At 41.4% G+C, this 553,611-nt stretch overlaps 24 protein-coding genes and 5 long non-coding RNA genes across 53 annotated transcripts; 10 read left to right on the top strand and 19 right to left on the bottom strand.

Moving 5' to 3' along the window:
- Positions 1-57,605: 57,605 nt before the first annotated feature.
- On the bottom strand, positions 57,606-79,790 carry etv1 (ETS variant transcription factor 1). Of its 9 annotated transcripts, none has more exons than XM_067511337.1 (13): positions 79,310-79,777; positions 78,932-79,047; positions 78,433-78,511; positions 78,057-78,104; positions 73,693-73,746; positions 67,876-68,005; positions 65,769-65,957; positions 64,579-64,826; positions 62,238-62,306; positions 62,072-62,140; positions 61,817-61,986; positions 60,436-60,537; positions 57,606-58,831 (listed from the first exon to the last, which is right to left on the bottom strand). In XM_067511337.1, exons 2-13 carry the CDS (start codon positions 78,974-78,976, stop codon positions 58,610-58,612), a joined length of 1,425 nt encoding a protein of 474 aa, XP_067367438.1. In that variant the 5' UTR covers positions 78,977-79,047; positions 79,310-79,777; the 3' UTR covers positions 57,606-58,609. The 9 variants fall into 9 exon arrangements, with proteins under 9 accessions (XP_067367438.1, XP_067367437.1, XP_067367445.1 ...); XM_067511336.1 differs by having other exon boundaries at positions 62,238-62,309; positions 79,310-79,776; XM_067511343.1 differs by lacking the exon at positions 57,606-58,831 and adding an exon at positions 58,893-60,092 and having other exon boundaries at positions 62,238-62,309; positions 79,310-79,788.
- Positions 79,791-83,281: 3,491 nt separating this feature from the next.
- On the bottom strand, positions 83,282-146,701 carry dgkb (diacylglycerol kinase, beta). 2 transcript variants are annotated; one of them, XM_067511377.1, is made up of 25 exons: positions 146,026-146,701; positions 143,654-143,791; positions 136,903-136,979; positions 136,264-136,281; positions 135,226-135,373; positions 131,852-131,989; positions 128,810-128,859; positions 127,399-127,473; positions 126,936-127,055; positions 125,709-125,826; positions 124,854-124,942; positions 124,383-124,499; positions 124,001-124,099; positions 123,089-123,190; positions 120,983-121,056; positions 120,286-120,360; positions 117,625-117,710; positions 116,855-116,944; positions 115,264-115,424; positions 107,300-107,364; positions 95,032-95,122; positions 93,949-94,144; positions 88,937-89,057; positions 88,699-88,759; positions 83,282-84,934 (listed from the first exon to the last, which is right to left on the bottom strand). In XM_067511377.1, the coding sequence occupies exons 2-25, from the start codon at positions 143,721-143,723 to the stop codon at positions 84,827-84,829; spliced, it is 2,349 nt and encodes a 782-aa protein (XP_067367478.1). In that variant the 5' UTR covers positions 143,724-143,791; positions 146,026-146,701; the 3' UTR covers positions 83,282-84,826. The 2 variants fall into 2 exon arrangements, with proteins under 2 accessions (XP_067367478.1, XP_067367477.1); XM_067511376.1 differs by having other exon boundaries at positions 136,264-136,284; positions 146,026-146,699.
- Positions 146,702-158,257: 11,556 nt separating this feature from the next.
- agmo (alkylglycerol monooxygenase) lies at positions 158,258-202,967 on the bottom strand. Of its 2 annotated transcripts, none has more exons than XM_067511349.1 (13): positions 202,553-202,967; positions 198,051-198,181; positions 197,065-197,216; positions 186,678-186,781; positions 185,123-185,218; positions 181,284-181,350; positions 180,950-181,015; positions 178,463-178,542; positions 177,909-178,043; positions 176,206-176,322; positions 173,344-173,426; positions 172,579-172,684; positions 158,258-158,753 (listed from the first exon to the last, which is right to left on the bottom strand). In XM_067511349.1, exons 1-13 carry the CDS (start codon positions 202,670-202,672, stop codon positions 158,673-158,675), a joined length of 1,338 nt encoding a protein of 445 aa, XP_067367450.1. In that variant the 5' UTR covers positions 202,673-202,967; the 3' UTR covers positions 158,258-158,672. The 2 variants fall into 2 exon arrangements, with proteins under 2 accessions (XP_067367450.1, XP_067367451.1); XM_067511350.1 differs by lacking the exon at positions 202,553-202,967 and adding an exon at positions 198,296-200,074.
- Positions 202,968-205,765: 2,798 nt separating this feature from the next.
- meox2a (mesenchyme homeobox 2a) lies at positions 205,766-214,742 on the bottom strand. Its single transcript, XM_067509816.1, has 3 exons — positions 213,667-214,742; positions 209,419-209,591; positions 205,766-206,661 (listed from the first exon to the last, which is right to left on the bottom strand). The coding sequence occupies exons 1-3, from the start codon at positions 214,217-214,219 to the stop codon at positions 206,443-206,445; spliced, it is 945 nt and encodes a 314-aa protein (XP_067365917.1). The 5' UTR covers positions 214,220-214,742; the 3' UTR covers positions 205,766-206,442.
- Positions 214,743-215,118: 376 nt separating this feature from the next.
- On the top strand, positions 215,119-241,473 carry LOC137130103 (uncharacterized). The gene is made up of 3 exons (XR_010914809.1): positions 215,119-215,961; positions 239,510-239,632; positions 241,355-241,473. It is a non-coding gene; the product is annotated as an uncharacterized lncRNA (long non-coding RNA).
- LOC137130102 (uncharacterized) lies at positions 235,578-239,514 on the bottom strand. Its single transcript, XR_010914808.1, has 2 exons — positions 236,003-239,514; positions 235,578-235,890 (listed from the first exon to the last, which is right to left on the bottom strand). It is a non-coding gene; the product is annotated as an uncharacterized lncRNA (long non-coding RNA).
- Positions 240,142-278,919, bottom strand: crppa (CDP-L-ribitol pyrophosphorylase A). 2 transcript variants are annotated; one of them, XM_067509810.1, is made up of 10 exons: positions 278,461-278,895; positions 276,392-276,680; positions 273,737-273,886; positions 270,200-270,304; positions 269,556-269,601; positions 268,223-268,320; positions 263,116-263,193; positions 262,840-262,932; positions 257,528-257,659; positions 240,142-243,407 (listed from the first exon to the last, which is right to left on the bottom strand). In XM_067509810.1, exons 1-10 carry the CDS (start codon positions 278,742-278,744, stop codon positions 243,303-243,305), a joined length of 1,380 nt encoding a protein of 459 aa, XP_067365911.1. In that variant the 5' UTR covers positions 278,745-278,895; the 3' UTR covers positions 240,142-243,302. The 2 variants fall into 2 exon arrangements, with proteins under 2 accessions (XP_067365911.1, XP_067365912.1); XM_067509811.1 differs by lacking the exon at positions 257,528-257,659 and having other exon boundaries at positions 278,461-278,919.
- Positions 278,920-279,719: 800 nt separating this feature from the next.
- On the bottom strand, positions 279,720-282,803 carry sostdc1a (sclerostin domain containing 1a). The gene is made up of 2 exons (XM_067509817.1): positions 282,363-282,803; positions 279,720-280,747 (listed from the first exon to the last, which is right to left on the bottom strand). The coding sequence occupies exons 1-2, from the start codon at positions 282,565-282,567 to the stop codon at positions 280,293-280,295; spliced, it is 660 nt and encodes a 219-aa protein (XP_067365918.1). The 5' UTR covers positions 282,568-282,803; the 3' UTR covers positions 279,720-280,292.
- Positions 282,804-288,522: 5,719 nt separating this feature from the next.
- ankmy2a (ankyrin repeat and MYND domain containing 2a) lies at positions 288,523-293,132 on the bottom strand. Of its 3 annotated transcripts, none has more exons than XM_067509812.1 (10): positions 292,920-293,132; positions 292,399-292,463; positions 291,768-291,906; positions 291,567-291,665; positions 291,193-291,353; positions 290,828-291,042; positions 290,555-290,690; positions 290,245-290,373; positions 289,875-290,004; positions 288,523-289,395 (listed from the first exon to the last, which is right to left on the bottom strand). In XM_067509812.1, exons 1-10 carry the CDS (start codon positions 292,984-292,986, stop codon positions 289,271-289,273), a joined length of 1,266 nt encoding a protein of 421 aa, XP_067365913.1. In that variant the 5' UTR covers positions 292,987-293,132; the 3' UTR covers positions 288,523-289,270. The 3 variants fall into 3 exon arrangements, with proteins under 3 accessions (XP_067365913.1, XP_067365914.1, XP_067365915.1); XM_067509813.1 differs by having other exon boundaries at positions 292,399-292,528; positions 292,920-293,107; XM_067509814.1 differs by lacking the exon at positions 292,399-292,463 and having other exon boundaries at positions 292,920-293,109.
- Positions 293,133-293,416: 284 nt separating this feature from the next.
- On the bottom strand, positions 293,417-302,374 carry LOC137131088 (macrophage mannose receptor 1-like). 2 transcript variants are annotated; one of them, XM_067511904.1, is made up of 6 exons: positions 302,281-302,374; positions 298,911-298,976; positions 298,317-298,694; positions 296,350-296,697; positions 295,221-295,315; positions 293,417-294,378 (listed from the first exon to the last, which is right to left on the bottom strand). In XM_067511904.1, the coding sequence occupies exons 2-6, from the start codon at positions 298,945-298,947 to the stop codon at positions 294,280-294,282; spliced, it is 957 nt and encodes a 318-aa protein (XP_067368005.1). In that variant the 5' UTR covers positions 298,948-298,976; positions 302,281-302,374; the 3' UTR covers positions 293,417-294,279. The 2 variants fall into 2 exon arrangements, with proteins under 2 accessions (XP_067368005.1, XP_067368004.1); XM_067511903.1 differs by lacking the exon at positions 302,281-302,374 and adding an exon at positions 300,673-301,250.
- A 20,128-nt stretch (positions 302,375-322,502) lies between these two features.
- Positions 322,503-333,057, bottom strand: kcnv1 (potassium voltage-gated channel modifier subfamily V member 1). 2 transcript variants are annotated; one of them, XM_067511901.1, is made up of 4 exons: positions 332,871-333,057; positions 329,367-329,701; positions 328,008-328,675; positions 322,503-325,172 (listed from the first exon to the last, which is right to left on the bottom strand). In XM_067511901.1, exons 2-4 carry the CDS (start codon positions 329,672-329,674, stop codon positions 324,646-324,648), a joined length of 1,503 nt encoding a protein of 500 aa, XP_067368002.1. In that variant the 5' UTR covers positions 329,675-329,701; positions 332,871-333,057; the 3' UTR covers positions 322,503-324,645. The 2 variants fall into 2 exon arrangements, with proteins under 2 accessions (XP_067368002.1, XP_067368003.1); XM_067511902.1 differs by having other exon boundaries at positions 329,367-329,698.
- Positions 333,058-335,344: 2,287 nt separating this feature from the next.
- Positions 335,345-344,795, top strand: dek (DEK proto-oncogene). Of its 2 annotated transcripts, none has more exons than XM_067509582.1 (12): positions 335,345-335,418; positions 336,596-336,777; positions 336,889-336,987; positions 337,111-337,220; positions 339,287-339,381; positions 340,302-340,431; positions 340,629-340,961; positions 341,298-341,462; positions 341,780-341,870; positions 342,036-342,175; positions 342,879-342,947; positions 343,923-344,795. In XM_067509582.1, the coding sequence occupies exons 2-12, from the start codon at positions 336,654-336,656 to the stop codon at positions 343,932-343,934; spliced, it is 1,368 nt and encodes a 455-aa protein (XP_067365683.1). In that variant the 5' UTR covers positions 335,345-335,418; positions 336,596-336,653; the 3' UTR covers positions 343,935-344,795. The 2 variants fall into 2 exon arrangements, with proteins under 2 accessions (XP_067365683.1, XP_067365682.1); XM_067509581.1 differs by having other exon boundaries at positions 335,383-335,541.
- A 465-nt stretch (positions 344,796-345,260) lies between these two features.
- On the top strand, positions 345,261-351,732 carry LOC137130013 (NACHT, LRR and PYD domains-containing protein 3-like). Of its 3 annotated transcripts, none has more exons than XM_067509576.1 (13): positions 345,261-345,330; positions 345,664-345,755; positions 346,479-346,644; positions 346,776-346,834; positions 347,136-347,279; positions 347,851-347,896; positions 347,978-348,203; positions 348,467-350,252; positions 350,349-350,522; positions 350,795-350,968; positions 351,055-351,228; positions 351,311-351,357; positions 351,598-351,732. In XM_067509576.1, the coding sequence occupies exons 5-12, from the start codon at positions 347,155-347,157 to the stop codon at positions 351,354-351,356; spliced, it is 2,751 nt and encodes a 916-aa protein (XP_067365677.1). In that variant the 5' UTR covers positions 345,261-345,330; positions 345,664-345,755; positions 346,479-346,644; positions 346,776-346,834; positions 347,136-347,154; the 3' UTR covers position 351,357; positions 351,598-351,732. The 3 variants fall into 3 exon arrangements, with proteins under 3 accessions (XP_067365677.1, XP_067365678.1, XP_067365679.1); XM_067509577.1 differs by having other exon boundaries at positions 345,329-345,453; XM_067509578.1 differs by lacking the exons at positions 345,261-345,330; positions 345,664-345,755; positions 346,479-346,644; ... (1 more) ...; positions 347,136-347,279; positions 347,851-347,896 and having other exon boundaries at positions 348,090-348,229.
- On the top strand, positions 351,449-352,942 carry LOC137130180 (stonustoxin subunit beta-like). Its single transcript, XM_067509999.1, has 2 exons — positions 351,449-351,455; positions 351,598-352,942. Exons 1-2 carry the CDS (start codon positions 351,449-351,451, stop codon positions 352,137-352,139), a joined length of 549 nt encoding a protein of 182 aa, XP_067366100.1. The 3' UTR covers positions 352,140-352,942.
- A 145-nt stretch (positions 352,943-353,087) lies between these two features.
- npr1b (natriuretic peptide receptor 1b) lies at positions 353,088-419,368 on the bottom strand. The gene is made up of 22 exons (XM_067509574.1): positions 418,793-419,368; positions 416,577-417,384; positions 389,401-389,588; positions 386,672-386,785; positions 381,824-381,959; positions 363,154-363,248; positions 361,954-362,089; positions 361,751-361,835; positions 360,881-360,998; positions 360,630-360,704; positions 359,951-360,028; positions 359,420-359,524; positions 359,261-359,332; positions 359,009-359,171; positions 358,455-358,610; positions 356,473-356,641; positions 355,922-356,068; positions 355,684-355,807; positions 355,506-355,574; positions 355,142-355,316; positions 354,941-355,039; positions 353,088-354,772 (listed from the first exon to the last, which is right to left on the bottom strand). The coding sequence occupies exons 2-22, from the start codon at positions 417,334-417,336 to the stop codon at positions 354,627-354,629; spliced, it is 3,210 nt and encodes a 1,069-aa protein (XP_067365675.1). The 5' UTR covers positions 417,337-417,384; positions 418,793-419,368; the 3' UTR covers positions 353,088-354,626.
- Positions 419,369-429,290: 9,922 nt separating this feature from the next.
- On the bottom strand, positions 429,291-435,723 carry creb3l4 (cAMP responsive element binding protein 3-like 4). The gene is made up of 10 exons (XM_067509583.1): positions 435,550-435,723; positions 433,780-433,932; positions 433,201-433,474; positions 432,990-433,114; positions 432,810-432,899; positions 432,579-432,685; positions 432,242-432,310; positions 431,579-431,663; positions 431,048-431,141; positions 429,291-430,765 (listed from the first exon to the last, which is right to left on the bottom strand). The coding sequence occupies exons 2-10, from the start codon at positions 433,927-433,929 to the stop codon at positions 430,425-430,427; spliced, it is 1,335 nt and encodes a 444-aa protein (XP_067365684.1). The 5' UTR covers positions 433,930-433,932; positions 435,550-435,723; the 3' UTR covers positions 429,291-430,424.
- Positions 435,724-439,690: 3,967 nt separating this feature from the next.
- On the top strand, positions 439,691-446,070 carry sri (sorcin). 2 transcript variants are annotated; one of them, XM_067509591.1, is made up of 8 exons: positions 439,691-440,014; positions 442,591-442,632; positions 442,747-442,816; positions 443,296-443,339; positions 444,162-444,309; positions 444,675-444,788; positions 445,041-445,099; positions 445,725-446,070. In XM_067509591.1, exons 1-8 carry the CDS (start codon positions 439,973-439,975, stop codon positions 445,749-445,751), a joined length of 546 nt encoding a protein of 181 aa, XP_067365692.1. In that variant the 5' UTR covers positions 439,691-439,972; the 3' UTR covers positions 445,752-446,070. The 2 variants fall into 2 exon arrangements, with proteins under 2 accessions (XP_067365692.1, XP_067365691.1); XM_067509590.1 differs by having other exon boundaries at positions 439,692-440,014; positions 442,588-442,632.
- Positions 443,478-449,229, bottom strand: LOC137130024 (uncharacterized). Its single transcript, XR_010914799.1, has 2 exons — positions 448,740-449,229; positions 443,478-444,332 (listed from the first exon to the last, which is right to left on the bottom strand). It is a non-coding gene; the product is annotated as an uncharacterized lncRNA (long non-coding RNA).
- A 2,789-nt stretch (positions 449,230-452,018) lies between these two features.
- LOC137130021 (phospholipase A and acyltransferase 2-like) lies at positions 452,019-454,598 on the top strand. Its single transcript, XM_067509589.1, has 6 exons — positions 452,019-452,104; positions 452,273-452,324; positions 452,517-452,587; positions 453,180-453,318; positions 453,647-453,918; positions 454,380-454,598. Exons 3-6 carry the CDS (start codon positions 452,525-452,527, stop codon positions 454,509-454,511), a joined length of 606 nt encoding a protein of 201 aa, XP_067365690.1. The 5' UTR covers positions 452,019-452,104; positions 452,273-452,324; positions 452,517-452,524; the 3' UTR covers positions 454,512-454,598.
- Positions 454,599-458,109: 3,511 nt separating this feature from the next.
- On the bottom strand, positions 458,110-461,473 carry LOC137130023 (uncharacterized). Its single transcript, XR_010914798.1, has 5 exons — positions 461,431-461,473; positions 460,619-460,685; positions 459,888-460,026; positions 458,529-458,800; positions 458,110-458,320 (listed from the first exon to the last, which is right to left on the bottom strand). It is a non-coding gene; the product is annotated as an uncharacterized lncRNA (long non-coding RNA).
- A 5,199-nt stretch (positions 461,474-466,672) lies between these two features.
- Positions 466,673-474,312, bottom strand: LOC137130019 (cathepsin K-like). 3 transcript variants are annotated; one of them, XM_067509584.1, is made up of 12 exons: positions 474,174-474,303; positions 473,766-473,821; positions 472,738-472,858; positions 472,449-472,508; positions 471,530-471,652; positions 470,986-471,027; positions 470,487-470,579; positions 468,756-468,842; positions 468,411-468,629; positions 467,397-467,562; positions 467,162-467,270; positions 466,673-467,028 (listed from the first exon to the last, which is right to left on the bottom strand). In XM_067509584.1, exons 2-12 carry the CDS (start codon positions 473,819-473,821, stop codon positions 466,929-466,931), a joined length of 1,176 nt encoding a protein of 391 aa, XP_067365685.1. In that variant the 5' UTR covers positions 474,174-474,303; the 3' UTR covers positions 466,673-466,928. The 3 variants fall into 3 exon arrangements, with proteins under 3 accessions (XP_067365685.1, XP_067365687.1, XP_067365686.1); XM_067509586.1 differs by lacking the exon at positions 473,766-473,821 and having other exon boundaries at positions 474,174-474,312; XM_067509585.1 differs by lacking the exons at positions 473,766-473,821; positions 474,174-474,303 and adding an exon at positions 473,388-473,725.
- Positions 474,313-474,740: 428 nt separating this feature from the next.
- On the bottom strand, positions 474,741-487,399 carry LOC137130020 (cathepsin K-like). The gene is made up of 10 exons (XM_067509588.1): positions 485,691-487,399; positions 485,072-485,195; positions 484,541-484,663; positions 483,247-483,288; positions 483,055-483,138; positions 482,364-482,468; positions 478,860-479,075; positions 476,183-476,342; positions 475,798-475,906; positions 474,741-475,689 (listed from the first exon to the last, which is right to left on the bottom strand). The coding sequence occupies exons 2-10, from the start codon at positions 485,192-485,194 to the stop codon at positions 475,590-475,592; spliced, it is 1,062 nt and encodes a 353-aa protein (XP_067365689.1). The 5' UTR covers position 485,195; positions 485,691-487,399; the 3' UTR covers positions 474,741-475,589.
- Positions 487,400-487,535: 136 nt separating this feature from the next.
- LOC137130011 (NLR family CARD domain-containing protein 3-like) lies at positions 487,536-502,581 on the top strand. Of its 3 annotated transcripts, none has more exons than XM_067509571.1 (11): positions 487,536-487,658; positions 488,421-488,523; positions 493,137-493,238; positions 493,573-493,680; positions 494,483-494,537; positions 494,826-495,054; positions 496,148-497,936; positions 498,107-498,280; positions 500,189-500,362; positions 500,802-500,848; positions 501,482-502,581. In XM_067509571.1, exons 2-11 carry the CDS (start codon positions 488,435-488,437, stop codon positions 502,006-502,008), a joined length of 3,294 nt encoding a protein of 1,097 aa, XP_067365672.1. In that variant the 5' UTR covers positions 487,536-487,658; positions 488,421-488,434; the 3' UTR covers positions 502,009-502,581. The 3 variants fall into 3 exon arrangements, with proteins under 3 accessions (XP_067365672.1, XP_067365673.1, XP_067365674.1); XM_067509572.1 differs by lacking the exon at positions 487,536-487,658 and adding an exon at positions 489,320-489,367; XM_067509573.1 differs by lacking the exons at positions 487,536-487,658; positions 488,421-488,523 and adding an exon at positions 489,412-492,312.
- Positions 502,461-508,265, bottom strand: LOC137130014 (uncharacterized). Its single transcript, XM_067509579.1, has 11 exons — positions 507,876-508,265; positions 507,125-507,493; positions 506,434-506,799; positions 505,236-505,589; positions 505,108-505,125; positions 504,630-504,693; positions 504,496-504,539; positions 504,017-504,167; positions 503,735-503,848; positions 503,032-503,099; positions 502,461-502,828 (listed from the first exon to the last, which is right to left on the bottom strand). Exons 1-11 carry the CDS (start codon positions 508,263-508,265, stop codon positions 502,805-502,807), a joined length of 1,962 nt encoding a protein of 653 aa, XP_067365680.1. The 3' UTR covers positions 502,461-502,804.
- A 432-nt stretch (positions 508,266-508,697) lies between these two features.
- On the bottom strand, positions 508,698-515,493 carry mettl25b (methyltransferase like 25B). 2 transcript variants are annotated; one of them, XR_010914797.1, is made up of 9 exons: positions 515,147-515,493; positions 514,358-514,476; positions 513,688-513,904; positions 513,525-513,587; positions 512,973-513,110; positions 511,156-511,937; positions 509,911-510,095; positions 509,671-509,830; positions 508,698-508,823 (listed from the first exon to the last, which is right to left on the bottom strand). XR_010914797.1 is itself a non-coding variant. In XM_067509580.1 (8 exons), exons 1-8 carry the CDS (start codon positions 515,291-515,293, stop codon positions 509,745-509,747), a joined length of 1,737 nt encoding a protein of 578 aa, XP_067365681.1. In that variant the 5' UTR covers positions 515,294-515,493; the 3' UTR covers positions 509,195-509,744. The 2 variants fall into 2 exon arrangements, 1 of the variants encoding a protein (XP_067365681.1); XM_067509580.1 differs by lacking the exon at positions 508,698-508,823 and having other exon boundaries at positions 509,195-509,830.
- Positions 511,909-513,600, top strand: LOC137130025 (uncharacterized). The gene is made up of 2 exons (XR_010914800.1): positions 511,909-512,412; positions 512,998-513,600. It is a non-coding gene; the product is annotated as an uncharacterized lncRNA (long non-coding RNA).
- A 380-nt stretch (positions 515,494-515,873) lies between the features above and the next one.
- isg20l2 (interferon stimulated exonuclease gene 20-like 2) lies at positions 515,874-525,286 on the top strand. Its single transcript, XM_067510248.1, has 4 exons — positions 515,874-515,943; positions 516,363-517,195; positions 518,261-518,461; positions 519,335-525,286. Exons 2-4 carry the CDS (start codon positions 516,431-516,433, stop codon positions 519,446-519,448), a joined length of 1,080 nt encoding a protein of 359 aa, XP_067366349.1. The 5' UTR covers positions 515,874-515,943; positions 516,363-516,430; the 3' UTR covers positions 519,449-525,286.
- A 216-nt stretch (positions 525,287-525,502) lies between these two features.
- Positions 525,503-548,334, top strand: bcan (brevican). The gene is made up of 15 exons (XM_067510247.1): positions 525,503-525,662; positions 534,466-534,548; positions 535,327-535,722; positions 536,705-536,879; positions 537,276-537,403; positions 537,944-538,237; positions 538,636-539,538; positions 540,048-540,842; positions 541,577-541,810; positions 542,561-542,665; positions 542,765-542,923; positions 543,950-544,032; positions 544,245-544,389; positions 544,526-544,708; positions 545,474-548,334. Exons 1-15 carry the CDS (start codon positions 525,652-525,654, stop codon positions 545,593-545,595), a joined length of 3,816 nt encoding a protein of 1,271 aa, XP_067366348.1. The 5' UTR covers positions 525,503-525,651; the 3' UTR covers positions 545,596-548,334.
- Positions 548,335-549,019: 685 nt separating this feature from the next.
- On the bottom strand, positions 549,020-553,240 carry hapln2 (hyaluronan and proteoglycan link protein 2). Its single transcript, XM_067510249.1, has 6 exons — positions 553,084-553,240; positions 552,868-552,971; positions 552,011-552,367; positions 551,619-551,735; positions 551,356-551,538; positions 549,020-550,027 (listed from the first exon to the last, which is right to left on the bottom strand). Exons 2-6 carry the CDS (start codon positions 552,944-552,946, stop codon positions 549,750-549,752), a joined length of 1,014 nt encoding a protein of 337 aa, XP_067366350.1. The 5' UTR covers positions 552,947-552,971; positions 553,084-553,240; the 3' UTR covers positions 549,020-549,749.
- Positions 553,241-553,611: the final 371 nt, after the last annotated feature.

The raw sequence follows: 553,611 nt of genomic DNA, 5'->3' as shown, positions 1-553,611 counted from the left end.
GATATGTAGCCAGTATATTAGCACCACTTGGTCTCCCATTCCTATAAAACAATTAAAGACCCTAAGCCCAACAGGCCCGTGCAGCAGCTGGGTTTCTAAAATAAGTGTGTGATGCAGATTGGTGGCTTGCACACTCTCTCACTGGCTGAATCTCCAAACATCCTGACTTTATAAATATCTGTTCCAGTTAAATGTGATAATTGTGACCTTGATGTGGGGATTTGGTGGCGTATCTCAGGGGAAATGTTGCACATAAAACAAAAAAAAAAATAGAAAAGTTTCCCATTGGCACTGGAATTTCACACATTTGTATGACGGCATTGTTTTACCTGAAGGCACTGATGGATTCAAACGCCGTTCTGTGGCTGTTGCAGCTTTATCAGTTAAGGTTAAAAGCAGAGGGGAGCGCCACGGGTTTTGGCAGGAGAGTAAGGCAAAAGGTCCTGGCAGAGTGTTACAATTACATGGTTGCTAACTTCCCAGAATGCCCTGTTTTGTTACATGTTGATGAATCGTGTTTTTGTGTTAGGAAGTTCCAGGTGCCTGTTCGCAGCTTGTTTGCAAAAGGAAACTTGCCAAAGAAAAAGGAAACTTAAGGGCAAAGGCATTTTCGCACCTTTCCTGATTCCACTTTCTTTTCTCTGCAAACCACCAGCGTTCAGTGTGTGCGTGTAAATCAGCCCGAATGTCCTGTCCTGCTCTCTTTTGTGGGACGTACCTCAGGTCATTTCCTTTGATCTGCAGAGGCCGTCGCTGGGGGAATGCTGCTAGTGGCTCAGTAAATCAAAGAGCGTGTGCTGTGTGCTGACTCAGTTTGATATGTCTAAAAAAAAAATATGGCGAATCTGCGGAGCCACGGTCACTTTTCTTGTTCAAATGGGTCTTCGCTGTATGGAGAAAGAGCTCCCTCCTCATCCTGTATCCCTCCTTGCTCATGTGAAGTCCTCTGTGAAAGGTGGATTAGGTGAATAAATCTCTTGTCCAGGGGCCACACATTAACCCATTAACCTCAGATGGTGTGTTTGGCAGTGGAACTCTGTAGCCAGCATGAAGTAAAAGCAGATTGCAGGGCTTTCACGAGTATGTCTTGTTTGGAATAGCTCATCCATGCAAGAATTCCCAGCCATTATTGCTTTTTACGCCGTGCTGGAGCCATCTCAGCTGCTCGATCACCTCAGGCATGATTGAGTGTGGCAGTTATTTTTCAGGTTGGACAGCATTCAGCTGAGAGTGTGGTACAAAATGTTCTGCTACGTGTGTGTGTCTGCTGACAACCTGCAAAGCAATGGATATTCTCTACAACACATGATAGAAGTTAAAGAAAGTTTGTTTTAATGACAACCTCAGTGTTACTCAGCTTAGACCCACCCGTGGTGAAGGAACTCAAGTTATCAAGAAGCACATGTGGAGTTTAGAGACACTATAATGTACAGTCATGGTTTTCTTATGTGAACTTTGTTGCTGTGTGATATGATAGTTGGCTATAAACGCTCTGACACCGACGAGCTTTAGCGTGAGAGGCTGTAGCCAATTGAACAACTCTTTTCAAATTGTTCTCGTTTGTAATATTAGTGGGCTTCTGTTCTCAAACGTTTATCTGAGAAGGCTTTGGCTGATTAAAAGCCAAGAACATGAGATTTTGTTAAACATGCTTTGCACTGGTGACTCAATCAGTAGAGACTCGTGTTCGTATCCTGCTATCGAATAATGTCTGCGCTGAAATTAAAAAAAGGTTTTAGGTGATAAACCCTGAATGCTGGAAATAACCCCCACCCACCTCACTGCTCTACAGACCATTTTAGGGCTGTGTTGTTTTTCATTATGCCACCCCCAGCAACCTAACACGTGCACGTCTTCACTTAATAGGTTATGAGTAATATGATCTGTAACAAAACTAAAAACATACTTTATATAAGCTGCAGGCATTTGGTAGGTGTGTGAGCAGAGTGCACAGAGACTGGCTCTGACACTGGCAGGCAATTCCTTGAGGTAATCTAAGCCAGGGATGTGAGAGCTGCCCAGATGTGATGTTGGGAGTAGCAACAAATCTACTATGAAGCAGAAAATAAGTGTGGATATTCATAAGAAAACTTGTTTTTTCTCTTCCATTTTAGCCTTTAACAACATACACATTAGAGCTTTCTAATCTACTGTAACAACACTTTTCATTAGTTTTCTTTTGAGAAAATATGAAAGCTAGAAATTGTTTTAAAAGAATGGTGGGACATGTGATGCATTAAAGTGGAATTTAAATGATCCTCGCTGGGTAATAAGGGCTCGAGAGCTAAAAGAGACCCTGAACTTGAGTGCACACACACATGTGGGTGGGTGGGTGAGTGAATGTCTTTTCTTTAACCTTGACCCCTGGGTCACATTGTGCATAACTGCTCAGCCTCCACATGCATGTCCACAATATAGTAATATTTGTGTCAAACTGCATGACTGCTTTTTCCTGGAATCCTACCTCCAGAGGTTCTCTTTTTCTGCTGACTTTTGAGATCTCTCATGTTGTGTGTTTAAAAAGGGGGCATGGCAATATATGCGTACTCCTAGCCTGCTTGTTATGCAAGGTTATCATGACGGGATTCATTTTTCTTCCCCCGGTCTATTGAGAGCGAGTGGCCTATTTACATGTGAATTCCTCCTGCAGCCTCGCTCAAAGTAGAGAACGGGGCCACCTGCACGGGGAGAAGGGGGGGAGGGAAGGAGGAGGAGGTGGGAGACTCTTTTTGAGGAGCTACAGACGTGTACTCCCGTTCTCTTTGGTGCCGAAAAGAGAAGCTGGTTTTACTCATCCTTAAGACCCACAGAAACAGACCTAAAGCTAAAATGGAAAAGCCAAAATAGGCCATGTTTTATTACCAAAAAACCATTGTTAACATATTTATTTAGTTAACATTTAAACATATGAGGCCTGGATTGGATTACAAATGACAGGATGCTACTTTTGAATAGAAACTGGGCTACAGAGAGGGTCAGTGTAGATAGGGATAATATTTCTGATACAACATTCATTCGGAATTAAAGTATGACAGCCTCATTCTCACTCAAGTATGTATAAAAGCAAGATTTTGGTTAAATATTGATGTTCTGCTGTATATTGAAAGTCACTCTTGACTTGTAGCTCAAATGAAAAGCAGAGTATCATCTGCATACAGGTTTATCTATTTTTCATCTCCCCAAATTCAAAGCAGGTAGATGGAAGACAAACTCGTTAAACCTACAGACAGAATATTAAAAAGCCATGACATTAACAGTTAACATCAACATTAAAGTTTTAAAACTTGCTGAGTGGTGCCTAATGTTGAATCGACAATACATAGTTCAATATTGTTGTTCCATGTTCACAATGTTCAAAATCAAGAATGAAAGTCAGCACAGAGACTGATTTTGAAACGCAGGAGTTGCACTGACATCTAGATACACATTTAGTGTAAATGCATAAAACTCCATTAGTGTCTGTCTGATAGGACTTTGCTTTGATGTTTTCTCCTTGACTTAGGTGTTTGCTGCCTTGTACCTCACTTGTAAGTCGCTTTGGACAAAAGCGTCTGCTAAATGACTAAATGTAAATGTAAGTGACATCCTTCTATGACTAAAATGGTGTAATTATTACAAACTGAAGCCTGTACCAAAATCTGAACAACTCTACAGCTTGGGCTTCAGCTTTTAGATCACACTTCAACAACAGTCAAACACTAGTGGACAGTTTTCATGAGCCGACATTCCTTAGTTCAGACTGGGTGAAAGCCTCATTGTTGAGGCTCTGCAGCTCTTTCACATCTCAGTCTCTATATGACAGAGCATGACTGTCGCAGCTGGGATGGGAATGGGGGTGGGGGTGGGGGGGGTGGTAGTTTGGTACATCTATGCGTGGGCACGTACATGATGGGCAAATTACTTTTTCATTTTCACTTCAATTCTTATATTTGAACCCTGGGCTACCTACTCAACATACACACCAAACCCATGTCCAGACACAAATCAGGTCCACAATGAGCCGTGTCCCCTCCAGTCTGGGTATTGTGAGGCACAAGCCTGTGAAATCTGTCTTTGGTCTTGTTTGGGCATGTTGGATTATAGAGGGTTTAGGCTGTCGTCTCCAAAGCTTTATGTTCGCACACTGATGGGGAAATTATTGGTGAGCGGTGGCCTCTGTGTTGTTGGGTAGAGTTTCGACAGATGAAATGCTTCAAAATAGTTTAAAGACTAAGGATTCAAGATTCTATGTTTTGTGAAATGTAGCAATACCATGATGGATAAATATTTTATGCATATTAAAATAGATGACAGATCAGAAGAGGGGAGAAAATATATTTTAAAATACGTGAAATTCTTTAAGAAATGAAAAAGAAAGAAAAGTAGAAAGAAGAAAAGGCTACTTCAAACCTTAATCTGAACATAAATTAGTAGCTGTCTATGCAGGCCATACTCTCTTATAATGAGACATATCTCCATGAGGTCGTGTAGAACTAAAAGGAGGTGACATGTGAATTGCAGCCAAGTTTAGGAGTGGGATTAAAATATTTTAAACACTAATAACAGAGGCAGTGTACCTGCTGTGCCACTTGCAGACTGTACTTGGTTGGTTGCACCACCAGTTTGTAAATCCATTGCAAAGACTGTGTGTAAAGGCCTTTCTAATAATACTGGTTGCACCAGTACAACATGTCAGAACTGGTAAAGACTTCACTCAATACAGTCTGTAGCATTAACTTTTAAAGTTAACCCAACACGGTTTAAGAGTGACTATGTTTCAGTAGGTCACCTGCTTCATGCCAGCACTGTCATCACCACGGAAGCATGCGGTTAATCGGCAGCATAGTAAATGTGACAGGAGCAGTCAATGACGTTATCGAAAAAACTAAGGAAAACAAAAGCAAAACAAAATATTTTTGGTGCCTTGTCTAACTATAAGTGCGTATGTTTCGTGTCCTAATCAAACTCATTACGGTGCAACAACATCATGTTAATGTCACTTAAGCCATATCAGTTAGTAATACTCATGCAGTTTGGAATGAGAATGAAATATCAATTAATGCTAAACCATGTAATTTGAATATTTTATTCTGTCACTTGTATAAAAGTTGTAGAATGATCTATATTGTGTTATTTTATAAAACAACATTTTCTAATATTGTGACTCTTTTGTAAATGCATATATAGATAAAGAGTTTAGACAGAAAAATTAGTTTTAAGAGTTTTATAACTATATATATATATATATATATATATAAAAATAAGTGATATTTTGTAAATGTGACTTATAGTCATGGTCTAGGCTCTATAGTCAGTGTGGTGCTTGTTTCTCTACTCAGAGAATTTTTTGTTCTATTACGTGAAATTTCTACTGCTGTTAAAAAGATCCTGGTCGCCGCCCTATTTGTTTTGGCACAAGAGCACATGATAATTTCTGTTCTCACAATGTGTGTGTGTGTGTGTGTGTGTGTGTGTCTCTATCTCCTGAACTCTGTCATTTCTGACCAGTCTTTCACTTTGTTGCCCTCAGTTTACTCCGCTCCCACACTGTCAAAGACTACGAATCTGCGACAGTTGGTGGAAACAGTTTTTATGTGGGAACTGTCCAGTCTTCACATGTGTCCCCACCTTAAGGCCTCCAGGTCTAAACAGCATTTAATTATTGTGTTGATAACATTTCTTGTCCTCCTGTCCAAATATAGCTCCCAATGTCCCACTTGACATTATCTGAAAATCAAATTGTTCTTATTGGAAGCACATTGGGCCATGATCGAATCTGCAGTGAAATCTAAAAGAGCCCATTTCGTTTCAGCTCTAAATGAGAATTGATGCTGCTGTGTCAACTAGTTTGTTGTTTTTCCTCTCTCCTCATGTAATGAAGCTAGCTGCTGTTGACCTCCTCTTGGTACAAACAGCATGACTCCCCTGATATTGGCAGGAACACTGATGGAGGTTTTTATACACAGACCTTACTAGGAGTTCATTAACTGCAAAGAAAGGCTGAATAATGAACTGGGCCCTTCTTAGCAGGCTTGAGGAAGAGGCGGGTGTTTTTATATTGATGTTCCTTAATGATTAACACCCCTGACTCGCTGGCCAGTGGTTCTAAATCTGTCTCCATTTCCATGGCGATCAGAGCTGAGCCTTTACTGCACGAGTCCGACGCTTTAGAAAGCTGGAGTTTTCTGCCTGGTTACACTCATCACAGATATTTGGAAGGGTGATGCGCTTGTCATCCATCTGCCTCACGGCCGAGCAGAGGTAGCAGATAAGAAAGGATTGATTGGTTTTTGTGGAGTCTAGGTTTCCCAGTCGTCTCTGTGCAGACATTTGCCTTATCTGCATTACAGTCTCTTGGAAGCCTGGGGATATCCGTCTCAGCTCTGAGGGTGGAGAGGCTGCACTTCGTCTTGTCAGCTGCAAGGTGTGACAGCTTGTGGCCTACATTAAGCCATTATCTTCAGACAGAACCAAAAAGTCAACATTTGTGTGCATCAGAAATCTTATCGATCCTCCCCCCTAGTGCTCAGATGCCGGGTGTGGAGTGGAACACTTGGGTTGCAGGTTTTCTATGAGAACCAGACTCCAAACTCTAACATGGTGCAAGAGTTCTAGCGGAGGGGAAAGGGGGGTTCATGCAGGGATGGGCTGGGTTACGTCTCCTCGCCCTCAGAGCCATGAATTAAAATAAATTAAAGTCAGGCCCCCACAGCACATGTGGTGCCTTCAGTAACAGGGCCTTTTAAAACCAGGTTGCAGCAGCTATTTGTAAATCCATCTCTGAGGTTTGTTCTTAGAAACTACTACCCACTCTGCAAGTAATAATTTTATGAGGTTGCATAAATTAAACTCAAAAGAGAAAAGACTTGTGCGTAAATTAGCTGTTGAGGAACAAGTTCTGTTTGCATAATTATAAGCAATCAAGCAGCACCCAGTAATACAAGGGGGCCACTCAAATTAACAGCTCAAGTAGAAATATATTGACCCCAACCTCCAATTCTTTGAAAATGTGCATAAATCAGTAATAAGACTGAGGTCAACAGTTTGACCCAAGTATAACATTTTGTAATCTCAGGTGGGTTGGGTTTGTTTGTGAAATTTCAAATAGTCCCCTTTTACAAAATAGCTGCAGGTTGCACGAGGTCACATCCACCAACGTAATAAAAAGCCATTGTTCCAGTCATGAAATTTCTATTTCTGAAAGTTCGGATCCACAAAAAGCTGATGCACCTGGCTCCACATTATCAGTATCAATATCAGTAGGAAAACTTTCCTCTTAGTAGAGAGTTTTATTTCTATTTTAATTTCTCGTCCTGTGACTATGTGAAGCTCAAATGTCTTTTAGTGCCTTTCAGGCCTTCTGTAGGTTATAAATACTGTGGACTGGAAACACTGAATATTAGTCACTCTCTCCAACCTAGTACTGGATAACATAGATACAGACATTGCTCTAAGGTTTGCTGTAATGATTTTGATGCATTTTCGCGACTTTATATTATTTAGCGACTGAGAGGAATAAAAGCATAGATGCAGAAAAGTGACACCAGTTTATGTGGAATGATTTACTGTATTTTCCACAAGAAATCAAATCACATGTATTAGCACTTTACAGTATTTGTACACGTATTTCCCTGTCGGGGTTAAAGTACAGTAAAAAGGCCCTGCACCCTCGCCTCCATGCTGTGTTTCTACTGTGTCTCATGAGGCATTAAATTCACCGTACAGCTCGCACTGTCACTGAGCCAAAGCTAAGCCTCTTATCACTTCCCTCCCACAGTGCTCTTTTTTTACTCTCAGTTCAACATTGCATGTCTGATTTTTTTTTTTTTTTTTTATGACTTGGGAAAACAGCGTAACATAAAACTGTGTGTGTCTGTATATGCGTCATACATTCAGTGCATTTCCCTCCCTCGTGTTTACACATCTGTTTGAAGACGGTGTTCATGTTTCAGATACCTGATTTGGATTCAGACTCACCCTTATTCCATTAAGCTGGGAAAACTAATTCGGAATGTGGCTTTTAAATGAATGATTGTCTCAGTAAATTCCTCCTCAGCCCAGTTAAATCAGAGTCATCTTCGATCATTCACATGTAATTAGCTCTGGATCTGTCACCACTGCCATTTAGCATTGACTGCCATAAAGAGTTCATTCCCAGCACAGTGACACACCCTCAGTTTATGGCTTTATGGATCTTTCTGATGACACACTTGGTGACAAAAATGCTTGTCTGCTGACAAATAGTTAAAAAGGGGGGGGGGGGTTCTTGCAGATGAATATGTCAACAACACATTCATCATCAACCAATTGTGTTCCATTTTTAGAACTGGTTCCCATTCATGACAAATGAAACTAATGCAGAAATTCAATCAAGAAGACATGTTCCCTCCCTCTCCCTGTCCACCTCCAATGCCACCTCAGTCCGCTGACTGCAGGTCTTTATTAAGCAATCATGGCCTGCTAAAGCCTCAGCAAACCAGTCATCTTAGAGCCGTGCACCTCACTACGATGCAGTGTTCATTAACACATCAGTGTTTGTTGCTGTTCAGCTTTTCGGATTGTTTCATTTGCTCAGTGATCATTCGTTTCAACCGTAGCTCGAATCAGCTGTAACATTTGCTTTCGTCTTGAGCTCCCTTAAGCTGTTGAGGTTGTGCGAGCCATCATGGAAGTGCCAGTCCCAAGCCTGGCACTGCATGTGGAAGGGCATCTGGCTTTAATGACCAAACCACACGGTCCACTGTGTTGACCCAGAGCTTATGGGATAAGCCAAAATCTTTTTAAAATTTTGTTTTCCCATAGAATTCTTATTTTTTCAACATTTTTTTGCATGTTTTTGTGTTGAATGCAGCCTTAAATCCCCAACCCAGACCGTCTCATACCACCCATTGAAGCTTTTGTTTAAAAGTGCGCCCAATCCCTGCAGTAGTCTATTGAACTTGCATCCATTTTGTGCCATGCACTAAAATGGCTGCTGCTGTTTTTTCACAATGGCACCAAAATGGTGGCTAGCATAATACATTTTTGTTCTAAACAATAAAAAACCCTGAATTTGGTTTAGGCACTAAGGAAACATGGTTAGGTTTAGGGAAAAAAACATTGTTTCCCAGTGTCAAGCAAATAAAAAAAAACATCCTTGTGATTTGAAAGTTTCACGCTGCACTTCATCTCTAGTCTCCAGTAGAAAACTCATCTGCTTTGTCGACTTCCTCCTTGGAATACTTTGATAGTCTATGCTATGCACATCATGATGTGTCACACTCGGCGTTGCTGTGAGACGATGCTGGATCAAATGACCTATAGAGCCATATTTTACTGGAGGACAGTGCCCTTTAAATGATTTACTTTCACATATGGATAATTAGTTACTGTTCGAGAACATTACAAGTGGTGCAGCAGGAAATTATGACTATGTTGGAAATTATTTATGGATGATCACAATGTCACCTTTGTTTCTCTTGAAACAGATCTGCAAAAGTCAACTAAGATATGTAGTTGGACTGGCTTCTGCATCAAGCGATGAGTCAGCTCTGCACCTCCATACGGATACACAAAGTCCTTTACGCCGCTTCTCATTCGAACTTACAATCACACACTGGCCTGCGCTCACCAGGAGAATGATGGGAATGTCTCGTTCTGAGCGTTTTGTTCAAGGATACGTTGATTTGTAACAGAACGAGCCGAGAAACAAACCAACAACCCTGAGGTTTGTGGACGACTGCTTTGCTCCATTGTAAATGTTTGTTCCATTTTTTATCCCATCATGAACTGCATGTTGCAGCAGCGCAAGTCATTATTCTGGAATTATTATTTCTTTTTTCATTTTTATTGCCGTTATTTCTGTAAACATGTGGTTCATTCTGTCACACACACACACACACACACGTTGATAACTTCTTATACTGTACATCTGAAACACAGCTGCCTGCAGAAGCACTTCTTCCAAGATGAAAACTACATTTAGATAAATTATGAAAACAAATACATTAATGTATAAATTAAATCAATTATGATAGCTTTGGGTAAAATAATTTAGAATAGCAATGCATGTTTTCTGAATTAACTTGTACAATATGAAAATTAATTATCTATATTGAATGAAACACCAACTACAGTTAATTAAAGCTTGTCCATCAATATTCACGACCCCTCAAAGACATGTGAAGGTAAAAGAAATATTTAAACTTACAAATGGAAATGTAACATTTCCATGAATGCAGAGTACTGTATTCAGAAAGGCAGCCGGATCAGAGAAAGTTGAAATTCAACTTTTGTGCAGTCTGTCTCTTTAAATATGTTCAGTGAAACCATAACCCCCCCCCAAAATAAGGTCCAAAAACCCCTTTGAGCTGTACTAGAGTTGCAGAAATGAGAGCAAACTGATAATGTCCCTTTTTATTTTGTAATGTGAGCAGAAACCTGAGTCCCAAAGCCAGATCTGAGCTTAGAGACTCGAGCCTAATTAGCAATCATACTACACAAAGTGGCTTTGTCTTTGGGCAGCGTTTGATATGCTGTAGCAGGGCCCCTGAGCTCAGAGAGACGGCGAGGACTGAAAGCAAAGACTTCAAAAGTCGCCAGTGTCCACCTTCATCTACCTCCGAAAACACAGACAGGACAGACGAGGCCTTGTTTCCCCGGCACCCCCAAATTACTACGACGCTACAAAGTATTTAATGCTACAAATCAAATATTTATGTGATGATTGGCAGGAATCCAAAGTCTTTTTATTTGCTTATTCCCAGATCTGTTTCTCAGTTTGTCCGGCATGTTGATGGTGGAAATTCTTTATTGAACAGAAAAGTGCATGACGCCAAAACGGAAAGAGGAACTTTGCTCACTGAGTTAAAAAAAAAAAAAGACAGATAGGCCAGTAATGTTAATAAGTTACAGCAGGGTTACGTAGGAATTGGTCGGCTCAGACTATAACCAGAAATACCGTTGATGGTATTGGATAGTGTTTCTAAGAATCTACCAAAACCTGACTGGATTTCCTACTTCAGTCACACACGTTTGGTCAGTTTCCTGATGTTGGAGGACTCCATCCTCCATAGTACACAGTGATTGAGTTTGGAGCCACATGCTTAGATTCAATCACCTTTGCCGCGTATTTGATTGAAAAGAAAAATGCACTTACTACATGGGGAGGAATGGCACAGTGTATTCTTAATAGTTCAGTACTTTTGTCAGTGACCTGCTTCTCATGAACTTCCTCACACATAGACACAAAAATAAATACTGCTTCAACAGCAGGTGACTGTGTTTCTTGACATGTGGGTAGTGTTCTACAAGTTGTGCAGCTTTTAGCACAATAGCACTCACACACACACACACACGCGCGCAGGCAATGGCAATGACGTACATGGTCCGCTAAAGACCTGTCCCCCAAGCGCAGGTGCATCCTGGTTGTGCAGGAAGTCTTTGGTGCACGCTCTCTAATGGAGAAACACGTGGATAGATGCAGCTCTGCGAAGGAAAACACAGTGGCAGCAAATCCCTCATCAGCCATTGTCAACATCTGCACCGATACTGCCCAGAGAATTTCACGCACAGCGGTGTGGCATGACACAGTGTGTGACATCTGCTCCAGTGCTTTAAATCCCAATCTGGGAAAGCTGACAAAACACCTCCTCTGCTTCGGCTCCTCTTGTCTCGTACTGTAACTCGTGCAGTAAGTGCTGGGCCTGATAAGACTGTTTTAAATTCAGAGGGAAGCACTTTATGACATCTCCATTTGAAAGCTGACAACACGCTTTGATAAAACACCCTGAGGACAACTTGTGGACTGAAACGATAACCCGCGAAATGATAAGACGAACTAAAGGGGAACCTCAGGAGGCAATTCAGCCCTTACTACCATCACAGATGAGATGAATGGGTTGTAAAACGGGGTAAAAGGTAATAAAGGCTGCAAATGGCTCGAGGAAGTAAACATATTGCTTCCTGATGGCTACAAAGAAATGAAGATCCTGGGAAGGGAACAATACTGTACTAGCTTCATTGGATGTTTACAGCTTTACACATTTACAGATCCTGTCATTAATGTTTCATCAATGCATTCAGAAAGTATTTAGAAACTTTTCACCTTTTTCAATTGTGTTATGTTGCAGCCTGATCCCACTGTTGCTTAAATTCTTTTTTTTTTTTTCCATTAATCTACACTCAGTCCCCCATAATGAGAAAGTAAAATCAGAATTTAAGAAATGTCTGTAAATGTATTAAAAATGAAAAGAAACTGAAATATCACATGCTCATAAGTATTCACACCTTATTCAACAACACTTAAAATTTAGCCCAGATGCCTCCCACTTGTTTTTACACCTTGACTGGAGTCCACCTGTGGACATTATTTGTAAAGGCACACACCTGTCTATAGAAAGCCTCACAGCTGACAAAGCAAACTGTATCAGAACAAAAGCCATGAGCTCCAGAGTTGGAAAGTACCCTACATTTTTTACATATCTGTACTTTACGTAAGTAAATATATTTATGGCTACTTTGACTTTTATTCCACTACATCTTAGAGAAATTCTATTTACTTTTTACTCCACTACATTTCTGATCAAAGTTGCACTACCATCACTTCCCTTTACACATTTCACAATAAACCACTTTTTCAATTTTTTTTTTTTTTTAATGAAAACAAATAATTAGAGAGACAGGCATAGTGTCAGTGTCTCCTTCCTTGGCCCCATTTAAAAGACTTATCTGACGTATTAGCAGTACTCAAGGTCAGCTGGGATGCAGTAATGTTGCTCTTTGGCTTCCTGAACCTAAACTTGGCGTTGCCTACCTCCTCTACTCACTTGATATGAGTAGTTTATAAATAAAACTGAAAAAGCCATCAGATCTTTAACGCTTCATTTGTGTCTATTTCCATTAATTAGTTAAAGTCCCCCCATAGACGAAGCAGCACTTGTTAACAGCAAAGGACAGAAAAAAATAGTCAAGTACTTTTACTTTTAATGAAAACATTTTAATGAAAAAGCCTTTATATTTTACTTAACGTTTAACGGAAAATATATATGATGCACTGACTTACTTAAAGAGAAATTTCAGTGGGTACTTTTACTATAGAGTACTTTATTGTCACTCTGACTGAGCTCCAGAGATCCTGTGTGGAGATAAAGTTTCTGGACAACCATCTGTGGATAGACAGAAGTGTCCTTCCAGTCCAAACACATGAGAACATCTTAGAGTTTTCAAAAAAAGCACCTCAGGGACTCTCAGTCAATGAAGAGCAAGATGATTGGCCTCAATTCTAAACATCAGGCACCACTCAATCTCCTGCCCAATACCATCCCTACAGTGAAGCATAGTGGTGGCAGCATCATGCTGTGGGGGTGTTTTTCAGCAGCGCAGACTAGTCAGGGTTAAAGAAAAGATGAATAGAGTAAAGTACAGAAATATCCTCAAAGACAACCTGTTCCACAGCACTCATGACCTCAGACTGGGCCGAAGGTTCACCGTCCGGCAGGACAACAATCCTAAACACAAAGACAACACAGGAGCCGCTTAGGGACAATGGTGAATGGCCTACAGTGGCCCAGCTAGAGCCCTGACTTGAACTCTATTGAACCCTATTGAACATCTCTTGACAGACCTGAAAATGTCTGTCCACCAGCAGTCAACATCCAACCTGACTTAGCTTGAGAACATTTGCAAAGAAGAATGGCAGACAATCCCCCAATCCAGGTGTGCAAAGCTTGTCGCATCATACGCCAGAAGACTCTAGGCTGTAACTGCCGTAAAAGGTGCTTTAACAAAGCACTGAGCAAAGGGTCTGAATACTTTTCTACATGTGATATTTCAGCTTTTTTTAAAATTAAATTTAGAGATATTTCTGAAATTCTGTTCTCACTTTGTCAATATGGGGAACTGAGTGTAGGTTAATGAGAACTGTCATATCAGGATGCAACATAACACATTTTTTAAAAAAGTGAATGAAAAAAAAAACTTTCTGAATGCACCGTATTTAATGCCAGCTACACATTTCAACAAAGAGGCATGTGTACATCGGTGCTTCATCGCAAGCTAAAAAAATGTTAGATTTAGAAATGACGATTCCTGCAGTTTAAATGCGTTATGTATGTCAACATGCAAGATGCGGATATGTTTTTTTTTTTTGGACTTTTGAAGTCACTGTTGCCTTTAAAGCGTGTGGAGTTGCAGCAGCATCTTGACAGTCAGTTGTTGCAAATGCCTCGGTGGATGCTGCCGTTCTATTTCTGCAGCGAGAGCAGTGAGAAAATGTGGGTTTGTTTTGCTGCCATACAGTTGCCCTCAGCTGTCCCCATCACTCAACACTGGAGGGGTGGAAAACCCCAGTTCCTCTCAGTTTTTTTCTCCTCCACCCCCACTTTTCTCTTTCATCGTCAAGCCTGGACTAGACAAGGTAACTAGGTCAACCTCCAGCTATAAAACACCCGTGTCCGTGCGGAGACAGCTGGACAAATGGATCCTACTTCATCTCAGACACAAACAAAGGCCTTCACATCCATCGGAGAGCTCAGCCCTACTTGCATCCTAATGAGAGGAGAGTGGAGCGAGATCCACTTTCCCCGTTAGTTAATATGCTCACTGACCAGGAAACACAATGGGTTACACAGTTATATAATGGGATCCTGGTTGTGATAAAGATGGAAAGACATTTTAATCACTCTCATTAAGCCTATTAGCAAACATGCCATACCTGCTCACAACACACACACACACACACACACCAAATGAAGTTCCCAAGAATTTGCATTTCGTAATAGGGATGTCCTTTCCCTCTCGCTGCTGATGGATCGTAAGTGGTCTCCCTGAATGAAAGCCTGAATTATTAAGCACAATTTGGCAGGTCGAACTGTATTCATTTCCTGTTCAGTCTGATGATACGATGGGTATTTAGAGCCACTGAATACATCAGTAAAGAGTAATCGGGAACCATCTCTGAGAAGTATGCCACTAAAAATAGACAACTGTCTTTAAGAGAAGAGCGTCACATTACACCTCTAATATCTTGCTATGTATATATTTTAAGTTCTTGTTCTTGAATTTAAATTTATCACGACTGCAAGATAACAAACATGCTGTTTGCTCTCTGAGCGAACGTCAGCCAGCAGTGCAGGCGGCACGTGTTCATCATGTTCACCATCTTAGTTTATCATGTTAACAAACTTAATGGTGGGAGGCGTCGGGTTAATTTGCTTTACATTTCAGAGGTAAATTTTGCACATTTACTTCATCACATTTGTCGCACATTAGTTACAAGTTACTTTTTAGACAGTTGGCACAAAATATAACATAGTGCACAAAATATTATTATGTGTTAGTTGTGGCAGCGCAGTGGTTAGTTGTTCGGTTCTGTTTTAGTATCACAGACAGTGTCTTGCGTGTGCGTATGTGGATTCATTTCCTCTCCACTTCTGTCTGTCTCTGCTCCCTCCTGGTTTCTGCTCCTCGGCTGGCCACCCGATCATCGTCATCCCAACCCCCTCATGTGTGGTGTATTTAAGGACTTGTGTTAGATTGTTTTGTTGCTAGTGTGTCATGTCCATCCCCATCTTAGTCGTACTTTCCCCGACCACCAGCCTTTCTACCATTCAGGAGTTCATCCGTTTGTAGCCGTTAGCTTTCCTCCTCACTTTTGTTTCTTACAGTTTTCCTCCAAGCTTCTGCAGAGAGGCCTCTTATGTTCGGCACGGGTGATGAGAGTGTTGTTGTTCCAAACTTCTGTTAATGAAACCTTCTTGTCGTGTGCACTCTCGATACGTTTCAGCGTCTGCTTTTGGGTCCGCTCGTCATGGTCTTTAATATTAGCGTGGCCGCCTCATAGCTAGAAGGTCCCCAGTTAGCATCCCCGGGCCAACTGTGGCCTTTCTGTGTAAAGTTTGCAAGTTCTCACCCGTGGTGGTTTCTTCCCACAGTCCAAAGACGTGTATGTTAGGTTCATTGTTGACTCTAAGCTGTTCTTATGTGTGAATGTGAGTGTGAATAGTTGTCCGTCTGTGTTGGCCCTGACATAGACTGGTGACCTGTCTAGGATGTACCCCACCCCGAACAAGATAAGTAGTTAAGACAATAGATTTATTATTATCGTCATCTCCAAAGTAGATGTGTTTAGTCTGGTCACTGATTAGACACAGCTTGTTGCTTCAGTGACTTGTCCAGAAACTTCAGGGGAACATTGGGGGGAGTCGAGCCACAAACTGCTCGATGGCGAACACTAAAGTCAACAGGATTCATTCTGTGAACACCATCAATATCTTTAATAAATATTATCCCATCGGTGAGATGCTGACATTGTCCTTTATGTAAACCTGCAGCATGACGTACAGAGAGAGACCGAAATCTATGATTCACACGAGCCAAACTATTTCTTTCTGCTGACGTTGTGATTCACCCTTTCCACAAACAAAACCTCCATCACTGACTTGATAACCAGCCATGATGTCACTAAACAAACACAGCAACAGAAGCCAGTGTGCTAATAATACAGCATTTCCTGCACTGCAGCACAGTTTGTTGATGCCTTAGCAGGTGCTGTGAGCTCATTTTGCATGGGGACAAAAGTGCAACTCAAAACCCCAAATTATGGTGTGTGAAGTCGAGCTACAATCACAGGCATTAGTGCTCTGTTTGTCAGGCGGTTTGTCAAAAGAAGGAAAGTGCTTTATGTATGTTCATCGTTTATGAGTCGAAGGTCCAGTGAGCTGAGGGGCATCTGAGGACACATGTATGTACAGAGAGAAAGTGGCAGTAAGAACATCAGTGTTCATCATAGAGTAGAGGTTTGAACTTCATTGTCACTTACACATGAAACTACATCAGCTCATTCATAAACAGGAGGAAGCATCACAGTTCACATTATTGTTGTACTTAAGCTTTGAATTCTCTCATTTTCACATCATTGCCACAAACACACATTATACAGTCGTCTGGACCTTTAACATAGTGTTTTCCTTTCCTTAGTGTTTACCTAATCAATGAGCCTTAATATTTATTCCGTTTTCACTTCATTATTCACATGTTCTGTTTGAATCACTCAGAAACAAACTAACAATGACAAACAGCTCAGATATCTGAAACCAGGCTGATGATTTGTGACATAAAAACATGATGGCGTCAGCGTCTCTTAAAGTACAGAATGTAGCGTGTTGCTTTATACCATCAAGTCATTCTGTGTGTTTGTTTTAATACATTTCTTCCAAGTAAATGAAATATTTTGTAGCAGACAACTGCTGTGACACATTTCTCCGTCTTTCTTATCTGTGGAAAATCACTGTTTATCAGTTTCTGTCGAAATAACTAAACAACAAAAAAAACGCTCTAAATTTGTTTAAGAGCCAAAAGTGGTTCTTGGTACAATAACATAAAAAACGTTTCTCGACATGTTTAAAAGAAGACAACATTGATTATTGGTTATTGGTAGCTCAGTTGGTAAGGCAGTTGACTATGGCCCACAGGGTTATGTCCCGGCTACATGTCGAAGTGTCCTTGGACACTGAACCCCAAGTTGCTCCCGGTGGGTCAGGTGAGCACCTTGCATGACAGCCACCGCCACTGGTGTGTGTGTGAATGGGAATCAACATTGTAAAGTGCTATATAAAGCAACTATTTACCAAAAAAAAAAAAAGAGAGATCCAACATCCAGTTTGACCTCCTTGCCTTGAAGGTCACTTCATATTAATATTATATTAATAATCCCCCCAAAATAACTGAAAACTCAAATTAATATACACATTTGTCTGTTTTTACAAACAAATAATTTTATATCTTACGCCACATACACAAGATGAGCAATTTGTTCATATAGAAGATTTTCCTGTGTTGACAGCAACTAAAGTGACAGGAAATGTAGAAAGAGAGAAAGAAGCGACAAGAACACTCACGTCTGGTTTAAAGTAGGAACATTGTAATTACATGATCTACATCTTCGTCCCTGAAGGCTGAGGATCTGTCCCAAATCACTTGTTTATTGTAGGTGATAGCAGTCTTGTCTGGAACACGAAGCCATTTCTACACATTCTATTTCTTTGTAAGATGTAAATGAACAATATGGTCTGTTTTTGTCCTAGACAGTGCACTCATTTGACCCCGGAGGGGGGGATGTGGTGTGTGTCCAGGTGTTGGTAGTTCCTGCGGCTGACAAATAAAAGAAAAGGCTCAGCAAACTTCCCCTGAACAACACGTTTGACCATTTGGCGAATGTGGGGAAATCCCTGAAGCAATTCTGTGATCAGGATTCATTATTAAAAGTCATTTGGTAAAAGATAAACAGTCATTTCAGCTGTAAAAAGGAAACACTACTTCTAAATATACTTTTAAACACAGCTATTATCCTACTCGCCAAAACAGCCATTGTGCATCATTACAAAGGACCATGTAAGACATTAATGACAACTCTTTGCTGATTGAGGTGTTTCCGCTGGGTTAACGTTGAAAAATAGCACATGTATCATTTTCCAGCCGAACACTGAACAAGCTTTTTTTTTAAAAAACAAAACAACCACGATTCCACTAACGTCTAGCTGGACCAGTGGTGCCAGGTTACAACCTGAGACAATTAGGTTTCTCTAATCCACTACCCCCATTATAGAAACCAGGTTTCTCATTTACATAACAGATAAGGAATCAGATTATTCAAGAAAGCCAATTCCAACTGGGTTGTTTAAGTGCATGTAAACACACTGATTGTTACAGGAAGCAAAACCAAAACAATGAGCTGAAAGATGCTAAAACCCATTGTACTGTATGTCCTTAGGGGAACTGCATAGAGTATGTGATCCATTGTTAATGTCAGTAGGTATCAGTGCAGAATGTTTGGAGATGTTTTCAGTGGTGACTGTGGATTTAACATTAATACACCAAAGATACATATAGTCCAAAAGTGAGGTTGTTCATTTAGTGCAAGGCTCATTTTTAAATCAGCAGTCCTTCAACCTGTATGCTCATGAAGGTTGTTTCTCCCTGCGCTGTCCTACTGAAACACTCAGCAACTCACACAGAGACACAGGCGTCTTCACACCTTTTGCACCAGGCACCAAAATGGCACAAAAACAGTGGTTGGTGTCTAAAAATGCTGGATTACACCCGTGCAAACTCAGTGGTTTGGTTTAGGCAATAAATAAACACGGTGAGGTTTAGTTAACAGGTTGTTTTGCTCAAATCTACTGCAGGTCACATGGCCATCATACATCATATGCATGTCATGTGACTTTTTACAAAATCTATGGCACAAAAAACCTCAAGCAACTTCCATAGATACAAAACACCACACACACACACTTCATATGATAACCACGTGTGTAGTATTGGGCAACAATTGACATTAAGGTGGACAACATCTTACAGTCTCCTGTGGGACAGTCCTACGTCTCATTGTACTGTCCACTGTTCCGTTACATTATTCTGAAAGCACCTTCAGTTTCAGCGTGTAACACAAAGTGACTTCACAAAGCAGCACTTTTTCACTCCTTAGGAATGAGAACAGGCTGGAAAGACGTTTGTCGTTTTCCTCCCGCTTGTAAAAACGACCCACAGAGTTATGTTTTACATGACAGTCTCAGCAAATGACCCCAGTGACTTCATTAAAGTCAACATTTTCACCACAGAGAGAGAAAAAATAACAAAATAAAAGCATCCATTGGTTTGTTCCCCTTTGAATTAAAAAAATCCAATTCTGCAACCACGTATTTGCAACTTGCAACTATTTGTACTATAAAAGTCAAAGGACTGTGAAGTCAGATATTGGGTGCATGCACACACGTGGGTCTCACAATCCCCACCCGACCTCTGAATGAGACAACTCCTCAGTGTGCTATGGTGTGTTGTGTTGTGTCATCTTGTCTTGTCAGTCTTTATCTTCATTTCTGAACTTCAGGTTCAGCTTTCAGTAGTTCCCGCGTTACCTTTCGTGCTCATTTTATCATAACTCACCTTGCAAACAATCTAATGTGAGCAGATTGTTTTGTCCTTTATATAAATGAGGCTGCTGCTTTTTTTTTCCTTCTCATTCTCTGTGTGTGAGCCAGAGGCTCTTTAGTGGAGAGCAGCTAAAACACGGTTTATCACTGATCGCTTAAATGCAGCGACTTCCCCGTGACCTCATGAGTGGGTAATTGGTTTAACTGTATATCCTAAACAGTGCAAAGCTCCTCAGGAACAACATTGCTCACAGTCACTGAGAGAAAGAGCGAGGACGGGAGTGTGGATGCTAACACACCACAAAGCAGTGAGACTTAACCAAAACTAGGAGGCAACGACGCTAAAACCTTCTGCAATGCAAAAGGGAAGCTCTCTGTGAATTTTACACTTTAGCAATACTTTGTACTTTGCATTATTGCAAATTAAAACTATGAATTAGATTTGCTTGAAAGCAACTGTGTGTAGAATTTATTTTCTCAATAAATACACACTTTGTGTTACATTTAGTTAAAAAAAAAAAAGTGTGACAGTTAAAATACAGAAACATGGATTATGGAAATATAGTCCCCATCCCCGGAGGAGATAAAGATGACTTTCCAGTGGATTTACAAGTAAGTAGCTAAATGAGGATATGAGGCTTACTTGCTTTCAAGGTATAACAGGGCTGGGCCTGGAAGGTGTGTCTCTCTCTCTCTCTCTCTCAGGTAGGAGGGGAGGACAATGGGGGACTAACAAGGATGATGTCAGAGCTGGATGACCTTCCTCCATGTAGGCGTTCTCCACGTGGCTTGTCAAAAAGCAAGAGTGGCAAGGAGAAAGACGGCAGGACAGCCCATAGTAGTGGGTGGAGAAAAGCTGGGATGAGCCCAGTCTCACAGAATCCCAATTTAATCAGTGTCCAAAATCCCAAACACACAGAATTAGTCCCAAACATCCAAAGTGATTCAGAATACCAATCCAATAATCCAGGACATTAACAGGGTCCAAATCCAAACATCAGAGTTTAACAGAATCCAAATCTCCATTTCCAGAAATCTACTTGAGAAGGTAGATGGAGGCAGAGATTTCCAGTGAGGGCCAGAGGCTGACATCAAGTATTCAGAATCAGTCAGATCAAAACTCAGACGACCAGGAGTTTAGGCAGAATAAAGTCAATATCTACAGGCAACGCGGTTAGAAAAGGCCGGAGAGTCGCTGGTGGAGAGGAGCAGACAACCTGGCAAATTAGTGCACAACACGTGAAGGCTTGTATAGGGAGTGAGGGAGGCACAGGTGAAGGTGATCAGGACTAAATGTGATGAAGTTAAAGAAATGACTAAGGACCCCGAAGTACAAAATAAAGGTCTGGAACAGGAAGTGAAACTGGTGATCATGACACAATAGGTTGATAATGACTGATGAATGAATATTTACAGTTTTTTGAATGCGTTCATGACAGGTTTTGGCTCAGGATGCTCCCGGTGCCTCCCAGGTTTAAAATGCAAGCTCATGCTGCACTGTAAAATCCCTTTGGCCCAGATAATTATTTGGGTCCAGCTGACTAGGACTGGCCTAATCAATGGTGGTGTCCTGTCAGCGTTAAACTGCTCTCAAAGCTGCTGGATGTATAGTACTGTGAGTGTGCATGTGTCTTTAATACGAGCCATGCATTTCCTGAGAAATGTCACTCGGCTTAGGTTTCATCTAATGACCACGAGGAGGATTTTAATGAGTGCATGCACACACCCAATTTACAGTATATAATTGAGTATTTTTTTACCCACAGAGATTTTCAAATCCTTGCAGTTTGCCTATCAGCCAGGGCCACAAACCCCAGCCATTAAGTTCATGCATAATTCACTGCTGTGTAAAAGGGCCCAATTACAATGTGTGTATATTTCACTGCGGGACTCATGCTGAACTGTGGTTTTTCACCAAAAGGCTACAAATAGAGGCTTTTGAAATGAATGCACTGGGGGATCAAAGATGGCAAAGTCAACAGTGCCACAGTGTGTAGGAATTTATAATCTGCCAATTACCACCCGTGCATACATTCAACTCCCTGGTTGTTTAAAACATGAGTGTCTGGGGGGAATTCTTATAACGCAAGAAATAAGAGGACGAGAAACAGAGCGGCGTGTGGGCTGTGTTTACACGCATGCATGTGTGTGTGTGTGTGTGTGTGTAGTTAAACAGAGAGTGGTTAATCTGATCCACAGGGGGTTAACTGCACTGAGCACTGCAGGGAGGTTGATAGTCCAGACCTTTGTTTGGGTGAGTAGCAGAACGAAAACACATCCCTCTTTCGTGCTTTGCAGCATCTCACTGCTCTTGTCTTGTGAGAACAGAGTTCACAGATCAGCTGACTGGAAAATTTATGTGTAAACTGGAACACCTGGGAATTTTTGTATATTTGTCTTCAGAAACTGTTCCGTCACTTCTTTTGTTATTTCAAAGTTGTAATTTTGTCACAGAAACGTATCAGAAAGGGATTATTTGGAATAGAGGGGGACTGAGCTCATCAGTGTCTTTTTTTTGTTGTTGCAGATTTCCCAGTAAAAAAGGGCTCTGACAAACAGACTACACCTCACAGCCCAGCACGGAACAGCGGGCACATGCACTGTTACTCAGAGAAATCAAGTACGTGGGTAATCACACACTTAAGTGACCTGGTGTCAGTAAAGGAAAGACAGGCAGACAGACGCAATGTCGCTCCTTCTCTTTAAATATGTTATGTTCATATGTTTTATAGTATGTATGGAATGATGTCATCCAGCCTGTCCACTCAGCTCCGTGTCTGCAGCCTTTTGTCCTGTACATTTGCATATATATGGCAGAGAATCTGCATTCTCTTAAAGACATCTATACCCCCCCCCCCCCCCCCCGAGTTACCAGCTTTCTCATTTACATGACAGTTAAGACATCTTGAAAGAAATCTTGTACTTGAGAAAGTACTGTACTCACAGAAACTGGAGCAAAATGTGCTGAGATCTGCAAATGGATTTTAACGTGGTTGTCGTTATTATAAACCATGTGCACATCAACTTTCTATTACAGTTCACAGCTTGTCTCATTGTCCCCAGTAGGTTAAAAAAAAGTATACATGCTGCTTTAATATAGAAATGATTTGAACACTATGTCCCAAATCTATACTACATACTGATTCTAAGATTAGAATTTAGTGTGTGTACTGAAAGCAGTGAGTATTAAACGTTGTTAGGCTTAACCTGAAGTAGGTTTTCAAAGTGATGTCACACGTGCCATTAAAACAACCAGTTTGAAGACACCGTGTTCGTTTTCCTGTGGTGTCACATTTAAGGCAGAATGAGTATCTGTAGCTGGACAGACGGGTTTGTTTACAGTCTGTCCTCCTGAAGTATCCTCGAGCCAAACAATGACTTCTGCTATTTCAGCGTGTGCTCCTGACCTTTCAGTGAAAGGAGATAATCAAGTTTCCCTGATGCTGAACAGTGTGTACGTCTTTGTTTTACGCTCTGTTTCCTCACATTCTGTGTGATCTGTGTTTGCAACTTTACAGGTGCTCAGGTACAGGTGGTCAATGTAACAACGCATGTAAAAGTACCCACATGCCTCTGGATTGAAATTAATTTTACAAGCAGTCATCTGAAAGCAGGAATTTTGTTAATGACAGTTCTGCTGACATCTTGTTGTTTGCTGCCCTCTGGTGGACAGATGTCACCACTGTCTCGCTTAAAGAGTTCAAATAACTTTGCTGCACGTCTGAAACAGAAGTTTCCCATTTAAACAGAATTTTATTACTGTATCAACCAAGTAATACCAGATTAATCGCACACACCCCTCCCCCTCCACATCCATCCACCGTATTGTCATGTGATCGACAAACAGCTGCCTGGTTCAAGATACTGGGGTGTGAATGAGGGCAACAGGGACGGCGCCTGCACACACATTGTTTTATTTGCACAGAAACTTCCAGGTGTTTGTGCAGCTGTTCACACTCAACTGCAGGGTATAAATCAAGTCTTTAGACAGAACACCCTCATTAACCTTAATAGACTTTCTTTTTTTCACTTAGTCATAATACTTCCTAACACTTAAATCACTGACCTTGTCATAACACTGACCAACAAACAAAAAGATGCAGATTCGGCCCATCGTGAAACATGCACATCCACAAACGCAAAGCACAGCGAAACATTATTTTATGCACAAAGCAGAAGCACGACACAGGATAAAAACACTAATTCATAAACTGTAAACTATTGAACATGCGTTGAGGCTCAGGCTGCAGAAATCCTAAAGTCACACTGCTCTCCAAAGCAGAAATGGGAGCATGATAAACAGTTAAAGTCCGATTTTGTTCACAAATGTTAAATGTTTCTGTTATTTGGTCACTTTTGTTCGACGTGTTTAGCTCCTAGCTCCTCCACTCTCCTGTTTCTTCACACCAAACCCTCAAGAGGGAGCCATCGTAGCTCTGATGAACTACTTCTTCTCCTACCAGACTTTATTGGACTGAGTTTCTCTGAGCACGATGGGCCACTGTGGCATTGTTTTTGTCTGATGGAAATACACATCTTTATGTTTACTTTACCTAAAGTCTGCTGCAAAAACTTCTTGATAACACAGCTTCCCTTCAACATTTTAAATTTACTGGATGTTCTTAACATTAAAGCATCAACAGATTATGAGACAAAAGGTGTAGACTGCTCCACTACAAGACCCAGGACTGAAAGATAAAGCTGTTTTTATTCTCTTTGTGTCTTCCTGTGTCTTTTTGCTCATTCTTTGTCTCTCTTTGTGGCAAATCTTAGTTTTGTTAGGTATATATTTTTTAGTTAGTGGCCATTTGTTGGGTTTGAACCTGGTCTTGAAACAGAATCTCGGGCCCCTGACCTCTGGGCCTGTGCCCAGTTGGCCCAGTCACTAATCTATGCCGGCATTGAGGAAGACTTTACTAAAACAAGTAGCCCAGCGTGAGATTTAAGGAAAGCTTAAAGCTGCACCAAACAAAGTGTTTGTAACAATGTGTTAAATATGATAAATATCATCCTAGTTTCAGTTTTACTGTGTGTTAATTGATTTGGTTTTCATCTTTTCCTTTCACCCTGTTCACAGCATGAACAAGTTTCAGGAAAAACAAAACAAAACAAATAACTAAATTCAGCAGAACCAAACAAAGCAGGAAAAAAAAACAGAAAAATCTGGTTACATCACCCCATTTTGTAGTAATATAACTGTTTCACTTTGTGCTTGGAGTTTTTTGAAAAGCGCACAAACACCCTGTTTTAGTATCACGTAAAATATTACACTATATTACTGTGATATTACATTGAATAAATAAGTACCATAATGTGCTTGATGTACTGTGTACTTGATACTCCAGCTGCTGTGTATAAGTACATACTGTACTTTTTAATATATAGTTTTGTGATGATCATAAAAATAGCTCAGTATTCTCCTGAAAATGTGACTTTGTCTCTATTGCATCCAGAGTGTGATTGAATCCTAATTAAAAGTCTTCAATCACACTCTATCTAACTAGCTTGTCTATAATGTCCCTGTGATCACACAGTCATCTCACTGCCTTCGTTGTTTACTTTGCATCGCGGTTTCCTCAGCGTGGCAGCAAACACTGTAACCCTTTTTCTCCCGAGTTCACCCACAAACAAGACTCCAGTGTAATAGTGCAGCAGCAGACCTGCTTTGTCTGCTGCAACATGCCAACATGTCGTCTCTGTCAGTGATTAATTAGCATCCAGTTCAAACTCACCCCCCACCCAAACCCCTCGTATTAGCAGCAGAGCATTCAGGCTAATGACTGTAAACCTGGAGGTTACAGTAACCAGCACAACTCATCTGTCAAGACCTGAAGACTGGTGGACTCACGCAGGCCTCAGATGAGCTGGACGGTGCAGTGTGTTCATCACCTGTCGATGTTTGTTCTTTTTGATTTTGCAGACGAGATGAACCCACAGAACAACTAATTACCTCCTCTGGACACTGGCTTATGGCTCCAATATAACAACACGTGATGTCAAATTCAAATCCAAGCCTCTACACTATAAATAATAAAGACGATATGTTGAGCTTTGTGAATCTAGGGGGTAAATTAACATACTCTTCATCAACAGATGGAGGTCGGAGGTAGAATTTAAGAACCTTTTCCCTGACCTAAAAAAAAATGAAGTACATGTCGCCACAAGCTGCAGAAGAGCTCAAAGCCTCCATTTTTCACTAAACAAGAAAGAAACTTCAAAAAGTGAAACATGGGGAAAATATCGAAGTGGTAATAGTAGTAAAAACTTTGGTAGCTATTTACTTTGCAGTAATAGTAATCTATTACATACATTGTTACTTTGCTGTTTTTACCTCAGAATGATCATAAGAATGTTTTGATCCCCAGTGTGAAATTTAAAAACCAGCCAGCAGCACATCAAATAATTCAAATGATCATTCAAAGCATACAGTCATAAGGTTGGTAAAATCAGCTGATGAACACATTAATGCCTCAGTGATTATAATCCAATAATATCAAATTCAATAATGTCAAATCAATCATTCTGTATAAATATTTCATTTATTTTTGGTACTTCGAGTATTTTCTGAGCTAGTGTTTTTGTACTTTTACTTTTTTTACGTTTTTAATTTACTTCTAACTTTTATTTGGTTAAATGATATGAGTACGTCTTCCACTACTGCCTGTTCCAAACCAGTAATTACTGAATTTTAAGGCCTTCAATATGTTTCCTATATAAAACATTGATTAGGCCTAAACACCACTGGTCCAATAACAAACACCTCACAGAAACAAATCTTTTTTTTTTTTTACAAGAATACGACACAAAATACACCACACTCCACTACGACAACACGCTCGGCTGCCTCTACACCCTCAGTGAGGTCTGACCCACTTGGCCCGCGTTGGCCACATGGTTCGGTTCAGAGCCGCCAGCTGCTGTTGCTGCGGGTGATGATGAAGATGTTGGCACGGGAGTCGACTCAGGTGCCGTCTCCAAGGGAACCAGCGGGACTGTGACAATCTGATCATCTCCACGGTGACTGACACCTGACTGCACCCCCAACCTGGAGCAGCTACCACCGTCAGCTGTCCTCAACAGGCCGGAATGACAGGGACAGGACATGTTAGGAGAGTGGAGAGTGGGACGTAGACGGCTTAAAACCCAGCTAGAATTTAGATGATAAATAATCGAAAAAAAACAAAAAGTCTATTGTGTGTGTTTTTTTTTATAGTGGAGTGAAGTTTTTTCAGGTCAGAACAGAAACATTTAAGCTGTTTAGCTCCATCAAGTTAATTAGACTCCAATCACGGCTTTATCATTATTTAACATTTTGCCTCTTTGATGTTGATGTTTTGGGTTCATTGCTCTGAGCACAGCGCGCACACACACACACACACACACACACACACACACACACACACACACACACACACACACAGTGTTTAGGTGACAAACAGAACTCAATAAACTTTACATTTGTTAATGCAGTTATTTCAGTTTCTGTTACAGGTTATTGATTTGTGTTTTGTGAAAACCTAAAGTATTAAATGCAAAGTTAATTGACACCACATTTCCAAATGTCAAAAGTTCAAATGCGTGGTCACCTCACCTCCGGCAGTCCGTTGTAAACGTGCCCCCTTGGATTTGTCATTGGCTGGTGTGATGACTGGGCTCATTGTAATTGGATGAGGCATTTATCAGGGGCACTCTCATTGGTTGGCCGGCAACTCAGCGCTCCCCTCCCTTTGACCACCTTACTTCCTGTCCCCCTGGACGCCATTAGGCGCTGCCAGGTCCGAGCCTGTTCGTTAAAGCTTGTCACGCTGCGCCATCATCACACAGCAGAGCAGAGTGAGGGAGAGCATGATTCAAAGCTCCCTCCTTAAAAACTGTAATGCTATATTTATAAGCCAGTATTTATAAACACATTTGCATATATCAAGATGAAAAAGTTGTTTGAATTGGGGGCAATTTGCATTTGGTGAAACATATGGCAGAGCCACGGAAGCCAAGGGCCATGCCTTCATTACCCGATCTTCGTTTCATCAGCTCCTTGCTCTCCTGCTGAGCCTCCCCACGGCGGTGCCTTCTGTCCCTGAGGTTTCAGTGACAGGGGACAATATGTCCCCAAGGTGAGGAGCAGGGGGAAAGCCGCACGCACACCGCTCCTCCAATGATTATTTAATCAGACTCTTCACTCTGGATCTGAAAGAGGAGAGAGGTACAAAGTGGCGCTTATTACCCATTTGTTCAACGCAAGGGAAAGAGGAGAGAGAGGAGTGAGTGCTTGAAATGGCAGCTCAGTTAGTACAGCTGATGAGGGGGGAGAGAAAGGTCCAGAGGAAAGGAGGAATCAAAGGGATAAGGGAGGTGGAGAAAGGATGCATGGACGGGAGAATGAACACAAAAGGGCCAGAAAGAAAAGAAAGGAGGAGGAGAGATCTGAGGACACACAAAGAAAAGGACCAGTGACTGAACAAATGAATGAAAATGGAAAAAAGATTGAAGTAGGACACTATGTTATCTGTACTTTTGCAGTTATGAGGACTATGCACTTTAACACCAGGTTTCACAGAAAATCATTTATGTGGGTGCTTAGAATACTTCAGATAAAATTTACTCACAGAAAGTGGTCATCTCAAAAACAGACACACAACCAACAACGGCAACAAAATGACCATAAACAGCAACAAAATGAATAAAACAGATAGAAAATGATTAAAAACAGATACAAAATGAACATAAACAGACAAAATGATTAAAAACGGCAACAAAATGACCATAAACAGCAACAAAATGAATAAAACAGATACAAAATGACTAAAAACTGCAACAAAATGATTAAAAACAGCAACAAAATTACTAAAAACGGCAACAAAATGAATAAAACGGATACAAAATGATTAAAAACAGCAACAAAATGACTAAAAACGGCAACAACTAAAAACAGCAACAAAATGATTAAAAACAGCAACAAAATGACTAAAAACGGCAACAAAATGATTAAAAACAGCAACAAAATGACTAAAAACGGCAACAAAATGATTAAAAACAGCAACAAAATGACTAAAAACGGCAACAAAATAACTAAAAACAGATACAAAATCCCTATTAATAGACACAAAGTCACCAAATAAAGACAACAAATCTCTATAGAAGACACCACATCAGCAAAAATTAAAAGGGGGGTGGGTGGATGGGGGGCTGTCGATGCCACCACAACATTAAAAGCACCAGGTGGTACTAATGTTGTGGCTCGTTGCGTTGCATTATTATTATTATATCTGCGTTCAGTAGCATAATGGGTGTGAATGCTTTGTCTGCCTTTGATAATATTTCTTTAACGCAGCTAAAGAAACAGGAAGAGAGAAAAGCAGGGTGAAAGAAGAGTGGAGGTCCTGCAGGTGAGCGCATGGCTTCTCTGTCTCTTCCTGGCTGCAGGTTGGCGTGCTGCTCACACCAGCGCCACATTTGCATGTGCAAAAAAGCCCTGTGTTGAAGTGCTGTGGTGTCCCCCCCAACCTCCCCCAACCCCTCCTCCAGTGCTTCAGTATGTGGTCGACCTGTTTGCAATTTGTTTAAGTGCTCATGAAAGCTCCTCCTCACCCGCGGCCACAGTCGGCCTCTCAGACCTGATGTGTTGTTTTCACTCGTGAGACCTGCTTTTTCCAGGCTCCTGGGTTATTTCCAGGAGATGTCTCTGTGCAGGGAGGGGTTCAAAACTGGCACTCGGGTCACAGTTGTCCATCATGGTTTGTGGCCTCAGTGTTTGTCTTTCTATTTCCATACTCTGATTCCATTTGGATGGTACTGAATTTAGCCTCAGGGGGTTGTTTTCGGTGGTCATACGGGGAGTTACAGGAGGAACCAGCCACAAACTCCCACCTGAGGGTCTAAAGTTAGGAAAACATTTTAAGACCTGTTTTCTGGCTGCACGGGTTTCTTCATTTCACACGCTGTAAATTAGACGTGAATCACTCAATTAATTTTTTTCTTACTCTGCTGTTTTTAGGAGTTTTTAAGCCTGTGATGTGACACGTGGAGTAAATAAAGAACAAAAAGGGAAAGTTTGCGGTAGTTTTTGTGCTGCACAATTTTTAGTGGGGTTTCGGGGTAAGAATGTTTCTGTCCATTTTATCCCCATCGTGCTTCTTCATTTTTCTCCTGCTTTGTTGTTTGGCACTAATCTCATTCTGCTGCATTAACAAAAACCCTAAACTTGTAAAGTTATTGTACTGTTTAGCACTGATGACGGTTTTTATCTTTAGTCAACGTTTAATGTCACATTATTATAGTACAGCCATGGTGGTGTGTGTCATTGTTCTTCCACAAAACTAATGATTCTCTGAGGACATCTGTCCCTTAAATAAGTCAACCTCCACACAAGTACAACTACACAAAGGCAGGATTGGGACGTCTCTAATTTGAACGAATCATAATTGACTGTAGAAGTACTGTGTGAAGTACTGTGTACTCAACCCTGTGGGTTGAAAGCGCTGGTGGTTGCGGGAGTCACTGATTTATACGACAACCAAACGAAAATAACCATACGAACACTTACCATCACTATACTGTCAGATTTCCTAACATGGAGGCACTGACCACCTGGAATCAACCTGAATGGAGCATCTCTAAAGGACCGACGCCGTTTAATCTCAGTCGGGCTTGGAAACACTTCGACAATGTAAACAGTCGATTCAAAATACTGGTTTAATTAATTTCCCTTTATGATAATGTTTTTATCTGGGCCAATAAATAGTCACTTTTGCTTTGCTTTTTTCCCCCCTCAGTGTAACCCCAATATTATTTCTGCAGTTTAGCTTCAGCTCAAACGGGGGCAAACAGGAAGAGCGCGTCATTAACGCCGCGCGTCAACATGCGGCAACTGGGGGAAAAGCATCCAGGGTGTTAATAAGTAATGACTGCCCGAGATCACAGGAACCTTACGCTACAACAAAACAAGTTAAGCACAAGCTTTGATAATGACTGTTAATAATTCAATATATGTAATTATTGCTTTATAGGAAAGCACAATGGCGGCAGCAAGCTGGAGGCTTGTTGGCAGCAATTAAAGATGAGAGATCGGGGTCAGCGGATCAAGGGGAGACGTGCAGCGTGAGGGATCTTGTTGAGTAGACGAACGCAGACTTTACAGGTGCTGTTGGACGAGACACGTGACGGGAAAAAGGTGAAAATAAAAGGACAGAAAGCGTTTATGTTTGTTCTGTCCTTTTGGAACATCCTCACATCTTGATTCTCCAAAAACACCAAAAACCAAAAAAAAACCATCTGTTGATTAAAGGGAAATTATTAGTTTCCGTTTTGGCAGCACGTCTCTCTAGTGTGTGTGTGTGTGTGTGTGTGTGTGTGTGTGTGTGTGTGTGTGTGTGTGGTATCTGCGACCTACCACTTCCTCAAATTTGCTTCTCCATTGTCCCTGAGACCTTGGTTCGCACTAGCCAAATGTTGAGGTTGCACATTTGCAACTCAAAACTAGCCAGATCAATGGTGAACGTAATCACTCTATTTGTTATCCTCAGATTTGAATTTCACAATGAGCGCGCGGAGAAGAAGAGGAGGGAGAGGGGGGAGGTGGGGGTGAGGAGAAAAAACTGGAAAGATGTCTGACTTCTCTCAAAATCAATGTCTTTCAACAGCCCTCCGTTCCTCTTTGACGCGAAAGGGCATTCACAGGCATTTGGCGGCCATTGTCAGCAGCAAAATGACTAATCATAACATCATTGATGTGTTAAAAAAAAAAGACTACTACTGACGACAGAACCATTGACAACCTTTGCTCCCATCCAGAGAGAAAGAGTTAATTTGATCATGATGACACCAGCCTCTTTCAAGCCCCTTTTCAGGCCAGCAGCAGCTGGGGCTGGAAGAGCAAGAGATGGGATGAATCCTCTGCCGAGTGAGGTAGGGGGGTTAGTGAGGGAGAAAAATAACAAGAAGAGTCGTTATTACGTCTCCATTTTGGGACTGAGAGGGGTTTCTGAATTGCCCTGGATTGCGAGCCTGCGTTCGTTCATTCCTATATAGGCCTTCAGAGCGGCAAATGGGCCTTGGGCCAGTGTGAGGCGCTGGAGCTGGAACAAGCATATGATCACAATTGCATTTAAAGCCCAGAGAGGGAGAAAAGAGGAGGGGGCACAGAAAGAGGGAGCCTATGAGCCCTAATTGCCAGATGGTGAATATTTTCACTCCCTTTCAACGGCGCATTAATTGCAGGGCTGCCCGGGGGTTGAGACGTACTGATCAGTGTGGCAGAGGATCCTGACCCTGATTATCCGCCCCCCCCCCCCCCCCCCCCCCCTCCCCTCAGACTCCCTCCCCCCCCCCCCCCCCCCCCCCCCCCCCTGCTGGAGAGACAGTGAGCAGTAACGGGAGGTGAAGGGGTCTGAGATGGGAGAGGAAGGGAGGTGAGGGGTTTTTGCAACAGTTACTCACCCAATCATTTGCCCATCGAGCCACCTGGGCCTCCACACTTCGGGGGTTCAAGCTGGAAAGGGAGGCGATGCTGATCAGGCAGGGTGGAGGCTATTTTAGGGATAAGAGAAGGGAAAGCTACCGAAGGGTGGCGAGGACAGAACAGACCACCCCCTCTGTCCTCCTTTCTACTCCCCATCGCCCACCTTTCCCTCCTCCCCTTCCTCCCAGCCCCTCAGCTCCTCGTTTACATATCTCCAAAAGATGTAATTGAATTAAATAAAGCTTTCCTTTGGGGCAGCTGCCACAGCTGCTGTTTGTGGCATGTCAAAAGGCCCGCCACTTCAAGAGCACTTACATATGCTCCAAATTAGCAGGTCAGATAGGCGGACGCACGATGACAGGGCCGAGGCTGCCAGCGCGACAAGGGGCCCACAGCTGTGAGCAATTCACTGGCAGAGTGGGGGCTCTTTTCAGACCCCTGATTATGAGGGGCAGCGGTGCACGTGCTCATGCACACACACACATAGACGTTAACAGGCACGCAAGTTTACACATGTAGACACACACATGTAGACTCGGGGGTCACTGTCCTATTTAGGAAGCGTCAGTGGATGATTAGGAGGATGACATGCGGTGACCTTGACGTGTCCTTAGGGAAAAAAAAAAACAGTAATTACTCAAATTTAGTCAACAAAGGAAGTGAAAAGAATGATAGACATTTGGTGTCAGTCAACGCAGACCTCTGCTTTTTACAGGATCAGGACCGAAAACACGAACTTCTACACAATTAAAATATTAAACCCATCTAATGAATTGCAGTTGCGGTGTTTGTTGTTGACATGATCCATGTTCAGGTCAAACTTCTCTGACAAACTGTGACGTATCAATCAGACAGTGTGCGAATCCTTGTGTGTGTGTGTGTGTGTATAAACTATAAACACACATGAATGTAAATGTTATGAGTATTATAGTATTCGTGTGTTTGTGAAGGAGTGTGAGTGCAGCACATGCATGTGTCACTGACGGCTGTGAGGCTGATTGTTCTTTCTGTGTCCTACACTCATTGTATAAAGCGCAGTCCAGCCTTTTTAAAGCAAACGGAACAATGAGGTGAGGTTTATTCTGACGTGTCGCTGCAGAAAAAGCACAGGAGTAAACTGGTTAATAAAAATAATGAGTTGGTCTCAGGGTGCTGGTTTTGTACACGCTGTCACTCGTGTCGCGGCTTAGTGGGACACTTGAATGGAACAGAGCCATTGTTAATGTTATTAGTCACACCTGTGCCTTTCTTACGAAGACAAGTCGAATTGCGGCGAAAAACACCGACTGTCAGCTCTAATTTGAGGCTGTTTAAATTCAGGATTTTATTAGATGATTTGTTGCAGAACCTGTAAATGTTTTTTTTAAACACAATTCACAAATGTTGGGGCATAGAAACATTAAATCAATTGAAAATGTTTAGTATTGTGATGGTAAATTCTTTAAATTCAATTGGGGCTTTTTTGTAAAATATGACTATGCAGGTCATTTGTACCAGCAGCTGTAAACTATCAACAGACACTCAACGGGTAGGGAATCAAGTTCAAATCCTACTCCATCCACCATGTGTCCTTGGGCAAGACTCTCAGTGCTACCTTCATGGAGACCCCTGCCCGCCGCCCCCCGTGACTTGTAAGACAAACTGTGACTTTATTAAGTGGCTAACCATAACCTAACCTACCCCTGACGTTTTTCTGCCTAACTTTAACTAAACCGCTGTGTTTGCAAAGGTTTATTCTAGTGTTTGTTGGGGTTTAGAGCAAAAGCGTGTGAGAAACTGTGGAACTGGTCCCATCTCAGGGCCATTGTAAGCAACAATCTCCACCATTTTGTTGCCTGGACCCAAACGAGGTGCAGTTTTACCAGACGCCGGCCTCCCTGCTTGGTGGCACTCTTTCAGTAAACGGATCAGTGGGTTGTACGAGAGCGTAGGTACAGGCGATATATGTTTGGGTTAGTGACATCTCGGCCTGCCACTGCCCCATTCGACCAGGTTGAGCGAGTGGGGCTTGAGGCACTGCAGCCGGACAGCAGCGTGATCCTCGTCCTTGGAAACGCATCATGGTTAAAGTGCACTGTCTACATCTCAACAACATGCACCTCAAGTGTGACACGTTGCAGTAAGATTAATGAGCTAGTATTTAAAGTGTAGCATTGTTTCTGTTTATTGAAGGTTTGCGTGTGATGAGCAGAGGCCTCTTAAAACGATGTCAACACTTTACTTCAGTTATGCATCTAGTGAGACACGCCTGTCATATCGTAATCAACCGTTGAGAACAATCATCTAATGACTTGTCACTCAAGGTCTGCTGGGCAATTATGATGCATTTGCATGGCAGTGAATGGTGTTTATGACAAATAATCCATGTCCTAATTGCTTGCCTGTTTTCCTTAAGACGTGAACTGCTGATAGGATGTGATTAACTGGAGGCTGAAGAGTAAAAGCAAAGTTGACACCGATCACACAGGTTATGTTTAGCAGCAGAGGGCAGCTTTTTATGATTGGCTAACATAACGGGAACGGTGTTCGGTTGCTACACATCTGTCCCGGGAAGACTTTTACAGTCACTCTTATGCATAAAGTCAATGAATTAGTTACCCGACTTCAAATAACTGCAGCAAGCGATCCAAACTTAAAAATACATCAGCAATAGGACAAAACCCCAACAATTGAGATGAGCTTTGGGTGATTCTTAAACTATGATTGCAAGCCACTGTTCTGACATTTATATGCCAAAAATAATGATTTAATATTGACAGATTAGCTTGTAACAGTTTGCCATTTAAAACTGACGACAAAAAACAGGGCATCTGATTGGGAAGGTATTACAGCGTAAAGTGGTCCATTATCGGTTCTTATCAGCCCATAATTAGGTTTCAGTAGGTGACCTTTTACCTCCCAGTAGATTTAAGACGTTTTTCTGACGCGCTATGGTTCACCTGAGCCTTGTTTTCCCGGTTCCAATAATAAACATGGTGCCAAAAATCTTAGATTTAGAAACCCTATGGGGTTAATTTGGGGCCTCAAGCACTTGGATGCGTTTAGACACAAAATCATTTCAAGATTGTAATTTGGCTTAAAACACTGAAGTACAGATTTGTACTTTCAAATTGTGAATCAAAACATAAAACAGGTAGGATGTGAGTTAGAAGAGAAGGAGGAATTCTGGAGTGAGTTAGATGAAGTGATGCAGAGCAGGACAGGAACGCAGAAGGACAGATGGTGGTAGACTTTGCAAAGAGGATGGAAATGGCTGCAGTGAACACGGAGGTAGAAGCACTCAGGTGGACGACATCTTGTGTAGACGTTGTAATCTGAAAGAGACCAGTGACTGTAAAGTATTGGTAGAGGAGAGTGTAGCCAGACAACACAGGATGGTGGTGTGTAAAATGATCCTGGTGGTGAGGAAGATTAAGAGGACGAAGACAGAGCAGAGGACGAAGTGGTGGAAGTTCAAAAAGGAAGAATGTTGTGTAGTTTTCAGGGAGGAGCTGAGACAGACTCTGGGACTGAGACTACTCGGTGTGTCATCTGGAAAGAGGAAAATGGACAAGGAGACTTGGTGGTGGAACGAGGAAGTTCAGGAGTGTACACAGAGAAAGAGGTTAGCTAAGAAGAAGTGGGACACTGAGAGGACTAAAGAGAGTAGACAGGAGAAAAGGGAGATACAGCGTAAGGTGAAGATAGAGGTGGCAAAGGCCAAACAAGAGCATATGTGGACTTGTATGTTAGGTTGGACACTAAAGAGGAAGAGGTGGATTTGTACAGGTTGGTGAGACAAAGAGACAGACATGGGGAGCATGTGCAGCAGGTTAGTGTGATTAAAGATAAGGATGGAAATGTATTGACAGGTGCCAGGAGTGTGATGGGAAGATGGAAGGAGAACTTTGAAGAGTTGACGAATGAGGAAAATGAAAGTGAACGAAAAGTAGAAGAGGTGACTGGTGTGGAGCAGGAAGTAGCAAAGATTAGTAAGAGTGAAGTGAGGAGGACGTTGAAGAGGATGAAGAGCGGAAAGGCAGTTGGTCCTGATGACAAACCTGTGGAGGTATGGAAGTGTCTAGGAGAGGTGGCAGTAGAGTTTCTGACTAGTTTGTTTAACAAGATCTTGGAGAGTGAGAGGATGCTGAGGACTGGAGGAGAAGTGTACTGGTGCCCATTTTTAAGAACAAGGGAGATGTGCAGGGCTGTGGCAACTACAGAGGAATAAAGCTGATGAGTCACACAATGAAGTTGTGGGAAAGAGTAGTGGAAGCTCGGCTAAGGACAGAGGTGAACATTTGTGAGCAGCAATGTGGTTTCATGCCTAGAAAGAGTCCAACAGATGCAGTATTTGCTTTGAAGATGCTGATGGAGAAGTACAGAGAAGGTCAGAGGGAGTTGCATTGTGTCTTCGTAGATTTAGAGAAAGCGTATGACAGGGTGCAGAGAGAGGAGCTGTGGTTTTGTATGAGGACGTCTAGAGTGGCAGAGAAGTATGTTAGAGTGGTGCAGGACATGTATGAGAGCTGTAAGACCGTGGTGAGGTGCTGTAGGTGTGACAGAGGAGTTCAAGGTGGAGGTGGGTCTGCATCAAGGATCAGCTCTGAGCCCCTTCTTGTTTGCTCTGGTGATGGACAGATGAGGTTAGACAGGAATCTCCGTGAACTATGATGGAGGTGGAGGTCTGCTCGTAGCAAGACAGAATACATGTGTGTGAATGAGAGGGACCCAGATGGAACGGTGAGGTTACAGGGAGCAGAGGTGAAGAAGGTGCAGGACTTTAAGTACTTATGGTCAACGATTCAGAGCAACGGAGAGTGTGGAAAAGAGGTGAAGAGTAACATCTAGTGTTTATAGAGAATGTGAGTTTGACGTCACCCAGGTTGAATTCTAGTTTTTGAAAGCCATGTTGTGATCGTTAGTCAGTCGCCTTTCTGTTAGTGCTTTCACTTTTTGTTTCTGTTGTTACCTTTGTGAGTACAGCTGTACTCTCACAGTGTGCTGGGCTGTAAACCAGCAGATCTTACACTCAGCGGAGCTCAGGAAAACCCAAAATCAAAGTATAGTGACCCAAATCAAAATCATTTCACATACCTGTGCAGGTGGTGCTGAAAACCTGTTGCTAATTCATGTTTTTTTTTCCCTCCTTCATTTATGCACACGGATAAAATTAGTCCACTGAATTTATTTTTGTCTCGAGCTTTTCCAAGTCTGAGAAACTGCTGCCAATCGTAGAACGATTACATTCTACCAGGGTGTTGTTATTACTCAAAGAGAGCGAGGTTCAGTGTTCTCGATGATGCAAACTTCTATTATTTTAGAAATGTGTCTGTTACACACAAGCACAAGCTCATCCGGGGTCCTTTCCTATCCTGTTGAATCGTGACATCGGCTACATCTGCAGACAGCTGCAAAAACCAAAGTTGTCCGACACATTTAAGATGAAATAAATCCCTTTTCACTGGAAGCGTGTTGACACCTTTATGATTGGTCTCTCTGATTTTGTATTTCGGTGCATTATTGTGGTCCTGTGGCGGACAGAAAGGCTGTGACTCAGCTGTTTGCATGCAACATCGGAGAATAATGGATGTGAAGGCGCACCAAACACGGCCGCTAAAAAATGCATGAGTGCCCCCCAAAAACCTCCCTCTCCCTCTGCAGAATAGAGCTATCACTGATGCCTGTTATCTCCCCGAACCCCCAGGTAGAAAATGGTAATGATACCACTTAACATCGCTGCACATATGGAGGGAAAATGGAAATGCCAACAGCACCTCAACTATAAAGCAAATCAAATTGAAATATTAATCCGCTGATTAATATAACATTATGAGAGCCCATTCTCTTTGTTGTTAAACAACAAAGGGTTGCAAAATAAGCAACTGCCTAAGAGGTAAGGGGTTTAAAAGAGTCCCACAGAGGTGCTAAAGCCCCTTTCAAACATCATTACTCTGCATAATGTATTCCCTTCCACAGTGCTGAGATTTGATATTGATGTTTACTCATTTATTTTTTAATTAACGTTCGTTGTTAATGAATTCTTTGATGAGAGGCATTTTGTAAATCATTACCCTTGGAAGAGGAAAAAAAGGGGGATGCGTCGCACTTGCCCCTTATACTCGTGACAGACGAAAAGAAAATGCTAGGTGTAAGGGGAAAAAGTTGCCGATGAGAAGCGGGGTCATTGTTTAAAGTTTGCTTTCTGACGCCTTCATTTTTTTCCGCTCACCTCGGCTCCCGTGTTGCTGTTTTGTGTTTTTCTGACGGCATCTTCCCTCTACAGGGATGACCTCGTGGAGCCCACGGGGACTCGCGGTCGCTGTGGATACTTAACTAATTACAGGAATATAACTCGAGGCTTTCAGAGTGGCTCCAGGAGAGGAGGGGGGGGGGGGGGGAGCCCTCGGTGGATCTCTGTCCTTCCCCTCTTTTAATATTGATCACTGGGGAACTCTTGGAGTACACAAAGTGAGGCTCGGAGGCTCGGAAAGTTTGTTGGACCAACAGTTTATTCGGTCTTACACAAAGTGCCACCAATACTTTTTCAACATCAGAGGACATTTTGGAGGGATTTGCTCCCCTGTATGTGTCTTACAGTGTGTGACAACCGGTTGAACTTGTCCAAAAAAATAACACTTATCGTACTGGGTAACGTGTTACTTCACTACTGTGAACACACTTTGAATTAATCCCACATCACTGCGGGAAGTACTCACGACGGCTCTGGTGGAAACAGTCCCGTTCAAATTCTGCATTCGTCATAAATGAGCGACACTGAATGTCACAGGAAACTAGTCAGGCTTTACAAAATAAAGTATTCCGTCGATATGGACAGTACTGAATATTTTCCTGCAGGCATTGCTTGACTACTGGGCAACAAGACAGTGGAAACCATGTATGCTAACATGCCATTTCCAGTAAAAGCAACCCGTGGAGCCTGTGACCACTCATGCTGCCCTGGGGAAATATCTGACGACCAGACCCAGCTTTCTTTGTATTTTGTGGACGCAGGGGACGTGTACTCTAAGTCCTGTACTGTTTACAACCATATCATTGGATCATTGTCACGGTCAAGTCAGCACTGGAGAGACACTCAATTGCCCCTCTTCCCAATCGGGGAATTGCAAAGGTTCCTGTTTGATAAGTGCCTTTTGCAGCATTCTCATTTTTTTTTTTTTTGATAATACCTGAAGTACTGGGCAAAGCGTAGAGGAACAGGGAGAGGAAGAGTCTCATGGTCGTGCTCGCCCATTTTGCATATTGCCTCTTTAGGTTAGAGGACTTTGTTTGTCTTATTACACTTTTAGTATTATTGAATCTATTTGTCAGGGACCATGCAGAAAAACATTAGTCTCTTCCACTTGCAGTCTCCAAATATATATTATTCTATAAATTACCTCAAACATATGAATTTACTTGAATTCTCATGAAACTTCACACACAGTATGTGAGACTCTTAGCTGTTTCTGGCCCCTAATGTCTCTTTAGCTGCTGCATGCAGTATATACTATGGTCAGCAGCAGTGGTGGATGATGTACTCAAAAACTGTACTCAAGTAAAAGTACGACTAAACATAAAACAATGTACTCTAGTAAAAGTACCCACTAAAATTTCTACTTAAGTAAAAGTAAGTAAGTACATGAATGATATTTTACTTAAAGTATTAAAAGTACTTCTTTCTCTGTCCTTTTCTGTGGACCAATGCGGCTTTATGTTTGGCGTTAAAAGACAAATGATGGGTTAAAGGTCTGATGCTTTTTTTCAGTTTTACTTCTAAACTACTCATGTCTAGTGAGAAGAAGAGGTAGGCAACGCCGAGTTTAAGTTCAGGAAGCCAAAGAGTAAAATTACTGCATAACAGCTCACTTTGAGTACTGCTAGTATGTCAAATCAGTCTTTGAAATAACACTTTGGAAGGACAAAATGGAAAAAGAGGTTTGTTATGAAATGTGTATAGTGACATGAATGTAACATGTAACGCAACTTCGATTAGACCTGTAGTGAAGTAAAAAGTAGAGATATTTGCTCTTTGATGCAGTGGAGTAATGCTGAAAGTACCCATAGTTAAATCTACTTAAGTAAAGTGCAGATACATGAAAAATGCAGGTAAGTACTTGTACTCGTGTTACTTTTCACCACTGGTCAGCAGATACATGTGCAGATAGAGCTTGGTGCAGAGCAGGTAGTGCACAGTGAGTTTTCAGAGCTTTTCCAACTGAAATGGTCTCTCGCCGCAGCCAAACCGCCGAATGAAAGTGGAGAAGTGCAGTAAACTTGAACAAAAAGCCAAAAACTTACAACGGTGACGGAGGTGTTAATTCTCTGTTGGCTCTTCCCTTTCCACACTGTCACCCAATAGATTTTCTTGGAAATATTAATGAGATAATATAGATTATAACCTTTCTAACAGCGGATGAAAACTCTTCCGCCTGTTAAGCATGCAGCGACGCGTTGCAGAGCATTGTTCGGGGACGCCGGCTCTGTGATACTGTAGGCAAATCTCAGCGTGCATTGTGGACCAGTTGGCCGCAGATGAGTCTCAAGCCCCCAGCCCATCTGGAGCCTTCTTGGAGACGGAGCAAAAACATGGAGCTTGTCCATCTCTTGGCAAGGCCGGGCTCGTCTTTACACAAACAAGGCTGATCGTCTCTAATCCTACCAAAGAATTAATTGCTTAATTAGGTCAATTAGATGTCCCAATAGCTCTCGAAGACGTGCGGTAGGTGCATCAAATAATTATGAATGAAATGTGAATCAATATTTGAAGGCACTGTGTGGTTGTTGTATCCAGGTTGTCGAGAGCTGAGAGTGTTATCTGCATCTTTATCACATAATATTGAGACAATTCTAGACAAGTTTCAAATCTTACTTAATATCCATTTGCTCATGTCACAATCTCGTTTCAATCATGCAAGCACTTTTTCAAGTTTGCGTCACTTGACGACATCATGCGGCGCTTGTTTTTGAGACAGAAGAACTACTTTCATGACTTATGGCATTTGCAGTATCTCAAAGATCGCACTGCTGTTTTTCTTCCTTCAAGCCAGTTTTAAATGGAGCCAAACTGCACAGCTTTAAAGGCACATTCATCAAAAAGCGAGTGTGAGTGCACTGCAGATGCTGCCACTTTTTCTTAAAAAAAAAAAAAAAAAAAAAAAAAAAAAAAAAAAGATTGCAAGTAGAATTATGGCTTTTCATCAGCCGATAAATTTCACTTGTGATTAATTGCAACACTCACTTTTGGGATCACTTCTACACAAAAGAGCATTTCTGCTTTGTAAAATTCATATAAAAGAAATGCAAATCAATGGTGTTCTTGGCACCAAACATATGCTGCCACAATGCCAACAAGCCTGCCCCTGACAACCCCAGCTGGGGGCTTGTAAGACTTGCTCTTGGCAAAAGACGTTTTTTTCCACCCGCTTTGCAAATGATCACCAATTAATACGAACAGCATCCAATTCTAATTTTGCACCTGGAAAGATTGTGAGTATCTTGTAAAGCTCTTCTAAGCTATGGATCCAAATGACTGGATGCCCCCCCCTCTTTTTGGGATCACAGCAGAAAAAAAAAAAAAAAGATGGCAAAGGTCCATAACCCATCAAGACCGACATCGGTGGAAACTAAAAACGATTGTTTAGCTAAGAGTGTTGGGGTTCAAACGATGACGAGAATTTAGTGGAGAGGACCTTTATTCTCAGGCAACAACGAAAATGTAGCACAAAAAAAACAAAAAAACAAGACCTTCCCCCACTTCTTATAAAACACCCAATTTATTTTGTTGTCTCAGAGCCACAACTGCATAAACGAGCCATTTTTCCTCGTCTCTTCGCTCTCAAACTTTCAGAGGTGTGGGAGATGTGTTTATCATTTGGTAACACAGCAGCATCCATCCATGTGATGAATTCCACATATTTCCCAAAGACATGAAACTATAACAATTCAAAGGCGTTTCACGTCACTAATTGCTCATCAGAGTTCTTAGCATCTCTCTTTCTCTCTCCATCTCTCACTCTGAAATTGATACTCGCCATACGACTTATGATGGATAGGAAGCTTTAATGAGCTCTTACAAGCAATTAAGTAATCAGGGAACCCTGCTGCTCGGCACTGGAGCTAGCAAGAGCAGTGACAAACGGAGGCCCATCAGTACTGTAATCAGCACAGGACACAGTCACCGCTGCTCACCACTCCCTAACCAAGGGCAGCAATGGGCCAAGCAGCAGGCTCCCATCTCATGTTATTGTCACTGTTTTGTCTGCAAAGAGTCTCCGAACTTTGAGAGACTCCGAGACGTGATGTCGTCTGGCGTCTCCGCATCCACATACAGTGCCGCTTACTTCTTTGAAAGTTAGTCGCCCGGTTGGAAAAGGAGTTTAAACTATACACATCACACCCACGAGACAAGAAAACAAACAAGCGCAAATAAAAGCTCCAGTCATAAATACTGAAACGGTACATGTGAATAATGTACATCTCCCAAGTCTTACTGCCAAGCAGAACCTGTGAACGATGCACAGTTTTATAGTGGAGAAGCAGTAATGGGCAACAAGTAACAGGTGTGGAGGCAGGTCCCAGATAATCCTCATTAAGAAACACAACACCTTTTTCTGTGGCAATAAAAAGAGAAGAAGAAGGAAAAAAAACAGAAGAAAGCTAAGGGAAAATGAAGCACTTCAAATAGAGTCACACATAATTATCAATTAAACAGTTCATATGCCTGTAAGCCTGCAAAACAGGAAAAGCACACAAAGATGAATTCTTCAGCTGTTTTGTCACAAGCCAAATATTATTTTAAGTGAATTTTAATCTGGTGTAAAACCTCCAATTTTGCATTTCAGAGTGAATGTCAGCTGCAGGAAATTGTGCATTAAGCAACTCCAACTTGTTCAGAATGCTGCTGACCACATCACACCAATGCTTCGACTTTAGTGAGTTTTCAAATTATTTTTACGATTCTTTTACTTGTTTTTAAATCAGTTAATGGCATTGGCCCTAAATGCATCTCTTGGCAACTGTCATTTATAGTTTCTCCTGCGTTTTTATTTTTATTTTCTGTGTATTTTATCATTGCTTAGTTTTTTTTTGTGAAGCTCCTTTCCTCCAATTGTCCTCTAGTTCGTCTCATTTTCATCCCTTTATTAGCTGACTTTCAGGACTGATGGGCGCAGTTGCGCCGAACTGAGCTAAAATCCTCCAATCATTTGTTACACGACAGTTTAAGCTTCTTCGGGTCATATGTGGTAAACAATTCATGTGGTGAGAGGAAAGATGAAATTCAATTGCAGGGTTTGGCGCTCTCAGCTCCCCGCTCACCTGGGGCGTCAAAGCTGGTAAGCTCCACGTTCTCAGCTCCATGTTCTCACCCACCCGAAGCATGTTGGGCGCCCCAGGGCGGCGTGACACCTCTCCCACACTCTCCGACTCCTCTGAATAATTCTGCCCCGTACCATACGCCTCACATCTCCCGAGACAACGCATTTCACATCGAAAATCAAATATGTTGCTTATTAATAGGACAACTTTGGCGAACGTTACTGGGAGAAATGCTGGAGGGGGGGGAGCTAGTAGGAGAGAGGGACGCCTACAGTGTGCTGCTCTTTCCTTCTCTTCTATGCAAACAGGGGAAAACAGCTGAGGGTGCAGATTTTTCATTGCTAAACTGGCACAGTGGATGTAGGTGCACACACACACACACACACACAAACACACACTGAATGGAAATGGGGAGCCAGGGTGTGTTAGTCAGCCATGCTTGAAAAGCACAGAGCTTCGTGTGTTTTCTGTGTGTTTGGGGAGCTAGAGAAAGGGAGGAAACGGGAATGAGGGCACAAACATGATCCAGCACATAGACCCCGACCTGATCGTCCCTTGGTTATTTTCATTAGCATCTGGTTAATCAAACGTGGACTCTTGTGTTGATCACTTTGACGATACTGCCTGAATACGGCTGCTTTAAAGCACGTCTCTGTCGGGCCAAACGGACGGCAAGCTTCACCGCGCCGTGCCGCTAACTTGGCGTCATTTCCTCCGATTCCGTACAGATTGCACCAGCTAATTATGATCTAATAACTGGCAGACTGTCTGTTTCAATATTATTACAGGAAGAGTAGGTTAAATGAATAGCTCATCTGCCCCCTGTATCAGTCATGTTGTTTTAATGATCATAATTCCACCATTAAATCTTAATAATATGTCAAGATCATAAGGGAGACATGTCAATTTGGGACTTGGATGAGAATTAAGCCAAGGATTGCTGAAGTTGAGCCTGTTTTTTTTTTTTTCCTTTTCTTTTCTTTTCTTTCCTGCTAAGTCCTGATTTCGTTAGCTGTGTCCACACACACACACACACACACACACACACACACACACACGGAGAAGCAGCAGCAGAACAGACACTGTTTCTGAGTCAATCTGATATTCAAGAAATTAATTTCTAATCCCTGATGGATGTGTTGATGTTGAACAGGAAGGAAGCTGAGGTAAATGTTTTCTAGCTTCGGTATTCTCGAGAAGCAAACATGCTCAATTAGTCGAATGGGTCATATTTCTTTTCATTAAGAAACCTGAAATAAAATAATTCACCAAAGCATCTCACTGGAGGCTTCAGTTAGCAGCTTTTGGTCATATTACTTGATCCTCATGAACCGTTTTCTTAACTGACATTAAAATGGATATAATTATATACTATATAATATAATATAATTTAATTACTTCTTCGGCAGTTGGAGTTAATTTAGACTTTTAAAACTACAGTTGAAAGTTTAATTTCTCCTGTTAATTCTATTAATCTCTGAATCTGAACACAACTGCAACAGTGCCGGGAGTTTAGTTTTTAAAGGGTTTCGATTGAGGCAAAGCTGGACACGATGTTGCTAACTTAGCAACTTTGTCGCTAGATTTGGCAACTTTCAGACACTTTAGTATCAACGTTTTTATACTAAATACTTTCCTTGAGAAAAATTTGTTCAATGGGAAGAGCATCAGGTTGTGATGCAGAAGGCAGCGGGATTATATCCCACTCCACCAGGTGGGACCCTGCCCAACCACTCAAAGGGGGATTGTGTGGAACATGTTCTGCTGTGGAGACCCCTGAAAAGGGACGACCCGAAAGCCATTGATTAATGAATATTGTGTCCTGCAGTTCACTCCTTGACTTTGTGTTGTGTGAGCGCGCGCGTGTGTGTGTGTGAGAGAGAGAGAGACAGAGGGCTGCAACCAATAAGTTGACCAATCACAAGCCATAAAGATACGTGAATGAGCCAATCATCAGCTGTGTCTCATTACCGGGGCTCCATCCTTTGAAGGCTGTATTCGAAGACCAACTCTGTCCCGTTTCAGATGTGGTCAACTTTCCCCTGGCTACCACCTGGCAATGTAGACACCCACAGGTAGATCCTTCACGGCCCAAAGTATCCCACAGTCCTTTGCGTGTGTGCACTGACGCAACATTGGTGGCTAGCTAGCTAACGGTAAGCTAACTAGCTGCTACCCCAAAAAAATGAAGAGGTAAGCTTTCATAAATGTGTTAACTTACATGACGGCTAGAAATAATCCGTAGACCACACTGCCTGGTTTTGGTTCGGCTGACTTGGTCTACTCGGTCTATGGAGTCCACCTGTCTTCGAAGTCCACATCCTCTGAAGGATGCAGCACCTGAATTTAGACAGACCTACTCACCCCCGTCATTTCCTCCAGTAACTCTCTTCTTTTCTGATAAAGTTAAATTTAACTTGACGACTCAAATTTAGTTTTATTTCTCAAAACACACAAGAGTTTAGCAGCATGAGTTCAAGCGTGTGGATTCGCCGCATTAATGATTTTTCAGTCTGCATGGACAGCATTTAATATTTTAATATAAAGGACATTTAGATGCATGATGATGTGATAATATCAGTTTAAAACGAACAATGCTTCATGATACACTGTAGATATGTAGATTTGTAAATTGATTTAAGCGTAATTTCTTTCTTTTTCGTGAATACAGTAGTCGCATATTGACATAATTTACATACGAACGAATGTATGATGTCATCCGTCGACGGATCTTAGCTACTTACCACTGAAAGGGGGGGCAACACTGGTTGGAGAAGTTCACTTATTTCTGCTCGATTAGCAGCTCAGTAGCTGATTGTTGATCTTGGAGGCCAAATCTCACAATTTCCTCCCTTTTCTAATTCATTTGTGATCGTTTCACATAAATTTTACCACAAACAAGAAAAAGTTCTGTAGTAAGAACCTTCAAACGGGGTACCTTTAAAAGTTTGACCCAAAAAGCCAACATGCTAAGAAAATATCCTTTTAAGTCAAGACAAAAATGGCACTGTGTTTGATGCTAGAGGATCAGTTCTTGGAAGACTCCTTGGATCCTCTGTCAGAGTCTCAATTACAGCACATTAAACTTTGAAATGCCTCCAAGGACCCGAGGTACAGGCACTTTTTGGATGGACTTCCAGAGTCGCTGAAAAAAGGAAAATTCACCGCTTTGAGGCATAAACCTGCATCCTAATCACTCTTCCCTCAAGGTTTTTTTGTTTGTGAGGTGGAGACAGTCACTGCATACAGCTCCCAGCTAAGAATAGCTGCAGGAGTAGCAGCAAAGTGAGGAAAGTGAAGCAACACGAAAGGCACAGAGAGAGAAAAGAGAGGTGAGGGGTGAGAAAAAAAAACAAAAAACAAGAGGAAGTGGGCGAGCGAGAGAAGAAAATAACTCGGGAGGCAGTGTGAATGAGACAATGGTTCTGTCAAGGAGTCAAACGAAGTAAACATCATCAGATCGTGAGATTCGCCAGAGACTCGGGCTGGCTCAGGACTAAGCATGACACCGGGATGATCAGTCTAAATCAATCAAGCGTCTAAAGGGAAGGTTTGTGCTGTCGACGGGGGGGCGGGTGGTGTCGGTGCAGTGACGGGGTGTACCCTGCCCCGAGGTCACTGCTCTGGTCAGAGGGACTGGAAGTAAAAGTGTATATAGGCGTGTGTGTAAATGAGTCTATTGAGGGACAGCATGGTTCACAGTTAATGAGAGAGCATTGTGTGTGTGTGTGTGTGTGTGTGTGTGTGTGTGTGTGTGTGTGTGTGTGTGTGTGTGTGTGTGGGTGTGGAGGAGGGGGGCAGACACAGTCAATGAATCTATTGAGGGACAGCAGCCTGCATACAATTATTACGAGTGCACAGGGTTGGATTCTGTGAAAGGAAGCTCACACAGGAAGTTCACTGCCACATTGTTTACGATGCTATTTAGTGTCTGCATCCAGCTCCACATCCCTGTAGCTAACGATTTACATCCAACGCTTACATTCAGGGCCATTGTGTTCCATTCCATGCAGAACACCAGTGTTTTGTTGTACGCTTTGCCATTCGTAAGAAAATAAAAAAACCACAGGGTCACGACGCTCCTCCGCCAGCTAAACTGCAAATGCTATTACATTTTTGCATGTTCTATGCAGGGTCTCGAATATTGAATGGTTGAACCACAATACATTTATAGACAGAGGAGGTTGCAGCCACGCAAAGTCCTGCGTGTCGTGTTTGTTAAGTTAATTAACCAGTTGTGTGCACATTAAAGTAATTTTCTTTTGTTAATTAAGCCCGACCACAACCTTCCTCTAACCTAGACCAAGTGCATTAGCTCGTAAACATTACCAAGTTTAAAAAGACTCTAGTCAGACCGAGTGGAGGCTGCGTTAAATGTGGGGTCTGATATTTGATGTCCAAATGCGTTTGGCTATGCACATTCTGTTCAGCACGTTCAACCTCTGCGTTCATTTTTTCACAAGTGACAGACTTGTTTGTCATTATCGTGATCTTTTCCAGACCTTAACAACACTGTATTTGCAGTGTGCACAGCCTGCACAAAGCCAGAAACTGAAGACAATCTGGGCTTTGGCAGAATAATCTGATAGTGACGCTCTTGTCTGGCAAAGAGGTTTGCCAGCTCTGCATCTTGAGTGTTTAACAGGAAGCGTCTCATCAAGAGAAGAGCTGCCGTGTTGTGACTTTGCTGGTAACTGATGGAAACTTTGAATAGTCTAAAAATTGCAGCGAGGTTTGGCTCAAATGGCATTAGATGCCGTATGCGTGCATAGACACGGGGAGACAGGTTCGTAAGTAGTGGAGCATCAGCCGGAGGAGTTTTTTTCATTAGGAGTTCAGACGATGTCATCCGGGGGAGTTTTTGAGCCAGAAGCAGATAAATATTTTAATACAGGGAAGTCAGAGGGAAGTTTAAAACCATTAATGCACATTCAACGTCATCTGGAAAACAAACTCCATAACAACAAGATAACATGACCTGAACTAAAGGTTCCCTCCAAGTGATGTCATCTGGAGGCATTTTCCAGCCAGAAGTAATAGGGAAGTCAAGGGGAAATTTAATGGCATTTATGTACACGTAGGACTCAAACTAGGTCCTGCTTCAGAAACTGAGCACTAGCTGTTTGGTGCCGCATGCAAGACATTTCCACTAAATCATTATGCTACAGGTTCTTAATCAACCCAAGCCACAATCAAAACCCATTAGTTGTGAAGGTAAATACGAGGTTTAAACAGGAAACCTATGAGCTGCAAACAACCCACTGTTGTTGAACTGAACACCTAAAATAGAGCTCTGCCAAAAATAACAATGTCGTCTCACATGCTCTAATGCCAGTTGATCAATAGTAATTACCTACCTGTAGACCTGGCTAGCGGAGCTCCTTAGGCCCCTGGGGTCTCCACTATAGACAGCGCACAATCCAGTCCCAGGTAACTCCATAGGACAGACCTTTTAATTGCTTTGTTCACTGTGAGTAATTGAGGGTTGGAGCGCGTTTGCCACGAGGAGTGTGACTTCACTTGGCCTCCGTCTAATTAATCCCGTCACACAAGCCTTCTGCCTTTAATTTTCACTTTGCGCGCGGCATCGCGAGGTGCGAATACAACTGGAAATATAGGTTGGTAACTGTATACGGCATGCTGAGCCAGATGCACTACAAATGCAGCCATATGGATCGACAGAGAAGTGTTTCTGTGTGTGTGTGTGTGTGTGTGTTTTTTTTTTTTTTTCCCACTCAGTGTGGAGGAACATACTGCCAGACATTTGATGCATCTTCTTAGCACAGCAACTGTCCCACTGCTCTGATTTGATCTCATCCTTGCTAGTCCCCAAACCAGATACGTGGAACTGTATCAATATGGTTTCATTAGCATACTGATTAATCAGCTGGTTAATTAGACAAATTTCCTATAGGCTGATTACACCTCCCGGACCTCTTGGTGTGAGACGTATAGAGTGTACGAGTAATTTAATTATTCTGACTGCTAGACGAGGTGAGGTACAAACACAAAGGCGGATAAGGAACAAAAATGCTCTGCACACAACATGTAGAGGGGAAGAAAAGGGGATTCTAGCTGTGCAAAGGGCCAAACAGAATTTCCCCTGGTTAAGTATGTGCACAAAAACCCATTTACGCACTCTGTTCTTGCATATACTTGAACTGAAGGTGGCTGAAGGACATTTTCCTCGGCAGAAATGGGACAAATGGCCCCCAGCAGCCAGTCCTATTGGCACAGTTTGCAACGACAATTGTAAACCCCTTAAACCTCCCTTTAAGGCACTACACAGTACATCAATGCTGCCCCCAACGACCCCTTAAGTGGGGCCTCGTGCTACTGTGGGACAGATGGACACTGTTAGGTAGAAGAGTCGTACTTAAAATGTTATGTGTTAATGAGAGGAGGAGGGGAGAGGGTGCGGGACCTCTTCTGGTTTATTTGCTTAGGCTCCTCCCCCCTAAGACTCTAGGATGACCACTCGCAAGTTGCCTATTGTAGCTTTACGTTGCCCCATCCAATTCCAGCTGTGAGTAGGGGGACTAGCCTGCTGTTGGGTCAATTATCCTGCTACGATGGGATAGATTTGACGTGTTTGTCACGGTGCATAAAGTTGTGGACACGTGAGCATGTTGATGGTGGTGGTGACAGGTTCCTCCGGAGAAGAAAACCTCTGCAGCTGTTGTTGCAACATAAACCATTCATTTGGGAAATTGTTACATGCTCGCGATAACGCGTGATCATACATTGTGCCACTTGGACCAACAGAAGCCATTTGAGAAGCCAGAAATGGGAATGAAGTGCAAAATGAATAGAATTTTCAACACGCAAACATACAAAGCAGCTTCAATCCAGATATTATCCTGATCCGCACTGTAGCTGATGAAATATCCTGTATGTTCAGCATTACAACTTAAACTTCTCCCCGTGCACTTGGCCCCTGTTTGTCCCGTAACCCACGCTTGCGGCGACGAGGCGGAGCGGGTGCTGCCATTAGGTGCGATGGGTGCCGGCGCCGGCGCCGCCAGGCTTGGGTGGCTGTGCAACAGTATCTGCAGGCTGCCATCCTTCTGTTCACAGAGCATCTGAAGAAAGCAAACTGCACTGTTGCTCACACTCCCCGAACCCGTTGTTGTCATTGGCCGGCAGCCACCAATAGTGAGCCAACTGAGTTAACAGACACTTCCGCTCGGCACATAAGGAACCATCTGTTTTAAAAGCCAGCAAGAAAGAAAGAAATCGAGAGGCCTCTCCTCTCTCCCCCACTCGCTACACAAACTCTACACAATTCTTCAGTTTGCAGAGCTCTGCTATTATCCTACACCTCACTCTTCATTATTTGCCATCTACAGCTACCTTCTAAAATTACTACTTTGACTACACCGAGGCTCCGCTGCCCTGTGTTGGCCTTTTAAATTGGCCCAGAATGAGAAATGAACCAATTTCTTATTTGAGAAAACTGCTTTATTCCATCTGTTTTTCCTGGTAAATAACTAAATTGTCTCTTTGTATTGTTTCGCCTTGACTGCCAGCTCCGAATGCGTCATCAAACGTGGCATTGCAGCACTTTTCACACACAAAGCTCATTTGTAATTTATTGGACATTAGCGAGGCCCAAATCATATTGGAACCTGATGTTTGCACCGTCTTGCAAATCACGGTTGCGTGCCTGTCTTGGCTTCGCCGAGCTCCTCAGATGTGCCAGCTTGTAGCTAAATAAATATTGGCTGAGGGGCATTTGAAAAAACATATTGTCCTGGCTCAGCACTCAGTTCCCCTGCCCTCTGTTGCCAAAACAAGACGATGGGGGTCCAGAGCAGAATCTCTTCTCACATGAGCAGTTTTCGTGAGGGTCAGCACAGATCGCTGACCCTGCCGCCTTTGTGCCTCGCCTCTCGTGGGCGCGGTGTATTTGCTTGCCTTTTCGCCACGTGGCTTGCGTGCCATTTAGCGCTTATCACACTGCGCCTTTGTTTCTCGTGCGGGCTTACGAGAAGAAGGCTGTGCTTGTCTTGCGTGTTTGGCAGGTTTTGTGATAGCCAGAGATGTATCTTTGTCACTCCTATTTGTGACGTGTTTTGATACGGAGCCTTAAAATACAACTGTTTACCGCAGCAGGGTTTATTTTTCTGGCATTTTTGGTATCTGTGAACTCCTTCTGTTTGCTGTCAATAATTTGTTTAGTGTGTACGTGTGGTGTATAATTTAAGGTATTTTATGGTTTCAGGATTAGCTCCTGTGAAATCATACAGGAAAACTGTATTTTTATTGTGTGTGTTTATATATATATATATATAAAACCCCAGTCACTGCTTGATGACCCTAAACACCCACTGTAATCTCTCCTGCCCCCCTCCCTTTACCCTCACTTATTTGATTGTCACATAAAATGGTTTTTCTTTCCTCACATTAGTCCTCGGGGTTGAATTTGTGCAGCAAAACAAAAAAACAAACGAACGTTAAAGCAAATTTGAACTAAAACTGCATCCAATTTCAACTGGTGACCGGCCCGCGAATTCCTCTTCTTCTCTCGAAGAAATTAAGGTGTATGATAACAAGTGCATTATTTAGTAGATTTGACATGTACTTGCAGAGAATGAATTAAGGCACCCGTGGTAACGAAAGCAAGAAGAAGAAATGTAGGCAAAATAATTCATTATCAGAGCCTATTTCTAGTCCTCTTCTTAAGCCTATTTAAAGGGCATTAGGTATTATGAATGTGAGGTGGGCTAAATTTACCCCTGCAATATCTGTCTTCATCTGACTACATTAGTATACTTTTCCAGGCTTTGCAGGATCCTCGCTTGCTATTTAAATCACATTGCATGACTCTGAAATTCAGACTCATCTTTTTTCTCTTTTGCATCTGTATTTCACAGACAGATTTTTTTTTTTTCTTCCCACTAATCTCTCTCCACAAGGTTTACAGCAGCTGCGATCAGATTTACACACCTGGAACTGTTGAAAAGATAAACTTGATGTGAGTATTTGCTAAATGGGTGAACGGCGCCCGTTAAGCGACTTCAAGAAATGAATTATGTATAACGCTAAAGAGAACTCACTTGGGAATTCGGGAGGGTTAGCAGTGGTCCATTTTGTGCCTGTTAGGGGCCCTCTCAGACCTACTGTGGTTTAGGGAGAGCTAATGGGCCCCGGGAGGGGGTGGAGAGGTGTAGGCGCGGAGGAGGGGGTTGGGCCATTTGCCGCCCAAGGTTTCCGGGTCCCGGTGACAGATGGTTGGCCACTTCGCCGGGTGGCTGTGGCTACAAGGTCTGTTGTGAGGCTGATCCGCGGCGGTTGACAGCGGCGTGGAGATCAAACGACATTGTGGAAGGTGAAGAGACGGGTGGAGTGCCAGGGCCAGAGCTGGAGCAAAGGGGTTAGGGCTCCACCAGTTTGGGAGTCGAATGTCAGTTGCCAGTGTTGATATATTTAGACCAAACTCACTCATACAGTAGCTGTGATTTAGGGCCACTGGCACATTAAACACACAGTAGAAATCGGAAGTACTGCAATTTTTGTTTTTACCGGAATCGTTTTGGAAAAACCTCTGAAGCAGAACAGGACAAGCAGATAAAGTAGACGGAGTGTTGAATTCTGTACGTCACTGTAATCCAGCGTAAATCTAAGGCAGCTCACCAAAGTTCGTAAAATCCCCCTTAGACCCTTATTTCATTCGTTGAATTTGATTTATTCACCGACAACGATTCTTGTGGATTCGTTCGTGTGGAAACCAGTGTAGAGCTAATGTCCCATGATGAACTGAAAACCTTGACTCACCTTCTGGAGAGAAATGACTTGAAAGAAATGTTTTAAATTCAAAAACAGATGTTTACTTATTTTTAAGGTGGAAGTGATTTAATTTAATTTCTAGCTGCAAGAAGATTATTTCCTAACAAATCCCGAAAGATTTGGACAGTTATACCTAAGTATCTAAAATCTATAATTGTAAAGTGCTTGATTCACGTTCAAATCTCTGCCTGTGGACGTAATTAAAATGAGAACTGACTAAAAATTGAAAAGAAAAGTGAACACGAGGTGAACCCACGTCTGTTTGTCGGCGAAATCTACACGACAACAAAAGAGGTCAATATCCCGTTTTTCACTAAAGCTAAACTTCTCATTGTGGGGACTGTTTGCTGACTGTTTGTTGGGCAATAGCACACACAGCTTTCATCTGATTTCATCACACTGTGGTGAAAAGTGTTTGCATAAACCCTCAGTCCCAGAAACGAGAACACACAGTAACATGTGGCCGCTTTTCCTTCAAACGAATTGTTGCCTCAGCTGAGTTTGTGCGGACGTGGTGCAGAGATGTGTGTTTACAGGCCCTTTGCACCATGTGTCGGTGAAGAAAGTTGTGTTAAAGCATATTTTACTAACAAGATTCCTTTGTACGAGTGCAGTTTTAGGTTTTTGTGTTTACTCTATTACTGTCTCTACCGTCTCACAAGGAAGAAAACGTGTATAAAGACTAAAACCTGCCTATGAAAACTCAAACTCTGGACTTGCTGCCGTACAGAGTAACATTTCATCTCCAGTCTAACGTACCTACATTTTGACAAGCCAAAGACATAAAGGCGTTTTTACGACTGTCTGTGAAACTAAAGACTTGATCAATTCCCCACCGCCGCTGCCCCGTGGGCACGAGACGCCGGGCTCGCTCAGCGATTAGCCCGTCTGACGTTCTCAGTGATCGGATTAGACAGTGCCCACAGTCTAGTCTGAAACTACTCCCGACCTGCAGCTCCGGAGAGCATCTCAATATCCAATTTCACAGCTTTCTAAACCTGGATCGTGGAGGCTATTTATTACTGTCACAAGCTTTTGAGGAGGGGAGGCCTTTTGTGTTTCATCTGCTCTGGAGCAGGAAGATGATCAACACGAGAGCGAAAAGTTTAATGAGTGAGGAACCAGTGGCATTGCCCGAAAGTACCCACACACACACATACACACAAAGCAGCTAAATTACACCACAACGATGCTTGTTTCAGCGGCTTCTCGCAGACCTTTGATCCGCACTCCGGAGTGACTGCTGTTGAAAACAATTGTGACCCCTGTGTGTGTCTCACTGGTGTGTTCTGTAACTGACAAAAAAAAAAAAAAAAAAAAAAAAGAGAGTGGAAAACAAAAAAAGCAAAACGTAGGCTCGAGTCTGGATTTCAGAATAGCGGGGAAAATTGAATGTTTTGGGAAGCTTTTGATTACGAGTCCGAATTGTGTTCAGGAGCACAGTAAAATAGCATTCACTAAGTGATTTTGGACAGATGCAGGCTTGGTGCTGGTTGGCCGGCCGAAATAGAGCCTCGCAGATAAGAAAACCATTTACAAGGCTGTCTTAAACTGGACCAGCAGCTGTAATAGGGGCCTCCATTATAGAGGCTTTATAATTTCCCTGCTTTTTCCTCTTAGAGCCTCTGTTGTTCCTCAGAATTACCCCTGAATGATTTATGCTCACTGGTCTGGCCACTGATAGACCCTGGCAACACAGATAGAAACACACTTAGGGCTTTTTGGTGTGCAAACACACTGTATTAAAAGCCAACTTGTTTCAAACAGCCAAACACATCTGCTGCAGCGGGGGGCCACTCGGTGTCATTTTGCTCGTCAAACAGCGCAGTGTCACAGCCAATCAGTGGACTCCACGGGCAACGCGAGCCATTTAACCTGAGCAAACACGGTGTGTCGTGAAGCCCGAGGACGACTTAAGAGCCTGAGCAAACACCAGCGAGAGCCATTGGGCACGAATCAAGGCCGCCCGGCTGAGGACAAGTCACTCTAGTAATGGGTTTGTGATGACTCAAGATTGAGCGGCCATCTGTTTGTTACAGTGGAAAGGGGGGGGGGGGGGGGGGGGGGGGGGAGACCACAATTCATAGTTCAGATACACACAATATTAGCCGGTAGTGCAGCAGCAGAGGAGGGGAGGATTTGGCCAGTGGCACAGGATGTAAAGCATATGTCCATAAATGGTAAATATGTTGAGAGCTGAGGCCCCGATTCCCTGAAGTGGGGCCAGATAACAGGATTTGCATGGTGATTTTCAGCCTCAGTGACAGAACGCCTCAAAAAAAAAAAAAAAAAAAAGGTGTAAGACGAGCCATCCAGCTACAGTGACCTTAAGACTCATGCAGGTGTCAAATGCTGCAGCAAGCTCACCGCTGACACGAGAAGTTCACCACATATTTAAAGCGCCGAGGCGTTTGCATGGGATTTCAATGATGTGACTTTGAATAAGCCACGGCCATTTGTGTCCAGTCTGTAACCGTGAAGTTCATTTGAACAACAAAACGCCAGACCACAGGCAGCTCAGGGCGTCAACAACAGCCTCAGAAACGGCGATTTAAAGATCACGAACGTTGATAAGGTGGCGTCAAATGGCAAATCTGCTGGAATATTAATGAATAAAAAAAAAAAAAACTGAAATATTTATCAATAGAAAGTAATCCTCTGTTCAAATCCCTAAAACGACCCTCATCTTCAAAAAAAAAAAAAGAAAAAAAGCAGCTGTGCCCTCACATGAAATCTGAGCATAAGAGAGGTTTTAAAATTAGCATTGTAAAAATGGGTGTAAAATTTGTAAAGAATAAACTATGCTGAGAAAATGACACCTTAATTATGTTGTTTGTTACAATCTTCCTCGCACAAGGCAGCTTTTCATAATGCACTTCAGAGTGTGTGTGTGTGTGTGTGTGTGTACAGTACTTTCTCCTTTAAAATGGCAATAAAAAGTGGAAAACACAAATTAGAAGTGTCATTCATCATATTAAATGCTGTGCTGCGGTTTTTGGTTCTGTATATGTCAGAGTAGATGTTGTTAAATATCCTCAGGGAAGCAATCAGGTGTTTAAAGTTAAGGCCAATTCCCTGCACGGAGGACAATCAATAAAAAAAATCTAAGAGTGGGGACTGTAATGGGGTTGGCTTGTAACCTGCTCTGACAAATTAAGGCAAGTAGTGTTTTTTCATTACTTACACATCCGTTTTCATTTCTCCCATCAGTGGAACCAATTAAACAATGCCTCCTTAAATTAGTCATTGATTTTTAGCAATAGTGACACTTTACAGAGGGAAATAATAACTTTAAGGGAGTGTTACCGTGTTTTGTTTTTCATTACTGCCAGTCTTGTAACAGCGCAAACGGGACAGAAACAAGTCACCTACATGAAAAAGTGGCGTCTTAAATTAGCAATTGATTTTTCCTCAGGTGTCACTTTGGTTAAATGCTTTGTGGTTGGGAGCTTTCACTGCTACCTGGAAATTGACAAGAGTCCATAATCTATTAGACTTAAGATGAACATTTGGTTGTTGTTTTTGTTTTTTTTCCTTCTACGTCCTGTATGTAAATTTATGACCTAAAACTCTTTAAGTTTTTGTCAAGTTATAAAAGGTTTGTTCTCTAACACATTTTTTATAAGACATTTTATTACTGAACTCCTGACTTTGCCAATCTCATCCCAGACAGGTAGTCGTCCATATCCAAGCATTTCTCTGTTGATTTTTAAGCATTAAAAAACAAACAAACAAAAAAAACCCTAAAGCAGAATAGCAGGCGTTAGGTGCTGCCCTTCTTTTGAAAGTAGAAAATACACATACAATCTGAAGCAGCAACAAAAGGCGCATTGACCTGATTATACAATCAAACACTAATTTATCACATTATCAGACTCTAAATACCTGTTTTTAACCAAAAACAAACTCTTAATAATGCACATTTTTAAAGCAAAAATATACACCTGAAACAAAACAAAAGGAATTTTTTTTTTCTTGTTTTAAGTTTAATTTTTTTTTTTAAGCTTTTTATTGTTGTAGCCAATGAAATAACTTATCTTTTTATTTGGGGATGCAAACATTATCCTCAGTGTGCTGATTGCTCTATCCACTTTAACTATACATACACTTGCACCTGTTACTCCTGGCAAAAAGTCAACACCTGAATGACAAATGAGTGACTTTACAGTGAATGAGTTACTTCACAACAGCCTGTAGCTTTATTGATTATCCTAAACACAGGCCGTTCACACATGATGCAGAAATCTTCCATCGGTACATTTCTTCAGTACAGTTTGAGTGCGTCCGTGTGTGTGTGTGTGTGTGTGTGTGTGTGTGTGTGTGTGTGTGTGTGTGCCAACGTCTGGAGGTGTTGTGCCGTTGAGAGAGAGCAATCCATTGGAGTCGTTGATGTTACAGTAGAAACACCCACACGATGAGATCTACAGATCATTGACAAACAGGTGCTGTGTTCAAACCGGTTGCGAGGCAGATGTCACTGATGGCAGCTAAATGTCTCTTTTATTATCACGTTACTTTTCCAAGTCTAGAACCACTTCACCATTAAGGTTTCGGTACAATACGTCGCCAGTATTCACTCAAATGAATATAAAATGATGGCTGTCGAGGAGCAAAGGACGGTCTCACAGAAGTCATCCTCCTTTTATTTGCTGAGTGTGTGTGTGTGTGTGTGTGTGTGGACGAGGCTTATTGTCCTTGGGTGACCCTGAATTAGCCGTTGAGTCCTGTCTCACCAGTCAACCACATGGTCAAAAATCATGACCACCCCCCCCGCGCCAAAAAAACAAAACAAACGATTCCCACATTAATGTACGAACATTAACAACTGTAAAAAGCCAACCACATACAGTAGCTAACGCCCTGGCAGGTCGACACCGCGCCGTTACTGTCCATAAAGTGCACTCTCCTTCCTGCTGTGCGGCTTGGACGTCAGAAAGACAAGAGCAGAAACATGAGGATGTTTATGTGAGACACAGAGAGAAGAGCTCTGCTGCAAGTGTGTGTGTGTGTGTGTGTGTGTGTGTGTGTGTGTGTGTGTGTGTGTGTGTGTGTGTGTGTGTGTGTACAGTCTCTTTCTCGGAGCGACTGAATGAGAGGACGTGACGGTCTCAGGTGAGCGAACAGAGGAGGAGGTGGGGAAAGAGGGTGGAGGTGTGTGTTTGAGAGTGTGTGGATGTTAATAAACGTAGCCCTCGCTGTAGGGGTGCGGCTGGCAGTAGGGCCCCTCCTGCACGTAGGCCATGTTTTCGTCGAAGTGCGACAGCGGCACCGTGTCCTCCTCGTTTATTTGCCGCTCCATGTCAGTCTTCAGCACCGGCCGCTGATTGTCGGGAAACGCCATCGAGAACAAGGCCTCAGGGTCGCACACGAACTTGTAGACGTATCTCTCACCGGCCACCTGCAGGCGAACGGACACAATGTGAGCTGCAGAACAGCGTAAACTTAAAACACGGCAAAGCAAGAATACACAACATCGTCATCCGTTCTTTATCCTCTTAGATCAGATTTCTCCAATAAAACGACACTATAAAAAATTCAAAACTTCATGTGTATTTTGTCCCAACAATGTGTGTTGAGGATAAAAGAAACTGCTCATTTTCCCTTTGGTTAATCACAATTTATTCAGGCGCAATAACAGTCTCATACATTTTCTCTGATTTCCATAGAGACTAAAACAATGTATGTCAACCTTATAGTTGTGGAGCAATTGTTGATTTTTTTGGTATATCTGCCTCCTCCCAGCATCCCAGGGCTTAAGAGGTTAACTTGGTAGAGATTGAAACCCTGTTGATGTGCAGATTGTAGTTTTGAAAGAAGTTGGACGTTTTTTTTGGGGTTTTTTTTTGGGTTTTTTTTTTGGGATCTTAGTTGCAGTTAATGTACAAGAAATATACAATTTGTGAAGCGTTTTGTACAGACAGGAAATACCACTGTCAGTACTGTCACTGCGTGACAGAATGAATGAAACAGTTGTTTCTGAGGATGCTTCACCCCCATCTACAATTAGTTTTGTTTTCCCAGCTGTGAACAGTTCTTTTGTGCATTCAATCAATCAAACTTTATTTGTATGACGCTTTCATGCACGGCAGTGCCACTGCAAGTGCTCTGCAGATGACTGACAGCTTATAATACAGCAGAAATGTAAACAGTACAACAGTTTAAGACGAATGCACATGATAAACAACAATTATTATGAAGAAAATTGAACCAATAAAATAGATTGAATCACTGTGTTTTTTTTTTATTTAAGCTCCTGCCAGCATTTGGGCACAGCTCTTCTCTCGGAGTGGGTGGAGCTTCAGAGCTAAAGCTATTTAGACGGGCAAAACGTGATAACACGAAATGAGAAATGTTTGAGGGAGCAGAGGTTGTGCACTGTGTCTTCTGCACCGCATTTCATTCAACATAACATTAGGATGCTTTTACTTTAATGATCTATTATGTGAAGGTTATTTCGAGTCTTTGTCAGTCGTCATTGAGCTCACATATACGTATACATGTTTCACATATACGTGTTACAAAGAAATTCATTCTCTGCATTTCAACCGTCCCCTGGACCGGTGGACAGCCGCAGACGCCCAGGGACTCGCTCAGCGACACACCTGGTGCAATGGGATTGGGATTTGATTCTGCTGACTTTTGCATCCCAGCTTGATGCTCTACATAATAATCACAATTGCAAAAGATTATTAAAGAAACTATCGTTGTAATATTATGTTTGTTGTATTTTACATAAAAAAAATTACACTATCCAGTAAGTGTAGAAGTGTGTAGTTTTTTTAAACATCATTGAGATGCTTCTCCTTATGGGAGGAGCTTTAACACATGCTCCTCATTTAACACGTGGTCTCAATCAGGATATGTAAGCGAGTATCTAATATTTTCAATTTAAAATGGCAGGATTCTGTCATAATATGTACTCTGTATACCAGCAAACCTTCGTCTGAGCAAAGATAAAGTAGTTTTTGTGTTTTGTTGGCATGTATTTGGTTTTTCTTTTACCTTTTGCATGATCCCTTTCTCGTAGTAGTATCGCAGCGATCGGCTGAGCTTGTCGTAATTCATCGCTGGTCGATTCTTCTGTATCCCCCACCGGCGCGCCACCTTCATCACACACACACACACACACACACACACACAGGAAAACAACACAGAGTCAGTAAACATAAACATGGAGCAGAATGCCAAGATGCAGGAGTATCAAACACACACACACACACACACACACACGGTCGACCTGATTTCCTGACAAGAACGTCGCGGCAGCTGAAATGTTAAGCAAACTTATTAATCCATATTTCCCTAATAACAGTAATTAGAGTGCGTCCAGTCTGAGCAGACGTGACCAGGGATGTGTTCATTAGGAGCTTGTCACACACCCAGCGGAGGAGGCAGCAGATGTTACAGCACCTGTCTACCAGACCACCCACCACCCGGCCTCACAGTCCAAACCCACAGCCCCACGGCGCTCGCTCCAGCTTCTCTTTTGCCGTTTTTAACTCTAGCTCTCTCTTTTAAAATCGTTGCCTCGACGATGCTTTTTCGTCAACATCGCTGAAGAAACAAAAACCTAGTGATATCACTTTTGTTCTCCAAGGCGTTGTCGTGCTACACCTGCCTGCTGAAAAGCCAGAAGCTGCTAGCTCACGTTTATCTGAGGCGTTTCCAAAGCGAGTGTGTTTGGTCACCTGATGGCATGAATGGGCCCCCCTGTTAGCTGCAGCTGGCTCGTGCCTTCAGACACCGTGGAGCTGCGTGGACCACTGCCAGGTACCCTTCTATCTCCTCCTTTCTGCAGTCCCACCCCCCGCCTGCACCCTGCATCCTCCAGCAGTGAGCTGAGCCCCACTGTGTGTGCGCTTACACAGACCCAGCCTCTGTTCCCATTTCAAAAGGCCCAACACAGCTTATATTTTTAGGAATTCGTCCTGTGAAATATTCAGCAGGAGCTGGCCATGAGCTGAATGTGCTGGTTGGATGTGGCTGAGTGCAACATAAATAACAAGAAACTGTTCTGGCAAAACTTCGAGTGCAGAGAACGTTGTAGATTTCTCCCCACATGCTGACCTCTGACATTCATCAAGCAACCGGTCTATATGCTGTTAAAATAGTCAAATCCTTTCACAATTACTCACAGTTCAAGTTGTTCAAATATCTTGTTCAGCCTGAGAAACAGTCCACAATCCAAGTATAAGAGAGCAGTTTGAACCAGCCAGAACCAGTGACTGTCCGGTGTTATTCTTTAATAAATTTAGCGGATTTCTCTAACGTCACACTTTTTGATTAAAATGGACTTTAGGACTTAAAGATTTGTTTGCAAAATGGTTCCCAGTGTGCAAATCGGTGAGCTGAAAATTAAGAGAGAAAATAAAACCGCTGTCACCTCTTCTGGCTCGATGAGTTTGAACTCCATCCCGCGGCCGGTCCAGGCGATAAAGTGGGAGTTGGACGGATCATCCAACAGAGCCACAAGGAACTGCCAGAGCTGCAGCGAGCCCCTGCGCTGGTACGATGGGCCCTCGCGGTACAGGCCGGACTCCTGCTTGATGTCACCTACAAGACATGACGGGCCGTTATTGTACAGCCTTTCAACTGAACGTTCAGTCTTAAGTATTCAGTGCATTTAGGGAGGACCCACCTTCGACCTTTTCGGGCACCACGCAGGTATCGTCATAGAAATGCCTCGCCACTTTGTCAAACATACAACCTGGAAAACAAGATCAAAAAAAAAGGAACATTTCATGCAACAGTCGGCAAAACGCCAAAGCGCATCATCACAACATAACTCGCGTCATCGTTTGTACCTTCAGTCCTGTTAGCGTGAGCCAGATAGCCGTCTTGCCGTAAGTAGACCGAATGGCAGCTAGGCACTTCTGCTGAAAGCCAGGCGAGAATGGGAGAGTGGGTGTCAAAAGGGCCCGAGGGCAGCATTAAGAACAAGATCTCAGTTATCTGAGAGCAGTCAAAGCCTGTTCACTCAATGCACCACTGGCTCTGATTAAAGAACAGGCCCCCGAGCACTGGCATCGCAACGGCTTCCAGCCCCGGGCGAGTTCACTGTATCATACCGCTAACACACGCTCCGAGAAGAATTACTACTAGCAAAACACGAGTGTGTGTGTGTGTGTGTGTGAGAAAACACAAGCTGACATAACGTAATGTTTTTCTCACCATAACGTGAGGCTCTCAATCGGCCTCAGATCAAAACTAAATGAACCTGAAGGTGTTGGTTTCTTTGATTATTAAGTGCACTATGTTAGTGAAACACAACCTACTTCGTCTGAAAGACAACAATTGGATTCTACATGAACACGGCATCTCCATCATAGTTTCCCTCTGTGCTTTTCTCTTTGATTTAAAGCTAATAACGGTGTGTTTGGTGTTAAAGTTGCTGGGCCGCTGAGTATTTAATGTTTTAAAGGAATATTTTTTTAGTGATTTCACATGCTTTACAATAAAATTATTGAAGGTGCCATCACTGTGTTTTCCGTTAAATTCTTTATGTTGAAACTTCTTCTTATTTTATTGTGCTAATCTAAATCATAGTCAAACTTGGATTAATGTCATTCTGCATAAATGTTAAACACATCATAAACAGTTACTGAAAGACTCCGAACCCACCGACAGACTATGATCTACACATCTAATCACATAATTCACTAAAAATGACTTTCCTGCAGAAGCCTGTATGCACCAGTTCAATGTCCAGATAATTTGTCCATTTACTGTACACGTCTCAGCCCCCCCCTCCAACACACACATCACGCTGGTGGCTCGTGATCAAAAATGGCCAAACGGGTTACAAAGTGAATGTTCAATAAACAGACTGAGGCCCTTCATTTAGGCCCATAAACATTTCTCTGAACTTCATCAAAGTAATGGGCTTGTAGAGGAAATTGCTGCTAATGAAATTACCAGCTCCCCTCCCATCCTTTCCAACAGGCCTGCTCCAGTCAACATGCTCCACTGTGATTGCTAATAAATTCACTCTGATGCTCCATCTTGGACACAGTACAGTAATGGATGCAACACTGGCAAGACCTCATGCTACTTTTACAATAAGGAAAAACATTTGTACTTTTCCTCGTCTTTCCTGACTTTAGTATTTTTATTTATTTATTTTTTTTACATTTTACAAGACAAAAGTCATATTTGAACAATATCTACAGCTTGATGTCAGATAATAAATCAATTACAAGATGGTTGATGGTTCATTGATTGCTCCGCTTCCTGTTTCTTATACATGTGAATTTGCCGGATTTGTTTTCGATGATTATGAATCAAAAATTTTAAATGAAACATGCAACTTCTACAAAATTACTCCAACAGGCTCATCAGAAATAAAAAGAATTGTTAGTTGCAGTTCTTGACACGTATTGCTGCTAATGGGCTACAACCTGGTAGCTACAGGGTTTGTTGAGAAATGGGATGTTTTTGCACCGAAGCCGTTATTTTCCGAAATTATCCAGTGGTGTTAATTAGTATTTAGAAGCCACTAGGCTTTGTGAAACTTAGTGAACACATCAATGGCGGAGTAAACTTGTCACTGGAAAGTGAGAACAACACCAAAAATGACAGTTTCCTGGCTTTTCCATGACAAAAACTGCCAAGCTGCTGTTAGGAAAAACAAGACAATCTAATGTAACAAAGAGAGGGAAGACTCAGAGGAGACACAGGGTTTTTCTGGGAACAGTTACTTTTCTCCCTGAGTGGTCACACAGACCCCTCCATTAGCTCTGCCTCTCCTGGGTCCTCTCTCTGTCCGACTTGTGAATGAACCCAGCAGACCAGCGAAGGTTCATTCATGTTCTGATGTAGCCTCGGTCTCTGCTCTGCTCCCTTTACTCTCTAAAACTAAAGGGAGCGGACAAGCGTGGGAGGGCGGATTTTGGATTGTGACCAGGCAGAGCCACCCCCTCCTTTCTATTAGCGCTCCACAGGAAATGGCGACCGGTGCAGACACCCGGTCCAACCAGATCCCCTGCCCTAATAATGGGCAAACTCAATAAACACCACCCCCTCCTCCTGTGTCTTCTCCTATTCCTGAAATGATAACGCTCTGGCAGCCCCCCCCTCCCCCCCAAAAAATAAAAAAATTAGATTTTTGGCTCAACACACAAAGCAGCATTTTTTCAAACCTCTCACCTGAGTCGTAGGTGAAGTCCCTCGGCTCCTGCTTGATCATCATGGTGGCGGGGTACGTGTGGGGCAGCGGCGCCCCCATCATGGCCGGGTGTTCGAACAGGGGGTCGGGGAACTCCTGCTTGAAGCCTTGAGGAGGGAAGGGGATGCTCGGCTCTGACATCTGCCTGTGGTAGATGGGCCGGCCGTCGCGAGCCATCGTCGGTGGGGAGGGGAACGAGTGACACGGCTCCGAGAGCTGACGTCTAAATCTGACGAGGAAGAGAAATTCAGTGCGTTCAGCATCATCACATGGGAATATCTACATGAAATAGGACAGTTCAGTGATTTTACAGCTCACAATGTAAGTTATCTGCAACAACAACAACAAACACAGGTGTCTACAACGCAAGGCTGACGCTCATCTGTTCATCTATAACATACAAGTCTTAATGATGAAAAACTGAAACAGAAAAAAAAAAGTTTGGAGAAATATTTTAATATAGGGAAGTCAGAGGGGAAGTTTAAAAGCATTAATGATATGGTTATGGATAAACTGTGCATTTCATCTTAATATGCTTACAGCATGATTTCCTGTGCAAAGCTGTTCTGCAGGCATGAACAGGCTCATGGGCCGAGTCACGTTTCAGGTGAGCTCCATCATATTGCATACAGAAAGAAAAATCACTGTCCACTCAACTGCAGGGTCAACCTGGGAATCAAGACCATCTAACGGGTCACAAGATGAATCTGAAAGGTCTCCAGATGATTAACAGAACGGGGAAAAAGGAAAAAACGACTTTCAGCTTTCATACTACATAATAGGCCTTTTTATGCTGTTTTCTTCCCATTAATTACAGGACTATTTTACCTCTTCGGGGTTCTGAAAGGATTCAGGAAGACCTGGTTTTGATCTGATGATAATATATATTAATAGACGGAGAATTAAAGTAATTTCATGGGGTCGAAAACACAAAAGGTCGGGAACCTATCAGTTCTGTGTGTGTTGTTACGATGTAGTTTGAAGTTAGTTTCAGTAAGATAATGTGCTACCTACGGCTGTAGTATGTTTGGCACTGACCACCGAGGATTCGCTCAACCAGTGACACTAGCTCAGCTCTAACTAAATGTCTGAGGATCTGCTGCTGTGATCTTGTAATAATCTGCCCTCATGCAAATGTGATGTAAATAGAATAGGCTGCAGGCCGCAGTACCTGTGGTCCATAGAGTAGGCGTTATCAGGGAGGGGCTGCGAGGGAGGTATGTGGATGTAGGTCCTGTCAGGTTTAGGCGTTGGGGCCGCCGTGGGTGAGGCATGATGGAGTGGGGACACGGGGGTGCTAGAGGGGGGCGTCACTGGGCTGGAGGGCTTCATTCCTGCAAGCTGCTTCTGCTCATAGGCACTAAGGCAAAGAAAATGCACAAAGACGGGTTTAGTGCTGCCAGGGTTTAACATTTGTTTCCAGCTGGAGATGTTTTGTAGGTTACTCGTTCAGGCATATATCCAATTGTATCAGATACGGTATGTTGTTGAAATGCTTCAGGTGTGTTTATCAAAAGGACACAGCAGTAGATCCAGATCATATTTGTACAAATTTACTAAAGAGGAAGAAAATAATAATAGACAGAGATTTTCCCCCCAAAAAATTATCTTGCATTTTATTTTGTAATTTTAATTAGTTACTTAAGAGCGACATGTCTATAATAAATTTGTCATTTTGCACAACACAATACTGACTTTTATAAAGTCACCGTTAATTTCTTTTATTTGGTTAAGTTTCTGCTTTTAAAGGTAGTTGGTTGGTTAGAAAAACATCTTCATAAATTGGTCATTAAATGTGATCTGAAGTCAAAGTCTTCACCAAAGTCACAAATATCACAATATTTAAAAAAAAAAAAACCTTCATGAACTCGTTTTTATAGAACACACTTAATAACTAAACGATTTCAATAATAACAGTTCCAATAATAAGAACATTGGAAACATTATGCTTGGTTATGTCACTCAGTATTAAGTGCAGTCAGGTGTCAATGAAATGACAATATAGTTGTAGTTTAGAACTATTGTGTCTTATAAAACCGCTGGAGCTAAAAAATAATCTCCAAGAGTTTAGATATTCATCAGTATATAAATGGAGATGATTTGTGTCTGTGGCTCCTATCAATGGAAGTGAGTGACCAGCCAAGATCAAAAGAACAATCCAGAATGATCAATGAGGTATAAAAGAACCCTAGAGTAAAGGCTAAAGATTCGAAGGATCACTTGGAGTTCGTTAACATCTCAGTTCATGAGTCAATCAGATGCAAAACACTAAACAGGCATGATGTCCGTGACAGGAAACCACGGAAGAAGCCATTGCTTTCCAAAAACGACACTGCAGCCTAATGCCTGCCAAAGACCAAGACAACACTCCACAACGCTACTGGGAAAATCTCTTGTGGACAGATGAAATGGCGAAACAGAAATATGGTTTCGGCTTCATAATTCGGGGCTGCGTTGCAGCGTCTGGACAGGATGATGTGAGGGTGACTGTCTGCAATCTGAAGCTCAGAAGAAGTTGGGTGATGCAGCAGGATAATGACCATGAACATCGAAGTGATCTACTACAGAATGACGAAACTGAAGTGGCGCCGTCAGAGCCCAGACCTCAACCTAACAGGGATGTTACAGGAAATGCTTATTTAAGGTTATTGCTGCTAAAGTGTTTGAACCAGCTGCCATGACTTTTTCCACATTGTATGGTTAATGGGTGGGTTCAGTAAATACGTGAAAGATCATGACTGTGTGTTATCACCTATAGTAAATTAATCACACGTTTCACAACAGTTATAAGACAACTCTCTTCATACAAGGCCATTATGTACATAAGCCTGCAAGTAAAATGAATGTGACACATTCAAAAAAAAAAATATTACAAAAATCATTGTAGCTAAGCAACACTCGTGTAGTAAAGGTTTGGAGTTAATTATACGATGCCTTCACTTTTTTTTCACCTTATTAAAAATGTTCAGCAGATACATGAACATATGTATTAAATTTGTTTATCTAAAATTTGATCGGAAACGATTTACGGATATTGAAAAGAAATAGAGCTTTCACGATTTATTATTCAGTATAATAAATTCATGCTTTGTCAAAGCATAAACTAAAAATGCTGTTATGTGTTTCGATCAAAAAAAACTGTACTTGCTGCTGCGGGTTATCAGATATATGTGGAGCTGAAAACCTTTTTTTTGGCGGGGGCAGTTTTAGTTAGTAAAGAGGTTGTTGTTCAGAAAAATATGATGGAGAGTGTTCGGCAGGTGTGGCGTGGTGCCCACCTGATGTTGTAGGGGCACTTCTCTCCATACTGGAGCTTGAAGGGCCGTTCCTGACTACAGTTGGAGCTCAGCTCTGAGCACGGGCTGTGCAGCTCCCTCTTGATCTTCAGCTGCAGTCCGTGGAAAGCCACTGCCAAGACATGAAGAAAGATTGGGAAAAAGCAAAATAAAACACAGATTAAATAATTTTTATTTTTTGTAATGTAGGTGCTGATGACTAGCTTTGCTCAGTGCTTCCCCCCCCCCCACATTTACATGTTCTAGCAGGGTGACAAAGCCTAACAAAATAAATAAAATTTATACCATCACCGGGTAGAAATCTGCACTTACAACTAGTTAGTCACAGTTAGTTTTGTCAGTGCAGGTCTGATTTGCAAAAAGATTACTAAGCAACAAAATGACTTCACTCTGTATGAAAATGCTGCAGGTGACTGGCTTATGCATCCTCACGTTTCTTTGGTGTACGAGCCAAATATAGCAGGTTTCCCCAGATTGTAAAATATCAATCCTGCATCTGACATCTCAGGCCATCATTTGAACAAGTCTTTTTCCTGATGGGGACTATGTTAGTGAAATATGACAATCATAAAACTGGGTGTGCGGTGAGCTCCTATAAATGCTTTATCTGCTTTCAGCTGGCTGTCAATATGTTCCAGACGACGACAACAGTGCTCATTGATCTAAAGGGGGGCCTGCGCTCCCTACCTATGGCCCCACAGCGAGCCCAGCACATCTGAGAGGCTGTTAAGTGCCTGATCAGTCCTGATTAACATCCCATCATCGTGAGTCATGATCAACGCTAATCCAATTGGCTGCGCTTCTGACGAAAACAAAGTCAGTCAGTCAGTCAGTCAGTCAGAAAGAAGTAAGGCTTGGGTTGCTTCGACAATCGCGTCTCACCGCAACTGCACACAAAACGGTGGTGATTCTATCCCACAGCACTCTACAAAACAACATAAGACCTGGTGTTTCAGGCTGAGAAATAACCTTTTGCAGAGTTAAAAACAAAGTAATTATGAATAGGAAAAGAAAATCTATCAACTACTGGTCAAGTTAAAAGTACACACATTTGGACATTAATGACCCAAAAATTCAAATCTGTGCTTTGGGAGTCTCTGTGGTTACAAGATGCTGAGAAAGCACGATGTTCTAGGGAGTTTTCCCACTGACAGCTGCTGTACGAGCAGGGGTCGATCTGCTAACACCCCCATCTGAAGCTCAGCCGAGCCCCTGGGGGCCGAGCCACACGGGTCTGCACGAGAAAGCTCAGGGGTTGTTCACAGCCCTCGGTGGGGGCTTGACCTTTCCAGGTCATCGATCGGAGGTCAAACAGACACTTCCTAAGGGGAGACCTTTGACGATGCTGGCATGGAGGAGCCTCGTTAAGGGCTTACAGAGTCAAAACAATACCTCAGTTTTACCTGTTGAGCGTCGATAATTACCAGCTACAATAAACACACATTATTTTGTTTGACTTGACTTCTGGTTTGCACCTCATCCTAATTCTAGACTACATTTAATTTCCATATTAAGTCAACTCAAATGCATGTAGAGAGCACATTTAAAAACAACCACAGTGATTTACAGAAAATGCAGGACATTAGTAAAAATAAGTGTGATGAACAAATAAAAACAATTATTGCAATAAATCCAATGTTAGCGTTACTCAAAAACAACCTTCCTAAAAGTGAGTCTTTAGCTAAGATCAAAAGAGGCAAGAAGCCCTGAATTCGAGGGGCAAACTATTCTACAGTGTGAACAAAGATGCCTTAAATTTTAGCAAAGAGGCAAAGACAATTAAGGACAATGTCTTTAACATCTTCAACACAATTGAAAAGCGACTGTAGATTATGTGTTTTCTTTGGTTTAAGAGGGAAATATAAGTGCATCGTCAGCGTAGAAACACACACACACACACACACACACACACACACACACACACACACACACAGTATAAGAATAATACAGGGCCCAAGGTGAAGCCTTGTGGTACTCCACAGGGGACAACACCTATTTTATAACTCCCTGCTTTTAACTGCAACAGATTTACGTTTCAAACATGACTCAAACTCAACACGTAATCAGTGTTTACCAATGAAAAGTAGGAGCAGCGTCTAAACAATCCTGCGCGCAACTGCATGCGTCACATCAGCAATTAACGACAGCTTCCCATGTGCTGCAGCACAGGGCCTTAAATTAGAAATGGAAATGTCACAATAGATTTTTGTCAGTGGGGTTCCAAGGTACACAAATCAATAGCGAGGGCATTGTCTCTGACTAAAACAGAGACTTCCTTTTTAGTCCAGAAAGTCATGCCCATCACTGCATGATTGCTCTCATTATCTACATATTGATTAACCAAGATGGTAGGGTGTTTAAAAGAAGAAGCACTTAGAATTACTGGGTTACAATTACTGGGTCTATTTTGAATGCAAATGTTTTCTCTCTTTTTTTTTTTCTTCCTGTGCCATTAATTCAAATATTCTGTAATTCTCTTTTATCTGATTGAATAGCAACCTTAGCCTTAAGTGGAGTAAACAATGGCACACAAGCAGGAAAAGATAAGGCGCTCAAGAGGTTTTTAATTTTCCTCGAAACCTGGGTTGTAACCGTTTCCTTTCAGCAGCCATTTCCCTGCCTATCTGTTCACTACATTACCAAAGAAGTCTTGGCCCCAGGCAATGTGTTCTCTCAGGTACAAATAGTGTGTTTTGGCAGAACCACAGCCTACGTTTGGCAGATATTTCTCCAGTCCATTCATAAAAAAAATACAGGTCTTTTGGCAACGGTGAAAAACCTCCTCTTCCATTTTCACCTACTGTAGGTGCTCATCTTTGCTGTTAAATGATGGAGGCTCAGATCTGCTGGTAACGTGTGGCCTCATTTTACACCTCCTCTACTCCTTCGTTCCCTGCTAAGTTATGCTAATGGTAAGCATCTGTGTTGGAGTTTGAAACAAAGAAAATTCTCTTTTCTCCTCCTTCAGCCCGAGGACACTTTTTGCTCCGAGGCCGCTCACATGCTGCTTCTGTGCTGCATGGATGGAGAGTGCGAAATCAACATTGAGGGAAGCTGCCATCGCTTCTCCGGAGGTGACAAATCTAAGGTCATGAAAATATAAAATAACACTTATGGGGAAACACTTTCAAACCTGCATCACGGATACTGTACAACATATCTGTCCTTCTCTACTTCCACTTTTTTTTGGGGGGGGGGGTTTCACCTTTTATTTTCAATTTGGCTGTTAAATACCAAAACATATAAAAATAACTGTTGCTGGTTATTTTAGTAAAGAAGATGTAAAATTGTGTGTAAAACCAACGTATGCGATCATAAAAAGTAGTTGCAAGTACATTTTAGGGTTGTTCAGCTCGTTTAATACGCTTCAGTTTTTATACATTAAAAAGAGATTATGCATGTCATCCGCCTACTTTTCCAATATTTTACTACATTTAATCCTAACAGACAAGTTGTTTTCTCTGCTAATGACAGCAGCTGGCAAACAACCGAAATAAAAAATGGGTTTTTGGCTAATGCCACTTACACTACGTTGACAGACATTTTCATCATTTACAGTTTACGTGCGTTAACAATAACATTTAATTTGTGGCAGACAATTTAGAAAAAGTTTAGCGCTTAAGTCACGCTGTTCTTCCATAAAATGACTTTCTTTGCTGTTGACCAATGCAACAATACTTTAGAGCATCTCTCAGTACTCTTCCTAAACGCAGAGTTGATCTGAAAACTGGTCACAGATGTGGATGCTGTTGCCAAAAACAGCTACACACTGTAGCAAACCTTCCTCAAACAGGAGTAAGAGTCACATCTTAGGTGCTATTTTCACCAGTCTCAAAATAAATTACAGCTGGATTTACTGGGTAGCTTTGGCTGCTGGTAACAACGGCAGCTTAATCACCAGATACAAGTGCACCACTGCCATGCAGATACAACTGTAGGTCCCTGTCTACATCCCTCTCCGTCCTCATCTGCGTCTAGCCCACAGCCCGACCCTCCATCTCTCGGCTCGGTGAAACCCATATGGGAGAGCTGCCGGCTGGGATGCCTGCTCGAGCGCCCAACCATGGTGCCCTCACCCTCCTGCCATCTGTTAGTGCCTCTCCGGTCTGCTGCAGGTTTGCCAACAGGACAATTCAGATGGTCAGCAGTCTCTTGCCACCGTGGCCACCCACCCTGGCTAGCTCTGAAGGACAACAGGACAGTCTGTGTGACCTCTGGTTCTCTACTGTTCACCACAATGCCGCTCCATCCTTGATTGTAAACCAGGCTTTTCAAACCCAGTGGTTGGGTTTACAGAGGCTGGTTGCCGTACAGGTTTAGTGGGGTCTCAACATACAAGTCAGACGTATGGAAAGAACTGGATGGGGCATAAAATTTAAAAAGGTTCAAGTTCATGTATGGAAAAAAAAAAAAAAAAAAAAAAAAAAATATATATATATATATATATATATATATATATATATATATATATATATATATATATATATATATATATATATATATATATATATATATATATATATAAAAAAATGCATTTTGAAATAAAAACTAGCAAAATCAGACCTTTAAGTTTATAAAGAATATGATCTGTTTGAACAGCAGGTTCATTGTCTCAGGGTGCACGGAATATAGCAGCCCCCCCAAACTGGTCTTTAATCTACACAACCAACAGGAACCTACTTGAAAATGTTCAGCTGTGATCTGGCTCACATGGGGTTAAAAGGTCTGTGATCTAACTTGGTGCCAGGTCCATGCCTGCTCCATCTTACCCAAACATTTTCTGCGGCCACGACGAGCTTAACGATCGACTCTGACCACAGTGTGACCTTGTCTCCATGTCCCAAAGAATCCTCCCTTCTGTGTTTTGCTCGACTTTGTTTCCAGGTTAAAGGGCGTTGAGGACAGAGGGAAGACACAGGGTGTGGTCAAGCAGGTTCGTGTCTTTTCTCACAGTTCCATGGGTGTTTTGGCTCATCTGAAAGACATGTGCTCGCTCTGGGTACCACTGAGCTCCACTCACTCCATTTCTGTCCCCGCCTTGGCACTTCTTCCTCCAGAAGTGGACGGTGCCAAGTCACCAGTCACCGTGCAGCAACCATGGTGCACAAACAGGTAGAGTCCCACTAACTAATGCATCCACACTGTTGCTATTATGAAATCAGCTCGTATCAAACTATTCGAATGACAAGCAAAAGAACATCGTGTTTGCTTTCGTGCTGTAAAAACCCACACGAGGGTTGGACATTGTTCAAGAAGGCTAAATCGCTCAACTGAAAAGGACAGATATAGTACTAACTAATATTACGCTGCCTGATTTAGACAATCTAGCCACACTGGCTTGCACAAGAAGCACTTTGAGGAAAGGCCACACAGGAGCATTTTTCCATTACAAAAATTCAAAACATCCATCAGTTGACAGCAGTTTAGCCTGCCTGGAGTTAAAAATATCACTTAAACTCAGCAGCCACAATATTTTGATGTCTTCTCATCCAAATAATCCCAGAGTAGCTCAGTAGTTGTGAGAGATACATGAGCGACAGTGAGAAAGAGGAAGAGCGCTAAACCCCCACCCAGCCGTGCACCTGTCTGCGGACCCGCAAAATTGCTGCAGCTCTCCAGACGGCACTTGTGCGAGCAAAGGTGAGAGTACTGAGAGAGAAAAAAAAACACACACACACACACACACACACTGGCTCATGCACTCTCCTCAAGTACAAACACGGCAGAACAGATAAGTAAAACACACACACACACACACACACACACACACACAGAAAAACAACGTGGTCTCTTACTCACAGTTTTCAGTCTGGAAGTCTGGAACAAACTGCTCATCGTTGTCGGGAACTTGAGCTGAAGACACAAGCAGAGAAGAAGAAGAAAGGGAATGATTGTTGGTGATTTTGATGGACAACGCAGCATTGATCACAGCTCTCTGCAGCCCAGCACCCTCCTCTCCTGGGATACTGGGTCGGCTGCTGCTGTTGGTTAAAGAACACAGCTGTGAAAAATGTGTTTTAGAGCAAATCAGGGAAAGACTGGTGACTTTCTTTTGGGAGAACAATATATATTTTATGATTTTGTTTATTGTGTCCCTGGATTTTGTACATTTCTAAAACACGTGGAGAAATTGAAAAAATATTTTTTTCAACTGTTTTCAAAATAAACTATTTAGCAGCCACGTATTAAAGATACATTTTAAACAATACTGATTTGTGAAAAATGAAAGACACTCCATCAGAGCCATATTTGATCACATCTGCTGTAATAAAAATGACACTTTTATGATCCATTAGTAGAAACGAAATCTGATGAGAGCAGCTAGGAATTTTATGATTACATTTTATGACATATCTGACAACAGCAACACATAAAATAACACTGAGTGTTTTCTTTTAGTTATATACTTTTCATGATTGAGTAAAGCAGCTGTCAGCAAAGTTGATCATATTTGGTGTTAGGTGACCGTCTACCTCACAATTTCACTTCCTGAGGTCGCCTGTCCATTGACTGCTCCGCAGCCTCGGCTCTCAGTTCTTGCCAGCAGCCAAACACCCATTGTTAACAGTATCTAATTGGCTTCTTCCCTACTGGTGAATCCACCTGTACCTGCCGAGTTAGGTCTGTTCCAAACCTTCCAAAGCCTCACCTGCGCTTCAAACGCCCCTGCACTCAGACTAATGCTAAAATAATGAAGCCTGCTCCGCTCCGGCTCAGATTAGCCGTGTTTATATTTATATCACACATATATGCACTCGGAGACCATTGTTCACATCCCTCAAGTTCCAGTGGCTCTGGCAAAAGGAAAAATTAGATTTAAATGTGTCATTATCACGTCTATTTATATACACAATGAGGTGGATCCTCATTATCACAGTATCAGTCACATGTCTCCACATGTCGAGAGATCTTCAAAAAAATAAAAAATAAATAAAAATTACTGATTTTCCATTTCTGTCACTCTTGATATGATCAGGGAGGTTGTTTTTTTTCCCCTTTTTTTTCCTTGAGGTGTGAATTGAGGAGAGTAAACAATCAACAGATCAAGACAAGAAATTGCTCCATATTTTCCAACAATGTGAAGTGGAAAAAGAGAGCAGCAAACAAAGACGTAGAAATTATCAAAAAATAAATAAATGTCCTCTAGTGTTCTACCGTATTCTACACAGAAATGATTTCCCTCTAGATAATGCAGTTTTAATGCAATTTATATTTTTGACATTTTTTAAATTATGAGATAAGGAACAACTAGGGCTACTTCACTTAAAAAAAAAAAATAAAAAAATAAAACCCTCAACACCAATTTCTCAATAATATATTAAACCAAAAAAAGATATGCACAAAAGTGACATAATAAATCATATTCAGACTTTGCAGAAGACTCAACACTTTGACACTAATCTTATTTTTCCATTAACAGCCAAATGTGCCCAACCAGCACAAGGAGAAACTCAATATCAGCCCCCATCTCATGATTACAACGCAAACAAAGTCAGCGAAACTTCAGGGAACTTAAATTGGAAAGCGAAAAGGACAGAAGGGATGAAAAACAACAACAACAAAAAGGAAGAAGGCGGCAGTGTCTCTGTGTCCCAAAAGGAAGCACAGGATGGATGAGTCAACGGCCTCAGTCTGTGAATGAGCCAGGTGATCCCTGCAACCAACTCCTGGGGAGAAAGGAGCTGGAAATCTGCCGCCTTTCACAAAACAACCAACAAAAAAAAAAAAAAAAAAAAGGGACAGAGGAGGGAAAAAAAGAAGCGCGAGGGTGAAAAGACAGAAGTTGTAAAGGCTGTAAACACGAGGCCTGACGGCGTCGGACCTGCTGGAGCAGCTCTGTGTGCGGGGCTGAGCTTCTAACAAATGTAGCCTGCGCTGATTTCAAAGACAGAGTGTGTTACCAGCAGCAGAATTTCACTGAGAAATCACCACATCAACGAAAAGACGGAAACATTTAATAGGTGAGAACTCTGCGAAGAGGAAGACTTAAATGAGCCCGAGTGGAGGAGGAAGCGAGAGGTGGTATTTTAGGGGGGGAGGTCAAACATATGTCTGTCAGCTGACAAACTCCTTCAACCTCTCGGTCCTGGGAGTCGGAAATTCAGTCCGCCTCTCATAATTCCTCCTCTTGTTCCAATTACCTCAACTAATAAATCTTAGAAATGGGAAGGTATTCCTTTTCATCTTAATGGACAGGAAGTCATTCATTAAACCTACAATCCTGAAGTGCACATCATCACATTGATCCATGACAGGCAGAACTGTAATCTTTAACAGTAATACCTCTCATCAGCCAACGCCGTCTCTCTCCTCACTTTGGATCCTGAAATATTAAAATCGTGTCTTATTCTTTTACACGCCCTGCGGTGTGTGTGCGCCGCGCCGCCTCATAATCTAACCGCTGCTCAGGAGTCGACTCAACTACTTCAATATCTGTTTCAAAGCATACTTTTCATTTTTTAAAAGCTTCGGATTGCACTGGGAGCATTTTCAAATGTGTTCAAGAATAGATGGAGCCTATAAATGATTGAGCCTTTTCAACCTGTGTGAACGGTGCGTGCTGAAATTTCTTTAAACACTTTTCCGGGGGATGTATTACGACTCAATTCCTTAAAATAAATAAGAATAAAGTCAATTATATTGTCGCTGCAGAGTTCTACTTTACAACTAAAATTATGGCTTTATACCATTAGAGAAAAAAAAATGCAGGTACAAATTATAATTCAATTGTTTTATAGAAATTTAAAATAAAAAAAATCTGATTTTTAATCACCTAAATTTCATTAAATAGCGTAATTAACGGACCTGTTAAATTAAGGAACTAAATTATAACCTCAAGATTCATTTTACATTTTAAGCCTGATTTTGACACATTTTTACATCAACTTACAACAAATTTATTTGATTCATTATTACAGACTTTCAAATTAATGTAACATAGTTTTGCCTTTTCTTATTGCATTTTAGTTGGACACAATCTTTACAATTTAAAAAAATAATAATAATAAACTGTGTAAAAATTTTATTTTTACACCAGTGCTGGAACCAAATTGCAAAGACAATCCTTTGTTTTTATTCTAATTTTCAGATTTATAGAATTGTTGAAATCACACGTTCCTAGCGACTGTGTGCTTTCATGCTGCACAACTTTCTGGATTTTTGCTTTTTCAGCAGCAGAGCACATCAAAAAACGACTTAGTGACCCTGCAAATGTTCTATGTTTCACTTCAAAACCCAACTTTCTCTCTCCTGAGACATAAACTCTCAGATTGCATGCAGAGTTAGTTGCATCTTAGTGAGATGCAAATACTAGCCAAGCCACACATGCACACATGCACGTACAGTGAAACACGGCAAAGTCAGAAAACACATGAACAATATTCACCACTAACCAAAACTTTGGTGCTGCAGACACGGTGGAAAGAGGACACTGGCGCTTAAATCCTGAAGCATCACGTCTCAGTTAGACCACAATGAGCAAGTCTTGCCATTAGAGGAAAAAAAAAAAAAAAGATTAAAAAGCAAAAAAAAAAATGTTCTAACTACAGGAAGGGAAAAAAAAAAATCAGCTGTCGCTTTGAGACGCCAAGTCTTTCAAAAGTTTGTTGTTTAAAAAAAAAAAATCATAGATCCATTCTTTTTTTTTTTTTTTTTGGTGCTGCCAAGAAATGAAATTGAAGACGACAAGGTGATGGTACAGCTGGAGAAGATAGAGAGGTGTGCTGAGAGAAAGCACAGAGAGAGAGGGAGAGAGAGAGCAGATGATAGAGGGGAAGGGGGGGGAGAGAGAGAGAGAGAGAGAGAGCTGGTAGGCTACAGCAGAGCTCTGGTGGAGGTGGAGGTGGCGGCTGGCGTGCAGCACGTTAGCTCCTGCCAAAAGCAGAAGAGACAGTGAGCGTCGGAGAGCCTTCTCTTGGTAATTTGTGATGACACTCTCTGGGTAGAGCCTCCTCGGTCTCCCTCAAGACCCCTCGCTCACAGTCTCTAATGTATGCATGACACACAAGGTGCCTCTTCCACACAGGCTTTTAATTGGACTGCAACGCTAGGCATGTAACTCCAGGCAGCCCCCCCCCCAATCACCACCACCACCTCACAACCTATCAATTTTTACCCATCTCTCCTCCTTTTTTTTTTTTTGCTTTGAGATTTAAAACACTCACCTTCTGCCAGCCAAGTCTCCTGCAGCTGACTGAGGTCCTGGAAGAGCTCTGGAGGGGGGAAAACCAAAGCAGAGAACAAGGCTTGAAGGCGGTTTAACAACAGAGTCAAAGCCCAGGAGGAGCATCAGAGACGACCGACTTCATTGTGGCGGGCTGATGCGCCGCCAGAGCCGTTGGAGCTCAGTGGGCACGTGTGCAGCTAATAACAAGTCAATTTGTGTCTCTGACCACTGACGGAGGCTTGTGAGCAGCATCGCAGGCCGCTGTGTTGTAATTGAGATTGTGTAGTTAGCAGCGCAGGTGGCCACAAACCAATTGAATTTTGCTAAATGTTTAGGAGCCGTGAAATTAACTTCTCCCTCTGCCCTCTGCCTACCTTCAGTGTCCAGAGCCAGGTCGGAATTAATGAATTTTCTCTTTCGCTTATTTGCTGGCCTCTCGCTTTCTTGGAGCTTCTGCAAGAAAACAAAAAAAAGGCACAAATCAATTGTTGGGTTTCTTGCTGGAGCAGTGATTCTGTTGTGGGCTGCAGAGCAGGAGCAAGTGAGAGCGGGGATGAAGTGAGCCTCCGGGAGCCTGAGCCATGCAAAGAGACCTGATCACACATGAGGAGCAGGTTCTAACAAAGTGCACCACCTTTCATACACAGAGGAGCAGGCAACTTGAGAAGCAGTTTAGCTTTGATGATCAGATGAAACTTAAATGAGTGGTGGCAGCAGCAGGGATCAGGACAGTGAGACAGCACCAGACAAAAGACATAAAAGATGCAAAGATTTGCAACTTAAATAAAGATAAAGCTTCTGAAATCCGTTTAGAGTTGGAGGAGGATACAATCGAGTTTGGTTGCAACTTTTTTCAGCCAGTGAATCACTTACTCGGGAGTTACAGTAAGGCACCTGCTGGTCGTGAAATCCGTCCATTGTGCGCCGCCGTGGCGTTAGATTTCGACAAAGCTGCAAGTCTCCGGTCTCTGGTCCCCGGTCCGGGCGCCCTTCAAAGAGCACAGACAGAGTAGGAATGAACGACAGTTACTCGGAAAAGACAGCGCGGGGTTATGTTACCAATGTTGTGAGAGCGAAACTACCGACAGCACGTCCGGGGACGCTGTAAAGTTGACAATCTGCGCGTTGTTTTGTGCCTTAAAAGCACGAAGGCGCTGAGGTGCAGGGCGCACGGACACGCTTCCGCACAACACAATACACTTGTATAGTATGTAACATTAGTTCATTGTAAGTATGAAACGCGACTCTTACCTAGGGACGTGGCGCCGCTTTCGTCCGCGTGCAGAGCGCAGCAGAGCGGCGGCAGGTTCGCACTTTCTCCACAGTCCCCGGGCTGCTGCCTGCGCTTCTCCCCCGCTCTCGGTGTTGCTTACTAGCGGCTTGGCATCGCCTCCCGGGGCCTCCCATGGAAACAAGCCGCGCTCCGCTTCCTATTGGTTGTCAATGTCTTTCACTGCGTGCGATTTCTGGCAGTCAATCACGCTCGGCTGCAGGCGGAAAGCACCGGATCGAGTCAGCGGCGGTGCTAAAAGTCGGACTTTGGAACGAGTTTAGCGGCACAAACGGGCACCAATAAACTCTGGAACCATTTAGCGCGCCGTTAAGGTGGCACACGCAAACTGCACCTGCACACTCTCAAACGCGGTCCTGTCTTCCCCGCCTGTCCCCGTCCAGTTTGTGTCCATGGTAACGGCGTTGTGGACTTCCCTCACACTGTTGTGAGTGGCCCAGAACTGCAGAGGTCACTGACCTGGAAGTAAAACACAGGTCACGGCTTCCACAAAAGCAGATGCTGCTCACATGAAGAGAAGAGTTCAAACCGGAAGCTGTCGTAGTCGGAGAAGTTTATGAAAGTGCAGTACAAAATTTCACACTTTGACTTCATTACACTTCAGTGAAAATACTGCTTTTTTACTTCCATATTCATGGACAAGACAAACTGGGCTGTGGGCACAAGCCGTGATCTGCCCCCCGAAAGTCTATGTTTCTCTCTTATTGGTAATTTTTCATCTTTTTGTAGTATCATCATCATCATCTCTTTCTTGGGGACACTTCATGTTTCTCCTTTTGGTCATTTTTGTTTATTATGGTGAAATTTATGTGTTTGGGACCACAAATCTTCACACTTTACACAGTGTGTGGGGCCCTAGAGGCCCCCTGACAGATTTCAGTCCCCTTTAATAATCTATTCATGACTACATTTATTTAAAAACCAGCTATTTGTTTTTTGATTTTGATAGCCAACTGATATAAAGCTATAATATATACAACTACTATACTTTTAAAAAATAAGTATATTGTTACCAGCTTCAGCATTAAAGTGATGACCACAATAATGCATAAATAATTGTAATCTTATTTATTCATTTATGTAAAATGTGTTACGGGGCGGGTGGGTCAGGGCGGCTGTAGCTCAAATTTCTCTGGGCAAGAAACTGAACCCCTAAAAGCCCCTTCCCCTCCCCAGCTGTGCAGGGCCAGTCCAAGCCCGGTAGAAATAAGGGAGGGTTGCGTCAGGAAGGGCATCCGGCAAAAAAAAAAAAAAAACGGTGCCAAATCAACATGCGGACAATGATCTGCTGTGGCGACCCTGAACTCACGGGATACGCCGAAAGGACAAACAGACAAAAAAGTAAAGTAAAATGTGTCCTTTAATCATAACGGGCAGTTTTACTTTGAAATGGTAAATGGTCACTAATATAGTGGCACTTTTATCCAAAGTCGGGGTTCACTGTCTTGGCCAAGGACCTGGGATCGAACCACTAACCCTGTAATACATGGCCTTACCAACTGAGCTACTGCCGCTCTTAGCATTTCAGGTATTTCATGAGTCAGACTCATTAAAAGAATTCAGTGGGTGCCACTCAATGACCAGAGAATTATAAACTGTAATAATCTTAATTTAACCTTAGTTTTCAGACCCCAGCTCAACACAAACGAGCGAATAGAGAAAGCCGACAGAGAACCGCTGGATATGGGAAGCTTACAGCCTCATTTTACAAGCTTGTTAACGTGCAAGGACATAAACTAAACGCCGAACTGGATTTAATTTGTGCAACTGTTCCCTAAATGGTTCTTGCATTGAGGCTCATCCCACTATTTGATAAGAACTTTACTTACCGTACTTCATTTTGTCACCACGCAGGCACATCTCTCATAGTGATCGGCTAGATTCTGGGGGTCACCCATCAGAGTGGAAGAAGTCCATCATGTCTTTCAGGATAAGGCAGAAATATCAGTTTTTAAGTATTTTACAACCAAGCACCATATCTCCTCAATTGATTAATATTAAGAATACAAGTGTTAAAATATCGACCTGTTCACCAGGTTTATGATAAGACAGAATACAATAGATATACAAATACAGCAGATATCGACATGCTTTAGTATATAAGGACTATGTTTTTTTACACATTTTTCAACAAATAAATTTAAAGTTCAATTTCGAATCTTGATCCTGATCATCACAGTATCCTGCATTCAGCACGAAACATAACTAGCTGTAATTTCTAATTGGATTTTCCCAAAATATTCCAAGATCTGTTTGGTGAATTTAAAGCGGCTTGTCACATACACATTTCTGAAAAGCAACTTGAAACTGTTGACTGAAAGATGGACATATGAGAAGTCAGTAGTGGTCACGCTGATGCCATCTTGGATCGAGGCAGGGGTCTATTGCCAGGCAGGTGAAGTTGATGTGAAGTGAAGTAGTGTGTCGCTCCTGCTGAACCCCCCAGAGGACGGAGAAACGCAGGTCAAGTGCAGGCATCCACCCATCTGACACTGAGACACGCAGCAAACAAAGTGCCACTCCAGACAAAAAGGTTTTATTATTGCTTTTCAGGTACAAATTCTGAAAAGTTGACTTTTTAAAGACACTGCAGTGTCTTTCTGTAGGTGCACATAAAATTTATAAAATAGATATAATCTGAATTAAAAACTCCTCCAGATGACCTCATTTGGAGGATATTTTAGATCAGACATTGGTCACAGCTAGGAGCAGATACATTTTTCTAACGTTTGTCCTTCAGGGTTCTACCCAAACTGCAAATGAAATGTCTGATCTTTTTTAGTATTATTTTTTTTTTGAGTTCCTGAGAACATGTTCTCAATAAGCCCCCACTGATGTGCGGTGTGGTGTGTGTGGCTGGCAGCTCGTGCCCCCCGTGATCGTCTCTGCACCATTAGCGGCTGCAGCATACAGTAGGTGCTGTTCCATCCGGTAGGAACAGCTGTGCTCGGATGTTGTGAAGTTGCGAACATGCGAGCGATGAGTGTTTAAAGAAGCCCGACCGTCTTCCATCCATGGCTTTGGTCATGTTTCTAGTGCTGTTGTCTCGCAGTGACAACTAATTGTATCTATGGAGGCGGCTTGTGGCAGGCTACATGTGTTGTGACATGACATAAAACAATTCTGGTAGCTCAAAGTCCGCAAGATATCGCCTACTTGGTAGTGTGTTTTTGGGCTCAGTTGATGTGTCAAATTTCTGAAACCACAATAAAGGAGAATATCCAGTCATCCAACGCCATGATTTTCTTTGCAATTGCTTTGGTCTTTTTAGAGCTGAGAAAAGTTAGCTTTGCTAGCTTCTTGAAATTAGTCATGATTGGCTCGTTTAAAGCGTCAGATTAATGTTGGTTGTTCCGAACGTTTTTGCTGTTCCTCCACAGGTTATTTTGGCCTCGCAGGTACTACAAATTGCGAGCTTTGTGTCTTCTTCACTCACGTTGAAGACGTTCTACGCCAGTGACACGTTGTATGTGTTTGTGTGCGGCTATGACATCGATGGCCGTCACTGTGTGCGGGACATAAATCATTTTGCGTGTAAATTTTACTGGCACAGAATCAGACATCTCAGACCGGTGACCAGTCTTGACGGATCAATTGAAAAACTGGCCCATTACAATCTCTGACCCATCGATCGCTGCATCTTTAGTTCAAACAGTACTTCTTGTTTGAAAGAGCTCTGCCAAAAAAAAAAGGAACAAAAACAAACAAGTTTTCCAAAAAGTGTAAATAAAATGACCACAAACACATTCAAAATGGCCTTTGTTGTGCCCAGGCAGCCATTTTTGTCCATGCTAGTACTACGCTAACGGCTAGTGTTGATAAGTGGTTTAGAATTTGTTATAACAGCGAAAGAGTTTCATCACTCAACCCGCTGAAATACGGTGTGACTAGACCAGTACAAGTCCAAATAAAAAGAACACCAGGACACTCGGTGTCAAACAATAGAAGCTTTTTTTTTACTACTTCCATTATCAATTTTCCAGTAAACATCAGGCAGTTGGTTTTAGGCAGAACAACATGGTTTGAGTTCTACAATGAAGCAATAAGCAGAAAAATAATACTGTGTACAAAAATACAACCTCACTGTACAAACGCTACACGGTACAAAGCGAAGAGATGGGCTCAGCAGACCTCAGCCTCCTCTGGCATATGGCACTTTGAAAGACTGAAATAGTGGAGCCTAAAAGTCTCCTTAGAAAACATGCAATTCCTTTAAAAACAAGACATTTATCAGGCATGTGTCTCACAATGTACAAAATTTCAAGTGGCGTGCGTTTGTTTGTGTTTGCAACTCAGTGCAATAAAGAACTTAAAAGCTGAAATGCAGTGAACCACTTCCAGTACCATTCAGAACGTTGTTATAAAGTTGTATACTTACACTATTACTATCAAATAAATGATTTTCCTCTGTGCACAGTGAGTTCAGAACTTCTGCGCGCGCTGAAAACTGATCATCTACAGTTGTGACTACAGTCACAGTAATAATATACAGTTTGTTTTCCGTTTTTCCTTTCAAAAGTACCTGAGTACCTGTTCACAAAAAAACAAACAAACAAACAAAAAAACACAAGATGCCATAAAAATGTGTCAGATAAGGGATGATATGGTTAAGCCCAGTAGCACTATAGACGTAGATTCAAAAACAATTTCCACAAGTGTCAAACTAGATCTTGGTCACTCATGCAACAGTGTGCACACAATTGGTAAAACTGCCTGGAAACCTCTCGTGCAACGTACGAACAAAGTGTGTCATGCATTTTTTATGAACGATCAATAATCATTCCTGATCTTTCTACCGACGGAGCAGCAGCCCGGCAGATCAAAACGTGACAAGGATGACTTGCGGGAACCATTGAACGAAAGCAAAAGCGATTCTGTGTCTTTTCACTGCTTAAAGCCATTCATGAGTGAAGCGCAGGAGAAATGCTGAGCAAAGTCTTCAGTTCTCGCTAAACACATTTTGGAACAAAAAAAAAAAACCAAAACGGCAGATATGTCAGATCCAACAGCATCAGCCTCTTTCTCTGTCCATCATGCGTCTGGGGTATGCAAATGCAGAAAACCCTTAGAAAACATTAATAGCAGCAAAATATGAATAAATAAATAAATACATCTTATCACAAAACACATTCATCAGTGGACTTGTTCCACATGGCACAGATCACAAGAGCAAAAGTAAAAACTTTTAGAAAATTTTTTTCGAAGTGGACTTCCTGAAATAGCTTCAGTATTTTTGGAGCTAAACTACATAACACACTGCGGATCAAAGCGTCAGTCGTAAACGCACCACATTCTGGATTTAAGGAGGACTTCTCTCTGTGGTGCGGGTGACGAATACTGAACCTACAGTTTGCTACTGTAAGCTGGGCTATCAAACAGGCCTCAGAAACCCCCTTCGCTAACGGGCCGAGTGAGCAGCTTGTGACCGCGGCTCTGCAGGTGCTTGTGAAGACTTGAAGCTCTTGGACCAAGGTGGCTCAGTCTTTGCTCTCGGCGCGTGTTCTCCTGACGAGGGAGGAGAAGCAGCTGCGGCACTGTGGAGGTCCCATCAACATGGGGGCCTGGTTCTTGTGGACGATCTCAATCTGGTGTTTGAAGGGAAAGAAAGGCTTAGATTTAGTCTAGTGTTGCCTCAAGTTGGCTTCAGGCTGCATCATAAAGTAGCGGCACATTGAGCTTCTCTTTTCTCTGCCCCCTCTTCCTCCTCCTCGTTGCAGGAGAATAAAGAATAACTTTGGTCATTTGATCCGTGCAGGTACTGGACAGACTGGACAAACTAATAAGGAGGGGCTGGTTCTGTTCTGGGGGGGGAAAGATGGACCCTCTGCATGTTGAGGCTGAGAGGAGAAGGTTGTCCAAGCTCTCAATCCTGGACAATCCCTCCCACCCACTCCACCGTGTGCTGGCTGCACCTTGGAGCACTTTCAGGCAGAGACTGATCACAGTCCAGTCTCCGCCTTTAAACAGTCAGTTTATCCCCCCTTCTGTAAAAACGAGCGGGACTAAATGGTCAAAATGGAAAAAATAGCATTGTTTTTATTTCATTTATAATTAACTCCTCTAACTCGGCTTTTTCTTACTTATTGATCAGTAGTTTTTCCTTGTTTTTTTCCTTTCTTTTCGACTTTTCCCGTAGAGACCAGCTGTAACAAGGCAACACAATTTCCCTATGGGACCAATAAAGTTGATTGAGTCTTGAATGTTGTATCTACAGATGCCATTTCTGCACAGAAAGCCTAGCTAGTGCCGCACAATGTCTCGCGTAAATCTCACGCACCGCAAGCGTTTTGGGAGCAGAGTAAGGAGCCTTCAGGACCAAACTGGATAAAAGAAAACTATGATTCAAAAACGCTGAAAGTAATAGGTGACACTTTGTTTACATCAGTTTAAAGCAATTTTTTTTTTAAATTCACGTGTTTAATTGATGTATTTCTCAGTTTTCTCTAGAATTGGCTTCCTGTGAAGCGCTTTGACGCACGTCATCCTGAGAAAAGGAACATATTTATGTGCATGTAGCGAGAGAGCCAACATGCGAACATCCACATTGATTAAAATAGGACTCGCATAAAGCTAACAATTTATCCCCACGGGTAACGTCTGTCGGTCTACAGCGTGGACTAGCTCATTTGTACCTCCATATTAGTGGTCGATATTTTAAAAATATTCCCCGACATTGTTGAAACTGACATAACTCCACTGGTCATCCTACAAATTTATATTAAATAGCGCACTGACCAGGTGGCACTTTAATTTAGTTTCACGTGTACAATGTACAATGACGATAAAGATATTGTTTTATGTGCAGCTTTTTTTTTAAAAAAAACTTAGTGTATCTAACAAGCATAGTATAATGAAAGTTTAGCTGATCTTTTTGGAAAACAAGGGAGGTCCACAGCACAGATTAAACATAATTAATTTAGAAAATGAGTTCTTTAATCCAATAAACCTTATAAATTGCATTCGAGTAGAACTTTCAAAGGCTCCTCTTGGGAAGCAGATTCCCCCTTTTTGAAATGTTCTTTGATATTTAAAGTTTACTAATATTATAGTCAGCCCACACACGTTTTCGTACGTCAGTCAGTGGCAACTCTTGCACATTTTGTAGTAGTTGATATAAAAATGATGTCAATGGACAGACAACTTTTCAATCAAAGCCTCGTACAGACATTCACTGGAATCCAGACATTTTCCAGACTTTCTCTGGGGTGGGTGTATGTGTGAAGGCAAACTGACTTCCGTCGGTAAGGGAAGACCTGGAAATCGTCAAACAAATACAAGGAGCAGCACGAGATTCTGTGGTACATGACCAGATTACAAAGCAAAACACTGTCACTTCTGCAGCTTTGTGTATTTCTTTCCAAGTGAGGCTGCATCTCACACGGACCATCTCCAGAGGGAAACTGCAGACAATGTCGGGACCTGATCCTCCTGACATTCTCTAGAGTTCATGTCTGAAACAGGTTTTACTGTATCATCATGGGAGAGAGCAATACAATAGATTTCTGCTTTATGCTAAACTGGTTCCCCAGGGAGCCACAGAGGTGGTTGAAGGCGTTTCAGCAACAATATGAACATATTATTTCAATTTGGAATTCAAAATGGGATTTATTTTTAAAAAAGACAATGGTTCTTATTATACTATTATGCAATCTCAATTCACTATTGCATTAACGGCATCAAATGTTCCGTATGCGTCATATTGTACGTCCATTTGGGTTCTATCAAATGGGGTCTGTTGGAATATGAATGTGTACTTCGTCAGAGTTCATGGCTCTGACAATAAATTATAACATACGTTGTAGTAGATTATGGTAAAGTGCAAACTTTATGGCTACAATATCCTGTTTCCCTCAACGATGCAATTTCTGTTGAAGGCTGAAATTGTAGCTCCATGGAGCAACAAAGATGAAACCATCAAGCGTTGTCATATTAAGCACATGGTTAATTATATAAGAGGAAATGCTACCATCTGCATTAAAGGGACCACAGCTGCCATTTGTTGCACTTGGACACTGACTCTGTAGCAGCTAGCAGGTTTTGTGGGCTTCCTACCATTATTAAACTTGACTTAACTCACCGATTTTGAACTTGATTCTTTTGGTTCATGCACATAAATGCCGTTAAATTTCCCATTGACTTCCCTATATTAAAATATCTCTCTACTTCTAGCTGAAAGACACCTCCAGATGAAATCACTTGGAGGAACCTTCAGCTCAGAGCTGATGACATCTTGTTGCTCACACTATGGAGTTTGTAATCATGGTCAATCTGCTCTTCCAGAGCTCCTCCAGATGACATCATCTAATTTAAGAAAACTACAAGAGCCTTTCATTTAAGACTTAAAGTATCATTTTCTAGTAAACTCTCAGTCAGCAGCAGTTATTCCAGACCTAGTTAGGCAGAGGCAGAGACACGTGTCACATGTCACTTAAAAATGCAAATAGATTGATGGTGTTAAATGTTATTCATGCAGAGGAACTGAGATGCATTTGCATAGTTGTTGTTGTTAATAATTAGTAGGGTAACATCCCATTTGAACTGTCATGTTTTTATAAGCATTTAGCAGGTCGACTGATTCCAATTCTGCACCAACATACCGTTCGAACAACATTCATACAATGCAGAGCAATTATGTGTTGTCAGATGCGAAATTTGCTCTTTAGAGATGTGCCAGCACATAGAAGAGCACTTGCAGGCTACTCGTTTCGTCATGCACTGTTTTTTTTTTTTAAGCTTTGCCTGAGTGATCCATATGTAAATCTCAGCAGCACTTCATCTGCTGTGGCGATGTAATTAAAGTTTAACACAACCGTAATCAGCGCAAACTAAGAAGTTTCATTTTAAGGAACAACTTTGCACAAAGAGCAAACACTCGTCGAGGTACATGTTCGAGACAAAGTTTGGGCAAAGTAGAATAAGAAGTCAGACTTGCATCATTGAGCATTTTTCATCACAAATTGAGGTAAAAGCAAGGAGGAGATGCTACAGTAGATGTCAATCTGACTTTAATTTTGAAACAGGTCCTGATTTTTTAATATTGATCGTGCTCCTAACATGAACCCATCATCTGTGTGGCATTGTACTGATTATTTGTCCATGCCATTTTTCTAAATGAGACGAAGTTAAAGAGCAGGAATCCTGAAATGATCATGCACTTGAATCACCACAGTACACCGTTATCAAAGCAGCACTGCTGGTTTGAGTTTAAATGAAGTCATTTGGCATCGTATTGTAACTTTAACGTTGTAGATTGTGTTCTGGAGACGCAATGTGTGTTTCTTTTTTGTGATAAGAAGCTGAGGTTGATTGTGCAACACAATGAGGAAACTGAATGCATGTATTGACTTACAGTGCAGGGAGTCTGCATCCAGGGTTCACCATCAATCTGCATGGGAAGGGATTTACTGGTTCTGCAAGTAACAAGACATCATGTTACAATGACACCTTCAATACCTACCTATATATATTTTTTATGGCATAAAGGCCACAGGGTCTGTTGACTTGGTAACCAAATGTTGACCAAAACTATACAATCTACATTCCTAATGAAAGTAAATATTTTTTATGTGAAGCAGTTTAATGTGGACCTGATTATCACATAGGAACACTGAGCCAGACGTCTCCCAGCGCTCTTCAGGCCTGTGTAGATCTGACCCATCTCCATGGCTCCTTCTAGCCCCACCACCTCCAGCAGCTGGTCAGATAGGTCTAAAGACAAAATAACATTCTCACTTACAGGCTTAAAGTCCAGTAAATTAAGAACAAGCACTGGTGATCATTTCAAGTGTGCACACATCATAGGCGTAAATAAAACACGAATACACTATGTTCACTGCTCCCCGTAAATGCCGCTGATGTTATTTTAGAACCGGTAAGTTTTGAAATAACATCCACAGGGAGTCAGAAGAATGAGGAGTGAAGGAATTAGTAAGAACGTGAGAAAGGAAAGAAGAAAGCGAGAAGCAATGTGAGGACGAATAAAAGAACATGACACGTGATGTTCCCCACTTCAGACTTCTGAAATATTTAACATTCACAGTTAAAAAAAAAAGAAAAAGGCAACGAGAACAACAAGCAACAAACAAAACAGCTATTAATTAGATTGCACCGGCAATGCAATGCAATCTTGTGATAATATAATTATTAATTTCTCTTCTGTTTTGCAGTTATGAGCATTGATTTTGCCCCTGCTGGAAGCCCAGTGTCACGCAGGGCCCATCTGTTTCAGCGACCCGTTCTGCCTCCGACTCTCCATCGACTCGTCCCTCCACAAATTAAGAAGCTGCTGCCTCGCTGTTGGGAGCATACAGACACTAATTGAAACTAAGACCCATTTTTAGGCTCTTGATGCATGCGAGCGAGTTAGCTCGCTGTCACAGACTCCACTCCGTCGCTGTCATGTTTTGCCGTTCGAGCGGTGTTGGCTTCCTGTAGGAGCGTCGTACGTAATGCTGGTGTTGTCACGAGGTGTTGTTGTCGCGCCCGAGCCGTGGTGTGCAGCTGTCGCCACGGTGATAGACACGTGTCTGTCCCTATCTTTGCGCTGACCCGTGAGTGCAGTGTTTTGGAGGGTCGAGGTGGAAGAGCCTGTGTGTATACACAGCAGACCTCTTGACACTGGGCTTTAAAGCTGCTTCTCTTCCCTTTAGAGCTTCTCACTTTAACGCAAATGGCTCACACAAGCCTCTGCTGACACGTAAGATGGACAGAGCTACTGCACTGAGAGCCATTACTTGGTGTCCACAGCAACAAAGATCTAGTATCCATAAAGCATCTATGCTAAAATTAAAAAGGTCAGGCGGACTCCGTGCACAACCAGTGGATATTCATTTAAAACACAACAAAATATATTTCATGTCCATATTTTAACTTTTACTTTCAATTTCTATAACAAGCTTGAGAACAATGATAATGATATTAAAAAAAAACACACACACACACACACACACACCTTGAACACACAATTTTGAGCGCAAAGAATATGTAAGGCTAGTTTGATACATGGTCTATACAGCCCACTCTTTTATGAAAATTTGGAGGATTTTGAAACTGATAATCAGTAGAGAAATGCAGTAACATCACTGGTGGCAAATTCTTAATAGTCATCGGAGACGTTTAGCCTGGAGCTTTGGCTTCGATGACAACTAAATATTGACTGTGATGGATCTATCGCCACGATCACAAAATTCTAACTAAATGAACAGAATATGATAAAAAAAATAAGGTAGAAGTGCTGCATTTTTAAAGCACCATCTTTGCGTATATGTAAAATAAAAATAAAAAAAAGACACACTGCTTGAACTTTTCACACTACTCTCGTATTTATATTGTGAGCTGACGACAAGCAACTGATCAGTCACTTTGGACCTTTTAGTGTGGAGCTAGAGAAGCAGGATTGGAGCTTAACTTAAGCATACAGACTGGAAACAGTAGGAAACAACTAGCCTGGAAGTACGCAAAGGTGAAGAATTCTACTACCAGCACCTCTGAAGCTCAAGAATTAACACAGATTATAAATGTGACTAAAAACACATATCGTCCATAAGTAAACAGGAAGAACAATGAAGCAACTGAACGGAAAATTAGCAACTGGTGGATAAATCTAAACTAAAACCCGCCTTTCCTACCGTACAACCAACGCTCTGCACCTCACTTGAGGGATGAAAGTCACATTTGAGTGTTGACAAACGGAACAGCCACACACACAGACGGCAGACAATGCAGAGTGACTGAGAGTCATTTGAATGAATGTTCACGTGGGAGATTCACAGAAGAGCGCGGCTGCCGCTCTAATCTCAGCTGTGTGCTTCCGTCAGACTGTGGGATTGGAAACGGTGTTCTTGTCACTGTCAAACAACTACCTGCCAAGGCCAGTGGCCACACTGACATATGCAGAGCGACAGGGTGAGAGTGCAGGAATAAAAGGGAGACAGTGAGTGAGCAGAGCGGCGCTGGAAGGCGATCAGCTGAAGGAAAAACTAAAGAGGAATGGCGGGAGGAGCAGGGAGGCCGATCCTCCAATGAAAGCTTCATGGGGCTTGTCACGGGGCATCAGTCGCAAGCATCAACCCCTCCACCCACACATGGACCCCCCCCCCCCCCCCCCCCCCCCCTCCTAACCCACCCACGCCTGCAAAACCTCAGTCCCATTCTAAATAATTCACTCCACAGCCATTCCCTTCCACCTGAGGGGCTTGTCTCCTGGCGTCACCAGCGGGACGATTTAACAGCTCCCGAAAGGTCAGGGTTTTTTTTCCCCTTCTTCTTTTTATCACTCAGCAACCTCCAACTATTCATTCATGCACGCACGTGCACACACACACACGTGCATGGTCATCAAAGTGAGGACATTTATTAACATAATGTATTCCATTGCCCGTCACCCTAACTGAATGCCTAACCCTAACTCTTACACTAACCCTAAACCAATCCCCACCCCCAACACACACACACACACAGAAACCCCTGCCACTGGTTTAATCTATGAGTCCTGCTCCCTCTGGGCTGATGCACTCCTGTGTTTACCTTTAAATATGCCTTTGTCTTGATCTGACAAGTTAGGCCGCTCCCCTCAAGGGCACTTTCAGCAAGGGCACACACACACACACAAGCATGAACACACACAGTTGTACCCTCTCACACTAAGTGCCTTCCCGGGTTTTGACTGTGGCCTTTTTTCAAACAACAAACTAATTGATTTTCATTCAGGGATTAATGGAGTGTTCATCGTGGAAAATTTGGGCTTTAAATTCATCTGCTGTCTCGCCCTCACAAGTCCACCTTCTTCTGTTACTCGCTGAACCTTTGCTCGACAGCTACACCCTCACATTAGCGAGGATCCAGTGCAAATATCGCAACACGCAACACTGTTTGTTAGGACAATCTCTGCGTTTTGTTTGAATGGATTATTTCAGCACGGAGCTGGTCGTCCTCTCCCTCACCGTCCCTCCTGTGATTTTACCATACAGTGTCTCACAGCCTTTCCAACATCGCAAAATTAAATGATGCTATGCTACTGTGAATTAATGACTAATCAGCTGTAGCATGTCTAATGATGATGAACAGATACTGAAATGTGAAAGAAATAAAAAGAAATAGAAATGCTACCACTTTAGGGGGATATAATGTTAAAAGCCTCGCAGGCAGCCTCAGTGTTTTTTTCCAGCAGTCATGTCCTGACCAGTGAAGTCTCATAAGGGATCCTCACTGAGTCAACATGATTCAAGTCTGACAATGATTGTAACATCCACTTCATCCCGAAGTACAGAAAACTACCACACCACCGCACCAGGACACCTAAAATCATACTGTGCACCACCAGTGCAAGCAACAAGTAGACGTGATAGAAAATAACACATTGGCAACAGAAGTCATTTCAATTGTTACAACACAGCTTAAACGCCGAACGGTTTCCTTATCTGAAAGCGAATAACAGCAGCAAAGCTAAAGTCTACTCCTTTAACTATGACTACTTTGATTACATGCGTCCTGCGTTTTTGTCTTAAAGTTAAAAAAGCAGCACGTAACATTTTTGCATAGTATTTCCTCTTTCTAATAAGTCCTTCAAGTGGCTCCCACCATTTCGCCAGTTAGCAAAGAGCAGCTGACTCGATCTGCTTTGTTCATTCATATATTACCATTGACGGGCTTCCTTTTGACGTAAATGGATTCAGGGGTATGCCCAACACCCCCCCCCCCCGCCCCCTTTAGTCTGCTCCTATTAACTGAGCCTGTCCACTACACAGACCATTATTACACAGGTGACAGTTCCAAACAGTGACATGATTGCACCTCTTCTTCGCAAACAAAACCTGCTGGCTGTGATTCGCCTTGTCGTCGGTGAAATATTTATGCACTCTGGAAAAGTTTGGCCAGAAGTTTAGTCTATGATCTATCGGATAGGAGCAAGGACACAGTGTGTCTGACGTGGGCTTAGTGAATAGAGCCTCTCACGGTGTAAAATCTATTTTAGCACAAGAGAGCAATAACTGACAGTATATTAAAAATTTCCTCACCATTTGTCTGATTTTTCAAAGACACTTCGAAGGGTTTGTCTAGAGCCTTACTAACCTTCTGACACTTCCTTTGGCTATCATTTATATATAACCAACATTAGCTATAGCTAGGCTATTAGCTAGGCTATAGACCTACACTCTGTACTGTCCTTGAATGCCTCACATACACACGGCACACAAGAAAGACAGACAGACACAAACTGTGTCTATGGACACTTGGTATATCAGAGTTTAGCATGTCAGCATGCTAATTAGCGGAAATCACAAAAGTCAACAGGACTCTGTGTGTACAAAACCTCGAGTCAATCCATTTGAGAAATGCTGAGATATTTCACAGGATTAGTGAGAACTTTGATGAACAAGTGTTGCTAGGTCAGGACAAGTTCAAATTCATTTGTCCAACTCATCCAGTAGTACGACGTTTGAGTCTGCAACAGTGTCAAACTGAGCAACATTGCCACCCCACAGACCCATTTTGCTGAACTTATCGTATACATATGTCTTATTGGGTTTTAACTTTGATGTGCACTCTTATTGGCAACGTTATCAGTGGGTTTTTTCTCCAAAAAACAATAAAAGTCTACCTTGCACTGCAAACATCAGTTCTTTCGGGTCGAGCACAGGTATCCTCTTGTCTTGACCCTTTTTTCCACCCTTGCGGTTACCCCTCCTCTTCTTGCTCTTGCCCCAAAGGTTGGAGCCGCCATGCATGCTGGGGATGTTGAGAACGGCAATGCCTTCCAGGGAGATGCTGCTGAGGTCCAGAGTAACACCATCACACTTTTTAGAACGAGGAAAGAAAGAAAAAAAAAAAACAGAAGGAAAAGCTGTAAGCTCTGTCTGTCTCAGCGTAAAGATTTTTCTTTGCCTGACAGAGTTTGAACTTACTCTCTAAAGGTAAAGCTTAAATCACCCCATTTGCCCACCCTTCTTTTAGACACTGAGCGTTTACCTGTTTGCGCCTAAATCTGTATTTGTATCTAAACATAGACAAGTCCCCCCCCCCGTTAGTCTGACACTGAACCTGACACTCTCTGAAGAAGTGTCTCGACATGTCACGCTGTAAAGCCTGAGCCTAAGGTCTTATTTAATAAGCCTGAGCTTATTTTTAGCACTACATTCCTTGTCAATTTCATCTTGTTTACCTGAAAAGCTTTAACCCAATCATCTTCTGTCAGACCTGCAATATCCATGTAATACCACCCCAAAGTTGGGGTACTGGGTGCTTAACCGACACTAATTAATAAAGACCTTGTCACTGCGTGGATAACTCTGAGAAGGAGGAAGACATATTGTACAGATGCCACCTTCATTATCACTCGATATCACACACAGTAGGGTCATGTAGGGCTAATTACCTGTGTGTGGAACTGAGGTTCAGTGAGAAGTGGGCAGGGTGGTGTACAGATAGCCTTCACACATCAACACATAGTCTGTATAAATTTGAAACTAGTACAAATTTGAGCTATTTCTGGAATGAGCAGAGACCAGAAGGCTCCACTGTTCTTACCTATGCATGTGGTGTTAACATTAAGAATACAAAGAATGCGCGACTGCTTGCATGCACATGAAAATAACTGTTAAAACTACAATTCACCAAAGCGGTGAATTTAAAATGCCTTTCTTGAATGGCCCTGTAATAAAAAGGAAAACGTGGTTTGCTTTACCTCGACCTCCAGAAAGTCGTGGAGTTTCTTACATGTGGCCGAAAAAGTCTCAGAAGTGCCAAACTCAAAGTACCACAGCTTATTCTTTGTTCTGAAAAAGACAAGAGAACAGGAAGTGCAAAGGGACCAAGAAAAGAGGAAACAGGAGTGTTTTCCCCACATCAAAATCTGAAGCTTGTACAGCCATAGCACCTTCTGCCTTTTCTCTCTAGTCCCCTATATGCTGACCTCATGAGAAAGAAACAGAAGACAACCCTGTAAAATGTGTATTTGTCTTTAAACATGTATGATATACTATACGCGTCTAATATTGACCTAAGTCAATGTGTTGTTAATGTGTTTCTTTAATCACTGCTGTAGCATGATGATGATTCTTAAGACAGTTAAGAATGCGAGCGAGCTCATGCACAAAGGGAAGGCCTCGTGAGGGGAGTAGGGGGTAATCAACTTGCCCCTGCAATTAACAGAGGACTGGTGTGCCGCTCTCCAGGCTTCTTAAAGCACACAGTCCCGCTGCTAAGGCTGATGATCAGTGACCTCGCAGGAGTGAGTCGCCATCTGTCCGTAAAGGCTACCGCTCGTCTCAAAGCCGCAAGCACAACGTCTTTTATATCTTGTATCCAAGTAATTCCTATTAGAATGGTCTCACACAGCTGCTGTGTAGCCTTTGTAATCGTACTATAATCATATAAACAAAAAAGGACAGACTTGAGAAATGTAAATACATAAGTTCATGTGAAATTTGAAGGGGAATGTCAAATTTAGATATCTTGAGTAGCTGGTGTCTTTTAGCTTGGGATGCATCAATGTTTACTCACCAAAGTCAATTCCACTGCGCTGCACACACACTAACACTGCAGCTACTGAGAACTAACTTTTTCACTCAGCCCTGGTCTGAGGTGAATAACTCAAAAGACAAAGAAACACCAGCAGGTGTTACTGAGAAGAAATATGTCATGTCCATGTTAACTACAGTAGTTAGAGAACAACTTTAATCTACTTCATTTTCGAACTTCCATATATAATTTGCTTTAAAATATTTTTAAGCCATGAGCGATGACGGGGATTTCCTTTATTTGATTCCTACATATTTTTCTACAGTGAGTGAAGAGGGGTTCCGCATTTACTTCTAATAAAAGAAGACCTGAGGTTAATTCAGTACTTAACCAATTCAACTTCAATTCAACTTTATTTATATAGCGCCAATTCACAACAAAGTCATCTCAGGGCACTTTACAGAATAAAGTCAAGATTATAAAGATATATAAAGAGAACCCAACAATTCCCCCTGGAGCAAGCCATAGGCAACAGTGGAGAGGAAAAACTCCCTTTAACGGAAGAAACCTCCAGCAGAACCAGGCTCAGGGTGGACGGCCATCTGCCTCGACCGGTTGGGGTGAGTGGAAAGGGGAGAGAGAAAAGAACAGAGCAACAAAAAGCAACAACAAAACATCGGGCAAATTGGTAGGACCAGTAGCTGCACGCTGGAAGACACACAGCTTCAAAGCCGGGGGACACCTGCAGAAAGGGACAGAGAGAGGGGGACAGAGGAGGACAAAGACAACTACGGGAGAGAACACACAGAGTTAATGACATACAGTGGTGACAATTGCGGGGTGAGAGGAGAGGAGAGATGGTCAAGAGGAGGAAAGGAGCTCAGTGCATTGGGGGGTGGGTCCCCCAGCAGTCTAAGCCTATGGCAGCATAACTATAACTAACTATATGCTTTATTAAAAAGGAAGGTTTTAAGCCTAGACTTAAAAGTAGAGAGGGTGTCTGCTTCCCGAATCTGAACTGGGAGCTGGTTCCACAAGAGAGGAGCTTGATAGCTAAAGGCTCTACCTCCCATTCTACTTTTGGAAATTCTGGGAACCACAAGTAGGCCTGCATTCTGAGAGCGAAGTGGTCTACTGGGATGATATGGTGCTATGAGATCTTCTATATATGATGGAGCCTGACCATTCAGAGCTTTATATGTAAGAAGCAGGGTTTTAAATTCTATTCTAAATTTAATGGGAAGCCAATGGAGAGAAGCTAGTGAAGGTGAAATATGATCTCTCTTGCTAGTTCCAGTCAGCACTCTTGCTGCAGCATTTTGGATTAATTGCAGGCTCTTTAGGGAGTTACTGGGGCATCCTGAAAGTAGGGAATTACAGTAGTCCAACCTACAAGTAACAAATGCATGGACCAGTTTTTCGGCATCACTTTGAGACAGTATGCTCCTAATTTTGGCAATGTTCCGTAGGTGGAAGAAGGCTGTTCTAGAGATTTGTTTTATATGTGACTTAAAGGATAGATCCTGATCAAAAATAACTCCAAGGTTCCTTGCAGTAGTACTGGAGGCCAGACTTATGCCATCTAGGGTAACAATGTGGTTGGACATCATATCTCTGAGATTTTTGGGCCCAAATACTATGACTTCAGTTTTGTCTGAGTTTAAAAGTAAAAAATTGTGGGACATCCAGGCCTTTATGTCTTGTAGGCATGCTTGAAGCTTTATTAACTGATTATTTTCATCTGGTTCCATAGATAAATATAGCTGGGTATCATCAGCATAGCAGTGGAAATTTATGGAGTGTTTTCTAATAATGTTGCCTAAAGGAGACATATATAAAGTAAAAAGTATTGGTCCTAACACAGAGCCTTGTGGAACTCCATAGCTAACCTTTGTGTGCATGGAGGATTCATCATTAACATGAACAAATTGAAATCTATCAGACAGATAAGATTTAAACCAACCTAGTGCAGTTCCTGTAATTCCAATTTCATGTTCCAGTCTCTGTAATAAAATGTTATGATCAATGGTATCAAATGCGGCACTAAGATCTAACAGAACAAGTGTAGAGATGAGTCCATTATCTGAGGCCATGAGAAGATCGTTGGTGACTTTTACCAGTGCTGTTTCTGTACTATGATGAACTCTAAATCCTGACTGAAACTCTTCATACAAATTATTCCTATGAAGGTGATCACATAATTGCTTTGCGACTACTTTTTCAATTATTTTAGAAATAAAGGGGAGATTAGATATTGGTCTGTAATTGGCTAAAACACCTGGGTCAAGACAGGGTTTTTTAAGTAATGGTTTAATTGCAGCTACCTTATAGGCCTGTGGTACATAGCCTGTTTCTAAAGATAGATTGATGATATCTAATATGAACGTATCTATTAAGGGTAAAGCTTCCTTGAGCAGCTTAGTTGGAATAGGGTCTAGCAGACAGGTTGTTGGTTTAGATGAGGTAATAATTGAAGTTAGCTCAGAGAGATCTATGGGTAAAAAGCAGTCTAACAGGGAGTGGGGCCTTATCCATGATTCTAGCACTGCTGTACATGAAGATCTATCTGTAATTTTTGGGGGGAGGATCTGGTGAATACTTTCTCTAATAGCTACAATTTTATTCATAAAGAAGGTCATGAAGTCATTGCTGCTCAAAGTTAAGGGAATAGTAGGCTCAACAGAACTATGGCTCTTAGTCAGCCTGGCTACAGTGCTGAACAGAAACCGGGGGTTGTTCTTGTTTTCTTCTATTAATGATGAATAATATGCTGTTCTGGCATCACTGAGAGCTTTTTTGTACGTTTTTAAACTATTTTTCCAGGCTAAATGAGATTCTTCTAACTTTCTGGAACGCCACTTCCTTTCTAACTTTCGTGTTTCCTGTTTTAAGTTGCATGTTTGTGAACTTAATTCAGTACTTAACCACAGAAAGAAGCGTTTGATCTTTCCAAGAACAGACAACACCAACACATAATTTATCTCAAAGCTTCAATGAGAAAAGAGGAAAAAAAACCCCAAAAAACAAACAAACAGTGCTGACATGCAGAACTGAAACCATAAAAATTGCCTTCTCTTAGCTGGAATCAAAGCCCTACAAGAGGGACGTATTAGTATAAGCAGAGTAACAATCACTGAATTATTGATTTCCTCATTAGGACTTTTGTCAGGACCATTTAGCCACTTTATAAATGAGCTTTCATTAGGATACTTGCAAGGTAGCCCAGCTCGCCGTTGATTTATATTCTGCAACCTGGTCAATAGCAAAGGGATGGGAGCAGGGAAGTGGGAAGAGGCAGGAGGATGACAGGGCCATGCTGAAAAGCTTTACACAATAACCCGATTCTACATGTCCTCCATCATCAGCTCATAATCAATACACAAGAGAGAAACGCTAAGAGAGCACGTGGGAAATTTTGCAAATGAGGGTGGCTATTTTGACACGTGTAGTCAAAATGAATGGTTGGTGTTTAATGTAGAGAATGAGGCAAGATACAGGCTTATATATCTGATCAAGATGCATATCTGAAGCACTGATAGACTAATGAGTGAAAATGAGTTTTACAGGTGATTGCATCCATTGTCAATAGGAAGCCATGTGTGGTTGTGCAAAGACTTTCTCTTTAAGTAAGTAAAACTTAACTGTAGCCACTGTAGCGAAAACAAAAAACGAAGGAATCTTTAGAAGGAAATGCAGTAAGAGGACAAACATCTCCCAGTCCTGTCGATTCCTACCACTTAACCTAACAAGAGCACCATGGCAACAAATCACCTCATATCCCTGTTCATTACGTAATTAGGAGCATCTCAGTGACTTGATCGGATTGTCATTTGTTATCTGCCGACTCGGGCTAAACGCTGGTCTCATCTGATGACTGACAGGGAGCAGCATCTTCCACAGTAGCCAGGTTATCCTGGGATTAATAGGGGCTCCATTTGAATTAAATGATACTTTTAAAGGTAGATACAGTACAGCAAAACAAACATAATGTGTCCATTCCCTTAAACCACTGGCTGACTTTAACCCCTGCATTCCTCCAGGACCTCTCTGAAGTCCATTCATTATATTTCCTGTGAGTGATTCCGAGTGAATTTTCTGCTGTAACAGCAACTTGGTTTCACAGAAAACCAGCCCCCAAAGTGCATGGACTAAATTCTAAATTCTCCGAGTAGCCACAAGGGCTCTGTTGTAATTTTACCTGCGGTATATCAATGCAAAGTGTATTGCCATAATAACTTTAGTGGTGTGTGTAGTAGGCACAGCTGGCAGCCCAAAAGAAAACAGAGGCTCAGGTTTCCATAGCCACTGAGGTGTCATTACATTTGCACAAACAAATCCTAAAACAAACCTGAAAAAAAAAAAGAGAGAGAGAGAGAGGCCTGTGTGGCCAAGAGAACAAAGCCACAAAGAACTTGAAATTATACTTAACCTGCAGAAAAAGAGAAAAAGGTAAATGACAGGTGAGCTGAACATCAGAGAGACAAACAGCCTGAATCTGAACAGCACGCTCATGTTCATCAAGCCACTACTGCCAGGTCACCGTAATAAAAGCATGTCAGGGGCGATAAGCTTCAGTGTAGCGTCACTGTCCTGAGGCTGCAGCACCTTTAGATGCACTTTCCAGCAGCCAAACTGAACGAGAGGCACATCGCCATTGATTTCTTTCCCCTCTGACACTTAATCTAACCCACAATGATCTATGACCTTATTTTCACACTAATTTGTTCTTGATCAGAGGTGATAAATATTGCATTGACATAACCAACTCTTTGTGCATTGCATCAATGCACTGTTTTGTTTAACAGGACACTGCCTAGAGCACTCAGACTTGAACTGGCAGCTTGAGAAATGACTCGAGTTGCATCGTCTTGCCCTCAGAGATGCATTAAGCAGTGTAAAATGTATTTCTCTTTCGCCTCAATGATTCCAATGTGTTTTGGTAAAGTACTGATAACATAGCTAACATCTTTAGGAACAAATACAAAATTACTGTATAATGAAGTAATATGCTTGTCTTCTGCAAAATTTTTCTTTTTCACATATTTTACTTTTGCAGGTTGAGTTGCGTCCTGGTAGAAGTCATCACAGTAGATGAGTCAAATATCAACGGACAAAGCCAAAAAAAACAAAAGTGACTACAGAAAATATCACAATTAAGATGTTCCAATACCAATTAATCCAGTGGATCGATGAAGTGCTCATCGATCCACTGCACAGTGGATTAAAGCAAACGTTCACTTTAACTAAAGCAACTTTCACTGAAAAGAAAAGTCATACTGGTATTGGTATCAGGACATCCCTAATATTAAACCCTAAAGGTATAAAAACATCAAAATACAGGTCACTGAAGAAGCCTCTGGCATAAGGCAGATGTTATATTTTTTAGCGGATATACGTGTCCATGGTTGGATATAGACACATGCTTTAAACTAAAAACACTGCATGGTGGTTGTGTGCTTCCCCCATCCAGTCAAGGTGCAGTCTTGATGCACGTCATATTCTAATAAGTTTAAGCAAAGGTCCATGAGGAAATTAGCCTTGGTTGGGTTGCCCAGCTTGGGGAACCACTGTTCTAGAGTGAGGAACTGTGACAAATCTATTTGTGAAAATCTGGAATCAGTAGCCACTTAAAAACCACTGATGACACTACAAATTAAGTAATCTAGAAATTGACTATTGGTCAAATGGCAAATATTACAACTGTTTGTCATGGCAGCATGTGATGTCTTGAATAGACCTAATACTTTTGGGAACTGATAGACCCATGAAATAATAAATAAAGTAATAAAGAATAAAGTAATAAAGAAATAAAGAAATGCTGTTAATTAATGATTTCATATTGTTTACAAGGCCTAAGGTAGTTTAGCAACGTGTTTATCACAGGTCTGACACCTCCAGCAACACACTGGCAGCGAGAAGTTGGTTTAATTTTAGGCTACAATAAAAGTGTGATTAAGTCAGATGTTTCTTCACTGGGTTTTTCATTGATTCCACAGCAAGCGAAACGGTAGCTGTCAGCCAGTGACATGACTTCACTTTCAAATAGTGATGAGGAATAAGGACGACCACATTTAACACCTAAATTAATCAGATTTAACATTTGCAGGTACATTTTTAAGCAAATTCATCTTGATCAGCAAGCGAAGGTGCAGGACGGAGGAACAGAAGTGTGAAATGCAGAACCCCTCTGCCAACAGCTGACAGGAGTTTGCAACCATGGACACAACTGTTTACATTGAATCACATTTTGCATTTGCACATTCATTTTTTTTTTTTTCAGAACTGCACTCTCTCACTTTTTATTGCCTTATTCAGACCTGCACTACTTATTTTTTATTTTATTTGTATTTTATTTTATTTCTATTTTTATTTCCATTTTTCTTTTACTGTATGACATTTAGTGTGGATGGAGAAGTAAGAATTTCATTGTGACAATAAACACTTGAATCTTGAATCAAAGCATTACCTATAAATGCGAATATCGGTCGCTATGATTTTAGATGCCAAACTTTTTAAATTCTAGGAGACAGGGAAGCTCTGAGGTAATAAAATTTTATATCACTGATGTGATGTAGCATTAAATTAAAAAAAAAAAAAAAAAGGCATCTTCATTGTCAATATAGAGAAAATATTTTGACTTGTATATGCACAGTATACAAATCCACTGTAATCTTTTTCGATTATAGTTTTAATCCCCAAAGAATCATATTATGCAAAAACATATGTGATCTTTTTAAAATCTTTTTGCTCACCTCTGCTTTTACCAAATATGGAGATTCTTGGGTGTGTGTCTGTGTGTGTCTCTGTGTGTGTGTGTGTGTGTGTGTGTTCCTACTGTGCTGGGAACAGGGCCACAGGTGAGATCCTTCTAAATTACACACAAGTGGTCATTAATTATAGATGACACTTCGGTCACATAAATGATTTCATCCTCAAATGAGGTCCGAGGGCAGCCACAACTGAAGTCCAACGTGTGTGTGTGTGTGTGTGTGTGTGTGTGGGGGGGGGGGGGGGCTTGTGTAAATGAGTATTTGCATGTGTAATTTAGAGTGCCTTCACCTGTGGCTCTGTTCCAAGCTCAACGGGAAACACACACGCACACACACACACAGTAGTGTGTGTTGATGGATGCGTGTGTTGGTGAATCCAGAGGCCCCATCCAGCACATCACAGGGCTTTGATGAACACACTCATTATGCTAAAAAGTGCTCCATGCATGGGCTTCCCTGTGCCTTTAGGAAAGGTTAACTTAGGATGGTTACACAGCACAGCGAGAGACTGTGGGCGCACGGGGGCAGAGCAGCTCTAGAGGAGAGTGCTGATAGTGTTAGATGCCTCAGGACCAAAAATAGGTCTGGGTATGCAGAGCAAATATCATGGGAGCATCAAGGTGCCGTGATTGATGCCACAGAATAAACAAATGTTGCAGTGCTCATGCTGCCGCTGGAAGGTCCCGGATCAGATTATAACAGTACTGCTTTCATACTAACGTGTAGTATTATTACTTTGGTTTTGACAGGAGGAAAGCTGATAGGAACAATACTCCAAGCCACAGGGCAAATTACATGGCGAGGATAAATTTGACTGTTCCCATCACACAGTTGTTTAAATAAAAAAGGTGTTTCAACCTCACGTCGAGTATGTGCTCATACGCAACTACAGTAGCGATCCAACCATTTCCTGACTGTGAAATTCGCTTTGCCTGTCAGTGCATTTTTATGTGTGACGCAAAAGTGTGAATATGTAGGTTTACTCAGATAAAAGAGTGTAAAGTGAGCTCTTGGTGTTTCAGTCTCGAGGACCAGCTGTTTCTGACGTGACGTTAAGTCTGTCACTTTGGGGATTTTGATAAAAACAACCTGAGGTGGAGCCAGAGCGCCGTGTGATTACGCATAATAATCCACTGTATTTAACTCAACCAATTAGCAAATGACAAAAGCGTGCTATGACATAACCACACATACCTTTAACTTGGCTGGAAATCAGCATTCTACCTCTGGGAGATTCCTTGGTTCAATTATTTTGTGTTCTGATGTCATTTCTGTATGTCTTGATGTTTTTATCAGGGGCTCAGGTTTTACTCTTGAAATGAGGGCAAATGAATGCAACCAGTGCAACTGCTGCTGTGGGAAGATCACAAAGGATGCGTGTAGAAAAGCATTTGTTAACAACCAATTATTTATGTGACCACTACGCCCCAACATCCATATCCAAAATCTTTGCCAATGGAAAGATGTAAATTGTGTGTAGGTGGCGGTAAGATTCTTTCCACTGTGAAACATACAACCTTAAACCTCTTGAAACACTAAGAAAACACACATTGAGACAAAACCAACCATGTAAAGCTAATTAAAATACACCCTGACAAATATGAGGCTGCTGTACAGATATAAATGCGTTTTCCACAACAACAACAACTCCCTTTTGAAATCTGTTTGCAAGATCTGCTTTGCCTGAATCTTGTCACTATATTAAATAAGGTTTTGGCAAAAACATAAGTGTCATCTATGTCATAACTGCATGACAGGATAAAAGGACAAAAGAGTAATTTGGTTAGTAGCTCGCGATGATACCAGTGGGAAGTTCACAAACTGTGTATGAAACTTGAAAAGCATGAAGTTCTTTTCTCCAAACCCTCGTTTTCTTATCCCCCACTTCACTTTCCTCTCACTACCAGTCTCTTTCCCTCAGAGTCAGAGATTAGTGTGTAATTACAATGGAGATCAGCAATAAATAAATAGATAAATAAAAGAAGGGGAAAAGAGGGGGTAGTCTATTTTAACAAGGCGGTCGAGGAGGAGTGGTGATGGGGGAGGAGGTGGCGCGGCCCTCGTCACAGGCCGACTGATTGTCTGCTTTTAATCCTCGACCTCATTATCACCTCCAGGTCCGGCAGTGGCAGTAAATGAATCTATCTGCTGAGTGTCAAATCTTCACACCTTCGCCTTGGTAATCACCCCAAGGTGCAAATACAGAAGATGGATAGAATGAGAAAAATGCAGAGAGGAAGACAGAGAGTAGGACCCCTGCATTTCATCAACACAATCCCCTCATTTCATAATTAAGAAAAGCTATATAATGTTGTTTGGTTGGTATTCAAGATGATTAAATATCAAGTTTCTTTAAGGTCAAACTGACAATATCTATAGATTTGGTGCATATAGGAAGTGAATGGCCATTAGTGCTGTCAAATTAAAAATAAATTATTCACTGTCATTTTGAATACATTTCTACTTATTCTTTCCGTGTAATGTGAAAGAGCAAAAGAAACAAGCTCGGCTTAAAGAAGATAAGGAAAATATATCAATATATATATATATTTGTAATCCCTGAAAAAGATGCAAAGGTTCTGTGTATCCATCATTTGCTACTAACATAATTATAAATGCAGTCAGAGGATATTAGAGTTAGTGTGGAAAAATGGAAAATGGCACACTTTTAAATGATTCTCCTAACTGAAAAAAGAAAAGAGCGTTTGTGCAGAACTAATCCAGGAATCACCAACAAAAATATAGAATAGAATGAGTTTATGTTATAGATTATAATATATAATATATTGTAAAAATGTATTCTAAATAGACCTTGCGTACACTGTAACCCAGTATTAACAAGACATACTGTGACAAAATATGTGATAAAACGAATCAGGTATTAATAAGTTTCATTTCTCCTCTGAAAGAGTAATAAGGAAGGATGCGTGATAATTGGTGAAAGCTGTTAATGAAAACATTTTTTTGGTGCCAATAATTTAATAGTGATGTGCAACATCAAACCTGATGATGCTGTATCCTCGAAACATATACTACTAGTTTCTTTAATGTTATTACATTTGTTCATTCGTTTTTATATTTTGCTTTATATTTTATAGATTTCCAGTATCAGGTTTAATTTAGGTGCCTTTGATGATGTCTGACCCTTTAAACAAAAAAAATAAACAAGTACACTCTTTACATATTATTACTTATTGCCTACAGGGGTAAACAAAGGATTTGCAGACTTGTTCAAAGTGAAATAAACTTCTTCCTGAGACATACTGTACCACACTTTGCTTCTGTTGTCAATGAGTTTCCGAGAAAGAGCTTCCAGCAGCAGGAAAATTACTCCATGATAACTCGCAATATACTTCCAATGGACATGAGCCCTTGGACAAATTCAACAAAATCTATGCTACCTTGAAAAACTATAATCATGCATATTGAATTGGCAAGGATAGTGTGTAATAGAGAGATCCTAAACCCATTCTCCCTCCTGAATTATTAATTGAATTCAAATAACAGACAGAATCATTTTCTTAAAATATCTCACAATATATATCTTACATATTTCACAAAAGCTTACAAAAGGGGTAAAAGCAACAGAGATGCAGCTTATGTGTCCAGACAGCGACTGAATTTAAGCGTAACAAACTACACTGAAACAGGAAAAGTGGTTCGCAACGCTGATGAGCTAAGCAGTGTCATTTTAGAAGGAGAACAGGATGGTAACTACTCAAAACTCTTAAAGTAATGTAGGAATTCAGACTTGATTAAGTTTCAGTCTTTCCTGCTCGCCGGCATTTCTTTCCTGCCATGGTAGAACATCTCTCATAACCGTAAGGAACCACAACGTGACCGGTATGTGTTTATTTAAAAACCCCATTCACTTCCGTTTGGACCTTTCCTTGGCATATCCGCATGTTTGAGCAACGAGCAGCAGAAGTATAGTTGGCTAAATGTTGTGCTAAGACCACGGTAAAATATGATAATGAGTACAAATGAGATTATTAAGAGGCCGCGTGTCATCAGTCTGACTGATCCATGATGTCAAACTAGCCAAGAAAATTCAATTAGGCCCGCAATTACTCCCTGGCGCTAGTGGAGATGTATTGGAGACGTTAAATATTGATGGAAACATAGATGCCACATTTGTTCCTCCCCAAAGGTGAACGCATCTCCTCAAGGTAATCACAAATGCTAAATATGAAGCCTTCCCATTTGTCATGCTAAGATCCAGAGTAGCAACACTGGCTGCTCGAGAGGCCACATAGAGGCAAATACACTGCAGGTGTAATTAGTCTGGGCGCAGTTAGTGTGTTGATTTCAGGAACATTTGATCTCTTTTAGACTAACGGAGGCAAGGATGTTTAAAACGCTCGCTTAAATCCAACATGCGACAGCACCTTTATTCATTTTTCCACAAAGCCTCTTTAAGAGCCATTTCTTCAGTTATTAAAATTTTTATTTAGTAAATCCGAAAAATCGCATCTAGCAGAAACAACGGATGGAAGGAAATAAACTAAAATGAGTGTTGAGTTGGTTCATGTTTGGACTGTGACCACACATAACACTTCAGTGACCAGGTTTCTCAGAGGAATCAGGTTTCTTGGGTAATCTGTGAACAGGTTTACATGCAGCTGGAAACCAGCGCATCCTGTTGCATGAAACAAATGAATAATCTCAGACAGACTTTTTTTTTTTTTTTTTAAGTTGCTGTTGTTGCAGTCACATACATACCTGCTGTTAAACTTCTCAGGATGCTTCTCCCTCATAACATGGAAACGATGTGCAATGGAAGCATCCTGAAAAAAGAATCAAATTGTTAAATAAGGTGCTATAATTAATACATCCATCTTGTTTTGTTTAGTTGTCATCCTCTTAAAACTTAGCACCCAGAGTTCTGGCCTCCGTGTTTAAATTGCAATTCATCCTGGAGTCAGCGTATATTTTTGTGTTAATATTAAAATTGTTATAGCTCCTAACAGAGTGCGTTATTTGCATCTTAGAAATGTGTAATTGTACAATTGTAGCATTCAATTCCAATCAATTTACGTCCTGCCTCTCATGTAAAGTTACTCTACAGCCACAACACACAATATTCGCATTTCAGTATCGCTTTAAAATGCGTAATCTCTCCCACATAACTCCCAGCTTTCCAAGCAGCATAGTTACACCTTCTGTGTCCCACAAGTATACTGCTATGATATGAAAGGCGCAGTGCGAAGAAGGTGGGAGAAGGGTTGAGTCTGGGATGGAGAGATATTGACAGAAACCCTGATGAACAGCACACAATCTTAACACAGGCTAATTAATTAAACACATATTGTGAGTAATCACAGCTCTCAACTAACCTACAGGATGCTGCTGACACCCCAGCAACCAAGTTGTTTTCTCTCTCCCTTCCTCCACCTCTCTTTTTCTATATATGTCTCTCCTTATAGAGAACTAACTTTTCTGTTTCCCTTTCTCTCGCTTTGTGACCTGTGGCAAAAAGTGCAGCTATGTCGGAGTGCGTGGTGTTAAGACGATCCAGATCACGTTAAATATGTGAGTGTGGTGTGACCGATGGAGATACTTTACACCATCTCAGTCTGGTAAGACTGTTACATATTAAAGCGTGAACATACAGTATCAAGTATATTTATAGTAAATGATGATCATCTATTTGGTAATAAATCAAAAACTTAGAGAAATTAGGAAATACTACCAGCAAATGTATGCAGTCTTTGTTGCATTGCACTGATATTTACGACCTGGTTTGTAGTGTTACCCTTGATTTCGGTTGTAGATTAGTCCTCATTTGTTGTTAGATTTACAAAAAAGTATTACTTTAAGTGTGTATCGTTTGGATGGATTCCACTTTTGTCCAGCACAAGTCCAGTTCTTTTTCCATAGTATTAAGGATGTCTTAAAAACACAAGTATACAGAATAAATAATGTCCTACAATATACAGAAGATCTGTGAAGCATAAACGCGTAACTCATAAAGCATGAACTACACACGCGCAGATATAATATTGCACTTCTATGTCAGTGAGCAGGAAACAGTTCGCAAGGCCTCTGTGAAAAACAGAGCAAACTCTGACAAACAGAGCAAACTTGTCCAGCTCTGAAAACATCTCAAGAAAGAGTCAGAAAGTTGATCGAAACTTTTTGGGCTCGTTCCCCCCCCCCCCCCCCCCCCCCCCGCCTCCTCCCCTCCACTGAAGCAATCTGTTTTGACCCACTCCATTTTGAGTGGCACTATTGAAACTGCACCTACAGGGAGGACCCCCTGCTAGCCCTCTGTACAAAAATTTAGGAGAAGCCAAAAGAAAGAAAATCAATGGAGCTTCTCTTGATGTCTCTTCAAGAAGCTGTAAGCAGAAGACCAAAAGATTTCTTCAAGATCCCCGCAGACTCGCCTCACGCTTCCAACGTGAGCCAGAAAGGCGAGATGATGGATATATCTGAGAGATTGTAACTTGATTTTCTTACAAACAGGACAATAGCTGCAAACAAGAGAGCAAAAGCAAGAAGAGGTTGTCTCCCCTTTGGTTTGGGGTCTATTATCTGAAATCTGAACAAGTGGAGCTGTGCCTCAGCACCAGAAAACAGCGATTTCAAGCAGCCAGGTGGATACAGCACTTTTTCCCCCCATTCTACAATAATGTGTTGTGTGCTTTCATAGTAAAAACTTTTCAAATTAACGGCCATAATACTGATATAAAACTGAAATCGAAAATAGAGAAATAACATTGGTAACATTAGAAAACATACAGTGTTTTTACAGAAAGAATCTGTGAATCTGTCATTATTTGCAAGTCTCAAGTCAAGACTTAAAAGGCCCAATTCAAAACCTAAACTTTAAGTTTCAAGTCCTAAACAAGTCATCATGCATTACTCACTACATAATGACAACAAAGTCAGAATTGAAGCAAAAGAGTACAGGTCAGAAGTAATTAGGGCGCTAGCTTTTAAAATCATTTCTTTCAAAATAACATGCAATGTTGGGGCAACTGAGGTCACCTGCGGTTAAATCTCGAATTTTCTACTGGTGGGTCAAGTGGTAGGTGAGTGTAGCCTAAAGATAAAATACAAGTTGATCAGGTGTGACTTAAATTTAGGATTTTTATGGTAATTTTCTTGTCTTTATCTAGTTTTAAATCACTTACTGAATTTGTCTTCAACGCTTAAAGATCCAATGTTGTATTTGTATATGTTGACTTTGATGACAGCAAAATTAGTGTTACAGTGACGCGTAATCCATGATAAAACCAGAGAATGGGTCGAACAAATTTTTAAACAAATCTAATGTTTATCAAAGCCAAATCCAATTAATTAAAATTATGGCATTTTAATCAAGACACAGTTCAGACAGCTTTGTTTAAAGCAGCAGGGTTTGGTCTTTTAGAGGGGAGAGGTTTAAAGAATGTGTGTCTGTGTGCTTGTTACACTGAGGAATTGTGAGACAACTTTTAGTCCTGCTTGTGCATCGCTGGCGTCTGATTGATTTACTGTCTCAGGTGATTCGCCGCACATGTTTTTACATCACAAACTTTAATGTTCGTACAGAGGGGGGAGGGCAAGTCATCGCAAATCGAAAGGCTAAGAGTCCTTGGTGTTAAAGTCCAAGTTGAGTTGCGAGTCCTTTCATTTTATCAAGCCGAGTCTAAAGTCATTAAATTCATGACTCGAGCCTAACTTAGGTCATGTGACTCGAGGTCCCACCTCTAGATGATGATATGGTGAACAGAATTATAATTTAGCGTTGAGTTTAATTTCTGTGTAGACATTTATACTAATTCATTCAGACGAAGTCACTATAACTCTCAAGTCAACCAAGTGATTCTCTTAAAAACTCTTAAAGGTCTTGTGTGTCATGTTTATATCGAAGTTTGATAAGTGTCATATATAAGATAATACAGTTAAACAGGGCTGCTTCTGCAGACCCGCAGGTTTAACTTCTCCATAGGCCAGTGACCCTGAAGTGTACGCTAGGGTGCGTTACTGCACTGTGACATCATTGGTCTTTAGCTCAATAGCAAGGGCTGGCTCAGCTATTGTGAGAGTTTAACCTTTAATATCAATTAAACATTTAACAAAATGACAAAATACATTTCTGAGGTCTAAGGTATTTTAGACTTAGAGAAACAGCATTTCCATGGTGAAGACCATGTAACTAACAGGTAAGGAATTACATCCAGGCCATAACCTTTAAGCCAACATCTACAATACACCCTCACACTGCTCAGAAGAAACAAAACACTCATTATCCTTAACCTCGTATCCAGGTCAGAGTTTTGGGGGTGGTTGGAGTCTATCCCAGTTGTCACTGGGCAAGAGGTCCATCCTGAACAGGTCTCAAGTCTATGTCAGGGCCAACATAGAGAAACATACATAAACAGACAACCATTCACGATTACACTTAAATCTACGCACAATTTAGTCACCAATTAACCTAACGTGCATGTCATGTCATGGACTGTTGGATTAAACTGGAGTACGCGGAGGAAATCCACACCTGGACGGGGAGAAAATGCAAAATCCACACACACCTGGCAGTTACACTCAAACCGGCAGCAAAAAAAAGAAATCGCGCGTATGACTGATAACAGGACGTCTAATAAACAGGGATTTTGGTGCCACTTTCAAAACATAATTACAAACTTCTATCTGCCAGAGCCTCATTGAGTGTTTGCTTGACTTAACACTAAAAGCTGATGAACACAGAAGGAGCCAGTGAGACCGTCAGCACATGTAGTACACATTCACGTCTGCAAGCCACAAGTTCCTCGCGGCAGTGGGACAATGTCAGCTCGCTCACTCTCTTCTCCCCCTAACTCCCCTCAAATAATTACCAATGTAAAAATCTGGCACCCAAATTAATACAGGACATGTGTAATGTCCTCTCATAGCTCAAAGTTTAGTCCAATTATGAGTGGGCCCCAGCAGTTTGATGTGCCTTTCACTACGAGGAAGAGTAATGGCTTTGACACGAGTGCCAGGGTCATTAGGGCGACTGACTGCATTATGGTAGTGGAGCGTGCTCAGTGATTAGTTCTGTCTCTCACCCCTGGCCCTGATTGAGATCATTACACTTCACCTCACTTCCACATCCTCCCAAAGGGATGGCGACATTAATTCTCAGTCAAACTGGGCTGTGGCAGAAGGTTGGGTTAAAAGAATTGGTAGTTAAAAAAAAAGAAAAAAGAAAAAGAAAAGATGGTTCTTTAGTTCATTGACAAGAATTACCTGAGATGTGGCTTGAAATTACTTGAAAAAAAGGAAGATGTACCGTGAGTGTTTCAGTTAGTTCGTCAGCCACACACACTAATTTAATTTGAGTCAGCAATCAATAAAAAAATAAAAACTGAATTCCTCTTGACCATATGCCGGTTGTAACACTCCCCATCCTACTGCTGATCTTTTGATTTCCACAGCATCATTACAGAAACAATCTACTCTTTATCTGCATAATCTCTGAGGTAATTATTAGCTTGACTTGTCGCATAATCTTTATTGTAATTTTTTTCCTCCATTCAACGGAAAGCAAAAAAAAAAAAAAAAAAAAAATCACTGAAATGTGTCACAAAATATTATATCACACTCAAATCCATAGAGAGCTCAAAGTCTTTTTAATCCCCCACAAACAACTTCATTTGTCATTGTCACACCTGGTGGGTACTAATCCCACTACCAAAGCAAAGACAACACAAGATGGAATGAATTTATGAACCACCCAAGACAAGAATATAGACATTTAAGTTCTTTCAACAAGTTATCAACTAGTCAAAAGAATAAAATACAATTATTATACTATATGTTGCTTTTTGTAACTACAGTACACATGTTTGTTGTTGATCAGATTTCTAACTATCTTTACCACTTTTTCTAAAATTCTGCAGCCATTCTAAAATTAAAGTGTCGGATTTTCTTAGGCTTAGCTGATTAGCTAATAATTATTATTATTTATTTTTTTTACATTTAACATTTGTTGTACACATTTCAAATTACAGCATGAAATACCTGCCTTGCTGCCTTTCATTGACGGACCGGTCAGACCTTAGAGCTTGGGTGTCGCATTGACTTTCGGAACAGCTTTAACCAGTGGAGCCAGCAAACACTTGGATTGTAAACTGCATGGACATGCTGACACCTGTCCAGTCATAGCACACAATCACAGGCAGACAAGGTAGGGGTCTGCTAGGGGCCCCTAGGCCAGTAGGGGGCCTCCGAGGACGGACAAGACATTAGACTAAGTGCAAAGTTTGCAATGACACTGCCAGTCGCAGTCCTCCCCTAAGAGGACAAGTAGCACATGACTCAGAGCAAACAAACAGGTGTAATAGGACAATTATAACCAGCTGAAGAAAATGAAGAGCTGTTCTCTTTCGGGGAGCCAAAAAAGATGAGAAAAGAGAAACAGGAGGAAAAAAGCGTGGAGCACTGGAAATAGGAATGATTCATTTATTGTATTTATTTTCATTTATTTTTTTGTCCTTTCGGCTTAACCCGTTAGTTCAGGGTCCTCTGGCTGCTCCGGTTTCCCCCGACTGCTAAAAACGCGTGTTAGGTACCAGGTTCAGACTGGCAGAGCGCTCAGTCACAAACTAATAACCCTTCCCCTGAACATCCGATGCAATTTTGTTGTACACCTTGTATGTATAATGACAAATAAAGCACTTTGCATTTACACATTGTGATTTATCAGCGGTGAACAGGAAAGTAACTCAACTCTCATTTTCCCATTGCTTCATGGACTGAAGTGCAGTGACAGTGTTACTGAGCCTTTCCTTAATTGATTCAAGGCTTTTGGACATCAGAAAATTGTAGGAGAAAAGCAGCATTTTGCACTGTAAACTCGCTTTTTCACAAGGTTTTTTTTTTTTTTTCACACACTTTTTATTTTATTGTTTAAGAGAATGGTACAAACCGGACCTAACAGTGATGTCATAAAGAGGCTCTGACACATTCCATGTCACAAGGTTACAGAGGGACATTTAAAAAAAAAAAAAATCAACAAAACAAAAGCTGAGGCAACATACATGTACTTAAATGTGACAAATTCATTGACTTGGTTTTTTTTTTGTGCTTTGTGGCAGATGTCAACATGAAGCTGAATGTATTTACTAGATGCATTTCCCACTAACGTAACCACTTCACCTATAAACCTCATCACATGTTCATCACTGTAGACAGATTGCAGCCATTGTTCTCCTCTATCACAATGTTAACAAGACCTGTCCTCTAATATCCTCTAATATCATCATTAGGGGCCCAGGCTGGAGGTGTTATTCAACTAACATTTGTAAGTCCATGCATCACTTATGCCCCTGTCACAGTCTATATGAACCTCACAACACAGAGTGGCTCCCTCCTCTGCCACCTGCAAATGTCAATTACCATATTTCCTCCTGACATTTATCAGTAATGCCTAACATGAGCTATGTGAAATCAGTGTCATTACGGTGGAGATGGACAGGGGGGTGCTGATGGCTGCGTAACACCATGCAGATACACAACAAGGCTTGTTTATCGATCGGAGACAGTTGAGAGTTGAGCACATCTCAATCAAGGCCTAACCAGAATGGGATCATAACAAATAAACTGACTGATTAGGCTGTTGCTGCAGGTGCTGCGTTCCTTCGATTCTACTTGTAATACCAGGGTAGAATTTCACACAATTATTGACAAAGACAATTTAATTTTCAGCGTCCCAGTCTGCATTGCGGCGTCTGCTGTCTTTGTTCTGTTTAAGTTTGTGTTTGAGTTAAGCTATTGGCACCTTTGCTGTTCCGCGACTGAGACTCTTTGTCACCATGATTAAACTTAACTTTGGTGTGAAGGGTTTGAAAAGGTGCCATATGTTTCTTCCACCAGCAATGCACAAGTGTGCCATTACTGCCACCCTGGAATCACAGTCAGGTTTGCTTTTCCACTGTGTCGTGTTCGTGGTTAAGTGGCGTTATTATGGTACTTTTTAACATCTTTATGAATCTGATAACAACCTCGCTTTAAATGATCAGAGAAGTGCAAAGTTAAAAGATATTAGGAGGTTTAAATGTAGGTCCAAATAATTTATAATGGTAAAAATTAAAGGTAATTGCGCTTAACAGTAACATGAATTTTACAGGTTTTACATATACATACATAACAAAAATACACAATGGCAGAAATACTAATGTATGTAAAATCATCAAAACACAATGTAAACGTTTTTTCTGTTAAAAACAGAATTTTACGAGGATTATTTAACCCTGTAATTTAAATATTAGAGGCGGGGAAAATAAAGCGCTTATATTTGCGATTAATCTGTGCAGTTTAATGTATTTAAAGCAGGGCTGGGAATAGGAATGCAGGCTACATCATGCAAAAATGAGAACGCTTCCCTGTTTTCTGATAATAAAGAGGCTTCTCTGGTCTGGTCTACTGCATTGTTTTGTTTCATATTTATTTATTTATTTATGATTAGTTTTATTTATTCATTTCTTTTTTGCGTTTTCCTTTTCCTATTTTCACCACATTGGATTATTCAAAATTTGAAACATAAAACATTAGTTGTGATCTATGGAAGCTGGAACAGTCTATTAGACTTCGCTAAATTATCTAGTTATCACCAGAAAATTAAGTTGTTATCCTGAGATAACAAAATAGTTTCCCCCGTTATCACGAGATAATGGCATGGAAAAAGATAAAAGCAGTCCGCAAGTGCGACTCACCACTCCAATTGAGAAATAGTTGTTTATAATGCTGTAAGGCACCGGGTCCCCTCGCTCCTCCTTGTCAGTGGGTGTGACATCAATCTTCCAGCGATCCAGCATCACCTCTGTACTGTTCTCGATGTCCCGCAGGATCTTCAGGAGGCTCTCACCCTCATAGCCTTGGAAAGAATACGATAATACAGATGAGATGCTACAACGGGTTGAATATAGTTTTTGCCACCTTGCTAAAGCTTTTCAATGACTTATGATAAGGTGACTGCACACAAGCTGTCACCATGTCCCTTCCTCTTGATTTACTGGGCCTCATCTAAGAACCACTTGTACAAACGGATTTGTTCCTAACTTCCATGCACTGGTGCAGACTTAAGAATCAGAATTAACCTGCAGTCTAAGATGAAACAGAAATAGATATAGAATTAAAATATCTAATATGGGCTATAGAACAAACTTATTGCTAAATTAATGTTCCATTCATTACTTACAGGTATTTTTGATTTGTGTGATTTATGCTTTTCTTTGAGTTCAGCAGCTTCTACATTTTTGTAGTTAGGTAAAGGGGGAAGATTCTCTCGCTTGTGGTGTTGCCCAAGGGTTGTTAAGCAAGTCACTGTATAATTGTCAGTCACACTATTTGACACGTGTAACACCGACTACTTTATCTGGGACACTCATCTAACATCTCAGTTATTATTATCTCCTTGACCATTTTACATGTTTTGACATGGTAAATGGTCGGCATTTACACTGCTTCTCATTCACCCATTCGCACTCACATTCACAATCACAGTCACACACCGATGGAGAGCTGCTATGCAGCCGGCCAACACTCACAGCGAGCAACTAAGTTGGGTTTTAGTGTCTTGCTCAAGGACACTTGGACATGTGACCGGAGGAGCCGGTGACTGAACCACCAACTGTGAGATTGGTGGACGACCGCTCTACCTTCCTGCATCACAGTCGCCGCTATAGTTTGATATGACCAAATCTTATGGATGTGTAGCTCCTTCAGTCACAAATTAGCAATTTACAAAAGGTTGGTGCCGTTCACAGTGTTGGGTGAATCTGATGTGATTTTATGCGAACAAAGTTTACAGAGAAATTAAAGAAGAAAAATACATGAATGTCCTGCAGCAGGACCTTTGACATGTTATGCTAATCCTGGCTGACTAATAATCATCAGACAGTGGTATGTTGTTCAAATGATAGTCAAAGCACAACTACAGAGAAAGGATTTATCTGACCTGAAATGTACATATTATAATATGCCCTTAACCCCGTGACTATATGATATAATAATTGTTCAATCAATACCTGGAAAATCACTCGTCCATAAGGACAGTATTTTTAGGCCAAACCTTCCAATATTTCTTGGAAGCAGCTTCTCCAATTTATAGATTTACTGCTTTATTTTCCTCTTCTACCGTCTTTTCTATCTTATAGGGGTAGTAAGTTAATCATTTGATATCATTACTTATCGTCAAAATTAATATTAACACTAGAATACAGAGCAGTATACTTTAACAGCGACGGTAATAAGGTGAGTTGGGCCCATGCTTTTTGCTGTCATGTATCTATTTTGTGTCAGTACCTCCGCCCCATCGCAGACATCGAGCCAGGTCATTGCCCGTGCCAAGAGGAAGTATGCACACGGGGGGGTTCCTGTCGAGGTTGGCCTTATCTGGAACAGAGCGACAAATATCACAACACAATGTGTAACTCAGCCCGCCCAAGAAAACGGTCGAAGCCCGAGACTTGCAAAGAAAGCACCAAATCCATTTTGCCGTGCAACTTGTGAAACTCCGAGTCAATATGAACGTCTAGTTGCACAGTCTATTTCAAGAGACACATTTTGCCTGGCGGTTATTACTTGTCTTTGTTTTGATTGATAAAATATTGAGGCAATTTTTGAGAGCCTGACCAAGTAACATGTCTTCAAGACCAAATAGAGGAGGCCAGGTGATGTTTTTTCCACAAATGATGACTAATATGTTGTTTTCCAACACACGTAATCACGTAATCATACCATTTTACCACCCCTGAATACGCAGGCCCAGACATAATGAAAGTGTTTATATACAAAATATAAAGTACGCTTTACCATGTCAGGCTGCACAACAAAGGACGTGCTGGCTTTGATAACTAATAAAACCAAATGCAATTTTACCAAAAAAGTAAATTGGGTGTTCTGGCCGTTATCAGAAACTAAAGACGGTACAAGTACATAAACTAAGCAACCAGGAGGTTTGTGGTTTAGTAATTCTTGTGACATAATTCATCATTAGAAAGCAGTGCAATGTCCACATTTCGATAACATTGCAATAGTATCAAATATTATCAACTGTACAATATTCTCTCTACCTATGAAGTCCAGGATCCAGCCCACAGTGCCGTCTCCCCCACAGGTCAATACTCTGAAATCAGGAACATCTCTGAAGAAGTTCAACCTGCAACAAACACGGTCCTCATTAGTGTCAAACCAAAAGTTGTTCCACTTCATATTTTACTGTGTAATTTCACGTTTAGTAGTCATCGACACATTTTACTTTCAGTTGGTCCAGGTTTGACACCAGTGCTCAGACTGCACCGGGTTGTCCATCTTCAGTGGCTGGTTGTTTTAGTTAAGATCGTTGAGGGTTCAGTGTCTTGTTCAAGGACACACGTACTGTTTTAAGTATTATGAAGCACAGTTGAGTCTACTTGAGTCTCCAGAACCCCAAACAGGACATAAAGGTTAAGCCAGGCACAGATTTTGTTGAAATTGTTTGTTGAAATTGTTGGAGTAAATAGTTTCAAAGCATTAAATAAGTCAGATTCAGAACAACCCTCTACGGTTTAAGGTTACAATAATTTACACTCAATGTTTTTCTAATCAAATGATAATGAATTTGTCTTTTTCTTAGCATTTTGTTCAGAAAATGACAGATTTGTTCCGATGATGAAAGAAATGAAGGTTAATTAAAACACCTCAGCGTTCGTTGACAACAGAACATGTTAGGTGTCCCCATAATGCAGGCGCAGGGTGCACATCATGATCATACTGCATTTTTGAGGGCACTGCCACTGCAAACTCTCACTAATCCCGCAAAATAACACATGTCATATTGACAATTATTCATTTCAATGAGCTAGCCTGCCTGTTCGGGGACTAATTGGATCATGACAGGCAATGTTCAGTCCAACTTCTTCCGTTCCTTCACAATAACAAAGCCCTAACTGAATGAGCCAGCCTCCGAGCATCGTATGGCGGGTAAATGATTCGCTCAATTACTCTCCAACTGGGACCACAAACCATATTAGACCAAAACAGACGGCCGCAAACATGAAAGGCAACTTTGGGCATATGTAAATACCAAGAAACAAACACTTAATTTGCTGTAATTGCATTAGTCAGGCAGCTAATTGACAACAGTGCGTGCGGCTGCCTTGGTCTGCAGTGTCCAGCGCTGACCGTTCACCTCACTAATGTGCGCTGCAGTGCATACACTTGACAAGATATTAACAAGGTTACAGCAGGACAAGGTCATCTGGAATGTTCTCAGCTCCAAGGAAAAGCCCTGGGTTCAGCTCCGGACAGAAAGGAGGACATCAATGGAGGAGTCACAAAACAGTGGGAACAATGTCAGTCCCCCCAAAAAACTTGCATCGGCTGTGGTGCGTTGGCACAATCTGTGACCTGAAAAACCGGCTGCCAAAACCCTCCTGGACGTTTTGCACCCTGCGTGCGCTGGGCGTATTTATTTTTCATAAGCCGCAAAGATTCTGTTTTCAGATCTAATCAAAGCCAAACACTGTGGCAGCACGGCGATGAGGCATTCCTGGGTGTTTAAATGCTGCTGGACACAAACAGCAAAGTGAAGCGAGTCTTGTGCATGTAAATGATCTATTCGTTTTCTTAATCACAGATGTGAACCATAGGAAACCCAGTGCTGCCCACACCGACAGCATGCGGTGAGCTGCTCGTCTGTATGCGTGATCACATGTGGTATGGCGAGAGTCTCACCCCTCTCTACCCGTCAGTCATCGGTGTCATCAGCTCCCCTTTCTCATACAGGCTTATGCATATGGAGCCGCCGCTCGTCCGAGGCTACAGCATGCTACAGTCGTCTCCAGGATTTGTTATGCGTGAACTCACCTCATTTGGGTCTGTGCTGTGCTGGGGAACTGAGTGAAGGCTCTAATGCTACAGGCCTCTCTTGCATGTGATGGTGGTTATTATATGGGAGGTTCAACAGAAAAAATAACAGGATATTTGTAAACACAGCGTCATTAGCCGACATTATTTGTTTGGTAACCAACAAAAAGTTGACTATTTTTCTTCTTCCATCTTTGCCCCTTTTCTCTCCCATCTATTCTTCCACTTTTTATGTTTGGACAATTACAGTTGGATTAAACATAAGACTCATGCAGATATTAAATGCAATAAGTCAGTTGTAGCAACGTATTAAAATACTACAATTAAAAATAATAAGTTACACTTTTTTATGTTAATGAGAAAAAAAAAGAAAAATTATAGTGACCATCATTGAATGTTGTAAAAAAAAAAAAAAAAGAAATTTAAAAAATAAAAGCTAAAACCATCCAATGGGGCTGAATACTTTTATATGCGCAAAACTTTTAGTTTTCCCCTCTGAGTCATTAGGCAACATTTAATTTGATTCATTTCTATTAAGTACTTTTTAAACAGAGCACATTTACACCTGTAAAAGAAAAATAACCTGTATTTGTCCACCTGTATATGGATATTGTGCAAAAGCATGTTATTTTAATTCTTTTTAGTGTAACATTATATTAAAAATATCTAAGTCCCACATTTAATTAATTAAAATAGGCACAATATTAGAAGTATGTAGCAAATTGTGTGAAATTAAAACTGCTCATTAGGTCTGCTGCTCATTTAGAATGCACAGAATGTCAGAGAATAGAAAGTGGTCGCAAACAAAATCAGAGCTACTTTTACCGATGTCAGATGTAGTCAGATGAGTTGTGTGACCTTTCCATGCTTCAACATGGTGAACATACCCTGGCATGGGTCCATTCTTGGCCAAGTTGTACACTTGTCTCGGGTTCAAAAGATACTGGAACTTTCTGTAAATCCTACGGGAGTGAAGATGCAGAAAGATGGTCAAGCAGTCATAAAGGCCGACATCTGACTCAGAAATGACGGACTGGGCTCCAAAATGTGGATGCAGTGTCAGATTCTGTGCTATAAGTGCTGACACAGACCAACATCCGATCAGAGTGTGACAAGGGAGTGGACTGGGCAGTGGGGTGGGACATACCCAAAGTCCCCTTGAGGAGAAACCATTAGAAAGACTAATTCATTTTAATTTCAATTTCATTATATCAACTGGCTGAAGTCATATTTTGATCTCATAATTTAAACAAATGAAGGCCGGCGTAATAAGGAGTAAATGAATATGTTTCAGTAATAACCCAATTAGCCCTGGGTTAAAGAAGAGGGGCCAGCCAGCGACATGACAGCGAGGAGAGTGTCTGGGAGGAGGAGGGGGTGTGTGTGTGTGTGTGTGTAGGGGCTGACGGCAGAGGCGGCCAGCGTTTTAGGTAAATGTTATTGTGTTCTTATTTCACTAAGGAAGCCCAAAGCACTTGGCAGCCAGGGGCCACGCCGCTGTTGCTGCCGCTGCCTTCCCTCTGCGGCTGAGGAGAGGGGCTTCAGAGGCCTCTCGTAGCATGTTGAGACAGATTGTGTTCTTACCTCTCTCCCTGCTTCCCCCCGCTCTTCGGATTGACAAACACTAGCAGAGGATGAGTGCCCTCTATTGTTGTGATCTGAATGGGAGATGTCAAAACAAAGCGTTGGTGTTTGGAGACGGCAGGATGCTTCCCAGGAATTCGCTTTCAAGCCACATCCCTCGTGACATCTTATCCAGTACATACAGCTCTTCCAAGCAGTGCCAGCCATCTGATACATTTACTGTACATATGGCCCACTGTAGTTCTCCTGTTATCTGACTGTGGATAGGTGAGAGCACTCGCTATTTCTCTGCCCGAGTCCAAATTTAATCTTGTGTTAATTATAATAAGTAATTATAAAAGGAGAGCAGGGATAAAGTCAGGCCAAATGAAATTTAAGCCCAAATTCCTTAAAATAAATCCCCTTAAAGTTCATTTTTTCAATTTGGTTAATGTAGTTCGGTGGGTAAGGGTGACATTATTGTATATAATATTTGCAATATAATTTTATAATGTTAAAATGTCCATAGCCTTGCTAAAGCCCAATCGTATAATGAATGCAGCAAAACAGAGGACGAACCGTCTTAGAAACACTACGTATTTCTCTCAAACAGCTACATTAACAAACTATCGACACAGGGGCAAACAGACCCTTTGTTAGGGACTATTTCCGTGGTGGCTTCATATATGTAAAGTGCACTTGTTGCTTCTCATTCCTTTATGTAATACGTTTTGTACATATGTATGCTGTGATTTAAATTTATTTGTCGCCACTTGCGCTGGACGGTCTGTCTCGTGTGACATAAGAAAGGATTTTCCAGTTTTTCTAAGCAGCAGTGAAGCTGTGGACGCACAGAGCCTGCGGTGCCAGAGGTCAAACTCACAAAGCGCCACATAAACAAGCTCCAGTCCAGCAGCCGCTGTTTGAACTGCCCTTCCCGCAGTTAGTCTGCAACAGCTCGCCCCGTGCTATCCCTGACACAGATGAAGCGCTTAACTCCCCCTGTCTGCTACCCCAGCAGGCCAAGGGTGAATTAATGAGCTCCCTGTCCAGTCCGGAGTGATCCATTACTTCCTGTAATTATAAATAATAATCTTGATTATTACGCTGGTTAGCTAGCGAGAGGCATAGATGGATGTGGCTGAGAGATGATTCATCATTTTTCTCTCTCAGCTACGCGTAGACGAGCAGTCGCCACAGACAGCGGCAGGTTTCCATCGCCAGCCTGCTGGCTGACAGATTTTAGAGGGAATCAGGCCGGACTGGGCTCTGCTGCAAGATACTGATTACTAGCAGGCCCTACAGAGCCCTATCATACAACCTAAGACAAAGTATGGAGTTTCATTTCAAAACATGATATGCGCCAATGATGAATAGATGCTCTCTGATGGCTGCCTGGCTAATGTACAGCTGGTGGACAAATACTAAATGTAGAACATTAGAAAAACGGTCGCAGACTGAATTACACTGGCTTCCTGTTCATTTTTGTATCAAGTTTAAGATTATGTTGATTACTTTTAAATCCCTTCACTTATACGTCAGATCTCATTCCCTTATCATCTTATTCCCTTATTCTGCACCAAGATCCTTCAGATCTGACAAGCAACTGTTTTTAAAAGAGTCTCGGTCCAAGCTTGAGACAAAGAATGACTGTGCTTTTACACTTTTTACTCCAATGCTTTCATGTGGCTCCTTAAAGATATTGACATGTCACATGTTTTACATTTATTCTGCCACTTCCAGAAAAAATGTTTGTATTTATTTATTTATTTATTTATTTATTTATTTATTTTTTGGGGGGGGCACTTGTGAAGCACGTCATACCTTTAGTTCTGTACGGCGCTAAAGAATACAGTTAAGTGGTGACTCTTTTTACGACATACACTCACAAAATAAATGTAGAAATTTAGAATTAAATTGATTTTTTTTTTAACTTTACCCTCATCCCTTTAAAATGCAACTTTTTATCTGTGAGATCAATATATAAAGACAAACAAAAGAGATTTGTATTCAGTTTGATTAAATTCAGTTTGGGCACTGCTGTATCAAAATACACGTGCTGCATCTAGATTGCAAGTAAATAAAGCAGTAATACTACACTGAGATTAACTTGGATTTAAGCGTCACCTGCAGTCCTTGGCCGTCCACCGTGACGGAGTTTGCCCTCTGCATCTTCCCCCGACCCGACTGGCTGGACCGCGAGTCTTTCCTCAGTGTGGACTGCCTTTCCTAGGGCCAAAGGTCAACAGTGACGCTGTAAATGAGGTATCATTCCTGAACGGTGAGTTCTGATATTAGGAAAATGTTTACAGCTTGGAGACAAGCTCTGAGACAAATTTAAATAGTTTTGACAAATGCAGGTATTGTTTTTACTTTATTTGGGTCATTTGGAAAAAATGGCATCGGTATCTTTTCGTAGTAGTAACAGCAATTTAACTTAAACTTTTTTGTTGGTTGTTGGTAATGTATTCACCCTTGTAAGCAGCAAAATAATTAGGGGGGCACAACATCTGTCTGTCTTCTTATTCCTTTTAGGCCATGACAGTTGAAAGCAGTACCACTCAAGCTGAATTTTATTCCCGTCAGTGGGAAGAAGTGGAGCTGTAATTTCCCCATAAATAAATCCTAAAAGATTTAATGGAAACAAACTGGTGCCGGTCGGAGGAACTGTTCAGTTTAAAGCATGCTAGCAGAATATACATATGAGCTGTTAAATATACTCTTTACCAGATTAGTTTGTAATCAAGGAAGGAGAAAGTGTGGAGAATCTTTTCTCCCTCTTTGCTTAAAACAATATTTTTACGCCTTTTTGCTCAACTTGTTGTTTTAAAGGGACATTTCAGTTATGATCTTATTTCCCAAAATAGACTGGTATTAATTTGGAAACATGGTCTAAAATGAGAAGGAGTAAAGCTTTGCCATTTCAGAGCTCAGTGGGAGAACATAGGCTGATGATTGCATCCTCAGATAACACAGTGACAAACAAGGCCAAGCTCACTCAGCCACGGGACCGCTGACCAGTGAGGAGTGAAGTCTTACCAGGACGATTGGGCAGATTGAGTTGGGGGGCAGGATGTGATCCTTCAGGGGTCCGCAGTCACACTCAGGTTTCACATGGGAGGCACACTTGTTATGGAGCTGGAGGATGTGGCAGCCCGTTATTAACAGCCAAACTTGTATCAATAACAGTACATGATTAAGACCAGGTTTCCAAGTACGTCCTTGAGATGTATTTGCATTACATTAGTGAATGTCTGCCTTTTATTTTCTATTAACTTACAACTACAAACAAGTGTTTTCTGGGTGTAAATTGGTGGGATAACTTGAGAGGTATCAGAGGTGCAAAAACGAAACCCTAAACAACAAGAAGCAGTGGGAATATAATGAGGAGGTGGCTGCCTCTCCTCGGGTGGCGGCTTACCGTGATTTGACACCACACACAGTGGAGCCCAGTCAGGCCCTGGTAACACTTAATGGTTTTGTGACACTTGTCACACTTTGTGGGGCAGTTCCCTTCTACCCAGAAATGATGCATTACCTGTGGAGAGAGGCATTGACAGCATACAGGGAGGGAAAGAAGTGAGAAAAGAAACATGGTGCAGAAAAACAAGATATATACAAAAAAAACATGTCACACAACAATTAAAGAGGGAAAGAAAACAAGCAGGAAGGAAACACAAGAGGAAAAGGAGAACAAGAAGGACAGAGGCTGAACAAATGATACAGCCTGTGTCTGTGTGTGTAGACCAGGCATATGCTGGTAATTATCGATGCTTAGAAGCAGACTGAGTTGTTTTAATTCCACTGGTGGAAGGGAAGCTCTCATCCTTAAGCTCCATGGAGCATCGCTGATCCAAGCGTGCTGACTAGTAAACACTTCAATTGGACGCACCTCTGTGTTTTTCTTGGTCTTGACATAGGTTTTGATGCAAGACGGTGGAGCCCGAGCCACGCAGCGCTCATGGACTGTGTACTTGCAGACTGAGGAAATAGAAAAAAAAGACAAAAAAAAGAAACAAAAACATTTCAGGCAACATGGAGGAAAAGAAAAAATTTATCATAAGGCTATAATTTAAATACACAAATGATCTCAAAAAGTGTTTATTGCCAATACTTTGCAGAAAACAGTTTTATGTGGAAGGAATAGAGCCAATGGGGCTGAAACACAGCTTTACTTTTAGAAAAAGAGACATTTGAAATGACTGTTTTGTCTATTTTGATGTGGCTTGGTTCTCTTCTTACGTCACATGATATAGTCATACTCATACAGATTTACCCCTGATTGCTTTCTCTTCAAATTTTTGTCCAGTCTGAAAGCATCTGAAACCCCCCAAACCCCCCCCAAGGTGACTTTTTGGCCGATTCAGCACGTTGAATCTGTGTCACTCTCGACGGTGAGCAAGACCACAAGACCACTGCTGGTTTTGCTAAGCAAATCACTGCATAACATCAGTACAATTTAGCGCGATTTCTCACAAATACCTAGATGAGAAGTAGCTAATACTGCTTTGTTTCCAATGGGTATATTTGCTGCTTTCTCTACCTTCATTCAGGCGCTGTGTTTTTGGTGTGTCGCTGCCCTTAGGTCATTGTAGGAATCAAATCTTGATCATATTTTATTTAGGTGCAGGTGAAAAAAGAAAAAACACTTGCAGCTTCCAATTTACTATGTAACAAACTTCAAAATCATTTACTACTTTCTAACCCTATTACCTGCCATGTATATGACCCAAACCTCGTGACTCACATGAACAGCACAGTCCTTGCTTCCCCAGTCCAATCAGCATGTTAAGACACAGGTTACAGTAGGCTGGCTTGTTAAAGTGTTTCAGTCTCCACACATGTTGCCCATCATCTTTGACATTCTGCAGTAAGTAAGAATACAACAAATCAAAGTTATTAACTGGCCATTGTGTCATTATATGTAATAAAATTGCTACCCATCCGTCTCATAGGTTGTTTCACTGGTTTTGATTGTGTTTCAAATAGAGATGATAGAGATGATAGAGGACAGGTCTCTGCCTTCTGTTTGCAGCGAGATTCATTCATAAAAAAAATAAAATTAAAAAAAAGACCTGGTGTGGATTTCTGTGAAAGCTTGTGAAATGCCTCCATCTAGTGGACACATTATGAATTACTTAGGCTTTTTATTGGCTAGAGAATACAACAAATCAGGTGGGAGACAAACATCTAAGGATGTTCTCAGGAAACCACTGGGGAGAGTTAAGATGTAGCTAATGAAATGATGTATGAATTGCAGACAATGGTTTATTAATTGTGTCATAATAGTGTTAATTATCTACGGTTTTATGACTTGCTTTTGTCAGGGTAATGTTGAACCTAATAGCTGAAGAGAGACTTTTTTTTTTTCTAGGTCAGTGTGTGGTCACCACACAGACTCTTCAGCTCAGTGGTACCAGACACTGCATGCTCAGCAGCCTCATTCCCACTAAAGTGCTTAAAATTGATGTATCACATCTTGAACCTGCATCTCATTAAACAAAAATACTTATTTTTATAGAACTTTGCTGTAACGTTTCCCTCAAGTTGCTTTGGATAAAAGCAGGACTAATGAATAATGTAACGTTTTTCAGTTAACATATGGAAGTGTAACTACTTTTCTGCTCTCTCGCACTTGCAACTCGTGAACTGTGAACACTTCTCTGATAGGACTTTGCTTTGATATTTGCTCCTTGACTTAGACTCTTGCTGCTTTGTACCTCACTTGTAAGTTGCTTTGGATAAAAGCGACTTACATATATATAATAAATATATCTATATCTAGATGAATAATAATGGGTGGTGTCCAGTTCACTAAATAAATAAACAAACAAACAAGTAGTATCAAAACTAGTCGCAGGCCAGTTTCTTCACTTTGATATTTCCATTACAAAATATGTTTTTCTTCTTCAGGCTAAGAAAGGGATCAAAACAATCTGCTAATGTACTGAATGTGGTTTCTGTGTGGACTCACCGTCTCCAGGCCCAACAGTACCAGCAGTGGGATGGTTGTCATGCCCCCCTGTATCCACTCCTCTAGGGACACAGTACCATCGTGATCATAGTCTATCTCCTGCATCATTTCCTGAAGGATCTATAAAGCAACAATGACCCCAAGAGTTTAAATCTTTTCTTAACACCTTAAAACCTTTATTACAATATCCTTTAGAGTTTAAAGAAATATTTATATTCTATTTCATCATGTTCCTTTTATGTGAATTCATTCAATGCAATTTTTAAAATTTAATTTAGGTGTCTTTAACTGAGAAGGGGGGAATTTTTTTTTTATAAAAGTCATAATGTAATGCTACTTTTTTAAAGATGACCATAACAGTCTGTTAAGAAAGAAGTTGTGTCTGGCAACAACCTAAGACGTTTGCTCCCAACACAAAATCAATATTTTTTTGTTCATCGTGTCCAATGCCTCTCTTACGTACTGGTTTCAGCTCAGTCACATCCCATTCCAGGTACTCGGCCACATGCATCATCTGGGAGATAATGTGCTCCAGCTCCTGCAGCGAGACCACAGTCATTATGGGAACAAAAATACTGTATTTACCTTTCTGTATATTGCAGCCTTACAAGCTGATGTCAGTAAATGACTTTGGCATGAATAGACTGATAAACAGCGTGTAATAGCAGGTTAGGAGTGTCATTCTTTCACACCGAGGAGCTCCAGAGAGAAAAACAAAGCCAGTGTGGGAAGCACTCCAAAGCTGATGGTTTAATTACAATGGTTGCTCTTCTGGGGGCAGGAGGGTGGGACATTATCTAGTGGCAGACTGAATCACTATGATGCACTTTGAACTTCTTCAATATAATATGGTGATCAGTAAGAGTGTAAAGATTTAGAGATTGACTTTTTTTTTTTTTTTTTTATTGACTCTAAAATGCAGCACAGGTTGGGCAACGCTACATTTATGTCTCTGCTTTACTTTAGCCCCTTATAAGCGAGAAATGTGATAAAATACAAAGTCAACTCCACCCATGCCAATCTTGCCCCCCCCCCCCCCCCCCCCCCAGAAGTGTGTACATGCACACATAAGTGCTTTTTCATTCATAAATCTACTAACACTAAGTTTTATTCTTGTTTGCTTTCATTCAGTCATTTCTTTGCTTATGCCACCTACACAGATAAAAACAGATCAAATACATTTAAAATATGTACAATAAGCAAAGCTTCCCTGGATGAGGTGCTATAGTTATCATAAAGAGTATATTTCTTGAGCAATACTACTGATTTGATTGTGTGTATTTAGTACAATATTTGAGTGTAAATCCTAGTTAGGAATTTCTGTGGTATTATTACCTACATTGTTCCTTAATTTATTGTAGGTTTGTTCATTCTTCTGTGTAACTGAGTAGTGATTGTCAACATCAAAAGTAGTTTTACATCGGCTGTTTTTGCCACCTGGTAGCATGCTTATAATGCCCCGATTATATATCTTATTGTCTAGTTCTTGTTCATCTTCTTGGCTTTTGATTGTGCTATTCCGGACCTCTGCAGTAAATCTTGGTAAGCTTTTCTTTCTTTCGGTAAGCTGGGCGCAAAATGGTGAAAAGCAATCTTATGGTTTTGTGACATTTTACGTTTCAAGAAATTAGACTGTAAATCCATTTTAAATTAAAATGATTGCCAACATATATACGTACACAAAGAAACAAAGAGTTAGAGCTGATTCATCTGATTTTACTACTACTACAAAAAAGACAAAAAAAAACAACCCTCTAAAAACCTTTTAGAAAGGATATTTGAAATATTTTGCCAATAAAAAGAACACTATCATTTTAGGGGACCTGTTATAATTTGCACTTTGAAGCAGAATATTTCCAGTAAAAAGAATTTACCGAGCTGTCCAAACACCCGTTTCCATCTGTGTCATAGAGGCGAAACATAACTGTAGAGACAAAAACAAACCCACATTATTAACACACTGTTACTTTTCATCCAGAAATGAAATTTTGTCCAGAAAAAGTCACAGTAGTTGCTGCGCCATAAAAATATTGAGAGTCGTAACCATCTGAATGCTGAATTCTTAAGTGTTCCTCAATTACCACCAAGAACAAAATGCCCTAGAAACACACAGCTTCTCCATCAGAGCTGTAATTGACTGTTCTTCTCACATGAAAATGATGCGGGGAAACTCACAAAATCAAACCACAAGTATGAACATAACAACCAACAAACAACACAACCTGTCTGCAAATCATTTGTATACTAATGGCTATTCTTCAAGATGCCTTAAGCTGCCACTGACTCAACCCCACGTGAGTGTGGTCGAGTTGTAGTAGCAAGTGACGTCAGATGGTGATTTGTCAGGCCACTGACGAGGAGCTAACTGCCAGTTTCCTAAGGGAATGCGACCCCTTTTGGGGGCAAAAGACAGGAGGGAAGTGATGCCAGTCTGGGGTTAGCTGTTGAGTGGAAGTTAATGGTGTCACAAGAAGGCGATTGTGACTCAGGGAGGCACAAAAAAGAAACAAACTGCAGAATTGAATAAGAGTTGTTAGCTTCTACCTGCAGTATCCTGTACATGGGTTTGACAGGGAAAAGAAAAATCTCTTGAAAACCTGCTAAATTTAAGTTTTATTGAGCTACAAAAGCCAAAGCCCCAGTCAAAACTAAAAGTCTCTTGATGAGTTGCAGCCAATCCACTATTAGAACACTGTACATAGACAGCACAGTACTCACCATGTTGTATCTGTATTGAAACTAATAATGTACGGTTTATGGAAAACAAGAGAAACTGTTATTTGTACTATAAATATTCTAGTTTTAGAAACCTTAAGACTTCATTTAAAGATTGTCATCTGTGATTAAACAAGTTATAAACTATAGCTCTAATCACTTTACAATTAACAAAACTAGATCATGACAATGGATTTGGTTACTGTGAACTACTTTCGTCTACTCTGACTACATCTGACTTTTATGGAATGGAATCGTGGAATAAAGTTGCTTTTATTTTATACAAATAGAAATGGTTTTATTTTCCGACACATCTTTGGCAGCTTTAGTCACTAAAATTATAATCAACTATGGATTAACCCCGTGGTTAAAAAGAGCTCCACCTTTACTCGCTAAATTGTTTTTGTTCCACACCAAGTCTCTAGGTTACGGAAAAGTTTTGGGCCCAGATCTTTTGAATTCAAAGAAGTTGAGGTAGTGGTAATACTTCTGTACTTTCTGGGGGGGTCATTTCTCCCTTAATCTGTGTTGTCTAAAGGTAGTGAAATTTAAATAAAAATACCTCAAACAAAAGAAAATTGCATGGAGCAAGACTAGTATTTTCATCTCAGCGTCTTTTTACCATACAACACCTGTGCGACTCTGGCACAGGTGGTAGAGCAGTCCTCCACCAATGGTTCGATCCCCGGCTCCTCCGGTCACACGTCGATGTGTTGCTGACCAAGACACTGAACCCCAACTTAGTTCTTTGCTGTGAGTGTTGGCCAGCTGCATAGCAGCTTCTCCATCGGTGTGTGTGAGTGTGAATGGGTGAATGAGAAGGTAGAAAAGCACCGTATAAGTTCAGACCATTTACTTTGTTGGTTCCGTTTCCTGCTAAATAACTTGTGACAACTGTGATTTTTCAATGCAGACATTTGTGCTAGACATCTTGCATTTGGTTCTTCCAGATAATCCTGGTGATAGAATATCATTTGAAGAGAAATTACTCAAACAAGCTGACTTGAAGCCGTTTTTAAACACTTCCAGCAGAGGGACCTCTCCACCAGACAAATAACAGTAGAACATAGACCCTAATAGAGACAGGAAAGCAAAGATTGTGCTCAGTCAGGCTTCATCCACAGTTAAATCTATGATGTGATCACACACAGGGAGCGTCGCTTGAATTATTTAGTCATCTATGTGCTCAATGAGTCCGACATTACTCAATAATTGAGAAGATGCATAAGGATCACTACAACATGGAAAACAATCTGATGTCCAATTACGCAATGTAACTGAATAAATGATATGATAAATGCAATTAGGAGATGTGGGATGATGTGTTGTAGTGTAGCGCATAGGGCATTAAACACGAGTACGGAAAAAGCTTAATGGGAGCAGCAAAAGTCAGTTCAAACACACTTGAAGAAGAATGAAGAAGACTGTTGGTTGTAAACTAAATGAACATTCAGCTTTTGTTTTTTGCATTTTTGGAGTTTTTTTATATAAATGTCTGTACTTTGTGCTTTTCTGCCTATTGGTACTCAAGGGAGCAACTAAGTTGGGCTTCAGTGTCTTGCTCAAGGACACTTTGACATGTGAGCAGATGAGCCGGGGATCGAACCAACAACCGCAAGATTGGTGGACGACCCCCTATCTGCTGCATCACAGTGACCCCTAATGTTACCAGGGTGGCACCATTTTTTGTTAGAAATGATAATAATATGATAATAATTTTCTCCATCAGTGTCTGATGTCTGGAGTGGTTGTACTTGCACATCGTTGCCAAGATGCAGATTTGTCTTAATCTTCAAACAGAAATACGGTGAAGTGATGCCGCTTACATTTGATGAAGTTGCACAGACAGCCAAAGGTTGCTGTGGTCATTTTACATTTTTCAACAGCAGCAGAGCAACAATTACTGGCATCACCCTCTTGCTCCTTGTCTTTTCAGTAAGCCTTAGCTTGACCTTACGCAACCTGAGAAACTGCTTTCCACTCACTGACGTTTACCAGTGACATTACTTCTGCTACTAGATGCTCAGTCGTCTTGCTTAGATCCTTTATATTTTTATTTGTGCATTTATTATTTGTCCATTGTTCCAGTGCTTTTTGTACCACTGCAACTCACAACTTGACTTGCAGATCCTACACTCCACAGTGCAGAAGATGTTAGTTTTAGTACAAATTGAGAGGACGCAAATAGTCCTGACACTCACATTCAAGTTTGTCCTCGGGACGCCCACCCTCCAGCAATGACAGGTAACACACAATGTCCTTTAGCTGCACCATATCCAGGGGCCTGGGCACCACGGGGTTCTTCAGAGGGGTCGAGTTGCCTTTTATCAGCTTCAGCCCTGAGGGGGGATAGAGATTAAAGGTCAAATCATCCTCCACAAAGCCTCTAATGTTAGCCCAACGACCTGCTGGGGTGGGATGCCTGACATTAGCCATGCAGCCAGACCGATTAATAACGGGTGGTGTCCAGTTCACCAAATAAATATTCCAGTTTTAGCTTTGTCAAAGGAAAAGACTTTAGTTTTCAAAACGTACCACGTTCTCGCAAGTGACTGAATGGGTCAAACATATGTACAGCGAGATCTCAGCCTTTGACCAGCTGTCGATGACGTCATTTTAGGATTTAGCTTAAATTTAGCCTCGGTGGTAACGTGGTAAGAACGGCGGCCTACTGCAGGGAAATCCAAGCTGACATTAACACACTCTGATCATCTCCCATCCCTTACTGCAACAGTCATTTTGCTGTAATGAAGGATGGAGTAACAGTGTCCTCGCCAAGAGTGGGACATGTTCTATGCTGGACAGTTAGCTAACATGTGAGTGTGAAGTCCTCCAATAAGCGCAAGGCGCAACTTTTCTCGAACGTTTTGCGAAGGCTCGTTTTCCTTTTCTCTTGCTTTACTCACTCACTCACTGTAAAACTGAATCCAAATAACAACAGGAATGAAAATAGCATAACATACATCTTACAGGTACGATTCAAGGTTTCAAATATTGAAACAGAAATACGCTGAGTCACAACAGCAATGAGCACCACAATTTACCCGTAGCTCTGAATTAACGATTTTGAAGCCAAATAATAATGCAGCAACCATTATTATGTTTACAGCATCAAAAAGGGTAATAAACAAAATACTTCCGGACAAATAGTGTCCAAGGCTACAACGTTCTAAAGAAGTTTGGCAGCAGGCGATCAGTCCCGCGCTGTCCTCTACCTGCTTCGGTAACTCTCCGGAGAATTCCAGGCTCTCAACCTAAACTGCTAGCGGACCAGAAGAGCGCAGTGCTGTTCACACAAAGCTATTTAAAGGTTTGTAGCAGCTGTAAAAGCACAGCACGTAATGTAATGTGCAACTGAACTCGCAAACAAGTGATATTTGCTTCGGGAAGCCACTCACGTGTGTGTGTGGTGAAAATAAGCCCTAACTAAGTGATACTGCACGTTACTGCACATATCTAACTATCTATCTAATTTTATAATTTGCACAGAGCCTTAACTATAAATTAGGTTCTGGAGTTTAAGCTTGAGAGACGACATCACCCCAAGACAGGATTATTATAGTCCACGTCATCGGCCAATCAGAGACCAGAAAAGTCAAACAAGTTCCCGGATGCAGTTACACGTGTCAGGGACGTGTACTTGCTTTTCTGTCTGCCTGTGGTCACAGCTCTAATGTGGAGGCATACAGTCATGGAGATGAAGAATAAATAAATAAAAAAGGAAATTAAGTTATGGATAAAAGCGGAGATGAGTGATGGAGCTTTGACATGTTCCTCCATGTGTATGGTGTTGGCTACATGGTAAAGCAAAATTGTAAAATTGGAAATTGTAAATAGGCTGCTGCAGCAAATAATGTGAGACCAAGATGGACCTCATCTTTCTTATGACGACGTGGAGTGAAATGTTTCACAACTTGACTTGTTATATTTTTTAATTTATGAAATACTACAAGCCAGGGCAGCACGGGGACAGAGTGGTTGGCACTGCTGCCTCACAGCTAGAAGGTCCCCTGTTTGAATCCCGGCCGTCTGCAGCCCTCACGTGCAGAGTGTGCATGCTCTCCCCGTGCCTGCCTGCGTGGTTGTCTGTCTGTGTGTGTGTATGTCTCTCTGTGTTGGCCCTAAGGTAGGCTGGAGACCTGTTCAGGTTGTACCCCACCTCTGGACCAATGACAGCTGGAATAGGCTCCAGCTCCATGGGTGTTATTTATTTATAACGTCTGTGCATGCATTCATGCTACTCTAGAAAAGAATGAAAATGAAAAGAATGAAAAGAAAAGAATCCCTTGATGAGAATCCAGGCTCGTGTGTGGAGCTTGCAGTGGTTAATTGTAGCTGGGGCTTGTCGCAGCTTCGTTGCACATACACAAAAAGGGTGGTGGTCAGTTATTACTTCCGGGTCTTGGACTCACACATGGTGTATGCAGGGCAAACAATGTGCAGTCACTGTTGACAGCACACAGTAAACTGCTACTATTAAGAAAAAAAATAAATAAATAAAAAAGGATCAAAATGCTATTTTTTAGTAGTTCCGTGAGACTTAATGCTTCACTTTTAGACTTGTGACTTCTGATAATGACGTTATTCGCTACTACAATACAAATAGCTGGCGAAGTGGTGCTTCAGCCTTCCGGTTAGAAGTCGTGCCAATGCGAGAATCCCCTGCTGAATTCACACAGTTGCATTTTACTGTGAATGTGCTTCAGTGCTCCTCAATCGTCAAGAGGAAAGCTTTTCATTTCTATCCTCTGAATATTATGAGCAACTGGGGACTGATTATATATATAATAAAAACAAATAACAATATTTGTATCCAGCTGTTCAATACCAGAAGAAGTATCTCTGCTCTCTGGGTAAATGCAGGGAAAACAAGAAAGAAGAGGGAATTTCATTATTGCACCAACTGTATCTGGGCTATTTTCGAACACGTGTTCGTAACTACAGTACGGCTTGTTTACACACGACATGCTCAGCCGTAGCTCATTAAGCCTCCAGCAGTTATTAGCCTAATGAGAAAAAAAAACGACACCATTCCGGTGTCGGCGAGAAACCTAGGCCTCACAATTTCTTGAAACTGGAAGTCGCCGTGCCATCGCCGTCACTGAAGCCCTGAAGTCTGATTGACGTTTACTATGGAAGAAGTGTAGCAGGATGATCCTAAAACCTCAGAAAAATTTAGATTTTTTTGCACCAAGTGTGGGGAAGAAGGCCAAGTCTCGGAGCAGGTAGGTTCTGGCTGTTACAAGTGCTTTAGTTAGTGATTACCACATGAGAATATTAGTGTAAATGCTTCAAACAAACAGACTGTTGCCAAGGCAACTGGCAGCATCTACACCACAATTTACATTGTGTGTCACTGTGCTAGACTTGGCAGGATTGTGATGGCACAGCACAGCAAAAGATGGTGCTCTTTTCTTTCTTTTTTTTGCACGGCGAAGAAGTTAATGTTCTTAGAGCAAAGAGGCTCATCTGGAAATGGGTCAAGAACAAGCGAGTGAAGAAGCACAGTGAGGCTGAGGAACGGCAAATTGGTTTCTCATACATATCAGAAGCCTTATCACCGCGTTGTGCTTACCGGAGACTCGTGGTTTGTCAGAAGATGAGGGGCTGGGCTTGGGTCCCTTGTTGCTAAATGACATGAAGAGGTGTTGACAGAACTCTTCAGGGAGTTCGCTCTCCAGGAACGTCTGCATAAAAACCTTGAAGCCCTCAAAGTCAATCTCCTAAAAACAGAGAGAGGATTAGAATCCACTGGTGGCCGTGGCTTAAAATGCTTCACATGTGTAACAACACTGAAATAGTATAATCACCTTGGAGTTTAAGTCTGCAGACGATTTTGCACTGTGAGAACAGTGTGTCAGTGCAGTTTACCTTTTAGGGGCAAAGTCTCAGATTGTTTGTGAACTGTTGCAGAATCCGTGTTGCAGATTTCTGCACACTTTCAGTGAAGGCTGTGGGTGGTGAGGCTCTATTTTAGAGCAGGTTCAGTGTTGCATTCAGTGCAAGGAACCGGGTGGTTTTCATTAGAGTATCTCCTGTTGTGTTCACAGCTCAGAGCTTCATTCATCCTTCTGACTCTACAGTTTGCTCATTTAGTCTGAGAGTGTGTGTAGAGCAGCTAAAGTAGTATATAAACATATTTAATGTGTTTAACATTTTCACTGATTAGAATTATTTATTTATTTTTACCTTTAATCTTCTATTCACGTGCATTGGCCTCACTGTTTTTAAGCCTCATACTTTTTGTCTTATTGGCCGACTTTAAAATACTCCTGTTAAATGGACATTATCATCACCGTTTATGAAAATTTAAATAAAATAAAAATCTGATTAATTTGATTAAAGTTGTCCCCTTTTATTTCTTTTAAACATTGAATGATGGTTTTGGTAATTTGGCATTTTTGACAATTTTTTTTCAAAAAACATTTCCCATCTTAGGCTGAAAACAGATATTTTCAAAGTAATGTCACTTCATTAAATTAATAAAATAAGCGAATGCATAGATACTCGCCCCTTCAAGTCTTCAACATTTTATATTCTTAAATAATTTAGAAGGAATATGAAAGTCCAGGAATATGTGAGTACTCAGCAAATAACAAGAGAAAGCAGATACCTGGCTGAGGATTTCCTGCTTCTTTAACCCGTCGCATTGAACAGGGAGAGAAAATAAAAATGTTCATTGTTAGAATATGGATTGACTACATTCAAAATGTGCAAAACCTTCATATAAATAGATGTAAAGCATCACCTCAAAGAAATGATTTTTAAATTGAGGTTTCTGGTGTCAGGCTGCCATTAAATTGAGGAAGTTGAGCATCCACTCCTTGTTAATTCTACCACAGAACTGTAAATTCCATCCTCGTAATGTTGTTATTAAGGTGAAATAACTAGATAAACCTTTCAGCTACTGAGGTGCATTTCAATTCCTGTTCGTGCTAAAACACTTCAGCTGTGTGTCTAATCGCAAAAAAGCAAATGTGTGAATGAAGACAAGTGCAAACAGAATTCTGCCACTAAAAATTACCTCAAAACTATTGTCACTTAACCGTCTGGCGTTCTGTGTTAAAAATCAGAAATGTTTAGTAATATTTTTCTTTTCCAGAAACAAGCACAAAACAGTAGCAAAGCGACAAATAATCTAGAGTGACTTCACCTCAAGAAACGGACATTGTTCCATTTTTGTCAGTATAGACTTTTAGCACCGGTGGAGTCATTACAGTATAAAAGTATCTGCAATACAAACTGAACATACCTCCTCTGGATTGTATTTGGCCAACACGCCGTCTCCATGGAACTCCTGCAGCACATCCTTCAGCTTCTTGGTCGAGTCTGAGGGAAAACGGTGAGCACACTTTACTATATTTGTGCGTTGTGTTCAGTCTTCGCCTCGTTTGCAGTGAGCATAACAGTCTCCGAGTTTGATATATGATTACACTGAGCACGAATGGCATGTGTGGGGATTATGCAGTTTAAACAACGAAGCACCCGCATCTGTAAGTCAACTGTGAAGAAGAAGCCTAAACTGCTCATAGCTACAAGGAAGTGCCTTTTTTTTTTGTCTTCCATCTTCACGTGTGCACATTTTTTATTATCGAATATCTGTCGTTTCATCGTGAGCTTGTAGTTATAGTACAAACAGCAGCGACTTCCATTGGATTGTCTACAACCCCCATAAAATGTTAAATGCCCCGTGTATCCACTTTTACTTGAGAGTGTGGAAAGGAATGACTTGAACAAAGCGATTTGCTGTGATAATTACTACATGCTGCAGAGCGTTTATGAGCCCTACTGCTAACATAATTTGCTACACCACAGACACCAAGTTCTAATGTTACTGAAGTTAATTAGAAGAACCATATCCTCACGCGCACTGGAGGGCCTGCTGGAGCTCAAAGCATAAGACAGATCATCAAGAAATGACATTAGGATGCATGTGAGAAAAGGTGGATCATCGGATCCTTGCAGAGTCAAAGACTCTATTGATAAAATACTGTATGTCTGTTACTTGATTGGTTCGGAGAACTGAATCTTTAACCTTCCCTTATGGATCCACCTGAGATGCGGAGGTAAAGTTTCTGTTCATAAACCTGCACAGCATGCGACGGATTTTTATTTAGTGCATAGCAGGTGAGAAAGGAAAGCGTTAGTTACCTGATGAATTGTTGTCTGTCCGGCGAACTGTGTCTTCTTAGTAAATACAGTCGCGGCCACAAATGTCGGCAGCCTTGCAATTCTGTCAGAAAGTGCAGCCCTTCTCTCAGACAATTGCTCCACTAGCTAACGTTTACGTGCTTATGATCAAATCTGATACAATTCCACACAGAACCCAAAAAATGCACTGGACAAAATTATTGGCATCCTTAACTTAATATTTGGTAGCCCCCCCCCCACCAGTGCTTTTTAAAGTGTGTTTCAGCTCATTGTCCTTCTGGAAGACTCACGAGCTCTGGTGGAGACCCAGCTGTCTGAGACTGGCCACTACATTGCTTGGTAATCATCAGATTTCATGGCATCCAGGTCCAGATGCAGTAAAGCAACCCCAAAACATCTTTGAACCTCCACCATGTTTGACTGCAGGGACTGGCCGTGATGTCCTTTACCAAAAAGCTCTAATTTTGTCTCATCTGTCCACAGTACGTTCTCCCAGATGGATTGTGCTTTTTTATGCCTTTGTGTGAGCAGTGGGGTCCTCCTGGGTCTCCTCCCATTGCATCGCTTTTCATTCAGATTAGTCGGGGTTCTTTATGCACCGTTCGAACAATCCTTTGTTGTAATCTTCCCTTAATTATGCTCTTCTGTCCACATCCAGGGAGGGGAGCTCCAGTGCGGTGGGCTGTAAACCTCTTGATGATATTGCACACAGTGGACACAGGAACATTAAGGTCTCTGGAGATGGACTTGTAGCCTTGTTTTGCCACAACCGTTCCTCTCAAATCCACAGACACCTCTTCACACTTCTTTCTTTTCTCCACGCTCAGTGTGACACACACTTTTCTCCCCTTTTAACTGGTTGTAAGTGTGATTACTATATTGTCTACACCTGTTACTTGCCACGGGTGGGTCTAAATACAAATTACAGGATTATTTCTTACAATTTTTGAGTTCTGTGTGAATTTTTTGCTAATGTTTTCTTCGTTTTTTTGTGTTGTGCAGAAAAAAACAAGCACATGAATGCCAGAACATTTTCAGATGGAACAATTATCTGAGAGAAGGGCTCCATTTTCTGACAGAATTGCAAGGGTGCCGACATTTTTGGCCTACATATGTAAATATATATGTTATAAATATATAGTAGTGTTTGAAAGGTTGTGAAGCTTTTTGTCTATTTATTGCTTAAATATGTGCACGATCATCATGAGGTTTTCATGGATGCCTTAAAACTAGATAGAGGGAACCTAACAAATGAGGCAAAAAGTTACACTTATTGCTTTATTGTAGAAATGTATTAAAGATGTGATTATCAATTTAGTTGATTTTCCGTCAGTGGACTGACGTGTGTCATGACACCTTAGTAGAATAGTTGTTGATGCTGACCAGGCTGGAATTGAAGAATTGCGGAAGACTTTTGACTTCACCAGGGCGACTGTGGCACAGGAGTTAGAGCAGGAGTCCACCAATCCCAGGGTTATTGGGTCGATTCCCAGCTCCTCCTGGCACATGCTGAGGTGTCTTTGAGCTAAAGAACTGAACACCAAAGCTGTTCCCCCATTGCTGTGTGAGGGAAACAGTACCAATGGTTCAACCATTTACCAACTGTCAGGCAGCTCGTGTGCAAATGGAGAAGATCTCCCCAGGACTGGTCAACCAACAAGGATTACATCAAGAACCCATAGGTTAATGTCCAGGATTATTTGTCGACCACCGGGACCACGTTAAACAACATATGTGAAGATGGTTGAGTTGCAAAGAAGAAGTCACAACTCTCCAAAAAGGAACATTACTGATCACCTATAGCCGCTGGAAGAATCTTCTCGTGCTCGATTGAGACCAAAGTAAAACTTAATCACGAACTTGAGCTTGATCGTGAAGTTTTGTGTTTCAGACCAAATGTTTCAGTGTACTTTACTTATCACCCCGGCAAATTATCTGTCCAGGGACATGCTGACGTGTAACCGGAGGAGCCAAACTACCACACATTGGGGTTTGTCGACAAGTGCTTCACCGACTGAGTCTCAGCTACACTCAGCATCTTCGCAAGCTCAACAGAAAGTGGATCGTGCGGCAAGAAAGCGGCGGAGGAGGTCAGATAAACAGTTACTGAACGCACAAATACACATACTTTTGCCAATATTTTTAATGTATTGGATCATTTTCCTCAATAAATAAACAGATAAATATAATGTTTTTGTCTCATTTGTCTAATTGGGTCGTTAACTTTCTATGTAGTTTTATGACAGGCGTCGAATCTGACCACAAATTCAGCTCATATTTATACAGAAATCACTTCAGGCACCACTGTATATATGTGTATATATATGTAAATATATAAAACAGACTTATAGCTTATTTAGTTAGTAGCTGCTGTAAAATAAATGTCAGGAAAAAAGCGTTTAAGCCTAATAATGGCTGATATTCACATGCACATTCAGATGCACATGTGAGTTCCTCTTAAAAGCTTTTTGTTGGTTGTTGCATGTTGTTGTCTCTGCACTAATGGCTTTGGATCTTTGATTTTCTCAGGATGCATTTTAGCCACAGTGACTAGAAATAAATGCCTCACACTGGACTGAGTGTGTGTATCATTAGCACCAACCATCTTTATTAGCACAGCAACTACACAAAGCCCATTACAGACTTGGGTGATTATGAATCCACTGATTGTCTGTCACATTCAGCACGTACTGCGAAATTACAGTGTAGTTTCTCATTCAGGCGAATGTTTCAATACACAGTAAAAAGAGGACAAGACTCATTTAATGTTTTCAGGTTCATAAACACATTTTCTCAGAACTGAAATAAAACCAATTCTCCATCTCTACACTACACACACGAGCAATTACATCACATAAAGAGAAACTCTAATTGTTGTGCGTCAGATCTTAGGTGCCTCACCAGGCGCACAGCTATTAAAATGTTATGAAAGTGTTGCACTGCCGACTTTAATGAGAGGGAAGGGAGAGATGAGGAGGGAAGGTGAGACGATGTGCTGCCCATTGTTGCAGCTCGCAGAATGGGATATTTTATAACCTGTAGCTGCACGGCGCACAAAGAATCGCCTGGAGCTCCCTGAAACACGATCATCCAAATCTGTCTGGCGTGCACACGTGCGCGCCCGCACACGTGCAAACATGTCAAGACTCTTTAGTTCTTTCTTTGTGCTTTGCTTTTGTTCTATAATGGTCTGTGCCTTTTAAAATTTCAAAATGCCCTGTAAGGGCCTCACATATCGGATACACTTTCTTGCCTAATTCAGTGAAAACACAGAAACAACCCGAAGATGATTTGCTCTTGAGGACAGCATCTGCCAGAGTTGAGCGAGGGAGTGTAGCTTTGGTGTCAGGAATAACGTCCTAACCAAGAACGGAGAAATGAAAGACGCGTCCTCAAAACTTCACGCCCCCGTTGTTTGTCCGACCCAACAAAAAACGTGTTGTTCACGCGCGGAGAAGCAGACATCTGTTGAAATTGCACTCTGGGAAATTGGCGTCCAATCACGATTTTTCACACTCGTTTTGTGTTGTAAACAAACTAAAATGGGTGATGATTTGAACATTTGAATGCACACTGCTTCTGTATTTACTTTATTTTATTATTTTTTTACGCTGCTCTATTTTTCATCGGCGTGATGTTAGGCGCTAAATAAAGATGGTTGTTGTGGCCTTAACAATCAATACTTCCTCGTCATGTGTCACATTATGTGCATCACATCAGTTGTTTCACACTGGACTGAAACTCTCAAACACTGAGACAAACGTGAACAGTATCTGCTCACATACACCAACTGGACTGCAACTCCAGTCTGTTACTTTTGAGTTGCAGTGTTTTCCTTCCTACAGACAATTTACTGCGGAGTCTTTCCAAGTCGTGGGTGGTGCACAACGTCCGGCAGATACCATGCCAGGTACCCTGCCACGTCTTCAATTGACGAAATGTGTCAAGATCTTGGAGTGGAACATAAACTCCAGGCTTCCAGGGCACAGTCTGGTAGAGCAGGAGAGCCGTTTGTTGGGCTGACAATGAATCATTCAGAGCTCTAACAGCACCAAGCACATTAAATACTTCAGCAGCTTGAGTTCCTCACAGCAGCGAGACCAACATGCATTCAGCAATTACAATGTTAAAATGTTGGGAGAGATGTTTGAGCTTCACCGTAGTGAACTGTACTGCAGCTTCTAGCACACAGTCGTTTCCTTTCATTGTTAACTCAGTGGCTTGATGCTATCAGAGATAATGCAGGTTTGTCTCCATGTGCAAGCAGGATTACTGAAGCCATGAAAGCAGGAATCACATTCATGCCAACAACCTAAAAGTGAAAAAGCCCAATCAATTAAGAATTTTGCGAATTGAGGGAAAAACGAGTCTACAGAGGTTATAGAAGCTACGCAGAACTAACACAGTGTAATGAGGAAAGAAATACTATATTTGCTTTATTGCCTGAAGTTAGATAAGAACACTGATATGTATATAATGTGTATTTCACAAACACCCAATTCAGATGTTATCACACCCATCAATTACGGTTATCTGTTATCAGCATCATACATATGGGCAAGTAGGCCTCTGCTCCACATGCTAGAAGGCTCGGTGCCGTTGTGTTTGCTTTTAGCACCAAAAATACATGCTTATGGTTAGTTTTAGGTACTAAAACAATATGGTTAGGGTTAGGGAGAGATTGTGGGGTGGGTTAAAATAAAGGTACAATAATGAGTAACAGCATTTACTAACGGGACACACACAAAAAATGGGGCCTCTCATCTCCAGTTCCTGTGCTAAGTCAGCCAATCATCCAGCCTCCTCCCTACAAAGAGTCTAAATTGCAACAGCAAACGCCACTCTGGTACCTGTAATACATCACGGCTGGGTAATGAGAATACCTATGCCTGAGTAGGTAGCTGGATGTATTCCATGTTCTAGTTTGTCAGTAAGCAAACCAGCTCCCAACACATCCAAACGTGTGATGAGGACTGGAGTAACTTCTCTAGTGGTAATTAAGACATTTCCCCATAATTCTGGCACAAACCCATGATGTAACAATACTGAAAGCAGGCTCTAACAATTATCAACTAAACAAGTGTTTCTTCAAAACCTTTGCTTGTTTTTTCTTAACTTGTTTGCTGTGGGATGAGCTATGCTGCACTGTTGTCAGCTCAGACTGTGATGAAGTTGCTTCTGTAGTAACCAAACACCTCGGACAACAAACTCAGTGTAGATAGGAAAGAGCAGTAAAACACAGCTGAATCCAAATGTACAAGGAATAATCAACGGGACTCATGCAAGCACATTCTTTATTCTTAATGTGTTATATTTCCAAACCTGTTCTAGCGTCAGCAGAGCATCTTCACTGCATAACAAATTTGAACCTGAAAAATCCACAAGCACGTTCACAAACAATTGTAAGATTTGATCGTTACCACGCTCTAACCTGTCGTACCTTTCACTCCGTTGGCAAGTTTCACTACAATGTCAGCCGAGACTAACGAGAGCAATTTCCCAAAACAATTTCTGACAGGGATGACACAGCGATGGCAGGCGGCTTGCGTTTACCATGCAATAACAGCAATAGCAGAGTGAGCTGAAAACAGCACTGGCACATAGTTTCACCGTTTTGGTTTTGTTATGGAGGATATATGAAAGCTGCTTATAGTTCATGTTCTTCAGCTTGTAGTTTGCCATTAGGTGCTGTGTCGCATTTTATCGGAGGCAAAATGACCAAGGACGTCTCTGAACTTAACCACAGATTAAAATGTGTCAAAAATGTTCATGCTGTTAAAAGCTAGAGATTAAGAACCTATAGCTACCAGCCCATGTGATATTCAGAAAATGATCACACACTCAATACTCACACTGGGTGTATTCCTGTAACAGTGCAAACTCTGTCGGAGTCAGTGTGACCCATTTGTCCTGGATGCTCATTGTGCTCAGGCCTTGTCTCCTTGTCCGTCGAGCATTCCCTGGGTAGCAAAGCACAGCCGGGTGTCACGCTGAAAAGCAACAACACACATTATATCACCTGCATCATTTGAAGCTGCACACACCTGTTTTTTTTCTTAAAGGGCGATTTTCACAAATTTTGCCTGTAACATAAATTCTCTCTCCTCCTAGCTGAAAAACGTCCCCTGGTTGACATCATCTGGAGGACTTACTGTTCATACGATGTCCACTTGTTGCTCATATTACAGAGGTTTTTAGTCTTGGTCAACCCGATCCTGATTCCCTAGAACTCCTCCCAAAGATATCATTTGTAGTCCCGAATATGAAAAACTCCTCCAGATGATGTCATTATGCACCCAGAAGCAGCGAGATCCCCAAACTTCAACCATATTAAGCAACTGAAAAGTGGATGAGTCGACCTTAAATGGCAGCGATAACAAGAAAGCTTTGCAAAAGTTGCTGCAAGGACGTTGCGACAGCAAGGACGTCTCAGACACGGACATTTGTGTTTTTCAGCCTATTGTATGTTGAAGAATTCACACTTGGTGACGTCACAAACTGAAACATGAATGGAAACGTTAAAAGAGACATTCTAGGAAGCATTATTAGCATTGTTACGCTATCATTATCCAATTGGTCCAGATTTCTGTGCCAAACCTTTCTGAAAAAAAGCCAGATTGCCCCAGTGACATTTAGCAATAAATTAAGTGCTTCAGAGGAACATTAGAATGGTCTGCAACATCTGGGCAATACATTTTTTTCCATCATTTGTTTCTTGTTTGCCTTCATAGATAATGTACAAAGATATTTATAATCAATAAGAAACTAGGAACAGGGGAAAAAAGCCTGAACCTCCTGTCAGCTTAACTGTTTGCCTTGATATGAAGCATCATTAAATGTTTGCAACAGGTGGATGGGTCCTTGTAAACTAACAGCCCAATTTGGACATTGAAAGCATTCGAAACTGTGTCAGTGCTGCTTTCCAAATGACCTTGCATCAGCCCGACTGGTTGCCATGATGACAACATGATCAAGTTCAAACCAAATGGGCTTTTGTAAGCTGGCACTTACATTTTTGAACCGTGGCCAGAACAGTTGTTTCGTTACAAAGGTAAACGAGAAGCCGTTCGAAGCTCGAATTGCATTTAAGTTCAAAGCTACTAAAACTGTGATGAAACAATCTCGGCAACCGAGAAAATTTGGTTTGGTTGCAGATTGGAGGTTTCGGTAAAGTAGCATATTGTACCACAGGCACAGCTTCAGTCATATTTATCCAAAAAGGTGACAACGTGATAGTTTGTACTGCAAAGGTGATGAATCAGTTCTACACAAGCTGCACTGATTAGTAAAACACCACTGTTCTTCTGTTGACATTCATGTGAATGTACGACCCAAGTTTCACTGCAGGATGACTGTTCCTGTAATTCTATGTTTGTGTAGGTGTCACTGTGTGGGTGTGTGTATTTGTATTTGAATGTGTGTGTGTCACATCAGCAGCGAAGCATTTGCCCCAAATTACTGCGAACTGAAACCCTGGATTAACAAGTGGAGGATGGATGTGTCTGCTCGCACGTCTGTGCACTGTGCAGTCAGTGAGGTATAAATGTGTCTAATTTAATTTGGATTTGTGCGTCTGTGTGTGTGTGTGTGCACCCAAGCGTGAGTGCACGCACCGTGCGGTGCCACGTTTTACCTTGTGGAACCGCTTGCACAAAGAGGCTACAGAGGAGTATACAGTACACTGGAAATTCTTGAGAAAGCACAATTACCACGCAGAAAAGGGAAAAGCAACACTCGACACAATGTGCAGCCACCGGTGTTGCTGTGCTAACACTGGCTGCGTGGGAATCTGCCTCCCTCGCATAAACTTTGATCTGCCTCTGGAGCAGAAACTAGAAAATGCTCGACAGGATCTCATTTCTTCATTTGCACAGGCAGCAAAATAAAAGCGGATGGAGAATCTTCTCATTTATCCGAATCTCCAGCGAGTCGAACTCCAACAGAGTGATGCATTGTAATGATGGGTGCAGTATATATTCCTGCTGTGCAGTGCCCTGTAATCATCTTGTTCTAGTGTTGCCTAACTGCACTGCATCCACACAAGATGCTCAAACTGGCATCTTTTCAACAATCGAAACACAGCTCGGAAAATGTCCGGTGGTGCAGTGGGGGGATTCAGCGTGGATCCATGTGTTACACCACACTGACCTGAGACCCCGCTGATGCCGTGGACACTGCGACATACGGCAACATGAATGAAATGATACCCCAACGTGCCACTCACCTGCTGCAGGGCTGGAGTTAACGCTAAGAGAGGCTGAGGGAGGAGTCCACAAGACAGATGTTTTCAGACGAAGCTCCTCACTCTCCTTCCTGTGGTATCCTCCTCTGGATCCCCTCTCACCTGTGAGAGTAGGGGTTTGTAATTAGATGCACTGCGAGAGTGTGTGTGTGTAAAAACGAGGGGAGGAGAAGGAGCGGCGGCGGCGGCGGCGGCGGCAGCACTTTCCGCTGCCTCACCGTGTGTGAGTATGTGGATGGTGTAGTGTTTGTTTTTCTCCAGCGGTGTCTGGTCAGAGCAGCATCGCTGGGGATGGGGAGTGGAGAGAGAGAGAGGGAGAGAGGGAGAGCACAATAATCCAAGGCTGCTCTGCCTGCAGTGATCAGTTTCCATACTCCCGCTCGCTCACGTCACATCCCCCCAGCCCTCTCTCTATCACTCTGCTTCTCATCTCCCCCTCCCCTCTCAAAAAATCCAGAGGTCCTATTCCCTCCTGCTTCTTCACCAGTGGCTACCTCACACCCTCTTTCAAACCATCTCTACTCCGGCCACTTTGGCACAAAGTAGCATTCAACACCCCAGCAACCTGTGGGACATCCTCCCCGGAGGGCCAAGAGAGAGACGATGAAGACATCAAAAAAAGTTGAAGAATGGAGGAAGGATGAAAGATGAGAAATGGGGACAAATGGAGAGAGAGACAATGGAGATGATGCAGGGAAACAGGAGGTGGAGGAGGATGGTAAACTTTATTCTGTGACCAATTGTTTTCTGTCTACACATAAGTGACACACGAGGTAAAAAATATTATTAAACCATTATAATAATATATTATACTAAAGTATTAATACAGATATTAATAAGACTTAATTAATTTTGTAAATACAAGTACTTGAAAATCCTTTACAATACAATTAATGTAAATAGTACTAAAACATATCAAATGCCAAAACTGAGATTTTATTTATTGATTTTTTGAACATTTGTTCATTAGCGACACGTTTCAGTTTTATTACAAATAAATTCCAATGAGATACCATGTAAACAATAGTGGACCAAGTATTGAGCCCTGTGGCGTTCCAAACATTACAGGTGTAGGAGACCAGAGTTTGAGTCCATTCCGAAGCCCAACATTTTAATAACACTTAACCATGTTTAGTATCTCATCCTAACCAAACGCTATGTTAGTTTAATCTCGCATTTTTTAGAGTTTGGGGACAAAGAATAGTGTGACACTATCCGCCATTTTGACACCATTCTAAGCAGCGGTATCTGCCATTTTGGTGCCTTCGCCTACCGTCCAAATCACAATCAAATAGATGTGAGAAGAGGGGTTTCAGGTATTTGACAATCTGAGAAGCACTTTGAGGTTTACCGACACAGTGTAGTGTTGTGTAACACTGAGCTTCATCAGAGCCTCCTATCAGAAAACGGACAGCTTCAGAAACCCACTCTGCACATCAGAATTGGGGGAACTGGGGGCAGCAATTTATGAAACCTTCCAAAATTAACAGTCATGATGCAGGAGTGATGAAGAAATCGGTGTTTGAACTTCCTTTATTTAAGATTTTTTTTTTTTTTTTACCATAAATACATATACATATATTTAAAATACATTTACACGTTGACAACAAGTGATACCGACTCTCAAACTTCTTCATACTTGTACTTACCAAATATAAACATAGGGCATTTTACAAAGTAACAGAGAACAATGTCAAAAAAATACATGAGTAATATTCTCAGCTCTTTATGATGCCATGATTCCTCCCACCATAATTCTACTATTGGTCGATCCCGCGGAAGGTCACGAGCTAGACATTTAACTTCCGGCTAGTGGAGCTGCTGTGAAGTATAAATGTCTCGCTCACTACAGCATGTGTTCGCAGCCAACCCCCTTCTGACGGAGACATAAAGGTTACGCAATAACGCTTTCTGCCCTGCTGTTCCTTCTTTCAGACAGAGGCCGGCAGAGTCCTGAGCTACAGGCTTGCTGCGCCTTGCAACAAACCTAATATCTCCAGTGAATTTACCAGGCCACCTTTAGATAACCTTTACATCCCTGCCACCTGCAGAACCCATCTGACCCATAAGCCCCGTTACGGATCGAGTGTCCTGAAAGATCGCCGAACACTGACCCAGATATGGGCTGGCTGAACACTGTGCCAATAATGTTTGTGTTTTCGTTCCGCCTCCAGGCTGTCTGTGGAGGTCATGTGGGTGTTCGCATTTTGTCGCGGAGGCAGGGCCAGCTGATGTATTGAACTGTCTCCCACATGTGAGGGCGTCTGTGGATTATTGCTCCTCAAGAGTGATGGGGCAGCATCTGGGCTGATGTTTAAGCTACTGCAGAATCATTTGATCATTATAGGTCATTATATGTGTGGGGCCCGGTGGGTCAGTGGAAAGCATTGCTTTAAGATGCAGAAGGTCGCGGGCTCGAATCCCACCCCAACAGTGTGGCCCGAACAAAAATGGAAGGGGTTGCGGCACGAAGATCACCTGCGGTAAAAACTCCTCCCAAGTCAACGTGCGGAACACATTCACCTGTTAAACCCATTGATCTATAGATCTTGTATGTGACTGTGCCTAATTTGTAACAGCATTAAAATATTATATCACCGTATACATTGTCCTTATACTGTGTCTGCTCATCCAGCAGACACAGAACACTTTGAGATGTGTTTTGTCTACCCACTGAATATATTACAAATGAAATATTGCTCCCAGCCTCATTTTAGTGTCCAACAACTCACGAGGGAAGTATCTTGTTCTGTCTCTTTGTTCTTTTCTGCATAGTCACCAATATCATCTGTCTTCTCTTTTGTGTTGAGCAAGTAGCGAACTGTCAACCGTGAAGCTTAAAGATGATGAACTGCAAACGCAATTCAAACAATGGGTGATAATTCCAGAGTAACATACATTGAACATGTACTGTGGTTAAAACAAACTACATACTGATATTTGTACCGTTCAGAAACGCTGTGTAGTCGAATATGCAACACTAACATTTTCATTTAGTGTATTTTTGTCATTTTCTGCTATGAAAAATCTTGTAAACCATCGTTGCATGTATTTAGACATTTTCGTTATTACTACACACCGTCTAAGCAAAAATGGAAACAACCCTCTGTGCTGTTTCGTTCACAGTGCAGGGTGTGCAGATGTGTTTCACATGCAGATGACAGACGTCATTGCTGAGTGCATCAGACCTGCATCATCACGAGATCTATTGCCAGTCATTATGCATGTGGGTCAGACACACTGGGGGCTGGTTAGAGGAGCTTCCCTGGCAACTGATTGCATCACACTCTGCATCAATGAACGCTGAAATCTATAATCCCTTTGTCTCCATAAATAAAGTGAAATGTACAGTCAGCTGAAACTAAGCCGTGCACTGTTTTCTTGTCTGGAATGTCAGTGGACTGCAGGCTTTTAGTCTGTCGCAGTCTGAGCCGAGCTGATCCTTGCGCACAAATAATCTCAATGGCTCAGTTAAACCAATTTAGTTATAGCTTTGTTTCTGGTTAAGCAGCATTAGCAAGCGGGGAGGAAAAGAATATTTTGGAGGCTGATGTTCTGATTGCGACCAAATATCATTTTTGCCATCTAGTCTAGCTGACCTGAAAACCAACAATCACAGAAACACCATAGAAAATAGGAGAATATAGGAAAGACTGAGATGAATTCATAACCTTATTCATTCCAAGGTTCATTTGCAAATAGAAAACTCAGGGGTCGAGTCTATTCTTTTATGCCAGTGCTTGTCTGACTGCAAAGAAAAAAATCCAATAACCATAAGATGTTGAACTACACATAATTGCCTCATACAAAAGCGATAAATCCACAAGAGCAACTTAAATTTCAACAGAAATCTTTGTCCGAGCAGCAAACCATACACAGTCCAAGTCCAATACACAGTCCAAACTATTAAAGGCTAAAGCATTGACATGAGGCCAGTCGACCTTTTCGTTTAAAAAAAAGAGGTGGCCGCAGGTGAGCTGGCTTTCTATATGGATTTCTGTAGCTCCAAGTCAACTTTAACCTGGTCACCTAAGTCCATGGAAACGCACAAAGTTTCCACAATTTAATTTAGAGACTCTGCGTCCGCCTCCCTGAGCCAGTTGGTCAAAACCGCTGAGGCCTTACAGACGAGTGGGGAAATGTCTTCAAGACCTACAAGCAGAAGCCCAGTCGCTAATGAGCAGCACCTCTGGGATAAGCAAGTCCTGGATGACTGAGAATCTTCACAGTCAAGGGAAAACAACTTTTGGACAGAGTGCCAACCACGTTATGCACACAGCTAATGCCGCTGCACCGATTATTGCAGAGCTTCCTGGAGACTGGAAGCCTCTGCTGTGAGTGGGCACATGGGTTGCAGATTAAATATATTGGCCTGTAAATCAAAAGTACATCTTCTAAGACTCAGCTCCTCTCTGCCACATTACTGACACCACCGCAGCCCCACCAGCTGAGACGGCAGCCTAAAGCACATATATCAATTCTGCCGCACGTTTCTGGACCTCTGTCCTATTTTTAGCAGCCAGAGTGTGGAGTCGAGTGCCAAACACCATGTATCATAATGGGACCGTTATGTAGGGTACTCTGGGTCTTCCTTCCTGGGCTGAGGACAAAATAATGCTGGCTAGGCAGTCTCCCTCATTGAGTACGCATCCGCAGGCAGTATTAAAAGAGCGTTAAGAGTGGAGAGGGACTAACATTATGTACACATTAAAAAGAGGCACCTGCCACCAGACTAACATTAGGAGTTTCAATCTTGACTGCTAATACTAAGTCTAAGCGGGACATAAAGTTAAAGTTTACTTGATGTTCTGACACTTGGATGTTTAGCTTTCTCCGCTATCTCTGCCTACGAACACGCCTTCCTCCTCTCCTACTTCGACCAACGGTAGCCCAATTTCCACCGGCCACCCTGTATCGTCAACAGCACCGGGGGTGGTCGTTGTTAACCCTGGGCCCCGACCGATCCGGTATGGAGGTCAGATTCGGTGTGGAAGCATTAACCTGCAGTAATAAATTGAATATAATTTCCATTTTATAGACCCGACCAGCCATGAAGTCACATTCTCAGCTTTGACTATTTCATTCAAACTCCAGTATGATTTTTCAAAAACTAAAATGTTTTATTAGTATCCATCAGTTATGTGTGACCTGTTCAGGGTCACGGTGGGCTGGAATGTATTTAGCTGTCATCGGACTCCACACAGAAAGGCCGCAGCCGGCAAGGGATTTGAATCGGGGACCTTGCGGCACTGCTAATCACTCCACCACTGTGCTACCCGATAGTATTACTACTCTTACCTAAATAAAATGTCTGAGTGCCTCTTCAATCACTAGTAATGAAAGAGCTCCACACAGATTTTGTTCCATGTGTGTCTGTCAAATGTGTGTTTGCATGTGCCCACATTTGAGCGCCCATGCATGTGTGTGTGGGGGGGACTCTCCTCTGTCCCTCTGCAGACATGTGGTGCAGAGCATTGAACTGTATTATCAGCATGAGTCACTGGAACATTCTGTGGCACTGAGGGAGCAAATCACATTTGTTCTTTCCATCTGCCATGTAATGAGCAAAAAGAGGACAAAAAGGACCCACAGGGACAAATAAGACGTCTTAACTGCTGGGTGAAGTTCGAGTGTTTATACAGAATTAAAGCCCACATCTGTAGACTGCAGAATAAACCGATTCTAATATAATTCAGATCAACAACAGTTTAATTGTACATCTGGAAAATGTAATCTAGGTTGGACTACTGTAAATCAAAACCTTCCTCTTTAATAAAGCTTATAGTTAGTCATAGTTATGCTGCTATAGGCTTAGACCCTGAGCCTGGTTCTGCTGGAGGTTTCTTCCGTTAAAGGGGGTTTTTACTCTCCACTGTTGCGTAGGACTTGTTCAAGGGGGAATTGTTGGGTTCTCTCTATACATCTTTATAATCTTGACTTTATTCTGTAAAGTGCCCTGAGATGACTCTGTTGTGAATTGGTGCTATATAAATAAAGTTGAATTGAAGTGAATTAATCATCCAACTTACTGTAGGTTGTTTTGCGCTCATTGAAACTTTTTGCATTGTCGTTGCCTTCAAACCCCGGTGCTTTTTGCTAAGGCTGCTGAGGTTGTGCCACTGGGCCGGTTGCACATGCGCCTGTTCCAGCTACGGTTTGGTCGCTATCATGTCTGTCTAATCGGCACAGCCCTCCATGCTCTCAGGTGGTAGAGGCCGTCCAATACCAACAGGGAAGGTGTCCCACGTGGTCAGGTGAGGAGAAGGGTGGCCATAACCACAGATGCTCAGGCTGAGATACAGTCTGAGAGGCTAGGTCAGTTCAAGGTTGCTTGGTTCCTGGGGGTATGAAGTCCCCATACTTGCATGCAACAGTGGTTGAGCAGAGGTGGACCACTTGAGGAGAACACTCTCTGCCCCTTGTGGACTTCGCTGGGAAGGAACACTTTGAGCCTTCCATCCCTCAAGTGAGGCTGAAGACAAGTCCTCTAGCTTTTCTCTGGAGGGTGAGACTGCTGCATGCTAGGGTCCTCTTGATGACCCCCAAAAGGCCACAGAGGCCATGGATGGCAGAAGCTGATACGTGACAGCTAATGGAACCTGTGGCCACTGAATGGCAGCACCTGGGTCTAGACAGCATTCACATAGAAACTTTGCCGAGTTTTGGAGCCTTCTCCACCAGGCTGCATTACAGCAGTAAGTGGAAGGTGTCTCGAGTTCAGAGACGAAGGTAGAGTGGTCCACCTTTAAAAACCCAGCCTTTGAGCTCTAAATCCTTCGGAGGACATATCCTCCATTGCAGGAGGATTCCCCCATTGTGCTGCATCCATCTGCAAAGCCCGACAGGCTTCACAATGGATTCTCGGTGAGAGCCCTCGGGTGCTATGTGGAACCAGTAGGGTATTTCACTCCACAACAAGGCTTTTTGTCACTTATGGGGAAGCCAAATTAGGCAGGGCTGGCCCACTGCATAGTGGACCCGATGTCTCTTGCCTATCAGTGTGTATGGGACGAACTGCCTTTAGTACTCGAAGCTGCATCCAAGGAAGATGTGTCCAATGGAGCTGGCGGAACATCCTCACTGACCGTTGCCAGGTTCTATATCTTGAATGTGGCATTGTGCTCATCTGTCTCATCCTCAGTTTTCTGTGTGGCAGCAGCTTCTCCATTTCAATTCTTTATTGTGTAGCTTTTGCTGCCTGTTTTGAACAATAGCAATAAAAATGCTATATCAATGTATACAGTTTATGATCTGTTTGACTTTGTAAATACCCTGTTCCACCTCCCACTCCTCGAATGTTTTTGTATACTGTCGTCCAACGACAAAATATGATTCAGATTTAATCTGGAATGATCCCTTGTCACTCAGCTGGGAGGTGGGTTTCCACCACACTCAGCTTTCCACCACATTTGGCAGAACAGAGAATGAGCGTGTGGGTGCACGGTGCTCATTTAGACACAATATTGCACTCACAGGTGTGATTAATGGGATCTCAGGTGATGATCACATGGTTCCAGGTTTTGTTTTTTTTTATAAAACAGCTTTTACATTTGTAAAAAAATAAACTCCAGATACTGGAACAGTCATCAGAGCATCAAAGGTGATTCTCTGATGACTTTCGTGGTCGGGGTCGGGTGGTCGGGTTTTTCCCGACTACTACTGATGCGATTCGTCCCAGACTGCTGTCACCATATCAAACTGGCAGGGCGATTATCTTCATCCAGGTCTTGTGGGGTGCAGCTGAGGCGTTTTATTTTTCACAGTATTTCTCTGGGGGCTGTGTGAAAAACAACGTGAGAGGGAAGAGCTACAAATAATAAGGTTTACATCAAGTTTTATGTTGTGTTTCGTGCTCGTCTTCATGCTTCTTTCCAAGAAAAGACAAAAAAAACCCAACAACTTGACTTCATTAACTAACATTGCTGCTCGTGATCTTGCACACATACCCACACACAGGAAATACTCACTAGATTACTACTCAACAGTAATGAAAATGTTGCACATGAAACCAGTGTTGCAGAGAATAAGTACCTACCATTTCTCTTTACAGTGACCCGTGCAAGATCTAATTCTCATTGATGGTCTCTGTGTGACATTTCCTCATCCTGTTGAGCAAGACCCCAGACAGAATTCTCCCACTGCCTGTTATTAAGTTTTCATGTTAAGGTGAAGGGCTTCTTCTACCCCCAGAGCAGTTCTATGGGTGCATCCCTTCAATAACATCATTAAAAAAAACCATAAAGAAGTGCTCTCAGTTTTGCCAAAGACTATTCCATAACAATAAGAACATAATCTAAACGGACTTTGCCCTAAAATGTTTAACTGTAACTGATATGACAATAAAAAATTGCGTCTCTAACGTGTGCAAGTGAAAAATAAAACTCCCTCAGGGATTCGGAGAAAATAATTCCCAAAGATGGAGCATGCCCAATGACCCCTGTAACCCATAACTACATAAACAGTTCAGTGTATGGATGGATGGGTTGGATTGTTTTAGTCATTTATAAATGACTTAATTCATGCTCATAATTATTTTGTACAGTCTCTGATAACAGGAGGAAAAACCTACTTGCAAATGCAAACAACATAGAAAACACCATGCGATGACAATTTCATCATCCAAAAATCCCACACGGTTGTTCCGTACTGATGGTGAATATATTTGGTGCGTTTTAGATTTTTTTTCTGAGTCAGCCACCGTTCGCAAACCTAATTCTCTTTTTTTCTCCTTTTTCTAGCAATAATAAAAGCGACGACATGAGATAGGGGAGAGATGCTACTGTTAGTGAAGAGGACTGATGGTTTGAAGGAGGAAAAAGGCAAAAAAAAGGAAGGAAAAAAAAGGCTGACAGAGCATCACTAATCAGAAGAGGTGGTCTACAACACCAATTATCAGCCACTTACTGCACAACACAGTCGTGACATAACACACACACTCACACCTTGAATAATGTGACTAACAAGGCACAAAACCAGGTGTGACAATGATGCAAAGGTGGCCTCGAGATGTTAACTTTTGATTAGAGGCAAATTATCAAATTATCTACGAGGGACTGTAAGACATACAAAATATTCTGCTTCTTGGTGTATGTGCACCAGGGGTTTCGTGTCACACTTTTGTAAAGTGCATTGTGGACCAGCTACAACATCAGTCTTTACAGATTAAGTAACAATAACACTGTTAGTTGCGACCTAATGCTAAACATTTACCAGATTTTTCCCATGATTATTGCATGTGTGTCATGTGCCTCAAGTACTGATTCATCTAAACCATAGTGCGTCTTTAAACCCACCCTGTGTAAATGCTCTGAAAGATGCTCGACTCTTAATGCAATGCACATGTCCACGTTTGATTAACAAGCTATGTACAGAAGTAGTAAGATCTTGCTATAATCAAAACACATAAGAGACTTGTCTCTATACACTGTTAGGTAACTAGTTTTAGGGTTGGACCCAAGAAGGCGCTTGAAACAACAGCTCAGTTTAAATAAAGTTTATTATGAAATATAGTATTTGGCAAAAAAGGATGGAGATGTAGTAAGTCCTCCGACTCGCTAGGTGGTGCCGAGGACACGCAGATGAGTATCGTGGCAGTGACCTGAGGGATATGGAGTCATGAATTTAGACTTACTAGAGTGAGTGGAGACACGAGCAGAATTTGGAGGCAGGGGTCTCATGGGGAAGAGCGGGGTATGGTCCTGGTAGTGTAGGTAGATCCTTAGATGCAGCGAGGGTGAGTGACTTGGAGACGATGGAGTGGTCTGGATCCATAACACAGAGGCAGGCCTGGTGATGAGTGCGTGGAACGTCGCCGTGGTGAATCTCCAGTCACCGACAGTGAAATGAACTCCAGAACCCTCCAGAATCCCTTTAGTGACACAGTGCGCTAGTGCAATAGTCTCTTAGCTCTGGATTCCATCATTTTATTATGTGACTTGGTCAACAATGGGACACATGAAAATCCTTACTACGGATATTTACTGGGTGAAGTCCTTGATACTCGATTTGGGCAACCATGGAATACTTGAACACATGATGGACACTCGTCTGATAAAGTAGTAGGCTGATAATCACATGGCTTGGTAAAAAGGTGAACATGGCATGATTAAATCATAGACATGACGTGATAAATATTTTCCTTATAATCTTGTGGGTACAAGAATTCGTGATGATCTCGAGTCCTCATGGTCAGATAACAGTACTCATAATCCTTAGTCATTCATTAGGTCGGCAACAGAGAGTCAACGGGAAGCGGTTACTCACAAAACCAGACGATGAACTTGATGAGGGCTGGAAAGCTGCGGTGAGAATGTGGACGAACTGGCAGGGAACTGTGGGCATGGCTGGACTTAAATAGTGAGGGGAACAGGAAGTGGAGAAAAAGGCTACAAAGCAGTGTCCTGAACAGTAAGTGGGCCACATCATGACGTATACTCTTACTCATCCTTTTAGATTTGACACCCCTGACCAGAAAATACTTTATTACAAAGACTGGAAGTTGTCACTGGGACTACAGGAACTGCACGGGGTTGGTTTAAATCTGATCACACAGATTAAAATGTTAATGTTAATAAGGAATCTTTCGAGCACACAAAAGATAGTGATGGAGTTCCACAGGGTTCTGTTCTAGGAGCAATATTTTTGACTCAATACATGTCTCCTTTAGGAAACACTCCATAAATGTCCAATGCTATGCTACTGAAGTTATTTTGGGGGGGGGGCCTGAAAATCTCAGAAATCTAACCAAGTAATGCAGTTACGGACACTACCAACATGTCTAGTGTTTTGTTGTTAATTCCGGTTGCTTCTTTTGTTGTTCTCTTGTGTCATAATAGCAAATTTGTCAAAACCGTATGACCTGTAGTGGTGTTGTTAGGTGAGGACTATCTTATATGTACTGTTTCCTGTACTACCTAAAAGGGATCTGCCTCCAAGTAGTTGTGTAATCATATTTTTATAAATTAGAGCAATAGAAAAACGTTATTCTGAGCAGAAAAATGCTCCGAGCTTCACGATCGTACAAACACGAGGAAGCAACAGGCAACCGAGCCGGAGGCATCCTTTTACTGTCGCCAGGCAACAAAACCAGCTTGTGTCTCTTCTCTGGCTACTCATTAGTAAACATAACTAATGACATTAGTTACTGCTGGTAGCTAAATTGCATGCGGCGGAGATGAAAGACTGACCTCTGTTATCACAAGCTTGGACAGTGCTGCTAGAGGCCTATAACCCGTCATTTCCCGTCGCTCTGTTGGAAGTTTCTCTAAACACAGACCAAATATGACAAAATCAAAAGCAGCCACAATAATGTGTGATGCTGACAGACGTTCAAACTAAACAAAAGGAGCCACTTTCTGCCACGTGTGACTCTCAACCCCCAAGTCCCATGTCCACGTTGGTCTTATGATGTGGTTATGACAAACTGCAAGTTGTCATAACCGCATCATTTTTTTATGCTATTATGGAAATATGTTGTTTGCTGTATGCGGTTTTGCTTTGTTAAGTCTTTTCAACACAGATGAAGCTATTTTGTGCATCTGTTAAAGTATCACATCTGATCTGACATCTGACAGTGTGATGACTGAACCCACTCTGCACATATGTACAGTAAAATAATACCATCTGTAGAATATGACACATCATGAACATTCACACCCTCTTCGTTTCTACAGATTGCACAAAATTCACAGTCATTTATAGAATCTGCACCCTGCAATGGTTAATTAATCACAACATAATTTCATTAGTAAATGTGTGTAAATATATATGCAAACTGCTTCAGCCACCTATAACCACTCTATTGTCCTTGTCGTTAGTAAAGCACAAAGGGTTATTCACTTGTATACTTAGGACCATGACATGTTTGACAGTCTAAATGGTTGTTTTATTTAATGATCCTGATGTAAAATGTCAAATATTACTATTGTAAAACAACTGGAAAAATGAATGCTTTGTTTTATGACTGGTTTGCTTTTGCTCAAGCTCAGTACATTAGTGAATGTCTTAATGTCACAGAATTCAGGATGTCGATTCAAATGAGACTATTGACGGGTGATCACAGCACCATCTGCTGTGGACTGCATGTCTCTATTGGACACAAAAGATCTGGGGGTTGTGATGCTGGATACATATGAACGATCTGCTGCTTTGAAACCAGATTAAAGCTGAGTTGCTGCACAACATTCAGGACTTTTCTGGAAACAGAGGGATGAAGTAAAATTTCAACTATTTTATTGCAATGAGAAATGGAAAACAATCTGTACAAAGTTGTGCGATGTGGAAATTAATTAATTGTTTAAAGCTGTATGTGTTGCATAGTTAAAGTAAAGACAACATTTTAAAAAAATGGTGCATTTGAATAGAAAACATTGCGATTGATTAGCACCTTAATGAGAACATGAGCACCTTCGTCATAGCATTTAATTAAATTAAATTAAACTAAGGCACAGGAAATGTTTAATTTGATGAGAAATGTGGAGCACAGTTATACGGTCCATAAAAAGGAAAATCATGCAGAAGCTGAAGCAGCCGTTTGGTCTTTCTTCTCCAATGACAGTTGTATGTTTCTTTGTCAACAATGATAAACTCGAAACATAAAGAAAAACCAGTCCGTGTGGTCTCCTGTTCCCTCAGTCGGCCTTCTTCTTGATGCTGAGCAGCTGCGAGAAGCTCTGCAGAGCCCAGTACAGCAGGGAGAGGGAGACAAAGGCCTGGATAAGACAGACAAGGAGAGGGTTTGGTTCAGAAGCTTTGTGTGAGATTCATGACGATGGCCGGGATACTTTGACCTGTTCTGTTAATTAGGCGCCGAATACTGACAGCAGCAGCTCGGAGGTTTGAACAACAGGGAAAATCTGCTTCTACCAGCGAGACATTCATACTGAATCAGCTGAGTCTGAAGCTGCATCTGATACCGTAACCGTGGTTTTAATTCTCACTTTTAGTCATTTAGTTAGTCTATAGAATGTCAGAACACTGATTCATAGACCCCTCGTAGCCACATTAAAACTGTTGTCAGGCCAACGGCCGCAAAGTCCAGAGAAATTTGGTTTACTTTTGCATTTTTGCTTAAAAAATAATAAGGAATTAACTAACTGCATTAAAAATGTTGCAGAGTATTTTTTAATTGTCTAATTTAGCTAATAATATATTTTAGTGTTGTATCACAACATGAAAACTGCAGCTTTAGAAACTGCACATTTAAATGATGTATTAATTCATTTTATACAGTACTGTGTATTAATTTACATCATAAGTTCTGTATGGAGATGTATCTGATGTGTGTTGATCTGAAGTCCATGTTTGCATTATACTTTATGACATGATAAGAATATTTGGGTAAATATTTTCAGCTAAACTGACTGGATCCTTGTTCTCCTCCCTGACCTGTGGTTTTTAACTTTGGATGACTATAATGATGTAATGAAACTACTTTTGGTTTTTTAAACTACTGCAAATTGTTGCAAAAAACCGTGACAGGCTTCATTTACAACCAGTGAAGTCAAATACAAACACTGAAAGCTAATCCGTAATTGAAAGAAAAGAGTTCGGCCCTTCAGATGCCATCACTCTCCGAGGTTAAGGAGCAAGTCTTCTCCCCTGATGCTCTCATGACGGGGTCAGAAGGGTCACCGTCATGGGGGACCCTGCTATTTGAAGAGCTGGAGGGGGGGGGGGGGGGGGGAGAGCTGGGCTCTGCCAGAAAAAGCCTTCGCCTCCATCCCTCGCTGAGTTCTGGCCCATAAACTGCATCCTACATAGGAACTCAAGCCAAATCCAGACCGCTGTCCATCACAGGCAAAAAAGCCTGATGGGAAAAAAGTAATGTTTCCTTCTAGACACGGCAGCTGTTTTCCTCTGAGATACAGAGAGTGGGAGTGAAAGAGAGAAAGAGAAAATACAACACATTCCACCTCTCTCTGCTTTTCTACCTCCTACTACCTGCTCTGAAATATAATCCTCACGACAGAGGAGAAACAAAAGGAAAAGTGGGGACAGATTGAAGGTTTATTTCAGGTCCTCTCTGGTTTCTTAGTGACCATCAGGCGTAGATAGATGTCAGTGTTTTTACAGAAACCCAAAAAATTCTCAACTTTCATAGCTGCATGCACATCACATCTACATACGACTCTCTAGGTTGTGATATCACAAACTTAACACTGTCACCTCGTACATTTGTTAGGAGTCAACGAAGCGGAGGCTCAATATTTTGGAACCTGACGCCAACAGACATTTCAATAGAGGCCTGTCTCATTATTACAACGAATGCTTCTGTGGGTCAAATGAGAGGTTATGGGACAAACCACCTGGATGATTGTTCATTTCACTGCCTGTAAAATGCTGACTTTACTGATTCTGAACCTATTAAGTAAATTAGAGATATAATACATTTGTGTCTTGTTATGCAATGAAAACTCAAAAACGAATGTGTCTAAAAAAGGAAAAACTCCCCAGTGTACAGGACTTTGTCCTGTAATTTCATTAATAATAAATACTTGAGAACATAGTACTGTTAAGAATTGAGTAACTCATGTTCACACACCCATCCAGTCATTCAAATTAAATGTTATCAGTCCATCCCTGGATTTTAATTACCTGTAATACAGTCGAATACTAAACTAAAAAAAAAAGTCAAGGCTTGAAAAATGTCTCCTCGACATTTTTAATAAAACCAAAGGCATTTCTCTTCCTCAGGGGCCGTCATTGTGTATCAGATGATTCAACATTCTTTTCTTTTGTCCTGACAAAGATAAAACTTCATTTAAATAAATCTGTGGTTTGGAGTCCGTGTGCAGGCCTGACTCTTCATTAATGCTGACATTCCTACAGTACACCTACAGATGTTGATGTGATGTGCATGCAGCTATGAAACTTGAGAATTTTTTGGGGTTTCTGTAATAACACTGACATCTATCTACGCCTGAAGGTGTGTCAAAGGCCAACATAATAAAAATGCAACAATGCTGCACATTGTTTCATTCTTTTTATACTAAATCACTTTCATTTCATGTTTTAATCGTAACAGGTGTATCAGAGTATCTGGGTGGAGCGTAGTATCTCACAAAGTAATCAAGAACAAAAACGACACTCAAAATCAGCTTGACGTTTGGAGTCTTCTGGCCAAAGTCTTTTGAAGACCTACTCCTCCTGCCAAATCCACTTACAACAGTTTATGCGTGATGGCTAAAAAAAGTCTAAAATCCCTGAGGGAAAAACCGGCGGAAGATTACAAATACATGGAGTTGCATTGTGTCCGTCTCCAGGGACGAACAGGGATTGAGGAGCATAGCTCAGCCTTGGCAGAACCCCACAAATCACATTTCACTCAAACAAACTGAAACGCGACAGATGTTTCTATCAAAGCCGAGCTTTGAGGGCACCTATTTTTCTGTTCTCATCTGTCCTTGTTCTCCCCACTATGCTACATTTTAATAGACTCTGTAGGAAATCCATGTGGGACACATTACATAGTGGAAGGAAGCGGGCTTGATCGTCTACAAATAAGCACTATGGCCAGACAGCAGCGGGTCCCAAAGTAGAGATCTCAGCAAATCGTCTCACACTCACTTTGTTTTGGGCAGAAGGTACTTTGTTAGGGTTGTAATAGCCACGAACATGTGGTTTTTGTAGATTTCCCCCGCTTCTTCTTAGTTAAGCTTTATAGGAAGACATCGAGGCTCTTTTTCAGCATCAATCTGTTGAATAAAAACGGGGCTTAGTCAGTCAGTCAGGGCTCCACTGAAACAGCCGAGGACGACAGCAAGCTGCTCAAGCAGCTCAGCGGTGAACACAGATGCTTTTAGGCCTGGTTCAGTCGCATTTAGAGAAGAGAGCAGAGCAAGTTGGCCAACATCATTAAGACGTGAGTATTATGGTGGATGTTATGCAACAAGATTAAAGATATGAGTGATTGTCTTGTTTCCGCCTATGATTAAAAACATTGGTTCAAGAGTGTGAAGAGGCCCAAAAAATAGAAAGCCAGACATGCTACTCTTCCCTCTGCCTCACTGTATAAACAGCACAATTCTGCATTGTCCCACACAAAGTGTGAAAGAGCCAAGAGGGACGTCCAGTACTGTGCAAATGTTTTAGACACTTATGATGTTTAAAGTCGTGTCCATCACTCGGTACTACAGTGGGGTCGTCTGATCTGTCCCAAATTTATTCTGCAGCACGACAAGGAGTCCAAACATACAGCCAGAGTCATAAAGCACTATTTTCACCAACAAGAAGAACAAGGAGTCCTAGCAGATGTTATAGGCCCCACGAAGCTCTGATCTCGACACCACAGAGTCAGTCTGGGATAGGACAAAAAGAAAGAAGACAATGAGACTTAAATCCACAGAGGAACTGTCAACGTACCTGCCAGCCTACATGCAAGAAATTGACTTGGGTTTCTTCGATTTACTGCACTCTTTAGATAAATAGCTGCTCCATGTAAAAATGCCCTTGTTCTTTTTTTTTTCAGTGAAGAGTTTTAGTGACTTGAGAGTCAACACCTTCGAATCTTCGGCAGCCTGAGTACAGTACTTGCTCCGTAGAAATATTACATACTATGGCCCATCTGCAGCTCTGTACTGAGCTTAAAAAGAAACCCGGTCCAACTTTACATTGAGCAATGGGATTTGGGTGTCGTGCATGAATATGAAGCATCGAGCAGAAAGGTTTTATACCCCGTGGGGTCATTTTGACGCCTCTGGCAACTGTCGTCCAGCCTTCGGTGGGTTAGCACGGGAGAGTCTCGCCGTTCCCCAAAGCAGCTGTACTCGTGATTGAAATGAAAACAAGGCGGAAAGGTTGCTTTCAGAAGTGTGATATATGACCTGCAATGGGATGTTTCCAGAGCCCCCTCTCCATATGGCGGCTCAGAGTCCACCAGACCTGGCTAAACTGCATTGGAAAATAAATCTGAGCTTTTTGTTTTAACCTGGCTGCAGTGCAGAGGAGGTGGAGGGTGACACATCACAGCATTGCTAAATTGGAGAAAATAAACCAGAAATACCTGTTTTATACATTCAGAACCATAGTTGCAGAAGTGATTTATCTGGACACCAGCACTGTCCACACACACGCGTGCACACTAGAAGCACACAGTCTGCACTGTCACTACGTCTTTGAGCCAATCTGTGCGATTTGTAGCTTTAAAAGGGTTTAAAACACCACACGGTCACTGTTGCCAACAAAGGGGTGAATACAGTCAACGTTGCTGCAGCTAAACAGCCAGAAATTTCCAAACAGAATTAAAAAAAGAGTAAATACTAGACACATTTATTGACTTACATAAAAAAGGATATCAACGTAAAAATGTGCCGATATGTCAGTGTCAGAGCTGCGTACACAGCTTGTTTCAGCTGCTTCCATGTTGCCAAAGATAAATAAATAAATAAATAAATAAATATTTTATACGTATAAATACATTTTTTTTGTCTCACACGTGCAAACACCCTTACAAACATATAGGCAGTGTATGCACACAGAAATGCACGCACACACACACACACACACACACACACACACACACACACACAGAGGACTTCCTGTCTGTTCAATATAAAAATACATTGTGTCTCTGTACTCGGGTTGTTGGAGCAGGCTGGGAGGTTAACACTCCACCAGGGAGTCGGTGCAGTGCCTGCTCTGCAGCACAGCCTTGAGAAACATCGCAGTCACACTCCCACGCTCACCCACACACTGTGCAGACTGACAAAACACATGTGAGGTGGCAGTGAAAGTGCAGCAAAACATGAAGGATTCTGATGATAGACGTTCAGAGGTTTACGTTCGTCATCTGATGTATGTATTCATTTGCCATGTGCCCACTAGAGCGTCACATGGAAGGGCAATAGCTCGTCTAGGTTCACTGAAAACATGAGACAAATCCTTCCGTGTGACCCTTTTCAAATCTTCTAAATTTGCTCGCGACCCCAACAGCTCAGCACCACTTCAGCCTCAAGACAATTCTTCACTTCCTCATTAACCACCGATTCCTGGGTGGCCACACTGGTCGTCACAGAGGGCGGAGTTTAAAATACAAAGATGGTAGACAGGAAAGGAAGCTACATTATTACTGCTATTTTCAAAGAACAAGCTTGCATTTTCACGCAGAAAAGAGAATACGTCTGGCTCCATTGTGGGTTATTTCAGTTGGATTTTTCAGAGAAGAAGTACAGATCAATGAGTCTCTGATGGCCCCCGACTCTTTCCACCCACCCACTGATATTTATACAAACATCCCTACTGTAGAGTTTGAAGCCAACTGTTACTGAAGTCAGTCTGTGTTCCCACCACATGTGTGGCATGCTGGGTTCAAAGACGTACTGTAGTAATTAACATCGCCGGTTTGGCATAACGTTACACAAGTGGTACAGCAGTAATCAGTGTAACAGCGAGAAACAAAACACCTCATCTCTGCCAGCTTGGCTAAAGCTACTAGCACATACAATTATCAGCTGCCCAATTCAAGTTTATTTGACAAAACCTGAAATAGGATTTAATCAACTCATCTTCAGGAATAATTAAGTCTGCAGGAATGGCTGAAAGGTGCGAGGCTGAGAAGGCCGAAAAAACAAAAAACAAAAAAAGAAGCAGCAAAAAGCTGCTCAACTTGACCTGTGAGAGGAAGAAACCTGTCATATTAAAATGACATAAACAAAGAAAGAACAAACTGGAATTTATTTACGTCCTGCATGGGTTAAAGGCCTTCAAAAGGCAGAGGATTCCCTATTAGGAATTGATAAAGAGGGTTTCTTTTGATAGATCGCTGAGGTTTCACATGATTACGTTCCTAATCCTAGATTCTAGAAGATTGAGAGCAAGGTCCTAGCATCCCAGTTCAGTGTGTCCCATGGGCTCAGAGCGCACAGCTGTACGAGTGCCGCACAACAAATCAACAGCAATCTCGCGGAAGAATCGTTTTTAAGGAAGAAAGTTTCTTTTTTGTGAAAATCTGTTTGCTATCTGTATATCAGTGTGGTTTGGAAAGGGGCGGAGAACAGGGAGTCGTTGGGTCGAAAGGCACCACGGCAATGCAGTGACACATTAGCAACCAGCTGCACAAAGCCAGCACGACTTTAGAGATGTTTCAGACATTGAGAGGAATGGGCCTGATCCACATGCCAGATATGATTATTCAATTTCACTTTTTCCCGGATGCAGAATAGAGTTAGCAGAGGCTGGCACGAGAACGAGGCCACGTGCCTTCAAATGTGGTTAAGGACACGTTTCAATAAGAAAGACGAAATACAAAAAGAAAGACTCCACTGATACTAAGATACGGTAATTATGTTTATATATAAGATATATTTACGTATAACGTTGTTGGCTCGTCTCCCAAGAAATCGTCTGAGCATCTCATGACATGTGGCCAGCTGATAGTCAGTGCAGAAAGACTGAGGGAACAGTGATGCATGTAACAGTTTTTACAGTAAAGAAGAAGCATCTCGTGGTTAAGTCCGTGTCTGACGGTGGCTATAGGCAGAAGTGCAACCTTAGATCTGTCCAATCACGAATCCTGGCAGCTGGATTCATTTTCCAGCTCACTTCAAGCAAGATGCTGCAGACTCAGCTATTGTGAAAAAGGAGCATAAAGATATTTAATTTACTACGGTATCAGAAGTGTCATTGTTAGCCAGTAAGCCAAAGAGCGTGGCGGCGAAAGAGATTAATAAACTGTGTGGAGAGTGATGAAAGCTTGCACTGCAATAACGACTGCTAAGTTAATATTGTCAGCCTCCATTCAGCCCACTGATAGATTTTACCGTAAAAATCTTTGACTTATTTAGATTCGAATTTTATGAAAGTCTTTTATCATTTGCTGTGTGCTGAATTTATGAGCAGACGTCTTGGGAACGTCTGGCATTACAGCTCCACGAAATCAGCTTCACGTGCATTTTAGACAAAGGAGAAATGAGCCTGCAAGAAAAAAAAAACTAAACTGCAAGCGTCAGGTTCAATCGGGTTCACGTGCTGACCCTGAGGCGCTATCATATACTGGACGACTGTTGTGTTTCACCCATGAATTAAAGCACAAATAGGAAGACAAATTGAAAAGAGAGTTCACGTTGGCCTCAGAAACAGAATCCACGAGAGCCAAACTAAATACTGCAACAAAACCCCAAAGGGCCAATTGCTGCGAGATTTCCATAGCTTTACCTGGCAAGTGGTTTGACAACATAAACCAAGCGGTTGCTCTTTGACGGGCACGATCCCCTGCACATCGAGTGATAAAATTTCACACTGTATACAGCCGACCACCCCGCTGTTTACTCCAACGGAACAGTCCTACCCAGAGTTTCTCTTTCAAATCCCTCCATTTTCTCCCTAGGAGGAGATTTTCTTTGCCTTTCCACTCCTGTGAGCGCTCAGATGATGTCATGCTTACAGAGTTTCCACAGCCCCAAACAATCCTGTTAACCTCAGTGCTGCTTCTTGCTACCACACATTCCTGCTTAAAAAAAGAGAAAGAAAAACCTCCTGCTGCTAACCAGGTGTGAAACAACACTAAGATAACGGCGACCTCTTGCCCCTTTGGGTCTTATCTGCCTCCTCGTGGCTGGGATGGCAGGAAACAGAGGGTGGGATTTGCAAAAGTTTGTGCTTTGATATGTCGATTATAAAACCAATTGTGCCAAGGTTGGGCCTTTGTGTTTGAGAAGCACTTCATAATATTGTTCTGACCTCTTCTTTTGGCTGCGGAGGATTTACCTTTCCTTTTAAAGTCTGACGAAAAAAGGGCTCTTGTCAGATTGGAAAACAGTATCAGCACAGGAATGAAAAGATGGAAAGTCCACTGGGGTTTGAAAACAATTTTGGTGACTTCTTAGAATTTTAATTCATATGAGTCAAGTGTCAATCTTGCATGAGCTAATTAACCACTTCTTAAACTCTTTTATTATATAGAAAGGGAAGCAAAATAGACAGTGTAAAACTTTTTATTATAGGCTTTTTTTTTTATTATGCTGTTTGGGAGCTTCATTTCATAACTATGCAAAAAAAGAAACCCATAAACAAACTGGAACAAAACATGCCAAACCCAGAAAACAATCCCCGAGAAGCTCTCTCCTTCTCCACAAAAGACAGGTGCATTTTTATGAGCTCTCCTCTGAAATGACTCTAACTTCGCCAGTAGTTGGAGGCTTTTTTTTTATTATTTTCTTTTGTTTTTAAGAATAGCCGCTTAATTACTCTGGGATACACAGAGTCCACCTTCTGCTCGGCAGCATGTTTCGCCGTTGCCTTCAGGCAAAACCAGGGCCCCACACGGTAACACAACCTTGTGTTACATCATTACAGTCCAAACTCCACAAGTGCCCCCCCCTGATATTCAGCACAGTGCAGTAATGTAGTACATGTGGACACACACATACACGGCTTGGAGCAAATACCACCAGTCATTATATAATTCAATCAAGGACAACAAGCCTGCAATAAAAACGACATATCTGAAGTTAAACGCTTGTTGACATGTTGTCACAAAGGCTGTAATTCATGTAATTACTGAAACTACAGTTCATGGTATTTAAGCTAGGTGGGTGTTTAAGTGCCGTGGTGCATCTTGTCATACTATGGCATCCCGGCCCGAAATGCTAACAATTCAAGCTTCTGAAATATAACAATTCGCTGCTTTTCTATATCTCTCCAAACTGAATGTCCTTGTGGTCTGGACTGTGTCTCAGCATGATCTGCAGGGTAGAAGAATAGAAAAAAATCTAAAGCAAAACAAGGATCTGGTTAAATGAACTGACTTGACTGAAACCGAAGCTGCTTTTGGCGACAAACTATGCCTTGGTTACCACTGATTAGCATAAGATACAGTATTTGTTACAGGCCTTGGCCACAGAATGAGAAATCAGAATGGTTTGGAAGGGAGTATTAATATGCACAGCGCTCACAGTGCTCAGCTTGAGAAAGGCACAAAACTGCAACAATGAGATGCAAAACAAGCTAAAACGAAATGACCACAAAGAGACAACAAAGAAAAACCACCAAACAAGCACAAAAAAAGATGACAAGCATTTGACAAAAAAAAATAAAAGAAATGGCCAATTAGAAACAAATGACAATCAATACACACAATATAAAGACAATGACGTGACCAAAAAATAGAAAGAGACACTAAAACAATGCCCGAGACAATTAATAAGCACAAAGAGACAAGGAAAAAGACCAAAAAGAGACACAGAACATTTACAATTACATTTAGTAATTTGGCAAAGCGACTTGTAAGTGATGGAGTCAAAGCGAGAAAATATTAAAGCACAGGACAAATGCTTCAGTTTCATGAGAAAAATAAAGAAAGGTAGCGTCTGACCTTTGTGATGTTGTAGAGGGCTAATCTGCTGCCTGAGAGATGAGAGACCCCCCCCGATTTGTGTGGAAACAAACACTGATCCTAGGTTAAAGCTGAAGCCGTGTGTCCCAACCCAGGGAGGTAGTGTAGATGTAAAAGAGAGGAGGACCCAGAACTGAGCCCTGTGGCAAACCTCACCACCATCTAAAACGCCGTGTCTGTAAATTGACCATTTCTGAAGCCAGACTGGTTGATATCAGGGAAAGGAAATCTGAGAAGTGATTGAAAACTGTTTGACCAAGGATTTTAGCCAGACATGGAAGTCCAGAAAGAGATCCAAAATGATGACAAAGAGACGCACAACGACCAAATAAAGGAGAAAAACAAGCTAAAAGACACACACAACCACAACACACTTTGGAAAATAGAAACATGTGATGTGTCGGGGCGTCTATTCTATCATAATCCCTTCATGACAGTATCACATCTACGTTTCTCACTTGAGGTTCACCACACAATCAGAGTTTATTCACAACTGTCCCCAATGCAACAACAATAACTACAGTTACCATAAACCAAAAAGGTTCAATGTTACACGTTATAGTATTACAAGTGAAAAAGTCAAAACAAAATGACAAGTGTGATCATGAAAGTTTTAAAAATGCATTCAAAGTATATAAAATTCTCCAGCGTTACAAACCTCAAGAATCCAACACAAATCAGCAAACCTCAAGTAATTAACTATATCCGCACCACAAAAACATTTATCATTTTCAAAATTAGGTAACTCATTCATTTATGTGGACCAATAAATGATAAATGCAGTCCGAACCTATCAATCACACAGATGGTTCCGCAGAAATCACGGACGCAAGTTTACTTTTCACCTTTAAAATGTCTCTGCAGCACCTGCCCGTTTTAATAACCAACTTTAAGACAAGAACGATACATTTTGTGGATTTTTACTTCACACAAACTGTGCACAGGCAACTTTAACCTCATTCAACCCGCCCCTGCACCAGGCGCCCTACTCATTCACACACAGGGTTTCCAGCCTCGTCTCGCCTGAAGCAGCAAAGCCTTCATGTGCACAGACGTGGGTTTGGGCGGGCGAGTGGGCGGTTGGGAGTGAGAGGCAGCCCTGGTTTACAGGTCAAGCCTGCAGCTTTACAAGGGAAATCTCCAGAGCCACTATAAATACCACTGTGAGCTTTAAGGGTGCAGTATATCACACCACTGGGTTTGAAGGACCACAAACCGACCTAGTTTTTGTAGATTCTTTTTTGTAACCCCCCCCAACACACTCCTCAACTGTACACGAGCCTGTCGTAGGAGCCTGAATACAATTATATGTGAATTCCCCCTCCTCCATTTCAAGTGACTGTTAATTGATTGGCCTGACTTCAAAACACGCCTCCCCTCTGCAACAAAGAGCTGGCCGTCTACCTCACGCGTCAGACCCATATATTATTAAAGGACCTTAAAGTTTAAGGGTGGTTCACTTTTTTTTTTTTTTTTCCTTTCTTTCCCTTTGCTGTAGTTCTGAGTAAAGGGCACAAAAATGTCAGGAACCATTTCAATTAAATTGGGAGTCTTTTCAAGGAGCCCCACCTGCAAGCAAGACGTTTATTCAGCTCAACCTGATGCAGTGCGACTCGAAATGAGGCCTAATGATTCGCTTAAGGAAACGGCTGCATAAAAGTTACAGTGCTGTCAAAGTGACACAGCCGTGCAGCATGTGCAGCATAAATCAATCCTTCTTAGCCATGAAGCTGATTGGATATGCTCCTCTTTTTAGACACGGCTTTAAAATAATTATAATTCATTCAATTTTATTTCATTTTACGGTGAGAAAAAAAAAAACTGGATGTGGGAACGCGGCGAGTTGTCTTTTGAACACCTGAGCCGAGCAGATGTGGTGTCAGAGGACAATAAAAGCTGCAACTCAGTGCTCACGTGCAAATCTCATCAGCCAGTGCTAGTTAGCAACAGACGGCACTAATTGGTTCCAGAAGCGCTGCTCTCGTTCACACTGGCTCAGATGGCAGGCAGCAAGGGCAGGGAGAAAGAGGGAGAGTGAAAAAAAAAAAGAAAAAAAGAAAAAGAAAAGAAAAGAAAAGAAGCAAGTATCATAATGAGAGGTCAGCCGCCATCTACAGTTGGGCTGCCAGAGCCAGAAAAGCACGCCAATTTTATGGTCAATTGGGCGACACATCTGGACTCATAGATCACAGGGCTGCGGGACTGGACTTAGCACCCAGCTCACACACACAAACCAGACCACACAACACACACAAACGCAGAGAAACAGGCTGCGCACACGACCCAAGAGAAACAGGATGCTGTCGAGGACTCGCGAAGATTCTCGTCGTTCCTGCTTTAAAGTCGTTCCACACTTTTCCCAGACAGTGATTTCAAAATTAGATTTATGGCATCGGTCTGTACATGATATCAACTCCTCATAATTCCCTCTGTTTCCATTACTTGCTTATTTACATTTGCACAGTTACCAAATAAGTATTTATGTCACTAATTAAGTATCCATTCGAGTCAAGTTCTTACTAATAACAATAATAAAATATTATCGCCAATGTTTATTTTGGACAAAATATTCATTCACATCACACCACTTGGTGGAGACCATCCTGTTGGAATCTTGTGAAACTGATGAAAGATTCCTAAATTAAAGATAACAAGATATGATCCAAAGCTGTGTGGAGATGGTTGTGTCCTATGTTTCCAAGGTGCAGGGCCAAAAAGCCCCAAAAGAGCTCAGAAAAATGGACATGCCAACATCTAAACTTCATGTGCTGAGGAAGAAAAAGCTCTAGAACAGCTACTAAATGGAATCGGAGGTGTGTCCAAATCCTACCGTCTATATATATATTTTTTTAAATGTAGGATTTTGTAGAAGTATGAACGGTTGAAACATTTAAAAGGAGTCAGACTCATGAGCGCAGTACTGGGTCAGTTTAAATTACTATGTTGCTGAAGCTCCACCTGTCGGAAAAATACCATCACACTTTTCTCTGATGACTCTCTCATATGACTACACCAAGAAAACATTTTGTTTTAGCTGGAGACTGTCAACGTCCCCAGCTGAAATAACAACTTCATAAAGCTAATACCACCAGTTCGCCAAACTGCAGTGGTAACCTGCTGGCTGTTGTCTGTCCGGGGCCAGTGTCTGCAGTATTTATACTCAGTCAAAAATCCTTTACTACATGGATATTTACGAGTAGTGTGAAATTTGATGAACTGTGTGAGGGGTCTGGGGATGTGGAGTTAGCTGTAGCCTCCTCCTCATTTCTGCTTGATGCTACTAGCCAAATTGTCGGTGGTGGAATTGCATTGTGGGTAATGTAGGCACCAAAGAAGAAGAACGTGTGCTTTTAAAAGACTTCCGGCTCAGCTGACTTGATTTTTGTACTTAAAGCTACAATATGCAAGTTAAGCCAGCGCTAGAATGAGATCTGAGATCAGTCCGCTCTGCTCCCCCTTGGCCCTCCCCCTCCTTGCTCTGCTACGGGCTGTGCTTTGCAACGTTTTCCACAGCAAAAACGTACTTATTCAGCAGAAATCATTGAAATCCTCTGAGCGGGCAGAAAAACGAGCCTTAGGAAGCAAATATTTGCACCGCTGCAACGCTGTTGAATGAGTCCGACGACATGGGAGGCATCACAGCACAGGGTGTAGAACAGATTTCTACTGTACAAGTAGCAAAAAAATATTTTTTTTTTTTGGTCCTTTCCGCTTATACTGTGAGTTCAGGGTTTTTTAGGGGTTCATTTTTCCGCATGTTGATTTGACACAGTTTTGATGCCGACAGTTTTCCTACCAGGATTGGAACCAGCACTGCGCGGCTGGAGATGGGGATGGAGGTGGTTCAGTGTCTTACCCACTTCGACATGTGGTCGGGAAGAGCGGGGCACGAATCTCCAACCCCACTCTACCAAATGAGCCACTGCCACCACATACTGAAGTTTAAAAGTAAAAGTGTTTAGCTAAACACAGTAAAGGCTTTTTCTAATATTTCTGAAAACAAATTGTATTGTATTTTTTTGGACTAACTGGAACTAGCACACCGTTAACTAGGTTTCACAATGTGTAAATGAAAATGTATTTTGTTCATTAAATCTAATTCAATTGTGCACAGATGTCATTTGTCATTAAATGTGAGCTAAATTCTCCTGTCAATGGAAGACACTATTAATATAAAGTGCATTGTAACAAACAGGTGATCTTACTTCTATGGGCACAGCCAGTTGAGGAAACGGGGATTTCAGGTAGCCGTACTGCAGTATTGTCACCATGGCGACGCAGCGAAGCATCTCCAGGACAGCCGCCGTTGGCCTGAACATGAGGACAGATCGACAAACACTGAGACCTAATGACATTTCAACTTGATACCTAAGTGAACTTCTCTCCTTTGCCTCAAGGACAAATTTAATCTGATGAGATTTCAGGGCAAATCTAATTTTTTTTAAAGGGATTCAGTTTCTAATTTCAGAGATGATAATCAAATCTGACCATGGATGGTAAAGGTCGATTCCAGTGCTTCCTGGTAAATATGACCACAGCTAGAAGAGCCCTTTACAAAGTTGCTTCACATTCACCACACACACATTCACACATTTTTTCGGGGGATTTTTTTATCAGCTAAGCACAAAGTTTGGCAAATTACGAAGTGGAGAAAATGTCAGCAAACCAAACACATTACGACTGACACTGAATGTAAAGTCGTCCTCTATTAACTCATTTAAACGAACCACCTTAGAGGATTCTTAATAAACTTAGCAACTTTCTGTCAAAATATTTTAATAATTAGTATTGTAATTCAATATCTCATCGTCACAATCCACAAAAAAAAGTGAATTCAGTTCAAACACTGGTGACCCTGAATGACAACATTTACTGTAGAAGCCTGAGGACGTACCATATAATCAAACCCACTATAGCTTCTACTACTCACATAACACAAAGATAAGTTACATAAAGTGTGAGCATCATACCTCTGGTCCATGATGAAGCCCAGGGAGGTGAGGGTCAGCAGAATGTAGCCGATCATCCCCAAAATGGTAAACTGGGACAGTATCTGGAATGGACATATGTTTACATGCCATAACAACTGGAGGGAGGGAAAATTACATTCAAATCTGAACCTTAAATCAATATCCCGGGTAGTTAAGTTACGATCCCAGGTGACCTCACTGGGAGAGTGGTTGTAAAACCGCACGGCTGTTCGACTGTTTACTCGGCAATTCCAACCAAAACATGTCTGACATTCTGGATAAGTGCACTGGCACGTACAGCATCCTGCAGAACACATACTCCACCTCTTACTTTACATTGCCTAGTGCCTAGTTTGCATGCACCCTCTAACCGTCTCACACGGGCCTCGACAGGGGACGCGATTGCACCTTGACGCGCGTGCACCTGATGGCCCACAAACTGATCCAATTCAACCAACACTGGAGGAGAAATCCCACGCAGAGTCTCTCAGAGTCAGAGACTTATTTTGGGTGCAAACACAAACAAGCACACAAACTCCTGAACACGGTGTCTAATTTGCGTTCCCCAAGCTACGGCCTTGGCCGAGGGCGGCAGCTGGAAGCCCAGCGTCCCCCGGGGACGCTGTGGCCTGTCAGCTTAGGTTTATTTTTCTCCAACACTCAATACAAAGCTCACTGGACAGAGCCAGAAGGCCAGATATAGTAGACCTAAGTAGAATTAACCCATCAAAAGGATGCAATAAAGCAGTATTTCTATATGTTTATCCAAGAGTTCTAATCTATTAAACCCCCATAAGAGCTCTATTATCTGAGGCCTCACGTGGGAACACAGAGGGATGATATGTTTTCCATGAATCAAACAGGAGGAATTTTGAACCCATCCATCAGCGCAAATGAACAAAAGTCACCCCAGACTGTCAAACTTCATTAAAGCAGAAAAATCCCTGCATTGGAGTTCAGAGGCTACAGATACAGTTATTTTTAGCAAGAGGTGTAATGAGTGGAGAACTACTTTGGTATCAAAGGTTATGTGAACTTATCTGCGTTTAATGACCCAGGGGGGCTCAGCGGACCAGACATGCTCGGTCACATGCTCGAGCTGTGTTTTTCGGTTCCACTATCTGTCAATGCAGGCAGCCCCAAATCCAGAGAAATCCATCCACAAGTCCCTGGGTGTGTTCAGGTGGAGTCACATTCACAGGGCTTTTTAAAAACTTTTCATCGTGCTACTTTTTCAGTGTGATCACGTGTGAACCGGCGGCGGGAGTGTAAGTTAACATCTGGGGGCAGCGCTGTGCCGTGAGGAGTGAGCTGTCCCCAGAGATGAAGCCGATTTACTCATTATTCAGGCCATTACTGCAGCCTGTGCTATGATGAAGCTGGACAAACACTGCACTAAAGTTCCTCAGTAGTAAATGTCACGCAGATAAAACACGTCGCATGATTGCACATTATTTTACAGCACAAAAGAGATGTTCTAAAATGAAACTAATGGCTAATCAAAAACTTTTTATTTTGTAAGCACTGCATCGTTTTTATCTTGTGAAGGAACTGAAAAGTCTGTCTTTAAAAAGGTACAAATTAGTGAAGTAAACGCTAATTTACCTGTACTAAAAACGTTAGGGAATCTCTGCAAATGTAGTGATTGTGTGGTTTTGTTTGGCAAATTAAACATTTCACTTATTAAACCCTGAAGTTGGGTTCCACATAACATAACATAACACAATGTGGGCTTTCTGTTGCTCTGTATTCTTTTTGATTGTGAGCCGCACCACAGCAGGTACTGAAGGCCAAATTATGAAATAATGAAAACACTAATGCAGATTTGTTCTGAGATGAGAAGCCTTGACTTCAATTTCACTCTCTGCTTCTAACGGCGTCTGTTTAGGAAACTTGTAATAAAATGTACATGTTGGTCTGATAATGATATAATGTTTGAAAACCATGTTTGAAACCATGTTTTCGTGGCTCTGAATTAAGGCAAAGCCCATAAATTGTCCGGCAGCGTATAATCGTCAGGCTAAATATGCGACTAGCAACCATGTGGGTATAAATACGTATGTAAGAGTGACATGATTTATTGTTGAGCCAGAGTGCACACTTTGTTATTTTCCTTCCAAGTCCTGATTGCTGCATCCTGAAGGCTGTTTGGGTTGGGAAATGGTTGACTCGACAATTAAGGCGTTTGTGTTCACTGCTGGACCACCAGCTGGTGTTTCATTCGCAGAGAGGGAGGGCCAACCTCGGAGGTGTGTGTGTGTGTGTGTGTGTGTGTGAGAGAGAGAGAGGGGGAACCACAACTGAAGGAGCACCATGGAGGTAGCGATCACAAAAAGACAGGCCATTTTATCTGGGAGCTTGAAGGGGCTGGGTGTGACAGCACTTTTTGGCTAACCAAAACTATGCCTGGGGTAAAACGCCTTCCAAAGATAACTTCTGAGGAGACCTGGTTCTTCTTTTTTTTTTTAAACGTTCGAAGGAGGAAGGGGGTCTTTTGGCCTGTCGAGTGGAAAATAATAGACAAAGGTTGTTCTAAAGGGGAATGCCGATCAGTCATTCTGTCATGATGTTACACAGAGCTAGTCTTTTCCTGCAGGCTAAGTACAGGACTCTGCTCAACCGTGGACCAGCCACAACAAACGGCATAATTGGGTGAAATAATGTTGGCAAACAAACATGCAAGGCAGTCTCAAATTAAGAGCCCTGGACCACCTTGTCATACTTTAAACTGTATGAGGGATTACAGTAGCCTAAACACAACAGTAGCTAGTGTGTGACCAGGTCACCACTTAAAAAATCTGGTCTGCAAATAAAAAAAAAGGAACTGGAATGTGCACTTCTCCTAATGTGACATATACGTACCATCTTGTTTTGGAACACGTCATGGTAAGTTAACAGCACCAGCAGAAAATGGACAAGCACATAAACCTGCAAAGGCCGTGACCAGCCGGGATCATGGGGCACTTCCTTCCCGGTAACCTGAAAAAAAATGTTGAAAAATGAGGTAATAATACTCAAACGTTACATTTTTATTTCCCAAATACATGTGCATCAACTGTTTCAACTGTGATATTCATGGTTAAATGTTGTGGATACATATTGGGAAAAGTGTCTTGAATATTGCGCCAGCATTAGCAATAATTGCATGTTTGAATGCATTGTGCTCAAACAGTGAGCGCGACCGAATGCGTCACAGCGTGTTGAGGAGGCTCCAACGGCCGAGTCCTTCAAAGCCCGACCTATTCCAAGAGTCGTAGCACCGTGGTGACGAGAATGGTCGTGGTGGAAAAGCCTGTTAAGTCGGACAGCTAACGACAGAATCCTAAAACCCCACTGGATAAGTTACGTCATGTTAGCTTGCTACTCTACAAGGGCGGGGACGGTGCCTGAAGTGAGTATGGGGGGCATTTCGGCCCTGGTGTCACGGTCTGGGTCCTCTAAAGAGTGAGGTCCCTTAACTGAGACACAACCACTTAAGAAGAAACCCCTTTTTAGTATGGACATTTCAACATTCCTCTTCTCTCTTCCTGCAAAACCAAACAGTAACTAAAAATATCCGAGCAGCTCATCCTTACTGAAATGCCACAACGGGCGTAAATTAATCTTATGAGCTTTCGTGTGTCTCACATCCATACGAGATCTGTTTCCTACTGGTGAAAATCAATTTGTTGTTTTCCATCTACAAAATCATGCAGGACTTATTTGGTGTAGCGGTTTCTCCCAAACACTGAGGAACATATGAGTCCTTGTGTAGGAATTCCCTGAGTCATTTGACCTGATTTTGTCTGCCTTAGCATCCAAACGATAAGTGATCGGTCCTGAGGGCTTGGTGTTGAAACTGTGTCTTCTCTTGGGAATAAAGCGCAGAAAAACTGGCCCGATCGCATACGCCTGTCTCTCATTCAGGGGGTTTCCCCTGGATTCTAAAGAAATAAACCACCGCATGTGGGTTGCTTCCACGTCCCATCCCCGGCCCTGTAGGTGTTCCAGCATACAGCTCTGCTTATTCTCAAAAAGCTCAAACGCTCTCAGCCCCTCTCTCTCTCCTCATTCTCCGTTCCCTCACCGGCAGATGAGGAGTCGTCTGCATGAAGCCTTTTAAGATATTTCTGTTAAATTGCAGCTCTGTCCGTGTTTAGAATGAGCCCGCTGGGTTTAAGGGTCCAATTTAATCGTAAAGTGTGAAGCACGAGGGAACTAAATATGCGACACCATCGGCGTTATTTCAAAGCTAACCGCTGAGGCATACAACTGGAGCCTGTGTTTCTCTCGGCACACGCACACATTCACGTTTGCACTCAGTTGCATGCGGTTTTAATCCCACTGACTGAGTTTAAAGACAGTGACAATGAACTTATTGTGTTCCCTCTACAAAGGCTTTACAGCTTTTTAATTGATGTGGCACTTTCTTGTTAAACTTGCCGAAAATGTGAATCCTTCAGCGAGGAATGCTCTGAGTCATGTGTCAAAATGATGGGCAATGAAGCCTGAGGGCATTATTGCAAAAAAATAAGCTTCAGTCAGGAATGATGGAAACAGTGTTTTTTTTTTTTCTTCCTGCAAACCTTGGGATTGTCGTCATGGTCACCCAGCCGAGATTTGCCCGGTTTCCAACTTGGACCTTTGACGAAAGTTGACAATTTGTCGCCGATAGTCTCGTAAGTGTTGGACCTTTGCCACAAACATAAATAATAGTGTAACTAAAAGAGAGAGAGAGAGAGAGAAAAAAAAAACGTCCGTCAAATATCAATATACAACCTAATGTTACATGTAAGTGATCAATGTTACCGAAGCAATAGCTGCAACAATTAATCCTGAGTAGAAATGTTTCTGCTTTCATTGGGCGGGACGCTGTTCACGCTGTGGCCTGCCAGTGGTGAGGGGAGCAAAAATAATCATAACATCCACCTCCTGGCATTTCATTTTATTGGACTCTGTCACCTTAGCTGGGCAGCATGTTTAGAGTGGAGTAAAAATGTTATGGTTACAAAATGAGGGAAACATGAGCTCATGCCTCATCTACTGAAGGTGTTTATTCTCAGACGGCTGGAGGTGAGCCGCTCGACCGATGGCCTCGACCTATGTGGTAGCCGCACCGCTGAGGGTGCATGGCACTAACCTGAACATAGAGGATTTCAAATGTGTCGATCGGGAACACCAGGCCATAAATCACTTTGTCTGTCTCTTGAGCAAAGGTACCTGAGGAGGACAAACACAAAGACATTTAGAACTCACAACATGCTGTGAACCCAGACAAACTGTAGAGTAACGTCGTTATTTGTTTGGCGTCACCTTTCTGACCTCCAGTGTTGGGAAGTACCACATTACAGTAGTATCGTTTCAGTAACGTAAAGGATTACACTGTTGATTGCGGTAATAACATTACGCTTAGTAATTCCAGTAACACTCCATTAATAAAGTTAAAGCTAGGTGGGTTGATGACAGCTTGGCGGTGTTTGGTTTTCCATTTTTCCACCTGTTAAATGCAAGATGAGTGGGTGTGCAGGATCGGAAGTGGTTTTAAGGTCTACAGGACTGACGGAGCTCGAGTGAGCAACAGAAGTAACATCATTAAAAGTCATTTAAATACTTTTATGGTCGTGATGTGTAGAAAAGTCATTTATTGAAGTTTAACTTGCTGAACAGTGCTGTCTGCATGGACAATGTACGTTTTTCTTTTAGCTCTGTTTTGTTTTTGTGCTGAGCTAAACATCTTCTATGAGTCCAGCTTCTGTGTTAACCAGCAGATGACTAAGTCAGTAAATGGTCAATGAAGGTTCTCAGTCATCCAGGTGTATTTATCTGGTGAATGAGTCATGACAACTGGACATGACTCAGAAGTCCAGCTGACATGAATCTGCTTCTAGATAACAAGGGAGATTTTAGTTTGTTTGCTCCCTCTTGGTTTAGTTTCCTTTCACATATTGACAAAAACAAGTGGAACGGTGCTGGGGCGTGATACCAAGAGTAAACACAGGAAGTAGATGCTGTTCACTACTGGTGAACTTTCCTATGAGTAAAACTTTTTGTCAAACAGCTGCACAATTGACCGTGTTCATAACTGTGTCGATTATCTGGCCAAGAAATCAGATGCTGAATTTGTAAACTTGAAAATTTAAAAACATTTGACTTTGAAAAGAGGAAGATTTGTCAACTAGCTTTTTAGCTCAAACTTGCAGTTTTGGGCTGGATCTCGTTCTCACTACCAAAAAAATAAACTGCATAAAGTGGGAAGAAGGCTAACACAAAATGTAACTGAATTAAACAAGGCTTGTCTGTCTGCTGTCTGAAGCTACACAGGTTCAACATCAGATCACTTGGTCAGACCTTTTTTGGCTAAAAACAGACTGCTGCTGAAAATAAGGCTGATAAAACCGGTAACAGCATGGGCCCAGGGCACAGGCCCAGGGGCCCGCGAGGTCATGGGACCCATGAGCCAGAGCTCCTGTTTATATTTCTGATTTTAAAAAGCTCAGTTAAACAAACAAATAGGACCATGACGAGATGCACAACAATCACAACAGGTTGCAAAAAGACCCTAAAATGATGAACAATGAGTTTAAAAATAGACAAAATGTCCAAAAACCGACATAAAACAACCGAAAAAGACACAACATGTCAAGAAACAAACACAAAACAGTAAAAACAAACACAAAGTTTCCAAAAACAGACACAAAACAACTAAAACAGACAGAATGTCCAGAAACAGATGCAAAACAGACAAAATGTCCCAAACCAGGCACAAAACAATAAAACAACTGACAAAAAAAAACAACTTAAAACAGAAAAATGTCCAAGAACAACAACAAAAAAGACACATTTCCAAAAACTTTAATATAAAAATAAAAAACAGACACAAAATAACCAAAAATCTGACACATAATATCCAGAAACAAACACAAAACAATAAAGACAGACAAAATGTCCAAACACAGAAACAAAATCACTGCAAAGAGACTCAAACATGATCAAAAGAAAAGGGTGAGGGGGCTGCTCCATTTCCCATAATGTGTCCATGAGTATCAAAGAACCAAAATAATAAGGTGAAAGATACTAAAACATTGGAGCTCAGAGATGATGTTGGGTGATTCCTGGTAGGTTTGCCATCTTCAACACCACAGAACATTTTGAATTTAAACTATTAAGGGACAGAAGGAAACTTCTGAATAACATGTAGTAAGACGTAGAAGCCGGCTTCTAAAGAAAGATGGTACCACAACATTTTGGGGGAAAAACATCCACAGAGAAAAAAAAAAAATGGCCCAGGGGATTTCTGGAGAGAGAAAACCTCAGAATTTAAACCAGCGGCAGCCAACTGACATTTGATGAAAAATGGCTGTCCCCTTCAATTTGTTGTAATAATGGGTCACACCACAACATTTGGTTTTGAGGCATCACAGACACCAGTGCAGATACAAACACAGAACTCTTATAACGTATAATCTTTTTGTGGATTTTACAGAAACTGTCAGGCACGAATCGGTGAATGTAAGACACACAGCACTTCATGTGCTGAATGTAACACAGGCTAAAGCTAGTTCAGCACATTGGTGAGCAGTGTAAATGTGGTGCAGCGCAAATCTCTGCGCGGCCGACACTTTCTTACCGAATAATCGATCCCAAATGATCAGAATTCCACCATAATTCTTGTCAATGCAGTAAAGGTTTCTCCCTGTGGAGAGAAAACAAAAAAAACTTGCTGAGTTTACCACAGAAGACATTTGAATTCTTTAAAACAAGAATGGCATCTTTGGAACCAAATGCCCCCTTTCATTCCATTATCTCACTGGCATTTTTTCCCATGTCTGAGTGGTCAACCGAGCATAACCATAAACAGGCATGGCCATTTGTCCTCCTCTGAGCCTTTATCAAATATTAATAGAAAGTAAGGGGATTAAACTGTCGCTCATTTAATCAAATAAAATTGGATCCGATCTCACCGTGGTGAACTCTATGATGTTTTGGGGTGTTGAACACCCACTCCAATGGCCCAAGGTCTTTAATCAACTGAAATGAGATAATACACAAAACCTTGTTATATTTTGTGGTATATACAGTACATGTAATAAAAATATTTACACACACATGCATATTTGCACTCATGATATGACACACACACACACACACACACACACACACTGGGAATGGTCAGAAATATGGAAGTGGGAAAAAGCCTCTCAAGTGCTCTTTTGTTGTGCTTTTTTCATTCTTCAACCAACTATTTCCGTCACTTTTCATGTGAACAACCACATGCAACACTCTATAAAAAGTTTGCATTTCTGACCCGTAGAGCCTGTTTGTCCTGACAGTGATTAAGACAAGGTCACGGAGTCACTCATATCAAAAGTATTTCTCCTCTTGGGAGCATGAGTGAGCTCGTGAGAACTTTGGCCTAAGGATGGTAGGAGAGGAGTAAAACTCGTGTCCAAAATAGAAAAAGGTTCATCCTCTGGGAAGCAATGAAAATGATAGATTCAAGCTTGTGACCTACAGGGTAAGTACAGAAAACTTACTGTGTACTAATTAATGGCAACAATGTACCTGTGGATACGCAGCAAACTTTGGGGAAAACCAGGGTAACAGGATGAGAATAAGGAAAACACCCACAGTGTATTTTGTGAAAGGAAGAGGCTCCACTTTAAATCACAGCCTTTATTTCTTTTCCAACAGGTAACAAAGGATTTTAGAGTTGTTAATTCTCATAAATAATATTTTAATTTTTAAGAATAATTTCAAAAATGCTCGGTAAAACTGTGCATGTGTTTCATACAATAAGCAGTTATATACCTATCATGTAATATTTAATAAGTTCCCCTTAACTACAACTGTAGGTATTTGTCCTCATTCTATTCCATATATTAACAAATATGTATCATAGGTACTGTGGAGTAACACTGTTGTTACTATTAAGTACACATTAAGTCTGCTGTACTTAACCTGTAATGTGTTACCACAATATCAGTTATGTGCGTGTTTAAAATTTATTGTAGTACAAATGTGAACTTTAGGTTTAACCTCTGAAGCATGTGAACATTTGCATATTATTTTTCATTGGTGGTGCAGTGGTAAGCACTGTTGTCTCAAAAAGAAGGTTCTGGGTTTGAACCCGCAGCTGTGAATCCAGCCTGCATGTTTTACCTTTCCAGTTAAAATAAAAACATTATTGACATAAGGACAGAAAGGACAATCTTCTTCTGGCCAGAGGACATAATGTGGACTGTCTTTAGTTCCAAAACCCAAATTTTTTGTGTGAATATTGTTAGATACTGCAGATGCATTTTGAGAAATACTAGGCAATGGCTGTAAACATATTACTGTAGTTAACAAACAGAGAAATTAGCCACAGAATAAATTTATATATTTTTTAAATACTTATAAATGTATTGGCTTAGAGGATAAATATTTATTGACCAGTTCTCAAAAAGAGCAACTACGAGAGGAAAAGTGCCAGAAGCAGAAATGTTGTAACACTGCTGATAATGGTTAAACTCATTAGCACCCACTCTCACTCTGTCTCTCTCACACACACACACACACACACACACCGTGCATAAAACGAAAACCATGTATTTTCTCTATTGAGAAATCAAACAGATGCACCAGTGAGTCATTAAAGATTGCTGAGGTCACATGCCACATTTCACAGCGCTCATATTTTTCTTTTTGTAGAGACCCCCACATATTTTGATGTTTCTCATCAATGCAGCAGAGCTGTCGGTCTGGAGGAAAGTGCACGGCTGGACAGGATTTCTCAGTGATTCATTATTTCCATGTAATGGTCACGTCTGGCAGCTGAGCGTGAGAGTTTTATCTTGAATAAAAAGGTCTCCACCACTTCAGTCCAGTTCTGAGGCTGCAGCAAATAACGTGCCAATAAATTACATGACATAAAAAAAAAAAGCCCATAAAAGAGGCATAAATTACATCCCCTCAGAAAATTGTGACTGTTAAGACTCTTTTCACTAATAGTGCTCTAAAAGATGGAGGGCGTTCCAAATCCATTCATTGCCTTTAATGATCGTGGGGACTGTAAAAGTGATACTCGCAGTCACTTTGAAAGCAGGCAGAGTGGTCATGCTTCTGTTTGGAATATTTCATAAAATCTCATTATTTTTTATTGAATACAGGTTCTGCTGCAACACTGGGTCGACTACAGAAGCTCAGTACAGCAGGGGGATTAACTCTGGCACAGGAAGGAAGTTAACGACACACTTTTATTCGATCAGATTAACCCCGAGCAGCATCACTAAATGGATGAGTATTTTTCTTTTACAGCGGCGTTAGATGTTGTGGCGGTTGTGGCCGTGGATCGGTTTCGTACAGCACTCGTTCCATGAAGCCCAGGATTAGTACTATTAGCGAGTACTTGCTTGAAAAGAACTTGAGTACAAATACAAGTACCTAGAGCTGCTCGATTATGACGTATATCATGAGCACACGAATTTTGTTCAATATTGTGATTATTCTTATGGACGTCGACTTTATAAAATAGTGCAATTACTGAACGTAAAAAACAAAATCCCTTTACTGTTGGATTTTCTTAAACTTTAGACATAATTTCACAGAAACAAATGTAAATCAATTAAATAAATATTTGGCTGTGACTGTGACAGCTTTTGCTCTACATAAAATTCTAGTTAGTGCAGTCAGGATGGTTTTAATGCCACTTATAGTAAAAAATAAAAAGAACTTCAGGGTTCAGAGTCTTGCACAAGGACACTGTGACATGTGCACTGGAGGAACCGGGGATTGACCCGCTGACCCTGTACAAGGATGATGGCTTTAATTCCTAACCCACAGCAGCCAATCTATAGTAATGCATCGTCATTTTTAGTGGATTACTACAAATGTTTATAGTTAAAGTAAAAGCAACATAGATTGGAAGTACTTAGTAAAGTACAATTATCTTAAAATTGTATTAAAGTACAACACTTTTCAAGAGACACTTCATGTCTCAGTTTCTTTGGCTGCTGACCAACATACAGAAAACCTGTGACTATGCAGTTAAAACAATAAGAAAATCAACGAGTGGCATTGGTGGTGCAGTGGTAAGCATGGTCGTCACAAAAAGAAGGTTCTGGGTTTGAACCCGCAGCCTCACCGACTCCAGCCTGCATGTTTTTTTTAACTCCACGTACAGGTTTCTTGCACAGCACCCAGAGGTGCTACACATCCCAACTGGCTGTGATTATGTCGGCAGCCTGGGCAGGGTGCAGCCCATCTCCCACCCAGTGTCTGCTGGGACTGGCTCTAGCAACCCTCTGAAGGGTAAGTGGTATAGAGAGCAGATGGATGGTTTGAAAAATAAATCCAAATTAAAGTTATTTAGAAGCTGCAATCTTTTAACCAAAGTCATTCAATGATTAACTAATCTGTTTTTTCTACAGTATCTGCACAGTGAACATCCTGTTAATCATTGTCTCACATATTTCCAATGCGTGACTGTACATGAATACTGTAACCACACTGTTCTCTTTTAAAGCCTCCTCCTCAGAGTGACTCATGTCATACAAATAAAGCGTATTGTTTGTTTATATGCAGTCTGTTTTATTTGTATAGGTTCATGTGTTTTGCTTGGAAGGCTGAAGTATCAACAGTTAATCTACAAAAATATATATTTTTTAATTTTTTATTTATTGGATGCACCCCTCCAGAGCCACCAACGGTTTTCTCAGTCAGCGTAGCTTAAAACAGGACATGTGGCCACTTTTGGACAATGCTAACAGACAAACGGAGGCAAACTCATTAAAGAATATGTAACTTCTGTTTTAGCATTTACCTCTGTGTGGATCCAGAACTGGTAGAGCAAGTTTAGCTGTATGTGAACAGCAAAGACAGATGGAGGCACAGCCAGAGCCAGGGGCAGGTAGAAAATCTGAGGAGAGATTACAAATGTTTCTTCATCAGACATGAATTTTTTAATAATTTACCATGCAAACTTTTCCAATTATTTTACAACTTCTCTTTCTTCTGATCATGATAGAACATTTGTACTAGCTGAATGGAGACTGTTAGTGTCCTAGGTTTCAGGTTAGGTTTGCAACCCCCCTACATGCGGATGCAAACTTTACCCCAAACCCAACAAAAGGATGAAAAGAAACAAACGGTTCTTCAACCCCTCAGTATTTTCTCACTTGCATAATGTTTCGAGGCTTTGCAATTTCAGTAGCTGTAGCTGTTTTTTAACACACTTTACAATAACTGGGGAAGTTGGGCGAGATATTCAACTTAAATACTTTATGGCACTGACTGAACTGCTTCAGTTCTATAGAGTACTGCAAAGTGCCTCATCACTCATCGTGCAAGCGTTTGACATACGTAACTGAAACTTAGAGGATGTAAATTTAAGGAGCAGTTTGGGTCTGCAGGTATGACCCGGAGCAGCAATGTTGACAGATTCTCTGCGCTTTCATCAGCACTTAAAGAAAGCAGTGAGTGACACTAGATTATCTGTCCGTCCTCCCTGTGTGGCCAAAGGGGAAGACGAGCTCCACGCAGACCAGAAAGCTGCATGACAACAGAGGCTGCACAACAAGTGGTGGGGAACAGACGAAGCCCAGCTGAGGTGGAACCTTCAGCTTCTGTGCGCGTGCAATAGAGGCTTTACGAACAAAACAATTAGAACAAATGCCTTCATTTCTCTCCCGCTGTGTTATCACAGAAAGCTTGTTTGCTATTTGCTACGACTGCACTACAGCGAGAGCTGTACGTACAAAAACGACCTGCCTAACATCTTCAAACTCCCCCACTCCTACACAGCCGAGCGGAGAGGACGGAGGATCAGGGAGTGATTGTGATTCTTTCCTAATGTTCTTCATGTTTTACAACTTCACCCAGAGATTCGTGTAAGGACTAACTTTCATCCAAGATTTACAGGAGATACTGGGTCCATCAGTCTCATCCAACAGTCTTACAGTAAATCCTTCTTTATAAAGGTGAAAAAGATAAAAGGATAAAAGGCAGCATAATGTAGTTTTGTGTTATAATGGACTGGTGCAATATAGAGGCCCAGGTTTCCCAGCCTTAGGAAATGCAATTTCTGGAAACTGTTTTCACTGATTAATACACAACAGTCCACTAGGTAGTATTTATGGCAGCAGGATGGTGTAAATGGGGTTAATTCAAAATAGTTGTTTTACAATTTGGCTCACAGCTGTGTTTTAAATAGTTTTTGGAACACAATAGGGTGGTACAGAGAAATAAATCATATCACACTGTGGCAACACAGACAATAATTACTAAAATGATTTATTAATCCTTCCCAAGAATTAATGGACTTTGTTAATATTAAGAAAAAACCCAAAAATGTTTGTTTCAACTTAAAGTAGTCTTACCCATGATGCAAACTGCTGGGTGAGGGACTGTCTGAGGGCGGTGGTGAGGTTATAATACTCTGAACTGTGGTGAACCTGGTGAGCAGCCCAAAGGATGGCCACCTCTAGAGAAAAATCACACACACACAAATACACAAATTAAAACCAAGAGTCCAAGAGTCTAAATCCCACAGGTCATCGCTTCATTCACTCTCACAGAGCAGCCATCGAACTTTCCACACAGCATTCGTGCGTGGGCTTTGAACCCTCACACACATTCAGCTGCCTTGAAATCACCACGACAAGTGATTTATCACAACAATCAAGCCTGCTTCTTCCCCAGGTGAGTAACTGAACACTTTATCCTGCAGAAAGAGCCATTTTGGTCCAGCTCCTGGCCCGCCGCGATGAAAAGGCGAGGCTTGAAGCCCCTCGGTCATTGGGGGAGGATTTCAGGCTATTATGACGGCCGGGGTATTCGGCTGCAGCTGGTTAGCGTCCAGCCTGACGTCCCGGTGCTCCAGTTTGCATTCCTCTGCTGTGTTGTGATACTTGCTACATTAATATCTGTGTTACACTTCATTTTAAGATCCAAAGGGAACACGCTTGTTAAGTTTCACTGGATCTCTGGGCCACTTCCGGACCACCCTGTCTCTTCTGTGCTTTTTGGCACCTCCAGTCCACTTTGGCTTCTGCAGAGAGAACAGTAACCTTCGAATATTACACAACCACAAAGCCCCATATAGACTACGTACAGTTATGTATTCATTATAATAAAGCAGCCCATATTATTGAATGAGCTTTAAGTTTCATGTGGCGGCCGAAATGTGTGATGACATTAGGGATCAATGATGAAACAGCTACATTTTAGATGGAGCATGAATGAATGTGGTCACATGTAGCTGAGAGCCAAAAATGTCATATTTAGAATAATACATGTCCCTGCAAACACACAGAACCTCATTTCTTTCCTTTCGCTTATTTACTTTTCTGACCAACCGTTGGAGGATAACTTTAATTTTCTAAACTAAATGCATTTTCAATAAATCTCCAGCTGGTCAAAAACTGAAAAACAGCGAGAAAAAGCCGCCTTGGTTTTGCCCAAGAGTCACCAGAGTAAAACATGTTTGGTTCGTTCAAAGAGCGAAAAGAATATGTACGAAAAAACCGTGAAAGCTTTTATTTTATTCTATATTATTTTCAAATATCTCCTGTTACACGGTGAACGAATGTTCTTAAGCAGCAGTTGTGCAACATAAATCATCAAGATATAATTAGTGTGTTAATTATGGAGCTTCAGAAATTATAAAGCTACAATCACTCCCCCTGTTTCATAGCTTCATATTCACTTCACAGATTTAAGGTGAACTCAGCTGTTCTGACAATTAAAATTTACATTGTGGCATTTTCACGTGGCACCAGTGCGTGAGAACATATCTTAGATTACTTACTACTATTTTGAGAAAAACATTCAAAAGCCACATCTCTGACTCCTCCCCGCTCACTGTTTAATAAACTTGTGAATTGTATCAAGGCCAGCAATCGTAAAAGCCAACGGGTCGAGGGTGTGCAGCACCTGAACAAACACACCGCTGTGAAGTGAAAGTGAGTGCCGTGTGATTGGATGTGATCGCAATCAGGGAAACTGAGGTGGAATTCCTCGAGCGTTTGGGGGGAAAATCCGAGGAGCCCAGAGTGAAAACTGCAGCTCCCGAGCAATGCGCTTGCACATATAACGGGCTTATTGCTGGATTTCAGCAGGTGTGAGGGTATAAATGCCACAAACAGTGTTAAATCGTGTAATTTGGATGGAGTTGAAATGGAAGCAACAGGGTTGGATTTTATTTCCCACTTTATATGGCCTCTCAATGGAACTGACAGTTTGCACACACGACGTTAGTGGGAGAGAACAGACTGACTGGCTGTGCAGCAGTCAGGAACAAAAATTATGACGTTTCTTCCGCTCTGAAACCACAGGGGGATTAAGAGAGAAACTGTCTTGCTAAGAGACATATTGACAGGATAATCCAGCCTTTGTTTAATTTCAGCAGCCTGAGTCTTTTGCTTTTCTCCTTCTCGCTGGAGTCGTGCCTGGCAGGGTCTCGGACTAAGGCGGTTAAGATTGATGCTCGTTGTCATTGATAGGAAGTAGGAGCTGCTAGGCTTCACTGCAAGCCCATGTCCTCATCTCTGGAATCGACGGGACACTGCATAGTTTGGCAGGGTCTATTCAGGAGGGAAGCCCCGTTAATGGTGAGAACCAATGCCACAGAGTCCACGTTCCCAGAGCAAGCAGAGAAACCTGTGGAAGGCGCTTCCATCTGGCCTCCGGCGAGCCTTAATTCACAATTTCTCAGGAACAACAAGGATGACTGCACACTAATCAGGTGATGGAGAGTTATGATGCTCAATGCAAGTCTCTCCTCGCAGTAAAAATGACAGCATCGCTTATTGTTGTTTACCTAAGGAGTAGCCCTACTTCCTACTTCCTACATGTATCATAGCTGCTGTTCATCAGGAACAAACCGCGATATTAGTATGACGCAAAACCTTTAAAAAAAAAAAGCAGAACCATGGCCAAAGTGTTTCCTTAACTGGCTAAACCAGAGAACATATCTCTGGTTTACCAACCATGCTATAACTGCACGGCCCCATCAATTTCAAATAGGTGGCCAAAACATTAGAAGCACCTCTTCTTATAAACTCCAGTATGACCCCACTACCCAGTTTGACCTCAATAATAAACACATAGTAGAATTATCACTTTTCAGAAATTATAACCTAGTAAAAGTAGAATTCATGACACAGCCACTGTACTAATTGGATTGCATTAAATTGCACACATGAACTTAACCAGCACACACAAAATAAGCCTCGCTGTACTGAAAAAACATAAGAAAAAGAACTGGCAACCAAGTGATGTAATGCAGAAACAAACAATTTTAACTGTTGAATTATACCCTGACATATAATCAAGGCCTTTTAAGTCATCATCAGTCATGTTACGTGAGCGAGTTACACTTTAACAGAGCCTGTTTACATCCACCTCAACCCCGTCAGGAGAAGTGCTTACATAAGCAGAGTCATATAAACGCAAAAACCAAAGTCCTGTTGGGCTCCATAAATTCAGGTCCAGCAGGGACCTGCAGTAAGTGGCAATTGTCAAACTACACCTTGAATAACGCAGCTATAAAAAGAAAGTATGACTAGACAAAAGAAAAATAATCAGCCTAGAAGTAGATCTAAATCGACCGTTTTTAGAGACTCTAACCTTATAAAATGCTTTTTAGGGTTACATCAATCAGCAGCTTAAATCATCACCCTCAGCGACAAACTCCTGGCACCAGCAAGCAGCGTCCTTCATGTGCAGCCCACTGAGTGGTGGGCTGCCCTGTCACTCACAGGGGTAATGGGCTGTGAACAGCCCTCCAGTGTTTGGATTGGAGGGCTCTTGGATGGAGTGCCAACCCAAACAGCGAGCGCCGGACTCAGCGGTACGGTCGTCCAACTCCTCTCCACCGCCGCCATACTTCATGCTGTCCGCACTGCTCACTCACACACACTAAACTAAACACACTAACGCTGGTCAGGCCCACTTACAGCTCTAAGACAGGGTGTAAAACTAGGTACAGAAGGTGATGGTTGGGGTATAATGTCCTTTCACTCATACTACTACTGTGTTGCAAACGGTTGTCAAAAATGTTTTTGGATTTGACGCGATAAGAAACCAAGGTCAGAAAAGAGAGAAAAGCTCCTATGAAATGCACAAGAAATAAGCAAACTGAGCATGAGCAGCAATTCTGGCTGAACAAACAAAATTAATATTACAAATGACAAATATTAAAATTCTGAGAAAGTGGACAAGGCACATGTTGTGGTGAAACTTCAGTTCAAATGGACCAAAGAAACAAGCACATCGCCTGAAGATGTCGCTTTTATTCTCATGGGCATATTTTTAACCAATGTATCATCCATAATTCTACTATTACACAAAGTGCAGTGCCATGATGTCTCTCTGCAAAACTCATATCACGACATTTACAACAGTTTGATAGGTTAATTTTACATATTTAAGGGTTACTGTGATTTTTATTTATTTTTACAACCAGTCTGTTGTGTTTCTCACCCTAAACGACTTTCTAACTGCAGTCCTACTTTGAACAACTCACATGGGAGGACTTACTTATCATATTCATCTTTCACATTCACACTTCATGCCTCCAGTCGGTTGGGGGGGTTTAGTCTGCAGCAGCATCACCAGTGGAAATCTCATCTGTCAGCAGTGTTGACAGAGGGAAGTCTGTCACACGAGGGCAGCAGACAGCCGGACTGAAGCCTCTGCTGAGCTCAGTGACCCTCTCGATGATCATAACACGCTCTTCTTTTCTACACTTTGTTTCAACGCTGCACATACGGACCCTGTGGACATTATCCCCTTTGTGATGCTCGCTCAGGTCGCTCCCTCCTTCTCTCAGCAGTCTCCATCTTTTTCGTCGCACACACACACACAAACAGCAGACGAAGACTGAGAGCACAGTGCCCTATAGATGTTATCTCTGCCTCCCACGGGGCCTTTCATTTGCTCTAGTCTGTTGCTGTGAGCAAGACCCCCACATCCTGACCAAACCATACAAGCAGGACCAGCAAACCGAGCAGGGGCCCGGATTCTTTTGTCAGCCCTGCAACCTGCACCGGGCCAGGAACTTGCCATCAGAGTAAAGATTTATGGAGCCCCAGCCACCCGGGGACAGGTTAACCCCGACTAGCCCCCTCCACCCTGCCACACATTCAGGAGGAACTCCTCTTTAAACAATAACATCCACATCAGCCACAGCTCCCTGGGGACGGAGGACAGCGAAGGGGGGGCGCAGAGGAGTGCTGAGCACATCTGTTTGTCTTAACAACTGCTGCTGTCTGCAGGGCTGAAGCGGAGGTAGGGGTGAGGACACACCAGCTCACAGATACAGATGGTGGAGCTAAAGCAGCTAAAGCTAATTTGTTGATTAGTGAAAATACTGTATGTCGAGCCAACTAGCAAACTATACTTAAGAGATTAGACATGTCACATTATAGCCTTTATTCAAAGCTACAGCAGTATTAAAACCACAGTGGCAGCACTCTTGCCTCACACCAAGAAGGTCCTGGGTTCAATCCCAGACCAGACAGGGCCTTTCTGTGTGGACTTTGCATGTTCTCCCTGTGTTTGTGTAGGTTTCCTCTGGGTGCTCTGGCTTCCCCTACCGCTAAAAACACGTGTGTTAGGGGATGGGTCAGGTCGGCGGCCCATAGTGGTGAGGCGCTCAATCGCAGTGGCTCAGGACTAACCCTCCATCGGATGCAATTTTGTTGTACACCTTGCATTAAAAACAACTTTAAAATCTATGCACGCAGGGCTGCTTCTCACTCCAAAACATTTATAATATCTCTGCAGCGCTGCCGCTTTTGTTTTGTGCATTTGCGTTAGTGCACCGCTCCACAGTAGGATAAATTACGGAGCGTCTTTCTTCTACAAACAGCCAGTTGCATATTGTAGCTTTGTGACAGCTTCTACAGGATGTTCTGCACAGTCAGCTCATACTGCAGTAAATGCTTGGGCGGCTGTCCAGGTGAGATGCAAAGGTATAAGGACGCCTTCTGTGAAGGGAGCGATAGTTTAAAACAATCAAAACAGTGTCCTGGCTATTCGTTGCTGCCTAGAAAACAGCACATATTCCTCATCTAAAGAATATGTGCTGTAACTAAAATCCAACATCACGTCCAACTTTTCAACAATCACACCACCAATGTTTGACCAAATCAAACTGTATTTTTTTTTTTCCCCATAACAAAAAGCCAGTGGAGATGGACGCCTCACTGTTCTGTTACGATATCATTTCACAGTTGATGCTCAGATGTTTCGGAGCTATAAGCGTAACACAGCAGCAGCAGTTCCTGTGCTGAGACAACTGCAGCCTGACTCCCTTACCTCACATATAATCAGAGCACAGACAGCTGACTGGCTGATTAATGGCTTCAGCCTGGCTGGCATGCCCGGATATAGTTGCTGCCCGAGAGCAGAGCTGCTATTAGTGGCGCTTGCGATATGAGGTTAGAATAAACAGAATCAACAGGCCTGTCAACAACGCAGCCCCATCCGAAGCAAGGGGGCCTCCTGCTCATCCAAAACCATCTGGTTTCAGGCTGGTTGAGAATACAGGAATTCTGAAAATATATAGTCTGACAGTGAAAGGGAACACGAAGGGAAAATAGCAGAAAAATGTAGGTAAAATTGCAGTTTGTTTTCTTTGTTTATCAGTCAGCAGACTTTCTAACCTGTGTGTATAAAAATTACTTTGATGGCTGTTAAACATCTAACCAGCAGGTTATGCATTAACAAGAGATGTTTTTCACATATTAGAGGAGTTACACTTCCTAGCAATATGCCTGGAACTGAAAAGCTGCACATTTGCTTGCTGAAGTGCAAAATGCAACTAGAAGAAATGAAATTAGAACAGATAGTTGTGAAAGTTGTGAAAGGGTTTAAGCAAATCAAGATTTAAGACAAAGAAGCACTTACTATGAGTCTGTGTGTGCACAAAGGTCATTCAAGTGTTTGAAATTCCAGATTTACCTCAGCTTTAACCACGGCTGGTGTTTGTCTGCACAGATTTAGACCAAATGCCAAGCAAAGGCCACAAAGACTAGTCCCAGGCTTTTGCTAATATTTCTGTGAATGGAGAATCCTGAAATCCACCCCGGCCTCTATGCCTTCAGACTGCTGTACCTCACTTTCCTTTCAATCTGTTGCTATCTCCAAGATCACAGTGTCTGGAAAGAGGCAAAGCCAAGCAGTAATGTCTCCTCAGTAAAGATGGCATCAGTGCAGACTGCCTTTCAAAGTACTTTCCACTTAATTATCTTCAAGCTGCCCTTTCATGTGGAAGTCTCCAGAAGGAAACTATGAAAAAAATGGCCATAAAACTGGTCAAACTGAAAGCGATATTATGCACCATGGCTAATAAGGGTTCATATTTCCCAGCAGAGGACGTCACGTTTGCTTCTTTTTACAGTTTTCTATTGTAATCTCCTCCTAATTGTGCATTATTAAGATTTATAGCTCACATGTCTTGACACAATAGGATTATAGATGCAGAGTTCTTGCTGTTTCCATTCAAAAACCAGTCAGGCTGTAAAACTTCTTTGAGCAATAAAACGAGACATGGTTATATGACAACATGACACTCATTAAACTGCTGCAAAATACTTTCTAGCTACATCCTACATCGGTCTCATTGGTCTGCGATTCATTATAAGCAACGTCCATCCCTCATGTTGGAATATTTTGGTTGAATCCTGCTTTGGAACAAGATGGAGGTCAAACTCTGGTTGACCAAGATGACCTCGGCTGACCAGATGAGGAGCGAGGACCATGCTGGCTCTGTCCTGCGGTTGGACAGAGCCACTTCCCTTTGGTAACAAGGGGAAAAGCTTATATATCCTGAGCGAGTGCTGCGGGCGCTCAGCACCAGACAATTATCCAGGACCCCACAATGTTCCATAATAACAATGCCAGCATGCTGGAAGAAGAGGAAATGAAGCTAAGTGGAAAGTTTTTCCCTCTTTTTTTTTGAGAAAAAAAATAAAAATTCTGCAGTTTAAAAAAAAAAAATCCAACCAAATAAACCAAGACATGTGATAGTGTAGGCCTCATTCTTCTGCATCGTGCAATGAGGCCAATGGCAAGAGCATACTCTTCACTAAATCCAGTTTTAGGTTTACTGAATATCATTCAGTGGACAGATTTGCATGATAATTCTAAAAATAAGGTCATTGACGCTCAAAACAACAGTGCATCCTGCTTAACGTGGTTTCCAGAATTTGCAAAACCTGAGTCTGGAGTTTTGTTGGCATGATTCACCTCCCCTTGAAAAAGGACAGACAGATAAAACCGGTCCACTCTAGTTTGCTGCACAGCTTCTCCAAGTAAAGTATTGGGTCTGTTTTACTTTGGGATAAACTTAAAAGAATTAAAGTACTTTTCCTGGTGGGGAAATTCAGGACACGCTTATGATGCTGTGCCTGCCATGCAATACCAACAAAACCCCCTATTAATGCCCATATAGGTCTTGCGTCCCTCCCATGTGATCAGTAGGACAGTTTTCTGAAATAGCACCCTCATGTAGCCACCAAAATGGCAGCTACTGCCTGTTTTATAGAGCCAAAATAGCAGCTAGTTTCACAATACATTTTTCCAAAACACTAAAAAGAGTTTGGATTATGATTGTGCAAACAGAGGTTTGGTTAGGATTAGGTGCTTTTGCATCAATTCACTGATTGGTACGACAATCACTTTAGATTAGCACTTTCAGTAAAGTTGTCCTGACAGAATAAGATTAGAGATCTTCAGGCTGCACCCAAAGAGTTTTAAATCTCACCTTTGATTTACCTGCACTGCAGCTTATATTCAGTTCACTTTCAGGCAAACTTTGGATTTAAATATTTTTTAAAGTTGTAGTGGTTCACTGACTGTGTGCCTGGGGGCCAGTCAGACACATTTTGAATTCCTATTTTTCCCCAGTCAAGCCCTACAAAGCAACTTGCCAGCAAAACACAAGCCGTTGTACATAGAATCTAATATGCAGGGCATCAACAAAAAATATGGAAAAAATAAGATCTTTACAAGTTTAAACCCTTTCCACCCCCGAGTCAGTCTTTCAGTTTTGATTTACATGATTTCTTTCATCGCTACTCGATTGTCAGATTCGTTTCGACCCAGGTAGGGATAGTAAATCTGGCTCACACAATTATTCTCAGTGACGCTCTTGTTTCTAAACCAGCTCCGGAGTTACACCTGGGTTTCCGGCCAGTCAGGTCACAACACGTCCTCCGGGGAAAAAGGCTGGAACAGTCATGTGATGATGAGTCAATGAAGTGGGGGTTGACATAATGTAGAAAGGTCGGGTTGTCAGGATGGATTGCATGTGATGTGTGTTGGTGGGGCGTGTTGGTTAAAGGCTAAAGGCTGCTTTTTTATCAGATGTTTGGTTTCATAATGCTACAGGAAGGTAAATGATCTGCACCTATAGAGCGCTTTCCTACCTACAAACAATTTTTACAATGTTGCTTCTCACACACACACACACACACACACACACACACACACACACACACACACACACACACACACACACACTAGTGACGGCAGAGCTGCCATGCAAGGCATCAGCCTGACCCACTTGGAGTCACCTGAGGCTCAAAGACCCTTCCACATCGCGGTTCGATTCCCAGCTACTGTTACAAGAGTAGCTTAGTGGATAAGTGCTCGGCCTCTACCTCCTATTCATGCTCAAAGTTAGGAATCTTGTCAATCAGTCCACTGATGGAATCCACTCTGTGTTAGTACGGGTTAAATAACAACAACAATGCCTAACATGCTTTCTGCGATGGGGGGTGGGGGCTAGAAATACTGTCAATGATAGAGGTAAAGCAGTGCAGTAGTATAAAAATGACCTCCTGTGTGCGTATCTGTGAAACTTTCTGAGGCGATGTTCTTAGTCACCACAAAATGATGTCGGGCAGCTCCTGGCGAGCTGCAGCCGATGAGTTAAAAACACAGCTTCAGCTCAGGCCGACATCAACACAGCAGCGGCGGTGGGCTTCCGTCCAAAACTATGCGGACTAGACGACGGGCAGCTTCATGTGCCACTGACACAAATAAACAGCAGTGCGGGCCACAAATAAATACCTCTCTTCCGGTGCACTGTGTGGCAGCTCGGCATCTGGCACGTGCATCAGTGAGCCAAACCATGGAAAGAGTCGTCGCTTTTTTTCTTTACATATGTCGAGCCACTACTGCAGAAATACTGTATCCGGAATATGTTTTTGATTTCAGTTTTTTTATAGTGACGCTGCAGGACATTGCTGCTTCAGAGCCATGACTATATACAGCCTGTTTCTGTGACAGCTCCGGGCTAAGACCACAGTCCTCTGGAGACCTCAGCCTCTCACATCTGCACAGCTCTAAACCAGCTGGACGTAACTCAAAAATAATTGCTTCCTCCACAACGTCCAGGAAAGCATGATGTGTGTACTATCTTCGGGACTCCTCCCTGCACGGATGGCAACTAAATCAACATTTTTCAACCATTTATCATCAGCTCGCTTTGTAGTTTTCTTTGTTAGTACTGTCCGAGGGACACATGAAAGAGGAGGACAGTGTGGTGCTGGGAGGTAGTGGATTGTAACAGCATAGCAAGCTAACATTTAATCTACTTTGCGAGGAGGTGCATTCTTGTTTCAGTGCAATGCACAGTGCAGTTAGTGCCTAACAGCAAAATAACAACTGTACAAAATAAATGTGTAAAAACTATGTAAAGGTTGCAATCAGCAATAAAAAATGTGTGAGTGTGTGAGTGTCTTGTGTTGGTACCGTGGGCAAAGCGGTGGACCCAGTAGTAGCCCAAGTCCACCCCGAGGAGGGTGAACCACCAGGTCCAGGCGGAGTCCCAAGGCAGCTCCACCAGGCGGTACCGGTCCCACACATACATGTAGGCAGACAGCTCACAGCCTCTCATCAACAAGCTGAGGGACAACCAGAGACCTACGTCAGTTTACAGTGTGCTCATCTACGTCCAACATTCATTTCAGTTCTGTTCTGAATGGGGTTTTCTGGTCGCCCTGTGCTGCACATTGTCACAAAATATTTTACTTTAGCAATGGGCATCTAATTCTCCAAACACCACGGAAGCTGAATTTAGGTACAGTAAGACCAAACCCTCACATAAAATCCACCAGTCTACCAGCAGCATTCAGGGCCGTTCACTGTATCCTATGTGGAACTTTTACTGCGTTTTCACACCAAACTTGTTTGGTCCTGAACTTTCTGACTTTTCAGTTTGGTCCGAATCATAATAACAGATGGAAAGATGCCATGGACCACAGTCTGGACCAGACAACCAGAATTTGATCCAACCAAAAGAGGTGGTCTCAGTCCGGATGAAACCCAGCCATAGTTTGGTCAATGTCGAGTGTGAAAACACTTTTTGGGTGGTTTCGACCTTTAGAGCAAGTAGGAGAAAAAGAACTGTAATAAAGATGTCCGAGATTTTGGAAGAAAAAGCCCACGTAGGTGATGATGATAACTGCAAACGAATGTATACAATAGAACAAAAACTAGAGCTTTGGCTCACTCCTTGGATTTTTACCCTCAATCATGGTTCAGTTCACAGTGGATTGCACAAATGTGGTGCTTAGACAAAAGAAATGTGTTTGCATCTTTTGTACAAAGGTCTTATTTTAACTGTATTACTATAGAGGTCAGATTGTTTTTGTTAATTTTCTTACTATAGTAATAAAACAGATTTTTTTTTTTTGTCATTCTGTCACATCACTGACTGCACCGTGTAAAACACTCACTGTGGGAGTCTGGAGATCATCCCAGCAGATATGGAGGTGAGTCCATCGCTGACGGTGACCACTGGGGCTCCAGTCTTCAGCACACCCACCACCAACTCCAGCAGCATCAGCCCTATAAAGACAGGAGAGGCCTACACACACACACACACACACACACACACACACACACACACACACAATCATGATTCAGCACTGCCACAAACTGTGAAAACAAGCCTGCTTTTCAAGTCCACTGTTGTTTTTACCAGCTGTATAGAGCTTGAGTATTTCCTTTGGCAGATGAGCTCAAAGCTCGCAGGACTTTCATGTTTTGTGATCCGTGATGTTTGTTTCACTGTGTGAGGCTGGAGCAGCGGGTCTAACACCACAATGTATTGGCAGAGGGGACATCACAAACATTTGTCTCAGAAGAACTGCTCCGGAGCAACAAACCACCGCACATTCTCATTTTTGGTGATGTCAGGTGGAAGCCAAGCAAAACAAAACAAAGGGCAGGAGATGTCAAACTGTGAAACAGGAACTGATCAAATGCAGCCAAACAGAGTAATGTTATGTTCGTTGACATGTTGTCTTTAAGGCTCAATCACACTTTCTGCGTCTGCCTGTTTGTATCTATGACTTGTATTACGTCCCACTGTCTACGGACGATCGAGTGCAGCCCAAAAATGTATTTCTGCACGGACTGTCCTCGGTTTACTTCTTTCCTATATCCTTGACACCCTTCAGCGTAAACACACAGTTTTAAATTCATTCACTTTTTCGCGTTAAGTCGAAATACGACGTCTCGCACTTCTTCTCGCCGTTACTGTCCGTAGCTGCCATCATGTTTTGTATTGTTCATGTGTGACATTTTCCCAAACTGTAGTAAGAATAGAAATGTCCATTTTTTTGGCTATATTTTACACAGAGGTTCCACGTGATCTATTTTATGTATTTTTCCATAGTGTAAATTCCTATTTGAAGCAAATGTACCCATATGCAGAAGAACGCATAGCTGACTTTTAAATGCAAGAACCAGACATTTTTCTAACAGAGCTGCTAATGTTTTGCACTGCTGATTCAGTCAGGAGGGTTTAAAGACCATCCGAGTGTTGGAAGTGCTCCAAGTTTCAGTTATCTCATGTTGTCTACGCAGAAAAACAACTGGGGCCTCACTGCTGCAACCATATTCTACAACAACTATGAAACTCTGTATGTGAAAATGTGAAGTCTCAAATTATCATTTTTTTCCCCCCTGTCTTATTAACACGTGCTGTGGAACTAAAGCTAAATAATGTATGGTCCACACAAGTGGGGTTTTTTTTTTTCCCAAAAGTTCTTCATTTCAATTAACAGCTGCTTTTTGCACAAGCTGCCACATTTAACAGAAGCACCGAAATGTTGAATGTTAAAATTCTTCCTTCCAAAAGCTGCAAAGATTAAAGGGCAACTGGTAACAAGTTGTGACAAACCAAACGGTGAACGCTGATCCGTCCGTGACAGGCCTCTCTTTGTGACTGTGCTGGGAACGTGTAACGACCTCTTAATAGGTCTGTCAAACGTGGAACAAATTAGTGAGGGACAGGGTCAACAAACAGGCCACGACCGAGACTTCACCAGAGTGTCAGCCCCGCTGGTTAGCTTCATCCTGAAGACACTCAATGACCGAGTGACAGAACCGGGACACATGGCCCCACCAAGAGCGTGGAATGAAGGGCGCGACGAGACCACAGAGGAGCACATCTGCAGGTGGGAAGGGTGTGTGTGTGTGTGTGTGTGTGTTGGATGGGAGTGAGAGTGAGTGTGCATTCGAGTACGTGCATATGCACATGAGAAAGCTTCCATTTCAACACGCGGGTGTGTGATGTGTGCGAGTGTGTGTGTGCACATCCAGAGGCGAGAGCACCACCAGGGACCTGCGATCACACGCAACGCTCCAACATCTGGCAGCAAACTGGAAAGCTGCAGCTAACAAATGGGCTCGCAGCGCAGGCAGGCCTCCTCCAAACCCGCTGAGAGCGAGAGCTTATCATTCTGGACGTCAGCCTAAAACCATCTGTCCTTTCCCCCCTTCCCTCCCTACAGTCTAGCAGATAGTTTTACCTCTCCCGCCTTGCATTTCTGACAACTCAGGACAAAATTATTCAGCAGGGTAAACTGACTCTCATGCTGTGCAAAAAAACTTGTGCTTGTGTTTGTTTATGCCTTTTTATTATATGCATCACTCTAAAATCCACAACTATCAAATTCGCATGGGCCGAAAACATCTTTCCTGTATTTTTAGGTTTTCACATAAGTTAGCTGTGCATCAAATAGTCTTATTTCCTTCTGAATTCAAACCTACATAGAGCATGACATTTGTGGACCAGATGTCTGTATTTTTATAAGGTCACGGATGACTGATGTTGGCTGAAAACGGACAGTACACTTTTAATGCTGCTGACCGAGAGATATTCTGTGTGCGTCCAATTCATTGAATAGCTGAGATCTGGCAACATCCCACAAACCCATAATGCCAAACAACTCCAAAATTAGAAGATTGTGTTTTGTTTTTTAAGTCGGGCCTGTTGGGATCAGAGAAACGCCGTTTGTGCAGAATAATTAATGACACATCACAAACTGTAAACGGTGTTGAGTTGCTCACACACGCCCCTGAAAAAACTTTTACCACCATCAAGCCCTGCAGCAATAACAAATTTGTTTAATCAAGTTTTGTAGGGGATTATTAGGACTCCTGCTGCGAGGGTAATTGTTCTCCTCCCCCGATGTTCCCCATAAAACCTCGTGACAGACGTGCTCTTAAACCTGCACCAGACATTTGCCATAATAAAAGGCAAACGAGACACTGTAAACCAGCGTTAGCAGATCCCGCAAACAAAATAATCGTACGAAACCTGCAGAATGATCTTATTTTGAGCAAAACTGTCGTCCAGACTGAAACGCGACTTTTATTGTCACAAAAGGGCTGGAAGGTCTGTCCTGCAGCTCACATAAGCCTGACTGCAGGCTGCTACAGGATGCACATCTCGGTGTCTAAATGGGCTGTTGATCAGTATTACTTGAATCATGGACCCAAATGGAACAAACCTTGAGCAAATTCAAACGATGGTCTGACCACAAATGACCTGTAACAGCCAGTTTATAAGAGGCAGTGAGTGGCGACAGTGTCAGCAGAGATTTGATGTGTTCATTGTCAGATCCTAGGTCAGTTTTCAGTAACAAATTGCTGACATGGTTAGAATACAATAACTGACCAGGCTGGTCCCAAATCAGCTATACACTGTTTCACTCAGATGGAAAACAGACCCTTAATAAGTTGAAATTCTACAGTTTACTTATAGCAATTTCTTTTAATATTGGTATGTGGTTTGGATTTGCAAATGTGATTTAATAAATAAATAATCTGGTTTCTTATTAAGATCTGTCCTATAAAATGGAAAAACATTACAAAAATCTTTGTTAGAATTTCCCACAGCCCATTACAGAAATGTGCCACCATAAAAGAAATGTATTAAATTCTTTTTTTTTTTTTTTTTTACCCAACATTCCACGAAGTAAAGTCTGAATTTTGAGTTGAAAGTAATTTTTGAGTACATTTTGAGTTTTAAGTTTTGAACAGAATTCTGGGTAAAAAAAATATCAGAATTCTGAGTTTAAAGTAAGACATTTCATTTTTGTAACAGAATTCTGGGTAAAAAAAAAAAGTCTTCTAAAAGAGTTTATAGTCAGTTCTTAGTAAGATATTGAAAGTCAAAATTGATTTTTTTTTTTAATGGTGGCCTCAATCCCCTAAACCAGTACTGCCCAACTCGATGTCCCTTTTCTTTTTTGTCCGTCCGGACATTTGATAAGCTCATACTTATTCCCAACCCTTATGGCCATGTACAGCACAGTGCTGCTAAGCTTCTCTACTAAATTAAGTTATTAATATATTTATAATTAAGTCTTATACTTTGACTATTTCAATTCAACTTCACACAAGTGAGGAGTGATAATTGGAAAATATTGTTTATATTATCCATGGCAGTTTTTTTATTATTATTTTGAAATGTTATTTTAGATTTAGAAAGTCAATTATCATTCAAATATAATATATCGTAAGGTAAAAAAATTTATTTTTTTTTTAGCCTGACAGCGCTTCATCCAGGTTAATTTCGGGCTCCTCTGCTGTGATGTTCAGTTTAATGTCATGTATATGAAGCAAAGAAAAAAACGTGGCCGCCTCACAATTTCAGGACGAGTAAAATGTTGTTTTGTTGTTAAACTCGTTTCTAATAAAATGACCAAAAAACAAAATCGTCTTTTTCTTTATTTCCTATTAGTAACTGGCCCCACGATGTAACTTGTTAAGATAAGATTCATTCTGATTCAGTCCTCACAGCTGAACGTGCCGTTAGTTTACTTTCACTTTCTTGCTCGTTAATTAGCTGCGGGTGAAACTACAGTGACTAAGTACTTTTCCCGTAGTTCTTCCGTGAAGTTAACGTGCAGGTAGCAGGTGGTGAGCTCGAGGCAGGACCCACCTGCTGCACGTACTGAGGAACTTCCTCCACGGTCTGAAACGAAGACTCGTTCGGTGTGAGCATTAGGAACATCGCCCGGACCCCCGTCCACACCGAAATGGGCTCTGCGGATTCAGCCATCGCTCCCCGCTGCGCTCCAGGTGGCTTCTTATTACCTGTGCAGGTGTTGCACTGTGGGCTGACGACTGGCAAACTTAAGCCCCCTGCCGCTCCGCTGCCAGCTTTGTTCTCCTCTGCCTCAACTTAAAGTAGGTCAGTTGCGAAACGCGGGCAGCTGAGAAGCGAAGTGCGCGCGCACAGGAAACCGAGTCCGGCGCACGTTAAAGCTGCAGCGGGACTCATTTACCGCGCGCATTGATCCACGTCGGCCGCTCGGTTTCTTCGAGGTCAGCGTACCTTTGGTCTCACAGTTCGCGAATGTCCCGCTCCGTGTGGCTTTATCTCGCGAGAGTTTGTTATGAGTTGGGTAGTTGTGTTGCAGCTGGGGTGTGTTCAACATGTAGTCATGAGCAGAAACTGTGGCTCGTTTTGAAACATGATCGAGTATCAAAAGTATAAAATTTTGAACAGGGCCGTAGCCAGGATTTTAGTAAACCCTAGTTTAAATAATTACACAAAATATTCAAAATTCTACTACATATATAAGGCCAGAATAAACGCCCCCCCCCCCCATTTATTATTATTTATAATCACTCTCTGTCCTTTTATTTCTCATTGTCGTTTTTGTGTATTAGTGTCAGTTTTTACTTAATAGAACTAATCCAGCTTCCCTTTATATATATATTTATTAAATGTATACAGGACCTTGAGTAGGCATCAGGATATTGCTGTGACGTCTTAGTGTCACAGCAACACAACACAGTTATTCATGTGGAAGTTTCAGGTTTTATTTGTGTGAAGTGGTTGGTTTTTTCTTCAGTGGTGAAAAATAAATTAGATGCACTACTGATACATCTGCTACAGCTTTGAGACACAGTAGTTGTTCCTGTAGACTTTTTTTTATTTTTTATTTTTTTTACATAAAATTAGGCCAAAACTTTTTACTTGAAAGTTTATAGATCCAGACTAAACATGTAATCCCTGTAATACCACATATTACAGGGATTACATGTTAGTTGCTTTGTGTCGTTGTATCAAAGCTGTATCTTTGACATGCTTGCGGCTGTGTGTGGTTGCAGGTAAAGGGGGGGTTGGTTCTGTGTTACTTCCTCTTTCCGTTATCAATGGGCGATCAAACCAATTTATACTGCACATTCATGCTGGGATTCTTGTTGAGCTCTTGTACCGAGTTTAAAGCCCATAGCTGTATGTGTACTGTACATACACATTACAGAGTGTATGTTCCAGCTCCAGCCTGACCAGATATAAAGCGGCTATGAGGTCGGGCCGTGACAATGATCCGATCGTCGGCTAAACGTCAGGCCATCGCTGAGTGTTTGCCACACTAGTTGGTGCGGTGTGTCCTGCACTGCTGGCCCACAGTTCACGGGTGGCCCACTCCAGTCCTGAAAAGCAGCAGCTGTTCTTCCTTATCCCTGGATAACCAACTCAACTTCCAGAGCTTCCACTTCTGATTGACCGAATCGCCAGTTTGTAGTTGGGAAACAAGCAGGGCTGTGGCTCACAAGGGCTGGAGTCAGCACAATTTCCACAATTTGGGTCATCAGCAAGAGAGGCCACTCTGATTGGCTGTTCAGTGTAGTGAATCAATATTGAGAAGAGAAATTAAACCAACAAAAGCAACAAACGAGAACGTCGGGAGGCCACACATGGATGGCCCTCATCACTTTTCATCATCTCATCTGAACATTGTGAACGTAGGAGAATATTTTTACATCATCATGGCTGTCTGAACTGAATAAACTGAAACGTCTGTGGTCAGGGAGAGCAGAGTGAAAATGGTAAGCTGACACGGCTTTGTTTATGATTCATATCCACAGGCCTACATCTTCCATTTTTATGTTTTGTTTGTTTGGTGATGAATACTAACTAGCACCATTAGCTGCTATGGAGAGTTATGTGTTCGTTGGCCATTGGCTCTGGTCTCTGTGGTGTGTTCAGGTGCCTGTTTTTGGATTAGAGGAAGGTTACATAAGATGACACATTGGTTGGCTTTTGTTGCAGCTAGTTCCGTGATGTCAGCTTGTTGTGTTTCCGTCTTAAATGAAGATTAGGTCGGGCAGAAAATGGCTAATGGTGACATCACAACCAATTGCAGGATGTACTAACACCTTCGTCCATTCAAGCATTATCTGTAACCACGTAGGCCGGAGCCTATCCCAGCTATCATAGGGCCAGAGGCAGGGTCCACCCTGAACAGGTCGCCAGTCTATCTCGTGGCCAACACACAGAGACACACACAGACAGACATTCACACCTACAGGCAATTTAGAGTCACCAATTTACCCAACATGCATGTCTTTGGACTGTGGGAGGAAACTGGAGTAAACAGAGGAGAGACATGCAAACTCTGCACAGAAAGGCTGTAGATGGCCGTGGATTCGAACCGGGGACCTTCTAGCTGTGAGGCGGCAGTGCTTCCCACTTTAATATTCGTTAGTTGGGGACCATAACTAGTTTACTTGTTTTAATTGTTTAATTGACACCCTGACACCCACCTACACGTAAATAACACCAGGCGAGTGTCAACAAGGCAGCCATCTTGGTGCACAAGGGTGCTCGTGTAATAGATAGATGTAAAAGATAAAGACCATATTTGCAGGTTGTATGTGTGTACGTTTGTCTGTGGTAACTGGGGCCACATGTTAGACCAATAATACTCAGTGGAAGAGGTGAGCGTCCTCCATATTTGTGACTATTTCGCACTGAAATGCAGCTGCAGCCTAAGAAAAGTTGGGGTGGAAAGCAGAAAATGAAAACAGCCCACATGCCATGCGAGTCGCCTCCTTGACAAATTAGAATGCACAATCACAATGTGGTGAAAGATGAGATCAAGTCGCAAAATTATTTTCAACTGGATTTTGTAACAGAATCCTTTGCGGGCTCTCTCACTCTCTCTCTCTCTCTCTCTCTTTCTCTGAATCTTGGCAGAAGCCCCGAAGCTGCCTCGAGGCAAAGGTGAATTTAGCATGCACCCCCATCACCAGCTTTCTACACTCCCTGCAATGTTTAATTCATTTGAACCTCACTTCATGAAACATAAACACATCAGCCTAGATTAACATGGATGGAAAGACATGAAATCATAGCATGTTCCATTTACCACTGGTTAAATTTTATTCGATCTGCAACTGCTCCTGAAAATATTTGATAAAATATGTGTTTCAGGATTCATTCGTTTACAAAACGTCATCTCCAGGCAGAAATATGTTGATTAAAAAACTGTCAGTGTTTGTTACCGTGTGATAGTGTCGGTATAAAATTATTGGTAAGGTAAGACAATAGTGAGAAATATTTACAGAGTATTTATATTAGCTCGGCATATTTGACCTCCTGGGACTTGATTTGATCAATAACTCAATTACACTGGGATTTACATGTAATACAGTAGAAACTCATTGAGGTGCAGACTGTACGTTCAACAGTGCAAATCAAAGTCTCGGCCTGCTTCTCCGAAGGCACATAAACTGGAATGTTTGACTAAATATGATTTTCCAAAAGGGATTTTCTGTAGCCGAGATATCGGTCACTTATCAAAGGATTTTGAAATACTGGACCGTCTTGCATCGAGTGCTCACTTTTTGACATTTACATTTTGCCTGCACGATGACGGCATTAACTAACACACGTCGCTCCTCTGTACATCTGTACACTTATTTAGCATCGTTGTATGACGATGGCATATCAGCAAACAGCAGTCTTTCTAAAGGCGGTCCTGATGCAGCAGCATGCGGGGCCCTTGCTCTGAGTGGGTGGGGTGGGGGTGTGCATCATAAGTGAGCGTGCTCAGAGCTCTGGTCGCTGTCGTGACTGTCCTCATTGGCTAAGGAGTCCGTGGAGTGGTGCAGCGCCGCGATGCCAGAGAACTCTGAGGGCAGCAACGTCCCCTTTTTCACATTCACCAGTTCTTTCTCTCGAGCTGCTGCCCCCTGCTGGCCACCCTTCACTCTCTTCCACTTCATCCGCCTGTTCTGGAACCACACCTTCACCTAGAGGTAGACAGAAAAATGCCTGATTTATTTCCCTTAGGGAGAGAGAGCAAGGATTCACAAAGTCAGTCAGAAGGCAGTTAGGAAGCCTCAGTGCTTCTCGGTTTCTAAACGTTTGGCAGCTATATCCACAGCAGCAATTATGTGTGCACGTCCTGCTCCATCTGCCACTTGGCGTCTACCTGTTTTTCCCTGACTCGACAGCCTTAACTGTATTTACGTCTCTCAGATTGATGATTAAGCTGTTGCTTAAAACAGTTTAAACGTCAAGTAGCAGAAGAGGAAGGGGGAAGGCCGAGCCCTGTCATACAGGGTGGGGGGTGGGTTTATTTTTGGGGAGCGTCAGTCCGAGGGGACCGAGCAGTCACATGGTCAGGAAGTTAGTTGACAGCACAAACGTTTGTGTTACACGTCTTCTTTACACGTCTCTGGGCCTTTTCTGACAGAAGGAGAGGGGAGATCACTTATTTATGCAGGGCTCTAATGTCAAACCAAAAATGTGATCCTCCAGGCTTCCACGCACACACACACACACACACACACACACACACTGATCACAACGCACAAAGACTCCTGACCCCAACATCCACTTTAACCTTTGAGAGGTTAGCAAAACTTCCATTCGACTGGTTCCAAACTGCTTGTTTGAGAATCTGTGGGCCACTCAACTCCACGAAAATCAGTAGTAATAAAAAGAAAAAACCCAAAAAAACACAAAGTACGTAGTTATATTTAGGTTCATAAGTCCAAAGAGGGTGAATTTGGCAGAAAGCTGATGTTTAGATTGCTCTTATGTCTAAACCAACAATGGCCTTTCAACCAAAATTATCCTGGTTTTGAAGCTGATGTTTGCACATGTAAAATGTAATGTTTACTGAGTACTGTTCAATCTGTGCTTTTTCCCCTCTCTCTCCAAACCTACAACCAACTAGGCTCTGTAGCTCCAACTCTGCCATCTTTGAACATATTCCAGTTTTCACGGCCCATAAAGACATAAAACATCCATCAAATTTCTCCAAACGGCTCATGCGACATAAATCAAGCGCCGTGGCCAACCGATTGTCTTGCCAATATTTACCTCACTATCTCCTGCTGGAGATTTTCCCTGACAAAGCTGAAGTCACACAAAACGTGTGCTGCACGAGCTGACGAAATTTCAAATGCATTTAATGCATCCTGGAGCCACAAACCGATTAATTGCAACAGTCTGGGAGAAGGCTAAAGTGGAATTATAGTTGGCGAACTGCGCCCAGTAGCCCTGTGTAGTTAAATGGTTTTGTCTGACTTGGTGGTATCTTGTAGTAATCCTTCAAGTTTTTTTTTTAAAAACATGAAGCAAAGGCTGAAGGATACTTATTTGACTTATTTCAACGTGTGTCACAGTTTCCAATGTATTCGTAGAAAGCTGGACGTGAGTGTTAAGGTTTACTCCTGAGAAGTGTAAATCTTGAGCTCCCTACACTTTACCATGAGAGTATCCTGCACAGTTTGGCCACAGACAGCCCCACTGGGAATTAAACCCCACACCCACGACGACATTACAGCCCACTGAGTCGCATCCAAATGGATCGATGGTCTAATGAGTCAGAGCTATTCATATCTTGTTGATATCAAATGTCGATGTGGTGGAAAAAAATATTTTCTAATGTTTTCTGAAATATTCGAGGCTTTTCTGGCCACCACAGCCTTTCTAAAATTATCTTGTGCCATATTGTACATGCATTGCAATATTTATCTTTTTGTTAAATGTTGTAATTTCTCTAAAACCTTCGTTACAATTTCAGTATATATTCTTTTGCGTGTGGGTTTCTACGGTCCTATGGTTTATCGCCCTTTAGGTGCATTGCTGAAAAAATAATAACAAAGCAAACTTGGCTTTCGTTATAAATCCTTGCTCCATGTGATTGCAGGAAAAGGAGGTGTAATTAATAACATTAACGATGGCTCGGTTCCATGTAGGTGACCCAGTAAGTTTAATCAGCAAACACACTAATGGGCTAAATGGAACGGAGCCATTTGTGATGTTATCAGTTTCGCCACTTTTTTTTTTGTTTTGTTTTGAGGTTGTTAGAACACAAATGTATGTCCATGAGAACATTTTGTGGTTTTTCCTGTACTTGGCTTGTGCAGTGATTAATCCTTTTTAATTTAGCCAGATGCATTAATCTGTCCAAGCACGTGAGCGTCGAGGCTCACGCTTAGATTTTCGGGTAGCGAATGTATCAGATGAGACGCGCCGGTCTGTCCTTTACATTCAGTCTGCTGTATCACACTGCAAATTACTGGCAAGGTGTCAACTAAGTGTGACTTACAGCTTCCAAACCGGTGTCAGAGAACAACGGGCCTGTACGCCTTTTCCTTCCCCCAGCCATTTGTCTCCTGTTATTTATTTCATGTGCCTGCATTTTACAGCGAGCGGCCCACGCTCGGAGACCAATTTGTGCTTGCAGGGGCGGTGGGAGAGAGGAAGTGACTTGCTAGACAGCACTTCCTTCACCCCGTCTCCCTGCCTTTACTGTGGCCCGCCTGAAAGAATAGACAGGAACATCTGGAATATGATAGTCCCGTCAGACAGCCACATCTGGAGCACAATAGCTCTCGCATTGAAGCTACAAAAACACGGTAGCGAGCTGCAAAGCCTCCTCGTCATCTCAGGGCCGCCCGCTGTTTTCACAACGTGGGATTAATGCGCTAATGGGGTGGGGTAAATAATGTCTGAGCCCAGGGGGACACCAGCAGCGGTGGGGAAATACATACTTGTCTCTCGGTGAGGTCGAGGTTGACGGCGATCTCGTAGCGCCTTAGCCTGGTCAGGTAGTTGTGGTGGGCAAACTCGGCCTCCAGCTCTCGGATCTGCTCCTTGGTGAACGCCGTCCTCTCCTTCCTGGGCTTGCTGCTCAGGTCGGACTTGTAATTCCCATCCTGGGACTCTGAAACCAAACACCACACAGGTTTCTGCTCCACTCAGGGCGAATTCATATGCAACAAAAATAAAAACAAGGCCACTGTTATGTGGCAGGTGCAAGTCAGCAGGGGCAAAGAAGAGGCAAAGTAAAAGAAACAGTGGACGCTGTCAATCACACTTTATTGTTCAGTGATTGTTTATGAATACTTTAAGTGGCTGGAAGGACTCACAGGCGGCTCCACATGTGTGACTGTCTGTGGCAGCTGTGCTGTTGCAATAAGTTGGCTTTTACGCTGCCAGCATGGATTTAATTTCTTAGTGTTAAAGGAAGGAATTTTTAAATATAAAAGAAAAGAACTTTGTGGCACAGACATTTCTTTCGCACACCTCATTTGGCAGCAAGGGCACCACTGTGTGCGACGATCGGCTTTGTATCTTTTGTTTTGCGTTGACTTATTTCAGACCTTCGAACTCCGACATATTGATTCTGTACAATAAGCAGCACATTCAAACTAATGTTTTAAACATTAAATATACCCCTCGTCTTCTCTGCCGCCTCTCAAAGGGAGTTAATAATACTGGTTGTAATATTTTACTTGCAGGCATTTTATGCATTTCCTCAAGAAACGTGGGATAATCATGAGAAAAAACCATAAAATAAAAATTGCCCAACACATGTCATTCCCACTTCTGCTCATCTGCCTGGAAAAGGACTTTTTGTTTTGGTGTTTCCATAAACTTTCCGAAGAAAACACATATGGTTAATTTGCCTTCTAAAACTTTCCTATTGTGCGCAGCCTTTGTGGTTTCTCTGTTGGACATGCTTCAGTGGCACATTGCACTTGAAGGCAGCAGTGATTGCATGCTAATTCATCTGCGGTCCTGTTCCGTAGCGTGTGTTAATCCAGCAGGCCCGCGTCAAGCCAAACTGTAAATAGTCCTGCAGCTCAAAGCCAGACTCGCAAACGGTGCGAAGCCCGAGGCCACGTCAGAGGAGAAACTCTCTTCACCTAAGACCTCTCCCTGGAGGGACCCCTGTTGGCGGTGTTTTTCCGCCAGAAAGAAGACCTTCCTTCTAATTACGTGCCTGTTTTTTCAGAGCGAAATAACTCCCTTAAGAGGCGGGAGAGAAGACGAGGGGTAAACTGAAAATGCTCTACAAAAGTTATATTTGTAATTGCACTTGCAGTTTGGGGACGAACAAAACACACACACACACACACACACACACACACACACACACACACACATAAACAGCAAGAATTCCCACAGGACTTTATGAACTGAAACAGATCATTGCTCGACCCCGCAGCCTGTGTCCGGCTCCCCCCCCTTTGACCTTGCTTTTGCCTCCCTGTAATTTCGAACCGAGCGCGCTCTAAACAGTGTGCATGTGCGTGAAGCGAGCCTTCGGATGCATTTGTCCGCTCCCTGGTAAACACACAGACATTGTGCAAAGACAAATAAAAGAACAAGAACAGTCTGTTGCTTGAGACCAGCAGGCCCGGAGTTAAAACCAGCGGCAGGTTTTTTAATGACACAGCCACTACACCACAGCAATTAGGTCTGCGCTGTTACTTTCATGTCTCCACAAAAAGGGAGGAATAATAGGAGAAAAACACACGCACCCAGACGAGGCACGTCGTTTAGGGCCCCCAGAGGAACCGAGCTCCGTGCAGGAGGAACCCTCCCCTGAAGTAACGTCTTAATCTTTTCTGAAAAACTGCAATTCAAAAGTGTTGAATTGCATGTTTTTCTTTACTGTCTAATGAAATAAAAGAAATGTAAAAAAAAAAAGGCAAGATTGAAGTCAAATGTGTCGACACACTCGCAGTGTTTTTGGAAAGAAAACCTAATGTGTCTCCAGCTCATCGTTTTTTGCTGTTTTACAACTCCGCCTCAAAAAACACTTTGAAAGCCCCTTTTATTGTTCCCAACCGAAAGTCTAGTAACTTTTTTTTTTAAAGAACAACCACTCCCTTGAGTGTTCTAGTGCAAGAACCGAGAAAGTGCTCAAATTCTCATGGCCACAAGAACGGAACAGGTTCCCTAGAACTGAGTCACCGCTCGTCTCATAAACCTCTTCGAGGAAACAGTCACAATCCAGTGCTGGACACCTCCGAGATTCCAAGTGATGGAAATGAGCTCTGCGGTTTATGTTTTAGTTATTTCTGTTTCTAAATTCAGGTTTCGCTCAAGTTTCTGGTCCACATGGTGAAACTCGATCAGGGCTCTATCTCATGCAACTGGCAGCAGTGGGATATTTAGACAGCTGATCGAGTCAGCAAACTAGTTAGCCCCAATAATCAGCACGATCGGAGTCAGTGTGGCAAGAAAGCGTCGCCCATGTAATGAGCATTCAACAACTATTGTTATAAGCGGAGAAGTGGGGTTGGTTCTGAAAGATCTGAAAACAGGAGGAATGAAAATAGGGGATTTTGGGTTGAATTTGTGGTTTCAATGTATTTATTTTACAGAACATTTAGCAAAAGCAGAACTATAAAAATCAAAGCTAAAGGCGCCCGAGCTCCTAAAACGCGGTCACATTCTGACACATCTGATTTTGCACCAATGTGTAGTTTTTCAGGACATCAATTGTTGATTATGGCATCAACTCAAACAGTTTTGCCAGTGTCGCTATGATGCTGTTGTCTATTAATTAAAGTCAGTCAAAAACCCTGTTACAGCCGGAGGGTCTGACCACCAGCCCCCTGAGCGAGGACGAATCGGTGTATCCGTCAGAGGGTGAGTGCAGGTAGCCCCCTGTGCATACACAGAGGCCTTTAAAAGGCTGCGGGATGTACACTGAGGGCCTTCAATCCTCAAATGGCCAGAGAGACTGATGAGCACACTTTCCCTGGAGCACTAACTCTCACCAATATCACGTTCCCTGCAAGAACTCCTGCGACCTGACCCCGGCGATTTGCCACATCGTGATTGATTATTGTGGTGACTGCAGGTTGCAAATGTTCTGAGGGTTATCAGGGAGGTGTTGCCCACACACAGCTAAAAAAGGGCTTTGTTACACGTTTGCATATTATCATTGACACACGAATCAAGGATTTGGTCAGAACAATAAGGCGCCAAACGTTAGGTACAGCATGATCCTGTGATTGAGCCAAATCACAGTATGCTGCAAGAGTCAGATGCCTGAAGCTGCAAATATCACAGCGTCACAAACTTTCTCACACCATAAAAAGCGATGCGAACATTTACCGTGTTCACGTACATCACTGCACAAACCACTGGGTGGTTTACGTACGTGCCTGAACATGGAGTTGGTTCGAGTGCTATTGAACACGTTTAAAAGGTATTTAAAAAAAAATCCTATAAAATATTTAAACATAACTTTTATTTATTTATTTATTTATTTTATTCTATTAGTGTCCAACAGATCAGTGAATGTGAATGACACCCCGAATAATTACCAAACTGTTTTCCAGTATTTCATGTTATATGTATAGTAAATCTGACTGGGATTTATTTGAGCTGAACGATTTAAACAGTGAAGCAATTCTGGAAATTCTCCGTGTGCCGGGGTGTTTGGTGTGACGCGAGGCGCCGGCGTAGTCCTTTACAGTCCTGTGACGTGAATTCTGTACCGCGAGGCTCATTTTCTGCTCTCCGAGAAGTGTCGCAACAAACCAGATGTGATTTTTAAACAAAACATGCCAGGAGTCAGATGTGCCTGCGCGGCTGTGATGTGATCTTTGCTCCACACTTCAGTCTGCCTGCCGCCTGCCGCCTCGCTGTGTGTCAGCCGACACCTACAAACTGCCCTGACAGTTTTTTGTTTTTCTATCAGAGCTGTGAAAATCTCTGCACGTATAAGTGCTGCTGAGAGCTTCAGAATGAGAAGCACAGCTGTTTGTGTTATTCTCGAGCTCTGCTTGGAATTTCCAATAATGCTGATATTTATGCGATGATGTTTATCTAACAGAAAGACACGATGAAAATTTTGCTTTGCTTGTGTTAAGGGCCAAAACAACACATTTAGTCGTAATGCTTGTGGAAAAGTTCGTGAAGACGTTCCAGTTTTTCCCTCGTGGCTTAAACAGGCAAGTTAAAAACTTCTGACTTTGCATCTCGGCTCCTCTTACCTGAACTGTCATTTTTCCTCTTGCCGTTCCTCTTCTCGGCCTCAGCAGGTGACAGAGTCTGTCTGCCAAAGTCAGCAGGCACACAGGAGGCCCCTGTAGGGGTGTTGCTGCCGCCCAGACTGGGGGTGGTGGCGCACATACTTGGCCCACCGGGGTGGCCTAGGTCTGGGGGTGTGGGGCCGTTGTCGTGGGATGAGTGGGAGGGTGGGTGGCAGAGGTTGTGTCGAGTGCCGGTGCCAGGTGAAGGCATCTGCGGGATATGCCAAGACGCATGGTGCTGAGGCGGGTGATGCTGCTGGGAGGGCAGGTGGCCACGGTGAGGGTGGTGGTGGTGGTGTTGCCCAGGAAACAGGCTGTCATCTGTGGGATAGCTGGAGATAATACAGGGCGAGGGTGAGGAGGTGGAGGAGGAGGACGACGAAGAGGCCAGGTCAGGATAGGAGACGTGGTCCGAGCGTCCATGAAGAGTCAAGGGGGACTGGGTGAAGGCGGGATGCAGGGCCTGTGCCGGGACGTGGGGGCTCCGCAGGCAGCCAAACAGCGTGTGATCCATTGCATGCAGCACACACACAGCCGTCCAGGAAAGGTGAGAAGGGCAACTGAAAAAGTGACTAAATCAACCAAAGACAAAAAAGATCACAAGCATAGATCCAAGCTGCTTGTCTTTTCCCCTCGACTATTCCAAAACTTTTCCTTCCCTCAGTCAAAGAAAGAAAGAAAGAAAGGAAAAAAAAACAACAAAGTAGTCAGAGCAGAAAATAAAGTGTCATTTGAAATGGGTGTCCTGTGGTAATCCAGAGCCGGCAGCCAGTTGCCAGGCTGTACAGGATAAACAGTTAGCCCAGGATAAGCTGCAGCACAGCCTCTCAGATGTCAGGAGGAACAGGGCACTGGTGCTCGAGGCTGGGAGCAGAAGGAGGTTCCTAGGAACTGCAGAACGAGGGGAGCCGGCAGAGGGGATGTTATAAATAGGGTGTAACGTGAGAGGGAGGCTGGGTCACAGACTGCATATGCGCTACTGACCACATACATCTGATCACCCTCCAAAAAGCACAGCACAATAAATCTGAACTATTAAAATGGCTGAGCCTCAGGAAAGAAGGCAATTTATTTTGGACTTGGATCTGACCTCCGGTGGCCATCTTTTTTCTCCTGCAAGAAAAGAGCCTGATTCAGATGATTCAGGGGTGGGGCTAAGGGGATGTGAGGTAGTGTGGAGAGATACAGTAGGAGGAGGAGGAGGAGGAGGAGGAGGAGGAGGTGTAAAGGGTTAACTCAGCATGACCCCTTTAAATCCTGTTAGATTTGTGGAAGTGGACCAGAAAGTTTGTCACTTCCATCAGGGCTGTTATTAGCTCATCAAGTTCCATCGACGCTCAAGTTGTCGTAGCCTGCATTTAACATTTAGTCATTTAAGAAAGTTACCTACAGCCCTTTAAAATAACCCACAGACCGTTTTAATTCCCTGCAACAAAAGCTTCCGTGTTGGCCCTGAGATAATCTGGTACCCTGTCCGGGTCGTACCCCACCTCTCGCCTTGTGACAGCCGGGCATCAACTCATGAAGAAAAACCCTGGACACTGTAAAAGATGAAATATCTCAACAGGCCAAACAGTCACATCACACACTGAGGACCTCAGCTCACAGCTGAGTGATACAAGTGATACTGAAGTCAAACACGACAAAAAGAACATTATTATTATTATTATTATTATTATTACCTACTGTAGCTTCCGATAGAAATGCAAAGGGGCTCAGAATATGGACATAATACTTTTATTTGAAGTTTTTCAAAAACATCCTTTTACATGGAAATTGTTGTATAATTAATTTCATAAACAGCATTTGGATAATGTAAAAACATATTCCACACATCCTAATGAAACACGAGGATAAACAATCACATACAAATTTCTCTGTGTCTAAATCTCCGAAAGTCCAAACAACAATAACCGTCTGCGATTTTGAATTTTTGCCATGTACACGGTTCAGATAGAAATGAACCAACTGCATTTTGCTGCAGTTTCAGAGCCGTCGCACATGTGAACGGTCCCAGCGTCTCCGCACTCTGGGGAGCCGTGTGGACGACACAGGCTGTACCACAGGCGCTGTGGGCCGCCTGAGAAAGGAAATTAATTCCTCTTTGAGAGAAAATGACTTTAGCAGATAGCATGGCGGAGGGAGGCAGGCTGTAACTTTGCCGCTGCTGCTGCCCCCCCCACCACACTCTCCCTCACCACCACCAGTCCCTCCAAAGGCAGGAGAGGCAGTGCAGCAGAGGAAAAGCACCTTGAGGTGAGTGAGTGTCAAAATCTTCTACTGTTTACCTTACAAATTAAGGCTATTAGCAGGTTAGCCGAGGCTGCACAGTTTCTCTGGGCCTTGAGCAGGTATTAGTGCACACGTGTTTCCAATCCTGTTGCTTGTGGCCTGTGGCGTGGGCGTTTGCAGCCAGTCCTAGTCTTCACCCCTTGTGGGCTGTAGGAGGCAAAGGTTTTCACTCTGCGAGGGTCTGTCTGTGTGTGAAGCGGCGTTACGCTCACAATCCAGGACTTTTATTGTGAAAATATTACTGCTCAGCCAGTCACGTTGTCCACTTGTGGTATCAATCAAGTCATTTGTAAAAGTGTTCTTTTGTTCATTACTATTTCGCTTTTAAGAGCTAATAATTTAAAGCCCTTAGTTTGGATGTTGGTGTAAATGCTTTTCCACTCTGCACTGAATTAAAAGCTGTGAGGCAAAACTTTTCACTTTGTGACTTAATGTTTGTGTGTGAAACAGGGTTACAGGTGTTAGGTATCACGTCGGGATGTAAATCAACTACATTCACTTTATTTGCACATTGTATTAATTAATAATTCTGTCCTCGTCTGCCCTGTAAGTACTAAAGCTTCCCGAACAACAGGCCTCAGTTTGGATTTAATTTTTTGTCTTCAAAATCTTTCAGTCTTTTGGTGTCCTCCACTCCTGACAGCATTCATCTTCCACGAAGGTTAATCAAATTCAATTTCTATTTATTTGGACTTTCTTTAAAGAGGTATTGATTTAATCTGTAATTATCTCTGTCTCTTCTGTGTCTGAGTACAAGCGATGCCCTAATCAAATGTCATTAGCTCGGAGAATTTCAACATACTGTTTGCTGTAAATGACGTTTGAGATGCTTTTCAAATCTGAGTTCAATTAAATCGGGTGGTAAACTTCTATCTGGGTGTGGAATTTGCCTCATTTGAAAATATGTGAACCCCGGCACAAACTGGCCTGTAAAACACATGTCGGTCAAACCCAGCTATGCAGAGACGTGAACTAAAGGGGAGTTTAAAAAGAGGTGAAGACGCCATAAAAAAGAACAAACAACGCAACACAAGTCAGCGGAGAGAAGCTCCTCCGTGTGTGTGAGGATGTTTTTGCCGGTGCAGGTCAGTGAGACCAAGGCAGCAGACAGAAGCTAAAGGTGGACCTGCTGCTCGACCTGTGACTGGAAGGATCATATCAAACCCGGCTCAGTCCCGCTGTCACCCAAACAAACACGCAGCTACCACTTTAGTCCTTTTGTCACGCAAATTTAAAGCCTACATGCTTATTCCCTGCCTGTTTTGGCTTCGGGCCTCTTTGGAAAAAGAAGCAACATTGACCCGAATGGTTGTCTTTTTCCAGAAATGTAACACAGATCATCTTTAATCAAAAGAAAACCACAGTGGACTAACAGGCCTCGTTCGAACTTAAAAATAAAATTAGTTGTTATTATATTACTGATATTACTATTTAGCAGAGGAGGCGGAAACATACACGGCACATGGTTAAAAAAGGCGAAGCACAGTATTTTAAGTACTAGTACTCCGTGAAGAAATTAAAGTATTTGAAACTTTGGAATTTGTCTAGTCTCAAAGTTTGACAATTTTTCTGCTGAATTTCTTTCTTTAACGGAAAGATCTGGTTTAAAAAAAAAAAAAAAAAAAAAAAAAAAAGCTTAGTAATTAAGTTAAATAAATTAATTACTGGAGACGTGGAACAGAAGCAGGTAAATGTGCAGCTGACTGTATTTTAGATTTTCTGCCCTAAAAAACTGGTTCATCAATTAAAACACAGCCTCATTTACTGCACTTTAGTAGGAATCAATCAAGAAATCAAAATATGAATTGTGCATTTAACCGCATGACAGAGTTCTATTAACCATTTATTTTGCATATGAATTTTTTTTGGTTACGAGCTAAACAATGTGTGCAAATAAAAAAAAACCCAAAAAACGGCTGTTTGTTGATGCTAAAGTTCATACATTAATAGAAGCATTATTTATAATTTATAGATTTTTTAAAATGTATTGCATTTGAACATATAGCATAAATTTTTAGGTTTAGGACAAAATGCTTGAAGCTGTGTGATAAAATGGAATTTTTTTAATTGCTGTCACTTTCCTACATGTCCCAGCTCTGATGTGACTCTCTACACATCGACGCTTTAGAGTCTAAAAGAAGTGTGTGATGAATATTAGACGAAATACTTTTTAAAAATTCTCCCTCTCGGAAATGGACGAGCAACATCAGAAGATTAGAAGATGTGTGTCGGGCTAAATGACAACAAATAGCCAGACGTGTCTTTTGTCAAAGAATTTAAAGGAAACATTTTCTGCCTATTTTGTGTAAAGTTAAATAATTTAAATGTATTGAAAAAAAAATATACACAGCAGTGAAAGTGGCATTTACATCACTCATTAATTAAAACTTGACAATGTGACAGCACTGTAATGTCTAAGTGTGTGTGAACATCAGCTTCATGTTTTCCTGCTTTGATCCCGTGACTGGTAACAGAACCGGGACAGGGACGGCCGAGCAGCGCCGAGACCAACATCTGCGGGCGGCGTGGAAACTGTCAGCGCTGCTCGTTTCCTTTTAAACTGCGGCCGCAGATTTACAGCAGTTGTCAGGAATATTGTCCGTGCAGATGATAGCGGGATGTCAGTGATACATGACAAAGTGAGGCAGTAAATGGCGTCTTCCTTTACAGCTGGATTACATAAGAGCAGCAGCTTCCTCAGGGAGCTTGTTTTTTTCACTCGCTCCTTCTATCTTGAGCACAAAAGCTTTTCTCTGTCTTCTTATTCAATTTGCAGGAGATACAGCTTTGTGTTGTTTGCACAAATAAAAAAAAACAACTATTTCTTCAAATACATTTAAACACCTTTGTTTCATAGTTTTAACGTTGGCATTTTAACTCGAAAGCATTTTAAATTGATTTTAGAATAGAACCTAATGGCAAAGTCAAATTTAAACCACTTTTCCCCTGTGAAAGGTTGCGGAGATATAGCAGCTCTCGGTGGACGTTCATTTTCAGAGCCGTCTAACACACTTGCTGCCTGACAGTAGGTGGCCATTTTCTGTGCCTGTAATGGCCGCGGACAGCTGGGGTGAGATCATCATCTATAATGGGGGGACGGGTTGGAGCTGGCTGGTATGACGGCTCCCCTTGAAGGCACTGGAGCCTGGGCAGACGTGTGTGACGCTGTGCAGGGCCTCGCAGCGCGTCAGACCTCACCTCAAACAGCCCGGGGTCGCCGCACTCAAGCCTCCATTTAGAGCTGGACCCGGTACAACCGCCAAAACCCAGAAGCGGCACCGGCTCCAGCCAGCCGCAGCGCTAAAGCCCGTTTCCTCCCAGACTAAATTTGTCACTTCGCCCCCGCTTCACACTCCTCGCCATCTTCGAAGCGGGGGAAAAAAGGTGCCAGGCGGGGAACAACTCCAGACTTCTCGATTTGTGAACGGGGCCTTTAACGACTGTACGACTGTAACCTGTACGCTAAACTTCCTGCTTCGCCGCTCTAAGGCTCCTAGCGTGGCAGGTTTGGTGCAGCGGCTGTGGAGGCTCATATGGTTTCGCCCCAGCATGCGTCTGATGGTCCAGCTTCAACATGCTGCTCCAATAAGGCAAATCACTCAGGAGAGTGAAGTCAGCCTTTTATGAGTTAACGGCTTCCTTCTCCCTTTAGGTTCCTGGGGGTTTCTGGATGGTTCCCAGAGAATTTGTTCCGTTGAGTTACTGTGCAGGGTGACCGGCCTGTTTTCTGCCTGAACACCGACGTGTTTAGGGCTGGTGAGTCTCATTTACACCTCATTTAGACCCAGGCTGATTCCTGCTTAGCATTGTCGTGCAGACATAGCACAGCCGATCCGTGACAGTCTACATATAATTGTTAGAATTGTTACTAAATTGTAATCATCGACTCTAAAATGATCACTGACACAACTTTCATTGACTTTCTACCAAAATATCCAATCTTGCAACGTTATACTCACTCAAAGTGGCTAAATGTTTTCTAGTTACTGTGCATTTAGTCATTGGCGACACTATTTAAAGTTTAAGGAAAGAAATCATGGTTTGATTTAATGAGGGATTAAAAAAAAAAAACGATGGGACACAAGATGAGTTAAGTGAAGCCGACACTCACTCAGAGCACGGACTCTAACCGCACATCAGGATGCAAACCTCGCTAGTCTGGTGTCAGAAGCCGCTGCTTCGTCCGCCGCCGCCCTGCGACGCCACTGTCAATCCTAAAAAGTTGGCCCTGAACCGAAGCAATCAGCAATTCCAGTTTTCCTTCTAACACAGATGAGTAATAGTAAAACACACTCTCTGTTTGACGGGGCTGTTGTGAGTGCACTTTAAAGCTTCACCCAAGCAGATCTGCAGGGTAAATCACATTTTGTTAATAACCATCTGAGTTGTTAAACAGTAATCAGATTTTTTTTCTACATTTCTTTTTGTAGAAAGTCTTTATCGAGAACTCATTTGACCCGTGGTCGATGTGTGCGGGCGTTTTCCCTCCGCCTGCCTGATTAAACCTTTTTTTTGAATGACTGTGTGACTGAGTCCTTCGTGTTGGGGCAGGACACGCTGCTTCCCCCGGACATTTGATTTAATAATATCACACGACATCAGTAGTTTTTAAATACTGAAATTGTGATTTCAGCCTAGGTGGTCTTTCTGGGACCACTGAAATGCTTTTGTCCTGCCGCTGCTTTTTTTTTTTTCCCCCCCCGTGCAAGTAAATTACTAAAAATACCACAGCCACTAATAACAGAACTAATCATAGTAATCCATTTTAAAAATGAGGTTGTTCCTATAATATCAGCTGGAAAGTGTAGAAATAAATAGCAAGGTAAAGATGAAACGTGAAAGTCAGCAAAGTTTTCCGTGTGTGTCATTTTGTTGCATCACGTGAAGCCACTGATTTACGAATCAGCTTGGCTTTACAGCTACACTAAGAACTATGGCTGTAACAATGATGCTGCTGTAGGTTTTTCCAACACGGCGAGAACAAACTCCAAGGCCTGACCTGCACTATTTGGGCACATTCATTAGCAACAATTAATACAAATGTTGACAGGAGACACAAACACGAGAAGAAAGAGTCACACGATACTGAATTTCTACCAGGATCACAAATGTTAACTCCATTCTTAACACAAAACATCCCCATGAACCATCTGTCAGTCTCACTTGAGTGTCCACAGGCTGGACCTGCAGGTTGCTGCTCCCTGCTGCAGGCCTCCACAGCATTGACCTGAGGGTCTTGAGGTTCTGTGAACACCCCCCCCCCCCCCCCCTCCCACCCAGGATGTGCATTGTGCAGCAGGGGAACAGCAGCCTCTACTGGTAGCTGGTCAAACATGTGTCCGTCTACGTGAGTTGAAAATCTCATCCAGCACAGCTGCATTCGTACCATTAGTAAATGTCATCAGAACAGCTACTGCATGATGAGCGCGTAACAGTGTCTGAACTGTGATGAGCTAAAGGACCAGAACGAGGCAAAGAGAAAAACACACGGGTAGTTTGGACTTTACCTCGATGTCTTTTGTCAGTGTACACATGTAAAATACTGCTCCGGTTAAAAGTTAGTGAATCAACATGACTTCAAGTGTTTCTGGGCAAACTATGTGAAACTGTAACAGGGATGTGATTAGACTCTGAAAAATGTGCGTGTGGCCCTTCACACATTGTGGAAGTTTACTTTCAATCCCATCATTTATTTATTTTGTCACTGCATGTTGCATATTCTGAAAAAACCATGCGTAAATGTGTAAAAGGCCACATGCAAGACTATCGACTGATAGCGAGGAAGTACTTTTTACAAGTATGCGGAGAGCCGATCACAGCTACAGATGGCCGTGGGGGTCTACAGTGTTCCGACTCCACTTCGTTTGTGTTTGTTTTTACTTGTTGTACTTTCTTCTCCGTTCTCTTGAGCTGAAAATTCCTCACTTCCCTCAGTTTACATCATGGATTGTTTTCTGCTGAAGGTATGTTTGAAATTCAGGACTGTTTGCTTGACATTTAGCTGCCTGTAAATAAATAACGTGTCTCCTCAGCAGCTCGGGAGTCAAGGGTTATTGCTGCTCGGTGTCAGTCATATTTAGCTCTCGGCCAATAGAAACCCAGTGACCTCTGCATATTTTGCAATCGGCAAGGTCATCGGCCGCGCCTCCGGGGAGCAGTTGTGCTCTCCGTCTCCTCTCACGCTGGGAAGTGGAGTTCTCAAGCATTTCCTCTGACTGTGGTCCAGAACAATCCCATGTCGTCCCCTAATCAGGAGAGCGGAGTGAGGGGCTTCAGTCGGCCGCTTCATGTGGACATGACGCAAGGCCGGGACAATGGGAGGATACGGTGGCATGCTGTATGGTCGCACATACCGTGTTTTGTCATGACAACAGGGTGAGATGGGCTGCAATACAGCGTAGTGGTGATTTCCTGAATTTTATGTTGTGACACCTCAAGCCAGCTGAGGTCCCCTCCAGGATTTGGCTTGTTAAAAATGTTGCATAAAAGAAAAGAAAACCCAAAAACGGAGCCTGTGACCCTGATAATGCATAAAATGTGTTGCCTGTGGATCAGATCCACGCAGAGTCACGCCACAAGCCGCCCAGGGCCGAGCGTTTTCTGTTGCCTGCGTGTCGTGACATCTGTTGAAGTCATAGCCCTGTTTTCAGCGGGAGCCTGTCCCGTCCTGTTTGCAGTTGCCGTGGCAATGGGGCAGTGTGCAGGAGGCAGAGCAGGGTTTGGTCCAAGCTCGCTGGGAATGAAGAGGAGGCGGCGGTTTGGACGCGATGGACTGCATTCAGTTCCAGGGCTTTGCAGAACCTCCCAGGGGCTTCATTAAAACAAAGGGAGGAGGAGGAGGAGGAGGTGGGACTTCCTGTTGGAATGTAACAGACCAACCTTGAGTCCAACTGCAGCTATTAATGCAGATTGTAGGTCTATAGTCAGACTGCAGTGATGGATCTAGTACAGAACATCTCTCTAATGCAGCTCTGGTCTATTCTGTATGTTCAACTTGAACATTTTATCGGAGCGTGTGGTCACATTCCACTTTCACCCAGTTCACTTACACTGAATCACACAAGAAGAGACTAATTCGAGCCTTAATTTTCCAACCGTTTCAGGCGAGGTCAGAGGTCACCTGTCCTCGTCTCTGACTGTACAGTCAGGATTCTGCTGGCCGCAACAGCTCGGTTAGTAAGGCAGTCATCCACGGACCAGGGGGTCAGTGGTTCAGCTCCAGGTCCCTCCACGTCAAAGGGTCCTTGGGCGAGACACCGAACTGAATACCTTGCATGGCAGGCACCGCCACAGGTGAACGTTTACCGTTACTACAGGAGAATTATTACACCAATAGATGCTTGTTTGTTACCCACTTCACAACCCATGACACTGCATCCTTTTGCAGGAGTGAGCGCAAAAGAAACAGAATGTCCCTGTAACCAAACATCGGCACCAAGCACGGCCCATAGCTGTCTCGGTAACTCCCCTCCCTGCAAATGATCTAAACCTGGAATTAGGCTTCCCACGCAGGACACCTGCTTACAGGACATTAATCATTACATGCAGTAGTTAAAATTTAAGACGGGTGCACTAATTTCTATTTTTACAGAAGCATAATTCCAGCTCACAAACAAAGAACAACAAAAAAGCTCCTACACTTCAATGCACGACGAGAGTCACTAACACAGATGACAGATATTACTTTGCAGAATAAACAGGGTGATTCTATGGTTTATCTAACCATCACACAAGCAGGATGAAAATCACTGTGGCTGCGATAAATTATCGTTATGATTCATAGAAGTATAAACTGTTGTTTAGTGTGTTGATGTTTCATAGGCCTTCAAACCCGCACGCGGACCTTCATCGTCAGACCAGGCTTCAAGCCACTTCTTCAGTGTTTCACCAAGGCCGCAATCTTTTCTTATCCTTTTAATGAAGCAGATTCGTTATATTATATATTGCATTTTGTCCAATATAGAATGAAAGAATGATAAAATATGCAAAACCTAATCCAACTGCAATCTGTTTTCTTCTAACCGTGTTCACTGTTGTAAACCAGTAGCACTGTTTTGACTGACTCGGTTGGGCTCCTCCCTACAATTCCATCATGCAAAGTGCTTTGAGATTGAGAAACATTGCTGCAAAATCAAAACAGTGAGCTGAAAGGTGGTAAAATGCCCCATAACGCTGAGAGAAACTGTAATAGCTGATGAATCTTCTGGCTCCTTCTTGGAGTGTTATCATGCCATCGAATGGTAGGTTATCAGTCACAATCGGATGTGTAGTTATGGTTCAGCGGGCGATGGGATGTAGTAGAGTTAACGTCCTCATAGTGAGGACAGTTGGCTGATAAAGCACAGGACTTTGAAACAAGACGTATCAGTTTGCTTCTCGTTTCAAAGTCCTGTGCTTTATCAGCCAACTGTCCTCACTATGAGGACTTTGACTCCTCATGTTTCTTGTTTCAAATGCTGTGAAACTTTACATTTACTAGCACCACTTCCTGCCCGTAGCCCACGGTTTTGTTCGGAGTGCTGGGAGCCCCTTAAACTTACATTAAACTCCATTTTCCTGATCAGACGGATTAAAGGAGAAACATATCTCTGGGTAACACTACTGTAGTAAACAGTAGTATTCTCCCATCCAGCGTCCAAAGCCAGACCCAACACAGGCCAACATCTCACGTGAGACACTACTCAATATTGTTTGTGTATTTTAAAAACCACAATCTTTCCCTAAATATCTTGTTTTTGTCAAATGACGAGGGAGAAGATCGAGTACTGCAGCTTTAAGGGTTTTTTTTTTTCCTCTGCCCTTTTAACTTATGTCCCATACGTTCAGAGCTGTTCACATGTTGATTCGGTTTTTACGATGGGTGCCCTTCCTGACACAACCCTCCCCAATTTCTGCCGGGCTGAGCCCCTGCCGCTCCTACTGCTTTAAGTGTATTTTTGCAGACTTTGAGGAAAACTTTGAAGCATTTAAGAAAATAAATGAATAAAAGGGAACACTTCTGATTTTGGGCGATGCCTCCAGCTCAGTTAGAGCAGTAATCCAGCAACCACAGGGGCCTCGTTTTAACTTCCGGTCCTCCTGGCTGCAGGTTGAAGTGTCTCTGGACACTGGACCCCTAAGTGTCTGGTTCTAACGTGTCAGTGGCTTTGGATAAAAGCATCTGCTAAATAACTAACTGTATTTGTACGCGGGATTTTTGGCTGTTCGTGTTTACAATAGATGGTCACCAAAAAAAATCTCTTTATCCACGGGGTCTACGTTTTGATGTCCTTCACTTTTGATGATGACAGCTGGATAATGGGGGGCATGTGGGGGGACTGGAACGTATCCTGATAACTCCTTTGTTCCGAAGCGGAGAATGGGCCAGAAAGCGAGAGCCAGAAATATCAACACAGAAATGTAATTAATGAGTCACCGGTGATGACAACCAAACATTTCAACTCCCTGCAGATATGTTTGCAGCAGAAAATCTTACCTTCTCTTACACACAAACCGAGCGGCCGACACAAAAATGAGCCCACGTTCGGACAAAGAGTGTTGAAAGATTTGAGAGACAGAGCGGGAGGAAGAGAGTAACACCTGGGGTTTGACAGTTGCATTGCTGCAGTTCATCATCCAGCAGGAAACAATGGGGATGTTGTCAGTCTGAAGCAACAGACTCACACAGGAACCAGTGTGGGACGGCTGCCACTTGGATCTGAGACTGTTTTCCATAAACTTGATTTACTGCTCCGATTTGAGGGCTTTTAGACGACACTCTTATCCTGCGAAGCTTAGAGAAAGTGCAACAATAAAAATTGAAAGTTTCCAGGTCACTCGTGCGAGCAGACACGCTGGGTCAACGGTGGGCCGATAATGTTCCTGTGATCAGAGGCTTCTCATTAGAATAAATCAAACGGGAGATAAAGGGAGGGAAGGACTATTTTTCACAGCGTTACACACGGCGTTTTGCTACAAACTGCCACCTTGTGGAGTCGTTCTCTGGTGTTCAAACGGTTAAAGCAGCAAGAACACACGTTGTTTAAATGAACAAATGCTGTGACTTTTTTTTTTTTTTCCAAAAGTGGATCGATTTTAATTTCACCTGTTTTCAACTACGTTGCACAAATACTATCAAACTGTTGCATTATTGTGATTTGGGCGGAAAGTAAACAGAATAAATAAACTCACTGGGTTGGATTTGATTTTGTGTTTTTTGAAAAGGGTTTTCGTGCAGATTTTTGCCAAGCATACAAACAACAGCTGCAGCAGTTTATTTTTAATAGTTCCAATTTGTCCAAAAATTCCGCCAGTTATGGAAATACCATGAGCTGTACATGGCACATGACCTCGTGTACAGTGCAGAGAGATCGAAAGATATCGTATATTATGTACCATGTTTATTGGAGAAGTTACGGACAAGTTGCTATAGGCTCACCACATGTTAGGATTAGGTTTTACTCTAAACTAAGAACACATTTATCATAAAGATTTCCTGCCTTTTCTGCTGCTTTTGAACTTGCATGTGTCTCCCTACAAGTGTCTTTCATTTTACCGGAGAGGATAAACAATTCAAGCTTGTCCACTAAACTCTGACACTTTGGAAACTCGGGATATTGATGTAGTGGCTCATAACATAAATTATACAAAGTCAGAGAAAGCTGAAGGTTGACAGATTAACAGCAGGGAAACGTTTTCTCCCTTATTTCACCATCCGCGCCAATTTACACCCAGTTCGGGGTAATTTCTCTTACTCTTTGTCTGTTTGTACAATTGACTTCCACGTCCATACATCACCTGCACAGAGCAAGTCCCAATAAGCTTTTTCACAGCCGGCGTTTTACTTGTCATGGTCAGAGAAGTGCAGGTGTAATTCATAAAATAAAGGACACATTTATTCTAGCGAGGTAAATCACCGTTAATTCAACTATGTACACACCTGCTTTTTCTACTGTGACACGTGAAATGAATTAACCTGAAGACAACGTTGACCTAAAGCTGAACAACATTAATGATAGTGGCTAGAAAGCAGTTTAGGACGGAGGAGCGGTTCACTTCCACCTCCTGCCTGCAGTCCAAAGACATGCACGTTAGCTTAATTGGTGTCTGTAAATGTTGCCCTCTGGACTGGTCGACCTGTGCCCTGCCTCGTGGCAAATGACAGCCCCCACTTCAACTCGGAGCAGGAGGTGTGGTACAGATGAAGGTGGGTAGGCTCGGTTGTGGTTATTTTACCAATGAATGGGTCTAAAAGGTGCTTTATGTTCTTCTTATGCATTCAAATAAATACAGCATCACTTCCATTTTTTTACTTGCAGCAGTAAAATCACTAAATTCTCTGCACATATAACTTTGCATTCATTTTTCATTTCACATTTCCTAAGTTTCTCCGTGGTAACCGATAATGGGTCAGGGGTTCCACCGCCCCCCCCCCGGTACTTTCATCTTGCATGTCCTCTAGAATATTATTTGACTAATACTGCAAACTTGAACGAGACAACCGATGCCATGACCATCCCTGTTCCTGCATCACCTTTAATCTTCCAGGCTCACTATAGATGCACATGGGCTCACAGTTTCCCTGTGCGATGAGGGATTATCGTCAGAATTTAACATTTCATTCCCCTAATGTGGTTAAAAAACTGTTTCCATTTCGTCCGACGGCTTGTTCTCGTCCTCTGCCAGACGGCACTGCCAAAACAATTAAAATAATATTCTGCTTGTAATGCAACCAAAGTTTATTCTTTAACACATCCCTTTGGAACAGGACTTAAAAATGACATCCTAGAAGGATGATGTCAAATTCCTGGATGACCGACATTTGCAGTACGCCGTTAAAAACAAAACAAAAAAAAAAAACTGAGCAGTTGGTGTAAATACTGTAACGACCGTCTGTGATCACACAGCTCCATTTTCTTTCTTAATGAAGTGTGTTACACAACTAGGCCATGTTTATCTTCAACCTGATTGATCCTTTATAAAACGCTGATTACAAGCGACTAATCTCACACACACACACACACAAACGCAAACTTGCAGGAACTCACACAGAGTTAAATAGAAACACACAGTTAACACAAAGACAAAGGTACAAGAGGATACACAAAACATGTGCATGCACACATGTACAATAATAAGCACAAACGAACAAATAAACACACATTTTAGTGCATACACATCAAAACACACATGCGCACACACACACACACACACGCACAGGCATGGGTATAAATACACAGATCCCTGCCTTATTCTCACACCCACACAAACACTTAACACACACATTTCTGGACTCCAGCTCGTGTCGGGTGTGTTTACATGCCGCCATCACTTCGTGGTCTGGCGCGAGGCATCGAAAGTGATCAGAAACGGGACCAACAAAAGGCCGGGCCAAGCCGGAGAGTAAATAAGTAATAAATCTATCCCACATCGGCGGAACGTTTCACTGTAAACACACTCTTAAAAAACGAGCCTGTTGTGGCGTCCCGTGCTGATGGGAAGATGGCTGAAATTCCAGCTGCTCTCCACAAAAAAAAAAAAAAAGGAGCCGCGAGTTTACGGGGCTTTTTGGCGGCTTTCACCAGAGCATCTGGCGGCTTTAATCACAACAAAGCACAATTAGTCAACGTCAGGGAGATGGAGAGGAGGCGAGATGAAGGGTTTGGTCCAGGACGCGACGTACAACGTGTGAGAAAGACCGAGAGAGGAAGAGCGAGTGCTGTGCCAGAATCTGAATCCCACTAAAAATGTGTTTCCCTTGAGCTCTTTACGGTGATGTTGGAATAAGGGGAATTCGCTCTGTAAATGACAGTTCCCGTAATGGCGAGTGAGGAGAAGAATCACCGGAAGTGTGTGTGGTTTCTAATAATAAGATCAGAGACACGCAGTGTGGGGAATCCAGGAGACACTTTAATCACTCTGACGCTTCTAAAAAGGTTCTTACAATACGAAAAGGGGCTTAAAGTGTTTTTTTTCCTATTGTCCTGACATCAAGGCAAATATAAAAGCAGATACTTTGGCATCACAGTGGACCATCAATGAGTCTTCTTTTTTTTAATCTGGACTTTTCCTCTTTTAAAAAAGGGGTAAACATGCACAACATTTTTTTTTTAAATGAAGAAAAGCTTGATTTTTTTCTGCAGAAATGAAAGAATTAAATGTGTTTTTTTACGTGTGTCTATATTAAAGCTGCATTGTTAGTTATTATTCATTATGATTGGTTGTTTTAACCAGCTGAGTTTAGGGTAAAATAAAAAGTCTTTCTTATTGACACACCCAGCAAACAAGGAACAACTGTGTCATTCATTTAGGCCAAGATTGTCAATACGTTTCGTTCTTCCCCAAATCCAATCGATATATATGGTTTATCTTTATTTTATTCACTCCTCTGTATCAAGCACTTTATAACTTTGCATGTACTATATTGTTTGAACAGCTCTGGAACAGGAACAGAAGTATTTCTGCAGAAAACAAGGAAACACATCAACACACACACACACACACACACAGCTGTAGAACAAACAGCAGTTTTCTCTTATCCACCACCCTCTGTCCTCTTTGTGAACAAAAACTCACTGTGTACTAGTAGCATCACTCAGATGTGTGACGAATACGCTGTTTTTAATTCCCGTTCAATATTCGCTAAGGCCAACGTCAGCTGTATTCATGTATTTATCTGTTTGTTTAAAGCAGTCGTCTTCAAATATTCAGGCTGCAGGCGGATTCAAGGGGTCAAACATAAGCATAGTGATCATTTTACTGGTCAACATCAGGTCCATTTAATAGGAATGGAAAGAAGCTGGGATTTCTGGGGAAGTTTGAAACTGATCCCTCTCCCTCACTTGTAAAAGTTGCAGACTTAACTGGATGCATGCGAGGAGGTGAAACTGATCGCAGCAGAGTGGGTGTGAAATATATGCGCAGCGCTCGGCCACCTGGAAGTGCACGTAGATGTGTGTGTGTCTGTGCAGGCCCTACGTACCACTAAGAGCGGGAAGTAAAGCGAGGAGCATTAACCCCAATAACTTGTATGGCTGAAATTAGCGATGCTTTTTAAAGAGGCCTCCCACACACAGGCCATCACCACGTTCACCGCTGAAAACCCTAATTATCAGCTCCGAGGGCGTCGCTCACTCTGAAGACCTTATAGGTCATCGACACGCAGCCACGCTTCCCTCCTAAGAATGGGAACGCTATCATAAAAGGCCTTGGTGACATAAAGCAAAGCGATTGGCTTTGACATGGGAGGAGATTTTAGCTCATTTGGGTTTTTTTTTTTTTATAAAGAAAAAAAAAAAACAGGGAACCAGTTCAGAATTGATCCTGTGCTTTATGGCCTGCTTCCCCCTCTGCGCTAGGTCACTGGATTTATTTCTGCGTCTCCACAGCAGGACATAAATCATCCTCACCCTTTCTTCTGCTCCCTTTCTCTCTCGCTCTCTCTGAAGCGAGGGACGTGGCTGTCTGCAGCACGGAGTCCGGCTCTCTCCCCTCCGGAAGAATTAGGCCCGCAGACATTACCACATTGTACTTTGCGGTGGATAGTTTTTTAAAAAAGGGGGAACCAGTCCTGGCTCCACCACAGTCCCAGTGCTGCGGGCCCCATGGGCCTCTTTCCCTCAGTCTTTAATTAGATTAGCCGGGTCCCCAATCTGGCAACCCAGGCCTCCAATCTCACAATCTGGCTACCTTTGCAGCAGCGCAATATCTGGTCTTCAGAGGAGGAAATGACCTAAATGGTGGTCAGCATGGTATTCTGTTACACCCAATGGTGTGCTGACAAAACGACTGGGGTAATGAAGACGTTAGTGGCAAAAGAGAGAGAAGGGATAGAAAAAAGAGAAGAGGATTTACAGCTGAGGGCTATGAAAAGTGCTGGGCCAAGTGAAGGCTTGTGGTCGGAGCAGCCATTTTAGAAGGGAAGCTGGCAGCTCACGGGACGGGTCAGTTCCAAAACAGCCAATTAGCCGCTCAGGGGCTGTTGCATATCAATAAATATCACCGGAGCGTGTCGCTACTTGGAGGCGTCCAGTTAATTTGAAATGAAAAGCAAAACTCTTTCAGTCAGGATAAATACTGAAGTCAGTGAAAACCTACGGGCCACATTCTGTCCCTCTCTCTCTGTCCAGTCTGCAGCAAGTGTCTCAGCATCTTCGAGTGTCTGAGCCGAAGGCTGCCGAATGTCACGGCGGCATCGGGAAGAGGGTCGCCCGGGCCGACTGAAGCAGATTCATGAGACCCTGAAATTCTCACAGAGCATTGTATTTCTGTCAGTACCAACGCTTGACCCCCTGTCAAAGAGATGATTAAGAAATACAAAGAAAACACAAAGTGAACCAGTGCATAAAAAAAAAAAAAAAAAGAGAGAGCGAAAAAACAGTTGAGCAGAGACAGTCAAACGGTATCAAGCTTCCTGCAGCGAAACACATGTGGGGACAAGGCTAAACCAGCCGCGTCCTAAATTCCACAGCCAGCCATCTAGATGGGACCTGACAGTATAAAACAGAGGAGGACGTCTGGAGAGTTCACTGACAGGAAGTGAACGCTGTGAATGATTCGGCCTCATAAATCATTTTCTGGGGACGAGATGCAGGGAGCTTCCAAAACCCAGCCTTTCTTTTTTTTTTTCCCCTTCAGGCATGACTGATGCCTTGATGCCTCAAAGTGTGCTGCTGAGAATGGCAGTGTGTGTGTGTGTGTGTGTGTGTATCATCTCCCACACTATAACACAAATCAAGATGTTATGGCAGGTTGTGATGACTAAGTTGCTGCTGTTGTGTTTGAGGTTTAGTTGCGGAGAAAATAGTTACAATTCTTCACCGTGGCCCACAGGGAACCGAGGCTTGAAGCGCGGGTAAAGGAGGGAAGGGGGAGGGTGGGGAGTGGGGGGAGTGGGGGTTCTTGAGCTGGATACATGGGAAAGATCAGCTGGGGATTTGTCTCTACGGTGTAGTTAGTCTGTGAGTGTGTGTGTGTGTGTGTGTGTGTGTGTGTGAAAGAGGGAGTGAGAGAAAGAAGCAGCAGAAATTATGTTCACAGCAATTCAGATACATTCGAAAACAAATCATTTGTTCGGTGTTTTGGCCTTAAATTCACCCTGAGCAATGTGTCCCCAGCGAAGCGGATGCTGAACAGTGAGGTTTCAACGTGCTACAATGACGATGCAGAGTCCTTGCATTTTAACCCCCGTCAGCCAGCAGTCTGATGAGGCTCGTTTGAGGGGGGGGGGGGGGGGGGCTGTTGTCCGTTAAAAAACGCATCAGCCAGACATAATGCTAATTCTTTATTCTGCAGCACGAGGTCAACAAAAACGTCATCTGAATCTATGTGAATGCACCAATTCCATGGGACATCTCTAAATACATTTATACCGTTGACTTCTTATTTTGCTGTTGCAGTGGTAACGAAATCGTCTTGGTTTCCTTTGAGCTGCTCCCTTTCAGGAGTCGCCACAGCCAATCATGTGACTCCATCTGACTCCGTCCTCTGCATCCTCTTCTCTCACACCAGCTAACTTCCTGTCCTCTCTCACTACATCCATAAATCTCCTCGGTAAAAACAACAATAATCTGTGTGCGTATGGTCCTCGATGTCTCCTAACAGTTTTGAATGCACTTTTAATGTTGCCTGGTTCCATCCATCCATCCTTTGTTGATGCAGTCGTGTATTTCTTTATATGTGGCCCCACACGGTGAACCGTGAAGTTCAGTGAAGACCACTATAGTTAAATTACGCAAGCTGTTACATGTTATTCCAGTTTATGTGGTTTGGCTGACTTGCTGTTAAAGCCACTTCAGTTGCCACATGGAGTTATCAGAACTGGGGTTTGTTTGCTCTGGTCCAACTCAGTGGACCAGTTTGTACATTTAGACCATTTCCCCTCGGTTTGGTTTCCCTTCCATACAAATGCATCATGAGTCACGCAAGAATTGTCTCGTTGGTTAAATGGATCTCAGGAACACGAAAGTAAACACAGGAAGTAGATCCCATTATAAACTGACGGAAAAAATGCGAAGCATCAAGCGCGTGCTCAGTATTTGTTCGTGATTGTGTGGACAATGAATCAAGCGACACTTTGCAGTAGGAGCTGAACGCGCTACATTTTAAGTCTTTGAAACACGACAGCACTCAACAGTTAAAAATGTAAAGACGCTGTGGACTGAAACCATATCCAGCAATGGGTCTCGTCTTGGATGTTTTGAGTTCAGACGTGCAAAACTGAACCGTACCACAAGGGGAAAATTGGTTTGATTCCGTTGGACAAGGCAGACGTGAAAAAGTGTTTCCATGTAACCATAACCACGATCTCTGGACTCCTTTAACCACTTATTGGTGTAACCATGGAAACACCAGCTCCACTATCTTTGTTTCCCTTAACCCTTAAAGTTCCGTATGCAGGCTGTGCGAAAGACATCTGCTATAATCAGTTAAATTGCCTGCAACTCCTAGATAGGAAACAGCTAATCCAAGACGGAAAAGTTGGATAAATGTACAGATAAAGATCAGTCCGGTTGGTGTGGTCCATTTTTAGAAGACTCTGTGTTCACGTGTGTGTGTGTGTGCCTGTGTGGAAGCGTCACTGTTTGCGTGGGTGTGATCGGTAATGGATGGACGTCCTGTCTCGCCCGCTGGAGGTGGGCTTGATTGAGCGGCGCCGGAGGAGTTGGGGAGCAAAGAAAGCAGCCAGGATGTATGCGGAGGGGAGACGCTGAGCTCGGCTGATATTTCATCGTCTGAATCACGAACTGAGCTGCAACACGGCTGTCAGCATGATGGAGATTCTAGAGGGGAGGGAGGGGAGGGGGCTCACAGGACCAGCAGCCAAGTCTACAGCTGCTTCCAACTAACTCTGCTCTCCCTCAGTTTCTGCTCAATTCAGTGCATTTTACTGGCGTTGAGGCAGAGAAATATTTCACAATTCAGTCCGTTTGTCCCGAGCTTCACATCAGTGTTTCAGTAGCTGATTGGTGCAGGATCGTTTCTTTGTTCTTTCTCTCCCTTCGGTTCCTTTGTTCTCGCTTTAACCCAAGATTTTCTTCCTTCCATTTATTTTGCTGATCCTTTTTTGCCCATTTTCTCTTTCCGTTCTTGCTTTCGACATGTAGCTTTGTTCTTTCTCTGCATTCCCTTCCGTCCTCTCTCATTTTTGCTCCCTCTTCCTTTTTTACATCCTTCCCTTTCAACTTTTTCTTCCACTGCTACGCTTCCTTCCTGACTTCCTCCCATTTTCATTTTGTGCTTTCGTTCTTGGATTCCTCTTTATTATCTTCCATGTTTGCTTTTTCCTTTACATTTGTTTAATCTTTCCCTTTTTATTTCTTTTTTTTGGTACCTTCCTTCCCTGAGTATTAACTTATTGGGTTTATATTCGAATTTCTTTTCCCGTTTAAACCTTTTTATGTTCCATTCATACAGTATCCTGTAGACCAATGTTTTTTCATACTTTTTCCATCCTTTAAAACATTAGAGCAAACACTTTAATTCTCCTTATTATCCCTTTTTTACCTGCTTGTTATTTGGGACACCCTCATTTATAAAGTCCATTAACGGCAGAAACAGAACACATACAAAGACACAGACACATATTCCCCACCGCCACAGTAGATGAGTCATTCCCTCCTGTTCTCCACCTATTATGGAGCACCCATTAACCCAGAGCACCCAGCCGCCTCCAAACACAAATAATCAGCACTGATGTGCAATCGTGTCCTCCCACTGCCATAATTGTAGATAATTGTTGGACCTAATTTGGACAAATTCACCCTGTTACTAAACGCTCTCTTACATCTAATCCACCCTTTTGGCTCCTGTAATGTAGACAAGGTTTGGATCTTAGTGCTGATGAGTGATTAGGTCTGGAAACATCACTAGTGAAAAGGTCAAAGCAGCGTTCGACACTGTATGTGAGACTGTTCGCCTGTAAAATATCCAGCATTGAAAAACGACCAACAGAGACGTCTCCCAGCGGCTGAATGTACACAACAAAGTCGTGTAGCCCTGTATTTAGACTCACGAGCTATTAGCAGGATGTCGACCTAAGAAGTTCCAGGCCAGTGTGAAACAGCTTATTATCCCAGGACGACGCCTGACCGAGCTCGAGGTTTGACTGAACTGTTGCTCGATTATTAAAGTTGCTGGGAGCATGAAGTGCAGTCTGTGGGCCTCTGTGAGGACCCTCTTTTACCTTGTGGTAACGTTCTAACAGTGACAGTACATACTGTATGTTACCCCCACGATGTGACTTGATGTACTGTACATGTTACTACGCACATTGCATAACTTAAAAAAAAAAAAAAAGCAGTGATTTTATGCCAAAGCACAACATTTTTCCTAAACCTAACAATGGTTATTTTGGGTCTGTGTGCCAAAACCCAACTAGACCACTGTGTTTATAGTTGTAACCCAGCATTTTTGACTGTTCAGGATGAAAAATGGTTGGTGCTTTTGTAAGAGACAGGAGGAGCCATTTTGGTGCGACCCTAAAAGGCTGCAGTTTCATCAGAGGCCTGCTGCCATGGGGGCGCTGTTTTAACAACATGTGTGAGAGGGTGGGGACAATTGTCATATTCGGTCATTTTAGTTGGACAACTTGTACATGCAAAGAGAGAGTGAATGCTTTATTGTGGTCATGCGGTTTTTGTACATTTCTAATTTAATTATGGAAGATAAAACCGTGCTGATAACTTTCCATTTAAATTCACACTGATCAACAGAAAACTATATGTTAAAGTTAAAACAGATCTTGACAAAGAAATATAAGTTATTTAAAAATTAAAACAGAACAGAATGATTAATAACCCCCTTACACCAAAACGTTGGTTTTAGAAGTCAATGAAGTTCACCTGAGTGCAGAGGCGTTTCAAAGATTGTAGTAGAAATACATCTTAAACCATAAGTCAGAGCAAAAGGTGTTTTCTGTTGATTGGACAAAAAACAAAAGCAGGAAGTTGACAATTTTTCAATGTAAAAATTTAAAAGATGAAAATGTCAAAGAGGGTGATAACGTTTTACAACAACTGTAATTCACCTGTGGATTAAATGGTTTGGGAACTTTCTCCACATCTGGCAGCAGGACATTATGCCGATTAGTGAATCCCACAGACGATTGTGCATCATCTTTCTTTACTATACTGAATCCAAGTGTTTCAGCTTTTTATAGACGTCGCCTCTGTGGTAGAGGAAACCTTGATTTCAGGCTTCTGAATAAAAGCGTCTTCATCTGCAGCACATCATCACAACATTACCACTCATCACCAGATTCATCGCCACACGATGGTGGTTCACCACAGCGCCACCGTGGGCCTGTGGGCCTGTCCACATTCGCACACCGTGGGACGTGTCACGTGGGGCTTCACAGCGACTGGCTGAATCTGCATCTCCAGCAGGTTGTTTTAGACGTAGCTGTCAGCGCAAGAGCCCGCATCCTGCTGTGTCTCATTTACAAGGCGAGCCTCAAGTCGTGTGTGGACCAGTGACAGCTCAGAGGGGGAAGAAATGTGGAATTCATTCGGCCCTCAGGGGCGGTGAGATCGTGGGGATGGAGGAAATCTGTGCGAGTGCGTACAGGGGAGAAGACAGCATAATGAAAAAATTAAAAACAATAGAGTGAAGTCTGCCAGTTTCTCCCGTTGTGTGGTAATTGAACAACAACACGCAAGACTGGATGAAAGCTCCTCCACTACAGTGTTGATCTCAGCCATCTTTTCATAGTTATGGGTTTATCCAGTAACATTTGTCAGTCTGTTTTCCAGGACCAACGTGATTCTCACTCGCAACATTGTTTGTTGCCTTCATGAGCTGTTGGAAAGACTAAAAGTGCCATCGAATACCCAGTTTTATTCCTGTAGCTTACCGTTGTTACTACTTAAATGAAAGCCAACATAAAACTGAAAAACTAAATGCTGTTGTTTGGCAGTCTGGCATCACGTTTCTGCATTTCCTGCTTTTATTAGTCCTATGATTTATTTATTTATCAAATCAATCTGCGACTGTATTACTACTAAGAAAAAATCCGTCCAAATGCTACTCTCTGTTTTATAGTAAATTACTGTCAAATTCTTGTTCGGCGCACAACCACTCATGCTCAACTTAATTCAACTTCCAAATTAAGAAAATATATCTATCATGCACAGAAAAACTGTTTAGCTACGTTTTAATATCACAGCTTAAATGCAGTGTAAAAGAGTAAGAGTATCTTTGTATCTAATCTACTGTTCTACGACCATTTAAATCTACTAATTATTATTTGCATGCAGCGACAGCAAAGACACAAACAGTGCTTGTTAGACTAAATGATGTTTTGGATCTAAAAACGCTCTAAAAACCAACCGATATGTCAATAGAAATCAGTCTAGAAACTTGCAAGAGCAATAGTGGATAAAAGTTCATAATTAAAGAATTGGAAAGCAACACATGCAGAGCTCTGATGTATTTACTAAGATGCACTTTTGTCCAAATTACCTTCTTCAAGATAAAGTCACCTGAATGGGGCAGCTGTTACAAATCAGTGCTTGCTTTAAAAAAAAAAAAGGCCAATCTAAGGAAGGCAGAGAAGTTAAAAAAACAAAACAAAAAATATATACAAGCCATTTTTAATTACTTAACATTATTCAAATGGGCTATGACCGGCAAACATTACATACTGTAAATGTTGTAAAAATTCTGTTTATTTCAGGAGCCCCTGAATGCATCTCAAAAACCTGTTATAATCCCTACGGTCAACCGCCCATCGCAGACCTCTGAGGTCCTCTACTGGTGCAATCTCCAGCAATTTCCGTGCTTTTATTCCGTTGCATCAGAGTGTTGGATGGAGGAGAAGAAAGTGTGTGACAGGATTATGTGTTATTAAATTTCCCCTCTCTTGGATTTTCCCAGGCTGACTCAGTCTTTAAACCTCCTCCAGATGATGAAATGAAAAGCTTAACCTCCCAAAATTCTGTTTAAGCTCATTTTTCTTCATGCTGACATCACTCCTAATGTGTTTACACTGGACCTTCATTTCAAACATCCATCTGATTCTGATGACTCCTTGGGCAAAGCAGAATCTTAGTTTTTATGGCCTCCTATTGCAGTGATGATGACAACAAGCTTGAATGCATTTGCTCAGATTTGGTGGTTAGACTGTTGAGTCTCTGTTTTAAATCCACCATGAAATTTAATATAATTTTTCGCCAGATGGCACTATTGCTCAAACTGATCCTTTTTGACTTGCAGGACACGCAAATATTTCAATTCCATTTGTTGGGAATCCATGGAAATCGAACCCGGACTTCATTAGCGTTATGGTTTTAACTGCAGCAACACAAACAAACCTGAACCCCACTAATATCCACCAAACCAGAATGGAACTCCACTGTGAATCCCATAATCTGGGATGCCAGATGTTACGGGTTTGCAGCGACTTCATGAGGTCACATTCCCGAACACCTTCCCTCCTGTGTTCATGGCTGCATTATTGTACTTGGCATCCCACCTCGCGGAGCTTCCTGACCCGTCCGAAGTCCTCGTGGTCTCAGTCTGCTCATTTGACCCCCTCACTGTGTTTTTTTGTAGTATCCAGGAAAAAGTGCTTTCGTGTGGTTAGGCGTCGCTGCCTTGGTAGCATTGTGACACTGGAAGCTAAATATAAGGTTGTCACTTTCATTACGAGCAGAAAACCTACAGCGACCGTTCTCGTACAAAAGGACACACACACACACACACACCTAGTTGTGAGTACCAAGGCCGTAATCAGAGCTGTGGTTGGCTGGTCAGGGTGATGACGTGTTGTCTGAGCCTGGCAGACTTGCACATGGCCGAACTGTGGGATCTGGCTTTGGTCATCCTCTGCAGCACCAGCGGTGGCGTTATCAAAACAGGACCTCGTCTAAGGTATCAGCCAAGGCCTGTGGCTCTGGTTAGCATTACGCTAACTGGGCTCAGTCACAACTCACTACAGCAGCTACAAAGACCAGGTCTGAGCCACCTGGCTTACGATACTAAAAAGATGGTTTTCTCCTCAACTTTAAAACAATCCCATGCTATTATGAGTTTTAAAGAACTTCTGAATGTCTCTGGAATGACACTGAAAATCTTTTTGCAACCGTTTTAGAGATTTGTGAGTAACTCTATGAAAAGAAATATTGACACACGCACAGAGAGAGAGAGAGAGAGCTGGGAAACAACACGCATCACATACCTACATCCGGAGGTGAAACTCCACGGCTGTGGTTGCAGAAAGATCTGTTTTCCTTCGTCATACAGCACATTGGGATCCACTTTGGAAGGGTCAGTGTGGAAAACCTTCATCAAAAAGACTCGACTGATCAGTGAGGTGAAAAACAGTGAAAGCCTGTATACGATGTGTTAACATTAACACCACGTTGTTTTATGTTTTTTTTACATTATTCCCCGAATAAGCGACAAACTTAAACAACACTCCTGTTTGAACACGTATGTTTTCTTTTAGATCATTTTCTATAGTGTAATTGTGACTTGTTTGTAAAATGCAGCACGTGATCACAGGGTTCAGACCTTTTCTCTGTTTTCGGCACAGGCTCGCCCCAGTGGATCATTTGTCAGCACCTTGTCTACTTGGCTTGGGACTTGCACCGTACAGCTTGGGATGGGCTATTGGGGGTTGAGTGTCTTGCCTCGGGACCCTCCGACCCTATGTTTGGTAGGTGTCCACTCTACCAGCTGAGCCACTGCTGCCCCCAAGACCTTTTCTCTTCTGATGAACCCAAATTGGGGATTGTGTTTCTTTTTATGTGGGCTTGGACTATTAAAAAGTGGCTGGTTTCTTTGCAAAGTTCTTAAACCAACAGTTAGTCCTATTTGTCCCCCAGAGGACAGATAATATCTGCAGAGCAGCACTTTGTGGGATTCCACTTATGCACGATATCCAGCAGGTGTCACTATAGTCAAAGAAATGCAGTATATAAACTCACCCCTGCTGAAGCTGCACGGACATCAAACATCATGTCATCAGTCTCTTAACTTCATGGGTCCTTCCTGCAGTATCAGTGAATTAGCTTTGTTGGCTCACTTTATATGCTACTTATCTTCCCTTCACCGCCCAATCTAAGACCTCCGTCACTGAATGGAGGTACATAGGCCTGTGATATAGATTTAAAACCATTCAAGACACATATTTTCAGGAATTGAGAAAAGATGCAAAAGAGAATATCTTGTGATATTCAATATTTTTATTTAACAAAAGTATTAATTCACGTAATTTCTCTTATTCCTTTGTTCATTCTTGTTGAACAAATATAAAAATCAGTGTGTCCCTTCTTACCATGAACAGACTGGACTATTATTTTGCCACACACTGTCCTCACAGGCCTATAATACCAGACATTGGAACAAGTGCCCGAGACATCAGAAGAGGTCTTTTTTGAAAGTCACAGAGCTCAGTTAAAAGACTGAGATGTGAAAGGTTCCAAAGACGCACAAAATGACCACAGTAAAAAAGAAAAGACATGTAGCAGATACAAACAAACAAAAAAGACAAAAATGACTGATCCAGCTGTCACTGGACAAAAGGCAGGGTCCACCTTAGAGAAGCTGCCAGTGTATGACAGGGGTCAAAAAACAACGGACAAAAACTAAGAACAATGGAAAAAAAGAACCAAAAGTCTCGAAAATTGACACAAAATGACAAAAAAAAAAAAAACAAACAAACAAAAAAAAAGACAAAAACTGCCCAAAAAGACACAAGATGGGGGGGGGGGGAAAAAGGGGGAAAAATTAAGACTTTTCTGACTTTCTCATTCTTTGGCTTTGTTTCTGCTGGGTGGGGGCTTTTTTACCCGTCTGTGAGCGGGGTCTTGTTTTCTCATCCCCTGTCCATGACCATCCTGCAGCTCCAGGCACTAAATGTGTATCAGTCAGCAGCGGTACAAGCCCCTGCAAAATTCACTTTTTTTGGTTTTGTTTTTTTATAGTTTGAGGAATTTTTCGATAAAACCACAGCGTGCAGCTGGTTTACAACATTTCGGACCCTTTTGTTTTAAAATCAAATAAATAATTATATCTCTCAGTGAGCTGTTTTAAAGATGCCTATCGTCAGTAAAAACAAATGAGCTGGCGGCTGCGCGCAGACAGAGTAGGGGGTGCTGAGAGGCACATTGTTGGCTTTGGTTTTTTTCATGGCACTTATGGAAAATACGGAAAATTTTGTTTAATGCCTGGCTTATTCTTTAACATAATACATCCAGAGGTGCCGTAAGGGCAGAAGTAAATCCAGCGCATGGTCCGTACTGACAGAAAACTAATTAAATGAATGAAGGATTTAACCCCCACAAATGCAAATGCTCGCACGCACATTACACCAGTAGCTGCTTGCAGTGCTCATCACAAGTCCCTGTGTGTTGTTGACTTGATGAGGTCTTCACAGGAATCTGAACGTGCAGACGGAGCTTCTCTGGCCTCGGGCGTCTCTCTATCAACAGTTGGAATTCCACTGAGCTGCAGAGGAAGGAGAAATGCTGGAAACTGGAGATGCCCTGGATGTGTGCGAGGTGCACACAAAGCAACCAGGCTTTTGTGGTGATCTCAGGAATGTTCCGACACTTTCAGACTCTTTGATGTCCGAGGCTGTTTGCTGCGAGTATGTTGAATGGTGGATGGCTGTATTCACAAAGGGTACTGCGGGAGCTCAAACGGCACACGAAGCTTAAAATTCTTTAACACATCAATTCTGTGTGTTACACATGCTGATGTTTTGTCATCGTGTGTGTTTCGCCTCAGATTTTTCTTTGCCTCTACTACATCTCACAGGAAAAAAACCTTGTACTGACTTGACAGCTGCATTTTGTAATCTGGGAAATTCTTTAAATCAAAGCTTAAAACATCATAATAAAAAGACAAAAGCTACTCAATTCTCTTAACTACTCCTTTGTCTAAAAGTCATTTTTCTTTCAATCTACTACTTGTAATTTACCCATCTTGTTGCTGACGTGATCGGCATGCGATATACTATTGTGTCAATCATTGAATTACATGTAGTGCTCGTCTCATTTGTCGTTTCACATGTCAGGTAATGTGAACAGAGCTTCTCCACGCCAGACACTTTTGACATGCTGTTAGGGAAAGAGCAGGAGTAGCCTGGAGCAAAGCCATTGATGATGTTAGCAGCTCCACTCGTGCTTCTCCCGCACAGCTCACATGTATTTTGTGAGCTCTGCAAAGCTCTGTGGCCCAGAGCGCAACATAAACATCTCGCATGGACTAACTGAAGAAGCTGAAAGCTGCTCCTGTGTAGAAATGCAAAGAGACTGGCTGGATAAGTTAGTGGCCACGGCGGAGTCAGGTGAGCGGTGAGGTTAGTGGGCTGCTGCAGCTGTATTAATAGGACCGCGAGGAGTCGCTGAAGCAAGGCAGCCTCCAAACTGACACGAGTTTTTTTCATTTCCAAACATTTCAAAAGCAAAAGTTTATTAAAAACACATGTGTAATCTATATTATTTCACTTGTAGTTTTAAATAATAGTTCTTCGTTCTAAAATTCCCAACAACTCTTCATTAATGGACGGTTTCTCACTAGTGCAGCTCGCTCTCGCTAATTTAGCTGCCAAATTTCTTTTCAGAATAGTCCGCGGACACTGCCACTTGGTCATTTTCTAACTGAATCATATTTTCCAGAATCACCACACAAACGCTAAAATCGAAGCTGAATGTTAGTTTTCAGCCTGCAGATGGTTAGATGGTTTGTCTGTGCCACGGACTGGAGCTATTGTCCAAAAACTATTAAAAACACATTACCCAGACGCACCGATCCACGATGATCCAATCATTTCTTTACTCTAAACCGTGTGACCGACATAAAGCCAGACAACTACCAAACGTGAGTAGAGAAGAGGCTGTTTTTGCTGCAGTGTCTGTGCGCTGATTGTAGGAAATACAATTCATTTAGTAAACGACTGAAGTTACCCTGTAACCTTTTTACTGCCACTTACAGAAAGCCTGGGTCATAATGAAGTAAGAATAATATGTTGGGTGAAAGAAAATGTGTGCACTGTGGGCAGATATGATCCAAAAAAACAAAACAAAACAAAAGCTACCACTTTGCATTATGGGAAGGATCCAAGGTTTTTGGAGATTGAGCCATATTTGGCATTAATAATGAGTAAATCCTGGCCTCTAGCTGCAGTCATTCTGACAAATTAAAAAAAAATACAAATAAAAATCTGTCTCTTGAAAGTTTTGAGATTTATGGAACTAATCATGGCAGTGTCCCTTTGACCTTGTTGCTCAGCTTTTAAAGATGGAAAAAAACCCAAGTGTCTCATCCCAGCAGCTTTCATGAGTCATAGTGAGGAGACTTTGTGTTTGTGCTGCTTTCCTTCATGCCTGCAGAAGCTGTCCTACCAGGGCGGGGCTTCTGTCCCGGATCAGCGTTGACGTGATCTCAGCGACCCTCAGTACTGACCTCTCCCAACGTTCGGTGTCCTGAGGCAGAGGAGGAGAAACAGGGAAGTGGCTTGTTTAAGAACATTAAACCACAGAGACCACGGCAGCAACACGCCACCTCGCTCATGACATCAGCTCTGCAGTGAGACGCCGCAGTAACAAAATGAGACGGGCTCACGAAGGTTCACATTTGTTCATGTTTATGTCTTTTCTCACTAGTCACGACTCCTTAGGATTCATCTCAATGATTGACCAACAGTGGTTTAGCATATGGGCCTGCCAGCAGCATCCAGTCAGCGTTAGCAGCCAGTTTAAACCAGCGGGGAACAAAGTGGAACCACACCCACGTTGTTTCACTCGGAGCAACGGCAAAAGTTAACAGGTCGTTGATGGCTTGGCTTTACTGCGAGCTGCACTAATATCGCCGACCAAGGGCAGAAAGGGACATTGGTGATGTTTCAAATTCAGCAGTAGCTGTCAGTTAAACTAATCGTTGAACTTTCCACCGAGAACTTTCCTCCGATTCACTCATCTGCTGACACCTGCAGTGAGTCAGCTTTGAGGGCAAATAAACGCAGCGTGAGTTGAGCAGCGACCTGACTTCACCACATTTAATTTGATTGCAAAAAACTAATTCTGGAGAGGATTTTCATGCTGCTCATGGTTTTTTTTTTATGGTTTGTTCAATCAGCACACGGAAGCAATTTTCTCAAGAAGGGGAAAAGAAAACTGCCCCAGAACTAAGGAACTTTAACTTCTTTTTTTTTTCAACAAGTTTGCATTAATGTTAAGTTCTCTGAAGCCTGTGAGTGAATAAGATCTTCTTTGAGATTTATTGTGCATGATACTGGACAGATCTACACTAAACCACACATTAAGATAAAAGGAGACCATACGTTCCCTCATTCGCTTTAGAGGCGAGCTCCACTGTTGTGGTTGTTTTCTTTGGTGATTCCTCTTTTCTGTCCTCCTTCTTTTTTTTTCCTCTGCATGCTGCCTGCACAATGCAAGTTTAATGCTTTTCACTACCCTGACTCGATTCCATGGGGCTACAGTGACTCCCTACTTTGATTTAGTTTCTCCATGAGGCCTAGGAAGGACCTCGTTTCTCTCTTTCAAAGGCCCTGCAGTTTGAAGACCATTGTTTCAACCGCCAATTTCTTTCTAATTGATTTATGCTTTCAGTTCTATCGGAACTTATTCTGTATATTGACTGTACACTTTAAATAAAGTTTTTGATTTTAGCGTCTGATGTCGATGCGTGCATGAGGGAGAAAATATTAAAACAAGTAAAGTATACAACATATCACTGGAAACACAAAAGGTGGAATAAGGAGCAACCCATGACAGGTTCTGGTTCATGCAAAAGAGAAGACAGTCTTGGATTAACAAGCAGTTAGATGCCCAAAACATTACACTTTGCATTTGCATTTTTTACCAAGCGTTTTGAATTTATTACAAATTTTCAGTCAAGAAAACGACAGAGCTTTTAAGCGCATCATCATCTTGGACAAGGCTTTTGTTGCTCCTCGGTCTGGTAAATGATATACTCCTTGCTCTTGATACTCACGTTGCCTGGACATTTGCATACACGCACAACGTTTAATCCAATTCTTGTGCTTTTACTGCTGGGCCCAGCTACAGTTAAGATGCTACACTTTGACAACTGGTGTTTGTGAGCAAGCGTTTGGTGAACGAAGAACAGGATGGGATTGGCAAACTTCCTATCTGATGGTTCAAGAACAGAATTCAAATAGGTTGGAAACTATTTTGCAGTTTAACCATATTCCAACTAAAACAAGCTCATTTAATACTAACAAGCTTTAAACACAGATTGCAGTATAGGAAACTAAAACACTTAGGACTATGGTCTGAAACATCCCATTTATCATATTTTAAGATCCAGCTTCCAAAAGCATTTCACTTTAGAGCTATGTTTCATCACTCCAACACATTTGCATTTGACGATCGTAAAGCCCAACTCTAGCGGCTCACATTGTGCAGGGACTGAACGGGAATGTGACGAGGTGTGAGAGTAATGACCGTGGTTAATAGGAGCGGGAGACCCGGGAACTAGAACTCCCGGAGCACTTTTCCTAATCAGAACCAGTGGAGGAGGAGTCCGATGACATTGATTTTCCACAACCACCCGAATGAAGGAGGGACCAAAGCAACAGAATACACGTCAGTGATTCCACAACCTCTTATTGATCAAAGTACCACATAGGGATGTGAGGATTTCCTCTTCTTCTTCTTGATCTATCCAAGTCATTGTTCTGTGGCTTAATCATGAGGCAGTAGGTGATGAGTTGGGCCACTACATCTGTAAGCTGTCAACAGAATGTCGCTAATAGTACAACATCCACAAATGCTCAGAATTATTCATAGGTTCATCAGACATCAGTCTACAGCTCAGAGTGAGAAGTCAAATTGTTCTAATAACTGATTGCATCTTTTCATTGTTTATCAGATCAAAGCATTCCTCTGTTCTCTAAAACCAATTACACACGAAACGTATTTGAGACCTTACATGTGTTTACGGGAGCTTCAAGGCTGCTGGGAGGGTAATTGTGATGAGCACGATCACTGGTCGATTACCACCCAAGTACCACGGGAATGTCACGAGAACCCTGGTATCTCTGGCACATTGAAGACAGCTAAAACCATGAAACCACAATTAATGACTCAAGTGTAGAGCTCTGTTTTCTTAGAGGCACAACAACAACAAAAAAAAGCTTGCACACGATAAAATAAGTAAAATCAAAAGGCAAGTCACGATCCCCAAGGAGGATCAAAGTTATAGGCCTGTCTAAGCCCCAGTGCTGAATTATTTCCACTCCAGATATGCAGCCTTTGAAATATGAATCATGCTTCATAAAACAGCATTATTAAATCGAGTCGCTCGGACAGTGGAACACGTACAACACGAGCTCTTTATTGACTTGTGGCACAAATTTAAGTAGTCACAACTGCCATTCAAGCTTAAAATGTGGCTGAGGAAAAAAAAAAAAAAAACACGACAAAGGGGTAGAATTACCTATCAGCCAAAAAAGAAAAAAAAAAAGAAAAAGGAAATACTAGAGGCTTTAGATATATTTGCATATCTAACTACATTCGGGCTAAAATCTACTTGTTTTGAGTGTGAGTATGTTGCAAAGTGATTAATAGCAGCTCTGGGACAAGCTGCAGTTCCCTCCAACAAATAGATGGTCTTGATAAATACGCCGTGGGCAAGGCGGGACACAGAGGTGGAAGGGATTTCTGTCTCAAAGTCTTTATGATCATCGCAGCCTATGTCTGTCCTCAAACACTGACTGAGTGGGTTTTCCACTGCCTCTGTCCAAGTGTCTCTTCCAGCAGAGTAAGGAGATGGAGAAACTATCTAGCGAATGCTTGATATTTATCACTGAAACAAAAAGAACTGGAGTGAGGTATTTGGACTGACACGACATAAAACCTGAAGGTGTAACTAAGCCTTGGAGATGAACTCGAAGAGAATTAGTCTGTGTGATAGAGCTGTTTGTGCTCACATGTTCCAACAAAAGACATTTCTTCTTACGAGTTAAAGTAGTCCGAAAAAACGTATTTTATTTTATTTTAAAATGGACTTTTTTTTTACGAGATGAACTTTACTGTTGGAGACATGAGGGGGCCCCACTTTCCACTTCATAATGATTAACTGACACAAATGATTTCCCAGCCAACAGTATCATCATTTATTCACATTAGTGGAAGAACTATCAGCAGTTACATATGCCATATTCAGTGAGAAAGTGACACATTTACATTTTGAAATGTTAAAATGAAATGTTTCTTTCCACTGACAGAAGAGGATCTGCTACGTGAATTAGTGATGGGTCCAATCCCTTGGTGGCCTACATGGCATTTATATAGTTTCTCCTGACAGATTTCACATTTAAAAATAGAGACTGTCAGCAGCAACTTGTATCGAGGTAAAATTCCACTGGGTAGGAGTCATACATGGAGAGAGTTCTGGGGACTTTAGGGATGTTTTTTTTTTTTACTTTGTGCAGCAAGGACCTAGATTCTAGCCCAAGACACAAGTCATGTTATAGAATAAAGTGACAGCATTGTTTTAGTACACAAAGAATGCAATGAATAATCATACAAGCAGGCAGTCGCTAAAACCAATGTGTTTTCAATCACTCCCATGTGTATGAATGCACAAACACATGCAACAGCCTCGGCACTCTGAACTGCGACCGCAGGTTTCTGGAATGGAACTTCCATCATTAGCTTCTATTTTCGCTTACTGTTTAAAGGGAGAATTTTGACAAGCCATGAGGCGACAGGTCTTTGAAACACAGTGGAGGACAGACGGGGGGAAGGGGGGAGTAAAGCATCGGCAGACCACACAATAAGCGAGCTCCGAACTCTCTCCGCTCTTAAATGCCACAGATGCAATCAACCTTTCCATCCGAGAGCAGCGTACAGAGGCACTACTGCCACACAAGAAGGGCCTGCTTTGAAGCTTAAAGGTTTTGGGCAATTAGGAGCTTTAACAGTGACAATTTGCACACTCGTGTTATTCCCCCGAGGTCCCCGGCCCCGAGGACTACCACTGCTGCTGCTGCTGCTGCTGCTGCTGAGTGCTTCCACTTCTGCTGCACTTATTAAATGCCAAGAGTGCTGGGTCCTAATTGAAAAACGGCTTCCCGAAAACGTTGCCCCGGCCAAGAGAGCTGGAAAAAGTCGTTCAGGTCACACCAGCTACCATAGCCAAAGTGGCCAAGAGCATTTAGAGGGTTCTCTTGCCCGTTTTCATCATCTCAACATTTAATTTTGACTGCAGTTTTCATGTGACACGACGATGTTACTGTAATAACAGTTGTAGCATCCACTTGAGGGCAGTATCATTATTAGCATCACAGCCAGACGGCCCTTCTCCACTCCGGGAGTCTTTAAAACTAAATCTTCACTGAACATTACTCTTAACTTCTGCTCTTTAGTAAATGAAGTAATTTCTCAAGAAATTTCTCCCTGAGTGACCTGCAAGTTGAATTGCAGTGATACAATACTGCTAAAAACACCCATTGCTTTGGACTGAGAGAGGATAGTGTTTCAGGGCTTCTGACAGCTTGTCCCTGAGTGGGTATTGTGGTCTTGCCGTCCTCCCTCCCCCCAGTGTATCATCGAAGACAGGCAGTAGCTAGAGGCTAAACTGAGGACAGAGTGGGGGTAACAGGTCCAGTTACTGGCCAGCGCAGGAGTCTGATTAGAGCCCCAAACTTCACACTGTTGAGGTCCTGTAAGGACTTTGAAATACATTAAAGAATGGTGGCAGAATGACTTTAATGCTTTAGCAAAAGCTAACAACAAAACAGGGAAAAATACACAACATTATATCATAAGTACACTAACTGTCCTACGTTTAGAATTTCAATCAGTTAACATCAAAGGTTCCCATTTTGTTTTCTCTTAATCAACTTTGGGTTTGCAAAAATGCTTATAATGCTCACAGCCTGACAGTATCATATACACCAATCGGGCATAACATTATGGCCACGTGCACAATTTAATGCAGTCTGATGGAGTGGCCCTGCCACGAATTCTGCTTTTGCAAGGGTTATATTTTCTCAGTTTTTGTCAGAAAGTCTTTATTATTGAGGTCAAAGTGGGTAGTGAAGCAGTACTGGGTGGCATTAAAGAACAGGTAGCTCTAATGTTTTGCCCACCCTATTTAGAATGAATGAGGGGGTTTGATTAAATTATTAAATGGTATTTAATGCATTGTTTGATTTAACCAAATGTAATATTTAGGCATTTCGTGTCTAAAAAAAACTAAATCAAACATTAAAATTCACATTCACGCATTAACCTAACGTGCATGTGTTTGGACTGTGGGAGGAAACCGAAGTACCTGAAAGGAAACTTAAACAAGCACAGGGAGACCATGCAAGCTCCACACCGAAAGGCCACAGACGTGCTGCCACTGTAATTATCTTATAATTAAGTTGTGTCACTTTCCTAATATTTATTTACGGTGCATCCAAAAAATATTCACAGCTTTTTCCACATTTTGTTATTACAGCCTTATTCAAAAATGGATCAAATTCATTATCATCATACCCCCATAATGACAACGGGAAAGAAGTTTAAAATCTTTGCAAATTAAATTGGTATTAAGCCTTTGATGAAACACATCCCCACAGCATGATGCTGCCACCACCAAGCTTTACTGTAGGGACGGTATTGTCCAGGTGGTGAACGGTGCCTGGTTTCCTTCAGACATGACACTGAAGCATTTAGGCCAAAGTACCCTTCCCCAGATCTGTGCCTCCATACAATCCTGTCTCTGAGGTCTGCAGACAATTCCTTGGACCTCATGGTTTGGTTGCTTTTTGGTTGCTTTTCCAAATCATGTCCAATCAACTGAATGTCCCACAGTTGGACTCCAATCAAGTTGTAGAAACATCTCAAAGATGATCAGTGGAAACAGGATGCACCAGAACTCAATTTTGAGTCTCACGGCAAAGGCCATGAATACTTACGTAAATGTGATTTTGTTGTTTTTTATTTTTAATAAATTATCAAAGATTTCAAACAAACCTCTTTCAATTTGTCATTACGTGGTATTGTTTGTGGAATTACGAGGAAAATAATGAATTTGATCCATTTAGGAATAAGGCTGAAACATGCTTTCTGGATGCACTGTAAAGTATTCAGTATTGAAAAAAATATAAATCCCTATTTAAAATTGTATTGCTTTAAAATAATTTCAAAACAGAAGGACAAAAAAAAAAAAAAAACAGGGGAAAAAAGGATTCCTACAAATTGTATTTGAGTAGACATAGTTGTAATCTTTCCACCTCTGAAGTACAGCTGGATACTGTCACACCCTGGCCTAGGGGAAACCAGGACGCAACACAAATAGAGACCGATTAAATGTGAGAAAAATTGATTTTAAACAAAAAAAAAATAAAAAATAAGAGTCCCCACATTGTTAGGGCTACAAGTAGAACATCCTTCGCAATACATTCAACATTGGAGTCTGGTGGACTGGCAGCGAGAGAGAGAGAGAGAGAGAGAAGAGTCTCGGGTTGGACTGGAAGACACTGGATATTAAAGCCACGACATCCAACATACCTGCCAGCCAATCAATGCATTCATCTGCTCACAACACATACACACACGCATACAGAGAGAGAGAAAAAAGAAAAGCCCACAGGGAACCGTGCACAAAAAAAAAGGACATTACAACTGTGGGCGTAACAAGACTAAGTGGACAACAGTATAAGACAAAGGGGTAGATGATGACCACAATCCAGCCAAACCTTACTCAGGAGCCGTGAACAACCTCCACACACACAGATCCAGATGGTTTCGATATTTACTGCTGAGCTTTGGGTCTAAACAAACTTCAGAATATGCATCATGCTTACACTACAAGGTTAGCCATAAATATAAAAAAACCTGCTTGGATCCCAGCTGAAAGACAGAGGACCAAAGCTGAGAGGGGCGACAGCGACTTAAGCATTATTTCATACTTCTTACAGATGAAACGTCTCCGTGGAATGTGTTTTATTGAATTCTGCGTCAGTCTTCGGTGCAGTTGTCTCAGTGTCTGCATTTTAGATAACTGAGTCACTCCCACTCTGCCTCACTTCATCTGAAAAGGAGTGTAACGTCGGAAAATGAATACGCTCGCATCCCACCCTGATTTTGTATAGCTAGGAGCTCCCTCAGACTTTCCAGTCACAGAAAAAGCAAACTTTTGTATTGATAAATGCTTTTCTGACCCCATTGAGAGCACAATTCATCCACACAAACCTTTCATGGTACACCGGTAAAGCTCTTTTAACACAGGCTTTCAAAATATCCTGTGTAAGGGCATCTATTGGCCAAACATACCAGTTTGTTAATCATGTCTAATGTACTTCTCTTTCTGTGTACCCTCTTCATACAAGGCAAACCTTGCTAATAATGGGACACCAAGGAGGTCTGTATTTCCCCTGCATCCTCTCAGTGAGAACTTTTTCAATAAGCTGTGGTGAAAGAAGACTTTGTTTGAATTCTACTCACCGAAAGACATACCTCAAAACAGTAAGCAGAACAATGGCTCTTTAGATGAGGAGGTATGAAAGCATGAAGGCATGGGTGGGATTTATGAACTGGGACATACCAAATCCCACATGTGGTGAGAGAGCTCCACGAGCACACACACCCCCCACGTATGCCCCATTTACTTATCGCACTGTATCACTTACAGAAATCCAAGGGAGCAAAGTACAGTCTGTATCCCAGGCCATCTGAGGTCAGGTGCAGGTGCAGTAATATTTCACAAAACAAGACATTTATAAAACCCCAGTTTTCAGCAGCACACATCCCAGCCAAGGCTTAGTGCCCTCACTTCCATCTTTTATACAAGCACAAGATTATAGATGTGGTTGGCTGCGAGCCAAACGTGCAAACTTAGGTGCAACGCAGTGTTTTTATATTCCTGTCAAAATATCAGTGTACTGCAGACTAAACATAAGGGGGATAATGTCAGCAATGTGACTTGACGGATGTAGTGTGAGAAGCGCTACGAGAAACCGTTAAGGAAAATCACTTTCACATGACAGTTTGTTAGGAAAATCCAAGACTGCGATTTTCATTTGAGGACATTAAATACTAGATCAGATTTAGGTTCTTGAATCCTACCTTGAAATCTGGTTATTTATAACTTCATATACTCACAATTGGGGTTTCCATCAATGCAGGAAATTGAATTTTAGAAGTGGAACTATAAAATCCCAGAATTTACAAGACAGTTCCACCTTTTATTTAATTTTCAACCAGCTGACCGAGTCTTTCGAAGGCAGGAAAGCACCATAAAAACGCAGTTGGACATTACAGAATTTCCGCTATAAGTGTAGTTAAGGCCTTTTAAGTTAAAAAAACAAATTACGGTAACGTTCATCTATATTTGCCTGCTTTAAGGTATAAGTACATATCTAGGCTGCAGCATTTACAAATATACCACCCAAGTACTGTAGGAAGTGTTATAGGCCATTTTCTCCTAGGTTCTGATGCAGATGGAGATTGATCATAATAATATATGATACTCAAAAAAACTAACAGAAATACATATCATAAAAAAGACATTTGGCTTCTCTTCAGATGTAGTTAGTTTAAAACCAAGGACAATCTAATACACAATGCAATACAATATAGTAATAACATTAGAGGCACAATCTAACAAATCCATCTCCACCGGCAATCTGCAGTGATCACAACGAGTCTCCTGCTCAACGATAAGACGGAGCAAAATAAAAGTTTTGTGGCAGCGCCTCTTATTTGAGTACATGTGCAGCCCACCAGCAATAATATCGTAAGTGAAGTGGAAAAGGCCTGAGCTCATAAAATAAATGTAGTTTAGTGTTGTCAGGCTGATGTTAGTAGATGAAAAATGAGCCTCAACTACAACCTGAAACCTACATAACCTGTTAGGTATTTGCAGCAGATTTAGTTGTAGTAGCAAGACAAGTTCCCCGCGTATAAAATCCCCTGTGGAGCAGGAGGGTGAGTGCGATAGTAATCATTGACGAGGCTGGTCAGAAATAAGAATATCATTCCTGCAGGGTTTTTCTACAACCTCACTGAGGAGCTGAATGGAACCTCGTACCAAGACTTCTGTGGAAGAACCGAATGGCTCACACCCAAGTAGCAAAACACACATACACATATGTTTTGCCCTAACAGTGTCTAAATAAATGATTGCACGCTAATAGTGACGAGCTGGCTCGCATTTATCTTACATAGCAACGCACCGCGGGTTTGTAGAACTAACTGCCTCTTGGAATGTCGCTTCCCAATTGTCTAGAGTACAGTCACTTAAGCGCAAACAGCGTGCTCGCTGGTCTTTTTAATCAAAGCTAAGTAAACACTCCTCTGGAATGCCTAATTCCTCGGGCGAAACGCCAGCTGTCAGGTTTCAGACCAACACACATCTGGAGAACTCTGGGCAAGGAAGATCGGGCTTGATGTTACGCACATGTTGCACCAGTATGAGTCAGTCGTGAGGCCATGAGCCTACATCACTAAGAAGCGGAGGGTTCGTCAAGCTTCTGTCTGTGTGGAGATACCCAATTCAATAAAGAAGGAAAATCGTTCTCTTTCACACTTACAGGGGGATCTTAGATAAATATTGAAGAATTAATTGCCAGAACAAAGACAAATACTTGACTTGCTTAAAAAATATTTGGCCCTAAAAGCCTTATTTAGAAAATTCTCCATAGGTCTGTTGCTCACCCTGAGGAAATTAACCAGATTTTAATAAAAGCCCTTTGAAAGAAAATACGAATACAAATTACTTTATAAATCTTGGCTCATTCTAGTTCTAGCACTATGGATGGCAGTGCCAAGGACAAGGATATCCGTTGGCACCACATAGGTGCTTTACACAATCAGATGGAGTCCTGTTAATCTTTGCATAAGCATTTGAACCCATCAACAGAAACACATTTACATTCATCCAGGAAATTTGTCCAGATCGAATTAATTGACACTTGTTATCTAGAGCTCTCAGGGGTCTGAAGTTGAATTTGTCCAGAACATTATTGTCAACAGTTGTCAACTTGTTGCACAACTTTCCCGCCTTCATTTCATGCATTTGTTGTGTCTTAAGACAGGTCATTTTTTAAGCACGGAACAATTGTTGGATTTAGCCTGAGAAAAGGCAGGAGTGTGTGTGTGTGTGAAGCCACAGACAGCAGTTGTCTGCAACTCCACGGATGTCGCACCGAAGGGTTCACTGGGTCGTGTACAGTTTCACCTGTCTGTCTTTCAGACTTAGATCTGAACAGGTAGAGGAGAATAGATCTATAGAGTCCTCTCCTTTTCTTCCCTCGTCTTTCTCCCCCTCTCTTTTCTTCCTGGCTGGCTAATCTCTTCTCAGGTTTAAGATTCCCGGTCTGGGCTCTTTGAGGAGGAGGAAATATGGGGTTAGGTAAACATCAGGGCTCTCACTGCAATTACAACACCCATATATCACCGTGACAACTCCCTTTTCAGCGGATGACAATCGTCAGGACCCTGTGCAAGGAGGGATCCGATGACACTTCCCATCAGCACTGCGGATAGTGACAGTGAATGCGATTGTAACAACACGTTAGCTTATAAGGATTCGGTGCCTCGATATTTGCAACCAACAGTTTTAGCTTGGTTTGAGGTTGGTACACATGATTGCACCTCATGTTGGCATTGAGGGAATCTTCTGAGACGTAGCAAGAAACAAGAAAAAAGAACTCTGAAGAAGTACTTTGATTACGTCATTTCAGGGAACCAGCTGAACAGTGTTCATGGCTGTACTGCACCCAGTTGGCTAGTAGTTACTGTGAATAATGTGAAATCATTGTCAGGGCTCATTTGAGAAGAAATATTTAATTTATTTAGAAGGTTCTCTGGACAAACAATTCCCTGTGCTCATACATTCTAACTGTGAAAGGTTGAAATTCAAATAGCTAAACGAACGTTCTTTTCAAAAGTGGGTGGGTGGGTCCAATATCCTGAGTGATACATAAGGGGCAAGGGACCTTTAATGTTCCCTGTAGTTATTATTTATTGGTGTGCAGTTGAGAATAACCATTTGTGTTAGAGCTCAGGAAATAATAATAATGCAATAATTTAGGCAAAAGGCTGTCAGACTTTCTGGTGTATTACCAATGTTTTTTAATAGGAATTTAGAAAATACCCAATACTATTAATAGAAAATGGAAATGTCAGGCACCAGAAAATGTCGATAGTGCTGTAGGTTATTTAATGTGGTACAGTGGCACTCGATTCAAAGTACTGCATTTCCAGTGACAAGCTAGCTCTGATAATATGAAGGAAGTCTGTCTTCGTCTGCACAAACCCACACTGACAGTTTACATGTCTTGACCTTTCCTGTCTCCTCATGACCAGAACAAAATGTAAATTATAACTATTTTGGAAAAATCTGATTAATGTAAATTAGCCCTCTTAGTAAGAAACACACAACTGTTCTTTAAACTGCATTGGGTTTTGTGTAACACTGGTCAGCACTTAATTTCCTGCTCTACTTGTTTTGTTCCACATATTCACACGCTGGAAGCTGCTCTGCACAACTTATCTTTTGGCCTTTGAGCAGCTTCCCTGGAGCAGTTTGGGGTTATGTACCTTCCTCAGGGGCCATGTCAGTGGTGCTGATGAGGGAATACTCAGAGCAGTCAGAGTTCAAACATTCACCAATTATGGGTCTGGCTTGCACATTCTGTTTTGCTTCACCACCAATCGTTGTTGCCAATTTAGACTTCATAATAACCATATTCACAAAACTGGTCTAAAAAAAAAAAAAAAAAAGAGAGAACCTACTGTTAATTTAGCCTAAAATGAAGCGGTATTCAAAACTCTGTCCATGTAACTGTGGTGACTGCAGCCAGTTTGTTTAATGTTTGACAGCACACGAGACAATTGAAAAGAAAGAAACCAGAACACTGACATTTATCTCAGTAAGATGATGTGGACCACTAAACTGTTAAACTATTATTTTCTTTTGTGGTGCACACATAAACAAACAAAGCTTCAAAATCTGAGTCTCTAAACTCACAAGCTTGCATTTCGAGGGGTAAATAAATGATCATCCCCCTCATTAACACTGGTGGTCTGGAGGACAAAGTTCAGCACGGCCACACTGAGCAGCCTGCAGCTGCACATCCCGATACACAGCAAAATGTTATACACTCTGTACAAAAGTGGTAGAAGTACACAAACTCAATCCTTTTTTTGCAAAATTGCAAGTAATTTGTTTCTGTTCTGCCATCTCCAGAATAAGAAAGAAGCAAAAACAGAACACGAAACACTTTTAACAGATTGCCTGAAAAGGTAAAATGTGCTGCGTTGCTGCTTGCTGTCAGATGTTCTTTTATTAAAACCAAATTAGTAAAACAAACTTTGTGTGCGATAGTGTGAGACTGAGGAAGCACTGGCATCTCAACAAGTATCAATAAGGAAATCTGGAAAGAATTTTCCTTGTTACAACACAAAGTTGACAGTGAATTATGAGGCCGTATTCTGCTGTTGTTGATGTTATCAGATAACGATAAGCTTTTTTAACATGGCGAAACAGGCGTTATAAACGTCCACTTGCTCACCCTTTCCTCTATTCTCTCATGGGTTGAAGCAGGATGACAAATTAGCAGCATTAGTCTGCATTATTCAGAGGAAATAGCAAAATCCAACTCGTATGTGAGCCAGCAATGTTTAACATGCCTCAATATCAGCATCTCCTTTTAATTAGGTGATGCTGTGACATCAAGGCCCAAAGCACGTCCCATTATCACTGACCACAGTGAAGATCCAGCCGCCTTCTCCTGCTCATCATTCACATCTCTGCGGGACTTAATAAAGCCAAACTTGCTCAAACATTCATTTGCCTGAGGCGCAGAGTCTTATACCACTGATTTGTGAAGTGATACAGCTGCCAAGAAGCCTCATCTGTCACATTGGTGCAGTAAGTCACGGACATAAATCACCCCGGATGTCATATTTAAGGCCAGCCATGCCATGAATATTCAACATTTGTCTTTGGGTTTTTCTGTACACGTGTCCCAAAAGTTTTGATTCGACTTGACAGTTTTGGTAGCATGAATCCTGAATTTCTCACTGTGTGAAATGAATAATTCCACCTTATATATTTCTGTAATTGCTGAGCAGTCCGTTATGGATTTCAGGTCAACCCCATTTTACACTGATGACTCCAGCGAGCACTTGGCAGGACCTGAATAGGATTCCCATGATACACAGCTGTAACAACTGTGGAGTTTCAACCTACACTCGCGGTGGATGAGCTCTAAACTCTTGTCATCCCTCTGGCACTCCGCTCCGACATTTTGGTGAAAGGTGAAAAGTTTAGATCCCGTCACCTGAACACTATGAGGCACACCTTCATTTGCACTGGTACCCAAACATACACACATCTAAACGTGCACACCCAACAGCACACAAAAATGTGTGATTAAAGGCAGCAATCAGCAAACCTGTGACAAGACACTGGAACGAGACAATTAAAAGACATTTCCCACTTTGTTTTGTTTGGCGTCTCAGGGTGTGCTTTTACAACACAGGAACTCTGAGCTCACTCTATTAGGAAATAAAAGAAAACGATGTAGAAAATGGGGAAAAAACAAAGAACATACCGCCGACTGATGAAGCTGGATGCCATAGACAAGAATATTTCGGAGTTTGGCTGCTGATGCTAGGTCCCTGATTGCCGCTGGCACTGCCATCTTCCTGCTGACGGACAGCTCATCCAATCCGTTCAGATGCACCTATCAAAACAAAGGCCACACTTGCCAACATCAAGGATATTTTACCAGTACTGCAATCATGCACCTTTTTCAGAGCACGTATTGCTCATTGTTCAAACACTCATTGAAACATGTCGCAACTCTATATAGGCCTGTTTATTTAAGTTTGGGTTCGAAGAAGATTTGGATAGCTCCGCTGTGCTCAGAGTAAACAGAGCTTGGTTGATACATAGTCTTGTCTGTGGATATAATGATTCTCTAATTTAGTTGTAAATCTTTATAGCCTGTGGGGTTTATTTTCCCCAATTAGGGCAAATGCATTGATTCACATTACCGTGTCATCCTTATCCAAAGCTTAGCTAAGCAGCCCACTGAAAGAAACCCAAATTAAGATTTATTGACTGCAATTATTTTGTCATATATCCTTAAAAACTGTGGCACTGAGGCCCAACAGTCAAGAGCAATGTTTCAAATATGTTGAGACATTTGCTCTAAATGGGCAATTATATCACTTTTTATTGAATATCAATCAGATGTTTCCTGTCATCAGGTGAGGTTCAATTTGAGGACTTAGTATTCAGCACATTAGCAGATGTTAAACCTCCAGACCGTGGAGGAGAAATGTCTACTTAAATTTGCCACAGTGATATTTGGGCTGCCAATACTGCATGAATTGCTGGGTAACTAAATACAAATGGACACACCATGAATTAGGTACTTTCACATACATCATTCTTTTGTTGTCAGGTTATTTATTTATTTTTTTAAAAAACCACCTCATTAAGAATTTATTTATGAAAACCACAATTTTCTAACTAACCTGTAGCATTACTTGTTTTCCATGTATTCTACACAAGCTTCACCTGTCCGTCAATGCACTAGCAAACGTTATATCGTGCTGCTCAGATTTTCTTTTTTAATAACCGTTACAGACTTGGGTAATTGTGAAACTTGTCTTAGCAAACTTGGTGTATGCCAAATGTTTTGTTGTAACAAGTTCGTGTTTGCAAGTCTGATCAGCTGTTGCTAGTTAATTCACTGAATTAAAGTGATGCATGGTCACTAAACTCACTGTTGTGTGCGTGTGTCTCCTCTCTGTAAATGGGGAAACAGACAACACTGCTGTGTTTAAGCCTGTACATCGTTTATATGAGGTGGGAGGCATCACTCTGTAACACTGATGGAAAATCAGTCTATGTGATTCTAATTTGAGCAAAGTGAAATGGGTCCTCTAGTAAAACCATCAGCTGATCTCACAGTTTCACACTCTCCCAGTTAAAGTTTTATTATTATGCTGATTATGCTGTGGTAGCCTACTGTTTACAGTATATTTATTATGCTCTGTGGATCCTGAGCATCATGGTTACAAACATGTGTTTGTTCAAAATTAGGCTGCCACTGAAATCTCTCTCTCTCTCTCTCTCTCTCTCTCTCTCTCTCTCACTTTTCATTTTGTTTAATGAGACCTGGACTGGAAAATGCATTCAATGGATATATACCCCAATAAAAGCTGTGGTGCTGTAAACTTAACACAGTGATTTTACATTTCCCTCTCTCCTAAAATACATTGTTTGTGAAAACAAGTTGCTTAAAAAGTACATGTACATGTGGCGGAACCTCCACCTCAATTTGAATCAGGAAAAATCACTTACTTAGAGCCACATAATTACGTAAGGATGGCTTTTCTTTTTTTATTTAGAGGGTTGGGAATCCTTTTTTTTTTTAAATCAATGTGTGATTTCAAATCTGCTTATTCTGCTTATCTATTTTCTTACAGAACGTTGGTTTTAGTTTCCAATATTTTTGAAGAGTGGAAAAAACACATTAATAAAATAAATAATATCTCAAGAACAGAAATAAGTCCATCTTTTCTACTTGCACATTTTGGTTCTAATACGTACCGTTAGCAGGAAGGGCTGTTTGCCCCTCATTTAAAAATAGTTTTCGGTTTTTTTTTTTATCCTTTCGGTTTATCCTGTGAGTTCAGTGTCGCCACAGCAGATCAGGGTCCGCATTTTGATTTGGCACAGTTTTTACGCTGGATGCCCTTCCTGACGCGACCCTTCCCAATTTCTACCGGGCTTGGACCGGCCCTGCACAGCTGGGGAGGGGAGTGGGCTGTTAGGATACTGTGACATATAGCCAGGGCCGGGGATCGAACCACTCACCCTGTGGTACGTGGACGACTGCCTTTACCAACTGAGCCACAGAACCATTTAGTTTTCTTCCTTATTCTAAAAGGCGGAGTATGTTTTGTACCAAGTGTGAGAGATTGCTACTGTTAAGTTTAGCTCCTTGTTTGCTCTTTGTGGGGTGTTAAAGTGGCTGGGAGGCCACAACAAATCAAATAAGAGCACTTCTTTAAACTCAGTGTCACATCTGAGGTGTTTTCTCGGGTACATGAAATCTCATTATTGCAGGCGTTGCATTTTGCAGTCTTATGTTTACTAAGCGTTTAGTAAACTGCGGTCATCCATGATTTAGGATGTAAACAAATTGTCTCTTCGACTTTGTTGAAATACTGTGTAACAGGTGAACTAAAGTTAGGTCATCAAATTAGGGACCAAAGTAAAGAATCTAAACGGCTGTATGTTATTAAATCCATGGTTTTTGGAATATGTGGAACCAGCTCGTACTCTATACTGGTTTTTAACCCCAAACCTAATAATTTCCACCAGTAGCAATACTATTCACTCAATTAACCATCTAACTACAACGTAGAAAAACTGCTCAATACTACTTTTCATGTCTACATTTGAAACCTGGGTAAGTTTACTGGAACCTTTTAAAAAAAGATACTGTATGACTGCATCATACATTATGGCAGCAGAAAATATTTTCAGTAATCTTAAATTATCCAGTCATTCAATAGCAGTGCAGTATGAAAAATAAGTATTGCTGCTATGGTTACATGTAACTCTGTGTAATAATTTACAGAGGTGGTTAAACTGTTGATGGTAAAAACCTTTAAGGTGTTTGACGGATGCATTTTGAACTTGGCAGTCAATAATAAGCAGAATAAAAAAGCATTTTGTGGCTTCTACATAAACCAAAACACATTTCTGGAGTAGACATAAGTCATAGATTTACGATACCTACCAACATAAGACGTGAGGTGGTAATATCAGCCACATGGGGATTGTTACGCAAGTACTTTGCTCAAGGGTATAACACCTAATTTTCTGTATGAAACAGTCACCTTCATCAAGCAGTCTGCCTCTCTGCCTTCGAGGCTACCACCTACACTTCAAATTCAATTATCTTTCCACTGATCACAAACACGTGATCAAACCAACCAACCAAACATGTGATAAATAAGAATCTAACTGCCACCTCGGGGGAAAAAATAAATATATTTGAGCCACATCACTTATGCCGTGAAACCTCCCAGGTGGAGTGAAATGCATGCAAACGTGGCCATGAAACCCAATTAAAGAGGGAGGGAAAAGTAAAACTCTATTTGGTCATATTGGATTTTCACTTCATTTAAAATGCAGTTTGGCTTATAATTCATGGACACAGCTTTTAACCTGACTTTATTTGATATAATCTAAGATATTTAATCAGCAGAGGTGCAACTAAAATATCATTTTACATTTTCAATTTGTTATTTTTTAACTTTGTCAGTTTGATTAAATGTTTTTACATTTAACTACTGTTAATTTAACTGTTAATTAATAAATTAACAAACTGCTTTGAAACTCGTAAACTGTTCATTTAGGTCTGTTGCTAAAATGAATAGAAGAGCAACCGAACAGAGGTGTGTGTGTGTGTGTGTGTGTGTGTATTAGGAATGCATTATCTTAAAGAAAGTCCTATGTCTGGTCCTAAGAACCTCAAAAGACTATTTGAGAGTAAAAACTCAGACTTATACTAAGGTTACAATATTCTTAATGTGTGAGTTATCAGATCCATGTCTCTCTGGAAGTGGTGGATGTTTAAAACAGTGCAAAAAAATAAAAAAATAAAAAGCGTTGCTGAGCCTGTGCTCTCCTGGGAAGTGTATGGTTTCCAAAGAGCTACAGGGTTTCTCAAGGGACCCGAGATGGACTACAGGTGACATTTTATCAAGAACAAAATGCAAAGTTTGGCTTGTAGTGTTGCACATGTGCCTTGATGAAACTGAATCCATTCCATGCCAGATGTGTGTATTCATGTACATGCAAAGAAATGTTCAAAGTGTGAGAAGTGATACTCAGGCATGACTAAATTTGCCTAAATTTCAACCGACCTGTAGGACGTTTCTCAGCTAAACTTTAATTGAGAGTAATGAAACATATAACTTTAGAAACACTGCTGCAGCCCTATAAAAGAAATTAGGACTATTGTCAATAAACTTGGAGTAATTAAAGTAAAGTAATTAATTTAATCCATTTTGGAATTAGGCTGTACCATGGAAAAGTTAAGCGCTGAGAACACTTTCTGGTTCCACTGTAATGACAGTGAGTTAGTTCGCCAAGTCAGTTGAGACGGAAACATCTTAACAAAAAGTGAATATATTTCTATATAGTTCGTTCAGACATTCATGTTCGCTAGAAGATGAATCCTACTGGGGATCCCTGTTGTGGACTCCATGACTTTTATCTAGTGCCACCAGAAGGCCAAACTCTCATTTTCTTCTACTCCAAACCTTTAAGGAAATTCATGAATATCTCATGATGTCCGTGATAATGGTAAACCAGACACCTTAGGTGTACTGATGCAAAATAAGCTGCAATAACAATAGTGCCCATAAAATTGTAATGGACAACAAAAATATGTAACAAATCCGATCAAGAATTTTCTATTTGTTAAATTTAAAACACAGTGCCTCCATTATCTTTTCCTGATCTGGAGTTGGGACACAATGGCAGCAGGTTTAGCAAGATAGTATAAATGTTCCTCTCTCTCCAGGGACATATTCCTGTTCCCCTGATGGGATCCTGACGCCCCCGAAGGCCAGATGGGACATAAAAATTTCTTGACAACAAAGGCACAGTTTTGGGTGTTTGTTTTGAGTTTACCATAGGGACTTAGATGGGCCCAGTGGCAGGCACAGGTGAAAACCTGATCCGATGCCTAAACCACATCGGTGGGCTTCTTTCGACGTGAAGGAGCCACAGCTCTACTCAAAGTTTTTTCCATATAGTATATACACAACATATTTGTGGAACTGCTAAGAAAGTCTTGCTTATATAACCATGGATTCACTTTTAACTCACCCAAATGACAACCACTGGGTGGAGTAGAGCTCGATTCACTGCCTCCAAATCCATCAGTATGGCCTCCACTTCAGATAGGCAGGAATGACTAACCTGGAAACCAAGGAAATCGAAAGCTAAAAAGGAATTTTTACAGGACAGAAATGCAATTTTAGCCATGATGACCACAGAGATAAACTTGGAGGGAAAAAAAATAAGAAGGCTGTCCAGGACAGATCACAGATATTTAAACTGGCATGTTTACATTTCTTAGATTATATTTAAATGTGGACTCACAGAAATCTGGATGAAGTTCCACTCCTCTAACAGATACTTGCTGTTGTCTCCCATCAGATCTGGGGTAATGTCTAGCTCCTGTAACCCAGAGATATGCCGAAGTTAATCATTCAGCTGATATTATGCTTGTTATTGGATCATGACTGATGACATTTAAAGCAGGTGCTGCAGTACTATGACCCTAATGCATCTAATGTTGAATGACTAATTGACTCCAGTGCTCAAAGGTCAAAAGCCTTCTGGGTTCTGTTTCAGCCACCTCTTCAATCATTTAATGCAAGAGTACAACCACCTGTCTTCCCTCAATGAATCGTTTTATGATTAGAGAAAAGGGCTTTAAAAAGAAATTTGAAATACTGTATAGAATACACTGAGCGTCTCATTTCCATCAACTTTAATCAGAGGCTTATTAGAACAAATGGGAGAAAAAGTTTCTGGGCTCCTTTATACTTCTGAACTGGCCAGAAAATGTTGTCATATGCAAAAGGGAACAGTGATCATACAAAAGCCAACTTAAATTTCATTACCCTGCAAACGGAGTCCGATGTACGGCCAAGAATTGTAAAAGCTTTTTTGCTTAAAGACCCAGGACATTTAGCTCCTGATCTTTCCATTCGGTTTCGGGCCTGGCATAGCGTTGCCGTGAGACGCAGCATGTCCACCATGTCCGATTTACATGCGCTTTTGTTGATGTACCTCTCACTTAAAAGCCTGGCGCTTCGATTGCTCACACGCTAGAAATAAACACCGAAGTAAACATTCGGAGTCTGAATGTGGCACTGAAATACAGTTGTTCTGTTCATTTAAATACCAGAAGGTAATTGGAAATGTGACATGGTTATGAGAAACACATGTTGGGTAGTTAATTGGTCTTGAAAGATAACTGCTCATTGCTTCAGGAGGAAAATAATTCCAGTCCGAAAAGTGGATTTTGCAGTTTTAAAAAAAAATGTTTATGATCTAAACCAGGGTAGACACGAAATCTCAGAGTAGGAATATTTATTTAAATGTAGGCACATTGAGGCCTGGAGACCCAGTAACCTGGAAACCTAGGTTATATATGTTTTTACATTTATGCAGCTGGGAATTTATTCTACTTTAGAAGGTCCTCTTACTGTGTATTCTGCTTGTTTGCTGCTTGCAATTGTTCAAATTTACTGAGGGGGACATGAATGTATAAACCACATTTCATGGCAACGCGTCCAATAGTTGTCAAGGCCTTTCACCCAAAACCACAAATGTCAAACTCATGGAGGTGCTAGAATAAGTCAGGGCACAGACTGTCAGAGGACTCGAGTCATGAACCAGGAATGTCTGTGCCAGAGTTTGTGTCAATTGTTTTAGTAAATTTGGATATAATTTACCATTTTCCAATTACGTGGCAAAGAAAGATTTTGCTTTCAGTGATTTTATTCCTAGTTTCCTGGCAGACAAGAAGTACGATTTTCACAAAATGAGAAAATTAGAGTGACACAAGTCATGGGCCAGATTCAAAATGGCATTGTTAGAAATGTATTATTCATTTAATATTTTTCAACTGTAATGGAACTAAGGTGGGAGAGTAATAGTAGCTCTAAGTTACAGCCACATAACCAGATACAACTCAAGACTGAACACATACAATTCTCTACTCCAAAAACACATTGGGCTGGTGACTATAAAATGTGTTACATCAGTGGCAAAAAAATGTTATTTCCCTGCCGCGGTGTCTGCTCGAATATACTTCTCCTTATAGGATAAGGTTTATCACTAAAAAACTTCATAAAGTTGATGCATGAGTCTGAGAATATTCCTTGACTGAAAATGAAAATATCATGCATCAAAATAAAAGACACACAATATCTGACCTTTAAAAAAAAAGACAGATAGATCCACCACCACCCCTTTATGTAGCCATAAAACATCTACTTGTTTTTATTACGTTCTGCTCTAAATTCACTATAGACACCTTCCAACAACTGATGGCTCTTAAATATGTAACAAAAGGAAAAAAAAGATGATGTGACTTCAAAAATGAGTTCAACACAGGTGAACTTGTAAATAAGAAGTTAGGACTTCAAGTGTGTACGATTAAAGCGTTTGGTTTGGTTAAGTATTTACAATCCTTTCGGAAATTAAGACATTTCCACCTAACAGACTTTGGAAAATGTGGACTAAAATTCAGTTTTTAAACTTGATCACAACAACTGATTGGAGAGCGCTTCTTATTCAAGACTATAAAACAAAGTTGGTGTTTTCACATTTCAATAAAAATATTTTATATGGTTAAAGATTGTGTTATTCATTTTGAAGGCATGTAAATAATGTTATGTATTTAGTTGCATCGCAGTGTTATTACCATGGAGGTGCCTTATGTCCAAACTCGCCAGTTAAATGCTCAGCAGATGTGTGAATGTAGACATGTGAACTGGGTGATCCTGAAGCTTTCTCTGAGAAAGTGATATAAAAAAATAAGAATACTTAAAAACGAACTGCTTGGAAAGGCACTGGGATTGTCAGATTCATTTTTGAATACATTTTTTACACCAATACCCAACTTTCAACTTCTCCCTGTAAGCCTGGGTTTAAACTGGATCAAATGCATCTCTCAGGTAACATCCTACTGAGAGAATCCTTTAATCATATTGTTATTGTGTGTCATCCTTTCCTGCACACATGCTGCCAAACACAGTCGGTTTTCAACTGAGCTTAAGCTGCCCAAACTTGCTTATCCCTGTATTAGATTCACGAAATGGCACTTCATCTTCTGCTTCTTCCACTCACCGTTCATCTCACCCTTCTTCTTCCTCCCTCCCCACCTCCCATAAAAAGGATGTATCTGGTTCCGAGCAGATGCACTGAAAAAACGCACGGCTCCACCGGCCGTGCTCAGAAGGGAATGGCTCCAATCAGCCGATCCAAGGAGCCTGACACCAACCCATTTCTGGGGGCCCAGTCCAGCCCTGGACAGTAAGCTTTGCTCATGTGACATCGACTGATAAAGGGCTTGGAGCACCATTAAAGAAGGATGGGCTGTTTGGTTCGATGCAGATCACGAACACGTAATGCAGGGGGCTGTGCTGTCCCCTTCCACTGTCAAAGGCTAGACCCTAGAATATATATGCATCTAGATGATCCAAGAAACATATTTTTATACATGAAGCCATGCGTGGGCAATTTATCAACATGGGTGACCAGTAGGTAATGAGTGTAAAAAATAGGAAAGGGCTTGTGATCTGTGTGATCTATGACTAAAGCTCTGCAACATTTTTTGAAGCATTTATGGTGTAAGTATAATTTTAACTCCCAATTTTGTGGCCTCGTTTTGGTCTTGTCTTACAGGATTGGCTCACGTTGTTATTATATGAAATTTGATTCCCCTATATACTACATATACATGTTTCTACAAAAACACAAACCCTTCTCACTCAAGAGTCAAGACCTGAATACTAGGAATAAAGTCAAAGTTTATATAACCTTAAAAGATAAAAAAAAAAAAAAAAAAAAGAGGAAAGGTATTTTTTGCACTGACTGAACATTTTCATACCACTCAGTCAACTTTTCAGTGGTTTAAATGCTCAGTGTCCAGACAATCCTGTTCTCATCATTAAATTACAATCGCAATTTGCCTACTTGTAGAAGAGCTTTTGGATATTTCGATAGCCCTGCACAATGTTTTTTGTTTTTGTATGTTTTATGCAAGTTTATATGTTTGAGTTAAGAAATTCAAGTTTCAAAATTATATCTAATCTGTGCCTTTTTCTTAATAACCCGGCAACTACAGTCATGAAGCCATTTATTCAAAATTCTTTATGAAACACACAATCGCCATCACAAATCTACGGTGGCCATCCGAGCTTAAAACACTGCAGTTTGAGAAAACACATGCAAACAGACAAAACACAAACAAATATATATATACATATATGTTTTCTTAAATTGCAGTGCTTCGGCAATAAATGCTACGTGCTATATTAACTAAACTGTGCAGCTTCACTCAAAATACTGATTTTCTGTGGGTCAGTCCTTACCACCACAAAAACACTAGGAGTTACACAAAGCTAGTATTCACTTCAGCTGGAACACTGAAAAAAAAAAAACACTAAATAAGTATTTATAATATGTCTACACCAATTATCTAAATGAGCTCTTCTCCATGCCGACACAATACACCCTGCTGAAGTCAGGCATCCTTACTGAGGAGTTAATTTGTTTATCTCCACATGAATTTTTTATGCACAGACTGATTTTGTATTGCAACTATTCTAACTTGTAATCCTCAGATATAGTTCTCAATACAGTTTTGCACAAAAGCTGTTCTTTCTGACAGACTGAAAATTTCCCTAATCACGTCCAGGTGCTTTGAAAAAATATCAAGAATGGCTAAAAAAGCCCATTTTTGTGACATCCATCCTTTTTTTTGCGAAAAACAAAAGAGTTCTTGAGTTACTGGTTATGTGACTCGCTCAAGGGAAACCCAACAGTGACGGAGGTAAAGGAGAGCATTTCACATGTGGAACCTCTGTGTGGTCTGTGCTGTCAGATGTAATATCTCAGGCTGTCAGTCTTTACTGTTTTGCATATGGACACCGTTTTCCATCGTCTATTAGAAGCAATTTTACAAATTAAATGGAGGATGTTTGTAACATAGGCTGAAAACAACATGGAAGTCTGATTTGCCCAAGAGAAGATTAAGAGTGAAGGGGAGGGATACGACCTGAGGAGAAAACTGGGAGCTAGTCAAGTCCGACTGAGCTGAGGTGGTAACAGAATGAAGAGCAAAGGGCAAGAACTCATCACTAAACACTCAATGAATCAAGCAAACTCCCACGAAACAGGAAATATGACTGCCATCTGCTCATCTGCATGCAGGGGAGTGAGAGTTTGAGGTTAGGGATGGAGGAAGAAAAATGAGATAGAATATGGAGGTTCCACACAGGCTGCAGTAGAGGTCTGACTGCAGATGGGAAGTCTCACCAACTGGGCCACCCAAGTGGGGCTCATGTTGAGCTTTGAGGCAGGATTAGGGGAACGGAACGGGATAAAATGGTTAACACCTGGGGATCTGGAGTAATGCTGTCATGAGCACAACCAACATTTTAATCAGCTGTTACCGTCACTCCCTTACCGTGTCCAGAGCTCCGACGGCCTTCTGGAGGGCGTCAGCGAGTGTCACAGCTTGTGCTGATCCACCTGTGATGATACAGGCCGACTGTGATAGAGTCTCTGAAAGAGGATGACACATGATCATTTGCATGAATACAAACTAGTTGAGCTTTATTACTAAATTCAGTCATTCTTCTTCACTGTAAGCGGCTGCACTCTCTCTATTCCCTAATCAATACATTAAAGACGGCCAACGAACCGCTGGTGAGTGATGTCTGACAATTAAAGACACCAGATTTCATTTAAATGTTTTCAGCTGACAACTCCTAGTCTCTGCTTTAGCTGTTAGCATGCTACAATAGTAACAGTGGGTTACCTGCATATCTACACACATGCACATCTATATACTAAACACGGAATCCTCACTGACAGTGTCAAAGCAACACACTTTTCACAAAATAAAGTTTCAAATTGAAAAACAAACAAACAAAAAAAAAAGCAGAAGGCTGCTACAGTATTTAATAATTTTATCGTGGCCTTCATTGCGCGATACAACTAAGCAGAAAGAGGTTGAGGGGAAAGGACGTTTTTGAATTTGGAACAAGTCATTGTTGGTGGGTGAGTTCATTGCGGCCACAGCTGCAAAAAACCGAAGCCCTCCGCTACGACTGCTTCACTTGAAAACCATCTGTTGAGAAATCAATTCAAAATTCAACTCCGTGTGCACACACTTGTCAACAGGGTGCACATAGCCACATGTAAGTTCATAGAGGTGAGTGTGCAAGTACATGTAAGCACACAGAAACACAAACACACCAACTGGAACACGAAGTTTCTCATACTGACAGATGTTAGATGTCTTTATGAAACACACACACACACACACCATTCACATCAGAGACTCTGGGAATAATCAGTGAACACCTTATGTGATCATCAAACAGGTGATTTGTTGGTCCAGGTGTTGGCAGAGTGAAATATAGGGCCGTGTTTATTTCCATTTCTCTGATTGTGATGGTCTCTCTTGTCCCGACTTGCGCTCCATAGAATTCAGTCTGCTTCCAGCTCTAACCAAGCGTAACAATGATACAAAGAATTTCTTCCTCTGAGTGGAGTAATGGGCTAATCTGGCTCAATGTCACCTATTCAGCTCTTACTCTACATTATAAAACAAAAAGAGACAATACACACCAACATTCCTCATGTGTGACCGCTTAACCCATCTAAGAAGACCTGCTACTGTCAGTCTTTGTATACATGTCGACATACATACTTTATGTGCACAAAATGTCAAAGGATGAAAAGACACAGAGAGGAAATGATGTGGTGGAATATTTATAAAGAGGATAACTCACCTTTAATAATAGACTCCGCAGCAGCCAAATCCCGTTTGTAGGTTACCTGGAGGACAAAATAACTTGGATTAAATTCTAACCCCTACAATGCAGTGTAGGGGTTAGGCAGCAGTAAACCAATCAATTTTTAGTTTTTATAGACACATAAATACACATACACTTGTGCGGGATCCACTGGCTCTGGATTATCAAACTGCAGCATTGATTATGGAAAGACAAGTTTTTCCTTCAAATGTTTTTAAATACCATTCCTCAAAACCCCTGGCCAGCAAAACCAAAATTCTGTTAACGCCGTTTGCACTGGGGTGGAGACATGAATCTCTGCATATGGACTGAACCCTAACACTAGATCTAACAGGAAAATAATGCCTTTGCAAGTTGGAATGACTTCTTTGAGGCCAAAGTTACATGATCTTACACAGGGTTCAGAACAAAACATTTAAAATAATTTCTGCATGATAATCTTACATGTCACATTTAATATAATAGTGCTTTCTCCTTTGCCAGCACCCCTCAATTTCAATTCATGAGATTTTTTTTTTTTGTGCCCATATGATAAATCAGTAGTGGGCATAAAGCTGTGCTAGCAAAAGTGTTACCAGATCCACAATCCCCAACCCAAACCAGGCTTCTGGCGAGCTCACCTTCCACAGCGTTGGCGGACCCTCAATGAGCTTGGCATTGGTGCCACAGTACTGCAGAGCCAGATGGAGACATTCAGTGCCAAACTCAAAGTCTGACTCTGTACACTGCATAGGGAACAACAGAGAGGAGTAGTTGTTGACAAGTGTTGACAATGATACATTTCCATCATTGTCAGTAGGGCACTATGTTGTTCCACTGCAGGGCTGGAACTGCACACAACTGGGTGGCCACTACATACAAAAGAAAATCATACTTTACCATAACAAGGATTTTATTGTTGACTTACTCCTAAGGGGCCACAATGATCAATACATCCAACAAGAGAGAAGTACTGAATAAATAGCTTCAATCTGGACTTTTCATAGAGGCAACAGTGGGGCCACTTTTACGGTTTTCCTCGAAAGTGCTCTGAATATGCCATGAAAATCTATTCACATCATGAGTGCAATTATAGGTTCTCAGCATTCATCCTCATCCTCCAGATACATGAAAGTCCTCACTAAATTATAGGCCAATGTGCAAGTTAGGTTTTGCAAAATATTGTATTTAACTGATAAATATTAGACTTTTACTCAATTAAAGTTGACGGACCCTATGAAGTTACACTTTTATGGGCCAGGTGTTATCTAATCTATAATCCATCCGCTGCCAGAAAATAATCAGGGGGTCACTAATATGACAGGAAGCCATCCGCTGGGGAATCATAAATATCCAATACGAACAACTAACATCTGCATGGATACAAACGAGAGCCCAATAAAGTGTGGATTCTGAATATTCAAACATCAGTAGGGCAGGAGGTAGAACGGTCGTCCACCAATCCCGCATTTGTTGGTTCCATCCCCACCTCCCCTGGTCACATGTCGACATGACCTTGAGCAAGACACTGAACCCCAACTTAGTTGCTCCGGTTGAGTGTTGGCCAGCTGCATAGCAGCTCCCCCACCGGTGTGTGTGTGTGTGTGTGTGTGTGTGTGAATAAGAAGCAGTGAACAGTGCTTTGAGTGGCAACAGGTAGAAATAATGCTATATAAGTGCAGAACATTTACCACAAGCACAACTCCAAATCAACACACATGTTGAACTATATTTTTATCAAATCTCAGGCACAAAATTAGTTGGCATCAGTATCACTTTCATGCAGCCCTTTTGCTGTACTCATGTTATTGCTGATTTTTGCAATTTTACTTGCTGAACCAATCTAAACAAAGAGATAAATACCTTTATAATTTATTCATGCATTCACTCACTGCCATGGAAGTTCAATTTATGAAGATCACATGAAGTTTGGATTGAGGCGATGAGATCATTTGGTTTTAAATACAGAGTGGACTACAAAGACAAAGTCAGGCTACCTGAGATTATAGCTGGGTAATATTTTATCAAGCTATAAAAGAGAGGGGTCTTTTATTCTGAGGACCCTGGAACTGACGAGAGAAATTACAGGAGAAATATGCTCTTGGTCTTGAGGTAATTTAACCTTTAGCATTTTCTCCTGGTACAAAAGCTTTTACTGGGTCCTGGATAAAGTGTCTCGCCCTTTTGTCTTTTCAGCCCTGAGTTCTTCTACTCTCAATGGACGTCAAGCTACAAATGTGCAGCTCGCAAAGTTTTTTCATGCACATGTCCTACAGTCCTAACCTGACACTTTCTCTCCTTTTAAAAAAGGATGAAGCACCGGAGAACAACAACAGAAGGCCGGTGACACGCTCTCAATCAAACCCAACCTCCTCCTTCTCAAGCAAGTTACGCTTAATTTTTGCAACCTCGAGGCCGTGATATTGCATCATAAACGCAAGCTCGTTTTCTGAGAAGGCCAAAGCCAACAAAGGCTTTAAATGCAATCTGAAGATTCATATGTGCCAGGAATAAAAAAAAAAAAAACTGCAGACAAATTGGGCTCCAAGTGGAGGCATACTTTAGCCCTTAGCTCAAGGTTTGCTGCATCCTTCAAAAGCGTAGCTATCGGAAGAACCATCTTATGAAGTCAGGATTGAAATAGCAAACTCAAAGTGTCTGAAAAATAAATAAACTCAACTGCTCCCATTCCAGCCACATTTTAAGTTGGCCTGCCAAATCTTAGCACTAAGCCCCTGCTTTCGGAGGAGAATCAACACATTTACAGCTTACATCAGCAGAAAATTCTTTCCATTTTTCAGGTACACATATTAAAATACACTCAACCGCTGAGACTATTAATCCACCTAAATGTACCGTGTAATTTCAGCGCTCTTTCACCATTTTTCAAACCCAGCCTTTGTTCACTTTTGTTCCACAGACTAATCTGCTGCAGTGTGGCAGAATATTTTAATGTGACATTTCTTTCCCAGACGCGGCAGAGGCCAAGTGAAAGTGATAGCACCCACGCCACAAGCTCTTCAGAGCGAGACCCTGCAGGGTCTGGCGTATCAGCTGAACAATGAAGGACTGTAAAGGTCTGTTATGATGTATGAGAGCCATAATGCCCTTTGTCACCTAAGTGGTGTAATTTTTACAGCATAAATCTTAACCTGACTCTTATTTCATAAGAACTGGGAGGCCTGTTTTGTACTCATTTGACACCAAGAATAAGAAGCATATGGCTGCAGGAGCTAATCTTTATATCTTTTTGGCATTTTATGTTGTTTTTGCAAATATTGCTTTGATAGAAACTACACTTCTGATTGCATGTGCTCTGGACAAATCCACGAGGAAGAGAAGGGTCTGACTTCTTTAGTTGTACAAAATAGTTAACAGCTGTGCAGTGCAACAATCTCCAACATAGATAGTAAATGAGGCAGAATTTTCTTGAGAAAGATTTTTCTTTCTTCTTTGTGCTAAATATCATAAGATTAAATGTGTATTGTTGTGCCGGCTCGGGTGAGAAACAAAAAACAGAGAGACATTCGGCCTAACTACAAACATAAGAAATGTATTTAATTTTATTTGGGGTCAACACCAAAATATAATGCACCTCAACTCTTTTGTGTACGCTGAAGTTTAAAGTTGAGGTGTGGAGAGCCGATACTGACCTCATTTGCAGATGTGATGGGAAAAAGCCAGTTCTACAATGCAGCCTAATGCAGCTTCGTTTTCACCTAACGCAATGTTTTATGTCATCAGTTACATTATTTCAGAAATGGCAGGTTGCAGACACAAGCTCTACACAGCAATCCCTAAAGCCATGTTATCTTTTTTTAATAAAACATTTTAATGAGTTTGACAAAGTGAGGTTTCCACATGAGAAACTGGGGAAACTTAGCTTAGGCAGAGCTTAGCCGAGGCGCAAGGCTGAGCGGAGAAAAAAAATAAATAACTTGTATCCTTGAGTAATAAAAGGGAGAGGAAACATTCAACTTAAATTAAGTAGTTGCATGAGGTAGAAAAGTTGTGAGCTCTTTTTAGTGAAGACAAAGATTTCAGTTAAGCTGTGTTTGTTGCAGAACCTATAACAAGATGCAGGGCAAAATGGTGAGACCTGCTCTTTGGGTCACTGTTCATTTTCCGTAGACACAGACTACGACTCTCCTCCTTCAGCTGTAAACTTTTTGACTTACCCTCTGATAGGCTTGATGGATGACATCATAGGTGAATCCCTGAGGCATCTCGCTGGCTCTGTATTTGGCTCGCTCCAGAGAGTGATCCAGGTAGCCCTCTGACGTGGTGGATATCACCGTCGAAACAAGAGGTCGGACAGCTCCCGCTGCCTGGGAAGAGAAAGAACTATAATAAATCCCTACAATACATTTAACAAAAACATAAACAAGCTCAAAGTGAAGCTTATTTCATATGCATATTTATGTAAGGATATTGGATATATCTACATAGGAACATCATCAACAAAACAAAGATCCCACGACAGATTACGGACTAATATCGGTTGAAATGTTGAACCTAAACACCTTAGTTGGATACAACTTAATCCAGATTCTCACCTTAAATGCGCATCTGGCCATTTGGAGATGCGGAAATGCACAATACCTATTCAAAGTACACGTGGCAAAGCTGGTAAAAAGAAAATACAAGGGTCACAACTCGCAGAATAAAGAAACCTGTTACCTACTGGAACAGTTTGTCTGGTTGATGTGTTTTTAATGACTTTGACCACAACAGAGCTCTATGGCACAGATGAATTCATTTACCCAGGCTACTGACTGATATTGGGGTTTGCATCTGTATGGTGATTGTGGACAACATGATTGATTTATCAAATTACAGGTTCAACTATGATGTTGATATGTTCAGAAAGAAAAAACAAAACATCTGGTGGGGTCCCAACCTCTAATGGATCAGTTAGGCCGCCTGCAGCAGCCATCTGTGGCTAAAGTGTGCAGGAGCATCACTGCATACAAATACAAATCAAAACACTAGTGGGAATTTACTCAGGCAATTGCTGAGTTTACAGTGTTGTACGCGATTTCTCTAAACACAGTGTCAATCCCCTGGATAAATTGTATAGCAGGACATCAGGCACATGCTTTATTCAGACTGCAAGGCCATAGAGAACAATACAGAATTTTCCATAGCAATCTCTATCTGATTGCGCATTTTTGTCAGGCTCAAGTTCGACCTGGTCCATTTGAAAATGCATTAATGTGACAAAAACCCTCCAGCAACTGCATGACTGAAAGGAAAACTGGCAGACGAAAATTCGAGTCGCTGGTTGTCGTCACAGCAAAGACCTGCACCTGTACCTGTCAGCTGGGGAACTTTTATTCTCACTTTCTCTGTCAAATGGAAATGGAAATGATGATAACACAATGTGCAGTGTTTTCTGTTTCTCGTCACGACTAATAATTATTAATGAAGAAAGCTATGGAAAAAGCTAATGAGGTGACCGTGAGTAAAGATTCCTTGTCTAATAATCTCGATAACTCGTCAGCCATAACTACGCATTTCAAAGAGACAACGTTAACGTTGAGCCAGCTGGAGCGCACACTGCTCAAACTTCCTCCCGTGGAAATTTAGAACAATCAACATTTCTGAGATACTTTCATTTCACTACGGCTTGATTGAAGACAGTATCCAGGAGGAGAAACTCCTGACAAATGAAAGGAAAGCAAACATGTGTTCAGCATGTTACACATGCTGTTAAAATCAAAATGAATCTGCTGCTTTTCAGTGCAGACAGGCTTTCTGTCATGAGCAGGGATACTGGGAAAGATAAATGAAGGCCAGATCGCCTGCAATGAAAGTTCATCACAAAACACACACACAAACACTCAGAAACACACCATAAATGTCAGCCTTATGTCAGAGGGCTCTTGCTTTTTTTCACAACCCATGTGACCTGTTTTCAACAAAGTCTTGTCTCCGTTTTTTGAGCCTCAGACATGAATCACTAGGAAACTAATCTGCGGCTTTCTTCATCACAGCAGCTGTGATTTTGGCCCAAATGTTTCCCATCATTCACAGATGAAATAAACACAACCACCAGGAGCAATAGATCTGTCAGTCTGATAAACAGTTTATGCAAAGGTTGAGAGACCTTGTGTGCCAGGGGGCAAGTTTGTTTTCTTTGCTCTGGAAAACTAGACTTTATTGTATGTGGTGTTTCGTTTGTTTATTTTCACACCGCATGGCAAAAAAAAAGAAATCCGTAGCACGAGCAGACAAAAGTCACATGTTAACGTACCAGGTGAAACATATGACTCCATGTTAACTAGAATGGAGCATGATTGATTTCGTTACTGTGCTAAAATATACTTTCTCTGGTTTTCAGCTCATTTCCCAATTAAGAAATGAACTATGAGCATCAGCTCAAATTTAATTAGTTGTACTGTGCTTTCCAAAAAGCATGAGGAAAAACTGCAATTTTAGACATGTTTCCTCCATTTGCACAGAGATTACAATCTTTCCTTGAACTGCTCATCTGCTGGAAATAGCAATATCATAAGAAACTGGAAAAACTGACATTGCATGAGGTTACACATTTATACATGGGAGCTATGGAGATAACTTTGGTTTCATAATTGTGATATTTGCTCTGTAGTAGTGACCATATGGCTACGTTGAACTCAATATTTGCACTGAGCAAAGTCCCATATATATATATATATATATATATATATATATATATATATATATATATATATATATATATATATATATATATATATATATATTACCCATAATGTAAGTAATTATTAAATTGGATATAAGCTATAAGATATTGTAAACTGGTAAAAAATGATCCTGGTAATGATACTGACCCCTTGTTCTTTAGCAGACATCGCTATCTTGTATAGAAAGTCCTCCTCCACGAAAGGCCGCACAGCATCATGGATGATGACCACCTTTGCCCGGTCTGCCGCTAACATCTGCCCCTCCTCCCTCGTGGCTTCGCCCAGAGCCAGGACTCCGTTGCATATCGACCTGTGGCGAGTCTTGCCACCTGGCACCACTTGAACCTTCTTGTGCTGGAAGCGCTGGATGATGTCCGTCATTAGGTCCATGTATTCTTTGGCAACAACAACCACGATACTCTGGATCCATGACACCCTGCAACGACACACAGGCCACAGGCATATTCTAATTCGTAAGCTATGATTTCAGGGAAAAAAGAGGGAAGGTAGCCACAACATAACAATCACAAAGGGCTTTTTACATTCAGAAATTAAAGCTGTAGCGATGCTTCTGTATTTAAAAATGTCAGAAAATGCATGTTGAAAGCTCCCGAAGCACAATAAACATTCAACTGCTTGCATTGGTCAAACAGGTGCAAAAGCACAAAAATAATCAATACAGAATAGTTTCAAACAAACCAAAAAAAAACAATCTAGTGTCTGTTCTGCTTACAGTTAAAATTTGACAAGTTTTGACAAGAAGACTTAGCATATCACTTGTAATCAGTACTCAAAGTACCTGAAAGCAAAGTAATCTTTCCTTAATTCTACGCTTAACACGCTATTAACGCGAGACGTTTGTTTAAGCCAGATAAAAACCCGGGTATGAGAACAACTAGATGTGGTTTGCACACCGTTTCCTCCTGGCTTCAGGCTTTATACATTAAGCCAAGATAACCTTGGTATTAATCTTCCAAATTTATATGCAAGAAAATAGCAAAGGCAGGGGTCTGGGGTCCAACATGACTTTTAATTTTACAGTGCACAGATAACCTACAGTATGGCGTTCCTCTGCTGGGTCATCTGCTAGTGCTAAGAAAACCATTAAAAAGACTAAACTGCGACACACATCATACAAAATGTAAGACTTTGCATTATAAAACTGGGAAAAGTACATAAGAAAACTATTATCTCATTTGCAGGTAATACGACACACTTTTGTTCTCCCAAGGTAGCTATCATTTGAATGCCTCTGGCTGTGGCACGGATTACATCGGAGGCAGTGCTGCAAGTCAGAGAGCTTGTCTGACTGTGAGTCATTTTCATTTGTTAAAATACATTGTTTATCCAGCAATGTAAAAAGTCGCCTGGTTTTTATCCTCCTCCTAAACTTTATCCTTCAAAAAGACCAGATCTCTGGGTAACAAACAAAACTGAACAGTGTGACCTCTATGACCTCCGTGTACTGCATTAGAAGCAAGTACGTAAAATGTAGGCTGTTCTCTAGGCTTCGCTGCAGCGATTTAAAGTTCACCTATTACAAGAAGTAAAAACTGAATTACGATAATCAAGGCGAGAAGAAATAAAAGCGTGAATAATCATCTCCAGATCACCATAAGAAGAGGTGATTCTCATGTTTTAGACCACCACATTCACGTTAAATAGGATGGGTTGCATTAAATTGCACAAGTTGTCATAATGTTATGGCTGATTGGTGCATTTTATCCAAATGTCCAGTTTCCCAAACAGAATCAGTGTGGGGCTAAGTGAAATATGAATGGATTCAATGCAGTGTGTTGTGCTAGGACTGCTATGAGTATTGGGATGTGATTGTTGAGACGAAACATGAATTTCTGAAAACCAGCATATCCTGAACATGAGCATAGGAGAATCCGGAATGAACGGGAAGGTAAAACCATATGTGCTTGGTTACATAGCGTGAGCAGTTTAAATGGAAGTGAACTGAGCCTTTAATGAAACTGCTTCTAAGACTAATGAAGAGCTTGATTCCGCCTGTTGTCTTTCCTCCTGTAAAAGTAATGGTGGAAAAAAACGATTGTGAAAATGAAAATACTCGAGCTTATAAATAATATAGCACATAATTGCTGGCATGTAAAACCTGCACAGACACACACCGGCCGTTAGCGGAAGTCCTGTGCTCCTGGTGCCTGGACGTGCTCACAGCTTTGTGGCGTCTGTGACTTCGTATTTCTTACCTCTCGAAAGCCTGGATGGTGAAGCTTATTAACGGTCTACCCAGGACTGAGCAGAACTGCTTCGGGGTCTGCAGTCCAGTTCTCTCCCCGGTGCCGCCGGCTGGAAGAACCACTGACACCGGGAAGTCCACGCTGCGATCCATCGGCTGGCGGTCCCTCACGCCCGCCTCGCGGGTTGGAAAAGTCCGGGGACGAGCGGGCCTTGCTGGGTCACGGTTATCGGCGTCCTCGTTCGGAGATGTTTTCTCCATCGGTTCACAGACGAGGGGGTCATAGGAGGTCATTTCCCCAACCAAACACTGCTCATCCCCAGTGACTGGGGGGTGAGCGTGGGGGTGGGAAGGTAACGGCAACACGGATAGAGATTTGGGAAACACCGCAGTGAAGTTAGGAGCAACTTCCCCGCAGCACTTCCGGCGACTTCTTTCAAAATAAAACCCATGCGTTTGTTGGTTTGGTTTTTTTTTTTTTTTCAAACCTAAACTGCAAAAACGGTGGAATCATTTATTGCTGGTTACTTGTCGGTCTGTAACCTAAAGTAAACAATTCATTATTTGAGTCATTTCTACATTTGTGAAGAGCAGTTTACTTTCAACTTAAATACTGGCCCCAATGCTCTGCTACATCTAAACACATTCAAGAATTATGAATAAGAAGCTGCAAAAATGTCTCACTCAAAAGCTTTTTAGAGGCACCGCTGTTCCAGGAGTACGATCAACTGCCCCTCTCCACATTAGAGGACTTGCAGCATATTTCCGATACATAAATATTCAACAATTTAATGGAGAAGGTTGTTTAAAAAGTAATAAAACCGAGAAAATACTTCATAACAATTGCTCCCAGTGTAAATTCCATCGAAATGACCATATTCGGCACGTCAATCATACTTTGTTCAAAACGTTGTATCATGTTTTATGAGCTTTCAAACTAAAATTTGCACATTAAATATAGTAGAGTTAAAAAAACAAACAAACATAAATTACCCATTGAGAATTATACAAGACTCCATGTCAAAGAACATACTATGCAGTAGTGAGAAAATACTGATGAACTACTACGTTATTTTGTTAATATCAAAAGCAGAAGACAGCCAATTAATACAAGTCTTTCCACAGCAAAAGGACAAGTAATCTTGATATTATAAAGACTCTATGTGGACTGTATCCATGATCAACTCACCTGAATTTATGACTGCAGCGATATGTTTAAAGGTCGACCTTCCTGTTGATGAAACACTGTCTCCATTGACAACAATGTGATAAAAACACAATATATTTATTTCGTATAAAATTATTACAAGAATGATTGATGACAAAAATTGCTCCAGTCTTCACCCACAAGTTGACACCCCTTAAGCAAGAATATTATACAGTTTGTTGCCACAGAAAATATATATTACATCATAAATCTTAGAGTAAAATCTTATACACATGGCAATACTTCAAAAGGCAAGCATTATTTTGAGATATGTACAAGTATTTACACATTTTTTAAGATGTTTACTGGTGTTGGTTCCTAAACATGTATAGCATATAAAATTGACGTATATACATGGCTAAATGTGATCGAGACTTTTTTAGAAAGCTCTGCAGACCTTGAACTTACATGGCCCACTTCTGTTCACACTCTTTTACAACATGGAATAAAATGTGAAGAAAAGTCCTTGGTTTGCCCTTTGGAGTTTCCCAATCATATCTTCACATAAATCAGGTCCCAGTGGGAGATAATCCACAACTGCAAGCTATGGAGGTTTAGCTTCCCCTGTCACAGAGAGACAGAACTCCTGTAGGCTTATGTGGATTCAGAGTCAGTCTTTACAAGTCTACCTGCTCTCAGGGTTCGGTTTCGTGCCAGTTCTCCCTCAGCCGGTTCTTGCCCATCCTCCTTTTGCCCTTGGACTTGCGCTTGTGGAGGAGCTGCGGCGCCAACAGCCCCGGCTCCTCAAACTTGTGTCCGGATTCGTTGTGCTGCCTCGAGTACCTCTTGCATTTACAGGAGGTTACCACGGTGATTTTGTACGTTCTCGTGCTGCCGTCCTGGCACTGTAGCTGGATGCGCTGGGTTCGGGTCTTGTCGTTGACACACCTCCAGTCTTGGTTGCTGCTGCGGCGACTCCAGAACTTCCTGCTGTAGGCGCTGCCAATCCAGTTTTGGAGCATCTGCGCTGGGAGACACTCGCCAGCACATACTAGTTCCTTGATGGGTTTGATGCTGGTGCAGTGGCCATCTGAGATGTACTTCGTTGATCGCAGCTCTCTGCATCCGATTTGGTTTCGATCTGTTGGAACTGCGTAAAACAAATGTGGAAAATCAGTCAACATTTATGTCCTTTCTTATCCTATTGATTATTACGTATATGTATAACATACCGGTAATGAAAAAACTTTTAAACAATTAAAGTGTCGCTGATTCTGCTAATTAATTTTGTGATTAATTGGCTGGCTCATTCTGGGAGATGTGAATTACGGAAGAAAGCTCTTATTAGCGCCGATTGAGGTTTAGGGGTTTTCCTCAAACTCATTTTCACTCCCTTTGAATTATTATTCAGCCTCCAGCACACAGGAAAGGGAAACAGCTGGAGGTACTGTGGCGTTTCCAGACAGCAGGATTATGTCAGTGACCGTCAGCAGGTTACAAGCACTGTCCTCCTGCTCTCCACTCCCTCACTGTAACCCAAGCTCAGGTCCATTCATACAGCTCTATGCCCCCCCACCACCACCCTCGCTGTGACATTGTTTGATGAACGAACGGGGCTGAGGCTCCGTCGCCCTCTCCGTCCTCCTCATATGCCCCCGCACCTCCCTCCCCTCCTTCTGAAAGCTCCCAATCACCTTCACTGACACCCAGTCCTCATCTGGAGCCCGACCACCACCAAGGTGTGTTTTAGTGCCGCTGATGCCTCAGCTCACTGTGGTGATGGGCACGGAAACAACCTCTGTGACGTCCCTTTGCAATGATCTTGTTAACTTTCATATAATGTCCAAATGTGTGAATGTGAGCATTAATGTTTGTCCGACCTGTGATCATGGCTGTGCCAAAAAGTGAGATTAAGAACAATAGTTTTTTAACCATATCACTGGGCTGTATCATGAATAGTCTGTCATGCAGCAATTCATTAGAAGCAGATTAAATATTGCAGTAATTAATCCACACACCTCTGTCCTCTTGTCTCTCTGTCTTCAGTGTTACATCCTTTATGTTCACTTCGTTTTCACTCCTTGTTTATATTCATATTCATTTTGAATATGGATCATAACAATGTGTCTCCAACAGTGTGTGCGCAAAATGTTTTTTATACAATGAAAGATTTATGAAATGGCCTCGTGCAACCTTGAGGTGTGTTGACCCTCAAGAACATAGTGGTTATGGGTAACGAAGTAGTTGATGGTTAGTTTGACACTGGGATTTATTTATGGCGACGCTACGTTTCCCCCCAAAACTAGTGTTTTAGGATGACTGCATGTCTATAGCCAGATGCAGATGCAGATGTGTAAGCGGAATAAAAAGCTGATAGGATTAAGAGCCCGCTTGTTGGTCCGCTATTTGGATCTTTGAGATGCGGATGGGAAAATGGGGAATCCGATGCTGAAACCTGAACTTCATTCACAGCTCCTGGCTGCCTGAACCTTCACGTAAGGGGAATCATGAACTCGATTACAGATGGAGCCTTGTAGCCTAATTACCGTGAATTACCCTGCGTGACAAACGGTGCCATGGAAAAGGAAAACATAAGGCTCAAACGTTCTACAGCTGTGACAAACCTTGGATTTAAATATGTCACTCAGTGAAATTACTCTCACACACTCCGTTATTACAAGTAGCAGCATCTGATCATCGCCCACAGCCCAGTGAAACCCCAAAGCAGCAGAGCATCCTCCTTCCTCCCTTCCTCCCTCACTCACCCCCTCTGTCCTGCTCCGTGCCGCTCGCTCCTCTCCCGCCGGTGCGTGCGCGGTTCAGGGTCACGTTGCTCTGCACCTCCGGCACCGGCGCGTTCCCTTGCGTGAACAGCACTTCCGTGGCGTCGTTCTTGAACGCTTGGCAACTCCTCAAGAGCATGCACAGCAAGACCAGCGAGTGGCACGACTCGTGCGCGCTCAGGTGCATGGTTGTCGCTGGGAGAGGGAAGTGCAGCGGTTTGCCAACGGTTAGAAACCTACTGATGCTGGATGAACTGCTTGCGACTCCCCGCTGTCCCGCAGACTTTATACCCTACGGCTGCTCCGCCTCTGGTTTTGGCTGCTGCTCAGGTGCATCTCGTTTGCGAGGTTCCCATTGGTCGTCAGGAATCTCAAACTCCGCCCCTGCTTTTGTTTGGGACCACTAATTTGTAGTCCTGGATGCTGGGTGGGAAATAACCTATACGATGATGATGATGATGATGATGATGATGATGATGATGGGATTAGGTTAAAGACAATGAAAGTAGTATTGCTATTTTCCTCAGCATTGTAAAGTCCTTCCTCAATGGGTGACACATAGTGAGGTTGCTGTTTATAATTATTCAGGTCCTGAAGTGCCTATTAGCAGCAGGTGTGAAATCCAACACATTGTGTTGTCTATACAGTTGGGTGCGACAGTTTGCATCCTCTTATTTTGAAATGACAAAACAAGTAAAAGATCCTTTTTAATCAACATAACATTTAATGCACATTCGGCTAGAACAGTTCTTTCTTCAGAAATGAATTAAAGGTCATTTTGAATTAATGTATCAAGCTTTTGCATCCCATAAATCTGCAGTGTTTTCAGCTCGATTGGTTAGATTTGCATTTTCATTTATTGTAATTTCTTGAGAATCACTGCCTAAACCACCGGGTGCAGCAGAGCAGGGCGAGGGAGGCCTGGATGGAGACGAGTGGATCGGTTTTGAGTCTCACGCCAGTGGTAGCTTAAGCTGCATATTGTAGCATTAATCCTTTACCAGCATCGTTAAAATATTCATATACTCCCCTGTACGATATGAAACCAATCACAACAAGAAATGAGAAACGATTCTTCGCAGGTCTGTGTCGTATCCATCCGGCAAAAATTCACTTCTTTTTCATGTCAGTAGATGCAGGTCATCTTTTCTACATTGTTGTATTTCGACATCCAACATGCTGCACTAAGAAGTGGATTTCTGAGTGATTCCTCTTGCTGCTGAGCACCAGCACTTCATCTGCTGTCAAACATGCACCAGCAGAATTGTTAGAGTTCAAAATCCAGGAAATTAATTCTAATTTTTGGTTCATATCTGCCAGTTTCAGTCATTAATTCAAAAATCATGGCTTATTTCCTCCAGGATGAAAAAAAACCCAAAAAACTCTTGTAGCTACAGAAAGTGTAGCCTGAGAAAACACCACTGAATAACACTCTTTGTTTGTTTTCTAGATCTGGATCTCAGTGTGTCCAGATTTGGCAGTTCAACACCAGCTTTCAAAAATTGCCCTAAATCAGCAGCTTAAAGGGCTAAAAATGTGTCGGCCTAATTTTGGTGAACGTGTTTGTAGCCATGGCTCCAGTTATTCTTCAGGGTTGGATGGTGTTCTGACCTTACGGGGTAACACTCAGACTTTGGTTGTAGTGATTCCTGCTGTCCTCATACACTTTCACTGTCCACTAAAGCTGAATTTGTTTACTCTGTTCGGTTTGTGCTGCTTTGGCATCTTACTCTTCTCATGCTTCTGGTTCCAAATCGTCTTAGCAGTCGATTAGCTGCGTGTTTCAATCTTCCTGTTTAGGGACAGAAACCTTTGCATTTGGAGAAAACACAAACTTTTTCATGCACACAATGTCATCATTTTCACTTAAAATGTTCTCCCGGCTAACACGCAAATGTTTGGCTGAAAGTTCAATGGTTGATCTCGGTTCAGTGTTAAAAGCACTTTGGTATGGTGTTGAACTGAGGTCTTGCATCAACAGATTTATTTTCATAAAGTGCTGAAAGAAGGCAGACAAATGCATTAGAAACACAACAGACCACTTCTGTGTTGTTTCCTCACACGTAGTTACGCCACCATTTACACACTGTTCCTCAAACAGCTGGACTAATCAACAATTCATAGTTTTTCTTGTGCATCTGGAAAAAGAGATTCTGCAAGAGCATTTCCAATTACATTTGGTCTTCTTTCATCTAAAGAGGCTTCCATGTGAGGGACAGAGCAAGCGAATGGAGATGACGCTGAAAACCAACGTGAAAAGAGAAGAAGTGAACCCGACCAGACCTGTGAACCTGATGTGAGCTGCCACAGCTGTGTGACGTGGCTGATCAAAAAAAATGAGGCGCGCTGCTGCATTTGGGATCACGTGGACAGGTTTGGTAGTGCTGCAGGTGAGGAGGCCACTGAACAGTAGCAGTAGATGTTTGAGGACTTGGGAACAATATTCAGAACAGAAAATTGCAGAGAATTGTAAAACGTTATTCGACCCTGATCCAGTTCGTGACAATCTCTCAAACACCAACACGTTTTACAGTTTGTTTAGTTTCTCCTGCTGGATATTGGCCACGTTGTGACTTACTTCTCTTATTAGGCGCGTGTTTAATTCCACAACGAAAGCTGATATTGTCTGTGTGTAATTTCCTCCCTGTGACTACCTCTCACACACTGACAGTTGCACATCTGATGATGCAAGTGCCCAGACAAACTGGAGTCGCGGTGTGTCCGCTGCACAAAACAAGGAGAGATATAATTACTTTTGTGGGGAACATTCAATCCAGGCTTGTCTTACTGATTTGAGAAGAGGCTTCATGCAGACACACTAATTGTCTCTCATGTGAATGAAAGCAGATACGCACATCACTTGTCTATTTTATTACCACACAAGCAGTAGTATGGTGGTGTCTTTTTTATTTCTCTGAGCGATTAGTGGAAAACACTCCAATTTAGCCTGGAGTTCAAACTATTAATTAGTAAAAAACATGACATTTGTGAGATTTAAGTTATCGCCGTGAAGGAAAGCAAAGTGCATTTCAAATCTTCAAACCTTCGTATTTGATTATTCAGACAGATTTCAGATATGGAAGAAAGAATTGATTGAAAATGGAGAATTTAGCCAAAAAGTGCAGCACAACAACAGAAAGCAGGGAAAACAGCAACGGAGGAGGAAAGAAAAAAGTTTGGAAAACTTTGGAGATTGGAACTAAAAGAAGGGAGATAATGAGAAAGAAGGGAAGGTAAATAGGATATGAGAAAAGAAGGAACAAAAGGAAACACATTGGGAAAGAAGAAAGTAGAACAGGTTAGAAAGAAAGGAGTTAAATGAAAGAAGAAGAAAAGTATAAAGGGAGGAGATTACTGAATAAATAAGGGGGAAAAGAATGAAAAAGCCATTAATTTTTTTTTTTTTTTTTGTCCTTTCGGCTTATTCCGTGAGTTCAGGGTCGCCACAGCGGATCATTAATAATCAAAGAAAAAAAGAAGAGAAATAAGGAAAGAAGTCCAGAAACAAAAGGAGGAAATAAAGTCTGAAAGATGCATCATGTGGCAAAAACTATGTGGACGCACCTGTCAACTTACATTTGTGCACTTTTGGTCTGGAGCTATTTTCCACAGTTTGGGACCTTTAGTTCCAAATGAGGAAACGCTCGTTTTTTTTTTTAAACTTATGACAATAGTGTTCCGACTTCCAGCTTTGCGGCAACGGTTTGTGTTTGTCCCTTTCGCCTGCATCTGCAAAGCCAGACCCACAAAGACACGTCGGGGCCTAAAAGTCTGGTGCGAAGCCTGCTCAGCAAACAGCCTGACCAGGCCGTAGCTACGCAGAGGAAGATGAGAATATCCACCTTCCTCCACCACTAATCTAAAGCTCGTGACGCCTGCTGCAAAAGTAGCAAACATAAGTGGAAGATATTCTGAAAGGTCTCAGCTGTAAAACCATGTGGTACAATATTTGCGATTGTCCGTCGGTGACTCTGCAAATCAGCTCAGCAGGTGAAGCCAGTCTGTCGTTAACCTTCGCACTCATTTCCTCTCTCTTAAACAACACCAGATACTCCACAAAAGACAACGCAGCCGGCTCTTCTCAGGAAACTATTTACACTTCGACACCCCTCCGAGCTGCTTGTGGGACCGGGTTACCAGAGGCTGAGAAGTGAATATGATAGGCTGTAGCCTTTGTGCTCCCACTTTGTAAAGAAACGGAAAGCTGAGAGCGGACTCCCTCTCGGAGCGTATTGAAACTGAAGCAGCAGGAATTCGATTGCCTCTAACCCTCATGGGAAATGAAAGGTGGCCGGGTCAAAAGCGTAGTGATGAGCAGCACGGCAGGACTGTGTTCATGATCAGGAAGTGCCCTCACGCAGGGAAGGGAGGTGCACAACACCTGGAGAAGAGCCAGGAAAGATCCCAAAATCACAACACTGTCGGATTTCATTTGTGATGAAGGTGCTGAATGAGCATTTAATATTATGTTGATGGACCCTTTTTGCATTTTCAAAATAACTTTAGTACTTTGAGGTACTTGTACTTTAATGTGTTTCCATTTCAGTATACTTTCACTCCAATACATACGTTTCCCTTGGCCACATTTACTTCTCTGGTTTATTAAATATTTTACTGATGTAGATACTTAACCAGTAGAAGAATTGTGATGCGTGTTATAAATGTCATTTTTTTTTTAAACTTTGGCTAATTGCAAGGTCGCACACAATTTATGGAGATCGATTGAATTCATTTTTGGGCCACATTCTAAATTCCTGAAGAGAATATAACCCAGATAAACAACTAACAAACTATGCTTTATAGCAGTCATGTGAAAACCCCAGGGTCAGTGGTTTGATGCCCAGTTTCACCTGGCTACATGTTGACTTGGGCATAATTATGTACGGACGTGTGTATAATCCACAAAGTGGCTGAAATCGGCTCCAACTACCAAGTTTCTATAATAAGACAGATATTTGTCCTTATTTGTTTATTAAGTACTAGATTTTATGTTTTATGTCATCAACAGCATCGAATACAGTTCGATTTAAAGTACATTGTTTTCTTGGTGGAGTTCCTGTACTTTTGTACTTATACAGTGTAGAATATGTACTTAGTGCCTCAGCTTAACTTCTGAACTTGAAGTGGTACTTCTACTTATAGTGTAGCATTTTGTATCACTTGAGTATTTACTTTGTGTACTTCTACTCCAGCTGCATTTATAAAACTATATCATTATCGGTGGTACGTAGTGACAGTATCAGTATCTCCTGGTCTCAAATATCATATAGAACTGACTCAAGTGCCTTCACTGATAGAGGTGCTACAATTGTGTATGGAAGCAAAAGTGACACCACCATAAAGTACAAATACTTAAGAGCAAGCGAGACACCTTACTTTTTTCCCCACTGTGAGGGGAAAAATGTATGCAAAGATTAATTTCCAATACTTTCACTGCTGCTCTATTACTGCCTCAAGGTTAAGATGTGCATTAGTGACCTTCTTGACTTCGAACCGTTGACAGTTTCTTCTTGAATTCTAATGAAACACTGCCCTCTGCTGGATTGATACTTTCCCTGCAGACCGATACAAATACTTAAAACGTCTGTTAACAGACAATTTACTATCAGTGTGTGAAAGGCAAACCAGCAGAAAAGCACAGCAAGCACATCGGGCGTCGTTCCCTGGCAACAGATGCGGCTGCTATGGAAATGTGAAAGTGACAATGGAGGTGGCCACAACTTTTATCTCACACTTTTAAAACCCCAGATTGAAAAGAGCCATTATTTTCTGCAGAAGTGGGAAATAAAGAGCCGTGCTTCTGTTCGCCAACTCAGTCTCGCCAAAAAGACTTAATTGTTCAGGGACATTTAGAACAATTTCTCTCTAATTTTCACTGTATGTTATTAGCAGCTACATATTAGTTTGGATTAAATGGCAGATTGTCCTTCTACAATCTTTCAGATCAGAGAACTTATTTTCTAATAAACATTGAGGCTAATGTGAGCACTAATCGACGGGCACTAGAGAGCAAAGGTCTGGCTGCAGAGTTATTATACACTCATATTATTCATTTTTGGGAGGGAGGTACTTGTACGGACAACTCAAAAAACCAATAAAGCCACGACGTACAGGCATAAAAATCAAGAACATACAAGAAAAAAAAAGTCTTTAGTCTTTATTAATGTGATAAAAATCAAGTTGTTTGACATAATATGTCTTTTGCTGTGTACAACAAGGTTTAATTAACAATAAAACTTGTGGCGGAAAAAAAAAAAAAAAAAACCTTCATTTAGATACACAGTAATCCTGGGAAATCTGGAGCTTTAGCATCATCTTTCATGATACACAAAAATAAATTCCCGTTTATGCCGTTTATATTTAAAAATATACATTTTTGGTCAATATCGTCCAGCCGTGTTGTCCGCTGCCAACCCACCTTGAGGTTTTTGGTACAAAACAATGCTGACGTAAATCTTGTGTACAGCAAACAAACAGCTGACGGTTGGTTTTTTGCTCTTTCGGCTGCTTCTCTTCCCACAGAGGATGCTACTGTATCTTAAGGTAGTTTTGTTTTACATCACTGCTCTTCACATATTACTCACAGTTCCTCCCAGTGACCTCTACCACAAACACATCAGCCTATGCAAGTTTAACATTCACATAAAGTATATCAATATCATCTTAATTAACAGAGAAAAATGACATGAAGAATCACCGCCATGGCACAAACCTCCCTCTGATGATGTAGTGCCTCACTGCCTTTGCGAGTCTTAGGTTGATAATAAATACAGGTTCTTTTCGCTCATTGGACCAGGCCCTGCCTGGGTTTTGGCCTCTGCCTGTTCTGTCAGCGGTGTTCGGATGTGTTCTGGAGATGGTGGTTAGTGATGCTGACTGTTAGATGTTCCTCAGTTGTCAGCAGCTGAGATGGAAATGGGGTTTGAGGTTTCCGCACAGGAGGTGGCCTCACTGTTGGTCTCCACTGACAGCTCCTCCAGGGATTCGGTGGCCTCCTTCACTGCTTTACTCTCCACTGAAACACAAGTACAGTGTCGTTACTGTAAGTCGGAACTTTATACAGGAATCTCCGTGCTCTGTCATGTTTGTTTTACTGGGCTTTAGGTTGGACAAGACAATAATTCTGGCAAAGTGTCTTTGATCACATTAAAAATTAAGTCTTATGTCGTATAACTCCAACAGATTGTCCGACTTTTACACATTTCAACCAGCTTCTTTTTTTGCTGCTCACTGAAACTGAAGACTGCAAACAAAGTGAACCAGGAAATTCTTACTTAATAGAAAGTGCATCAAATAATGTACCAAAAGCTAGTGGAACGATCAGTATGAGAATCCTATCCTTGGGACTGTCGTGAGATTGCATCGGGCCTTACGTTGATTTCATATATTGCTGATAAAACGACCGTTGCTTGTTATTCTGCAATAACCTCTCATTATGTAAAGATGGTCATCGGCTTTTGTTGTAGCGTTTGACTCAAATGTTTAATAAAATACCGTTGCTCTGCTCCATCTTTAGTTTGGCTGTTTCTGCCTCTTGCTTCTCTCTCTGGTCTTGAAGTTTCTTACAGACTTTCTTGTGCGTGAACCAGTGCATCTTCTGACAGGCTTGGCCACAGTAAATCACCTGGTTAAAAAAATAAAAAATAAAAATAAGACTTTACTTTGTACCTGAATAAAAGTCACAACTAAGACATAGTGGAACTTCCCAAAAGATGCAGCAGAGTAGGACTTCTTAAAAATGGTGCCACCAAAAGTTACAGAAGAAAATACACCCAAGGAAAGAAAAAAAACAAAGCTGCATGAATCTCTATGCATGTAGAACTTTATTGGTACGCAAACTGAAATATTACTGTAATTTCAATACCGTTTTACAGATAGAACATCTCTTCTCGGCTCCCTTTTCTCCACAGGATGTACAGAACTCTGCATCCATGAAGCCCACCTGACCTGTGATGGCCTGAGTGAGCACTGAAAGAGCTGTGGGGTCATTACCCTGTGAAGAAAGAAAACTGATTACAACCAAAAACCAAGACACAACACAGTTAGACGGAAACAACCAACGCACTCTTCTTTATGATCAAATTTACAGCCGTGTTAGTTTGTGTCAATGAGCAGAGTAATACACTGGATTCATGCCCCGTGAAACGCTGGATTCAAACTTCGCTCAGACTTACAATGTCCACAGGAGCAATACTTCGCACCAGCTGTTGCAGCAGAGTCGTGTCACAGTAAGGGAACTTGCGAATGCATTCTCTGATGAACTTCTCTTGATAGACCGGGAAGCCATCGCTCTCCCGTCCCTTCAGCAAACTGCAGGAGAAAAATGCAAGTGACATTTTTTAACTTTCAAAGTGCAATTAAACAACGTTCTTAGACGTTGCTTGGTATTACATTATATATTTAACAGATTATTACACTGTATACTACAACGTCAGACGTGGCCTTGCCTCTTGATGAGCCCATCCAGCTTGTCCTCGCGGTCTTTGAGGAAGGAAGCACACTTTCCCAGCACACAGCTGATGTAGTGCATCTTCATGGACAGCACCTCATTCATATCCTGCTGCTTGATGCACTTCTCACAAATGAGCTCCATCACCCGGCGACATTTGTCCAGAGCCTCCACCTCAGCGAGCAGGGGGTTCTCTTTCACCAGCAACACCATCTAGAACAATTACTTATTAAATTGTCGTCGGAAGAAAGTTTGAGTTTTTTCAAATCCAAACACTGCCAATGACTTGCTGCCTTAGAGCCTGCATCAAAACAATGACTCCAGAAAAACCTTTTTTTAAAATCCTACGCAGTGGTGTCCTACCTTGACAGGATTCAGGTTGGTGCTCATGATAATCTTGTGTAGGGGTCTTGCTAGTTTGGGAGGCAGCTTGGGTTCCTTCTCCAAACCCTGGGGTTTGGTGTAGTAGTCCATTTTGGCACGGGAGAAGAAGTTGTTGATCACCGTGACACAGTCATGTTGACCTGAGAAGGGACAACAGGAATATCTCTTATATGTTTATCGGTTTGTTGTTCGTCCTTTTTTTGAAGGACAAAAAGTCTAAAAGTCTTAATGTTTAAAGCATTGCTCCACTTTCTTGCTTTACTCGAAATACAAACAGAAGGGAAAACAGTGAAGAAGTCTTGCATACATTTCTCTCTGCAAGCAAACTGCAGCGGTGCCACATCCAGACATACCAACAAAGGCGGCCATTTGTGCAGCGGTCCTTCCGACCGAGTTGACTACATCGGTTTCTGCCCCTGCATCTAACATCATCCATGTAATCTCAGTGTTTCCTGTGGGCACAGAATAAGAGGCATCACAACTGGGAACAACTTCCAAAAAAAAAAAAAAAAAAAAAACCACAATGGGGATTGTTCCACCTTTTAATTGCGTACCTGACAGACCAGCAAACATCAGGGCTGTGTATCCGTGCTCATGTTCATTGCAGTTTACATTCGCTCCATGCCGCAGCAGCAACTTGCACATGTCTGCTTTCCCTTTGTAAGCGGCATGCATGAGAGGGGTCATCCCGTACTAAGGGCGAGACAAAAGGCAGGACAGAAACTGAGAATGAAAATACGAATTGCTTTACTGTCAATGAACTAATCATTTCACCCTTAAAAAGCATTTTATGAATCAACCGGCTGGTCAAACGAAACCTAATTTGCAATGATGCAAAACCCTCAATGAACAGTCGGATAGATCGGTGGATGGTGTTTAACGAGAGTCATTTTGGGGCAGATGCAGCTTAGTTGGTAAAGTAGTCGTCCTCTCCTGGTTACATGTCAAAGTGTGGGGCAAGACACTGAGACCTTGCATGGCAGCAGCTACCATCGGTGTGTGTGACTAGGTGAATGAAAAGCAACTTTGCGAAGTGATTTGGACAAAAGAACCATATAAGTAGACGGTCCTGCTCATTTGATTGTTCTGTCGTCGGTGTCATATTGAAATAGACAAACTAACACAGTGTTAAGGATCTTGATGTGTGAGTCACGCAAAATGTCTCTGAGTGTTTACTTCTGTTACCTCATCCAGGCAGTTGACTCGAACATCCTTACATCCCAGCAGCCTTGAGGCTTCCTGAACATTCCCTAGAAGCACAAAACGCAGTTAAACCGTAGCATCATCAGCACTGCTCCGAGCTTTCCAGTCGGCTCTGCAGGGACACACACTCCTATGAAGTCAGGTTTGGTAACGAGCAACTCAATTATTGTGCAGTAACGTTGTAACTGTCTGCATTGGCCACAGACAAAGTTATCGAGCAAGTTGCCGTCGCTGAATTGGAAAAGGTTAAATACAGCAAGTTTTCCTGAGTGGCGATGCAATTTAGCTATTAGCTGACCTCGCTCTACTAAAGCCTGGCAGCAAACTAACCCTTAAATTAGTGGTTATCATTTAGCAAAGCATCGAGCAGCAAACACGGTTTAGCCGACGCTTTTCTGTCCCATTTGTATCCTCGTTTATTTTCATGCAGGCTAACAAGCGCTAACCGCTAACGGCAGGTTCTACGGCTGCTCCAAAGATTAGCGTTAGCCGCACAGGCTTACCTGCAGTAATCACCTCAAACAGCTCCTTTTCGCTTGAAGACAAGTCTCCCTTCTTAGGAGCAGACATGGTGGTTATTGCTAGTGTGAAATCGAGCTATAACGACCCAAATTAAACGGGAAATTCTTAATTAAAAAAAACAAACGAAAAAAAAACAGCGGTTCTCCTCGTTTTAACTGATGCGCAGGCATGGACGCTAGCTAACATCGGGCTGTCATTTGGAAGATACCACTGTTGACAGTAAGCGGGAGGTGGGGGAGGGGTCTGTACACTACTGCCAAAAGATACTTAGACATTTAGTCCAGCTCCTTGAATAAATGTCTTTCAGTAATAAAACAAAAAATCTAGCTAAAATACATTAATGATAATGTTAATTTACATGATTTACATGTGCCTAATAAACATTGATATCCGTATCCCCCTTCCTAACTGAAATGGTGACTTCCAGTGGGAATGTAGAACATTCATTCAGAAGTCAAACCCTTCAGTGCGGATCACGTGGAAAAGGGGGAAGCGTCCTTGTGGGCCGGTGTTGGTCTCGTGTCCACAATAATTCGGGGCGATTAAACAGTCACATTTGGCAATTTTAAGGAGGATGCAGATGGCTAAACTTAGACGAGAGTTGCAGAAAGTTGGGGGCTTACCAGGGGATGTGATCAACAGCACTAAACAAACATATTTCCTCATATGCAGAAACATCAGATTATAATGTAAAGGATGATTTACGTACAGATCAAGAAAAAAAAAATCGTTTTTTAATTCACAAATGTATTAGATCACATTGGCAAACACAGTGCGATATAATATTGAAAAGCAGAGACTCAGTGAGAGGTAGTAGTTAGGAGTACAGTACTGTTAATTAGTTTTGGTGGAGTAATTGGGTAAACTGGGGTCAACCTTTGGGACTGAGCTAATCCAGCCTTTCTCCATATCAGCTGTTTAATAATTGTGTTTATTTCCTGAATTGATTTGCGCCACTGAAGTCATCAATGCCTAACTGCAAAATCTCTTATGTCTAAACATAATTTCAAAGCATAATTTCATGTAGATATAGACCTTACGGACCCATAATCAGAGGTCATATACTGCTTTATATGAGAAAATTAAGGATAGAAATACAAAATACAAATAGTTGTAGAAAACCTACCACAGTATATGTACGATATTTTGTGCAGTGCTGAAAGAAAAGCCTTTACTAAAAATCAGTACATTCGATGTGAAAATTGTTATTTACATTTGGTTGACATTTTTAATAATAAGTTGAATCTGCAAAGTAACTGTTAACTAAATATTTTATGCATAAAATTTCACAAATGTGTAGGTTCACAACTAGAAATCTAGTATAATGATGAGGCGGCTCCTTCATCTGGTTCCTTGGTAAAAAGCTCTTCCGTCAGAATACTTGTTCCAGTTTAACTTGATATCATCAGTCACATTCTTATTAATCAGCTCCTGTTTAATCTGAGAAACAGAGCAGAAAAAGATAACAAACCTACATCAGCAGCAGAGGAAAAAGAGTTTAACGATCACCACAGTTTAATTTTGTGCTGTGATACATGTATTTACACCGATCAGCCAAACGTTTAACACCAGTGGTCTTAAAATTGCCATGGAGCACAAGGCTCAGCATGTGCTCAGCACTCCGAGCAGTCTACAGCTACGCAGCCCCATACGCAGCATAATGGTGGTAGAAGTACACAAACCCAGCACTCAAGTTAAAGTACAAGTACTGCCCCAAAGAAATTTTCCATTACAAGTACAGCTTCAAATCTTTTACTCAATTAAAGGTACTACACGAATGATCTAAACCTTTCTTAATACACCAAAGTAACATTACTTCACCAAGACAACAATGTATCTAAAACAATACTGGTTATGGCAATAGCGCCAGAGCATTTACATTTAGTAGGTCAAAGGTCACTTTTGGTAAATACGGAGCCATTTTATGTGATGACAGCTGGTAAACCTATAATACATCCGCATGTTTTTTTTAAAACACACATTTTTATATTAAAATCACTAGGTGGTGTTAAAGTTGTGACTGATCTATCTATCGATGAAACAGTGAAATGCAGTTTCTGCATTTAACTCCTCCTCCTAGGCCCTAGACGGGTTAGGGTTAGGACCTAGGGAGAGCAGTGGGCCGCCATGTGTCTACTTTAGTAGGTGGAGATAATGCCTCTCTAGATGGGGCCCTCATCCCACAACAGTTAACACAAAGTGATGTACTGTACGGTCTCGTCACATATTGTATTTACATGTCAGATAAATGTTCACCCTTTTAATACTGTAGTTACACTTACTTGCCTCAAGATGTTGCCTTGAACTGCAGGAGCATTCAGATCCAGAACCGAGTCTTGTGGGCTAATCCTCATTTTAATGAACCTCACAATGGGGCCTGACAAAATAAGAGACACACACATTTTTTATTCATCGTGAATACAAGCCAAGATAGGAAGCAAAGCTCACTTGTTTCTCTTGATTGGCGGCCTACTACATCCCTCCCCCGAACAACTAATTCTCAGCTCAGCTGCCATGAGTGTGAAGTCATGGCAAAGGTTTTCTGCTTCCTATTCCTGGGAATCAGAAGTTAACTTTGAGTTTATTTTGGAAAACTACTTCACTGTCCACACAAAGGCAGAAAATATCATCGCCATACTGCAATTTGAGAAGGTCCTCCTGGGACGTATGACAAAGTAGGTTGTTTGTACTGGCCGCCAAACACGACCAAGAGAGGCAAAAGGGCAGTTTGTAAAATTGTGACCTAAGATCCATTTGCAGAAATGGCATAAAGTTTTCACTCATTTATTTATCATTAGCGTATAAAATAAGATATTTCTGGACAAGCGGAAAGTAATATATTACTAAAATTAATATTACTACCGGTCAAAAGTAACTTGTTGGCTAACTTGGGGTCTATTTTTCCCACTAGAAGGAGTCGTACCACTACGTGCACTCAAATTACACTAAAGACTGCAGCATAAGTTTGGGAGACAAGCAAAGACTGGACAGCTCACACTTACAGAACGTTTCCAACACAGATTTCTGAGAGTCTGGGAGCAGCCTGCATGACCAAAACCGACCCGAGTCTCTTAGTTACCAATGGGTATCACCTTCAAGTTTGAATTTGTCTACCAGAATGGATCAAATCTGCTAGTTGCAAATTTGTCTACATTGTCTGAAATCAGGAACCAATTGTTGAAAAAATGTACAAGTAATTTTGAGCAGGAAATCTGCTAGTTATAATTGAAAAGTCAATGTGTGCAAGACAAGGAATCATACATTCAGTACGTGCAGACAGGCTTAGTTGGGCATTGATGAGCCCACTTCTATCATGAAAGTAATGAACAGCCAGAACTTTGAAATCACAACTAACTCATTTTATAATTGACACTAAAGACAGAGACAGAAACAAAATGAAAATGTGCTTACAGCTACAGAGGAATGGATGCACTTCACCACATGACAGATCTCCCCATTTACCAGACTGACTTTTTAACATAGCAACACATCCCTTAGTACTACTGTCAATACGAACTGTTTGGCTGGCTCTCCAGTATCTAAATGAAGAGTAAGTCAGGTCTGACCAAATCCAAGGATCTCTGAAGAGGCCAGTCCACACCTGATAGCCAGCAGCCACTTCCTGAATTGCTTGGCTTTCGTTGCTGTTCCTCACACTGACCAAATCTGTGTAGTATGTCCGGCAGTAGTCCCTAGCAACAGTCCAAGTCGTTGTTGTTTTAATGAGAACATATTGCTGTTGAATATTTCCCTGTGTTCCTGAAGAGATAAATAGATTAATAAATACATAAATACATCGCAGTTAAAGGCAGCTGAGGGTGATGGATCCTTCGAAAGTGGCATTTGGCTCAGGTTCTGAAAGAGGAGTTGGAGACAATTAGAAGGGCGGGAGGTGGGGAAGTCACTTAAAGGAGTACCAATGGGGGGGGGCACCAACAGTAATACTGAAGCCATTTAAAATATATTCACAGACTGGTTGACAGTGGCTCGGTTCAAGATGTGCTGGTCAACAAGCAGGCATTGATCTACTATGACAGAGGCAGTGACCTACCATTTTAGAACCATAGCCTTCCAGAATCATGACATGACATTACAAAATTACTAATTATTCTGTTATGATTGAAAGTACAACCCCAATTCAAAAAAAGTGACAATGTGTGAACTCTAAATAAAAACAGAATGCAATGATTTGCAAATCTCATCAACCCATATTTTATTCGCAATAAAAAATAAACAACATATCAGATGTTGAAACCGACACATTTTACCCTTTCGTGGAAAATATTGGTTCATTTTGAACGATGGATGCAATACAAGTCTTGCTGAAACATGCAAGGTCTTCCCTGAAAGACACATTGTCTGGCTACAGTATGTTGCTCTAAAACCTCTATGTACTTTTCAGCGTTGATGGTCCCTTTCCAGATGTGTAAGCTGGCCACACCATAGGCACTAATGCCCCCCCAGACCGTCAGAGATGCAGGCTTTTGAAAAATCTGCTGGTAACAAGCTGGATGGTCCCTCTCCTCTTTAGTACACAGGACATGACGTCCATAATGTTGATTCATCTGACCACAGAACAGTTTTCCATTTTGCCTCGGACCATTTTAAATGAGGTTTGGCCCATGATACAGCTTTAACTTACATTTGTGGATTGTACAGCGAACTGTTTTCACGGACATCGATTTCTGGAAGTGTTCCTGAGCCCATGCAGTGATGTCCAGTAGAGAATCATATCTGTTTTTAATCCAGTGCTGCCAAAGGGCCCAAAGATTACGTGCATCCAACTTTGACCTTGGGCCTTGTCACTTGAACACAGAGATTCCTCCTGATTGTCTGAAACCTTTGATGGTATCTTATACTGTAGATAGTGGGGATCTTCAAAGTCTTCGCAATTTTACCCTGAGGAACATTTTTCTGAAAGTGTTCCACAATGATTAGATGCAGTTTGTCACAGGTTGGTGAACCTCTGCCCATTACATTCGAGAGGCTCCGTCTCTGAAATGCTCCTTTTATAAACAGTCATGTTACCGACCTGTTGCCAATTAACCTAATAGTTGTCAAACGCTCCTCCATTTGTTTTTAATTTGCGGCAATTACTTTTCCAGCCTTCTGGTTCAACTTTTTTCAAATGTGTCGCTGCCATCAAATTTTTATTTTGTTGATGTTCTATTGTGAATAAAATATAGGCTGATGAGATTTGCAAATCATTGCATTCTGTATTTATATTAAACTTTTTATATTTGAACTTTTTTGGAATTGGGGTAGTGTTCAACACCATGTGGACAATGGCAAAAGACATTGTGGATGTGTGCGTGTGTTCACACAGTATAACAACCCTGTTGTATATTAGTGTGTGGTGCCCAGTGCACGAGTCTCACCATTAAAGCACACTGAGTAGTAGGTGTCTAGGCAGGAAACCACGTACATTTTTCCGCCTTGGTAAGAAGCACAGTTATTAGCTGCATCATTGCCCCAAATTTGTCTAAAGTAATTTCTCTCTCCGTCCTTGTATAAGTCGTCGTCGGCCAGAGACCAGCACCAGTTTAACACGGTCCCTTTTTGAAGGCCTGTCCACACAGAGTCAACGTATTTGTCCTTGACAACTGCGAGTGCCGTCATCATTTCTCCCATGTCGTTTATGGTGGCCAGGTCCAAACAGTTCACTCTGCAGTAACTCCGTGCATCATACCAGGTTTTTGGAGTTGGGACTAAAATATATTTATGTTGAGGCAGACATGAGGTGAAAGAACACAGCCCTGTGGGAGAAGACATCGATTCATCATAGTGACTATAAATATGACGCAACTCTTATTTAAAAAACAAGGCTTTACAAGAAAAACTGTCAGTGCGTCTCTTCTGCCTTAGTCTTTAGATGTGGAGACCGTCTGGTGAAAAGTCTAGAGATGTGCATTAGTTCTAAGGTTTGTTTTTCAGGGCTCATTCCTAACTTGTCTACAAAAGAAAACTCTTACCTGAAAGAAGTAAAAGTAGATGTGCGATTCTTTCCATAACTGAAGAGCAGATAAACTGATTTTCTTCTGCAAAAATATGCATATGAATGTTAAAATATTACTTTCGGGGTTCTGTCACCATGTAATGGAAATTAAGGACAAGATTTTGATGTTTTTTTTTAAACAAAACTCCAGTCACCTTTTTTTACAAGCCAGTCTTTCTCTGTCCAGTTGTCACAGATCATACTCTGGACTTTATTCTACAGACTCTTACAACCAGTCCTGCGTCATTCTCAGGCTCTGACACTCTCTCGTTTTTGCTCTTTGTCATTAGTCTCGCTTTCTGAGCCCCTCTCTCTCTCTCTTTTCCAATCTTCCACAGGTGTCTTGACTTACCTGATTGACACCCGCCACGCACGCATTCCCTCCCCTGACCTATCAGCTCATTCAGGACTCGATTTAAACCCCAAGCAACATTCACTGCATTCACAGCAGTATTATTTATTAGTTATCTGTTCAGCTGTGATACCGATAATGTCCGATAATGACAAATGGGAATCATCCAGTGATGCTGCTTCACAATAAGAGCCAAAATGAATGCTTTTAATCTGAAGGAGCAACAAACAGTAAATATTTTGTTAGCGTGATAGACTAGCAGAATAATGATAAATCATTGTGGGTTCTCTATTGATAAGTCGCAGATTGACATTGGTGAAGTGGAAGAGCAGAAATTGTTAGCAGCTAACTAATGGTGGCTCCCTGCTTACTGTGAAGCAGCACTAGTTTTAAGTTGGTAACTGCAAACAATGGACAATCTTCACCTGCAGCGGTGTTTGGATATATTATGGAAAACTAGCTGCATTGCCTTAGAACAAGAAATACTTTATGAATTTAATTTAATTTTTTTCAAAAATACCTGCAAGGATTAACAAAATGTATGATCCAAATCACATCACACATTTTTCAAAACATTCACATTTTCTTGATCTGCAGAGAGAGAGAGAGAGAAAATAGCAACAGCTCTGAACTGGAATAACATGATCCCCTTTATAAATGGTTTGTAGAACCACCATTTCATTTCATTACATCCTTAAGCGTGTTTGGATACTTCTCTAGCAGATTTGCGCACCTGCTGCAGACTGAGCAATGTTTGCACACTCATTCTTCCAGAACTGCTCATTCAAAGTGCATATGTGAATTGGAGACGGAAAGTGATTTGTAACCTATTTTCTTGTAGACAATTCCTTGACATCTCCTGCGACACAGACTGACAGCACTGACAGCAGTAAAGAGGTTTTGCCTTGTGAGTGAGGCTCATCCTTCTAACCAATCACACTCTGAGAACCACAGTTTGTTTCTACTGTTACATTTTTTCAGTAAACATTTCTCCAAAGACTGATTTTAGTTTCTTACTTAACTAATCTGAGTATATTGTAATGTCACTTCAGATCACTTTATTGTTTGGACTTGAAGTCTTTCAACTTGAAATGATAAATTGAAGAAATGAATTGCTGGAAGCTCACTCACCGTTTAAAGAAATAAAACTAGCAGACTTCCCAGCATGCATTGTTTCGGTGTAATGTTCAAAAAGGCAACCAGGTTGGAAACTATATATGTCTTTATACACTTCTCAAAATAAGTGCATTTATTGATGCTTAAACAGAGCCCAGAGACTTTAGAGAGTTTTTTTAAACTCTCTAAACATTACATTAAGTCTGAAGTTACATAAAGGGATTATTGCTTTATTTGCTTTCATCAAACAGTTAATAAAAATGCTACCAACCATAAAAGTTACTGTTGAATTCAGTTCCCACCATCAGAATCTTTAATGAGGTCACTAGGAACAAACTCCAATATTGTCTTCGAACTGGAGCTGAAGCTGTTTATCATGTCAAAAGAAGAACCGACTCTTCAAACTTGGACATGTAAAGGAAATGCAAATGTATCGGCAATGAAAGTCTGTGTGTCTAAAACGTAAAGGCTTAATCTCGCTTCTACTGAAATGACATAGAAGGGGAACTGGAGAGTCTGACTTAAATAAAAATGCACATTCGGCTACAAATTTTTACATCACCAGAAACAACAAAATTGGTCAAGCAGCATATTAAAAAAAAGTCACAATAAAATAATAAAAATGAAATAGGTGCCAAAATGTGCACCTCCTTCATAAATTAATGCACTTTGATTTCCGATGAAGGAACATTTGTACTAAAGCTGAGTGATCATTAAATATTATGTTGACTTATTTTCTTTTCTTTTTTTTTTGTTAAGGGGATGCAAACATTTGCACCCCGTGTAACTTTACAATTTTTAAAACTCATTAAACTATGTTCAACTAAAGATTTAGTCTAAGCTGATTTAAGGCACATTTTACGGACTTCAAATCATTTGCTGGGCTGTACAGTATCTCTATGCCTCATACAGTAAAACCTGATGGGGATTTGACAATGATATGTCCCAAAACAGCTCAAATATTCAGCAAATACCCAACATAAGGAGATAAATTGTGTGTGTTAACGTAAAGAAGTCAGTTTGCATTTAATTAATAAGGTAATTTTAAAATCTATTTAACCAGGTCGATTACATCTAAGTGAATGTGTTTAAGCAAAAGACCCGGCAAGAAGACTTTTATGTGGAAGGTAAGTTAAGAACATCCTTGCAAAGCTTTTAAAATTTTTAATTTGAGGTTTCAAAAAAGTTAAATATTATATACACACACATATACAGTATATATATATATATATATTTATTTATTTTTTTCTAATATCTTATTATTCGTCACTACATTTTAGAATGATAGGTGACCCCTATGTAGATCTGCCTCTGATTGAGGGTCTTTCCTGATCCTTTTCTTTGTGTCGCTGTGTCTACAAAATGTGTCCAAAGCAAGGAAACAAGCAAGGATTCATTATGGGCTCAGTGACTCGATTCATGTCGATCTAGCAAATTGTTAGATCTGAAGACTGAAGTTGTGGTTTGATGGATGGAAGATCTCAATCTAGTTTAATTCTCTACATTTTATGCGACATACTTAAGTTCTAGAGAGAGCTGGTTAATTCTAACAGGGGGGTGGAGGTAGGAATAAACTAGAAATTACATTTAAGATGAAGACTCAGACTTTTGTGTGGACAGAGCTACTAAAAACTACACAACGTGTGGAAAAATGACAAATGTAAAAGTTTTAAACAGGACTTTTTTAAAATTATTGCTTGGATTTTTTTTCAGTCCATGTCCATTATGCTTGACAGCTGTACTGTATGTTACTGTATCTAGCTCTACTCTAACGATATACTCTGTTAACACATATAATGAAATGCACCTTCTCTTTGGGGGAAACTGCACATCTTTAAATACTTGTTGCTTTTATACAAAGTATATAGAACAGACTTACCTAATATTAGCTGGCTCTTGATTTGTTTTCTTATTCCATCTCAGTCGAATCCCACTGACTCAGTGCACATTCAAATTGTCCAGGAAGCCGAATGATATTTGTTTATTTCTTTGGCTGAATCCAAATGGCTATTTACAAGTTACATATTTGCACAGCGTCACAGACGTCTGCCAATGCCATTGTCTGTGCATATCGCTTATTGTTTGTATCCCTTGATTTTTTTTTGCTGGGGCATTTAGCAGATATTTTTTGGAAGGATCAGTCTTGGCAACATAAATCCAAATTGGAATATTAACTTTCCAAAACTTAAACGTTTTGCTACAGAGCCTAACCTACATACAAAGATATGAGCATTCTGTCTTATTAATGCTGCATTTATTTGATAGAGAATATTTGTCTGTGTAGAGATATGAATGGTGGGAGTCATGTGACCTAATCTTTCCTGTTATACCATCACCTTGTTACGTCTTTAGTGGCAAAGTTAACTTGAAGGAAGGAAAGTTTTTTTTCTGTTATCGTTTCTGTTCTAATGACATGGAACATAATTTTGTCATCTGATGTGGCATTAAAACATCATAATCATCCTGGTTATGTTGAAATTTGTGACCTAACATGAAAATAACATTATATAATGTTAAATAAAGACTCCTGCACTGCCTGGGAAGGACAAAAACAAAGCTTTAAGACTTTAAATATTAATGTTTAGACTGTAAAGCTTCCTTTTTTACTTTTCATTAAGCGAAAAAAATCTAATCAATAAAAAAGAAAATTAAACCACGAGCATCTGCACAATGTCATTATAAAAGTATTGTTGATGGAACGACAGATACTGGGATTTGAGACCCAGGACGAGCATATTTGCCCTACGTCTAATAAAGTAAGGGAGCATCAAAGCTACCGTACCTGCATGCTTCTTGTGACAGGCTGCAGTAACACCTGTGCAACACCTTGCTTGTTCAGGTAGAGCATTTTCAAACACGTTTCAGAAGTATTATCATCTTTACCTCCATAGATATTCAGACAGAAAGGCAGACAGATGGATGGATAGATGGTGTTGAAAGACGAAAAGAAACTGGTGCACAGAAGGTGTCCAAAGACCTGCTGTAGATCAGTTCGTATGGCAGTTGTTCATGGACTACAGGGCCAGTGGTTTGAAAATGTCAATAATAAATACATCACAGCTGAAGGTCACTGAGGTCGATGTGCTTTGGCTCATTCAAAAGTGGCTTTTGGACAGCTCCCGCTTACCTCAACCTTTATGGAAGTTAGTGTTTGTGGAAAGTTTCTGGTTGTCATCCCCTTGACCAGTGGCTTTCTGTTACCCTATCTACTCTTAATCATCTTTCCCTTAAGGCTCATCTGGTAATGGAGACTACTTCCTGCTTGGTTCAGTGGTCATCCATCCTTGTAGGCGACCATACTCTTGGCAAATCTCAGGAATTCTGAACACTTTTCTGATAGGACTTTGCTTTGATGTTTTCTCCTTGTACCTCACTTGTAAGTCGCTTTGGATAAAAGCGCCTGCGAAGTGACTGAATGTAAATGCAAATGTAAAAGCAAATGTAAATGCAAAGGATCAGGAAAGTGTTGTTTTGGTACTGATAGGACTGGACAAAAAGTAAGCAATGAATATTTGGTTCCGGTACTAGTCTGCACTTTAGCAGTGCGGTTGGTGACCTTTCCCCCGAAGGCTCATTGTGGCTGTAACCTCTCTATTCACTGCCAAGACCTTTTAGTTCTGAAAACCTGTACTCATTTACACCTCCTTTACATGTCACACTGCAAGCCAAAGATCACCAGAGACACCCAGTGCTGCCTTACCAATGACCCACTCTCAGCTGTTAACCAATTAGCCTGTGCAGGATTCTCCTGACTCTTAACTTCTTCAAGTCTTTGGCAACGATTTATATCTTTACTGAAATATTTTCAAGCTACAATGTGCAATTTGAGCAAGCGGCATAACGTGAGGCTCGAAATCAGTGAGTCCACTAAAGCGAAGGTCAAGTTAAGTAACTGTCTGATGGTGCGAGCACCGTCTTGTGAGGTATGTGGTCAATGTTTTTTTTTGGAAAAACTAGTAACAAGAAATACACGGACGGCAGGCATTGACCCACTATGACGGGATTACTGTTAAACCATGGTTAGTCCTTCCAGAATCGAAACTCCGACTCACTAACAGAAAGCCAAGGAGAACTCACACACCCCAAAAGTTAACACAGACTCACAAATGGCAATGGGAACTCAACTTCTGGGGACTAGTAAAGCAATTCTATTGTTGTATTTCAGTGCATGCTCCCAAATGCAGGAGTCTCACCATTATAGCACATTGGATAGTGTGTTTTGATTCATGAGAGTGACATGGCTTTGTCAAGGATATGGTGATTAAAAAACAATAAATACTGTATTAAAAGAAGCCAGTGTTGTTTTTTTTCCTGCCTTAGCATTTGGACGTGGATACCGTGTGATGAAAGATGGGAATTAGCGCTGAGACAAGACAAGAATCTGCTGTCTGTGCCGCACCCTCCAGCCAAGCAGTGACCTTGTTTCCCCCTAAACTCCAGTCACCTGCTTCATCCCTGCCTCTCAGCTCATCTGTTATTCATCCAGTTAATATCCTGTGGAATATTAACTTCGGGGCCATTAGGCCTAAAACGACTGGCCTATAGGAAAATGCTGGAGCTCGGGTTTTCTGGGTGTTTTCAAAGGATTGTTCATATGTTGAAGAGTTGATGGGCAGCGGCTATGGGTGGAGGGGTTAGCACTGCCACAACATGAGCATCAGCGTTGGTTGATTGATTGGTTAGTTGGTGATTGTCCTAGAAATCTAGGGGTCATCATCGATGATCAAGCTTTACGACCACATCTCCTCTTTCCCTGAGGCAATGCAGATTTGTACAACAGCAGAAAGATCAGACCCTCCCTCTCTGAATATGCAGGCGCTGGTCCCATCTTGTCTCCATTGACTTGGCTCCCAACATGCACAATCAAAGCCGTCCAGATGATCCAGAATGTGGCAGAAGGCCATAAAGGACACACTTCACCCCACTGTTCAGATCTCTGCACTGGTCACTGTAGCTGACCTCTGACTCTTGCGTACAGAGTGATCAACTCAACAACTCCTGACTACGCTCACAATCTCTACCTCTACAATCATGAGCTATATGACTCATTAATGTCGTATTTATTCTCGTTCCCTTTAGCATGATATTTCCATGTTAATTTGTGACCTAAAATGAAAAATACCATGTTACATAAACACTGCCTGGGAAAAGAAGTACCAATACAATTTTAGACACAAGCTTTGAAACATGTCTATGAAATCTCTTTTTTATATGTTTACTCATTTATTTACCATAATTTTTCTTTCACATCGGTGAAGTTTACATAGCTGAGCAGATGACTTCTTCAGTGGGAACAAAACGCAATTAACCCCCAGTAAAAAAAAAATACAAAAAAGAGGGGAAAGTAAAAAGGAAAATCATTACACTGAAAACCAGCAACTCATGTCAATTAAAAAGCCAAAAGAAAGAGAAAAATTGAATCAATGAAAAAATAACAAAACAAAACATAAAATCACAACTCAGCAACACAAATCACCCACTAAACGCAAATAATAATATTAACCCAAATCGTGCATCTTACAGGTCATCACAAATATTTAACAGCTGAATAAATAAAGCCAGGACTAAATACAGTGACTGCGTTTACAGGCACCTATAGGGAACTTGCTTACTGGAAATCTGTGTATAGATGCAGCAGAAGCATAACCTGATTTCTCCTCCACCTCACAATTATTTTAACTGTGGCTCTTTGTGTGTGTGTGTGTGTGTGTGTGTGTGTGTGTGTGTGAGAGAGAGAGAGAGTTTGTGTTTCAACAGAGTGACAGCACAGGAGAACAGAAAGGAAAAAGGAAGGAAGTGTCCGAATTTAAAAAAATTACAAATTGTAGGGAAAGTGGAGAAAACCAATGAGAATCCCGCTTACATGTGTACATGGCAAAGAAATCGGTTTTCTCCGGCAGAAATCTGCCTGGGGAAACCAGTTTTTCCTACTCCTCCACCGCAATTTTGGAAAAAGCTGTAATCAGCTTTCCTGTTGACACAGAACTTAAGAAATCAGCTTTCTTGAGACAGCCGACTGTGACCTGGTTACTGAAGTGCATGCGAATGTGTCTCACCGCCTTGATATGTTTTAATCGTGAGTTTTCTTTCTGCAGCTGTAATAGACTTGTTCACCTTGGCGAGTTTCCTTCATAAAAACTTCCGCATTAGGTTGCTTTTTCCATTGTAGTTGAAAAGGTTCCGTCACATTATCGCTCAGCAGCCTCAGACTTATCTGGAAACAGAAAACAGGACAGCTTCACAAAAGCGAGGCAATAAAACTAAAACTATTAGGAATCTATAGAAAGCACACAGCCCTGCAGAAGATCACATCAGTTGTACAACAAAAAAGGCCACAAGCCTTTTTTGAACAGTGTTGCCAGAGACGCACTTATTGTTGGTGTAACAACAGATACTGTGATTTAAAACACGAAGTTTCAAGTGTAATAAAGAAAGTGACCATTATAGCGGTAGCTTAAAAATTATTATCATTCCAATATTATTTACAGCCCCTTTTATTGTAGTTATCTGAATTGTGTGTTTGAACCTGCTGGTTTGATGAACTTAGACTCACTTTGTTCAAGAGGTTTTTTTGCACCGCGGGTTCGTTTAGATCCAGCACTGAGTCTGAGGAGACCTTCACTTGAATGAACCTCACTTTGACACCTAGTAGAAGGACAAACACACACACACACACAGGACTCCTGTGTGTTTACTTGTCATGTACTTGTGCTGCATCCGACTCATTAACATGTTTGCTTCATGAAAATAACCGAAATGTTTATGTATAGAAAGTGGATAAAGCAATATAACAGAAACATCCAATCACGAACTCAAGAACCTACTTTGTGAACGGCATTTGCAAACGAACGGGTGTTGCTGTGAACACGCTCGCGCTCCCCATCTGCCAGATTCATTTTTCATCAGTGCGCCGCAGTAACCAAGAGATGGACTCCAATCGCCGTGATCCACGGGCCAGTATCTGAACCCTGGGGTGGTCCGGTCTGACCAAACCCAGTTGTCTCTGAATAGGCCGACCCACACCTCAAGGCCGTTCGTCATTCCATCAACCATCAGTTGCGCTCCAGAACTCCTGATATTGACCAGGCCTGTGTAGTTTGTTCTGCAGTATTCTTGGGCAGTGCTCCAACTCATTGCTGCCGTAGTGAAAATGTACTGATCTGGACCTTGTTTGGTTGCTAAACAGGAAAAACACAGTTATACAGAATAATATCCACATCAACATGCTTGATTTGCCCCTCGGTCTACCAGCTTCCACCAGCTTGTCTGCAATTTAGTGGACCCTCATTTAGCATGTACCCAACTGTGTCGTTTGGCGAGGCTGCTTCATATCTGTCTGACAGATTTTATTTAGTACTTTCATTTTCAAGGCCATCTCTCAACTTGACATTCATGATTATGAGAAATTCTTTTTGTGAAATGGTTTCGACAGTGCGAGTATGTGGAAAGTGTGGCGTGCATTTGTGTTCAGTATGTCTCTACCATCTGTGCACATCTAGAGAGTGAAACTTTTGTGGTTGTAACATGAAAAACTATAGAAACGTCCAAGGGGTGTGAATCATTTTTGCAAGGCACTGCATTTACGTCGGCCGCCAGATGCTGTCTTATTAACAGGCCACCGATTATCAGACTGAAATAGGGGCTGACAAGAGCCGATAGTGACCCATTTAAAACTGACATAATCAAACTGGCCTGGCCGCACATCTCATTGCACCCAGCTCCTGATATTTACATATGAGTTGTGCACAATTAAAATCTGCTGCTAGTCACATTTACCAGCCCTATATTTGCTTGATAACATGGCTTCCGTCATTTGTGTGTTGGACTTGAATGTGTAAACTCACCATCAAAGCAAACTGAAAAGCGTGCAGAGGAACAGGGATGTGTGTACAAAAGCCCCCCTCTATAAGACGCACAGTCATACGATGGCTGTGAGGCCCAGTACAATGTAAACGATGGGGCTCTGTCGTAGAAATCGTAGCCCGACAGTGACCAGTACCATTCTGAGAAGCGCGCACTCTGAAGGCCCGTCCACGCCGCATCGTCGTATTTACCCTCGACGACGTTAAGGACGTTCTCCAAATCGCTCGTGTTGCTTATGGTGACCAGGTCGATACAGTTCATTCTGCAGAAGCTCTGTGCGTCAAACCAGTGTTTTGGGCTTTGGAATAAGATGTAGTTGTACTTGGAGTCACAGAAGAATAGAGAACAAAGCCCTGTGGGAGAAATATCATGGGCCATATTATATAATATAATTTGGCACAGTGTGACAAAACTACATTTTCATGACACTGCTACTAAGAATGAAACGTTCTGTTGTTAGAGTGGTGGTCTAATCAGGAAACAAGAAATACACACTGACCTGAAAGATGTAGAATGAGATGTGTGATCCTTTCCATGTCTGTAAATTCACAAGAAGATATGTATCACCACTGTTAATACGACGGCTAAATGAGAGGGGTGACAAAGGAGATGCTTTTTTTTATGTTTCTAATATTTGAGTTTGAGTTGTGATGGAACCAGAGACTGTACACGCACACACACACACACACACACGCACACACACTGCTCACTCACTGCTGTGTTGACTAATTTAATCACTTTCTCAAGATGTAAACACTTTCAGGAGCCTGAAGTGACAAATCTAGCAACTTGTTGGCCACTTTAACTACTTACTTTCAAGATGAGCAGTTTTTTGCTCCACTATTACTCTTAGGCTTCCTGAACTCGAACCTTTTGTCACTCAAAATAAATAGTTTTGAGAACTACTTTTAATTTTAATACTTTAAGTAAAATTTTTAAAATTTTTTACTTAAGTAGAAATTTCAGTGGGTACTTGTACTTTTACTAGAGTACATTATTGTACATGTATTTGTACTTTTACTTAAGTGCAGTTTTGCAGTACTTCGTCCTCCGCTGAAGGTGGGTCACTAATATTTCCCACTAAATTAGCTCTGGTGTGGCTGTGCGTTCGGTGAGTGTAGGACAGGACGACAGCTCGATAACCACCCATCAATAATCAAAATCAATAATCCCAGTTGGCCCTGTGATAGACTGGTCACCTGTCTGGAGTGTATCTCGCATCTCGCCCGATGACAGCTGGGATAGGCTCCAACATCCCCCCTGGAGTGAGTGTTTTTATTTATCTATTAGTATTTCCATTCTAATAATACCAGATTTTATTTTATTAAACAATCACACCTCTTAATGTTTTCGATGTTGTCATAGTTACAATGATTAAAAATGATTGTTATCGAATTCTTCCTCCCTTACTATTAAGAGAAATCATTTTCTCAGTTCCTGTTTATTTTAATAAACAGTAATCAATAACTCAGACGCTCTTCTTTTTCATACGGCGTTAAAAGTTTGCTCTAGCTTTTTTAAATAATCTGTTAGTTAGGTCCGGGTTCTTTAAGACTTGAAGAGCCAAAATTGATGATGATGATTTATTAGGACTAAAAGAGAAAGTAGAACAGCTTACCAAAGGTTTAGTGAATCCTGATCGGCCCCCTCTCTTATGTGTGAATTTAGCTTCAGCTGACTTTATTCATGTTTGCAGTGTCTTTTTCTTGGATAAACATGGTGCAAAAAACAGGCCCCAGTCTCAGCACTTATATGGAACAGCCACAAAGCTGTGCTGTGATTGGTTGGGAACTCGGGTGTCATGGAGATAATTGTTAATTTATGCACAGACTGTTTGTTTGGCTCATGTCCACTATGGAAAACAAATGGAAACACTGGATTAGGACCAAACAACAAAACTATGTAAATTCAGCGCAGGGGAAAACTAAAGTTTAATTCTTAGGGTGGGTCCAATTTCAGACTATTAAAGACCTTTAAGATCATTAAAAAGGCAATTTAAGACCTGTTTTAGATCCAAATTTTAACTTCATTAGATAAAGTTATACTTTATGGCGTGTTATTTATTTATTTGATCAAGTCCACACTATCACAGATTATTATCATTAAAGTTAAATATTATGTAGATGAAAGTAACAGAAATGTGCATGTTATCTAACACAACGACCAAATATGAAAAACTTTGACCCTAAAGTTCACAACCTGCACCTTTAAACAGTCGATGATGGGACGATCATGGGGGCCTGGTGGCTCAGTGGCAGAGCATTGGGTTGGGCTGCAGAAGGCCACAGGTTTAAATCCCACCCCAACCAGATGTGGCCCCACCCTCCCACCAAGCTCCACCTTGGTGGTCGTCCAGAGCTCGGATAAATTGTGGGGGTCGAGGCAGGAAGGGCGTCTAGTCCCGCTGTGGCGACACCTGAAGGCATCTATTCAGTCTAAATAGTGTCCACGATCATTGTGAAGAGACCAGGAAGCTGCTGGTTGAATGTTTTAGCTTTGCCAGCAGGACACATCATTTATCATACATTGACAAATCTGTAACAGTTGCCCGAAAGTCTTTTTTCCAAAAACACATAAAAGCACAAGTAAATTATTGCAACATGAACTTTAACATGACGTTAAAATAATGAGCCAAATAAGATCCTGTGAAAATCGTATTTTATAATTCGAGTTTTAAGAGTTTTGAAAACCTAAAGTTCAGATTTTTGAATTTTAGACCTTTGAAGTCTTAAGGTGATGACACCTGAACCATTTTTCGACTCAGACGGCTTCACCACGGCTTCATCTCTCCACCAATACTGATCAGCATCATTAGATTTTAAATTCCAAGTGAAGCCTCGGCTGTGTTGTAGCTCTCTTGTTGCATGTTTACTGAACGATGATTGATGTTCTCACGCAGATCTTCATATTCACAGAAGGGAACAGACCTAATGTTTGGTAGATCCTGAACTGTCCAAGAATCTGTTGTTTTCTTTTTGCCCTCTCTGTCTCTAATCCCACAGACAGACATCACATTCAAAGTTTACAGAAAGTACAAGCATGTTTGTTTATTCCATTAGCTGAATACAAATCCCAACTTACAGTGTGTGTGTGTGTGTGTGTGTGTGTGTGTGTGTGTGTGTGTGTGTGTGTGTGTGTGTGTGTGTGTGTCAGTGCATTTTGCTGGAGCCTATCCCAGCTGTCATCGGGTGAGAGGTGGGTTACACCCGGGACAGGTCGCCTGTCTGTCACGGGGCCAACTGGGACTAATTTCAATTTTTGTTTCACTATAAAAACACTAGTTTGGATTATCATAAAGTGGTAAACGCATGACTCTCACCATCAAAGTAAATTGAAAAGTACAGTTTCTCTTTGCGTCCGTCTAGAAATCTGTCTGCCAGAGACCAGGACCACCTTTGATTCATTTCCCTTTTGAAGCCCTGTCCACACAGTATCATCATATTTGAACTAATGCATGTACATTTGTGTTATTGGAGTCTTAAACTAAAATAACAGGGGCTGGAGAAGAACCCAGTAGTGTAAAGGATGTTTGAAGGTTTCATGGATTTCACTGAAACACTGTCAAAACAGAAGGGGATGTTACAAAAATCGCAAACTTGTGAGTCAAGCTTGTAGCATTGGTGCTGAAGGTGCTTCAACAAAAGTATTCAACAAAGGCCGTGAATACGGTACATGTGATGTTTTTCATTTTTTATTTGTTATAAATATGCAAAGATTTTATACAAACCTCTTTCACATTGTTATTATGGGGTATTGTTTGTAGAATTTTGAGGAAAATAATGAATTTGATCCATTTTGAAATAAGGCTGTAACATAACACAATGTGGAAAAAGTTATGAGTTGGGAATAGTGGACCCCAGATGACCATGATCCCACATCTTATTGGACTTTCCAGAGTTAGTCTTTATAAATGATTGTTTCTGCTGCCACTGACAAAGTCATGTTTTCTCTGCTCCTGAACATAACTGAATGAAACCAAATAAGAAAGAAACGGTCGTATGTCCTTACAGTCTGTCCAACTACTGTATAAACTAATCCTGGCTGTTTGTCTACAAATATTAAACCTCCCAACAGAAAGCTAGATGTAATATTTCTAAAATACTAATTGAGTTCACTCGTGCTTTATTTAACTCTCTTCTCTCTCACAGATTTCAAGAGCTTTTTTTAATCTTTTTTTTTACTTTAATTTACTTTGAAAATAGTTTTAACTGAACGAATGAATCTACATCCATCTGGTCTTTTTTTCGAGGTCTTCTTCACCAAGGGATCGTTCCCGTCAGGCTGCTTTCTCCATTGTAGTTGAAAGGCATCAGTCACATTCTCACTCAGCAGCCTCAGCCTGATCTAAGAAACAGGAAACTCTGTCAAAGATGATTTAGATGAGGCCGTACAAATATTTGCTAAACCTGAGAAAAGCAGCAGGAAGTGTGTAAATTAAAAAGCATGCTCACCGCATTCCCAAACGAACCGCTGCTTTTCTGAACACAGCCTTGCTGCCCATCTACCGGATTCATTTTTCACCAGTGCACAACAGTAATCAGAGGGGGCCACTCCAAACATAGTCATCCACTGGCCAGTATCTGAACCAGGTGTAGGTCTGGTCTGACCACATCCAGTCATCTATGAAGACAACGACCCATCTCTGCTGTCCGCTGGCCAACTGATCAATTACGTCTCGCTCTGCAAAATTCCTTATATTGACCAGTTCTGTGTAGTTTGTTCTGCAGTATTCTCGCACTGCAGTCCAGGACATTTTTGCTGCGTTGAGAATGTAGCAATCTTGGTCTTGTTTTGTGACTAGAAACAAAACAAATATAATTAGAATTCACACACCTGCCAACACAATATCCCTTAATCAGATTTTATTATGTTCTCCACTTGCATCGTCACCTCACAGACAAACACTTTGTTACAGCTGTAATTAATAGTGCAGCCTTGATACTGTGGCGCGTTTGTGTTAAAGAACAGAGTCCAGATGCATTATGGATGTGCATGCAGAAAAACCATCGATGTCCCCTTTACTGAACATGAAAGAAAGTGAACACCTCATATGTCCTAAGTCTTCCCCAACTCGCTGTATTGCCATTTTGCCATTTTGCCATTTTGTAGTAGTGTCTGAATGTTGAGAGTATAAATCTATCCGTTATTTAATGCACTCAAAGTGGAATATTTAACATGTACCCTCCTTTCTGGTTTATAGTAACCACATGGATAATTTGATGGAAGACGCCAAGAGATTTGAAATGATGGGGCTGCCACAAAAAAAAAAAAAAAGCATTGCCAAGCATTGTGAAGCCCCATCCAAGACTAGACTGAGAGCAGTTTCCATAATGTTCATGTTGCTTATGGTGGCCAGGTCGACACAGGTCCCTCTGCAGTATCTCTGTGCATTGTACCAGGTTTTTGGACTTCTGAATAGTGTGTACTTGTAATGGGGCAGAGAATTTGCAGATAGAGGAACAAGCCCTGATAAAGCAAAGGAGCGAGAAATATCATCAATTTACCACAGTGCTATAAAACAGGGCTGACTCCTCAGAGGGTCTTTTATCACAAACATGGCATCAAAAGTCCGCAGGTCTCTACATACTGACGTTACTTTCTAGTTTTGGTCAAACCTGGAAATAATCAAAGTTTGAGAACTTAAAACAATAAGCTATGACATGTAAAATGATCCCTTTGAACTGTTGCACTACTTCAAGGTCAGCAACCAAATGTAATCAAATTTCTGTCACCGACCATGCGAACGCATTTGCTTCTGAGGCCAGATCTCAAGTTTTATGCCTTTGATTTAAGCACATTGTCACACAACACCTGGGTGGACTTGATCACATCCTCCTCCAATCGTTATCTGCTTCCTCATCATGGAAGATCCAATCAAGTATCATGTGCACAGTGTGTCTTTTTGCCGTAACCTCAATCACTGAAATGACAGCTCAGGTAGCTTTATTAGCTTATGGTGTTTGTATCCATAAACTAAAAAATTAAAACTAAAACATACTAAAAATGAACTAAAATGACATGAAAATTATTATTATACAGTTGTGATTTTAGTCCTGTGTTTATTACACTTAATCCAACAGTTACGAACAGAGAGCAGAATTCAAACATGGCTGAAGCACGTTTCCACTTAAGAGTTGTTGATTTTTTTATCTTTTTAAATGCTAGATTATAACGAGGCAGCTAATTTAGGACTGAAGATTAATGCCAAACACAGAGGAACAGAGAAAACCTGGGGGAGGCAAAGATGTCTGATTTTTTTTTTTTTTACCATTTAATTTATCTGACTACCACATGACTCACACACCAACACAGACTTTTGACTGCAGGCTTTGCTCAGGTCACAGAAGGATTAAACATTTGCATTCACGATTAAGGGCTGGTTTTGATGGCATCAATGCTCATATATAATCTGAGAGGATAAATATAGACCATGTCTAACGCCTGAGACTGTCACCGAAAACCAAGGAAAATGGTCTGAACAGAAACAAGCTTACAACATAACATTCCAGTACGTTAAAAAATCAAAGTAATCCATCAGTGTAAAGTGCCGTAAAGAATCAGATTCTCCTCTCATCCACCGACGGATCTCGTCTCCTCGGTGTTTTAATGTGCTCGCTTCCTTCTTCATCAGTGAGGGAAAAAAATGCTGGGAATTCTGCTGAACACTGTGTGACTGTTAGCAGCACCCAGGTCAGAGTTTGCTGCACGGATGGAACATTTACCCGCAAGAGATCTCAATGCAAATTGAAAATGTTACAGCCTAAAGAAGAATGTCACATTCTGGTTGGTATGAAAATGCATTTCTGCCAGTGAAAGAAAAGACAAAGATGAAAAATTTACCATTAAGAAAAAATCTGACCAAATTGATCTTCATTTAGTGCATTAAGTCAAAGAAGTGGAGCTTCACGGCTAAAGCCACCATCTGCAGTTGTCCAGCTGTAGCTTTGATTTCACCTTTCAACAATGATTTTTCATAAACAGCCTTGTAAAAAAATCTTTCTAAATTGCTGGAAGTTCTGTGTAAGACCACAACAAGGGACGATGTGCTTTTATATTGTCATTCTGTGGCATCATCATCACCATCATCCATCTAAGCATCAGCTATTTACACTTTCACCCTCGGATCATCATCTCATTAAATCGCGTGGATTGTTTCCAGGTTCACTGGTCAGCGTCAGTCCGCTGGCAGAGCCGACATTCCCAGGCTGTGAAACTGATGTCTGCTCTGAACAGGAGCAGGCTGTAGCTGATTTACTGCAAACAGAGACACACAGCAGGGGCAAAATGCTGGTCGTCTGTGGAATGTTAAAATTCATCTTAACACCAACATCAACAAGCTCAACAGAGGTGGAAAAAAAACACGTCTTCAGCGGTGGGAGATTATTCAAAACTGACAGTGTCTGTTTTGTTAGATCGATCAAAACACGGAGTGGGCGTGAATGTTTATGTTTGTTTCTGCAATGGTGACTGGCACCGCAGGGGGCCACAGGGCCAAAACCAAGCAGCCTCCAACCTGGTTCAGCATCTTCTGCACCTCACTTCAAACAAGCAAACATTCACTGTGGATTGACGAGTTTTAAAAGCAAAGATCTGGATAATTTGACATTGAACTATATTTGTGCGTAAGTTCTGACAGAGTAGACTGGAAGCCTAACACCAACTTCCTATCAGGGAGATTCAAAAGGTTAAAAATGCATTGTGAACACGCTGCCACTTCACGCCACTGGATACCAACTCTGTCAGTCGGGAGTCTGACTTTAAGGACTGAATCGATGAAAGCACACAAATAGAAGCTACAAATCTCTAAATCATGAAAATGAATCATTCGGCATGTGGCTTATTCATATTTATCCTACATCAAAGATTTTTTGTGCACAAGTCACACAGCGACAAAATCTCCTGGCTGGATTGTTGGCGCCAACATTGGAGTTATCAGGAACTTAGACTACATGCTGTATACAGTGCAGACTTCTGCAGCAATCAGCAGTGGCTTCCTGACAGGATGATTAGCATCTCCTCACTTTTGCCTGCAGACGCTCTGCCGCTTCAAGTTTGTCATCACGACACCATGAACAACGTGTTCTCATGTCTGGACAAACTCTGCTGCTGCTGCTGCTGGTGCCACCACATCATCGTCAGTGACAACTCCAGCAGGAAGCACATTTCACCCGCTGGAACAAACCAAGATGTCATGAGGGCTGTAGGGGGGGGGGGAGTAGAAATATTACTACAGTGTACGGATACTCTCGGAAGCTGAAATACTGCATTCAAATAGTCATTGTGATGTGTTCTACTGCCAAACAAAACACAACATGAGTTGATCCAGCAGTTGATCTTCGTGTCCACCTCCTCCCTAAAGGAGACGTTGAGCAGGATCCTAATGGAAAACCGGCTCCTTTTGATATGAAGAAGCAGTGGCCTCACTCCACTGGTTTTCACTTCTAACCCCCTGGTTATTACCTTGGGTCAGGTTCATTCCGTCAATCAGGAGCTGAAAGGTACTAATATTCTTTGTCTTCCACCGTTCCACCCTCATCTTATGTGGTCTGATCCAGCTTTTAATAACACACCTGATGCAGGTAATCAGCTGATAATCAGAAAACTGGCTTGTGCATCCAATTACAAAAGTGGCCTCAAGGTCCTCTGTCCTTAGACCCTCAGTCAAATAAGGACAAAGAAGAACCAAAGGAAAAGCCGTAGAGGAGAGATCACAATACTGGTTTGGACCTGGCACCGTTCAGGAGGACACACCTTCCACAGGAGGAAGAATGAGCAGACTGAAGGAAATTTCTGATTAGGGTCAGGAACTGTCAAGGGCTAAGGAGAGATTAGAGTATCCAAAAGTATCCATATCCAAAAGTTACATATGACGAAAGATGGTAAGAGAGATATTTCTATAATTCCTGTTTCCATTTCTTTTAAAGTAAATTGTAAATTGTAATGAATTCGGAAAACTCCAATATCCTCACTGTCGGTCTAAATCCATCACTTCACAGTTACCAGAAATAACTCAATTGAAAGCAAAGACCAAGTAGACAAACACAACATAATTGATGTCTGTTTCTATAAATTGCCAAGCAATTGTTGCATTTGTTGTATGATAATAATAAAAATAGGCTCAAATTAGCATTTTAACTTGACTTACTTCATGTGTGGGAGCTGACCCACTTTGGTCGTCTTGCAGAGACAAGGACCATTTGAAGCGAACAATGTGGCCTCGTTTTGTCTCCTGTCACAGCTGGAAATACATGCAGCTTCGTCCTTGCAACGTCCAGCGTCTTCCCACTGAGCAAAACTGGGCTAATGAGGCGTCCCGGGATGGGACGACTGTACGTACGTTGTGTTGTTCCCCCGACTCGTTCTCTCATGCAGTTGTCAGTCCTGAGCTGAAGCCGGAGCTGACGTGAACAAATGTTCCCAGACTTGTTTTCTGTCAGACAACTAATAATTTCAGCAGCCAGGGAATTATCTGACATTTTAGATTTAATTATGACGTGAATCATTCTTCTCAAACACTGTTCATTCAATATGGAGCCTGTTTGAAATATGAAGTCCAGACTGTCGGGCAGAATATTCTGACTTCGTTAAGGGGTCCAAGGACAAACCCACTGACCTGTCCTCCACCACACCCAGACCAGACTTTGCTGGTGAGACTGACTAACTGACAAATCGGTGCTTTCATATTGTGACTGTAATGAACATCGCAGCCTCTTTGAGAGACTTGTGGCCTTCTGGCTGCTTCAGTCTGTTTTTCCATCATGTTTCTTTATTACTCTGTGCCCACTGCACATACGGTCTGCAAACCACGTGAAGACCTTTTTCTATCTTGGACAGATTGCAGTATGTGGAATTACAGCTGGGTGTAAATGCATCGCTCTATTTTGAAATGTCAAATAGAAAACATTCTCATCAGCATATTTAATGCACATTCAGAACACCAGAAATGTGAGGACATTTTTATTTCATTTATCAAGGGGGATGCAAACTTTTGCAATGGTATAATTTTTTTGGTTTAGGATCAGCATGGAAACAAAGCAGAATGCAATGTTTTGTGTGGAGCATGAGCACTGACTTTCTCCATTATTAACTAAGTTGTTCAGTTCCTACTGTACACCACCTAAACTCTCCATCCTCGGCTGCTTCCACAGCTAAAACCTCCCATACCCTCAGAAAAGGAGCCTCAGAGGGCAGATGAAAGTCCAGCATGAATGTGGATCAAGGACTTTAAAGTTCAATCGAAGCTTTTAACAGATGAAAGTCAGGAGCTGAACTTCCTGTCCGTCATTTTACTGCTCTGAAATGCAGCAATACATTGTCTTTTCCATAGTGTGTGTGTGTGTGTGTGTGTGTGTGTGAAAGTCATTTAACTTGGATGTGAAGCAACAAAACTGTGTCATGTTTTTCACATAAAGCCTCAGAGACCCAGCACAGAGGACAGATACAGGACACGCCAGCGAGCAGAAGACATGACATCACACCACGAGGACATTAGAAAATTACAATTTTCAAACTAAGAAAACAAAATGGATAATGTCACCAGCCTCCACTCAATAACTACATAATAAATGTTTGCTCATAAAGTTTTCAGACCCTTTGCTGTGGCTCCATGTTTTGGTCGTGTGCGTCCTGCACTATAATTATGGTTGAGACAGTTTAGAAAGACACATACTTCTTTAAACTTCATCTAAGCTCTCAATCAGTCTTCATACCCCTAATTCGCTCCTGTGTACAGTTGCAGCAACTCATTAAAATCCCATAAAATCTCAACGACCCTTTGACCTTTGCAGTAGCATGATGCTCCGAACTTTTGTAGCTTCATTTATGACCCATAGTTGATGTGAGGGTTATTTGTTGACTGTTGGAAAGATTTTTCTGCAGCTTTAGTGTGTTTTTTTTCTTCTCATGTTCGGCAAATACAATCACATAAATAGAACCCATAACTGCAAACGAATGATTTCACGTTAGACCAAGCCTCTCCCTCATCGAGGCATCTGCGTTTTGTAAGGAAGGAGTTTGATCAGAGCGGCTCCGTCACCGAGGGGAAGTTAAAGAGAGTGGAGGTGAAGTGTTATGACAAGCAGAGACTGATCATCACAAGGCCTGAAACAGAAGAGCTGAGGATGGTTTACTGGTCTGCCATCAACACACTGGAGGGCTTGAGCACTCGCATCCAGGATTATCCTTCAGAGTTTGGACCATTAAGGGACAATTTTGACTTTATTAGGGTCCGATTTGACCCGAGTGGTATTTATTTGCTGGTTTTCCTGTTGTGTTTATGTTAATGGGAGGAAACTTTGTAGGAACCAGCGTCAGTCAGATGGTCCAACACAAGCTGAAATATCTCAGGTGATTATTGGCTGGATTGCCATGAAATCTTGTCCCGTGTACGGTTCATACAGAATGAATCTCACTGACTTTTACAGCTTGTAAATGTTAACAAGGTTTTGAGTGCAGCAGCTCAACAAATAATGAATGAGTTACAATGATATTTACATCAGATGTTCATGTTCTCCTCAGAGTAAACTGGAATTTATTCAGTGTGTCAAGGCTTGTTCTCTGGGACATGTAGTAAATTTCCCCGTTAGATGTTTTAAAATTTCAGAATGACTGACGGACGAGAGAAGAGAAAGTCTGGGTGCTTCTAGAAACTAACCTAAATTAAACTAAAGGGAGTTTACATGTTCTCCATGTGCTTGTGTTGGTTTCCTCCCATAAAAGACATGATTTATTCTCATAAAATAGCTGTTCACAGAAATACTGTTTTTTTCCATTTATTTTGGTTGTAAACAACTAATCTCGCCAGGACTTTTTGATCATGCTGGTTTACGACATGCTTTACGGTACATTTCAAACCACCAAAATATGTCACGCTATAGCCTTTACTGGCCATCTCACCCAGCCCTACTTTTGCTGTTCTGGGAGCCCAGAAGCTTCTTGTAGTGTTGTTGTAATTAAACCAAAAATGACCAGCAGACGTTTGACTCTTGTCCAATTTGAGTTTTGGTTGCATTTACATTACCAAATGCACTACATCACATTTGTTAGATGATGGCAGATCATCTTGAATCAGTCAGGTTCTAATTGGACACTGTGCTCCTCTGCTGTCTCACTGCAAGGTCGTGTGATTCCATCATTGCTCTTCACAGCAATATGTGTCAGAGCACAAATTGTGGGGTCACTATACACTAAACAGTTGCAGATAGCCAGCTTTAATCTGTAGTGATGACTCCAATCCTCCAGCCCATGAATTTCAGTATCTTCCATATGGCTGAGGTCTTAAAACCCAGGGTCTAGGACCAGTTTGTTCTTGCTACTATTGCTCTTTTAAACAAGTAGTCAGAGAAGGTATTGTACCGTTTTATGTGTGTAATCTGTTACTGCAAAATCTACCAACAGGTATAAATAAAATTACCGGCTTTTCTTTACCAGCCTCATCATTTCTTTTTGACATGGCTGCCCCCTCACTCTAAAGGGTCTCCGTGTAAGACATCAAGTCAGACATAAAGAGCTATGGCTTTGCTGGGTGGTGTAAAATTATTTTTACTCCATTGTGCTGATGCTTTAAAAAGGTTGCCGTGTGCCTCTGCGGCGCTCGGATCGTATCTGCGAAGTTAAAAGAGAAGGTGAGGAGACGGAGCGACGAGTCGAGCTGGAGCTTAGCGAAACGAAAACCATCCCTGGGGAAGGGCAGCAGGCTTGAGGGGATAGCAAGCCTGTGTTGACCGAGACAGCAGTAAGTAGGACGGGAGAGTTTCTGTGAAGCTCAAAGTAAAATGACGTCCCCCATGAGGAGTATTTACGCTGGCATTTCCCAACCTTTCACAGTTTTTATTTGATCGATTGCATTTTATTTTGGCACGATCGCCCGTCCTGTCCCCACATTTTGTTAAGTGCAATCAATGTGAGCATTTGTCAAACATCATAAGTAAGGGAAGTTTTCCTTATAGTTCTCTGTAATATTTCAAACACCCTGCCCTGTAGTATTTTGCTTCAGCTGATCTGATGGGGCAGAAACAGAAAGATTCCTGCAGAACACAGTCAGCCTCTCTGAACAAGTACTCTGAACTAGTAATGTCTGACAATAACAGTTCCTCTCAGGCCACTTAATATCTGCAGTTCACTAGCAGGACCATCTCTGGGTTCCACACTGTAGCCATCGCTCCATCCAGACATCCTCTCGTTCAATCATCGATCACAGCTGCTGTTCAGCAGATGTACAGTGTAGCAATACACTCTCCCTTCATATCAGCTTTGAGTGGGTGGTTCTTGCTTGTGAACTTCACTTAAGGTTTTCTGCTTAGTACCTCATGTCGGAGCTGCTTTGGATAAAGGTGTGTGCAAAATAACTACATGTGAATGGGTCCGTCACAAATCTGTAAAACAACCAACAACAACTAAAAAAGACTGACTGATGAAGGTCATCCATTCCATACATGCTTTTTGCGGGTTTCTCCTCTAAAACTCTCTCCCTCCTTATTATTTCATCACTGGCAGCACCGCAGGTACGTCAGATGGCTCCCTGCCTGACTGGGTTTCATAACTGACCTGAATTCACTGTTTGATGCCTGTGGCTGCACAGCGAGAAAAAAAACTGGAACATCACATTTGCATTTTACTCATTTAAAGGAAAAGAATATCCTCTGCCTGCACCGGACACACAGTGCAGGATATTTATTGCTTTGCTACATAATACAGGTTTCCATGCAAATAAATGACTCCCCAGCTGTTTAATGTCCACGTGGCGGCAAAATGTTACCAATTGCCTTCGATCCTCTTTGGTTCAAAGAGCCGAACAACTAAAGGTTTGATGTTGTTCACTCAAGTGTGAAGGTCAGTCCCCGAGAAATCAAAAGCACTCGAGTGTCTCAGGTCAAAAACTGTAGCTCATAATGTCCAAGAACTGCTCCAGGTCTGAATTTAATCTTCAGGTGCTCAACACTCAAAAGCTCTAACTACCTGAAGGTGTTAGTGAAGTGCTTTGAGGTTGTCTATAGAACAGGATTCACATTTTCTGATAAAGGAATCAAGCAAGTTGACGAAACCCTGGGAAAAGAGAAAACACTGCATCCTCACAGCAGCTCCCAGGTCAACGTTATTGTCCAGACCTTCAGGTCAACGCTGTGATATTTGGAAAGACCACTCTGACCCACAGGAGAATTATTGCATGACTGAGTGAAAACACAGAGAAAAAAGAGGCAGAAGCACCAAAGTACCAAAAAAAAAGAAAGAAACAAACAGCCTGGGGGCTTCTACACATTTCTTGTACATGCGTACTCTCTCTGAGAAAGTTATTTTGACAGAGCAGTTTAAAGGAGTAAACTGTGTATTGTGGGAAAAATACTTTAACTAAGCTCTTGTTTGGCTGTGTTTATTCGGATTTCTGTTATTTGGAGACTTTTTGCACGGAAATAAACGATGTTATCAGTTGTCCCATAGGAGGCGCTAAAACACGCCCTCGTTCAGTGTAAAGCTGCTGCTGTTTAACACACACAGTAAGAACCTGCAGAGCTCGCAGAGGCGCCGATGTGTGCGACCTGTCAGCCGAGCTTTTAAACAAGCTGTAAATTGTGCAACGTGCAAACATAGTAGAGACTGACATGTAAACATTTCCAGGGCTTCAGAGAAGCATCTCTCAAGCATCTCTCAGCCACCAGGTCCGTGAAAAGTGTTTAGTGGCAGTGTGTAAAATACTTTAGATTAGTGAATCTCAAACTGATTTCAGACCAGTTACACTGATTCTGTTAGAAATTATGGTGAGTACAAGTACTTAGGTGTGAGTATTCGCCAATACCGAGTACCGATACAAGTACTAAACGGTTTTGCTACTAGCATGAGTTGCTGGGCAGTAAAATCCACATCATTGCCGGGTACCTCTGCCAAAACAAATATGGCGGCAACCTGCATTACAAGAAGAGACGGAAAAAATTGCACTGTTGTACTGCAATTGTGCTGTTTTAGTTTTTCATTAGTGCTGTGTTAGAATTGCATGTGTCATCTTGTGGCCTAATTTGGAACCATTTTCAAACAGAAATGTTCTGCAGCTTTATGGAGGCAGACAGGGTGGGAGGTGGTTTGACAGAACAGAGACCACACACTGAGTTGGAGGTTGGAGTCCTGTGTCTTATGTGCTGCTTTGGTTTAGGCAACATTTTATGGTGGGGTTAAAGAAAAGGTCCCGAAAAGGTGGCCAGTCACAGTCCATGTCCACAGTCCAACGTTCTCCAACTTTAATCAAAGTCGCATCACCATAACATTTATTACACAGTTTGCAGCACGTGGCTGAGAGTAGAATTTTCATTTAATGTAACAGCAAAGTTTGAACTTTTCAGATACACTATCATAGTTTTTTCACCTAATCCAAGGAGCTTTTTTACAAATTTGCAGTTGGAGATTAATGGTAAAGAACATAGTTGCATTAAAATAACATTTTTTTAAATAACATCTGATTATTTATATATACAGTATCCATGTTATAAATCAGTCAGGATTGCACAAAAAAGAATTCACTTCAAATCCCTTTCAGAGATCTGGAGCATAGAATATAAACCGACAAACTAAATCCATGAGACTGAGGAGACAAGCTGCTGTCTTCAGAGTAAAACCACAGAGGAACATGGTACAGATGCCTCCACACACACACTCCCTACTGAATATTTTAACTTCCTGACAATCAACCTACATTTGACTTCAGACCAGGACCTGTTGGAGACTTATTGAAGTTTCTGACAGAGCATTTTTTTATGACTAATTAATCAAGTGAAAATAAAAACAAAAAGCAAAAAAATTGGTGGTACTATATTTGAGTTAATCAGTCTGAGAATGTTAAACTCCGTCCGACCAACCGGAGTTTCTGACGTCAATGTGCCACAAAGGAAAGATATTTGTAAAAACAAGTCAACAGCATCTCGCTGAGTCTACTTTTCACTGCAGGAACACACTGAGATCATTGAAGGGATGGTGTCACACAGGATGCCACGTTGAGGAGCTCATTAAAATCAGAAATGTTATTCAGAGAGCTGCAGGAGTCTGGCAGGAGAGTGTGTGACGGATGTGACAAGATACACTAATGTGGAATTTATGTTGTGCCTTAAAAAGAATATATCAGTGCTTAGTTTAACAGGAGAAAATAGGTCAAAGGTGAGGTCTCACTAATTAACTTAGCTTGTCCGTAAGTGTTTTGTGTGTCCAGGAAGTCTGAGCTCCAGTTCCTGCTTTCTGTGTCCCATGAAGTCCAAAAGGCTCTGAAAGAACCATCTGTGGATGCTAACGTGCAGCCCACAAATATCTGCCTCGTCTATGACTCCTGTTGACCCCTGCCTTCCCCCTGTGCAGGGTCTCTTTACCCACCAGGTGAAACTGGTCCCATTGTCATGTCCAGGTTCTACCACCACAGTTCCTCTCCCCCGCTGCTCCGGGTGCTCGCCCTCTCCTGTCCCTGCAGCCTCACCAACTCCAGGATGCTCCGAGCGTAGGCGTCCCTCAGGTTCACGCCTCTCCCGACCGGACCCTCGCCGGTTTCCCCCACCGAGCCTCGCGCCAGCCTCTTCAGCATCTCTCCGTGCCGCATGGCCGCCTCCTTCATCTTCATGGTGAAGTAGCAGGCGGAGAAGCGGTCGTTGATGATGGCGATGGGGAGCGCCAGGATCAGGATCCCGGAAAGAATGCAGAGGAAGGCCAGCACCTTCCCCACAACCGTGTCGGGCCGGATGTCCCCGTAGCCGACCGTGGTCATGGAGGTGGTCGCCCACCACCAGGCGGCCGGTACGCTGGTTAAAGTGGTGGCAGGAACGTCGTGCTCCAGAGCAAAGACCAAAGTGGCAAAGATGGAGATGCCAACACCGAGGAAGAGGAGCAGGAGGCCGACTTCCTCGTAGCACTGAGCGATGGTCATACCCAGAGACCTTAGGCCTGAATAGCAAGAAGGAAAGAAGAATGATGATTTGTTTAAGAAGTGAAACTGGAACTTTCTGTGGTTTTAACCCGTTAAGCCCGTTTAACCCCGTAAGCGAACAAAATGACACCTCACTGATTGGTTAAGGCTGTTCAGGTCATGTGATCCGGTTCTTTTTGTTTTAACATCGCGTCACCACAGTAACGTCCTACAACAGTATTTGTGTTATAACACATTTCAAGAGTAACTACTGATGAAATGTCAAGAAAGCCGGACATGAGCAGCGCTAACCACTCCACCACTATGCCGTCCTCTGTGATTTTATTTTCTACATTTGTTTCACTCACACATTCATAGAAAGACAGGTGTTATTCCACGGTTGCTGTCTAAATTATATGGACATTGTTTTATATTTAAATCCTTATTGTTCAAGTGTATATTACAGGAAGTCATTATTTCAAGCACTAACTTACCAACATTTTATTTGAATATCTCCTTTTAAACGAGAGACTTGGGTTTGTTGGATATTTGTCATCCTCATTTCTCCTCCAGATACGGAGCCGTCAGAGTCTCAGGACTGAAATAACAAGTGGCAGCAAAAGGAAACAGCTAATTTATAAATGCACCCGTATATGTGAGCCGCTCACAGGGCCGACGTTCACAGCCCATAATCACTTGTCATTGCTCTTTTCTCTTCCAACAGGATAAGAAATGAGCTTCGGTGCTGAGTTTAGGAACCATGTGAAATGAGCTCATAAATAGCTTTTCTTCAGTGTGGAAGGCAGCTGGAGATGTCTGCAGCTCCGATTACAGTTTGCTGTCACATTTTTAACTCACTGTAACAGGCACAACGAACACAGTTTTGTATGTCTAGAACCGTGTCCACACCTTTGTTTTCCGTCTTCTTATCAACTGTAATAGCTCACCTGCACAGTAAAACCAGCCAGAGTCACCCTGAGCAGCATTTCTACCCTGCAGTTACTCAATTAGTTCTTTTATATTAATAATTCAGGTGCACAAATCTGTTTTTTCAAAAAATATGTGTCACGTCTGCCGTTATAACCGTAACTGTGCGGTGTTTAACGGACTTCTTTACTCATTTTGAATTTGCTTCTTTTGGTTCTAGTTAGTAGTAAATAAACGCCATTAAACTTCCTTTTTGACTTCCCCACATTAAAATATCTCTCTGCTTCTAGACGAAAAATGCCTCCAGATGACATCACGTGGAGGAAACGTCAGTTCAGATTGTCGTGTTGTTGCTCACACTATGGAGTTTCTAATCATGGTCAACCTGCTTTCGCAGAAATCTGGTGAACATCATTAGGGCTCCTAATGATGAAAAACTCCTCTGGGTGACGTCATCTGGAGGTCTTTCAACTAGAAGCAGCCATGGAAAGCACGTTGAAATTTGATGAAGTCGCCCTTTAAAACCCAAAAAAGCACTACACACTTCATCCACATTTGGTTTGAGAAGGAGTAGCTTTTATGAATGAACGGTATTTGTAACCTCATTTTCTCTCTCCCTTTTCCAACCTACTTTATTCTTTTTTTCCATTCCATTGTTCTTTAGCTGAGGCCAGAGATCTTCCTTGGATCAAACGAAACAAACTAAACAAAAATATGACTCAAGTCCTCAGAAAACCTCCTGGCTCTAATCTCACAATTTCTTTTTTACTCTGTGGATGTTCTTGTCATATACGTGAAATCCCCTGACAGGCTAAATAGATCCCCTCAGGCAGCTGCTTGTAGGCTGCTCAAACTCAGATTCTTTGGCTCCGTTCATATTTTTAATAAGATATAACACTTGTTTTATAATGACCCATGTTGCCTTCTTGTTTATTATCCTGCTAAACAGTCTTTTGGCAGGACATGCTGAGGCTGGAGGTACCCTTCTCCGTTGCACAGGGCTTTTTTCAGTCAAGTGCAATCGAAACACGATGTAATGATGATGTAACACATAAAACAAAAAGTCTTTATAGAAAGGTTGCGAGTGGTTGAATGGTACAAAACACAGGACTTTGCCACAGGAGACCGGGGTTGGACTTCCAGTGCACTTTAAGGGTGATCGTTGCACAACGTTACGCACATGCTTTATATAGTAAGGAAGTAATGTTGGTAACCATCTTTTTGTATTTTTGTAATTTCTCCTTAAACTTAAATTAACCGTGGAGTTTTTGCACCTAACCTCATAGCTGTTGTGCGTATGGATCGTCGTTCCCATGCTGCTCTATTGTGGTGTTTCTGGTGCATCCAATAATGATGCCAAAGCACATAAAAGCCTTGAACAGTGTGATTATGTAATGTTGCGTGATGACTACATGTCATCCAAACCCCAACCCCAGCCCAGCACCTAAGTTTGAGCCACGGTTTGTCTAGTATAGACACTTAACCGGAAGCAACGTGGCCACTATAGTCTCATTATTTAAAAGTAATTCATAATAATATCATCATTTAAACAGTTTAAATTATATTAAGGAAGCAACATAGATTCATGTAGTCCTGCGATTGGATGTTAGATTCTCAACTTTTGATGGGATTCTAATTAGTTTTACCTATTAACCAAACAGACCCCTATTGTCCTCCAGAAGTTCCATAAATTGTACTTCTTAATTTAGCCACCAGATGTTTCTAGACTTCATCTTACCTTTATCAACCATTCACAGACCTCTGAGTGGAATATGTGTTGTCCACATCCATCCACTATACTTCTGTATAATCAGAACTATACAAGTAATGTATCTTTACCCTGTACCCCCAGAACATTATGTTCAGTTTTTTTGAACCTCAACATTCCTAAGGATATAGAATAAAAAGTGAAATAAACTCTCAAAAAGTGCCATGTTGATGTTTACCTGTGGAGTGTCGTCCCAGCTTCAGCATACGAAGGGACCTAAGGAGTCGGAGGACCTGCACCACTCGGCCCATGTTCTCTAGCTCAGTGCTTCCTCCATGGAGGTTCTCCACAGCCAGTGTCACGTAGAAGGGCAGAATGGCCAGCAGGTCTATTACATTGGGAATGCTTCGACTAAACCGGCACTTATCCCTCACACAGATGAACCGAAGCGCCAACTCGCCCGTGAACCACACCACGCACACATACTCCAGGGTATCAAACAGCAAAGGTGCACCCAATCCTACAACACTCACACCAAAGTCTTCCCCTAAGTCTAGCGAGATAAGCACCATGTTGATGACTGACACCACCACAAAGAACATTGAGAGTGAGCCAAAGGCGCGAGCAGCCCGAGAGGATTCAGGCTTCTCAAGCAGTTCCCACAGGCGCCGACGGAGAGTTGGACAGGCTGCACCCACAAAGTCCTCTTCGCTGCTGTCAGTTTCAAACTCTCTCCGTACATCAAGGGTCTCCTTCTGGTCCTTGCGGCGGTAGTAGCGCTCACGACAGCAGGGGTTTATACGGATCTCGTCAATTCCCCAGTACTCAATCTCTTGCAAGAAGGAAATCTCACACAGCTCCTCCATGACATGCAGGTGACCCGTTCTGTAGTAGTTCATTACATACCTGTCAGCACAAAAACCAAGAGACAGGAGGCATTTTGTTAACGAAAATATGTGATCTGATAGCACAGACTGGAGGCAAAGAACCCCTGATACAGAGGGAACCTAAGCGTTCATTTCACACGTCTACAAGTAGACTCTACTGTATCTCTCTCTATCCTTTTGGAGGGGACACATGACAAGAAAATTAATGTTAATCATATTTATTATACATTTGCAAATGAATTAAACCAAGATTAAATCTGTGTTGGTCTACTTCAGATTGTGATCGGATACCAACCTGGCACAATGACAGCTTACGACCCATTGTTAAGAAGAAATCGGTGCTGAGGGGAGAATGGAAGTGTAACACTATAACTGTCTCCCAGGGGAGAAAGTTTAAAAATGCGTCTCATGTCTTATGCATGAAAACTGATGCTTCATTTCTGTTCACTTTTTATAACATACATTGGAAGAACTAATTCTGCTCAAAGATGACACGAAACTCTGGTAAGAAGAACATCACAGTGGGATGTGCAATCTTCATTAGTTTTTTAGTGTGTAATGAAAGCTTGCAAACAGGTTTATTAGCATACGTGTTCTAGCACTTTTACTTCAAAAGTTTAATGCTCAATTTGTTTTTAATCAGTCGAGAATTGCAAAACATTTTTAAAATGAGTCTGCAACTGTAGAGGGAAGAAGTACGAGCCACCTACTGAAAGGTTTGCGAATTTCGGTCAAAGAAAAACTCATTCTCCAGGAAGTCTGCATCGTCGCAGAGCTCCAGTGCTGAGTCCCGACTGCAGCAGGCCAGCTTCCCCAGTCGGGTCTCCGGGTATGACGCCAGCAGCTCCTGTGACAGAACATAGCGACTCCCCCCAACGTTGATGATGATGAAGTTGAGCGAGTCTCTGCAGCAGGACGCCGTTGTTTCGCTGAAGAAAACGTTGGAATCCAGAGATGCTGGTGAAGCACTGGTGCTGAAGGGCGCTGCACCCGCCACCGAGCTGGAGGGGAAACTCATGGTGGAGGAGGGAGGAGGGAAGAACTGCTGGAGAGACGAATAGAGTTAATTCCAAACAGAGTCATTTATCTCATGAGAAAACAAAACACTCTCTTCTTCTTGTATTAATTGGAGGCTTCTTTATTAAAGCTGTATTACACCTTTTCTGGCCACATGGGGGCAGACAAAGTCTAAAGCAAACTGACAAACTGACAAACCTGTTGTGTTCTCTGCTTATAAAATCATTACTGCCGCCATCTTAGCAAACTACCGGCAACTTAAACCTCAGTGCCTTGTTGAAAGTGCTCTGTTTATTGACTTCAGGTGTGATGACAGACAACGATCAAACCATCTGCTTAACACGGGGAAAGGTGAATCATTTGATTTGCTAAAATATTTATGTCTGTGTGTGTCTCTCTGAGTCACACTGTTGATCTGTCCAGTGTGGACCCCGCCTCTTGCTCTATGACCCTTTGGCCCTAAACAGGATACATGGATAATGGACTGTACAATTCTGGAAATTATAGGGTTTATTTTAAGTATATAAGTATATATGTTAAGTATATTGCCTAATTTAGCTGATATACATGAAGGTCCCTGGTTGGTCTTTAGCTGATAAATTACAAAAGGAAGACGTTATACCAAATAAAAGCTGAGTTGGAGTTCCCATCACTGTTGGATCCACCATCTGCTTTTATACATAAACTTATCTGAAGCTGTAAAAAGGAAAGAGACCATGCTTGTGGCAGTGTCCCACTTGTAGTCGATCTCCGGATGCTGACATATTTAAATATTTTAGTTGGGTTTTACCTAATTAATAGATCTAATGCTACTATTCCTGTGATCATTCATTCCCTTTTGTTAGGTGCCGCCATCGCCTCACTAAATCTCACTCTCTGAATATTGCATGAGGCTATCTGAGCACACTGAGGTGGGTGACAGGAACACACACTCAGTTTTGGGTCAACGAAAGAAAACAAGCTGCTTCTGCAGTGACGAGATGTTGCTGAATTGATGCTGAAGTTGTTGAGGGTTGCAGATCGACACAGGGGCCTGAACAACACTGGGAATTACTGTATAGACTGCATAGATGTTTATTTTGTCATGGGGCCCAGAATCAGAATGAATGATGCAGTAGCTAATGAATCCTCGTGAGTTTGTGTGGGTTGATTCAGATGCACACATGCACGTCACTTCTAATGCATTTCCTGTTTGACAGCATTGGGATCACAAACCAGCCGAGGTGAGACCAGCCACATCCATACATGATTTTTTTTTTCTTTATTATAACACTTCCAGTTTCTTTTTGCCAGTGTTGTGCAGAATGTTATGTGCTTTTGATTTTGTTCCTGATTTTCAGTGCATTTTTGAAAGAAGCTTAAAAGGAAAATGACTCCTGGGAGAAGATTCCTTCAGATCAATGAGCCAATCGTCAACAAGGAGTCTTGCAGAAACAGCACATCTTTAAAGGGTGGAGTTTATAATCTGAGGAGGCATGTGTGTGGCCTGTAATTGCAGAGGTTTGTGTGTGCAGCACAGCTGGCTGCAAGAATAATTTCCATAAGGACTGTGATAGGTCAGTTTTAAGAAAGTTGAGAAAAGATGTTTTAGTAACGTCTGTGGAGATTCTCAATCATCAGTTTTTCAAGGTGAGTCATCTCTCAATCCCAAAATAACTTTATTGTTCCCAAAGCCCCTTTTGTACAAGAGGTGAAATAGCTTCAAGACCTTCTAGTAAGTCCACTCACTTCAATATGGGAAATATCAGTAAGATATATCAAACAAAATCATTAGACTACAACTCTGATTCCAAAGAAGTTGGGACGATGTGTAAACGTCTATAAAACCAGAATGCAATGATCCTCTCAATTATAAAGATGGACAGAGGTTCACCAATCCGTGATAAACTACGTCTACAAATTGTGGAACAATTTTAGATCCGTGCGATCTTCGTGCCCTCACTGCATTAAAACCAGTTAATGCTAACATGTGCATCATTATACTTCCTTTACACCAAGAGGTACAGACTTGTAAAGATGCAGAGAAAGAACATGTGAGAGCAGAGAACTTGCAGCGTGTAAATACTGACTGGCTGAGCAGAGAAACATGTCTTCAGCTCCTTCTTCCATCAAATCGTATACCACACTTTCCCTGGATCCTTTATTCATCATAAATAAAGCTGGATTTCAGAAATGAATAATAAATAAAAACATAGTAAAGGCTTTATATAACCAGAAATCTCTCTCTCTCTCTCTCTCTCTCTCTGCATTGAGGTAAAACCATGAAGATCATTTAGACATATTTTAAATAAAGTACAACAGCATTGATTTCCATGCAACCTCCAGGAAAATTAGACTTGGGACCCAAAAGTCCCAGAGGGTAATAAAACAATATGCACGGTGTCAATCACCCTTTGTTCTCCTGAGAATCAACCAGTGGAATCAGGGGAAATTAACTAAACATCTGGACTATGTTTCAGAGAATTACATGCTGAGGCCATAAAAATCAACCAGGTATTTCACAGAATGATCCTGAGAGAAGGCACAGATTTCTTTTGTTACACGTTCCCTATAACCATTACAATAGGATGAAATACAAACTGTGCACTGTTAAGATAATCAATAGATCGAAGATAAATAATTGTTAATCAAAATCAATTTCCCAACATCATTTGTGCAGGTATATGTACAACATATGTGTGCATGCAACACAGCTAAAGGTTTCCACAGTGACTAAAAAGATTCAAATTTAGCAAGTGAACACAAATAAAACAACACGCAAAACATGGTTTATATGTATAATTCAACATCTATCTGTCATGTCAAGCAGATGGAAAGTTCAGCCGACATACTCAGGCAACGCTAAATCAGACAGTGGGAAATAAAATGTATTGTAGACGCAGACAAATCACACAGGTGTCTCTTTGTGTCCTCGGTTTGCACAGTCAGGGACAGGCACAAGTAGACGTCTTGTGTTTGTGTATGTTCAGAATGTTCAGAACTGAGATATTGAATAAAACAAATGAAATCCCCACTGCACGGATTTCCGTTTTTATATCAGTTTTTAGTTCTTTTTTTTTTTGCATTAAATTTTTTCTTTCAAAAACCTGCAAAACTACATTTGTCATCAAATGAGAGCTTACAGAGGAGAAATACAGAAATTATATTATCACCTCTGTCTATATCGATGGGCTTACAGGACAAAAAAGTGATCTTACCTGTCTAAATTAAGAGAACCTTGAACATCTTTCTCAGAAAACTCCAGATCTTTAATGATCCTTATGCAAAATTAAAATCCAATGCAACTGGAAGTGAATTCATGACCACAAAGAGAGATGCATTTAGCCTGAAACACAGGGATCTGTCTCCACGTCCAAGCACAAACACAGCACACTGCAGCATCATCTGAAGCTTCAGCTCTCTGCTCTCTGGGATTCGCGGTGCGCTTTGAAAATAGAGTGGTGGAAGGTATGGGGGGTGATTAGTGACACACTGAGCCAGGACGGTCAATAACAAATTATCTTTAACATTCGTATTTATTTGTCTGGGGTGAGATGTAATTACGCCAATAGGACAATTTTAAATGTACAAATACATTTGAAAAAGTTAATGAATTTTGGAAATGACTCTTTTATTTCCCCTTGTGTGATTATGCGAACGTCCCATCATCATAAATTCCTTATTTAGAAATGTGCAGTATATGGGGCGATTTGAAAGACGCAAATCAACAATTAAAGGTAATTTCTGGATAAAGTGCTGTAAGACATCTTTTTTATTTAAGATCCACCCTCACCATTGACTCTTCTGGGTAAAGGTTCAGGAGACTACCTGCTCCAAGCAGTTAGACTGCACACACAGGAAGTTGTTCCTTTGCAAACAGCTGCTCTGATGCCTGAGGACCATCTGAATAACAACCTCCGTATTCTGTCTGAACGTGCACCATGTGACATGTCAGCCACTGATTTTACGTTGCACCGCTGGCCGAGATCTGACTGCTATACCGTGCCACAGGATTTAAATTGAGATAATATGACAAATCTTTCCTTGTGATCCTGAATCTGGGGACTTTTTTTCGACAGCACGATGGTGTATGTGGGATTGAGTCAAGTTAAAGCCCACTGTGTGTTCAAGATAACAAAATAACACACAAGTTAGTGTAACGGTGTGTCTCACTGACAACAGTAGAGATCTATGATGCAGAGGAATAAGACATATCAGGTTTGCGATTCACACAAAATACTTGGTTGTAATTGTTTCATGGGAATGATTGAGAGTAAATAGACTATCGACATGTATCAGCTTTGTCCTTCGATAAAAATAAAAATAAACTCCACACTTTGAATTCAGATTTGAAAGAAAAATGAAATTTGTCTATAATGTCTTTAATGATTTATCTTTAATGAGCCGAATGACACAAGCACACTTTCTTGAGTGTCTCTCTGTTGTGGGGTCTGCGGCATCAATTACCCTCCATACGAGAGGACAGGGGGGTGGGGGTGGGGCGTTTCATTCACTTGAATGCAGCTGCTAGGCAACAAACTGGTTTTTCTGAATGAAAATGTAAAAGCTGCTCCAGTTTTCCAGCACATAAAGTTGCTCCCACAGCACCACCGTGTGTCCTGTTTCATTCAAGCATATCCTGCACGACTAATGGGTATCAATAAAATAAATGTAGGGGAACAATACAAAAGCAGCAGCAAAAACAACAACAATACTACTACTAATAATAATGCACATTATGATCCTCTGGTTCTATAAAATTATATGAAATCGTAATTACTGCGATAATAAAGATAGATTCTCTGTCAGAAACTGTACGTTTAAGTGAGGAGCCTTCAGCTGGCCAGGTCTTCTGAACAGGGACGGTAAATGTCTGTATAATTACAGTTAGTTTTTGAAAGGGACGGCCTGTAGTCAGTTTTCAAGGTTTTGGCATTTCTACAGTACATCAGGCATTTGGTGTCCCAGTTTAACATTAACTCCAAACATGTTGCACTCAGAAATACCAACATGCATACAAATGATGTGGACTCACAATGCACTGAACTTTGGCAAATTAAGGTTGTGCTTATGAAACAAATGCTTATGAAACAGCATGCATTGCTTCTGGACATACCTTTAATATTGTATGTTCGTGTAGTAATAACATATGTGTTTCGATACTACTAAATGAAGGGTGTTAGGAATTAATATCAAATAAAGACACTTGGTCCTGGTGACAGAATCAAGTATGTTTGCATATACAACATTTTCGATTGGACTGGTTTGTCTCTCAGTCTTTCATACTGTGTGAAAAGTCAATTACACCAATAAGAATGTGTCAGGAATTAATACATATTGTAGATATAGAGTACAGTACAAAAAAGGACAATAAGATAAGGAAATGAATCAATACATATAATGAATCAAAAAAGACACAACAATGGGCAGCATCATACAAAGTCTAGCAACAAATCAGTTTCTGAGAGTTGTTAAGCAGGTTACATTATTATTATTATTATTATTATTATTATTATTATTATTATTATTATTATTATTATTATTATTATTATTGCTAATTTGTTCAAATCCATTCTCACCAGCCCGCCAAACTAACAGTAGTAACAATAGGGGGCGGTAGTAAAATGTTAACGGGGTTCGATTCACCATCAACAAGACGAACAAATCCGTCACGAGCCCTTTGCCCAATCACCTCAGTCCCCGCCGCACGAATCCCCGCCCCTCAGAGAAACCGCCATCATGAAATTAAAAACAAGAAGCTGGCAGGTGAGACGCAGTTTTCGGGTCCATAACAAGGTGTTCGTTAGTTACTGTGTTAGCCAACGTCGGGCAGCGAGGTCCTGGATATTTGGCGACATTTTCTCGGAGTTCGCTGCTTCTCCTAATCAGGTTAGAAATGATCTATGTCACTGTTGCTGTCTAATTACTGCACAGCTGTGAGTGAGCGTCACTAACGTTGTAGCTAACGTCAGTGTTAGCAAGCGGCGGCTAGCTGCGTGGAGAGGCGTTCAATCATTAAACGCTGAGTTTGCCTTTTTAAACTTTCTAACAAACGGATTCAAAACGGCCCGCAAACGGACAAACGCCGGGTGGCGCAGACGTGAATGCGAAACTTGTGTTTTGTACCCTCGAATCTCTCGGGCTAACTTGAGCACAGTAACGTTAGCTAACGTCTTTAACATGCGTAACGTAAAGTTGCAGCGCGCCAATCCACATAGACGTTTATTGTAAAGACACAAACACCCAAACCAGCATCCGCCCGAACAATCGGACAAGTGACAAGTGAAACACACAAAAAAAACGGGATGCAGAACGTTTCCCGAGTGACGGACAGGGCTTTAGCGACTCGTGTTCTATGCTCTTACATAAGTTTCTTAGTTATTGCTTCTGTTGTCAGACACCATTGAATACAGAAAAAGACCAAAAAAAATAAAACAATCTTAAGCATCACCCCATTTTTAAGATTCAAGAAATAATTGGAAGCCACTACAATTATTCGAACTAAGGTCAAGTTATTAAAGAGACATGTAATGTTCGTTTCTTGTTTTCACAGCATAATGTTACTTTCAAGCATTGTGGTAGTGTAACTAGTAGGTTATCAGGTAATCTAATGTATTACCTAAAATCCCACGAGCAAACCAGAACAGTGCTCCTGCATCCAGTTTCTGTGACCCTTGGTTTGCTACATCTGTGTGAAATACACTGTGATGTACCTGTGGCAGGTGTTTGTTTTTTTTAATTAAATTTATTTTTGTTAAATTAATGTTAACTGTTTTCAAAGAGGTTAGGACATTAATCCTAATGAGGAAAATAGAGAAATGTTTCCAAAAGACTATTCGATCATCAATCTTCAGATGCATTCATTACCTCTAGAGTCTGTGACACTTGCACTGAAAGGTTTGAGTTGAGATTGTGTATGTAAGTTAAACACTATTATCACCAGACCAACACTGGAAGCGGATGGTCGTAATTTCATCTATCAGGACTGAGGCAGCACAGATATGAGTGACGTGGCGGAGGAAGCAATGGACAGTTCTGCCGTGTCGGAGGAAGAAGTGGAAGACCAACAGGAGACATCCCAGGACGATCAGTCTAGTCCAAACAAGAGCCGCAACAAAATATCTGGTAAAGAGAAAAACGATGTTGAGTGTGGGTCATTGTGATTTGCTGTTTCCGAGTAGCTGGCTGTAGTTCATGGAAATAAATCTTTAATTTACCTTCTCCCTGTCTTTGCAGCTGTTGGTGAAATCCTTGAGGGCAAGCGAGCAAAGAAAACAGTTGAGAGGCTGGATTTCCAGGTGCCCAAGCAAAAGGAGAAGCTCAAGTTTGGAGATGGTAAATATTTAACTATAACCTGCATGACTTTAATTAGTAATTACGTTTGACAATCTGATTAAGTCTGTAAAATCTGTTGGCTTGACAATTACTTTTTTTTGTAATTAATTTATTTTTTTACAGGTAGTGGAGATAGGTTAGGAGACATTCCACGCACAAACTTCCAGATAACCAAGATGAAGCCAGCTGATCTGAAACCTTTGCACGCCATCCTTTTCGACAGACCAGGAAAGGTAGACATGTGTTGAGCTCCTTTACTTTGGAGCACTTGGTACTTAGGTTTATTCATAAATCAAGCAGTGTATTGAGGTTGTTAGATAGAAGCAGTACAAAATAACTTGCCGTTTAAATGTCTGGATGTTTCTTGACTCATGTACAACCCCAATTCCAAAAAAGTTGGGAAGGTGTGTAAAATGTAAATTAAAACAGATTTCAATGATTTGCAAATCAACCCATATTTTATTCACAATAAAGCATAAACAACACATCAGATGTCGAAACTGAGACATAGGAGCTCATTTGGAATTTGATGGCAGCAACACATCTCAAAAGTTGGAACAGGGTGACGTTTACCATCGTGTAACATCCCCTCTTCTTTTAACAACTGTCTGTAAATGTCTGGGAAGTGAGGAGACCAGTTACTGGAGTTTCAGGAGAGGAATGTTGTCCCATTCTTGTCTGAAGCAGGATTCTAGCTGCTCAACACTCCTCGGACTTTGTGTCCAGATGTCTTGTTTTATGATGTGCCAAGTTTTTTCTGTTGTTGAAAGGTCTAGACTGCAGGCAGGCTAGTTCAGCATATGTTGCTTTAAAACCTCCTATGTACTTTTCAGCATTGATGGTGTCTTTCTATTTAGTCATTTAGCAGATGCTTTTATCCAAAAAGCGACTTACAAGTGAGGTACAAGGCAGCAAAAATCTAAGTCAAGGAGAAAACGTCAAAGCAAAGATTTAAGTGCATAGGAAGGTGCGGTAGAGTTCTGTTTTCAGCAGTTTTTTGAATATTGGGGGTGAGTTTACTGAGCTTGCAGAGTTTGGTAGCCCCTTGCACCATCGTGGGATCATTGCGCTGAGGAGTTTTACCTGTGTCTTCTGTGTGGTGCTGGGACCACCAGACATCGTTCGTTGGCAGACCGCAGCGGACTGGATGCTAGCAGCTGCAGGAAGCCAGTGAGGAGATCTGAAGAGTGGTGCGACATCCTTTCTGGCTGATTAAAAATGAAGTGTGCTGCTGCATTTTGGATAATCTGCAAGTGTTTGATTGTCCATAACTTTCCAGATGTGTGATCTGCCCACATTATAGGCACTAATGCTCCCCCACACCATCACAGAGGCAGGCTTTTAAACTGTCTGATAACAAGCTGGATGATCCCTCTCTTTAGTCTGGTTTAGGCACAACGTCCATGGTTTCCAAAAAGAATTTCAAATGTTGATACATCTGACCTTAGAACAGTTTTCCATTTTGCCTCAGACCATTTTAAATGAGCTTTGGCCCAGAGAACACAACTGCAGTGTTTCTGGATCATGGTCACATCTGGCTTCTTCTTTGCATGGTACAGCTTTAACTTGCATTTGTGGCTTGAACAGTGAGCTGTGTTCACAGACTGATTTCTGGAAGTGTTCCTGAGCCCATGCAGTGATGTCCAATTGAGAAATCATATGTTTTTAATGTAGTGCTGCCTGAGGGCTGCCTGAGATTACACGCATCCAATTTTAACCTTTAGTCTTGTCACTTGCGCACAGAGATTCCTCCTGATTCTCTGAATCTTTTGATATTATACTCTGTAGATGAGGGGGATCTGCAAAGCCTGCAATTTTACATTGAGAACCATTATTCTGAAGTTGATCCCCAATGTTTAGACGCAGTTTGTGACAGATTGGTGAACCTCTTCCCATCTTTACATTCGAGAGGCTCTGAAATGCTCCTTTTATACCCAGTCATTTTCCTGACCTGTTGCCAATTAACCTAATTAGTTGTCTAATGCTCCTCCGTTTTGTTTTTGGCCCTGCTCTAACTTTTTTGAGATGTGTTGCTCCCATCAAATTCAAAATGAGGTAATATGTATCATGAAATGCAAAAACCTCTGTTTCAACATCTATGTTGTTTATGATCTATTGTGAATGGCATATGGGTGTATGAAATTTGCAAATCATTGCATTCTGTTTTTATTTACATTTACACGTCTTCGTACTGATTTTAGATCCTAAAATATGACAGAATTGTTAGATTTCCTCAACTGTAAACTGAAATGACATGAAATTTGAATTTAATGTAAACTGCATTTTCTCATTTAAACAGATGGCCACAATAAAGAAGAACTTGCGGCTGTTTAATGGCTTTTCTTTTGATGCAAACAGTGAGCAGTACACGAAAAAACGAGAGAAGCTTCTCAAGTAAGTTTCTGTGTGGAGATGGGAGTCTGCTTAAAAAGTAGTTTTGCTTCTTCAACTCATGCTTACAGGAAACTGACAGCAGTTTGATATTGTTAACGTACAGGTTTACTTTGACTATTCTTATGTTCATGCTGGCTATCAAAAGATTAAAGCCCTTTCAGTTGAAGTGATCAAAAAGCCACAATCCTTGATCTGGGCAAAAATGTATTCAAATGTGTTTCTAAAGCTAACATGAGGCTTCAGCAGAGTAGTTAATTATTTAATGGGTATCTTTAAAAGTGAATGTCTTTGTAGCATGAAACGACTCAGAATTGGAGATCAGTTTGGGCACGAGATAGAAATAGGAGAGCTTATGAAGACTGGGCCACCTCGTCCAGGAGATTTGCCTGGGTGATGTTTGCTTGGTGTCAGGCCCCCTTTCATTCTTTTTGAAAACTCTTGCAAAAATGCTGCCAGATTGTTAAAATGCGTTATGTCAGATTTGGGCCCTCATGTCCTTATTCGAAAACATGTGAATGTGTCCTTTTTATTAGTGAAATTAGTTGACATTTGTAACGTAAGTACAGAGCTGTCAAATGTCATTCATGAAGGTTTAAACAATTTTTCCTTTTTTAAATTTTATTTATTTTTAATTGCTAAGATTAAGCTACTTTTAGAGAAAAATGTAAAAGATATTTTGGGCTGAACATGCTCCACGTAATCTTTGCATGAATTTCTTTAACTTGAACAGTGGGCAATTGAGTTGTGTGCTAAAGCCCGTCCTCACTTGTTTGATTTGTGTTTGTATTTCCCCATACTGGATTAGAAAATAGTGCTGGGTCTTCTTTTGTGTATAGTTACTAAACTAAAATGATGAAGCTGTACACTTTTACAAACAACTTAAGTTTTTTCTTTTCTGTTTGTTTAACTTTTGGTTGCAGGAATTCACATTTTACAAACTCTAAATTGAAAGTTGTCTGTGGTGTTTTGGATTTGGAGAAGAAGGGAACTCACACAGATCTAGTAGAAAGGATCATGAATTTCCTCATTGCACCAAAAAACAGCGGAAAGGTGAGTTGTAAGATGCGTGAATAACTAGTAACCTTTTGATTGTCACTGAATCTTTTTACTGAATTTTTAGTACAGAGTAATTTCTAAGGTAAATGTCTGAGAAGTAGAGTATATTATTTAAAGGTCTTGATAACAACCAAAACAATTTTCAGCCTAAAGATTCTCATCAGTTTCAGCTTGTGTTTGTCCTTCTGCAGCGTGTTCCTGTAAAGAAAAAGAGGAAATCAAAGAAGAAACTCTCAGGTGACAACTCGGGGGCAAAGACCAAGAAGAACAGCAAATCCAAACTGAAGAGCTCTTCCTCAAGTCCCAAAAAGTCCAAAACGGGAAGCAAGTCCAAAGCCATCGTTATGGACTCCAGTAGCGATGATGATGACGATGAGGAAGATGAGAAGGCCACGGCTTCAGCTGAGGCTGAGGGATCAGATGGAGAAGAGAAACAATCTGAGAAAGAGGAGGGGCAATCTGACGAGTCAGAGCAGTCTGCCGAGGCAGAAGGAGAGGAAGAAGATGAGGATGAAGATGATGAGGTGAGGCTGTGACGAATGAGTAAATAAAGCAACTGGAGATGAAACACTAAGTAGATAAATTAGGCGGACGATCAGCAACTTTTATTTACGCTATTCCTATTCAAGCAATATCAGATTGCTCATTAGATTTTACCAATTTTCTGACATTTTCTACACTAAATGATGACTCGAGAAAGTAATCACGAGAATCGATAAGTTAATTGCATCTCCAATGTGTATTTTTTTTTTTTTTTTACAAAAAAGTGATTTCCTAATAAAATAAAATTATCCACATGTTCTTTGTAAATTTTAGTCGTGTTTCTTTAAAAGGGCAAATTCTTTGCCTTCATTTTTCAGTCTCCCAAATCAAAATCGGGCAAAGGGAAATCGGCGTCCAGCAAATCAGCACCAGCAAAAAGACAGAGAACACCAGCGAAGAAGACGGGTCCTCCTAAAAAGAGAGCGAAGAAAGAGGTTTCTGATGAATCGGGATCTGACGCCAACAGTGAAGCTGATGAGAAGGTAAAACTCAGGTGTAATGCGTTTTTGCTTTGCAGCATGTTTGATTGGATCTCATGTACGTTCAGCAGTGCAGCCTGGATAAAAATCTGGAAGCAGGAGAAACCTGGAAGAAACTGCTTAAAATATTATGTAATGACACAGAAAAGGGCTTAAAAACACAACTAGTTTTCCTTTTAAGTCCTGATATCGATTTCTCAAAGGAGATTGTTTCCGCTGAATGTATTCCCACATGTAGAACCTAGAGTTTAATTTTGTGTTTGAATATCAAGAGGGATCTCAAATGTAGTGTTGGATTTAATGTTTATCTATTTTTACAGCCTAAAAAAAAGAAATCAGCTCCCGCCAAGCCGGCCGCCAAAACGAAGAAAGCTGACAGCAGCAGCAACAGCAAGAACAACACAAACAAAGGTGAGGTACTGCACTGCTAATTAGAATCACCTCAATTTTCCGTGTTCTAACTCTTATAGTGTTGAACCTTCATGTGACAAAATCCCCCCCCCCCCAAAAAAGGGTAGAAGTTAGTACTTCGGGTACATTCACCATAGCATCATCTTATTTTTGTTCCTGCTACAGAGGACAGTTCTGATGACGACGAGCCGCTCATAAAGATGATAAAGAAAGCGCCGACCGACGAGCAGCTGAAGGAGACTGTGCAAAGTCTGCTGAAGGAGGCGAACCTGGAGGAGATGACCATGAAACAGATCTGCCAGAGAGTGAGAAGCTTCCTACTGCTAATGACAGGAGATGCTCACGCTGACGTGTATATTAAATAGTACATTGTAGAAGTTAACACCATTAATATACAAAAACTAAAGCTCTCACTATGGGCATTCTTTTTTTTCTCAAGCCTGTGTCCTCTACCATGGACATGGGAGCTTGAGAGGGTCCTGTGGATCTTGGCTGTTCTTCTGAACAGAGATCTTAGATGTTGTACCTGGTGGAGCAGTTCTCTCAGTTTGGGGCCGCAGACATCACTATGTCTATCACTACGGCCTCCTTCTGTTTGTCCACCACTACTATGTCTGGTTGGTTGGCCATTACCAGTTTTTACCAGTTCTGGATCTTAGCTCGGTCATTCTCAACCACATTCAGAGGTGTATCCCATTGTACTTGGAGCCTGTCCCTGCCAGGGTTGGTGCCTACTATCTTTCAGTGCAGCTTTGTGGAGTCACTAGGAGGATTTTTTTTTTTTTTTTTTTTTTTTTTTCCCGTCTGTCATGTATATCGTTTGTTCCTGCTCTTCAGTCTTATCCTCTAAGCCTGCACTGACTTCTATATAGCATTTATTATAAAGTGTTTGTTTGTATTTAATTGGAATGTATAGTTTTGCTATTTTTAGATATGTAAAAATATATGTTTTATATTTAATTATAATGTCTGTGTTCCCATGAAAATTACCCTTTTTTGTTGGTTCAGGTGTATGACACCTTCCCAGACCATGACTTGACCAGTAAGAAGGACTACATCAAACAGACAGTCAAATCTGTGAGTATCAGGACACACACACTTGAAGCTTTAGTAGCTCATACTTATGGTTCAGGGAAACCACGGGTCCTTAAAGTTTTAAATTTGTTTTTCAGAATTTAGGGCCATTAAAAGTCGTCTTATTTTTAATCAGGGAAGGTCTTAAAATTTTAAGATTAGAAACACATAAAATGTTATTATACTTTTTAAACCATTGACTGCTGCAACAGCTTATTACAAGTTTAATGGTGATGAAAGGTTAGTACAAATCTGCAGAGACTAACTTTAACAACCAAGTAAGTTTTACAGAACTGCCTAAAGCGAGACAGTGTTTGGGAGTCTGTCTGTCTTTTTTTTATTTCCTAAAGCACCTGTTGTACACTCACTGATGCAGGGAGACCCCTACAGCCTTATGTGCTGTTTCATTATAAGGGGATGCAAAATTACAACGATCTTCCATCATCAGAAGTAAGTCTGCAACTAGACCACTAGATGCCACAAGTTACCCATCGTGACAATGTGAAAACAAGATTTAGGCCTTTTGCTATTACATTCCAGCATTGACACAGGTCCCATAGGTTCCGACTCCATTTTAGGACAAAAACAAAAAGCCATGAAGTCAGGCCGTCTCATCTAAGGTAGACAAACTGCAGTTAAATGAGGATGAGGTTTCTGTTGTCTGTTCACCCTAAATTCTACTCTTTGGCTGATCTCCAAACCCTATGTTTGGCAAATACCAGTCATCACCTGAATCATGGTCTCATGCTACACTCAGCTGATTTTAGTTCCTATTATGTAAATGTATGTTTTGGATCTTTGTCTGTTGACATTTCTGATGACCTGCCCATCTGACCAAGCTGTAAAAAAATAAATAAAATTATGAAAGTATAAAAACTTGAACACGTGGATTTAGATTTTAGTATATACTCCATACAATGATTATTAGCTTATCCTCCTTTATTATTGTTTTATACTTCTTTAAATGTTTCTTTGCAGCTCATCACATGAAGATCTGAAGAATTGTTTGACCCTGCAAAACATCACAAGGGAAAATCTTCTTCAGAAATGACTGAAAAGTTTTTTTTTTTTTTCTCAGCGCTTTCATGTCATTATTTGTTTTCATAAAAAAACACTTTTGTACATGTTTTTTATTAATGTGTTGTTTGTGTATAGGTTTTCGGATTAACTCAACAGTGTTCGTCAACTTTTTAAAAAAAAGTTCGAAGCAAAGAAGTGGTTTTAAAAAAAAAATTTCAAACAAGTAGACAGCATCACTTTTATTTTTAGATTATGTTTGATGGGATTTATGGAAGGCTCAAACTAACATGTAGTTCTTTCAGTGTGAAGTGTGTTGCCTTTTACTCACTAATCCATCTGAGTTGATTTGCTTTGACTTCTAACTTCACACCCATTTTCATGTTTTCTGTAACCTGAAAAGCTTATTTAACAGGTGAAATGCTGTTTAAGATTATTTATGATTTAACATAAAGAACAAAAGGTCAAGAAAATGTTTTGCAGACCAAAAATGAAGAGCAGTGATTTGGATGTTGGAAGAACTAATTGCCTTTTTTAAATTCACAGTCTCTGATCTGCTGAAGGAGGCAAACCTGGAGATCAGGTCTTTGCTTTTGACTCGCAGGATTTCACATTTTTTATTTCTGGATTTGATTTTGTACATATGTTTCTAATTAAGTGAAGCTGTTTTCCTTAATACACATTCTGACTCATTAAGTCGCTCAAGTTTTTTTAAAATCTTTTTTATTTTCTATATTTTTTTTTCTTAAGTCATTTAATTTACAGAAATTTACAAAGTCTTTAAAGTGTGTTGAGAAATTTCCTTACTGATTAAAATTCTACCTTTTTGAACAACATTGTCTCTGTTTGGAAATGTTTGGGCCACAACAGATGTTCAGGGTTTTGACGCAGTTAATAAACCAACTGTACTTGTGTACTGGCAGGATTATATCAGACCTGGGAGGAATCTGCAAAAGTATCTGCAGTTTGCACCAAACTTGGTGGTGCCTGCATTTGTGATCCACATGAAAGTTTCACACACTGTTCTACATGCTCAGTAATATCTGCATATTGTTTCTGTTTCAGGGACCTGGTTGAGGCAAAAATATATCAAAGGGAAAACAGTTCAGTTTAGCTTTTCTGCAAAACTAAATCAGTTTAGTTTCATCTGTGACCTTTTTGTTTTGTTTTTGGATTTTTTTCTGTTTGTCTTTCAGTTGAACTCTGTTAGCTTTCAATTCAGTAGCTCTTACAAAATCAAGATGTGTTTGTCTGTCAGTCTGTAAACAAAACCTATGGGCGTATCCCATCTAACCACTGACCGAAACGAAAGTAAAACCAAGAAGTGCTCTGCCGCTCTGAACAGGATGTTTTGATCAACTCGTCGTTGGTAAGTAGGCTTTTGCTTGTAGTTAAACTAGAATATAGAAGATGTTTGCAGGTAGACTGCTGCAAATTATTGTCGGGTTTGCAAAAACTACTGGAGAATAAAGTACACAAAGGAAACTAACAGGTGGATATGATCAGAATTTTCTCTTGAGTCTCTTGATCAGAAACTTGTGTAGACTAGCATTTTATAGGAACAGAATTTTTTTTTTTTTAATATATATATGTATATGTGCCCCATAAATATTTAAAGAAACATGGGAGAAAACTACATACTGCACAGGGAACCAAACAGATAAGAATTGTTTCATGAGCTTGTGTCTGCTTTCTCCTCTAGCATGAGCTGTTTTAAAGTCATTTATATTCAGCAAAGCCGTCTCCACTGCAAACCTGCTGCTGGTCATGATCTTCACTCCTAATATTGACTTGGTAAGTGTAAAGAGAGAAATGGTAAACATTAATGCTGCTTGACCCTGAAGGCAAAAGAGTTACTTAGGCAAGTATGTTTGAAAAACAGTTTCACTTTGGCCAGCTGATGTGAACACCTGATACACATTATATAAAGATTGCAATTATCATAGCTTTCATGCTCTGTTGACACGATCTATTCAAAGTCATTTTTAATGCCCTTCCAATGAAAGGTTTTGGTGTATAATTAAATATGACACCAAGTTGGACACGATGATCTTTTGAGTATGAATTTCCCAGGAGAACAAAACTGTTTTGGTTTATATCAGAGTTTAATGTTCATTTGCATTAGATCAATAGAACTAATACTTAGGTAGATCTTACTGCTATTGGAACAAATGTTCATGTCAATATTAATAATTCAGGGCTTTTTGGTGGAGCTACACGTTATAAACAAAAGGGTAGGTGGAGTGAGAAACCAATGAATTGGATGCAGTCTAGTGCATTTGTTTTGCCTGTGGCTTAATTAAACTGTAATAATGCATACGTATGCTATAAAGTTATGACTTTTGGGATTAACTGAAGGAGTTTTCAACCAGAAGAATCGTCTGAAAGAAAATCAAAAATTAAGTGTTGATTGCAGTGATTACTGTTCCTATTAGTTACTTTCGCTTCTGCTGCTTATGGCTGTTTAACGGCTCTCAAACCCCACTGCTTTCGTTTTTCGTGCATGTATATGTGCAGGGGAGGAGTTTCGCCAAACTAAAGGAACGAGACAAGACGATGAAAATAAATTTATCTCAACGTCGGAGCACGTTGACTTAACCTTTTCCAAACACCTGACTACTTACTCATTCAGCAGAAACACTGCAACATATGATGCCATTCGAGCCGCTTTTCCACCTTTCATGTAAGAAAAAAATTGTTTTATATTCAAAAAATATGACAGAAAATATTTTAAAAAGTGGTTAAAGGCAGATTTGTTGCTCTGTCATACACTTATTGAATGATCTGCATTTTCAACTGTCACTTTTTTACAAGGACTGAGCACTTCAGAGAACATCCTCCAACCTTCAGCTTCAAACCAAAACTTGTACAAAGTAAGGGATTATATATTAAACATTGAGATATTCCATGGCACTATAATACATGTCAATATTACAATACATTAATTTCATAAATTTAAGGACTGAAGACTGCAATGTACCTGAAACAGATGATTGGGTTGTGTTGTACTGTATGATGTTGTCTTATGATCCTAAAAGCTGTTACTTTGCAGATTATTGACACCTTTTAATCATCACAATGACCGACTGGCTTATAGCAGCTACAGTCATTAGCATTTGGAACAGGCTATTATTTATGTCTTATTGTACTCGGTGTCACTGACCTACATTGTAGTATCACTGAAGACCTGAAGATGAGTAAGCGGGGATCTCGGAGGCTATCAGCCTCTTCTGCAGAAAGCTTTATTTCTGCCCAAAGTGCCCGCTCCAAAGGCTATCCTCCAGCCTTCAGCAGCATACCCGGACCTGCCGGAGAAAGGTAAAGTGGAAAGATTTTATTATCAAGATGATGTGATGGGAGTAATGTGTGAAACAGTTCCCAGGACTTAATTGTGACAGATGTCATTAACTTAAGTTTCAGTTTAAATTTAATGACACTATGCATGAATGAATATATTTGAATGTTAAGTTTGCATTGTATAAAGAGGAAAACAAGATTAAATAATCCATAATCCTCAACAAAAAAAAGCTAAATGTATCAGGCATTAAAAGCAAAAGTTGTTCTTAATCTTAGTTTTCTGTTTAACATCTTTAAATTTATGAATTTATTCTACCAGCAAATGATGAAAAACTTGTTCATTAACACTTAAACACATTAACTTTTCACAAAGTCAATATTCTGATTAATTTGATGGAAAATTTTCTGACGATCATAGTACTAATCACAGTAGGCCACCGATCTGTAATACTGTACTTAGAAATATAACATCACATTTGACAATATATTAAATATGATTCATTATACCATGGATATTTTCAATTTTTAATACCCGTAACCTGATGGATTGCATTTCTCTTGATTTGGAACTTTTTTTCTTATAATTTCTCAGTGGCCAGCCTGCATTACCTATGAAGCAGAAACTGAACACGCTGCAGGTGAGGAACTACATTTAATATTTAACTAATCTGCATAATTGTTTTTATGATTCATAACTCACATTTTATGGTGTGTGTCAGGTATTTGAATCCAAAACAATGGCTTTTGTGAAGCAAGCTCTGAAGACGCATAAGGAGGTTCTTTCTGAAACGCACAAAGGACTGTTTGATGAAGACATGCAGGATGATCAAGTACCTGATCAACCAGCTGAGTTTGATGATGACACAAGTGAAGCGGCTCTGAAGATTGCTCTCCATATCTTGAGGACCATGAACAAGGAGGGACACGCTCGCACACTCGAGCAGAGTAAGAGACTGCATGTTGTGCTCATGGTAATAGAATTAACATTAGCATATCACCTGGTGTAGTGTCGGCCCTCTTTATCCAGTCCGGCAGTAAAATCCTAGATACCGATTCTTTGTGTACCCTTAACATCTAGCCGATGCACATTTTGTACACTGACGTATTTTTGTCGACGCGTCGCCCCACCCCTAACATCTAGGAATGTGGAGGCATGTGCACAAATGAGTATTAAAATCTGTACAACAAATTGTACTTTCTGTCCTCAGGTCATTACGGGGAACTCGCCATGTACCAACGGCTGCAAAAATCATTCCTGCAGAAGAAAAATGAGTTTTTGTTGGAAGAGACAGCAATGACACAGCAATGGCCTGTGCCTCTCAAAAAGATTTATACTAAGCTCTATCTGATAGAGGGGGGCAGTGGAGATGTCAATATGGAACATGAAGTGAGAACAATTGAGGCAGCATTCAACAAATCCAGGTCTTTAGAAATTATGATTAATTGTGAGGACATCTTCAAGCCCTTTCCCAAACAAGACAGACCAATCAGAACGGTGCTCACCAAGGGGATAGCTGGCATTGGTAAAACTGTGTCGGTCCAGAAGTTCATGCTGGATTGGTCAGAGGAGAGAGCCAACTGTGACATCCAGCTCCTGTTTTCGCTTCCTTTCAGGGAGCTGAATTTGCTTAGAAATGAGAGAAGAAGTTTGATGGAGCTGCTATATGACTTCTCTCCAGGCCTGAAAGCATCTGGAATCAAAGACCTGAAAATGTACAAAGTTCTGTTAGTACTTGATGGTCTTGATGAATGCAGACTCCAACTAGACTTTAAGGGAAAAGAGAGATGTTGTGATGCTACACAGGCAGCCTCAGTGGATGTGCTGCTGACTAATCTCATTGCAGGTAACCTGCTGCCAAAAGCTAAAGTGTGGATAACAACCCGACCGGCTGCAGCCAGCTGCATCCCTCCACAATATGTCGACAGAGTTACTGCGATACGAGGTTTCAGTGACCTACAGAAGGAGCAGTACTTCCACAAGAAAATTGATGATGAAATGTTGGCTAAAAGAGTTATTGCAACCATAAAGTCAACAAGAAGTCTTCACATCATGTGCCACGTTCCTGTGTTTTGCTGGATTTCCTCTATCGTCCTGGGTAACATCTGCGCCACGTCTGGTGGAAAAATGCCAAAGACATTGACTCAGATGTACATCCACTTTTTGGCACATCAGACTGCACATATGCATGTCAAATATGGTGAGGAGCAACAGCTGGACTCCAAAGGGAACAACAAGGTGATTATGTCACTTGGGAAATTGGCCTTCCAGCAGCTGCAAAAAGGCAACCTCATCTTCTACGAGGAGGATCTCAGAGAATGTGGTCTTGATGTGAAAGAAGCATCAGTCTACTCGGGAGTGTGCACTCAAGTGTTCAGGGAAGAGTCCTGGATGCAGCATAAAGTCTTCTGCTTTGTGCATCTGTCTGTTCAAGAGTTCCTCGCAGCTTTGTACGTACATGTGATGTACAGCGTGAGTGGTGTAAACCTAATGGTCGAAGGACCCGAACGGAGGTCTCAAACCCGGCCTGTGTTGGAATTGCACAAAGCTGCAGTGGACAGAGCCTCACAAAGTGATAGCGGCCACCTGGATCTTTTCCTGCGTTTCCTCCTCGGCCTTTCTCTGGAGTCCAGTCAGGATCTACTGAAAGGCCTTAAGATACAGATTGAATCGTGCGACTCCCAAAGTCACGAGGAATCTATCGAGCACATTAAGGAGCGAATAAGTGAGACTCACTACCCAGAGAAGTACATCAATCTCTTCCACTGTCTGAATGAGTTGAACGAGCACTCTCTGGTGGAGGAGATCCAGAGTTACTTGGAGTCAGACCAAGACTCAGTGATGGACCAGTGCTCTGCATCTCAGTGGGCCGCTGTGGTCTTTGTTTTACTGACCTCACCAGAGAAGCCAGAGGAGATTCACCTCAAAAAATACTCCAGAACAGCCGAAGGCCTTCTCAAGCTCTTACCAGCCATCAAAGTATCCAAATCAGCAATGTAAGTATCCTTCATTTTTCACGAGAGTCATTTTGTCTTGAACACATCCATCGGTAATTCGTAATAACAAATTGACTTTGTCTTTCCATTTACCAGGTTGAATGACTGTAATCTCACTGCAGAAAGCTGTCGAGTACTATCCTCCACTCTGAGCCTGGGCTCTAATGAGCTGAATCATTTAAACTTAAGTGACAATGACTTAAAAGACTTTGGAATTCAGCTTCTCTGCGCTGGACTCCAGAGTCCAAACTGCAGACTGAAGACACTGAGGTGAGGAAATGCCAAAGCTGACAAGAACCCAGGCGACAGTGTGCACAGTGTCTCCCATCTCAGCTGCTGAAGCTTTTGACAGTTGTGTCATAGTCATTCAATTGTTTTAATTATTTATTTCAAGAGATATTCAGTGACTTGGAAATGTTCGTCTATGAACCTCTAAGTTCCTCTTCTTAATAACCTGTTTGTGGAGCTGCTTGAAGTTTTCTTTTAGGTAGATAATATAACATAATTTGATACAAAAGTATTCACATTGTTTTTCCCTTCAGGCTGAATAGATGCAGTCTCACCCAGGGTTGCTGCGAAAAACTGGCTTCAGTTCTGAGCTGTCAATCATCACAACTTCAAGAACTGGACCTAAGTGACAATGACATTGAAGACTCAGGAGTGGAGCTGCTCTGCACCGGACTTGGAAATGTGCACTGTAAACTGGAAATACTCAGGTGAAACCACTGATGCTGTTTAACAGTTGATTCCCCCCCCAGTTAAGGATGAATGAATTCTTGTATTCATGTTTATTGTGCCACAGGTTGCCACACTGTAGCATCACAGAGCTCGGCTGTGGTTATTTGGCTTCAGCATTAAGGTCCAACCCAACCCACCTGAAACTACTTGACTTGAGCTACAGTCACCTTGGAGAGTCTGGTGTGAAGCGTCTCTCCGAAGCCCTGCAGGAAGGAAAGTGTGAATTTACTAAGCTCAGGTAAGAACAAATTACAAAGGAAAAGTATGAACCTTCATTGTGATCCAGACTGACTGCATGTGGGTTTTTTATCTGCTCACAGAGTCCACCACAATGCTGAACACTGGTTCAAACCAGGACTGACATAATGTAAGTTGTGATGTGTTTTAAAGATAAAGTCAGTTAGAAAGTGAGTGCAGGCACCTTTTCTTCATGTTGTGATGTGGTAAAACTAGCACTAATGCACAGTGAGATTTCCTGAGACATGAAAAGAAAGGATAGTGGAACATTTTCCTCTGTTGTGTCGCACTATAATATCATCACCTCCTTGTGCATTATTGTGCATTTATCATATTTTCATCTTACCGGTTGTTTTCTTTCTGGCACCAGGGGCATGTGACCTCACTATGGATCCTAACACAGCACACAAACTCCTCGTCATCTCTGAGGACAACCGGAAATTTAGCCAGGGAAACGAGAAGCAGGACTATCCCGATCACCCTGACAGGTTTGATTACTGGGCACAAGTCCTGTTCCAACAGGGCCTGACTGGCCGCTGTTACTGGGAGGTGGAGTGGGAAGGAAACTGGGCAGGGATTGGTGTTACCTACAAGCATATCCTTCGCAAAGGGCCAGACACTGACTGTTTGATTGGATACAATACAATATCTTGGAGTCTGCACTGTTCTGTTCATGGCTATCGTGCATATCATGACTTCAAGAGCGTCGTCCCTCATGTCCCTCTGGGATGTTCTCGTAGACTGGCCGTGTTTCTGGACTGGGAGGCCGGTATCCTGTCGTTCTACAGAGTTTCTGTTAGTAGGTCACTGACACACCTGCACACGTTCTCCACCAAATTCACTGAGCCCCTTTACCCAGTTTTCAGAGTGTGGGGTAAAGGTTCCTCACTGAGACTGTGTCAGGTGAAGTGATTTGAAAGAAAAGACAGAATAAGGGATGTACACAGTTATACGGTTGGGTGAAAAGAATTTATTTCATCCCTGTAATATCTAATCATAAATTTGTTGTTTTTAATTAATTTGTACTGGCTGCATTGGTTGGTTGGGTTGAGTTTGCATCATTATACATTGAAAGTTAATAATTAAAAGTGATTTAATATTTAGAATCATGTTAATTCATGTAATTCATAATATAGAAGTTTTACATTTGTGCAGATATCTAGATAAAGAGAGAAATATAATAATTTTTAAAGCAAAAACGTGGTTATTTTACTCAATTAAATGTGTACTAAGGTTATGCTCATTATCAGACATAAAAAGGATTTAACTGTTTTTGTAAAAAAAAAAAAAAAACTTTTACTAAGAATGATGGAATTAAAATTACATTTTAAAGAGGGTTAAATTTCACCAATTTTCAACTTGCTTTCTTTAGTTCTAGTTTGGGAAATACATGTATATAGTACAATGTTCCTCTGTTTTCCTGCAGTTTTAGAAGAGCACGTTAACCAACATTACAATCTCTGTGCACAGGGCATCATCTCCAGTTTTTTTAAACAGAACATCCATATTTTGATGAGTGTAGTTTAATACCATACAAGATACTATGATCTGCTGCCTTTAATCAGTTGTATAATTCTGTATCATCCACCTGTAATATTTAGGTTTCTTGACTTTTACTACTCATTTTTAAAATGTGGTTTTATTTGCATTACAATTCACATTTGGGTATGTTTCAACTATGTTTTGTCATAGTAAATAAATGAGTTTATAATGGACTTTTAGTGATTTTGTACAATTATTTTTCCAGGTTATTCTTCCATGGTGTTGATTTCTCGGTTTTAGTTTGGTGTATTATCCCTGTTGCACCAATGACCATATCTCCTTCCTTGTTCCACACTAACAACTTATTTCACAAACAGCTCTGCACAGAACTTTATTGAGGCCACTACAGGTCAGTACAAACACTGCTGGTTTGACCCCCCCCCCCCCCCCCAGTACAATCAGATGGCTCATTTTAACTTTTCTGAATCCCGAACTTCAACTGAAACTTTGCTGTAAAGCGTAGGAACACAAAATGGCACTGGAGGTGAAGTGTGTCACAGCTAAAACAAGTCTGAACTGACAGCACAAAACAAAGCAGGTAACTGATGAAAACACATTGTCGTGACAATGTGCTTCAAAAGTAGATGTCATTTCTAAAGCTGCATTTTTGTTGTAATGGCACTTTATAAAAATATCTGAACTTTCTCATATGTTACATTTTGAGATTTCAATCAGTGAATCCATGAACCCTCTGTGTTCTCCAGTATGTTTCACTCCACTGGTCATTAGGCATCAGAGTTAAGAAGTGTCCAGAAAACTCTAGTGTAACGGAGACATCACAGGTCCGTCCTGCTGACTGGCTCTGCTCCGTGTAGCTGAACTTGAACCACTGGATGTAAAGCTCGTTTGTTCAGTTTAAAGATGTGGTGTTAGCTGATGGTAACTCGAAAAAGAAAAATTGATTTCAAAATCTTTTTTTCTCTCCTATTTGCAGGAAGCAGTCCAACGGAAGTGAAACCCCTGTCCCCAAATTCAGTCTTTTTGCGATTCTGTGATGTACTGCTTTGGAGAAATTCCCCCAGAGTTGCTCAGGTAAGTTGCAGTGTGCTGCTCTAACAATGGTGAGGAAGTTAATCATACTGTATGTACATTTGCCAATAAACAACTAGTTATTCTTTGTCTAAGCATCGTCACTTTAAAACAGAAAAAGATTGTTGCAATGAAGTGGTTCCAAACCCTGGTCCTCCGACTCGCCCACCGGCTGATTACCTGGATCAGGTGATACCATTTATTTTATCTTGCATCACTCCACAGTCAAACTGGTCTCTTCCAGCTTGCCACTGACTGAACGCACCTGATCCAGGCAGCACAGGTTTACTTGAGGACCAGAGCTGCGAACCACTGCTGTACATAAGAGGCTCAAAAGGTCCAAACCTCGGTGATGTGTGGGACCATTTGGGACTCTAGCCGTGGATCAGAGTCCTAAATGGGGCACATTCTGGCACATTTAGAACGCAGGAGAGCACGGTTATCTGCTTGTGAACTTTTTGAACCTTTGATTTAAGGAACTCAAATAGGCACAGGTACAACATATAAAAGACAAACACAGAAAATAGTCTGTTCTTTCATTTACAATGAGTCATTATGTTACATTATGTTCAGCCCTTTTGATTACGGTTTTACACTTCCTGCTTCTGCAAGTCCCTCTTCCTCCACCTGTTTTATAACTTGTGCAGATTATTTACGTGTTTGTTGTGAGGTCTAGATCTATCGGTCTTGTTCAAAAATAAGAAGCCACCCAGATATCTTCTGCTGCAGGACGACGACACCCAGAGACGAGATTTCTTCATCGGCTTCACATTTTATCGTCCGTTATCTTCCCTCCTCTTGTTGTCCCCCCCTGTCCACAGTGTGTCGTCACTGGCTGTTGCTCTCTCCCAGTAGCCAGTAGGTCGTCATCTTTCCTTTGCCTTTGACGTCGATCTCTCCCCTCAGCTCCAACTGGAAGCAGTTGAACTCTAGCAAGACGTCACGAGTTGCTGCTGACACGTGGATCTTCAGCGCTGCTCAAATACAGGTACAAAATAAACAGGTTAAATTCTGTGTTATTTAAAAACTCATTTCATAAGCAAGTTAGAGTTGAGGCAGTTCCTGGTTTAGAAACGTGCAATTTGACAGTTTTTAGTTTGCAGAACAGTCATGTAGGAAATGTGCAGGTTCTCATTCCTGACCTTCTCCACTGGACTCCATACGAGAAGACGTGTTGACGGTGTCACCAAACAGACAGTACCGAGGCATCTTTAGACCCACCACCCCTGCACACACCATGCCTACACAAAGAATGTAGGTGGAGATTGATATATACAACCTTTTTTAAAAAAAAGTGCAATAAGCAAACGTGGTCTGATTAAGAAGACCCTCTGGCCCCTCACCACTGTGTATTCCTATCCTCAGTTTCAGCTGTTGTTCCGGTCGGTGGCGAATCTTGAAGGTCCGGACGGCATCCAGCAACGCGAGGGCCATGCGGGCGATCTCTCTGCCGTGCAGCTTCCCATTCCTGACCGGCAGCCCCGACACCACCATGTAGGCATCGCCGATGGTCTCCACCTGAGGGCGTCAAAAGGTCGCAAGCATCTGGTTAGTGTATGAAGAAAGGCTGCTACTGGAACACATACTGTAGCTCTGTAACGGTGTTTAGTTTGGAATTATGAGAGATTACATTTAAAGCAGGTGCATAAGTTATTGTATAAGAGAACTTTTAAAACCCAGAATCATTTAAGTAGTAAAATCAAACACCTTGTAAACATCAAAGTTGTCGATGATGGCATCAAAGCACGTGTAGAGGTCATTCAGCAGAGTCACCACCTGCAGTGAGAAAAAACACAATCATGCATCATTCAAACTGAAAGAACAAAAAAAAAAAGGAATGAGTGAAAATATAGAGGAATAGATGTGGTTATGAAAGTTAGCTCACCTCCATCGGTGTACTCTCTGCAGATATCGCCGTGAAACCCACTATGTCACTGAAGTAGATGGTGACCGAGTCGAAAGCTTCGGCCTGAACTGTCTCACCGCGTTTCAACTGCTCTGCCACTGAACTGAGAGGGAGACGAGAGACGGGGACAGAGAAAAGCACCAAATACAGTAGGTCAGGCTGAGTTTGAAGGAAAACTGTACACAACCCGAACCCGATACTAGTTTGCAGTACTGACTGTGGTAGTATCTGATACAGCAGTGCCTCAGCTTTGCGTTTCTCTTCATGATAAGCTTGAGTTCGTTCCTCCACCAGCTCCTCCAGGTTGTTGGCATACTGCTCCATCCGGGACAGCAGGTTGTCCAGGATGTTGGTCCTCGACTCCCTGGACACAAACGCACCAATCATTGAGCTGTTTGCGCTAACAGCCCTGTCTTTGACTGATCACCGCTGAATTATCGTACAGTCGGCCTCGCTGAGCTTTTGCACTCATGGGTGATATAATCATTAGCCTCACTCTGCATTAAAGGCTCATCGTCTGAAATGAAGCCGTCTAAAGCAAAGGGAGACTGTGTCTGAAAGAACTAAACCGCTGTAGCTTTTGTGCTTATGCTACGAACAACACCAGACAAAAGATGTTCTTAAAATGGCAGCAGCACCACAGGGACACCAAGTTTGATTTTAGCTGTAGGGAGATTATAATCTAGCATTTGCCCAAAAAGCCTAATAGTCTTACAATTTTCAGAATTTTGTCTGTGCCAATTGTCAACTAATAACTTGGGTTCCTACTTGTTCTGTTTGCGCAACAGCAGCCGTATGTGGTTGAACTCGGGTCTCTCGGTCGGCTCCTCGGCCCAGCAGCGCTGCATCAGCTGACCCAGCTCGGGACTGTGGGTGAGTGGGTCGACGGTCGGCCTCAGGCAAGGCCACTCGCCCAGGACCACGCGGTCCACGATCTCTGCAGGAGTAAGTTATAATTTTAAAAAATTAAGAGGGTTTTAGCCTCTGCATTGTGATTGTGGACAATAACATTTATTTACAAAGTGACTGAAACGATCCATTAGGAACTGAAGGGCTATGAAGACAAAGGCGTCCTTACTCAGTCGGCCGTTAAAGCCGAAAATGTGAGATTTCCCAACGACTGCAAAGGAAGATCATGTGATTCAATCATATACTCTACAGAAGACACATTCAGTCCAGCAGCAGCTGAGTGGACTTTGTAAACTGCCGTTTTCAAGATTAAATCTAAAGTCACTCTTGATACTAATGCTTTTTTTTCTTAAATTCTTCGAACTCCGTTTTCTCTGTAACTCTGCTTTGGCTCCTTCGTGCCTCAGTGGCTTGGAACTACAAATGTTTCCATTGAGACTGAAAGAAAACAAACTTGTAGTGTCCGGACAACTCAAGCATTAAAATTTGACCCCGAGTGTGTTTTCAAACAGAGGAGGTCTTGACAGGCCATGGAGCTGACAGCTACAAAACGCTTGTACACTTCTGTGGTTCGGGTGGAGGAAAGAGCGAGCCGAGCATCGTCCAGCTGGCTGAGGGCAACAGGTTGTAGAGAAAGGAAAGAAATCCTACGATGCCTTTCAGTCTTCATCCTCTCACTCACACATTGGCCCTTTTCTTTTCCCTTCTCCGTCGGAGGATAATTGCTGGTTACAATCGTGTCGTGCTCTGCGTCTGATTCCCCTCATTCATTCCAAATCTGTCCGCTCATCCACTGCTGACCTCCGCACTGCTTCCAATCAGTGATGATAATACATCCATTAATGTCAATAAAAATTATACACACACAATTCAGCTTTGTGGCATCTTCTTCTTTAGTGCTTGAACTTTTGTTCATATTTTTCATGCTATTTTTAGATACTGTAGAATTTGACTTTTATTTTGCTTGAAAATCTCCAACTAAAATGCAGCAATTCATTCATTTCGCCCTGCTTGTTTTACCAACTGTGCACAAGACAAAAGTTTGAAATAAATTGGCACTTTTAAATGAATTTGAAGGGATGAGGCTGGGAGAAGCTGCCACTCTCAGGACAGACAAATGCAAAAAAGTAAAGTCCTAATTACTAGAAATCCCGATCAAAAAACAAACATCTAAACTATAAATAAAAATCAAAGGTTTGTTGCTAACTCGATGCCTTAACCTGAGCCCTTCTGCTTCTGGGATAAAATTTGGACTTTCCATCTGGTCTTAACCTCAGCTGAGGTTTCCCCAAGGAGCCTGACTTCTTGGGACAGTTTTGGCCACAAACTAATGCTTTCAGCTTTTCATCTGATTTTTTTCAAATGGTCAGTAGGTTCGCATGTGGCATGTGAAGTGCCAACACAAAACCCCAGGATCATGTCTCCTGCTGCGTTCTGTGTGTTCAGCAATTATTTCCTTTTTCTCTAGACTCATTTATTGTTTCAGGCATAAAATCGCAGTAATCATACAATTTGTTGATTACTGTTATTGTTAAACTGAGTCACATTTATTCTGAATATGGACCAAAAGCCATATGTGGAAATAGAAAGACACTGATTTGATTATACCTCTGCCAAAAACACTGAAACATTTATTCCTTAGCATAAAAAAAAAATCTTAATCTCAGTTAGGTACAGTTCATTAGCTGACTCAGCTAAACATCTGCAGAGATCTATAACATGAGGAAAAACTAGTTTTCCTTTTGTTAAAGCCATCAATCCAATGACCTGTAGCGTGATTATTGACAGTGTCCTCGGGTAGTGTTCACACGTCCAAACCTCTGACACACTCTGTGTCCTACCTTTAGGGCTGAGTGGGTCTCCCTCCAGGTAGAAGGCTCCTCGGCGCAGCGCCACCTCCTGGAGGATGATGCCGAAGCTGTAGACGTCTCCTTTCTGAGTCCCCGAAGGAGGAGGACACTCCATCCTGAGCAGCTCTGGAGCCATCCACAGCCTCCCTGGAAGAGACGCACGACGTAAATAACAGGTTTGTAATATGACATGACATTTTAAACAAGCTTCTGTGGAATATGTTCTTGCACTTCCATTTGATTTTTGATATTAGGGCTCGGTTCAAACCGAATAACATTTTAAGTAGGGAAATGTGCCGTTAGGTCAAATTTAATCACTTTTCTTTGTTCAGTATTTACTATGAGTTTGTTTTTTAATAAAAATATTAAAACAACAAATAAGTATCCATAGTTACTGTGCAGGTACAAAGTTGTTAACAGTAAGTTTGCTGTAAGTCATGGGCTGTAAATGAGAAGAATGCGATTGACATTTACTTGACTTTATCGATAAATAAAACCTAACAAGGCCCTGGATTTGGACATTTCTGTCTGACACTGTGACTCACGGGCGTAGAAGGCGTGAGCATCCTTCCCTATGTCGCTCTCAGATCGGAAGCTGGACAAACCGTAGTCGGTGATCTTCAGGACGAAGCGGTTGTCCACGACGCAGTTTGACGACTTGAGCTTACCGTGAGAGAAGATGACGCTGTTGTGCAGGAACAACATGCCCTGCAGCAAGATGGAGAAGGTCACAGCAGGTTAACATGTGGGGCCAGAGTCCAAGTGTGAGGGATGAAATACACATACAGAAAATGTACCTTGACAATGTCATTGATGAGAGAATATTTGAACATCCAGTCCAGAGTGATGCTGTCATTTTCCAGGATGTCCTGAAGACACAAAACGTACAGAAGTTGAGACGGTGCTAGACAGTCGCACAGTGTTGGACGAGCAGAGACTGAGACACTAAGCTGTACCTGCAGGCTTCCTCGGGGGCAGTACTCTGTGAGGATGCAGATGTTGGGAGGGTCGACGCAAGCCCCGATGAACCTGGTCAGATGTTCGTTCTGCACGTCTCGGATCTACGCGAGACAAAAACTAAAAGTCTGTCTTTGTTGTTTGTCTCGTCTCTGTCACTGTGAATATGCTGGACAGAGCATTGTGAGGATTCCGGCTTTTCTCGCAACCTTACAAGAAGTTGACCTGACGGGTGGCGCTGAAGTCAACAGCACGTTGTGGAGAGTATTTAAAGTAAACGCTAGAAACTCTTCCCCTCTGGTAAATAGTCAGACTACAGTTTGTGTAAATGTACAGCTGTACTGCAGAAAAGCTGAGTGGGCTTTTCTTGCTTGAACACACACACACACAGACATTAAAGTCCGGGATTGTGAAGTGTTTCTATGTGCAGCAGAAAGCTTCATCTAAAACGTACTTTCCATGCTTTCTCTTGATTTCCACAGATAAAAACAACTCTGACCCCGGACCCCGTCCTCAAAATGCACACTCACATGTTTCAGCTCAAACAGGACCTTCCTGTTCAGCTCGATGCGTTTCCTGTTGGTGTATTTAATGGCCACAATGTTCCCCTGGAAAAGCACACGGAAAAGGATCGATGAGCTTCAACATGCTGAACCTGTCACCCATCAAATAAGAGTGAAAATTTATCTGGGTTGTAAAACCCAAACTGGAACTAATTAAAAATTCTACTTGCTCTACAGTATATACTTTTTAAATTCACGTGCATCGTTTGATGCTTGAGGCGCTTTGCTTTCTCATGCGAGTCCTGACCAAAAGCAGGTTAGAATTAATGAAGTACTCGTCCAAGGAGAATTCAAACATCAGAGTCATGCTTGGAAGTTGGCTCTGGAAAGTATTGTTGGCTTTCAGAGTTTTTTTTTTTCTTGCCCAGAAAGAACCATTTTGAGATCCTTTCTGAAACTAACGGCTCATTTCCTCAACTAAAACAAGTCACTAAAAGCAAAGAAACAAACGAGGGCTTTTTTAAACTGCACAATTTCCTGTGGCACAGGAAAAAGCTTTCAGCCAGCGTGAGTGTTTAAAACAAAACAAAAAAACCCAAAAGGTTCTGAGGAACTGGTTTAGAGTAGAAATCCGACATGACTGCGCTTTCTCTGTAGCGATAAGTTAGAATGACTGTAAGTCAGGAAAGTTTAATAACACACTGACCTTGTAGTATCCAGTCTTTGCAAAAACCTGCAGATTTCCATCACCAGTCATCAGGGAGCCATAGTTTGAACCTCTCTGGAGACACACAAACAATCAGTGTGTGTGTGTGAGACAAATGCTTCAACAGTGTAAAACCAGTTTGCCTTTTGTTCATTTTAATAGGAACAAGAGGTTACACAAACATGGGGGGTGGAAAAAATGACTAAGCCACAGAACAAGAACGTCACAAGCTTTTGCGTGTGCGCGCTGACCAGCGACAGTGTGATCCTGCTGCCACTGCGCAGCACCTTGTCCAGGTTACTCATCTGGATGTCGTCCCACGTGATCCTCCAGAGCTGAGCCACAAGCTCCTTCTCCAGCTTCATTCTCCTGCAGGAGACAGAGGCAGGTTACAAACCAAACCTCCAGCTTCAAAAAAAATTTAAATCATCTTCTGTCAAATCAGGACAATGTTAACATCCTGTGATTTATACAAGAACAGAATCTTGTTTATATAACTAGGACTTTCAGTTTACTGCTTTATTTATCATTTCTTTTATTGTCCCTGCGGGTTTGTTTCATCTGTTTCAACTTATTTAATCATTTCAATGGGTCTTTTACATTCATTTATATTAAGTTAGATTATGTTAAGCACTTTATGGCTTTGCCACTGACGGGCACTTTAGAAATGCACTTAGCCTGATGCACAGAAGGTGAAGATTTGTTCTTTTAGTGATCGAATGAGACACAGATTAAGGAAACTTCTCTGAAAACATCTGCGCTCAAGGACACACAGGTGAGAGAACCTGCAAGAGGTCAGTCTGGCATTGACCTTCTCAGACCATCTCTGAGTCTCACCTACTCATTCCACAGTGTGACAAGAGGAGCAAGAAGTGGAAAGTCATTCACAAGAGATTTTAAAAAGACCAAACGCCCCAGAAGCTTATGAAAATGTGCTGGTGTTATGTCAGGTAGCATCTGATTGTGTGTCTGCTGGTCTGCAACCAGCTCCATTCTGACTGTTTTATCAGTCAAAGTTTTCTGGAGCTGTCTGTGTAAATATAACCAATTTAAAATCATAAATGACAACTATTGACTTGACAAGTTTTGTGTGTATAGGACTCATCAATGGCAGCTCTCACCTGCAGATGAAGACTGTGATGGTGAGACACATGATTAAGAAGAAGCCGACCACGATGGAGACCATCTGGTGGATCGTTATGGTCTCTGACAAAGTGAACGAGAAACTTAAAAATAATAAAATACATAAAAGTGGCAGCCAGAAATAAGCGATCTATGAAGACGTTAAATGACACTGAACACATCTTGGTTTTGGGCCACTGACTTGCGAGGCAGATGGGGTTGTCGTTCTTGAAGCCGCAGACGGGAACATCAAGTGGCTGAACTCCACCGGGCCAGTGCAGGGTTGTATCAGGAATCGCCGTCAGCTGCTCCTCTGAGCTGTTGTAAAGCAAAACCATCTGCAACAGAAAGACACAGCAACCAGAAAACATATCAGATGTCTTCCGTCTCTCTCAGGCTCAACATAATAAATCTGTTTTGGTTTTCCTATGTAATTAGAACCAACAGCCAGGTAACTTGAGGTTTGCTTCCTCTTTTTTTTTTTTACATTTTAAAAAGATTTTAAAATTTTATCACGTTACATTTTGGGCTGTTTATTCAGATCTTTTGATTTGTGGACATTGTGGATTTTTTTTTTTACTTTTGGCTGAGTGAGACATTCTTAAAGTTTAAACTTTATAAATCCTAAATAGAACGTCCTGTTTGTTTTCATGCGCTTTGTTGTACACTCAGCTATGAAGCCGATAATGAATTTTCTCTGATGTTTGGTCACTTCGCTTCATTTTCTGTGGCATAGTTCTCCACACGTTACTCAGTGACATATGTCTTTGTTTCAAAGCGTCTGCTCGTTATTAGTTTCAATAATCTGTTTAATACATTTTGGTCAAAAAGCCAATTGTACAAAGTCTATTGAGGGAGACGATGATGTGGCTATAAAAAAATAAAGTCTTGCAGACAAAAGATCAGGCAGTAAATCTGGTCGATAAAACCTGTTTAAGATCTGTGATAAAGCCATTTCACACTTCAAGACATGAAGTAAAAGTCATTACACACATGGAGTCTGCTCTACATCCGGCTGCTGGACTTTTAGCGCTCGGGCTCAAGCAGCTTTTTCCTAAAGCGTTTACAGGATTAAAGAGAGACGACGGCTCCAACCTTCACACTGAGACCCGGACGTCAACAAAAACCATTAAGACGTTGTGAGGGTCAGAGGTGTGAAGGTGAGACGAGATCAACGGGACGAGGACATAGCCGTCTAAAGTCTAACCGAAAATGTGACTAACTCATTATGCCCAGTGATTTTTTTTTATTTTTATTTTTTCAAAATTCGGCAGCTCCTGTTGTGTGACGCCTGCACGTGTCCTTTTCTCTTCCCCTGCAGCGTTTTCTTTCGCTGTTCTCCTCCCTGTTGTCATGGCTGGGGAGCCAGGTCATAAGTGTGTGCGCGTTTGTGTGCGCGTGCCTGAAAGGCGCTGGTGTTGGTGTCAATCATGTCCCACAGCGCAAAGTCCGTCTCTCGATCTCCGTTTTCGTCCAGGTGAACCAGCCCCGTTACACCTGAAAAACACAAATAAAGACCATGTTTGTTCGATTTCTTCACAGACATTAGGTCCGAACATTATGTAACTCTGGACTCATTTTCTTTATTTTTTTAAACTGCAGGTTTTCCACTGTTGTCCAGAATAAAAACCAACGCAGCCACGTGACTGTAACGATTACATTTCCTTTTCTTTTTTTTTTAAACAGACTGTTGGATGTAAAACATTACAGGATTATCTACATCTTGTTCATTTTTCCTCATCTAGACATTGGTCACGTTTTCATAACTGGTGTTTTAACATAAAGTTTGAAAGACTCTGGTTCTCACTAAATTCTGACTGAACAAAAATGTAGTTACTGCATTTTGTCTGACTGACAAATGATGTGACGTATCCCCACAATCCTCTACTTCTTTCTCAGTAGGTTTGTTGGCGTCTGTAAGACACAGAAGCTGCATCCTGGAATTATTCTGTGCGTTTACAATAATCCAATGATACAGTGATCTAGTGCCCTGTAAGAGACATTCAGCTGCATTGAGTACTTTTTATTTTATATGTTTTGTGGTAATACTGTTGGGACATATTTTTACAACTGATACTGTATGTTAGTGAATAAAGGAGTGATGATAATGCATTATATGCTTTCACTCATGACAGCATAAGAGACTTGTGAACATCTCTTTAACTCAATAACAGCTTCGGCCATTAAGCATATGGACGTGTAGCTCGGTTCGTGAGTCATAAAAGTGGTTTTGTCATATAGTGACAAAATGCTTTAAATTATACTCGAGGACTCAAACCACGAATGATATTTACAACAGCTGTGTAAAAGTGCATCGCACTCCGGAAACGGTAACAATTCCTGCTTCTAAACGTGCAAAAACCTTCTCATGGATTGAATGTGGAGCTAAATATTTAGCCGATTTCCATCTGCAAATTCACACTGTCCAAAATAGACATTTCCTCCAAACCGTACTAAATAGTTACTTTGGGTTTCTCTCATCAAGGTTCCACAATTGCAAACAAAGGCTCCAAACCTGAAATGCTCAAGCTGCTTGCACTATGTCCTGAGTACAGACAGAGAAGAGAGAGTATCTGTGCATGGAAACTAGCCTGGAGAGGTTAATTACAGCCAATTAGCAGTTTGCAAAGGATTTAGAGGTATGTGGCTATTAACATGCAGTCGACTCATCTCTATGGCAACAGCGCATCGGGAGAGAGCGGGCAGCAAGTGGACACACACGGACACATAGGCAAACAACATACTGGTGAAACTGAAAGGATGTAATGAGCTTTGATGGGGGGGGCGTGTAAAATTGTTCAGTACCATCATAGTCAAGCTGTCATACGTTCAAATTACTGTTTGAGGGTTCAGATTTGGTTTAAGGGCTCAGGTGCATCACGTCAAATGTCCTCATAATTATAGAAAGACAAACACGTGCGAGTGTTTAGGATGAACGAAAGCTCTACTCCGTATTCACAGAGGAGTCTAAGTGAGCAGTTACCATGACAGGAGGAGCACGTCGTACATGCAGGGGGGGTGCTCACAACCCAGCAACCTCTTTAACCCCCCTTTACCGTTCTAAGTACTAAGTGTAACAGCTGCCCGAGAACATTTTGACGTGAAGGAGGAGGATCCGAGTATTGAGCCATTGACCTGTAAACCGAGTACGACCGCTCAACCTCTGGCACCTTAGCTGGAGGTTGACCGTGATCACAAACTCAATAGTGTGAGCAACAACATGACACAATCTGAACTGAAGGTTCCTCCAAGTGATGTCATCTGGAGGCATTTTTCAGCTAAAAGTAAAGAGATGTTTGGACACAGGGAAGCCAGTGGGAAGCATTTACGTACATGGGCTGCTGTAGCTCAGTTGGTAAGGCAGTCGTCCATGGACCACAGGGTCAGTGGTTCGATCCCTGTTCACGGCTACATGTTGAAGTGTCCTTGGGTAAGATACTGAACCGTGCACGGTGGGTCAGGTGAGCACCTTGCATGGCTGCCACCTTCACCGCCGTGTGCGCGCGTGTGTGTGTGTGTGTGTTTGTGTGTGTTTGTGAGAGAGAGAGAGAGAGAGAATGGGAATCAACATTGTAAAGTGCTTTGGATAAAAGCACTACATAAGCAATTTATTTACCACACAAGAACCAAGTTTGTATTCAGCTTTTTTCCCTCCTCAATCATCTTAAAACAACTCTTAAACCACAGGCCATTGTCTGCAAGTTTTATGAAGACGAGTTCCGGTACATCCGAATTTTACATTATTTACAAATCTAAAACTTACATTAACCCAAAAGTAGCAAAATCCCCTTGATTATAACACCACTGCACATTTATTAATCTCTTAATGTTCCATATATCACATACTGCCTACAAATATGTGGAAACCTATCAAATCTATATTAATCCAGCTCAATAAGAGCCCAAAGAATGGTCGCTACATCTGATTATGAAGAACCAAGACAGGATGAAGCTCAGTTTGCATTTGACAAACGGAAAACAAACCACTTTGAGTTGAAAAAAAAAAAACAGAGAAATGGAATAAAATAAAAAAAAATCACAGGTGCCTTCTGAGAACGTTGTCACTTTTGACTTCCACAGTTAATTGAACAGCACTGTGCAGCTCGCAGTGATTGTGAGCTGTACTTCCTCTGCAGCGAAGCCGGGCTGGATCGCACAGGATTAATCACAGCAGCTGCCAGAACATAACAAGTCGTGATGATAATTTGGGTTTAGGCTGAGATGTGATGATGGCGGCTTTAATTGCAGCCTCGTCAAGACTAGAATAGCTTTCATTAGAAATTGCAGATGCAAATTGGCGTGTGTGTGTGTGTGTGTGTGTGTGTGTGTGTGTGTGTGTGTGTGTGTGTGTGTGTGTGTGTGTGTGTGTGTGTGTGTGTGTGTGTGTGTGTGTGTGTGTGTGTGTGTGTGTGTGTGTGTGTTAAACCCGGTAAAGCACAAAATGAGATCAAGTGTAAGACAAACCACAATAAGAACAAGGTGCTGGCCATTTAAATATCCTAAGTAAACTGCTCCTCCATTAATTTGCAATGTTGCCATCAGATAAACCAGCACAAATTAAACGGCACCTTTTCTGCTCACCAGACCTAAACTCTGCACTGTCCTGGAACTCCTCAGGGCAGAGACTGGACACGGACCACATGTGGCCTTTTGTTGGGTCGAACCTCAGCTCGAGTTTGTCAGAAGGCATGTGGAGAAACTCAAGTCAGGTTTTTGAGATGATGAGACCAAAACTGAACTTTATTATCACCATCACACTGCTGAAGAACCTGCCGTCTGTCTAGTCTTTCCCATCTCAGTTGGTGAAGCTTGCAACTCCTTCCATAGGAGAGTTGGTGAGCTCCTTCCCCCTTATTCAAATGGAGCAGTATTCAATGCATTTAAAGAAAATGAAGATAAAAACTTCTTAGACAGTGATCATAATTTCCATGAGCAGTAAATGTTTTCACCCAGACACAGGTTGTTTTAAGCTTAAGAAACAGCTCTGTAAAAAAACCAATCTGAGCCGCACTGAACTGATGTGTTGCAACATTCCCAATCTATCAGACTCCCTCCAAGCCTCCTTTTCTTTCCCTCCCACTCTCATGAACATCCCTTCTTCCTGCTTAACAAACACCAGAAATCTACAATCCACAGACTGAGCGACTGATTTGGATCTTCAAGTACCTACTCGGCTCAGAACAGCCCGTGAACAACATCATCACAAAAGGTACAACATATGAAAAGCACCATTTCAGCTGAAATAACAAAAGGCCTTAGTGTTCGTTTGGTTTACTTTAGAGGGGAGGGGGGGGGGGGGGGTCATGGATCAGTAACTGAATGGGTCTACTTGGCACAGGCCCAGGGGTGTGAGGGGTCAGAGGGCAATTTCTTGTGTGAAAGAGCTCAGAAAACAAAATATATTTTTTTTTTTTTTTTAAATTGACAAATCTTATTTAAAGACTCGTGACATATTAGCATTTCTCAAAGTGGACTGTTAGACAGTAATTTGCCTCTGTCTACAGAGATCTGCAATCACTGCAAAGGAGTGAAAGTCCACCGACTGTTGGTCCATTTTCAGCCATAAAGCTGCTGAATTCATGGTAAAACCATTGAATTGTGGTGTCAAATTCAAAGTCCGTCAACCTCTTGAACTTTGTGTTGGCTCCCTCTCCCTTCTCCCTGATTGATGGACATTTTTTTTGTCCTCAGAAACAGCCACATGCACTAGAGCTCAGTGGGGTTACAACCATCCATCCAAGAAGGCACAGACCCTTACACTCACCTTCTCTTCTTGTTAAGGACTTTCTGTGGCTCTTTAATTGTGTGTGTCCTCACTTATTTCCAGCTCTCTGGACATTTTATGAGTGATTTTAGCAGTGTTTTATTCCTTAAAGGACAAAGCTGTTAGACTGTTACTTCCCATTAATTAGTTAATGCCTCCTCCCAAAAGTAAAGCACCACTGGTTCATGAAAAAAAAAAACCTTTCATACTTTAGGTAGAATATAAATCACATACATTCTGTTACTCAACAAGAAATGTGACTGGGTACTTTTACTAGAGTGCACTATTGTTTGTGTATTTGTACTTTTACTTAGGTCCAGTTTTTGTGTACTCCACCACTGCTAATACTCAAAAATACGAAAACTATTGAAAAGAAGCACATCGTGTCCAAACGGAGACAAAATCAGAAAATAGCACAAACTGCTTTAAGAGAAAAGGTTCTTCACCTGCCAGGTGCCTCATGTGCTGCAGTGACCTCTGAACCAAACACACAACTGACCGTTTCTTCAAATGCACAAACTGGTGGTAACACTACACCGTATCAAATCCAGGTAAAGTCACGTTTTCCCGCTGTATATTCAAAAATTGCTGCACATTATTACCAAAGTTGTGGGTCACACAGTGATGCAGAGGGAACATATGCATCCAAACACGTCCTTCAAACTAAACCACAGTTTGTCCCTTTAAAAAACCCACAGGAAACCGTCTGGAAATCGTGTCCTGATGGATTATAATCGCGTCCTTTGATTACAATGAGTCATGTTTAGGGTTAGTACGAACATTTCATTTTGGATTTAAATGAAAACTTCTGCAGGATCAATTTCACTGAATAAACTTTCAGGCCCAGGTCGGGTGTTTTGAGCCTGAAAGCTGAAACCTGTTGCCTAGTAACCAGGACTGCTAGATTTATCCTGATCAGGGTCCATAAATCAGAGATTGGGAGAGGCTGACGAATCCCGTTTTAACGTTTGTGCTCTTCCATCACACAGCAGCCGGTCAGACTCTGCAGGAAACACAAACACACATCAGTAACATGTTCGAACCCCGCCAAGCTTCAGTCTGCGTGTGCGCTCGTGAATGAAGAGCTAATCTACGGCAGCCGCCAGGAGACGCAAGGTGCGAAGAATAAATGACAGTCTGACTGCCTCTCCGCCGCCAAGTCCCCTCCAGGCGTGCATTTGTGCACAGACAGAAATGGTCCTTTCATTTCAGAAGAACAACATCATAATTTCGGAAGTGGTGGCACCACTTTGAGAGCGACTCAAACGGCTTTCATAAGCGTTTTCAGTGTGACAGTGGGAAGAGAAGACAGAATGTGGAGACTCACTTTTCTGTGATGATTTTCAGATTAAAATTGTGGTCAAACCAAAGTCCAGATTTTAAACATGCAATTAAGTGTAGAATTTAATACCACAACTAATGGAAAATGATACAGAACTGAAGCACTATAACTTACTCTGTTCCCCAAACGACGTGCTATACTAACCCCCAAGAAGAAACTAAACAACAAAGAGACTCATTCACTAACACCAACTCCCTAATGTGAAAAACGAGAAATAATAATATTTATAATACTTAATACTGGAAATGGTCATAACTAGTACCATTTACAAAAGCTACAATAAATACCAAACTATGCCACTAGGCCCAACAATCCAGTAAAGGTTTGGAGGCTGAGGACAGAGAAACCAGTGTAGCTGGTGGGAAGAACTAATAAGTCAGAACTTCTTTTCAGTGGAAGGTGTTAGATGCTTAAGGCCAATCTGTGCCGTGAAATGAGCAGTTAAATGGAGCCACATTGGACCCAGAAGCTCTGATATATTGTCATGTGAAGTTGAACACGATGTGGATTTAGTGTATTTTCACAAAAAAAGAAAAACTATAAATGCAACTTTTAAGTCTAATATCTAACAAATGTTTGCTGACTGAGTATTAACCTGTTTGAAAGGGTTTGGAATCAGCATCAGGATGATCATAAAATTGACAGTTTTTTTTAAATTTACAGTGATGGATGTGAGAGTCCAGCTGGGCTCTGCAGGGACCTAAAGAAAATCTGAGGGTTGTGTGTCAAATCTACAAATAGCACGAAGACGGCCTCTGATGAATAATGAAAACCTCCACGTGTTCGGCATATGTTCACAGCAATCACACCAGATCACACCCGACTGCTTTTCAGACACTTCTGTAGAAGTGTCTGAAAACCTGTAGATCTCTTAGAATTAAAAAAAGGGGGACAATAAAAACAGCTGCATTTGCATGAACATCTGCCTCCAGGATCTAAGTAATTCCGAATATGCAGAGTGGCATCAACAAACCATCCAATTAATGAGTTACCTGCAGCCACTGCTCTCTGAAAACACTGGACCTCCTTCGGTTTCTCTTGTCATTATTGGTAGAGCTATGAAATGTGAGTAAATAATACATATTATTATATATGCTCCTGATATTATAGATGCTCCTCAACTCCCTGATATCATTTTAAAGTAAAGTTCTGGGGAGTTTGGGCAGGATATCCAACAACAAAAGCTTCAACTCAAGGCAAGAATTAATTGTGTGATTTAGCATTTTCGCTTTATTACAAAAAATTAAAAATAGAAATATGTCTCGGTGTGACGATCACAGCCCTTCTTAGACTTCCTGGCTCACAGGTGTTTGACAGATGTGGAGGAGCTAGAGTGATGCTAACAGACAGCAGAAAGGCCACCCTGTGATAGATGAGCACAGCACAGGAAAGACAAACAGACAGACAGAGATGGGAGACAGGCAGCAGGGTGAAGGAGAAACAAGGACGAGAGCTGCAGCTGGAAGCCGGGAGGAGACAGGAGGATCTGATTTCACGCGATTAGATTTCCAGGCTATTTCTGGGGGTCTCCTCTAGCTGCCTTACAGGGCCGTCTGACCAAGGCATGAGGACAGAGAGAGATCAAAAACAAGACGAGATGGATGAGGACACTAGAGAAGAGGAGATGGAAAATGAAGGGGAGGAGCTGAAGCATCAAGTACAAAGGAAACAATCAAGTGACGAGTTCACCCACACACAGATGCACATTATTTAAGGAAACACTCGAATGCCTGCAAAACAACAGTGCACAAACTGCAACAGTAGGGTAACAACACCCAACATATGGTGCTCAGCATGTGCTCTTATGCACCAGAAGAGGTGATGGATCCCACTCCTCAACATGGAGGCGTCGTGTCCATGACCACAGCAGCACACCAACACGGTCGGAGCTCATGGATAAAGACGCACATTTTTTTTTGTTTGAATGAAGAGCTGATGGTTGTTTTTTATGCAACGATGACCCGCACAGGTCAGACTGAGGCTCGGGGTCAGGTGACCAAAACGCAACGAGGCGAGAACATGAGGTCACTCAGTTTGGAGCGGAAGTGTACATGCACTTGCAGTAAGTCTCTGGCCTAAGAGAACCGACTTCCTGTTAGGTTGGGTCCCGACGCCTGATGCCACCTTTGGTTCCTAGAACATCAATTCCCATCAGACCAAATCGTAACAGATTTCTATAATGGACGTCACAGTCAACAGGAGCCTACTTTTGGCCAGTAGCCACCTTAAACATGCTCAAAATGCCCCTAATGCCAAGTGGACACAAGTATTTCCCTCAGAAGGATCCCAGCATCACAACCTGCTTTAAATGGCTGCAGCGTGTTCAGCATCTCTGACTTCAGATGAACCAGAGGTTGTATTCATAGTCAACATGCTTTTCTAGAGCTCTTCACAGTGACATCATGTGAACTCTTAATGATGAAAAACTCCTCCGGGTGATGTCGTCTGGAAGACATGTATGTAGGGAAGTTAGATGGAAGCTTTAATGTACATTTACACCCAAAACTAAAGCCACACACGGGTTTGGCAATTATTAACGTAACATACATCATCTTTCAAAACAATCAGTGTCTTTCAAGAACTTTTACACAATATACTATAATCTGTGTGCAACAAAATGTAAAAAACGTTCTTTGAGGACCTTCACATTTTGCTGATCGATGCCATTTATGGTTAAAAAAAAAAAAAAAAAAGAACCGAAAGATGCAGAAGTCTCTAACCCACTGAAAGTCCTGAACAAATCCCTTAACAAGGGCTATTTTCTATCACACTGCTACAGCAGTTATTTCCTCATCAACTCCACCACAATTTAATATCCCAGGGTTTATGGATGTTGTTTGTGGACTTTTGCAGTTTTTAACACTTACCAGAAAATAAATCTTGACTGACACAGGTGCTACCTGGTGGTGTCTCTGCACCTGTTGGTGCATCAAGTAGGGGACCGTCTGCCATTTACAGATCCCTGTAACACCGGAAAAAGCCAGCTCCATTTAATTTAGATGTAAGAAACAGGTAGAATAAGCCTCCTGCCTGTGTGGATCTTATCCATTATTCAAAGGTCGCTTCCTCTCACTGATGTCATGTCAACGTTTTAAGCTGTTTTTTGATCGATTAGCTCGTTTAATATAAGATCTGAAGTCAGACTACACATGTTTTATTAATGTGTCACTGACGTTCATCTCACTCTTCTCATAGTTTTTTCTGACCCCGTTAGTGGACGACCTTTTCTACCAGCTGTTTTGTATATTAATGAAATATAATAATATTTGCCCAAATCGCTGTTTATTCTATTTATCCTTTAATAGCTCCACATTTTCCATTTTGGCCCTGCATGTGATGCAGAGGAGGAGGATGCACCGTGTTCGCCCTGTCAATGGGGAGGGGGGACGATGACGCCAGTAACCCAACACCAACTGCAAATCCTGCATTCATAAGGCAGGAGGCCTTATGCTGCAGCTGCGACATGCTTAATTTCCCATGATGCCAAACTCTACCCAATGCAGCCACACAAACACCTCCGACTTCTCATCTTAACTGGTGTACGCTTAATTACATTAGGGGAATCAACAGATTACAAGCCCTGATTTATCTAATCACCTCAGCTGCTTCATTGATTCCACTTTGTCAACAGAGAATCCAGCTGGTAATGTGGTTTCCATAAAAACAGACTAATAAGCTCTATTTGAATGTCAAGTCAAGGAGAAAGCCACTCTGCAGACACTGGGTAACAATTATGCAACTGTTTGTTAAAAAAAAAAAAAAAAAACCTTCCACATCGTTGTCTTATCTAATACTTCACACGTAGAATGAAGGGAATAATAATAATAATAATTATCCCCTAATCCACAATGTCTCCTAGTGCTTTTTTTCCCCTCCTATAACCTGAGAGAAATTAACATTGGTTTAGGTTTTTTCCCAGGAAAAGACCTGTAAAATAAAAAGGATTTTCCTCCAGGGACTAGAACTCAAATTCGGTTTTTGAGTTGCCTTGTCATGCACCACAGGGAAGAACAATGTGGAAGCCACGAGCTGATACTAATTAACACAGCATGAAGCAATTTATTCAAACAAACTCAAGTGTTTCCCCTGCAGCGCTCAGTCTGCGGCTCGAGCTCACAGTCTGGTCGCACGGAGCGGAGACCCTAATGGAGGACTGGCGGATGGAAAAATCAAAGAGGTGGAGAAGCAGGTTTGAAGAGGGACAGAAGCCAAAATGAAGAGCAGGACAAACAGGCTGTTTAAACAACAGCTGACCCTGCACTCACACATTTCACGTGGAAACACTAAGTGGCTTTTCTTTTTCAGTGCCTTTCCCCTCTTTACACAATTTAGTAGCTACACTACTTTAAAATCTCAATTATCTACATTTTACACACGCCCAAAATTGCACCCAGTTAAAAAGCATAATGCCGACACACAAAATCCAGATGAATGAATTACGTCAGTTATTAGAAAGAAGCTGAACCGTTAGACATGGCGGAAACAAGCTGCTCGCTAAACCTGTTGGGAGTCAACATGCCCTGAGAGACAATAGAGCGACTGCAGCTGTGACGTGATAAAATGTAACGGAACACAGGAGACGGACGGTGATGAGCTGTGGAGCAGGACTCACTGACACTTGAAGATCAATAACTTTAATCCAGTGAACATTTCTTTTTTTTTTTCCCTCCACAGCTGTGTCCATCTCGTTCACACTTGGAAACACATTTTTTCTGGCTCTAGAACAGGACAATAACACCTCCATTCTTGATCCCCCCCCCCCACACCCACCCCCCCACCAATGAAACAGCCATCAACAGGTATTTGTTTCCATCTGCACATTTTCAAAAATGAAGACATTTAATCGGTTGTTAATTCCATCATCTTTCAGCCTCATTCCAAAATGGATCAAATTCATTATTTGCCTCAAAATTTTACATAAACATACAAGTTTAATAAATTTGCAAAGATTAAAAAAAAATATTCAAAGCCATTGCTTAATACTTTGTTGAAGCACCTTTAGCACCACTCGGGGACATTCACAGAGTTGTCCTGTAGCCGCTCCTTTGTTATCTTGCTGTGTTCTTAGGGTCGTTGTCCTGTTGAAAGATAAACTGACGCCACAGTCTGAGGTCCAGAGCTCTGGAACAGGTTTTCATCAAGACGTCTCTGTAAATTGCTGCATCCATCTTAACCTCGATCCTGACTAGTGTCCCAGTTTCTGCCACTGAAACACATCCCCACAGCATGATGCTGCCACCACCAAGCTTTACTGTAGGGACGGTATTGACCAGCTGGTGACCGGTGCCTGGGTTCTTCAAACCATGACACTTAGCATTCAGGCCAAAGACTTCAATCTGTTTCAGCAGACCAGAGAATTTAGTTTCTCATGGTCTGAGAGTCCTTCAGGTGGGCAGTCACGTGCCTTTTACTGAGGAGGGGTTTCCGTCTGGCCCCTCTACCATACAGGCCTGATTGGTGGCATGATGCAGAGATTGTTGTTCTTCTGGAAGGTTCTCGTCTCTCCACAGAGAAATGCTGGAGCTCTTTCAGAGTGACCATCGTGTTCTTGGTCACCTCCCTGACTAAGGCCCTTCGCTCTCGATCGCTCAGTTTGGCCGATCCACGTGCTGTAGGAAAAGTCCTGTCGTTCCAAAACGTTTATGGAGGCCACAGTGCTCATCGGCACCTTCAATGCTGCAGACATTTTTTTGTACCCTTCCAAAGATCAGTTCCTCGATACGATCCTGTCTCTGAGGTCTACAGACATTTCCTTGGACTTCATGGTTTGGTTTGTGCTCTGACATGCACAGTTAACTGTGGGACCTTTTATAGACAGATGTATGCTTTTCCAAATCATGTCCAATCAACTGACATCCCACAGTTGGACTCCAGTCAAGTTGTAGAAACATCTCAAAGATGATCAGTGGAAACAGGATGCGCCAGAGCTCAATTTTGAGTCTCCTGGCAAAGGCCATGAATACTTATCTGATTTTGTTGTTATATTTTTTTATAAATTAGCAAAAATTTCAAACAAACTTCTTTCCCGTTGTCATTATGACATATTGTTTGAGGAATTTTGAAGAAAATAATGAATTTAATCCATTTTGAAATTAGGCTGTAAATCCCTTCTGGATGAGCTGTATGCACTTCATCAAACGGTCCTGCTGCAACCTCCCTACACCCCCCTCTAAAAATAACAACCATCCCACTGCCAATACTCCCACCCACAACGAGAACATTAATCTTCACTGTTGCGAAGTTCTGGAAGCTCCAACTTCACCGGTGTTGCTTCATCTTGTTAACTAAACACCATCTCCACTTTACATCACTCCTGACCTTTTCCAGATTGAATTCTTCTGTCCGAGCAGCTGCTGGCATCAGTTCACTGTCCGTGATCCATAACGTAGTGCAGCAGGAGGTTAACTGGTAAATTAAAGCCATGATTAAAGTGGAACATTTCAGTGCTGCTTCATGCGGAGACATAAGTATTTGCTCGCTGATAACAGGTGTGTTTCATTACCACACATCACTGGGCCTTTATAAGGAGTTTAGGGAAAGTTTGGCCAGAGATGAAGTTGCTTTTACCTACATATTCGCATGACAATTTCATGTCGTCATCCTGCAGCGTAACTTGTGCATGTCCTCAGAAATAAACGCCACATTTAAACAAGATGCAAGTGATGTCAACATTAAACGTCCTTGAATGTCACCACTTCACTCGTTGCTTCAAAAGCGCAGGTTAAAGTTTTTTGGGTTTTTTTTTTTGGTTTAGATTAACTGAAACTGGTTTAGATTAAGGTAACAGTTCACCATAAAATTCATCTTCACTTGGATTTTATGTCCCACACAAATGTCACTAGATTATTTCTACTGGAAACAAACCTCTGACCAAACCAAGTGTCCAAATAAAAGTGAGCGCACGTGTGAAGGAGACGCATCCTGTTTGCACACGGGGCCACGTGGCTCACACCTGCACCTTATTAATAGACTCTGGAGCGTAACAAACAAAGCATCAGGATGAAGTGGAAACGATTCCTGTCACATCTCCGCCGACAGTGAACGGAAATGTGCTTCCAGGGAAGCCAGAGGCAGAGCGCTGACCTAATCTGTGCTTTCTGCGAGCGCCGCCATGTCCTTAACCTCTCCGTTTCCTCTCCGGGACCCTGAAGAGACGCAGAGGGGAAACATCTGCTTTCCCTGTCGAGGAAACAAAGAACCAACCAAGCTGATGCCTCAGAGCTGTGAAGCAGGATGCAAGATGTGCCAACATGATTTATAGGCCCAATCCATGTTTCTATTAGCTTTCTGTTTTTAACTATCGTGGCTGGAGCCAAGTGTTCTGCTGCCCCTCAGCAACATGTTCTCAAATGATCATTTCCAGCTTGTTTCGCAAAAAGTCAGCACTGTCTGACAGAAAAGAAAACACTCAGGGGTTATGGCTGTTGCACGCTGACAAAACGCAAACTATCAAACACATACATGCATGAAAACGCTTTCCAGCTGAGCAGGACAGGCTGCTGGAGAACTTGCAGAGGAATGTCAGCCCTCATGTCAGCCCTCATATCCACTGCATGCAGCCTTGGATTAGGACTGCGAAAGGTGCTGCTGCGGTGGGGGAATAACGTTGTAGGCAGAAGTGAGAGGTTGTACACGAATAAACCGGAATGTGCAGCTCGTGGAAACTGGTCTGCACATGTAGAACACTTGTCTGCCTTTGTAGCGCTCGCGCTCTCCCTCTCACGCCATTGTGAGACGACCCTTCGCTGCACAAGTTAACAAAATGTACATCATTGAATGACATCGTGCACAGAGCACATCAGGCAACTACGAGATGCACGAGAAACCGGGTTACGCGCTTCACTGCACGACACCTTAAAATACACTGTAACCTGGTTGCTGCGGTAATGCATATGCATGTCGTAATACCCTCCTCTAAATGTGCTTTTATTTTGAAAATGCGGCTCGCTGATTTTACTTTTTACAGCACAAATTGTGTGAACTCACCAAAAACGAGGAGGGAAACCCCCTGAATTAGCCTTCTGCACATGGATACGCGAGTGGATGAAATACTGGAGTATTTCTGCCTTCTCAACAACAGCAAATACAGAAGCTCATGTTTGAAGAGAAATTCAGTTACCTGTTACCCAAAGGAACAACACTTGATACGATTTTCTGACCCTCATTAGTGGATGACCCTTTCTTCCAGCTGAACCACAGCTGCCTCAACTTTAACTTTTATTTCCAACTAATAATAAAAAAAATGGAAAACATTTTTCAAATTGTACAGTTAATTGTCCAAATCCTCATTCATTTTATTTTCAACAGCTCTAAATATTCCATTTTGGACAAATCAAACACCGCACCACAAGTGCTTATTGTCTTAAACCCTGAACTCTGTTGTGACCATTTAAGGTCATATTTTGACTGGGGACATTGTGTGTCTGTCTTAAGTCTCTTTTGGTCAGTTTCAGGTCACTGTAAGTGCATGTGAACCGTCCATCAGAAAGTGAAATAACAAAAAAAAAAACAAGCTTTTCTTAGTTAATTATTAATTAAGTGCTATTTCAAATCATAACAAAGTTCCATGTATCAGTCAGGACCATTTTAACAATTCTTTATTAATGCAGTGCAATGCATAATTCCCTGAATCCTAAATCAGACCCATGACAGCAGAAATATTTGCCTGACAGATGGATGGAGCCCAGACTGACTCCAAGTCCCAAAAGTCAGCTCAGTTTCAGCACAACCGTCCAATGAGCTGCTTGGATCTAAAAATGATAAAACATGAGACTAAATGAGGACGAGCATGTCTGTGCCATGTGAAACACACCATTTATATTTCTGCAGTGAAACGTAACATCTCACTCTGACTGACAGACGGAATGTTCTGCATCGAGCCGCTGCCTGATTAGAATCAGTCCGTCTGTTTGTGTTGCACATTTCTACATTTTAAGAAGTTTGTTAAGGCAAGTTTCCAAAGAAACCTCCACAGGGGAGAACCTTTCACTTACACAACCAGCAATTAAATATAAATCAGCGTTGAGGACGTAAGGGGCCCAGAGGTGACAGCAAGGGAGAGAGGGGAGAAAGTATCTCGCAACAATTTTTTCGCTCCTCCTCTACAATCTCTCATTTTTATTGCAAAATAGCAAAAACAAAAATGGGAGTGAAATCAGTTATGTGATTTAAACTCTTTGCAGAATCTCACACAGGTTAAAGAGGAATGACATGCAACGAAAGTCAGTCAGACCACGAGTGGAACCCGCGACGTTATGATTAAGTGGTTCGTGTCTTAAACCACGTGACTACAAGACTGATTTTTAATGCAGAACTGCTCCAGTCATCTGGTTCGTGTTTTCTGAATGAAACCGTGATGGATCCCGCTCTCCTTTTTCTCCTCTACGTTGTTGGAGGTCAGAGGGCAGGACCGGAAAGATAAACCGATACTTTCAGAGGCGAACATGATCCATGGCTCTCTGCAGAGCTCTTTTCTGTAATGACACACGGAGCGAGGCACGACGCCAGCAGGCTTTCCAAACCATTCTGGTGAATGATTTCACGGCTGAGAATTAAAAAAAAAATTATAAAAATAAAAACAATAACTGGTGGGTTGTGCAGACACAACACACCCGACTCCTGTAAAGCTGCACACTTCTGTCGCCCACCAAAACTGGCTTCAGGTGGAGCAAAACCAGCGTGTGTGCAGCAGGTAAGAGGAGATGTCAATTCCCAGTTCTGTGGGTTCATGGGATTCCTTTCCTCACTTTATCCCACTGCTTCTGAACACCCTTACAGCAGATCAGCCAACAAACACCTGGCATTAGTTTTAAGTTTCATTGTGATGATTTGCTGGCTAAGAGACACGAGTTCAGGTTTTGACAGTAGGTCACAGCTGTTAGAATCATGGATGGATTACAGAGCTTCCTGCTCTCTATATACAGACTGAGTGTAGGAAATGTTGAAGAACACAGACTTGAAAAATGACCAGTGAGAACAGGTGAGAAGGGTCAAAAACACAGACAGAACAGACACACAATGATCAGAGAAAGAAATTAGTGCTATAAGTGGATCCACTGCATCCACAAAGCGCAAAAGCATAAATGTTCCAGGACTCCTGTCGGGCTGTGAATCACTCAGGCTACGAACCTCAGGCCTCGTCTGACTCCAACAGCTGCAGGCAAACAAGTTTTGATTTCCTTGCCGAGCCGATATCAGAGCAGAACATGCTGTACATTCTTGAAAGGTTGCAAAGCAACCTGGCATTAGCTGAGGCTGCAGCGTTACCGATATGAGCTGGAAGATAAGGTGTCTAAAGAGGGAAACGCAGCACAATGAGCCCAACAGATGCCAAACAGCCACACAGAGTCACAGAGTCCACGTGCTTATTTATCAGAGAAATCAGAACCACAACTTACAGTGAGTCGTGAAAATACAAACAAACTGAGGTCATAGAAATATAGAAATATATATATATTTATATATATATATATATATAAAAAAACAAAAAAACAGGAAACGGTTTTGATGATCAACGAATGATTTGGGTTCAGTACTTTAAGAAGAAAAATCCAAAGACGTCGAGGTTTCAGCTTTCGTTTTACATCGGGGTAAATTGAAGTGTGATGTCTCCCCGCACTGTTCTGACGTTTTAGAGACAACTTGGGCACCGAAAAATCCTGCTCTCATCCCCGACGCGTCAGTGCTGCTCTGTCCCTTTGGGTTACATGCTGACGTTTTGGAAAACCCATATGTGTCAATGGAAACTGAGGCTTTCAATGTTTCACATCTCAAGCAATGTCGTAAAATATAAAAAGCGAGAAAGTGTCATGGGGAGGTGGATAGTACAAGAAGAAAATGGTTCGACTCTAAGGTGAAACTGGTGCATGTGGTTAACTGGGCTGTTAGTACCAGAATTAATAGTAGCAAAATTTTTAACCATACAATGATCTCAACTGCGATCAAAGCTACTGAGGTGTCTCACATGTGGTGTAGAAGTGTACTGTTCACTGATCAAACATGCGGTGGGTCTCATCCACCTTCCTCCTCTAGAACAGAGTCAGAACATCCAGTTTCCTGGATACCAAATCTGAGGAGAGCACAGACGGACAGAGGTGAAAACTGCGTGTTCTCGGTTTGGGTTTGATGACGAACAGAACTGAGCGGAACACGGGTTCAGACGTCTTTAATAAAACAATATACAGAACAAACAAAATGAATAAAAAGATTCTTTGCATTCTTTTCATTTCACTTTTCTTCCAGTGAATTATTCTTTTCCGTTCTCTCCGTTTTATGTCCAAACCCCAAATGAGCTGGAGGTTAATCAGAGGTTCTGGATACAGTTAAAAGCAAAGAAACGCCAGACCCTCATCCACAATGGTGATTATTAAAAAAAAGATAGAAAAAAGGGAGAGAAACGTGTACATGACCAGTGGCACCATAAACGAATCGAAGATGATATTTTCCTCAGTCTGGAAATAGTCGCCTCTCCCACAGGATCTCAGCAGGACAGAGCTTCACCTTATGAGCGAGAGTCCTCAGAGATAATAACGGCGGCCGTGAACTGCAATGACTTTGACCTCAGTGTCAGTCGTCATTTCATACGAGTGGGTGTCACAAAGCTCTCGTGGAGGGATTGGTGCAGGGGGGGGGGGGGGGGGGGAAGCTCTTCAGAGCAAATCACAAGATTTCTCGTTCCGTGTTCAATGCCGAGCGTGAATTTAACAGTCGAAATAGAACTAAATTACAAGTCTCTCTGAATCCCTAACAAAGACTTGGGCACAGGTGAAGGGGCTGCACACACCCAACACATTGGATTTTAATTTAGCCATTTTCCCCAAAACCGCTGCATGAACCTTTTTTATGCATTGCCCCCCTGCGGTCATGTCACCTGCCACCCACCACTTCTTATCATCACACTAAGGCTCCGCCTCTCGGCTGTTATCCAATTACGTTACTAGGTCCTCTCAGCCAATCACCATCGCACCCCAGGATCATTTAATCCACGCTGTCGTCATTCTGTACGATTTCACCGCTTTGTTTACCCTCTTCCGCTTTCAGCTCTTCACACCACCAGGATGTCCGGTTTGAAACGGGGGCCTAACAGACTGTGTTGTGCTTTCAGCCCATTTGACATTTTAGCAACCATCTGCTCTTTGCCAAATTTCTTGCAAAAACAGCATCTCCACCCACCCAACAGCCTCCAGGAGGTCGACGCATTTCTATCAAACTAAAGACCATTTTGCTAATTTGTCCAAATACATTAAATACTCCTAAATCAAAGTGTACATTTTAGGCACATTTTGGTCGTCTTACTTCAAATTCACCGTCGTGGCAAAACAGACGTGAACAAACAGCAATCGCGAAGCACGGCCCACAGCGATCTCAGGGTTTTGATGATGGCTAACAAACAAATCCCAGTGGATCAGTGGATTCTCACAGCGATTTTAATGACTGTATTACTTTATAAAAACCCAACGAGACTTCGCAAACCATGCTGAACTTTGAAGGAACAGAAGTGTGTGACGTGAACAAACAAACCTGTTACTGTATCTAAAGGTGTTTCACACAATCTTATTTTGGATTTGATGTTACATTGAAGCAGTGAAGGTAGAAAATGAATTTAAAATTCATCAAGCTATAGTAGCATATATATTAAAAATACTACAACACTTGATGTTGTACATCTGAATGTACAATACTACATCACTGAATCTAGACCAGCTTCATTCCACTTCCAAACAGACAACCATTCACACTAGTTCATCTCTATCCAGCCATTCACTGCTTGTGGTGTTAAGGGTCGAAGTGGTGCTGCAGCCTATCGCAGCTTTCACTGGACGATAATGCAGCAGCAACATTCACACACATGCAATGTGAGAGTGATTAATACGAGCACCTTTGCCACTTCAAAGAGAATCATCAGAACCATTTGCAATGTTCCAAAGCCCTTTGATGACAAACACTAAAGCTGAGAAACCCACTGACCGTGGAAGGTTCGGTTCCACATCCTCTTGGTGACGACTTTGCCTGGAGGCCGGGTGCCGGCTGCCGACATGGTCTCGTTCAGAGCGTGAGTGTAGAGCATCAGGCCGTCATAGAAACCTCCAGCTATGATGTTCATCTGGAACAAGGAGAAACAGAACAAAACCCATTTTATCGGTGCCTTCTCTTAAATTTCACAAGTTCAGTTTCTGGATCACTTCAGTTTATTCATTTGTTTATGGCTTTTAACTTTCCATCTGCTCCAAGTTATATTTTAAAAAAGGTGAAAAGCACTCAGTGTTCACCCATGTGGCTTATTAAAAAGCTGCATTCGGGTGGACACACTGTGACAGTAAAATTCAGAGACAGGACATCGCAGGAGCCATTTCCTGCACTGATCCGTCGGTAAAAACAGATTGATCCCCCTGTAACTGCATTTGAAACAGGGACCATTAACAGCTGGTATCCATGTCCGTCATACTGGGAGGACACTCAAAACAGCGTGTAGTGGCCATCTCTCCAAGCAGCACTTAGAGCAGAAATCCATGTATGATTGCCCATAATCCTCCCTGATGCTGGCCTCCTGTAATGACTGGTCTGGATGACACTAATAACCCCAGCAAGCACAAACCTTTTCCAATACGATCCCAAAAAGTCGGAGTCAAAAATGTATGACATGGCCAAAATTATGCAGACAATTGATAGTTGATACTTGCTGCTGCCACTGCTTCAGATGATGAGCGCTGTACAAACGGACAGGCAAAGCAAATTGCCAGTACGTGAAAATACTTAACGGTCACGTGGCTTTTTCGCTAGTTTGCTAACGAGAATGGAGCCAATTCCTACTCAGCCACTTTATGCATCCAAGGAAAATGTCAGATACGGTTTAAAAAAAAAAAACGATAAAGTAAATGCACCACTGAAGCAACAGAGTCACACCAACATCAGTATTGAAGTCATTTCTTTTCGCATGTTTTTGGCTGTTAGCAGAGATACCGTGTGCCATAACTTTCAATTATATTGCCATTTAAAAACAGAATATGTCCATTAACATTTCTTATTGCCCTCAGTGATGCATTTAAATTGCTTTTTAAAGACTAACTTTATCAGTTCACTATCATATTGACAAAGTAAAACATGTGATGTACTAAATACTACATTTTAAAAGAGCTGGGAGCAGGAAACAACGACTCATACAATTCTTTTTGACAAACACATCAAAAACATCTTTTGTGACCAAGGATTTATTTTGACTTCACCTAGAAACAGCTGCTTCTGCAGGAGCAAACCTGCCGGCTGCACTTCACCTGCAGAGCTGCACACTCTGAATTCAATGCAACTATAAAAGACAAACCTCATTTCTGTAAGACATTTTTAAAGTCGTTACAATCTGCTGTTCAAAATGGGATATAGTTTTTCCCTTCTGAACGGCACCGACACTGCAGAAGTCCAACGTTAAAGGGTTGCTGAGCTACAGTGGAAGCCTGAAGCAACTGTTCTACCAAAGTTAGATGAAAAGCCCACAAATGCTAACTTTCCCCTGCGGTTCATTTGTGAACTTGTGACCTGTGCAGACTGATGGACCTTTAACTGTAACAGCCAGCTGATGACACAGGCTAAACGTGGCGCTTCAGTGATCATTCGCTGCCCCGGAGCTGTGTGAAAACAGCGTGACACCCTGGTTAAAAAGCCTTAAAAAAAAAAAAAAAAAATACTGAGCTCGTGCTTGTTATGGCCTCGTGTGTCTGATCAGATTTAATAAGGGTTCTTCAGTGTGCAGCCCGAGATCAGCTGCACACAGAAACACACCAGAAAACCGAGTGAAAAAAAAATCTTCTAAAATAAACGAGAGAAAACTTGCTGAGGCCGAGCGACAACGTGACGCTGGTCACACATGCCTGCACCAGGCAAAGGTCACATGTAGTTTATTAAAGTATAATAGCGATGAGTTATCAGTGGTGGAGTCACTGTGTGTTCCCTAATGGTGATTGTTTCATTTGATGTATCCTGCTCCCCCCCCCCCACACTCTTTTATTATTGTGTGTCCCCAAGCTAACTACATTATTGTCCCTCAGCTGTCTGTCTGCTTCTGCTTAAGTGGCTGTATAGAGCTGCCAGACTACCTGCCGACTCCACACACACAGGGTAATAAAAATCTGATTTTTCTCTTTTTATCCTCAGTTGAGAACATGGATCAGTTTTGCGAGTTTCAATTTCATAAACATGTTGGGTGCGTGTTTAGCAATATTTGAAGCAGGATAAAAATTGCTAAATTACACAAAAACAACCCCAAAGATGCACTAGCAGCTCAGTTTGTGTCTCCTAACTCAGCAATTTATTGTTGTCGGGTCGTCAATAAAACTCGTGACTTGCAGTAAAGAGACTTTCAGTCTCAACACTATTTCAGTTCTGGCAGTTTGCCTCCAATCTCCTAAAATATACAGACCCCCTAATTATCTGAAAGGTGTCATTTTTTTTAATCTTGTTCATTTGGGTCAGATGCAAGGTGAGCAGCAGCAGCAACAGTACAGCTCACAGAGGAAGGGTCTCGGTCAGGAGCAGGTAGTTTGAGGTCAGGTAGGCAGCACTCAGCAGGTGCCCAGATGAAGAAGAGACTCTTGAGACTCTTGAGTCTCCTCCACAAGTGCAGAAAAAAAAAATCTCTTTCCACCCTGGATCATGCAGCACATGAGACGCCATAGTGGGCAGGACGTTCTTTTATTCCGCATCATTTAGAGTTAGGAATGGCGACAGGGGCAAAAGGTTGAGGACGTTTAAAAACAACCGAAAACCTGCAAAAAGATGAGCCCAGATTTCTGTTGGAGTGAAAAATGTAACAAACGGCAGTAGACTCAAACAAACACAAGAGCATTTCGTCCATATGTCTGCAACACAAACCCGATCACACTAAGGATTTTCCAGTTTCGGCCTTTAACTGTCGACTCACCACACGGAGGCGTCTCAATCTCGCTCGTTGACATTTCCAGTCACTTTGCGTGAGAAACTGATGCAGTCAATATTTGAGCTGTCAGGTTTTAGAGAGCCATGCGGAAATGATGCATGTGCTCAATGCACGTGTGAGGCAGCAACGCAGTTCAATTTGCGCTGCGATCGAATGTCCATCACAATCGATTAGATTCAGTGTGTGAGTGGACAGAAATCAGTCGCAGATCTGGCTGCTGGTTTCTGTCTCTTTGACTTTTGCACGTTCAGTAACGTGTTCGACATTTCAGCATCAGGGGGAGTAAAGGTTCCCAAATGTCTTCAGGTCCACAAAGACCTGCTGGTCCTTTAGAAACCACCACAACTGACGGTTATTTTAGTTTAGTTTTTCATTCAAATCTCGCCTGGTCCAGCGTCTGTTTACAAGCAGAGAGCAGATTCCTCTCTGCAGCATCTCTCACCGTTATTATGCCGACTTAAACTGGCAAACTGAAAACCTCCTTTCTGCTTCTGAATCACATTAGCAGAAGCCTGATGATTTACTTACTTTAAAATAATCATCTAATTTCAGTATTCATAGTTTTTATAAAAACTACAGCATGACGTCGGGATATTTACATGGCATGAAATCTGCAGATAATCTACATCTTTCTTACAGTCAACAAATCATGTCCAGAGAAACTATTGAAGCACATAATTGAGCGACACTGTTCAAACAAACTGAGCTTAGAGCCTGAAAGTGGACAATGCCTCCAAAACACCCTTTAATGGTTTTCCTGTTGAATTGTGTTTATTTAAACAGAAAATGTGTTTTTTTTTTCCTCGTATTTCAATAAAAGCTACACTGACCGGGTGTTTCAGGAAACTGCTGAGCTTTTAGATATTTGTGAAGTGTTTCTAAAGCTTAGGCCTCAGACTTCAGAGACACAGATAAGACTAGGAGCATTGTGAGACGAGCTGAAAGACAGTACAATGGAAATCAGAGGACAGCCGCTCAGTCTGAAGCTACACCAAAGCAAAGTGTCTCCATCACATTATTCCCCAACAACATGCAAATCTCCATTTGCCTCACGTGGTAATTGTAGTGACACTAATACAAAGCAGCACCTGAGCCGAATCCAGCACCTGCTCACGTCTGTGGCTTCCACACTCGAGGCTACAACCTGCAACCAAGCTTTAAAACTGACAAGTTAATTTATGATCACCCCATTTGGTTACTGTGTGCCACTACAAATTCCAGGATTGGTCCTTTTCGGTCAAATAAAATGTGGAAACACGTCACAGGAAGCATTATCTTTTTTTAGTCTTTTGTCCTCTACAAGCTGTGATGTGAGCAGTTTTTACTTTATAACATCTGTCCTGTCCATCTCACATCGGCTGTTCTGTCTCTTCTATCCGTCTTGTGCCAGTGTGTGTTTTGGCCGCGTCATGTTAAACCCCAGCGATCAGAAGACGCCATCATCCAGCTGCACCTCTGTAATTTGTTATTTTCCATCTGCTGAATCTGATTGTGAACCCAGCTTCTCCCCCCCCCCTAAAGCTGTCAGACGTTATGTTTTATGACCTAATTTCCTCTGATTTCATTGAATCATATTCGTCTTTGTCCACAGGCAGTGACGCCTGAGGACATGTTTGTCCGTGCAACACAAATGGATGCTGATAATTCAGATTTTCTACGTTCTGTTTCACTACAGCAACAGTCTTATGGTGAAGACATTTACAGAAATTGGACACTGACTCCTCTGAGGAATAATTATAACCGCTTTCAGAGAAAACAAGCTTTAAAAAAAAAAATTAAAAATAACAATTTTTGTGGTGTCCTTTCATAAGAACAAAAAAGGCTTTTGATTGCATGGCACAGAAGAAAGCACTTTATATTCATGCTCACATCACACACACACGTCTCACCAGCGTATCCTCTATTGTGTAGTTGAACATAGTCTTGGCGTCTGTCTTCAGGTTGCTAACAAACTCTTTGTACTCTGGGTTCTGAGGCTCTCGGTACGTCAGGATCTTCACACTCTGGAAACAGGAAGAAGAGAATTTGTTAAAGCACCTGATCGGCACAAACCCATCACCGTGTAAAAGCTGGAGGTTTTCCCACTATCAGCAAGTAAACATGTTGTTCCCCATGAAAGGGAAATTAAATGGGTGCGTTGATTGCATTTGGAAAGGAAACAGGAAAGGAGTTGTTGCTCTGTGCCGCTTAAGATACACAAGTATGAAGCAGTGCAGACAGAAGTCCGATATAATCACAGGAAAAAGTGACTTAGCTGCAAAGTGACTAAGAGATGCTGAATAACAGCAAAGAGAAAGTAAAGCAACACACACACAAAAAAAAAACTCAGATAAGAAAAGCTTTTCGTGCCAAAAGTCCCTTATGGACTAGTCCTGTGTCTTGTTGGACACTGTCTACCTTCCTATGAGACTTTTTCACTCTCTATAAGTCATTGATTTAGGGCGTCAAATATTTAAACATTAGCGTTTCCATTGTACTACAGTGAAAGCTCTGAGAGTCGATCACCAACACAAACGCTACTCAAGGCGTCACTTTTTGACACCGCAGGAAAGACATCAGACCGATAACCACCTGAGCTTCATCTACTCTGTGACCATTTCTCCATCATGATAAATAATCTAATCAAAGTTTCGCTGTGTTTCACGTGGAGCTTTTTACATGTGAGTTGACCAAACGTCCATCGGTTAATCGATGAATCGGCATTGAACGAAGACACTGATGCCGGTGTTCGATGGCTTTGGAAATCACTGACGACAAACCGTGTGTGGGTTGAGTATTTACTGGAGAATTTCAATGATGTCTGCAGAATGACAACATGAGCCACCGACTGAGTCGATCAAGCAAATTCCTTCCCTGTGAGAAAGCAGCTGAAGGTTGCTGTGCTCCGTCAACCTGTTGCCTCCCTATAACAACAGGCTCATGTTATTTGAGAGCAGCTCCTCTGTTTTCTTTTCTCTTGGTGATCGCTCACCCACGTCGCAGCCTGGCTCATCCTTCATCTTGTTTCGTGTTGATTCAGGGGCAAGCGCTTCACCTGGCTGCACACAGCCCCAAATCATTTACAGCTTAGCAGCAACGCTAACTCTAACCCGAGTCTGCATGCACGATTAACACGTGTGTGTTCAGCTCTGACACTTAATGTTCCCCAACGTATAGATGTCAGTGAAAAATCTTAATAGATCTTAGTTTCAAACCCTGAAATTCTCCAGCTTTGCCCATTTTACAAAAAGGATGCTGCAAGAACCAACCAACTTATCAGCTTTAGTGACTTTGCACGCTGCTGTATCATTGTGGCTTAAGCCCCCTGTCAGCACACGAAGTGGTTAAAACCAGCAATGACCTTTGACCCGTAGTTTTTCCTTTATTACTGTACACGTTTTGCCATAATTACCATAATCAGTGTTGTTTAAAATACAGTTCTCTTAGTGGAGTACTTTTACTATTGTACTTTAGAGATAATCTGCTTAGTACTTTTCTTGAGTAAAAGATATTTTATCCAAAGCTACTTACACGGCAGCGAAAATCTAAGTCAAGGAGAAAAAGTCAAAGTAAATTTCCATCAGAAAAGAGTTTAGATTTAAGTTTTTTAGACCCATGTTAAACAAATCTGGACCACTTTGAAATTTTTTAAATACAGCCGGTCAGCTGGATTGAGACTTGACACTTCATTTGGAGCAAATAGCTGTGCTACACATTGAGGCTTAATTTTCTCCATGAAAAACTACATGTAGGAATCTGCTCTTTGGGCTTTGTGAATGTGTGTCTCGAGTGCTTTCCTGTCTCTCAGCAGTCTGAGTCTCTGTGGAGCTGCAGGGAGAAAATTAAAGCACTTTATAGCCCAAAGAGAAGAGAAGAACGAGCTTGAGAGAGGGTGGGGGGGGCTGGGGGTGCGGGGACGAGTCAAATAGATCACATTAATAGAACAGAAGCAGACAATTATTGCTCTCGGGAATGGACGCTGTACGTGAATGAGTGTGTGTGTGTACATTTACGTGTGCGGTGTAGGGTCAGTGGAGAATAAAGCCAATTTCACTAACAAAAGGGATGAAGATGAGGGGGCTGGGTAATCAGACTCCGCACCCTGACCTCAGCGGCCGGTTGTGGTTAAACCCCTCACTGATGTCATCTTTAGCAACACACAGCTGAGAGTGGCAGCTTCAGAGTGCTGTGTGTGTGTGTGTGTGTGTGTGTGTGTGTGTGTGTGTGTGTGTGTGTGTGTGTGTGTGTGTGTGTGTGTGGAACTCCGACAGCTCTGTAGCATCACAAAATGAAGAAAGAAAGAAATCCAATTTAGCATAATGCTCCTGGGATGGGGATTATCTCTGCATCTAATTTTACATAATTTGTAAAACAAATGGGGAAACAGACTTTACAAAAAGATGGCGAACAATGATGCAATGTGTCAATGTGTCCCAAGTTTTGATGAAATCAAATCAAGGCCGTCTGACACAGCATCGATTTTCGTGTAATGAGTCATTGTGCGTCTGATTTCCTTGAATTCTGTCACTTTGAGGTCAAATTCTTGACAGTTTCATCACGTCAGCATATGAGCTGCCATGATGTCCACTGTATTTTAAAGGAGTCTGTCTGTGCAGCGTTTGGGAAATTAACTGTATACCTGAAAGGCCTCCTTGGCCGCGGCGTCGTCCTCGTCCCCCCGCGCCCAAGGCTGCCTGTGCTTGGAGTTCAGGCTGTCTCCAAACACGTCGATGTAGAAGAAGACGTACTGCTCGTGAGGAAGATCGGCCCGGCGGAAGTGAACCATCAGCTTCCTGAAGACGTCAGGAGAGCAGCAGACGAATATCACTGTTAAAAAAAAGCCAGGAAGCAGCTTTTAGTCGGTGTTCACAAAAGCTGCTGAGCACATTAGAGATGACATTTAAACTCATTTTGATCTTAGCTGACAATGTTTGATCTTGTGGCAGGACAGACCTTTACCAACAATTGGCAACTCATCTGGTGACTGCATCACAGTCAAACACACACACACACACACACACACACACTTTCTACAGCAGGTAAAAAAAAAAAAAAAAAAAAAAAAACCTTTACATAAAATGAGAGCATTAGGACATTTTTCGTCACGCTGTGCTTGAAAATCAACAGCAGCACTGTGATTTAACTAAATTTAGATGAGTAAAACCTTTTCTTTAGGCAAAAGGTAAATTCTACATCCCTGGATCTGCTACTAAGAAACCATTTGCATTTGTGCAGATCATTATGGCAGGAAGACGAAAAAAACGATTCCTTTATGTAGGAATTCTACTGGTTCCACCATTAGAAACCTCCAACACAGTCTCAGTGTTGTTGACTCTTACCAGCCGAGTGTATCTGCAGGCGTCACTTCGCTTCGTGGCTTGTTTCAGGATCATTTACTTTATTCCTGCTTCTTCATTAATGACCCGACTTTGTCTTTACAGCCAGGTCTAACAAGGACAGACAACACTACACAGCTCGCTCCCATGTGACCTCATAAACTTAGAACTAAACCTCAGATTTGACCAAGAGTCCATGGAACCCACTTCTGACTTCCTTTTCAAAACCAAATGTTTGGGGTGGGGGCTCAGTGTGACCCAATGAGCTGTCAGTTATAGCGAGAACGCGAGTTTGATTGGTGAGAGCGTGTAGCAAGTTGGGATTATTGGCAATGAAGGAATAAAACCTGATTGGTCGGGCTGTTCAGACACACCCACTGGTGTGAAACCACCACGGGAAAAAATGACAAAATATCCACGGCACCTTAATCAAAGCCTTCATAAACATTCAGTACTGGGGCTACAACACTTCTTTGACTTTATACTTTTAATCTCATACATCTTTTTAATTTGAAATATTGCTGTTTAGTTAAAGAAGGGATGCGGAATATTTAAATTTCTGCTGAAATCTGTTAATGTGCTTTGAGGACTATAGGTCGAGTCAGGTGATTCAAAAAGGCAACAATGAGGTGACAGGGATTTTGCCTGCGTTGTAAAGAAAGGGGGAGATTGGTTAGATCAGCAGAGCTGCAGCTTCGGGCTTCATTCGGTGGTTTGTCCACGGACGTGTGGACAGGAGCCTGGACTGCTAATGCAGCAATTAGTGGACAACCGCTCTACTGCTGAGGATAATACTAAATAAAATATTCAGTTTCATGCAAATATGCATTTTAAAGTAGACTGAATGTACAATATAAGATTTTATTTTCGATGATCTGCTTGAATGTGACTGTGAATGTGTGAGTGGCTGTCTGTCTGTGAGACAGACTGGACACTTGTCCCCGTGAGGATCTATCCACCTTTCCCCTAATGACAGCTGGGATAGGCTCCAGCCTCCCAAGACCCTGAACATGATAGGGGGATACAAAAAAGGGTTGATGATACCAGGCCATAGTTTCCCTTGTGATCACCTCTACCCAGCGAACATTAGCACATTTCTACATTATTTTTCTTTTTATTCCAATGGGGTTGTAGAGTGTGGCAATCATAGAAACCGTCAAACCAAGGAAATGGTGAAATTCTGGAGCAGCCGTGATCAACAACACGCACAAAACGCCCAGAAATAAACAAAAAGTGACGGAAAACAGCCACAAAAAGTGAAAACATCCAAATACAAACATACAATGGGCACAAACAGATTAATAATGACTAAAAGGAAAGGGTCCGGTTTCCTCCCACCATCTGTAACCTGTCCATGGGTTTAAAGTCATTGTTTAGTTCCAGATCAGTAAAGAGCATCACTTTCCTAATTCGGCTTTGTTTTGCACACTGAAAACACTTCGTTCCTAAAAAAACGTGTACAGTGAATTAAAGTCTTTCACTGACCTGTTGCAGCCTTTTAAAGCTGACAGACTGGCAGCAGTACAAAGCCATTAGAGCGACAATATGAGCAAGATGCCAAACCCCGACCCAGAGCAGCAGGACGGCGATCAGAAGGTCATTTCTACAACCAGACTTAAGAGCAAAGATCCAATTAGCAGCGACAATCTCCAGTGTCTGCTTTAATTTTCTGTTTCGTCTGCTGTCAACTGAGCCCCCCCCTTTTTTCTTGGAGAAGAGAAAATAATAATCAATAAAGTGGCCGTGTGCCGGCGCCATCATCCACGCAGCAGCCGAGGCCGCCCAGAGTGACTCAGGCAGCTGGAGGCGAGATTAGCTCCCGCCTCCACCGCTGCTGATCACACTGACTCATCCGTCAGGGGGACATCAATGAGATTTATCAAGTGTGCGTGTGCTTTGTGCTGATTCTCGCAGAGCATCATCTGCTCACTTCTGTAGTTACACGGGAAAATCCATTAGGCCTCTGAGCCAAAGAGCCTTCGAGCTGAGAGATTGAACCAAATCAATAAGTTATTGGTGGAATTTATAGGTAAAACGACACCATCCTGCTCTCAGCCTACACTCGGGTTCGCTTGTCACGCATTTTTACATTCAACTCATTTGAAATAGAGTGTAGACATGTCACTGTCGGTGTTGTACCAGGATGGAAATCAGAGTCATTTGCATTAATTTTGGTGTGAGGCTGCCAGATCTATGGCAGTGCTGGATGAGGTTGCAAGACCCCCCCCCCCCTCCCCCGCTGTCACCAGTCATGGTTAGTTTGCATTTAATTCCAATCGGGGAAATGGGAAATAAATAAAAAGAAACATGTGAATAAGAAGAAATACTGTGGGAATCTAGAGGAATAAACACTGGGGGATGCGTGGTAACACAGGCAGGAAGTGGCATGTGGTTGGGTGGTCGCTAATCCAGTCAATGTTTCAGCTTAGTAGTGGCCTAAAGTCAAAAGCTGGACACAGATCAGCTAAGCAGACAGGGGGACAACAAACCGAGCTCAGCTCCACGGTGTTAAGTCAAACTGCATGTGTTATAAAACCGGTTTCGCAGGAAGTCCAGATGTGTCAGGCTGCATATTTTTAAAACAGATTTAATGACACCGTTAAACCTTTTACAAGATCCGGAACATTTCGGGACATTTCTCTGTCGGAAACGATCATTCTTCAAAAACTCCACACCCGTGTCCCGTCTATTCTCTGGCAGATAGTCGCCCTGCTCTTTTTCTCAGATGCTGAGTGTCTCTCAGATGCTTCCTCCCAGATCTGAATCTCCATATCGGAGCCCCATAACGTCTCCGGGGGCATGATGACATCCCCTCCAGCTCGCCGCTCCTGTCCCACTGTTGTCTCACGCTTTAATACCCTCGAAGCAGGAAGTGAAAGGAGAAACCCCAGAAACCACGTGGGGCTAAAAGCTTTTCTCTGACTGAACGCAGAAATCCTTCCCCTCTGTTGGAAGCAAATCGCTCGCTTTAATTGCTCTGAGCCAAATGAACTCCGCACTGTCCAACCTCAACGCTGTGGCTCTCGAATAACAAAGATGCAAAGTGACCAGAACCACAAAAAGTCTGACTGGTTTCAATGGTTGGTGGCAGCTTTGTAAAAACTACCTGTATGTTGATGATGTGATTTAGTAGTTTAGGAGTCAACTTGACACAACAGCAAAGCTACAGGATACAGACACAAGAGTCCTACAGGAGGACAACCTCTGTCATCTGACCCCTGCACACTTCCTGAATCATGAAGATCTATAGAGATTAGAAGCAGAGCAGCAGCCACAATACAGTACGCTGCACTTTCCACGTCCGAGTGCAGGTCTGAAGATGAAGGATCTCATATCACTCTCAACAAACATCAGACCTGCACACTACAGGTTGACAGAGACACTAAAAGCATGAAACTTCCTGGAACCTGAGCATCTCGCTCTGATCATGTTTGATGATTGATTCCGCCATAAATATAATCACGATGCTTCTTTCCGAGGACAAAGCAGCAGAGAACGGTCGTGCAGGAAAATAGGATTTGAGGAAAAGTAATTATCTTATACCTTGTTGCTCTTCACTTCACCTGAGTGATTCCCACTGCTGTCTGTGGTCTTAATGCTGTGCTTAAGCTTAGTTATATGGTTTTGTGTCCTCGGGACCACAAGATTCACTCTGACCCTTTAGGAAACACACACAGGGGCAAAAGAAAGCTCTTAACACATGTGGGCATAAGAGGCTAATTAAAAAAAACAGGAAGGCAAATGAGAAAGAAATGTCCGATAAAGCATCAGACAAGTTTCTGAAAATTAAATATCCCTCAAACAATGGCAGTAGCCGTTTGGTTGAGTGTAGTGGGACTAATTCGCGGCTGCCTGTGTCTCACAGTTCTGCTGGTTTCTTTGTCTTTTTAAAAGAAATATTTGTTTCATTTATGTGCAAATGCTTTTATGCTCAGTGAAACTTAACACTGCCATTAATATCTATATCCATATTTTCTTTTTAAGCTGGGCAAGCTACTGGATGCCTTAAATTTCCCTTTGGATCAATAAAGTATTATTGATGTCTCTCTGTATTGGCACTGGGATAGAATGGATACCCCTACTCCCAGCTGTCGCTAAATCTCTCGCAATATTGAATGGATGGAAGGACATTGTTGACGTGGAGCTTTCGCACAGAACAGAGGACACTATCAACACGCAAATGAAATTCTTTGTCTGTCCAGGCAAAGACATCTTCAAGTGTAGTGTTATCGGTTACTGCCACCACCACTTTGTGTACTGACATAGTTTCCCCAGGACACACTTCAAGGCCAAGCTGGAGGATTCAAATGTACAAACTCCAGAAGCAGCTTTGGAAACAGCTCTGGTAAAATAAAGGTCATGACAAATGTCACTGCCTCTAACCTTTCACATTCCAATTGTCTAGTTGTGTGTGTTTAATTTAAATGAGTGACGATCCCTGTTCAAAGGCCTAATGAGATGCTGTGATCTTCTCAGCCACCCCTGGGTTGCTTCCCTGTCGGGAACATTCAGTGCTCTGCTAATTGCATTGATTTTTGCAGAATAAGCGATGTTTATCATTAAAGCTGCAGCCGTGAAATGTCAGGTGTCGCGTTCTAAAGATGTCTGACTCCAAGCCGACATGTTATCAACTTCTACATCAAAAGCAACATGATGATTCACTTGAAGCTGTGTTTATGTCCACCAGGTAAACCCCCCCCCCCCCCCCCCCCCCTTTATTTTTATAGCTCTGTTTGGTCTCCACCACTTCCTGAGGGAAGGCTATTTAACAGCTCTAACTGTCTGTCTGCCAAACAAACTTGGACGCTGCAGAAGGCAAAGCATTGAGCTGGTTCAGTGGGTAATGGGTTTGTAGATACAGGGAACAGGAAGTGGTGATGATGTGGCCCCTGCTGACACAGCTGGATCCCAGCCATTAGCAGTCAAAGAAGAAATCTGTTTTTACATAATTGTTGGGGACAAAAGTAAATCTAAAGATCAGAGTCACACTCAAGTTTCTCAGGAATATGCATAACTGACATCAGCAACAACAAGGGTTTTATGTAATAACTAGAACGTTACCTGAAGTTCACTTTGTTTTACATTTATTTTGCCTTCAATTTCCTGTGTAGACTCTACAGTTCGTGTTGTCCACACTTCTCACCCCGAATCTGTGTTTTGTTGGGACTTATTTTTTGCTTTTCTTTTTGTGTTTTTACAGCGAAACACCGGTCGCCACCATATTTGTTTTGGTAGAAGTGTGTGTAAGAATTTCCATTCTAGCAGGATTTGTTTAGCTGCAGTTGATTGAGGAGTTACTGTCCAGCAACTCATACTAGAAGCAAAACAGTTCAGTGCTTGTATCGGTACTTGTATCGGCAAGTACTCAAATGAAAGTACTTGTACTCAGTCTTGGAAAAAGTGGTATCGGGATGTCCCTGACTAAAACACACCAGAGCAGCAGGAAAACTTCCTCCGTCTGCAGTGACATTGATTACCAAAGACAGACAGGAGAGAGAAATGGACCCACAGTCCATGAAGACGTCTGTCACTTTCTACAAAAATCCCTTTCAAACGATTTTCGTTTGACACAAAATTCAATCGAATGCAACCCTCATAACGCAATACAGCCACCACCCCCCACCGCCACATTGCAGGTGAGTCCTCACGTTTGTCGTCGTGTAAGAAAACTGCTTTTTGCACAGTCAGCAAACACTTTCTTTATCTTAATTGATAATTAGGCCATCTACTGTGTAGAACCCCAAATCCTCCCACATGCTTCTGAGTTGGCCGATCAGCACAGCATTGCTCGCTGGCATCCCCCATTTTTGTTGTTTCAAATATAATGCTAGCAGATCAGTTTACTGAGAGGTCAATCGAGGCAGTGGATGACGCTGATGGTGAATTTTAAGAACGTCGTCTGACACGGCAAATGGCATCAAACCGCCTCATGCTTAGACATACAGGGCATTTTTGCATTCAGACTAAGTTTGAATATTTGTTTTTTTTACCACGTTTGAATAAATGTTTGAAACTGAAAAAAACTCTTCTCTTGTCTTCTTCCTGTTATGATGCACAGTCTTAATATCCTTAGATCAGAGGAAACCAATGTCTTAATAAGGACTGTTTGTCTTGACTGTGTCTTCATCATGGCTGACACAGCTAAGGGCGTCTCGTTGCTGCCATCAGTTTCCCTAATGTTCTGGTGCATGATGCGAGTACTGGATCCTGCTTCGTACACAAATCAGGTTCCCTCTCAGTCTCTTTAATTAGATAGCTGTGTGAGAGAAGTGAGACAGCTGCCAGCTTCTTCATTAGCTCCCAAGACTTTCAATTACACTCTGTCTTGTTTCTCTTTTTTTGTTTTGGCTGCTTCTTTTTTTCTTCACTCCACCAAATCAGAGCAAGAGGTCAACGCTGAAGATGGAGCCCCCGCCTCCATCCACTCCACCTCAACATCATTATCTGACTCCAAGTCCACCGTAGAGCAGCCGGCTCACCTTACTGTGCAGGCGCTGTGTCATCTGCTCCTTTCAGCTTCGTCTATGTTTAGACTGAGAGCTGAAATGTTTTTTTCACATAGGTGAAAAAGAGAGAATGAGGCAAAATATTTTCTATGTCATTCTTGTTGTCAGCAAGTGATGGTCTAATGTTACTATTCCTCTGAGCCACACTGGGTGACATTTTACTGTTGAAATGGTCAACGTAACACTAAAGTATCAATACAACTGCACAGAGATACTCAGATACATAAAACTGCCACATTTGCACAGATTTCTCTGAGCCACGCGTGGACAATTAGGACAATAATCAGTGCAACAGTCAAATGGGGCGTTCCATCAAAGGCTGCTTTGTTGAGATAAGTTCTTTGCTTTTTTTAACATCGGACAAAAGTTAAACATTTTGTTCCCTCTGCGTTTCTTACCATGCCACCCGTGAAGAGTCGACACTGGCTGATGACAACAGTAGACAGGTGCATAGACTGTTCTGACAGCGATCGGGTCGGTAGACGCCAGAATCGTAGTGGTCCCTGGTGGCTGTTGATTCAGCCCGTTATCAATCCCGAGGCTTCAAAAAGCGCTACTTTGTCCATTTAGTCTGCGTAACATGCTGACACTTAGGGTAGTCATTTGCGTCGGTAATCGACACTCAGAGCTTTGATTGAAGTATAATGGAACCCAGATGCTTCATTATTCGACGCCAAAAGCATTAACGCAGAATACTGTATGAAGTGACAAAGTTTTGAAGGGAGGTGGATGGAGGGACACAGGATTTTCCCACAGGAGAGTGGGATTTGACTGTAGTGCGAGAGGTTGCAAGATAAATTACGTACAAACAAAATGCTTCATAAACCATAGTAGCCATTTGCACCATGTTGTGTTATGATCATCATTAAAGCGACAACGACTCAAATCTCGGGCCTTTGTGTCTTGCACATGGTTTTTTGTTAATGTCATTTATATGGTAACTTAACTACCCTGAAGTTTTTGTGCCTTGTTGTCTTTTGAACTAACCTCATCCTAACGCAGTTACTGTGTGTATATGAAGTCGTTCCTGTCATGTCAAATGGTGGCACTCATGAAGCATCCTATACGGATGACGGTGCTCCTGGAGCATCCTATACGGATGACGGTGCTCCTGGAGCATCCAATAGTAGGGCGTCAAAGGGTAACTGTGGCAAAAAAAGCTCAGATGTGAAAAAGCGGCACAATTTGATGAGAATGTGTGACATCCTGCAATCACATCTTTAATCTAGCTGAAAGTTTATTTTTTTATTTTTTTACATCGTCAGAACATCTGCATTCCAGCACCAAGCCCAGGTGTGCTTAATAGTGAGAGGAAATGCAAAGTGTAGCCACTTCCACATCCCTTAGTGCAATTAAAAAGGAAACATTTGCTGCTTACAGCTTCTCAAATTTTAGCAGTTGTGTTTTCTGTTGCCTGTGTCCTACTGACACATCAGATTGAATCGGCACTTTGCTGTCTGGTAGCGTAATGTTATAAAAGGATAAACAGTTTATGATTAAGTTGTGAGCATGTTTTTAATGGAAACTAGGCATCAGATTTAATTTGTGAGAACGCAGTGAAAACATTAAGCTGCCCAAACTCTGCACCACAGTGGAGAGTTATTTTGGTCCAAGAGGGTCAGAAAGTGAATATTGTGCTGGGCAGCAAACAGCAACGTCCAAATAGGATTTATCGCCAAAAGAAGCCTCGAGTGCCCGCAAACGTGGACGTACTGTAATCATCACAAGGTGGAAAAATCTGAATTGTTTTAAAATTTTGGGTTTTTGAGACACACAATGTCAGATGTTCTTGATAAACATTTTTCTCCGTGCGGCAAGTTTAAATTATCTTCTGGGCATCTCACAAGTTCTCATTTCTCATACTCATGTTTCTCAAGCGTATTTTAAAAAACATTTCATATTTGCAACTGACTGCTGTGTTTATTAAACACCGATCGCTTCCATATTTGTTTTGGCAGATGATCGAGAGTATTTCCATTCTCGAGTACTAAAATGTAAATACTTGTACTCAGTCTGGGAAAAAAATTATGAAATCCCTGATCTCAGCCCTACGTCTTTGTCTCTGTGTCATCTCAGATGAGGAGGTTTACACCACCCATCAGCAGGAGAGCTGAAAGTATGAAGGTCCCAAGATGGAGGAGAGAGACAAGCTTAGAGAAAGATAATTACTCCTCTTACTCGCGTTCACTTAGTCTCCAGCTGATTCTCCTTCATGACCTCAGAGCATCGATTTCAACTATGACCCGAAAGCTGAAAAACCTGAATGTGTGTCAAGGAAAACAAGAAACGTCTGTCTTTGCTGCCTGCAAGGCTTCATACTAATCTATGGTGCAGACCCATGCTCACATTGTGTCGGAGCAGCTGTCAGTACCTGCTGAGATCCCTACACTGTTTAAAATCACCCCAAAAATATGTCATTACAGCTGTTTAACATGAGCTGTCATCAGTGTTCTAAAAGCAAACGGAAACACTTACATCACTGCTGTGGACTCTTATCAGTGGCGGATGGATCCACACTTGGGGCTTTAGTGAGTATGTCTGGCAGCAGGAGAGTGCACAGTTTCTGGGCCTGAATCCAAATAAACCACGGTGGGAGTTAATGGTACTGAAGGACCACTGCAACAGTACGTACTTTCCGACCAAACAGTTCTAGGAACTGGTTTTTTCTAGGAACAGTTTTTTGTTTTTGTTCTTCGACGCAGGCTGGCCGAGTCTGCAGACCTGTATAATATCCACTAAAACACGTTTTGTCAACTTCCTCCTGAGGCAAATAGTAGTAATAGTAACTTTATTGTCCTATTTGACAATAAAGTTACTATTGATTGATATGAATAGGGAAGCGTATGAATCTTTTGGATCAGGAAGGTCTGAACAGGATGTAGATTAAAAACTGCAAATGAGCCAAATGAGCAGCAGCACTGTGGAGGTGTGTTTACCTGCTCAACATCTCTTTGCTTACTGCGGCTGTTGTTCTTTAGCTTGGAGGCATCAGTGACATTCATTTCAGCACTGTTCATCACGACGTGGACTGAGTGCACATCCAGTCACATGTAGTTTTATCCTGATCGTCGTGATTTGCATGGATCATGTTGTAATGATTATGTGAGTCACTCATGATAAACAAATAGTTGTGGCACAGAGGAACAAACATTATTGGGCTGTTTAATACGCAACACTTAGTTGGTTTAGTCCATTTCTAATCAATATTTTCATAAAGCATCAAATGACAAACCCGTGTGACAACGTAATGAGCCTATCAGCTGCTTTTGTAGATCTAGTCTTTACAGAGCTTTAAAGCACGTTCCAGCTCCTCGTTCAGTGTCTGGACCACAACGTTCAGTTTTACGGCTCTTTTACTGCGGATTTCAGCAGCCACAGGAAAAAAAGCTGTTTGCAGAGAAAAGGCTCTAAAAGCCATTGTTGGCTACCTGCTCAGCAGCAAACTGCAGACAGAGGCAGTTCGTCTACCAGCCTGCTTCTGCAGAAGTGCTTGACACATAATGGACAAGCTTCAGGAACCACCTTCATCGATACACTTTGCAAAACACTCTCCACCTTGTGATCTGTGTGGAGGTGAGAAAGGAACCATCTCTTAGGACACCTCACATCACCTTTGTTTGGAGCAGCGAGTGGCATCTTAACCCAAAGCCAAGACAAGCGGCGAGGAACATGTAGCGCTGCACGTTCTGCACGCGGGACTGTGCATGTACAAACCATAGGCAAAGCAGCGTTAGCTTAGCATTGTCACACCACTCTCACTCAACACGTTACATTGCTGAACTTAAATAGCACTTTTTGTTTCTCTGACATTAACCTTAAAGCGAGCTTCAAAGACCAGGAGTGTTGGGCAGCAGATACGTTTGCAGGATATGTAATGGAGGTTGGTCAGAAGACGCAGCAGTTTAAAACACCATCGCTCAGGGCTGAGGTCTCTCTTTGAGGGAGGTACTTGGCTGAGGCTGGAGCTGTGGGGGACTGAAAATGAAAATGAGTCCCACTGCTGAGGATGATCATGACCTACCAGGACAACAACTCTGCAGCCCCCCCAGCTCATACTCTGGCCTCATTTCATACTCCAGTACGCACAGCATCAGTCCACAGCTGGAAACAGACATATTGACCACAGCAAACCATTTTTAACCCATGTACTGCACATGTGTACTGTTCATTTACATTGTTGTGCGAAGAAGCCACGAACAAAAACACTAAAATGCTGTGTATGAAAATTCTGCTATCTGTCTGTCTGTCTGTCTGTCTGTCACAGCGACTTAAGGTCCTGTCAAGCATTTGTGCAGCCTCTTGTCCTCTGCAGCAAATAGGGAGGGGGCGGCTGGGGGCTGCTGTAAAATTAGTCAATTCGTCTTTTTTCTGCATATTGTCAACATGTTATATGATACATGCAGGAACTGTCCACTTCCCATTGAGGTTGTTTTGATGCCATCATGCTTGTTCAAAGACCAGAACTTTCACTTTAGTTTGATTCCACTATTCTCACTGTCTGCAGAATGTCTAACCGCCCGACTGGATCGATACGGCCGCCTTCTCCCAGCTGGCTCCGACATTCCAGTGTATTAATCTTTAACTACTGCCATAAGGTCGGGAGCAGCAGCAAGGAAGAGGAAACGAGGGATAAAGCACGACCCTGGGAGTAAATTTGTTCGGGATGATTGGCTGCCCGCTTTGCCGCCATGACGACGGGATGAGTTGGTGACCAGGACGTGCCGGAAAGATGGAAAGCAGGATGTTTGAGGTTCAAATCTCCTTTGCCCAGAGTCTACTTTGGCAACGGTGACTTCGGGGGTAATGCCAGGACTTTAGAAATACCCACGGCAACATCCTTTCTTTATTATTGGAGTTTCATGTTTTATTTATTTAGCAAAAGTCCTCAACTAGATTTTCTTGTAAAACTGATTTCCCAACCTCAAGGGTCTAAATGCTGCCGAGAGTGAAGGAATTAAATTGTGGTGAAAAATGGAGGCCTTTATTAGGGCTGGACAATGAAGCTGAGCCATGGGCAGCTTATCAGAAAATGGGCCATAGAGGCACAAAATAACACGACCCCTAGACTGAAGGAAACACACAAGAGCTGCAAATGAGCCCCCAGACATGTAGATCACAATTGTCTCTGTGTGTATTTGTGGTCGTTTTCTGTCTCTTTTGGCCTTTGTGTTTTCATCACATTGAAGTCGTCGTGTGTCTTCTTCTGGTACATTTTCAGCTGTTTGTAATGATTTTTTAAAATGTTTAATGTGGTCTTTTCATGTATACTTTGGTCATTCTGTATGTTTAAATTGAGCTGTGGGACCATTATATATTGACACCTAGGATTAGGTGATATGGAATAAAAACATTTTTTTTCATATCAGTGGATATTGATATATACTTTATATATCACGACATAAACCAAATCTGTATGTTTGTCCAATGTAAAGACTCCTTTTTACTCTTAAGTGTGATGTGAAAGTATGATATTAAAACTAAGTTGAATTTGAGTTTTAATATCATTTAATTTCTGTCACAAATTGAACAAATGGATGCAGAACATTATACCTACCTCTGTTTATTGTAAGGCATTAGACACTATGCTCTGCTGTGCAGGTTGTTGCGCGCTGGTTGTTTGAGTGGGAAAAACCTGCAAATTGCTTGGATCCTGAACTGTAGTCCTGCATTGTTCATGCTATAGAGGATGACACCGCTACCTGTCTCTGTGGGAACATGCTTTGCAATGCACACTAGTCTGCTTGTTGTCGGACTTGAAATAGCCAAAATATCTTCATGCTCCATCCAAGTTCCTTGGAAACTTCTTTTCAATGAGGAGTTTGTGTTTTGAGCCCCGGGCTATGTCTTTTTTTTTAGTGCGTTCTTCTGTAAGGCTGTCGCTCGAGTTGTGTTTTCTGTTGTCATTTTCTCTATTAACTCACTCCTATTGCTGGCTGTTTGTGTTGTCTGTAAAATCATGTTGAAATAACTTCTATCGATCTTAATTGTGTCTTAAATTTCTATCAAGAAAAAGTTGTTGTTGTTTTTTTGCGATAATGTTTATTGTTTTTATCACCAAGCCCTAAAGTCACCAGTCAAAAGAAACAACTTTCTGTTCTGTCTATATGTCTGTATGTCTATATGAACTTTAGTTGGTGCCAAGGAGCCAGTTCAGGTGGCTCTTACATTGGATCAGGATGCCACCTGAGGGTGTTGAGGTTTTCTGGACACATCTGAGTAGTGTGAGAGACCAAAAAATGATGGAGACATAACAGATCTAATTTAGCTTGGAAATGCTAAACTGGAGGCTAAACTGCTCAGAGAATTTTAGAAACTGGGATTCTTTTAGCGTGCAAGCATAAAGTCCTTTAGATTCAGTATATAGTAATAAAGACGATCCCAAGAGGAGGTGGACAGGTCCCTCATATGACTAGCATGTATTGCATCGTCCCATAAAGGCAGATTTTAGTTTTAGATTACAAATTTTAAAATCAAGATTTTATCAAATTGTTTTTCCTTGACCAGAGTTGACCAGCAAATTTAGTGTCTTCACCTGCAAAACTTTGAGATTTGGGTTTATTATATATACATATTTTATTTATCATGTTCCACAGTACATCTGTCATAGGGCAGAAACTAAATATTTAAACCTAAATTAACCTCATGTCCTCGCATTTTTCTTTAGGTTAAAAGGAAACGGAGTGAGACAGAAATAGTAAAAGTGATATCGCGTATTCGTACCTCTGAGTGAAATAAACACCTAATGAAGACAAATGTCCCTTCAGTAATGAGACATTTGTTTGGTAAAGAGATGTAGAAGCAGCTAATGACACTGAGTGAAGCTTTGTCTGTGTGAGAACAGAGTGAAATTTCGGCCCATAGTTTATCACAGAAGCGTAACGTAATTGATGCGCTGTGAAGGACTCAACTTTATGAACCTTATAAACAATATAAATTTAATAACCCTACATCTAGATATGCATAATAGTGTGTGAAGTTCTCCAGTCATAATTAAGAAATGGTGTAGTTACCACTTCATATCAGCTTACACATTTTAATCATATAAATAAACTGAACACAAATCGACCCCACAATCGGTTTCGATTTGCGCATCTTGCTCCTCCGTACGTACGAGCGCGACCTCGTAACCCACTGGTGCATTGAGCATCGAGCCAGTAACCTATAGAAGTAAAGGATATTGCTTCTTTGTACCTCTAAATCGGATTTACATCACAAAGCTTACGATGTGTTTGGACTCTTGTTTCGCATCTCGTTATATCAGAAAATGTTTTCACATAAATGGCAAATGGTAAAAGACTGGATATGGTACCAAAACTAATATCATTTCCCACATTTCACTGACAAAGGGTTAAAATCCTTTTCCTTTCACTACTGGATGAAGCTGTCATTCACAGACACGCTGGAAGCCACGTGTCCCTCATATCTACTCTTTCATTTTCTATTTCCTGATGTCTTCTCTCCACTTTCACTGCGTCATGTTTTAATATGAAAGCATCATTTTATCTCCATCATCGCGTTGTCAGCTCTTTGACAGCTGAAAGGACACAACGCACACAGAGTGATGGTCTGATAAATCTGCCTTTACAAATGTCTAATGATTCGACCAGAGGCCGCGGCATGTGCAGCGCTCGGACTCTTTGTTCCCGCTGTGATTTAACGCCTCCATCAACACTCGCATACAAAGTGTCCTCATCAGTGATTATTGAGCAGCCTCATTCTTCATTTGCTGCTCTGATCAGCACTGATTACAGCTTCTGAGTTGGGTAAACACGTGGCGATGGCAAGTGTGGACGTGTTTTATTAAAGACACCAGAGTACAGCATCAGTGCAACTCATAGTAAATGTCTTTACACTAAAAAGCTCTGGTTGCACCACTTACTGTGACACATGGAAGCTGAAACAACTCGTTGACAATACGTCATCTCATGGAAACTATATCTGCTGTGGTGGAGCCTTGAAAGACCTGCGAAATGTTTGTCCACTCATGAAACAAGACGTGAAACTTTAAATTAACAAAGAGGTTGCAGGTAGGTGACGCTAACAGCGAACTATCCTGTCTCCTGAAAAATACGTTCCCACAAAACTAAACTGCAAACGTGATTTTGTGAGTGAGACAAATTGCACTTTTATTAAGGGACAGTGAGTTGCGAGAAAGGGGTTGGGGAGGGTGGCGATGGTCTGTCAAACCAAAGAGCCGAGATCAATGCCAGAGTCCTGTGTCTCGTTCGGTTCAGGCAAGAAAATCACAGATGTTTATAAGTGATAAAGCACATTTTGTGTGAAGTGACTGATTTTCTCGTGTTACGCCAGCCGTCAATCTTCCTCTGATCCTTACAGCTGCTGTAACTGCGTAAACACAACCAAAAAACTCCTTTAATCCCGTAGTCACACAAACTGGACATTGCACTGCAGGATCATATATTAAAGCAGAAAATAAGAGCAAATATTTTGCTCAAAGTTTGGATATTTTTGTTGAGAAAAATGTCGTCTGGTAACATTTTATTTATATGTTCAGTATCAATGTACACTGTTGCCCATAAAGCTGGAATAATATGGTTTCAGACACATTCCACTTTTTTTGCGAAGGTTAATTGTGTTTTCATTTTCACTGTGATATGTTTGGAAGAGATTGATCCATAAAACTTTGATTTTGAAGATAAAAACATACGTCTTTTTTTTTTGCCCTTTTATCCTCATCTTGAGTGTTGAAAATAGACACTTTATCTATCAAGAATAAATCACAATGTCACAATAATTTCATAAGAGGACCGAACCCCGTGACCAGAACCAGATCTACATGGGTTTAGGCTGATGTGGTGTTTGACAAGGTGCAAACCCACCAAGGAAAAACTTTTCCAAACAATGTTATTGACCTTGTTATGCATCATATAGCTACAGCAGGTCGAGCGCTGCAGGTTTTACTGAGAGCTCATGGTCGTACATCGATTTTCAGAGAACCAACACTGGGCCACAGATGCTTATATCATTGTTTTTCATGCATGAATTATTCAAAGTGTTATGCAGCAGGTATAAATTATTCACGCATTAGTTGTCAACCCCTCAGGTCCTGGTCCAACCCTGTGCCCTATAAGATGTGTTTGTTTGGTAATAATCTGCATTTTGCAAATAGGTTTTCAAGAAAAACTCATTTTTACTGGCGATGTCATTTTTTGTTGTTACAATGTGCAGAATCACAAAAACACAATTGTGCTGTTGCCAGAAGCTGATACTGTGGAAAAACCACAGACAGTGAACGTTAAATGTTAAGTACGAACAATTTAAGCTGCAGCTGTGATTCAGACCCTGATTGTTAACTAGCCTTTGAGGACATCACTCACTTTGAGGACATCACTGTTTAAAAGTCTAATCACCTGAGTTAAGCTCCTGGAGGCCAAATTAAGAAGCCACAGCCTTGACGTGGATCATGTTCATTTGCAAAAAAAGAAAAAAGGACAACAACTGTCTTTAGTCATGAATGCTTCAGTTAAACTAATAAGTTACATTAATATCTTTAGAAAGTAATTATTCAGATCTTACTGTAGTTACTTCTGGTCTGTTACCAACAGACTTTTATCATAAAGACCTTTTCGTCTCATTTAAACTTAAATGTTAAATGTTATATGTAAACAACCAACTCAAACTTTGTGCATCGTCCATATTAAAAATCTATTCCTGTTTTTATTCCCAATGAAAGAGACCAAAATAAAACTTATTTTCACACTGAAAACATCCACTTGTCTTCTTCTAATTTGAGATACTATCTGGTTTCAGTTGCAAAAGGCAAAACACCAGCTCTCAGTTTAAATTTGTAAATTATTTTTATGCAACATACTAATACTAATATTCCATTTTCATCAGCCTAAAATCACAATTTTGGTCCATTAGTTCGCTGCCTTTTTACAGTCATAAATTAAACTGGCTTTACAATTAACAAGAGCGAGATAGTAAAATATGCAAAATAACGTCTACTTGTCAGTATCAATAAAATCTCTGAAAACGTCAGGAAATGTCTCATCAATATAAAACACAGCAACGCTGTCGATGTTTCTAAGCTAATCCTCCTTTCCCCTGATGTTTTCCCATCATTTTAACAGTAATCTGTGGGTCAGAAATGATATCTTAAAATAAATATTAAGGGCTTAAGATAGGATTTGACACTTTCACCGGCTGGATGCAGCTTGGCCTCAGTTATGTGAAAGCAGATTAAATTAGGCAAAATCAGAGAAGTGAAGTTACTGTGGAGATTAGTTCTTGCAGCTGCCCTTCTCCAGAGCAGCCTAACAACCAGGCTAAGATTAATCCTGGTGATTTATCCGGTAATTAATGCTTTTCTTCTGTAAACATGTTGTATCGTTTTAATTATTCTGCATTAAAGCACTGCAGACATGGCCATTTATTTAAATGTGTGTTATTTCTATAATCGTTCATGTGGTAGTTATTATTACTGTCAGGCCCAGTGTTATTTAACTATAACTGCTGTTCATTGTGCCGTCACATCATTGAAGTAGTTGACATTATGAGAAATGGCTGATGAAGTTGCAAAGGCAGTTTTAATTAAGTCAGTGATGAGGCCCAGACTTTTGTTTGTTCTTTATAAGAGATAAGATACCATAGATAAAATGAATCAAAAACTTTAATAGAACTTTAAATTCTTTTTTTTTCCTCATGAATGATACATTGTAAATGGCTGCTTATAAACCGCTTCTATCCAAACAAATGTCCCATTCACACACACTGCAATAAATATCACATCAGTACACATCAGCATTCAGACCTTGAAACACTTGAGCTTAGGTGCCTCCCATTTCTCTTGATTGATGCTTAGATGTGTCTGCACCTTTACACCTCGATCCCCCAGTCCAGGCGTACTAAGCTTGTCACGTCATACCCAAAAAGGCTCCAGCCTTTAATTGCTGGCAAAGGTGCTCCAACAAAATACTGAGTAAAGGGTTAGTGACATTTCTAAAATTCTGTTTTCATTTTGTCATTATAGAGCTGCTACATTAAAAAAATAAAGGGGGTCTGATATGCAAATATGCACCACAGTAATCCACGAAGGGCAAATCTCTGTGCAAACCAGGTTTTTTTTTTTTTTGGTCTACTAGTTTTGATCTAAAACAGTTGTTATCTTGTTAATTCTGGAATATACCTGACAACAACCCCCCCACACACACTCGCACATGTGCAGATTTTCTATGTTTGGAGATTAAACAGCAAACAGCCCTTGATAAAACAGCCAGTGGTGAATAATTAAGTTAATTAAAAAAAAAAAAAAAGCTTCTATCAGAATTTTAGTCCAGGCCACTAAAACTCAGCTCCCTTTCATGCTGAAGTGGGTTCGTGTGGTGATTCAGAGTGAAAAAAAAAATTAGCCCACAACCTTTCTATTCTATCTAGTACTATACAATATTAGAGCCACATGAGATGCACCGGCTGCAAAGGACCAGGACTGTGATGACTGAGCCCAGCACACATTATACAGCGTATTGACAGCAGCAGATACGGGAGAAGGGGGCTGCCGAAAGGCTGGCTTTGGGTCCGATTCTGCCGGTTCCTGTGTGATAACCAGCGTACAGCAGATGGAAGAATAAACAGTGAAAACCTGGGCACAGCATGACATACAGATTGGTAAAGACACAGGAATTATAAGACATTACCACCAATGACTGGATGATCACAGTGGAGGGAGCAGAGGAACAAAGCTGGGCCACAGAATATGTTTGGCCTCATGTTACCCAGTCAACATCTGTTTTTATCTGCGGTGACATTGTTACTATAGGCCAAATTAATGGTTTAGCAGGCTGAGGCGATACTGGATTCCATGACATGGCCTCACCCATCTCAAAAATGCACATGGTTGAATTCACTCAATTGGTTTGAGCCAACAGACTCTCTCTCCAGACATATCAACTGCACTATTGCTGAGAGAACCTCCAGTCAACCGTGGCCTTCCAAATTAAAAATGTCAGGCTGCACAAGGGAGAAGAACGGATGAACTGAAAGAACTACAAGCGGGAGAAAGAGAGAGAGAGCGAGAGTCTGAGAAAGCACCTGTTTACAAAATGATAGAAAGCGATGGGGAAAATGTAATTTCACATCAACACTTAGCATCTGTTAAGGGTTGTTAAGTCTCTAATACAAATAAAGCTTTATCGTGTGTTAGAGACGGTAACAGAAGCAAACGCGTTGGGATCAAGTTAAACAAATTAACACCTAAAGCACTGTGAAAACGCATTTACAGTGCACACTGGGAAATGATATGCACAACCGCCTGTGCATTGTTCACTGGTTTACTAGCTGCTGTAGTAGAAATTACAGCTGGTTGCATCTCTTAACATGTGAACATCGTTAAACCTTGTGCTTCCGCTCTAGGGGCAGGTTTGATACCACTAAGTATGACACACGCACACACACACACAGAGAGAGGCTGGGCAAAGCTGGACTGAAAGACATCACAGAGGCACTAACCGTGGCCACGCAGGAACAGGCTCTAAGTACAACATCAATAGATGCGAGGGTCTAAAATACCAGGCAGGACTCCAGGGGCAGCCTGTGCAAAGATGCCCTGAGACAATCCAGCACGTAACAGCACGGTGCAAGATGCTGGCAGGCAGGGTGGACATGGAAGTCCAACACCAAGTGGCTGATATAGTGTACAGAAACTCTGAAGTGATGCGTTATCACCTTACAAGCAGATTCCAGTGGAATATCAAGAGGCTGGAAATGAAAGCATCCTCTGCATTTGCAGTTCCCTGTAGCTCCAAAAACTGCACTGCTCTCGTGGTCTCCAGTGAGCCTTTGTGTACCGCTTCAGACACCTTCTCTTAATTAGCCTCCGTTAGCTGTGAGAAGCTAACTAAACTACGACTTGGCTCCAGCTAATTAGAGCAGAGCTGATTAGGAGGAGCAGCCGTCCTGTGAAAGATTAACCACTTTCAGTCTGGACTCTGGAGAAACGCGAGCACGCTGGAATCTCTAATTAGTTTCTCTTGTTGAAGTTCAAAGTGAACACTTTCACACACTTTTCCCCACACGTCGTCCATCTGTCTGTCCACGAAAGCAATCAGGCTCTAAAAAGTTGCGATGCCTCTCTCGCCCTCTTGTCCTAATTGGCCAGGTTGCTACTGACTTTGAATCGCAGCGGGAGCTGACAGAGCCGGAGCCCTCAATCAGCTGGAGGGCTGTTCAATCACAGAAACCCTCTGTGTATCCTCTGCTTTGTTCTTCTCAGCTTGGAGCACATGGAGCACCCGCCTCAGCTCGCCTCAGAAATCCTCTCTGATTCCTCTCGACAGTTTGCGTGAGAAGCATTCAGGCCGGGTTCGGGCTGCAGACGGTCGCCTCTCGTGCCGCTGCTATTAAAACGTCAGTTGCTTGTATCCTGAAAATGATCGCTGTTAGTGTGACCTTTACGTAGCTCCACTCTGTGCCACTCGTAGTGCAGCATCATTACAGTGTGTGTAAGATAAATCTTTCATGGAAGAAGATTTACCAAAACAGTTTTAAAGGTCTTTCCAGGAAAAAAAAAAGTCACACAGCTTATTAAAGTTGCTAAATAATAGTGCATCATCCCCCAAAACCTCATCCACTGGAGCACAGCACGGTAGCATTGGCTATGATTAGCAGTCACGTGTCCCTTGCTTGTAGTATCCAGGTGTTGCTGAATTGTCCCTTCCAGTTTTTTTGAAAGACATTTTTACAAATGTTCTTGTCAATTTAACCAAACTCACTGTTACTGCTGAAATCCAAAGATGATCGGTTTGTGAGTTGCCTGCAGAATGTTGGTTATTCTGATGTGATATCATGAAACTGCTTAACTACAGCTGCAGCAGCAGGATCAGTGGATGAACAGTGGCAAGTCTAGTTTTCGTATTTTTAGTATTAAAGTCTGAGCTTAGGTGACAATAAATCCAAACATTTACTATTTCATTCCGACCCTCCTTCACCCATGAGTTACTCCTGCGGTTAATTGGTGGTTAGGATTTGAATACTGTAAATAGGCCAGTGTGAGGTAATGTTTTATTCTGAAAATCCCGTCAGCAGCAGCCTATAAAACGCAGACAAACTCCAGGGTCTAAGGTAAACTGTGGAGAAGATCCAGGGCCTGAATAAAACGTTAAAAGGTAAAAAAAATAATCAGGACGTCGAGTCATGTCCAGTGGACTTTCTTCTTCTTAGTTGGAAATGTTTCAAGAAGCTTCTTCAGGCATTTCCAGCCAATAAATAAGATGTTCAGTGGACATGACTGAACTGAAAGTGAAAGGACACCAACAGAATCTGTGTCTCACAGCCAGTGATCAAACTGCACACTAACACATTACCTACAGGTTCTTTTATTAGATTCTTTAAAAAGTATCACATCTATTGCAAATGTCCAGTTTGTCTATGATTTACACTCATTAAAAGATAGAATGTGTCTCTTTAAGTCGGGTTTATACTATGTGTGTGTCTTAATCTGCACTGATGTTCATCTCTCATTGGGGGAAAGGGAAAAATAAGTTCAGATCCCCAAATGTTTCTGCAACAGGCAGAGCAGGGGGGTTTAAGAAAGCATGAATGAACAGACTGAATCCCGACCTGCCAAGAGAAATGTCCCACACAGTGTTTGTGTAACCATTTTTGTCCAACAGACGTGGGCTTGACATACGCACGTCGGTTACATTTCCCAAGCTGAAACTTTAGCAGAGGATTTGGTACCAAAATGGAGGAGTTGACCACGTTGATCGAAGTGAAATAAAGTCCAGATAATGATGCTGCTGCAAACACTCTGTGCTGGTATATTTGTGGAACAACTCTATTTTTGCACAGTTATGAAATAATGAATTATCTGCTGCTTCTACATTTCAACTAACAATTTCTGGAGAAAGGTGAAATGATTATTCACAGTCTGGTATCAGCTTTCACCTTTCTGCATGTAATAATCAGTGAGTGTGTGTGAGTGTGTGTGTGTGTGTGTGTGTGTGTGTGTGTGTGTGTGTGTGTGTGTGTGTGCACGCGTTACTGTGGTGCAGCTGGAAATATTTCCCTCCTCTGACAGTTCTCAGTGTGTCTGGGACATATGGTTTCGCATTAATGAAACACAAACCAGTCTGAATATAGATCAGGCCTGCTGTCAGCCCAGCAGACAGCAGGCCTGATCTATAACACTCAGAACATTTGAACGGGTCACTGCTGTTAACCTGTGCTCTCCATTCTTTTACTGTATAATGAGAATATTGTGTGCCCATGAATTCAAACATTACATATTAACATTATTATTACGAAGGCCACTGTGCCTCAGGAGGTAGAGCGGTCATCCACCAACCCCAGGGTTGCTGGTTTGATCCCTGGCTCCTCCTGTCACACGTCCTTGAGCAAGACAATGAACCTAAACTTAGTTGCTCCCAGTGAGTCTAGGCCAGCTGCACAGCAGCTCCCCCATCACTGTGTGAGTGTGTGTGTGATTGTGAGTGTGAATGGGTGAATGAGCAGCAGTGTAAGGTGAGTTCCAATTAGGTAGAAAAGCGCTCTATAAGTGGAGACCATTACCATATTACAAACAGTCTTATTTAACGGAATGTAGCCGGATGGGACACGAGCAAAACTGCTTATTTCGTGCACGTTAAAACAGCATGTGCATGTGCATAAAATAAATGTTCAATGTGAAAGGCACAATATGTGTGAGAGAGTGTGTGTACTGTTGATATAGAGATCATCGGACTCCATATCAAATGATATGGTGATGAATTGATGGAGTCATAAAAACACACATAATTTACCGCTCAAACAAGATTTACTGTTATGTTATTAGGTTTCGGAGTCAAATCTGCAGATATGTGCATTTAACATGTGATGATAAATTGGAAGGGACTTAACCGTTTTTGTTCCAAAGTGAATGAAATACAAACACCCTGAAGACACAAAGTGAGTCACAAAATGACCCCAACGAGAAGAAATTACAGCAAGGCACTAAAAATGACATTTTACTGTGACCTTCCTAACACATGTGACCTGTAACACAGGCAATAACACTCCAACCAGGACGGTGCCTCATTCTACTGTTTCAGTCTTTGTGAGTAGTCGCTCCGTGACCTTAGTGTGTGATCAAGCAGACAAAAGGTAAAATTAGCCCTCGTGTGTTTGGCAGGAAATACCTACAGATCTGATTGGCTGACTGTATTTTCCATATAAGGCGTCAGAATCTTGACCCCTGTTAATAAATGTCCTGTCGGGAGGTTTTATGCCTCGGTGGGAACCAGAGAGAGCGCTGGCGTGTTTGTTTGTGCTCTCGACTGGTTTGCAGATCGATACACCTCCGCAGATAGAGGAGGCAGTCAACTGTGCTGAATTTATGACTCCGCTATTAAAGTCCAGCGCACGGACAGTGAGGATGATACTGTCGCCACATTTTCATCCAGGAGAAGTGGACACATTGCTGAGCTGGTTCAGTTGCTCATTAAGGAGTCAAATTCTCCTCAATAACTTCTGGCTTTTCACACTCTCACACACCATGTTTCAGTCGCACTAACTGTGATCCAGAACATCTTATTTTGGTTTATCAGTTTGCTTTTATTGTCAGACAAATCCGGCTAAATATTTTCCCATCAATTTAAAATGTCGAATCCTGTTTTTTAGTAACTTCCTGTTCAGGGCGCAATGATTTACACACATATTTAGGTATGTTTTGAACTTGCCTCTTCTAGTTCTAGTTTGTGTGGTACATGTACATTGTGTGGTACATTCACATGTTCTGATCAATTGAATTGAATTTACTTTTATTTAAGAAAAACATCAAGTCCTCGATGTGAAAAAGCTAAAATTTGTGTCACATTCGCGTTAAAGCAGACACATTTAGAGCCTTTTTCTTTTAAAATCCAATCAGTCAATTTAAGTCAGTTTAGTTTCCAGATGGTTTAAAATATATCTAGGTCCATAAAAAGTTTGACATATTTTGCAGGTGCTATATTGTTTGTTCTGTTCAAAAACACCAACATCTGGATTTAAAAAGGAACAAATAAGGATCCGTAAAATAAACCGAGGAATATTATAATATGTTTTCTTACCATCCTGAAAGGTACTGCAGTTTTATTACTATTGTATATTAAAAGTATTGTTCAGCCTGATGCTAAATCCACAGTGATGTGGATGGAAGCTGGATCAGTTTCATTTTGAGTTTTTCTTCTTTTTTTTTTTTACTTCACCTTCTCTAATGTGGAAATGTGCTGCATCATTCCCCGATGCAGACTGTTCCGGTGCATCCTTGGGGCAGGGCCACTTGGAGCAAAGAGCATCGATCCAGCTCATATTTCCGCCTGCTGCTGTGATGGTGCCCTGTGGCAACGATCGCGAGCTAATGCCTGGGTTAACACTTCTGCCTGGCTCACTCACAGGGTGGACGAGACACAAACGGCACAGTGAGGGTGATGGACGGAAAGCAGGAGGGCACGACGGGTCTCCGATCAGCTCCCAAATATCTGCGGCTGCCGTCTTTTCCAGAAAACATGCAGAACTCACCACTGAGCTTTTACACGTTTTTCTCTGGCTTCAAAATCCACACTGAGGACATTTGGTCCTGTTTAAGGGTTAAGACCTGATTTTAGGACTCAGGTTAGTGTTAGTTAAGGGGTTACGGAAAGTCTCATGTCAATGAAAGTCCACATAAACACAGAAGGACATGCATGTGTGGGGGACAATGTGCACACATGTCATAACGATCTGCAGATGTATCACAATGGAAGGAAGTGAGCGAGCGGTGATCAGTTTACAGAAGAACGTGCAGAAAAATGATGCAAATTAAAAACACTGGGACTTTGATGGAATTGTGCAGCCCCCTCTCATTTCCCCTGCGTCAGAGGCCCAGATTCAAACATCATTTCGTGTCTTGTGGTCACATTTTAAATAATTTGGCCCTAAATGTGTCTCATTTGCTCAGTTGCTAAGTGTTTGTTGTCCTTTTTTGTCTATTTGTTGGAGGTGGGTGTTGTGTCCATCTTTGAAGGAGCTTTGTTTGTATCTGCCAGATTCTGTAAATCACAGTCCGATACCGACACAGTCAAGCACTGAAATAGTTGATAAATGAGTCAATCATTTATGGTGTTTTGCTCTATAATTCTTGTTGTAAGCTGTCTGTACTCTGCATATGATCATAAACTTCTGGAACGTGAACATCACCAGTACAGAATGGTTTTGATCATGTTGTCCATTTTTGAGCAAAAACACTTTTTCCTGACATTTTATTGGCAATTACATAAAATTAATTGAATAGTAAAACTAAAAATATATCTCGTGAGATTAATCAGAAAGAAAAAAAAATCACTGGCACTTCTGCTTTGAGCAATGTCAGAAGTTGTACACTTATAAATAATAAAGAATATCTTAAAACCACGAGTCCTTAATGAACCACTTAATCTGTTACCTGTAAAACTAGTGATTTTATGATACGTAAGAAGAAACAGGGCTGAATTCTAAGTGCTTAGTGCTACAACATGGGAAAAATGACTCCACGGCACAACGTTCCATTATCTGCCGAACCCTTTGCACTTAATCTCTTTCACACGATTGTTTTTATTTGTGAGAAACGTCAAAACCTGTGAGACCGTGTAGGTAAGTCAGGGGAAGTGAGTTTTTATTAGGCCCCACAGAGCGGCTGAACTTTGACCAGTCACAACTTCGCTGTTCTTTATCAGGTTTATCTGAGCTTTGGCTAATTCCTGCAGCCTGCAGTCAGCGGGGAACTGAAACTCAAACCGAATTAAGGTCAAAACCCACAAGTGTGTGATCAGAACGCTCGTCGCAAGACACCGTCCGGCTTTTTCCAGCCTGCAGTTTGTACCTCGAGGTCTCTTTCCTTTGTGGAATTGAATTACTGGAAACATTAGAAGCTGCAAAGCTGAGAAGACCAACACTAATTGATCCCATTTACAGGCAGGAAATCGTATACATCAATAACAGGCTTAAAGAGGCATCTGTCAATAAATACAGCGCACCGATCCCCTCAATAGATGGGCTGCACATGTAGACGACCTAGAAGTGAATAAAGCAACGTGTGGATGGATCAAATCTGTACTGTTTGTGTTCATATGTAGTTATAAAAAAGTCAGATTTCCATTGGCTCAGCTTAGCTTTCACTTTTGTAAGAGTAGAAACAGACAGGATTCTAACGACATGGGCTCAGGGACAACTCAAAAGCCATAAACAAGATCCAGAAAGGACCCCACCTCCTCTGAGCCTGAGCTCACGTAAAATGTGACGCACAAACTGTCCCATTGTTCCTAAATTCTTCTTGGAAATTATGGACGCTGTGTCCTCTGTACTAACCAGGAGAGGGACCATGTGATTTGTTATCAGTGCACTGTTCAAAAGCGACTGTGTGACTGTGTCCTTGGTATAAAATAGACACATTGAAAATTTACTGGACCCTGCAATCATGAATCAAAAGAAACCTGAGGACCCTCATATTATCTAAGAGTCTAAAGCCCCTGCCAACATTATCTGGACCGTTGTGTGTTGTCTGAAAGGCCACTCCGGACAATGTCCAAGGCTGAATTCTCCTATAATCGAAGTTCAAAGACCTCCAGGGTTCCTGTGTGAACCAGGTGTAAGGCAGAGAAACCAGTAACACTGGAAGGAGCATGATGTTGCACCAAATAAAACACACCAGACTTGTGAAGACACACAAACCAAAGTTTAAATTGTGTCTGTCACCCCCTTAATCAAGACTAACAATGCCAAATTACAAAAAGAGCAGCTACTCATTTCATTTTATCTGGACCCTGCCACACCCGGATCAACCCAAGGTTCCTGGTAAACTCCGAATTACTGGGAGCCACTGAAAGCATCTCGCTTTCGGCGTGTGACATGCAGTGGAAACATCCAACCATCTAACAATGTGGTGACATGGGCTGAAAGCTTTTTGAGATCAACTGCCAACAAGTGTTTAGGAAATGAACCAACGTTTGGCTGGTAGTCATTTTTCACTGAGTGTGGTGACTCACCTCGTCCATCGTTCTGAAGGTCGGAGAGGATGTGGGAGTAGTTGATTGGTACCTTGTTCTCTTCAAACACTCTGTCCACGAGTGAGATGTTGATGCTCTTCAGCTCCGTGAACAAACCCTCCGTGGCGAAATAACACGGCCGATCGTCGACCTTGTTGTCACTGAATGTGAGCAACACGTGCTCTCGCCAACCAAAGTGCTCACAGATTCGCAAGGCGAACTTCCCGAGCTTCTTGTGAGTGGGGCCGGTGTTGGTGATGGATGGATACACTCCGCCATAAAAGGCCACGGCTGGAGCACCGGCTGTAACCATGGGAATGTCCCAGTGGGTGGTGAAGAGGCCGACGGGAGAGGAGGTGTAGGAACAGCCAGGCCCGATGAAAGCCCACGGGTCGTAGGCAAGTTTCAAATCCACGGCCATGAGCGGGGCAATGGACTCAGAGCAGATCCCATTCTTGTCTTCGCTGTTTTTAAAGGCATACGTCAGGTGATGGTCGGGAAGCAGGGTGGGGTCTGCATTGATTGTTTTAACAGCCCGCTCCAGGGCCGGGCCGATGCGAGGCCAAGCCCATGGGTAACCTGTGTTGGTCTGAGGTAAGATGACAGCAAGTGTGATGCTCTGCTGAACCCGGCGCTCATGGTGCCCCCGGGTTTGACGTCGCAAACTGCGGCGGTGAGATGACCACCCATTGACCGGCTGTAGGTCGAGCAGGACCAGCAGAACCAGCAGGAGGGTGGTGCCTTCCTTCCAACAGGCCATCCTCTAACCAGCACGTAGTCCACTTTCACCACAGCTGAATTATTTATCCTGCAGACAGGGAGACACATCAGCAAAACATGCAACATATATGAAGCCTCAGTACTGGTCATGGTCATGGTTAAATTCACAGTAATCATTTAGTCCACATCGGTCCTGAGAGGCCTTTGTTTTGGGCCGTGCTGAGTGGTGGGAGAAAAACTCCCTGAAGCAGGAAAAGGACAGTACAGCTTTCCATCCAGCCTGATCACACAAGTCAGAGTGAGCACGTTACACTCACAATAATGAGTGTTCTCTCGAGTACAGCCTGGCCTCATGAGCACCTCAGCCCCAGACTGAAGCACGTGGTCCTGTCAGAAAAACATGAAAAGCTTGTTCTAAAAAGACCGATTTAATGAGGCCCTCTGATTTTTCCTGGTTTAGAATCTCTCTCAACTTCAGGATGATGAATTCCTCTGGATGACATCATCTGAAGGAGTTCTGGAGATCGACTAAACCTGCAACCTCTGTAGCTACTATCAACGGAACAACTACATGACCTCATCAGAACTCCAAAAGTGCTCCAGATGACATCTTTCAAAGGAGCTAAAGGGATATTTCTTAAACACGGTACTTCTGCTGCTTCTTATTGTGTTTCTAGTACAGTAAAGTGATTCTTCTGCAGATTTCAGGCCCTGTAGTAAAATGCTGCTTACACCATGACACTACAACAACTAGTGTAACTTCACTGTACAACATTCTTCTGCATAAAACTTTGAACTTCTGAACTTTTAGGTCCTGATGGTATTTACCTATTTACATTTAAAGATACAGTATTTTTTTTAATTTCTCCCCACTGGCTGGCAGTAATAAGTGTCCATGCACCACCAAACCTGGATTATCAACTGTTCAGGAATCCAACATATGGGATTTAACTCTATAATGTGAAATATTTTCAATTTATCAACAACTTGCTCGACCGCGTAAGTGTCAGCGGGTCAGAGGAGACAGAGTCCCCCACCCTCCGGCCTGTAGAATAAATTATTTTTAATTATCAGTGTTTCTAAACCTTATTGTCGTGAATCAGCTGATTGGTGATGAAATGTGCACAAAAAACAAAAAACTGTTCAGGTTTATTGTGTTCAAATATTCCGAAGTGGGCATTGGTTAAGTTTGGCCTCTTTAGCTTATACAATGGCTTAAACGCTAATAAATCATTGATTATGAGTCATAATCTTAATAATTGTAACTCTTGACTACTGATACTCTGGCCTAAAACCTTTAGAGGGGAAGCCCGTAGGGACCCCACAACAAAATCGTTGCCCCCGGTCCCCTCAGGAGGTGAACCCGTCCTAGAGGACACGAGTGATATGATGGCTAAAAGCATCATTTCCCCCCCCCCCTCCCGGGACAGACCCCCTGAAAAATCAATAGAGCTCCAAACAACACATTACATTTGAGTGGACATTAGTCTCCGTACCTCAGCGCGTCTCCGCGTCCACCTCCATCCTGTTTGGAAGTTTTTGGTAATTTTAAGCGGGAGGGGCGGTGACCGGGAGCCACCTAACCACCCATGCCCGCGACAAGCGGCTGTTCCCCGTGTGACAGCAGCCTGTGTGGCGCGTCCCTGCTCCTCTGGACGGAGGAGATTGTCCAAAACCAAGACCAATATTAGTGTCTCACTTGAGTTCCTTGTTTTCGCTGCCGTCTTTTGGGGGAAATTCTGTGGGGAAATGCGCCGTTGTTACAAACAAAAGGCGAAAAATGTCCCCGGAATCCAAGGCGACGCGAGCATCCTGTCAGTCAGTGCAGCAAAGTTGTGCCGTAACATTCCCACCAATGCGCTTCGCATTGGGTTCGCAAGCGCAGCCGGTGCGTAAAAACGGGCTTCTCCAACATTATCCACAATGAATGAGACGCTGGTCAGAAAATCCGACGCTTCGGGAGCCGTCAGATAAAGTCGGCTACAAATAAATGACCCCCCCCCCCCCTGTCATCCGCTCGGTTCTTTGTAATATGTGATAATAAACTGAGCGCTGTTGTTGGTTTGCTGCTGTTACAGAGACAGAGACGGGGAGAAGAGTCAGGACCGGCTGAGGGAGTGGAGACTGGCTGGGCGGAGTTGGGGGTGGGCGGAGGGGCACACAGGAAGGATTACAGCCTATATACAAACCAATTTGAAGGTTAACTAGAGATACATTATTAGCTAAATGTACTTGAAATGCCAAAAATGAGATATCTTGGATAATAAGTCCTCCAGATGACATCATCAGGAGGCATTTGTCATCATCAGGGGTTCAGATGATGTCATCCACAGGAGTTCTGACCAGCCGGTCAACCAACACTACAGTCTACATATTATTCATACAAGATGACATCACTTGAACCTAATCACTCCTCCAGATGATGTCACGTGGAGGCTCTTTCCAACTAGAGGCATAGAAGTATTAAAATATAGGGAAAGCAGAACAACATTTTATGGCATTCATTTACATCTATTCCCCAAACTAGACCATAGGAAGCAAGTTGAAAGGGAAGTTGCACTTTAATATACGAATAGTTTATAAGTAAAGAAAAACTTATACTGTTTGATTGTTTTGCTTTTGCTTATTTTGAAAGAAATGATAAATTATTAAACCTCAAGCCAATTCCAAATAAATTCACTTTGCTTAGTTTTATTAAAGGAAAAGCAGAAATTGTCCCATTGAAAAACGTAGAACCGGTGAGTGTTTTGCATTATAAACCCACTGATCCATTCTGTTTAGTTCAGGACAAATCTTTGTGTCTTGGACACAAGAAGTTTCACCTGCAATTGAAACTGCAGCTAGTAACTAAAATCTGTGAAAATAATTCTACAAAACAGCAAAGACTCCTGTACAATTTGTTCTCAAAAAGAACATCACGCAGAGGCCGGTGTGACGTAGGCAACATCGCTAATGGTGCTTAAAATAAGCAGCGGTGAGATCGGATCATCTTTACAGGTTTGATTCATGTAGAAATGTGACAAGGTCGTAGAATCGTGAAAGTATTTGTGAAAACTTCTTTTTAAAAAGTGAAATGTTTTAATAGATGAGTGAAATTTGAGTGACTGGCTTTTACTATAAGACAAATCGACTTTACATCTGTGGTAAAATAACAAGTTACAAGCAACTCTTCATCCCTCCGGTCACATGTCAACATGTGAACGTACACTGCAGATTGTACAAATATCACTGTGTGTGTGTTGCTGTGGGTTTCATTGCGTTTGCAGCTGTGAAATGAAGCAATGTGACGCACAGCCCGTTGTGTTTTCCTGCCATTACATTTTATAGCTACGTTATCTTCCATCAGCGCCGGTTGAGGGATAACTCCCGTATCACCGCGGCTCCTTTTACAGGCTCTTTGCAGATCGATAAAAGCAAATGCCGCTACATTATTTAAAAAAAGGAAAACAAGAGACAGAAAACAACAGGTTTGCTTCTGTCGTTTTCTGTGGTTTGATTTGGGAGCAGGTGTTCTATTATGCAGGTAACACGTTCACTTTGTCAGAAATGCCAATCTACACGTTTAACAAGAACTGACACAGCTCTCAAAACTCTGATTAAGTTTTGCATTGGGTCTGCTGTCAAATGGGGAAGATTGACGTCACTCTGCAAATATAAGGCTACAGCGAGCAGCCGGTTGGACTATCGGCTCTCGGCCGGTTACCGGACGAAGATGGGGGGGCAGTAAGTCATGAAGTATCCCAGCGTGCAACATTGTTACATTTCAGATTAAACACGAGCACAATGTGTGATCTTTGTGTGAAGTGTGATTCAGGCAGGAACAGCATCTGTATTCAGCATACAAAGAATGGGTTTTGGTGTTTGTTCCATCAAAACAACCTACAAGTAGCATAATAACACTGAAATTAGAATCTGCAGCATTGCCAAATATGCTTGTCTTACTTTCCTCACTGGCATATTCTCCCGTCAACTTTAGGCTCTCGAATCCAAAGAGCACTGCAGTAGGTCGTGCAGGCGTAGTTATCTGGACGTCGGAAATGTTTAATTACTCGTAAGTAGCTTCTTCATTCTGAAAAAAAGCTATTTGGAATTATGCGTGATACAAAGACATGAATACAAATGAGACCTACTAAAGCATATTAATGGGCTGATAACAATTAACAGCAGGATGGCAGGATACTGCACAGGTGCATATGGATTTTGATTTTGACATTCCACATGTGAAAACACATTTTCCGTTAGGACGACTGGTGTGTGGGACGGGATGTCTCTTCCCAACAGTAGTAAAGAGAGGATGAAGACGCCTGCGAGGAATCAGCAGAGTGGAAGCAAGAAAATCAATAACGAGATTTCCATCCAGACAGATGCAGCTTCGACCTGCTGAAAACACTGCAGCCAGGATGTGTGGACATCGATTATAGTGGACATCCTGATCTTAATTAGAGCTTGACTTGCTAAATAAAAGTGTCACAAATCTAATTAAGGGCTTCAATTTGTCACCTTTTACAATTAGAGGCACAAGACACAATTAAGGACCTGGCTGTCAAACCTTTGTTGTTTTCAGAGGTAAATGATGGATAATTTGAGACTTTGTGTTGTCTGATAACCTCATCTTGATGTGGATGAATCCTCTGTAAACACATGTGCAGAGGCAGTGAGCTGTCTCTTCGAAGCCATCCTGACAGTGACGGACGTCACTGCAGCTCTGCTCTCGTTCCAAAGGCCCTCGCACCTCCACCTGTAAACGATCGGCTGTCAAATGCCAGACGGAGGCCGCCGCTTGCGTTTGACTCACAGGTCCCCGGACGTCTGCACATAATCTGCTGCCACTGCCATGGCAACACAACAGCCAGCCTTCCTGTCCTCTGAATCATCACCTGTACAATGCACAGATGTGCTCTTCATAATTACATCTGCGTAGATCACTGACTCAACCCTTCTTTCACACAAAGAATATCTAAGTCTTAATGTCTGTTAGAGGAATGAGTGTGTCTGACTTTAGGCAGATCATTCCAGTAGGTAGGTGTTACTGGAAACCAGCCTTCCCACAGTTCACAGTTGGTTTTAGGAACTTGCAGTCTCTCCTGTGATCTAGAGTCATAGTTATCAATCAGATCGAGACATTTGAAGAACGGGCCCCGGTGTCAGCAGGTGGAGGTGAGTAACATGCTGTCCCTCATGGGCAGCAACAGGACACCAAACAGCGTAGCCGAGTCTCTGACAGGTGAGTATACTTTATACAGTGACAAACAAGGGGCTTGAGTGTGAATAAAGTTCATACAGTTCCCAGTGCAGCTGAGGAACATGCACAGCTGGCAGGCAACAGGACATCTCTTGGTGAGGTCACAAATCCCAAAGTCAAACTACAGGTGGCAGCCAACAGATAATTACGACAGCAACTCTGAAAGCTAAATGGAGACCAACCTGAGCAGAAAGCGGCCGCTGCCTGCTGTTGTTGTCATTGTTTCATCTTCGTCTTCGTCATCATCTTCTTCTTCATCTACTGGTACTACTACTTCATCTCCCGTTCTTTTTCTGCTTCTTCTTCTTCCTCTTATTATTGTTGTTGTTGTTCTTTCATGGCAAACTGCATCCAGTGTAAAGGTGCATTACCACCACTTACTTTAGCAGAGTGTGGATCAGAGTAACTCTGCCTCTGTTAAAACCCAACTTAAATTCTATTTGTTAATCCTGTTTCTCGCAAAACCTCCAGTAATTTATTATAATTCCCCCGGTTGATTAATTACATGCTTTAAATTAAATTCCTCTATTCCTTGTAACCCGTCTTTTTAGTTTCTCTCTCCGATTAATATTTTGGACATTGACATAATAATAATAATAATAGCTTTATTTATAAAGCACTTATCAAACAGAGTACAAAGTGCTGTACATTAAAAAGGAAGATAAAGATAATTAAATAAATAAAATCAGGTCAGATATAAAATCAAAGAAAAGCACAAGGTAAAACGCATCAAGTGATATAGATAGAAGATACTATTTATACTAAAACTAGAGTCGCAAATAAAAAAATGCGTTTTCAGCCAAGACTTAAAAGATGACACTGAGTCAGAGAGTCTGATTTCCTCAGGCAGGTTATTCCACAGTTTTGGAGCCATGAAGGAAAACGCTCCATCCCCTTTGGTTTTTAACCGGGAAGTTGAAACAGACAAAAATCCACTGTCTGATGATCTTAAGTTTCATAATGGCACATATGGAATTAAAAGATCAGAAATATAGGATGGCACTAAACCGTGCAGTGATTTATAAGTAATCAGTAAAATCTTCAAATGTATCCTAAGATCAACAGGGAGCCAATGTAGAGATGTGAGACGAGGAGTAATGTGGCTGAACTTCCCGGTTCTAGTCAGGAGCCGAGCTGCTGAGTTCTGAACAACTTTCAAGGCTTTTTGGTGACGTGAGGAAAATAGGCTATTGCAATGATCGAGCCGAGTGGAGATAAAAGCATAAATAATAGTCTCAGCATCATTAAAATTTAACATAGGTATGATTTTTGCAATGTTCCTAAGATGATAAAAGCAGGACTGAACTAGTTTAGTGATGTGCTGCTCAAAACTCAAAAAAAAAAAAAGTTGCAGTCAAATAAAGCACCAAGATTTCTGAGAGACACAAACAATTGGCTGCACCAGCGGCCATCTTGACATACAACGAGAATCTTACAAATTCTCCGATGGGTGCTTACCTATCGTATCGTAAGTTATATATGAGTGGCTGCCGGCTGAAGGTTATACGGGTGGGTGGGAAATGGAGGGAATATTAAACAAAGAAACCAGAAGGGTCCCAGTCGGACCAGACATGCTAAAATGAGAAGACTGAGGGTGAGTTTGACCGGGAGACCAGGAGCAAACAGCAGACGTCTGCTGTCTCATCATTCTGGACTGTATCCATGATGTCATTATTTAGTATTAATACAACTGTTTAAAAAAGCTCCCCTTAAAATTACACACAGTGGGGTTTTTTTTATTCCTCTGAAATCTTCAATTGTTATTAATTCAAAGAATTGTGCCCATTCATTTCTACTTAATGAAATCTTTATTTTTTTTATGGATTGGGAAATTGAGGGGCTGTTAATGGGTAGACTTTTTGTGCCACCAGGTTAATGGGAAATTGAGAAATCTGTGGCTACAATTGAGTAACACCAACGAGCAAGTTAAAGTGTTATGTTTGTGCATCCAGATGGTCTTTTTAACCTCTTTAGAAACTGCCGTGTCGAGGACGCAGCTGTGTGTGCATGCAGTGCTAAAGAGCTGCAGATTCCCGCTCATATCTTTTTAACAGGGACTAATTTAGCTTTAATAAATCATCTGTCTCACGATTCCTCTTTGTAATATCTGCAGTATGTGGCTGAGTTGATATCATCAGCTCATTTATCTACCACCCATGTTTCATCCATCGCTAATCAGCAGTGTTAGTGTGTGGCTGCCATTTCAGCAGGAAATAAAAAACCCTCGGTGTCAACTTTCTGTCACTCGTGTCCGTGTTACATTCGATTTCTGAATTCTTGTCACATCAAACTGCACTTAAACCACACGGCCACCCAACATATAGTAGGTAGCCTAGTTCCAGACCCCTGAATCACCACTCACATCTCTCATTGTTCATTGACTCAAACAGGCCTGCGTGGTATTTTAAGAAGCGGGTTTAGGGAAAACTCGGAGTCAGTTACCGTGGTAACTTACTCTGTGAACCTAACCTGCTGCTGGCAAGTTTCCCTCTGTCTCCTGCCCCTTGCTGGGTCTGAAAACTGTCTGACAAGTTTCATTTCCTCATCGGTACAGTTCATACTGACGTGTATATTAGAGCACATACATTTTTAGAGGTTTGTGTCCAGAGAAGATGATAAAAATCCTGTTTATTACTTTACGTTTTTACAAAGTAGTTTGTTTCCCAACATCTGTCTTCACGGTCAGTCAGTGTGAGACATTGATCTCTCCTCACTTTTAAATGCGCCATCTGTCCACTGTCTGTCTTTCTAATGGTGTGATTCTGTGCATAGTAAGACAACGGTCGGGTTGTCAGTTCTCCTGCACTGAAACATTTACTATACATCAGCCGACTGTGCGAAGCCTTGGAAAATTTATGTTATAATTAGTGACACTGATGGATCATTATCATAGTTGGAGTTGATGTGTTTTTTGTTGTTGCAAATAATTGTTTTAGTGCTGCAGGTAATCTGAGTTTTTCTGTTTAAATTAAATTTCTGTTTAAACAAGAACCACACATTGAAACTGCCGTTAAATGTTGTTGAGCAAGATTTTCAAATATAAAAAGTTACACCCAGTTTTGAACTGTGTCACCCTCTTTATGTTGGACTAATATTATAGTCGCAGATCTGCACATAAACTGGTGAACAAACATCGTGTGAGCCTAAAGTCAAAATGAAATAACTTGACGCTCACTGAGAATATACATAAAAAATCTGAAAATTGTTCAGCAGGCAACTGAAAATTCTCTGTTATTAACTGAAGATCAGGGCAGAATAATCTGTTCATTTTTTTTCTCTGAGTGATTCAGGACATATATTTTTTTTAACAAACAGTCCCTCCAGGAACTTTGCTACTGCAGTAATGCAACCAGTCTGTGAATTCTGTGCAACGTAAAACATCATAAAAACAAAAAGCTGTCACGAAATCAGGGATTTTTTTTTGACCCCAACAACCACAAAGGTCTGTGAAATCCTGGAGGGGGGTGAACAAATAGCATCAGTGAAATTATTCAGGCAGAGGCAACGATAAGGAGGCAGGTGAAGAGGCTGCAGACTGAAATCAAACAGCTGTAATAATAAAGAGCAGACTTGCACAGCATTGCTGACTCCATTAACACCCAGCGCTCATTAACAGGAGCCACACTGGACTCCGGCCAACACATTAGCGCACATCACACACTAAATGTCGCTTCATAAAAACAAGCTGCAGTCGTGGGTTAATGAGAAATGCCTCTTCAACCTCTTTGACCCCCACCGGAGACGTGTCACACATCATCACTGCAGCCTCGTGAGGCATGAAAAGGCAGAAGGTGATGGAAACTATCCAGAGAAATCCCATTCGTAAAACCAGGTGGTGTATTTAGTGTGAGCCCTGACTTTTTTCACATTTCATTTGGAGCTTCGCGGTCATTCAGGTTCATTTGTGTGCTTAATTAGCTGACTACATAGTTGCTGCAAAGCCTCGTGGGAGCTGAAGTTGTTAACTGAAAAAACAGAACCATCTTTGTTTTGTCAGAGTTAAACTGACAAGTAGTTTGAGTGAAAATGTCTTTCACAGCACTCATTAGATTCTGACACTTGATTTTTTTTAACTGGAACATTCTGGATGCAATTTTCAAACAAATTGACAAAGATTTTAACATTTATTTAAGGACCATATTGCATTTTTAGCCACAAAAGCCCATTTCTACTAGCACAACACGATGCCAGTCAAGAAAAGATACTTTGTGGAGTTTCTGTTTTACAGTATCATCATTTTAAAACGCTATTATCTCTGGTCATCTCCAGTAGTGATGCTACAATACCAACAGATCCAATTAAATAATAATATTGATCAAAACAGGTAAAACTTATTATTAAAAGAAAAGTACAAATTTTGGCCTCCACAAAAAAACAGACATTTATTCAGGTGCCCTGTAAACATATTGTTTGTTTCATGTGTTCATGCACAGTGATGTGCATTGATTTCATTTTATTTACATCCTCAACTGGGAAACACAAACCATGATGATTAATTAAAAACCCTTATGGAAAGTCGACATTATGAGGCATTTACATTTTCCTCCTGACAAATGTGACCCGATATGAAAATGTTTCCGTAATATTTTGACTTTTTTATTTATCCAAGTTAAACCTAATTATTTATACCAATGTCAACTTAAATTATCCAAAATGCTCATTTTGACTTATCGTGTTAGCACTTGTCCACAGTGTTTTATTTTTATTTGGAGCTTTGGATTTTACCCCTCGTCTTCTGTCACTTTCCCATCACAGTGAGTTTAACTACACTTAGAAAAATGTATAAAAAAAAACCCAGATGTTCCAGTTATTCTGCATAATCTACATATTTGTAGACATCAGTTTTCTACATCACTTACTTGGTAAATAAAAGCAACTTGCAGGATCTTTAATGTTGTCATGGCAACAGCATCATCAACACAATCATCTGCATCCTTTGCTTCATTTCCCACACTTATTTCCTGTTTTTCCATCCCTGTCGCTCCACAGCATGCTCCTATCCATCGGCACCCCTGACTCTCATTGTCCCACTTAGCTCCAGCATATACACACCTCCTCAAACATTAGACCTCTGCTGTACTGTTGATTGTTCCTGTGGATGTAGGATCTGGGCTTTGTGCATTTGTTAGTGGACTGTTGTTTGCATGTTGCTCCTGTTGTTACTTCTACCCTGGATTTACTTGCCTTTGTTGACTGCACAACTTTCCTGCTGAAAAAAAATCTAGTTTTATTCCCACAAATCCTCCAAAATCTGTCTGTTGAGTCTGCTCTTGGTTCCACTCGTCCTTTACTAGACTCAATACAAGCGGCACTGCAAGCACAGACCTGTGATATCATTGTAACAGTCTTACGAAAGCGATTTGTAAGACTAATTAAAAAGAACAGTGGGTTTGAATGATAGGGCTTATTTTCCCATTTCAAAGTTAAAGTACTGAGCTAAAGTGTGATGCTGTTGTAATGACCTCAGGCCTGAAAAGAGAAAGATCAATGTCAGAGTCTCATCATGACTGATTCTGGTTTGAATTGTCAAAGTGCGGCTTATTGGACAGAATCATGCAGTTCACTTCAAACAGAGTGATTAATGGAAAGCAGACACTGTTGGGAGAGCACAGACTGACCTGTGATTTTTGGATTCATCTCTTTTGCTATAAAGCAGAGTTATTATGTGGTTCGTTATGTTGTTACAAAAGGAAAGAAAATGTTATTAGGCTGCAGCTTAGTCTCTCAAAATTACCTAAAAACTGGAAAAATAAATAATAATCTACCAGGACACTGTGAGTCATAAACAGACACCACTGATTAGATTCAAAAGCCTTAATTTAATTTGTGCAAATGATACTTTAGAAAACCAGAGCACCACAGCTAATGTGAGTCTGCGTTCAGAAAAATGACGGGTGTTAAAAAAAGCCAAAAACTGAAGCTGTGTGGTGAGAAAGAAATGACCAGGATCAGCATCAGGAAGGTGTTGATCTGTGTCTGTGTCGTTCCTCCTCTGCTAGAAGCTCAAGCCATCTGACTTTTTGTGGTTCGGTTTAGACCACAGTGAAAATGTGCAAAACTGAAGCTACTCCCAGTTCCTGCGAGTGGGGCCTATTAAAAACCTCCTCACAAAAAGTGGGAAAATAAGACTAAAATATTTCTATATTATTTACATCATAATGTTTTCCTGTTAGTATTTTCACCACTGCTTAAATGTTGGGCGTGGATGCTCCACCTCATAACTACGGCTAAGACACAGCATGTATCTCATGTAACTGTGGGGTTTGAAAGTGGGGTGTTAGTATTTTTAAAGTCAGCAAATATAAACCATTTTTTCCACCCCATTTATTAATAATTTGTTTTTGTTTTCCATTTGCATTGTGGGTCCATTTCACGGTGGAAATCTGTGGATTTCATTGCAAGTTTTTGCTAACTTGAGCGATTCTTAAAAAGGCCATTGTGAGGTCAACACTAGCCAGGAAGTTCAGTGGGACATAATGAGGAACATGGGGACCAGGGGACACTAAAATAAGATACTGGAATATTAATTATTAAAATAATTATAAGAAGAAGATTGAGGGATTAACTCTTCTTACATTCTGTTGTGCAACATCAAATCTCTGAGGGCTTAGTCACATGTCCTGGTTAGAAAAGCGTTCAGGAGTTATTGTCTTGGTTTTTACACTGTATAGTAGATCTACAAATGTTGAAGTAGTCAAACAAGCTGAGTTAAAGCTGTGTCATGTCCCACCATGAAAAAAACAAACAGCACATATGCTGAAAGCAGAACGAACAGCTTTTACTTTATTAATATTCAAGCTTATGCAACAAGGCACAACCTGATCCAAAGCGGTTGTCTTCTCTAGATGAAGTACCTGAAAACCTGTAGTGTGAGACATCATTCTTGAGTTAATGCGTTGTCAACCTCGTGTCTCCAGAATCACAGAAGCCAGAATGACGTCCTGTGCAGACCCTCTTCTCTTCAAACTGCTTCGTTTGCTCAGAGCTAGTGACCACGAGGCCCTGGTGACCCAAAGACACTTCCTGACACCTGTGGAGTCTCAGACTCTCTGAGATGAAGGTACAAAGTCTCACAAAAGGTCCAAGGTAGTTTATCCAGTCTCACAACATTTATCAGCTCTAACAAGGTGCATTTATTTAGCTGCTGCAGAAGTAGGTGCAAACACACTCTGCTAAAAATCCCTAAGGCCCGTGTTCACGTTCTGATACATTCCGAGATCAGTGTTTGACTGACATGTGAAAGACGCCAGCTGCTTGTACCCTTATCATCTCTGTGATTCCCAGTTCTCTACAGCGGAAGACGAGGGTGCAAAAACAGCGTAACATTAGAGGTGTTAGCATTTGGATCTTATTAGCTTAAGACAGAGTGAGGCAAGCCGTTTCCACACGTTTCCGCTCATTATGCTAAGCTAAGGTAACAGGCTGCTGTTACGGCATAGCGTCTACCCCATCTCTCAGCGAGAAAACTAAAAAGCACATTTTCCAAAAGGCTTTTGTCAAGGCGCGATCAAAGACCCCCCCCGTTCAAATGATTTGCTTGTATTTTACTTCCTAAGAAATATTCACATCAAGTATTTCCCAAGTCAATCCCAGTCCCAAAAATAAAGATCCAAAAAAAAGAAAAGGTTTTGTTTTGAGACAATTGATTGTCCAGATCAGAATCATTTTAAATGTCCTGCTGTAAGAAACCTTAGGTTCTTACTGTGGGTCGGATGTGAATGTGAATGAAATCCAGCAGACAGGCGGCCATGTCTCTGTCCTCTGTCCATCAGCACACCCACCACTGCTTGTAACTAAAAGACCCCAGGTCTGACACTCCGCAGTCTCTAATGTGTCCTGACACTGAACCGCAAGTCTGCTTATTGTGGCTGAGAGCATCAGTAAAGCTACATCTCATCAGCATGTGCCGGTTTGGCTGGATCGCGTCTTCCTTTTCCCGCTGTCGCCCTCAGGTCAAGGGTCACCGTTTCAGTCTGTCCGGCGACAAGAGCTGAGCTGTTACCCAGCTGCGCCCCCTCCTGGGCTTTGCTTTCAGAGCCTGTTTTTTCAGGGTAGTCTTCTGGTTCTTGGAGATCCTGACTAATGCCCTCTGGAGGTCTTGGTTGGCTGAGCTCAGATGATGATGATGATGATGAGGCGGAGGAGTCTGTCTGTACGGCAGGACCGTCGAGCTCGTCTACTGTCTGCTGGGACGACAAGGGGTCTGTCAGGATGTTTCTGGAGATGACTAAAAGATAAAAAAAAACAAAACAAAACAAATTTTTTTTGCAATTTGTATCAAGTGTTTTAAATTTACCAATACATAACAACTGACAATATTATAATTTAAACAAGCTAATGTGTCAGATCTGGCACTAATTGGCAAACAGTTGCCTGACTAATTCCCTTTTCTACAATTTCTTGTTTAAACAATTTAACCATTACTCTAAGAACGGAAGAATGCGTGATGTTTCATAATTTTAACAAGCACCTCAATTCCGTGAATCAAGTCATGCTTAGAGGCACTGACCTCCTGTGGGTCTGTAGTCGTCGTCTACAGACAAGTTGCGGCTGAACGGACTGAAACTGGGCATGATGATCAGACCCAGCGAGACCAAAATTATCTGAAGACACACACATACACATTCAAAGCAAAGCGGAACATCAGTGGAAATCAGTTGAACAAATCAAACGGTGAGCAGCAAAATAATCAGACAAGGCTTCTGCACATCATCAAAACTGATGCGGCATTATGAGCTTCCCACACACGTACAGTGAAGCCTCTGAATCAACACTCAGCCTCAAGTTTTAATAAGAATCACAACTACAGCTGGGTGCAAAAGTTTGCATCCCCATATTTTGACAAGATTCACAAATTAATGAGAGTAACAATTATCCTCACTAGCTGTGCATTAATCATCATGTTAAAGAAAACAATTCTTTCACTCTTTTTTTTTTTTTTTTCTTTCCCCCATCTCACAATAAGGGGATGCAAACTTTTGCACCCAACTGCTGAACCCGAATGCTAAGTCTCACAAAAAGCATCGTGTGCGTTTCTTACCAGTAGGCAGGTGCTGGTCTGGGCTCCTTTACTGACCGTCTGCTTGATCAGAGACTGGAGCTGTCGCAGCTGACCCAGCAGAGACCTGTACAACAGGAGCACAGCAGCTCCGTTTTTGTCACATTTACAGATTGACATTCACCCGTTTTAGCAATAGCCTGAGCTCAGGTACATCAAATACAACAACGAAGTAACCAAAAAATAAAAAATAAAAAGTTGAGGGGAAACTGAAGTTACAACACAAATGGACCCAGTCTCCATTTAATTCTTCTCTTCATTGTTGGGAAAAGGGTGTTTGGACCTGGTGTCAGCATCACTCTGTTATGATGCTGCACGTCAGGTAGTGCCATCAACACGACAGATCCATTATAGACTGACGTGAACAGTTTAAATCATTTCTGACTTCGGTAAGGATCAAATTATTCCTGCACATTATCATTTTACAGCAGTCACTGCAGAGCAGCAGCAAAGCTGCAAACAGGAAAACAACAGCGCCCTCTACTGCTGGAAACACACTGAGGCGTCCTAGGACTGTATCTTTGGCCGAACTGACCTTTTTCAAAATTATTACTCACGACACAAAGTGAACCGCACCCAATGCATAACAACGCGTATCTATGAGTCCTTCACTTAATCACTAGTAATAAATGTGGTTGTTCGTACATGTTATGTTTCTCCAGCCGCTCCACCGTCCTCTGCAGCTCCTTGTTCTGTGCCGAGCAGGCTGCAGCCCTACACACACACACACACACACACACACACACACACACGCAAAGAGTTTGAGTGTCACTTCGGATTTAGTTTGATCATTTCCAGTACCTGAAGCTTCACACTGACACATTCTCATTTTCACATTTATGGGAATGAAAAATGAAAATTGAATGAATGAAAATTTTCCTTCAAGGCAAGCAAAGAGAAGACTTATATGGGGATTTTAAGGTCACCAAATCCCAAGAACACACACCAGAAGAAGTGATTTGTGACAAACGTAGACGTGTACCTGCTCTCCAGTCCATCGATGTACTCCTTCCTCCTCCGGCGGCTGTCCTGAGCAGACTGCTTATTGCGAATTTTTCTCCGAACTTTCTTCAGGATTCTTTCCTCAGCCTGAAAATACAGATTAATTGCGATCGTGATTCACTTCATAACGTCCATATTAAAGCATGCACCAAGTGTCACTCGTCGTGTGATGAAAACCTTTCCTTTCCTCTCAGAGTTTCTACTCACTGACCTTGGTAAGAGGGAGGTTGTTGGGCAAAGAAATTCCCTCCTGGGTCAGCAGCTTCTGCTCCTCCTCAGTCAGCTGCAGCTCTGGGTACATCTGCAACATTAGGAGAGTCAGTCCTCCAGGTGTAAGACAATACCGTGCGTAAAAACCATGTTCCTGATAAATTTTTTTAGAAAGTCTCACCAGATCAGCGTCAGGGCTGGAAGGATCAGTCATGGTCAAACTGCCCCCGAGTCGAGCTGCAGAAACCACGGGCAGCTCATTAACTATGCAGGAGTCTGAGAACAGCATGTGAGAGCTCCACTCATCTGTTCAGGAGAGAAAAAGGAATTAGGCTTTAATTTAAGCTCCAGACCGACTGAACTTTGTGATTATGACAGAACAGAACGCTCACCAAGCTCTATGGAGATGACGTTCTCTCGTCCGGGTTCAGCTTTCGTCTCACCCAGCCCGCTGATGTCATACACCACCTGGTAGACAGTGGCTGGCGCCGGCTGTGTGGTTGTGGCCGTCACAGCTGTCACCGTGCTGACGGGAGCCTCGACGACAGGATCCTCAGAGATGCCGCTGTCGCTCTCTGAGGAGGGGTCTGCGGGCGGGCCGCTGGGGAACACCTCATTGGGGTCCACGCCGTGGAGGAAGTCCTCTGAGTCGCTGTCATTCAGCGTCTGGGACACAGACAGGTTGTTAATGAGGATCTTTATTTAATGATCAAAATAATGCTGAGGTCTCTGCACCAACTTTTCCTTTCTAAAATTTCAAACAAATCAACTAAATGTCTCAACTTTAAACACACACACACAATAAAAGATACTATATGATTTTGCAGAATAACCAGAGTCAACAAATGTCTTTATTCTTGAATCGGTGCCTCGGACAATACAAACTTACACATTAATCAATACAGACCAAGTGGAAACATCCAGAAAACAGATAACAAACTGCCTTACGTAACCTGCCACTGTTCACTCACACAGTCAGGGTCCACCGTCCAGTCCTGCGGGGGCTTCTCTGAGCTGCTGAAGACGAGTTCCGAGCTGGAGAACGGAGCATCGAGCTGCCAGCTGTCTGCCACCACCACGCTGTCGCTGCTGAGAAACAGCTCGCCGCTCTCTGCATCCATCACCTGAAACCACGTTCAAACAGTGGCAGTGTTCATCAGAAAAACTGAGAGAAAGAAAGTAACAAGTGTTTGTAGAAACCTTGTATTATCCGTGTTAGCAGTGAGTCTGAAATATTTCAACAACTACTGAATGGATGAAACTGTCCGCAAACAGTCCAACCTTCAGGATGAACATTGTTGGTGATTCTCTGACTATTCTTTAGCGTCCTCATCAGAGCAACAATTGAATTAGTCAAACAGTTTACGCACACATTTCTGCAAATCGTATGACATTCCCAACAGCCTCCACTGGAATTTGCATTCAGTGCCAATTGGAAATGTTAACACAGGGAAATAGGATGGTAAAAATGCTAAACATCAGCATGTTAGCATCCACCTCGAAGCACCATTCGTTCTTAATGGTTATGGTGTTACAGTAAAGCACAGTATTTAGAAAAATTCTCACCACCTTCTTGATGACGTGAACATTCACAAGTCTTTAACGTACAAATCTTTCCCATCCACTAAAAGCAAAGCAAATCCTCAGACATCAGAAGAAATAAAATGCCAGAAAACCCTCAGAATTTCAATGCCCAGGAAACCTCTTTAATGTCCAGAGGATATATTTAGTTTACAGTCACGTGATGGGAAAGCAACAGATCCTCACAACGAGACAATAGACTCATTAAATGGCTTTGTGTTTGTAAAAAAAAAAAAAAGAGAGAGAGAGAGATTCATCCACTTTTAACGTACCTGCTTCTTTATAAAAACTAAAACTGTCTTAGATACCTTCTACAGTTTAGAGAAAATCTGCTTTGGTGATGTGGGTGAATCTGATCCGTTTCCAGGATTCACCCTTAGGCTGAGGTTACTACCACATATCTGTGAGCAACATGTGAAAGGGAAGCAGGAGAAAGTAGAGAGAATAACGACAAACCCTGGGTAATGCAACACTGGAGGAGGATATCCTGGATGTGACACGCCCACAAACACAAACACACACACACACACACACACCTGGCCTCTGACAGGACTGGTCTGATTGACTAGAAACCTGATAAGCTGCTAAACGTGTTTCCAGTTCACCCTCACAGCGTTCAAACCTGATCTGCAGGTAAAGGTGAAAAAAAAAAAGGACCTTAAAATGGCACTTTTTAAACTTTATTAAGCAGCAAAAGCCAAACTTCCTGGTTAAAAACACAACACTGGCAAAGACTCAGACCTCTCTGTAAATTCCGGTGAGAAACTTGCATTTTGTGGCCAGTGGATTTAGCTCCATGGCAGGAGGCGTCTGCTTGGATAGACTTTAACCATTAATGCTAGAAAGGCAATGCAAATAATATCAAAATGCTATTGTTACTTATTTGGTAAGAAATATTTGCAATATATAGAATATTTGGAGATAAATACAAATAAAAATAAATGAAAATAATTAAATATATAAACACACGTGGGAGAATGTTACTTTATCTATACACTTTATCTATTCACATATTTCTGCATTTATTTTTTTCATTGCAGGTCCAGGCACATGTGTGTGTTCCCATTCTGCTTATCAATGAGCTGGATCTGTGCTGGGGCCTGAACCGGGTTCGGTCGGATCTAAACGAGCAAACTGCACATTTGATGTTAAATACTCACTGTAGGAGAAGCACGTGGTTCTGGTTCAAAACCTCCGGTTCTTCATCACAGATCCGGATCCTGTGCTGCTGCAGGACCCAAGCACACACCACAAGCTGCTTTCTCTACGCTCCGAGTGAGAAAAGGTCCAGCTGGCAGGATGAAAACACGGAAAACACTTCCGCCTCCGCTGCTGCGGCTTCTTCTTCTTCTTCGTTTTTCCTGCTTCTTCCTCTTCTTCCTCTTTTGTTTTGTTGGTGGTTGCCAAACAACTAAATGGGGCATCCGCGCCATCAGCTGGTGGGAAAGTTGAATCCAGAATTTATTTATTTTTTTGTCCTTCCATCTTATCCCGTGAGTTCAGGGTCGCCACAGCGGATTATTGTCCGCATGCTGTTTTGGCACAGGTTTTACGCCGGATGCCCTTCCTGACGCAACCCTCCCCAATTTTACCGGGCTTGGACCGGCACTGCACAGCTGGGGAGGGGAATGGGCTGTTAGGGGTTCAGTGTCTCGCCCAGGGACACTTCGAGTTGAATCCAGATTATTCTCATCAAAAATCAGCTGAGCCCTGTCGCCTCACAGACAGAAGGTCACCAGTTTGAATCCCTGCTGGCCGCAGCCTTTCCGTGTGGGGTTTGCATGTTCTCCTTGTGCTTGCGTGGGTTTCCTGCAGTTTCCTCTCACAGTCCAAAGACATGCATGTTAGGTTAATTGATGTGCGTGTAGAGGATCGAAGAAAAAAACAAACCCACCTGCCAGCAAGGCTCTAGGGCTCTTTTCTGTATGGTGATTTCCCATATAGGTTTTTAAATTTGATCCAATATTTAGTCACGATATCTGTCTTCTTTAAACAGAAATGCAGTTTCTTTCATTCTACTTCCATCTCACACACCGGTGACATCATTACAAGCAGGGCCCTCTAGGCCCGGAGTTTGACTCCTGTGTCCCATAAAGTCCCTCCGTCACATGCTATTCTGTTCAATACTATACTGTACTATGTTGTGTTATGTTTAAAATAAAAACTTATAGCAAATTAGCCAAGCAGGTGATTATTTACACAGTTTTTTTTATTTTGTCTTTTACAAAAAGATAAACAGCATGTCAAATTTACACAAAGAAAAAATATACTGATACACTGGGCATGAGACTAACATCTGTGTTTACATTGTATTGGGCCTTGCTGAGCGTCGCTCATGTCGGGCATAGCTAGTAATCTCGCTGCAACTCAGGATCCAGCAGATCATCGGCAGCATAAATATCCTCAGTTCTGAAAAGGGAAAAAGATACAAATTTACATACACGACCGCGCTGATGAGAGTCACACTGAATCTATGTCATATAGAAAAGGCTCCAGCTGCACTAGTGGCAGTGTTAGTATAACTGTCATGATAGTTCATACAGTACTTACATGACTTCTACTGTGTCTTCAACAGCAACCTCCTCTACGACCTCCACAACGACGTTCCTCCTCGCTGCATCAAGCAAACACGAGACTTCTGTTAGAAAGTTGAACCTTGACCTCCACATTACTGCTCCTTTATAACAATGGCTCACAGAACATTACACCCAAGTTATCAGATAATACAGATGATAAATCTTTGTTGAGTGGGAATAGACAGGAATCTCAGAACTTTTGCCATAAAAAGTAGACAGTGATTTGTTTGATTTATTGCTTTGGAATGGACAACAATTTTAAATCTTATCATCCATCTAAAATCTAATCTACATACAGTTTATAAATATTTTTATAAGAGGAAACTTGGACTTTTATACTATTATATACAAGTTCTCTTTCCCCTGCATAACCTAATTTTTAAAATCAGAGGAAAAGCAACAATAAGTGGTCAAAAAAACATTGGGGGAATACTCACCTCCAAAGTAGATGTACGGGGATCCAGGCCAGCATTGCCCCCCGGCCTCTGGATTCCTCTGCCCATAAACACAGGCACAGGCTTGGTTCTCTATCCAAGGACCCTCCCACCAACAACCAGCGGTAAAATGCCGTGTTACATTCCCCCGATCAGCATCATTCACTGCATGCTGCTGTGGGGAGAGAACAGCAAGACCTCGCCGAGCCAGGCCAGAATCGCTAGGGTTTCCTGAGGCGATGAGGGGCTCAGAGGGGGCCCGCGGGGCATCACCAGCCTGACTGATGATGTCATTACAACCTGCAGGTGAGACACATGATCTGATCAGTTATTGTTGCCATCCAGGGTTTTAGGCCAATTTAGACACACTGCAGATTCAATTCGCTTTAGAAAAGGTGACGCAGCGACTTTGCTGAACTGATGGCGTCATTCCCTCTGTAAACAGTCCCCCAAAAACCCAAATGTGCACGGCTGGTTGACACGGCGAGGTTGGCTGAGAGTTGGTTGATCCATCTGTTTCCTGTACCTGCTGAGGACACCTGATGGGTTTGGATGAAAAATGTAGTATCAGCAAACACACACAGAGACACACACACACAAACAAATACAAACAAAAGACAACACACATGCACAGGGAGCAAGTATTGTCAGCTGTGTAGCGTGGAGCTCATTCTTCTCAGCGGCCATTACTGCACGCTGACAGCAGATTTTCAGCATTACTGTCAGCCATATCTTGAATTCAACCACGGTTTCAATTCAATAATCCATTCAGTTCCACTGCAACTACCCCATTATATTCCGTGCATACAGAAGAAAATGAGAAAATCATTTTCTGTGCATGTGATCTGTAACACATAACACTGTGTGTGTTGAGTAACAGTATTTATCTTCCAGTGCATATATTCTGTTTTGCCTGTAATTTGAAAAAGACTTAACAGGTGCTCTGTCTTTTACTTCAATATTATCCATACTTTTATCCTGTACCATGTGTGGAAATGGTATTTTCTTGTGCATGTGTGTATGTTTAACTGTGGATATGTTGTTTTTATTGGAAACATCTTTATTACTATTTCCTATTCATGTTAGTGTATATGTTAAAAGCTTCCTGACAGAGTCCTGCTGCTTTTTCGTCTGCTACACTTTAAATTCAATAAAACTGTATATTTTGTTGTCTCTTTTTTAAACCTACCTGCAGTGTAACAGCAAACAGAAGGATGCTCTCCTGCCTCCTCCTCCTCCTCTTGGTGGCCCAACATGCCTGAAGCAACAGTCCCCGAATCCTGAGAGAGGAGGCACAGACGAGATCTTGGCGACCAAATCCAGCAGTCAGGGTTCAGTCTGTACATGATCCCTTGCCTGAGCTCGACCTTCAGTGCCCTCCCCGACAACGTGTTGTCAAGTGTCTCCTTTCTTTGTCCTGTCTTTTAAATTCTGAACCTCTGAGCGAGGTTTTTCAGACTAGAGGTGGACACAGCAGGAGTGTCTTTAGAGAACAAGCTGACTGCAGCTTCTCTCAGCAAATGACAGCAGGTCCAGTAAAGGATCATACCAATGTTTTGCAAGTATTAGAACATGTACCTTTTCAAAACAAGCTGGAGCTATTTGAATGTATAACTAAGACGCTGGATGTATAATCCACCACAGTGAATAACAGGTTTTACTACTTTAGTTTAATTTTACTTTTACTTTCACTGGAGGGTGTCTTTTGTCCACCAAAGATGTGTTGTCCATTATTGTTTTAACTTGCAGCGCCAAAGTTGAAATGTATAATACTACTATAATACCGTATAAATCATCTCCTGATGATTGTATTTATGCGAATGCTGGTGCGAACGCATTTGAAAAGTGTGCGAAATTTAATTCAGAGAATTAAACACATTATAATCTCTGTTCATTTTCATATTACAAACCAAATGTGGCTGTACTCCATAAACTGCACCAAAACATTTTTTTGAACGATATGAAAACGATATCAAAGTATTGGTTTTGTAATTTGGGGGGCGATGGATGAAACGCATACGCTGCGCCACAGGCTCCCGGGCTCCCGCGAGATTATGATGCTTTATTTATTGTTGGTTTCTAGAAATTCCCTACATTTATATCGAGCCAATCATAAACAGTTTATTGGGCAGATGAATAGTTTAACATCGGCGGTTTTATTCGTTCAAATGACTACAAACGTTTTCAGTTTTTACGCAACAGTTTATTACTCAAAGCTTTTATTTTTGTGTAACCTTGGCTTTGATCCAATTGGTCGTCTTGAGGTCATGTGGTGAATCTCCGCCAATCAGCATGTAGGCGAAGTTGCACACCGAGGAAACGGGACATTTAACAACAGTTTTACACGTAGACGAGCGCGCTGTCCCTCGTTTAAGGTCTGTGTTTGGATCCTTGATCCCGAGTTAATTCACGGTTACATTCAGGTTAACTGGCAGCACTTGAAAACAGTTTCTGTTCTCATCGTTTTCTGGTGGTTTGATCGCCGGACACGCCCTCGCAGCTGAAAGCAGGAAGAAGCGGTCAGCGTCCCCCGGGGTTTTCGGGGTTTGATTGGTGTCGTTGCACATTGAGAAATGGCCTACTCAGGATACGGCGCAGCGCCAGGTGGATACCAGGTAGGACATCGGTTAGGTGTGATTCAATGTCGGGTACAAGCTGAATATGTCCAGCGACAACTGCCCTTGGTACGGAAACCGTTACGGAGAAGGGTCGTGATAGCTGCTGGAACGGGTCTAGTAAGACGGGTTGGTTGTGTGGTTGTGGCTATTTGCTGAGATTTTTGCGTCTGCGATGCGTCTGCGATCTACCTGTGCAGGAAACCGGTTATTTAAAGTGTAGAACCACCGAGTGGTCGTTAATTGCTTTCATACATTTAATTCCCCCCCGTTTGAAATTATTTTCTCTGCGTACTAAAGTTCTGTACGAAACATTCTATGGGGTATAACATGTACTTACTAAAGTATTTCTGTATTTCTTTTACATTTATTCTAATTCAGAGGGAATTATTGTACATCTCATTTATTCCACTATGTTTGATGAACATTTTTGCAAATTGCTTTGCTAAATGTGAATGAATAAACTATGACGTATCATCATCATCATCATTATTATTATTGTTATTATTGTTATCATTATTTAATTATTATTATTATTATTATTATTATTATTATTATTATTATTATTAATAATAATAATGTACTGGTTGACTATAGGTTAATATATGGCTTTATTGACTCATGGGGACATTTCACAACTTACCAACCTTCCTGCAAGAGCTGCAACAATTAAGGAATTTAAACATATTCATTAAATGTTGTTACATATTAATTTCAGTCCAACGATGAAAATGAGTACTTTTTGTACTTTTAGCCAAATATATTTTCATAGTACTTTCTTAGTTTTGCTTGCAGGAGATTTACTTCTAACAAAGTATTCAGCATTTCCTTGTGGTATTGCTACTTCCTTAAGTACAACCTTGTTTGATTTTAACTCATGCATGAAGGGAAAAATGTGGTTATTTACATAAAAATATAAAATGGTGTATTCTTTCCTTTTGTACAGACAGATCTTTCAAAACTGCTATATGTATTTTTGGCAAAATGCATATTAAAATGTGGCTTTTGGTTTTATTTGAATCAAGTGCAAACTGTCCCCAACAAAGGAAATATATAATACTTTATGTTTTAGTGAATAATCACCTTGTCTCTCAATAGATTATTGCACCAAACAAGGACTATGGAGTTTGTCCCCAATCGTTTCCCCCGAAAGTTCAAGAGGCCATCAAACGATCTCTTATTGTTTAACACCCAGTATGAATACGAGGCACAATTACAGCAAGCAATACCTGTTCCAGTGTCCACATGGACGCCAGACTGTTCTCAGGATTTTATTGTGTAGTAGATGATAGAGGTTTAAAAATGAAATTCTGCAGTTTTAGGTGGTTTGCTCTGTGAGTGTTTTATTTGTGATAAATAATAATGGAAAACATACAAATAAATCATGATCCGTATAGAAACCCATTGAGTTGGTTAGTTGTTGGGTCAGTTGTTGGTTTGCTTTTGGGTTTTTTTTTCCACTAGAGTTTGTGTTTTGTTTTTTTGTTTTTTGTGAAACTTTCTGACAAATGTTTGATTTTTGTTCAGCTCTATAACCGTTTGTCCGGAGGGACGCTTCATAACCCTTGTAGAGGAAAAGAGTGGTTTCTTCTTGCAAGGCCAAATAATACACACACACACACACACACACACACACACACACACACACACACACACACACACACACACACACACACACACACACACACACACACACACACACACACACTAGACAATCAGGTCATATCACCTACTTTCTGTGGTCAGTGAAACACCCAAATACGCACAGACTATGTAAAGCATGCAGACAGCTGGCAGTGATTATGGCCGTGAATAGGAGGTTTGTGATGTTGTGTGCTCTTTCGTGAACAATATAACCGGGATTAGGTATATTTGAGATAAAGCAAATTACTGGAATGCTGCACAACAAAAGCCTGGCTGCCACACTGAAACAGTTCCCAGTTCTTTCTCGTAAGACTCTGAGGATGTAGAGCTCCCAGTGAAATCAGGTTTTGACTTTAAAACCTCAAAGCTTTGAATTCAATTGCTTCTGAGAACCTATTGTCGTGTCTTTCTATAATTTGATAAGACTTTTTTTATGGAGAAAAGTATTCATCTACACAACTGCGTACTGTCGAATAAATATCTTATTTGTGTGTCAACATGATACCTGGAGCAATTACTTTTATAAATGATAGATACTTAATATTTTGGGGTTTTACACTATTGGTTACTGGAAACTAAATATTTTGTTATTCAGGATCTGGGGAACTATAACACGTTAGCTCTACATTGTGACATTTTATATACAGAATTTGGATATTTGAATGTTTATTGATAATGAACACAGTTGCTAGTAGCAACCTGCTCATCTCGTTGGCTTTAATTTGTTTACAGAAATTTTTCAAATGGATCAAACCAAAGCATAAGTTTGTGAACCTACATTACATTCGACATATTTTTCCATCAGCATATTTATGGTGGCTTTCACAGCAGCCATGAGGTTGTGCTGTAGGGAGCAGAACTAATAGCATAATGCTAGTAAATGAACTTAACCGTGCTAAATCTATTATTTCCTTTTCTCTTTCTCTCAGCAGCAAGATCCTCTCTATGGATATTTTGCAGCTGTAGCTGGACAGGTAACACACCTGTGTTGATTCTCCTTTAAACCTTTGTGCAGCAGCAGATTGTTATCGGCCTAAACAGTAACATTATTTCTTTTCTTTTTTTTTGTTTTACTCAACTTGTGACAGGATGGACAGATAACAGCAGACGAGCTGCAGCGCTGCCTCACTCAGTCTGGAATCTCGGGGTCATACCAACGTAAGAAGACGAAAGTTTCATTAAAGAGCCACACACTGAACTTGAAACACATAGTACTGCTTAGTACTACATAGTACTACATCTCCAAAACAAAATCTGTGAGGAAAAATTTGGTGAAATGTTTGAGGTTGTTTAATCCGATGTTCTGCATATGGACCGACTCCCCTTATACTCACTGGTAGGATGCTGTCGATGGCAGCAGATTGGTTTCAAATTTAACAGCTGTGATAGAAATGTGGAAAGATCACAGAAGACATTAAACTAAACTCAGGAAACTTTGTGGTGTATTCATCTTACTTTTACCACGTCCTGTTTGGTCACAACAGACACAACTTTGTGTTTTCAATTGAACTGCTCTTAGATTTTATTCCGAAATCATGGCCAAAACATTGATGGATGCTCTCAATGCAAACAGGCTAACAATTTATTTGTGGAAGAGACAGACTTTGTGCTCAGTGTGTTTGATTTTCCTTTTTCAGCCTTTAGCCTGGACACATGCAGGCTGATGATCAACATGCTGGATGTATCCTTCACCTGACCCTGGGTCAGTCGTGTTCAGTAGATTAATGAACACAATGGAAGTTCTTGACGCCACAACATTTGACAATCTGGACGTCTAAGGTTGTCGTTGGTTAGTTTGTCAGTTTCAGTAGATGGATGAACTTTCACTTCTTAAATTTTATAAAATGCTGCTTTTTTTTTTTTAAATCTGCTGCTTTGCGGTTGTGTTTGTGCTGCTCTCAGTAACACATTCACAGACCACAAAAACATTTTCCCACCAGCTACAAGTTTAACTACCCAAACACTGAGGCCATTTGCCTACTTTGTATTCTGTAATTACATTGCTTCGGTCTCTTAGATCCGATTTTTACTTGTTTACGACATACTGTAATGTTAAATAGTACAAACCTATTGAGGGATTAGGTACCGAATACTTCTTACTACACTTTATCATCATATTTGTTACATATTTAATTCCAAAACCACAAGCTTTAATCTTTTTCTTTTAAAGCTTCGACTCTTCAAGTTCCCATTGACATTTATCTGCCCTTAAAAGATTTAGTTTCGTCTTGGGTTTGCATTTCCCTAATAATTTCATGGATACTACCTGCAAGAACCTTTTATACTCTGATGTATGTCATTAATCGCAAAACACTATTAGTTCGTAATATGAAATTGACAGATACTGTAACTACAGTGTGTCGACTTCATCCAAATTTCCCATTTGCTATGAGGAATTTTAACGACTCTAGAGGTTTTCTGTAACAGCCACAAGAGGGTGGAGTGGTCATGTTTGAATAAAGTGCAAGTACATGTGTTGGATCCTTGACTTGGGACGTCTCAGAGGGACATGTCCGGCACCTTGGGGTTCACTGAGTTCAGGGACCTGTGGCAGGCTCTGAGCAGCTGGAAGAACACCTTCATGTCCTTCGACCGGGACCACAGTGGGACTGTGGACGGGCACGAGCTGCAGCAGGCCATCTCCACCATGGGTACAGCAAACTACCACATCAACCTGTTAGACACAGAAGTAGTTTGTAGTTTAATACTGCAGTGTTACTTTAGCTTTGGCTAAATAGGTTTCATGTCAAATCTGAAATAAAACATATTTAGTTCGAAGAAAGTCATTGATTAAACGTTATGTAAACAAAAGGAAACATTAGGAAAAAAATACCTTTTATAGACTGAAACCATTGAGATAAGGATTTGTCTGTTTTCTGAAATGCAGGTTTTACTGTTTATTGATGACACTGTGTTTATTTGATACACAAAGACTAAATCTATTGTAATTGTAAAATTAGCAATGAAAGACTTTTAAGATTCATTAAAGACTTTTAATGTGAGTGTTTCTCTGCAGGTTACAGTCTGAGCCCTCAGGCCATGAACTGCATCATGAAGCGTTACAGCATAAACGGCAGGATCCCCTTCGATGAGTTTGTGAGCTGCTGCGTAAGACTTCGTGCTCTAACTGGTGAGTGGGTTGAGCAGTGCACGAAACTTCGATGAGCATTTTAAAGACCCAAATTTGTCAGATTCTGCCAGATCAGCAGACACTGACCTATTAACCTTAGGGAAAACGCGGCCTTCATAGTACAGACTGCTCAGCTGAAAGCTCCACGCCATCATCAGAAGGCGGCAAATGAACAAATTCTAAAACAATGATGTCAGTGAGGAACATGTTTGCAAGTGTTGGATCATGCGAGTGTTTTAATGTTTGTTTCAGATCAGTTCCGAAGGAGAGACACAACCCAAACGGGCAATGCCTCATTTCAGTATGATGACGTAAGTTTTTCCGATTTGTAAGTGTCTTAAGTTTTAGATGAGGTTTCAGGGAGGATAATGTCCACACAGGAGAAGTCTTTCATTACTGTGTACAGACATTTAACGGAATCAGTGAATCATTTCTTGTAATGCAAACGTACAAATGACTAAATCCAACTTTACTTTCGTGTTATTTACTAGAAGGTTCAGTTTTGAAGTTTCAGACCAGATTTAATCTGGGGTTTAATTACTGAACAGTTCAGAGTTCACTCAACTCTTCTATTAAAAAAAGAAAAATAAAACTCCTCAGAAGTTCTACTTTTTTGTAGTTTGAAAAATAATGTTGACTCAAACTGTCTTTTAGAAATGTTAAATTGAGCCATGGTTGTTTCATAATGATGACCTTCATGTCAAATGAAGAACTGAACTAAATCATGTCAAAGCGGCACAAATAGGGTAATAACTGTCCCTGTGACTGAGCAGTTGATTCAACTTTATCTTCCATTTATTAAACTTGTTTTCTCTATTGGAGTAAATAATGTAGAAAAGTAAAAATACCTGTCAGAGCCAACATACCTAAAAAGCTTTTTTTAACCCATGACATTTCTGCTATATTTGTATACAATGAGCATGTTTCTCTCTCCAGTTCATTCAGGTCACCATGAGCATATGAGGAGGAAAACAGGAGGAACAGTTTAAAAATTGTCTCATTAACAGCATGCCATTTCTATTTTTATAGTTTTACATTCATTGTAATTTTTTTTTTGTTATAAACACAATTAATATGCCACCACCACAATCCATTTCTATAACATTCAAATGATGCATATTATAACAGAATTATAGTAACCTCAGACTGTATCAATGTGAAATACTAGAGTGTCTGTGTACTGAAAGGTATTAATACCACTTACATTTATAGCGTCGTACTGAAATTAATCATGTTACCTCAAAGTACTAGTCACTCTTAATAAACATGGCCATGTTCCTGATGCTTGCCTCCAGTTTGTTCACTTCTGTTTTGTTCGTTAAAGCCCGATAAGTCACACGTGTGGAATGAACAATTCATGATATGAATATTACAGAAAAGTCTAAAAAAAGTAGATGGTTAATGGCAGAGGGGGCTAATGAATCGCTGAGGGTGGGCAGGCTGCAAAGCGTCACACTCACTGTGTTTTAGCTCTAAGCTCCTAATCTTAGGAGGTGCAGAGTTTTACAACAGAAAAAGTCTAATGGATGAATTTTCTGTGTCGTTGTCAAATGTGCAATTGAATCCTGCAGGTTTCTAGTTGGAAGTTATGGACAGATGGGTAAAAAAACAACAATACAATGTAATAAATATAAACATATACAGATATTCACCAACTACAGTACAGTGATGAAATTACTGTAGACATTAGTCAAATAATAAAAACTATTGGTGCAAAAGTTTGTATCATGTTGATAAACTAAAAATGAACTTTCATTTCTGATGAACACTGGGGGGGGGGGGGTCTACCCGGGACAGTTCTCAAGTCTGATTCAGGGCCAACGCAGACAGACGAACATTCACACCTACAGTATGATGGCTGCATTACTGCAGTAACTACGTTGTGAAACAAGATGGAGCCACTTCATCAGATCACATATTATTCACTGATAGTTTATTAGAGACACCTACGATCTAACGCAAGCCAATACAGCAGCTCTGCCATTCATTCTTCCTTCAAGTTATAAAGTTATTCACGTTATTTAATTCTATACAACCTAGGTAATAAAAATACAATACACCTTTCGGAGTAGGTTAAAGTAAACAATGAAAAAGACAAAAATCTTCTCATAATTAAAAATGTATCCATGCATTCTTGTTTCATCTTAGGTTTAGGGTTAGGACTTAATGTGATCCTTATATTTCACTCAAAACATTTTAGAAGCACCTTTTTTGACCCTGGTAATGAGCTTTCTAACCCGAGTGTTGGGGATGGATGATCATGACTCAGCCTGATGCAGTGTAATGCTTTTCATACGTGTGCGTGTGCATGTGCATTTGCATGTGCAAACCCTTGGAAGCCTCCCCATCCACAACAAGCCAGTTTTTTTGCTTTAGCCCTGCAACGTTTCGACTATCAGATTAAATTTCAAAAAACACTCCAACGTTAACAGGTGAACTTAATTTGACCTTCTCTAAACTTGAATGCACACGTCCAACTGTTTAATGTTTCAGCACCTATTGCATAACATGCTGTTCTCTAACAAGGTGATGAAAAGCAAAAATCACAACGTGCATCGTGGATCATGTCTGCTCCAACTGACAAGTTAATGATACAGTGACATTTTTTGTTGAGGCATATAACCTTAGCTTTTATTTCAATAAATGGAGATGAAGAAATTAGCATTGCATGCTTCTACTTAAATGTCACTTTACATTTTTCATAAATTAGTATCCCTAACTTTTTCTGAGTAATGTATATTTAATGCATGTGTGTTTTAGAATCTCCATCACATCATCGGTGCAGCTGTAGTCAGCATTTCTGTGTGATATAAGGAAACACACCACGAGATAGAGTTAAGGTATTTTTTCAGTCCCCCTGCTTCACCAGTGACGACACTGTAAAACACCTGCATACTTTTCAGTCTCAGGTAGGTTCAAAATATCTGCCAAAGCCTTTAGCTCATATTCCACCGTTATTCCACATCTGTCTTGCCAATAATGTAATCTGGTATTTGTCATATGGATTTCTAAATAACACTCGACAGTTTATGTTTAAGAAGATTGTCCTACACCATTTAGCCTGAATAAAAAGATTCTGAACCAGGTGCAAACAGTTACATTTTTCTGCAGGGTGGGGAGTAGCACATCATCGCATAACGAGTCTGGCAGCCTGTTCACATAATGATTTTAATCATATTTTTAACAAATTGTCATTAAGAGCCTGCCAGCATGAGTAAATGTATACAATTATATCTATATCCTCTGACATGATCTTATGCATTTTCAATAATACTTTTGACAAAGAAAGTCTTTGCACAGTTTGAAGGGCTGCTCACCACCAGACTAAATGGCTGCTGCAACCTTGAGTTGAATGTTTCTGCCTGATCACTGGCCATAAGGAAAAGGTTGAATAGTCCGGCACCACTTCGTGCTCTGTGCAAACAACCTGGACGTGACGTCACGCAAAAGTGTAGAGTTTCTAAAGGCAAAGATCTTTATTCTGAGCAATTGTTTCAGATTCAGTGGCTGCAAACGATTCTGTAAAACACACATTTACATAAATGTCTACAATTGTGCTGCAAGTGTGTCTCACATGACCTGTAACAATATTTACAAATTCAAGATGATCCCAAAATCATATTCAAAATTAAATAGTAATGGTCATTGTGTAGGTAGAGCCAATCTGTCGGGGGGTGACGTGTCAATGGCCTGGAACAAATCAAAATGTTTTTTTTTTACCTGGATTATGATGGAATACTGCCATTTTACACCCCAGCTGTTTTTCAAGCTTAGAAACTTCTCTGATAGTTACTTTATGGCTGCAGTCAAACCACATATCGGTGTGTCACCTTTTTTGTCGATGCTAATCTTTCTACCTGGGTCTGTGTGGGGAATAGAAACTATCCCAGACACCGAGAAGCACAAGTTGTTTTCATCGGAAGGTGTGTGAAGAAACTACTTCTATCATACCGGATGCTTCCTCACGTGTGACGACAGCCATCCCCACTTTTCTTACGTGCGACCGGGACAACAAATTCCGGTGCAGTGTCAGTACTTTGCATCACCTGAGCAATGTTCCAGAAACATGTCTGCATTGTCCTGATCGCGGGCCGCTACGTTTAAACCACTGTTGGCGAACAACACCTTGCAGGTTGCTTGACTTAACGCCATGCAAGTCCACATGCTCCGCTGAATTAAATGCAGGTCTCTCTAATCCTGATCTGGCTTCCTGTCTGTTAGCGCCACGGAAACGCACGTCCTCACAAAAAACCCTCTCGTGACTGTCATAATCAGACGGACAGATCACCGCTATGAGCCATTTTGCTGATAAACTGTGCCCTGATTGGCCAGCCACTCCGTGATCGTAGTGACGTCAGAGCCAGTGCCTGGAGGCCTAATAGCAATGTTATACGAGACCTCGCTAGTGTCAGAACAGAATTAAGAACAGTACGGATGTCAAAGTTTAGGTTTTCAGTACATTTGTGTCAAAATTATTTACCAGACCACCAACATGCTTCACTAAGACCTTTATCAGTGCAGGTTTAAACAGGGTCCCTACAGATACAACCTTTCCCTGTTCATCTGAACACATGTCTCAGGCCTCTGTGCCCCCGCATTGCTAACAAGATTCTTAACCGCCAGTGTCAAAATATGGGCCATCTCTTTCAGCAGGTCCAGAAAGAGTCCAGAGTCAGGTTCTGAAGATTTATGTGTTCAAAGAAGTCACTTCCTAGACGGCCGAGCTCTGGCAAAGTCCCGGGGGCCCTTGTTTGGCACGAGGGGGGCATTAGCAGCTGGCCTCCTAATGCCAAATGTGCCAAAGTGTCGGCTCCATCAGACATGCTTAGTCCACCCAGCTGTGACGACCTGATAAATAGAAAGACATTTAATAAAAAAATTTACCCTCTGCTTTCTGTGTCAATGCACTAAAACAGAAACAGAATCCACACACTGTTGTGTCAGAGACACTCGGCACAACACGTCTGTCTAACGTCTTCATCTAAAGGCAGAAAACACAAACTGAGGAAAACAAAGTTATACGTCCTTATTCTTAAAGAGGTTCAAGTAAACTGTAGACCTCAAAGACTGATTTGCCTATTCAGACCCAATAGCCATGTACACGCGCGCGCACACACACACCTATAGACATAAATACAAAATGAGTGACCCGAGTAAATAAATTTTTTGTTTTTTTACAACCTCCTCACCCTTTTAATGCACATGCAGTAAATAGAGGACAGTCCATAGTACTTGGAACAGTGGAGATGGTGTAATTTCAAACGGGAATATGTCACTAAACATGGGGAACAAACAAAAAGAACATTTGCAACAAAAGGCAGCACAGAGTTTATTATTTTTTAGTCTGATGTCACTCAGAGAAACAGAGGTCAACATATCATAACTGGGTTTCTAAGCTGCTTAGACAAGTAGCGAAATGTTTCTGACCAAGAGAAAAGAAGTCGCGTTGACGAGATTCAATCTTCGGATAACCGAACCTGGATGACGGAGAATCTTCATCACACTAAGGGAACAAAGATACTAACAGATACGATCGCAAAAGAAAATAAAGGATCAAAAGGCGACATCAAATGTCTGCACACAAAATCAACCCCCCCAACCCTGTGTAACTAACTTAAAGTTGTGGTAACACGTGGTTGTTGTGTTACTGTGTTAGCCAGTGTTACAGAAAAAAAAGAAACAAAGAGCAGTAAATATGAGCTGCATTTTCAGACTCTCACACCAGTGAAACACATTCACTCGTCCCGTTTCGCCGGTGACGGGAGGTCAAACAGCAACGTGCTGATTTTTGACTAGAAACTAATTGACAGAGCTGCTGCCGACTTCTCATTTGAATACTAGAAGATACTTTATATCAGAACTGTGTGTAAATACACATATTCAAGTGAGCTCTTAATTTAACTGCCAGGCTACCAGCTTAATGAGACTTCTCTAGTTGTATTATAATGAGCCCTGTATCTACAGATAAGTAAATAAGTAACTGTCTTTTACCTTTTTATGGACAACTAACTGAAGCCTGTATCTGTCTTTTTAGGTGTAATAATTTCCATAGCAAAGAGCTTTTTACGTTTACATTTCCATTATTCATTACAGACTTTTGACAATTACATTTATGTTATTCAGAATGAACAGGAACCATAAAGTCCACGAGTGTTTGGAGACACAGAAATACTGGAGGAGAAAACTGCATCCACAGAGTAACTGGTTGTTACTTTCTACTGCAAGTATTAAAACAATTGAAAGGTTTATTATTTTATTATTTATTATTTCTAAATACAACTTCAAACTATAATACGTTAAATAAAAATCGCACATTCCAGTCGAGCTGAAATGTTATCCTCTAACCTGTAACCCTCTCTACTTTTAAGTCTCGGCTTAAAACCTTCCTATTTAAAGCTTCTACTTAGTTATAGTTATGCTGCTATAGGCTTATAAAATTATAGGCTTATAAAAGCGTCTGCTAAATAACTAAATGTAAATGTAAATGTAAATGGTCCTACCAACCTGCCTGGTGTTTAGTTGTTGCTTTTGTTGCCCTTTTTCTTTTCTCTCTCCACTTTCCACTCACCCCAACCGGTCAAGGCAGATGGCCGTCCACCCTGAGCCTGGTTGTGCTGGAGGTTTCTTCCGTTAAGGGAGTTTTTCCTCTCCACTGTCTCCTAGGGCTTGTTCAAGGGGGAATTGTTGGGTTCTCTCTATACATCGTTATAGTCTTAACTTTATTCTGTAAAGTGCCGTGAGAGGACTTTGTTGTGAACTGGCGCTGCAGATATATATACATTGGTTTATCTTTTAATGTTTTGGCCTTTATTTAATGAAGGCTTTTCACTTTTTCACCTTAACATCACTTAAGAGCCTGGAAATTGATTCTATATGCCACATCTCACCTGAGCCCCATGTCAGGCCTACGTTAGGACCCTTTCAGACTCAAAGAATGGAAGTAGATGCAAAAAGGCACCGCGCTGTGAGAACCAGCTGAGCCTACAACAGTGTCTGTGGTGATTCTGTGGGCTCAGGTCTCTGGCTCTATCAAAAAGTCTGAACAATACACTTAATGTTTCTTTTGTTTCGGTCATTTGTGGACGTGGACCGTGAACTCTGTATGAAAAAAGGGAGTCCACTGAACATGTAAATGTCAGAGGTGATAACTGTTATCCCCGAGCTGGAGACCAAACCATTCAAATAAGTCAGGGGGCTGATGTAACACACATGGGCTGAACAGATACATTATGAAATGTATCATTTGGATGTATGTATCATATATAAGAAGATGTCTTCCTCTGCCGCAGCAGGTTTTCACCCTCCCTCTGAGGAAGGTAAGACTCTGCTGGGATGTGGAAAAACATATTCCACATACCAGTGGAATTTTCTGACTTAACTTTGCTCTTCAATAAATAGTTTAGTATATAGTTGCTGGAAAAGAAGTCAACTGTAATGTAAATGAAAACTTGTGTTAAAGTTTTTTTATTTATGTACATTTTTAGACTGTGAAGTGAATCTTTTGCTTTCCGTGCACATCTGCTCAACATATCATTGGTAAGTCATCACTTCACCCGCCCAGTGTTTAATTTCTGTGCTAATTTGTTAAAAATTTTTTTTTGCCATTTTCTCTCCTAAACAAACAGAAAAGCAGGAGACAAAATCAGAAACTTGGATTAGTCCATCAGTTTTTATTCTGCTGTTCTGCCTGTTACATGTTCTGTGTTCATCACTCCAGTTTTTCAACAGGGGTAAAAATGAGGAACATGGTGTTGGTTGCTGTGATCCTCCTGTTAGCAGCCACAGGGATTAACAGTGAAGTAAGTTGTTTTAATTCGTTTTTATTTTTAAATATATAATTGTTGGTCTAATACTACAAATTGTTTTTCTACTACAACTACTACTGCTAGTACTACTACTCTGCTACACTGCTTATTCAGCAGCAGTGAGATTACAAAATAATGAATTACTCAAATCTACATTACAACTTTAAGTTCTGAGCACTGAGACTAGTGGACTCAAGTTTCTATTTTTGTCAAAGTAAAAACCACAGGAATTCATTTTGTTGTGCCAGAAATCAGAGAAAGGGAACAAATATTACCATTTTAGAATTTGTTAATGCTAACTCACGCTGTTCCATAGCCTGCGGACTGTTGTTTCAGTGCTTCTGTCTGTGCTGCTCTTTATAGAGGACCCATAAATTGTACTACAGCCAGAAAAAAAGACAATGCTGACACACCTCCAAACACTAATGTCTACTGTTTTCTCAGCACATAAGAATATTTTCACTGGCCAACACGGTATATAATTAGAGCCAGTAATTTTATGGGATAGTCCAATGGTTCCCTGTGTGTCTGTGCTTTCTGCAGTGAATGTAAAGTTGGTAGAAACGTATCTTTGGTTTCTTCACAGTACTCATTTGGAGACATAATTTCCTTTGAGAGGAGCTGTCCCTGCATGAGTACTCTCACCTACAAGCACTTTGCCATTTATGTGGGTAACAAAGAAATTGATGGAAAAGAATCAGGCAAGGACATATATCAACGCACAGGTACGTTTGACAGGGGTCACGAGTTGCTTTTTAAATGAACTCGAACTTTATGACAACCTGCAAAAACACACACACGGTTTGCTAATTCACTGTTTTCTGGTCAAAATGACGTTGATTCTGCAGCTAGTTTTCTTTTTCTAAGCTGAACTTCAGACGTGAAGATGTGCAAGTATGAGCATGTTAACATGATCATAAAGGCAAAAAGCTGTCATTAGCAGATGCCATGTTCCTTTCCCATTTCTGAAAACAATACTGAATAAGAAAGATTGCTAATTCCATTGAGTAGGAACACGTTTGTTTTAAAAGGTGACTTTCATCATCCTGGCAGGTCCGGTCTTTGCAATAAATCCACTGCAGCTGTCTGACTGCATTTTCAGCAAACTGGAAGATGAGCGCCAACCGTCAATATTCGGCGCAAAGAACGTTGAGAAGAAGGACAACTACCTCGATGGATTCGAGATGTTCACAGCTGGTCCGGAGGACAAAATCATAGAACGAATCCAAGAAACAAAAGGAAATTGTAATACGTACAATCCTATTTCCAACAACTGTGAACACCTTGCTACATATATCCGATATGGAGTGAGGGTGTCACTGCAGGTATGTAGCAGAAAGTCATACAGAACATTCAGGCTCCAGAGGGAACTGTCAGTTCCCCTAAATCTCACTTAACCGGGTTGTTTGAAACACTTGCTGTTGTTCACTGAATCATCACTGGTTTGCACTAGGGCACAACTAATCCATAATGACACCAGGGAAGTGGGAATATGTTTGCCACATACATTAAAAACCGTGACAGAAGTGAAACCAATAACTGGTTTTAGTCATGAGTTTGATGGTCAACGTTTCCCTGTAAAATCTGAAGGAAGTTTGTAAAAGATGAGCAAAAGAAAAGTCACTGTGACCACAACTGCCCAAGCAGAAAATCCACCACCACACGGTGTCCAATTTTACCAATATTGTGCTTGACAGAAATTTAAAACTGCAGCAGACACAGTGGTGTTTTGTTTTATGATTAACAAGTCCAGGTTGAACTTGTTCTTTCTCTGCTTTGTTCACAGCTTAATACATCCGGTGAAAACCTTTGCAAAAACAACCCCCTGATTTGCCCCATACTTACAGACATAAAGGCTGCATTACAAAATGAGGCACAATGTCATAAATGTGTACAATCCTCCAAGTTTGAAGGCTAAAAAGTGTCTTACTGTCATCTTGCTCTTTTCTTGTCTGTCCTCACATACTGTAACACGAGGTCTAATTAAAATTCATATGATCCACAACGTTGGATGTCAGTCTTTCCTTTCGATTACATTCAACATATCATTTTAACTTTGCTGCTACATCAGCTTGTCTGCGAATATTACAGTCGAAAACACATTACAAAGCTAGGAGATACATTGGATGGTGACCTTATTTCTGTGTTTTCTTTGATTCGACATGCTCATGTTCTACAGTGACACTGTAAACCTTAACTTACCTTAATGATGATGTCATCTGGAGTAGCTCTGGGGTTCCTCCAACTGATGTCATTTGGAGGCATTTATTAGCAAGGTGAAGAAATATTGTAATATAGGGAAGTCAAAAGGAAGTAGAATGGTACTTATGTACATGCACTACACTAGAACCAAAAGATCCAAGTTTAAAATCAGTGAAAACGTCCTTTGAACTGCAGTAAATGTCCAAAAAGTATTATCATCAAAATATACATGCATAAATAGGAGAAATTCAATAACATAAAAAAAAAAAAAGTACTCACGCAGAATAATATTTGAATTTCAGCACTGGTGAAGCAGGTCAAGGTGGAGCGGACTGTAACCACTTCTCTGTAAATCGCTCTCACCGGTCGGTGATGTCCTTTGTGCTCTGACACCTGCTGACTCCACCACCACGTTAAAACAACCAGGCGATATAAAATAATTTCGGCTGGTGGGTTTATGCAAAATCAGAGGGAGGCACTGGTGTTAAACCATTATCACACATAATCAGTTTTTAATGAGGGGGAGTTTTTCCTGCCTCATCTCTGTGTGATGTTACACGTCAAGTGGTGACATTTACTCACAGTATTAACTTATTCCCAGAAGAGCTTCTTACTTAAAAAAAAAAAACCCCACACAGGTAGTGCTGCCTCGTGAAACCTGTACACTGGATCTGCTACTTGCCCCCTCCAGCACTAAAGAAGGTGGGGTGGACATGAACGGTGCTGGGCAGGAAGTGGACACGTGAGGTTTTTAATTCCGAATGAAGCTGCGCTGATGACTTCTTTCCACTAGATGTCGCTGTAGGAATGTGCCAAATCAAAGGCTCAACAGAGAAACAGGAAATGATTGTCTCTTCTCAAAGTTGGCCTGGTCATTAAACTACAGTGTTACACAAACCTGCGCCATTGGACACAGTTCACCCGTCTAAACAGGTCATTAAGATGGAAAAATATATATTTTCAAAATATTTGATTTGATTTTAATTCAGTAAAACTTTTTTTTTTTTTTTGCATTTCTACATGACACCAAGGATGTTTTCAATTCAGTAATTGGCATTTTTGGCATAAAGTTTCAATAAATGGAAAAAACAAAGACAACGTCCAAATAAAGAACCAACCGCTAAATGCAAATGAAAGTAACGTGATTAGCTCAGATCTAATGTGATCTAACCTGGGCCTTGAGTCCCACTGTCCTGCAACTATCTTTGCCATTTCCACAGCCCGATTCAGCTGAGCGGAAGAGACCAACTCACTTTCCCCGACTCCACTCTTCAAGCATCTGGTTGACAGGTCAGGCTACGAATTATGTGTACGGGAGTGAAATGGGAAAAATAAAAATACAATGTGTAAAAATACATCATCATGTAAAAAATACTCAAAATTAGCAGGTAATAGTAGTACGATTCGAGTTAAATGTCGGTAACGCAACTCCAATGCACACTTTGGTTTTCTTGATTTACATTTAGTAATTTAGCTTAACTTGATAACATTAGCTTGATAACATTAGCTTGATAACATTAGCTTGTTAACATTAGCTTGGAAACGTTAGCTTGATAACATTAGCTTGTTAACATTAGCTTGGAAACGTTAGCTTGATAACATTAGCTTGAAAACGTTAGCTTGATAACATTAGCTTGATAACATTAGCTTGTTAACATTAGCTTGGAAACGTTAGCTTGATAACATTAGCTTGTTAACATTAGCTTGGAAACGTTAGCTTGATAACATTAGCTTGAAAACGTTAGCTTGATAACATTAGCTTGATAACATTAGCTTGATAACATTAGCTTGAAAACGTTAGCTTGATAACGTTAGCTTGATAACATTAGCTTGTTAACATTAGCTTGATAACATTAGCTTGATGTCAATTTTGACAAAGCCATTTGTCGGAATTGAAAGGTTTTCGATGCCCTCAGCTCGGGCTCCCAGGCTCAGCCTTACAGGCAAGGAAACGATCCGGAAGCTCAGAGGCCTGTCAGGAGGCCATGGGCACGTTCTATCCGTCTCCGTGTTCTGAGCTTTTTTTGGGTTCTACTAACTGGCCTTCACACAAACAACACTTACTTGTGTCTTAGTTTGATGCTTGTTTTTTTTTTTCATATTTTTCCGTGTCATTTCTAACATGTATAAATTACTTACTTTCTGTACATTCATGTATTAATTTCCTGGCTTCTGACGATCTGTAACATTAAAATTCATATGTTTGTTGATCATTTATATTTGTAAAACATAAAAGTTGGTTAATGGGCTGAATTTAACCAGCGACGGGATTTCTGATGCAGGTCATATTGAAACTGAATATGAGTCATATGGCATATGTACACTTTAGTGAATTATTTTTATTGAAGGGCAGCAAACTGTGTTTCCACAAACTGTGTATTTGTTTGTTACTGCGTATTATCTATTAGACTGAATCCCAGTGTACAAGTACTAACTTACTGTACATTTTCAACATATTTGTACTTGAGTAGGTTTAATTATGGCTAATTTGACTTCTGCTACACTACTTCTAAGAGCAAATACCTATACTTTTACTTCAAATCAAACTTGTATTACATTACAATTACAATCACAAAATAATGCTACAAAATCCCCACAGACCTTCACACTAAACGTTTTCTATGGCTGTGGATTAGAATTGTATTATTTAAATGACTGTACAAACACTGCTGTAGGTTGTTATTGTAACTTGTGTGGGATAAACACAACTTCAGCTCCTCATTTATGTCTATTACATTAAGTAAAAGGTTATTATTTCAGCCTACTAGTGATAACTGAAAGCTGGAGTCCTACAGGTACCTTTTTGGTACAATTCAAGCACTGCACAGGTTTGTGTAAGGGGCACAGTCTCTAATTAAAGCCAATCTCATTGGGGGCTGGAGTTTATCCCATCTGTCATCGGGCGAGAGGAAAAGATCACTAATACCTTTAATAGAGTACCTTTTTCTTTGTGTATTTGTACCTTTACTTAAGTACAGCTTTGAGTACTCCATCCACCAGTGTATAATCCACAATGTGTGGTCAAGACATTTGTATTAAATTGAGAGGCACTTTATGTGAAAGAGAGAAATATCAATACAAGAGGCAGAAGAGTCAAATGAGAATATGTCCAATAAAATAAATAAAATCAGCCAACTGAACGAACACAACTAATGTCTCCCATTTCTATTTGTCCCTGTCCAAAACAGGACACACAGTCTGCTCACAGCTCACTCGTGCTTAAGGCCTGTAATACTGCTGTCAAGTTATCCTGTTAAATTAAAAATGTAAGTTTAATTGAACTGAAATGAAAGACTGACACACAGTGTTGTTGCTCTATTTATTCAAAGAAGACCTCATGTTACAGTATGTGAGGAAAGACCAGAAGAAACAGCAAGAAACTTATTAGCCTATAGTATCAGACGAGACTGTACAGGTATTACATTTTTTCTGATTTTCTTCAGAGAGTTTTATTTCTTCTATTCTTCTTTTAACTTCATTGCAAACATTTGGATTTCTGCAATACCTTTCAGCAAACATACCAGTCTGTGAACAAAGCAAAGAAAATACAAGTTAAATCTGAATTTGTTAATGGTAAAAAGAAACTACACAAAACATCACTGATAAAATTGACACTGCACAAATGTGTCTTATGTAGTTTGTAGTGTTTCAAACAACCTGGTTAAGTGATATTTAGGGAAACTGACAGTTCCCTCTGGGGCCTTAATGTACTTAATGATATTCTGCTACATACCTGCAGTGACAGCTTCTCTCCATATCGGATATATGTAGCAAGGTGTTCACAGTTGTTGGAACGAGGTTCGTACTGACTACAATTTTTATGTGTTTCAGTGATTCGTTCTATAATTTGGTCTTCAGAACCAACTGTGAAATTGGCAAATCCATCGAGGTAGTTATCCTTTTTCTCAACGTTCATTCCGCCGAATATTGATGGTTGGCGCTCATCTTCCAGTTTGCTGAAAATGCAGTCAGACAGCCTCCGAAGACTGAATGGTTTGACTGGACCTGCCAGGAAGATGACAGCCTTTTAGACTTGATGACAAATGTACTCAATGTTATTTTCACATTTACTTACAAAGCTTTCAGACATAAGATGGTAACATTGTATAATCAGTCTGTTAAAATGATGTTTTGTTGGTTGGACAAAGGCTAAAAGTGGCTTTTATGTTACTATTTTCTAAGGCTTTATAACATAACAGGACATTAAAGAGACACAATGTGACAGAGAAAGAGAGGGGATGAGTTAGAATTGTATGAATTTTCAAAACTAGCCCTTTGTTGTTTAGTTTCATTTCTGTAGTGAGCGCAACAGATGAAGTTTGAAGATTTGCTTAAACTTTAGTTCAAGAATTGGTTTCTGCACAAATATCATTTTGACACAGTGAAGTCAAATATAAACAAAGCATCTTTTTGAAGTAAGTGAGACCTGAACCTTTTCCCTTCAAGCTGTACTGTGTTTTTCTTTTCAGGATCTGATAGAGAACAGAAATGTGACCCTATAGGTGCAATTCAGACTGGGCCACTGAATTATCGTAAAAGTAACTTTTATGTTTCTCAACACGAGACCAACACAAATGTCCCAACAGTAAAGCAGGTTGATGCTTATTAATTCCTTAGTATTAGAATTGGACATGTGACTCACCAGCCCAACCCAGGACTCCAAATACTATTTAAATTATGGAGATGTCAAGCAGCCATAGTCTAATGACAAATGCTTGCTTATGTTTGCAGCATCCTTTTGTTTCTCAGAGTGGATCAGCGGTGAATTGCTGCAGTCAGAGAGCCTGATAAGAAGGTCTGTATCAGTCACTGCGAACAGCTTTGAGTGTTGGAAGGTATATTTATTCACTTTCTAGTAGTTTCAAGTAGTTTCCTCTGAATTCCACACCTCCTTGACCATTTGTACCGGTGCATCTTCCTACCTGACTAGCAAATGAACTGCATGTTTAAAAGAATCTTACTAGATTAGCTAGTTTACTATAATGTATTACTAGATTTTTGTTGTTGCTGATTGAGGGACCAAAGCTAATACTGTTGATGAGAGTAGAAATACATAGCCTACTATTTCAGTTTTCTGTTTAGCCATACATACCTGTGCGTTGAAATATGTCCTTGTCTGATTCTTTATACTTTATTTCTTTGTTACCCACATAAATGGCAAAGTGCTTGTAAGTAAGAGGCCGGATGCAGGGACAGTTCCTCTGAAAGGAAATGATGTCTCCAAATGAGTACTGTGAAGAAATCAAAGATATATTTGACCAACTTTGCATTAACTGCAAGAAAAAACAAGCAACACACTAATCAGACTGATAATCTCATAAGTATTTGCAATATCACTGTACTAAGGTAGAAGATTATACATTGGTGCTTGTGTTTTGCTAGTTGTAGTAAAATTGATGGGCTAAATTGGGTGCAGATGTTACATATGTTTATATGTTTTGTTTATCTGTTTTGTGTCACCTTAAAATAAATCCCTGTGGGTTTATTGGTTCTCTGACAAAAATAAGAAATGTGAGGCCCTTAGCTTCAGTGCTTATAGCTTGAAATTGATAAGATTTTTCATTTTTTTTAAAATAATTGTTGCAGCTTTTTTTGTATACAGGTCTGCAAAGTTCTCTAACATCTTTCTGAGACACTCAAAATCTAATGTAATTTACTTTGGTAGTTTTAATGTAGATTAATATAATTAATTAGCTTGTCATCTCTCTACAGCTTATTAGGAATCTGTGTTGTAGTTGTTGCAATGTGTGATTTATAGTATTGAAAGAAGAGATGTTGTTTGTTGTTATATTAAAATTAAACTGTCTAATTAAAATTACTTACTTCGCCATTTATCTCTATGACTGCCCACAGGACGATCACAACAACAAACACCACGCTCCTCATTTTGCTGAACATGGAATGATAAACAGGGAACATGTAACTGTTAAATATGAAAGCACGATGGAAACTAAAAGTAGGTACTGTGAATCACTGTGGGATTATTTTTGGTTTGTTTTCTTTATTTCATTTTGGATCCCCAAGTGTTTTCACCAGAATTCTTGGCAAAGCAAAAACTTATTTCAGCAGAATAATGAGAGATACTTGGTTCACATAAATATCACATTCACATAGTAGCTTAATGAAACCTGTACAACAAATGGGATATAATGACAGCATTTTCTGGAACTCAGAAAAGCAGAATAAATCCTCTGGATAAGAGCGATGGGTAGAATGCAACGTTTGTCACAAAGCCAACACTGACAGCCTTTTTTTTTTTATCTAATTAAAAAAAACTGTCATGTTGAATTTAACACACCTGTGTGTGAAGATAGACGGCAGAAAACACTGGAGAGTAAACACAGGGCAACTGAAGTGATGACTTACCACTGAGATGTTGAGGAGATACAGACAGAAAATGATAAGTCAGTTCACACTCTAAAAAATATACATTAAAAAAATGAATAGGATGCATTATAGACCAGAACTAAACTTTAACTCCTCTTTCATTAACATTACAATTCACTTCTTTTACAATTATTATATAATGAGCTATGGACGAGTATGTAATATTGGTGATTAACTATCTTACTCTACTGTCACTAGGTTACGGTACAGACTGACAGTAGAGGCCTGTGCTGTATCAGAGGTCTTACCTTCTTCAGAGAGACCGTGGAAGCCTGTTGGGGCAGAGGGAAGAAACTTCTTATATACAACTCTGAACAGTAAAGTGGATAATATTTAATACGTCCGCCCCCTGTCTGATAAGCAAGGGTATAACAGTTATCAGCACTGACATTTACATTTACATTTACGGCTCTTTTGTTATGATCAGCACAAATGTAAGCCTGCCCATGCTTTCTCATGAAGGACATACTCTGAACAAAAACTAAACATTGAGAATTTTATTTTATTTTATAGTTTCAACAAAACTATGAACTGACCACACAGAATTAACACTGACCAAATGAGTAGCTTTTATGAATTGTGCTCCGCTCACTACCGTGCTGTTGTCAGCTCAGCTGGTGTTACATACTCCATCATACCTACATATCCTGTTAAGGGTCAGTGGAGCCTATCCCCACTGTAACAGGGCAAAAGCTGAGGTCTCTCCTGGATCTACAGAGACAGACAACCATTCACACTCACATTCACACCTATGGGCAATTTAGAGTCACCAGTTAACCTAACATGCATGTCTTTGGACTGTGTGAGGAAACTAGCTCGGGGAGAACATGCAAACTCTGGCGATTCCTTCTAAGCATTAACATGAGTTTTGGAGCATACACAAACATATTTTAAAAGATCAATGCAGTAGCTTTAAGGTTACTGGCACCATCTTCTCACCTGTTGTAAGAGGCAGCTGGAGCGATTGCATCAGAACAAGGTTGAAGGTTCTGATAGGATCAAATCTAGAGTCCTAAAGACATGTGTGCACCTTCTATGTTGGCAACATCTCTTTCATCTGAGCCTGAGTCAACAGAATCTTCTGATGAAAAAGAGCATTTCTGCCTGGTATCACTGACTGACGTGTTGCTGCCACATCTCATACGATCCCCATCTCCTAAAAATGATGTTCCTATACAGCTAAACTGCAAATGCTATTACTTTTTTGTAGCAAACCTGATTATTATGCTCTGAGGCAACATCTTTTTATGAATGAATGAAATTATACCTTCATTAAATGAAAGGAAGCTGCCAGGACATGTTTGGGTAGGGTGGCAGTTGTATAATGCACAGGACTGTCAAGTATTGATCCAAGTTCAGTTCCTGAATCTGGTTAGGTTTAGGCGAGAAATCGCTGATTTTACGATGGATGTGTTAAAAAGCGATAAAGCACATTTTGTACAAACATAGCCAGTCAGAAACATTTGCATGGGTGTGTCAGTATATAGTCATGTGGGTTTAGGCCAGTCATCTTCTGAAGTTGACACAGAGGAAAAGTGTGTATCTGGGAATTGACACAAGTGACATTATATTTAATTTAATTTATTTAATTCAACAGGTAAAAGTAACATGTGTAGAGCGCCCTAGATGTCAAATATGCTGTATTTCATAATCAGAGCAAAAAATAATATCAGCAAACAGAAAAGTGCACAGATATGTGTTTTATATGTATAGTATTAGTCACTATGTTTCATAATTACATATTGTATTTTTGTATATTGGATATTATATATGATAAGGTTCATGTTTCTCACTCCTTTTTGAATGTGTTGATGATTTAGCTTTATGTCTTTTTTATGTTTTGTATTTTTATTAAATATGGATTTTTTGGGGACTGACAGCTTCTTGTCTTACTTTTTTTGCTTTATATATTTGAAACAAATAAACTAAATTAAAAATGTAAATTTTAAAATATCTATTCAACTGAGCTCTTGATTTGACTGTTGGACTCCCAGCTCATTAGAATGAGCACTATATCTATAGATAAGCAACTGTCTTTATCTTTTACTTTTTAGTTGGTATTAGAATTTGCCTGTCAAACTACATTTAGAGGACATTTACATTTCTATCATTCAAACCTCTAAACATTTACATTTTCTCTATCAGAATGAACAGGAACCATAAGGTCCAGTAGTGTCTGGAGACAAAAGTAATGGAGAACAATACTGCAACTACATAGTAATTGGTTGTTCCTTCTTACTGTCATAGAAAAGGACCAGGTTCTAAGTAAAAGTACAAAATTGATAAAGGTTTTATTTCTTGCCACAGTTTCCAGGCTGGTCCACTTCCAAAATCATCCTTAAAGTTTCCTTTGAAGACGTATCAGCAGTGGCTGAGTCTGATGAGACATGGGAGAGCGTTATATCCCAGAATTTCCAGATTGACTAGGGAACCTTTATCATCCCAACTAGATTAACAGTTTGATCATGATTGACGTGCTGACAAGCACTGCTGTAGAGCGACTAGGAAGATGGCGGGAGACCAGGTGAGTTGAGAAGAACAGGATGTTGGCGTAATGGAAATGAGTGGCAGGTTGCTGGCGAGTGCTGTGTAATTTCTGTAGATGAACTCAGGGTACAGGTGAGTATTTTTGCAGCAGGGAAACACAGGTTTGTAGTCGGGGAAGCAATATAAACAGTATATCAGTATAAACAATCCAACAACTAATAAATAATGGGGACTTATGACACAGAGTGCATGGGGGATGGGTTACAGGCAGGCAGATCAGACAGATAGCAGGCAGGATAGCCACTTAGCAGCTAGGTAATAGGCAGACAGGCTTAGTAACAGGCTGCAGGCACATCTCAGGCAAGTGACAGTAGAGAGACAAACATATTGGCAAAATCCAAACGCAACGCAGCTAATGGCTGGAAGGCTCACTGAGGATCAGGCAGAGAACTGTGGTGAGAGCTGGGTATAAATAGGCAGAGGAACAGGTGAGAACGATCAGGAGTGAGGATGACTGCTGAAGTTGCTGGAATGAACTATGTAACAGGAAATGAAGCAGAGGGACTATAAAATAAAAGCCAGGAACAGGAAATGAAGCAGGGGACTGTGACAGCTTCTTGACAGTTTAGATTGTACATGTTTAATATGTGATTTCAAACTGATTTTGTTATCTATTATTACATCAAGATATTTCTTGTCATGTATTCTTTCAATTTCCACCCCATCTATCTTTGTACATCATATTATTGTAAATTATTTGTATTTATTTTATTTTTTTTATCAAACTATATTTTAAATTTCCTTTCTTTGGTTCTATCTTCCAAATAGTGTTTTTAAGTCGTCCCCTGCACAAATATTACAAAATACAAAAATATTTGTATTATCCTCAAACAAAAGTAGTTTCAGGACATCATATACTTTACATACATCATTAATGTACAGAATAAAGAACTTCGGGTCCAGCACTGAACCCTGGGGGACGCCACAAGAAAGGGAAAAAAATGCTTTGACACCCTTTAAACTACCATTGGCCACTGCTGATACTGTGGAAGGGATCCCCTTTGGCTGGAAATTCTGGCGAAGAATAAAATACCTTTTCAGACTTTTTTACTTTGACCCTCAGCCCATTGCAACAACAGTAAGAAGGAACAAAACTTTACTATGTGGATGCAGTTGTAGCACACACAGACTGCAGAGAAAGATTTCTAATGTTCTAAGACAACAAACTGACCTTCCATTCTTTGAGTCTCAGAGGGTCTTAGTCTCCTGTTTTTGTACCTCAATTTGATTAACATGGGACTGACATGGGGTGTGGCATACAGAATCCATTTCCAGGCTCTCAGGTGGATGGTAAAAACTAAGAGACCATTATTAAATATGGGCTAACAAATAAAGATAAAGCATTGTGATCCAATTTTAAAAAAAATTAAAAACAACTAATCATGTACAAACATATGTTTCAGCCAGTCAGAAACATTTACATGGATGGGTCAGTATATAGTCATGTGGGTTTAGGCCAGTCATCTTCTGAAGTTGACACAGAGGAAAAGTGTGTATCTGAAAAATCTAGTTGGGATGATAAAGGTCCCCCAGTCAAACTGGAAATTCTGGGATATAACGCTCTCCCATGTCTCATCAGACTCAGCCACTGCTGATACGTCTTCAAAGGAAACTTTAAGGATGATTTTGGAAGTGGACCAGCCTGGAAACTGTGGCAAGAAATAAAACCTTTATCAATTTTGTACTTTTACTTAGAACCTGGTCCTTTTCTATGACAGTAAGAAGGAACAACCAATTACTATGTAGTTGCAGTATTGTTCTCCATTACTTTTGTCTCCAGACACTACTGGACCTTATGGTTCCTGTTCATTCTGATAGGGAAAATGTAAATGTTTAGAGGTTTGAATGATAGAAATGTAAATGTCCTCTAAATGTAGTTTGACAGGCAAATTCTAATACCAACTAAAAAGTAAAAGACAAAGACAGTTGCTTATCTATAGATATAGTGCTCATTCTAATGAGCTGGGAGTCCAACAGTCAAATCAAGAGCTCAGTTGAATAGATATTTTAAAATTTACATTTTTAATTTATTTTATTTGTTTCAAATATATAAAGATAAAAAAAAAAGTAAGACAAGAAGCTGTCAGTCCCCAAAAAATCCATATTTAATAAAAATACAAAACATAAAAAAGACATAAAGCTAAATCATCAACACATTCAAAAAGGAGTGAGAAACATGAACCTTATCATATATAATATCCAATATACAAAAATACAATATGTAATTATGAAAAAAAGTGACTAATACTATACATATAAAACACATATCCAGAAAAAGAAAGTGAAACCTCTGCAAAACCCCCTGTGAGTGTCAACTCCCTCCTAATCCCTGTATCTCTTGAAGATCTTGTTTACACATGAATTAGTAACCAAGTAATATTTAGTAATATTTGGGGTCTGCTGTACTTCCATTTCGAAACTGTTCCATAATTTTACTCCACATGTAGAAACACAAAAGTATCTTGTAGTAGTGCGATTTCCTCTGGTTTTGGATTTAAGTTTTCCCCCCTAATCTTAACCACCCTGTCCTTTACTGACTAAAGTCTGAATGTTTCCTGGTAATAGATTAATTTTAGCCTTAAACATTTGTGCTGTATGAAGTTCCACACGATCTGTAAGGCTGAATCATTTTGACTGCAGAAATAATGTGTTGGTGTGATCCAGATATCCAGCTTTATGAATATGTATTTTTGGAACATAAACAGTGAATATAGTGTGTTTTCATAATTAACCCAGACCAAATCCTTCAGATGCAGCCTTCCCCCGTTACTACTTCTCATCATCACTTGAGATTATTTTCCACAAATTTAATCTTCTCTATACATTTAATTGTCTCCACTGTGTGACATTAACTGTTTTCTCCTGTCATAATCTCTCAGACTCTTTTAAGCACATCACTGAAGCACCAACGTCTCATAATCTAAGATAAACAAGTACAAAGGGTAATTCTCAGCATTTCAATTTAATAAGAAAACATGTTTACAGCTCAGCTTTTTAACTATGTTTTCAATAATTTACAACTTAAATTATATTATTAAATTATTGTAAATAATTTACAACTTAAAAACATGCAAACACTCATAAAAAAATGCAGTTGATTGGTAATTTTTGTTAAAGACTAAAGCCTGAAACCTGTGTGGCTGCAGCAGAAAGGAGGCTTTCAGCCGCCTCATTCCCTCTGTAGTTCTTCTTTGTCTCGTCACATGAGTGGGTAGCTGGCATCACTGGCAATACCACAGTGGTTTTCACGGTTACGTGCAATCCAAATGTAGCCCTGCTGCCCCCACAACACCCCGTGGCTGTCGGAGAATAAAAAATGAGAGAAAAGTGTTGATCGTCACTAGTCCACAGCGGAAAAAAACAACCTGTTGTGTCAATGTTGACACGTTACATTAACAAGCTGACATCGGTCAGAAAGGTGACGTGTCCCACCTGTTCTTCACAATCCAGTATTTCTTCCCCTCTGGAGTTTCTCCGTAGCCCACTAACAGCATGGCGTGATTGAGCCTGTCTTCATTACACTCTGGGTTGTAGTAAATACCTGCAGACATGGTAAGAACACTGAGACCCCCTAAGGACTAAATAGGATTTCCAGAGTGGACAGCCCATAATCATTGAATTTAAGTTATGCTTTGAGGACCAACATCAGTGTCCTATTAACTCAGACCTTGGCCGTAGAATTGAAACTGTAAACCCTTGGCGTTGATGGCCACGGACAGAGGACCCACTTCAGACAGAGCTGCAGCCAGTGCCAATTCATTCCCCTCTGGTATCTCCTCAAAGCCTTTGCACTCAGCTGTTTTAGCTGCTGCGTTATAGCTGCAATGCTGTTTCTGTGAAGACACACGTTCATCAGTAAACCTGTCATTTGGAAGTGACACCAATCAAGGAAAGGTATGAGTGACATGGTGTCACCAGCAGGGTGCAGTGTACACAATGAATTCAGATTCAATGTATTCAATGTATTAATTTCCCTTTTGGACTTTTTGCAAGCTGTTTGTGTAAAATGTAGATCTTACAGATGCTGACACACATTTGCTTTGAATCCAACACAGCTTGAGTGATAAACTGCCCAAATCCAAATGTGAATAACCAGCACAAGAAGATTGGAAGGTGTATCTGCTCCCAGTGGGGCAATATACCAAACTAAGGACTTGAATATTTGTTTTTCTTTTAACATTTGCAAAAAAGACATAGAAAAGGTTAGATATGTTTATGTTGTGGCCATCAGATGTTACAATGACAGCTTCAGCCTTCAGCCAACACAGTTTAGCTTGGGCTCATGCAATTCTTCTGCTCTTCTCCATCAATACACCTGTTTACCTGTAACATATTACCCAATCACTGCTCCACAGTTTTTACAGCATACCAGCCTATTTTCTCTTTCTTGCTGGATTGTTATTGGTGCTTTGTGCCATTGATTTCCAGCCTTCTCAACTTAAACCCAAACTTGAATTTACCCATCTAAATACTATAATACATATCAGTCTTACTGTAGGTGATGTTGCTGTGGACAAGAAGCCAGTCAGAGGTGTGAGTCTGAGCTATGGTTTTACACAATTAAAAAAAATGTTAAATGTTCCTAATTTCTATTATAACCCAATCAAGGACAGGAAGTTACTGCTATTTTAATCAATTTTCTCAGTGTATTTGTAATTGCCCAAGTGTTACGACACACTACCTGTCCAACGTATGGGTAGTCCTTCTCAGAGTTAATGCCTCCATTTTCTTGCACATATTTGAAGGCATTAGTCATGTGTCCACCATTACAGTTATTGTTCCCTGGAACACAGTCGACCAAGTTCTGAGGACTGAGGTCTAGCAGCCGGCCCGTCTTCTTGGCCAACTGGCCCTCAAGGGCCCCTGCAGCACTGAATGCCCAGCAGCAGCTGCAGCCTTCCTGCAGAGAGTGGAGCACAATAAGAGTACTTCAATTTATTTTAGTTCAAAACTGTGAAATGAAGGATTTCTGTACATTTCATGTCTGAGACATGCAGCAGAAGTGTACTGTTCTTTGTCCTCTTACCTGGTTCTTGACTTCAGTCACCAGGCCTTTCTCTCTGTAGTCAATAGATTTGGGCAGTGAACCAGTGATATTGTTTTTTTCTGAGCTCTGAGTTCAGAGAAAAGAGCGACAAATAGAACAATGATATTTCATGTTTTGAATATTCATATGACAGCAGCTTCTTAGAACATCTTCTACAACAATAATTCAATTCAATTCAATTCAACTTTATTTATATAGCACCAATTCACAACAAAGTCATCTCAGGGAACTTTACAGAATAAAGTCAAGATTATAAAGATGTATAGAGAGAACCCAACAATTCCCCCTGGAGCAAGCCATAGGCAACAGTGGAGAGGAAAAACTCCCTTTAACGGAAGAAACCTCCAGCAGAACCAGGCTCAGGGTGGACGGCCATCTGCCTTGACCGGTTGGGTCGAGTGGAAAGGGGAGAGAGAAAAGAACAGAGCAACAAAAAGCAACAACAAAACACCGGGCAGATTGGTAGGACCAGTAGCTGCACGCTGGAAGATGGAAGACACACAGCTTCAAAGCTGGGGACACCTGCAGAAAGGGACAGAGAGAGGGGGACAGAGGAGGACAAAGACAACTATGGGAGAGAACACACAGAGTTAATGACATACAGTGGTGACAATTGCGGGGTGAGAGGAGAGGAGAGATGGTCAAGAGCAGGAAAGGAGCTCAGTGCATCGGGGGGGGGGGGGGGGGGGGGGGGGGTTTGGATTAATTGCAGGCTCTTTAGGGAGTTACTGGGGCATCCTGAAAGTAGGGAATTACAGTAGTCCAACCTAGAAGTAACAAATGCATGGACCAGTTTTTCGGCATCACTTTGAGACAGGATGCTCCTAATTTTGGCAATGTTCCGTAGGTGGAAGAAGGCTGTTCTAGAGATTTGTTTTATATGTGAGTTAAAGGACAAATCCTGGTCAAAAATAACTCCAAGGTTCCTTGCAGTAGTACTGGAGGCCAGACTTATGCCATCTAGAGTAACAATATGGTTGGACATCATATTGCTGAGATTTTTGGGCCCAGATACTATGACTTCAGTTTTGTCTGAGTTTAAAAGTAAAAAATTGTGGGACATCCAGGCCTTTATGTCTTGTAGGCTTGAAGCTTTATTAACTGATTATTTTCATCTGGTTCCATAGATAAATATAGCTGGGTATCATCAGCATAACAGTGGAAATTTATGGAGTGTTTTCTAATAATGTTGCCTAAAGGAGACATATATAAAGTAAAAAGTATTGGTCCTAACACAGAGCCTTGTGGAACTCCATAGCTAACCTTTGTGTGCATGGAGGATTCATCATTAACATGAACAAATTGAAATCTATCAGACAGATAAGATCTAAACCAACCTAGTGCAGTTCCTGTAATTCCAATTTCATGTTCCAGTCTCTGTAATAAAATGTTATGATCAATGGTATCAAATGCAGCACTAAGATCTAACAGAACAAGTATAGAGATGAGTCCATTATCTGAGGCCATGAGAAGATCGTTGGTGACTTTTACCAGTGCTGTTTCTGTACTATGATGAACTCTAAATCCTGACTGAAAGTCTTCATACAAATTATTCCTATGAAGGTGATCACATAATTGTTTTATTCTCTCTCTTTATTCTCTCTCTTTTCATAATTGTTCTTCAATAATAAGCAGAACTATGCTGACAGAATTCCAGTCAGCACAAAACTGAACCAGGTCTTAAGCAATAAAGCCTCAGTGTCCACTCACCATGCAGTTGAAGCGGCTCATGCACTGTTCAGGGAATTTCACTGTTGTCTCCTGGTTGTGGACAGTTTCATCTATGTAAGGGTTAATTTTTGCCTGTAATACATGTACAGTACATCTGACTGAAACATACAAAAGAGCAATTGTACAATTGAACAACACATCATTCCCACAGAATAAGGTGCTGAAACACTGTTCAGTGTTTTTAGTGTTTACTACCTTACATTTCACAACAGACATACACAGGAATATAATGTATAAGTACTGATGTTTACACGCAGCTTCCTGGTTTATTTACACCACTCCTCTTTGCAAAATCATTAAGGAAAACACCCAAATGTTAGTTTACAGTGATGCAGCCTTTCCTGTTCTGTTCTGTCTACCGGCAGTGAGGTCAAATCGTGGATGAATTGTGATGTTGAATGTGGTAATTAAATCATTCGAATATAAAAGACAAAAATCGTTAGATATAAAAAAAACAAAACAAATTTAAAAATCTTACATGATTTGTTGGTATCGTCATCTGAGCCATTTCCTCCGGGGTCTGGATAGGGAGAGTTATATTTGACATCATGATTCCAGTTTGGTCAAGACATTTACAGAAACACAGAAAGTTGCCATTAAGCACAGCAGTAGAATTAGCTTCAATTTAAAGTTCAAACTCACAGAATCTTAGATGTAGGCAGTTATTAAGTTAGACAAAATAAAAAATGTCACAATGTTGTGTTTAATTCTTCTTCATCTCAATCAACCAACTCTGCCACAATGTTTTTTTGCCTCTGATAAATGTAAATTTGTAGAAACACTCGTGTTTCTTTAAAATGTACAGATTGAATTGAAACCCTTGTTCTTCTTTTTTACACAGTTAAAACCATCCTGACATTCTCTATTTTTTGTGTCCAGTGAAATTGTCAAAAGAAATTGCAGTTCTTTTCATTAATGAAACAGAAACAATGTGCCAAAATTGACTGCGCTTCATTCTACAAGAAGAAATGTACAAATACATGTTTAGATGAAAGCCTGCATGCTCCAGTGTCCAGACTCACCATGTCTCCCAGGTGGTTCATTGTGAGTTTGTAGGAGTGTTTGCCCTGTTCTGCCTCCTGATTGTGGATGTCAATCATACGCATGTTGTCCTTCCAGATGGTCCTTCGGTGCTCCTCTTCATTCTGTGCAAAAACACTTTATTCATTTGACACAAAAAGGACATAACATCCTATTCTACTCCACAGCAGATACTGCATCCTAATGTAAGTCTCCTGTAAAACACTCTAGAACATGCAAACAGTATTACAGAGGTCATCGCTGTCAACTGTTACTGTGGAACAGAAAGCAGCCACCACATCTTCATTTCCTGAGTGCTGCAGTTACTTTTCCAAAATCCAAATTAAACTTGAATGAGGTGAACAGAAATAAAAAACATTTGCCTCGTTGGAATTGTTTTCACTCTCAATCTTTATTAAGCAATTTGGTTTTCCAGGAGGGCAGGCTGCAAGGATGAGAATTTGGTGACGAACACACACGTGGTTCAGTTTCATTGCGTTTATGTATCAAGACAGATACATAAGACAAAAGGAGACTAAGCAGACTCTCTCCCGTTATTCAAAAAACTGCTGAAAACAGAACGCATTTTCCTATGCACTTAAATGTATATTTAAAAAAAAAACTTCCTTTTTGCTAATTCTCGCACTTGCATCTCGTGAACTGTGAACACTTTTCTGATAGGACTTTGCTTTGATGTTTTCTCCTTGACTTATATTTTTGCTGCCTTGTACCTCACTTGTAAGTCGCTTTGGATAAAAGCGTCTGCTAAATGACTAAATGTAAGTCAAAAGTATAGTATTCCATAATAGTACTTAAACTATTTAATGATTAAAGTACAACAGCCTGCATTATATGTAAATAGAATTAAAGAAATACTGTAATTGCAGAATAAATGTGGCTGGGTTTACTGTGAACACCTACCTCGATCTGCTGTAAGCTGCTGCAGTATATCTTCTCTTCTTTTGTCTTGTGTTGGTTTTGCTGCATTTGAAAAATGAAACACTTTAAAAATCTACAAGAAGTTCAGTGCACTCAATAATATTGTAAAGCAGTAAACACACATTCCAGACACTAGAATTATTGCAGGTTTAAGTGGAAGACATTCTGCATAAGTTATCTTCTGTTTTCTCTTTATATTTCTCTTTTTCTCTTCAGTTGGTGGCATAGCTGCAACTTAAATTGTCATTTTGAACCAACATTTTGTACATACATTGTAATTTCTTCTATAGGTGATCTTCCACTGCTCCCACTGGTCATCAAGACAAGTTTCATCCAGACAAAAGCTGAGACCTGAGGTCACCAAGAGAATCACACAGACACGCAGCAACATCCTGAAAGAGCAGCAAGATAGAAATCACTAAAATGGGATAAATAAAACACAAATTGGTTGCTATAACTGAATTATCACACTATCAGATAATTCACAGAACTCACGTTACTCAAAGAAAAGTGAAATGGGCTTAACTGACACAAACACTTGTTCACAATGCACCTCACTGACCATTACTGTGATGACACACGGTGCACAGATTTGTTAATTCTTATCATTCTATTTAAATGAAGGTACAGTAGTTTCCTTCTTCTCCAGCTGTCTGGGTTTGCATATCCTCATTAGTACTTCTACCTCATTACCACATGACACACACAAAGTACAGCATAAGGTCAAAAACTGAGAAAACATTACAGTTCAAATCCTTTCAATCACTTTAATTCTCTACATATGTGATTCTTAACTATGTATATCTTAAATGTAACTTTAAAAGCCAGCATAGTTTAATTTCACATGATTAATCATTTTAATTTCATTAACTGTAATATTGATGCATTCAATAGTAATGACACAATTTGATGGATCCTTACTCATCCATTTTCCTTTTAAAAAAAATTTCAAAATCAATCTTCATCTCCTCTTTCTGTCAGATCCCTGGCATTGCTCCTCTGCACCATGGGTTCAACTGTTTTTTTTACAGATTTTGCCTGATTTGGCTGGAAGACGGTTGTTTTGGATCCACTGCTCAGGACAATAACTTAACTACAACACAGCTGTCTTTTACAGGCATTACTTTCAACATAAGGGGGAGTGGTGTAACCTAAAATCAAAACTTACACAAGATGAAAACTGGCACTTGTTCCATACAAAAAAGGAAAGTGAAACTGACTTCTTTTTTTAAACAATTTGAAGTTCTGATTGAAATTTCATTTTTGTATTTTATAATTGTATTTAATAAACTCATTTACCTGCCTAACCCTGCTAATACTGATGATTTCCATAAGTTCAGTCTACCTGGAATCATCTGTAGGAAAATGTGATAGTTGATATGAATCATTACATAATGACCTTCAAAATCCTGAATTTAATTTAAAAAAAAATAAAAAATAAATAAAAAGGTAAAAACAATAATTGGCAGTAACTTTTTAGATTAACTGAAAATTAAAGCTTAGTTTCCCCAATAAGCACTGTGTCAAACTTTCTATTGTGTGTTATATTTTTGCAGGACCCAAAAAGGAGGAGACGGCAAGGGAAGGGGTTATAATTAAAGTTTATTTAAACAAAAGGAAACAGAAAATCACTAACTAAGAAACTAGAGAGAATAACACAGAAAACCTAAACAACAAAACTACGCAGGAATAAACGGAAAACCAAACCTCAGACCAAAACTCAAGGAACAGGTGGGCACAAGAGGGCAAACTCCAAAGGGGGTAATCCACAGGTGTGCAGGGGAAGCCAAAGTCCAAAGCGGTAATTCACAAGGAGAGATCTCTAGGGAAGCAGGGGAGAGCTGGCAGTGAGCAATGGGGAAAGCTGGGTATAAATAAACTGGGGAACAGGTGAAACCAGTTAGAACAAAACTAGGAAGGTAAAGATACTAAACAGACTCAAAGGAAGGGACACGGGAGGAGCAACAAAATAAAAGCCCAAAACAGGAAATCAATTTAAACAAAACTAGACCAAAACCAGGGACTGTGACACATTGTCCAGAAAAAAAGGCCTTGTGACTCTCTTGAATCATATAACCAATACTAAACTTTCCCATTTGGACTATGTTGCAATTCAATATTGTTGGTCACATAATACACAAATTATTTTGTTTCAATTATGAAACATTGATACTTACTTATACAGTATATACATTTGTTGTGTGCCAGTGGGGTTAGTTCACAGCTTCTTAACTAAAGCCTAATTGCACAGGTAAAACAGATTTCAGTGCCGGGCTTCATGAATGAACATAATATAATGAATATATAAGTCATTTGTTTGGTTTTATGGGAAAACGTTGGCTATGACAAACACAGTGGAAACAATTTGAATGTTCTAAAACTTGTAGGAATCAAGTTTCAGTTGAACATTTAAATACGAGAAAACAAAAGAGAAACAGAAAGGACGTCAATGCAGGTGAGAGAAAATAAACAGAACATTTTTTTGTTATTATGCAATAACATTATGTGTAATAGTCATCACATGATGTTTGTGTTTTATGTTTCACTACAAATATTTAGTACAAAAATAGGAACATCTCAGTAAATGTGATGGTCCTGGTGCCAAGCCGGCCACAACACAAAGATGCAAAGAAATGTAATACGAAAATAAAAAAACAGACCCCCTCCACCACCCACCATTTTGCCATACGTCGGTTAACCCATGTTAGGAGATTTACAGGTGTAATCTTATATCCTTTATATTATTTTGATGTTGTATCATTGTTTTGTTTTTGGTATTTGCAATTAGTTCTATCTGGGATTGTTGGCATATCCTCATTAGTACTTCTACCTCATTACCACATGACACACACAAAGTACAGCATAAGGTCAAAAACTGAGAAAAAATTACATTTCAAATCCTTTTAATAACTTTCTTAATTCTCTACATATGTGATTCTTTGTGATTGTAACTTTAAAAGCCAGCATAGATTCATTTCACATGATTAATAATTTCAATTTCATACAAATTAAATCACACAAATTCATGGGATTACTAAATATGTCAAACAGCATATGGTTGTTTGCCAAATAAAAACATTATTAAAGTATTAAACTTAATGTCATGTCGGTGCCTTGGTTTTTTCACATGAGTGGGAAACAGGCATCAGTAGCAATTCCACAATGGTTATCACGGTTCCGTGCGATCCGTATGTAGCCCTTTTCACCCCATTTCTCACCCCAGCTGCCAAACAAAGAGAAGGAATAATCAAAGGAGAAATAATAAAATACATTTTAATTCATCATTTTTTGTATTATTATTAATTACTGTGACAGTCAAACAGTTCCCCACCTGTTCTTGACAATCCAGTATTTTTTCCCGTTTGCAGTCTCCCCATACCCCACTAGCAGCATGGCGTGATTGGGCTCATCTTTGTTACACTTTGGGTTGTAAAAAACACCTGCACACACATGGAATGAAAAGCGATTTACCTCAGTGACCACAGGTGAGGAAACTACTCAGCATCTACAGCCATGAGTCTAGTTCTGTGAAAAAGTACTTGAATGTCATTATGCTAACATGCTGCTGTTTAGCAGATTGGACACTTACTGTACCATTAGCTAATTATCCCAAACATAAATTACAGCTGTGGCCAAATGAGGATGTGCATTTTGCAGAGGAAGTACTGGACAATGATAAACAATCTAATAATGTCCTACATAAAAATTTCACTGACCACTTCCGTAGTTAGAAATCAGGTTGCTATCGATGACAACAGATATGGGCCCCACTTCATTCAGAGCTGTAGCCAGCTCATGCTCATCTCCCTCTGGGATCGATGTGAAGCCACTGCAGCGAGCTGCAATGGCTGATGGTATGAAAGTGCAGCTCTGCCTCTGCACAGAAGACAGATCAGAGTTTTTAGCATTTTCGCTGATGCTCTTTTATCACACAACACACCTGACACTTTTCTCCACCTGCTCCAACCTGCTTGCACTCGCCTCTTCACCTCTTTTCCACACTCTCCGTTGCTCTGAACCGTTGACCCTAAGTACTTAAAGTCCTGCACTTTCTTCACCTCTGCTCCCTGTAACCTCACTGTTCCACCTGGGTCCCTCTCATTCACACACATGTATTCTGTCTTGATACGAGGAGACCTATACCTCCGTCATAGTTCACGGAGATTCCTGTCTAACCTCATCTGTCAGCCTTGTCCATCACCAGAGCAAACAAGAAGGGGGTCAGAGCTGATCCTTGATGCAGACCCACCTCCACCTTGAACTCCTCTGTCACACCTACAGCACCTCACCACGGTCTTACAGCTCTCATACATGTCCTGCACCACTCTAACATACTTCTCTGCCACTCCAGACGTCCTCATACAAAACCACAGCTCCTCTCTCTGCACCCTGTCATACGCTTTCTCTAAATCTACAAAGACACAATGCAACTCCCTCTGACCTTCTCTGTACTTCTCCATCAGCATCCTCAAAGCAAATACTGCATCTGTTGTTCTCTTTCTAGGCATGAAACCACATTGCTGCTCACAGATGTTCACCTCTGTCCTTAGCCGAGCTTCCACTACTCTTTCCCACAACTTCATTGTTTGGCTCATCAGCTTTATTCCTCTGTAGTTGCCACAGCTCTGCACATCTCCCTTGTTCTTCAAAATGGGCACCAGTACACTTCTCCTCCAGTCCTCAGCATCCTCTCACTGTCCAAGATCTTGTTAAACAAACTAGTCAGAAACTCTACTGCCACCTCTCCTAGACAGTTCAATACCTCCACAGGTTTGTCATCAGGACCAACTGCCTTTCCACTCTTCATCCTCTTCAACGTCCTCCTCACTTCACTCTTACTAATCTTTGCTACTTCCTGCTCCACACCAGTGACCTCTTCTACTCTTCGTTCCCTTTCATTTTCCTCATTCATAAACTCTTCAAAGTTCTCCTTCCATCTTCCCATCACACTCCTGGCACCTGTCAATACATTTCAATCCTTATCATTAATCACACTAACCTGCTGCACATCCTTCCCATCTCTATCGCTTTGTCTCACCAACCTGGACAAACCCACCTCTCCCTCTTTAGTGTCCAACCTAACATACAAGTCCTCATATGCTCTTTGTTTGGCCTTTGCCACCTCTACCTTCACCTTACGCTGTATCTCCCTGTACTCCTGTCTACTCTCTTCAGTCCACTCAGTGTCCCACTTCTTCTTAGATAACCTCTTTCTCTGTATACACTCCTGAACTTCCTCGTTCCACCACCAAGTCTCCTTGTCCATTTTCCTCTTTCCAGATGACACACCGAGTACCCTCCTACCTGTCTCCCTGATCAAATTAGCTGTAGTGGTCCAGTCATCTGGAAGCACCTCCAAACCACCCAGAGTCTGTCTCAGCATCTTCCTGAAAACTACACAACATTCTTCCTTTTTCAACTTCCACCACTTCGTCCTCTGCTCTGCCTTTGTCCTCTTCATCTTCCTCATCACCAGAGTCATTTTACACACCACCATCCTGTGCTGTCTGGCTACATTCTCCTGTACCAATACTTTTCAGTCACTGATCTCTTTCAGATTACAACGTCTACACAAGATGTCGTCCACCTGAGTGCTTCTACCTCCGCTCTTATACATCACCCTATGTTCCTGCCTCTTCTGGAAGAAAGTGTTCACTACAATCATTTCCATCCTCTTTGCAAAGTCTACCACCATCTGTCCTTCTGCGTTCCTGTCCTGAAGACCAAACCTGCCCATCACATTCTCATCACCTCTATTCCCTTCACCTACATGTCCACTGAAATCTGCACCAATCACCACTCTCTCACCTCTGGGGAAGCTCTGCATCACTTCATCTAACTCACTTCCAGCGTCAGACTCATCAACCTGTCTGATACTCTAATCACCTCTAGAACATTCCTCACAAACTCACGGGTCGTTGTTAACCCGGGCCCCGACCGATCCGGTATGGAAGTCATTGTCACGGTTAGCATGTTTGATTTGGCATGTGTTTTACGTCGGATGCCCTTCCTGCCACAACCCTCTGCATTTATCCAGACTTGAGACTGGCACAAGAAGACACTGGCTTGTGCCCCCTTGCGGTTGCATTTATATAATTACATATGTATTGTGCCAAATATTGATGTCTATAATTTTTTTATTCTTAATTTCCACCAAGAGCAACAAGCGTAACAGGGACATTGATTCTAGAAAAAGCTGTTGACATATAAAGTATTTATTCAAATCTGAATTAATCTCCACTGCACTGAAATAGAGGCAGAAATCTTCAAGGAAACAAAAACAAAATTATCTGCCTTGATTAATACTAATAATGGATTTGTGATATTTTTTAAAGGATTATTTGTGAGCACTTTGGTCATGTGTTCTTTATAAAGACTCTGACAGCACATTACCTTATTGACGTAGGGGTAGTCAGCCTCAGAGTTCATGCCGCCATTTTCTTGGACATATATGAAGGCATCTATCATGTGTCCTCCATTGCAGCCATTGTTTGTAACACAGTCGAGCAGGTTCTGAACACTGAGGTCCAGCAGCCGGCCTGTCTTCTTGGCCAACTGGCCCTCAAGAGCCCCTGCAGCACTGAATGCCCAACAGGAACCACACGATCCCTGCAGGAAGGGAAACAGACAATTGTCAATTGACAGCTCTTCTGTTTCCCCCTCCCCTCAGGTTAAGAGTCTGGGTGTCATCATTGACAGCTCATTATCATTCCAACCCCAGATCAATAACATCGCCAGGTCTGCATATTTCCATTTACAAAACATTAATCATCTTTGCCCCTCCCTCAATCCCCCCTTACTGCCTCCGTCCTTGTTCACAGCCTCATTACCTCCTGTTTTGACTAGTAATTCTATTCTCTTACGTCTCCCCACAAATCCCTCCATAAGCTCTAGTTGGTTCAAAACTCAGCTGCTCGCATCATCACCAAACCTTCCTTTTTCATCATTTTATCATTGTGAGACATTATTCCAATATAACAAAACACTGGTTTCAATAGCAGCCCAGGTTAACAACAACCATCACTGATGCTGTTGACCTACAGGGTGCCGGTTGAAATTGGGTCTTTGATCGAAGAAAGAGGGGAGGAGGGCATGTTCATAGGCAGAGAGAGAAGAGGAAAGCCAAGAATGTAGGACTGACAGTAGGGACTTTGAATGTTGGGACTATGACAGGGAAGGTTAGAGAGTTGGTTGACATGATGCAGAGAAGGAAGGTGGATATACTGTGTGTCCAGGAGACCAGGTGGAAAGGTAGCAAGGCTAGAAGCTTAGGAGCAGGGTTCAAGTTGTTCTACCATGGGTCAGATAGGAAGAGAAATGGAGTAGGAGTTATCCTGAAAGAGGAGTTTGTGAGGAATGTTCTAGAGGTGAAAAGAGTATCAGACAGGTTTATGAGTCTGAAGCTGGAAGTTAAAGGGGTGATGTTCAATGTTGTTAGTGGTTATTCCCCACAGGTAGGATGTGAGTTAGAAGAGAAGGAGGAATTCTGGAGTGAGTTAGATGAAGTGATGCAGAGCTTCCCCAGAGGTGAGAGAGTGGTGATTGATGTTTTTAAAGGGAACAGAGATGATGAGAATGTGATGGGCAGGTTTGGTCTTCAGGACAGGAAGACAGAAGGACAGATGGTGGTAGACTTTGCAAAGAGGATGGAAATGGCTGTAGTGAACACTTTCTTCCAGAAGAGGCAGGAACATAGGGTGACGTATAAGAGCGGAGGTAGAAGCACTCAGGTGGACGACATTTTGTGTAGATGTTGTAATCTGAAAGAGACCAGTGACTGTAAAGTGTTGGTAGGGGAGAGTGTAGCCAGACAACACAGGTTGGTGGTGTGTAAAATGACTCTGGTGGTGAGGAAGATGAAGAAGACAAAGGCAGAGCAGAGGACGAAGTGGTGGAAGTTCAAAAAGGAAGAATGTTGAGACAGACTCTGGGTGGTCAGGAGGCGCTTCCAGATGACTGGACTACAACATCTAATGTGATCAGGGAGACGTTGAAGAGGCTGAAGAGTGGAAAGGCAGTTGGTCCTGATAAAGTGTCTAGGAGAGGTGGCAGTAGAGTTTCTGACTAGTTTGTTTAACAAGGTCTTGGAGTGAGAGGATGCTGAGGACTGGAGGAGAAGTGTACTGGTGCCCATTTTTAAGAACAAGGGAAATGTGGAGAGCTGTGGCAACTACAGAGGAATAAAGCTGATGAGTCACACAATAAAGTTGTGGGAAAGAGTAGTGGAAGCTCAGCTATGGGCAGAGGTGAACATCTGTGAGCAGCAATATGGTTTCACACCTAGAAAGAGAACAACAGATGCAGTATTTGCTTTGAGGATGCTGATGGAAAAGTACAGAGAAGGTCAGAGGGAGTTGCATTGTGTCTTTGCAGATTTAGAGAAAGCGTATGACAGGGTGCAGAGAGAGGAGCTGTGGTTTTGTATGAGGACGTCTGGAGCAGCAGAGAAGTATGTTAGAGTGGTCCAGGACATGTATGAGAGCTGTAAGACCGTGGTGAGGTGCTGTAGGTGTGACAGAGGAGTTCAAGGTGGAGGTGGGTCTGCATCAAGGATCAGCTCTGACCCCCTTCTTGTTTGCTCTGGTGATGGACAGACTGACAGATGAGGTTAGACAGGAATCTCCGTGGACTATGATGTTTGCAGATTACATTGTTATTTGTAGTGAGAGCAGGGAGCAGGTGGAGGAAAATCTAGAGAGGTGGAGGTCTGCTCTGGAAAACAGAGGAATGAAGCTTAGCTGCAGTAAGACAGAATACATGTGTGTGAATGAGAGGGACCCAGGTGGAACAGTGAGGTTACAGGGAGCAGAGGTGAAGAAGGTGCAGGACTTTAAGTACTTAGGGTCAATGGTTCAGAGCAACGGAGAGTGTGGAAAAGAGGTGAAGAGGTGAGTGCAGGCAGGTTGGAACAGGTGGAGAAAAGTGTCAGGTGTGTTGTGTGATAAAAGAGTATCAGCGAGAATGAAAGGAAAGATGTTCAAGACGGTGGTGAGACCAGAGATGTTGTTCGGCTTAGAGACAGTGGCACTGAAGAAAAGACAGGAGGCAGAGCTGGAAGTAGCAGAGCTTAAGATGTTGAGGTTCTCTTTGGGAGTGACGAGGATGGACAGGATCAGGAATGAGGACATCAGAGGGACAGATCATGTTAGATGTTTTGGAGATAAAGTCAGAGGCCAGATTGACGTGGTTTGAATATTTTCAGAGGAGAAACTGTAAATATATAAGTAGAAGGATGCTGAGGTTGGAGCTGCCAGGCAGGAGGTCTAGAGGAAGAGCAAAGAGGAGATTTATGGATGTAGTGAGAGAGGACATGAAGTTAGTTGGTGTGAGACAAGAGGATGCAGAGGACAGAGTTAGATGGAGGCACATGATTCACTGTGAAGACACATGATAGGGAACAGCCCAAAGGAAAAGATGATTAATTAGATTATTCACAATAATTAATTTATGGAAATTTCGTTTTTTAAAAAATGATTCCTACAGTGAAACTACATTTTAAAGGGATAATTTTGATCATTTTCTAACTTCAGCTTGTTCCTATGGCCACTGATTATGCAAACACAAACTGCATTTTCTCTACTCACTGAATATGTCAGCTGCATACCCTGCTCTTCTGGGTGATATATTTTTTAATTCCGTCAGTGGTGAACTTACTGTTTTCTTAAATGTTGTACCAGGTGTTTCAAATCACCATCAGTTAGTCAGTTCCCAGCTGGATCTGCTGTCAGTCAGACTTTAGAGCTGCTGTAGCTGATTTTGAGAAACATATTTTTGTGTATAACTAAAGTGAAAATAAAATACAAACTTGTGCTAGTGCTGTACTGCAGCTTCATATCAGTGTGCAGGTTTCCAATAAAGAGGTAAAAGACTTCTGTGAAGAATAAAAAGATCTCTGACCTGATCTTTTACTGGAGTCACCAGGCCTTTCTGGCGGTAGTCGATGGACTTGGGCAGCCAACTGTTTGCCAACAAGGTCATCTTGTAAGTCCGTTTCCTCGAAGTCTGGACAGAGAGAGATGTTCAGAGGTCAAAGGTATACTTTGAGTGTATCTGTATGGGACCTTTGTTGGAATTCCTTTTCCTCTGTGTCCTGCTCTTAGACATATTAGTGCCGTTCTTGGACTTTGGTTCTTGTGTTTGCAGTCTTCTTTCCAGTTCTTAATGGTGGACAGGAAGTAGCGTGGCTGTTTCTTATTAATCTATTATGCCATTGATGGAATTTGTGGATTATCAATCAATCTATGATGTTATTATTCTTCTCGTCTATAATATAAAATCCACTTTGTTACTCTGTTCTGTACACACTACATCTACTGTGCCTGTCCTGGAAGAGGAACCTGTCCTCTGTTGATCTTCTTGAACTTTAATACATTTTGCTTTCATTTTGTACAGAATGCAGAATAGCCCCTTGAGGTAAAGGTGTAATATTGGGTTGATATAAATAAAACTGACTCGACTGAAAAGTTAAGTCGCTCATTTGGCAACGTTTAGAATGTAAAATGTTATGAATCTGAAGAGTTGACAGTTATCCATCAAATATGTATAAGCAAGAATCTGAGCATGAAGGTCTGCGTCAGTGTTCACTCACCAATCTCAAACTATCATGGACGTCTCGTGGTGGCCTCTGATAGTATCTTTCATCTGTTTGAGCTTGAAAATAACTGAAGTTCCCCTGAAACATATATTATCCTCTTACTTCCAGCACATGAAAACACCACCCGTTTGTGTATCCACCAGACCCACCAATAAATGAAATAAACACAAGAAAAAAAGGAAATACTCTGTGATGGTTCATCAGCTTCTCTGCTACCTCCTCGGAAGTCTAGTAAAAGAGAAGATAGAGGATAATCAGGAACAAGTGCAGTATTTTTCATTGTGTAGGTCTAAAGAAAGTAGCGTAAAAAAGAGAAGTGGTTCTGCATCACGCTGTCTGTGAATAGTCTCAGGCCTCCGGGTCATGGTTACATTAAAAGTTCTATTTAGTGCCAACTGGACCTATTTGTAGTTCTTGAAACCGTTTCCCCCCTCTCTCAAATGGCTCTCTTTAGTGATGACGGAACTGCATCATAAGTATTAAATAAGCTTTGTTGTACCCCCTCGTTTAACCACAGGTCTTCTCTGTACAGAGTGTGGACATAGCTGCCTTCGATGGACTGTCCCTGTATTTCAGATGCAAAAGGACGACAAACGGAACAACGTCATCATCTGTTCCTGTTGTTCCTGTTGATCATCTTGTTCCTGGGTTATCTGACAAACACCACATCCCTGTACATTCAAACCCAGCAACACACTGAGACAGAATCTGGTCCAGCACAAGGACAAGACACCCAGACATAAAGCAGACCAGTGTAGCATATGCCGTCCAATGCAATAAGGAATGTACAGGTTTGTATGTTGGAGAAATGTAACAACCATTTCACAGAAGCATGGCCCAACACAGGAGAGCCAGCTCCTCAGGACAGGACTCTGCAGTCCATCTGCATTTAAAAGACAAGGGTCAGTCCTTTGGAGACAGCAATATCCACATTCAAGATCTACAATATGCCAGTATTATGGGAATTTTAGGCACCAGCATTTTTGGACCATGAAAATATTTAGGATTAAAAGTCAGGATATGTCAGTGACTGCTACTTTGACTTTGGACTTTTAAAACCTGTCTCTGTCAAGTGTTACAACTTTCCAAAGGTGCACTACTGAAAATGAAATAATGCATTTTATGTTTGATCACAGTTATAATCAAATGATGCTTTGCAGAATCAAAGAATAAAAAAGGATATAAAATCTCTACAATGATCATGGAATGTTCAAATTTCATTATTATCTAATTAACTATTGAAAAAATATGCATCTTAATTAAATGTACTAAAGTAGATTTTAAAAGCAGTAATTTCATCTTTTATTTGACTTATCTGGCTATTGCCATTGTCACATTGAATTCTCATTACCGTCAGGTTAAATTATAAATTAGAGGGGGAACTGATTTAACTGTGATGGCGGAAGAAACAGTACATTTAATTGTACATGACGCTTAGTGTTAATGTGAAAGAAAGGTCGGCTTCAGTGTCCAGACTTACCATGTCTGCCAGGTTGGTTTTCTTCAGTTTGTAGGAATATTTGCCCTGCGCTGCCTCCAGATTGTGGGTTTCAATCGTAAGCAGGTTCTGCTCCCAGATGGTCCTCCGATAGTCCTCTTCACCCTAACAGTATATATTGGTAATTATATACAGCGGAGCTTTAATGAAATTTGTGTGCTAACCCCCATCCCCCCCTATACACACCAAAAATCCTCTCATTGGAAACCTACAGTACTAAGTCACAAATATCCACATAGGAAGAACTTTTTTTAATTCATGGTTCTTTTGTCCATCAGAACTACTGACAACACAGATTCACAACTTTAAAAATACTGTGCTTTTAAAAACAAATCATATCAAAGCAAATAAAAGCTTTGGATAAAGGCGTTTTCTTGTGACAGTGATGAAATCATTGCACTAAGACGGAGGCCTCGCATGATCTCTGAACCAAGAATGGTTCAGACCATGGTTCAAGATTATATTTCTGTAACAAAATTTGCAGACACACAAACACGTTAGGAGCAGACCTACATTATATTTCTTCTTGTGTTTGATTTTCCACTGTTCCCACTGGGCGTCCAGGATGGATTTATGTAACGACTGGCCCAAATGTAGGACTGACAGCAGTAGTAACAGGGTCGTACGAAGAAACATCCTGAAACACCACAGAAAATCAAGACTGGTAATATAGTTTGCTTACATGGATCAGCCACAACTTGACCTGTATAATCTAATACCATCCAATACAGCAGCAATGCCATAAATCTTACTTTAACATTGTTAAAAATTCTCAGTTTTTAAGTTAACACTGTCAGAAAAGTGATAATTCTACTCTGTGTCTTACGAGGTGACAGTGGGTAGTGGAGTCGTACTTGAATGCATTATAAGAAGAGGTGCTTCTTATGATTTGACCCTCTCATTGATTTTAAATAGTAAAAAGCATAAGATCCAGCTCTGAATATAATGCACTTCAGTACAACTCCACCACCCACTGTCACCTCAGTAATAAACAGGGTGTTAGTACAGTTACAGTGAAATGGAATGTTCTGTGATTCCTTTGTGAAAAGTCTCACAAAGGAACTGAAAGTGTTACTTGAAAAAGGTGACAAACATGCAAAAAATAAAAGAACAATCTTAAAACTGTACTTACTTCCCCGAAAATGATTTTACACGAGGCTTGAGTTGGGTGGAATCGTTTTTCTGGGTTGTAAGGTTTTCTGTCCTTTGTTTAGCGACTTAACTGACTGGAGTTTGAATCGATGATGAGTCAGATGTGGTCGGCACTAGTTTCATCCACCACACCCACCTGGGCTTCTGTTAGGGCAACGTTCCAAAGCGTTGTTGACTGCATTTAAATGCCCTTATTAAGTAACTGGGGTACTGGGAGACATCGGCTTTCTTAGGTAATCAGGGAACAGCCTTTACATGCATTTAGGAAACCTGGTTACTGATAATCTGTGTATTTATGTAACCTGATTTCTCCTAAAACTCTGACTGACGTTTTACAGCAGAGTCACAAGCACAATGGGAGAGAAAGGGGAGACACATGCAGCTGATCCACAACAGGAACTGCCAGAATTTAAATAAACCTGTGGGGGAAAGTGACTTATTCAGACTTCTCAGACGCACTTTGTGTTAAGTTTTCCATCAGACTTAAGACAAGCTTTGTATTAGAAAATAGGCACCATCGCCTTCTTAATGATCTCTACTTTCATTCATTCATTCACTCAGCTGCATGTTCCTGTCTGCAGCCTTTGGCTACACACACGTTAAGTTGGAGGAAGTCATTTAGCAATGTGGGTACATGTACTTGTGGCAGAAAAATTGCCTTTCTCTGAAAGAAATGTACCAGAGGAAACCAGGTTTCCTGTTTCCATCACACTTAAGGCGTCAGGTTTCTAGAGGCAGCCGGCAGGTTAAAGTGTTAGACACGTACTTCCTAACTCTAATAACCATGTGTGTAACGTTGTGCAACAATCATCATTAAAATGCACAAAAACTCACACTTGAGACGAACGTCAGTCTCCTGTGTTAATGTCCCGGGTCTTGTTGTACCATTAGCTTGTAACGCATTGGGAATGAGAACCTGTTTGGAGGTGATGTTCACAGCTGAGTGTGCATACACCGATCAGCCACAACATTAGTACTAGTGGTCTTCATAAAATCATTAACACTGTATTTTAAACAACACTAATTATCTTAATTATGGCACACATACAGTAATTGATAAAAAAAAAAAAAAAGCCTCAAAGGTTACTATTAGTAAAGATGGAGCTGACATGTGGTTAATAATGATACATCACCATTTATTAGTTTAGGACATTTTTATAAAAAACAAAATTTTTAAATCAACACCTCTCAGAGTTCTGTCTGGCAGAGTCTTCATGCTTAAACTTTATTAAAAGACTAAGAGCTTTAGTTGTGAGTCACCATGGGTACATAAAGTACAAAATGCAGTGAATTTATATTATAATTACCACATTCAGGCCTAAACATAAAGCCATTGAGGTGCAGACAAGTCCGGGTTAGGGTTAGTATGACCTTCTGTGGATCAGTGTGTTCACCTTCCTCATTGTAGGAATCAGTACCAGCAGGTCATTAATGCTTCAGAAATGAAAATCAAAGTACTGTGTCTGAACAAAAGCAAAGTGTGACACCTACTGGATAAACTAGTCCCTTCACTGCCTTCATGTTATTGAAATGAGCTCTACAATAACTCAATACTTAGAACATATTTTGGGCTAATATAAAGATCTGAACTTATCAACAAGGGATTATTCTAATACACTCAGCGACAGAACCGAACTCAGTGCTGAACCAAGAACAAGTCCTGCTCCACCTTTGTGTTTCCAACCTTTAAAAAAAAATTTAAAAAAATAGGTCGTTATTTTGAAAAATTGTTTGTAACATTTCTACCGGCTCGGTCCAGATGGTGATGATGAAGGTGGGGATTTGGTAAATGAGCTTCGAATGTCGGCAGCTTTTCCAGAACAAACGAAAACATTGTCTGAGTGAGTGACACCTCTGCGCGGTCACACGCGGAACTTCAGGCTTGTTACGTTTCACTTTCGCTTATTTCCCCGGGGGCAAGAACAACGACGGTGTCGACAACTCACAGGTAAAACATCGATCGGTTAACGTGTTTCACAGTTTAGTGCAAGAAAAGCTTCGACCTGCGTTTGTTAGAATTTAAACGTTAGACATTTGCCATCCGACCGTGTAACAGCTGAACCCTAGATTTTAGCAGATGAGTAGCCTGTGTACTGAAGTTAACGTCCCGCCGTTTAAAGAACACATCAAGCAGAGAAACACGAATATACAGCAGGTGCTATTGAGATACAGGGAGACTGGTCCATTTTTGACAGTTTTAAGGGGACAGTTCAACCCTTCTGCAGGACTCCACTGTCCTTCTGCAGGCTGCAGGAGGCAGGATAGGCCTCAGGAGTGAAAGGAAAGTAAAACTAAACCAGTCTTTCGTCGCTTGTTTCATTTTCTAGAGTAAAAGCAGAATTAGCTTAGTGATGACAAAGTGTGTACAAGACTTACAAATATAATAGTCCAAGTTAATTTAAATGTTCTAACTTTTAAATATTAAGCATTAACATGTAGGTTGGGTCACAATGTTGAGACAATGAACAGGAAGTTTCTTTGAGCAAGACATCAAACCCCAATGTGTTTGTCATGGTCAGTCCACGTACATTGCAGAGTAAATCTCTCTCTGTGTGTGTGTGTGTGTGTGCTTAAATAAAAGCACTATATATTCTGATGCTGTTTTCAGTCATTACTGGACTGTAACTGAAACTGTAACTTTCTTTCTTCAAATAAAAAATACTTGCAGTGAATTAGTTTAGCTAACACAGATTGTTGTGTGTGTTTGAAGGTTAAAATTCCACCATGAGTCAGTCTGAGGAGAAAGATGAGGAAGTCCTGTCCCCCAACACCACACCGTCTGAAGAACATGAGAGTCAGGGCGAAGCTGAGAGGTAAGAGGAAAATCACACAATGACCAGGAGCAGCTGTGAATGAGGAGCCACTGTAGTGCTGTAGGTACTGGTGAGGTAGTACATTAGGTAGTACATGAGCATTAAACCATAGTACAGTACTATGAGTTCAGAGCATTTATCCACATCAAAGCTCAGTGTGAGTCAGAGCACATGAATGTGTCCCTGTATTTGTGATATTATTAAGCACATAAAAATCTTTTAAAAAAAAAATCCTTTCTGCTCTTTCTTGCACTTGCATCTCGTGAACTGTGAACACTTTTCTGATGGGACTTTGCTTTGATGTTTTCTCCTTGTTTTAGATTTTTGCCGCCTTGTACTTCACTTGTAAGTCGCTTTGGATAAAAGCGTCTGCTAAATGACTAAATGTAAATGTAAATGATATGAATAGTCTTAGACTCCGTTTATTATTCCTTAAATATATCTGTCCTTTTAACAGTGAAGGTTGTTAATACTGTAGACTTGATGCATTTATATTTATTTAGATTATTGTAGATTTCATGACGTGGAAAAAGGGGAAAAGATGTTATTCAGTAGAAATACTTTATAACTGTCAACTAATATTACAAACTTCTACTAAAAACTGATCCCAGCATATAGTTCACTGTGTTTTCACTCAATTTTATTATGAGGTTATTTGATTGGCCATGTATGCAACATATACGATAACTTATTGCCAATTATTTAAAATAATATTTAATTTTAATCAACATTATATTTTGTTTTCAATATTGTAACAGTTGTATAAACAGAATACTGTGTATTACTTTCTTTGTAGCTGAACTACTGTCTACTAGAAATCCTTTTCCTGTAGGTTCACACACAGGTAAATAAACCAAACGTAACCAATGCTTACGGGTTCAATTAATTTTTAGTAATTTGTTTTCATCGTATTGTCATGTCGGGATGAGCGAGTCCTGAATCTGTCCTCATCTAAACAGGTTCTGTGTGACAAAGGTATTAATGGATCAGACCCATTAACTCACCACTCAGTCATTATCATCTTCACTTTGTCAGTTAAGTATTCAGATTCATCTGAAGAGAAAAAATCGTTTATTTTACACCACAAGCAGACAGAACCTGTTTCATTTGTGTCTGAGTGACGGAGGGTGGATTTATCCTTTTGTAGCTCTCCACATATTCCATCCTGATAACAGTCACATAGTGCTTCAGTTTGAAGGATTCCAGCTACTCATTTTAAGTAGGTAGTCAAAGCATTAGAACCACCTCTTCTTACAATATGCTCCACTAAGACTCCACCACCCACTATGACCTCAAACATAAAGAGAAAGTAGAATTATCACTTTTCTAAAAATTTTAATAAAAAAAATAAAAAACTGAGAAATTATAACCTAAATGTAGGAACACAGTTCAATTAAAACCATTTTAAACATTATAGAGTGAAAGTTGGATTTACAAATGCTAACAATTAAAAATTTGCTATTAAAATGTACAAAGTCTATCAAAATGTCATACAACTGGGCTGAAATAACACCAAATGGACATTATTTGCTTTTCAGATCAGTAGAACTAAATTGAAATGTAAAACAAAGTTTGCCCCTCTGTCGCAGCTCAGGAGATTTGAAATGTGGAGGAAATAATAACAATAATAATAAATTTAAATGCTTATTTCTATGCATTATGTATAAATAAAATGAAAAACAGAAGCAAAACAGCTTTTTTTTGTCCTTTCAGCTTGTCCTGTGAGTTCAGGATAAGCCGATTAAACTGAGGCTGCTCTGATATCGATACCACACTCTTTCAGGTCTGAAGGTAGTTTATTTAACCATTAGGCACAATAGAAAAATTGTCTAAAAATATTACAGAATAAAACAACAAAACAAAATATCTGGTAAATAGAAACACTATTTTAGTAAACCAAGGTTTTAGTAAACCTCTACTCATAATAAAATGACACTAGATGCCAGATTTGCAAATCATTGCATTCTGTTTTATACGTTTTACTCATCGTCCCCACGTTGTTTGACCAGTGTATATATATGAACATGGAAAGGATGGATTTCCTTTTGATTTCTCCTCAACCTTTAACTTAATTTGGAAGCACATTCCACAGATAGAGATATGCAGTATTTCTTAGGAGAAAACAAGTTTGCCCCAACTACAGCAGTGGTAGGAGATATGGGGTGAGAGGCCTGTGAAAGAAGATGGGCAGGTTGTATGAGTAGGCTGTGGAATAGAGTGATTGGTATGAATGATAACCAAATATGTAAGACAATGCTTATATGGGACACAGGCATTGGGTTAGAGGGCAGAATAGGTGAACTCCTTATTTCAAAAGTAGTTACTATCAATTTGTGTTTTTCAGTTTGTCAAAGAGATTTGGAATAAGCCAAAACTTAAAATGTTTGCCTTGATTAAGACAGATTTTGGAACAGAAAACTATGTGACATATAAATGGCCCATAAGGAAAAGACCTCTGTGCTTTCAGCTAAGATTCAGCATTTTACCTTTGTATTTGGAAACGGGACATTATGTTGGCATTGAAGAACTTGATTGGATCTGTCAGCTCTGAGTTACAAGAAATCAAAATTAAAATCCAATTAGTTCTACATTGTACTTTGTATTATAAACACAGCAGTGTATTGTATTGAAAAATACCATTTTGATTGCATGACATCAAAATAAAAAATTCAGAAATAGTGACAGAAAATGCTGCTTTTCAACTTTTGCTTTAGTTTTTTTAACGTTATTGTTATTATTCTTTTTATTTTGGGGGGCTTTTTCTGAACAGAATAGAAAGCAGAGTGACAGAGTGACTCAGGGGGAGAGAGAGGAAAAAAGGAGAGAGACAGTTGATGATTTGAGTGCAAACTGAAAAAAAAAAATATCTACGTTGGAAAGAGACTTTAGACTTTCACGAGACACTGTAATTTCATTTTCAGTTGGACGTTTGTTTACACCTGATTCCTATCTTAGCAATATCGTAATTGTCCCAATCCTCAACATTTTCTTCAAAACTGTGTTTTAATGAAGATCAATTATCTTCTGATCCTACTTTTGAACAAATCCCTTAAACAAGGTGACACTATTTTAACCGGCAGCTAATTAAAATTTTAAGATGTTGCTTTGCTTTATTGCCATAATGTAAATGCCTTGTGTTAAGATATATTAAGTGGCTTGGTTGCAGTTTTTTTCCTTCCGAATCAAGGGGAGGGTCCAAAGAAATTATTTTTCAAGTCTTGCTTTTATAATGTCTTAACTTACTGCTCCTGTGCTATGTGTGTAAAAGTGCCCAGTTTTAATTTGAACAGACTAATTTTGTTCATGCTGCTGGTTTGTGATTCCCAATAAGGGATTATTCACGTATTTCAAATTTCGGAGTGAATTTTGGATAAACCTCTCTTTTGGGTTTCACTATTATATATGCAATGGTTGCTGATGCCTCAATTTGAAATTTAAAACCCTAAATATAAAGATCAGGATCTGTTCATCCCCAGCTACTGTGTAACCAGTGTTATGGACACTTCACACTGGCTAGTAGAAAATAACATCCCTTTTACACTTGACAAGGCACATTAATTTTAACAGTTCACTGATGTATATATACATTTTACACAGTTTGAAGTTGTATTCATGGAAGAGAACATTAGCAAAAGAACAAAGCAGAAAGCAATACAGAATAAAATAGGTCAGAACCTGTCTGGCAGCATTCCATTTCGCTGACAGGATTGCTACATTTCTTTGTCAGTAGGTTGTTAGTGTCTTTGAAAGGGTTATAAGAAGCTGCCTCAATTAAGATCGGCGAAAAAGGTAATGTAAATAGTTTGTTTTACACTTTAAATCATAGTATATGTCAGACAAACTACTGTTATCGGGTTTTGAAAAGGTGACTCATGTCCTGACATGTATGAATGTGAGCAAAGAGTAGTCAATAATTTGCCAGTAAGCAAAACCAAATATGATGCAGTGTTTATTCAATCCAGCATTATATGACAATTAAAAGCTTTCAACTTTCAACAGATGTTTACTAAATATAAGCAGATTATGCTGTAAAAACCTCACTGTTACTCTTCATTTCTGGAAAAAAAAAAAAAAAAAAAAGATACGAGGACTTTTCATTGGATGTAATTTTACTGTGCGGTGGTTTGCATGAAGCTCCCAAATCACTGACTCCTGCTGTGAGAACTCTGAAGCTGAACCTGTAGATTTCTGAGTTAGGTTCACATTTTAATTAATGTACCCAAAAAAATCAGATGGATGGATGTTAAATGATTACTTTCAATCATTTAAGGATGTCTGTATTGTTTCACTGGCAGTGTGGCCACCTCACCGCTAGAAGGTCAACAAAAACTTTTAAATATGAAAAATGTTCCATCTTCGTCCTTTCTCCTGCTGTTCGTTTATTCCTCTTCTTTTTGATCAAAATCTAACCACATCATCAACATCGATAGTTATTTATTTTTCTTTGTTTTCAAGCTACAATAGACATCTTGGGGATGTAGCATGAGACAACAAGGGGTCAACTGGTGCTACTTAATTAATCCAATACTGAATAGACTGTTCACCTGGTTTTGGGATGGATGCTGGAAGTCTTCAGATCCTGCTTAGTTTGTTCTTGTGTCTGTCTCTGTCAGGAACCAACGGCTCTCATCAGAGTCTCCCTCCCCAAGCAGAGTGTCCATGAGGAGTGACACATCCATGTTGCAACCTATTGCCTTTAAAGATTCTGATGCAGAGTAAGTGAAAGCATCTTAACATAGATATTCTTTTCAAAAAACAACGTCCTCATCACGTGGTGCAAAAACTTTGGTCCACAGCATAGCAGATATTACCTGAAATTAAGTAGGAATAGATAATTTAGCATTTTCGAGTTGTTTTTTTTTTTTTTTTAATCATAGTTTATGGCAAGAGAAGATGTGATCTGCTTCCTCTTGTTATTTGTGCACCTGTGTGTATTTATTGTGTACAGTACATGCACACCCACGATGGGTATATAAGCTGGTGACAGTCTAGCAGCAGTCCAAATCATTCTGTTTACTAAGTTTCACTTTCAATGTCTTTTTCTGTCAGATCTGAGCCTCAATTTTCAGAATTCCTCCCGCGAAGCTTTGGGTCCCCTGACAGCGACCTCTCTATGAATCTCCCTTTTATTTTTGGAGCACAAGATTCTCATTCAAAGTAAGTCCAAAGATTCTTCTGTTGCACAAATTATAAAGATAAATGACTATGTAACACTACTGTAACATAACTGTTTATCTGAGATACCTTTGCTCAGTGTTACACTTTTCTAACTCATCGAACATTTGTGTTGAATGTTATCTCCTCAGTTTATGTTGTACAGTAATGAAGTAGACAATAATATCCATACTTCTGTTGCTGATCACTGTCTTATCAGCTGACACTTCTTGACATTTATTAAAATAATTAAAACGTCAGTGGAGGCCTTACATGTTCATGATGTTCTTGTTTTACAAGTAGAATGCTACAGTTACTGTTGAATATCTTTCAATTTAAAACTTTGTAAAATTAAAATGTAACAGTAACTTTTGAAGAAAGACTCAATTTAAATTAAAGCTGGTTTGTTATATGGTTTTAACACATCTTTCTTCTCAGCTTAGAAATCAACAAAATGCCCAAATTTAATATGTGCACTTTTGTCAGGTGTTTGTTAACGTTGTCAGCCTGTTGTTTTTCAAAAGATTTCTTAAGTAATATTACCATTACAATAATGAAGGCTAATACATATATATCTATCTTTGTATCTATAGATCGATACAGTACATAGATAGATCCACTTACAGGAAACTAGAGTACACAGAGGAAACCCGTACAAACTGCATTAGCATATGTTTTATAAAGTTAAGGTTGAAGCACACCTCTTGTGCTAAATCTAATTATGCTATTGGCAGCCACATACAGTTGATCCTACGTTCCTGGTATTTCAATGCCTAATCTTGTCGAATATTTGTTTTGTGACCAGGAGCAGCAGTTTCTCCAATTCGATGGGTTCATCTACATCAAGTACAATATTTAAGGTCGGTAAACATACACACACATTTTGCCAGCAGTTAAAATAGTTATAAGCTAAAGGTAAACTGAACTGGTGTGACCGGAAGCAGGGGAAAACTGCTCGCCTGGCACAATCAAGGGTGTCTTGGAAAAGATGTGATGGGACTGCTTTGAATGGCTGTTACTCCCTTTGATTAAGTAGTAATTCTGAGATGACAATCGCCATTTGACACTTAAAACTGATACCTCGTTTTGCGAGTTTTGATTTAAGGCTAGTGTTAGTTAAAAGGTGAGATTTTTATTTTTTTTTCAAGCGTCTGGAGGAGAGCATGATTCCTTTTGTGAGGAGTGAGCTGAAGAGGTTCCAGAGGATTCTCTATCCAGGTTACCAAGAGTCCTTTGAGAGGCAATGGATGGATGAAGAGGACGTGAACGGTGAGGAGGAGGACTGGAGAAGGAGCAGCAAAGACGCATTTCTGAAGTTCACACTGCACTTCCTCCAAGGAATGAATGCGACTGACTTGGCTGACTCTCTGCGGAGCAGTAAGAGGCTTTAAACACATATAGATATAACATGAATAAAAAGTTGTTTAACAAAAAGCTAAAGTGTAAAGTCTGTGGAATCCTGCAGCATCATAGTGCTACTGGCGTAACGTAATTTCAGTTAATCCTAAAATCTGACTATGTGTTGTTCAGTCAGAGAAGCATTTTCTTTGTGATAAGGTATTGGTAGGTAGAAGGTTAATGGCTTCTCGATTGCTGTAGTATAATTTAAATTCCTTTCTCTCCATTCTTCATCGGTGGGAGACATTGGTTTTATAGGAAGAGGCAGGTGGGGGTCATAATGTGTAATAGCAATAGCTTGATTTCAACCACTGAAGGGTAGTTCCTGAAAATGTTTCTTACGCACTATGAAGTCTTCAAATACTATGCACAAAAATGTCAAGGTTTTGACCAAGCCAGTCCACATTAATGTTCAGCTGAAAAAGTGGTTTGGAGTAGCAATGTCCCGAAACTACTTTTTCCCAGACTGCACAAGATACCAAGTAGCGATACAAGTACTAAACTCTTTTGCTTCTGGAATGAGTTGCTGGACGGTGAAATCTGCAGTTAAGCAAATTCAGTAAGACTGGAAATACTCATGTTCTTCTGCCAAATATAAAAGAACAATTATTGACAATTATTTTAAAACAGCTCTAAACCATAGACATTTTCCAGTCATATACGTTTTATGAGTACACAAAGGCAGGATTGGGCCTGATCCCCAATGTACGCCTAGTTTGGAGATTTACTTATTAACAGGATACTTTTTGTCCTTTCGGCTTATCCCGTGAGTTCAGGGTCACCACAGCGGATCATCACAGTTTGTTTTTATGCCGGATGCCCTTCCTGACCCAACCCTCCCCGATTTCTACTGGGCTTGGACCGGCACCGCACAGCTGGGGATGGGAATGGGCTGTTAGGGGTTCAGTGTCTTGCCCAGACACACTTTGACATATAGCCACTGACCCTGTGGTCCTGTGGTCCGTGGATGATTGCCTTTACCAACTGAGCAACAGCACCACAGGATACTAGTTCATGAAAAAACCTGCACAATCTAAATTAATGTTAAAATATTTTTCATGTATTCATCCAGACATGGTTGCTGCCACATGCCACCGTAAACTGAAATCAAGACTGAGAGAGAAATTTCAGTGTGTGTTTGAGGGGGTTGCTAAACAAGGAAGCCCAGCCTCGTTAAACCAGATCTACACAGAGCTCTACATCACAGAGGGAGGGACTGGAGAGGTCAACAGGGAACATGAGGTCAGACAGATCGAAAAAGCATTGAAGAAACAGACCACATCTGAAAAAACAATAAAATGTGAAGACCTATTTAAAGCCACATCTGGAAGAGATGGACCAATCAGAACAGTGATGACAAAGGGAGTGGCTGGCATAGGGAAAACAGTATTAACACAGAAGTTCACTTTGGACTGGGCTGAAGACAAAGCCAACCAGGACATACAGTTCACATTTCCATTGACTTTCAGAGAGCTGAATGTGCTGAAAGAGAAAAAGTTCAGCTTGGTGGAACTTGTTCATCACTTTTTTCCTGAAACCAAAGGATTCTGCTGGTTTGAAGAGTTCCAGGTTGTGTTCATCTTTGACGGTCTGGATGAGTGTCGACTTCCTCTGGTCTTCCACAACAATGAGGTCGTGACTGATGTGACAGGGTCCACCTCATTGGATGTGCTGCTGACAAACCTCATCAGGGGGAACCTGCTTTCCTCTGCTCGTCTCTGGATAACCACTCGGCCTGCAGCAGCCAATAAGATCCCTCCTGAGTGTGTTGACATAGTGACAGAGGTTAGAGGGTTCACTGACCCACAGAAGGAGGGGTACTTCAGGAAGAGATTCAGAGATGAGGAGCAGGCCAGCAGAATCATCTCCCACATCAAGAAATCACGAAGCCTCCACATCATGTGCCACATCCCAGTCTTCTGCTGGATCACTGCTACAGTTCTGGAGGATGTGTTGAAAACCAGAGAAGGAGGAGAGCTGCCCAAGACTCTGACTGAGATGTACATCCACTTCCTGGTGGTTCAGTCCAAACTGAAGAACATCAAATATGATGGAGGCACTGTGACAGATTCACACTGGAGTCCAGAGACCAGGACGATGATTGAAGCTCTGGGAAAACTGGCTTTTGAGCAACTGCAGAAAGAAAACCTGATCTTCTATGAATCAGACCTGACAGAGTGTGGCATCGATATAAGAGCAGCCTCAGTGTACTCAGGAGTGTTCACACAGATCTTTATAGAGGAGAGAGGACTGTTCCAGGAAAAGGTGTTCTGCTTCATCCATCTGAGTGTTCAAGAGTTTCTGGCTGCTCTTCATGTCCTTCTGACATTTATCAACTCTGATGTCAATCTTCTGGTAGAAGAAAAAACAACCTCCTCTTCTGCTTTATGTAAGGATGAACCTGAATTTTTCTACCAGAGTGCTGTGGAAAAGGCTTTACAGAATCCAGATGGACACCTGGACCTGTTTCTCCGCTTCCTCTTGGGTCTTTCTCTGCAGAACAATCAGACTCTCCTGCGAGGCCTGGTGACACAGACAGGAAGCAGCTCAATGACCAATCAGGAAACAGTCAAATACATCAAGACGAGGATTAGTGAGAATTTGTCTACAGAGAAAAGCATCAATCTGTTTCACTGTCTAAATGAACTGAAAGACCATTCTCTAGTGGAGGACATCCAACAGTACCTGAGATCTGGAGGTCTCTCCACAGATAAACTGTCTCCTGCTCAGTGGTCAGCTCTGGTCTTCATCTTACTGTCATCAGAAAAAGATCTAGATCTGTTTGACCTGAAGACATACTCTGCTTCAGAGGAGGCTCTTCTGAGGCTGCTGCCAGTGGTCAAAGCCTCCAAGAAATCAGTGTAAGTCCAGAGATAGTTATATACAAAATTTGTGTTTTTTTATCTTTTAAACATATTGGTCAAAGTTGGTCAAAGTGTCCAAAAAAGTCTGTAAGTGAAAGCTAACAGAACAGATTAAATATATCGATAAACTCCTATTTCTAATTCCGTTGTTAATACTGCATCTTCAGGCTAAGTTGCTGTAACCTCTCCGAGAAAAGCTGTGAAGCTCTGGCCTCAGTTCTCAGCTCCCAGTCCTCCAGTCTGAGAGGGCTGGACTTGAGTAACAATGACATTCAGGATACAGGAGTGGAGCTGCTCTGCACTGGGCTCAAGAGTCGATATTGTAAACTGCAAACTCTCAGGTTAGGAGTCATAGTTTAATAACTCTCAATTCCTTATCAAATAAAGCTTACGTTAGGTTTTATGTTTATACCAGTGCAAATGTTTATTATATTTGTATCATCAGTTACTGCACTTATAAAGTAATGGTTAGAAGCAATGAAAAAAAATATTCAAAACCACTTGTGCCTTCATCTTCCACGTTTTCTAACTATTCTTTCATCCCTTGGTATTTTTCAAGCTTCTCGTGTTCTTTCTTCTTGATGTTAATATTGCTACATCTATCACTACCAGCTTTGTCCAGCTACTGGTAGGAGTTTTTGATATCAGAAACTTCTTCTATCTAGTTGGTGTGAAACCATCAGTGTATTGAAAGGAGTTTCCTTGTCTTGTCTGTCTCTTTCTCTCTTTTGGGAAGCTAATGACCAGACCTTCTCATTTGCCTTACACTGTAGTTTTTGGCAGTTGGTGATTTCTTTCTGGCCTCCTTATGTTTCCTATTTGCCTGCAAGATCACAAGGTATTTGGACCTGTCCTTTATCTGTAGTAGTAGTAGTAGGTAGTATAATTCCCTCATTTCTGACCGCCTTTCCTCTCCTTGTTACCACCCTACCACACTTTATCCAGTTCAAATGACACTATAGATCCTAGTGGTGTGGATTAGTGAGTCGAGGTCTCATTCACTTCTGCCATACAGCTTGATGTCATCCATGTAGAGGAGATGGCTTAAGGTTGCTCCATTCCATAGTATAGTCGGTATCCGTAACCACTCTTGGTGATGATCTGGCTGAGGGGGTTCAGCCCTAATGAGAACGGCAGCGGGGACAGGGTTGTTGTCCGCATCCTCAGTGAGTTCTTGATGAAAGCTCTTAGAGAGCTCTTGGTGTTGTATAGTTCCATGCATTCTAGGATCCATGGTTTAGACAATGTGTCATAGGCTTTCTTGTCGATCCAGGCTGTACAGAGGTTGGTATGTCTGGTCTTGCCGTCTTTAGTGACCACTTTGTCTACCAGTAGCTGATGCTTTACTCGTCTGGTGTCACTTCTAATTCCTATCTGGCCCTGCTCATATATTGAGCCATGTGGCTTCTCAACTTAGTCGCTATGATGCTCAACAGGAGCTTCCATGTTGTGCAGGGGCAGGGAAGTAGTTGAATGGGACTGCTTCCTTCTGGCGGTCCTTCAGTATCAAGACTGTTCAGCTTTCAGTTAACCATTCAGAGTGGGTTCCATCAGCTAGTAGCTGGTTCATTTGTCCAACCATGTGCTCATGGAGTGAAGGTAGTTTGTTTAACCAGTAGGCATGTATCATGTCAGGGCCTAGTTCTGTCAAGCTTTTTATACTTGAGACCCTCTCTTGGACGTGCACAATTGTAATGGTTATTGGATCTTGTTCTAGAAGGTTACTGTGGTCACGTCAACTAACCTCTGGGTACTGTTGTAATGTAATGCTTCCTTCTCCCATATGCTTTTCCAGTATTGTGTAGTCTCCAGCCTCGGTATGTCTGCTCTCATGTTATTACCCTTCGACTGAGAGCACACTCCGGATGGCTCAGTGGAGAACATCCAGCTTCTTCTTAGGAACCCCATTCTTCATCCTGCTTTTTTGCAATTCCAATAGCTGGCTAACTTCTCTCCATTTGACCCTGATCTTGGCCTCCTACCTCCTTCTTCATGGAGGATACTGCTCTTTGTGGCTTATCCTGGACCTAAAACCTGGCTGGTTTTCCTGTGGTGTTCACCAGCCTGTTAGTCTCAGTGAGGGTCATAGAAAGGATTCTTTGTAGTGCTGCCTTCAAATCTTCTAGTGGACTTTTTAGAGGGCACTTTACTTAGTCTTAATAACCATTATCCTTGTACAATAGTATGTTTTCTTTACTCTTGACTATATGTGTCCATCTGCAAAAGATCTAATTCTGGTGTGTGTGCAGGCTATCAGGCTGTCTGATCACAAACGAAGGCTTTGTTTCACTGGCCTCAGCCCTGAGCTCCAACCCCTCTCATCTGAAGAGGCTGGACCTGAGTTACAACCATCCAGGGGAGTCTGGAGTAAAACTGCTGTATGCTGGACTGAAGAATACAAACTGGAGAATGGAAAATTTGAGGTATGGACAAAGGACATGGGTTTAATTTTGGTGTTCCAATTAACAACATCAACAAAAGGCAATAAAAAAACATCTTGGGGAATTAGAAATTACTGATCACATTAATAATAATCAATAATCAATTGAATAAGCCAAATTAGTAATCTAAAAAAAAAAGAAAATCCCTAAATCATCAATTAAAAATTAAGCTTTGCAAGAATCGAGACAAAGTGGGATTGGATCCAACACCCTTCCAACATGTAACCGGTTAAGCACTATAGATAATTTATGGATAGACAGAAGAATTAAGGATGCTCCACGTGATCACCTTGGCAAATGTTTTAAATCTTTAAAGTTGTCTGACAGCTGTTATTGAGCCATTGTCACTCTTGTTGTGTGAAAACTTTTAAAAAGGGTTTTTTTTAATGCCACATACCTGCTGACCTGTTTTTCTCTCTAGGGTGGACTTTGGTGGAGTGCAGATGTTGAAATGTGGTCTGAAAAAGTGTAAGTGTGCGTTTCTGATTTGATAGAACAAACGTAGCACAATGCTGTTTTATAGCTAAACATAGTTGGGACATTTTGAATAGTTTGATAAACCTTTTACTGGAAAGCTGCATAGATCTAGATATATATCGATGTAGATCTACAGATATAGATAGTAGTAGCAGATATAACATAGTATACCTTGTATTAGATGACATGCAGCATGTCTGTTGCTTCTGGAATCCATCTCCTCCTGGATGGTCCTCCTGGTCCTCTCTGGTTGGTGGAAATGTGACCTGTCCAGCCTTTAAAGGTCTCCATGTGTATCTCCAGCTTAAGTCTTTCAAAGACACATGGACAATGTCTCCACCAATTGTCCCAGATAACCAGTCCATAAGAGTCTGGAAGGAGCAGACACCTGCCAATGGACTAAACCAATCCACAAATTGTGGGCGCCACATACACAAACCAAAATTTTAAATATTCTTTTAAAAGTCTTTGTGAGAACAACTGGCCTCTTCAGACTAAAGAATAAAATCTTGGTCCGACACCCTAGAACAATTTTCTCTGCTGACAGTCAGCACCAACTGAGCCAGACCGGGACTGACCCAGCCCAGCTAGAACCAACCGTAATTATCTTATTCATTTCTACAGATGCTTGTGAACTCACACTGGACCCAAACACAGCGCACAAGAACCTTAAACTGTCAACCAACAACAGAAAGACGACATTTGAGAGAGAGGCGCAGCCGTACCCCGATAACTCGGACAGATTCGACTACAGGAACCAGGTGCTGTGCACAGAGGGTTTGACTGGTCGCTGTTACTGGGAGGTCGAGTGGAGTGGAAAGGTTCACATAGCAGTGACTTACAAAGAAATCAGACGGATAGGACAATTTGATGACAGCTGTCTCGGAAGAAACGACCAGTCCTGGAGTCTGAGGTGCTGCGAGGATGGTTTCTCTGCACGGCATGATAACAAAAGAACGTCCATTCACACGCCTCCCTCCTGCAGAGTGGGCGTGTACCTCGATTGGCCTAAAGGCTCTTTGTCCTTCTACAGTGTCACGTCTGGCAAACTGATCCACCTCCACACTTTCCAGACCAAATTCATGGAACCACTCCACCCTGCCTTTAGACTTACGGTGTTAGACTCCTCAGTGTCTTTGTGCCAGATGTAAAAAGGCACGTGGGAATGAATCTGGTGCCTTAGCTTGTTGCTGAATAATTGCTGATAAATTAGTATTAGTATTAGTATTGTATTTATCACATCTACAGTTGTTAAAGCATCTTTCTCCATTTCCTCCAATTAAGATCGGTTTCTTAGTGCCGGCCTTTGGGCAGGGACATAAAGGACGTTATGCTTCTTGCTTTTTCCGTGTTACAGGACAGTGGTTATAATATTGATGCAGGAGCTTTACTATTTTTATATTCTTGAGGAAAAATACCACTTTGACGAGGGGATAAGCACTATGTTTCCATTTATTTCAGGACCACAGTATGTTTTCAATGTGTCCACATAATTGTAGTACACTTGTCATTTATGGTTAAACAAAATTAAATGAAAAGAATAATAGAAAATACATTTAAAAAAAGGAACCAAAGAAATGACAGAAAGTGACAACACAACACATTTTCCCACTTTTAAATGTTTTTTTTATTGTTTGTGTACTTTAAGAATAATGATTGGATTCATAGCCTCATACTGGTTCCCACAGCTCTGTATAATTAAAGGAATGAGCAGGTTTCTTGAAGCTGATTTAGTATATTATTGAGTCTCGCTTGTTACAACTGTCTTTTTGTTGCACGTGCTGAATCAAATTTCACCTGAAAGTCTCGTTTCGTGGAAAAATGCCCTCCAATGTTCAGCTGAGACTCAAATGAAACGGTCACAGTAACTTAGATTAAACTTATATTAGCTTTCAAAAAAACCTGAACCACTTATTTTAAAACTGGTCCATCCTCAGCTCTCGAGCTTCAGATTATGGCTGACTTCATGAACTGAAAAGAGAAGAATGAAAGTTGTACAAAACCAAAATGGCTGGACTGTGGCCTGTTTTTCTCTATACCTTTTTTATTAATTGAGTACCACTGTCTACCTTAAATCATTTTTCTGTAGGTTTAAACAACAAAATATCACTTAATGCACTGGCTATATTCAGCACCGTTATTTTATTAGAGCTTTGTAAAACCTTCAAACTCACCTGTTTGAAAGAAAAACCAGCGACTTCGCAGGCACATGGCAAACTCAGCAGGTGGGCCTGGAAACGCTCTGAGGAAGGGAATAAACGTACACACTGTACACTATGGTGTTTTGAAACAGACTTTCCAAAGTGGCTACTTCACTTTAAATAAAACCTCACTCAGGAACAGTTAATACAACTTAGGAGAGTAAATGCGCACTTGATCGAAAAATGTAGATTCAAAATAATAAGTCGGGAATGTTCAAACAACGTTCTAATAGAGGATTAATTAATAGATGACATCAGATTAATCAGATTATTTTGTGACATCATCTGAACTCCCTCCAGGTGATGTCATCTGGAGGAGTTTTATTTTACATAGAAGCAGAGAAATATTTCACTAAGGGAAGTCAGAGGGAAATTCAAAGCATTAATGTACATTTACACCAAACTAAGACCATAGAAAGAAAGAAAAAATTGGTCAAGTCGTCTTTTAAATATCTACATTCTTACGATTGTTGAGACCGTTTTAAATTTAGAGAATTGTGTAGAGGGATAAAACTTCTTCAGCTGAATTAGACTGAGGGCTAGTCAAAAACTCTAAGTGTTGCACTGAGGGGGAACTTTGGCCTCTTTCTAAACTCCTGCCTACAGCAGCTGTGACAAAACAGACAACATGAATTATCAACAGCACATTCAAAATGCTTGAAGACCTGATACCGACCTTTGAGGATCTGAAGTTTCGTCAGCAGCGCCACATACTCATCGTAGTCAATTCCATGTTGGGAACTGTATTCGTGCCACAGAATTTGGAAGATTTCATCATCTAAACCAAATTCTGGGTGACAAAGGGAAGAACGTATAGAAATCAGACCGATCGACTCACTACTCAATCATCATCATCATCATCATTTTGTCAGGAACGGTTTTGTCTCAGGATAAAAAAAAAAGAATGTTGAACCCTTCAGGTTCAGCTTTAGATTTGGGCAAAATGTGTATTGGATACCTCGGGCAGACAGAGTCTTTTTCATTTGTGCCTTTGTGACGGAGGGGGGGTTCATCCTCTCGTAGGTCTCCACATACTCCCTCCTGATAACAGCCACATAGTGCTCCAGCTTGAAGAACTCCACCACGTCCAGGTCTCTACTGTTGTCTTTCTGAGGTGCCGATTAAAGAAATAATCTGAAAACATACAAATCACTGCCTCCAATTACACTACAATAAAGGATAGACTGTAAAATTTGGCATCGTGTGCAGACAGAATAACGTTTTATCCCTTCATTAGCTTTTTAAAAAGCATAATTTATGTGTTGCCTAGTTGCAAACACAATTTATTGTTATAGGACAATAAAGACCAGAATCATTAATATTTTACTTTAACATCTACGACTATCACCTTTAATAGGTGTGTTAATGGTAGGAGTTTCACCTTCTCCTGACTTCAGAGGTAAAAACATGGCAGTGAGGTGAGTTTCTAAAGGATACATCCATGAGAGTCAACAGCAGATGGGCAGTTCTGAGACTCAGAGCTGAAATGGAGGAAACACATGTAATTCTGAGAGTCAAACATCCTCATTCACTGGATAATGTCGTTAAACTCAAAAGGAAAAGGAACCGACATTTGCCGCGAACAGAATAGCCACCGGCAACTAGTTTAGCAAGAACATCCTCAGCCTTCAGCATCTGTTGTGAACGACAGGGAATAAAGTTACTGCATCGCAGAACATGCAGCATCAAAAGGCCTGAAATCTGCGACCATGAGGTGAAATACACGATTATGTACAGTTTTCTCCACACGTGACTCACATGTTGGTCACATTTGCTAGATACTAAAATTTTTCAAATTAAAAGTCCCCATGTGAATTTTTAAAGTGCTTAAACTTTTTGTAACAGTGTTAGTGTCACCTTATTTAGAATCATCTATGATTTATGACACGTTTCAGTTTAAACTTAGTGTTGCTCACAAAAATCCAGTGTGTCTCCTTGAATTATTAAATTATATATGTATGTGCATTTTTGTGTATACTTTAATTTTCCTCTCTAATGCAGACAGTTTGCCATTTAATGTACAGTTAACGTTAAAATGAGTTGAAATACCTCAGGCCTTCGCTCTTCCTGTAAAAGAAAAGGAAAAGGGTGATTTTATGTAAAGATTCACATTCAGTGATGCAGCTCCAATGTTCTTTTACTAAACTAACTAAATAAAGTGTCACTGTGTTACTTACTGATATACAACTGGCCTCTGGGAACAAATGACACTGCAGCTCATCTGGCCAGGAAACACCAAAGCCGGACATCAGACTCTCACAGCCCGATTTAGCTCTCTCACAGAAAGACCTGCAGGGCCACTGCACTTCGCCAGCCACACACTCGGGGGCGTAGACCCTGCACAGGAAGAGGTGTATGTCCACCGAGCACACAGCCTGCACTATGGAGTTGAAAAAGGACATCTTCGTCACGGCCTCTCTTTGACTCGTGTGACCCAGAAGATTGGGCGAGATGGTCTGGTTGTAGGACAGGCGCTGGCACATGGGGATGGTGATGGGTTCACAGATCCCCCCACTGCTGCTCACGCCATACTGGAACAAGAGGCAGGTGCACACAGTCATTCCAGGTCAGGTTTGTGTGAAACTACTGAAAAGCACAGAAACAACTGGACTGGAGTGAATTCTCTGCTGCAGGTACCTAATGTTTTGACTTGAATGCTTAAAAAGAGCTAAACATGCAATGAGCGACGACAAGTATTTGATTTCTAAGAGGATTTATGCACATGCACATTATCTGCACATTATTATGATATCAGTTTATGTTTCATGGAGGATTCGTGACTTAAATGACCTCAGTTTCACCTCACGCAGTAGCTTTGCCCTTGAAGCTTCCTCGGTCCCCTCAGTAATTTCCTGTTGCTTACGAGTCCACCCAGAGCTTTTAGAAATCACCAGCTAAGAGTTGTGTCACTAATGGTAACTGATGCTATTTATAGGGGTGGAACTAGACTTAGGGACTTAAATGTGATGGAATGAAAAGTGAAATCCAACACAAAACGTTCAACATAATCAGCCCGTCACTGGAGAGACACTGGATTTTGTTCTGACAGACCAGTGCTGCACAATCCAGTATATAATCGACTGCAGAAGTCTAGGTGGGAGCAAACAAACATGGTTTTGGGAGCAATGGTTTAATTTTGATGGCTTTTTGAATTGTTTATATAGCAATACTGGACATAAATCATTCATGTATTCTATAAACTACGTATCCTGGTCATAGGGGGAGCTTATCCCAGCTGTCACTGGGTGAAAGCGAACATACAAAGCCTGCACAGATTGGATTTAAACTGGAGACCATGTAGCAGCAGTGCCCACCACTCCTCTAGCATGCTGCCCCCCAGTGGTGGCTTTAAAGAACATGTTAGATCACACTTACATGTTCACAGGACTCTGTGGTGAATGCATCACACTTTAGAGACTCTGGCCACTTGAAGCCGAACTTGTTCATCAGTGACTCGCAGCCGGACAGCGCCTGCTCGCAGAGCGTTCTGCAGGGAGGACGAGGTTTTCCGGACACGCACTCGGGTGTGTAGACGGAACACAGGAAAGGCTTCAGATGAGGCGAGCAGCCAAGTCTTACAAGAGGATAGTAATTATATATTTCCCGGCTCGCGTCCTCCTGAGTTCGGTGACCTAGAATATTCGGCAGCACAGTTTCTGTGTATGGCAGCTCTGAGCATAGAGGGACAGTGATGGTCTGACATGATGCAGGAGCGGTTGGGATAACGCTGGAGAATTCACCCTGGAGGCACAGAAACAGAAATCAGCTACCAGTGCACATCTTTTGATTTCTGGATAAGTTTTTTTTAATTTGGTTTCTTTTAATTTATCTGTATTTTTCCATACTGTTAGTTATGAACAGTGTTCAGCTATTTTGTTTTTTTTGAACAATAGGAGAAAATAATGAAGTCGGATGTGGAACGGTATAAAAAAATAATTTCTAAAATTTAAAATTTTAGGTGAAATTAAACTTTTTTTTTGACTGAAGGTAAAATCCCCACGGAAAAGAGTGTAACAGTTTGACCACACGTTGTGTTGTTTCATTTTCATGTTACAATAACACTTACAGGTTCGCAGGACTCTGTGGGAAGTAGGTCACACTTGAGTGTCTCGGGCCACGGAAAGCCGAACTTGTTCATCAACGACTCGCAGCCGGACCGAGCCCGCTCGCAGAGCGATCTGCAGGGAGGCTGAGCATTTCCCCCAAGCACACACTTAGGAGTGTACATGTGGCACAGGAAAGGCTTCAGATACGGCGAGCACTCAACCTTTACCAAGGGCTGAAACTGATGCACTTCCAGGCCTGCATCCCCCTGATTTGTGTGGCCGCGGAAATTGGGCAGCATAGTTTCTGTGTAGGGCAGATCTCTGCAGAGAGGGACAGTGATTGTTTCACAAGATGGACTGGGGCTTGGAGAAACTCTGGCATTTTGACCCTGGAAGAACAGAAACACGGTAAGTGGTTTAACTGGAAGCAGGATGTGTCGGTGCGCGTCCAGGACAGTGGCCTTCTGGTATTTCCTCCTCTAAAAGCTGTAAATCGCTATTTTACAGCCGTTTATGACTTAACAAGACAAATACCTGGGCATAAACAACAGAGGGGCAGAGCAAGCGTGGTTTCCACCTTCTGTACAAACAACTTTAGGAGGCCAGAGGTCAGTGCACTAATGAAACCTACGTATTGATGTTCCCACAGAATCTCAGGATGAAAATGCACCATTTACACACTTGTTTTAACCATCTATAAGCCTCTGGTTAAGTCCATTGTGCAAAAGCAAAAAACAGTCATATGATGACAACATATGATTTCTGACTAACCTGTACACAGTTAGACTCTGGTAAAGATTCACAACTGATCCTCACGGGCCACGACAACCGCTTCGCTTTGAGGGCCGACTCACAGTCGGTCTTGACCTTCGCACAGAGAGATCTGCACGGCTTCACCCGGCTGTCGTCCCCAGAGCTGCATTCGGGCACGACCACTCGGCACATGACCGTGGCGACGTCCGGTGAGCAGGCCGTCTCCACAATCTGACCGATCTGCTGCAGGGTGAAGCCTTGGACTCCACTCGGATGGAGCGTGCTGGTGTATCCCACACCTTGGCAGAAGCTGGCCGTTACTGGCTTACAGTTTGAGGTGTCACTCCTGCTTTGCGCCCACAGGGGAGACAGAAGACATCCCAAAAACACCAACACCAAGTCCTTCATGGCTTTTAGTTTTAAAGAAAAAAGTCCCTGTGCTGTTTAACGAAGCCTTTGGAGGTTTGAAGCCTCTGTGTGTGCTGCTCTACTCAGGAGGTGGAGTACGGGTCCACGAATGAGGTTTCACATACAAGGTGCTGACTCGGAGCCACTGGTACGGGAACATAACAATAGGACAGAAGACATGAAACGAGAGCCAAGCTGGTCTCAGAACAGCAGCCCCACTGTGAGAAGTCCAATCTAAGGGCTCAACATCTGCTTTTATTTTGAGCTTTATAGGTGCCCTCAGGGCTGAGAGGCTGGCTGTGGACATGGAAAATACAGGCTTTGCATGCTTTGACTTTTAAAAACAACAGTTCCACTTCTCCGAAACCTGATTTCCAAATTCACCACATGGGGTCACGTTTTACCGTCAGGCTCATTAGTTCCTTCTCTTACACAGAGGTTAGTGCACGTTGTGTTTGCCTTAGTTTGCTGAAGAAACCAGATCCATGTTGATGCACGAGAAGATGAAGACACTAGCAGGGCCTTGCTGGCTCGCAATCATATCCTGGGGGCTGTTATCTGTGTATGATTAACAGGAGAAAAGATGTTGTTGTAGAGAAGTGGATTCAGAGCTGAAATTACTGGGTGTGAGTGTTACCACCTCCCAACTAGAACGTTGTGGGTTCGCGTCTCTGGTCCGAGTTTGCACGTTCTCCCCGTGCTTGTGTTGGTTTCCTCCCACAGTCCAAACACATGCATTTTAGGTTAATTAGTAACTCAGTTATTAAATTATCTGTTGGCCCTGTGACAGCTGGGACAGGCTCCACCCCCCCATGACCCCTGAACAGGATAATGGATGGATGGAAAAAGTTTATTACTTCCTGTAGCTACTACTATGGGACATCTCACTGGGAGGAAGCTGAAGTCTGCGCTCACACTTGTTAGTATTTCGTTAAGTAAAGAAAAAAAAAGTTGATACTGATGGGAAGGCCATTAGTTTTGTGGTTATTTGGTCATAAAACAATGACAGAACCAAAATCTTGACCTGATGATGGATCTAGATTAGAACATGAATGATGCCAAACGGCTGCAACTTAAATTAGAAGCATCTGTTTTGTTTATTGCTGTGAGGGCAGAAACAGTACAGATTAAATAAAATCATAGGATTTCGTCAAATTTTTGTAAAACTTTAAACAAACCATGGAACCAAAAGCCAAACACACGACTGCTTCTGCGCCATCGCTGAGTTTGTGATGATGTCCGGACGGTGTAAAAGCCTCTGTAAAGATTTGCTGTATTCCACATTCTGTCACTCAGATTTCAACCATGTTCCTGTGTCATAGTGGAGGTGCAGCACAGACATATTCTCCATTCTGACTAAAACATCTACGAGTTTGCTAGTTAAAATCCTTAAAATCAAAATAACCTTAAGACTTAGGGCACCGAGGACTTTTCCAACAAGGAGTGAATAGCATCGTTTCACTTGTTGTTTTCTCCTCTCTACCCACGAGGCTTCAGGGCCACAAGCACAAAGTTTCTTGGAGAAAAGTTTGGATCAAAGAGAGGAACTAGCTGACTGTCCACACCTGCAGGAATAAAAAAAAGTTTAGTTACAGCTCGAGACGCAGTCACAGAGAGTTTAACAGCAGCTCATTTCAAATCTCACCGTTCTCCTGCAGGTAGATCATCCGGTCCAGCAGCACCAGAGTCTCCACCACAGGAGCCAGAAGCAGAGCCAGGCTGAAGTACACCACCACCCTGCCCTGCTGCTTCAACATGGCCTCCACCCGCTCTGAATCCAGCGGCAAGTCAGGAGGCAGGCCGATCCGAGCCAAACCCAGACGGGCGTACCTAAGCATGGTGTGGGCAGAAGAAATGATTCCAGAGATTACAGAGGTATAATATGCAGTAGTGGTTTAAAGGACGTAATTTTACATTTCGGTTGAAATATTTGCAGACTTCTCAGAGGCAGAGGAGCAAACTGGTCTACAGTTCTGTGAGTTCACTGACTCGATGCCGACACAAGTTATTTTTCTGACCAATGGATTCGTTTGAGCACTTGTTTGATTTTGGTGTTCGTCAGTGGACGTATCAAAGAAGACGGTGAGATGAACAAAATGAAAAGTACCAGGATTCTCATTTTTCGAAACACGGAAAGGCAAAATCCTTCTAAATGGTAAAAATCAACACATAGTGGTTTTAAATAGTTAAGCAGTTCGATTATAATTTAGACTTTAAAAAAAAAAAAACTGTGAAGTGAAAACATTTGCATCATCCTTGAAAAGTTTATAAAAAAAGTTTGGTTGTTTTTCAGAAATATTATGCCTCTTAAAAATATGAATATCTCCAAAGTTTTGATAGACAGACTCTAAAACAAACTAAAATACTTCATAGGTAATCGTGCATGCAATTACATAATGTAATAAACTCTATATTTATGAAAAATAAAATTTTCAGCTGCATCATCATTCCTCAGCTCATGTTTACTTCCATTATAATAGAATTTTTATTTGTCCTTTCAGCTCATTCCGTGGGTTGAGGGTTGCTTTTGTTTATGAAACACCAGAAAACACTGAAAAACGTAAAAAGTAAAATATTCAACATACAGTCACATAAACCAGAGAAAAGCTCAAAATGTTCACATTGAAGAACCTGGAACCAGATAATATTCAGGCATATTTTCCTGATAAACGACAAACTGATCATTTAATTTTCTCTCGCTCGACTTCAGCACTAGCTGAAGCAGTGTAAGTACCACTTTGGTTTGTTTGGCGCATCATTTATACACATTGACTCTCCGCAGGTTGCACCTTCTATCACACTGGTTTAGTGATGTGTTTCGAGGTAAAGTGGACATTTCGGTTATGAGCAGCACCAGTGTAAATGCCTGGAAACTGCGGTTTTCACTTACTCTGTGAAGGTTAATAAATGGGATTTCTTTATGGTCTGGATTCCTGCCCTCCTTAGATCTGGTCTCACATCCCTGATGAAGCTCTCCAGCATCGCACGGTAACTGTGAGTCCTCAGTAACTCGCTCTTCTCCCTAAGCCTCCGTATGTAGTCCTCCACGGCGTGACACGCCCCCTCCCGTGCCTTATAAGACAGCTGATGTCCCGGCAGCCCCTGCACCCAAGAGCTCATCGGGTAACCAAACTCAGCCTGAACAAAGTCCTGACCTGATCCTGGTGGACTGGGAGGTTCAACTAGTCCTGGAGGGGTGGGGTTTTCTTTGGTTGTGATTTTCATGTAGCAACAAGCCACAGAGGTGATGCCACGAACATGTGGGCAGTGGACAAAGTGGCGGAGGAGGGTGGTGCTGAGGTCCCCACAGGCATGGAGACCGGTCAGGACAAAGTCTGGGTGGGGTCCACCCTCCTGACGGACAGCCTGGACACATTGGCAGCAGTTTTCAGCAGATGACCCCTTTTTGGACTCCTGGTGTTGTGATGTCATTTCGATGTCCTCTGAGAAGCCGTCAGAGTCTATGGAATGATGAGTCTGGACCACATGTCCCTGATGTTTGGAGCCCCGCAGTTTCTTTTTGCTCGGTCCAGACGGTGTTAAGGGACCTTCACTAACACATTCTGCACTACTCAGCTGCTTGATGAAGACCTCCCATGATGCCTTGGGGTTTACCCAACCCACCACATGGCGAGGAGACGACTGTGACACTGGAAGCTGAGACGAGCAGTTCTGGGAAAAAGGAAGACGTTTATTACTTTTGGTGCTAAAGGTTTGATCCTGTCTAATAGGATGTAACACTTGTATTAATGGCGTGTCAAGAAGACCACTCTGGCTGCACTTCCCTTTCAGATTGTAAGAGAACAAGCCAAACCCAGAAGGGAAGTGAACATTGGTTTCACGTTGATCCAGAGGACACAAACATGACTTTAGATGAATGATTAATGCATCAAATATGCTAGAAGTGTAAATGAGTTCTGTGTTTACAGCTTGTTTTGCTGCCCCCATGTGGTTAAAGTCAGTCATTACAGGCAGAGTTTGTTACTTCTAAGCTATTTGTCAGTCTTTCAAATGTATTAACATTCTCCAGTTCTTTAAAAGGAGCATCTCCAGGTGTCTGCAGTGGCCTTCCAATCATTATTGCTGTCTGAATCCCATCCTTCAGTGGTTTGGGATGAGCAGCCAGCCCCTTGTGGCTTCCAAAGAGGTAGGATTTTGGATAGACATTGACAAAATTGCCTCCAGTTACATTCACAACCATTCACATCTTTCTCCAGAACTATGAAATCCTGAGGCATGTAATCAGGAGGATGCAGACTCTTAAAGAAAGTCTAAATAGCTTGACAGGGCTTCCAGTAATAGGTTTAAGATTTTGAACTGTTTAAGTCTTACTTTAAAATCTCTTGCCATTTTAACTGAATTAATACAAACTTTACCGCATTGTTGTTTGCTAAATTTCATACCTGGGTGTTTTTCCCCAGCACATCTGTACAGCACAGTAATATGAATGAACAGTTCTTGACTTCTACCAAGACCCCAACCTCATCTGTATCATATGACGTAGTTTAAAATAGCTCTAAATCTGAGGATCTGATAGGCCATATATAGTGGTTTTAGATTGTCTTTGAGTTCAGTACATCATCACAGTACTGATTACTTAATGTAAAGATACTGTTTCCCACCCACTCATTCCAGTAAAGGGCTGTTAAATCAATATTTTACCTTTGGGTGTAACCAGACAGTAAGTTGAAGTAGATTTGTACAAACCTTCTTCTGTTTCTCTTTCTCCAAGACCCACATTAACTGTCCATCAAACCTGGATGCCATAGCAACCAGCGTGCGATCAGCTTCGATCGCAGTGACAGACAGTCCGAACCCAAAGGACAGGAAGCGAGACAGATGACCCTGTTCAGAGCAGAGCAGTGTTTGAAAGTGCTTAGTCTTATTGTCCTGTGTATACGCCAATACAATTACTAGCTAACCACATTAGATTATTTTATTTTCAACAGTTTTCTGAGTATTATTACTGATTCCTGATTGAAAATGAAGGTATACTTAATGTGTTTTTTTTGGGACTAACATGTTATACATATACATGTACAATTTAACAATTAAAAGGATATAAAACTGTATCACACTTGTCCTTTCAAAGTTGCTTAATTTAAGCATTTACTTGTCATAGCACAAACTCTCATTTGAGTTTTTGTACCACATTAGAGATAAAATATTTTTAAAAATCATTTGCACTGAAACTAATTTGGGTTTTTTCTAAACTGGTCAATAGCAACGTTCTGTCTCGTAACATGACTGGAATCATACCTGTCCCGAGCCCACATCCACTACCCGTTGGCAAACAATCTGGTCACAGAGTTGTTTCACCAGCTAAAATTAAATTTGAAAAAATAATAAAAATAAATAAACAGGTTTTTAAAATTACAAAATTAAAGCAGGATCTACACGCAGCCAAAAAGCAATACTGTACCATCCCCAGCCTGCGAATCTCATGCTGTTTCTTGGGTTTGACGTGTTTCCTGAAGATGTGACCCAGCAACGAGCTCTGACTCTGGTTTTCCACGAACTCCTCGGGCTTCGCAGAGCCGGAGACCCTGCCTCGCTCTCGCCTGCATTCCCTGGGAAACGCCAGAGCATGAGCCGTGGCACGGAAAGCCAAAAGGGAGAGGGGCCAAACTGAAGGGTATCTGTAACAACAAATGTACATGATTATTACGTAAAGCTGGTTCTAATTCACGTTTTACTGTCAACAAAATTTAGAGAGATGAAAATAGTTGCTAAATCACGTGTAAGGGCTCACTGTTGTGTTTAGAGCTCGTTTTTGTTGCCCTCACTTGATCGCAAATTTGTCATTACAGGGTTAAACTTCACTATTCAAATCTGCTACGCTGGACATTAACTGGCAGATTTACATTTTCAACGTGATACAGGGAGAAATAGTTCATTTCTAGAGGCCCCTCTTAAACTCCACCTAACTCAAGCTTAATTTGAAGTCCATAATAGGAGCACAATTATCACTTTTAGAACCGATACCACTGCATTATTTGAGGCTGGTCCAGGCCTAATGTTCTATTGTGGGTTTTGGCTCTTACTTGTCTCACTGTCTGGATGTAAAGGGCCTGATAACAGTGCAGCAATACCTTCTGTCTCCGTGTGTAGCATCTAGTAAAAGGTCTGCAATCTGTGGATACGAGAGGTCCTGCAGCACATGCTGCCACCGGCTGGGTAATTTGTGCCACAGATCTTCGGTAAAGAATTCCTGTCGGGGAAAACCAAACTTAGTTACTAAGAAATACTACAGAGGGCTTGCACATTAATCCAGCTGTCTGTGTCTAACGTTTTCCATTGTCTAGTTCTCAACCGTGGTCAGATTAACCCATTTTAGGGTTTAAGTCCAGAGACCAGCTCTTCTAACCTTGGCCGCAGATTTTGTGTGATTTGACAAAATAGTATATTTACTTTAGGAGATTTATGGATGTAGTGAGAGAGGACATGAAGTTAGTTGGTGTGAGAGAAGAGGATGCAGAGGACAAAGTTAGATGGAGGCACATGATTCGCTGTGGCGACACCTGAAAGGGAAAAGCTCAAAGGACAAGAAGTCTCAGGAAAATGCAAATGCGTAGTAAACTAAAATAATAAAAAGGTTTTTCAAACTAAATTTTGACAAAGGTCCCTTTACAAACACATGACACAGCTGACACTGTACTTAAGTAGTGCAATTTTGTACGTTTGTGAGAGTCTCAGTTTAAAAAAGCTTCTGAAATACATTTAACCTACAGGAGGAACCTGCTTGAAAATCCAGCCCCTCTCGAATTTGAAGAAGGAAAATCTGTCATGCTAACGTTAATGCGTGGAGCTAGGAGAAGTGGAAAAAGTGGAAAAGCTGCAAACTGTCACAAAACAGAGCTCAATTCATTATTGATACGCACAATTATGTAGGAGTCGGACAGGTGGCTGTAGTGAGACAGAAGAGTAGTGAGTCTTTTCGCCAGCTCTCTCTGATGTTCTGGTGAAAGACTGGACGTGTCCACAAAGCGCGCTGCTGCTGCTGCTGCCGGCTGATGTGGGACTGACATGTTACAACATACGCTAGCTTTTTAATGCTACGTTGTTGTTATTGTTAAGGCTAAGAGTTACTGTGTCTGAAATGTTAGACAAAATATAAATAAAATAAAGCAAATCGCGTGCTGTTCATGTTTTTAAAAAAAAGCAACTGCCGCTGTAATCTGCCGCTGACGTTAGCTCCTGTCGCTAACTGTGAATTGCACATGGAGAGTTAACGATGCATTTAAGCCCTTCACGTAATTTCTGCCACGACGTTTAAAAACACTAGAAGGTTAAAGTTGTGTTTTTTACGGTCTGACTTTTTTTTCTGGCTTTTTAATTCAGACATGTATCAAGAGTTTCCTGTGTTCAAACAAATAAATGGCTACTTGATCATAGACGTTTGTGGGAGTGTATTGAAGTAAAATTAGTAAACAAGTATTTAAGTAGTGGAAGTAACTGAAGACTTCAAGTTAGAGTATTTCTAGAGAAGTATTTGCACTTTTACTTGAGTGCCGAGTTTCTGTGCTTGTGCTTTTGTGCTTACTACAGTTAAAACGTATACTTAAAAACCCTCATACAGAGTTCTCCCAGTTTCTGACTGTACCCGAAGGCAGCACGACCCGGATGATGTTTTTTTGTTTTGTGCCGGTGGATGCGTGCGGTTTCAAATGTGCTTCAGGTGTAATTTCATATTTCACAATTTTATTTTCTGACATTTCCTTATATGGAATCTATATATTTTCCCTATATGTTTTCAAAAACACGCTAAGACGAATTTTCTGTTATCAGAATTAGCATTAAGCGTTAGCGGGTAACGTTAGCTTGTGGTTAAAGCCGACTTCCGCTAGCTAAGTCTGATGTAGCAGCGTAAAATCGGTGTTTTTAGACTTTACAATTGAGTTTATTTAAGCTGTTTGTGCTAGTTTTCCCTCTCTGTATCTTGTTAACTGTACAGCAGCAGGCAACGTAAACCCAGTGAATGATGTATGTGAATTGCAACCACAAACTTAAATTAGCATTAGCGTTAGCCGTGTTCACCAGTTACAAGTTTTCTTTATAAGGTAAAAACATGCCACTTAAACAGTGTTTGTCTTGCAGCAGGATACAGCTGGGACAACGGATGATTTTTGATTGTGCGATAAATTGACTTATGCTGGACAGCAACCATGTCAGACCTCAGGATCAACATAAGCTTTTCCAATGACACTGCAGGAACGATAACTACAACAAAAAAACGAAAGCTGAAAAACAAGCTTCGTAAAAAGCGCCAAGAGTTGCAGCAACACAGATATCTGGGAAGTAAACAAAAGCACAACAGAGGACAATCCAGTTATGGCCAGACGTCTCTCTACAATGGTGCATCCACAGAGCATCCCACACCCACACACAACAAAAGTTTGCCTCAAACAGGTGCGACCACCAGCGCGTCCCAGTGCACCCTGCCTTCCTGGGCTTTCACTGTGATCAGCAAAGGCGGCCACGAGAAGCCAAAGGAACCAGCGAACACAAAATCAGCAACCGCCACCACCCACTGCTCATCAGCATTGACCATCCATAAGTCCACCACCACTACTGGCTCATCAGCATCAAGCAGCCATAAACCCACTGTGACTCCTGGCTTCTCAGTATGGAGCAGTCATAAACCCATCACCACCTCTGGCTTTAGTGCAGCAAGCAGCCATAAACCCACCAGCACATCAGCAGCAGTCCCCACTAAGTACCTTGCTATTGACTGTGAGATGGTTGGTACTGGACCAAAGGGGCACATCAGTCAGCTCGCACGCTGCAGTCTAGTGTCCTACAACGGCGAGATAGTTTACGATAAGTTCATCAAACCCACTGAGCTTGTTACGGACTATCGCACCCGATGGAGTGGCATCCGGCGCAGTGATCTTGTGAACGCCATGCCATACTCTCAGGCCAGGAAGGAGGTAAGGAAGTAATTCGAGGCAGATTAAACCACTGGTTATTGCATTTCTTGCCACTTTTCAGATTCAGATTTGTGCTGTCCAAGCTGTTACTGCAGAATATAGAAAATGACCTGCTTTTGTGTCCACTGCTCTACACCATCATGGTTGAGTTAGTGGAAAAATTTCTGGGCATTTCTCCGGAGAGGCATTTTAATTCAAGTACCAGGTGCTTTGAGGTGTTGCTGATAGTCAAGGATTAGTTTGATGTCAAAATAGTGAAAAAGTCCCCAGTTGACGGCATCAGCCCCCAAAGTCTATTCATTTTAATAACTCTACATTCTATTTTTAATTTTGTATTTCTGCAGCTGTGTGAGTCTGACTTGTGGCACTTGGTGAGTCAAGGACACATTTCTACCAAAATGGACAAGAAAGAATTATTCTGTTCTTTTCTATCAGGTTGCTCGATTTGTTTGGCTAAACACCCTATAACACAAGACTGTTTTTAAGACTGATCATGCTGTGTCAAGTGCTGGTAACCTCTGACACCCAAACAAAGAAGACCCTAAGGAGCTGGTCATAATGTTTCCTCGTTACAGCATAGTTTTTTGTTGCTAGTTTATAAGTAATTTAGTATTTGTTTCCAATATTGGGCTAGTAACTGTTTCTTGGAAATAAAAAGTGTGTAGATTTGCTCTTTTCTCTCCTGGTGTTCTTGCTTGTTCTCAGTTTAACCTTTTTATTTTTGCCTTATAGGACAAACCTGATGTTTTATGCAGAATGGTTATTTGCATTAAGTAGCAAAGTTCACAATGTCTGGCTTGGATGCTAACATTGTAAATAGTAGTTTTAGAATAGTGAAATTCAGCCACAATAAAATACTCTTGAAAACCTGCAGTTTTTTAGTTTTGTATTTACAGACTTAAAGTGAGTGCTGATGTTGTCTATCTTTTACAGTCCTGGGTGAACTTGAGTCAAACTCTTCAGCAGCATCATGATTCTGTTTCAGGAGAGGACGTTGGCGGCCAATTCAGCGTAAACCTACTTGGTTAATTTATTCAAATTCAAATCTGTCTTCTCTGTCGGCAGATACTGAGGCTGCTGAACGGGAAGGTGGTGATCGGCCATGCCATCCACAATGATTTTAAGGTCCTCAGCTATTCCCACCCAGCTGCCTTAACCAGAGACACGTCCCGAATCCCTCTGCTTAACAGGAAGGCCGGCTTTGCTGAGAATGAGTGTGCATCGCTGAAGAGGCTCACCAAGGCAATCTTCAACCGTGACATCCAGGTAGACATCATCGGTCTGGTTAATTAGGGAATAGAATAACCAGCTTCAGTGTTTTAGCTTTTTAAACCATTATGGGTTTGTCGTAATTGGTGTCCAATTCTCATTTTACCAAATAATTTCAGCAGATTACATTTATAATCACACCAGGCAGAGGTCCACCAATTAGTCTGGCGTAATCTTAAGCACTTTCCAGACATGCCCCATGTTTACGTGGTGTGATGCCAATTTTACATGTTGTTTTCAGTTCTTAGTGAGCACCAGTCACATTTATATCAAAGCTGCAACAGCAGTTTTACAAGGTGGGCATCTGTAACACAGCTTGAATCTGAATTGCGTTATTGTATAGACCACAGCAGCACAAGGTCAAATACACAGTGAGAGAAGTAAATTCATTCGTCATATGACAGAAAATAAAATAACTAAAATAAACTGGGAAACTCTGAATGACCTGACTGTAAACTGTAGAGATTTTCTCAGTACAAGTCAGGTTACAAAGTGGAAACAAAAATCTTCCTTTGTATACAGATAAGCAGACTAGTAGATCGTCTGTCTTTTCAGTGAGAGTGACATGAATAAAAAGAATATTTAGCAAAAAGCTTTTTCCAAACAGCATATGAGTGAGCAGTAAACATCTTGTCTTCCACTGCTGTGCGCTGTATGAAACAGGTGGCAGTATTTGGTTGGTAATAACATTAATGAAAGGTTTATTACTCAAGTCATGAAAGATTTCATCGTCAGTAATCAATGGACGAGAAATGGGAATTTACTACAGTATTCAGAGTCAGTGTATCAGCAGAAAAGTTACAGTATTGTCATTATGATTTAATAAATGTTTCCAAAGTAATGTTGAACTCATCCTCTCTGTGTCCTCAGAATGGGAAGAAGGGTCACTCTTCTGTGGAAGATGCTAAAGCCACTATGGAGCTTTATAAAGTGGTGGAGCAGGAGTGGGAGAGGAGTCTCGCTTCCAAATCTCAGGCCTGTTAGTGAACAGATCAGTGGCTTTCGGCTTGTCCCTTCAGGGTTTGCCACAGCCGAGCGTCTTGTGTTCATTGATTTGGCAGGAGTTTTTTATTTTTTTATTTTAAACACCAGATGCCCTTCCTGGGGTGGACACACCTGGTGGGGTGAGATTCAAACCTGCAGTTCAACCCAGTGCTCTACCACTGATCCACCAGGCCCCCTTTAGGCCTGTTAGTGAATAATGGGCATAAAAGAAGAAGAAATAAAATAACACTCGGTGCTTTTTGCCTGGCTGCAGCATTTCAGGGCCCGTCATGTTGACGTGTGAATGAAGAAACCAGGAAAACGGTGCATGTTCACCCTGAAGACTAAAATGCTCCTCTGCCACTTCTACTTCCCTGGAGTGTAAACGCGTTCTATTGTAATTTATGGCTCCACCTCTTCTGTGACTGTGCATCAACAGTTAATCTCTCATTCAGGGTTTGCAGTGTGGTCAACTGGTTCTCCTGCCACTGGAGGGCAGTCATGGAAACATCTCAAAGCATCAGAAAATGTTTTTAGCTTCCAGCTTCCACGCGTTTTTATGAGATGACCAGCCCAAAGGCATCCTCACACCACTATTAAGTCTTTTTAGCTTTTTACCAGTCGTACATGTTAAACATTTTTAATCTAACAAAAACTGATGGAAACTGTCTGTGATTGTTGTGCGTTTAATTATTTGGGGGGAAATTTTGACAAAACTCCTTTTATGTGGTTTAACATGGATCAACCAGCTCTTAGTCAGGATTTTAAAATGTGTTGGTGTTAGACAGCAGCCAAATGTTTAGGGGGAAAGAAAGCTGAATAAACATCCTGCTGATGATTGTAGTTCATGATGTACAATAGTAAAGCAGGAGTTAACTTAATTATTCTGGAAAAGTATCTCCTCACCTGATTTACACTAAAATTCAAAGTGCTAACGGGTTGCGAAAGCCTTTGTTTTTCCGCTGCCAATGTAACAACTTGGTCCTTGCACAGTCGGTTATAAATCCGCACTATGAAATTTTAAAATACACCAATCAAACGTAACATGCCCACCTGTGATATTTAATACAATCCAACACAGTGGCTGTGCCATGAATTCTACTTTTACAAGGTTATAATTTCCCAGTTTTTAGATTGAAACTGTCAGAAAGGTGATAATACTACTATGTTTATTATTGAGGTCAAAGTGAGTAGTGGAGTCGTACTGCATTGTAAGAAGAGGTGGTTCTAATGTTTTGGCCTCCTCATTCAGGTCATAATGTTACGCCTGATCGGTGTAAGTGTTTACTGTGAGCGATACCACTTCGCTATGCAATGTCTCAAGAGTTCAGTTGTCTGTACCTACAGCCTGGTGCTCATGATTTAGCGTCAGTAAATCATCACTGCATTCGTTTTAGAGTTCTACAGTAACGGAGCATCACAAATTGCACTGTGTCAGAACTGGCAGGTAATCCAGTCTGGTGCTTACAGAGAACAGTAAGCGCTTGACAGAGCACTGCAGTTTCATCCAGTTTCACCGTTAATGCCGTCATCTTCATGTCGCTCCGTAGCCAGTTTATACTGAGAACTTTCTAATGCTCCAAACATAAGAAAACACATCAGTATAGCACATTCAACAGAAACACAAATTACAGCCTCAACTAATGATCAACCTCATCCCCTTCATGAAGGGAGGCTCTGTTGCAGGGCTGTTGCATTAGATTATCTAATTTAGCAGGTAACTAGGTAAAATTAAAGTGCTAATTAATTCAGAGTGTAACACAAGAAATAATGTGGCAGTTTAAAGTTTGTTAAATTATTCCATATTCTGTGGAAGCAAATTTCTGTTGAATGCACTGATGCTGGTCTCTAAAATTTGTTTTTTTTTTTGTTGTTTTTGTATCATTCAATCACACACAAAATTGTCTTAAATTGTTTCAGAAATTCTAAAAACTGTCTCATTTTATGTTCTTGCTCTAATCAGCCGCACTCTAATCCCCCAGGTGCAGCAGATCTGTTGTTCCTTTCCCCATCTCCTTTTGTAATTATCAAATTGGTCCAAAATGTCTTTTAAGTCAAAAGATGCTGCTTAAACCAAATCATCCAAGTCCTCCAATTAGACTCTTTAACCTACGGCATCAACATTGTTGATCTGCTTTATCTTCTTCACATACATTCTGAGAATTTAAAATGTTCATGTACTGTGCATTTAAACAATAATACTGTTTTTAAATTGTCCACGTGTGTCAGTAGAAACAGTGAAGCACTGAATTTGTGTTCATTACTCTGCTCATTCAACATTTACCGTATTCACCATCTTTATCATCACGTTAGCTTGTTGTCCGAGTCTGTTCCTTTCAAAAGCTGAGCACATCTGCCTCTATTGTAACAAACCACTGGTATGGATTGTTTCCTTGACAGCTGGAAGGCAAAGATCAAAGCCATATGTCATTAATGACATCATCAGTACACTTATACGTCTGCTTCTTAATCTAACCTCTCCACTGACCCCGACACCAGTTGGTCTTCTTACACGCTGGTGTACACACACCGACCTTCCCTGCTCCCACATTGTTCCGCTTTCGGGCTCCTCCGCTGGCGAGTGTTCGTCCTTAAAGGTGAAAGAATCAGCACAGTAAGTCTCCCTGCTGCAGATTCAACACCAGCACATTAATTCTAGACCATGACATCCTGTCAGAGGAAGCCACAGCAGACAACTGGTGGCACGGAGAAGCTAATTAAAGAGGAAGAAACGCATCAGGCGACACTGTGCTCTGACACTAGCAATAATTCACCTTCATGTTCTAAGCGAAAATCAGGTTGGAGATGTCTAGAACTTTAAGGGAGGCGTTAACATTGTTAACACCGGGCCCAGTTACAAAAAGGTTATTTTAACATTGACCTGTCGGTGTCTCGAAAGCAGCATACGAGCGGTTGTCCTAAAGGAAAGTTAAGCCTGTGTCCTTTGTCCGCTGTCCAAGCAGACCAGCACCTCACGGCCACAGTCTATGAAGCTGGCAGAGGAGGCAGGCAGCAGAAATTCTTGAGCTGTGAAGACCAGTGTTTTAGGTACTCAATGGAAGACGGGGGGTGGTGGGGAGTAGATGTCTGGAACCAGCTGAAAAGTGGAATAGCTGATAATTAAAAGCCGTAACATGAAAAGGCTTTCAGTTACTGAATGTGCGGCTTCTTCCCTCTGGTTAAAAACTGCTGTGGGCTGGCAGTCGAACACAGTACAGGCACTTGTACTTTAAAGGTCAATTCACCAACATCACAAAGGAACATTTTCTCATTTATCGCCAGCGGTTTTGAACCTTCACAGGAAAACTAATTACAACTTGGCATTTATTTGGTTGCTGAGGCGTATAATGTTATCAACATTGTACTCAGCATAAATAAATTCAGCAGCAACTAGACAATAGGTATAAGTCCAGACAATCAAGTCATTTATTTCGAGGAGGAAATAAGCTGAAATTAAGACAAGCTGTCTGCTGATTATCCATTAAAGTCAGCAGACACTTTTTCCCCCCCCAGCTTTACTGTTATGTCCTGTGCTGTGCTTGTGTGCACACCAGTTTCCTCTGGATATTATTACTGACATCATGTGTCACTTTTGGTTTGGACTGATAAGACTGTGGGTTCTATCAGAAGCCTACAAAAGAACCTGAAACCATTCATTCCCTCGGAGCCAGAATGCACCGAACATCTGTCGGCCTAGTTTTTGTGCACTAAGTCGGACCTGGGTCGGGGACTTTTCAGGTGATTCAGCATGTTGAATCTGCAGTGGTCCCATCGGTATGAGGGACACCTCAGTTTGGCTGTTCAGCTTAGCGAGTCATTGCAGGAGAGTAGATCATTGGTTGGCAACACCTGTAGTGCTGTTTGTAACTTCCTGCTCAGAGACGTTCTCGACAAGAAGAAACTATAAACCATCTCTGGTGAGAGAGAGCCTTGAGAAAATAGTTGGCAAACGCTGCTTTGGACTTTCACTTTCCTTTGCTCTCATCCAGACAAAGAACATAACAGATGTGTTAGCTGGTCTTTAGCCTTTGGGCAAAACTTTAGTCTTTTTTGCTACTGTTTGGACCCAGACCCAGCGTTAACAGGCAACCAGGGTCTCTTGCAATTTGTCTGAATGCTTAAACACGGGTGTAGCCTCCATCAATAACTCTAGACGTGTTCAGCCTCGAGCTACAAACAAGGTTGAAGAAGAATTATTTCAAAGCCACATGTGTTCTGTAGTCTAGATTATGCCAAGCTGTTTATTAAGCTTCTTATTCACAGGCAATAATGTGAATCATTTAATTCCCTGTTATTAGCTCCATAAGTGAATGGCAGACTTTAAAGCCAAGAGAGGCTTTGGATCGTCTTCTGTGGGTGTGTGGAGTTTGGACCTGTGTGTTTCCAGTGTGCAGCTACTGGTCTGACCAACCTGCTCAGTCTTGACCCTTTTCTTATCGTTTCTCTCTTCACTCAGCCCAGGACAGTTGAGACAGATGTCCAACACCCTGATCCTGGTTTTGCTGAAGGTTCCATCAGTCTGCAAGGCGCCGATCTTATACGTAAAGTGAATTGAAATCATTTTTGTTGTGAATCAATGCTATGTGAATAAAGTATTTAATTCTAGAAAATTTTAAGCCATGGTAATAAATGTACTTCCACGTTATTTAAGTACTAGTCTCAACAAATGAAAGAAGATTAAGTGTTGCTTTAATTATAAGGCCTCAGAATACTTGGTAGAGCACCGCTGGTGTCATTAGGCCATGTGATATGTGTATATATATTTGAAGGACTTAATTACCACCTGGGTTCTTAGCAAATCTCGCATATTAGTTTTGCATCAGCTAAGCATTTATAATTCGTTTTTTATTACTCACTGCTAAGCCGTCAGGAATTTGTTTCCACTGAGCACAGCGCAGCCACAGGATCTGCATGTGTTGGAGCACGAATACTTTATAGTGTTGGGTTTGCTTTGGTCGACGTCAGTCGCTGTGGCTTGAGATGTTAAAGTTTGATTTATTGAACATGTTTAACGGTGCATTATAAAAATTAGAAAGTCTGATCAGCAACACTTGTTTTAGTATGTGGTTCATGGTTTTTAAAAAAAATCTTTTGCCTTTATCGTGGTCTGTCTAAATGCTTTTACATGTACAAAAGCCCAAACGCAGCAGGTCAATGTTGGGGAACATTAACTCACAGAAAACCTAATGCACAATAATTTGAGTTTGTCAAAAGTCAAAAAGACTCAATGTTTAATGAAATTAATTTGAAGGAACCAACTGCATTGTGTAAATATTTTTCTACCAGAAAATTATTTGTCACATTATTTGTCATCCACTTAATTACTTTCGTTATAAACAAATGTTTTTAAGTTGACTACTCACAAAAATGAAGTTTCTCCAAAGAGTTTTCCATAGAAGAAAAAACGAACACGCTTTCCTTTCTCTTTGCACAAATTAAAATCTAACTGTCTCTAACTCTCTAACATTATTAATCTTGACCACTGCCACTAGGCAGAGATGGTCGGTTTAGAGGACTGAATGCACCCAGTACCTTCCTCTGTCTTGTCCTTTATACATCAGTCCACTAGAGCTACAGGCTATAACACATTTCAATAATCAAATTTCTTTGTAAAGCAAATTTTTGTCACCTTGAAGGTGTCTTTCATATCTCTGTCCCATGTACAGGAGGGAACGGGAGGATTGTACAATGAAGTTAACAAGTCCATTTTATTAAGTTACCAGGACTTAAAATGTATTTTACATTAATGCAAAAAAAAGTTGCTGTAATTACCAACATTATGTTTTTATTTCAACACTCATGACAATAAGTTTTCAATTAAAAAACTGTTTAAACCAGTAGATTAGGATTTTTATCTTGGAAACGCACATTTAATTAAGTGGTGCTAACAGGTCCCGTAGAGTCCAACGTCCATATTAAATGTAATTACATTTCATTCACTGAGAGACCCCTTCTCCTTATTCTTCGTCAGTGTGTGTTTCTGAATTAGCAGTAATGATGACGATATACCAGGCAGGAGGAGGAGGAGCTGGCCATTAAACACAGCCTTCATCCCCCCTCTCTCTCTCTCTGCCGCTCAACCATAAGCTGCCGGTTTCTCAGAAAGAGGGAGGGGGGCTACCGGACAGACCTTAGTCGGTTCTTAAGACCTGCAGCTGTCCGGAGACTCGGGGACAACTTCTGAAAAGCGAGAGTTGAGTCCGATGAAAATGAAGTAAGTGTGTCTATGCAAATATACTTAAATGTCTTAAATGTTATGTTTGCTCGTATCATCGGTGTCAATGTACATGCAGTTTATTATTGCAAAAAAAATAAAATAAATAAACATCTAGAACAGGAAACGTTGCGATTCATCATCAATTTAAACCAGTAAGGGCGAGAAATGCGCGATGATCGGGAAAAGAAGGCAGCCGGCATCTGTGCGTCACCTGCCGCAGCATCACCGTTCACAGACCCACTCAGGGTTTCTGAAAACTAACGGTGGCATTATCTGCTCCTTCTTCATCTTCTGTTGAGCAAGTTCTACGGTTGTTCCACATTTTTGTGTATTAATAACGAATGTTTTTTCCCCAGCGTGCTGTGGAACTTAACCATGACGCTGCTTTGAACTTTAAACTTACTCCTCACAGAAACACATCAGACTGCAGCAGCCTGGTCCAGAAAATTGTCTGTGGCACTTAACTCATTTATTTTCCCTGGATTGCTATAGGAGCATCCTGGTTTTTTTTACCTGCAACTTACACTAATAAACCTGTGTTGGATTTGGAATCTAAGCTACAACCAACCACATGAAAGCTTCTATATGCAAAGAGAAATATATATATATATATATAAAAAAGCAATGCTTCCAAAAATAGATATTCACCATCAAAAGAAGACGTTATGACATCCAGCTGATGAGCATGGAGCTCATGAATACCACTGGCTGATTGTTTATACACTTGCAAATATTGTTCATGTAAAAGCGGATTGTTGTTTTCTGTTATTTTAATAAACCCGTGCAGACAACAGTCACCTTATGACAAAATCACTGCTACAAATATGTAAATGTAGACAATTATTGGAAAGACCACCCTACTGGAAAATTACATAAAATCTTCTTTGGGGATTCTTGCTTTATTTAAACCTTTTTATATTAGATTAGATTCAACTTTATTGTCATTGCACATGTCATGGCACAAGGCAAAATATTGTACATATGTACATGTTGGTAAGGCTGTGATTTAAGATGAATATGAATAAATATGGGTAGTCTAAGTAAACAGTGCACAGAAAAGGGGGTTATATGCAATATATTGTATACGATGGTTAGAAAATTGTGGTTTGAGAAGGTTATATACACGTGTGCAACAATTATGATTATTGCAATGCAAGGACAAGGGCATGTGGACATTTCTGACTTTCATAGACATGGAGTCTACTCAGTAAATAAATGACTTCCCTCTTGTATTTGTGGCACAGGGTCTACGTACTGACTTTCACAGCAGACACCTGCTGTTGATGCTACAGTGGGCTCTCACTGGGGGCCGTCGGTCACACTGGTGGCCTATGAGTTCAGTTCTCTGCAGCTGCAGCAGCAGGTTTTCAGCAGCTCTTCTGAAAAAGCGACTCAAACCTAATAACAACAGCAACCACAGCAGCAGTCTGCAGTGGTTAAGCCCTTAAAACTCACAGCAATTCTAGCTAATCGGCTTGTGTTGGGCAGACTACGATACACGATCACACCTAAACGCTGCTGTAGCTACAAGTGTTGAAACCTAAGGCTTTTGTGACCCCCCTCCCCCCCAGCACAGAGTCAATTAAACATGGCTGCTGCGTCACTGGAAATCCTTCCTGTGAACCTAACGCGTCTCTCAGCGCTCAGTCATGCTGTATCGAGTCTCTTCCTTCCTCTCTGCTACCCTGTTCTCTCAGAGGTCTCCGGTGCTTCCACCCCTCCCCGGCTGCCCCCTCGCTTCCTGTCAGATTGTGTCTGTCAAGGGGGGTTCTGGTTGCCCCTGGAGATTGGCAGACTTGAGTCATCCGAGGTGGTGCGATGTGGGACTGGTGGGCCGGAGTGATGAAGGAGCTGACGAGGGGCAAAAGCAGGGTAGTGCCGGTGGTCGGTGCCATGAGAAAGCTGAGGGGTACAGTGTAAAGGGGGGAGAGGGGGGGGGGGATGAGGTTGATCCAATGATAGCTCAGAAAGGGGTTTTGCACCCGATTCTCAAATCTGAATAGCAGTGCAAAGGGAGACTGTGTTCGGTGGTGGGGTCTGTGTGTGTGTGTGTGTCTTTGTGTGTGCGTGCGTGTGTGTGCATGTCTGTGTCTTTGTGTGTGTCTGTGTGTGTGTGTGTCTGTGTAAGAGAGAGAGAAAGTCTTGGTAGTAAAGTTCTCTAAGTTCCTTTGCATTCACTTATTTGGAAACCTTCTCATCCTGATCAGAGATCTTGACCTAACGCGTAAACCCCACAATAACCACGTTCTGTTTGGCAAATTCCCCATTAAATTACCGACATAATTTGTGCTTTGAACCAGCGTGTTTGCTGTTAATGAAAAGTAATTCAGCTAGACTTGGTTTTTCATTAGACAAGACTTGGATGAAAATTTGAACTGGATATTAGCTGTATTTCATCCAAACTCATTCTGCCACAAGCCAGCCAAATGTTAACACAGATGAAAGCAGCAACAGAGATGGATGTGAATGAAACGACGAGAGGGTTTCAGATCTGCTGGACAAAACTGGAAGAAACATTTAACAGCACACTGTCTGGTTAAAGTGGCAAATGGGCCAAACTCAGCTGGTACAGTCCTTAAAGGAGGTAGTTCCCCCTCCTCCACGTCCTTCCGGCCTTAAATGACCTTTGCTTGCAAGCTAAGCGGTCAAATGGTCTCCTGGTCCCTTCTTTCAAGGTGAAGTTGGGGACTATTCGGCCACCGATCGGAAACCTGTCTTTGTCCTAGTTGTGTCCTTCATCTGCTCTGTCTCCCCAGAGGAAAACCAACTCTCTCCTCTGCTGTTTAAATAGAAAGTGAGTCAGACGGTTCATAAGTTCAGGATGAAGAGATTTAGTAGTCGGACATTGGACTTAGATTGTCGGGGGATTTATGGCAAACGTGTCTGTTTCCTTGATGTAAAGATTAAGTGTCACCGCTGTGACAGGAAGCTGACAGGTTGACAGTTGGTTTGCTCATTTATAGATTTACCTTCTCGGGGCTGTTGAGGCCAAAATTATGCAGCCTTCCTTAAAAAGAAATTCTCTGTAGGCTCATTTTCATTGTCATGTTTGAACTATTGGATCCGTTTATTGTATTTATTTTTTAAAACTTAATTTTTATCTGCAGTTTTGTATGTGTGTACACTTAGACAGATAAAACAAAAACCGAACAACCAGGTCATCTTGACAGTTTGTCATATCTGACTATGCAGTTATTGTATATAAGGTTACATATATCTTTCTTCTCTTTTCACGGGCGAAATCGTATCATTTCTCAACTTCCCAATATCTTTTGCATATACAAATAAAAGAGTGCAGTGGTTCTTTTTCATAGGCTTTACCATCGGGTTTGTTGGAATAGTGCTGAAAAACAGCTGAACAGTCTTATTTTCCCCCCTTTGGTTTCCTCATGCACATACACATTAACCATCCTGACCAGGTTTTAATGAACTTATCAAAAAGTGCTCTTATTAAAAAGGTAATTCTTTCCATATCATAACTTTCCTTCACAAAAGTTAGCCGTCCTCCCTCAGTTGTGGGATCCCTTTCCAACCATTTCCTAGTTTTTGCTTTTTTAAAGTATTTTAAGAAGTTTTTTGTCTTACGTGTGCTCGGTATGTTACCTAGATGTATTGTCATAAAAATTACAACCAATCGATCTCCAGCCCCATTATTGACTTTATTTCTTTTATTATCTCTGATCAGTTTGAATTGCTGGGCATTTCCAAAAGATATGAAAATGATCAGCCATGAAATTGTTACGTTGTCTCCAGCAATATCCTGACTCCAATCCGCCGTTCTGTAAATATTTTTTCTTCGGAGTGACGAAAAACGTTATAATATTCTACCATGCAAACTCTCTCGATTGTCTGGAGGTTGGAGCTGGAGGTTGTACATTGCGTTTTACGAATGTTTTACCATTCTTCCTCTGTGATGGTCAAGTTTGAGTCCTTCTCCCATCTTATCTTGACATCTGATGCAAAAGGATTGTTAGAGGTCCCTAGAACCGTTTCCAAACCTGTTCTGGTCATTTCAATTCATGCTCAGCATCTTAAAGGACGGGTTCCCCAGTTTATTGAGTCTGCTAGGAACTGCCAGGTGAGACAACTTTTTCTTGCTGAAACTATTCCAAAGTGAACGTCGCTTTTATTTCATAGTGGACATATCAGGCTTATGTCAGAGGAGAAGTTCACATATTTGCTTTTGAAACTTTTTGTGGGTTTGTTATGTTGCAGTTAGTGTCTTCTCAGTGGCACCACATGCAGATTGAATTCATTTTTCATATCTTTTTCTCCTTTAAGTCTTGGGGATAATGGTGCTTAGGAGTCGGCAGCTATTTTCAGTGAAACGGTTGGAACGGCCAGCTTTATCCCACGTGGCATTTCTGTCTTCAAAGCTTTCATTTCGAACTGACAGAGCCAAATCTGGGCATAAACAAAAAAAAAAAACTTTGAGCGATTATTTATTAATCCCGTTTTGATTAGAAATGTGTCTCGGCTGAGACCCACAAAACAAGCTTTCATTTCCTCGGTCACTGCACGTTTCATTCTCCTTTCACTCAAACAGAGGCGCTCGCCTCCCTGCTGTGAGGTCTGATCGGACCTCAGATGGACTGTAAAAGAGCTTGTATGAAGTATAAGAGGCGTTGCTCAAACTCAGCCTCAGGTGAAGTTATTAATACAAACTAGCAGGTGAATCACTGAAAGGATTCAGTCCTGCTGTCTGCTGTCCTGTTTACTTGTGCCTAAAAAAAAAAACGGATAAAATCATTTTTTTATATACAGAAAGATGCTTTTTTGTTATTTTTATTTTTGTGCCTCCAGCTGGAGCCTCTGATCATTTATTCACTTCTTCCACAGAAATGCAGATTTCTAAAGTGACACACAGAACTTAAAATAACCAGGCTGCTTTTTTTGGGGGGGGGGGGCAGAATTATCATCAGTCTATTAATAATTATTAAAACAATCAGTACATTTACGTGCATGTAAGAAAGTTTGCTTTGAGAAACCAGGTTATGCATCAACAAGCTTATTTAGAACCTGCTGTGCATGAAGTGCAGAGGCTTTTATCCAAAGCAAGTGAAAAGTGACAAAGCAGCAAATGTTAAGAAGATACTTAGAGTTCTGTATTAACGCGTTTTTAAATATTGGGTGAGGCTTAGGAGCACAGTGGGCAGGAGGGATTACACACCTGGATGAGGGTGTTCAGGTAGGAAGTTGACCACTCTGGTGAGGGTCAAGCTTCGAACCTGGTTTGGAAAGCTACAACAAGCTAGTGCAGAGATCTGAACAATGGTGTGACCTGCTTCCTTTTTGGCTGATAAAAAAAAAAAAACCTGATGTGCTGCCGCATTTTGTAACATCTGGGGTTTGTTTGTGCTGCTGGCATCCTGGTCAACGGGGCATTGCACTAATCGAGATAAGATATGACCAGTGGCTGCGAGTTGAGTTGCATCTTCAGAAAGGTGGGGTCTGATCTTCCTGATGTTGTAGAGGTCAAATCTGCTGCCTGAGACAATGAAATACTGTGGTCACTAAAGCTTAGTTGCTCTTTAATGATGACCCCCAGATTTCTGACAGACTCTGTGGGGATAATCACAGAAGATCCTACGTTGATACTGATGCTGTAAAATCAGTGTACAGTATACATGCAGGTGGTAAGTAAGCAGATTTTTCCCGATTCAGGCTTTTAGTGCAGCAGGGAGGCAGGTGTCAGTTCAATTTGCACCACTTTGGGCACCAGGCATCAAAATGGCCGTTCGTTACAACGGCATCAAGCACGCAGCTGGAGTAACACAGTTTTTCATTAAAGACATTTGCTGACGGGTTGGTACTGACACGGTTAGGTGTGGTTTTGCTTCAGTTCCCCGATTTGTCACACAACTCATGCCACCTGACGAGGGGCGGGGCCAGAGGGGTGGACTGAGGTGGCACTGGCCACCCCCAAAATCTCATTTGGCTACTCCAGGTGCCAACCCCTGACAAGGTGGTAGGTGCCTGCTGTAGATCCTTCAGCTTTAGAAGCCACTTCACACTTTATTACAGTTTATTAAAAAAAAAAAAAGCCTTTTCATTTTTTTCCAAATGTACCCGTGTCCCAATCTGCCCACCCCAAGGTAAAAATAAGCCAAAGAAAGTTGTTTCTCCTCTGCTTAGTTATCACAACCACCTCTTGGCCAATTTTTGTGTCTAAATACTGTATTTGCTGCAGCCGCTTTGCGTCGCCCCACAGTGATTCAGTGATGTTGCTCGTATTCCTCTGTACAAACAGAGTAGGAATTTACAGGAGTAGTTTACAAGTAATTTACTAGTTCAGCTTAGTCCAGACTGACAATAACTGATACATTTAACCTAAATAAGTAGATATTATGCACAAAATACATTTATTGTTAAAACAACAGGTGTGTATATCATATACCATTCATCCATTATCCGTAATACCTTCATTCATTGGACGAGAGGCAAGGTCCACCTTGCACAGGTCTCCTGTCCATCTCAGGGTGATCAGATTGCAGTGATCTTTACAGTTTGGAGCTGTATGTGTTGGCATCAGCTCTATGGTAATAAATACGCTTTCTTCAGTTAGATTGGGGCAATTGCATGTTTGTCAATCACCACTGTGAGAAGAAGAGAAAAAAAGTTGTCTCCAAGCAGTAAACGGTGTAACATGATTGCAGGTAAATAGGAAAATAAATAGTAAAAAAGGACAAGTGAGTATACTGGAGGACACGAAGAGGGGTAACAGTGGTAAATCTAGTTAACTTGGAGGTCGGGCTTCATTCCAACCCTCCAGGGAGTTTTGTGGGAATCAGAATTCAGCTCACACTCTGCAGCTCCTGAAGTCTGACTCACATCAGCAAGAAAGATCCAAGGACACACAGGCAGTCTGTTAGAGTCTCTCCGGTCTACACACACACGCACACACACTTAAAAATTTGTATCAAGTAAAGAAAATTATTGTTGGATGTACCTTTGTAAAAAACACATTTAGTAGGTTGATTTAGAAAATCTCAGCATCTACAGCTAAAACCTTGAGCCGTCTGAGGGATTAATTATTGGCTAAAGTCAGAAATAATGAGAGAACAAGATTATTAGATAGGGACACAAAGTAAACAAACCAGAATTCGACAGACAAGCATTTATAAATTCTTCAAGCAGTAAAACACATGATCTCTGTAACTTATCACTCACGTTTCTTAGTGAATGCAGGGTGAAGATTGTAGAAAATCTCTTGTGATGAAGGAATTCAACCTGTCTGTTTTCCAGCAGATATCCGTTCATATGATTTATCTGTTTTTTTTCTCTTTTCCTTCCCTACAGTGTGAACGGATGATGCAACTTGGGCATTTTTCCAGGTCTCTGACCCAATAGTCTGAGTCATTAGTCAAACTCAGAGCAAAGTTTGGCTCCTTTCTCTTCACGCATTTAAGCACAGATATATAGAGTCAAACTGTATTTGTATTTGTTTGTAGGCAAATTAAACAAAGTCCTGATTACAGCATTGACGTTTACTCTGTAAAACCAGGTCCCAAACCAACAACGTGCTAATCTTTCTCACATCGCTAGCTTGTACTTAATACCTACAAGAGAGGACAATCTTGAGCAAACAGGAGAACATATAGCATTTGCTTGGCACCATTTTTATTGGCGGATTAGTTCGAGCGTGTGCTCTCTGCATGGTTGGGTTTGAAGAAAACACCGCTCTGGGTATAGAGAGGTAAAGGACCCTCCGGACTCCCTTATTGAGAACCTCCAGAGTGCAAAAAACCCACAAAGTGGCCATTTTACTGTGGAGTTTTGGTCACTTTTCAACAGTTACTTTTTGTTTTCAAGCTCTACAGCTCAGTGGTTTCACAATGCTGAAAAAAAACTGCCTAACTCTGCAGCCTCATTTCAATTGTTTAGAAAGATGGTGGAACGTCTTCACAACTTCCTATGCACTTTAGTTATCTTGCACTTACATCTCATGAAAGTGAACAGTTTTTTTCTCATAGCAATTTGATTTATTATTATTATTATTTTCTTCCTCACTCAGATTGTCTTGCTTTTTTACTAAGTCATTTTGGATGAAAGGCAAATGTTTTTCGTCTCTTTTATGATTATTCGGTCTTTGAGAAACTTTGTTGTGACTTTATATATGTACAAATGCAAATGCAGTTTATTGGCCTAAAACAATTTCCCCAGCTTCAAATATTTGGTTCAAGTATAACTAGTGAGCAGATTTTATTTAGTAAAAAGGTAAATGTAATCCAATAAGAAAGCAGTGTATTTAAAGAATGGTGACCACGTTTATTATAATGATTAAGACTAGGGGTCAAAGGTCACTGTTGGTAAAAGTGGAGCTAGTGATTTTCCCCACCTTGTGCCGACAGGTGGTTAACCCAGAATGATACTTAAGCAATTATTGAATATTTTTGTAAAAATCCTACTATATTTATATATTGAAGCACCAGGTGGTATTAATGTTGTGGCTGGTTCGATGCAGCACATTCAGTTTGGGTCTGAAAAGAAAGATTTGATTAAAGGCTGCTTCTAGTTTATTGTAGATCTCGTGTGTTCTCGTGTAGCTATTGCAAAAACACTTATTTTTAGACAAAAGTGCAGCTTTATGACACCAAAGTAGAAAATGTAAAACAGTTTTTGGTATTTTGCTTCATAGGATCTTTTGACAGCGACCGTCATTCAGAGATGACGCGGAGTGAAAATAGCAAATAGCTTAACTTTGTAATTTAAACTCCGCTCGCTGAGTTTTTTTTTGTGTGTATCATGTTCAAGTTCAAATCCTGAGTTCCTCTCCCCCTCCCTTCTTGTCTTCACACAGACTGGATGTGTCTCTGTCTGCACTGCTGTGTGCCATCTGTCTCCTCGTCCTGCCTTCGTCCTCTACCCCCGACCACGAGTCAGGTACGCTCTGCTCCCTCTCCGTCCCCATCGCCGCTGACACACACACAGATCCATTAAGTCATACCTGACCTGTGACATTAAGGGTTGGTGAGGTACGGTACTCTTTAATCATTTGCTGATGTGCTGCCTGGGAGCCCCTTTCAAGGTTGTCCTGAAGTGTCCCTGTAGTACTGAAACTGAAACGGTTGGGATTGTTTTAAAGTTGTATCAACAAAATCAAGTCAAACTAATGGCATAAAAAAACCACGATCTGCACAGGTCATTTTTTTTTACAAGTGAAATTAGCATTTCAAATATTGTTTAGTTTAAAGTCATATTTTTTGTGCTGCCTTTTTTTATAAAGTTTGACTTTATAAAACTTATAAAGGAAACGTTCTTGTTAAGACAGGGTCAGTAAGAGCAGATTTAAAACTCTGAAGCAAACAAATGAAAAAGCAGTTGAATCTCTGACTGTGTTCAACGTTTGCAAAGGCAGTTTCAAAACTTTGAGGAGAGAATTCTCACATTGATAAGAATTGAGCCTTCTTTTTCCAGATTGAATATTTTTTCTAAATCGTAATTTTCTTTAACCACAATTTTCACATATTTATTTTTTTCAACCTTTCAAATCCTAGTTTTCACTGTTATAAGATGTGAGTCTTTGAGAAGTTATCTTATCTGCTAGGTTGGTATTTGTGGCTATCCGCTCCCAGTCTTTATGCTAAGCTAAGCTAAGCTAAGCTAAGCTAGGCGCTTATTAAAAATATCGTGCCCATATTAAACATCTCTCTTTCCTCAGATGACTCAAAGCTTCTCCATGTGACCATTCCCACCACCATCTCACCTGTGTATGCGGTGCTGGGTGGTTCTTTGACGTTACCTTGCCTGGTGTCTCTGGCTCACCCGCCGCCCTCCCCCTCCACCAACGGCCGCCACGCTGTGCTGTCTCTCCCCCGGGTCAAATGGAGCGTACTGACTCACGGCCGAGAGACAGAGATCCTGGTGGCTCGCGGTGACAGGGTGAGAGTCAGCGAGGCCTACAAAGACCGAGCGTCGCTGCTTAATTACGCCTACTCCCCCGCCGACCTGACCCTACAGCTGGAGAACCTCAGGCAGAATGACACCGGCTTCTACCGCTGCGAAGTGCAGCAGGGCTTGGAGGATGCTGACGATGTGGCTCAGGTCAAGGTCAAAGGTGAGAAACAGACAAAAGTTCAATATAACAAAAACACAGACATTAAAAACTAATATAAAGATTTTATGTGAAAAGACCCACACTGCCCATGTAAGTCATTGTTTCTGTTATTTAACAGTTGATTCTATTTACTTGATGTGACTTGTTACAACAAAGCAACACACTCCTACTTTGCCTTGGACTCTAACTCCAGTCTCCATCCATCCTCTGCAGCAAATTGTCATTCGAAATACCATGTGAGTTTGTTATGTGTGCTGCAGCTGCCATGCAGCGCCCCTATGTTAATGCGCTGTTTCCTACTTTTACCAACGACCCACAGGGTCGTATTTTACAGGAGGACTGTCTTATTTGAACTGGTGGTCCTCCCTGATGAATCCAAGTCCAGTATTCAGTCTTTTAGCTCTGTGGTTGCGGAGGGAAATATCAGAGCCAAATCGGTAAAGTTTCTATTTAAAGACAAAACCCTGATATAAAACTAGTTATAGCTGTAAATTTTAATAAAGACATCAAACAGAGCTGCTTTAAACAAACAGTTCTCACCTTTCGTGTTTCTTTAGCACAGATGTTGCATTTGCTGTTTTGTCCACAACCAGTTAGATCTGCAGAACTGACACACATGACCTTACCTGTAAAATGGACGTGTAGTCCCAAGTTTGAGGTTTCAGAACAGACAGAAGACAGCAATGTCTGCTGCTGGGCCCTCTGAGCCAAGAATAAGGAGCGAAATGAGCTGAAAGTAACACAATGTGCAGCATTACTCTCTTTTTTTAATGCAAGAAGTAGAGTCCTAATAATTTAGCTAAACAACTCAATGGCACTGACAGCACAGGTGGGTTAAAACATCCATTTCAAATGTGAGTCAATGTGGTCAAAGGAACTGGCTCTTGCCAAAGAGAAAAGGCTAATGTGCCTGTGTTGAATGGTTGTTTCATTCACCAAGTCATAAATTTTATTCTGGATTTTATTTCTGTGTGGTTTATAGGGGTGGTGTTCCATTACCGGGATGCATCCAGCCGATACGCCTTTACCTTTGAGCGGGCCAGGGAGGCCTGCGCGGAGATCGGGGCTCAGATCGCCACCCCAGAGCAGCTCCTGGCAGCCTACCACAGTGGATACGAGCAGTGTGATGCAGGCTGGCTCTCGGACCACTCAGTGAGGTGAGGACCCAAGAGGAAGTGGTTTGGTCAAACAGGACACGTTAGTCTACGACGTATCGAGTGGCCTCTTATCTAGAAAATCCTGCCTTGTGTGTCGAGTTTCATTAGAGCAAACCTGGAGAGTGTCCCTGATTGTTAACGCACAAACAAAAACACTCATCATCACTAAGCTGATGCATTTCTATCCATGCGATATAAGACCTATACATCTGCACATTAGAACACACAGATCCTCATTTAGCTGAGAGGTACTCATCTGATCTCAAACCAGACTTTTCTCCCCCCCACTTCACCCACTCAAATGAGAGCACATACAAGTGTGGTGTTTGGAGTGCTGCCATCACACAGGAAGAGGTACTTCTTCGCATTTCAATTGTGTGCCATGTGCTTCCTCAGATATCCCATTCACATGCCAAGAGAAGGCTGTTTTGGAGACATGGATGGATTGCCAGGAGTGCGGAACTATGGACTGCTGGAGCCCGATGAGTTGTATGACGTCTACTGTTATGTGGAAAACAGTGAAGGTAAAACAAAAGGAACATTTGATTTTAGGTTTGTTTCTATAATCATGGCTGTTAGTTGTAAGCAGGTTGTAAACAAATCCCCTCTTATGCTATTTGGCTAAAAGTATGTGAACACAACTGGGTTGTCTACTTTTGGACTGGATGTATTTTCTGGTCAAGACCTTTTAATTCCAATGAAGAGAAATCTTTACGCAACATCATACAACAATGGTGTGATTCCAGTATTTTTGGGGGGAAGAACTTGTGCTTCAACTGAAAAAACAGAACAATGATTAAAGCTATTGAAAACTGTGCACGTTTACAGTTATATAAAAAAAAAGTGGCAAAATGGCCACTTGTTTGCAACTTTGTCATCTGACTAAACATACTGATATTCTGCCCAAACACCAGTAAGTAAAATGGATACAAGTAGAAGAAACTGCCAAAACTACTCATAAAGAAAAGAAAAAAAACTTAGAAAAAAGACAAATATTCTTAGACCCGTCCAAGTTCAGCACATAAACCAACATTAAAATCAGCTAACTGTCTCCCTCTGTAAAGGTGAGGTGTTTCATGGCTCCACCTCTCAGCGTTTGACCTTCTGGGAGGCCAAGGCCTACTGTCTGAGTCACGGGGCGGAGTTGGCCACTACAGCTCAGCTATACGCAGCCTGGAATGATGGCCTGAACCACTGCAGTCCAGGATGGCTGGCCGATGGGAGTGTGCGATACCCCATCGTTACCCCTAGAGAGCGTTGTGGAGGTGGTGAGCCAGGGGTCAGAACCGTGTATCGGTACAGCAACCAGACGGGCTTCCCAGAGGCTCACACTCGACATGATGTTTACTGCTTTAAAAGTAAGAAAACAGTCTTATTTGTTAAGATGTCCTGATTTTTTTTACCATGTTGTTAAAAAAGTGGAGCAGTGTCCTGTACTGCTCATGTAAAAACATCTAACTTTCACATTCTGAGAGGGTTACAAAAGACAATTGGCACCTTGTTGGAACTGTTCGCCTACGGTCTTGTTGACTTTGTACATGCCATCAACACGGTTCTCACTAAAAGACCTAATTTGGCCCAAAACGATCCAGTCTAACAGATGTGATTTGAGTTGATTTGAATGTGACATTGTTGTATTCCAACATGATGGCTGCTCTTTGTATTCTGTGAATTGTTGGAACTGTTCCACATTTGACAGTACACACCATTTCTATTCCAATTCTTCAACATTTTCCAACTCTGCTCATTCCACCAGGTAATAACAGCCCATACACAGAATCTCCTCAGGATTTTCTTGCCACTGAGCCAGAGGACATTGGCCAAGACATTGTTTTCTCAACTAATCCAACTCAGGAGGAGGTCACAGCAAAGGGGGGTGAAGAGGTTCAACATGCCCATACAGTCAATCCTGTAAAGCAGGACCCTGTAGAGGATCAGTCCTCAACACTGTGTTATGACAATGACCCACTGCTCTCAGTAGACCTTCACTCTATTACTCCTCCACCGGACCGCCAAGAACTCGTTTCCAAACATACCTGGGAGAAAACAGAGAAGGCCAGGTACACAGAGTCGTATCAACCAACACCTGAACAAACCCCAGACACAGATCATGAAGAGTCCCACATATTTATAACAACTTCTCCAAAGACTTTTAGTGCAGTAACCGTTAAAGAATCCACTTCGCCTAAAACTGATGGGTCTCTAGAGCCCTCAGAGCTTCACGTTTCTGACAATGAGACTTTGGATAAGATAGAGGTTAATGCAACATCTGTACCTAATGCAGATGAGCTGCTCAACAACTCGTCAGAGTTGTATCGGGAGGGTGATCTTCCAGTTTTTCAAGAAGACACCACTCCAGAGGTCACCTTCGAACATACATCTGAAACTGAGTTGATCTACTCAAGCACCCCTTATGATGTCCCACAACACCCAGAGGAGCACAGTACTGGTGTGGTTACGATGGTGTATGGCGTAAGTAATTCACCACATACTGAGGAAGCAGATGTTCAGGCCAGTACACCTGAGAGCCATCCAACAGAAGAGGAGTCTGGAGAGGAGAGTGCAAGTCCAGATGAGGAAATACACAATTTTGTGACTCCAACATTGGTTGGTATGGACACCTATGCCACCTCAGAACTGGTACCTATAACTGTTTCAGGTAAGTCTACAGTGTTGTGGTTGACTGACTCGATAAGATAATGTGTGAATCAGCAGGGAGCAGCTCTTTCCCAGTTCTTAGTGCAGCAACACCCAAAATTTGCAGAGCGCTTCTTTACATCTGCTCTTTTCTGCGCCGGATGGCACAAAGATGGAGAGGTAGGCAACGCCAGGTTCAGTTAAGAAAGCACTTGACACTGCGTCCAATTATCCCATTTGAAGGCACTTTTTACAATGAATTCAGCAGCTTTATGTCTGAAAACAGACCATTAGTCCGGGGGGTTTCCCTTCAGCTGTGTGCGCTGCTGCTCCATAAATGCAGAACTTAATACACAGACCAAACCCAGCACAACACCCCAAAAAGTAAATTGCTGCATAACGGTTCACTTTGAATGTTCAACCATTAGACTGCTACCATGTCTAAAAACATGCCTCAACAGAATTTTTAATAAAAATTAAATATAAAGTAAAAGAAAAAGTAAAGCATTTTTTGTTGTATTGTTTTGTAAGGTTATGATCCTGCTCCTCAGCCCTCAGGAGCAACAATAGAGTCGTCCAGCCTAGTTGACCAAGGTGATGAGGAATCCAATAGCACATCGACACAAGATGACACAACTGAGCAGAGTGGACACACCAGTCCTGCTGAAATCCCAGCATCAGAGTTCATCACACTCACTAATTACTCAGACTCCAGTGTGGACCCTTCTGTTCTAGACAGTTACCCTGTTGTGTTGTTGACACCCTCTGTATCAGTTACCCTGCCCCCTGCTCCTCCTCCTGTGGAGCTTGAAGTCAGCTTCACAGACATTATCACCCCCACACCTGAAATAAGGGCTTCATCTGGGCCTGAACCTGTGGATGACATCCAGGGCAAACTTGAGCACGAAGGATTAGGAGAAACCCCAGATGTGTTTCTTAGAAAAACGCAAAATACCACTGACAAAGATGTAGATGGGAGGGATCAAGGTATTGATCAGAATTCTGAATCAGATAAGGGATCAGGTGACTCTTCAGGAGAAGGTCCAGAGATCAAACGAGAACTTCTGCAGACAGATCTGTCTCACACGTCTGCAGAGTTTGATGGTGAGGCTGGGACTGGTACCCCATTTCCATCCGAGCGGAGAATCACACTGATCCCCGATCTGCCGCTCACACTAGTCTGGGAACCGGAGCCTTCTTCCTCCACTCCGCAGGAGTCTCGGTCTGATGGAGAATACAGCGCTGAGCCACCTATCACTAAGGAATCAGGAGATGCCTCTAATACTCAGGAGACTGTAGTGGAGATCTCCCCAGCCAGCGTGAATGGTGAGTTTAAAAAGGAACATACAACAATCAAAACCATGTTTAGGTTTTAGGCTTCAAAAGGGCTTTTGGTTTCTGACTAGTGGCGTTTGATGTTTGTCTATGAACTCTGCTTTTGGCACGTTCATCAAGGTTAATGCCAGCAAGTTTACTGCATGATGGTCTCCAGCCTCTTATGTTGAGACCCAACATGGTAATAATGTAATACATTGCATATAGTACATTGTGTAAAACAGTACACTATAACATTGTAATATGATACAATATATAAACTAGTGTACACCCTTACACACACACACACACACACACACACACAGGCTCAGATAGGGTTGAGGTAATTTAGCATAGCAACTTAATGAAAGTGTCAACTTGTGATCCATTTTCTGTTCTGCCCACAAAAGTAACTCAGCTGTGTATAAGTTAACACAGTTCGATGCCGGTTGTACAGACAACCAGCTGCAAGCCTTTTACAAAATTCTCCAAAGTGTTAGTCGATGTCATTTAATAATGTCAGGTGACATGTCGTCATGCACGAGCGCATTGCATAGCATTACGTCCATTTTGTTTAGAAATTAAGCTAAAAATTTCCATATCTAAAACTATATTTCACCTATAAGTGAAAAGTGATGATTCGTGGTCATTTTATCCTTCTAATATTTTCTCACTTGATTATTTGCTTGATTAAGAAGAATGATTTGCTTTTAGAAATAGCCTGTGAACAAAAACTGTGTCAACAGAACCTGGATCAGAGGAGGAAATCAGCACGGACGAGCCTTCAGTTAAAATATGCACATGGCCTCTAGAGGAAGAGACCTCCACGCCAACGCTCCCCTCTGAAATGCACGACGTGACCATCACTGCTCCTACCACGAACCCAGACAACTTGGAAAACGAGCACGAGAAGGAGAAGGCCATGGCCGCCTCCCGACCCGCGGCCAAGGTTTCTGCTGCGAGACAAGGAGGATATTTAGGTACCTACAGAAAAAGAGCTGCAGGTTTAATAACGACAGCCGCTGGCGTTTTATTATCAACTTTGTTATTACTTTTTAAAATGTCAATCTTGTTAAGGAGACCAAAGACAAAAGGACTTATACCATAGAGCATTATTTTGTTAAATATGCATTTTCAGTTTGTGAGGGATGAGACAAAAGCATAAGGACATCGTCCTCTCACAATCGGTCATAGTAGTGTTGAATCAGTAATTTGTGAGCCAAATTACACTGTGAGGAGGGGGGGGAGGGGGACATATTTCTGTAGCATATTTAATAGGAGTTTGTCATTATTATTACAATGTTATTAAGTGCCAACACCAAACACTCATTGTTCATGATTCAAAAAAGGTTTGTTGAATTGAAACTGCAACCAACTTGGGAGAGGATCTCATTGCTGATGTAACAGCTCCCTCTGCTGGTGCCTCCTCTTAAGGCCTCACAGAAATCAAACGGGAGTCCCGATCTAATCAGGAGCTCTTCCACTGACTAAAGGAAAAAAAAAAAAAAAAAAAAAACTGGTAGACAAAACATCATTAGCTTTGATATTTACACATGAAAAATGACAGTATAGATGGCTTTTACATTATACATGTTATTTATAAATTAATATTTCTTCATTCATTCTTACAAATACACATTGTTAGGAGCTCATTTGAATGTGTCAGGTGTTAAATTATGATTCAAGTAATTTGAGCTCTGTTAAGCGCCACCATGTTTGCACATCTGCAGATGTCTGTCTGGAGAACCCTTGTTTGAATGGAGGGACTTGTGTCGACGGTGAACCAACGAGCTGCCTTTGTCTGTCAGGTTATGGAGGAGACTTGTGCCAGACAGGTTCAGTGTCAAGTATTTAATAAACACAGAGACGCAAAATATTCCGTAAAATTCGTTCTTTTATAATTTCCTAATGTTTTCTTCTCCCCAATGCGTCAGACCTGGAGGAGTGTGAGCCAGGCTGGGACAAATTTCAGGGATTCTGTTATCATCACTTCACTAAGCGGCTGAGTTGGGAGGTGGCTGAGCAGCAATGTCGCACGTGCGGTGGACATTTAATATCCGTCATGACCCCTGAGGAGCAGGACTACATTAATGGTAAAAGAGCATTTGATCGAGGCAAAAACAATGTGGTTATGCGAGTTAGATCTAATTGCTTGGACACAGTTTGGAGGAGCCCTATGTTGATTAGGACAGAAATCATCAGCTAAAAGTTATGTAGTTTAGCCAATGAGACAGGTTTTAAAATCAGTTTTCTCTCTGAGAGAGAGTCCAACCCAGGCAATAAAGCCCACATGGTTGAAGTACTACTGTATATCAGAAGAGGTGGCCGTTGCTAAGGAGATACAGTGGAGTGGGTTGTAATTGCGTGGTCGGCAGTTCGATCCCCAGCTCCTTTAATCGACTTGCTATTATTAGAAAAGCTACTGAGCCCCAGGTTGATTCCAGTGTGTGCACATGTGATTTGTAAGTCACTTTGGATAAAGTGTCTTCCGAATGATTAAAATGTAAATATCAAATTACCACAAAATGCCTTCAAATATTAAAATCAATCTTTGCGCTGTAACTTTGGGAAACCCTGAAGATTTTGAACTCCATTCCCACATGTTTATGTTCTGCCAAGAGACACCATCAAACTAGACATGTCGTGTCCTAACATTCCTCCCATTCAGACCTGTTCTAACAAGTCCTCTCCAAACTGTCCACGTAAGACAGAATGATTAATTCTGTCTTCCAGTTTCTTTTAATTTATTTTTTTTGTCGTGCACGATGTCCTGGTTTTGGAGTAGGTATTTTGTCTGGCAACAAGGTGATGAGATAGTTATCTAACATTCCTCTGACGGTTGTGTTCTAACTGTGCGGGCAGATGCCACGGATTGTATTCACTGATAATGTTGTGGAGGTAAATGTAAAGGAGTGGTCTTTACAGAAGTCCTCTTTGTCAGAACTTCTAAAGCAAGTTTGTCTTACAGGAGTCAAGGGAGTTTCCAAAATGAGTACATTTGTAGCTCAGCAAAATGAATCCTGGTCTTTAGGTCTTGCCAAGATTGGTCCTCATTTAAATGCAGCTTTAGATTCCATGTGTGCAGCACAGTGAGCCTCCTTTTACCTTCTCATTTTTAGACAAATACAAAGAATATCAGTGGATTGGACTAAATGACAGAACCATTGAAGGAGACTTCCGCTGGTCAGATGGGAACCCTCTTGTGAGTTTTACTGGACGTTTGTAACTTACTTTGACTTGTGCGTTTTGACCTCTGGGTGCATCCAATGTGGAACTACTTAAAAGCAAAAAAACATTTTGAGTCGTTTCCTGCCATGGACTTAAACCACTTATTAAAATGTCAAAATCCTCACTGCAAAGTTTATTGTAGCGTCTTCCTCCATGAGACTCAGTTTTATTCTTCTCGTCCGTCAGCTCTATGAGAACTGGTATAAAGGTCAACCTGACAGCTACTTCCTCTCTGGTGAGGACTGTGCAGTGATGGTGTGGCATGATGGCGGCCGCTGGAGCGACGTGCCGTGCAACTACCACCTGTCGTACACCTGCAAGAAAGGCTTCTGTGAGTTTACTTCGCTTGAAAGGCTCCTTTTCTAAGGCCTCTTTTTTGCAAGACCTTACATTTTGTAATTAAACACAAGTGGTCAGAATTTAAGTAACCAAAGTTGTCTCGTCATTTTTTTTGTTCTACCCAACAGCCTCCTGTGGAAAGCCCCCTGAGCTTCCCCATGCTAAGGTGTTTGGGAAGAAGCGGTTGCGTTACGAGACGAACGCTAAAGTGCGCTACTACTGTGAGGAGGGTTTTGTGCAGAAACTAAATCCTGTAATTAGGTGCCTGCTCAGCGGCCAATGGGAGGAACCTCAAATCACATGCACTCCAAGTAAGTACTAATTGGCTGAGTTGTTTAGCACTGCAGAAAAACCGTGTTATTTGAGGGAGGGTGAAGGATTCTGCTGGAAGAAACAAATCCTGCTTCAGAAACATGAGTATTTAAATTAGCACCATCTGATTCCAATCAATCTGCTAAACCGTATGAGAAGCAACATTTGGCTCCACGTATTCTCACAAATAATGTTAATTAAATGAAAATTATTACGTAATATTCTCAAGAGCAATACACCTTAAATCCTAAGTGTAAATAGTTCATTCATAATTTTGTCCTGAAACCACGAGTGCCACACTGTGGTACATTTACTCCCCCACTTCATAACATTAAATGCACCATTTTTAGTGACTGAAATGCTGAGGCAGGTGCTGTATATGGGTAACAAGTGGCCAAAATAATACACAGGCCTAAACTGTTCTTCTATAGAGTTTAAAGTTGTTTGTTGTGCTACAGGTTCAGCGCAAGTCCCGACTAAACTATAACATGTGGAGTTTATTTTCAACTTAATCCAGTTACATTTAGCTAATACTAGCAAATTTAAGCTTTTGAAATAGGTTTAGATAAGAAAGTGTAAGAAAAAAAAGTAAGATCAAAAGGTTAGTTTTAGTTATGGGTAAATAATAACATCATCTGCAAAAAACTTCAACGAACAGACCTTGAGTGGACATTGGTACGCTAGAAAACATGTACAATGCTACTATCCCACCTATGCTGTGAAGTCTATAAATAAATCTGTGGCTATTTTCCCCTCACTTCTAGTCCATTCTGTGGAAGAGGACACCGTTCTTGTACTTCACCAGCATGAAGACGCCATGGAGATCATGGGTGCAGCCACAGAGAAAGCAGCTCCACTTTTCTGGGACATTAAGTGGAGCGTATAAAGCCATCGTAACATTTCCTTAATGGAGGGACGTCTCATTTTCATGCTTGTGTCCCTTGTGACCAGCTCAGTTTCTTCATTAAGTGAAGCTGTAAAAACTAATCATTAGTACAAAATAAATCTCAATGCCACACACTTTGTACAATCGTGGACAATATCTAGAGAACCATCTTTTGTTTGTTAATAAAACGTTCCAGTTCTTAGCTATAGTTTGTTACACACTTTGGCTACCTTGACTATGGTTTTGATGGTTAACTTATGCAGAGGACTTTTTTTTTTTTTTTTTTTTAACTGAAACAATTAGATATCATACTTGGAATAAAATTAGCCATAGGCAAATGCAAATGTTATTATGCCTCAGACTAATGCTATTTGTTTGAAGTAAGTTTCAAATCAATCTGTTATATAATCTAAACTATCCACACTAAATGTAGATTAATATGTAAACCAAGCGACACAGAGATAGTATTTTGGGGGTTTAAGTGATCTAGAAAACATTTGAAATGAAAGTTTTTTCTATACAGCATGTTATTTGTAAGGAACATTACTCAAAAGAAACTTAGTATTTTTTTTTATATATATAAAAATTTGTACTTATAGAATTTTAAATCACTCTTTAGTGACAATGTTGAATTCATAAATTTGACTGCTGTGGTTTAACCTGTTTTGTAACAAACTGCTGTTTGTGATAGTTTGCAGTGAGTTTACATGTAGCAAAGAGTTCATGGATTCTCAGCATCAGCTGGTCTGACTTCACTAAAGCCTGTTGTTCTTGACATCTGAGATTCTTTGTTTTTAACTTTTGTAGGCATTTGTATTAGAGCGGCTTCTAAATAGCTGTCATTTTGTCATATCATACATCTGAAGCTTGAGGAAACAAACACTAGTCCGTTTTTAGCACAAAAGAAAAAGCCACAATTAGATGAAAAATGCACAATGAAATGTAGCAGCCAGTGACCTCGTGTCATATCTAAAATAATGAAGATAACTGCAAACTGAGCTTCACCAACATTTTTAACTGCAAACCGAGCAGAAGACTCGTGTCAGACATCCTTATGTGCGCTCACATCTCACAGCTGCTGTCCATCCAGAATCAGTGTCATCACAGGTGCATCTGATGAAAGAAGGCACGTTTAATTACAATTATTTTAATCATATTAAGATTCTCCCCAAACCATCAAAACATGTATGATAAAGACCATAACAAATCGTATCAGAACACAACAGAAAGACTTGAATGGATCAGGAGACAACAGGAATCTGGGCACAGAAAACCCCCAACTCAAACATGTAGGAGCATGTTTCACATGAAAAGTTCCTTGTAGTAGATTTCTGGTTGTTTTGCATCGAAACTAGGCAGTTTTCTGTGTATCTTTAGTTGTTTAGTATCTTTTGTTGTTCTGCTCTATAAAATGCAGCTCTTATTAGTTATTTGGTCCGTTTTCTGTTGTGCTCTTATGTGGTGATTGTGGTCTACTTTGTTACCCGTTTGAAAAATAAAATGACATTCGAAAAATGTTTAAATATACTGAAAAAAGAGCTGAGAGGGACGTCCACATATACACACATACAGTATATATCTGAGGACTTTTTGGTTTATTTTTCTTTTGGAGATCATTTATCAATGCATCTATATGTTCAGTCAGAAATTTTAGCCTTTAACTAAACAATTTTGTGATGACTTCAGAAACATCAGCCCATAGTTTGATAGTTGCAGTATGTAACCCATTTGTGGATAGTCCCCTAAATGATATCAAGTCTTTATGGTGTGATGTTTTGTGGTGGATGTGGTGTAAATGATATGAAATGTGCATTGTCAAATTTCTGCGACGTGACTAATTACGGATTGACAGCAGGTGTGACCTGTGTGATGCACATGAGGACTGACACTAGTGCTCAGCTTGGCTTGAGACAAGCTGTGTTAATAAGAATGTTTTAGTTTGGAGTTATTATTCAGATAATAAATAAAATAAGGAGCTCCATTGGACCAACGTGCTTTTTAAATATAAAAAGAAAAAAAAACATTTTTTTTCCTTTAGTAAAGTTGCATCATCTTGTTTACTAGCTTGACTTGACCCGTATTAAGATCTGGCTGAAATTTCCTAAAACACAAATGAAATTTCGGGCAAAATACCAAGAGTGTAAGCCTCCACAACCATGCATGTTTCATCACTTGACATATTTTGGGAATCTGTCATAGGAATGTCTAAATATCTGATCCCTCGCTCCTTTGATTGAATCCACCTGTATGTTGAGCAGACTTCCTGCTAATGATCACACACCTGTGTGTTTTAGACCTGAGTGAAATGAGTGCAGCTTTATCTGCAGATACTGAAAGAAAACCGGTTACTCCCTCACCAGCTATGCTTTTAGTTTTAATGTAGGTGATGAGAAAGTACCAACGGGAGAATAAATGAGCTTCCACTTAGCCAAAGTTGATGATCATCTATGAGTCATCTGTTTCTGATGAAGTGACTGCTTGTCTTCTGTTGCTTTTTCTTCATGTGTCACTTAGCCTTTATGTTGTGTCCTGTACCTTTATTTGGCCATAACTGTATTAGCATTAATATAAGTAGATTACACCGGCTCAAAAAAAGTGACGACTCTTGTTTGGGGAGAAAAGGGGGGAAAACACATTTTGAGGATGCATCAATTGTAATTTCTCATCTCCTGCTTCCATTTCTAGATTAAAAAGGTACTTTAAGAATCTGTTTTAGGAATAAAGTAGCTAATGTTTGTAGTTTTTATTTTATTTGTGTTGCAGGATGGGTTTTAATTTCAATAGCCTATATGATTAAAGCTGTATGACTTGTCCACTGAGTGTCCTCAACTATCGATCACACTGTCATTTGTGATTCTACCACAAGTGGCTGAAGTACTAAAAGTTAAAACCTGACAGGGTTGTAACCTGTTGGAAATGAAAAATGTTGACTGATCCTGGTTACTGCCATAAAGTTGATGCATGTCATGCATGAGCCTAAGAGATTAGCCGTCACTGTTCTGTCTGCTGAAATATGAAGCACACGTTCAAGCTGCCTCTCGGGTTGTAAATTTCGGGTGTGAATCAGATTCCTGGATTAGGGAAAAGCAGCTGCTACTTAAAATGGAGTTTTGTGACCAAGATGAAGACTGACAAGTTTCTCAAGTCACTTGTGTGTATCTTGTTAAAAGATCTGCACCTTTTTCTTATTTCACTTATCCAAGTGTGTTTTGTGGCTAAATGTTCCACAGTTATTACTGAAAGTCCAATTAGAGGCAGGGCAGGGCCCTAACTAACTAACTAACTAACTAACTAACCCACATCTACTGTATAATCCAGATGATGAGCTAATAGCAGAGTCTTATAAGCTTGTATAATATTTGACTCTCGAGAAGAGTGATTGTAACACCGGTACATGACCAACAACTCATCTTACTGCTTCAGATTAAACGAGAATAAAACATTTATTTGCAAATCAATAGACAGATATAAGAACATAGAGCTTTGATAAATTAAATAACATGTTAACTTAAAAATAAACCAGTTCATCCTTTTAAAGTAGCTGCTTTGACTGAGTTCACCACAAGCAATTCAGTGTTAAAAGATAAAGCTCTAGTAGAAGATAACTGTATTAATAACCATTTACATCTATGCTTTTATTTATTTCATTAGTGCCAGAAGCTGTTGCTTTTCAACCCAAACTATAAAAAAAAAATTCTGTTTTTTAAAGACTAATTGTTTCTGAAATGATGATGGTTGAAATAAATCCCGGTTGGAAGTGAAATTACATTCAGAAAAGGTCATAAATCCAATGAAATTGAGGTTTGTTTTGTTTTTTGTTTTTTTGTTTGTTTCCTGGATGCTAAACTTGTTCCCAGCTTTGAAGTGTTGTGCATCCACCAAGTTAAAATCAAATTGCTGTTTTCAATAAATCCCACCACACTGACGCCTGTTGGCATTTATAAAGCTACTAATTCACAGTACGGTTATTAAAAATCGAATATAGCCTCGTGTATTTCTGCTGTCTGTAATTGTCTGTTGCTTCAGATGTGATGTTTTCTGCTCAGGACTATGATTTGTCCCGTTGGTGGATCATTCCTGTGCATAATACTGAATTCTTTTTCCCCCCCTGTTTATTAGCAGTCTGGCTGTAGGTAGCCTCTTAGCGTTTGAGGCTACCTATAGCAATACGCTCCATACAGGTGCGTCATCTGGTTGGGGAATCCGAATGAGCGCACCCCTGCCTCGGGGATTCCCCCACAGTGCTCCCTGGGTTTTCTGATGGGAAACCGAATGCTGCCGTCTTTCAGCCATCCGCCGTCACACTGGTCGTAGTTTTCGAAACGCCAGGCCGAGTAAAGCTGGCCGACCAACGCCAGCTCGGCTCCCTGACGTTTGCACGCTTGTGCCGCCTGCTGGAAGGAGAAGGAGCCCGATATGTAGAAGACAGAGCCTGTGAATAAAAGGAAACATGGATAGAAACACATTCAGACCAGTACGACCAGTACACGAGAGTCTTTTGTTTTGAAGTTTCCATTTTAGTGTCACTTTTTTTGACAACAGTGGAAGTTTCCAGAGATAGTCAGCCAAGTAATTCCCCACTGGTGACAAATATGTTGTCCACCTACTGTCAGTCCCACTGTCTCACAGCAGCTCTTAAAGGTCAGCCAGCTACTGCAGTGCACAAACATGACCTTCAGAATCACTACTGAAACTAGAACTAAACTTGAAACTGGTTGTGAAATAAAGCAACATCCTTGTCCTCACACAACAAGTGATTGGCATCAACAGTAAAGTCCACACTGATATGACTTTGTGCTTCAGAATTGATGAGTTCTGCATCTGATGTAGGCATTGAGGGTGAACCAAACAGTTTATGAACTAAATAAACCGATGTCTGTGACTTCTCACAGATGAGACGTTCTTTTTTTATTCAAAACTGTTTTCTTATATAATTCAAAAGACCCAACTTTGAGAAAAAATGTGGTTTAACTTCTTGCTGCAATAACACACAGGTGTAGCAGAGTACTCATCCACACTGGACCACATTAATCAGGGATACTTTTAAACATAGTGTCAAATTACTCTTTAACATTTAAGGGATGATTTCGAGTCATTTTTCTCATTTTGAATAAGTCTGATGGTAAAACCAACACAAGGGAGTCAATGGCTCTGGGAATCTTTAAGTTCATCACAGGCTTTATTTTATTTTTATTTTTTTATTTAAAAGGTGAAGAAAAGGCTCAGTTTTCCTTCTTAAAGTACATTTGTTGGGATTGGATTAAACCACATTTGGTACTTTGACTGTTTGAGATAGCAGTAGGTTGTGTGTACGTGACGGAAAACAAACTTCTTAGTGAAACTTCCTAAGCGAGGTAACATCAGTACTGCATCCTCCAGGAGTGTCACTATTTCATGCCACAAGAACAACTTTATATTCACACAAATACTGTATAAGGGTCAGAAAAACAACTTCAGGTTAAAGTAGCTGAACACGTTCATGATGGATCTCCTTTGTAGGTAGTTCCAGGATCCATTACTCTACATGACTTGCTGGGCAATGTCATTATGTTTGTCTGTCAGGCACAAAGATATTATGTCTGTTTGGTACAACACAATTCAGGGTAGTCGGGTTGAGAAAGTATGTGACTTTAACAGCTGGAGAAACTCTCTTGTTCCAAATTATTGGATCGGCTTCCAGCTTTCTGTTGGAAAACACGTCAAACAACACTGATAAGAATCAGATTTCTCATGATCCGAGCCAAGCAGCTCAAAGCTTACCAGATGTCTGGGAGGTGAAGCAGAAAGCATCAAACTGATCTAGATCCTTATCCTTTGAACCATAACTGCGAATTCCAGGGAGCAGCTCTCCTCCACAGACGGGTCGAGGATGAATAATGGGGTAATGAACGGTACCATCGAGGAGCCAACCGGCGTTACACCAGTCCAGACCCTCCGTCCAGGCTGTAGGAGGAAACATGCTGGTTAAAGAGAGCGGATATGGCTTCAGACAACATTATATTTTGGTGAACAGTATGAGTCACCTCTATGAAGCTGGCTGTATGTGGCTAATGTGCCATCTTGTTCAGCACAGGCCTGCTTGGCTTCATGGAAAGTGAATTTGTAGCGTCCTTTTTTACTCTGATATGGGAACACCACACCTGGAAACAGAAGCCGTGTTCATGTTTTACACCTGCTGTTTGCTGTAATTCCTGTTTTCATCTGAGATTCCAACCCAAACCCCTATTTAACGTAGTTGAGGGAACAGTTCAAAAACATTTTACCTCATTATTTGCAGTAATAGTTGGTAGCTTTTAACCATTCTAACTGCGGGATATGTACTCAAATGCATGGCCTGATAGTTTCAGGTAGGAGCCATTTTGGCCTGAGTACCTCAAGTTGATACTAATCCCTTTGTCGTTTTTATTTCAATTACCTTCAATACTCAAGGTAATGTCAACACTCTCATCCTCAATGCCGTTGACAAGCTCACAGCGATAGATGCCTCCATCTGCAAGCTCTAGATGGCTGAGCTGCAGGGAGGCATCCATGGCGTGAGCATTTCGGAGAGAAGCCCGCAATCCAAGATGCCCGTACGGCTTGGAAGCATGTGCATTTGAAATCATGATGATGTTCTCTGGACCCAACAGTTCCGGCTCCAGCTTCGTCCATTTCACTCTGTAATGAGTGGGTTTGGTTTTGAGGATGCACGGCAAGGTGACGTTATCTCCCCTTCTGCCAGCAACCTCGGCGTACACAGGCGGATCGAAGAGGTACTTTAGCTTCTTAGATTCTGTGGAGAAACAGCAGGTTTCAGTGCCATTTATATAGTTTCAGTGCCACAATTGTTTAAAAAAATGGTTTTCTTAGGAGTGGTTTTATTCTTAAAGTAAAATGTATTTTTAGCAGTAGTTGTAGCAAAGTGATACTTAAGTCATGTGATTCAGGTGGCCACCGAGCAAGTGCATTGTCGATGGGACAAAAAGAACCAACAGGTCATGGATGTACCCATCAATGTTAGCAAGGTCCAGACCCTTGAATCTGCTGAAGCACAATACGTACTACTACAGGTAACTAGAGATATTTTCTAGCAGACTACTAGTTCGTCCCCAACATAATGTGTTGACCAGCTCCCCGTTCAACCCCACTAGGTTTAACAGCAGTTGTTCATTATGCTGACTAGTTGATGTCCCTTGAACTATCTCGCTCAGTATTTCTAAAAGCCCTGCATACAGATCATATACAGTTTTCATCTGCAGACTCATGTATTACAGGACAGAGTTGGGACTCTACCTGCTCGGCTGGGAGTGTCCAGAGCCACGGAGCAGATGCAGCAGCTTGATGTGAACAGAAGAATCACAGCACAGTTCATTATGAAGGGAGTCGCTCTTCAGCTCCTACAATCCCAAAGAACAAGCTGTCATGCGCTTGTGCTCTCACACGGCGGGAGAAAATGCATCTTTCTGCATTTTAGCAAAGCTCAAGAAGAAGAAAAACAATAGCTCAAACCTATGAGAAGATCCGGCTGTTCAGTCGTCCTGCGTTGTCCCACATGACGACAGGAAAATCACAAGTTGGTTGTAGAAGCGGCAGTTTATACCTGTTTGGTTGTGTGTCCAAGCCCTGAATGATCAGCAGTCAGTTCATCTCTCACTCTCACCCCCCCCTCCATGGTCAAATGGAGCAGTCTGTGATCAACCCCCCCCCCACCTCCACCCACCACCGTCTGACAGGATTGTTCTCTGTGCTCCAGATGTTCATGACATGGTCTAAAACTTTTTGTGTCTGTTGCTGCTGTTTCCTGTGGTTTATTCAATTTCTATCAAAAGTGGAAAAATCAAAAGTGATTTTTAGTTTCCAAACCTTTTTTTTTTTAAGGTGCCACTTTTTTGCAACAAATGCAGATGCTTTTATCCAAATTGACTTATTAAAAATCAAATACAGCCTTGTGCATTTCTGCTGTCTGTAATTGTCTGTTGCTTCAGATGTGATGTTTTCTGCTCAGGACTATGATTTGTCCCATTGGTGGATCGTTCC

This window comes from Channa argus, chromosome 7, assembly GCF_033026475.1.
Source record: "Channa argus isolate prfri chromosome 7, Channa argus male v1.0, whole genome shotgun sequence".
In the NCBI taxonomy this organism is placed as follows: Eukaryota; Metazoa; Chordata; class Actinopteri; order Anabantiformes; family Channidae; genus Channa; species Channa argus.
The sequence above is the reverse complement of the archived record's forward strand: the minus strand, read 5'-3'. Positions and strand labels throughout refer to the sequence as shown.

Excerpts from the sequence above, each read along its gene's own strand:
- ankmy2a (XM_067509812.1), bottom strand. The coding sequence starts at position 292,986 with ATGTCTGCTCCTAAGAAGGGAGACTTGTCTTCAAGCGAAAAGGAGCTG. Across the intron at positions 291,354-291,566 it reads ACAAATGGCCGCCTTTGTTG|GTCAACATGACTGTGTCACG; the intron begins GTATGTCTGGAT and ends GTCCCTTCTCAG. Across the intron at positions 290,374-290,554 it reads GTATTGCTCCTGTGGACATT|GGTAATGACCCCACAGCTCT; the intron begins GTAAGTCTGAGC and ends CTTTCTTCACAG.
- etv1 (XM_067511336.1), bottom strand. The coding sequence starts at position 78,976 with ATGGACGGATTTCACGACCAGCAGGTGCCTTACTGTAACTCCCGA. Across the intron at positions 78,512-78,931 it reads TGCCTTACTGTAACTCCCGA|AAGCTCCAAGAAAGCGAGAG; the intron begins GTAAGTGATTCA and ends GTTTTCTTGCAG. Across the intron at positions 61,987-62,071 it reads GGTGCCCGAAAAGGTCGAAG|GTGACATCAAGCAGGAGTCC; the intron begins GTGGGTCCTCCC and ends CATGTCTTGTAG.
- npr1b (XM_067509574.1), bottom strand. The coding sequence starts at position 417,336 with ATGGCCTGTTGGAAGGAAGGCACCACCCTCCTGCTGGTTCTGCTGGTC. Across the intron at positions 359,525-359,950 it reads TCCTGTTTGAGCTGAAACAT|ATCCGAGACGTGCAGAACGA; the intron begins GTGAGTGTGCAT and ends TGTCTCGCGTAG. Across the intron at positions 356,069-356,472 it reads CTGTTGCGCAAACAGAACAA|GGAGTCGAGGACCAACATCC; the intron begins GTAGGAACCCAA and ends GTTTGTGTCCAG.
- LOC137130011 (XM_067509571.1), top strand. The coding sequence starts at position 488,435 with ATGAGTCAGTCTGAGGAGAAAGATGAGGAAGTCCTGTCCCCCAACACC. Across the intron at positions 488,524-493,136 it reads AGTCAGGGCGAAGCTGAGAG|GAACCAACGGCTCTCATCAG; the intron begins GTAAGAGGAAAA and ends TGTCTCTGTCAG. Across the intron at positions 493,681-494,482 it reads GCACAAGATTCTCATTCAAA|GAGCAGCAGTTTCTCCAATT; the intron begins GTAAGTCCAAAG and ends TTTTGTGACCAG.
- hapln2 (XM_067510249.1), bottom strand. The coding sequence starts at position 552,946 with ATGAACTGTGCTGTGATTCTTCTGTTCACATCAAGCTGCTGCATCTGC. Across the intron at positions 552,368-552,867 it reads GGACACTCCCAGCCGAGCAG|AATCTAAGAAGCTAAAGTAC; the intron begins GTAGAGTCCCAA and ends GTTTCTCCACAG. Across the intron at positions 551,539-551,618 it reads ATACAGCCAGCTTCATAGAG|CCTGGACGGAGGGTCTGGAC; the intron begins GTGACTCATACT and ends TTCCTCCTACAG.
- creb3l4 (XM_067509583.1), bottom strand. The coding sequence starts at position 433,929 with ATGGATGCAGAGAGCGGCGAGCTGTTTCTCAGCAGCGACAGCGTGGTG. Across the intron at positions 433,475-433,779 it reads GGACGGTGGACCCTGACTGT|ACGCTGAATGACAGCGACTC; the intron begins GTGAGTGAACAG and ends TCTGTGTCCCAG. Across the intron at positions 433,115-433,200 it reads CGTCATCTCCATAGAGCTTG|ATGAGTGGAGCTCTCACATG; the intron begins GTGAGCGTTCTG and ends TCTCCTGAACAG.
- sostdc1a (XM_067509817.1), bottom strand. The coding sequence starts at position 282,567 with ATGCACCTGAGCGCGCACGAGTCGTGCCACTCGCTGGTCTTGCTGTGC. Across the intron at positions 280,748-282,362 it reads CACGGAGCAGGACAGAGGGG|TTCCAACAGATCGAAACCAA; the intron begins GTGAGTGAGGGA and ends TGTTTTACGCAG.
- bcan (XM_067510247.1), top strand. Across the intron at positions 538,238-538,635 it reads TGATGTTTACTGCTTTAAAA|GTAATAACAGCCCATACACA; the intron begins GTAAGAAAACAG and ends TCATTCCACCAG. Across the intron at positions 544,709-545,473 it reads TCAAATCACATGCACTCCAA|TCCATTCTGTGGAAGAGGAC; the intron begins GTAAGTACTAAT and ends CCTCACTTCTAG.
- LOC137130013 (XM_067509576.1), top strand. The coding sequence starts at position 347,155 with ATGAGTAAGCGGGGATCTCGGAGGCTATCAGCCTCTTCTGCAGAAAGC. Across the intron at positions 347,280-347,850 it reads CCCGGACCTGCCGGAGAAAG|TGGCCAGCCTGCATTACCTA; the intron begins GTAAAGTGGAAA and ends ATAATTTCTCAG. Across the intron at positions 347,897-347,977 it reads AGAAACTGAACACGCTGCAG|GTATTTGAATCCAAAACAAT; the intron begins GTGAGGAACTAC and ends GGTGTGTGTCAG.
- agmo (XM_067511349.1), bottom strand. The coding sequence starts at position 202,672 with ATGGCTGAATCCGCAGAGCCCATTTCGGTGTGGACGGGGGTCCGGGCG. Across the intron at positions 186,782-197,064 it reads GGTCCACCGCTTTGCCCACG|AGGTGGCCATCCTTTGGGCT; the intron begins GTACCAACACAA and ends ATTTTTCTCTAG. Across the intron at positions 158,754-172,578 it reads AACTGGCTGTGCCCATAGAA|GCCTTTGTCTCCCTCTCCCT; the intron begins GTAAGATCACCT and ends TGTCTTATCCAG.
- sri (XM_067509590.1), top strand. The coding sequence starts at position 439,973 with ATGGCCTACTCAGGATACGGCGCAGCGCCAGGTGGATACCAG. Across the intron at positions 444,789-445,040 it reads AAGACTTCGTGCTCTAACTG|ATCAGTTCCGAAGGAGAGAC; the intron begins GTGAGTGGGTTG and ends TGTTTGTTTCAG. Across the intron at positions 445,100-445,724 it reads CCTCATTTCAGTATGATGAC|TTCATTCAGGTCACCATGAG; the intron begins GTAAGTTTTTCC and ends TTCTCTCTCCAG.
- crppa (XM_067509810.1), bottom strand. The coding sequence starts at position 278,744 with ATGACCTCCTATGACCCCCTCGTCTGTGAACCGATGGAGAAAACATCT. Across the intron at positions 269,602-270,199 it reads GTCCGCCAACGCTGTGGAAG|GTAACCTACAAACGGGATTT; the intron begins GTGAGCTCGCCA and ends TTTGTCCTCCAG. Across the intron at positions 262,933-263,115 it reads GGAACTTCATCCAGATTTCT|GTTAGTCATTCCTGCCTATC; the intron begins GTGAGTCCACAT and ends CTTGGTTTCCAG.
- LOC137130019 (XM_067509584.1), bottom strand. The coding sequence starts at position 473,821 with ATGATTCCAGGTAGACTGAACTTATGGAAATCATCAGTATTAGCAGGG. Across the intron at positions 468,630-468,755 it reads TGACTGAAGTCAAGAACCAG|GAAGGCTGCAGCTGCTGCTG; the intron begins GTAAGAGGACAA and ends CACTCTCTGCAG. Across the intron at positions 467,563-468,410 it reads ACTACCCATACGTTGGACAG|AAACAGCATTGCAGCTATAA; the intron begins GTAGTGTGTCGT and ends GTGTCTTCACAG.
- LOC137130020 (XM_067509588.1), bottom strand. The coding sequence starts at position 485,194 with ATGTTTCTTCGTACGACCCTGTTACTACTGCTGTCAGTCCTACATTTG. Across the intron at positions 483,139-483,246 it reads AGCTGATGAACCATCACAGA|GGGAACTTCAGTTATTTTCA; the intron begins GTATTTCCTTTT and ends TATATGTTTCAG. Across the intron at positions 475,907-476,182 it reads GATTTCTAACTACGGAAGTG|GTGTTTTTTACAACCCAAAG; the intron begins GTCAGTGAAATT and ends ATGTGTGTGCAG.
- isg20l2 (XM_067510248.1), top strand. The coding sequence starts at position 516,431 with ATGTCAGACCTCAGGATCAACATAAGCTTTTCCAATGACACTGCAGGA. Across the intron at positions 517,196-518,260 it reads ACTCTCAGGCCAGGAAGGAG|ATACTGAGGCTGCTGAACGG; the intron begins GTAAGGAAGTAA and ends CTCTGTCGGCAG. Across the intron at positions 518,462-519,334 it reads TCTTCAACCGTGACATCCAG|AATGGGAAGAAGGGTCACTC; the intron begins GTAGACATCATC and ends CTGTGTCCTCAG.
- mettl25b (XM_067509580.1), bottom strand. The coding sequence starts at position 515,293 with ATGTCAGTCCCACATCAGCCGGCAGCAGCAGCAGCAGCGCGCTTTGTG. Across the intron at positions 513,905-514,357 it reads GCTACACACGGAGACAGAAG|ATACCCTTCAGTTTGGCCCC; the intron begins GTATTGCTGCAC and ends TTGTTGTTACAG. Across the intron at positions 513,111-513,524 it reads TGGATGTGGGCTCGGGACAG|GGTCATCTGTCTCGCTTCCT; the intron begins GTATGATTCCAG and ends TGCTCTGAACAG.
- LOC137130014 (XM_067509579.1), bottom strand. The coding sequence starts at position 508,265 with ATGAAGGACTTGGTGTTGGTGTTTTTGGGATGTCTTCTGTCTCCCCTG. Across the intron at positions 507,494-507,875 it reads CAGAGTCTAACTGTGTACAG|GGTCAAAATGCCAGAGTTTC; the intron begins GTTAGTCAGAAA and ends CTGTTCTTCCAG. Across the intron at positions 504,168-504,495 it reads TGCTGTTGACTCTCATGGAT|AAAGACAACAGTAGAGACCT; the intron begins GTATCCTTTAGA and ends TCGGCACCTCAG.
- LOC137131088 (XM_067511903.1), bottom strand. The coding sequence starts at position 300,706 with ATGGTGGGAACTGAATTCAACAGTAACTTTTATG. Across the intron at positions 295,316-296,349 it reads GCATCCATTCCTCTGTAGCT|GCCCCATTGTGAGGTTCATT; the intron begins GTAAGCACATTT and ends TTATTTTGTCAG. Across the intron at positions 294,379-295,220 it reads AAGGCAACATCTTGAGGCAA|ATTAAACAGGAGCTGATTAA; the intron begins GTAAGTGTAACT and ends TCTGTTTCTCAG.
- meox2a (XM_067509816.1), bottom strand. The coding sequence starts at position 214,219 with ATGGATCACACGCTGTTTGGCTGCCTGCGGAGCCCCCACGTCCCGGCA. Across the intron at positions 209,592-213,666 it reads GAGGAAAAATGACAGTTCAG|AGTCCCAGGATGGGAATTAC; the intron begins GTAAGAGGAGCC and ends GTTTGGTTTCAG. Across the intron at positions 206,662-209,418 it reads TCGACCTCACCGAGAGACAA|GTGAAGGTGTGGTTCCAGAA; the intron begins GTATGTATTTCC and ends GTCTACCTCTAG.
- LOC137130021 (XM_067509589.1), top strand. The coding sequence starts at position 452,525 with ATGAGGAACATGGTGTTGGTTGCTGTGATCCTCCTGTTAGCAGCCACA. Across the intron at positions 453,319-453,646 it reads GGACATATATCAACGCACAG|GTCCGGTCTTTGCAATAAAT; the intron begins GTACGTTTGACA and ends TCATCCTGGCAG. Across the intron at positions 453,919-454,379 it reads GAGTGAGGGTGTCACTGCAG|CTTAATACATCCGGTGAAAA; the intron begins GTATGTAGCAGA and ends CTTTGTTCACAG.
- dgkb (XM_067511376.1), bottom strand. The coding sequence starts at position 143,723 with ATGAGCATCCAGGACAAATGGGTCACACTGACTCCGACAGAGTTTGCA. Across the intron at positions 136,980-143,653 it reads GTTACAGGAATACACCCAGT|ACTCGACCAAGAAGCTGAAG; the intron begins GTGAGTATTGAG and ends GTTTTCCCTCAG. Across the intron at positions 127,474-128,809 it reads ACGGGTGTTTGGACAGCTCG|GAGCTGGAGCACATTATCTC; the intron begins GTAAATTCTTTT and ends GTCTCGCTGCAG.
- kcnv1 (XM_067511901.1), bottom strand. The coding sequence starts at position 329,674 with ATGAGTTTCCCCTCCAGCTCGGTGGCGGGTGCAGCGCCCTTCAGCACC. Across the intron at positions 328,676-329,366 it reads CGAAATTCGCAAACCTTTCA|GTATGTAATGAACTACTACA; the intron begins GTAGGTGGCTCG and ends TTGTGCTGACAG. Across the intron at positions 325,173-328,007 it reads GCTGGGACGACACTCCACAG|GCCTAAGGTCTCTGGGTATG; the intron begins GTAAACATCAAC and ends CTTGCTATTCAG.
- dek (XM_067509582.1), top strand. The coding sequence starts at position 336,654 with ATGAGTGACGTGGCGGAGGAAGCAATGGACAGTTCTGCCGTGTCGGAG. Across the intron at positions 337,221-339,286 it reads TTTTCGACAGACCAGGAAAG|ATGGCCACAATAAAGAAGAA; the intron begins GTAGACATGTGT and ends TCATTTAAACAG. Across the intron at positions 341,871-342,035 it reads CAAGAACAACACAAACAAAG|AGGACAGTTCTGATGACGAC; the intron begins GTGAGGTACTGC and ends TTCCTGCTACAG.